The sequence below is a fragment of the Dipodomys merriami genome, unplaced genomic scaffold (genome assembly GCF_024711535.1).
Source record: "Dipodomys merriami isolate MVZ:Mamm:240054 unplaced genomic scaffold, mDipMer1.0.p SCAF_69, whole genome shotgun sequence".
In the NCBI taxonomy this organism is placed as follows: Eukaryota; Metazoa; Chordata; class Mammalia; order Rodentia; family Heteromyidae; genus Dipodomys; species Dipodomys merriami.
Window position 1 is genome coordinate 6563603 of NW_027206279.1, and position 574431 is coordinate 7138033.

At 42.2% G+C, this 574431-nt stretch overlaps 13 protein-coding genes, 2 long non-coding RNA genes, 1 other non-coding gene and 2 pseudogenes across 31 annotated transcripts in view; 10 read left to right on the forward strand and 8 right to left on the reverse strand.

The window, feature by feature from the left end:
- Window positions 1–556: 556 nt before the first annotated feature.
- Catsper2 (cation channel sperm associated 2) lies at window positions 557–18621 on the reverse strand. Of its 2 annotated transcripts, none has more exons than XM_070005973.1 (13): window positions 18412–18621; window positions 16754–16900; window positions 16331–16504; window positions 15660–15728; window positions 13384–13556; window positions 11801–11956; window positions 10763–10887; window positions 8686–8864; window positions 8394–8493; window positions 8081–8131; window positions 5926–6131; window positions 5220–5387; window positions 557–1207 (listed from the first exon to the last, which is right to left on the reverse strand). In XM_070005973.1, the coding sequence occupies exons 2-13, from the start codon at window positions 16896–16898 to the stop codon at window positions 1176–1178; spliced, it is 1578 nt and encodes a 525-aa protein (XP_069862074.1). In that variant the 5' UTR covers window positions 16899–16900; window positions 18412–18621; the 3' UTR covers window positions 557–1175. The 2 variants fall into 2 exon arrangements, with proteins under 2 accessions (XP_069862074.1, XP_069862073.1); XM_070005972.1 differs by having other exon boundaries at window positions 558–1207; window positions 5926–6134.
- Window positions 18622–18798: 177 nt separating this feature from the next.
- On the forward strand, window positions 18799–42348 carry Pdia3 (protein disulfide isomerase family A member 3). Its single transcript, XM_070005974.1, has 13 exons — window positions 18799–19200; window positions 28654–28732; window positions 29110–29227; window positions 32040–32147; window positions 33561–33690; window positions 35642–35758; window positions 36175–36300; window positions 37047–37229; window positions 38323–38431; window positions 39151–39279; window positions 40605–40684; window positions 41643–41700; window positions 41914–42348. Exons 1-13 carry the CDS (start codon window positions 19034–19036, stop codon window positions 42025–42027), a joined length of 1518 nt encoding a protein of 505 aa, XP_069862075.1. The 5' UTR covers window positions 18799–19033; the 3' UTR covers window positions 42028–42348.
- Window positions 42349–43796: 1448 nt separating this feature from the next.
- On the reverse strand, window positions 43797–50033 carry Ell3 (elongation factor for RNA polymerase II 3). Its single transcript, XM_070005975.1, has 12 exons — window positions 50018–50033; window positions 49565–49707; window positions 49275–49310; window positions 48767–48879; window positions 48433–48637; window positions 48263–48342; window positions 48081–48153; window positions 46104–46275; window positions 45982–46024; window positions 45223–45394; window positions 45007–45051; window positions 43797–44715 (listed from the first exon to the last, which is right to left on the reverse strand). The coding sequence occupies exons 2-12, from the start codon at window positions 49694–49696 to the stop codon at window positions 44605–44607; spliced, it is 1182 nt and encodes a 393-aa protein (XP_069862076.1). The 5' UTR covers window positions 49697–49707; window positions 50018–50033; the 3' UTR covers window positions 43797–44604.
- Window positions 50034–60159: 10126 nt separating this feature from the next.
- Window positions 60160–61965, forward strand: Serf2 (small EDRK-rich factor 2). 2 transcript variants are annotated; one of them, XM_070005980.1, is made up of 3 exons: window positions 60160–60260; window positions 60836–60944; window positions 61606–61965. In XM_070005980.1, the coding sequence occupies exons 1-3, from the start codon at window positions 60254–60256 to the stop codon at window positions 61889–61891; spliced, it is 402 nt and encodes a 133-aa protein (XP_069862081.1). In that variant the 5' UTR covers window positions 60160–60253; the 3' UTR covers window positions 61892–61965. The 2 variants fall into 2 exon arrangements, with proteins under 2 accessions (XP_069862081.1, XP_069862080.1); XM_070005979.1 differs by having other exon boundaries at window positions 61629–61965.
- A 140-nt stretch (window positions 61966–62105) lies between these two features.
- Serinc4 (serine incorporator 4) lies at window positions 62106–69620 on the reverse strand. Of its 2 annotated transcripts, none has more exons than XM_070005976.1 (12): window positions 69037–69616; window positions 68050–68217; window positions 67700–67878; window positions 67178–67257; window positions 66324–66417; window positions 64933–65144; window positions 64663–64758; window positions 64450–64576; window positions 64045–64117; window positions 63561–63609; window positions 63271–63424; window positions 62106–63103 (listed from the first exon to the last, which is right to left on the reverse strand). In XM_070005976.1, exons 1-12 carry the CDS (start codon window positions 69136–69138, stop codon window positions 62917–62919), a joined length of 1521 nt encoding a protein of 506 aa, XP_069862077.1. In that variant the 5' UTR covers window positions 69139–69616; the 3' UTR covers window positions 62106–62916. The 2 variants fall into 2 exon arrangements, with proteins under 2 accessions (XP_069862077.1, XP_069862078.1); XM_070005977.1 differs by having other exon boundaries at window positions 63016–63103; window positions 63260–63424; window positions 69037–69620.
- Window positions 69621–69695: 75 nt separating this feature from the next.
- On the forward strand, window positions 69696–70842 carry Hypk (huntingtin interacting protein K). 2 transcript variants are annotated; one of them, XM_070005981.1, is made up of 4 exons: window positions 69696–69893; window positions 70173–70228; window positions 70492–70543; window positions 70683–70842. In XM_070005981.1, the coding sequence occupies exons 1-4, from the start codon at window positions 69732–69734 to the stop codon at window positions 70776–70778; spliced, it is 366 nt and encodes a 121-aa protein (XP_069862082.1). In that variant the 5' UTR covers window positions 69696–69731; the 3' UTR covers window positions 70779–70842. The 2 variants fall into 2 exon arrangements, with proteins under 2 accessions (XP_069862082.1, XP_069862083.1); XM_070005982.1 differs by lacking the exons at window positions 70173–70228; window positions 70683–70842 and having other exon boundaries at window positions 70492–70551.
- Window positions 70843–72848: 2006 nt separating this feature from the next.
- Window positions 72849–82072, reverse strand: Mfap1 (microfibril associated protein 1). Its single transcript, XM_070005983.1, has 9 exons — window positions 81854–82072; window positions 81265–81484; window positions 80033–80162; window positions 78599–78786; window positions 77908–78016; window positions 77648–77808; window positions 75743–75902; window positions 73615–73704; window positions 72849–73528 (listed from the first exon to the last, which is right to left on the reverse strand). The coding sequence occupies exons 1-9, from the start codon at window positions 81930–81932 to the stop codon at window positions 73346–73348; spliced, it is 1320 nt and encodes a 439-aa protein (XP_069862084.1). The 5' UTR covers window positions 81933–82072; the 3' UTR covers window positions 72849–73345.
- Window positions 82073–84238: 2166 nt separating this feature from the next.
- On the forward strand, window positions 84239–111626 carry Wdr76 (WD repeat domain 76). Of its 2 annotated transcripts, XM_070005985.1 has the most exons (14): window positions 84239–84334; window positions 85346–85732; window positions 88329–88421; window positions 90538–90590; window positions 91654–91786; window positions 94657–94755; window positions 94857–94900; window positions 96368–96521; window positions 102054–102212; window positions 105154–105368; window positions 106190–106342; window positions 108390–108443; window positions 108930–109203; window positions 110159–111626. In XM_070005985.1, exons 1-13 carry the CDS (start codon window positions 84278–84280, stop codon window positions 109180–109182), a joined length of 1854 nt encoding a protein of 617 aa, XP_069862086.1. In that variant the 5' UTR covers window positions 84239–84277; the 3' UTR covers window positions 109183–109203; window positions 110159–111626. The 2 variants fall into 2 exon arrangements, with proteins under 2 accessions (XP_069862086.1, XP_069862085.1); XM_070005984.1 differs by lacking the exon at window positions 110159–111626 and having other exon boundaries at window positions 108930–109324.
- Window positions 111627–112835: 1209 nt separating this feature from the next.
- Frmd5 (FERM domain containing 5) lies at window positions 112836–347144 on the reverse strand. Of its 5 annotated transcripts, none has more exons than XM_070005990.1 (15): window positions 346776–347144; window positions 152115–152219; window positions 148106–148148; window positions 147796–147874; window positions 139662–139759; window positions 136803–136926; window positions 133230–133317; window positions 127505–127593; window positions 125071–125134; window positions 124577–124668; window positions 123542–123616; window positions 122929–122997; window positions 122017–122123; window positions 115704–116066; window positions 112836–114835 (listed from the first exon to the last, which is right to left on the reverse strand). In XM_070005990.1, the coding sequence occupies exons 1-15, from the start codon at window positions 346875–346877 to the stop codon at window positions 114771–114773; spliced, it is 1563 nt and encodes a 520-aa protein (XP_069862091.1). In that variant the 5' UTR covers window positions 346878–347144; the 3' UTR covers window positions 112836–114770. The 5 variants fall into 5 exon arrangements, with proteins under 5 accessions (XP_069862091.1, XP_069862088.1, XP_069862087.1 ...); XM_070005987.1 differs by having other exon boundaries at window positions 112836–115543; window positions 115723–116066; window positions 346776–347056; XM_070005986.1 differs by having other exon boundaries at window positions 112836–116066.
- On the reverse strand, window positions 277456–288321 carry LOC138816142 (protein phosphatase inhibitor 2-like; annotated as a pseudogene).
- LOC138816135 (ester hydrolase C11orf54-like) lies at window positions 331413–332400 on the forward strand (annotated as a pseudogene).
- Window positions 346336–348020, forward strand: LOC138816292 (uncharacterized). Its single transcript, XR_011368604.1, has 3 exons — window positions 346336–346478; window positions 347340–347579; window positions 347767–348020. It is a non-coding gene; the product is annotated as an uncharacterized lncRNA (long non-coding RNA).
- Window positions 348021–383556: 35536 nt separating this feature from the next.
- Window positions 383557–383663, forward strand: LOC138816308 (U6 spliceosomal RNA). Its single transcript, XR_011368610.1, has one exon. It is a non-coding gene; the product is annotated as a U6 spliceosomal RNA (small nuclear RNA).
- Window positions 383664–395712: 12049 nt separating this feature from the next.
- Golm2 (golgi membrane protein 2) lies at window positions 395713–439884 on the forward strand. 3 transcript variants are annotated; one of them, XM_070005997.1, is made up of 10 exons: window positions 395713–396194; window positions 405084–405138; window positions 406890–406992; window positions 408143–408233; window positions 410924–411068; window positions 413072–413152; window positions 417508–417606; window positions 422483–422575; window positions 433046–433213; window positions 437813–439884. In XM_070005997.1, the coding sequence occupies exons 1-10, from the start codon at window positions 395868–395870 to the stop codon at window positions 437881–437883; spliced, it is 1233 nt and encodes a 410-aa protein (XP_069862098.1). In that variant the 5' UTR covers window positions 395713–395867; the 3' UTR covers window positions 437884–439884. The 3 variants fall into 3 exon arrangements, with proteins under 3 accessions (XP_069862098.1, XP_069862097.1, XP_069862099.1); XM_070005996.1 differs by having other exon boundaries at window positions 395718–396194; window positions 422399–422575; XM_070005998.1 differs by lacking the exon at window positions 433046–433213 and having other exon boundaries at window positions 395719–396194; window positions 422399–422575.
- Window positions 405333–445500, reverse strand: LOC138816299 (uncharacterized). 2 transcript variants are annotated; one of them, XR_011368605.1, is made up of 5 exons: window positions 445425–445500; window positions 444404–444612; window positions 437811–437916; window positions 434997–435102; window positions 405333–405506 (listed from the first exon to the last, which is right to left on the reverse strand). It is a non-coding gene; the product is annotated as an uncharacterized lncRNA (long non-coding RNA). The 2 variants fall into 2 exon arrangements; XR_011368606.1 differs by having other exon boundaries at window positions 445378–445463.
- A 33-nt stretch (window positions 445501–445533) lies between these two features.
- On the forward strand, window positions 445534–510011 carry Ctdspl2 (CTD small phosphatase like 2). 3 transcript variants are annotated; one of them, XM_070005993.1, is made up of 13 exons: window positions 445534–445620; window positions 458608–458817; window positions 466342–466480; window positions 468941–469090; window positions 471388–471603; window positions 477077–477155; window positions 478437–478548; window positions 481857–481943; window positions 493489–493551; window positions 493655–493734; window positions 497696–497822; window positions 501287–501382; window positions 505209–510011. In XM_070005993.1, the coding sequence occupies exons 2-13, from the start codon at window positions 458632–458634 to the stop codon at window positions 505272–505274; spliced, it is 1401 nt and encodes a 466-aa protein (XP_069862094.1). In that variant the 5' UTR covers window positions 445534–445620; window positions 458608–458631; the 3' UTR covers window positions 505275–510011. The 3 variants fall into 3 exon arrangements, with proteins under 3 accessions (XP_069862094.1, XP_069862096.1, XP_069862095.1); XM_070005995.1 differs by having other exon boundaries at window positions 468944–469090; XM_070005994.1 differs by lacking the exon at window positions 445534–445620 and adding an exon at window positions 445657–445738.
- A 3892-nt stretch (window positions 510012–513903) lies between these two features.
- Window positions 513904–538460, forward strand: Eif3j (eukaryotic translation initiation factor 3 subunit J). Its single transcript, XM_070005999.1, has 8 exons — window positions 513904–514038; window positions 514143–514255; window positions 527686–527740; window positions 528095–528186; window positions 532011–532125; window positions 534962–535123; window positions 537024–537097; window positions 537409–538460. Exons 1-8 carry the CDS (start codon window positions 514002–514004, stop codon window positions 537538–537540), a joined length of 780 nt encoding a protein of 259 aa, XP_069862100.1. The 5' UTR covers window positions 513904–514001; the 3' UTR covers window positions 537541–538460.
- Window positions 538461–539076: 616 nt separating this feature from the next.
- Window positions 539077–574431, reverse strand: part of Spg11 (SPG11 vesicle trafficking associated, spatacsin) — a 59486-nt gene continuing 24131 nt past the window's right edge. For both annotated transcript variants that reach the window (XM_070005991.1, XM_070005992.1), the window contains 25 exons: window positions 574118–574321; window positions 572335–572441; window positions 569898–570043; window positions 568388–568549; window positions 566224–566290; window positions 563523–563688; window positions 561210–561415; window positions 560006–560114; window positions 558733–558892; window positions 557326–557595; window positions 556488–556688; window positions 555128–555235; window positions 554111–554273; window positions 551142–551356; window positions 549373–550120; window positions 546618–546757; window positions 545683–545881; window positions 544775–544912; window positions 543582–543715; window positions 542853–542960; window positions 541542–541710; window positions 541099–541187; window positions 540819–540974; window positions 540394–540545; window positions 539077–539491 (listed from right to left, as the gene is read on the reverse strand). In XM_070005991.1, the coding sequence (XP_069862092.1) occupies window positions 539314–539491; window positions 540394–540545; window positions 540819–540974; window positions 541099–541187; window positions 541542–541710; window positions 542853–542960; window positions 543582–543715; window positions 544775–544912; window positions 545683–545881; window positions 546618–546757; window positions 549373–550120; window positions 551142–551356; window positions 554111–554273; window positions 555128–555235; window positions 556488–556688; window positions 557326–557595; window positions 558733–558892; window positions 560006–560114; window positions 561210–561415; window positions 563523–563688; window positions 566224–566290; window positions 568388–568549; window positions 569898–570043; window positions 572335–572441; window positions 574118–574321 (4495 nt within the window). In that variant the 3' untranslated portion in view covers window positions 539077–539313. The remainder of the gene's footprint in view (window positions 539492–540393; window positions 540546–540818; window positions 540975–541098; window positions 541188–541541; window positions 541711–542852; window positions 542961–543581; window positions 543716–544774; window positions 544913–545682; window positions 545882–546617; window positions 546758–549372; window positions 550121–551141; window positions 551357–554110; window positions 554274–555127; window positions 555236–556487; window positions 556689–557325; window positions 557596–558732; window positions 558893–560005; window positions 560115–561209; window positions 561416–563522; window positions 563689–566223; window positions 566291–568387; window positions 568550–569897; window positions 570044–572334; window positions 572442–574117; window positions 574322–574431) is intronic.

Here is a 574431-nt window from a genome sequence, read left to right on the forward strand (position 1 = left end):
AGAGTGCTCAGCTGGAGCTGAAGAGCTTAGAAAGAGCACCCAGGCCGAGAGTTCAAGCCCCATTAGCGACCCCACCACCACCAAAAAAATGCTGGGCATGGAAGTGGCGCTGTAGCACAAGTGGTAGAGCTCTTGCCTTGAGCTGAAGAGCTGAGGGACAGCGCCCAGGCCCAGAGTTCAAGCCCCACGACCGACCAAAAAAAAAAAAAAAAGAAAAAGAAAAAAAGAAAAGAAAAAAATGCTGGGCACTGGTGGCCCACACTGTAATCCTAGCTACTGTGATCTGAGGATGGCAGTTCAAAGCCTATGAGATTCTTTTTTTTTTTTTTTTTTTGGGTCCGGTCGTGGGGCCTGAACTCTGGGCCTGGGCACTGTCCCTCAGCTCTTCAGCTCAAGGCTAGAGCTCTACCACTTGAGCCACAGCACCACTTCCGGCTTTTTTCTTTTTGCTTACGTGGTGCTGAGGAATCAAACCCAGGGCCTCATGCATGCAAGGCAAGCGCTCTACCACTGAGCCACCTTCCCAGCCCAGCCTATGAGATTCTTATCTCCAATTAACCACCAGAAAACTGGAAGTAGACTGTGGCTCAAAGTGGTAGAACATTAGCATTGAGCAGAAAAGCTCAGAGACAGTACCTAGGCCTTGCAGTCAAGCCCCACAACTAACCAAAAGAAAAAGGGGGGGAGGGCTAAAATTATAAAGTCAAAGTCAGGAACTACAGGTGGAGTGAAAAGACAAGGAAGGGCCTGACTTCTGGCTTCCAGGCGCCATTGGCAACTAAACTAACTTTTTTTTTTTTGGGGGTCCGGTCGTGGGGCCTGAACTCTGGGCCTGGGTGCTGTCCCTCAGCTCTTCAGCTCAAGGCTAGCGCTCTACCACTTGAGCCACAGCGCCACTTCCAGCTTTTTTCTTTTTGCTTATGTGGTGCTGAGGAATCGAACCCAGGGTCTCATGCATGCAAGGCAAGCGCTCTACCACTGAGCCACCTTCCCAGCCCCTGAACTAACTTTGGAGCTGACCTTATACCTTATGGTATCTTCTATGTCTCAGTGATACAGTTAACTTACCAGTAGAATTTGTTAGCATATTTATTAGCCTTTTATGTTGTGAATTCCAACCATCCTTTCATAATCTTATGCTGGGCTCAGAGATGTGGAAGCCATCCATGTATGCTCTACTTGTCTTCAAAGTTCATTAGTGCCTGCACTGTAAAAAAAAAACTGATTGTGAGGCTAAAGAGCGAAGAATATTTGAGACATACGAATGTCTGGTGAAGACTGCTTTTCTGGGTTCAGGTTTCCACACAAATCTTGATTAATCTTTACTCTAAATTAAGCCATGTTCTCTTGGCCACAACTTAATCAAGCGTAAAGAAGCTGCCACAAGCTGGGAAGGTGGCTCAGTGGTAGAGTGCTTGCCTTGCATGCATGAGGCCCTGGGTTCCATTCCTCAGCACCAGATAAGCAGAAAAAGCTGGATGTGGCACTGTGGCTCAAGTGGTAGAGCACTAGCCTTGAGCTGAAGAGCTGAGGGACAGCGCCCAGGGCCCTGAGTTCAGGCGCCAAACTGGCAAAAAAAAAAGAAGCTGCCACATGCTGGTGGCTCATGCCTGGAATCCTAGCTACTCAGCAAACTGAGATCTGAGGATCGTGGTTCAAAGCCAGCCCAGGCAGGAAAGTCTGTAAGACTCTCTTTGTTTTTTTGGCCTGGTCGTGGGGCCTGAACTCTGGGCCTGGGCGCTGTCCCTCAGCTCTTCAGCTCAAGGTTAGCGCTCTACCACTTGAGCCACGGCGTCATTTCTGGCTTTTTTCTTTTTACTTATGTGGTGCTGAGGAATCAAACCCAGGGCCTCATGCATGCAAGGCAAGAGCTCTACCACTGAGCCACCTTCCCAACCCCCTGTGAGACTTTTACCTCCAATAAACCACCAGAAAACCTGAAGTGGAGCTGTGGATCAAGTGGTAGAATACTCACCTTGAGCTGAAGAGCACAGGGGACAGTGCCCAGGCCCAGAAATCAAGCTCCATGACCGACCAAAAAAAAAAAAAAAAAAAAAAAACGGGCTGGGAAGGTGGCTCAGTGGTAGAGCGCTTGCCTTGCATGCATGAGGCCCTGGGTTCGATTCTTCAGCACCACATAAGCAGAAAAAAAAAAGCTGGAAGTGGTGCTATGGCTCAAGTGGTAGGTAGTGTGCTAGCCTTGAGCTGAAGAGCTGAGGGACAGTGTCCAGGCCCAGAGTTCAAGCCCCACGAACGGACCTCCCGCCCTCAAAAAAAAGAAAAAGAAGAAAAGGGAGAGAGGGGGTGAAGGAAATATAATAGAGAGGTGTGACCTTGCTCAAAACATACTGTATGCTGGGTTCCAGTGGCTCACGCCTGTAATCCTAGCTATTCAGGAGACTGAGTTCTGAGGATCACGATTCAAAGCCAGCCCGGGTGGGAAAGTCCATGAGACTCTTTATCTCCAATAAACCACTAGAAAACTGGAAGTAGCACTGTGGCTCAGGTGTTAAGAGTGCTTGCCTTGAGCTGAAGAGCTGAGGGACAGCGCCTGGGCCCACAGTTCAAGACCCACTACCCACAAAAAAAAAAATACTATATGCATAAGTAGAATTTTCACATGAAATCCCCTTTTACCACCAAAGGACCATAAATTGTTTTTAATTTTATTATTAGTTATTACAATTCCATAAGTCAGGTTAAGAATACAGTGCAGGGCTGGGAAAGCGGCTTAGTGACAGAGTGCTTTCCTAGCATGCATGAAGCCCTGGGTTCAATTCCTCAGTATCACATAAGCAGAAAAGGCCAGAAGTGGTGCTGTGGCTTAAGTGGTAGAGTGCTAGCCTTGAGCAAAAGAAGCTCAATGATGGTGCCTAGGCTCTGAGTTCACACCCCAGGCTGGCAAAAAAAAAAAAAAAAAAAAAAGGTTAAAAAGCCGGGCTCAGATGGCTCACATCTATAATTCTAACTACTCAAGAGCTGAGATCTGAGGATTGTGGTTCAAAGCTGGCCTGAGCAGTGGGGCTGTGGCTCAAGTGGTAGAGCACTAGCCTTGAGCAAAAATGAGCTCAAGAAAAGCACATAGGCTGAGTTCAAGCCCCAAGCCCCACAAAAATAAACTAATAAAACATTTAAAAAGCCATGGGCTGGGAAGGTGGCTCAGTGGTAGAGCACTTGCCTTGCATGCTCGAGGCCCTGGGTTCAATTCCTCAGCACCACATAAGCAAAAAGAAAAAAGCCGGAAGTGGTGCTGTGGCTCAAGTGGTAGAGCTCTAGCCTTGAGCTGAAGAGCTGAGGGACAGCACCCAGGCCCAGAGTTCAGGCCCCACGACCGGACCCAAAAAAAAAAAAAAATTAAAAAAAAATAAAATAAAATAAAAAGCCACCTTCAACTTTCTATGGTCTTCAAGCCTGTTCTTTCCAGAAACTAAGCATGATTAATAAAAGCAGGATTTCCTTCAGGCAACATTTTTTAAATTTTATTTTAATTTATTTTTTGTCGGTCATGGGGCTTGAACTCAAGGACTAGGTACTGTCTCTGGGCTCTTCTGCACAAGGCTAGTACTCTACCACTTTGAGCTACAGCTCTACTTCCAGGTTTTCTGGTAGCTAATTGGATATAGGAGTCTTACGGACTTTTCTGCCTCAGCTGGCTTTGTTTGTGTCTTGTTGGTTGTAGGGCTTGAACTCTGGGCCTGGGCACTGTCTCTCAGCTCTTCAGCTCAAGGTGAGCATTCTACTAGTTGAGCCACAGCACCACTTCTGGTTTTCTGGTGGTTAATTGGAGATAAAAGTCTCACATGGACTTTTCTGCCCTGGCTGGCTTTGAACCAAGACCCTCAGATCTCAGCCTTCTGAGTAGCTAGGATTACAGGGGTTAGCCACAAGCACCCAGCTTCAGGCAACATTTTATTTATTTGTTTGTTGGTTGGTTGGTTAGTTGGTTGGTCATGGGGGCTGAGCTCTGGGCCTGGCACTGTCCCTCAGCTCTTCAGCTCAAGGCTAATGTTCTACCACTTGAGCCATAGCGCCTCTTCTGGCCTTTTCCGTTTATGTTGCGATAAGGAACGGAACCTAGAGCTTCACGCATGCTAGGCAAGCACTCTACCGCTAAGTCATATTCCCAGCCCTGAAACACAGCTTTTAAAGAGAAGGAACAAGTATAGTAGGGACTGAGCTGTCCAAATTATCAAGAGCCCACATTATCCTAACTCCCAGCAATTGGAATTGGACACTATCCTCTTGAGAAATAAGCTCTCATCATAGGATTTGGGCGCCCCCTGCTGGACAAACCAAATTTCTGGGTACTTTCAGAGGAAATTGGGACCATTCTCAGAATGTGATACAAAACAGAAATATGCCTTTTGTAGGAGGCTGAATTTTTTTTTTTTTTTTTTTGCCAGTCCTGGAGTTTGAACTCAGGGCCTGGGCTCTGTCCCTGAGTCAATCTGTGCCCAGGGCTAGTGCTCTACCACTTGAGCCACAGCACCACTTCCAGCTTTTTCTGTTTATGTGGTACTGAGGAATTGAACCCAGGGCTTCATGCATACTAGGCAAGCATTCTACCACTAAGCCATATTCCCAGCCCAAAGCTGAATTCTTAAGGTCAAGAATAGTGAACTGGGGGTGGGGAAGTGGGGGATAGGGGAGGGGAAGATGGGAAGGGATGGGAAGGGGAAACAAAGGAGGAGCCAACAATGCTTGATAAGAAATGTAATCATTACCTTGCCCATGTAATTGTAACCCCTCTATATGGTATTTTCACAATAAAAGAAAAAGAAAAAGAAAAAAGAAAAAAAAAGAAAAATTTGAAAGGGACGATTGATTTGAATAGGCTCTACATAAAATAGAATAAAAATTTTAAAAAAATAGTGAACTGATCCAGGTGCTGATAGCTCATGCCTATAATCTTAATCCTAGTCACTCAGGAGGGTGAGATCTGAGGATCAAAATTTGAAGCCAGCCTGGGCAGGAAAGTCCATGAGACTCTTATCTCCAAAAAAACAGAAGTGACGCTGTGGCTCAAAGGGTAGAGTACTACCTACCCTTGAGCAGAAAGAAGTTTCAGGTCAAGGACAGTGGCCAGGCCCTGAGTTCAAGCCCCAGGACCTGCAAAAAAAAAAAAAAAAAAGAATAGCAGACAGTCTTTCCCTCTTCAGTTGTATGTGTTAATCTCATGCATTTAACTTCTGGCCCCCACGACTGTCTGAAATACATACCTGCAAAATCTTGCAACTTCTTGCGCTCCTCTATGTTATACTGAAGCATTTCCAGCAACTCAAAATATCGGAAGAGAGAATCTCTTGGCCAAACAACACGATCATCCTGATCCATATCGATTAGCCCATGCAGATTCTCATGTACAAGAGTCTCCCAGTCCAAGTCATCTGTAGGGAAATAATGCTTCTTATAAGCATATCTAAGCAAGGCACTGATTATTCACATCTGTAATCCTAGCTACTCCACCCCTTTGAGACTCTTATATCTAATTAACTACCAGAAAACCAGAAGTAGAGCTGTGGCTCAAACTTGTAGAGCTCTAGCCTTGAGAAATAGAGCTCAGGGACAGTGCCCAGGCCTTGAGTTCAAGCCCCATGTCCAACAAAAAACAAAACAAAAAATATATCTAGACAGTCTAAAGGTAAGACTCATGTTGTACTTCATGTCATTGGTTGGGTATCAGCCAAGTAAGTGTGAGGCCCTTAGTTCAAATTGGCACCAGAAAGAATGAATGAAGAAGGAAGGAAGGAAGGAAGGAAGGAAGGAAAAAAGGAAGACCAAAAAAGATTTAATGTCTCATATTTTGAATTATATATTTTTTTTCAATATTGTATTTGAACTTGGGGCCTTGTACTAATCAGGCAAGTACTCTACTACCTGAGCTACACAACCAGTCCTAGCTGTTAGACTTAAAAGGGAACAAACCTTTCTTCTCGCCAATACGATCAGCATATTTGGATTTTGAAGAGGGTAGACCGTCGGATTGTGCAGAATGGATAGAAGAGGAAGATGTGTGTACTTTTTCTTTCTGTTTCGTTTTTGATGCAGAGTCTTCAACATCCTCTTCAGCAGGACTGAGTTTAGACTCTTCTGAAGAAGATTCTGATTCATCCTCTGATGTCTTTTGTTGACTACTTTTTTTGCACGGTATAGGAGAAATTTTGGACTAGTGGCTTGGCTTAAGCAAGAATACCTATCTAGCAAGCATGAAGCCCTGAGTTTAAAATGCCTGTTATCAGAAAAATGGCCGAATACTTTATTTCTTTTTCTGCTCTCTTATTCATTGCTAAACATTCAGGGTCTTGACTATCAATTTCACTGAATATCTACACATTTCCTCTAGCTGCTGTAGCAAATTATCATAAATTTGGTGACTTAAAAAAAAGGGGGCTGGCTATACAGTTTAAATGGTAGAACACTTGTCTAGCACATGCAAGGCCCTGGGTTCAGTCCTCAACCTTGAACACAGAACAAAATAAAACAATGTACTCTTTACTCTTTTGGCCAGAAGACAGAAATTAAAATGCTGGTAGGGCTACATTATCTCTAGAGGAGGAGTGGAGAACATCAGGCCCCAAGGCCATATAAAGCATTCAAAATCTTTTGGTACTTAACAGGACAGACATACATGCTTTATTTAGCTATTCATGGGGCTTGAACTCAATGGCTGGGCACTGTTCCTGAGCTTTTGTGCTCAAGGCTAGTGCTCTACCCCTTTGAGCCACAGCTCCATGTCCTACTCTTTGATTGTCAACTGAAGATCAGAGTCTTATAGGTATTCCTACCCAGGCTGGCTTTGAACCTTGATCCTCATATCTCAACCTCCTGAATAGCTATGATTATAGATGTGAGCTGCCCTGGAGTCCAAGCCTGTTTGGCTAATTTTATGTGGCTCCAAAAGATGTCATAAATAACCAAATGGCCCTTGGCAGAAAATAGGTTCCTGACCCCTTCAAGGTTTTAGGATATAAGGTTCCTGGCCTCTTGTATCTTGTAGTAGTGACCAGCATTCTTCAACTCCTTTGGCTTTATGGTTTCATTATTTTAATATCTGCCTCCATCTTTATATCACTAAGCTAGGTGTGTTATCATACTATGTAATCCCTGTACTCAGGAGACTGATGATGAGTTTAAGATCAACTTAGAATAAGTACACAAGGAAGACCATGTCTTGAAAAAAAATAAGCCTGCCTGGTGCCAGTGGCTCATGCCTGTAATCCTAGCTTATACTCAGTAGGCTGAGTTCTGAGGATCAGGTATTGAAGCCAGCCTGGTCAGAAAAGTCAGTAAGACTCTCATCTCTAATAAACTACAAAAAAAACAAAAAACAAATCTGGAAGTGGGTCTGTGACTGAAGTGGTAGACTATTAGCCTTGAGCAAAAGAAGATGCTTAGAAAGTGTGCCCAGACCCTGAGTTCAAGCCCCAGGACTAGCACAAAATAAATAAGTAAATAAAGAAACCTCCTCCTCTCTGCCTGTGTTCTCTCTTCAGTCATAGGACCTTGTTATTATTAAGATTATTGAATTTAGAGCTTCTTTGGATAATCTAGGATGATCTTATCTCAAGATCTTAATGTCTTACAACTGCAGAGACTCTTACTCCAACCTAGTCACATTCGCAGATTTGAAAGTAATGACATGGACATATAATTTTGGGGCCACCACTGAACTGATTACAACAAATAGTCACTGAATTAATAGATTTTCTCTCTCTCTCTCTCCCTACTCTCTTCTCTCTCTCCTTCTCTCTCTCTCTCTCTCTCTCTCTCTCTCTCTCTCTCTCTCTCTCTCTCTCTCTCTCTCTCATCAGTCATGGGGCTTGAACTCTGGGCCTGGGCATTGTCCCTGAGCTCTTCAGCTCAAGGCTAGCACTCTACCACTTGAGCCACACCACCACTTCCAGCTTTTTCTGTTTATGTGATGCTAAAGAATCAAACCTAGGACCTCATGCATGCAAGGTGAGCACTCTATTATTGAGCCACCTTCCCAGCCCAATAGATTCTCTCTTAAAGCCAATCTTCATCTTTAAAGATTTCTGCCTTATCCTCTTTCTATTCCAGTTCATATGTACACTCCTACCTGCCATCCGCTTTGCTTGATCTGTGTGATTTTGAGGGTGTCTTTTGTCTCCTGTTAACAAATAAGAAAACAACTGGAACAAACAAAAGAGTGAACAAAGCTGTACTTAAGCACAAGCACAAAACCCAGAATATTCATATCATCAAGTGAAGAACGAATGGGAGGAATAAACTGAAGTTAATAGGTGAAAAAGGATATAGCCCCCATCGTAGATGGAAAGAAATAAAGTCATAAGGTCAAAGTTTAGAAATGGAGTATTAAAGTCAGAAAGCCCTTGAAAAACAGAGCTAGGTTTAAACACATGGAAGCAGACCTCTGTATAATTTGCCGCTTGAATACGTCAGCTTTATGCTGAACCTCCAGGTGAGTCATCTCCTCATTCAGCTCATTCCTGATATTCTGAAAGTTAGTAACTGCCCAAAAGGGCCATTAAAAGTTGGGAGAGGGTGGTGACCTAGGGAGAAATCCCAACATCTAACATCTATACATCCCAACATCTAAGCCTTCTGTTATCCTGGATTCTTCACCAATAATCCACCAATCCCAGCTGCCCAATAAATTTCCCAGCTATCCCTGATGGCAAGTTGTACCTTCTGTTCTCTTACCCATCATGGCCACTATGATATTTCGAAATATAATGGAGCCAAGCAACAGCCAAAGGATGACATAAATGCTGCTGATGAGACGGCTGGATTCAGGAACCTTCCAGATATCCTGAAGCACTGCGTACCAATGATCCAAGGTGAAGAGAATGAACACTGTCACTAAGGAATTTGGCAGGTCCCTAAAGAAAAAAGCATATAAACAGATGCAGAGATCTAAATGTCTCAGAAAAATGATCAATTCTTATTTTCCAAGCAATTCTTTGTATTTTTTCTGACTTTGGCTTTTTTTTTTTTTTTTAGTGAACCATTCTTAAGTAAAACTAGTTTTTGTTAAGTTTTCCTTTGTCATGAATACCTAGTATTATTTCATTAGTCCTGGGGCATAGTAAGTACTCAGTAAGTATATATATTCACTGATTTTCTTTTTTTTTTGTCGCTTTTGGGGCTTGAACTCTGGTACAGTCACTGAGCTCTTCACCTCAAGGCTAGTGCTCTACCACTTTTGAGCCACAGCACCACTTCCAGTTTTTGAGACTCAGATATAAGTCTCACAGGGACTTTTCTGCCCTGGGCTGGCTTTGAGCTGTGATCCTCAGATCTCAGCCTCCTGAGTAGCTAGAATTACAGGTGTGAGCCACTGGCACCCAGCTGCATTCTCTCCATTATTGTCATACTTTTCTGTGGCAATAACTTTTTTTGTATGGTTAGTTGTAGATAAGAGTCTCATGGAAAGGCTGGAAAGGTGGCTCAGTGGTAGAGCGCTTGCCTTACATGCATGAGGCCCTGGGTTCAATTCATCAGCACCACATAAGCAGAAAAAGTCGGAAGTGGCGCTGTGGCTCTAATGGTAGATCACTAGCCTTGAGCTGAAGAACCCAGGGACAGTGCCCAGGCCCAGAATTCAAACCCTATGACCAACAAAAACAACAACAAAAAAGAAGTAACTGCTGGGGTTACTTCTACATTTGTAATCCTTAGCTACTCAGGAGGCTGAAATACGAGGATCACAATTTGAAGTCAGCATGGGTAGGAGAGTCCATGAGACTCTTATCACCAATTAACCACCAGAAAACCAGAAGTGGTGCTGTGGCTCAAGTGATAGAGTACTTGCCTTGAGCTGAAGAGCTGAGGGACAATGCCTAGACCTAGAGTTCAAGCCCCACAACTACCACCAACAACAACAAAAAAGAAGCAGCAGCAGCTCAGGGGTAGTGCCCAGGCTAACTTCAAGCCTGAGGAATGGCAAAAAAAAAAAAAAAAAAAAAAAAAAAGGAAAGAACTGAGTCATATAAATCAGGGGTTAACTACTAAAGTATACTGTGTTTAAAGATGGTTAATGAAGCCAGGCAACAGTGGCTCACACCTGTAACCCTAGCTACTCAGGAGCTGAGATCTGAGGATTGTGGCTCGAAGCCAGCCCAGGCAGGAAAGTCCATGAAACTCTTATCTCCAATGAACCATCAGAAAACCGGAAGTGGTGCTGTGGCTCAAATGGTAGAGTGCTCTCCTTGAGCTGAAGAGCTCAGGGACATTGCCCCCATGACCAACCAAAAAAAAAAAAAAGTGATCAGAAAAAAAGAACTAGCTGAACTACTCTCAAGATCAGAGCAACACTAATTATTGTTCTTTTCTCCTTCTGTCTCCTTTCTATGTTCTACTTCTATTTCTTTTTTTTGGGGGGGGGTCCGGTTGTGGGGCCTGAACTCTGGGCCTGGGCACTGTCCCTCAGCTCTTCAGCTCAAGGCTAGCGCTCTACCACTTGAGCTACAGCGCCACTTCTGGTTTTCTAGTGGTTTATTGGAGATAAGAGTTTCAGGACTTTCCTGCCAGGGCTGGCTTTGAACCTCGATCCTCAGATCTTAGCCTCCTGAGTAGCTAGGATTACAGGCGTGAGCCACTAGCACCTGGCTGTATTTACTATTTCTATGGCCTGAGAATAATGTTATAAATACCCATTATAAATACCCTTTGGCAGAAGACAGTTCCCCATCCCTACTAGACTATGCTTCTCAGTACAGTGTATACCCGAATTATCCCTTCATCCATGCTTCACCTAGGATTCCCTAGCCGAGCTTACGAGAAGAACATGTTGTACTCCAGGTCCTCACGAGTCGAACGGCTGTACTCTTCGAAGAAATAGACACCAGTCACAGCAAAAATGTAGAAGAAGATGAGCATCAACATCAAGAGGAAGGTCATGCTCTATAGGTCATAACTTCAAGTCAGAGGTGGGCCAGACTAGGCTGATTTCCACCAACAGCCCCGTCAAGCCCATTTGGCTATGTCCCATTACACCCTGATTTCTACTTGGGAGCCTAGTCATTTTTAAAACCACAGAAGTAGCCAGGCACTGGTGCCTCACACCTGTAATTCTAGCTATACAGGAGGCTGAGATCTGAGGAGTGCAATTCAAATCCAGCCAAGGCAGGAAAAGTCCATAAGTTTTTTTTTTTTTTGTCGGCCGTGGGGCTTGAACTCTGGGCCTGGGCGCTGTCCCTCAGCTCTTCAGCTCAAGGCGAGCGCTCTACCACTTGAGCTACAGCACCACTTCCGGTTTTCTGGTGGTTTATTGGAGATCGGAGTCTCACGGTCTCTCCTGCCCGGGCTGGTTTTGAACCGCGATCCTCAGATCTCAGCCTCCTAAGTAGCTAGGATTACAGGCGTGAGCCACCAGCGCCTGGCTTTTAAGTCCATAAGATTTTTATCTCCAATCAGTAACCAGAAAACCACAAGTGGAGCTGTAGCTCAAGTGGTAGAGTGCTAGCCCTGAGCAAAAGAGCTCAGGGATAGCGCCCAGGCCCTGAGTTCAAACCCTATGACATATATATTCATTCTCTCTCTTCTCTCTCTCTCTCTCTCTCTCTCTCTCTCTCTCTCTCTCTCTCTCTCACACACACACACACACACACACACACACACACACACACACACACACACACACACACACACACACACGACAAAAAACACAAAAGTGTTTCCCCAACCCTTCTCATTTAATATTTCACAGTTCTTTTGGCTTTCTATGAACTGGACAAACTAGTTTCATGTTAAATGTTAAAACCCCCACCATACTTATGTACCTTGTCCCCTTGCTTTAATGTAACAGTGAAATCACCTTAAGGGCCCTGACCAGAGCCAAAATAATAACTCGGATTTGACAAAATCGTGAAAAGAGTTTGAGAGATCGCAACACCCGGAAGATCCTCAACAACTGGAGCCACACAGACTGGCCTGAGACCCCCGCCAGCACCACCATTTCAGGAAGCAAGGACTGCAGGGAAACACACAGATTACAAATGTAACTAAGAGCGTCTAGGACCCGTTGCCCCTTCCTTCCATCATTTCCACAGTTCCCGGGACATTATTTTTTGACTATCACTACACCTCAGGATTGTTTTCCAGACAGCCTTTTATATTGAATTAAATTCTGTATTTTCATCATATCTAGCTATAAAGAGGGGGGGGTAAAACTAGTTTTTATCTCACTGAGATGTTGTGGAGTGCAAATTAGACAAGACATGTAAAAGACTTGAGATAGTGCCTGGCACTCAGGAGTGCTAAATTAACTGGTAGATGTTATTGTTACGATTGATGTGGTTAGATTTTTATTTTGCTCTTTTTTTTTTTTTTTTTTTTTTGTCATGGGGCTTGAACTCTGGGCCTAGACACTGTCCCTGAGCTCTTCAGCTCAAGGCAAGAGCTCTACCACTTGAGCCACAGTGCCATTTCCAGTTTCCTGGTGGTTAACTGGAAATAATTTCACAGGCTTTTCTGCCTGGGCTGACTTTTTTTTTTTTTTTTTGCCAGTTGTGGGGCCTGAACTCTGGGCCTTGGCGCTGTCACTCAGCTCTTCGGCTCAAGGTGAGCACTCGAGCCACAGTGCCACTTCCGGCTTTTTCTGCTTATGTGGTGTTGAGGAATCAAACCCATGGCCTCATGCATGCAAGGCAAGCACTTTACCACTGAGCCACCTTTCTTGCCTCCCGGGCTGGCTTTGAACCACAATCCCCTGATCTTAGCCTGAGTAGCTAGGATTACAGGCGTGAGCCACCAGCACCCAGCCTTTTTTTTTTTTTTGCCAGTCCTGGGACCTGAACTCAGGGCCTAGGCACTCTCCCTGAGCTTCTTTTGCTCGAGGTTAGCACTCTGCCACTTGAACCACAGTGCCATTTCCAGCTTTTTCTGTTTATATGGTGTTGAAGAATCAAACCCAGGGCTTCATGCATGCTAGGCAAGCACTGTACCACTAAGCCACATTCCCAGCTTTTTACTTTGCTCTTAACACCAAGTCCTGCAATTACTTCTAGTTGTAGAGGAAAACAAAAACAAAAACAAGTAAGGCTGGGTGCTGGTGGTTCAAACCTGTAATCCTAGCTACACAGGAGGCTGTGATCTGAGGATGGTGGTTTGAAGTCAGCCTGGGCAGTAAAGCTCATGAGGCTCAGACCTCCAATTAACTACTAAAAAAGATGGAAGAAGAGTTGTGGCTAAGTGGTAGAGTGCTAGCTTTGAGCAAAAAAAATTCTCAGGGACAGTGCCAAGGACCTGAGTTCAAGCCCCCAGGACAGGCACACACATAAAATCAAGTAAGGAAATTAGGTAATTTGTTTTGTTTCTTTTTTTGTTGTTATTTTATCTACCTAGGGACAATGCTCGCTCTCCCTCCCCCAACTAATCCTTAAAGGTATCTATCCTTACCAACATGGTAACAAAAAAGTCAAAGACATTCCAGCCATTTTTCCAGAAGAGGGAAAAGCTGGATAGCCATGTAAGAAAGATCTCCAAGATGAAAATAAACAAGATAAACCAAGATGCCACCTCCAAAGTCAGTTTCAATGGCCACAGTTTGATATTTGCAGATTCCAATAATTCTGAGAGAGTAAAGGGGCAAAAAAAATTTAAGAAGTGAGAAGTCAAACGATAGAGAATGATCATTTGTAAACAAATCAGTTATGCCTACAATCTGGCATTTTGTTGGCTAACTGGAGGAGTCTCTAATACTTTTTCCCAGGTTGGCTTCAAACCTTTTTCCTTCAGGTCTCAGCCTTCTAGGATCATAGGTATAGCCACAGATACCCAGTCCCCTAGGGATTCTTGGAGGTGTTCCAAAGGCTTGGGATGTTAAAGATGTTGAATACAGTATAATTTGTTTTTATCTATACGCAATTTGAGTATATTTTCCTCTAAAACACAATCATCTCTTAGCCTTCAAATTCACTATGACTAATATATCAGTTAATGGAGATCAGAAGAGCATATGTACTGAATCACTCTGAACAAGAGAAACTATTCTGTAGATTTTTTTTTTTTTTTTTTGGTTGGTTGTGGGGCTTGAACTCTGGCTCTGGGCATTGTCCTTCAGCTCTTCAGCTAATGCTCTACCACTTGAGCCACAGCACTACTTCCGGTTTTCTGGTGGTTAATTGGAGATAAGTGTCTCACAAACTTTCCTGCCTGGGCTGGCTTTGAACTGTGATCCTAAGATCTCAGCCTCCTGAGTAGCTAGGATTACAGGTGTGAGCCACCGGTGCCCTGCTACTCTATATATTTTTCAGGCAAGTTTTACATTGTTACTATTTTTAGTAATATCTGAGGCTAATTATATACCTCTATACATGATATATATATATATATTTTTTTATATTATCTAACTATCCATCTATCTTTTTTTTGGTGGTATTCAGAGATCTGCACTTGCTAGGCATATGCCCACTTTAGTCATGTCCCAAACTCTCAGTTCTTCTTTCTTTTTCTTTTCTTTCATTTTTCATTTCTTTCGTTCCCTCCTCCCCCCCTCTTTCCTTTGTCAGTTATCGGGCTTGAACTCAGGGACTATGTGCTGTCCCTGAGTTCTTTTGCTCTACCACTTAAGAGCCACAGCTCCACTTCTGGTTTTTGAGTAGTTAACTGGAGATAAGAGTCTCACAGGGCTGGGCGCCGGGTAGCTCACGCCTGTAATCCTAGCTACTCAGGAGGCTGAGATCTGAGGATCATGGTTCAAAGCCAGCTGGGCAGGAAAGTCCTTGAGACTCTCATCTCCAATAAACCACTAGAAAACCGGAAGTGGCGCTGTGGCTCAAGCAGTAGAATGCTCACCTTGAGCTTAAGAGCTGAGGGACAGCGCCCAGGCCCAGAGTTCAAGCCCCATGACTGACCAAAAAAAAAAAAAAAGTCTCACAGAGGCTTTTCTGCCTGGGCTGTTTGAACTGCAATCTTCAGATTTCAGCCTCCTGAGTAGCTAGGATTACAGGTGTGAGCCGGCACCTGGCTCAAACATTTTCTTTATAAACAGTACAAACCACTTGCTAAATGGTGAAAGTAAACATTTGTTCACACACATCTACCACACACATTTTTGTGTATGTGTGGTACTTGGGATCAAATTCAGGACCACTGGCATGATGATCAAACATTTTACAATTGATCCACATAATCAGTCTTCACATATGATTGTTAATATTTTATAACAGTAATTACTAAAATATAATAATATGCTGGTCTAAGATATCTTACTTCAATTTGCTTCTTTATATAACATACAATAGTGACATGAGGGGCTGGGAAGGTGGCTCAGTAGTAGAGCGCTTGCCTTGCATGCATAAGGCCCTGGGTTCGATTCATCAGCACCACATAAGCAGAAAAAGCCGGAAGTGGTGCTGTGGCTCAAGTGGTAACATATTAGCCTTGAGCTGAAGAGCTGAGGGACAGCGCCCAGGCCTTGAGTTCAGGCCCCATGACCAGCAAAAAAAAAAAAAAAAGGTGACATGAATGGGTATGGTGGTTCACACCTGTAATCTCAGTACTCAGGAAGATGAGGCAAATGTTTCTAGATCTTAGCAGGTGTACAAACCTAACTCTAGAGGACTCAATGTAATTATCTCCATTACAATTCAGATATTTCAAAATATAAAATGATCAATTCAGAAGAAAATATCTCCCATTCACTTCCACTTTCTCTCAATGTCAGTTCTTACCTATTTCAATCATCAGTACAATTGTGTTAAAAAAGATAATGAAAATCATGAAATTTGTGAAGAAAGTACCTGGTTGGTTTTTTTCTTAAGGAAACATACACAGTAGGGTTCTTTCTGACTTAGGCAGGTAATATAATAAGGATATAAGCTTTGAGAATTCAAAGGCAAGGCAATATGGGAAGGAGAAAATAGGCAGATGATGAACAATGATGGATAAAAATGACCTAACAAAATAGATTGTCATTTTTTAATTAATTTGTTTTTTGATTATGTGGTACTGAGGAATTGAACCCAAGGCCTCACACATGCTAGGCAAGCACTCTGACACTTAGCCACATTCCCATCCCCCAAAATTGTTTAGAAAGATGAGAAACAGGACAATGAGATGCTGACATTGTTTTGAGAAGTGGGGAAGGAAAGCATCTAGAGTGGTAAAAAGGGCAAAATTGATTGGAATATGTTGTAAATATGTGTGGAAAGGTAACAGTGAAATCCACCCCTGAATAATAAAGCTAATAAAGCTAATATATATGAATGACATTAGGGCTGGGGAATGTAGCTTAGTGGTAGAGTGCTAGCCTTGAGCAACAGAAGCTCAGGGACAGTCCCAGGCCCTGAGTTCAAGCCCTAGGACTGGCCAAAAAAAAAAAAAAAATGACATTAAAGGATACTTTCAAGAATCCATCCAGCCCACAAGGAAAGGGGCGGCCTCTGACCACACCGCACATGAAACCTGGTCAACATTCTCTGGGCATGTGAAATTCGTCCTATACGTCGAGGTTTTATAGAGAAGCGTACAAGCTGGTGTTGATCTCCCAACATAAGTCTCTTTTGACTGGCAGGATCTGTAACAAAACACTGACAGTGTGCTCCAGTGTTCCCAGCTACTTAGTAAGCAGAGATGGGAGGATCACAGTATGAAGCTAGCCTAATTAGCTTTACTCTGATCTGAAAAACAAACTAACAGGAAAAGGATTTGGGAATGGGGGCCCCAAACAGCCACCAAACCACCCCTAAATTTGTTTCTTGACTTCCTATACTTTAGAGGGCCTGGAATCTTAAACTTAAGTGTAATGAACAAACAGGCTGCTGACCAAGTACTTCTCGAAGAGTGTGGCGAGGCACAGCTTGACTCAAGCCTTGCAAATGTTCGATTAGAGAGAAAGTATCGATGAGCCGCGAACGAATGGCATCAGCTCTGGGCAGGGGCATGTGCCCTGTTTGCTGAGAAGTAACCATATCTGGTAGGAAAATAAAAGAATCAAAGGTCATTTCATTCTTAGAATTGCACCAGGAGTAGAGGGCTGTTATTTTTCCCCATCCTCTCTGCCTTTGAGGCCTTAGGAAACCTATACTTAGGGGCTGGGAAGGTGGCTCAGTGGTAGAGCGCTTGCCTTGCATGCCTGAGGTCCTGGGTTCGATTCCTCAGCACCACATAAGCAAAAAGAAAAAAAGCCGGAAGTGGCGCTGTGGCTGAAGAGCTGAGGAACAGTGCCCAGGCCCAGAGTTCAGGCCCCATGACCGGACCCAAAAAAAACCCAAAAAAACAACAACAACAAAAAAAGAAAACCTATACTTAAGGAATGATGAACAGTTGCCAACAAATATTGAAATACCAAGTTTTTCAAAAGAATCTATTGCTCAGCTGACCAAGTGTCCAGACACCTTCCTTCTCCGATGACATTTCTAATTAAAAACCTTTTTTAGCCCAGCATCAGTGGCTCAAGTCTATTATCCTTGCTACTCAGGAGGCTAAGATCTGAGGAGCACAGTTCAAAGCCAGCCTGGGTAGGAAAAATCCAAGAGACTCTAAATTGCAATTAACCAGCAAAAAGTGAAGGTGTGGCTCAAGTGGTAGAGCAACAGCCTTGAAAAGGAGAGCTTAAGGTCCCGAGTACCAACACTCCCCTCAGAATAATAAAAAACTAAAAAAGTGGGGCGTCGGTGGTGGCTCACGCTTGTAATCCTAACTCAGGAGGCTGAGATCTGAGGATCGCAGTTCAAAGCCAGGAAACTCCATGAGTTGTTTTTTTGTTTTTTGTTTTTTGTTTTTTTTTTTTGCCAGCCTTGGGGCTTGGAACTTAGGGGCCTGGGCACTATCCCTGAGCTTCTTTTTGCTTGTGGCTAGCACTGTATCACTTGAGCCACAGTGCCACTTCCAGCTTCTTCTGTTTATGTGGTACTGAGGAATCAAACCCAGGGCTTCATGCCTGCTAAGCAAGCACTCTACCACCAAGCCACATTCCCAGCCACCTGAGACTCTGATCTCCAACAAACCAGAAAACCGGAAGTGATGCTGTGGCTCTATGAGACTCTTATCTCCAACAAACCACTCAGAAAACCGGAAGTGATGCTGTGGCTCAAGTGGTAGAGTGCTCACCTTGCGCTGAAGAGCTGAGGGACAGCGCCTAGGCCCAGAGTTCAGGCCCCCATGACCAACAAAAAAGTTAGGGGCTGGGGGGGGGGGAAGCAGTAGCCAACCTTCAGGAGTCCAGCCCCAACCATTCAACAATAAAAAAATAGGCCCCCATCCTGGTGTGTGTATTATATCCTGGTTATCACATGAGGAAGTCAGGCAGCGAGGTGGACGGTGGCTGGGCATAGGGCGCCTACCACAAAAGAACTGAAAAGGAATCGCACCAAATCCAACAGCTGGGTATTCTGACAGAAGTGCCATCCCAGGTGTGTCCTCCCCGCCCGCCCCCCCACCCCCACCCCGCGCCTCCACTGACATTCCCACTTGGGGCCTCACCTCAGCCCTAGTTCGCCTCCACCCACTCAGCCCTGACTTGACTCCTCTCCGCCTCGGGTTCCGACGCCCCCAGGGCTCGGCTCCCCCCACCAAACAAGACAAGCTCAGAAAGAGAGGGGGACCGCTCCGGGGCTCGCTGCGCCCCCTTTCCAGACGCTCCTCCGGACTCCCCTCAGGGTAACAAGGCCCAGCCCCGCCTCCTCGCCGCAACCCCCCGACCCCGGGGTCTAGCCCAGCGACGCTCCGCGCCGACGCCGTCTAAGCCCCGCCCCGCGCGCTGGACCACTCGGCAGTTACCCACTGGTCCCGCCTCCTGACGTAGTCGCGACGCAGCCAATCAGCGGCTGCCACACTGCGGCCGGAGCCGGGTTTAGGGGGTTGGGACGTCCGGCTGCAGGTCCGCCTGGGCCAGACGCGGGAGCGCGAGGCAGCGAGTTCGTGGTCGTCGGCCCGACCTTCGTCGATCCCTCCTTACCCCCCCCCTCCCTTCGCCGGAGCCTTCGTTTTCATTTCATTTTTTTATTATTTTTATTTCTTTTTCTTCCCCGACCTCCCCTCCCCCGGCCGTTTCCCATCCCCGGTCCCGGTTCTTCCCCCCCCCCCCCCCGGTCGCCTGGCCGCCATGCGCCTCCGTCATCTAGCGCTGTTCTCGGTCGTGGCGCTGCTTCTCGCCGAGGCCCGCCACGCCGCTGCCTCTGACGTGCTGGAACTCACCGACGACAACTTCGAGAGTCGCGTCTCGGACACGGGCTCCGCGGGCCTCATGCTCGTCGAGTTCTTCGCCCCATGGTGAGGTCGCCGCTCCAGGCCTGGGCCCGGGGAGGGAAGAGTCTGCTGGGGTCCCCCGGGCCGGGCGTGCGAACGGTTGGGCCTACGCCGCGCCAGAGCCCTCCACACTATTCCAACGGGTCTGTCCTCCCCACCTCATCCCCCATCCCTGGGGATCCGGAGGTGCGGGGCCGCGGGGGGGGGTGCGCCACCCACTCAGGAAGGGAAACCTCGGGGCTCCTCTCCCACCAGGCCGCATCCTATTCACCAGGCACTTCCTATTTGCTGAGGGTTTCACCATCTCGGCCCCCACCCCACCCCACCCGGCTCCCGGCGATGTATTATCTTACTCAGTTCTTCAGGTGACTCAGTGTACTCGATCCCGGCCTGCTATCCGAAAGCCTTAATAGGAAAGAGAATGTAACCCTCAAGCGTGTGGAGGTCCTGGGAACGCTCAGGGTATTTCCTTTCGTCCTGACTCCCTCCACCACCACCACCACCCCCTTTCACCCCACGCCCCCACTGCCTGTTGGTTTCAAGCCAAGGTCACTCAGCTGCAGAATGGTCATGAGTGCTTTTTCTTGATGCAGGCAATTATTATTATTGTTATTGTCCATGGGTAGTGCCTCATTAAACCTGGAGAGGCCTCTGTCACAAACCAAAACGTTGGGTGCCTTAGAAATCATTCCATCAGGGGGCTGGGAAGGTGGCTCAGTGGTAGAGCGCTTGCCTTGCATGCCTGAGGCCCTGGGTTCGAAAACTCAGCACCACATAGGCAAAAAAGAAAAAAGCCGGAAGTGGTGCTGTGGCTCAAGTGGTAGAGCGCTAGCCTTGAGCTGAAGACCTGAGGGACAGCGCTCAGACCCAGAGTTCAGGCCCCACAACCGGAAACCCCCCCCCCCCCAAAAAAAAGAATCATTCCATCAGAGTCTGCCCTGATTGTCATAGTTCATGAAAATGACCAGAAAATGACTCTTCATTCCCCCACCCCACAAACAAGTAAACAATGTTGAGAGAAATAACTTCACTTTTGAGTATCCTAACCTAACAAAATGTGAGCTCCTTAGAGAGCAGAACTACTTCAGAATAGAAATCTGTTTTCTTTACAAGGCATGACAAATAGGATTTCTGGCCCTGCCAGCCTGAGTGGTTATGATAATGTCCAAACTATTCCTACAGTACACTTAATTATTTTAACACTTGGAATAGGTCAGTAGATCATGATAATTGCAGTACTGAATTTTTTCCTTTCAAGTGTCAGGGCTGGGAAGGTGGCTCAGTGGTAGAGTGCTTGCCTTGCATGCATTAGGCCCTGGGTGTGATTCCTCAGCACCATTTAAGCAGAAAAAGCCGGAAGTGGCACTGTGGTGTGGCTCTAGTGGTAGAGTGCTAGCCGTAAGCTGAAGAGCTGAGGGACAGCCCAGGCTCAGAGTTCAGGCCTCATGACCTACCCCCCCCCCAAAAAAAAAAAAAAAAGTGTCTTTAAGTCTTATTTTTGACTCTGGGCTTCACTCTTCTAGCCCATCTGATTTGTCCAGGGTCATACCCAAAAACTCCTAGGAAGGACTACCTGAATCAGAAGGATATGCAAAAGGCAGCAGGTCAGGTTTTAACAGATTTTGTGTCCTGGCATTGCTGTGGCTAACTGGCAGTATTGGTTACACATTATATAGTCTCCCTACATCTCAGAAACTCATATTCTTGCTTAGAAAGTCTTTCCAGTTACGTAACTATACTGTTACATGAGGGGGAGACAATGACTAGGACTTCTTGGACTAAAAGGGGTCATACAGCAGTTTAAAGAGGAGGGCTGGGAAGGTGGCTCAGTGGTAGAGCACTTGCCTTGCATGGCTGAGGCCCTGGGTTCGATTCCTCAGCACCACATAAGAAAAAAGCCGGAAGTGGCGCTGTGGCTCAAGTGGTAGAGCACTAGCCTTGAGCTGAAGAGCTGAGGGACAGCGCCCAGGCCCAGAATTCAGGCCCCATGACCGGATCAAAAAAAAAGCCAAACGAACAGCACTTTAAAGAGGAATTGCTAGCCTGGTGCTGATGGCTCATGCCTGTAATTGTAGCAAGTCAGGAGGCTGAGACCTGAGGATTGCAGTTCAAAGCCAGCCTGGACACTAAAGTCTGTGAGACTTATCTCCAGTTAGTTACAGAAAAAGCCAGAAGTGGCTCTGTAGCTCAAGTGGTAGAGCTCTAGCCTTGAGCAAAAGGAGTTTAGGGAGAGTATGCAGGGTTGGGAGTTCAAGGCCCAGCACCAGCAAAAAAAAAAAAAAAGGAATTGCTGGAGAAATGTGTTCTGTTAGACTTGGCTTAAAGCAGAATTAGGGTTAAGGATGTGCAAGACCCCGAGTTTAATTCCCAGCACTGGAAGAAGGCAGGGAGAAACAACTAAGGCTTATGTGTGTGTATACCTGTACTTGTCCCTAATACTAGGGCTTGAACTCAGGGTCTGGGCACTGTCCTTACTCCTTTTTGCTCAAGACCGTACTTGTGGATAATTGTAGGTAAGAGTCTCACAGGCTTTCCCACCCAGCTGGCTGCGAACCAGGATCCTCAGATCTCAGTCTCCTGAGTAGCTAGATGACAGGTACTAGCTACCAGCACCTGTCTTAAGGGCATTCTTTTCTACATTTTTTTTTTTTTTTTTTTTGCCCAGACCAGGCTCAAATTTGTGATCCTCAGGCTTGCACCACCAAATCCAGATGGTCTTATCTACTTTAAATTGGCCCCCATGCTGTCCTACATATTCCGTCATGCATTAAACTGTTCCAAGAATTGGGTAGATTTCTGCTGTGGTGTCTCCTTTCTGGTGGTTAGAAGATAAGGCCATCCTCTGTAATTCCAGCAAGAAATATCAGTTTTCAGAATGACCAATCTGAAGTTTAGGAAGTCTCCTGTTGATAAGGTGTTTAATTTCTATACATTGAACTGCTTTTATTAACATGTCAGCTGGGAAATGTTTTTCAACTGCTGTTTTGCACAGATTAGGCATACTATTCTTGTCAGGAACAGTTCAAGAATCTTTAAATTCAAATTGGCTTATTTTGTTCTGTGCACATTCTTTTTCTCTTCTTAAGGTTTTATCCCCCTGTATTTTTATTTATTTATTTATGTATTTATTTATTTTTTGGGTCTTTGGTGCTAATACTTGAACTTGAACTCCAGGCCTCATGCTGCTCTGGCTTTGTGACTCAAAGCTTGTAAGCCATCACTTGAGCCACACCTCCACTTCCTGCTGATTAGTTGGAGGTAAGAGAGTCATGACTTTTCTGCCTGGACTGGTTTCAAACCTGGATCTTTGGATTTGTCTCACTGGTAGCTAGGATTACAGGCATGAGCCACAAGTTCCTAGCTCCTACTTTTAATACATTTAAGATTTCTTTGTAGTGTACTATCTTATGAAGTTAATTATATATTTAGAAAGATAGGATTTTTGTTAATTTCTCTGGGGAATTAAATTTCAAGACTTAAATTTTGGGGGCTAGGAAGGTGGTAGAGTGCTTGCTTTGCATGCATGAGGCTCTGGGTTCAATTCCTCAGCACCATATGAACAGTAAAAGCTGGAAGTGGCACGAAAGACTTAAATTTTTGTGATAACTTCTAGAAGATTTTAAGATTTCATCTCTATAGTACTGGGGATTGAAGCAATGTTGGCCTTAGGCTCTACAGTGAGTCACATTCTCAGCAGTGTGCTGACAGTGTAATAAAATTTGACTTTTCAGGAGGCTGAGATCTGAGGGGTGTGGTTTGAAGCCAGCCTAGAAAGAAAAGACTTTGCTTTTTTCTTTTTGGCCAGTCCTGAGGCTTGAACTATGTATCTAGGCATTGACCCTGAGCTTCTTTTGCTCAAGGCTAGCACTCTACCACTTGACCCATAATACTACTTCTGGCTTTTTCTGTGTTTCTGGTACTGAGGAATCAAACCCGGAGCTTCATGCATGCTAGGCAAACACTCTACCACTAAGCCACATTTCCAGCCTATGTGAGACTTTTTTTTTTGGGGGGGTCCAGTCGTGAGGCCTGAACTCTGGCCTGGGTGCTGTCCCTCAGCTCTTCAGCTCAAGGCTAGCATGCTACTACTTGAGCCATAGCACCACTTCTGGTTTTTTTTTTTCCTGCTTATGTGGTGCTGAGGAATCGAACCCAGGGCCTCATGCATGCAAGGCAAGCGTCTACCACTGAGCCACCTTCCCAGTCCCTATGTGAGACTCATCTCCAGTTAACCAACAGAAAGCCAGATGTGGAGCTGTAGCTCAAGTGGTAGAATGCCGGAGTGAGGGAAAAGTTATATAAATAAGTTATAGCTGGTGCCCGGCTATAAGTAATATTTAATACAGTGTTTCTAAAGGATAGAAAAAGAGTGTGAAGCCAGGATCTGGTTGTCCATACATATAGTATAGTCCTAGCTGCTCAATAGGCTAAGACCCAGATGATTATGTTTCAAAGGCAGGTTGGGCAGAAAAGTCCACAAGACTCATCTCCAGTTAACCAGCAAAATGCCAGGATTGGGGTGTGTGGCTCAAGTGATAAAATGCTAAATGTGAGCAAAAAAGCCTGGTGATAGTGTGAGGCTCTTGACTTCAAGCCCCAGTACACACAAAAAAAAACAACAGGAAAAGAGGAGAAAAAAAAAAGACTAGGGGCTGTGTACTTGTGAGGCTGACTGAAGCAGAAAGGTCACCAAAAAAAGCCAGGCACTGGTGGCACACACCTATAATCCCAACTACTCAGGAGGCTGAGATCTGAGGATCCTGGTTTGAAGTCAGCCTGGGCAGGGAAAGTACGTGAAACTTTTTTTTTCGGTTGGTCATGGGGCTTGAACTCTGGGCCTGGGTGCTGTCCTTCAGCTCAAGGCTAGCACTCTACCACCTGAGCCACAGTGCCACTTCCGACTTTTTCTGCTTATGTGGTGCCCAGGATTCAAACCCAGGGCTTCATGCATGCTAGGCAAGCACTTTACCACTAACCCACATTCCCAACCCATTCCTAAGCTTTTGTGCTCAAGGCTAATGCTCTGCCACTTGAACTACCTTCCATTTTCTAGTGGTTAATTGGAGATAATAGTCTCAAGGACTTTATTGCCTGGGCTGGCTTCAAATCACAATCTTCAGATCTCAGCCTCCTGACTAGGATTACAGGCAAGTAAGCCACCTGTACCTGGCTTGAGTGATTCCATCTTAACACCATGCCTGTAATCCCAGCTTTGTGGAAAATGTTGGTAGGAGGATTAAGGCCAGCCCTAGGCAACTCTATAAGACCCTGTCTGAAAAATAGCCTAAAGCAAAAAGCATCAGCCTACCAAGTGTGAGACCCTGCTTTCAAACCCTAGTACTAACAAGAAAAAAAAGTTTTTGCATAGTATAAAATGAAATATATATATATATATATATGTATTTTTTTTTTTTTTTTGGTCGGTCCTGGGGCTTGAACTCTGGGCCTGGGTGCTGTCCCTCAGCTCTTCAGCTCAAGGTGAGCGCTCTACCACTTGAGCTACAGCGCCACTTTCGGTTTTCTGGTGGTTTATTGGAGATAGGAGTCTCACCGTCTCTCCTGCCCAGGCTGGCTTTGAACCGAGATCCTCAGATCTCAGCCTCCTGAGTAGCTAGGATTACAGTTGTGAGCCATCAGCGCCCGGCTTTCTGGCTTTTTTTGGTGCCAGTCTGGGGCTTGAACTCAGGGCCTAGGTGTTGTTCCTGATCTTTTTCTGCTCAAGGCTAGTGTTGTACCACTTTGAGCCACAGCCTTTTCTGGTGGTTAATTGGAGATAAGAGTCTCATGGACTTTACTGCCTGGGCTGGCTTGGAACCACAATCCTCAGGTCTCAGCCTTGTGAGTAGCTAGGATTACAGGAGTGAGCCACCTGCACCTGGTGGCATCATGAATATTTTTAATGTGCTTATAGAGCTGACAAATTTTATACATAGCCTTAACGGTTACCACAAATTAACAAAGAGCACCCCTGTAATTCTAGTACCTTTGAGGCTGAGGCAGGGACATCATAAGTCAAGGCTTGACATGAGATCCTGTCTAAAGATGGTAAAAATGTCAGCAGAAATCTCTCTTTTGTTTATTCTCATTTCTGCCACACTGGTCCAGTTTTTCATTATCTGCCCATGGTAAATAATCTCCTATGAGGCTTTGTTCTTGCTGCTGCTGCTTTTTCCTTTCCTATAAATTACTGTCTGGTGTAGTCATAATGCACATATGTGTGCATTTATCCCTGAAAACAAAAGCTTTCTTACATCTCTAAAGGCATCTATTAAATATTTTCTATATCCAAAATACCTTACCTTTTTCTTTCTGAACCTGAACCTAATTAAGGGCCCAGTCTAACCTCTCACTGCTATGAAACTCATGCCTATAAGTTTTCAAGAGGACCACAATTGGAGATCTCCTGGCAAAAAAAATTTAGCAAGACCCCATCCCAACAAACAAGCCAGGTGTGGTCACATCTGTAATCCCAGCTAGGTAATTGGGAACATCACAGTATGAGACTAATAAGGTATTGGTGGCTCATGCCTCTATTCCCAGCTAGTCAGGAGGCTGAGATATGAGGATCACAGTTTGAAACCAGCCTGGGCAGAAAAGTCCCCATGTGGCTCAAAGTGGTAGAACACTAGCCTTGAGCAAAAAGAGATCAGAGACAGTGCCCAAGTTCTGCATTCAGGCCCCACAACCGTAAAAACAAAACAAAACCCAGTAGATCTGAAACCTTTTTTGAACCTCTTCCCCATCCATCTTGAATTTCTGTTTTGACATTGGTCCATTATCATTTTCATAAATATATACATGACCCTGCATTGTGTGGTATTAGGCTTTTTTCCCTGCCTGTGTTCCTTTGTCAAACTCTGGTAATTTTTAAATAAGACTCCTGAAGACTAAAGAGCCTATAATAAATCTTACAGGTTTTTTTTGTCAGTCATGGGGCCTGAACTCTGGGCCTGGGCGCTGTCCCTCAGCTCTTTAGCTCAAGGCTAGCACTCTACCACTTGAGCTACAGTGCCACTTCTGTTTTTGTTTGTTTTGTTTTGTTTTGTTTTTTAAATGTGGTGCTGAGGAATTGAACCTAGGGCCTCATGCATGCAAGGCAAGCACTCTACCACTGAGCCACCTTCCAGGCCCTTTTATAGTTCTTGTCTTAAACTATTTCCAAGTTACTAACCATTCATGACTTGATAGGATAAGTTGAGACTACTGACTGTGAAATCTATCAGCTCATATTTCTTCCTTATTTTTCTTCTTCTTTGTCTTTTCTGTTTGTCTGTAGAGAGGTTACAGTACTCCTCAAGCTTCTCAGAGTGATCCCTTTGCGATTCATTGGCTTTTGAAAAGAGGATGTGCAGCTGATGCTAACTGTGCTTTGATAAGAGAATATTTTACACCCCCAGCTGCATGTACAGTGCACCTGTGGGACTGTTTGGACTTTCTGGGTATTGGAGCAGGTGCTTCTGTTGGCCCTCTGGGAATAGTATTCTTGTTTATGTTTTTAATTAGTTCTTTTGGCCAGGTGACTATAAAAATCAGACTTTGATCTTAACTGTATCAACTGTGTTGAACTCAGTTTGGGGGAAAAAAGGCCGTCAGTAAGCTGCTAGAGTACATTTCATTCCACTACTTCCTCAACTAGGACTTCTGCCCATAGATCCATATTGAAAAATTGGAGAAAAAATCACTTGATATTGATATGTTTTTCTTGTTTTTAGCAATCCTGAGGATTAAACTAAGGGCCTTGTACTTGCAAGGCAAAGTCTCTTATTATTTCAGCTACATCTCCATCCCATTGATTGGTTTTAGTTAGGGTCTCACTTTATGCTCAGGCCTGCCTGGACTGTAATCTTTTTTTATTCTGGTAGTGTTGGGAATTCATGTCCTTTCACATGGTAGACAAGCTTTCTACTACCAAGCTACATACTCCCTCAATCAGATAATTCTAGGAACTACTACATTAGGTCTTGATTTTTTTAAGGAAAAATGCATCTTTGGGAAATGTTACCAGAATTACTGATTATTTTTATTTTTTGCCAGTCCTAGGGCTTGAACTCAGGGCCTAGGCACTGGCCCTGAGCTGCTTTTGCTCAAGGCCAGCACTCTGCCACTTGAGCCACAGTGCCACTTTTGGCTTTTTCTGTTTATGTGGTACTGAGAAATCGAACCCAGGGCTTCATGCATGTTAGGCGAGCCCTCTACCACTAAGCCACACTCCCAGCCCTGATATTTTATTCTTCGTTTTAGCCTTACTAATTGTTCAAAAAGACATGAGCCCTTTCCCTCATTAATGTGGAATATACTTTTATGTTCTGAGAGCTCCGGTTTACTTAGCAATAATGATACTGTTTTTTGTTTTTGTTTTGTTGGTTGTGGGGCTTGAACTCTGGGCTTGGGTGCTGTCCCTGCATTCTTCAGCTCAAGGAGAGCACTCTGTCACTTGAGCCATAGCGCCACTTCCAGTTTTCTAGTGGTTTATTGGAGATAAGCGTCTCACAGACTTTCCTGCCTGGGCTGGCTTTGAACTGTGATCCTCGGATCTCAGCGTCTTGATAAGCCAGGATTACAGGCACGAACCACCAGTGCCTGACTATCAATAATGATATTGTTAAAGTTATGTTCTTCCTTTTGGAAGTATAGTCCAATGGAAGTATGACTCAGGTGTAATGCATGCCTACAATCCCAGTTACACAGGAGGCTGAGGCAGTTTCAAGTTTTGCATGTTCAAAGCCAGCCTGGACAACTTCAGTCCTATCTTAAAAATCTAACAGGACTGAGAGATGGGAGATGGGCTTGATGTTGTACACCTGTAAGCCTAACGTTTAAGAGGCTGAGACAGGAGGATTACAAGTTTGAGGCCAGACCTTAGGTCAAAAAAAGGTGGAAAGCCACCCACTGGTGGCTCACACTTGTAATCCTAGCTACTCAGGAGGCTGAGATCTGATGATCATGGTTCAGAGCCAACCCAGGCAGTAAAGTCCAAGGGACTTATCTCCAGTTAACCACTAGACTACCAGAGCGGTGCTGTGGCTCAAAGTGGTAGAGCTCTAGTCTTGAGCAAAAGAGCTCAGGAACAGTGCCCAGACCAGAGTTCAAGCCCCACAACTGATACCTCCCCTGCAAAAAAAAAAAAAGTGGAAACCCAGGCACCAGTGGATCATGCCAGTAACCCTAGCTACTTATCCTAGCTGAGATGTAAGGGTCACAATTCAAAACCAGCCTGGGCAGGAAAGTCCGTAAGACTTATCTCCAGTTAACTACCAAAAAAGCTGGAAGTGGAGCTATGGTTCCTAGTAGTAGAGTACTAGCCTTGAGCAAGAACAGTGCTGAGACCCTTAGTTCAAGCCCTCGGACCAGCACAAACAAAAAGGAGGATGAATGGGGGCATGGAAGATAACTGAATTTGAGACTTTTTTCCTAGAGACAACATTAGCAGATTTGTAGGGTTAGTCAACCTAAGGATTTGGCTTTCTCTTTATATAGGTGTGGACACTGCAAGAGGCTTGCTCCTGAATATGAAGCTGCAGCCACCAGATTAAAAGGAATAGTCCCATTAGCAAAGGTGAGTACAGAGCCACTCAGCCAAAGGATATTAAGTATTCTAAAGAGTAGCTATAAGAGCTCTGTCCCTCAGCTCTTCAGCTGAAGGTTGTACTCTGCTTTTTTTTTTTTTTTTTTTTTTTTTGGTCATGGGGCTTGAACTCTGGGTTTGGGCGTTGTCCTTGTGCTCTTCAGCTCAAGGTAAGCGTTCTACCACTTGAACCACAACGCCACTTCTGGTTTTGTTTTCTGGTGGTTTATTGGAGATAAGAATCTCACAGACTTTCCTACCCGGACTGGCTTTGAACTTTAATTCTGAGGCAGTTATTTGAGGACTATAGAAAAAACTTGCAACAGGGATTTTGATAACAGTAATTTCTATGGGCCTTCAATCTGTAGGTTGACTGCACTGCCAACACGAACACCTGTAATAAGTATGGAGTCAGTGGATATCCAACTTTGAAGATATTCAGAGATGGTGAAGAAGCAGGTGCTTATGACGGGCCTCGGACTGCTGGTAAGGATCCTGGATTATATCCTGCAAACCGAATTTATTTTTTTTCCATTTCCATTTTTTTTTTTTTTTTTGGGTCCGGTTGTGGGGCCTGAACTCTGGGCCTGGGCGCTGTCCCTCAGCTCTTCAGCTCAAGGCTAGCGCTCTACCACTTGAGCCACAGTGCCACTTCTGGCTTTTTGCTTATGCGGTGCTGAGGAATCGAACCCAGGGCCTCATGCATGCAAGGCAAGCACTCTACCACTGGGCCACCTTCCCAGCCCCTCCATTTCCATTTTGATGCAGTTTTACTATTTAGCCTAATCTGGCCTCCAGCTGTCTATGTTGAATTTTGTTGGTGGAGGGTGGCTGGGCAGTACTGGGGTTTGAACTCAGGGCCTTGACCTTGCTAGGTAGATGCTCTACCATTTGAGCCATGTGTCCTAGGCTTTTCTGTTTCTTGTTGTTTAGATAGGGTCTCATGTTATGTCTGGGCTGACCTGGATTGTGATTGTCCTCCTCAAGTAATTAAGTACTTTGTTTTCTTATAGTAGAAACATGAAAATGTGTTTTTCTACATAAAATACTTACAGTGTTTAAAAAAAATTCCTCCTAAGAGGTCAGTTTGGTTGCTAACAAATCTTTATACATGAATAGGTTATGTAAGTAATACAGAAAATACTTTGAAATGGATAGAAGCTTAGGTATTTCTTCATCTCAAGTTTACTGAATACCTTCTATGTGCCAGATACTTGATAATGATAAATCAGGCTGAATGTCAGTAGCTCACATGTGTAATCCTAGGTACTTGGGAGGCTGAGGCCCAAGAATTGAGGTTGGAAGCCAGACTGAGCAAGAAAGTCTGTGAGACGCCAATTAAACACCACAAAAGTGGCTCAAGTATTAAAGTGTCAATCTTTTTTTTTTTTTTTTTTTTTTTTGCCAGCCCTGGGGCTTAAACTCAGGGCCTGAGCATTGTCCTTGAGCTTTCTTTTTTTTTTTTTTTTTTTTTTGGTCTGGTTGTGGGGCCTGAACTCTGGGCCTGGGCGCTGTCCCTCAGCTCTTCAGCTCAAGGCTAGTGCTCTACCACTTGAGCCACAGTGCCACTTCCGGCTTTTTTCTTTTTGCTTATGTGGTGCTGAGGAATCGAACCCAGGGCCTCAGGCATGCAAGGCAAGCGCTCTACCACTGAGCCACCTTCCCAGCCCTCTTTTTTTTTTGATAAGTTTTTTTATTATGAAAATATAGTACATGAGCAAGGTAATGAGTACATTTCTCATCAAGCATTGTTGCCTCTTCCTTTGTTTTCCCCTTACCATCCCTGCCCTCCCATCGCTAAGACTACACCTGCACTCTCCCCCTGAGGAATTGAACCCAGGGCTTCTTGCATGCTAGGCAAGCACTCTACCACTAAGCCACATTCCCAGCCCAAGAACAACATTTTTTTTTCTTTTTTCTTTTTTTTTTTTTTTTGGTCTATCATGCGGCTTGAACTCTGAGCCTAGGTGCTGTCCCTCAGCTCTATGCTAGTCCTATACAACTTGAGCCATAGCATCACTTCTGGTTTTCTAAGTGGTTTATTGGAGATATGAGTCTCACTTTCCTGACTAGGCTGGCTTTGAACTACAATCCTCAGATCTCAGCCTCCTAAGTAGCTAGGATTACAGGCATGAGCTACTGGTGCCCAGCCCCTGAAACTCTATCTCCAATAAGTTACTCAGAAAAAGAAGTGGCACTGTGGCTCAAGTGATAGGATGCCAGCCTTTAGCACCAAAGTTCAGGGACAGTAGCCAGTCCCAGGACTGGAAAAAAGAAAAAAAAAAGGAATGGTGACGATGGCTCGAGTGTAGAAAGAACACTGAAAAGCCTGATCATGAGAATCTAAATTCAGACCTCAGTACATTTTAATTTTTTTAATTTAATTTATTTTTGTGGGTCATGGGGCTCTTCAGCTCTATGCTAGTGCTCTCTACCACTTGAGCCACAGCTTCACTTCTGGTTTTCTGAGTGGTTTATTGGAGATAAGAGTCTCACAGACTTTCCTGCCTAGGCTGGCTTTTGAACTACAATCCTCATATCTCAGCCTCTTGAGTAGCTAGGATTACAGGCGTGAGTCACTGGCGTCCGGCTATATGCTGCTATTTTGAAGACAGAAAAAAAAGAAAATATGTCCTTTTGTGTACATGTGTAAGAAGTTTGGAAAGACAGGGGCTGGGATTGTGGCTTAGTGGTAGAGTGATTGCCTAGCATGCATGAAGCTCTGGCTTGGATTCCTCAGTACCACATAAACAGAAAAGGCCAGAAGTAATGCTGTGGCTCAAATGGTAGAGTGCTAGCGTTGAGCAAAAGAAGTACAGGGCCAGTGCCCAGACCCTGAGTTCAAGCCCCAGGACTAAAAAATGACACCAACAACAAAAGAAGTTTGGAAAGATATTCAAGAAACCAAAATTCCTTCAGGAAGGAAATAAGGGATAAAGATAGGAAGAAATTGTAATTGCATACCCTTGTGTTCTTTGAATTTTGAATCATGTAAATAGTCTTTAGGAATGATAAACTGGCTGAGTGCTGGTGGCTCATATACCTGTAATCCTAGCTACTCAGGAAGTTAAGACTTGAGGATTGAGAGTCAATTCCTGACTAGACAGGAAAGTTCAAGAGACTCTTCTCCAATTAATTACCAGAAAACCAGGAGTGGCACTATGACTCAAAGTGGTAGAGTGCTAGCTTTGAGCAAAAGAGCTCAGTGACAGTGCCCAGGCCCTGAGTTCAAGATTTACAACCAAAAACAACAACAAAAGGAATGATAAATTGTATGCTGTAATTTATATCTTCTAAGATGGAATTGTCAGCCACCTGAAGAAGCAGGCAGGACCAGCGTCAGTTCCTCTCAGGACTGAGGAAGAATTTAAGAAGTTCATCAGTGATAAAGATGCCTCTGTGGTGGGTAAGTAGCAAATATTTAATTTTGCCACAAAGTTACCACTTTGCTTATTTAAAAACAAAACTTCAGCCGGGGAGCTGGTGGCTCATGCTTGTAACCTGGTGGCTCACGCTTGTAATCCTAACTACTCAGGAGGCTGAGATCTGAGGATCATAGTTCAAAGCCAGCCCGGGCAGGAAAGTCCATGAGACTCTTAGCTCCTATAAACCACTAGAAAACCAGAAGTGGCGCTGTGGCTGAAACTGTAGGGCGCTCACCTTGAGCTGAAGAGCTGAGGGACAGCGCCCAAGCCCAGAGTTCAAGCCCCACGACTGACCAAAAAAAAAAAAAAAACAACAAAAAACTTCATGTCTAAGAAACCACAAAGATAAAGCATTAGGAAACCTTGATCTGGTTTAAAAGACAACTGACAGAATTGGGTCAGCATTATTTTCTCAAGAATGGCATTTTGAGTGGGCTATGTTCTTAGAGAAGTAAAAGTTTTAACTTTAAAGGCCTAGAATAGGATGTGTCTGGGGTTCTAGATGTGTACCGTCACACCCTCTTCTACCACTTTTTTTTTTTTTTGTCAGTCTTGGGGCCTGAACTCTGGGCCTGGGCACTGTCCCTCAGCTCTTCAGCTCAAGGCTAGTGCTCTACCACTTGAGCCACAGTGCCACTTCCGGCTTTTTTCTGCTTATGTGGTGCTGAGGAATGGAACCCAGGGCCTCATGCATGCAAGGCAAGCACTCTACCACTGAGCCATCTTTCCAGCCCTTTTGGGTTTTTTTTTTTTTTTTTGGTCTTGGGGATTGAACTCTGGGCTTGGGTGCTGTCCCTGCGCTCTTTTTTTTTGGGGGGGGTCCGGTCATGGGGCCTGAACTCTGGGCTTGGGCGCTGTCCCTCAGCTCTTCAGCTCAAGGCTAGCGCTCTACCACTTGAGCCACAGTGCCATTTCCGGCTTTTTTTGCTTATGTAGTGCTGAGGAATTGAACCCAGGGCCTCAGGCATGCAAGGCAAGCACTCTACCACTGAGCCACCTTCCCAGCCTTTGTCCCTGCACTCTTTAGCTCAAGGTGAGCACTCTACTGCTTGAGCCACAGCGCCACTTCTGGTTTTCTAGTGGTTTATTGGAGATAAAAGTTTCACGGACTTTCCTGCCCTGTTCTGTCCTGGATGGCTTTGAACGGTGAGCCTCAGATTTCAGCCTCCTGAATAGCTAGGATTAGAGGTGTGAGCCACCAGCACCCGGCAAAATGTTTCTTTAGACTGTGGAAAAAGGTGTATTATAAGTATTATAAATTTCCAAAGAAGTTGTAGAAAAGGAAATCCAGTTTTTGTATCTATCACTGCTTACCCATAATATAATGAAAGCTTTGAAAAATGAAAGAAAATCTCAGATCATACTGCTTATTCTTTGTCATTTTTTCTATATAGGTTTTTTCAGTGATTTATTCAGTGAAGCACACTCTGAATTCTTAAAAACAGCCAGCAATTTGAGAGATAACTTCCGGTTTGCACACACCAATATTGAATCTCTGGTGAAGCAGTATGATGATAATGGAGAGTAAGTGCCTCAGTGGAATGCCCGTGTAAAGATCTGCTGCTGTGTGAACTGGCTTTTATGCCTTTTGTTTCCAAAACATACCGAGTTCTGGCTAAGCCTTAAACTGAGTGCTAGAAAGTATTGTTGCCTGTGAAGGTATCAAGTGGAGAGACCGTGTCTAATCAAATCCATGCAAAAATGTAAATGTAGGTGTATTAAAGATAAAAACTAAATTTTAATGTAAAAGAAAAACATACTATTCAAAGGAAGTTTCATAGGGGAAAGAGACTTACAAGTGAGCCTTGTAATGATAATGCATGCCTATAATTCTAGCACTCAGGCTAAAACAGGAAGATTACAAGTTAAGCCTAGCCTAGTGAGACACTATTTTTTTGGGGAGCGGGGTGGATGAGTTTTTATAGAATGCGATCTCGAGAAATGTAAATCACTGTTTTTTCCCCAGTAAGTCTGTCCAGTGAATAGTTCCCTATTGTGTTTGCAGTAAAATTCAGACTTTTTACCTTTGTATAAGATTTTCAAGGGCACGAGATCCTCCAGTATGAGCAAGTTTTGCTTTATGTTATCATATATATGGGCTTTAGTGTAATAAGCTTTCTGTTACTGCTTTTCAAGATTTGGAAAACAAGTTATTTGCTCTTAACTGTGTGTGCATGTCTGCCCAGACCTACGGCTTGAATTTAGGGCCTGCACTCGTCTCTAAGCCTTTTTTTTGGGGGGGGGAGGGGGTCAGTTGTGGGGCTTGAACTCTGGGCCTGGGCACTGTCCTTCAGCTCAAAGCAAGCTCTCTACCACTTACTTGAGTCACTGTGCCACTTCTGATTTTCTGGTGGTTTTTTTTTTTTTTTTTTTTTGGTCGGTCATGGGACTTGAACTCTGGGCCTGGGTGCTGTCCCTCAGCTCTTCAGCTCAAGGCGAGCGCTCTACCACTTGAGCTACAGCGCCACTTCTGGTTTTCTGGTGGTTTATTGGAGATAGGAGTCTCACGGTCTCTCCTGCCCGGGCTGGCTTTGAACCGCGATCTTCAGATCTCAGCCTCCTGAGTAGCTAGGATTACAGGCGTGAGCCACCAGCGCCCGGCTTTTCTGGTGGTTTATTGGAGATAAGACACCCACAGACTTTTTTGCCTGGGCTGGCTTTGAATCTTGATCCTCAGATCTCAGCCTCCTGAGTTGCTAGGATTATAGGCATGAGCCACTGGTACCGGCTTCTCTGAGCTTTTTTTTTTTTTTTTTGGTCCGGTCGTGGGGCCTGAACTCTGGGCCTGGGCGCTGTCCCTCAGCTCTTCAGCTCAAGGCTAGCGCTCTACCACTTGAGCCACAGCACCACTTCCGGCTTTTTTCTTTTTGCTTATGTGGTGCTGAGGAATCGAACCCAGGGCCTCAGGCATGCAAGGCAAGCGCTCTACCACTGAGCCAACTTCCCAGCCCCTTCTCTGAGCTTTTTATACTGAAGGCTGGCACCTTAAAACTTTAGCCACCGCTCCACTTCTGGCTTTTTGGTGATTAATTGGAAATAAAAATTCCCTCGAGTTAACTGCTTGGCTGGCTTTGATCATGGATCCTCAGATCTCAGCTTCTACCTAACTAGGATTATATGCATGAGCCACCAGCACCTAGCACCTGGCTCATGTCCCTGTTTTTGTTTTTTGTTTTGGGTTTGTTTTTGTTTGTTTGTTTGTTTGTTTTTGCAACTCCAGAGGCTTGAACTCAGGGCCTTGGCTCTGTCCCTGAGCTTTTTGCTCAAGGCTAGCACTCTTACCACTTGAGCCACAGTGCCTCTTAGGGCTTTTTCTGTTTATTAGGTACTGAGGACTTGAACCCAGGGTTTCATGCACGCTAGTCAAGTACTCTTACCACCAAGCCACATGCCCAACCATCACTGTTCTAAATGAGAGATAGTAGACAATTAATTTCTTTGTTATCTGTCTAGTGAGACTGTTTTTCTTTTTAAGGGGTATCACCTTATTTCGTCCTTCACATCTTACTAACAAGTTTGAAGATAAAACTGTGGCATATACCGAACAGAAAATGACTAGTGGAAAGATTAAAAAGTTTATCCAGGAAAACATGTGAGTATTCTTTATATTTTGTCTGAGAGTTTTTTGTTTTATATTATTTAGCTCAGTTATTAAGCTGAGCCATGATTTGGCGTAAAGCCTATTGAAAGAATTAAAAATAGCAATTTTTAATATACATTAAACCAATAATTGGTGGGTCCTAGAACTCTTCCATAGTCCTGTAAGATATAGTGCCCTATGAGACCTAAATGTTGAAAGCCTGCTTCTTTTTTTAAATTATATTTTCATTATCTTTTAAGTAGTTATACAAAGGGATTACTGTACTTCATATCAATTTGTGGGTAGAATGCATCTTGATTAATAGGATATTGAAAACTTCTTTCCTCTGTAAGTGCTGTGTTACCTTTTGATCATTGCATTATTTAGCTGTAAATTGCCAAAGTTAATAACGGATTATTTCATTTCAGTTTTGGTATCTGCCCTCACATGACAGAAGATAATAAAGATTTGATACAAGGCAAGGACTTACTAATGGCTTACTATGATGTAGACTATGAAAAGAATGCTAAAGGTTCTAACTACTGGAGAAACAGGTAATTTTTTAACAAATTTACCCAGAAACAGTTCCTTCTCCTTACCTTGTTTCTGCCATGTGTAATGTAAAAGTGATAAGAATGGGGAATATCACTCCAAAAACTGGTGACACTGTGAGACCAAGTACACTATTTCTGGAATTAGAAATTTCTAGTTGGGCATATCTTCCATAAGAGTTCCTTTGTGACACAGTGGCTCCAACTAAAAGAAGCAGATGTGAAATTCAGTTAAAGCATCATGTCCCTTGAACATTGAGATTCCAGTGCATTTTACCCTTATAAATTCTTTTTCCAGTCCAGTTGTTCTACCAGCAGTAGACTTTACAGTTATATAATATGGCAAGATTAGGTGGGAATGAACCATTTCATTAGGTACCAACAATGTGGCAATGAATTTGAGTAAGCTTGTGTATACCATGATCCCATGTCTGTACCAAGGAACATGAGCGCAAACGAAGAGGGCAGCAAGATGTAGGACCTAGTCTAGAGGACTATAGACTTAATTTTTGTGTTCTAGCCATCTGCTTCTTGTTTTTTTTGTGTGTTGCTGTTGTTTGGAGTTTTTTGTTTGTTTTTGCCAGTCCTGGGGCTTGAGCTCAGAGCCTGGGCACTGTCCCTGAGCTGCTTTTGCTCAAGGTTAGCACTCTACCACTTGAACCACAGCACCACTTCTGGCTTTTTCTGTTTTTGTGGTACTAAGGAATGGAACCCAGGGCTTCATTCATTCTATCTCTTGTTGCTCACAGAGTGATGATGGTGGCAAAGAAATTCCTGGATGCCGGCCACAAGCTCAACTTTGCTGTAGCCAGCCGTAAAGCCTTCAGCCATGAACTGTCTGATTTTGGCTTGGAAAGCACTACTGGAGAGATTCCTGTTGTTGCCATCAGAACTGCTAAAGGAGAGAAGTTTGTCATGCAGGAGGAATTCTCGTGAGTTACTATTTAACATGGGTTTAGGTGTTCGCTCTGTGGAAATTATTTAAGATCTTTTACACTAGTGAGAATTTGTAAAGAACATTGGAACCAAAAGGTAGATCTAGTCAGTGCCTGTTTATCTTTTTTTTTCTTCCTTAGTTTGGTTATAAAGTACTTTGAAATGATCATGGCCCGTGATTTCTGCAAACTAACAAAAGGATAGCAGCTTGGAATTCTTATATGATTCTGCTTTATCAGAAAAAGTAGAGAAGATTGGATGGCTTCTTGTTTTCTTTTTTTCTTTTCTTTTTGCTAGTACTGCAGCTTGAACACAAGGCCTGGGCACTGTCCCTGAGCTGCTTTTGCTCAAAGCTACATCACTACCACTTGAGCCATCGCTCTGCTTCTGACTTTTTTGGTAGTTTATTAGAGATGAGAGTTTCACAGACTTTCTTGCTCTGGCTGGCTTGGAACCACAATCCTAAAAGCTCAGGCTCCTGAGTATCTAGGATTACAAGATTATGGGCAGGAGCACCTGACTATGGATGGCCTCTTTAGAGATTGGTATTATTTCAAACCAACCCCTTCCCTTCTCTGCCAAATGTCTTTTCTTCTTGGAAAACCACCCAGGAATTGGGAAAACTGCCTGGGCATTGGGGAAATAATCTCTAAAACAGGAGTAGTGGGGACCATCTGGCCCCATATGAGTCCCCACTCCATCCCCTCCCCCCCTTTTTTTTTTAGCTATTCTTAGGGCTTGAACTCAGGGCCTGGGCACTATTCCTTAGTTTTGTTGTTCAATGCTAGCATTTCACCATGTGAGCCATAGCTCCACTTCCAGCTTTTGGTGGCTAATTGGAGATGAGTCTCACAGAGTTTTCCTGTCAGGAATGGCTTCAAACTTGGATCCTCAAACTTAAACTAGGATTACAGGTACCCAGCTATGAGCCCTTTTGTTTGACTGAGTGCTAATGGCTTAATCCTGTAATCTTACTCAGGAGTCTGAAACTTTGTGGGGTCATGGTTTAAAGCCAGTGCAAGAAGGAATGTAGCAGCTAATCCTTGGTGGTGAACATTCACAAACTTGATTATGTCTTACCAATTGCAGGCGCGATGGCAAGGCTCTTGAGAGATTCCTGCAGGATTACTTTGATGGCAATCTGAAAAGATACCTCAAGTCTGAGCCTATCCCAGAAAGCAATGATGGTCCTGTGAAGGTGCGCAGCTCACATCTTCTCCAAGCCTTTCAGCATTGTTCTTGTTTCTTTTATTCCAAATATTGCTCTAGTAAAGACCTTGTCGGCCATCTTTTTCTTTTTAACCCTCACCTCCCTGGCTTATAAATAAATATTGTCAGCTTTTATAAATGTTTAGTAGAGGCACAAATATTAAAACCCTGATAGGATTTCCTAATGAGACTTACATCTGGGCTAGATTACTCTTTGGGGATAAAGCTAATCATTAATATTGTCACTGAGTACCTGTAATCCTAGCTTACTCAGGAGGCCCAAACCTAAGGATTGGGGTTCAGTGCCTGTCCAAACAGAAAAGTCTGTGTGACTCTTATCTATCTCCAGTTAACCACCAGAAAACTGGAAGTGGGGCTGTGACTTAAGTGGTAGAGGGCTAGCCTTGAGTGAAAAAGCTCAGGGACAGCTGCCAAGCCCCGTGCTCAAACCTAAAGCAAACCAAAAATAAATAAATAAAGGTAATATTGTTTTGAAAATTTAAGGAACAATTAGGTACCTCTTTTATTTTTTGTGGCTTCCTGGACATGATTTGACTGACATGTGTTAATATGAGTCAGTTAGTGGGGAATGGCAACATCTTTAATACAGTCTGTGAGATTTGGGTTTCCATGACTTGCTTTCCATGATAATATATAATATCTTTATCTTTATCTTGCCTTATAATGAGAAGATTTTCTGTTTTCCAGGTAGTGGTAGCAGAGAATTTTGATGAAATAGTAAATAATGACGATAAAGATGTGCTGATTGAATTTTATGCCCCTTGGTGTGGTCACTGTAAGAATCTGGAGCCCAAATATAAAGAACTGGGAGAGAAGGTAAATCAGAACTCTATTTTAAACTTAAAACTTGAGCTGGAACTTTATCTAATTATTTAGCATTTGGCTAATTTGTTGTCCTAGTTTCTAAGTACTACATTTTTTCCCCTTCACTTTCTCTTGACTGCCCCCTAGTGTCTAAAGCCTATGCAGTGCTTCAAATACCCAATTTTCCACTCCTCAGACTAAATTTAGATTATGATTAAAAATGTCTAGGAGCAGCTGGACAATGGTAACTCAGACCTATAATCCTAGCTACTCAGGAAGCTGAGATCTGAGGATTGTGGACAGGAAAGTCTCTTATCTCCAATTAACCACCAGAAAACCAAAAATGGCGCTGTGCCTCATAGTAGTAGAGCACTCCCCCTGAGCTGGAGAGACAGCACCCAAGCCCAGAGTTCAAGCTCCACAACCACCACCAACAACAACAAAAAAGACGGGCAGGGTGGGGGGGCTGGGAAGGTGGCTCAATGGTAGGGTGCTTTCCTTGCATGCATAAAGCCCTGGGTTTGATTCCTTAGCACCACATAAGCAGAAAAGGCCAGAAGTGGTGCTGTGGCTCAAGTGGTAGAGCACTAGCCTTGAGCTAAATAGCTAAGGGACAGTGCTCAGGCTGAGTTCAGGCCCCACGACCAACAAAAAAGAAAGCTGAGATGTGATTGTTGAGGTTCAAAACCAGCCTGAGCAGATGAATCCAACAGACTCTTATCTCCAATTAGCAAGCAAAAAGCTGGAAGTGGAGGTGTGTTTAAAGGGATAGAACACCAGCCATGAACAATGAAAGTTGATTAGCTAGTGCTGGTTGCTCAGGCCTATAATCCTAGCTACTCAGGAGGCTGAGATCTGAGCATCATGGTTTGAAGCCAACCCTGGGCAGGAAAAAGCCAGAAGTGGTGCTGTGGCTCAAGTGTAGAGTGCTAGCTTTGAGCAAAAGAAGCTTAGGCACAGAACCCAGGCCCAGAGTTCAAGTCCCCCAGGACTGGCAAAAAAAAAAACAGCTGATTAAAAGGTTGAGGTCAAGCTGTGTGTGTGTGTGTTTGTGTAGCATTTGAATATTTGAGCATATATATGCTTCTGAATTTGGGTTGTGGCTTTATATGGATCCATGTGTTATTTCGTCTTTGTAATTAATTTCTTACAATGTCTTACCACGACAAACAAATTTGAAGGTGACTATGTATTCCTGATGTGTAAACACTCATTTTTCTTCTATAGGCATAAACTTAGGAGAAGATTTAAATATATTTTAACTACTGAGTTCACTAAATACCTAAGTCACTGAAAGTTTTTCAAAATTTTAAAAGGTCTTATATTTTTATTAACAGCTCAGCAAAGACCCAAATATTGTTATAGCCAAGATGGATGCTACAGCCAATGATGTGCCTTCTCCATATGAAGTCAGAGGGTAAGTAAAATTAAGAAGCATTTGTTTTATTTAAAAATGGAGGTTCATGGGCTGGGATGTAGCTCAGTGGCAAAGCGCTTGCCTAGCAAGTGCAACATCCTGGGTTCGATCCCCAGTACCAAAAAAAAAAAGAAAAGACAAAAAAAATACAGTTTAAAAAAAAATGGAGGTTCATAGCTGGGTGCGGGTGGCTCCTGCCTGTAATCCTTAGCTACTCAGGAGGCTGAGAAAAATGGAGGTTCACTATGTGGCCTGGCTATCCTCAAACTAGTGAAATTAACTTCTTGGCCTCAGCCTCCCAAGTATCTGGAACTACAACTGCATGACATAATGCTTGTAAACAAAGATTGAAATTAGCCAGGCTCAAGCCTGTAATCCTAGCTACTCAGAAGGCTGAGATCTGAGGATTGAGGTTCAAAGCCAACCTGGGCAGAAAAAGTCCAAGAGACTGTTGTTTCAAATTAACCACACAAAAAAAGTCAGAAGTGGAGGTTTGGCTCAAGTGGTAGAGCACTACTAGCCTTGAGCAAAAGAGTTCAGAGATAACACCTAAGTCCTGAGCTTAAGCCCCCAGTATGGGGTTTGGGGTTTATAAGCCACCAAGAAGCCTTTTTTTTTTTTTTTTTTTTTTTTTTTTTGGTCCGGTCGTGGGCCTGAACTCTGGGCCTGGGCGCTGTCCTTCAGCTCAAGGCTAGCGCTCTACCACTTGAGCCACAGTGCCACTTCCGGCTTTTTTCTTTTTGCTTATGTGGTGCTGAGGAACACAGGGCTCATGCATACAAGGCAAGTGCTCTACTACTGAGCTACCTTCCCAGCCCAAGAAGCCATTTTTTTTTTACTCAGTATACTATATCTGGTCAGGAAACCATAAAGAGAATTCCTAAAAAATTACTGGGAAAATATATCTGAGAATTAACTTCTGGAATCAGTACTTAGTAAACAATTTTTCTCTCCCCAGTTTTCCTACCATCTACTTCTCTCCAGCCAACAAGAAGCTAAGTCCAAAGAAATATGAAGTAAGTACATTGTCCTATTTCCTCAAAGTAAACACACAGATAAGCCGACAGACATTTATAGATGGCCTGTTCTTCAATTCATCTGTTTAACTGGAAATTTGTTTCAACTTTTGGGGTATATGTGGTTGTTAAATGTGCTTTTACTGGTTGGGGGGAAAATGTAAAGTTTTTTTTTGAAAAGTTAAAATTTCAGAGTAATCTTTCTGCTTTTAGGGTGGCCGTGAATTAAGTGATTTTATTAGCTATCTACAACGAGAAGCTACAAACCCCCCTATAATTCAAGAAGAAAAACCCAAGAAGAAGAAGAAGGCACAAGAGGATCTCTAAAGAGCAGCCAAACATTACCACTTTGTAAAAGGACTCTTGTACCAGAGACGGGAAAACCATTGGGGAGGACTGGGAACCATAGGGGATTATTGCCTCTCACTGCTGAGGGGACACAGTGGATGTAATCTGAATCCTGTTAAATTTTCTCTAAGCTGTTTCCTAGCTGCACTGTTTATGGAAATACCAGGACCAGTTTATGTTTGTGGTTTGGGGAAAATTATTTGTGTTGGGGAGAATGTTCAGGGGGTGAGTTGGGGGGTTATTTTCTAATTTTTTTTGTACATTTGGAGCAGTGACAATAAATAAGCCCCCTTTAAAGTGTCTTTTTTCCCCCATGGAATGGGAAAATCAGAGGTTCTCTACTTCCCAGTTTTCTAGCCTAGTGGTTAGGGCAGGTGGCAGGTCTTTCCTGTTGGCCTTTTCCTGGCCCAGCGTGTGTCCTGATGATGGCATACTGCTTATCCCTGCTATACAGCTTAGCTTTCTGCATGTTCATACTTCGCAAGGATTGTTCTATGCCCAGAAATGCCCTTGAGTGGGTGTGGCGTTGGGTTGGGGTTTTAAGGAATTGCTGACACTGCTGGGTGCAGCTCTCTCTCCCCCAAAGCCAAGGGTGTGTCACACTCTTTAGCCTCTCCTGTGGAACGGGAAAGGCAGTATTAGCCATAGTTGAGTGAAGGATCTGTTTTGTTCACCAATAAGGATAGAAGTACAGCCAGAGTAATCCCTGTATGTAGCTAAATATAAATAGCATCCAGAGTTTCAGCTCGTGGATAATTCCAGATAAAACCCTAATTTTAGATGATCCTATTAACTTGTAGATTTAGCAAATTAAGCCAGGTGTGAGTGGCTCACACCTCTATAATCCTAGCTATTCAGGAGCCTGAGATTTGAGGATCATGGTTTGAAATGAGCTTGGGCAGAAAGGTCCAAGAGAAGCCGGGTGCTGGTGGCTCACGCCTGTAATCCTAGCTACTCAGGAGGCTGAGATCTGAGGATCGAGGTTCAAAGCCAGCCCCGGCAGGAAAGACCGTGAGACTCCTATCTCCAATAAACCACCAGAAAACCGGAAGTGGCGCTGTAGCTCAAGTGGTAGAGCGCTCGCCTTGAGCTGAAGAGCTGAGGAACAGCGCCCAGGCCCAGAGTTCAAGCCCCATGACCGACAAAAAAAAAGAAAAAAGAAAGGTCCAAGAGACTAATTTCCAGATAACTACCAAAGGGGCTGGGAAGGTGGCTCAGTGGTAGAGCGCTTGCCTTGCATGCCTGAGGCCCTGGGTTCGATTCCTCAGCACCCATAAGCAAAAAGAAAAAAGCCAGAAGTGGCGCTGTGGCTCAAGTGGTAGAGCGCTAGCCTTGAGCTGAAGAGCTGAGGGACAGCACCCAGGCCCAGAGTTCAGGCCCCACAACCAGACCCCCCCCCCAAAAAAAAAAAAAAAAAACTACTAAAAAGCCAGAATGTGACTCAAGTGGTAGAGTGTTAGCCTTCAGTGAAAAAACTAAGGAAGAGCACATAGGCCCTAAACTCCAAACCCAGTACCAGCATACACACACGAAGAGTAAAGCATTTCCTACCATAATCTCCCAATTATCATTTATAAAATGGATTTAGTATAGAGCCTTTTCACAAAATAATCCTTCAGATGGTGCATAGTGTTTTAAAAAGGTAAAATTGCTGAGGCTGGTAGTATAGTTCAATGATAAAGTCCTTGCCTAGCATGTGTGAAACTATGGGTTTAATATCTAGCACCAGAAAACAAAAGTAAAAGTATCTAAATCATAATCTTGGAGATTTTAATTCAAGACAATCTGGCATGAGACAGGAGGATCTAACTTTTAAGCGCTCCCAGGGTTAAGAACCATTGCCTGTACAACTTACGAAAAATAAGTTTTGAGCCAAGCACCAGTGGCTCACACCTGTAATCCTAGCTGCTCAGGAGGTTGAGATCTGAGGATCATAATTCAAAGCCAGTCCAGGCAGGAAGTCAGACTCATCTCCAATAAACCATTCAGAAAACGGGAAGTGGTGCTATGGCTCAAGTGGTAGAGTGCTAGCCTTGAGCTGAAGAGCTGAGGGACAGCACAGGTCAAGAGTTCAAGCCCCACAACAAAAAGAAAAACAAGTTTGTATCAAAACACTTTTAATTTAGTAGCCATGTTTGTAAAAGAATACACTTTCAGTTCCTAGGTCAACCCAAGCTGTTTCCCTTTATAATCTACTCTGGGTTACAAGTTACTTTAGCTCTGTTACCAAAAGTTACCATTATGTTGAAAAGCTGCTTGATGCTAAATTTACTTAGTTTGCTTTGTTTCCTCAAACATACCTTGCCCGGAAATGGTGTCATTTTTCAGGATTTAGAAATGCCCTGGCTGAACTAACCAGGGTCTGCTACTTTCCCTAGTCTCCAGGGCACAGTATTGTGCCCACACCCTAAAAACTAAAAACAGCTTGAAAAATCCAGTTTCAAGGACCTACTGCAGCTCTCTACTTGTCCCCAGTGGACTCAAGGGTTTAGCATAAGAAAGCTGTTTTGTTCACATTCTTGGGTAAAGGGTCTTTGCCTAATCCTTTGGATAGTTTCAGCTGCCCCTTTTCTTTTCTTCAAACTCCAGGATGAGACCTTTAATGTGGGACAATTTCTGATGCAGGTACTCACAACGACGCTTCTCTTCCCTGTAACCTGGGTACCTCTGCAGACACAAAGACCATTCATGTCAAAAAGTAAACTAACCAGGCACCAGTGAGTGGCTCACACTTAACAATCCTAGCTACTGGGAAGGCTGAGACCCAGTTCAACACCAATTCAGGCAGAAAAATTCAAGCACCTTCTCTTACGTTAATAGCTAGTAGAAGAGCAGAGCTGTAGTCATAGCTCAAATGGCAGAGCAACTGCTTAGCAATCACAAGACAGTTCAAATCCCAGTGCCACCACCACCGCCATTCAAAATTTAACAATTCTACATTCCATTATCAGAACTAACCTTTTTGAACTTTTTATATTCCTGGACTATCTTATCTTCCAGCTCCTGAAACAGAAAACTGTAGTTTAACATCGAGAAATGAGGGAGATTAACTTTAGTTCTCAATCTCCCAAATGATACTAATTTTTCTGCCAAAACAGGTTTGCTTGTCACTTTGCTTGGTCATTGGACAAACAGGCTTTTAGGTAGTTAAGAAGGAGGGGGTCCAGTCCTTACCTTGTGTTCTGGAGTTCCTCGCTGAACTCTTTTGATCTCTGCTCCCAGCTCTATGAACCTTTGGCTTGCAGCGCCAACACGGGAATGGAGGATTCGATATTCAGCATAATCTGTCTCAAAGTCCTGCTCATAGGCCTGTTGCTGCTCCGCACTGTTAATGGCCCTGTATTGCCTGCCAGGGGAATTGTCACCTTCAACCTCATTGCCCCCGAAGCCCTCTGCTTCCAGGGAACATACGTGTGTGTGTGTGTCTGTGTGTCTGTGTGTGTCTGTGTCTGTGTCTGTCTGTGTCTGTGTCTGTGTCTGTGTCTGTGTCTGTGTCTGTGTCTGTGTCTGTGTCTGTGTCTGTGTCTGCCGGGTGTGTGTGTCAGTTGTACCTGGATCCGGCTTTTTCTGTGTATGTGGTACTGAGGAATTGAACCCAGGGCTTCATGTATGCTAGGCAAGCACTCTACCACTAAGTCACCTTCCTAGACCTCCAGGGAACTTACATGTATAAAGCTTATTGACATTAGAAATGCAGCCAGTGCCAGTGGCTCACACCTGTAATCCTACTCAGAAGGCTGAGAGCTGAGGATAGTGGTCCAAAGTCAGCTTAGGTAGGAAAGTCCGTGAGACTCCAATAAACCACCAGAAAACTGGAAGTGGCTCTGTGGCTCAAGTGGTACAGCACTTGAGTGGAGTTCAAGCCCCACAGGCCCAGAGTTCAAGCCCCACAACGGACAAAAATAAAAAGAAAGTAGAAATGGAGGAACTCACAGAAGGTAATCTGGTGCTTCTTCAGGGCTTGGGGATTCAGAGTCTAGAAAAGAAGGGAGAAAACACAGGTGATTATAGGTCTCCTTTCCACTGTGGTAATTTTACCCTCCTCATTAACTCACCTGCTCCACCTGAGGGACTGTGTTGCAGCCTAGGATCCATGTCTTCATCTTTATCTTCTTCCTCCCAATCTTCTCCCTCTTCTAAATCCCCTTGTAGGAGACCTGGAGATAGAGGCAGAGCTCTGAGCCTCTTCTCTTCTATTTCTTTGGTGGCTTCAGATGCTGGACGTTTCTGTTGAGGAAAAACAACTGTAGCATAAACAGCAAGCCAGAAGCACTTCCTGTTTTGCCCTTTATCCTCCCCCAATAAAAAACTTGCCATATATAATCAGCTTACGATTTTTAAATTTTAGCTTAAATAAGGTGTTGGATCAAGACTCAATGCATTCATAAACTATTGAATGACAACTTTTTTTTAAATTTTTTTTGGTCTGGTTGTGGGGCCTGAACTCTGGGCCTGGGCGCTGTCCCTCAGCTCTTCAGCTCAAGGCCAGCACTCTACCACTTGAGCCACAGCGCCACTTCTGGCTTTTTTCTTTTTGCTTATGTGGTGCTGAGGAATTGAACCCAGGGCCTCATGCATGCAAGGCAAGCGCTCTACCACTGAGCCACCTTCCCAGCCCTGAATGACAACTTCTTTGTGCAACCACTTGAAGACAAGAAAGCTGGGTGCCAGGGACTCACGCCTGTAATCCTAGCTACTCAGGAGGCTGAGATCTGAGGATCATGGTTCAAAGTCATTTCAGGTGGGAAAATCCATGAGACTTTCATCTCCAATTATCAATCAAAAACCCAGAAATGGAGCTGTGACAGGAGTCAAGTGCTAGCCTTGAGTACAAATGGTAGAGCACTAGCCTTGAGCATTAAAGTTCAGGGACAGTGTTCAAGCCTCAGGACAGAGAAAAAAAAAAAAGTGCCTTTCTGGCACGTGGAGGCCTTGAGTTTCAAACCCTAGTTTAAAAAAATAAACAAGCTGGGGGGCTGGGAAGGTGGCTCAGTGGTAAGAATGCTTGCCTTGCATGCATGAGGCCCTGGGTTCGATTCCTCAGCACCACATAAGCAGAAAAAGCCGGAAGTGGCACTATGTCTCAAGTGCTAACCTTGAGCTGAAGAGCTCAGGGATGGTGCCCAGACCCAGAGTTCAGGCCCCCACGACCGACCAAAAAAAAAAAAAAAAAAAAAGCTGGGTGCCGGTGGCTCATGCCTGTAATCCTAGCTACTCAGGAGGCTGAGATCTGAGGATCGCAGTTCAAAGCCACCCGGGGCAGGAAAGTCTGTGAGACTCCTATCTCCAATTAACCACCAGAAAACTGGAAGTGGCCCTGTGGCTCAAGTGGTAGTGCTCTGGCCTTGAGCTGAAGAGCTGAGTGCAGTGCCCAGGCCCAGAGTTCAAGCCCCAAGACCAAAAAAAAAAAAAAGTCAGAAAAGTCAGAGCCAGTGGCTCACACTTATAATCTTAGCTACTCAGGAGGCAGGGATCTGAGGATTAAAGCTCAAAGTTGGCCTGGGCAGGAAAGTCTAAGAGACTTTTTTTTTTTGGGGGGGGGGGTCCAGTCGTGGGGCCTGAACTCTGGGCCTGGGCACTGTACCTCAGCTCTTCAGCTCAAGGCTAGCGCTGTACCACTTGAGCCACAGCGCCACTTCCAGCTTTTTTCTTTGTGTTTATGTGGTGCTGAGGAATCGAACCCAGGGCCTCATGCATGCAAGGCAAGCGCTCTACCACTGAGCCACCTTCCCAGCCCCCCAAGAGACTCTTTTATCTCCAGTGAACCACCATAAAACCAGATGGGTAGCTGTGACTTAAAGTGGTAGAGTGTTAGCCTTGAACAAAAGAGCTCAGAGACAGTGCTCAGGTCCTGAGTTCAAGCCCCATGACTGATACATCAAAAAGAAAAGTGCAAGTGGTGCTGTGGCTCAAGTGGTAGAGTGCTCACCTTGAGCTGAAGAGCACAGGGACAGCGCCCAAGCCCAGAGTTCAAGCCCCACGACAAAAAAAAAAAAAGTGCTCTTTGAAGAGCCCTTGCCATTGTACCTTACCTTGTCTAGACGTTTCTGGCTGGCGGAAGGTTGTGCCTGATCAAGTTCTCTGTTTGGAGGGTGGGTCTGGTTCCTAGGATATTTAAAGAAGGACCAGGGTAGGACATGAGCCCAGACGTGTTATGGCATTGAAGGGTGGAGATGCGACCAGTCCTTCCCCTAGTCCCACCCTCTCCAAGTACCTCACTTCCCACGGTGTCGTGTGTTCACTAGAGGATCCTGGGAGTGGCTGTTGGGCATTGCTTGTCAATGGGTCTGACACCTGTCAGGGAAAGTGGCGGGAACACGTGGCCCCTCAAACTTCAGACTTTGCCTTACCTTCCCACAAGCTCCCTACAGTTTCTAGCCTCACCTGTCCAACAGCCACCTCTGGCTGTGCCCCGGCATCCCCATCACCTTCAGAATAGTCGGCCCGGTTCTGCCAACTCCCAGGATCCCTCACAACTTCAGTCAGATGTCTGTGAATGGACAATGGGCCTGGTATAGAGTCCATGGCTGCCCAAATGGTGAGACGTTCCCTGAGTGTGCCCAGGCAGTGGAGGCGGTTAGGCCCAGATCTGGAAAGAGCCACAGACACACAGACACAGACACACAAACACACACAAGGGCGGAGGAGAGTTTTTATGAGCACCTCTTCACATTCCCCTTTCCCCAACCCTCTCCTCCTGCAATGTGCTCCCTCTTACCTGCCTAGGCGTTGGCACACCAGGTCCAAGCCACCTCCAGTGCCCTCCTGGCCACACTGGGACACTGTGAAGGAGAAGAGGCAGGACCAGCCAGGACCTGGGATCCTCAGATACTGGGGTGGAAGCAGCAGCGAGTAAACTTCATGAAGCCCACCCCTCCCCCTCCTGCCCATGCCACTGGGGGGGGGGGGAGAGAAAGAGAGAGAGAGAGAGAGAGAGAGAGAGAGAGAGAGAGAGAGAGAGAGGTGCAAGCGGGGATCCCATGGGGCTCGTTAGCGCATCAGGTGCAGTGGGGCCTCAGTTCCCCCAAGAGGCTGAGGGCACGGTCCCCTCCACCGCAGCCTCCTGGGATTACAACTCCAGCAGCCCCCACACATCCCGCTGGGGGGGGCTCAGTTCTCGGAACTTCCTCAGACCGTGACCCCACCCCCCCACTCGCCATCTCAGGCTCGGACCGCGTCCACCTTCCGGGAGCCCGGGCTTGTGCGACTCTCCTCCCCGCACTTACCCCTCGGGGGCCTTGGAAAGCGATCACCGGCCGGACCTGCGGGGAGAGCCCGGCTGAGTGGTGTCCCCCAGCTCGGCTGTCTAAGGGGGGAGGGGGAGGGGAAAGTAGGGGTGCCGAGCTGGGTGCGGGGTGGGGTGTGGGGGGGAAACACCTGCTTCGTGGGCTTCCCTGGCAAGGAATGGGTGGTCCGGAGTCTGCGGGAGCCGCTGTTCTTCCCCAGGTCCCGACGACAGCCGGGGATGGAGGAGAAGAAGGGTCGGGGCTGGGGGTGAGGGGGCTGCGGGACGCACCTGTTGCCGCAGACAGTCTTGCAGCGCCCGCAGCGCCGCGTCGTTGAGCCGGAGCAGTAAGAGGCTGGTCCGTGCCGCAGGGGTGAAGCAGAGCCGGAGTTTCCCACTTAGAGGTTCTTGGGGTCCCTCCATGGCGGCCGGGTCTAGCGCAGAAGCCGAGCGAGGTGGGCTACAGGGGAGGGACTCGGCCGCCACCTTTGCAGTCAGTGCCCGGACTCCGGCGGCACGCCCGGTAGCCCAGGTCGGCCCCGCCCTCCGCCCGGACCACGCCCAGGCCCCGCCCCCAGCCAGGACTCCGCCCCGTCCGCCAGGCCCCGCCCCCTGCCGAGACTCCTCCGGGTCCGCCTCAGTAGGCTCCGCCCCCTCTGGCCTGGCTGCCAGGTGCGTTCCCAGCCAGGTGGGCGGAGCCCCACTCCTCCCGCCCTTGGGGTACGCCGGGACACCGCCGCTCACACCCCTGAACCGCCGGCGCGACTTCTTCACCCAGCGCTCTCCGTTTCCGCAGTCCTCCTGAACTCCAGAATTGCCGTCGGTTAAGTGCGGAGCCTGAGCCTGCCACCCTCCAGAGGGATTCAGCCTGGGAGGCTGAGCCGGGAGAGCGGCCCGGGTGGGTCGGCGGGCTGGGTCCTGTGCGCCTGAGACCGTGAGCCCCCACCCCTTCCCCCTCCCCTCCTCCCTCCTCCCTCCCCCCCCACAACCACCAGACGCGGGGGGCAACCCGGCCACGCCGCGCCTTTGCTTCTGCCACCCGCGTTGCTGCCGCAGATCCGAACCTGGTTTCTGGACAGGCTGTGTCCCGCCCGGCGGGGAGGTCTGGGGGGGGGGGGGAGAGCGACCCCTATCGACGGGCGTGGGGGGTCTAGGGTGTGAGTGGCAGCCAGATGGTTGCTGGGCCCCGAGAGCCTGGCACCTCAGCCCCAGGTATTACCTCCGGGCACAAACAGATGTGAACATGGCCGGAAAAGCAGCTGGCTCACCCAGGGGATGCCGTGAAGGTGCCCAGACATCCCGAAAGCACAGGTGCCTGGAGCAGCGAGACTCCGGGGTTAGTCCCAGGCCAGCCCTTGGGGTCTCCCTATTTTTAATTTTTATTTGTGTGTGTCCCTTCGCTGTTAAACACCCAGACCTGGCACGATGATCTCTCAAGAGAACTTAACGCTCTGCCTCAAGTCAGATTACCCATATACAGTTGTCAAAACTCATTCACTACATGCAAAATGTGTACTGTAGCCAGGCATGGTGGTGTAAGTCTTTAATCCCAGCGCTTGGAAGGCCCATAACAATTATTTCCATTTTCAGTCCAGCCTGGTGAGATCTTATCTTAAAACAATAACAACAAAACAGTGTGTACTTTATGTACAGCATGCCACAGTAAATGAGTTCTCAGGTCATTGCAATAAACTACCAGGCACCACAAAAACATTTACCTGTCCATCAGTTTCCTCTGTTTCTCTGGGGGACAAATTTGCTAAACAGCTGTAGTCATGAGTGAAGCTGGTCTCCCAGACTTCCTTTTCTTCTCAAATGACATCTGTGGCCTTTTATAAGATTGTTCTGCTCATGCCTGTAATCCTAGCTACTCAGGAGGCTGAGATCTGAAGATCAGAGGTTCAAAGCCAACTTAGGCAGGAAAGTCTGTGAGACTCTTTATTTTTTTGGGGGGGGGTCCAGTCATGGGGCCTGAGCGCTGTCCCTCAGCTCTTCAGCTCACAAGGCCAGCGCTCTACCACTTGAGACACAGCACCACTTCCGGCTATTTTCTTTTTGCTTATGTGGTGCTGAGGAATCGAACCCAGGGCCTCATGCATGCAAGGCAAGCACTCTACCACTGAGCCACCTTCCCATCCCATCCGTGAGACTCTTATCTCCAATAAACCACAAGAAAAACCAGAAATGGCACTGTGGCTCAAGGGGTAGAGTGTTATCCTTAAGCTGAAGAGCTGAGGGACAGCACCCAGGCCCAGAGTTGAAGCCCCAAGACTGACAATAAAAATAAAATAATTACCTTGACACTCAAAAGGACAGGCTAGAATGGAGAAAATGTCTGGGGAAGTGGGGGAAGGGGAGAAGGGGGAGAAGGGCATGAACTCCCACTCTTTGATCAGCATGTTCCTGTCCCAAAACTATTCTCATTGTTCTATCCTCATATCTACCTCCTCACCACAAGGATAACTACCAGATCCATCAGAGCATTGCTCTGAGATATTAATCATGAGCCTAAGGAGAAAGACACAGACCCTCTCTGTTGGACAAGCTGTGAGATGTAAGAGCAGGTAGTGGCCATTTCTTACCATGTCAAGGAATGTGAGTGTAAGCCAATGAAGCAAAGAGACAAGGAGGTATTGCTGGGGTCACTGGTTTCTGTTGCTGATATTCAGCCACAGCCTAGCCTATTCACTAGTTTAGTTATATTAATTAGTAAGCCAACAAATTCCTGTTTATTCAAATGGGTCTAAACGGGATGTTTCAGTTACCTGAAACATCCAAGCATCTCACTTGTCTGCTGATCTCCCTCATCCATCTGTTTTGTTGTAATCCATTTACTTTTTTCCAGTCGTGGGTCTTGAACTCAGGGCCTGAGCATTGTCCCTGAGCTCAGAAGAGCTTAAGGCTAGCACTCAATCACTTTGAGCCATAGGGCTTTTCAGGTGGTTAATTAGAGATAAGAGTCTCTGAGACTTCCCTGATCTGGCTGGCTTTGAACCTAGATCCTCAGATTACAGTCTCCTGAGTAGCTAGGATTACAGGAGGGAACCACCCAGTGCCCTGCTGTAATCCATTCTGTTCCTTCCAGAGTGATTTTTGTCAATTTATATCCTGCTGATGTAAGGATGGATTACACTCCCAGGCCTGTCCCTTTGTAGTGTTTTTTTTTCTTGGAAAAATTATTTTTGATACTTCAAAAGGTAATTGTGGGGAAGGGGGGAGGCTGGGAATGTGGCTCAGTGGTAGAGTGCTTGCCTAGCATGCATAAAGCCCTGGGTTCAATTCCTCAGTACTACATAAACAGAAAAGCCAGACGTGGTAGAGTGCTAGCCTTGAGCAAAAAGAAGCTCAGAGACAATGCCCAGGCCCTGAGTTCAAGTCCTAGGAATGGGGAAAAAAAAGTAATTGTGTGAGCGGGCTTAAGTATTAGAGCACCTGCCTGGCAAATGCAAAGCCAATACCCATTTGGGCCTGGTTTGGTGGTGCTCATCTTTAATCCCCAAACTTGGGAGGTTGAGACAGGAAGATTGCAAGGTTGAAGACATTTTGGGCTACATGATAAGTTTTGTGTTGCAAAGCTAGGGGCTGTCTTTAAAAAAGAATAATTATATATATATATATATATATATATATATATATATATATATATATATATATATATGCACTGGGCGCCGGTAGCTCATGCCTGTAATCCTAGCTACTCAAGAGGCTGAGATCTGAGGATCTCAGTTCAAAGCCAGTCCAGGCATGAAAGTCCATGAGACTCTTATCTTCAACAAAACACTCAGAAAAAACAGAAATGGTGCTGTGGCTCAAGTGGTAAAGCGCTAGCCTTGAGCTGAAGAGCTGAGGGACAATGCCCAGGCCCAGAGTTTAAGCCCCATGACTGACAAAAATAAATAAATAAATAAATATATATATATATGGGCCAGGTGCCAGTGGCTCACACCTGTAATACTAGCTACTCAGGAGGCTGAGATCTGAGGATTGCAGTTCAAAGCCAGCCCCGGCAGGAAAGTCCAGGAGACTCTTATGTGGCACTGTGGCTCAAGAGGTGGAGTGTTCCCCTTGAGCTGAAGAACTGAGGGACAGCACTTAGACCCAGAGTTCAAGCCCCAAGACCGACCAAAAAAAAAAAAAAAAAAAACCAGCCTGGGCAGGAAAGTCTGTGAGACTCTTAGCTCCAATAAACCAATAGAAAACTGGAAATGGTGCTGTGGCTCAAGTGGTCGAATGCTCGACTTGAGCTGAAGAGCTGAGGGGCAGCACCCAGTCCCAGAATTCAAGCCCCATGACTAACAACAACAACAATGTGTGTATATATATATATATATATATATTTTTTTTTTTTTTTTTTTTTTTTGGGTCCGGTCGTGGGGCCTGAACTCTGGGCCTGGGTGCTGTCCCTCAGCTCTTCAGCTCAAGGCTAGCACTCTACCACTTGAGCCACAGCGCCACTTCCGGCTTTTTTCTTTTTGCTTATGTGGTGCTGGGGAATTGAACCCAGGGCCTCAGGCATGCAAGGCAAGCGCTCTACCACTGAGCCACCTTCCCAGCCCCTATATATATATTTTTTTTACATGAAAAGATATATTATCTTCACAGAACAGAAATTTACTTCAAAGCACAAGTAAGATCGTCCAATCTTCATTCAAATTATAGTGACATGTGTTTTGATGGATCAGTGCTTCTGCTTTGCACCCTGTGAAATATTTTGAATATCACCCTGGCATAGAATCTGTTTTTGTCCCTGAAGTAAGAATCACAATTTGTGCATATATATATATATATATATTTACAATTATACAGATATTCATACATATGTCTGTATAATTGTATATATACATACAAATATGCTACATGTATGTATATTAAACAGTGACATGGGAAGAATAGAAGAAGGAGAAGGGGAAGGGGAGGGATGAAAGTATGGAAGAGAGCTTTTCTTAGCTTGTTTATTTTTTGTCAGTCATGGGGCCTGAACTCTGGGCCTGGGCACTGTCCCTCAGCTCTTCAGCTCAAGGCTAGTGCTCTACCACTTGAGCCACAGTGCTTTTTTTTTTTTTTTTTTTCTGGCTTTTTCTGCTTATATGGTGCTGAGGAATCGATCCCAAGGCCTCCTGCATACAAGGCAAGTACTCTATCACTGAGCCACCTTCCCAGCCCAAGCTTTTCTTTTCTATATTGCATGGAAATGAGCTGGGCTGTATGTTTTATCATTGTCTGCCTAATCCCTAATATGATAGTTGGTACATACCTAGTGCACAATGAAAATTTGCGGAATGAATCCCCAACGGTGTCTCCTGGAAAAATTAGACTGGAGGTGAGGCTCTCAGGTTGGGTCCTGACAGGAATGAAAATACCTTGGGCACAGTGGGTCTTGTGGGGAGTGTAAAAAAGAAGAGACTGCTTACAGGGTTATTTCACGTACTGAAACTGCTGAAGGTGGTGAGGTGCCGCGGGCCGTGAACTTGTTTCCTCCCCTAACACTATTTTACACATCTGTCTGGCTCACTTCCGCCAGGGGGCTGGTTCTATGGTCTCACTCCATGCAAGGGTACACATGCCACTCCATGCATGGGAACATATGGGTTAGGAAGCCAGACAGCACAAATTGTTTGGTTTTGGGGTTTTGTTTTTTGGGTTTTTTTCCTTTGGCTAGTCCTAGGTCTTGGAACTCTGGGACTGGTCTCTGTCCTTGAGCTTTTTTTTTTTCCCCGTTCAAGGGTATTGCTCTACCACTTGAGCCATGGCACCAGTTCTGGTTTTTCCTGAGTAGTTTATAGGAGATAAAAAGAAAATCTCATGGACTTTCCTGCCTGAGCTGGCTTCGAACCACATCCTCAGATCTCAGTCTCCTGAGTAGCCAGGATTTCAGGTGTGAGCCACTGACACCTGCTTCCAAAATTTTTACTTTTTTGGCAGTTGTGAGGCTTGAACTCTAGGCCTGGGCACTGTCCCTTAGCTCTTCAGCTTAAGGCGAGTGCTCTACCACTTGAGCCACAGCACCACTTCCAGCTTTTTCTGTGTATGTGATACTGAGGAATCAACCTAGGACTTCATGCATGCTAGGCAAACATTCTACCACTAAGCCACATTCCTAGCTCCCCACCTTCCTCCAAATTCTTCTGTGAGTTGTAGTCACACTGTTTCTGGTGGTATCTGTAGGTTTCCCCTTCTAGTCCATTTTCCTCTTCTTAGTTGGGTCCTTCTGCTTTACTTCGTCTCAGTGCCTTGGGCTTCTCACTTCTCATTATCTCTTACTTGACTATCTAACTCTTAATATTATTTATTTTTTATTTTTTTTAGGTCCAGTCATGGGGCCTGAACTCTGGGCCTGGGCACTGTCCCTCAGCTCTTCAGCTCAAGGCTAGTGCTCTACCATTTGAGCCACAGCGCCACTTCCAGCTTTTTTCTTTTTGCTTATGTGGTGCTGAGGAATCAAACCCAGGGCCTCATGCATGCAAGGCAAGTGCTCTAGCACTGTCCCAGCCCCCGTAACTCTTAATTTTATACCGAGTTTATCTTTTTTTTTTGGCAGGGTCTCATTATATAGCCCAGGCCTGGCAGGAACTCCTTGTAGCCCAAGCTAGTCTTTAACCCAAGATCACTGCTTCAGCCTCCCAAGTCCTGTAATTATAAGTATATATTACTATACCCACCAGTATGGAACTTATTTTCATCCAATACAGAAAAATACAAGAATTGCTAATATTCCTCAGGTACTGTGTGATATTTTAATGTATGTATATAGTGTGTATCTTTTTTTTTCCTGTACTGAGATTTGGCCTCAGGGATATCTATATATCTATATTTATACCTATATTCTGGCTTTTTAGTGGTTAGTTGGATATAAGAGTCTCAGAGAATTTTCTGCCCAGGCTAGCCTTAAACTGCAATCCTCATTAGGTTCATAAAATTTAGTAATATATTTCATCTTCATTATATTTTTATATAGTTTCACTTTTGTAGGAAGGTAGAACTGATTTCAAATTTTCTATAAGAATGGAAGTTTCATGTATATCCTTAAGACTGATATAAGCAGGCTGGGAATATGGCTTAGTGGTAGAGTGCTTGCCTGGCATGCATGAAGTCCTGGGTTCAAGTCCTCACTCAGTACCACATAAACAAGAAAAAAAAAGCTGGAAGTGGTGCTGTGGTTCAAGTGGTAGAGTGCTAGCCTTGAGCAAAAAAGCAGCTTAGGGACAGTGCCCAGGACCTGAGTTCAAGCCTCAGAACTGGCAAAAAAAGCTACCCTTAAAAACAGGATAATCCAGACTTGGTTGCCAGTCCTAGAAATCTTAGTGATACTCTATTTCAAAAATAAAATACTTAGCCAGGTGCTGGTGGCTCATGCCTATAATCCTAGCTACTCAGGAGGCTCAGAGATGAAGATCTCAGTTCAAAGCCAGCCTGGGTAGAAAAGTCCTCGACTCTTTTTTTTTTTTTTTTTTTTGTCGGTCGTGGGGCTTGAACTCTGGGCCTGGGTGCTGTCCCTCAGCTCTTCAGCTCAAGGCGAGCGCTCTACCACTTGAGCTACAGCGCCACTTCCGGTTTTCTAGTGGTTTATTGGAGATAGGAGTCTCACGGTCTTTCCTGCCCGGGCTGGCTTTGAACCGCGATTCTCAGATCTCAGCCTCCTGAGTAGCTAGGATTACAGGCGTGAGCCACTGGCGCCCGGCAAGTCCTCGACTCTTATCTCCAATTAACCACCAGAAAACTGGAAGTGGAAATGTGGCTCAAAGTGGTAGAGCACTAGCTTTGAGTAAAAAGAGCTCAGGGACAGCAGCCAAGCCCTGAGTTGAAGTTGCATGACCAACCAAAAAACAAAACAAAATGAAAACAAAAACCAAAAAACCAAACTGGAGCCTGTGTATTGACAGCTTATGCCTATAATCTTAGCTACTCAGCAGGCAGGGACGGAGAGGATCCAGACTGGGAACCAGCTGGGCAGAATACTCCACAAGACTCCATCTCTAAAATAACTGGCAAAAAGTTGGGCTGGAGGCATGGTAGAGTGTCAGTGATCAAGTGTGAGGTCTCGAAATTAAGGCCCTAAAGTCAAGGCACTGGTACTAGCAAAATAAACTAAATATTGGGCTGACTCAGTAGTAAAGTTTCTGCCTGGAAAGCTGAAAGACCTGAGTTCAGATTCCAAACAAAAGCAAAAAGAATCCCCAGTGACTCATTAAAAAAAATCTTGTTTGTTCGTTTGTCTTTGGGAGGGTAGGTGGGGGCACAGAAATGGAGGGACAAAGGGGGAACAAATTTAGCAGTGGTGCATACTAGGCACTATGTTGAGAATGAACTATAAAACTTGTGGGTGGGGATTGGGAGGGAAAAACTGGGAGAGAGGGAAGGAAGGAGTGACATCCAAAAAGAAATGTGCTCTTTACCCAATTTATGTAACTGTAACTCTTTTGCACATCATCTTTATAATAACAATAAAAAACTAAGTAATAAAAAGAATGTATCTGGGGCTGGGAAGGTGGCTCAGTGGTAGAGCACTTGCCTTGCATGCATGAGGCCCTGGGTTCGATTCCTCAGCACCACACAAGCAAAAAGAAAAAAAGCGAGAAATGGTGATGTGGCTCAAGTGGTAGAGCGCTAGCCTTGAGCTGAAGAGCTGAGGGACAGCGCCCAAGCCCAGAGGTCAGGCCCCACGACCAGACCCCCCCCCCAAAAAAAAGAACGTATCTTTAAGAAGAGCTAGTGTCAGAAGTTAATGGTATAAGAGGGCTTAGCTGATGTGTGGTAATCAAGTGGGAAATTCCAAACTTATTTGTTTAAACATTGCATATATTTCATGTGGGTATCAGCTGGCTTAAAATTATGCCACTTTAATTTTTTTCTTTTCCTTTTTGCCAGTCCTGTGGGTTGAACTCAGGGCCTGGGCACTGTCCCTGAGCTTGTTTTGCTTAAGGGTAAGACTCTACCGCTTGAACCACAGCACCACTTCCAGCTTTTTCTGTTTCTTGTGGTGCTGAGGACTCAAACCCAAGGCTTCATGCATGGTATGCAAGCACTCTAACCACTAAGAAACATGCCCTGAAATTATGCCACTTTTCATAAGATGTACAAGAAAAGCCAGGCGCCAGTGGCTCATGCTTGTAATCCTAGCTACTCAGGAGGATGAAATCTGAGGATCACGGTTCAAAGCCAGCCCGGGCAGAAAGTCCGTGAGACTCCTATCTCCAATAAACCACGCAGAAAACCAGAAGTAGTGCTGTGGCTCAAGTGGTAGAGCACCTGCTTTTGAGTTGAAGGGCTGGGGGGAAGTGCCCAGGCCCAGAGTTCAGGCTCCACGACCGACCAAAAAAAAAACAAAACAAAAAAAACAAGAAAGCAAAATTTTAGAAACTGCTGGAGAGAGACACAGAGACAGAAAGACAGAGAGACAGACAGAGATATCCTGATAACAATTCTTAGTAATATTAGGTCAGGAGGATGGTATTGAGGTTTGCTTCCCACCAGCCTCAAGGTGGTTTTGTCTGAGGTCAGGTGGAGATAAGAGCCTCCCAGACTTTCCTCCCGGGGCTACCTTCCAACTTTTGATCTGGAGAGCTTACACCCCCTGGGCTAAGTCTGGTATCTCAGGAGCCCGAAGATAAGTGGAAGTGAGAGTGAGGAAAGTTCTCAGTTAGTTTCGAGTCCTCCGGAACTTTCTCTCACAGACCCGTTAAGACGGGAAACGTGTAGAGGCCTTCAGAAGGCCAATGTCGGTCACTGTCCCCAACGCCACGGGCTGTGCTTTCTTTTTTTTTTTTTTTTTTGTCGGTCGTGGGGCTTGAACTCTGGGCCTGGGCACTGTCCCTCAGCTCTTCAGCTCAAGGAGAGCGCTCTACCACTTGAGCTACAGCGCCACTTCCGGTTTTCTGGTGGTTTATTGGAGATAGGAGTCTCACGGTCTCTCCTGCCCGGGCTGGCTTTGAACCGCGATCCTCAGATCTCAGCCTCCTGAGTAGCTAGGATTACAGGCGTGAGCCACCAGCGCCCAGCTACGGGCTGTGCTTTCTGGAGCCTTCGAGTTCTCTGATCTGCACGTCCAAAGTTCCACGGGGAGGCTGGGCGCTCGGTGCGCAGGCTCTGGGAGTCCGGGGTCCAGTTCCCAGCCCGGGGTGGAGGTTTCTTCCCTTCCTCCCTCCTTTCTTTCGGCCAGTCAGGGCCGGGGCGCCGTCCCCGAGCTGCCTTTGCTCCAGGCTAGGGCTCCACCACGGAGCCACAGCGCCGCTTCCGGCATTTTGGTAGGTAACTGGCGAAGGAGAGCCTCGGGAAACCTCTCCCGCCCGCGGTGGGCTTCGAACCTCCATCCTCAGCGCTCAGCCTCTCAGCGGAGCGCGGATGACAGGCTTGGCGCCGCCGGCGCCCGGCCCGCCGCGGACTTGTGACGTGGCGTTTCCTCGAAGTGCGCCGGGAACGTGCTGGGGGGGGGAATGGGCCGTCCGGGGCAGCACCGCCAACTTCGGTTCCAGAGTTCTGACAACAGAACCGGATGAGCCACCCAGACCCTCCGCCTCACGCCCTCCCCCCCCTCCACGTTCCTTCCGGTGCGTGTGGGTCAGTACCCCAAACTGTCCCGCCGTGAGGTCACTTGGCCCCCCCGCGTCACGTGCTCCGGCCCACGGGAGCGCCACATCGCCAGCCGCACCCCTCCACCCGCCCCCACCCACCGCCGCCCACGTGACCCGGCCTAGTTTTTTTTTTTCATCCTCTCCCCCCCCCACCTCAAGCCCCGCCCAACGCCTCGGCCAGGAAGCCCCGCCCTACGCCTGGCGCTCCGCCCGCGAACCTCCGCCCGGACTCGCGCGTGGACCTGAGCCTCACGTGTTTCGCGTTGTCCAATCGGCGTCGGCGCCCGGGGCGCGAGGGGGCGGGGGAGGAGGGGGGACGACTAGGTTGCGTTGCACGAAAAGGGGCGGGGCCTGCAACGTCGGACAGAGCGAGGGGACGCAACGGAGGCAGGCCGGAGCCGCTGCCGTCGCCATGACCCGTGAGCACAGAGCCCCTTGCCTTTTGCCCTTTTCTTCCCCGTTCGCCCGGAGGACGACTGCCGAGCCGTCGGCTTTGACCTCCCCGGGGGGGGGCTTCCGCAGCGAGGGTTTTCTCGGGGTGCACTCCTTCGCTGCCCGCTCACTGGGAGCCTTGCCCACCCCTACTTCTGGAGACCCCCCCCCTTGTTAGGCGTAGGCCCTCCTCGACCTTCCCGGCCGGCGGGGGTGGGGGTGGGGGTGGAAGCCCGGCACCTCCTACTCCAGAATCCCGCCCAATCCCCCCCATCCACCCCCGGGACTCTTAGGGTCCATGCACCCCGCACCACCTGTCCGTCCCCCCCCACCTCCCCGAAACTTGAAACACGCCTGTCAGGAGCCGCCTGGGTCGGACCGTCCTTCCTCCGCCCCGCAACTTGACCCGCTCCGTGGCCAACCCACCCTCCCCCGAGCTGGGCCGGGATTGCAGCCTTGGAGTTGGGGAGAGGAGGGTCGCCCATGTGTGTGTGTGTATGTGTGTACACAGGGTTCAGGGCGGCCCCGTTGCCTCACTTTTCTTCCAACCTTCTTTTCTTAGGCGGTAACCAGCGTGAGCTCGCCCGCCAGAAGAATATGAAAAAGCAGAGCGACTCGGTTAAGGGAAAGCGCCGAGATGATGGGCTTTCTGCTGCCGCCCGCAAGCAGAGGTAGCCCCAGGGAGGGGAGGGAGAGGGCTGGGATCGGGACTGGATGGGACGGGGCGGGGGGGAGGGGGTGGGGGGGGAAGATCTGGGTTCACCAAAGGTAACGACTACATAGAGAGTTAACTTCAGGGCTCGAATCCGGATTTGTCGTGAGGGGCCGCGACTGCACTGCTTCCTCTAGGGTTTTATTTCCTCCCCGCTCTCCAAAATTGTTAGGTCACAGCCATAACAGGAAGGGACGGGGGCGGGCGGGTCCCCTGTCCTCGCAGTCTGTGTTCTGATTGCCCCTGGGTGTGATCTGAAGGGCACGGGCAGGGAGCTTTGAGGATCTGGTACAGTTGAGGTGGTGACTGCCCTAGTACTTTTGTCCTTCCTTGCTGTTCATTTCTCCTTCCTTCTCCCAACTTTTGTCACTAGTGTTCTTGGGTGTGGTACTCCACGCAGAATAGTGAGCCTTGGGCCTGTATGGCCAGACTTCTGACCAGTTGGGGCAACAGCCTGACGGAGACTGGTTGCCTTTTGAACCTCAGGGCTATTTCTCTTGTTCTCCTAGGGTGGGAATACTGCAGCCATATGCTGAACTATGTCCCATCCACTTCTATCTCATCCTTTGTGCCCTTCGTCCCCTTGCATCTTGTCCCTTTTGCCCTCTGGTACCTCCCAGTGCCCCATCATCTCTACCCCCAGGGACTCGGAGATCATGCAGCAGAAGCAGAAAAAGGCAAACGAGAAGAAGGAGGAACCCAAGTAGCTTTGTGGCTTCGTGTCCAACCCTCTTGCCCTTCGCCTGTGTGCCTGGAGCCAGTCCCACCATGCTCGTGTTTCCTCCTGTAGCGCTCACAGGTCCCAGCACCGATGGCATTCCCTTTGCCCTGAGTCTGCAGCGGGTCCCTTTTGTGCTTCCTTCCCCTCAGGTAGCCTCTCTCCCCCTGGGCCACACTTGGGGGTGAGGGGGTTACTCCTTCCCAGTGTTTTTTATTCCTGTGGGGCATACCCCAAAGTATTAAAAGTAGCTTTGTAATTCCTTGAGCGCCTGGTTTGACTGGGGTTTGGGGGGATGGGGATGGAGAAATGAATGCCCTTTCCCACCAGAAAGGGAGAGCTTTTTAGACTCCTGAGATTATGGGTATATATATATAGACCTAATAAGTGAGACATCACAGAAAGAAGCTTTATTTTACTATGATGGCCAGAAAAGCACTCCAGTTATGTGGTCGAGGAACCCTTGAAGAACCATCGAGACTTATTTTCTGTGATTTTTGTCCCCCACACCAGTCCAGGATGAAGTCGAGGGCCTAAGAGGGAATGCTCCAGGACCTAAGTTGATACCTCTCTTCCTCATTCTTCCTTAGTTTGTTTGTCGGCTTGAAAGTTGGCCAAAAAGTCCTGCTGTTCGCCAACTTCCTGAGGTTAGTTGCTCTCAGTGTTGTTCACATTCTCTTCTGTCATTCCTCATGGAATGAGGGTGGTTTTTGTCTTCCCACTTCCCTTGACCTCAGAGTCAGGACTAAAACCTAGGATAGCCTCTGTGCTCCTTTCTTCCTGTGGCCTGGTTTGTTCTGTGGTTCTGGGCTTCTTACATCCCTGCGCCCAGGGCTGAACTGCTTATTTATTTGCAAAGGCAAAGCCAATCTTGAGTCCTTGTTGGTCTTTCCCCACCCCCACCAGGAGCCAGGAAAGGGCTGGTGCCATAGTGTCTGCTAGGATCAGCAGTGGTTCCTGAGCTGCTGATTTGAGAGTTAGGCTCTTAAACTGGGATGAAGACATAACGGGTAGCTTCATTTAGTCAGATACTGCCTGTAGCATTAACGTGTCTTTGACCACTTTTTCCCATTTAGATGTAGTATTAAGTGTAAGGGGATATAACTTCCCTTTCTGCTCTTGTGGTGCTGTGCTGGGCAGCTCCCTTAAGCCAAGACTAGGGAGCACAATATTAAGGGAACCCAGCTTGTTAAAACCCCTAGACTGGAGGCTTTTACCCACTAATACTGATGCGATGCCTGAAGATAAGAGGGTGCTGAGGATTCTCAGTAGGAGACCAACAGATTGGTGCTAGTAACAACACCAGGTAGAGGAGTACACAGGCCCAGCATGAGACCACCTTCACCCAGAAGGTGGCCCAGCTTCCTTTGGTGAAGGTCTCCAGTTCTGCTCCTTCATAGCTGTGGAACCAAAGACTTGTTAGAGAACATGCAGGATCTTAGCTTTTAGACTATTCTACCTCCCCACAATCATGACCAACCCTTGGTATGATCTTGAATTTTTGATTCCCCACCCCCCCCAAAGCAAGGTTTTTTAGGAGAGTATCTCGGGCCTACCTTTATCCTACCTGAACCAGTTGGTAAGAGTAACCATTACATAGAGTGAAGCAAGGAAAAAGACGAAGTGGAAGGCAGAGTAGCTGTAGGGAAGATGCTGGGCTTGTACGGGAGTTGCCGGAAGGTGGTCTTGGTCAGCTGGCCTAACTGTTCCACCCTTTTGGCCTGCAGAGAGGAAGAGCTATTGGGAAGCAGGGCTGCAGATCTGAAGCCCTGCTTCCCTCTTCCCCCAGCTACTCTCATGTAAGCTCTTAAGGGCTCAGAGTTTTATCAGTTTCTAGGAGGTTCATTTGACACTCACCATTCTTTGGCTCTGCCGATTCTGGGCAACAGAAACAGAGTGAGGGCTTCTGCAAAACAGGGTAGCCTGATTTAGAATGGCTTCAAAAGAATGTGATGTTAATCTAGGAAACTCCCCTTTGAAAAAATTAGTTTGAGCGAAGAAGTGGAGGCATTATCTGGGTTCAAATTCTTGCTCCAGCATATAACTGGCTATGCAAACTTTGGTAAGATGTTTAATCTTTTGTGCCTCAATTTCTCCATTTGTAAAATGGATGGAGCAAATACCACCTACCTCACAGGGTTGTTGTGAGGATTAAATTAAATGAGATTATGTATGTAAAGTATCTAGCACAGTGCCTAGCCCATTGTGGGTATTCAATAAAAGGTAATAGCAGCTAGAATCTGAGCATTCTGGGTATAGAGGTTGGTAGGCTGTGTGTGTGTGTGTGTGTGTGTCTCTGTTGGGGGAAGGGTTTGGGGGATATTAAGCTTTTGCTCCTCACCTGGAACTCGTAGCTGTAAACCTTGATTATCCACAAGGGCCCAAATACCTCAGCCAGGAATGAAGCCTCGTTGCTGGGAAAGAAGAGTTCTCAAGCTGGTCAACTCAGAGAGGTTGAAACCAGCTAATCCATGTAGATAAATTATAGGAGGTACTTTTCACCAAAGATTAAGTCTGTTAATATGAGGCCCTGAAAGCCTAAAATTCCCCCTTCCCCCGTCTTCTCTTAACAGATCATCTGACAAAGTGCTATTCTTAGAAGTTGTCCCTGTTCATGGAGAGATTTTCTCCTAGTCTTGCTGTTATGTTTAAGTAAACCAGGGCCCTAGACATTCTCCTGATTATCTCTCCCTCTCCTGGGGATTCTCCCTCAGCTTACTCCTCTCCCCTTGACATCTTTACTCACCAAGCAAAAAGCACACAAGCATACATGATGGCAGCACTTAACACAGCTACTGAGGTATCTGGTACTTGGGGTTCCATTTTACTCAGACCAGGAAGGCACAGGGTATGATTCTGTCCCTGAAGGATAACTGGAGAGGGAGGAGAGAGAAGAGAAAGGTGTGAGGAACAGAGTAGAATAAGTTTTAGCCCCAGTATTCCAGTTCTTGTCCCTTACCTCTCTCTGGAGGGCGGCTGGACAGTGCAGAGAACGTTAGATACATGATATAGCAGCTGATGATTGAGGCTTGTAGAAGGCTAGAGCGGGGTTGCTCTAGGATGAACAAATATCATTGCTTTAGTTTATAGGGCAGTGGTAATTTTCTCTCCTCCCTCCCTTGAGGGAAGCAGATTGTACCAGACTACTGAGATTGGGAAGGCTAATGAGGTTTGCTGTAATACTAAATGGAGTTTTTGAAATCTGGAACATAATAGGGCGTATACCCACTGAGGCGGATGCAAGGGGTGATGGAGAGGAAGGACAGGAGGCCACAGAAGCAAATGTTGAGACTAAGCAGCATCTTGTTGAGCAGGCAGCCTGTGGGATGTGTGTAGTGGTGAAACAAGAGCATAGTTCCTATGCCTGCCAAGCTGTAGAATCCTGTGGTAGCCAGCAGCACAGCTAGGAACCAGCTGCAGTCTTGGGCTGCACCTGTCTGCCTAAGGAGGAGAAATGGGAGGTGGTTTAGGGTTCCAACTCTTTGTTTTTATCCACTATGAACTGTTCAACTTCTCTCCAGAAAACTGGTGTGATTACTTATCCCACTGTCTCTGAGAATCAAACATAGTTTTGTGGTTTTTTTTGGTGGGTCTTGGGGCTTGACCTAAGTTATGTCCTGGAGCTTTTGTGTAGAAGGCTAATGTTCTACCACTGGAGCCACAGTTCCACTTTTTTTCAGTTGGTCATGGGTGTGAACCCTGGGCCTGGGCGCTGTCTCTCAGCTCTTGAGTTCAAGGCTAGCAATCTACGGCTTGAGCCACAGCGTCACTTTTGGCTTTTTCTGCTTTTGTGGTTCTGAGGAATTGGACCCAGGGCCTCATGCATGCTACCACTCTACCACTCTCATGCACTCTACCACTAAGCCACCTTCCCAGCCCTCACTGCTCCACTTTCAACTGCTAATTAATTGGTGATAAGAAACTCAGACTTTCCTGTTCAGGGTTGGCGTCAAACCTCAATCCTCAGATCACTTAGCCTCCTGAGTAGCCAAGGTTATAGGCGTGAACCTCACATCACCTGTTTTTTGTCGGTCACCACTAACTGAACTCAGGGCTTTATGATCTGCCTTTTTTTTTTTTTTTTGCCATTCCTGGGGCTTGAACCCTGTTAGGGTCTGGGCAGTGTCCCTGAGCTGCTTTGCTCAAGGTTAGCACTCTTATCACTTGAGCCACTGTACCATTTCTAGCTTTTTCTGTTTATGTGGTACTGAGAAATGGAACCCAGGGCTTCATGCATGCTAGGCAAACACTTTACCACTAAACCACATTCCCAGCTTCTGATCTGCTTCTAGCTACTCCTCCAACCTGGCTTTTTCCTATTTACTTTGAGTATGGAGTATTGTGGACCTTGTTGCTGTAAGCCACGACATTCATTCTCAGTCTCTTGAGTAAGATTACTAATGCCTGGCTTTTTTTTTTAAAACAGTACTGAAGATTGAACTAAGGGGTTTCCACTTGAACTATGCCCTGTCCCATTCCTGAGGTTTTTGGCAGTGCTCAGTGAGAGGCCATAGCTCTCACCAGTGACTCACTGTGCTCTTTGCCCAGTCTTCCTGCATCCATTAATATTTGTCAACCTACCTAGGAAGAGCCTTTAAGGTTATAGTATAAGTCCCTTACCAGTTCTTGTTCCAGGAGTGAGCAAAGGCTGTGATAAGCACCAACTGCAGTAGGATGAATGTGAAGCCTCCACAGATGCCAATGTAATGCCAGGCTGCAAAATAGGCAGCAGTGGGAAAAATTACCTGGGCATATCAGTCACTGTGCCTTTTCTCCCCACATTCCCCCCTCTCCCCCCAGCAGTCTTAGGGATTGAACTCAGGGCCTGGGCCTTGTCCTTGAGCTTTTTTGCTCAATGCTGCTGTTCTACCACTTGAGCCACCGCTCCACTTCTGGCTTTCTGGTACTTTATTGTAGATACAAGTCATGTACTCAGGCTTCCAACCATGATCCTGAGATCTCAACTTCCTGAGTAGCTGGAATTACAGCCACAAGCCACTAATACTTGACTCCACATTTTTTCGGTGAAACTGGGATTTGAATTCCTGACACGCTTGCTAGGCAGGTGCCCTAACTGCCAAGGTACACCTCCAGTCCCATTTTTCTGCTGGTGATTTGAGATAGGGTCTTGCTGTAGCCCAGGTTCATTCCTGGGTGCGATCCACCTGTGTTATGCTTTTCAGTAGCTACAATAACAAATGAGAAGGTGTCAAGAATTTTTCTGCCTGGGCTGGCCTTGACCTTTGAATCCAGTTTTCAGTAGCTAGTATGACAGGAGTGAACCACTCAAACCTTGCTCTTTTTTTTTTTTTTTAAAACATAACCCAGGCTGGCCTTGAACTTTAATGATCCTCCTGCCTCAGCCTCCAGGGTATTGAGATTACAAGTATGTGTCACTACACCTGGCTCTCTGCCCAGTATGTTAGAGAGATTTTTAGCCTACTGCTGGTCAGGGTATGTGAGATGGACAGTACCTGGAAAGAGATGCTCATCTGGGATGCAGAAGGCAACAGCACAGAGGCATAACAGCAACAGCAGCTTGAGGAACCAAAAGCTGGTTTGGTAGGGGAGAAGAAAACTAGATTCAGAAGAAAAAGCAAGAGTGAAGAATGCCCATGGGAAAAGGAGGAAAGCAAAACTAGAAGATGAGGGCAAAGAAGAAAATACTGAGTACGGGAAAGGAGCCAGCTCCTAGTGAGAGGGTCTGGGAATATTCATTTCCAAATTAACTCAAAGACACCTGAATAATATCCGAGCAACACTTTACACGTCATGAAAGGTTTGCCTATAATAACACCATTGTTAGCTCCACTTTGTAGACAGAAGCACTTACAAAAGGGTAAGTATCTGGCTCTCAGTAAGTAGAGCGGAAGCAGGGACTTAAACCTGTTTTCTGTCTTTTGACAGTGCAATTACTTCATCCTGGAACTTCCTTTATTCAGTTTGTGTGTACTTTCTTCCTCTGTCTCCTCCCCACCCAAAAAGTACACACAAACCTGTTATGCAGTTGTGCCCTTAGGCTGGCGGGGGAGTGGAGGTGGACCAGCAGGATAGCTTGCACCAGGTGGAAGGTAGCAGTTCCTGCACATACTCGGTACACAGCCCCAGAGCCACTGAGCACTGGACAGTCAGGGTGGCCAAACAGGTGGGCACAGAATGCTGAGGGCATCTGGATCTGGAGGGGGAGGGTGTGTGAGAAATGGCAGGGCAAATCATTACAAATAGGTATTTACTCACTGCTGGGTCCTCCTTGGTCTCCTACCCCAAATCCAAATCTATTGCTGTTTTATTAGTTTTTCTTCTGCCCACTTTGCAGCCAGCCCCCTCCTACTTCATATCTTTATACCTTGCCCCAGACTTTTTCTACCACTGTCCTTGACAGCAGGAGGCAGCAAACTGTTGAGGCCCCCATATGGATGAGGGTGTAGAACAGACGGCTCCAAGTAGACGTGGTGAGAGAGGGCCGCCAAAGGTGGCAGCAGCTGGTACAAGGAGCAGGCCCACAGCAGGACACCTAGGGATACAGCAAATGCTGGATAACAAGCTGGAAAATTTCAGGGCATACATTGACTCGTATGAGGTTAACCCATGAGGCTGAATTCCGGATATTTCCCTTTCTTTTGCTCAGGAATTTCGAGCTATTTGGGGATTGCCTTCCACTGACCACTAGCAGGGCTTTCAATACAAGGACTGAGGGAGGATTGAGCTATAAGGTTGGGAACAAGGAAGAAGTTTACTCATTGCTGAGACAAAAAAGACAAAAGGATGCTGGGTGCTGGTGGCTCACTGCTGTAATCCTAGCTACTCAGGAGGCTGAGATCTGAAGATTGAAGTTTGAAGCCAGCCCAGGCAGGAAAGTCTGAGGTTTTTTTTCCCTCCAGTCCTGGGCTTGAACTCAGGTCCTGGGCACTGTCCCTGAGCTTCTTTTGTTCAAGGTTAGCACCCCTCCACTTGAACCACAGCACTACTCTGGCCTTTTCTGTTTATGTGGTACTGAGGAATTGAACCCAGGGCTTTATGCATGCTAGGCAAGCACTTTACCACTAAGCCACATTCCCAGCCCCAGTGAGACTCTTACCTCCAATAAACTATTAAGAAAAAGCCAGAAGTGGTGCTGTGGCTCTAGTGGTGGAACTCTTGCCTTGAGCAAAAAAAACTGCTCAAGGACAGCTCCCAGGCTGAAATCAGGACTGGCTAAATAAATAAAAGACAAAGGAACAACAGAGAAAAGGCTGCAGATACTGGCTTCTGCAAGTTTTCCTCAGCTTCAGCCATATAGTTCCCAGCTTTTCAGAAAGGAGCTTTTAAGTTTTCTGCCCAAATACCCTCTCACCTGATAGAAGGGTGTTTTCACTATGACATTGCTGACTCCACTGCGCTGCTGTGCCAGGGCCTGTGGGGTGCCATGGTCTGTGACTGCCTTTGCATCCACCATCTTTGTCTCAGGACGAGGCCTAGGTCCACCAGTTGGAATGTACAGGAGAAAGTATCAGCCTCTGACTTCAGCCCATTAGACTGCTTGCTTTGCTGGAGCTGATCTACCTGTCAAGGCACAATGGGGACACCAGGAGATGAGCACACCAGTCACCAGGAAGTGGGAAATGCACACGCCCCAGTGAAGGTGCTTGCTGCTTCCAGGGGGCTGCGAGTGGGCCCAGCCGGGCTCTCTTCCCGAGATTAGGGAGTTTGCAGATCCGGCCTCAGAGATTAACGTTCTTAATTGGTTTAGGATTAGTCCTACATCCTGGTTGGACAGACTTGGGGAGGTGGGTTGTTCCTAGTGTGGAGGAGAGGGAAGGCTGTGCGCTGAGGTGGTCTGGAGTGGTTCAGGTTCGGTCTGGAAGACCGTTCAGGAAACATGAAGAGCCTGAAGGGGCACCAGGTGCACGGCCCTGCGGGTGGAAGCCTGCGGAGCCCGGGCGCGGGGGTGTGGCCCAGCGCTGGCCCCGCCCCCTCAGGGGCGGAAGTTGGTGGTAACCGGAAGTTGTCGCGGGGGGCGGGCTTTTGTGGCGGCGCGGTGCGAGCGGTATGGCGACCGAGGGGGACGTAGAGCTCGAGTTGGAGACCGAGACCAGCGGCCCAGAGCGGCCCCCCGAGAAGCCCCGGAAACATGACAGCGGTGCGGCGGACCTGGAGCGGGTCACCGACTACGCGGAGGAGAAGGAGATCCAGAGCTCCAACCTGGAGACGGTAAGGCGGGCCGGGGGCGTCCGAGCGGGTGTGGGGCGCCGGGCCGCAGCCTGCGGCGGGGTGGGGGGAAGCCCGCGCTCCCCGGCGCGGAGGGCCGCGCTCGCGCCGAGCCCCCCTGCGCGGAGTGCCACGCGGCCCCGCCGCCCGCTGACACGCGCCGTCGTGAGCGCGCGCAGCACCGCTTGTTTGGTTCCTTTGCCTTCCTCCCTCCCCGGCGTCATGCATCGTTGGGAATTGCGGGGAGTGGAGCCCCAGCCACCAGACCCGTCTTTCCCGTAGGCCATGTCCGTCATCGGAGATAGACGGTCCCGGGAGCAGAAAGCCAAACAGGAGCGGTAAGTTTAAAACACTCAGCCAGCCTCGTCAGCCCGAGTCTCCCTCCCTCCCTCCCCAGCAAAAATAGTCACCATTGTTAAGCCATACCATCTGCAATTCTTGTGCCAACTCTAGGCCTTACAGCTTTCTTTGTGGAAGGAAAGCCTGCATTTTTTTTTTTTCCTTCCTTGTATCTTAGTAATGTTTGTCTAGACTTATTTCCAAGGCCAGGTAGGAGTTAATGGTGTAAAGAACAAGGACTAATGCACATAAATATTTTCAGGGAGAAGGAATTGGCAAAGGTCACAATCAAAAAGGAAGATCTGGAGTTGATAGTGAGTAGTTATGTCTAACTAGCATATGGACGGGAGGTTGTTTTGCTTATTTCGGGTTTCTGAACCAAGTGGGGCCAAGATTTGGGTGGCATGTCACGGCTCTGAGGAAACTGAGGTAACATCGATCCTTTTCTTGCAGATGACAGAGATGGAGATCTCTAGAGCAGCAGCAGAGAGGAGCTTGCGGGAACACATGGGCAATGTGGTAGAAGCTCTCATTGCCCTAACCAACTGAGAGGTGTTTTCTTAGACATTTTCTGGATTAACTTATTGCAATAAACTTTTTTTCTTATCTTGGATCAGCTACTTTATATTTCATTGGAGTATAACTGCAGTTTGTGGTCCTCAATAGCCCTTCAGTCAATCTATGTGAAGTAAAGTATTTTATGTTCAGATATAGATGTTCAGTGCCAGGCTAGTATAAGGCATGTCTAGCTTTAGTATGCAATGTACCTTTGGAGTCAGAAGAGTTACTATACCCAGTGGTAGGTGTCGCCAGAAAAGCTTTTGCATTTAACTTTTTGCTTTGAGACTATGTCTTGCTATTTAGCACAAGCTTGTCTCTGAGTGCTGGAATTCCAGATGTGTACCACTTTTTGCTCAGGTCTCCAGGATAGTTTATGAATAGCAGAGACTAGCCTTTTCAGTCTAAAACCTAATGAATTAGAATTTCAGTACTTGAAATGGGAGTAATAGAGTACCTGGCTAGTAAGTGTAAACCTCAGTACATGAAAAAAATTGAACAGATACCTTTATACAAATACTTAAAAAAAGTTTTATGTATTTAAACTGGGAACATGGGTATAATAGTGTATTTTTTAAATTACAAAATTACAACAAATTATAACATGTAAGAACTGATGAGCTGGTGAATGCAAAAGCTTTTGACTAATACCTGCTTGAATGGAATGGACATTCAAATGCTTCACCTAAATAATTTTAAAGCCCTGTTCTTATTTTAAAATTTTGATGCTAATGCCAAGGCTTGAGTTCAGGGTCTTGCTTTCTTGCTTAGCCTTTTTTTTTTTTTTTTTTTTGGGTCCGGTCATGGGGCCTGAACTCTGGGCCTGGGCACTGTCCCTCAGCTCTTCAGCTCAAGGCTAGCACTCTACCACTTGAGCTACAGCGCCACTTCCTGCTTTTTTTTCTTTTTGCTTATGTGGTGCTGAGGAATTGAACCCAGGGCCTTGAGCATGCAAGATGAGTACTCTACCACTGAGCCACCTTCCCAGCCCTTGCTTAGCCTTTTTGCTCAAAGCTGAGACTTTGAGCCATAGCTTCCATTACCTTTTTTTTTTTTTTTAAATTGGTCGCCCGGTTTGAACTCAGGACCTGGGTGCTGTCCCTAAGCTCTTTTGCTCAAGGCTAGTGCTCTACCACTTTGAGCCACAGCACTCTGGTTTTTGATTGGATCACTGGAGATAACCTTATGGGGATTTTTTTACCTGGGCTGGCTTTGAATCGTGATCCTCAGATCTCAGTCTCCTAAGTAGCTAGTGAGCCGCTAGTGCTCAGCATTTTTTTTGTTGGTCATGGGGCTTGAACTCTGGGCCTGAGTGCTGTCCCTCAGCTCTTCAGCTCAAGGCGAGCTCTCTACCACTTGAGCTACAGTGCCACTTCCAGTTTTCTGGTGGTTTATTGGAGATAAAGAGTTTCATGGACTTTCCTGCCCCGGCTGGCTTTGAATCTCCATCTTCAGATATCAACCTCCTGAATAGGATTACAGGCGTGAGCCACCAGCACCTGGCTTCAGCATTGTTTTAAAAAAATGCTGTTCATGGGGCTTGAAGTCCAGACCTGGGTACTGCCCCTGAACTTTATTACTCAAAGCTAGTGCTCTTTTTTTTTTTTTTTTCTTTTTTTTTGTCGGTTGTGGGGCTTGAACTCTGGGCCTGGGCGTTGTCCCTCAGCTCTGCAGCTCAAGGTGAGCGCTCTACCACTTGAGCTACAGCGCCACTTCCGGTTTTCTGGTGGTTTATTGGAGATAGGAGTCTCACGGTCTTTCTTGCCCTGGCTGGCTTTGAACCGTGATCCTCAGATCTCAGCCTCCTGAGTAGCTAGGATTACAGGCGTGAGCCACCAGCGCCCGGCAAAGCTAGTGCTCTTCCACTTGAATCACAGTTCTACCTCTGGCCTTCGTGGTGAAGAGACAAGAGTCTCACAGATTGCTGCCCAGGATGGCTTTGAACCTTGATCCTCAGATCTTAGCCTCAAGTAGCTAGGATTACAGGCATGAATAATCAGTACCTACTTTGCTTTATAGTTAATCCTTGTCAGTTTACACATTTTTCCAGTATGCTAAACATTCCTAGTGTGTGATTCTTTTTATTTGACACACATATACACATCAAATGGACCAAAAAGTATGTTCACTTAGAAAAGGTGACCTACCCAAAAATGCAGAATAGATTTCAATGAGCATAGATTAATAACCACTCCTAACCCTCAGGTAGAAGTAATGCCCTGTCCACTTGCATGCTCACTGACCCAAGTGAAGGTGCTAGAGAAAGAAACTTGAAACAGTCCCAAGTAAATTTGGGAAGTCACACAGAGAAATCTAAGATTTCTCACAAAGTCTTAAGTGGGAAGTCTATAAGCCTATCTGGATAGTACTTTTCTGTGGGTTTCTCAATATGAGTCCAGACCACACAAAACACCTTCAAAGACTGGGCGGCCCAAAAGCACAGTAGGGCAGTTATTCCAGCAGGCTGCATACAAAAACCATATAAATGATGGTAAAAGAAAATCAAGGACCAGATGTTGAGACTTCTTGTGTCCACAGTTGGAAGAAATAGTTGAATCTTAGGTGGTTTTCCGCTTCTTGGCTGATGGTCGCTCAAATACATCTCGTACCCCAGCTGCCTTTTGTTTAAAGAACTTTGTGTTCTGGGCACTCTCTTGACCCCATGCTGAGTCGAAGGAAGTGGTATCTTGATCCACAAGGTGGGTATATTTGGTACGACCAGAACGTCCAAAGTTCTTGACCTGAGGGAAGAATGAATGATGAGTTTTAGCAGCAAATATGCCTCAGCCCTCAATATGTTTTTCTTTGTTAACAAGGGTCCCCTTACCTGCATGACTTTGGGAAGGATAGTTTTGTTGAAGTGATCCTCGAGAGTTGGTGCACTGAAATCTCTCTTGTATACTTCTTCATCCTCATCCTGTAGAAAAGAAACCAGTCTAGTTTTCTCTATTATTTAAATGGAAAATATATTAAAGTACAATGCATAAAGGAAGCAGAGGGTATTGAGCCTTTCTTCAAGACAACTGAACTGACTACTTGAGATGAGATTCATCTTCCTGTTAATAGTTTTTCCTTCTCAAGTATTGATACTTGAAGGATGGCACTCACTGTACCTATTTGCTCATGTGACTTCAATGCTAAAGACCTCTCAAATCTTCAATTCTAAATTTTCTGTTTGTATATGTACCTTGGATATTTTATTGGGACATCTGGAGTAAAAAAAAAATCATTTCTCCAATCTAAATTGGAAGCTTCTGATGGGACTAGCATTCTATCAATGACCCAGACTCAAAATTTCAGTTACTCTGGGTATATTCAGTGAGTTGCCACATCCTATACTTTTTTCTTTTGCTGGTATGGGGGTTTGAACTCAGGTCCTCACATGCACACTTGTCTTGTTAGCTTGGCTGATACTCGAACTTGAGCCCTGCCTACAGCTTTAGTTTATGAAATACTTTTTTTTTTTTCTCCAGTCGTGAGGCTTGAACTCGGGCTGGGCACTGTCCCTCAGCTCTTCAGTTCAAGTCCAGCAGTCTACCATTTGAGCCACAGTGCTACTTCCAGTTTTCTGGTGGTTTATTGGAGATAAGAATCTCACGGACTTTCCTGCCCAGGCTGGCTTTGAACTGTGGATCCTCAGATCTCAGCCTCTTAAGTAGCTAGGATTACAGGTGTGAGCCACCAGTGCCCAGCTACTTACGTAGTTTTGAGAATCTTTTTTTTTTTTGGGTCCAGTTGTGAGGCCTGAACTCCGGGCCTGGGCTCTGTCCCTCAGCTCTTCAGCTCAAGGCTAGCGCTCTACCACTTAAGCCACAGCGCCACTTCCGGCTTCTTATGTGGTGCTGAGGAATTGAACCCAGGGCCTTAGGCATGCAAGGCAAGTGCTCTACCACTGAGCCACCTTCCAAGCCCCAACTTACTTAGTTTTGAGAACTTAATTACTTGGGTATGTAGGTAGATTTCATTTGTATGCCATTATTTCTACAGGCTGAGTAAAATGGAACTATTGCTGCTCCTGACTGCTGCTTCTACAATCCAGTTGCTAATGCTTTTCACTGGATTTATATTCTAAGGCAAAAGCAAATAAAGCTGGGTAGTGATTCAGGCTTGGTATCCTAGCTATTTTGGAGGCTGAGATTGGGAAAACTGGTTAAAGTCTAGTCTAGTTTAGGCAAAAAAGTTCATGAGACTCCATCTCAATTAAAAACTTGGATGGTGTGGTAATATGCATGTCACCCTAGCAGGAAGTATAGATGTCATGGTGCAGGCCAGCCAGACTACCTAAAAAATAAACAGAACAAACAGAGGTAGGGACTTACCTCCAGTGGTAGAGAGCCTTGAGTTCAAACTGTACTGCCCTCAATAATAGCAAAGGGCAAATGGGAAGGCTGACTAAAGGCAAGTGGAAGTAACATTCAATGAGGTTCTTTTCTTTTTTTTTGGTCGGTTGTGGAGCTTGAACTCTTTCTTCAGCTCAAGGCGAGCACTCTCCTGCTCGAGCCACAGCACCACTTCCAGTTTTCCAGTGGTTTATTGGCTATAAAAGTCTCACGGAGAGCCGGGCTGGGAAGGTGGCTCAGTGGTAGAGCGCTTGCCTTGTATGCATGAGGCCCTGGGTTTGATTCCTCAGCACCACATAAGCAAAAAGAAAAAAGCCGGAAGTGGCACTGTGGCTCAAGTGATAGAGCGCTAGCCTTGAGCTGAAGAGCTGAGGGACAGCGCCCAGGCCCAGAGTTCAGGCCCCACGACCAGACACCGCCCCCCCCCCAAAAAAAAAAGTCTCATGGAGTTTCCTGCCTGGGCTGGCTTTGAACCGTGATCCTCAGATCTCAGCCTCCAGAGTAGCTAGGATTACAGGTGTGAGCCACTGGCGCCCTGCTCAATGAGGTTATTTTTATCCAGGGACAAAGAGAATTTAAAAGCTTCCGTGTTTTCCCCACTGGATTTTCACTTACCATGAAGAAGGCACCTCGGTGATAATACTTCTGTAAAAATTTGTATTTGCCTTTAACAGCTTTGTTGGTAATGACTTTGCCATTTGCCCTCAGCTCAGCTCGCCTCTCCTCCTCAGTCAGGTTTCTCATGCGTTCAATTTCTGCTTTCTCCTTTTCAAGTCTGTCCAGAAAGCAAAACTATATATTAGTCTATTTTCAGTTTCAGAAAGGTCAAATTGTCTCAAAACAACATTTCTATTTCCATTCAGTTTACCTTCTTCAATTCGTCTGCCTGTAAGGAATTAAGATCATTTGTTCAATAAACAAAAGCTGAGTTCACCCTCATTATGTTTACTTGATCTGTTACTGAAAACTTAGAAGTTGTTTCTAGCATTTCTGAGGTTCAGAAATATTACTTGATAATACCTGTGTCTTTGTTGCTGCTCCTAGTGGAAACCTACCATACAATCATCATTAATTATAGTGGTTTTTTTAACCTTTTCTTTTGGAAAAAGGGTAATACACCATTTCCCCAAGTATGTATATACACATAATTTTAACGTGAAAGGATTCAAGGGTTCTTGAAAAGATATGAATATCAGAAACTGAGGCTAATCAGGTGCTGGTGTAGCTCATGCCTGTAATCCTAGCTACTCAGGCTAAGATCTGAGGATCAAGCCAACCCGCAAGAAAGTCTGTGAGACTTTTATCTCCAATTAACCTCTAAAAAGCTGGAAGTGGAGCCATGTTTCAAGTGGTAGAGCATTAGCCTTGCACACAAAAGCTCAGGAACAGCACCCAGGCCCTGTGGTCAAGCCCCAGGACTGGCTCTCCCTCCAAAAGTTTTCCTTTATAATCTGAGATGATCAGATTAGTTTTTTTTCTCTAATCCTTTACAGAAATGGATTATTTGGCTCAGAAATGAATTTATTTTTTGGTCAGTTGTAGGGCTTGAACTTGGGGCCTGGGTGTTGTCCCTGAACTCTTTTGCTCAAGGCTAGTGCTCTACCACTTTGAGCCACAGCTATATTTCTAGTTTTCTGGTGGTTAATTGGAGATAAGAATCTCACAGACTTAAAAAAAAAAAAATACTGGTACTTTCCTTTTAAAAAGAAAAAAGCCGGAAGTGGCGCTGTGGCTCAAGTGGTAGAGCACTAGCCTTGAGCTGAAGAGCTGAGGGACAACACCCAGGTCCAGAGTTCAGGCCCCACGACTGGACCCCCCCCAAAAAAAAATTAATTAAAAAAAAAAAAAGAATCTCACAGACTTTCTTGCCAGGGTTGGCTTTGAACTGTGATCCTCAGATCTCAGCCTCTTGAGTAGCTAAAATTATAGGCATGACCCATCAGCACCCAGCTAAGAAATGAACTTTAACATTGTAAATGGAGCATATTACATAAGTGCCAAAAATTCTTTCCCTCACAATATGCATGCTCCTGTTTTTTTCCCAGAGTGTCTATTTCTGTAGCCCATAGAGCATGTGCTGGTTTGTTACTTGCTTTGACCATAAGTATGTGGCAGCTGGAGACTTTGCCAGCTTCTGCATTTGCCCTTTGGGAGGCATTATATAGGGGAGCTCTGGTAAAATCAGAGTAACTGTTCAGATAACCTCTAAAATGAGAGAAATTAAAAGTTGTTTCAGTAACTTGATTCTAGGCTGGGTTGTTAGGCAACAGTGATGACTAGTTAACAGTCATTTTTGTCTACTGGGAAACTAAAAGGAGCATTGGTTGGCACTATCCCAAGAAACACTGACAAAACTGTGTTTCTCTCCCCTAATTTCATCATAACGTTCAGTGAATGGGAATCTCGCTCAGCTGCCAGAACCCTGAGGAACCGAATGGAACTCCTATATTAAACTATGTGCTGGACCTCAAGGCTGCCCTTCTGGAAATCTGTCCATTAGGGACCCATCCTGTTACTCACGCTTCTCGGTCTTCTCGGTCCCTCTTGATTCTTTTGAGTTCTCGAACTTTCCATGCCTCATATTCTTCCTCATCATTTTCATCATCAGTATTGAGAGCATCCAGTGCAGCCAGGGACCGTTTGTTTTCCTCCAGCTCTTTCTTGGTCTCCTCTTCTACAATCTGGGTAAGGAGAATACTTCAATATTAAGACTTCCTTGACAGACAAACCTCATTATATTAATCCTTGCATTGAGTAATCTTCATAACCACTCCTATTACCTTGAGTGTGTATTTGCGTCTCTCCTCAGCCAAGCGCTTAGCTTCCTGCTCCAGCTCTTTCTGTTTTAGTGCTTCGGCCTCACGCTCTTGAACTGTTACTCGGTCCTTCCTGCATCACAGAGGTCTGTTAATTGCCCAAAGCCCATACCATGGAACTCTGTCCCCTTATGCACAGTCCCATCCAAATAAGACAAAACCAAACAGTCTTTGTTTCTATTATTTGCAAACAGTCAAAGCCAAGAATCATCTCAGGTCTTCAGAGAACTAAAATTCCATTCAAATACTGTCTATACATGGAACCTACTGGACTGGTAAGTAGTAGGATTTCAAGGCATTAGTTCTTCAAGCTTAATTTTGTGCTTTTATATATATATCACAGACTGATAGGTAACTCGAAAGATGTGCAAAACAAACTCAGGCTTTCTGCGGAACGTGGGATAGAAAAGATGTGGTTGTCTATTCTGTCCCGTCCCCCATCCCATGTATACTACTTTCAGTTTTCTGTGGCTTGAGACAGGAATCTCCAATAAATTTTTTTTTGCCCAGGCTGGCTTTGAACTGTGATCCTCAAATCTCAGCCTCCTGAGACTCTAGGATTATAGGCATGAGCCACTGATGCCTGACTGAAAAGATGCTTTCAGTGAGGCTAGAAAACTACTGTGCATTCTGATGTGGCTTATGAAGAACTTACTTTCGAATGAAGACTGGCTTAAGGCGAGGCTCCATCTCATCTTCACTGTCTGTATACTCTTCATATTCAGACTCTGATTCTGATTCTTCACCAGAACGTCCTTCATCTTCTACCTCCATGACTTCCATCTCTTCATTTTTTCTTTCCTGTGCTCGCTGACGCATCATGCCACGGCGCCGTTCTATTTCCTATTAAGACATAGATACATCCAGGCTAGTTATTCAAACAGAGTTCTAAGATGGTTTTGTTGTTTTTGGTGCTAGAGATTGAACCCAAAGCCTTGTACATGCTAAACTACAAGCTGGGTTATATAGCTTCAACTCCTAGTAGGGCTTTTTTTTTTCCCTTATAAAGCTCAACAAAAGTCAGGCACTGATGGTTCATACCTGTCATCCCAGCTACTCACAAGGTTGAGATCTGAGGATTGTGGTTCAAATACATACAGCTGGGGCAGAAAAGTCTCTATGAGACTCTTATCTCCAATTAACCACTCCAAAATTGGAAGTGGAACCATGGTTCAAACTGGTAGAGCACTTATCCCTAAGCAAAAGAACTTTTGACCCTGAGGTCGAGCCCACAATGCATAAATAAAAAAAGCTTAGCAAGCTTGGCACTGGTGGCTCATACCTATAATCCTAACTACTCAGGAGGCTGAGATCTGAGGATCATGGTTCGAAGACAGCCAAGGCAAAAAAGTCTGAGGCCTTTATCTCTAGTTAGTAGCAAAAAGCTGGAAGTAGAGCTATGACTCAAGTAGTTCAGCACTTGAGTACAAAAGCTAAGTATAAGTTCAAGTCCCTACGTACCAGTACCAGCACCATTTTTTAAAAAAAGCTCAATGAATTGTGACAATTAGCCAGTGCAATTTAGCACTATTTTATTTTCAGTTTTATTTGTAACATATAGGAATAATAATCTTGTGTCTTAAAAAATTAGGCAGCCTGGGCTGGGAAGGTGGCTCAGTGGTAGAGCGCTTGCCTTGCATGCATGAGGCCCTGGGTTCGACTCCTTAGCACCACATAAGCAAAAAAGAAAAAACTGGAAGTGGTGCTGTGGCTCAAGTGGTAGAGCGCTAGCCTTGAGCTGAAGAGCTGAGGGACAGCGCTCAGGCCCAGAGTTCAGGTCCCACGACCAGACCTCCCCCCCCCAAAAAATAAAAAAATTAGGCAGCCTGGCACCTCTGGCTCATGCCTGTAATCCTAGCTTCTCAGGAAGCTGAGACCTGGTACAAAGCCAGCCCAGGCAGGAAAAGCCTGTGGGACTCTTATCTCTGATAAACCACTCATAAAACTGGAAATGGCACTGTGGCTCAAGTAGTAGAGTGCTCGCCTTGAGCAGAAGAGCTGAGGGACAGCGCCCAGGCCGAGTTCAAGCCCCACGACCAAAAAAAAGTATTTTTTGGTACCTGAGAAAAATTATTTTCCTTTATCCTACCTCATCATCAATTTCTTCTTCCTCTTCTTCACTGCTATCTTCTCTCTCCATCCGCCAAGCATCTCCTTCTACTTCAGAGTCACTTTCTCCTACCACTTCAGGTTCCACTATTTTCCGATGTCTAGCCAATCTGAAACATAGGACCTTCTACTATAACACCAATATCACAGAAATAAAGAATTATCAACCACATTTGTTTAGTTGCAGAGCCCTCTGACATCATTGCTTTCATTAAAACAGAAATACTGAGATGAAATTGAGTTGCAGATGAACAAACTAAGCAAGAATGTCAAGCAAACCGATTTGTTGAATGTTAACTACTTTGTACAACTACTTAAATATAATAAAAATGCAGTCAGTTGCCAGTGGATCACACCTATAATCCTAGTTACTCTAGAGGCTGAGATCTGAGGATCATGGTTCGAAACCTGCCCAGGCAAAGAAGTCTGTGAGACTCTTTACAAGTAACTACCAAAAAGCTGGAAATGTAACTATGGCTGAAGTGGTAGAGGGCTAGCAACACACACACACATACATACGATAATAATGAAAAGAACACACACACACACACACACACAAAATAATGAAAAGAACAAAAAAAGCTGAGTACTGGACACACACACACACACACACACACACACGAGAGGATAATAATAATGAAAAGAACAAAAAAGGCTGAGTACTGGTGGCTCATACCTGTAATCCTAGCTACTCAGAAGGCTGAGATCTGAGGGCTAGGGTTCAAAGCCAGCCTGAGCAGGAAAGCCTGCAAGACTATCTCCAATAAAGTACTAGAAAAGCTGGAAGTGGAGCTATGGCTCAAGTGGTAAGAACACTAACCTTGATTATAAAAGCTCAGGGACAGTGCCCAGGCCCAAAGTTCAAACCCCATGACCAATACACACACAGAAAAAAATGTCAGAGCTGGGCACCAGTGGCTCATACCTGTAATCCTAGCTACTCCAGAGGCATCGAGATCAGCCAGCCTTGGCAAGAAAGTCCCTGAGACTCTTATTTCCAATAAACCACTCAGAAAACCGGAAGTGGTACTTTGGCTCAAGTGGTACAGAGAGCTAGCCTTGAGCTGAAGAGCTGAGGGACAGCATCCAGGCCCAGAGTTCAGCTCCGGTATGGACAGAAAAAAAAAAAGTGTATTTGCACACAGTAGGCACCATCCAGGCATGAGCTGTTATTGAGGGTCACGTCTAGGGAAACAAAACCCTAGTGATTACCTCTCTTCCACATCTTCACTGATGCGGTTTTGTAAGCGCCGCAGACGAGGGTCACTAGATGAGTCCTCCTCCTGTTCCTCGGGCTCTGCTTCTTGTTCTTTGGCTTTCTTAATGAACTGAAATTCTTCGTCCTCCTCATCTGAGGACTCCATAGGGGCATAGTCCGGCCTCTTTCCAGATACATAACGCTTCACCTTCACCTTCTCCATCGAAATCTCACCTGCGTAAGAATGAGAACATGTTCCTGTAACTACCCCCCTACCCACCCACCAGGGACCTTCAACAGGGCATGCAGTACACATTCATTTCCAGAGCATCCACGATGCTAGTCCACGGAATCTGGTGGAGACCCAAGGGAAGAGGGGTTCTTCATTTAGGGGAGGGCAGACAGGATACAGGAACAAGATCAGGAGAGATGTCCCCCCCTCCCCGCCCTCCACGACCCCTAGGCAACGCGACCGGGTACAAATTGTGGGGGGGGGGCGGGGAGAAGGCGTCAGGTGGAAGACATGGGGGCCTGGGGCCGCAGGGCCCGGGCGCCGGCGTGCACGGCCTAGGAAGGCATGGAGATGGGGGGAGAACACCGTACCTTTCTCATTGCGAACCGGGACGGCCCCAGCCGTCGACTGAATAGGTGGCTGCTTCATGAGTGCGCTGGGGACCGACATGTTGGCGGCGGCGGCGGCAGCGGTTCCCCAAACTCTGACTAGTCCCCAAAACAATAAACAAACGGCCACGAACGAGAACAACAGCTTCGCTCGGCGGCGGCGACTCCGATACGGCGGCGCGGCTGACGGAGACTACGTACGCCCAAGCTAGAGAAACCGGAAGTGTGCCAGCCGAGGATTGTGGGATTTCGGAGGACCGCTGAAGCGGCTACAGCTGTTTAGAATGTTCAAGCTGTCCCTAGGGCGTGTGCCCGGGCGGGTCTCACGTTCCAAATCGCGCGAGGTTTGCTGGTCGCTTCGTTCGCCGCTTGATTCGAATGCAAAGGTTCCCTTGTTATCCTTGTTGTGAGGCCGTCAAATCGCGCGAGGTTTGCTGGTCGCTTCGTTCGCCGCTTGATTCGAATGCAAAGGTTCCCTTGTTATCCTTGTTGTGAGGCCGAGAAGAACGGGATAGTGATGAATTCCTCCAAATAGTGGTGCAAAGTGGATGTGAAGGAATAGAGTGAATGCACTGGATGAAAAAGTAGCGGGAATGGAGGCCAGTCTGAAACTTTTCGAGGCCTGGCACAAAGTCCGGACTCGCCAACCTCCCCCCCCCCCCCCCCCCGCAACCCTACCAGGAGCTTTGATTCCTTCTAGTACCTGTGCAGCCGTTCACTCATTCATTCAGTTACTCGGGTTTTGTTTTGTTTTTCCTTTTTTACTTTTGTGGCGATAATGGAGATGAAAACTCAGGACTTTGCGCTTTCTGGTCAGGTACTCTAACCACCTGAGCCAAACCCTAGACCTTAAATGTCTTCCACTTTCTTGGGAACGGCTATTTCTGACTGGAAAAGTTCTCATGTTAATTTTCTAGTTATTTAGACTCTGTATGTACCGTGTTTAGGGTTTTGGAAGAAGTATGAATAGTGTTGAAGTTCTGTGTCCTCAAGAAGCTTAACTTGAGAGGTCTTTAAGAACTTCTAGAATCAGGCCCTACATGGTAGATCTCTTAGAAAATTCCCTTTGTGATTCTATAGAACCATCTCTAAACTTACAGCTGGGTTACATTGAATAAAATTAAATTGGCTGATTGAAAGTCAATACATTTTACTAGCCAGAGGATTTATACCTACTGTGGTGGGGAGAGGAGAGATACTATGAGCATAGTTCTAAAGTTCAATACTAGTATTGGAGTGCAAGACACTACGAAATATTTAGTACTTTTTGAGTCCAAGAGTGGTTTAAATTCTGCGGGTAGCTGGTGTTGGAAGGTGGTGGGAATGTGTTCTTGATGATTAACTCCAAAGTATTTCACCTTGGTTGTAAAATTGGATCCTGGTTGAAAATGAAATCAGCTTGTTTCAGGTGAGCAACAGCGCGGCATCTAGTGAGCAAGGAGGCAGTTTGAGGTGGAAAGGACTTTAAGGGTATTTGTGGATAGGTTTTTTTGTTGTTGTTTTGAGACGAGGTCTTGCTATGTGGTCCAAGCTGGTTTCCGGCTCCTGGGCTGAAGCACCTTCTGCCTCTTGAACAACTGGAATTATACATAGACCTGAATACCATTTGGCTTGGTTTAGGATTTTTTTTTTTTTTTTAAGGTGCTGGTCCCGGGGCTTGAACTCAGGGTGTGGGTGTGTCCCTGAGCTTTTGTGCTCAAGGCTGGCCCTCTACCACTTGAGCTCCACTTCAGGCTCTTTTGGTGCTTAATTGGAGATAAGGGTCTCAAGGCCTACATCCATCTGGCTTCGAATTGCCGTCCTCAGATCTCAGCCTACTGAGTAGCTAGGATTACAGGCGTGAGCCATTGGGGCCCGTTTTTTGTTTTATTATTCTTTATTTATTTCTGCTTATGTGGTGCTGAGGAATGGAACCCAGGGCCTCATGCATGCAAGGCAAGCACTTTACCACCGAGCCACCGGCCCAGAATTTTTTTTTTTTTTAAAAAATCTCAGCATTACCAATATCAAAATCACCTGGTCCTTAGGTAAAACTGTAGATTCAGATCGCAGCACTGCCTTGGATCTCCGGTCCTTCGTCAGCCCGGGGCTACGTAATTAGTCCCACGTTAAGGAAAAATAAAATATGAGTTCTGGGGCTGGGGTCGGCCGCGCCGGGCTCCGCCTCCCTGCCTGGGCCGGCGGCTGCCCGCCCCGTGCCGACCCCGCCCCTCCCCGCCGGCCCCGCCCCTCCCCGCCGGCCCCGCCCCTCCCCGCCGGCCCCGCCCCGCCCCGCCGGCCCCGCCCCGCCCCACCGGCGCCACCCAGTCGCCCCGCCCCTCACGGCCCCGCCCCTCCCGCGCCCGCGCCCGCGCTCCGCACCACGCCTGGCGGGAAAACAGGCGCTTGCCGCGAGACGGCTGCACGATGCCTCGGCCCTGCGCGGAGCTAGAGCCCAAGGCGGCCGCCAAACCCCGGCCCCAGGTAACGGGCGTCCGTCCAGTTAGTTTTCGGGGCCGGGGGTGTGGGGGGGACAGCAGACGGGTTCAGACACACGCTCCCCCGGGCCTCAGCTGAACTCCCAGCTTCGGTTTTCTAAGGAAAAAAAAAAATGAGGCCCTCGGCGCCGAAAAGTAACCCTAGAAATAATGGTAGGATTGGGCCCTCTCCCCCGCGTCTCCTGCGTTTGCTTTTGCAAGGAGTTACTGTGTGTGTGTGTGTGTGTGTGAGTGTGTGTGTGTGAGTGTGAGTGTGAGTGTGTGAGTTCTAGGGCTTGAACTCAGGGCCTGGGCACTGTCTCTGAGCTACTTTTGCTCAAGGTGAGCGCTCTACCACTTGAGCCACAGCACCACTTCTGGCTTTTTCTGTGTTTGTGGTACTGCGGAATCGAACCCAGGGCTTCATGCATGCCAGGCAAGCACTCTACCATTGAGCCACATTCCCAGCCCCTTATTGTCACTTTTAAAACAATTCCAGGGGTGGAAATGTGGCTCAGTGGTAAAGTGCATAAGGCCCTGGGTTCGATTCCAGGGTACCACAGACACAGAAAAACCCGGAAGTGGCGCTGTGTCTCAAGTGGTAGAGCGCTCCCCTTGAGCTGAAGAGCTGAGGGACAGCGCCCAGGCCCAGAGTTCAGGCCCCGGGACCGACAAAACAAAACAAAAACCAAGAAGAAAAAAAAACCAACTCAATTCCAGATGATTATCCAGGATTAGTGGTTCGATCACAGATGCAAGTCATTATCTTCTTGGCAGACTCACCTGGCCCCAGTAGAATCAGTAATAATCAGCTTAATAAGTTGTGTGACAGGATTTTGGAGGGTGTGTTGTGTGGGTGGGGGTGGGGTGGGGAGAGGGGAGAAGTTCCCTCACCGCCTGGGAATTTGAATTGTGTTGTCATTATGCATTAGGAATTAGGTTTGTTTGCCTAGATCTGTGGAGGAAAGCCATTGGACCTGAGGTTCTCATACCGTTTTTTCCTTAATGATCCAAATAGGTGAATGAATCTAAAGAAAATGAGAACGATGATCAGGAATCTGTGAGACCTGTACAAACTACGTTTTTAGGGAAAATAGCTAGGGTTTATCTTACGCCCTTTTCACTCAGTAATTGCGCGTCGGAGCAATTGAAGTGCTCCCTATCTCAATTAGAAGAGAAGTCTACCAATGCAGTGTTGTGTAAGAAGATGAAGTTGAAGAAAACCCCAGAGGTGAAGATGAAGGCCACATCTTCCAAGTCTGAGTCCACCCTGCTAAGATCTTCCTCAAAGGATCACACCACAGGTCACCAGCTAGGGCAGAAGAGCAGTGCAGAAGCCTCAGTTCTCAGTGTTGACATGGAAAGCAGTGATGATGATGATGTCTGTGATGATAATTCAAACCTGGTGAGTTTTATTAGTTTTAATTTTCTTATTTTGAAATTGGGAGTTCTGAACATGAAAGGTCTGGAGTTCAATCAAATTACCATCAAATGTAAACTGCATTGAAATTTTATTTAAATTTTAGCAGATAAATTCCTTGGATTAGTTTTGCTTTTGATGTGTTAAGGAGAGGATCAATTTAAATCCTTACTCTGCTGTTTTTTGTTTGTATTTTGGTGGTTCTGGAGCCCGAACTCAGCCTGTGCACTGTCTCTGAGCTTTTTCACTCAAAGCTAGCACTCTACTATTTTGAGTCACAGTGCCACTTCTATAGTCTGCTTTTTTCCTCAGTTTTTGGCGTTTATTTTGGATTTACTATTATTTTTTGTGTCCTTGTTCAACTTTACATATTTGTTCAAAGTTAACTGAAAGCCATTGGCTTTTTTGACATACAGTATTTGACTCTTGATGTCAGGATAGTAAAACTTGTCAGGTTAGTGAAACCATCTTTGCTCTGATGTGTTGCACAGTATTTCCTGAGTTCAAGGAAGAAGATTAATTATCATGTAGAAAAAGTACAGTAGAAAAACATACTAGTTTTACTTAATGGTTTGGCTTGGTGTAAGGAATTAGATGTTTAATTTTTGGCTTCTACTGCATATTGGAATGTTGTGCTTCCTTCAAAGCGACAACTTTTATGCGGGCCAAGATAAAAATTGTACCATGTGACAAAAAGGTGATGGATCTAGGGGTAAGAAGAAGATGGCAGGGAAAAGGAAGATTTGATAATTGACAGGTTGTTACAAAACAGGAACTTGATTTATGCTTGGTTGCCCCAGAGGTAAGAATCAGGATCTGTGTTGGGGCAGCAAGAGCCAAGTCAAAAAATGTTTATACAGAGCTGGGAACCTCTAAAGTAGGCCTGGCCACCACTTGTTTTTTTTTTTTTTTTGTTCGTCGTGGTGCTTGAACTCAGGCCCTGGGAGATGTCTCTGAGCTTTTCTGCTCAAGGCTAACATTCTACCACTTTGAGCCATAGCTTCAGTTCTGGTTTTCTGGTAGTTAATTGGAGGTAAGGATTTCATGGACTTTTCTGCCCAGGCTGGCTTTGAACTGCAATCCTCAGATCTCAGCCTCCTGAGTAGCTAGGATTACAGGCGTGAGCCACTGGTGCCTAGCTTTTTTGTTTGTTTGTTTTGTGTGTGTGTATAACTGGGGTTTGGACTCCAGGCCTTTTGCTAGGAGGCAAGTGCTCTGCCACCTTAGCCACACCCTTAATCCTTTCTTGCTTTAGTTATTTTCCTGATGGGGTCTTGACTTTTTGCTTGGGGGCAGCCCCAATATGATTCTTTTGTTTACTTTTTTTGGGGGGGGGTTGTCCGTCGTTGGGCCTGAACTCTGGGCCTGGGTGCTGTCCCTCAGCTCTTCAGCTCAAGGCAAGTGCTCTACCACTTCTGGCTTTTTCTGCTTATGTGGTGCTGAGGAATGTGGGCCTCATGCATGTAAGGTAAGCATTCTACCACTGAGCCACCATCCCAGCCCTTGCTTATACTTTTACAAACTAGGATCACAGGGCTTTGGTCACCATACCTAGCTTATTTGTTTAGATACTTTATCACTAATATTTGTGCCCTCACTAGTTTGGAATCTGTGTTCTCCAGAGCGCTGTATTGCTAGTAGCTGGTATTGAGTCATCTCACCTGACCTTTAATTTTTTCTTTTTCTTTTTGCTGGTGGAGCTTGAACTCGGGACCTGAACACTGTCCCTAAGTTTTTCTGCTCAAGGCTAGTGCTCTACTACTTTGAGCCACAGCACTACTTTCTGTTTCCTGGTGGGTATTTGGAAATAGGGTCTCATGGAGTTTTCTGCCAAGGCTGGCTTTGAACTTCCATCCTCAGAGCTCAGCCTCCTGAGTAGCTAGGATTATGGTGAGATCTACCAGGATCTAGCTTTTCTGATTCTTTGTGAACTTTCCTCTACCCTGCCCCTGCAATCTTCTAGAATCTTTTATCTCATTATTTATTTATTGTTGCCAGTGCTGTGGCTCTTGGGAGCTGGCCACCAGTGGCTCATGCTATAATCCTAGCTACTTTGGAGGCTGAGATGTGAGGATCTTGGTTTAAAACCAGCCTGTACAGGATAAGTCCATGAGCCTCTCATCTCAATTAACCACCAGAAAACCAGAAGTGGCACTGTGGCTCAAAGTGGTAGAGTGCTAGCCTTGAGCAAAAAAGTTTAGTGACAATGCCCAGGCCCTGAATTCAAGCCCCAGACTGATTAAAAAAAATAGGGCTGGTAAGGTGGCTCAGTGGTAGACTGCTTCCCTTGCATGCATGAGGTCCTGGGTTCCATTCCTTAGCACCACATAAACAGAAAAAGCTGGAAGTGGTGCTGTGGCTCAAGTGTTAAGAGTACTCGCCTTGAGCTGAAGAGCTGAGGAACAGCGCCCAGGCCCAGAGTTCAGGCCTTATGACTGATAAATAAAATAACAAAAGATAACATGAAATGAATAGTGTGGGTACAGTTTGAAGGAAAGTATGTGCTAAGAGTGAAACACCAGGTTTTGTGAAGTGCTTTGTTATTATGTATAATAACAATCTTTTTGGTGTAATTTCACAGGATGATTTTTCAGGATTGTCACCATATGAGAGGAAGAGATTGAAGAACATATCAGAAAATGCAAACTTTTTTGCTTCTCTACAATTGTCTGAGGTTTGTTGGGAGTTTCCAGTTAAAACCAAGATGCTGTTCCTTTTGCCATTATGTCAGTGGAGTATTTACAGTGCCAGCTTTCATAGTGCCACATGAGGGCTGACAAAATTCAGAGCAAGTTTTAAATAGGGCCCATATATGTCTATTTGAAAACCTTTATGAAAGAAAGTACAGTAACCAAAAGGTTTCTTGTGGAATACAATGAATGTTCAGTTCCATAAGAAATGTTGAGAAGGAATCTGAAGAATCATTCTGATTTTTTTTTTTTTTTTCCTGTGCTGGAGCTCAAACTCAAAACCTTGTATATGCTAGGCAAAGAGCTGTGTACCACAAAGTTATTTCCCCAGATCCCCTGATTCATGTTCTTCTTAACGGAAAGACATCACCATGTTGAGGTTTTTTTTTTTTCTCCCAGTCCTGGGGCTTGAACTCAGGGCTTGAACACCATCCCTGAGCTGCTTTTTGCTCAAGGCTAGCATTCTACCACTTGAGTCACAGCACCACTCATTTTTTTTTCGGGTCGGGTCGTGGGCCTGAACTCTAGGCCTGGGCTCTGTCCCTCACCTCTTCAGCTCAAGGCTAGCACTCTACCACTTGAGCCACAGCGCCACTTCCGGCTTTTTTTTTTTCTGCTTATGTGGTGCTGAGGAATCGAGCCACCTTCCCAGCCCTCTTTTTTTTTTTTTAAATTTAATTTTTTTAGTCACTATTTCTTTGATTTCTGACCTGATATTTTACTATCTCTCTTTGTCTAGTTGTTTTGTTTTTTCCTGTTTTTGTGTAAGTTTTAGTTGCATCATAAAGTTATTTACTTGAGTGGTTTTTGTTTTTGTTTTTTTGTCGGTCGTGGGGCTTGAACTCTGTCTGGGAGCTGTCCCTGCGCTCTTCAGAAGCTCAAGGCCAGCGCTCTACTGCTTGAACCGTAGCACCACTTCCCACTTGTTCTTTTTATATATGTGTTGTTTTTTTTTTTGTTTTTTTTGAGTCCGGTCCTGGGGCCTGAACTCTGGGCCTGGGCGCTGTCCCTCAGCTCTTCAGCTTAAGGCTAGTGCTCTACCACTTGAGCCACAGTGCTTCTTATGGCTTTTTTCTTTTTGCTTATGTGGTGCTGAGGAATCGAACCTAGGGCCTCATGCATGCAAGGCAAGCACTCTACCACTGAGCCACCTTCCCAGCCCTCTATATATGTGCTTAGAGCTATGAAGTTTCCTCTCAACACTGCTTTTGCTGTATTGGAGGTTCTGGTAGGATGTGCTTTCATTTTCACTGGTTTGCAGGAACTTTATTATTTTTCCCTTTATTCTGTGATCCAGTTGTATTTAACAATGTGTTGTTCAGTTTCCAAGCATTTTTGCCATCCCTCTAATAATGTATTTGATTAAATAACTATATTTAATCACATAGGCTCATTAACAACTTGACTCAAAATGCTACTTTTTAGAGAGTTTTATACTTGCCTTCTTTATTAGTGTATTTTATCTCGTGTCTACTACCAGAGACAAATACCCTCTTTTTTTTCCCCCCCCAATCCTGGGTACAAACTCTGGGCTTAGTGGTCCCTGAGCTGTTTTTTGCTCAAGGCTAGTGCTCTACCATTTGAGTCACAGTGCCACTTCCAGCTTTTTCTGTGATTAATTGGAGATAGAGAGTATCACAGACTTTCCTGCCTCAGCTGATTTCAAACTGCAGTCCTCAGATCTCAGCCTCCTGAGTAGCTGTGATTACAAGTATGAGCTACCAGTGCCTGGCCCAGGTGTCCTATCTTAAAGGTTTTTTATTTCCTGAATAGACCTGGGAATAGTAACAGATAATTAATATTTTTAAAAGTTAAAGCTATGGGGCTGGGAAGGTGGCTCAGTGGTAGAGCGCTTGCCTTGCATGCATGAGGCCCTGGGTTCGATTCCTCAGCACCACATAAGCAAAAAGAAAAAAGCCGGAAGTGGCGCTGTGGCTCAAGTGGTAGAGCGCTAGCCTTGAGCTGAAGAGCTGAGGGACAGTGCCCAGGCCCAGAGTTCAGGCCCCATGACTGGACCCCCCCCCCCCCAAAAAAAAAGTTAAAGCTATGAAGTTTTAAGGTAGCATTTTTATGTGTGTGTGTGTTCTGTGTGCTTTTCAGTCAGCTGCAAGGCTTCGTGAAATGATTAAGAGAAAGTCTCCTAAATGCAAGAGGTAAGAGATTGTTTTATATTGACTAGCATGCATGATACTTGACTAGGCTTTTTTTTTTTTTTTTTTTTGTCGGTTGTGGGCTTGAACCCTGGGCCTGGGCGCTGTCCCTCAGTTCTTCAGCTCAAGGCTAGCGCTCTACCACTGGAGCCACAGTGCCACTTCCGGCCTTTTCTGTTTATGTGATGCTGAGGAATTGAATCCAGGGCTTGCATGGGAAGCAAGCACTCTACTGCTTAGCCACCTTCCCAGCCTCCAAAGTTTTATTTTTTATATTTGTTACTGCTAATGGAAAAATGTCTTTATTTCCACTCAACTCTTTTTACTTTTGTCTAGAAATTATTCTTATTTATTTTTTTGTACTGGTCCTGGGGCTTGAATTCAGGGCCTGGGCATTGCCCCTGCGCTTGTTCAAGGCTTTTCCACTTGCTCCTCAGCTCCGCTTCTGGCTTTTTGGTGGTGAGCTGGAGATGAGTCTCATGGACTTTCCTGCCTAGGTTGCCTTCAGAACCAAGATTCTCAGATCTCAGTCTGCTGAGTAGTTAGGATTACAGGCTGAGCCATCTCCCAGGCCTCTATCTACCTTTAACAATCTTTTCTTTGCCCTTGCAATGACTCTGCTCTCTGCACTCAAATGTTCTTTGGTGATTCCTCTCCCTTCCCTTCCCCTCTTCCTTCCTCTCTTCTTTTCCTCTCTTCTCTTCCTCTTTCATGCCTGGCCTGGTTTTGAACTATGATCCTCAGCTCTCAGCCTCCTTAAGAAGCTAGGATTACAGATATGAGCCACTGGCACCCAGCCCATGTTTCATTCTTTATGACTGAATGCAATTCCACTTGATAATATGCCATAATTGGCTTAACATCCCTTACTCTTCATGCTTAACATTTTCATTTAGGGTTTTTCCAGATTTTTTATCAAAATCGATGTGGTCATATATGAACTTCTATGGAATGTTAGATATATCTGTATCACCTCTTTCTAGAAGTATCTCTTAGAAGTTATCACACTAAATATATTTTACTATTCTATGAGTATAGCATGATTTTTTTCCTCTTGTTCCTTTAGGAAAAAACCTAAGAAGAGAGAAGATGAGATTGGATGTAGAAGGTCAATGCGATTGCTAAAAGTAGAACCTTCAGAAATTTCATTTTTACCACCTCCAGTAAAGACAACAGTAGAAGAAGAAGAAGAAGAAGATGTAAGAGGGGCTGGGAATGTGGCTTAGTGGTAGAGTGCTTGCCTAACATGCATGAAACCCTGGGTTTGATTCCCCAGTACCACATGAACTGAAAAAGCCCAGTTGTGCTGTGGTTCAAGTGGTAGAGGACTAATCAAAAAAAAAAAAAAGATGTGAGGGAAAACACAAATGCAATATACTAACAATATTGAAAAGTATTTGAAATGAGACTAAATGTTGTTGTGAGGCTTGAACTCAGGGCCTGGACATTGTCCTTGAGCCTGTTTGTGCTCAAGCCTAGTGCTCTACCACTTGAGCCATGGTACCACTTCCAGTTTTTGAGTAGGTAATTGGAAATAAGAGTCTCATGGGACCCCCCCCCCCCCCCGTCTTCAAACTGTGATCCTCAGATCTCAGCCTCCTAAGTAGCTAGGATTATAAGCATGAGCCACTGGTGCCCAGCTGAGACTAAATGTTCTTATTTCAGTTGTTTTATTTACTTTTTTTTTTTTGGTGGTTTTGGGTTTGAACTCAGAGCCTCACACTTGGTTGGTTATCTTGCTTGGTTGGTGTTCTACCATTTGAATCACACCTCTATCCTTTCTTTTGCTGGTTATTTTGGAAATGCCTAGGCTAGCTTCAAATTGAAGTTCTCTGGATCTTAGCCTTCTAGGATTATAGGCCTGAGCCACTGGCACCTGGCTTTATGTTTTATTAACTTAACATTTGAATGCTGTATGGTTTAGTAGGATTTCAAAGTCATAGAGACAGTCTTGGATTCTGTGTTTCTGTAGGACTTACCTCTTGTGAGGTTTTAGATAAATTAAACTTTCTGAGTTTCAGTTTCCCCATTTAAAAAATAATAATAGTAATAGAATCATTAAGGGGCTGTAGTAAAGATTAAATGAAATAGTTCCTTATGCGATATGTGTTTAGTAAATAATAGATTGTTATCAATAATGTGTCATCAAAGTAGAGTCCTTGGTATAGTTTAATTTTACACTATCGGTGAGTAGGAGACTTCATATTTTCTAAGGTTCTAACTACTTTATTCAGTAGTACTTACTGTATGCATGTGTATATATTTTTGGTTGTTTTGTTTTGTTTTTGGGTCCGAACGTGGGGCCTGAACTCTGGGCCTGGGCACTGTCCCTCTGCTCTTCAGCTCAAGGCTAGCGCTCTACCACTTGAGCCACAGCGCCACTTCCGGCTTTTTTCTTTTTGCTTATGTGGTGCTGAGGAATTGAACCCAGGGCCTCATGCATGCAAGGCAAGTGCTCTACCACTGAGCCACCTTCCCAGCCCCCTATTTTTGGAGACAGTCTCACTATATTGCTCAAACTTGCTTGGAACTAACTTTGCAGCTTAGGCTAGCCTTGAACTCACAGTCTCTTGCTTCTGCTTTTGGAGTGCTGGGAGTATAGGTGTGCACTAACTATGCCTGTTTTTTTTTTTTTTTTTTTTTGGTCATGGGACTTGAACTCAGGGCCTGGGTGCTGCCCCCCGACCCTTTCTGCTTAAGGCTGGCACTCTACCATTTTGAACCACAGCTCTAGTTTTCTGGTAGTTAATCGGAGATGAGTTTTACAGATTTTCTTGCCAAGGCTGGCTTTGAATTAATTACTTCTGACTTTTGTTGGTGTTTAATTGAAGATAAGAGTCTCTCAGACTTTCAGATCTCAGCCTCCTTAGGCCTTGCAAGAGGCCCTGGGTTCGATTCCTCAGCACCACATAAGCAAAAAGAAAAAAGCCGGAAGTGGCGCTGTGGCTCAAGTGGTAGAGCACTAGCCTTGAGCTGAAGAGCTGAGGGACAGTGCCCAGGCCCAGAGTTCAGGCTCCACAACCGGACCCCTGCCCCCCACAAAAAAAAAAAAAAATAGGTAGCTGTCATCAGCCATAGTTTTCCTACTGTGCTACTGAACTTCAGAAATGATTTCTCCATCTCACCTTCTTCTATATACCCTTTTCAGCTCTAGTAACTTACTGGTCTACAAGGCAAAATTGGCCTGGCAGAATGGCTCAAGTGGTAGAACAAGTGTCTTATAAATGTGAGACCCTGAGTCCAAACCTCAGTACTGTAAGAAAAAAGTTAAATTTCTTTTTCTTTCTTTCTTTTTTTTTTTTTTTTTGGTCGTGGGGCTTGAACTCTGGGCCTGGGCGCTGTCCTTCAGCTCTTCAGCTCAAGGCGAGCGCTCTACCACTTGAGCTATAGCGCCATTTCCGGTTTTCTGGTGGTTTATTGGAGATAGGAGTCTCACAGTCTTTCCTGCCCGGGCTGGCTTTGAACCGTGATCCTCAGATCTCAGCCTCCTGAGTAGCTAGGATTACAGGCGTGAGCCACCAGAGCCTGGCTAAAAGTTAAATTTCTTATTTTTGGAGGAAACCCCATATCGTTTGCCATAAGGGCTGACCTAATGCATGTGTTCAACATCAGTGTAGGAGTAAGTGCTCCTCTTTCTTTGCATCTTAACAAGGTCTGCTAATTTTTTTTTTTTTTGGTTGACTTTCATTTATTGAACAATTATTATTTTTTTGTGCTGGTCATGGGGCTTGAAATTGGAGCCTGGGCACGGCCCTAAGCTTTTGTGCTCCAGGCTAGTGCTCTGCCACTTTGAGCCACAGCTCCATTTTTGGCTTTTTGGTAGTTAATTGAAGATAGGAGTCTCATGGACTTTTCCTGCTCAAGCTGCCTTTGAACTGCTGTCCCCACATGTTAACCTCCTGAGTAGCTAGGATTACAGGTGTGGGCCATTGAACAATTATTTCTTAGTACCAACAGTATTCCACCACTGTTGTTAGCATTGAAAGTAAAGTAGTAAAAAACAAATACCTTTACTCACGTGAAGCTTATTTTCTAGGAGACAAACAATAAACTTTATTTTTGATTACAGCCTTTGTTACCTCCTGGACCTTTAGAGATGATTCCTGAAAATGAAGATGATAATGAACTATTTAAAGGATTGCTGCAGACCTGGGCAGAAATGAGCAAGGTATCTCCTTGGGTATGCTTTACTGCTTTTAGAAGCCTCTGTTAAGGAAATTTCCAAATATACTTGTTAACTTACCATTTTGGTGTCTCCCCTTGTTTTAGACATGTAGGAAGAGCTATCAGAAGGGCTTATCTAGCATTAAAAGGTAAGTTAAAACCCCTTGCTTTTATTTTATAGTTTTAGAGACGTTTGAGTTGTAAAAACTACATCCTAAAGTAGAATTTTTGTGTGTGTATGTGCCAGTACTAGGGCGGGAATCCTGGGCTTTTCACTCCTGGCTGGTGCTTGCCACCTGAGTCACTACTCTAGTTTTGGTTATAATAGAAAAATTTGAAAGCGTAATGAAAAACATTATCCTTGATTTTTTTTTTTCTTTTTTTCTTTTTTTTTGCCAGTCCTGGGGCTTGAACTCAGGGCCTGGGTTTTGTCACTGAGCCTCCATGTGCTCAAGGCTAGCAATCTACCACTTGAGCCACAGTGCCACTTCCAGCTTTTTATGTTTATGTGGTACTGAGGAATTGAACCCAGGGCTTCATACATGCTAGGCTGCAAGGCAAGCACTGTACCACTAAGCTACAGTCACAGCCTCATATCCTTAATAGTTCTTTTTGTTGTTGTTGTTGGTTGCGGGGCTTGAACTCTGGGCCTGGGCACTGTTCCTGACCTCTTCAGCTCAAGATGAGCATTCTACCACTTGAACCACAGCACTACTTCCTAGGATACAAGTTTTATAAGGACAGGGATTTGTGGTTTTTTTGGCCAGTACTTGGGTTTAAACTAAGGGCCTCACTCAACTTTGCTTGCTTGTTTGGTGTTCTAACCTTTGAGCCATGCTTTCAGCCTGGCTCTTTGTTGGTTAATTTGTATTTACTTGTTTACTTGCTTATTTTTGTCAGTATTAGACTTGAACTCAGAGGACTAATACTGGCCTTGCTTGCTTGTGCACAGTTGGCATTTTACTATTTGAACCAGGCTTACAGCTCTGCTTTTTTTTTGTTAGTCGTGGGGCTTGAACTATGGGCCTGGGTGCTGTCCCTCAGCTCTTTAGCTCAAGGCAAGCACTCTACCATTTGAGCCATAATGCCACTTCCAGTTTTCTGAGTGGTTTATTGGAGCTAAGAGTCTCATGGACTTTCTTGCCGGGGCTGGCTTTGAACCATGATCCTCAGATCTCAGCCTCCTTAGTAGCTAGTATTACAGGTGTAAGCCACTGGCGCCTGGCAATAGCTTACTCTTTTGCTGGCTAATTGGAGATGGAATTTTTCAGAGTCTTCTGCTCATTCTGGCTTCAAACCACAGTTGTTCAGATCTCAGTTTCCTGAGTAGGTATGGGTCCATGGTGCCTGGCATTTTGCTGATTATTTTGTTTATATTTTTGTCGATTGTGGGGTCTCCTAGTTCAGCTAGTCTCCTAGTTTTTGATATTGCTAAAATGATCAAAGGTATTTTATAATAGAAAACTAGTATATCACTGTGGATTTTGATTTCCTTATCAGGAAGTTGAGTATTTTCCATTCATTTATTAATTATGATTTTTCTTTTTTGAGTTATATTTTACTGATTTTTAACAATTGAGTTGCTTTTTACTTAGATAATTTTAACTTTATTACAGCTACAAAGCCAATTTAAACAGCATGGTCATCAGAGAAGATACAGTTCGTAAACTTGTTGATGGGTCGATATCCTCTGTGGCTATGCACCCATCAGAAACAAGAATTTTAGTAGCAGCTGGGGCCAGAACTGGGCAGATTGGAATTTGGGATTTGGTAAGTTATATTCTGAAGATACTAAAGTTTGCTTGTAAAAAAAAGATTGTAAAAACTTCATAGCCAGGTGCTGGTGGCTCATGTCTGGTTACTCAGGAGGCTGAGATCTGAGGATCACCGTTCAAAGCCTGCGCAGGCAGGAAAATCCATGAGATTCTTATATTCAATTAATGACAGAAAAAGCTGGAATTGGTGCATGGCTCAAGTGGTAGAGTACTTGTCTTGAGCAAAAGGAGCTCAGGGTGCCCAGGCCCTGAGTTCAAGCCCCATGACTGGCAAAAAATCAATAAATAAAAAGTAAAAAAAATAAAGAAATTATAAGCTTTTTCTTTTTCAAAAGCATCAATTATTCATATAAGAGTGTACATTTTAACATGTCTATTCATGGGTACAGTGTACAATGCTTTTTTGTGTGCGTGCTGGTACTGAGGCTGGAACTCAGGACTCCACTTTTTTACTCATGGCTGGCTTTCTACTATTTGAGCTATACCTTCAGTTCTGGCTTTTTGCTGGTTAATTGGAGGTATAAGTGTCTTGGATTTCTCTGCCCAGAGTGGCTTTGAAACCTGATCTTATTTTCTTTGCTAAATGACTCTCAGATCTCAGCCTTCTGAGTAGCTAGGATTATAGGTATGAGCCACTGATCCAAGTTCTCTGTGTGTGTGTGTGTGTATGTATGCGCACGCACGCACGTGTGCATGTGCCAGTGTGCATGTGTGCACACATGCATGTACTGCTGTGTTAGTCTATTGGTCCTGGGGCTTGAACTCAGGGCCTGGGCACTGTCCCTGAACTTTTGTGTTCAAGGCTTAGCATTCTACCACTTGAGCCACAGCCTCATTTCTGCCCTTTTTGGTGCTTAATTGGAGATGAGTCTCACAGACTTTCCTGCCTGGGCTGGTTTTGAACAGCGATCCTCAGGTCTTAGCCCCCTTGGTAGCTAGGATTACAGGTGTGAGCCACCAGTGCCTGGCAGCTACAATGCTTCTTGATCAGTCACCCTGCCCATACTTATCCCTTCTTTTCACCCTTCCCCAAACGAGTCTCATCTAGTTTCATTGTTTCATTTCAAACATGTACATAATTATTATTTATATTTGCCATCTTTCCCCCTCCCACTACTACTTGCACCCCAATCCAGACATATTTCATTTTTTTTTTTTTTTTTTTAATGGAACTTTATTTTTTATTTTTTTTTTGGGTCTGGTCGTGGAGCCTGAACTCTGAGCCTGGGCACTGTCCCTCAGCTCTTCAGCTCAAGGCCAGCGCTCTACCACTTGAGCCACAGCACCACTGCCGGCTTTTTTCTTTTTGCTTATGTGGTGCTGAGGAATAGAACCCAGGGCCTCTGGCATGCAAGGCAAGTACTCTACCACTGAGCCACCTTCCCAGCCCCCATATTTCATTTTTCTAATGTTCCTTTTGTTACACTGCCTGCTGAAGTGATTTTTGCCATGATACCTCATACCTGAGAATGCGTGTGCCCACACACACACACACATATACATAGGATTCAATATGTTTACGTGTTTGTATTTTGGACCCAACAGCCTACATATAAGAAAGAACATTTCTCAGTTCATCTGTTTCCTTGCAAATAACATGGTTTTATTCTTTATAGCTGCATAATATTTCGTGTGAGATATCTATCACCTTGAGCCTTTCATCAGTTGTAGGTATTTTGTAGCTTGGCTATTGTGAATAGTGCTGCAATGAACATGGTTGGGAATAGCCTAGAGACATTTATTTTCAGTGTTGCTTGAAACTTGTAGTTTTGTGCTTTTGGTTTTTGGTGCTAGTCTGGGGCTTGAATGTAGGAGCTGGGTACTGTCCCTGAGCTTTTTGTTTGCTCAACTCTAGTACTCTACCACCTGAACCACAGCTCTGTTTCTGGCTTTTTGGTAGTTAATTGGAGGTAAGAGTTTCATGGATTTTCCTGTCTGGGGTGATTTTGAACCGTGATCCTCAGATCTCAGCCTCCTGAATAGCTAGGGTTACAGGTATGGGCTACCAGCGCTTGTCTGATATTAAAATTTTGAATTCTGGAGGAATTTAAATTTGATTTACAGAGGTTTAACATTTTTATCTAGAATATCATTAGCCATCTGGGCATAAATTAACTACCAGATTTTAAATGTATAAGTGAGAAAGATGACATAAAGTCATTAGTGTTAAAATTCTGTTTAAAATCCGCTGTGCCATGATCTGAATGTTGTATCCTTTTTCAAATTCATAGGATGAATTCCTGAATTCTGAGGAGGTGTGGGGCCTTTTGGAGGTAGTTAGCCCTGAAAGGAGCTCAGGAGAGATGTCCTTCTCCCTTTGCCATGTGAGGGCTCAGATAGAAGGCTAAAAAAAAAAAAAAAAAAAAAAAAAGCTGAAAGTGGAGCAGTGGCTTAAGTATAGAGCACCAGACTTGAGCAAAAAGCTTAGGGATAGCATCCAGACCTTGAGTTTAAGCCCAAGGAGTGCGCGTGCGCGCACACACACACACACTCCTCTCTCTCTCTCTCTCTCTCTCTATATATATATCTATCTCTCTCTCTCTATCTCTCTCTCCTCTCTCTCCCTCTCCCTCTCTCTCCCTCTCCCTCTCTCTCCCTCTCCCTCTCTCCCTCTCCCTCTCTCCCTCTCCCTCTCTCCCTCTCCCTCTCTCCCTCTCTCTCTCTCCCTCCCTCCCTCCCTCCCTCCCTCCCTCCCTCCCTCCCTCCCTCCCTCTCTCCCTCCCTCCCTCTCTCCCTCCCTCTCTCCCTCTCCCTCTCCCTCTCCCTCCCTCTCTCTCCCTCCCTCTCTCCCTCCCTCTCTCTCTCCCTCTCTCTCCCTCTCTCTCCCCCTCTCTCTCCCTCTCCCCCTCTCTCCCTCTCTCCCTCTCTCCCTCTCTCTCTCTCTCTCTCTCTCTCTCTCCCTCTCTCCCTCTCCCTCTCCCTCTCTCTGTCCCTCCCTCCCTCCCTCCCTCCCTCCCTCCCTCCCTCTCTCCCTCTCCCTCTCTCCCTCTCTTCCTCCCTCCCTCCCTCCCTCCCTCCCTCCCTCCCTCTCTCTCTCTCTCTCTCTCTCTCTCTCTCTCTCTCTCTCTCTCTCTCTCTCTCTCTCTCTCCAAAGAGAATAAAAACCAAGATTTACCTGGCCTTTCAACTTACAATTCTAGCTGCTCAGGAGGCTGAGATCTGAGGATCCTAGTTCAAAGCCAGCCTGAGCAGACATCCTCAGGATTTTTTTTTTTTTTTGCCAGTCCTGGGACTTGAACTGAAGGCCTGAGTGCTGTTCCTGAGCTTTTTCACTTGGAGCCACAGCGCCACTTGTGGTTTTCTGGTGGTTTATTGGAGATAAGAGTCTCACCAAAGTTCTTGCCCAGGTTGGCTTTGAACTGCTGTTGCAAACCACTGTGTGCCCCTTAACCTACCACGACCGGGAGCAAGGCAGTAATGGAGACTGGACCCTGGAATTGAGGTTTTGGGTACCAGGGGACCTGTAGCCTTCTGCTAGCTTCAGATCCCAAGGTTCCATTCACCAAGGTTTTATTGGTTTTGTATAGGGAAGCATGTGCAGAAAGTAAGGTCTGAGCATCAACAAGAGACAATATTTTGTATACAAGTGGTAGATGACTTCATCGTAAGAACTAGAGCTAAGCTGCTTACAATTTTCATAAACCTTAGGCTGCTCCTGGGCTCCCACACAGTTTAGGATGCAATTAGCCTACGCCCAGGAGAGAAATCTGAATACTTTTTAAGCCAGACAGATTGACCTTTTCAGGAGACTTTCAGTGTTAGGAGAGTATGTTGGGAGAAGGCCTTCCAAGATCCCATCCTTTTGGGTCTCATAGCTCAGCTTTTCAGGATCTCACAAATAGCAGTCCTTAGCTGCTAGCCTTTTGAGTAGCTAGGATTACAGGTGTGAGCCACTAGCACCTGGCTTTTTTTTTTTTTTTTAAGTTAACTTTAAATAAGGGTGACATTGTCCCCCTAAAATGTACTCATCACCTGACTGAGACAGTAACCTCTCTATACATCACCTTAATAGTAACAATGAAATCAATTTTGAAAAAGTTAGCCTTGAGAATGACAGAAGGGATGATTTTTTTTTTTTTTTTTTGGGTCCGGTCGTGGGGCCTGAACTCTGGGCCTGGGCGCTGTCCCTCAGCTCTTTAGCTCAAGGCTAGCACTCTACCACTTGAGCCACAGCGCCACTTCCGGCTTTTTTCTTTTTGCATATGTGGTGCTGGGGAATTGAACCAGGGCCTTATGCATGCAAGGCAAGCACTCTACCACTGAGCCACAGAAGGGATGATTTTAATGAAGATCCAATTGTACTTAAAAACTAACATGTTTAATGGTGACTTCTTTGTACAGCTACATAAAGATATATATATATATATATATATATATATATATATATATATATATATATATATATATATATATATATATTGGCCAGCCCTGAGGCTTGAACTCAGGGCCTGGGCACTGTCTTTGAGCTTCTTTTTGCTCAAGGCTAACCCTCCACCCCTTGAGCCACAGTTCCACTTCTGGCTTTTTCTGTGTATGTGGTGCTGAGGAATCGAACCCAAGGCTTCATGCATGCTATGCAAGCACTCAGCCACTAAGCCACATTTCCTGCCCTTCATTTTTGCTTTTTGTTTCAAATAAGTATACTGAATATTATGACTATATTCATCCACTATTCTTTTTTTTTTTTTTTTCTGTTGGTCGTGGGTCTTGAACTCTGGGCCTGGCGCTGTCCCTCAGCTCTTCAGCTCAAGGTGAGCCCTCTACCACTTGAGTCACAGCGCCATTTCCAGTTTTCTGGTGGTTAATTGGAGATAAGAGTCTTATAAGTTTTCTTGCCGGGGCTGGCTTTGAACTGCAATCCTCAGATCTCAGCCTCCTGAGTAGCTAGGATTACAGGTATGAGCCACCGGTTCCCGGCAGACTATTCTTTCTTTCTTTCTTTCTTTCTTTATTTTTGGGTCCAGTCGTGGGGCCTGAACTCTGGGCCTGGGTGCTGTCCCTCAGCTCTTCAGCTCAAGGCTAGAGCTCTACCACCTGAGCCACAGCGCCACTTCCGGCTTTTTTCTTTTTGCTTATGTGGTGCTGGGGAATTGAACCCAGGGCCTCAAGCATGCAAGGCAAGCTCTCTACCACTGAGCCACCTTCCCAGCCCCTTCTTTATTATTTTTGTGGACAGGATTTTGCTCTGAAGCCCAGACTGGCCTCAGATCTCTGGACTCACACAGTCTTCCTGCCTTAGCCTCCTCCTGAGCAATTGGAATAGAAGCAGCAATTTTTTTTTTTACTTTTTTTATTATTTGCCAAAAGCTAGATTGATGAAATTAATGTAACTTGGTGTTCTTAGACTGGAAATGAGAAAAATATAATGTAATGTTAGCATAAGCTTCCTTGTTCCGATTGAGAGAGTGGATATAGTTGGAGACTCAGGAAATACAGGATACAATCCAGAGGTGAACAATGTCATAATAACACTAAGTATAATCACTGCTCATTAGTGTTGTCTTTCCCTCCACTGCGACTTTTCCAGACCCAGCGATGTGAAGAAGGTGGGATGTTCCGTTTCTATCCCCACAGTCGGCACGTTAGATGCATGTACTTCTCACCCGCCAATCCAGCCCACATCCTGTCCCTGAGCTATGACGGCACTTTGCGATGTGGGGATTTTTCAAGTGCTGTTTTCGAAGAGGTAAATGTTAATGTATTTGTACACATGCTGATAGGACATGGTATTATTCTGGATTCTCCGAAATCGTATCAGTCAGAGGGAAGTGGTGGAGACTAGGAACCAAGTCCGGGCACACGGTCTATTAGCTGTGTGACCTTGACTAAATTACTCAACCTCTTTGAGCTTCCATTTTCTGAGTTGTTGTATTTGCTTTGCAAGTTGTCATAAGCATTAAATGAATAAGTAGAAATAAAGTTATTTATTTAGACTCTCACTAAGCTTAGGCTAGCTTTGAACTGGTGATCCTCCTGCCCCTACCTCCTGACTAGTTGGGATTACAGGTCAGTGTCATCACACTCAGTGACTCCTGTTTATTTACTTTTGCCAGTCTTGGGGCTTGAACTCAGGGCCTGGGCACTGTCCCTGAGCTTCTTTTGCTCAAGGCTAGCGCTCTACCACTTGAGCATCACTTCTGGCTTTTTCTGTTTATGTGGTACTGAGGAATTGAACTCAGGGCTTCATGCAAGCACTCTTACCACTAAACCACATTCCCAGCCTTTAAAAAAAAAACTATCTATCTTATCTATCTATCGATATACATATATATTTTTTGGTCAGTCATGGGACTTGAACTGTGGGCTTGGGCTGTGTCCCTGCACTCTTCAGCTCAAGGCGAGTGCTCTACCACTTGAGCCACAGAGCCACTTCTGGTTTTCTGGTGGTTAGTTGGAGATGATAGTCTCATGGACTTTTCTGCTGTCGCTGGCTTTGAACTGTGATCCTCAGATCTCAGCCTCCTGAGTAGCTAGGATTACAGGTGTGAGCCACCGGTGTCTGGCTGGGTTGGCTTTAAACTTTAATCCTCTTGAGTAGGTAGGGCTATAGCTGTGAGCCACTGGTGCTCGGCTCAGTCACTCTTGTTATTTATTTTTGCTGAAGGCTTTTTTTTTTTTTTTTTTTTTTTTTTGCCAGACCTAGGGCTTGAACTCAGGGCCTGGGCATTGTCCTTAACCTTTTGCTCAATGCTAACTCTCTACCACTTGAGCCACAACACTTCTTCCTGCTTTTCTGTTTATGTGGTACTCAGGAATTGAACCCAAGATTTCATGTATGCTAGGCAAGCACTCTACCACTGAGCTACTTTCCCAGCCCATTTTTTTTTTGTGCCAGTCCTGGGGCTTGAACTGAAGGTGTGGGTACTGTCTCTGAACTTTTTAAAAGCTCAGGATTAGTGCTCTACTACTTTAAGCCCAGCTCAATTTCTGGCTTTTTGGTAGTTAAAGAGTCTCAGACTTTGCTGTTGGGGCTGGTTTTGAACTGCAAGTCTCAGATCTTAGCCTTTTGTGTAGCTAGGATTACAGGCATGAACCATCCCTGCTCTGCTGAGTTTCTTTTTTTTTTGGGTCCAGTCGTGGGGCCTGAACTCTGGGCCTCGCGCTGTCCCTCAATTCTTCAGCTCAAGGCTAGCGCTCTACCACTTGAGCCACAGCGCCACTTCTGGCTTTTTTTCTTTTTGCTTATGTGGTGCTGAGGAATCGAACCCAGGGCCTCATGCATGCAAGGCAAGCGATCTATCACGGAGCAACCTCTTTCTTTTTTTTTTTTTTTTGGTCAGTCGTGGCGCTTGAACTCTGGGCCTAGGTGCTGTCCCTGCACAATTCACGTCAAGGCGAGTGCTCTACCGCTTGAGCCACAGGGCCACTTGCGGTTTTCTAGTGGTTTATTGGAGATAAGAGTCTTGGACTTTCCTGCCAGGCTGGCTTTCAACCAGGATCCTCAGATTTCAGCCTCCTGAGTAGCTAGGATTGCTAGGATTACAGGCATGAGCCACTGGCCTCCAGCTGCTGAGTCTCTTTATATGTAGTAATCTTAATCTTTGTGAAATTTGGAATGGCTAGATCCTTTATCTCATTGTGAATGGGATTTTTTTTTTTTTTTAAACTCTGAGCTTGGGTGCTGTTCCTGGGCTCTTCAGCTCAAGGCGAAGCTCTACCACTTGAGCCACAGTGCCAAGTCTTTTTTTTTTTTTAAATGTAGCATCTGGTGATTTTTTTTTTTTTAAATTGTAAAGATACTATACAGAGGGTTACAGTTACATGAGTGGGGTAATGAGTACACTTCCTCTTGAACATTGTTACCCCCTCCATTGTTTTCCCCCTACCATCCCCTCCCTCCCTACCTTCCCCGAGGTTCTTTTTTTTTTGATTGTGATTAAGTGATTATATAATTTCCCGAATTTCACAGTATTGTGGAATAATGATGCTTAGTTAAAGTCACAAGTGCATTCTAACTTTCCTGGAGCAAATTGTCTATCACAGTCTATAACATATAACGGTGTTCACATGTTATACACCGTACATGTGATCAGCAGCATGGGGACATTTTAGTAGTGGTTCGACCAGATGAGCAGAAGTTCTTTGTTTCTTAAGTCCTGTTAATTTTGTCGTATCACCTAACATTTTGGATTTAACATCCACTTACCAGGGAGACCATGTACCATTTGTCTCTTTGCTCTTGGCTTACCTCGCTCAACATGATTCCTTCTAGCTCCATCCATTTCCCTGCAAATGCCATTATTTTGTCATTTCTAATGGCTGCATAATATTCCATTGTGTATAGATACCACAATTTTTGGATCCATTCATCTGTGGTGGGGCATCTGGGTTGTTTCCATATCCTAGCTATTGTGAACAGTCACAGCGCCAAGTCTTAACAGACTTTCCTGCCAGGGCTGGCTTTGAACTGTGATCCTCAGATCTCAGCCTCCTGAGTAGCTAGGATTATAGGCATGAGCCACCAGTGCTGGGCATCAATGGCATTTTGTGTGTGTGTGTGTGTGTGTGCGCGCGTGCGCGTGTGCGTGCAACTATGGGTATTTTGTATGTATGTTTGTATTGGGGCTTGAACTTAGGGCCTTGTACTAAAGAGTGTTTTATCAGCTGATTGCTACTTATTTCCTTAGGTGTATAGAAATGAAAGAAGTGGCCTTTCCTCTTTTGACTTCTTGACAGAAGACGCTTCCACTTTATTAGTAGGACACTGGAGTGGACACATATCACTAGTGGATAGACGGACACCTGGAATGTCTGATGAAAAACTTAGTTCTTCCATGGAACAAATAAGAACTGTTCATGTCCACCCAGTGCACCGACAGTATTTCATAACGGCGGGATTGAGGTATATTTTCTTTTTTCTTTCTTTTTTTTTTTTTTTTTGGTCGGTTGTGGGGCTTGAACTCTGGGCTTACGTGCTGTCCCTGCACAATTCAGCTCAAGGCAAGCGCTCTACCGCTTGAGCCACAGTGTCACTTCTGGTTTTCTGGTGGTTTATTGGAGATAAGAGTCTCACAGACTTTCCTGCCTGGGCTGGCTTTGAACCGTGATCCTCAGATCTCAGCCTCTAGAGCAGCTAGGATTACAGGCGTGAGCCACCGGTGCCCGGCTTTGAGGTATATTTTCTTGTGAAAATTTTATGAGTGAGCCTTTGTCATGTCCAAGTTTAGTTTGATTGTTAGGCATTGACAAAGGCCAGACTTCCACAGGCATTCTACCTGTGGAAGTGGTTTCTGTGTGCGCGCATGCATGTGTGCGTGTGCGTACGTGTACCTGGGTGCTATCCCTGAGCTTTTTTTTTTGGTCGGTCGTGGGCCTTGAACACTGGGCCTTAGTGCTGTCGCTCAGCTCTTCAGCTCAAGGCTAGTGCCCTACCACTTGAGCTACAGCGCCACTTCTGGTTTTCTGGTGGTTTATTAGAGATAAGAGTTTCTCCGAGTTTCCTGCCTGGGCTAGCTTTGAACCTCGATCCTCAGATGTCAGCTTCCTGAGTAGCTAGGATTACAGGCATGAGCCACTGGCACCTGGCTTGTTCCTGAACTTTTTGCTTAAGGCTAGTTAGTGCGCTACTATTTTGAGCCATAGTGCTACTTCCGGTTTTCAGGTGGGTAATTGGCAGTGGGAGTGTCCATGGCAATGTAATGATGACTACTCTTCCTGTCGCAGGGACATTCACATTTACGATGCCAGGTGCCTGAATTCCAGGAGACGCCAGCCTTTGTTTGCTTTGACTGGACACACCAAGAGCATCAGTTCTGCCTATTTTTCACCTGTTACGGGTAACAGAGTGGTAACTACAGGTTACGACTGTAAGCTGAGGTAAACTGAAGCAGAAATAAGTTTTTTGTAAGGAATCTGGGTTTAGAGTCTCTGTAGCTACTACGTCATTAAGCCAAAAGTTTTGTTTGTGGTGGTTCCCCTTTTATCACTCATAGTTTCATTCTCTAGCCATATTGGGTTCTACATCTACTGGCTTCTACAGCAGTTTTTGCATTCTGGAGATTTCCTTGATAGGAAAAGGGCTATTGCTGCCTTAGAGACTGAATAGTCAAGTCCAGGAATGTCAGTGAAAATAGACTGTGTGGTGTACTAGCACGGTGAGGCGTGAGGGAAAGTGAAGGTGGTATGGTTTTGTTTTGTTTTTTTTTTTTTTGTCCTGCCACCATAGTGGCTCCAGGACCCCTGTGGGCTGGCCGCTTTGAGTCTCTTCAGCACCAGAAAGGACACTATCAGGTCCTCAAACATCAACTCTCAGAGCACTTGTTCTCAATACATACCTGCACTATTGATGTATTTTTCAGATCACATCCTTTATGTACATCCAGTGTTACCATAAATCCACATCGAGTGTGTGTGTGTGTTGCGCTGTCCCCAAGCTTCTTTTTACTCAAGGCTAGCTAGCACTCTACCACTTGAGCCACACACAGCTCCACTTGTGGCTTTTTTTTTTTTGGTTGGTCATGGGGCTTGAACTCTGGGCCTGGGTGCTGTCCCTGAGCTCTTCTCAAGGCTAGCGCTCTACCACTTGAGCCACAGCATCACTTCTGATTTTCTGGTGGTTAATTGGCAATGAGGGTTTCATGAACTTTCCTGCCTGGGCTGGCTTTGAATCAGGATCCTCAGCTCTCAGCCTCTTGAGTAGCTAGGATTACAGGCATAAGCCACTGGGTGCCTAGTTTACACTTCTGGCTTTTTTGTTGATTAGAGAAGTCTCATGAAGTTCCTGCCTGGGCTGGCTTTGAATCACAGTCTCAGATTTCAGCCTCCTGAGATTATGGGCGTGAGCCGCTGATGCCTGACTATAGATTTTCACTTTAGGATACACATTTTAAGCTATGGGTGGTGGTTCATGCCTGTAATCCCAGTACAGGGGAAGCTGTCAGGCTGTCAAAAGAGGATTATGAGTTCAATGTGAGGCTAACTACAGAACCAAGACTGTCTCAAAAAAAAAAAAAGGTATTTTTAACTTTGGATTTTTTTAAAAATTTTTATTTTTTTGTCAGTCATGGGGCCTGAACCCTGGGCCTGGATGCTGTCCCTCAACCCTTCAGCTCAAGGCGAGCACTCTACCATTTGAGCCACAGCGCCACTTCCTGCATTTTCTGCTTATGTGGTGCTGAGGAATCGAACCCAGGGCCTCATGCATGCAAGGCAAGCACTCTACCATTGAGCTGCCTTTCCAGCCCCTGGAGAAATCATTTTTATTAAACTTTTTTTTTAATTGTGAAAATACTGTACAGAGGGGTTACAATTACATGGGCAAAATAATGAGTACATTTCTTATCAAGCATTGTAGCCTCCTCCTTTGTTTCCCTTTTCCATCCCTTCCCATCCTCCCCCTTCCCCCCACCCAATCATCCCCCCCTTAAATTTTTTTTGATGGTACTGAGGTTTGCACTTTCCCCCAGGCTGAGAAATAGTTTTTAAATAAAATAATGAAAACTAAAGTATAAGAAATTAATTTTATAATTCCTTGTACCTTAGGTTAAATGTGTCAGGTAAGATTAGGATGTGTTGATGCATTTTTTTTTTTGGGTCTGGTCCTGGGGCCTGAACTCTGGGCCTGGGCTCTGTCCCTCAGCTCTTCAGCTCAAGGCTAGCGTTCTACCACTTGAGCCACAGCACCACTTCTGGCTTTTTTCTTTTTTTTGCTTATGTGGTACTGAGGAATCGAACCTAGGGCCTCATGCATGCAAGGCAAGCGCTCTACCACTGAGCCACCTTCCCAGCCCCTGTTGATGCATATTTTAAAATGCCGTTATATTTTCTGCCACGAATCAATGAGTATCTGAAGTACCCTGTTACTTCACACAAATTTCAAAACGAAGACAACCATGTTAGTCTCTTCTTGGTGTTTGTTTTTCAGCGTGTTTGACAGCAGCTGCATCTCCTCCCAGATTCCTCTCCTCACCACCATCAGGTAGGTGTCCACATCCAATGTGGATCCAGGGCTGCTTGGAGCAGTAATGGTGATATTTGGAAGTTGCAGATTCGACATCTGCATGTCAAAGAGATATAATAACCCTGATTTTTGTGTTGCCTTGTGTAACATAAAATAGGACCTATTTTTGCTCCTATCAGGGAGAGCTCTTGCTTCCAGGATCTATGTGTCTATAAAGAGGTTTAATGTCTTGTCGGTGCTTAGCTGTTCTCTGCAGGTGGAAGTTAATTTTAGTTAAGGTTAGTGACTATTCTGACCTGAGGTACTCACGGTGTCTTATTGAAGAAGGGTGTAACTTGCTGTCGTGGCTCTCTGCAGATAGCTTGCTTGCCTTATGCCTGGTTATTCTGGGAGGCGAGGTGTTGCCACCTTTCTATTGTCTTTTTCTTCTATCCAATACTACCTTGAATTATTGAACACTTTGAAAAAACTGGTTTCTTTTTCCTTTATTTTCCTTCTCGCTAGACACAACACCATCACTGGACGATGGCTGACAGGATTCCAAGCCAAGTGGGACCCTAAACAAGAAGACTGTTTCATGGTTGGCAGCATGGCCTATCCACGTCAGGTCAACATCTTCCATGAGACTGGGAAGATGGTGCATTCCTTCCTTGGAGAATGCCTTGCCTCTGTGTGTTCCATCAATGCCATGCACCCTACTCGGTACATTCTGGCTGGAGGTAACTCCAGTGGGAAGTTACATGTGTTTATGGATTAGGAAAACTGCCGAGTTCCTGGGGTAGGTACATCTATTTGCCCACCTTGATCTCTGTCTAGGAAGAATGTAGTGATTCATGTGGCAGTGTGTTTCCTTTGTACTATGTTATATTTAGCAAATATAAAATGGCTTCGTTAAGGACTATGAGCAGAGTATACTTTAGTAACGGAGATAACTTGGAGTTTCTACAGAAAGAGCTAAGAAGCTTTCAGCACTTTTAATTGGGTAGTATGTTGAGAAATTCTAATGTGACAGACTTCAAAAGCTTTGAATAATGACTGTTAGCGACAGTGACAGATTTGTGGTTTATTTTATAGTTCGGAGGGGTCCTGAAAGGTTATTTAACTCAGTGATTTTAGAAGTTAGGCTTTTCTTTGAATTCAAGGCCTGTTGCACCTGTTGGGTAAGGACTACTGAGCTCCATCTCCAGCTCTCAAACTTCGTGCTTCTCGGGTTGTTTCGGTTGAGACAAGCTCTCACGATGTAGCCCCGGCTTTTGGCTCTCAGTCCCGCCTTGCCTGCCTCTGCCTTCTGCTGCTCTCATGTGGGGACAGGTGCTGCTACCTCCTGCTGGAACTTGTGTTTTTAACTGATTCCTTTCCTGCCTCTTAAATATGATACAGAATTCCGACAAGCTTAGTGCACCAGCGGCAGGGCCTGGGGTTCTGTGTGGAGCGTTCCTTTCTTCCCCTACAGGTCGGGTCATGAGATACAGCCAGGGCCTTAAGCCATAGGTACATTTGTGGCCTGATCACAGATTCTCATGTAAGAGCACCCTCAGACCAGTGTTTTCCAGACCAGAGGTGGTAGCTCTCCAAGTGGAGTCGGTTTAATGGTCAGAATTAGTGTTTTAATTTAAAAACAAAACCAGAAAGCACAGTTCCAATCAATACAATTCTGTAACAGTTTCATGTGCACATGTAGGTATGTATTTATGTATTGTGGTGAAAAAAGCATTTTTTTTTTTTTTCATTAGATCTGAAGGCTTCAGCCAGCCCCCTTGAACCCTCTGGACTGTTCCGTCTTTAAACTTACCATAGGGGATCCGGCTACTCATATTTTGGGAATTTGTAAAATACTGTAACTTTTTCATTTTCATCTTTTTTTTTTTTGGTCAGTTGTGGGGCTTGACCTCTGGGCCTGGGCGCTGTCCCTCAGCTCTTCAGCTCAAGGCTAGCGCTCTAACACTTAAGCTGCAGAGCCACTTCTGTTTTTCTGGTGGTTAATTGGAGATAAGAGTCTCACAAACTTTTCTGCCCCGGCTGGCTTTGAACTGTGATCCTCCGATCTCAGCCTCCTGAGTAACTAGGATTACAGGCGTGAACCATCAGTGCCTGGCTTGTTTTCTTCTTTTTGTGCTACAGAGGTTTAAGGTCCCCTAACCCCATCTGGCTTGCCAGCCAGGTGCTCTACCACTTGAGCTTTGCTGCCAGTCCCTTGATATTTTTTTAGTAATGGGTTTTCTTTTCAAAGTGTATCTGTTGCTATTAAATCAGAGTACTAAATCAGACTACCTCTGCTGTATAACACTTACCAACCTTTTGCATCATTCTTATATAGTTTAGCCAGTATGTTTGAATTATAAGGAATATCTTTTTATAATTGCATGTCACAGAAATAAAATGGTTATTTTCCTTGAGCAGTTTTTTTTTCCTTTTTGTCTGTTACCGGGCTTGAACTCGGGGCCTGAGCACTGTCCCTGAGCTTTTTTGCTCAAGGCTAGTGCTCTACCACTTTGAGCCACAGTGCCACTTCCGGTTTTCTGATGCTTATTTGGAGATTAGAGCTTCAATGGACTTTCCTGCCTAGGCTGGCTTCGAACTGAGGTCCTCAGATCTTAGCTTCCTGAGTAGCTAGGAGTACAGGTGTGAGCCACTGGCACCTGGCTTAAGCAGTTTTTTTCTAAAAATACTTTTCTTCTCTGTTGTCTGTTTTGAGGCTTTTAAAAAACTAATTTTAATTTGTGTTTAATAAGGAAATGAGTTTCTTAGGTAATAAATTATGAAATACACATTAATTTATGAAATGGGAAGAAAAGCTAAGAGAAGTTGAAATGTAAAGGAAAGCTTTGGGAGTTGATTGTGTGTGTGTGTGTGTGCACGTGTGCACGCTGGTCCTGGGGCTTGAACTCAAGCCCTGGGGTACTGTCCCTGCACTTTTGCGTTCTGGTATAACATTCTAGCACTTGAGCCACAACTTCCACTTCTGGCTTTTTGGTCATTTATTGGAGATAAGCGTCTCATGGGCTTACCTGGGCTTCAAACCATGATCCTTAAATTTTAGCCTCTTGAGTAGCTAGGATTTCAGGTGTGAACACCTGTGCCTGGCATGGGAATTGTTCTTTTTAAGATGCTGGAAACTACTCTTGATGAAATTAGCACTGCTGCCGAAACTTTGAGTACTTGCACAATCACTGCCTGGCTTCTGTATTAAATATTAGTGAATTCCTGATGTTTCTGACTTGTGTGTTTTCTTTTGCTATTATAGCTTCCCATACTATGCTTTTTATATCCAATTTGACTTGATAGAGTTGTATCTTCTGAAGGCAAAGAAGGAAGGAAGGAGACCTACTTAGGGACTTGTTTCTTGGTGATAAACTTTATACAAATAGTGGTGTAAATCTAGAAAGCACTTAATGGAAAACGGCCTCCTTTAGGACATTCTTTTTTTTTTTTTTTTTTTTTTTTTTTGGGTCCGGTCGTGGAGCCTGAACTCGGCCTGGGCACTGTCCCTCAGCTCTTCATCTCAAGGCTAGCGCTCTACCACTTGAGTCACAGCGCCACTTCCGGCTTTTTTCTTTTTGCTTATGTGGTGCTGAGGAATCGAACCTAGGGCCTCGAGCATGCAAGGCAAGTGCTCTACCACTGAGCCACCTTCCCAGTCCCATCCTTTAGGACATTCTTAAACTGTAATCTGTAGCAAAAGGGACTCCTGGAGACTGGCTTAAGACTGTGTGGCTTCTATAGTTGTGCATTACGACTGCTCCTTCCCTTTGGGATTACCTAAGCTCATAAGCACTGAATAACACTGCAGTTATATTCTTGGAGTTGTCCAGCTTTTTGTTAGGTGACTTGCTAGTTCTCATTGAGGTGGGTAGAGATGAGCAGTAGCTTCTCAGTTTCTAACAGTACGTACTTTGGGGGTAAGGTGATTATAAATGTTTATATAAGCAGAAGTTGCCTTATAGATCCCCACTGTGCACAACTCAGCTGTATAACCCTACCTGATAGCCTTTTATTTAGGCATTCATAATAACTGTTAACTGAAAGTCTGTAGGGTTAAAAAATTAAGCTCACTCTTCCATGGTATTTAAATATTTATTTAAGTTTAAAAATAATCTTCATGGCACCAATGATTTTTATGCTAACTACATACTGCATATGTAGAAAAAAGTACATTGCTTTGAAGGAAAGTGTAACTTAGAGTTTTTGGCACACAAAGGTTAACAACTATATATTTTTAAATGAAACTAAGAAATTCACATTTGCAGGTAGTTTACCATTCACTGCTAAACAATGCAGTCTGTTGTTTTTCAATCAATTATTTCCTCTGCTAGATGCCACTCTGCAAACCATTGCTTTTTCTACAGCAAGATAAAACTAATTTCAAGGAAATGAGAGACAAAGAACACAGAAGAAGAAAGAAACAAACCATTAAAAACAGGAACAATTTAATGATGGGGAGATTAAAAAAAAAAGACTAGTCAACAAAGGAAGTTTGTTATTCCAGCACTATTTGAAAAGCAAATTGATGAAAAATTTTCTATCATATTTTCTGGGATAAGCCCTGGGAAAAAATAGCCTGGAAATTTCTGTCCAGCTGTTGAGGATGGTATGGACTACTGCACTGTTAGAAATCTAGACACGAGTAACACACCAGGCAATGGAAAACGGCCCCTCTCCAGTGTGGATATGCAAGGTCAGAGGTGGGCTATCACTCACTGCATAGAGACACCGTATTCTACAGACTGAGGTAGGAGCACTACACTAGAAGGTAATCTGCTATGTTGCATAAGACAGTAGAAATCCACGTTAACACCAGCCTGTCTCCTGACAGCCTTTCCATCTCTAGTTTACTTTTCCCTTGAGTCTGTGCTAAGTGAAGCCTTTGCTGTGTAGATGACAAGTGGCAGTGGCTAGTTGGTTTGAAGTGATCCCTAATCTCTATTAGGATCGCCCTCGGTTGTCTTGTCACTTGATGAGTACGTGTGTTTTTTAAAATTCTGTCCAAATCGTTGCTGGTATGGGAATGATCAGGTAGGCCCACTTGGAGCTTTAGAATTGCCACAGTTTAGTGTCCTGACACTTCATCTCGCTCACCTTGGTGTCAGACGTCTTAGCTGGTTGGTTGGTTGAGCACCCTGTGTACAAGCAGCCCCAGTGTCTCCACTGGGAAATGGTCCTGGGTCTTTCAAACATGCCGGGAACAGGAACAGAGCAGCGCCTCTTCCTGCTACATATTGGTCAGTTGACTTGTCTAGACCATGGCTGGCTGTTTTTCTGAAGTTCTGATAGAAGACAGCCATGATCTTTCACATGTGTGTCATCTGTGGCGATTTTTGTGCTATGACGACAGAGTTGTACAGTTGTGACCAAGTATGGTCTGCAAAACCAAAACGAGATATGATGATCTGGTACTTCCCAGTAAGAGTTTGCGGGCCTGTGGTCTAGATAAAAAGGGCGTCCTTCAAATTATACAAATCCCTTGTCCCTTTGTCTCCAAACTCTGATTTTTCTGTGACTGTGAGGGGAGATGAAATCTACACTTGACTCAGCCCAGCGTGTGAGCTGTCTAACATCCTAGCATGTCAGTAGCTCGTCTGCTGTCTTGTGGGTCCCAGGAGTATGTCCAGTGAGCATCCTTAAGTTCTCAGGTCCCAGGTGACTTAGAGATCTAGATCTCTCCCTGAGAGGAAACCAGGTCTGCGTGTGATAGGTTTTTAGAGGTGCAGAGCCTGGGTCTAGGGACTACACTCACCCTTGGTGTCACTCTGCAGCTGCAGGACTCCTGCAGCCCAGATGGCAGGTGCTTTGCTACAGCTTCCTTCCTGCTGCAGAGGAGGACCCTGGGGGGCAGCACTCCATAGCTCTGGGTTGGTCTTTGCCATACTCACGATCTTTTGTAGGCCTCTCTTAGCAATCTTACTACATCAGATTTCCTTGTCCCTTCCAAGGCTGTTTGTTTGTGGATCATGGAATTTTCTGGTGTTTTTTCTCAGGATCAGTTTCTGTCTTGCATCTTTTAGTTTATCAAGTTCTATTTTCTTAATCCGTAAAAGTAAAAACAAAATATGAGTAGATAGGAAAATAATATTCTTCTGTTAAAATATAAATCCAAGTAACCTTTCTGGGGGGAGGGAGTATCTACTGTGTACAAAATGAGCACTGCTGTCTGCATCTCATAGGTGCTCAGGTAGTGAGCGTGAAGTCTGGTAACTATACTTTGTCTAACCTTTGTGACTGTATTCTCTCTCTGGCACCACTGAATTCATTTAACACGCTAGGAGCCTGTAAAACTCTTCAGGAAAAAAAAAAATCATAGAAGTCCCAGTTCATTAAACAAAACTCTTGTCTACTGCCTGCTAGGCGCTAGTCTAAGGGGACAGACTTACCCCACCCCTGCTGCTGCTGCTGCTGCGGTAGCGGAGGTCCCTCTGCTCAGATTTGAAAAAACAAAAGGAAAAGAAAATCCAGCTCAGACCATCATAAGCAGCGACTTTCCCTTTAATCATTCTATGTGGACGTTTACTTTCTTAAAGGAGTTCTGTCTGGCAGGAAACCCTAAACAGTCCCCACCGTCCAGACCCCTGGAGTGCCCTGGCTGCGGTGCAAGCCCACTGGCCACCAGCAGCACCCGCAGGAAAGCTGCGGGGCCCATCGGGGCCCAGGGGAAACCGGCTCTCGTCTTCCCCTAGCGTCCCCTCTGCTCGGTGACACTACTGCAATAATCAGTAATAGTAAAATAAACCATTTTTATTTGGATACTTTCAAAATAATACACATCTATGAAAAATCAAAATTCAAAACCCAAAATTATCCTGCAAATCAAAAAGGATGAGATACAGAGTTGCTGAGCCTTCCTTGAAAGAACCTTGGAAGAAAGTGAGTTTTCCCGGTTGGGTTAATGGGGCACAAGCCTATCCTTTTCTTCTTCTGGGAAACAACCCTCCTAGGCTGCAGTGGACTTTTGAGTCATGAGAGAAGGGCTTGGTATATGTGCCGATGGTCCGCGATGGGTCCCATTGCTGGGAATGGTAGCCGGGCTCCCTGGTCCACCTGGCTAGTTATTGGGAGGAGTCATGCCTTCTCAGGTGTCAATGAGCAGGCTCACCACTGAGCGGATTTTGCAGGCAAACCATCGCCTGAGGGGACAAAAGTATTGATAGTGGAATTGTTCAAACTCGGGGGTCTGGCGGATATCGCGGAAAAAGGCAATGTCAAGGTCAGACTCGGTAAGGATGATCAGGAGGAGGAGCAAAACAAAGAGGAGTCCCATGGTCACAAGGAGCAAACGGAGGACACTTAAAACAAACTTATTCACCTGTTCCTCCTCTGGCCCGCCGTGCCCCTGGCACAGGGCCCTTAGCTCTCCTCCAAGGGCCTCCATCTCTGCAGCAGTCGGGGTGCTGGCCTCAGACTCCTTTTCCTCCTCAATGCTGCAGGTGGCCCCGTTGATCTGCCGGGACAGCAGCATCAGCTCCAGGCTGTGCTCGGCCACGGGGGTGGGCAGCATGCTGTCGGCAGGGCTGTAGGCCTCATCCGCAATCACGGCTACTCGCTCGTTGCTGTCTGCCCGGCTGCCTCTCACATGGGGCAGGAAGGTGTCCCCATGGGAAGAGGAACGCACAGGAGTAGAATGGGCGCTGTCGCGGAGGGACTCGAGGCCTAGAAAGGAAATAAAAGGCACCTGGTAGGCATGCTTCGCTGTCCAGCACCACTCACTCTTGTTTGAGTGCCTCTCGGCACAGCCCACCTGACTAGCAGACTCACAGGAAGTTTTTTTTTTGTTGTTGTTGTTTTTTTGGTCAGTTGTGGGGCCTGAACTCTGGGCCTGGGCGCTGTCCCTCAGCTCTTCAGCTCAAGGCTAGCGCTCTACCACTGAGCTGCAGCGCACTTTCGGCTTTTTCTGCTTATGTGGTGCTGAGGAATCGAACCCAGGGCCTCATGAATGCAAGGCAAGCACTCTACCACTGAGCCACCTTCCCAGCCCAGGAAGTCTGTTTTTTACTTATGGTTTTTGCCTTATAGACTGACTGCTTCTCCTGCCTTTCATGTCTAGGTCCTGGATTTTGCCCCAATTTAATTGGAAAGAGGATCTGACTCACAGAGGGTCACTAAAGCCCACCTTCTGAGAGGAACACCCTGAGAGACAGGAATGAGCTGTTTTGCTCAGTTAGACTGCATCAAGTACGGAGTGTTTATAATCGTTGGCACGAGCCTGTCTTCTTGTTGCTGTGGGGCTTGAACTCTGGGCCTGGGTGTTGTCCCTGAGCTCTTCTGCTCAAGGTGAGCGCTCTACCACTTGAGCTAAAGCGCCACTTCTGGTTTTCTGGTGGTTCATTGGAGATAAGAGTCTCACAGACTTTCCTCCCAATCTGGCTTTGAACTGTGAGTCCTGAGTAGCTAGGATGACAGGCGTGAGCGCCCGGCTGAGCCTGTCTTTTGGATATCTGCAGTTGCTGCCTCTTCAACCTCCCAGTTTGACTGTGCTGCACTGTGTAATGGTGGGGTTTTTCTGCTCTCCCCAAATCCTTCCTGATGGAGGAGGGGTGCAGTCTCGCTGGACAGCTTCCTCCAAAAGGATCCTGGTCTAGAGTAGACCAGCAGCTACTCTACCCTTTGTTGTCTTTGTTTGCCAGTCCTGGGGCTTGAACTCTTGGCCTGGACACTGTCCCTAAGCCTCTCTGTGCTCAAGGCTAGTGTTCGCCACTTGAGCCACAGCACCATTTCCGGCTTTTTCTGTGTATGTGGTGCTGAGGAATTGAACCCAGGGCCTCATGCATGCCAGGCAAGCGCTCTACCACTGAGCCACCTTCCCAGCCTGCTTCTGTACCTTTAGACACTTGAAGAGCACAGCAGTCTGAGAAGATACATGGGAAAGTGCAGGAGATTCTCTTACATTTGGTGGAGGGTCTGTTGACCCCTAAAACTACTTGTCTGTCTGGGACATTTCCTCTCAGGGATTGGGTTCTGGCAGGGAAACATAGGAGCTGGGCGTACCTTACCGTAGCTAAACAACTGTCACCCAGCCCAGTCTGTGGGCTGGTTCGCAGTCACGGTGTTCTCAAGGAACAGTTTTGTCAGGTGGAATGCCTGAGTTTTCTGTTTCTGGTCATCTTAGTGGTGCCTGACAGGCTCTCTGGACCTTGATAGCGATAAGAAGAGCCAGGCCCCTTGCTAAAGCTTTTGGGAGACCCTTTTGGTCCGGGACTGCTGCCCAGTCAAGGTCTGCCCTCCCCAGCCCGGGAGGGAGCTGTCGAGCTCAGAACTCGCTAGGAAGCCCAGAGGGGGCGGGGACCTTCTCGGCAACAGCTCTCATCTTGCTTGCCTCCCTTGTGGCTTGGCCTTGCACATCGAGGTAGCTTCACCAGCAACCTGCCAGAGCTCGCCTCAGCACCCGGGGGCACAGGTAAGGATTCTCTAGAGGACCTGGGAATCTGGGCATCAGTGAGGAGAGGCGGTGTGGCCCGCATGTGCTTTCCACCCCCTTACCGGATGCACACTGGTCACAGCACCAGCCTCTGTAGCAGAAGTTCCTCGGGACCTAGCAGTACGTCTTTGTCCTTATGCTAAAACCTCACATTTTTCTATGCTAGCTTACACTTCTTTTTCAGGGTGGGGAGGAGGGTAATCAGGAAAGTACTGGCGTTTGAACTCAGGGTTTCATACTTCCTAGACTAGCTCTCCAGCTGCGCTTTTTGTTCTGATTACTTTTGAGATAGGGTCCCTTTTTGCCTGCACTGGCCTGTGCTCCTCCTGTATCTGGGATGACAGGTATACACCGCCATGCCCAGCTTTTTCTGTTGAGATCTCGAACTTTTTTTTTGCCCAGCCTGACCTGAAACCACAGTCCTGATCTCAGCGTCCCAGCATGGACCAATGTGCGTATCTGTTGAGGTAGGGTCTTTATGAAGTCTTTTGCCCTGGTTGGCTTCAAATTGGTTCTCTTAACTCTGTGTCTCCAGGAGCTAGGATTATAGACATAAGCCACCCCTGGCTTAACCTTTTTCTTTTTTTTTTTCCTCTTCTGGTTCTGGGGCTTGAACTTAGGATCTAGGCACTGGCCCTGGGTTTCTTTTGCTCAAGGCTTGTGCTGTGCCACTTGTGCCACAGCTCTACTTTCAGCTTCTTTGGTGCTTAGTTGGAGATAGTCTAATGGGCTTTTCTGCCTGGACTGGCCTCGAACCACGATCCTCAGATCTCAGCCTCTTGAGTAGCTAGGGTTACAGGTGTGAGCCACCAGCGCCCGGGTTTGGCTTCACTTTTTAAAACACTTTTAACTTGTAACAGTTCTGTTAAATAGGGTGAGAGATTATAGTACTTTCCTGAGACCTTGGAATGTGTGTGGGTCAGTGACCACAAGGCCCTGGTTGTAGCCTCCTCCCGGCTTGCTTCCTGTTCCCTCACAAGGACATCTGACTGCCAGACCTCCCCAGATATGACCAGCTTTCCTGCCTGCGGCCACTTCAGTGCAGAGGTAGCGCGGTCTACAATGGGGTTCTAAGCTGGCTGGGGAAGGGCCGTGCAGACGCTAGGCCAGCCACATCCTAGCCAGTTGTTGTTTTCCAGTAAGAAGGCCTGTCCGTGGATATTAGTCCTCACCGCACATCCTTCTGCATCACGTTAGTCCTGAACAGCTCTCACACTGTGCCCTTTCCTGAAGCTGTTAGTGCGGGGTGGGTCGGGCGGGTGTGTGTCAAGGCTCTGGACTAAGTGGCACAGCAAAACGGGGAGGTCTCTTTTACCTTGGAGGCACTCGGGCTGATGGCCTTGCCCAGAGGTGGCTCCCAGGGGGCTCTCGGGCACGGCCATCAGGACCCTGCCCTGGAGCCGGGACCCCATCCTCAGGATGCGCACGCTCAGGGGCCGCAGGCAGTGGTTAGTCAGCCGGAGCTGCACCGGAACTCTGGTGTGGATCTTGATCAGACTCTTCCCCATGGTGGCCCAGGAGGGCAGACACCAAGTAGGCAGGCAGGGAAGGTATGGAGAGGAAATGGGTGAATAGCCCTGAAGACCAAGGATTGCCTCACTCAAAGCTGAGCAGTGTCTCCTCCCTGGAGGGAGAAGCCAGTGCCCCGAGCCTCACCGCGCAGGCTTTGTTATCAGGGCACGGGACTCAGTCAGAACCGCTTAGAGCCATAAAAAGTAATGCTTCCAGCCTGGACTCTCCCTGAGCTCCATATAAGGGCTGCCTCTCAAGAGGATGAGGGACAGAGTGTCCTGCAGATCTGGGATGTAAGGTCACAAAGACAGGCTCTAGCCAGGTCCCATGTGGCGTGGCTCACAGCGCTAGCTTCAGCTGCCAGAAGGCGGCTCAAGCTGGGAATGGAATGCGCCCTGGCCTCTGCCGGCTGCTCCGCTGCCCCTTGGGACAGATAGGACGCGTCCACCAGCCGCCTCACAGCATCAGGTCTGTCTGTGTGGATCACCTGTTCTTGGCATCCTCTACAGCAGACACGAGAGCCAAACAATTCAGTCTTTGTTTTTAAGGGTCCCTGGGTTTGCGAGGCTTTATTTAAACTGTAATCATGTGGTAGTGTCATTTTTTTTCTCTAGAGAGCAAATAGAGCTCTGGAAAAGTTGGATGGTTTCAACTATTGTCTCATGTAACAGGTGTGTGTCTTTCCACAAGTTTGACACTCCTGCACTGGTAAAACCATCAAACTGCTAAAAGCTTCTACTTTCCACATTCAACAAGAACTTCATGTCCCCGTCTGTCTGTCTGTCCGTCCTCACACTGCTGCCAGGCCAGCTCATGGTCCCCCAGGACGTGCGGAGCGTGGCTCTGGGCCTGGGATGTGGGTATGCAGAACAGCATACTGGGGACTGCCGAGCTGTGATGTACAATTGGGAAACTGAGGCTGGGATCTGGAGGAGGAAGTGCTCTGCTGGAGGAGTCTGTTTTCCTCAGCCCCTCCCTCCCGCCCCCTTCCTGGCATTTTGCCAGGGAAGGTGAAGCGTTGGGAGAAGGGAGCTGCTGCTGCTCTGGGCGAGGACGCTGGAGGAAGAGCCAAACCCAGGCGAGCGGGCAACTGCATCGCTGGTCTTGGAGGAACATGAGAACTCCTCTCCTGGCCTCCAGGCCATGTTGGCTAAATGCTACACGGCAGCTACTTGAGGTGAGTTATAGCCCCACCTAGACAGTCTTTCCTGTTACATCCTACGTCCACGCCAGCTTCCCTAAGGGTAATCTGCTGGCTTCAGCCTCAGGGTACAAGGCAAGAAGGGCCATAAAGAGGGAAGAAGTTAGGGGTCTCCTCAAGAGAGCGGAGATTCACTTCCCTGACCCGTATCCTCCCAGGAAGGGCGCTGCTCGGTACTCCAGCCCAGCGTGCGGGAGGAGAGGACTGCTTACAGCTCAGTGCAGCCTCCGCTGCTCCCCTGACAGCGAGCAGCAGAGGCAGCAGCGTGCCCAGAGAGAGCATGGCAGAGCTCCTTTTCAAACCTCAACTTCCAGGGCGCTCTCGCTGCCTGTGTAGTGAATGCTTTTTCAAGTACTTCAGTAATGAGCCTCCTTGCCACCTGTGAGTAGGCAAGGACGTGCCCCTGATTACACATGAAGTATTGAAGATACCCAAATGATGAAGGTAGTGCTGTAGCAGGTTTGTGGTGATCATCTTAGTCAAGCCTTTAGCAGGGAGTTACATATCCACCGGCTCAGCCGCTACCAGGTGGTTTACTGCCAAGAGCAACTTTTTTTTTGTGGGTCATGGGGCTTGGACGCTGTCCCTCAGCTCTTCAGCTCAAGGCGAGCGCTCTACCACTTGAGCCACAGCGCCACTTCCGGTTATCTAGTGGTTTATTAGAGATAAGAGTCTCAGGGACTTTCCTGCCCGGGCTGGCTTTGAACCCCAATCCTCAGATCTCAGCTTCCTGAGTAGCTAGGATTACAGGTGTGAGCCACCTGCGCCTGGCTTAAGAGCAACTCTTAACAGGACTGACTAGCCAGAGACTAGAGGTGACTAGCCTTAGCTCTTGGGGTGTTTAGCTTAGTGTAAATACACAGATCCTTTCTACCTTTTTAACCCCACCCCCACCCCCCCCCCGCCCGCCCGCCAAGAGATGCAAGAATAGGAGTGTTGGAACATTCTGGACTTGTGATAGTGCTAAGGAATTTTCTTTTTTGGGTCCCGTTGTCGGGCCTGAACTCTGGGCCTGGGCGCTGTCCCTCAGCTCAAGGCGAGCGCTCTACTGCTTGAGCTCCAGCTCCACTTCCTAGTGGTAAGGAATTTTGAGAGCAACAGCACACAGTTTCTCCAACTGGCAGACAGGGTGGAGGCAGCTATAGCTGTCTATGCGCGCCCCCCCCCCCCCTTCATTCAGCCTATGGGTACTGGTCGTATCTACAAAGTGAGTGGAGAAAGCTTCATGGAAAGCCATTTTAGAACTGTGCGGGCCATGGCAGACCCCACATATATGCATCTACCCCCCCCCCCCCAAATCCACCTGCCATCCTGGCTCGCCGTGCACTGGGTGCGCGGCCTTCACCCTACACCCGGCTGGTGTTCTCATCGATCTGGACCTCACATCCCAGAAACAGCTGCTGTCTTGAAAGCGAATCAGCTTCACTTGGTCCCTCAGAGGCGCGCAGGGTCCTCACTCAGCGCAGGCTTACCTTCCATGATGGAGATGTGCACAGCTCTTCTTCGAGTCCTGGGGACACTGCTCAGCCGAGGGCCATGGGTGATAGAGGGGCAGCTCCGGCTGGGAACCATCCCCGCCCTGAGGTTAAAGGAAAGAGAATGTCACTCACTCTGCACCGGCAAAGGCCATAGTGGCTTCGAGAACTGCTTGGCTGTATTAAGTTTAGGTCTAAAAACAGTTCAGTACCTTCTCTACTTCTGGCCCGTGGGTCCCAGTCAGAGACTGCTTCAAACTTCTTTCCCTCATCTTCCCGATCCACCTGACCTTTCCCTGAGGGTGGCACCGGTGTCACGGGTCTTGGGGCAGGAGTGTGGGAGTGAGCAGTGCTCCAGAAAATGTGCTCCAAGACCGACGGGACAGCCTCCTCACCAGGAGTAATGCTCTCTGGGAGAAGCAGAGGATGGCTGATCCTCCCCTCTGAGCCTTTTTAGGTTCTACAATATGGGCTTTTCTGGAGATTTGTGACTTGTGGATATACATGAGACGTGGATCCTTGAATTATTATTTTTTTGTTGATCATGGGGCCTGGGCGCTGTCCCTCAGCTCAAGGCTAGTACTCTACCACTTGAGCTACAGCGCCACTTCCCACTTGAGCTACAGCGCCACTTCCCCTTTAACTATTTTTGACCCAGTGTGGCTCTGAGGCTTTCCCTAAAAGCTCCTGTAATGACTGATTCAAGGATGATGAAGTACTACTGCTGTGTCACACCTTCAGGTCTGTGATCAATACCAAGATGATGGCAGGGCGGAAGAGAATCTTAGGGATGCATACTTGGAAGTGTGCACTCCCTTATTTTCTGTCCTAAGTCCATGTCCCCCATTCCTCCAGCTGACCAGGTTTCTGAGCTGGAAGAGGTTTTGGGGGAAGACCTTGGCAACTTACCTGTGTATCTCTGGTGGCTCCCGTTTGATCTTGGCACTTGACTCCATGACTTCCTTTGCCACTCGGCCACTACAAGTAGCATAAAAAAAAAAAAAAAAAACAAAACCGGAATACAGTGAGACAGCATTCCAACCCTGGGTCCTTCTCCAAGATCTGAGATGGCTTTGGCTGAGTCTAGAAGTGGCCTGTGTGGCTTTCTCAGTGGGAAGGGCTTGCCTGCTGGGGTTGAGTTCTCAAATACCATGCCAGTCTATCTTCGCCCTCTCTGTTTCTGGAGTCCCCGGCATCTTTCTTTCCTATTTAGGGATGGTCCAGCATGTCCCAATAAATTGCCAGAAACAAAAGCAAAACAGGGATTCGAAAAGATCCACTCTTAAGGTCTTGCTGTTGTAAGGAAGAGACATATCTAAAACCCTGCAGACAAAACACCTGTACTAATATATGCTAACTAAAGTGAAGCAACTTGTAGGGAAGGCAAGGCATAGCAAAAGGATTAGAAGACAGGAATTTTCCCAAGATAGCCACCTTCCCCCACCTCTCTCCCTTGAGTGAGTGCGGTCCAGAAAATGATCTGCAAATAGATCCATAATGGCTACTTACTGTCACTATTTACCTGTATCGGAACCGGCTCCCTTTAAAGAATAAATTGCTGCTGGACACTGTGCGGACTTGGCTTGACTTCTCCAGCCTGCAGCAAGGCAAAGTCCAGTGTGACAGATGGCCTCGAACACACGCCAGGGCAGCCCGTGCCCGGCTCTAACTTGCTGCGCTCACAGTTTGGGGAAATAAGTGCCGCCCATCCACTCAGCAGTGTGGCCCCAACCTCAGTCTTATCTAGAAGATTGCGGAGCTGGGACTGTTGGACCTCAGGCATCCCTTCTGCTCTGGGCATTGGATGCTTCGTGTCTGTGGCTTGGTGATGGTGGATGAAGAGGGCCGGGGCTGCCCTTCAGTTCCCCCTCCCCGTTCTCACAATAAAGACTCACAAGTCCCGCAGAGCGTAACTTTGATAAAAATGGCATCATTTTGTTCAATTGTATTTAGCATTGCTTTCAACTGTAGGCAGTGGGGTGGCGACCGTGGGGATTCAGCTGTCCCTGACTTAGCTTAGAGATGGATGCTCAGGCAGCGCTGCCCAGAGCTCTCCCAGCGCCTGCCTCAGCTGCGCACCACATCGAGGAGCCCCTGTGGGCCTGAAACCTTTGCCACGAGCAGGCAGTATCTATGGAGCCTTCCCCCAATCCACAGGCAGCATCCCCTCACTCTCTGGGCGTCCTGCTGGAGCTGTTGTTCTGGCTCTCCAGGTCTTTGGCTCCACAGAGACAGCTTGATTCGAATTGGACACTCACTGGCTTTTTCTGACCCGAGCTTTACCCACAAACAACCAATTACTCTGCCACAAGGGATTGTTTGAGAATATCTCAAGGCAGACCTCTTAGAAACTTAGCAGAATCCCAGTCCCGCACTTTCGTCTCTGCACCAACTGGGGGGCGCAAAGGCCCGGGAAGGGGTCCGGCTTTTACTAGGAAGCCAGCTCAGCTCCACGTCTCTGTTCACAGTCAAGGCTGCCTGCCCACCTGTCTCTGAAAGCAGCCCCGTGGCTTTGCCTCTGACGGGCGGTGCCTATCAACTACCCGTGTCCACTCACTTGTAGAAGGCTTGGTTCTCAATTCCACATTTCCAGAGATGCTTGCAGGCTTCTGGAGTTGGAGCAAAATATGTGAGAATAATTTTCTTCTCCTGCAAGAAATTCCACATGGAATGAGCTCAATGTAGACGGGGAGGCGCAGGGCACCGAGCCCTGAGCTGCCGGCGCTCTGGGTAGCTGGCTAGCGGGAACGGAAGTTCTGAAGGACCCCGGGGGAACAACCCGTTCGGTGTGTTAACCTCCCACCTGGGGGGTTTCTACCCGTCAGTCTCCGCTGGCACAAGAAGAGCCAGGAAAGCCCTTGGTAGGAAGTGGCACTTCCTTCTGGGATTGCCATGTGACAGAAAAGGATGGTGTGTGGACCATCTCTCCTGAAGTCTCAGATGGAAACTGTTCTTTTCACCTAGATCTTTAGCTGTGCATGCAGGGGGCTTTTTAGCTCCAGCCGTAACTGCCTCCCTTAAGCCCTGAAGAGAAGGAAGACAGCAACTCACCTCTTTCTGACTTACATATAAATAAAAGGTCTTCCCTTCAAATTTCAGCTTGGTCACCTCATTCCTAGAAGCACAAAGAGAACCTGCGTCACCTGGCGTGCGGGCCGCTGGCGCACAGCTCAGTCTTGTAGATGCACAGCCCACCCGACTGGAAGGGGCTCCAGGCACAGACACAATTTTTTTTTTAGCCAAAATCAGAAGTGAAACAAGACAGCAGCCTGAGAGAACGGTTGTTGGAAAAGTTCAATCCACAGTTTTCTGGTCAATCACACTATAACGATAGGGTGACAGGAGGATTTCGGGCTCATCAACAGTGGCTGTAAAAGGGAAACGTTTGCATGGAAGTGAGTCTAGGTGGGGCGTCTGGGGGGTCATTTCGGGATTTGGTTCATAACAGGTGCATTATCTGGATGGGATTGTGAAACGTAAGATGCCACAGGTAGCTGATGAGGCCAAAGTTCAAGATAGAGCAAATAATGGAATACAACGCAACCAGGTTCTGAGGGAGCTGAGCCTTTTGGGTGACTGCCACTGGATGGAGAATGCAGTTGAATGCAGACAGATGTCAAACAATCTCAGGGAGGGCGGGGCAACATACCAAAGAGAGAGAACAGATTACATGGAACAGTCATGCAGCGTACTGACCAGGAAAGGGGCTTAGGGGTTATTGTAGAAAAATCCTTGAAGCCACCAGCCCAGTGAATGGCTGCAGTAAAAGAGGCAAACAGGATACCGGGGTACGTCACCCGCGGGACAGACACAGATTAGAAGAAGTGACATGGTTACTGTACATGGCATGGCCTAAGCCTCACCTCCACTTACTGCTCTCAGCCTTGGTTACATTCACACAATGCAAAAGTCCCTGGGCCTTCACTGGACATCCCCAAGAGCCAGAAGACTCACTCTCAGCACCAGTGACTCCACTTCCTGTCTGTGCCCAACATGGCTGCTCTCTGGTGCCCCGAGGCCCTCTCCTCCCCAACTGGAATTCTTTTTTTTCTGCCTGAGCCCCAGGAAGGTCTGGTGACCCAGATCCGCTTCTAAGCTTCGGCCTCCATGTTAATTCTAGGGACAATTCCTCAATCTGATGATGTAGTAGAAAGGGAATAAGAACCGGTACCCAATGTTCTCCAGAACAAAATTCAGGGGGAGAGAATGGAATCATTTGTTCACTGTGGGCCCAGAAAGCATGGCTGGGTCAGGGTGACGGTTCACAATCCGTGACTTCCACCAGCCATCCTGTTCTCTGCCTGTTGGATTCCTTCTGTTTCTGTCCATCAGCCAATCATGAACCTCACACAGCACTCTGAAAATCCGGTGGTGTATGTGTAGACAGGTACAGGTCATTTAGGCTCTCAGAAGCAAGGCAAGAAATGAAACACTTATCTTTGGAAAGTGAGGCTGTGCGTGCTTCTATTACAAAGAAGTCCTAAAGAAGTGTTAGTGTCAGGAACAGCGAGGGGAGCCTGGTGGCTTCTAGGATAATTTAGGGATTGTAAGTGATGGAGGTTTCTAGCTTGTCATGCTTTGTAACCAGGACTTCAGGAGACAACTACTACCCCAGTCAGAATGTGGCCTTCTAAGCCAGATGCTGGAGGCTCACACCTATAATTCTTGCTACTCAGGATGTTGAGCTCTGATTATCATGGTTCAAAGCCAGCCTGGGGAGTAAAGTCTGTGAGACTCTTATCTCCAGTTAACCACTAAAGAACAGGAAGTAGGGGTATGACTCAAGTGGTAGAGTGCTAGCCTTGAGCACAAAAGCTCAAAGACAGCACCCATGCCTTGAATCAAGCCCTATACTGGCACCAGGCAGCAAAAGGGTCTCTGTCCAAATGTCAGTGACCTGGAGTCTGTCCTAGCCATTCAGCAGAATGGACCCCAAATAGAACAAAGTGGGGGCAGGAGAAGAAGCGGTTCAGAGTAGCTGTGGCTAAGGCAGTGGCTGGGTAAAAACACCTGTCTATAGGTAAGAGAGTGAATAGGGGAGGGGAGGGGGTGGGGATGTGACTCCTCCAGGCTGGTGTGGAGACAGCGCCGCCTCTGTCCGGCAGGAGTCATTGTGTGGGATCCCCTCCCTATTGGCAGAGATGTTCCCACACAGCTTCAGGTGGAATCAGAATGGTGGCACACTAAGTTTTCTTAGGAACTTTGCTGCCCTAATACAGTCCTAGACCAGAGAATGCAAGCCAGTCCCCCCCCCCCCCCCCTCCTTTCTGCACCTGGAGAGGCTGTTGGCTTTCAGGGATGCCCCCTTTGGAAGAATAAGGTCTCTAGGACAAGATACTACGCTGGTGGGTTACCATTCTCAGCACAAGGCTTTGGAGAGGGCTTCGAGCCAGAAGTGCCCACCACAGACCAAGGACCTGGGAACCACAGCCCCTCCCCAGTTAGCGATGAGTAAACAGACCGTTTTGGAGATGAAGCCACTCACCACTTGATGAAATGGACCCTCTTGTTCCCTTGGAGAACAACAAACCCAAAAGGAGTGAAGGCTAGAAATGCAGCGTTTCCTGAAACATCCTGAAACAGGAAGATTTCTCATTAGATCACGGGAGAAAGCCAGGGCGGACACTGCTGTTTAACAGGGAATGTGGGGTTACTCCCAGGCACCAGGTAACGGAGGGAAGGGCATTTGGAATCACAACAGTTCTAGTCCAGGCCTTGGTACTCGACAGCTGTGTGTGGACAAGATACTTACTTGGCCCCAGTGCCCTAATCTGTAAACCGTAGATTACAATGACACCAGGTAGAAGGTTGTTACGGGGCTGGGCACGGTGGCTCATGCTTATAATCCCACCTAGTCAGGACACAGATCAGGAGAATCATAGGTGAAAAGCTAGCAAGGCTCCATCTCAAGCAATAAAACCTGGCGTGGCGGTGTGCACTATTGTTCTAGCTGTGGAAGAGGCATAGGTATGAGGATCGGCCAGCTCCTGGCAGAAGCATGAAATACTATTTTGAAAATAACTAAAACAAAAAAGAAAAGGAGGAGGTGTGGCTTGTCCATGAAACTTGAAGGTCCCTAGTTCACCAGTCCTGAGCGGGGGGGAAAAAGGCTTATGAATACGAGAGAATGAGGAAACGTTGTGTATGGCTGGTGGGGTTGAAAACAGTGCAGTCACTGTGGGAAGTCTGGAAGTTCTTCAGATGATAGAATTATTGTACATCCAACAATCCCACTGCAAAGGAATGCAGTTCTCTGAGACAGCTGGAGAACTGGAGAGATGTCTGCCTAGAAACTAGTACGGGAATGTTAGCATTCCTAACAGGCCAGCAGTGGAGCCAGCCCAGTCCACTTCGTAATGGAAAATGGATATCACCTGATCAGTGAACAAAGGAGAGTATGTGATCATGGATTATCATTCAGCAGTCAGAAGGACGTAAGTCCTTGCACGTGGTACCACGTGCTTGAAGCTTCAAGTGAAAGCAGCCAGCTGTGAGATCGCGTCCAAAGATTCCATTTATATGTTAACATCCGGAATCACAGTTCTGGAGACACAGCAGTTCTCAGGCTGGAGGGGAAGGGAAGGGGGACAGTGACTGCTAATGAGTGCGTTTTCTGCTGGAGGGGTGGGAGGAGAGGGGTTCTGGTAATACCCTTTGTAAGTCTATACACACACCAGCAGCCACTGGCCAGCACACGTGCAAGGGCGAATTTTGTGACATCACCTCCTCATGGTCCTAGGACCATCATGAAAAAAGATTTCAAAAACAATTGAAAAACAAAACAGGCTGGCAATATGGCATGTGTGAAGCCCTGGGTTCCGTTCCTCAGTACCACATACACAGAAAAAGCCGGAAGTGGTGCTGTGGCTCAAGTGTGTAGAGCGCTAGCCTTGAGCCAGAGGAGCTCAGGGACAGTGCCCAGGCCCTGAGTTCAAGTCCCAGACCTGGCAACAAAAGAAAAAGAAAAAATAAATTTGCAGGGCTTTGCCACAGCCGGTGAGAGCCGTGAGGGTTCAAGAGACAAGAAGCCAACATCCTACTTGCCTGTGTCCCCCCCCCCCCCCTCCTCCCGTGGGCTCCGGGGCCAGGGTCTTGTTCCAGGCCTCCGTTTGTGATCGCTGTATACGAAGGCTTTCCCCAGCTGCCCTCTTTGGATCCGAGATGGGAGTGGGGCTGACGAGGCGCCGCTGTGAAAGAGCTCCCGTGTTGGTTCTCATTTGCTCTGTGGCCGGCTAGACTTCTTCAGAACTCACTTTCCTCATTTGTGACACGAGGATGACTTATACCTAGGAAAACACTACCCTCTGGCCCACATGCCTTAATGCTCCTACACAGAGATGGACCTGTGTTTGTCACGTGCTCACGGACAGCGCTGTGCCCTGCGCCCGCTCATCCAGCCCAGGCTCCGCCCGGCCAGCACTGCTACCCTGCCCAGAGAAGGGTCTTGGCAAGCAGAGCCCTGAAGCAGGAGCATCTGGCCACCTCTGCTTGGTGCCCGCAGGTTCCCTTCTATTTTAAGAGTGGAGGAATAAGCAGTATAGTTTTATTTTTGTGTTTTAACCCAGATCCTGTCGAAACCAGTTGTCTCCCCGTCCACACGGAGCAGATGTGCACCGGTACACGCGCTACGCCGGCATCGGCACCATCATCATTTTCAGATGGGATGCTGCTGCGCGGCGCGGGCCATTCTCCCCCCTCACCCCCTCTCTCTGCCCCTCTCTTTCTTTCTGCTGGCCCTGGGGCTTGAACTCAGAGCCTAGGCACTGTTCCTGAGCCTCTTTGTGTCCAAGGCTAGCTAGTGTTTTCCCTCTTAAGCCACAGCGCTACTTCTGGCTCTTTCTGAGTAGTTTATTGGAGATAAGAGTCTCATGGACTTTCCTGCCCAGGCTGCCTTTGAACTGTGATCCTCAGATCTCAGCTCCTGAGTAGCTAGGATGACAGGTTGAGCTGCCAGCACCTGGTGCTCAGGCTGTTCTTGAACTTTCAATCCTTCTGCTTCAGCCTCTAAGTAGCTGGGACTACAGGCGTCACCACCATATCCAGCTTTATCTTACAGCTGCTTCTCCTCCCTCCTCCCTCCTCCCTCCTCCCTCCTCCCTCCTCCCTCCTCCCTCCTCCCCCTCCCCCTCCCCCTCCCCCTCCCCCTCCCCCTCCTCCTCCTCCTTCTTCGTGGAGCTCACTCAGGGTCTTATGCAGTTTTGCTCAGCTTTTCTTTTTCTTTTCTTTCTGTTTAGGTACTAGGGATCGAGCCCAGGACGTTGCACGTCTAGGCAAGCACTTTGCCCCGAGCTACATCCCAGCCTTTGCTAGGCTTTTTTGATCATGGCTCATGCTCTACCACTTGAACCGTACCTTTGGTTCCTATATTACATTTTTATAAGATGAATCTAAAAATTACAGGTCTGTGTCATCTGTGTGTCAGAGCTGGCGGTGAGTCATGCTCAGCTCTTAAGTAAATGTCATCGCTACAGAAGGAAGTAACTGAAAAGGGACAGCGCTGAGACCAGATGTCTCGGTATCCGTGCGGGGGGGGGGGGCGTCCACTCCACGGTCCATAACAGGCCAGCTCCCTGCCCCCCCAAGCTACAGGAGACCCGTGCAAGCGTCCAGTCTCAGGGCCATCTTGGACAGAACAAGAGGGCAGCTGCTGAGGGAAGGGAGGTGAAATCAGGGCAGCAGCGGGCCCCGTCCTCCCTACAGAAGCTGCAGCGGAGTAGAGGCCAGGCAGGACAGCCTTGCAGTCTGGAGTTCGGGCATTAGTACCCAGGCATTAGTACTCTGTCAGTGCTTGTGGGAGCGTCTCCTGGTCCTAGGCCCAGACAAGGACTCTGGTGTGCATCGGATAAGCAACAGCTTCTTAATTAGTCCAGAAGAAGAGAGCCTAGCGCAAGCGTTGCTCTGCTCTCATTTAATTATCAGAACGATGCCTCTTGTGTTCTCCCAGGGGCCGCGTGCCCCAGATTCCCCGAGCCCAGTAATCGCCTCTCTGTTAATAGAAATCATCGGTATTTATGACACTGGGTGCGCCAGCTTATTTCCATGCGCCTTGTTGCAGCATTAAGGGGAGTGCTTGGGAGCGCGTCACTAAAGTGACTCCACTTAGGAAGAGTAAAGGCTGCTCTGTGGGCCTGGAAGGGCTGAGGGAACATGCCAGGGCCTGAGCACAGGCTGGCTTTGAACCATGATCCTAAGATCTCGGCCTCCTGAGTAGCTAGGATGACAGGCGTGAGCCATGGGGTGCCTGGCTGAATGAAGATTCTTGCTCTGCCATTCATGCTTTTCTAGAACATCAGCCTTCTTGTCTATAGAACCGGGAAGGCCGGCTGGGCTTCCACAAGAATGAACATGGAAGGGCTCCGTGGGGCCTGCCATGTTCTCTTACTTTCCTTCCTTTCTCCCTCCCCTTCCTCCCATCCCTTCCCTTCTTTTTCCCTTCCAGCGCTTTAGCCTCTCTGTGCCCAACGATGGACAACGTCACCAGCATCAGGGCTGAGGCGGGGCCACCGTCCTGGGACACACGTGGGTCTGGGTGGGTCTGGGCTGCCCGGCCGGCTGGCGGGCACCAGGAGTGGGGAATCCCACCCATCTCCCGTTGAGTTCTGCTGGCCTCGGTGTCGGCCCTGTCCAGGGAGTGCTCCTCTGTGTGGCCTGCAGGGGGCACTGGAGGGACGCAGCACCCTCCACAAGCACAGCTCTCCTCAGGCAGATGTGTCTTTTAAGGTCCTAAAATGACTCCACAGTGATTGAAGTGCTGTGCGCCTAGTCATGGATGAGGACGGTGAGGCTCAGAGGCCTCCGAAGGCCTTGGTAAGTCACAGAGCGGGACAGGAGCCAGATGTGCCCCCCCCCCCACTGTGCTCACTCTTCTGGAGTCCCCTGCTGGACAATACCTGTTATTACAGGGAAATCACTGGAGAATCTGTGCAACTCTAAATACGTCAGTCCTATGGCGCACACAGTGAAGATGTGCTTTCTGACAGTGCCGCCCCGAGAACACGGCTCAGCCGGCCACAGGAAACATGTCTCCAGCCCCTTTTGCATTGCCTTTTTTCAAGGGAGGGGCTGTTTTCTGCCCCGGCTTCCCTTCCCCTCCGTGTGTCCATGGGGGTGGCAGGCCCTCACTACTGCTTCTTCCATATCTGGGATAACAGGCTTATACCACCACACCAGCCACTAGTTGAGATGGGGTCTTGAGGATTTCTTTTGTGATCTACAGATCACAAAAGAATCTGGGATTACAGGCTTGAGCCACCTCACCAGGATGCTTAGTTTTGTTTTTGTTTTTGTCGGTTGTGGGGCCCGAACTCTGGGCCTGGGCGCTGTCCCTAAGATCTTCAGCTCATGGCAAGCGCTCTAACACTTGGGCCACAGCGCCACTTCTGGTTTTCTGGTGGTTTATTGGAGATAAGGGACTTGCCTGCCAGGGCTGGCTTTGAATCTCGATCCTCAGATCTCGGCCTCTTGAGTAGCTAGGATTACAGGTGGGAGCTACCGGCGCCTGGCTTCTTCGTTTTTTATTCTATGTGTTAGGTGCCAAATTGTGTCTCCCACAGTCCCTAAATCCTCATGTCTTAGTCCTAACTCTGAGTACCTTGGAATGTGCCTTATTTGGAGACAGGGTCTTGACAGGTTATACAGTTAAACAGAGGCCCCCTTTTCCAGCATGGCTGCTGCCCTGTGGCGGCCTGGACACCGACGTGAGCAGAGCAGGAGGACACGGGTCAGGCTGCGCCCTCGGCCCTGAGGAACTGCGGGTGAAGCACAGGGCCGCTGTGCTCATCGGAAATGGCAGGCACAGGTGAATTTGCTTTTTTTTGGGGGGGGGTAACAGCTTCCAGGCTGGTTCCCATCTTATCATCACAGATGCAGAACGGAATTACATGTGTCCCCCGTCCCCGGGGCTCTGTGGGGCACCTTGTACCACTGCAGTGACAAACCCACAGGGACCTTCCACACCCCCGCTCTTCTTCCCACTGAGTTACCCATGCTGTGCGGCAGAGCCCCGCGGTTGCCCTTGACTTGGGCTGACTCTGCCTGGACCCTGACATGGCTGTGGGACCACAAAGTCCAGTGGCATCGAGTCTAGTGACTCCAACGGAGACGCTCCCTCTGGCACCGTCACTGGGATGCTCACCGCTGCACACACTGAGGGAGCCGGTGGGCACTGGTGCCCGGTCCCCGGGAGGGCTCCGCCACGGGGCGGGTCTTACCTTACATGGGTGAGGATCCACTCCGTACGTCTCCAGCGTCTGTGCTTTTCTTAAGAAGTTCAGTTCAGATGTTGCTGGTGTTTGGCCACTGAAATGAAGAGAAGGAATGACCTCAGGGCTCTCTGCTCCCACAGTTTCTCTGAGGTAAGCTCTGCATGAACAGGTGTGCAGGGCCAGCCCCAGTAACCATAGCTGCTTGGGAGAGGGTCACAGTGTGAGGCTAGCAGGAACACAATCCACAAGACGGTTTCTCAATGGGAGAATCTAGTTGTGGTTCATCTGTCATCTTGGCTACAACAAGGAGCCTAAAATAGGGAGACATCAGTCCTGGTGGATGCCTGGACAGGAAGTGAGACCATATCCAAAATAATCCGCTGAGTTGGGCACTGGTGGCTCACGCCTATAATCCTAGCTACTCGGGAGGTTGAAATCTGAGGATTGTGGTTTGAAGCCAGCCTGGGCAGGAGAGGCTGTGAGACTCATCTCCAATTAAGCTCTAGAAAACTGGAAGTGGTGCTGTGGCTCAAAGTGGTAGAGTGCTAGCTTTGATCCCAGGGACAGCAGCCAGGCCCCGAGTTCAAGTCACATGACTGACCAAAAAAAAAAAACCAAAACAGCTGGAAAAGAGTTAGACGCATGGCTCAGTGGTAGAGACCCTGCCTAACAAGTACAAGACACTCATTTCAAACTCTAGTACAACACCCCCCCTAAAAAAAAAAAACCAGTATGCTGGGGGCCAGGCATGCTGGTGGCAGCTCCTCCCTGTTAATCCTAGCTACCCACCTACCCACCCTTGCTGCGCAGAGAACAAGAGAACTATGGTTCGAGGCCAGCCTGGAAAAAAATTGCTAAGATTCTATCTGTACCAGTAGCTGAGTACAGTGGTGTGAACCTGTCACCCTCGCTATGTGGAAAGCATAAACGAGAGGCTGGCAGTCTAAGCTAGCTCCAGCAAAACCTGAGACCCTTTTCGGAAAATAACAAAAAAGCAAAAAGGTCTGCGGTTTCCTCGTGCCCCATCTGGGAGGGCTGATCCTACATTCAGGGCCCTCAACACAGGCATCATTTCTTGGGGGATCTCCTGCCTTGCGTTTTGCTTCTGGAAGACTGTGCTTACCACTCTAAACATCTCCTAAGATACTCAGGACGCTCCCTGCACACACAACTCTGAATGAACCATGAAATCCCACAAAGGTCCACGTTTGTTCTGACGTTCACCACAAGGGGTCACTATTTCCATAATGGTGCTGAGGAGAACCTGGAGACCAGCACTAGAGAGGCTGCTCCTGCCCAGGAAGGGAAACACGACTTCCTATAGGCGTCTCCATCTCCCTGGAGGGTCAGAGCCTCTCCTGCTACTCTCCCTAGATAGGGATCCAACACACAAGGGGGTTTTGGTTCTTCTGCATTGGTAAAACCTCTGAGGTTGAAAGGATTCAGAGAAAGGGCCTAATCAGGGAAGAATCTACTTCAAATTTTAGAAACTTTAGAACCCTGGCCAGGCGCTGGTGGCTCACACCTGGAATCCTAGCTACTCAGGAGGCTGAGATCTGAGGATCGAGGTTTCAGAGCCAGCTGGGGCAGTTAAGTGCATGAGACTCTTATCTCCAATAAACCACCAGAAAACTGGAAGTGGTACTGTGGCTCAAGTGGTAGAGCGCTAGCCTTGAGCCAAATAGCTCAGCGACAGTGCCTAGGCCCTGAGTCAAGCCCCAGGACTGGCAAAAAAAAAAACTATATATATATATATATATATATATATATATATATATACACACACATACACACATACATGTATATATGTGTATATACATATATACACAGAGAGCATATAAATATAAATAATTTTTTTTTCAGGGCTTGGGCACTGTCCCTGAGACTTTTTATGCTCAAGGCTAGCACTCTACCACTTGAGCCACAGCACCCCGTCCGGCTTTTTCTGTGTATGTGGTGCTGAGGAATTGAACCTAGGGCCTCATGCATGCTAGGCGAGCACTCTACCACTGAGCCACATTCCCAGCCCCATTTTTTAAAACTTGAAACACTCCACACGTGTGCCTTTTTTCTTCATAGTTTAGGGCTCTACACTTCAGTGTGGCACATGAAAAGAAGCCCAGAAATCTTTCTCTTGCTTATCAAAATCAGCCTTTGAAGAAATCCCTAGTTCATACTGGCGAAAGGCCAAGCTAGTGCTGCTTTATACAATGACACATACTCTGGGCATACTAAGAGATGCTGAGAACTGGGCGCTGGTGGCTCATATCTGCGATCCTAGCTATTCAGGAGGCTGAGATCTGAGGACTGAAGTTCAGAACCAGCCGGGGCAGGAAAATCTGTGAGATTCTTAACTCCAATTAACCACCAGAAAACCGGAAGTAGAGCTGTTGCTCAAAGTGGTAGAGCACTAGTCTTGAGCAAAACAGCTCAGAGACAGTACCCAGGCCCTGAGTTCAAGTCCCATGATTGATTGGAAAAAAAAAGGCTGAGGAAGTGAAGGTCCAGGCTTGAGGCCACTTTTCCGTACCCTGACACAGCCCCCAAACCACAGCACTGTTGGGGTGGCCCCTGCAGCTATGAGCTGGAGATGGTGGTCCCATGAGATACCACCTGTTACTGTCACAGTCAGTTTGTTGTTTTTTGTTTTGGTCCGGTCGTGGGGCCTGAACTCTGGGTCTGGGTGCTGTCCCTCAGCTCTTCAGCTCAAGGCTAGAGCTCTACCACTTGAGCCACAGCACCACTTCTGGCTTTTTCTGCTTATGTGGTGCTGAGGAATCGAACCCAGGGCCTCATGCATGCAAGGCAAGCACTCTACCACTGAGCCACCTTCCCAGCCCTGTCACAGTCAGTTTGGAGGCTAGCCTTTTTGTTTACATCCCCACTCAACCTCTCCTCTCTTCTTCCCTCCTTCCATTTTTTTTGGTGTGTGTGTGCCGTGATCAGAGCAAAGCCCCTCCCCCCCCACATTAAGGAAAAGTGCCCCATCAGTGAATTACTTTTTGCGGGGGGGGGGGGCGGGGGGAATTCGGTGGTGGGGCTTGAACTCTGGGCATAGGTGCTGTTCCTCAGCTCTTCAGCTCAAGGCTAGTGCTCTACCACTTGAACCACAGCGCCACTTCCATTTTTTTTTTTATTGGAGATGAGTCTCATGGGCTTTCCTGCTTGGGTTGGCTTTGAACCTCGATCCTCAAATCTCAGCCTCCTGAGTAGCTAGGATTACAGTTGTGAGCCACCAGTGCCTGGCCGGCTCCTTTTTTTTCTTCTACACTGTGTCTTTGTTCTTCCTTTCCCATTCCTTACTTCATGCTTGTTCTCTGTGCATCTTCATTTATCTAAGTGAAGCAGATGCCTTTCAAAGTCCAGTCCCCCTCATTGTCCCCTCTCTTGCCTTTAAGCCTCAGCCTAAACGACTCTGCTTGGGGGTGGGCTGTCCCTGGACCCCTGGGCCAAGAAGGTGGGGGGGGGGGTGGGGGGTTGGGGAGTGTCACTCTGTGTCAGCAGCGCCCTCTAGAGAGCAGAGGACGCACGCACAGCTAGCTGTGGACACTTCCTGGGCCTGGAGCCAGTATCACACACCTGAGTTCTGTCTTGTGAATCTCAGCGATTTTCTTTTCCAGCTTCTCAGAATGCTTTGGAAAAAACTGGAACTTGGAGCTGTAGCCTTCAGGGTGTTTCCCAGGGTCATAATCTCCAATCTCCGCTTTTCACAGAAAGGCAGGAGAAAACAATTAAGCAAGCAGGTAAATTGTCAGTGGCAAAGCAGCAGGAGAGTAACACAGCGAGCAGCGGCGAAAGCATGCACAAAGCACGTGCCTGAAGACTTAGAAAGAGCACCCGGTCCTGAGCAGGCTCTGCCTGGCCCTGGGGCTGGCCCCTGAGGAGCACTCCAAGGCTTTTGCCTTCTTAGGTGGTGACCTTGGGTTGTCCAAGCAGAGACAGGAGGGCTGACCCTGTATTCGGAGACCACCACAAGTAAATTTGTAATAAAAGAGCAGAAATCTTTCTGTGGCTCTCGGTCCTTCAGCCACATGAGACGCGAGCCTGGCAGCAGTACTGTATGTATGAGCTTGAACAAGAAGACAGAACTTTCTGGGCTTGAACCAGGTCAGACACTGAAATATCCTTTTGAGTATTTCAGCAGGGGCCAAGGCAAGTTGCTGACTGAGCCATGATTCCAATTTAGAGCTCAACCTTCCATCCAAATGAATAGACTAAAAGACCCATAGAGGGCTGATCGTGCCTCAGAGAGGTGTGGAGCCCCGGAAGGCTGACCAGGACCAGAGTGTCTCTGCTCTTGGGAGCGTTAAGTTCTGAGGCTCAATTCTCAATGTCTTACTGGGGTGGGGCTGTGTGTTTCAGTCACGCCCAGAGTTCGTCTCTGATGAGCTCTCAGATCAGTGAGTTCTGGGAAGGCTGCTCCACAGTCTTCACCATGACCAGAAGCCAGGACCCACTCATTTCATCACAATAAAAACACCAAACTGATTAACACCACCACCACCACCACCACCAAACCCACCTTCAAAGGTGGGTTTAACAAGAGACTAAAGGTTTCCCTTAATGTATGGGATGACCTTAAAACTAATGAGTAATTTCTTTTGATTTTATTTAGAAAGCACCAAATGATAAACAGCAATGTTTGGCATTGAATACTTTTTTTGTTTGTTTTGGTGCTAGCCCTGGGGCTTGAACTCAGGGCCTGGGCACCATCCCCTGAGCTTTTTTTGCTCAAGTCTAGCAGTCTGCCACTTGAGCTAGATTTTTGGTGGATAAGTGGAGGTAAGAGTCTCATAGACTTCCCTGCCCAGGCTAGCTTCGAACACCAACCCTCAGATCTTGAGTAGCTAGATTATAGCTACTGATGCCTGGCTCAAATACACACACACACACACACACACACACACACACACACACACACACACACACACACACACACACACACACACACACACACACACACACACACACACACACACACACACACACACACACACACACACACACACACACACACACACACACACACACACACACACACACGTAAAACAAAGGAATAATTCAGTATAATTATCAGGGTAGAACCCAAGGCAAGGGTAGGGTTTAAAATTTGTTTTCTCATTGAAAAGGAATGGAGCATCTGTGGCAAGCTCCTGCTGGACTGCCTATTTTATTGATGGGTTGAAATAGGAGTCTCAGAAATTAAAAGGGCAAGGGGCTGACTTACGTTCTTTAACACAGTTGTGGTATATCTCCCCCCAGCCATCACATTTGGGAGTTCACAGATTTCTCTTTTCTTTTCTTTTTCCTTCCTTCCTTTTTTTTTTTTTTTTTGTCTGTCATGGGGCTTGAACTCTGAGCCTGTGTGCTGTCTCTGAGCTCTTCAGCTCAAGGACAGTGCTCTACCTCTTGAGCCACAGTGCCACTTCTGGTTTTCTGGTGGTTTATTGGAGATAAGGAGATAAGAGTCTCACAAACTTTACCGCCCAGGGTGGCTTTGAATTGTGATCCTCAGATCTCAGCCTCCCAAGTAGCTAAGATTACAGGTGTGAGCCACCAACACCCAGCAAAGTTCACAAATTTTTTCTTTTTTATTGTTGGTCGTGGGGCTTGGACTCTGCGCCGGGCGCTGCCCCTCAGCTCTGTAGCTCAAGGCAAGTGCTCTACCACTTGAGCCACAGCACCACTTCCGGCTTTTTCTGTTTATGTGGTACTGAGGAATCGAACCCAGGGCCTCATGCATGTGAGGCAAGCGCTCTACCACTGAGCCACGTTCTCAACCCCCAAGTTCACCGATTTCTAACCAAGAGTTCTGATGTTTCAATGGAAGCTTTGGAGTTATAGTACTATGATCCCAAATTAATCCAGTGGTATCAACAGTTTCAGGGCTAAGGACCAAGAGAGAAGTCTAGGAAGGGGCACTTGAGTATCAGGATGGTTCATAAGTGTGTATTTCCTGCTTGTTTCTTTTTGGTTCAGTCTGGGTACTGGCTGTGTGGGGTTCAACTCTACTAGCACATTAGAGGATGTGCTTGTTACTTGAAACCACTTTTTAACACTGAGCAGTCTGAGCTGAAAGGTCTTTAAAAATAGTTCCCAGAATTCCAGGATGCTTCACATCTTAGAGATTTGCATGAGAAGACAGGGAGGGAGGTCTGATTACTTTCCAGAATTGCAGAACAGTAGCAGCCAAAAGCCCAGGGCAAATCCTCAAACAGTCAAAAAGACTTACGGGCTGGCAGTAAGAGCTTCTACACAGGTTAGACCTGAGCGTTCTGGGCCTTTGTGGCTCCAACGAATGGCAGTAGAATCCTTGAACTTAGACTTGGCCTCAAGTTAGATACTGTTTAGATCCAAGAGGTAGTCATGTGTGGTAAGTGAAGTAATATAATCAGTACTTAGCACGGAAAGCAAATTTATCCTGTCAAAAGTCATTACCTTGAAGGATATAAGCTGCTAACAAGGCAGCATCAGATGTTTTACAGAGGAGACGGCCATGGTAGAGATCCCTTTTGATCTGTAGGAAGACTAAATACCTGGAGAGAAAACACAGAAGGAACGAGAAAGCATTTCTTTCGTTACTTTAAAGACATAAATATGTAATCAAAACCTATCAAAATTTTTGTCAGGACACTTTTTGCTACATTAAAAAAAAACAATCCTCATACAGTAGAACAAATACATTTTCCATTTCTCTGGAGGCTCTTTCGAGTACTTTGCTCTGAATTGGATTGAGGTTCTATTCAAAACAACCTGTCAGTCTCCCGATGGCTCAACCCAGACCTGGCGCTTCCTGGTGGCGGCAGTGCCCCGTCCCCACTGGGGTTGAGAAAGAGCTGGCACTAGTCAATCCAGGGCACAAAAATAATCCGGTGTCATCACAGACGGGCAAAGTGGGCTTCCCTTCTGCCTTGGGCTCTGAGTGAGCCCAAAGCCTGTGGATTACTGTTAGATGTCAACCAGACCTCAGGGTTGGAGGTGTGGCCCCTGTGCTAGCATGCCAAAGTCCTTAGAGATCAAACCCCAGGGCTGCCCCAAAACAAAAATAGAAGACACTGAGAGTATGTTCATAGATCTTCCGATATTCCTTGTTTTTTTTTTTTTTTTTTTTTTTTTTTTTTGTCGGTTGTGGGGCTTGAACTCTGGGCCTGGGCGCTGTCCTTCAGCTCTTCAGCTCAAGGCGAGCGCTCTACCACTTGAGCTACAATGCCACTTCTGGTTTTCTGGTGGTTTATTGGAGATAGGAGTCTCACGGTCTCTCCTGCCCAGGCTGGCTTTGAACTGCGATCCTCAGATCTCAGCCTCCTGAGTAGCTAGGATTACAGGCGTGAGCCACCAGCGCCCAGCGATATTCCTTGTTTTATAAGAAGAGCTAAACCCTCCCGCTTCAAGTGTGGGCTAGAATCAATGACTTGGTTCTTAACCACAGAACAACACAGACATCACAGTCTCTGGCTTTCTGAGACCAGGTCATAGAATCACCACACCTTCTTCTCTGTTCCCTCTTTTCCTTGGACCACTCACTCGCCCTGTGACAATGCCCAGGCTGCCTTCTAGAAAGGTCCGTGCGGTAAGGAGCAGAGAGAGGCTTTCTGCCAGCAGCCATGTGAGTGCGCCATCTTGGAAGTGAATCTTTCAGCCCCAGTCAAACTCTCAGGGGACTGTGGCTGCAAAGCCAACCTCAGGACCGAGCCAGAATCACCCACTTAAGCTGCCTCTGGGTTTCTGCTCAACACAAACTCTGAGATAATATGTGCTCATTGTTTTCTCAGACAAACGCAGGTAATGATCATATCCCTACGGGAGTAACGGAAACGTAGTACAATTCTACCAGTCTGAACCCGGAGAAATAGGGCCCTCGTTAGAAAATTCGAGTTTTCTGTTGCTTCTGTTTTTAGAATGATGAATGCGATATAGGATTCCATGTCCACCTGACTGGGTAAAAATACCCAAAGAGAAGAGAGGACTGCTGACAGGGCAAGTTCTAGGACAGTAGGGAGGGACACTAGCAGGTGATTCTGAGAGATGGGAGCTGAGATTCTAGACACTACCAGGCCCACCCTCAGCCCCTGTTAATAAGATTGCCAAGGTGACTTGTATGTAGATTAACATTTATGCTGGGGGTGTGGCTAAAGTAGAGGTGCTCTTGTCTAGAAAGCTCAAGGCCCTGAGTTCAAACCCCAATACCAACACACACACACTCATACACGCGCACACACACACACATACATGTATGTATGTGTAAAATTTAAGAAGCACTGTCCTGAACTGTGGCTGGAGCGTCATGACAGAGCGCTTGCATTGCATGGGCAAGGCTCTGGGATCAAGCCACAGCACCAAAGCAAACAACCCTAAGCTCAAACGCACCCCTCGTACGCGCATTAGGATGGATTATCCTCCTCAAGCCAGAGGCAAGGTAAGCATTTCAGTGGGCTTTCACCCTTATTCTTATCCTTCCTTCCACTAAACCCACTCTTCCCCAGTGTTTGCCAAGAAAAGCCAAAGGAAAACAGACTTCCTACAGAGTGAATGATTAAGATGGACCCACCAAAGCCAGCCTGTCTTCACCCTGCTTCCCGTGGTGAGATGCCACACGGTGTGTGGGAGAGCGCCAGCGAGCGAGCGCTTCTCTGCCTTACTGTTCTGACTCCTATTTCCGCTGGCCTTGGCCGGAGGTGGATGCAAACTTTTGGCCCTTACTCCTTACTGCTCACTTCCTGGGCCTGGAGCCGTGCATTCCTCAGCCTATGCTGCTCTGCGTGGCTGCCCAGAATCAAGGGACGGCCATACTAGGCTATGCATTATTTCAAAGCAGAACATGAATCTGGGCAGTGATTCTCAGTGTGGCAGACAGGAGGCCTCCCCCTTCCCCACAGAAGCAGGTCAGAACCTCGTGGTTTGGAAGCGTCCCTCAGGAACCTCTGATGGCCCTCCAGCAGCAGACATACTGCCTCAAATGGCGTTGCCAGGCATCTGTGCATGGGTGCATGCAGCCAGAATGGACATAAGCTGTTCTGGTGATGGGACAATGCAGGAATTCAGGGGCAAGGACACAGAACATTCTTTTTTTTTTTTTTTTGTTAGTCGTGGGGCTTGAACTCTGGGCCTGGGCGCTGTCCCTCAGCTCTTCAGCTCAAGACTAGTGCTCTACCACTTGAGCCACAGCACCACTTCCGGTTTTCTAGTGGTTTATTGGAGGTAAGAGTCTCATGGACTTTCCTTCCCGGGCTGGCTTTGAACCGTAATCCTCAGATCTCAGCCTCCTAAATAGCTAGGATTACAGGCTTAAGCCTTGGGGATCCGGCTCACAGAACATTCTTTAGCCATGCCATGGAACATGGAGGAGAAACAGGAAGGAGCAAGTCCACATCCTAAAGAATCAAAGCAGCCACACAGGACGTGAGAAGTTCAGAGAAGGACCCTCCTACAGCTGCAAGGGAGAGAGCAGTTTGAGATCACCTCACTTTTCTGCCTCAGTGGCTTCCCCCACATTTGTGCTCCCTCCCTCTCTTCTCTCCTCTTTCCTTTCTTCTCTCTCCTCTCCTCTTCTTCCCTCCCCACCTTCCTTTCCTTCCTTCCACCAGTATTGGGGGCTTGGACTCAGGGTCTGGCACTGTTCCTTAGCTCTTTTGCTCAAGGCTGGTGCTCCATCACTTGAGTTGCAGCTCCATTTCCAGCCTTTGAGGGCTTAACTGGGGATGAGAGTCTTGCAGACTTTTCTGCTCCAGCTAGCTTTGAATGGTGATCCTCAGATCTCAGCCTCCTGAACAGCTAGGATTACAGGTGTGAGCCACCGGCGCCATACTTGTGTTCCTCTTAATATTCCCTTAATGAGCCTATGTATCCTGTGCCTAACCCTATCTGTCTGTCTGTGTCTATCTATTTATCTATCTATCTTCCATCTGTGATATATGCTATGTATTCCAGGTACTTCATAGGTGCTGGGAACAGAACAAGTTTTCCAACTCTTCAATTCCACGTGAGGAGAGAGATGACAAATGACAAAAAAAAAAAAAAAAAAAAAGAGCGATAGCTCACAGTTGTAGAGAGCGTGCTGTGTCTCCCCCTCCCCCGTGACACTGAATGCTTCACCAGCATTCATTCCCTCTGCACAGCGGAGGTGACTACCACGTTTGTTCCTGTCTAACAGATGAGTATTTACAGCTACCGTTGCTTGCCCTGTCACATACCTAAAGAACAACCTGGGAATGGCACCCAGGTCTTTCTGATTTCAGGGCCTACTGCCATACTTTCCAGTGAAATGAAAATTGATTGGCACACAGCTTTGCTCATTCATGTACGTATTGTCTATAATGGCTTCCATATTCAGTGATGGAACTGAATAGTAAAGACAGCGACCATATGGTCCCCCCAAACCTAAAATCCTATCTAGTCCTTTGTAGAAGAAAGTTTACCACTCAGTGTTAGCCTAAGCTAGGCCCAAATGAGGTTCACTGACGGATTAAATGACCCAGTGACTCTGCCCATTAATGTGCACATTCATTCAGGGAATCAACTTCATGAGCTCCTGTCGTCTGATCTGCTGCCCCCAGGTATGGGGCTCCACTCACACTCCAGTTTCTTTCTGGCACTTGATCAGCCCATGGAGTTCATTTACATGCAGCCCTTTTGAAAAGCTCAATCTGCTGCCCAATCCCCCATTTTCTCGGGTCTCTAGCCCAGACAAGAAAAATCTATTTATTACTTAAAAAAAAAAAAACGACAAAGGAAATTAATCAGGATTTGGAAACTAAATTTATCCTTTGGGAAGAATCCAAGAGATAAATGGAAGCACTGGTCTACATTCCCTACTTTGTCCTCTTCTCTCTGCTTGGCTTTACAGGAATGGCAGTGAAACTTAGGACCAATATTGCTGGGGAAAAAACACTCAGACAGCTAAATTAGTCTGGCAGCAAGATGGGATTAAAGGGCTCCAAGCCAGGAATGAATGATGGGCGCTGTGTGCGGATGGGGCAGGTACACACTTTCTTAAGATCAGTCGGCATGTAAGTGAGAATGATGGAGCGGATTCTGATGCCTCATAGAATGCCCTAGGGAGCAGAGAGGCACAGAAACTAGAAACTGACCCAGGCACCCTGGGGTTCAACTGCATACCAAGGAAAGAAGCTCAAGAGGAAATTGTCCAAGGTGGTTAGCAGGAATGCACATGGATGGCAGAGGAGCTTGTACACTCGCCAGTGTCCTGGATGTGTGGGGGCCTGGCTGTGGTCCCAATGCTGGGCCGTGTAATCAGTTTGGCAGAGAACATGAACACACGGAGCCTTTGCTCAATGCAAGGTTTCAAGAAGCATTCCTCCTCCCAGTAATTCTAAGAAGTAGGCATTACTATCCCCCATGACGTGTCCAAAGGTCAGAGAGGTTAAATATCTTATGTGCAAGTCCTACAGACAAGTAGTCACATCCATTGGACCCAAGCCCTCAGGTCTACAACTGTTTCTTGGGTAGGAGGGTTGTTATATAACATAGTGACACTTGATTTAGAAAATTGTATTAAGAGTTGCTAAAGGCAAAGATGGCTATTAGAAAGCCCCATGTCTGAGGATGGCTGAGTTCTGTCAGCACCATTGCTGTTCCAACAAGCGGAGAACAATCTGGATGGCTGGTGCTAGGCTTTCAATAAAAACGTAGCTGGGTGTGGAATGTGTGCCCACCGTCACAATTATGCAGGAGGCTAATTATAGAAGGATTGCAGTTCTAGTGCAGCTTGGGCAAAAAAGTTCATGAGATAGCCCTTCCCCTGGCTCCCCAAGAGAAAAAACTAGGCCCCTGGCCAGGTGCCCATCATCCCAGCTATGGTGGGAGTGTAACAAGAGGATCACAATCCTGCCTGGCTGCGCAAAGAAACCCCCAAGAACTTATCTCAAAAATAACCAGAGCACCGAGGGAACAGTAGAACAGCAGAACTCAGCTGTGAAGCCTTGAGTTTAAACCTCAGTGCTAACAACAACAAAGTATTGATTTGGCTCCAACACACGGCCTGGGGCACAGACTTCTGCGTCTGCACTAGCTCTGGCACTTTCAGCAGAGAGGGAGGGGCTCAGAAGGAAGGCAAACACTCTGGAGGATATGGGTGGGGCTAAACATTGGGCTGGAAGCGTGGCTTAGATGGTAGAACGCCAGCCAATGAGTGAAAGCATGCATCAGATAGCAAGTTGAAGTGCCAGTCTCTCTCTTTCATACCCACATTCTCTCTGTCTCTGTCTCTCTGTCTCTCTGTCTCTCTCTGACTCTGTCTCTGTCTGACTCTGTCTCTGTCTCTGTCTCTGTCTCTCTCTCTCTCTCTCTCACACACACATATACACACACACATACATTGCTAAACATAGTGGTTTTGTCTCCATAACTTGTTTGAAACTACAGATTACCTGGTCATATAGGTGAGTTTGGTTTTCCATTTTGAAAGTGCTGACCACCTCTACTTTCATGAAGACGAGCAGAACCTGCAGTCTTATTTTCTTTTTTGTTTTTGGTCAGTTATGGGGCTTGAACTCTGGGCCTGGGCGCTGTCCCTCAGCTCTTTAGCTTAAGCCTAGTGCTCTACCACTTGAGCCACAGCACCACTTCTGGCTTTTTCTGCTTATGTGGTGCTGAGGAATCGAACCCAGGGCCTTGTGCATGCAAGGCAGTCACTGTACCACTGAGCCACCTTCTCAGCCACACAGGCTGGCTTTGAACCACAGTCCTCAGATCTCAGCCTCCTGAGTAGCTAGGATTACAGGCGTGAGCCACTGGTGCCCGGCTCCTGAAGTCTTTATGTCTAAGACAGCATGAGGTTTCATTTCAGCTACTCCAACTCTCCTGAGAGTTTCAGAACGGGTGGGTGCACACTACCTGCCTTGTGCATCTACAGGAAGAGACCTTCCTGGTCCTCATTCTTTTTTGGGTCCGGTCGTGGGGCCTGAACTCTAGGCCTGGGTGCTGTCCCTCAGCTCTATCAGCTCAAGGCTAGCGCTCTACCACTTGAGCCATGGCGCCACTCCCGGCTTTTTTTTTCCTGCTTATATGGTGCTGAGGAATTGAACCCAGGGCCTCATGCATGCAAGGCAAGCGCTCTACCACTGAGCCACCTTCCCAGCCCTCCTGGTCCTCATTCTATCAGTCCCTTCAAGCTGCACTAGGCCCATTTGAAAAGGCTCCTTTCCCTCCCTGTCCTCTTTCCTTGCTTTCTCTGCATGTATTTTTTTTTTTTACCCTCCCTTTCATTTCCTGATTTCCTTTCTGAGAGAACATGCCGCTCTTTTTGCCTTATGTAAAGCCACTGACATGCTCCTCAAAATGCAAGTGAAAACAATTTCATTTCCTTCTCTGCTTCCCTTCCCTTCCCTTCCTCTCTCCTTTCCTTCATTTCTTTGGTCCTTTTCTCTTGCTTTCTTTCCTAAGCAGTTCAGGATCCTGAAGTGGACCTCAAGTCCTTACGGACATGCAGTTATATGACAGCAATGACCTCGTTTCTATCTGCCATTTCCCAGGCTGTAGTGTTAGTGGTATGGTCTCTTCCTCAGCTCTAGGAGTCTCTGGCTTTACCTCTTGATCTATGGCCTACCTGCTACAAGATGACAGCAAAGCTTCCTTATGTCTGGACAAAGGATCCCATTATAGAAAACTTCCAGAGAGAGAGTGAGTGAGAGAGAGAGAGAGAGAGAGAGAGAGAGAGAGAGAGAGAGAGAGAGAGAGAGAGAGAGAGAGAGAGAGAGAGAGAGAGAAAGAGAGAGAGAGAGAGAGAGAGAGAGTGTGTGTGTGTGTGTGTCGCACACATGTGCCAATACTGGGGCTTGAATGCAAGGCCTGGTACTATTCTACCACTTGAGCCATAGCTACACTTTTGGCTCTTTGGTGGTTAGAGATAACAGTCTAAAATGCACTTTTCTTCCAGGGCTGGCTTTGGACTGCGATCCCCAGATCTCAGCCTCAGAGGAGCTAGGATTATAGGCGTGAGCCACCAGTGCCCTGCTGAACTTTGAAATCTTTAAGATGAGACTTAGTGTGATTTTGGTTCAGATATCCAAAGCCCTGGGAGGCTTGAAAGGTCTTATTCACTGTCCCTCCTGCAGGATGGATGTGAGCACAGAAACCCTCATTCTCCAGTGGTGCTGGGTGAGATTGGATGCATACGCACATAGCTGTCTGCCACGCAACATGATCCCTACCATAAAGAATTTATCACAGACCTGATCCAATAACACGTCAGCGTTTATCCACTGGATATAGAATTTACAATGCCTCCATATCACATTTATGATTCTCCCAAGCATATGCATTAGGCCATTGGAGTCTATCTTCAATCCTCAAACTAACCATCAACAAGTCTTCTCCAAAAATGTCCACAGAAGGCACATCACAGGTAGTGGAAAAACGTGTGCCCACCTCCACTGCAGAAAGCACGTGGAAAAGGAATATAGAAGTAGGTTCTATCTGGGAAGAGTTCCTTGCCTAAGAGCCAGGTGTTTCTTAACCAGAGATTCTGAGAGGCCCATGCCCCCCTCCCTAGGCTTTCCCGCAGCCTCGGTGGCTGGTTGGGTGGGGTGGAGGATGGGGGAGTGTTCAGCTTCACCTGGTTATTTCTTCTTTCAGGGCAGCAGGGTCCGCAGGGTAAAATTTCACACGGAAACACATGGTGAACGGAGGCTGAGCTGCATAGAAAAGAGATGTCCATCAGCGTAGACCTTCTCCCAGAAGATGGTCATGCAGAGATACCGCCCCCCGCCCCCCGCCCTCCCCACCTATGCACAGGACTCTGACTGCCCATAGAAAATCCTCACACGGAGAACAGGGGAAAACTACAAAAGCAAGACTTGCGACCTTGGCCAGGCTTCTTCCCACCCTCCCCAGGGCAGAGCTGGAGTGCATTCCTGAATACTCACATCTCAGCTGCTTCACCACAGACTTGGTAAACTCCAACCAATGCTGAAACAGAGAACGCAGGACATGAGAACCCTCCTAATGAGCCCGAGTGTCAAGTCTAACGTGTGTTTACACCACTTAAATCACTCTACAGATTGTAGCCCAGGATAAAAGTGGCCCCAAGTTTGTAAAATATAGGTTTGGAGAGTGGAAGGGTGACAGGATTTTTCGGAAACTAGCTCCCATGGAGCAGCTGTGACGAGGGGAATAGTTCCAGCTTCAGATGCCATTTCTGGGCTTCCCTGGGAATGCTGCCTCCTAAAGCAGGGTGCCAAAGTTCTGAGCCATGTTTCTGGCATGCCAGTAGGTGTGAATGGCTTCACGGAGGTATGTTGGAGACAAAGGCCCACCTGGCTTGAGTAGGGAGATGCTGAGTATGTTTACTAAACTCAAATATATTATACCTGTGTAAAATATATTACGTCTGCCTAACCTGTGGTATGTGTTATCTGCACACACATATAGTATATGTTATATACTATATATGATATATAAATATATAATCTATAGCATATATGTGTGTGTGTATATATATATGTGTGTGTGTGTGTGTGTATACACACACACACACACACACACACACACACACACACAAACATAATTTGGCCAAGGAGTGGGATGGAGGCCCTTGATATCAGAATATTGACAAAAGGAAATCTTGTAAGTGTACAGAGGGCAGAGATGGCATCACCAATCTTTGTGTTAGAAAACACATACTCAGGACTCCTTGGCCTACAAGGATGGCTCAAGTCTTAGTTTCATAAGATTATAAACTTTAACTGGCACAAGAGGAAAGGCACAGTGGTAGAATACTTACCTAGCAGGCAAATCCCAGCACCGTCAAAAGAAAAGATAATTAAGCCAGGTGCTGGTGGCTCACGCCTGTCATCCTAGCTATTCAGGAGGCTGAGATCTGAGGATTGTGGTTCAAAGCCAGCCTGGGCAAGAAAGTCTGTGAGACTCTTGTCTCACAGAAATGGAAATGGTGCTGTGGCTCAAGTGGTAGAGTGCTAGTCTTGAACTGAAGAGCTAGGAGCAGCACCCAGGCCTTGAGTTCAAGCCCAAAGAGTGACAAAAAAATTTAAAAAGATAATTAATCATAACCAATAACCATAACCAATAACAGAATGCTATCCTGTTCCCCTGGGATTTTTTTTTTGGTCAGTTGTGGGGCTTGAACTCTGGGCCTGGGTACTGTCTCTGAGTTCTTCAGCTCAAGGCTAGTACTCTACCACTTGAGCCAAAGTGCCACTTCCTTTTTTCTGGGGGTTAACTGGAGATAAAAGTTTCATGGACTTTGCTGCCCGGTCTGGCTTTGAACTGCAATCCTCAGATCTCAGCCTCCTGAGTAGCTAGGATGATAGGCGTGAACCACCAGTGCCTGGCTTCCCCTGGGATTTTTATAGAAGCAGGGCATGATAGCAATATGGTTTTTTTTTTCATCATACTTATGTTTTTGTTATTCCCCCTGCCCGCTACCCCACCCCAGTACTGGAGTTTGAACTCAGGGCCTGCTTGCTAAACAAATGCTCTACCACTTGAATCATGCTCCCCGTCCTTACATGGTACTTACATTTGGGGCAAGAAAGCAATGAGACCATCCTCTATCTGCTTCTCGAATCATCATGGGAGATTTATTACTTTCCTTATTGATGTCTGTCTGTTGGAATGCTAAGCAAGTACTTTTGCCAATCTGCAGTGAGCTAAAACTCCTATTATTTGGGACTTGATTGCCCGGAAGTAACTCAAAGCCACTAGATGAAGGCTCCAGGAGGACAGGAAACACCTCATTGGTCTGTAGTGTAGGCTTAACATGTTGCTGTCCAATGGACAGAGGGACTTGGGCCCACATTCCCTCTTCCCTGGGCTACTTCCATTTAGTGTGATGCTTTGGCAGCATCTTCCCTGTGGCGGGAAAGCAGCCAAAGACGTGCAGACAGCATCCTGGCCTCCCTGGATTCCCAGCTCTCACCTTCTGGGCCAGGCCGTGGGTCATGCAGCTAATGGACCCACTAAGAGCCAGTTCTTCCGTCAGCTCCACATGGATAATCTGGGCTGACATTCTGCTCTCTTGCTTCCTCTGATCTGAGTTCCCACGGGGCTGGCAACTCATTATAGCCACTCAATGTGGTTAAGAGGTCCTTCTCACATTACATGGCCCACCGCAGCTCTGCTTCGCAGGGAAGCGGAGGCGAGGGATGAAATTGCATAGAAACAACCGGGGTCCCAGGCTGTGCCTGGATGGGCGGAGGAGGCCCGTTTGTTTAAGCACACAGGCATTGGGCAGAGGGAAGGAGAAGGCAGCAGGTGTCAGGAACTCAATAAACAGAACACCTTTAGACATTAGACATAAAGGAAGACAGAAACAGAAAGGCAAGATGGAGGTGCAGTGTCAGTAGAGGGCTGATGGGGCTGAATGACAAGAAGGCCATGGCTGGAGATAAGGCTTTCCTCTGTACTGCAGTGAGCTCAAGGAATGACTGAGGCTGCAGGAGGCTGGGAAGGGGTTGGGAAGGGAGCAAAAAGCACTGCCAGCTTATCAGGGACTTCAGCAGACTCCAGCAGGGAAATGTTCCAGAGCGTCCCAAGAATACCCTACAGTTGCCTTATGGCCCCAGCATCATCAGCAACCTGATAATCTGGCCTTGTGGAGAAGGGATCAGGAGAGGAAAAGGTGATTCCGGGAGCAGGGTTTCTGCCTGTGTTTGGGTCAAAACAGCATAATCTGGAGACTCAGGGGCTGGTGAGAGGGCAGAGGCCCTGGTTCTGAGGATAGTGGGGGATGGGGAGAGGCAACTCCTTAGGGCAGACACAGAACTGAGCAAACAGAGGTGGAGAGTGGACATGAGTGCTGGTTTCACACTACCTTGGAGCTGGTGGGGGGGAGGGAGGGGGGAGAAACGACTTATTTTATACCGTAGGGAAACAGGGGCTCCTTTCCTCCATCTTTACCATGATCCAGTGGGTCTAGAGCAACTCTTGTAATGGGTCCCTTTCCCTCCAACTCTCTCAGGCCTTGGCTCTCCCTGGCCCTCCCTGGGGGTGGGGGAGGCGGGGGGAAGGGCACAGGGACACTGCTTTCACAGCAGACCAGGGAAGACTTTCAGCTCGGGAGCCAAATGGCTCCACCCTGCCTTTGCCACTTACTTGGCTGTTGCAAATTACTCAGCCTGCCTGAGACTTTATCTACTCCTCTGCGGAATGGCCATTACAATTATGGATACTCATCATCAGTTTTAAGCACTACATAAAAAATAACATATGTGAAGCTCTTGGCCTCAACATATATCAGCTGGAAGAGCGTGGCGTGCTCCTCAGAGAAGGACACAGAGCAGACATTGCCAAAGGTTTCTCTCTCCCTGCCTTCCTGTCGCCTTCTCTCCTTCTAGCTCCTTCTCCATTACAAACTTCACAGACGCTGACTCTCCTCAAGTAACTTCTGACTTAACTGGAGAAGAACCAACAGGACTCACTCTGTCCTTTTTAGTTCGAACACCACCATCTCTTGGGAGCTGAAGAGATCTTGGGGTCATCAGCCTCCCTTTTAGAAGTGAGAAAGCTCATACCAAATACCGTCTGTAAACACCAGTCTGCCATTTTCATTTTCTAGTGAGCACCCACAGCAGAGAGGGCACCTGGATTTCTGGTACCGGGAAGGGGAACCCTCTTTGTGGCCTCATATTAAGGTCCAGAACTAAGGGGTGGACCTTTGTAGAGCAAAGGATACAAACCACTGAAGCTCTTCAAGGCACCATTTTGGCATGTGAAATGCCAGGCTTCTCGTGTTTTACAGCTGTCTCTCAGATTGCCTTCTAGGTATAAGACTGTGTATGACTTTAAGTAATGACGGCCAAGTTCAGGGTCTGGCTGGCCCCTGATACCTGACGCTACACTCTATGAGGAACCATTCAAGGCTTCAGGCCCATTGAGGAGCCCTGTGCTCCCCGGGGGCTTTGCATTTTGACTTACCCGCTGCTTATCTGGGTCTACAAAGCGGATTCCAAAATAGTCTTTCTCAAGGAGGTTCAGGTGGTGGCAAAGAAGGTCAAACAGGTACTGGCCCTTGGCATCTCTCTGCAAAGCAAGCAGAAACGAGTGGCGTTCAATGTGACTGTTTCTAATAAGCATTAAATCATTCAAATTTTCTAAGTGTTTCATGTGGATAAGGTAACATAACTGTGCCCACAGCTCTGCACTAGAATTCAGGGGTGTTTAGTACCCAGAAGAAGCCCAGCGCCACCACTACTGTGTGAGCCTTTCCCTGCTCATCGCAGGGATGAGCAGTCAGTATGGGATACACAGATCTCCACCAAGACCAGCAGGCTCTGCCTCTAATGTGTGTCTCGAACCCATCCACTTTTCTTTATCCCTGTGACCAACTCCATAAGTCAAGCTGCCACCAATTTGCAACTGGACCACTGCCAGAGGCTTCTCTAAAGGATTTTTCTGCTTCTACTCCTTTCCTCAGTCATTCCACACTGCCACCGGAGGGACCACAATGCAGACACCATGTCTGTTTTGCTGAGTAAGCAATGCAGGTGCACAGTAAGCTATTATTCAAGTGTATGGAAGAAAACACTATGGACGGTCAGTCGGTCTCTCTTCCACTCTGGTCTCCCTGTGTCCCAGCTCCTTTCCCTTGTGAATCTTTTATGGGATGTCCTGTATACAGGCAATCATAGATGTGTGGATGTGTCCTTTGTTTTTTAGCAGTAGTGGAGGCTGGACTGAATTTCAGTCTTCCTACCTGCCTACACCTTCCACATAGCTGGGGATAAGAGGTATGCATCACCATGCCTGGCTGCTTTTCTTGAGATGGGGTCTTGATTTTTTGTTGTTGTTGTTCACACTGGCCGTGAAGTGCAATCCTCCCAATCTCCATCTGGGATGACAGGCTTGCACCACAACCCCCACCTACATCTCCTCTTTTAAAAATACACTTGTAACATCTTTCTCATTTTTTTTTTTTTGCAGTGCTTTGGGCCTTGCACACAATCTACCCGGGTACACCTCTGGCCCCCATTTATAATACACTTTTTGATTCTTGCAAATCCTTCTATAGCAGTACAGATATGGCTCAGGGGCTGTAACTGCTGTGTATGCCTGTAATGAACCTAAAGTTATTTACTTAGGTCCACATTGCCATAACTGGTTTTCCATCTATTACAAAGACCGTAGTGATCCTGAATTTCACTCTACACTCCAGCTGAACAAAGTCAGTGTCTTCCCTGACTGCTCACGGCTGGTGATGCCCTTGCGGCTGCCCACTTTCCCTTTGAGCGTATCCAATCATTCTTCCATTTCACTCGGGCCGAAGCCTTGCTGTTCTTCAACATGCCAAGGCTTTTTTTATTTGCCTCTCCTGTGACGCTGTGTTCCCTCTGCCTGGGATGCTCTTCCTGTCGTCGCTAATCTCAGCCCTTCTATCCTTAAGTCTTGGCTCAAATGCCTTTGGCAGAAATCCTCCCCTACCATATGGCTCTTCCCTGTAACTTTCCATCGCATCCCTTTTATGTCAGTCAGAAACTTACAACAAGTGTACGTATCTTGTTGACTTATTTGTTAAACAACCTATTGGCTCCTTTTTGAGACTGTTACTGTGGGAGCAGGAGCCTTTCTCTACAATTTAGAGCAGGGCTTGGTACAAGGCAGGTCGGCTCTCAATACTTACTGAATGTCAGGAGGTTTGTTAAGACGAAAACGTTAAGATTCAGGCTCTTTATAACCCATCACTTCTACTTCAGAGCCTGCCTGTGTATCCGGGCTATGCTGGGGGAGGGGAAGGCTTGCAGGAATCTGTGTGCAAAGCATCCATCTCTGGGTCTGTCCCCAGTTGTCTCTATAGCTCAGCCCAGATGACCATCTCTAGGCAGTCCACATCCAACTTCGCACCCTATTTGAGGTTGTCTTACAAGATCTAAAGGTCTCCCTAGTGCCAAGGCCCAAAGCCATGAGTGATCACAGAATGCCCTGACCCTACTATAACAGACCTATTTGTATGATCTCCATGAGAGGTTACACCTCAGCTCTTCTGCTGGCTCCCTCTATTGGATGCAGGATACTAACTCCTTCAGCAAATACCTTAAGAAGCTTATCCTTGCAGAGGCTGAAGGATGAATAGTGGGTAGTGTTACCCAGAAGAGGCAGCGTACCTCCTCCTCCTCCTCTTCCGCTGGCCTCACATTCCCTCTGACAACATACTCCCAAATGCAACAGCCCCATTCAACACGCCTTGGTCTCCCACCAAAGACGAGCTATTCTTTCAGAAGACAGACTAGGCAGGAGTCACACTGGGACTTCTGGGTGATGGATCACACACCAGGTCTTTTGAAGAACTTTCTTGGTAACCATCTTTCTGGGTTGGGCCTGAGGATCACTTTCCTACTCATCCCTCAGAGTGGGAGGAGAGCCGAATCTCATATTTCTGTTTCTCTGGGGGTATAGGAAGTATATTCAACTCTTTTTCACATAGCATGTCCTAAACTATTATCTTTCTTAGGGTAACTGGAATGGAATAGCACGAAACAGTTGCATATTGTGCTGAATTTTTTCTTTACAAGTTTTATTTGCACCAAGCTGGTTACTGCATTGTGATCAAGCGAGTCTGAATTTTAATGTCTGAAGAAACTCTCTTCCAAACACTCAGAAATCATATTAGCAGGAGCCTGGGGTAGAGACAGCCACAGGGAAAACATGCTTCTGTTATAGAAACCGTGAGGACATTTTTTTTTTTTTTTTGGTGGGTTGTGGGGCTTGAACTCTGGGCCTGGGCGCTGTCCCTCATCTCTTCAGCTCAAGGCGAACGCTCTACCAACTTGAGCCACAGCGCCACTTCTGGCTTTTTCTGCAAGGCAGGCACTCTACCACTGAGCCACCTTCCCAGCCCTTTTAATATTTTTTTTACTGAATGACTTTCTTTTGTTTATGTGGTACTGAGGAATTGAACCCAAGGCCTTATGCATACGAGGCAAGCACTCTACCACAAAGCCACAATACCAGTCCCCGCAAGGACTTCTAATAAGAACCTGGTCTTCCATTAAAAATAAAACACCACCACAAAAGGCTCATGGGTTGTACTTGCAAGGCTCTTAGCTGTTAAGAATCTTAAATTCAAAGCTGGGCGCCGATGGCTCATGCCTATAATCCTAGCTACTCAGGAGGTTGAGATCTGAGGATCGCGGTTCAAAGGCAGCCTGGGCAGGAAAGTCCATGAGACTCTTTATCTCCAATAAACCACTAGAAAACCAGAAGTGGTGCTGTGGCCCAAGTGGCAGAGTGCTCACCTTGAGCTGAAGAGCTGAGGGACAGTGCCCAGGCTCAGAGTTCAAGCCCCATAACTCCCCCCACCCCCTCCCCCCCACCCCCGCCAAAAAAGAAAGGAAGAGAGAAAAAAAATCTTAAATTCAGTAGATCAAACATCACGATTCTCCCATTTCCCAGGGAGAAGGCATGGCTCTTCTCTTGTAGGAGACAGGAAACAGGCCCGTAGCCTGTTCTACATCCTCAGCATCTGGTGAGATGCTCCGTGCTCCCCACCGTGGAGTCAAAGTTCCCTCCCATACCTGGCTCTGTACTAAGAGATTCACATAAAGCTGCAACTTCCTTTGCTGCATCTCTTCAGATAGGGTGAAGTTGAGGGGAACGGAGAGATGCTTTCTGGCAGAATTCTGTGAATTTTAAATCCTAGCAGAAGTACAAAGGCAGGATCAACCCAGAATACTTTGGAGGTAACTTTCAGAGGTTGCCATATGCTCCTCTTTTGCCAGAGTGGAGGTGCAGGATTTTAGGATTTTCTGTAAGTTCCATGGCCTGGTGAGTTCTTTGCACATCTCCTGTTTTTAGGCTGCTCTCTGCCTGGCCTCGTGGCCCTGGTCTGCTGTCTCTATCTTCCCCGCCTCTGCCTGCGGTTTCTCTGGCACCGTGGCTGTTCCCGTGATGTGTGCTGAATGCCGTAGTATTGATTATCCTGGGGAAATAGGCCTTTTGCTGACAGGTGATTACAAAGTCAGAGCTCCAAGCCTGAGCACGTTTATCTTCAGGACAAGTGATCTGAGTAAAGCACTGAAAGCCTTCCCTTCAACTAAGTGTCAGAGTTTATTCTCTTCCCTAAGACATTATCGGGACAAAGGAACTTACGAAGCTCTCATTTATAAATAACTTTATATTTTATGAACTACAGTAGTAACTACACAGGTTTTTGAAAATAACAGTGCATGGAAGGAAAACCCATTTATTCTCTCTAGATGGTGCCCAGAATGATTGATGAACCACTCAGACTCATTTTGCAATCTAGGCTGAGGAGAATTCCTGTTCTTGTTCCTCCCTGTCTGATACGATTCCCTTAAGTTGTGTGTGTGTGTGTGTGTGTGTGTGTGTGTGTGTGTGTGTGTGTGTGTGTGTGTGTGTGTGTGTGTGTGTGTGTGTTTGCACGTGTGCACCTGTCCTGAGGCTTGAACTCAGGGCTTACATGCTGTCCCTGAGCTTTCGTGCTCAAGGATAGCACTCTACCACTTGAGCCACAGCTCTTCTGGTCTTTTTTGGTGGTTAATTTAAAAGTTGTTTCTTTTCTATTATTATTATTACATAGTTGTAAAAAGAGATTACAATTCAATAAGTCAGGTTATGAGTACAATGTTCCTCAATGTCATGCCTTTCTTCATTCTTTCCCATTTTCCCCATACCCACAAGTTTGTTTTTTTTTTTTTCCTCAGTCATGGGGCTTGAACTCTGGGCCTGGGAGCTGTCTCTCAGCTCTTCAGCTCAAGGCAAACACTCTACTACTTGAGCCACAGTGCCACTTCTGGTTTTCTGGTGGTTAATTGGAGAAGAGTCTCACAGACCTTCTTGCTTGGGCTGACTCTGAAGCATGATTCTCAGAGCTCAGCCTCTTAGGTAGCTAGGATTACAGGTATGAGTCACTAGTGCCCAGCCTCTCAAGTTTTATTTTTATGATTTTTAAAAATATTAGCACACATTATAGTCTTACAAAATGATTTTCATTGTGGTATTTCAATTCATACAATGTATTTTACTAAACTCACTCCCCCTCTATTGCTCTCCCTTTTTCCTCTCCCCTGGTCTTAAAACAATTTCAACAGGTTTCATTTTTTTTATTTTCACACACGTACATAGGTATTGAGTTCATGTTCACTGTCCTCTGTCCTGCTGATATCTATACTCCTCTTCCCAAAAGTTCTCGGTCTCTGTGTTTGTCTCTCTCTCCATCTGGGTGGTACTGGGGATTGAACTCAGGGCCTTGCACTTAGTAAGCTGGCACCTTACTATTACACCACTCCCTCAGCCCAGTTTTGTCTCTTATAGCGAAAGGACTGAGGCAGGAGGCAGCAAGTAGCAAGCAAAGCTTGGGCCAGTGACCTAAGCCATTCAAGGGTAATTGCCTTTTCTGCTTCGTCATGCTACCCTTGGGCAGGAGAGCAGCTTTATTTTACTTGTTAGGTTTTACCCTGTTCAGTCCTACCACCTGGGCCCTAGTGCAGACTAGGCAAGGCTTCAAGTGATATCCATCCTGGTCTTAAAGAAGGCAGAGGGAGGAAGAAGAGACTACAGAAAGTGGGCTTCTGAGCCTCCACAATACAAGAGAAAGCCGCACCAATGCTAGGAGCCTGGAGGAGAGGTAAGAACTGAGCAAGCGGCCCTCAGAGGCCAGGCAGGGAAGGGACGGACACAGGTGATGGGGGGTAGGGGGGGGTGGGGGGGACAGTTCTCAGCCTCCATTCCAGTTTAAGTTTATATTTAAATCCTTGAAGACCATAACACTTCCCTACTTTCCTGACAGTGTCTTCTCTGGATACACTGTGCTGGTATTGGCCGGGTTCAGGAGCAGATGCTGTGTGAACGCTTTTTAATGTCAGAGGAGTCAGACATATGAACTCATCTTCCCAGGGCCATGGCACAAGTGAGCTGTGCAGAAAAGTGTGAATCAATTACTGAGGTGCGGCTTCCTGCTACTGTGGCTCCCTTGCACCCAGCCCAGCTTTCTGAGCCTGAGGTGGCGGTGGAACGCTAATAGCAGGGCCCCAGTTTCACCAACCTTAGCCCCTTCAACCCTAAAGTACATTTTTCTTTGAAGGGAGGAACCTAGAAGGGCTGAGGCTGCAGCGTGTTCGTGTGTGTGTGTGTGTGTGTGTGTGTGTGTGTGGCTTTGTGTGTGTGGCTTTGTGTGTGTGTGGCTTTGTGTGTGTGTGGCTTTGTGTGTGTGTGGCTTTGTGTGTGTGTGGCTTTGTGTGTGGCTTTGTGTAGCAGCCTGTCCCACATGCAGCAGGCCACAGCTCAGCCCTGCCCAGGTGTGTCCTCCTCTGTATCCCCCTCAGAATTCAGCAGCCAGCATGAGAAGGATGAGGCGCAAGGAGGCACTTGGGTGCCAGTAGTGCCAGGAGGCTGCCATTGGTGCCACAGGAGTGATCCAGCCCAGCGTTCAGAGGGAAGAGAGGATCTAAGCCCCTTAGCCATGGGCATCATGAGCCATGTGGATGGACACCTGTAGGCTGGGCTGTTGGGTGTGGTGCTGTGGGAGCCCTATTGGAAATCCTCACTCAGGTCAGAGAACTGGCTTGTATTACCACCACACAGGTACCGGGCTCGTCTTGAAGTATCCTCCTATTCTGCAAGGGAATGACCACCATTTTGAAAATTTACCCCAAGTGGCTCTTGAAGCACAGAACTACATCTTTATCTTCTCCTTATCCCAAGGCCATTTCTCTACAACTACTATCAGAAGAAGAGTAGAAAATGCCAAATATAGGGCTGGGAAGGTGGCTCAGTGGTAGAGCGCTTGCCTTGCATGCATGAGGCCCTGGGTTTGATTCCTCAGCACCACATAAGCAAAAAAGAAAAAAGCCAGAAGTGGTGCTGTGGCTCAAGTGGTAGAGCACTAGCCTTGAGCTGAAGAGCTGAGGGACAGCGCCCAGGCCCAGAGTTCAGACCCCATGACTGGACAAAGAAAAAAAAAAAGAAAATGCCAAATATATACCATTAACCCAAACCTCTTCAGACACCTGGCAGGTGCTAGCTCACATCCCAGAATTTCTTTCTTTCTTTGAACTCTCAATCCTTCTGCCTCAGCCTCTTCAATTCTTGGAGATTTTAGGAGTGTGCCACCATGCCTGGCTTCACAGAGACACGAGCAAAGTTTCTACATCCTGTTCCTGACTTGCTCTTTGGGAAGAAGTTGAATGAGATAGAAGGTAAGACATGACACAATTCCAAGACACTATACTATTTTTTTTTTTTTTGTCAGTCATGGGGTTTGAACTCTGGGCCTAAGTGCTGTCCCTCAGTTCTCTCAGTTCTTCAGCTCAAGGCTAACACTCTACCACTTGGGCCACAGCACCACTTCCAGTTTTCTGGTGGTTTTATTGGTGATAAGAGTTTCATGGCCTTTCCTGCCCGGGCTGGCTTTGAACCGCGATCCTCAGATTTCAGCCTCCTGAATAGCGAGGATTACAGGCGTGAGCCACCTGCACCTGGCCTGACACTATACCTTTTTAAAGCCGTGGCTTTGATTTAGAGTAGCAAGAAAAAAAAAAGCATTTTGCAAAAGGTACTCAATAAATGAACTCAGAGCCTCACTTCCCTTAGAAATCACAACAGAGCGTGTCTGGAGTGAAAACTGCTAGATCTGTCTGTAACATCACATTCTCTGGCATCCTCAGGTAACTGCACAAGGAGATGTCAGCAGGTATGAGAAAAAAGGATGGCTAAGTGGAGCCCTTAGCTCTCTAATTAGGGTCCCAAGTTCCTCAGAACACACTCCATCACACAGCTGCTGGCATCCTATCCTGTGACTAGATGGCTTATTCTCACTGCTCCAGAGGATGGCCAGGATCTTTCACGGAAGTCCTCTGTCATAGCAGACAGAACTCAGAAGAAGGGCTCCAGGGCCTGACTTGGTCTGCGGTGCCTCCCTTCCCAGCACTTGGTGGAAACAACCTCACTGTGCTATCAATACTGAGACCCAGGGGTAACGTAAGATCTCTGGTGCCAGGAACTGAACAGATGGGTGAAGAGACGCTTCACTGTACAAATGCTGAGATGCCGGAAAGGACCAGAACAGTTCCATATCTACCAACAGTGGCTGTCCCAGTGGAGGAGAGAAGGGGATGGGTGGCGGAAGGCCACGGAGCTAGCTCACTCAAAAAGTACTTTCCTAAACAAACAGCAAATTTAAGACTCTGCAATGATCAGAACTAGTGGGCCTGCCTCAGAATCACCCGGAAGGCCTGTGAAGGCAAACTGCTGGGCCCACTCTAGAGTTTGGGTCTGAACCTGGGTGGGGCCCAAAAATGTGCGCTTCTAACAAGCCCTCAGGTGAGGCTGCAATTGCTGGTCTGGGGCAGGCCAACCCTTCTCCTGATCCCAAAAAGTGGATATGTGAACTCTACCGCATCCAGCTCTGTCATCACAATTCTTGATTTCATTCATCTTGCAGGTTTTCAGTACCAGAAGTGCCAATTTCAGAGCACAAGGCTTGTAGGTTAAAACCTATGTAGATGCTACTCCTTCCTGCCAGGTATTCAAATTCTGCCTTTTATGACAGCAGGCAGCTGACCAGTTCTGGCTAGAAGGTTCAAATCCCCAATTACTGTCTTCTTTTAATGGCTAACTCCTTCAAAACTCAATGAACTTTCGCAGCGAACCAGTTCATCAGAAAGAAATCCTGCAGTTAGATCAAACCGAACTCTGAAGAAGGGCTCCCTCCTCATCTCTGTTCTGCTGTGAGTAGCAGGGAGTCTATTCTAGAACATTTCCTCTCTTGGCCTCTAGACTCTCTTGTCTAGGAGGTAAAGCTGGGAATGGGCCCAGCTCTCTGCCGGCTGCTGCCTCCAGCCTAAATCAGGCTCCAGAGGCTTCTTAATCACACCATGGTCTTGGTTTTATGACCAGCCTGTTTCCTGCCTTTTTCCTTGGAGAGGATCCAGCTTCCCCTCTATGGAAGGCTAGGTCAGGTACAAGGTACATGCATGGGGCATATGGGTCTGTGCCAGGGAGGCAGGCCTTCCATATTCAACATTGGCAGGGAGCCTGGGACTGGAGGGAAGTGACATACGGGAAGGTGGTATCTAGAGCAAGTCAATCTCCCTCCCTGTGCCTTGATATCACACTCCTACACAATCTACTGTCCTCTTATACGCTCCAAATCTCTGATTCCATACCTACTTACCACAGTAATCATATCCCAGGTCCATTTTCTTTTTTAAATTAAATTAAATTAAATTTCGGTCAGTCGTGGGGCTTGAACTCTGGGCCTGGGCGCTGTACCTCAGCTCTTCAGCTCAAGGCTAGCACTCTACCACTTGAGCCACAGAGCCACTTCCAGCTTTTTATTGGTTTATTGGAGACAAGAGTCTCACGGACTTTCTTGCCCAGGCTGGCTTTGAACTGTGATCCTCAGATCTCAGCCTCTTGATAAGCTAGAATTACAGGCATGAGCCACCAGTGCCGGCTACCAGGTCCATTTCTAACCAAGGATTTTATTTTATTGTTTTTGTCAGTCCTGGAGCTTGAACTCTGGGCCTGGGCACCGTCCCTGAGCTTCTTTTGCTCAGGCACTCTACCACTTGAGCCACAGCACCACGACTGACTTTTTCTGTGTATTTGGTACTGAGGAATGGAGCCCACCGCTTCACGCACGCAAGGCAAGCACTCTACCACTAAGCCACATCCCCAGCCCAAACCAAGGATTTTAACAAAGGGATTTTTAGAGTAATTAGGTACTTTTAGCAAGGTAGATAGTTAAGGACATTTATTGCTAGTTTAATTAACAGAAAGAGAAAAATAAACCAACCAACCAACCTTAGGGCCATTGCTCAAAGTAAATGGAAAGAGTAACTAAATGGAATGCATTCAATTCTAGAAAGTGCCTCCAGCAGGTCTGAGACAGTGAGCAGCATTATGTGAAGCTATTACCCTGCAATGAATGAGTCTGGTGACTTGACTTTACACTGTGATAGAAAAATCCTATTACACCATCCGGTAGAGGCCCTCAGCCACACGTTGTGAGGATCACTGCAGAAACTTCTAAGGAGATCTTTTTTTTTTTTTTTTTTGTCAGTCGTGGGGCTTGAACTCTGGGCCTGGGTGTTGTCCCTCAGCTCTTCAGCTCAAGGCGAGCGCTCTACCACTTGAGCTACAGCGCCACTTCTTCTAAGGAGATCTTGAAGCTACTGACACTCTCTGTCCTCACTCCTCCACCAGGCCACTACTTCCTAGAGTAACCCACTTGGCAGTGGGGTCTCTGAACTTACATGAGAGGGAGTCAGGGGTGAAACTCTGGCTGGGCTTAGATGAAAGAACAGTTCTATTTGTGTGTTCTTCCCTCCCACCCTATTCCCAAAACTGGGCCTTGAACTCCGGGCCTGAGCCACAGTACCACTTTCGGCTTTTTTTTTTCTTCCTGTGATTAACTGGAGAAATGAATCTTACGGATTTTCCTGCCTGGGCTGGCTTCAAACTGCAATCCTCAAATCTCAGCCTCCTGAGTAGTTAGGATTACAGGTGTGAGCCACCGGTGCCCAGCTTTGTGTGTTCTCATATAAAAGATTGGAGATTCTTTGCTTGTCCAGATGTGGTAGACAGGGACTGCTGGAGTTGGGAAAGGCCTGATCAAGTACCTCTTCCTACTTTGAACCTGGCACTACCCCAGACTTAACTAGAGGTAGACCACTGAACCTGGGCTGAGGCAAAAGCTGAGTGGACTTTGAGATGGGAGCTCTAAATATGTTAATCTCCCGGATGTGGTATTCCAGCGGTTGAGTATGACAGGTATCTTCTGGTCTATGATCCTCACATGCACTGGGGGGAGTGGGGGTGACATTGGGTGGACTCTGGCTCTGCATAGTGATGGAGAGAGAGAGAACTGAGAAGCCAGACCTCTGGAAATGCAATGGTTTCTCTGCAGTATTTGGGTAATGGCAAAGAGGCCGGAGCCTGGACCAACAAGGGCTAGCAGACCACTGACTCATCCATGTCATCTCTGCCATGTGCAGCAAGGTTACAAATACTGGCACCCAGGCTCCACTGAGGCACAGCGCTGGATGGAGTCACCGTTGGTAAAGTCTCCCATATCTGCTGCCAATTGAGACTGTGGGTTTTTTTGTTGTTGTTGTTGGTCATGGGGTTTGAACTCTGGGTCTGGGCGCTGTCCCTCAGCTCTTCAGCTCAAGGCGAGCGCTCTACCACTTCAGCCACAGCACCACTTCCAGTTTTCTGAGTGGTTTATTGAGATAAAAGTCTCCTGGGATTTCCTGACTGGGCTGGCTTTGAACCATGATCCTCAGATCTCAGCCTCCTGAGTAGCTAGGATAACAGGTGTGAGCCAACAGCACCTGGCAAGTGTGGTGTTATTTAAAGGCCATAAAATGCTGAGAACCAGTGGGAAAATGACTCAGCCACAGCTACTCAAGGCCTCCCTTGCACATGGAACTACCTGACTGACCTCAAGGTTACGGAGGTCAGAGGTTTAGCAACACCTGAAAATTCACTGGGAAAACTTATCTCCTGTGGAATCTCATAGCACTCACTGTCTGGACCACACAATTGTCCTACTGTTGAACCTCTTGGGTTCATGTCCTCTTCCCATCAAGAGACATGTGGTGTGGTATCCAATGTATGCCGTTCATTGCTCACAGCCCAGTGAGTGCTCATGTTCCTGCTCCTCAGGAAATATTTGGTGATTAATAACTAGATTAATAGAACGAGGCTAATTGACAATATCAAATCTTACCCGGTCAGCAACTTCCTTCAACTCCTGTTCCCCAGTGAGATCAGTGTAGGAAAGAATGGAAAAGGTCCAAGCTGGGGTAAGGCTGTTGGAGATGGTGTTCAAATTAGTCTAACTTAACCCTAGAAACTAATTTCAGAGCTTGTCCTGTGGGTCTAATTTTTGTCTCATCTGCTGAATCGAACTCCATAGGCTGTACTTGGGAGCCAAGAGGAAGAGGTTGAGGGAAACAGCCTAAATTGCAGGGAGTTCCCAAAAAGCTGCCTGCAATGCAGCCAGCCCAGCTCCAAACTAACTGCGTACACCAGCAACATGCAGTCCCTCTGCTTCTAGGAAGGCCTCTATCTGGACCCTTGCCATTGGGAAGGAATTAAAGTTCAATACTGGAAAAGACTAATAATTGTTATTCGCTTAATTATGTTGATGTAAACCTTACAGCCAAGTTCTTTTTAGGAAGTGAGCACTGAAACAATACTTTTGTGTTCCTGGACTCATGAGGAATAAGGTTTAGGAGGTTTTTAAACTTCTGGAAATAGTGAAATACTTGTCTCTGGCCAACTTCTGCCAAGTTTCTAGGAATTTTCCTTTCTCCTTCTTCCCATTCCTCCTGGCTTTCTTGCCACCCTGCTTCTTTCCTTTGCTTGCTAGCTTTGCCTTTCTTTCTAAATATATCCTTCACAAACCTGGTGAGGTGCACTGGATTTTTGGGTTTTAGCACCTCAGCTCAATGGGTAAGTAATGGCAACACAGGATTGGATGTCTGCACTGTTATTTGTTACAGGTTGGTTCCTTTGGACTAGACTCTGGGATAGAATTTAGCATGCAAGATGTTTACTAAGAAGTGTTCTTGGGATCAATATCCATGGGAGGGAGAGGAAGAGTTTGAGCTGCCATGTAGGCCCTCTGGCCCATCAATGAAGTAGCTGAGCCACAGGGACAACCAGAGCTGAACTGGCTCTTCAGAGTTGTATGCGTGAAACCAACGTAGCTAGGCTTTGTGCGCACTTGCCTTGAGCAGGCACTGAATATAAATAACCACTAACAGCACTCCCAAGAGGGGGCAGGAGGAGAGAATGTGGATGAAATGTCAGAGTCCAACACATCACTCTTTTTCTTTTTCTTTCTTTTTTTGGTTGGTCGTGGGGCTTGAACTCTGGGCCTGGGCGCTGTCCCTCAGCTCTTCAGCTCAAGGTGAGTGCTCTACCAATTGAGGCACAGCACCACTTCTAGTTTTCTGGTAGTTAATTGAAGATAAGAGCCTAGGCTGTCTTTGAACTGTGATCCTCAGATCTCAACCTCCTGAGTAGCTAGGATTACAGGTGCGAGCTACTGGTGCCCGGCTCAACAAGTCACTCTTTACAGACGTACCAAATCATAACCATTCACTAAGATCCAACCGTGTGTAAAGCACTGTTCAAACAAGTTTGTTAGTGCTAATGATTTCATTAGCCCTGTTTTATAAAGAGAAAACGTAGGCTTAATGAGGTTAAGATGCTTAAGACCACACAACTAGGATGTAGGACTCAAAATCAGGCCCACTTTGCTGCAAAGCACACATTCTTGGGAACTGATTGATATACATCTATCCATAAATTCCCCATACAGCCCTGCAGAAGTAGTCCACAGCCTCATCTTTCAGGCAATTTTGGGTTGGCTTTATAATCCTCTGACTACCTTTCTAAGAGTATAACTATGCAAATATAGACAGCCTACTGCTTGCATTTTTTTTTTTTTTTGGTCGTGGGCCCTGAACTCTGTCCCTGGGCTCTGTCCCTTAGCTCTTCAGCTCAAGGCTAGCACTCTACCACTTGAGACACAGCAGCGCCACTTCTGGCTTTTTTTCTGCTTATGTGGTACTGAGGAATCGAACCCAGGCCTCATGCATGCAAGGCAAGCACTGTACCACTAAGCCAACTTCCCAACTCCTGCTTGCATTCTTTTCTGAACACATTGCATCCCTTATCCCTGGGCACAGCTGGCCTGCTTCAGTTGGAAAAACACTCCCGTTGGAAATAGGACAGGTACTGGGCTTCTCCATGGGGAAGCACCAAGGGGAAAATCTTTACAATCTAATAGGAAATGAGTAATTTAGTCAAGAATATTTGAAGATTATAAAGTAAGAAAGGAGCCAGAATTAGGTATCAGCTGGCAACCAGTCTCAACTCTGGCAGGCTGGTGAGTTTGACATGACAGGTTAAGACAAGGCTGTATGTGCCCTTTTTGTCTCCCTAGAGACTACTGAATTGCGCTCTTCTTTCACACATTTTCAATCTTCCTAATCTTCAATATGACCTTTAGGAGGTCATCAGCTCAAGGCAGGAAAAACTTTGGTTCTAGCCAAAAGACATGTCAGTGGCAAGTTTCTTTGTGGGGATCTCCTCTTCCCCCTAAGTCGAGTCTCTCAAATGCTGTTCTCTGGGGTACCCTTTTTAATTTGTCAAAGATACTTAGAAAGGCAAGTAGTCAATAGGATAGGTTCTGGAGCTGCTTCAAGACATCACCTATTACTTAGCTCCAGCCTTTCTTCTCAGGGAGACTGTAGAAAGGAGAGTGACAGAAGAGTCCCTTAGTTTTTCTTGAACTTCATTTTGGGGCGGAGGGGAGAAACTTTCAAGTTACAAGGGGAATCCTTCCAGCCAAAATGCAGGTGGGCATGAGAGTATAGTGGGAGTGAGACAACCACAAAGACATCACAGAAGTGTTTTAAAACTCAGTCTTACGGGATGTCCAGAAGCCTACTGGCGTCGAAGTAGACGGGTAGCAGGAGGAACAGAGTATGAAGAGCAGGGGAACTTCAACTAACAGCCCAAGTACAAGGAGGTCTGTTGTAGATGAACATGGAGAGGTAGGCAAGGGTCAGATGGGGAAACAACAAGAAGACTATGGGGACTTTAGTCTGCAGATGATAATGAGACATGGAGAGATTCTAGGTAGTAAAGACACCAGTATAGATCTCCTCTTGGTGGAGTACCTTGGCAGATAGTAAGAGCAGAAGCTGGGAGAGAGCTGAGAAAATCCCTGCAACACCTGGACTGCCAGGTGAGCCATAGGGAAAAAGATAATGGCAATGAGGATGGAAAGAGTTAGGTGGTGGAATAAGTACTTACTCGACCAACTGAAGAGTTGAAGGAGAATTAGGAATAGAAGAATTAGAGGACAATTGCCACAATTTTAGTTCAGCAAGGATGCTGGTACAATAGCTTGAAAAGCTATCTTTAAATTGAACATTATCACGATGATTGTGTGGATGGCCCATTAATTCTTTTAAGGCTCTGACTACTGAATTAATTAAGGAAATAATTACGATTTCTTAGATCATTCATTACACGGATTTATTTTTAGAGCACACTGTTTTGGCAAATCCTATCTTAAAAAAATTGGTTTGCTAGGATACATTTCCTTCTCGCAGGTACCAATATTGAAGTCAAGTAATGCAGCAGAGAAATCATGTTTGTGTAAACAGAGACTTGTGCATTTCTATAGACCAAGTTTTAGATGTTCTCCTCTGAACCTCTGCACCATCACTTCTCAAAGTGTTGTAAATTATCTACTAAATGGTCACGGAGGTTAGAGTGTTAGAACAGGGATCTGGCCTTATGCCTGGCATATGTGCAATACTCCAAACAGTGGGTATTCATGAAATAAAGTGACTGAATAAAAGCTGTCAAAGTAATTTTTTTGTCAGCCACAGGGCTTGAACTCTGGGCCTCGGCACTGTCCCTGAGCTCTTCAGCTCAGGGCTAGCGCTCTACCCGTTGAGCCACAGCGCCACTTCCAGTTTTCTTGTGGTTAATTGGAGATAAGAGTCTCATGGACTTTCCTGTCCAGGCTGGCTTTGAACCATGATCCTTAGATCTCAGCCTCTTGAGTAGTTAGGATTATAGGTATGAGCCACTGGTACCCGGCTTAAATTATTATCTTATAAAGATAATTGTAAGTGCCCTTCTCTCAGGATGGCCAGCAGAACTGAGACTAATTCTGCACAGAAAAGGAAGGAGATGTTCCTACTGACTCAGCCAAGTCTCAGCAGTATTTTCAGTTTTGTATGTCAGTAGGTACCTCAGGGAGTCATTGGCAGACATAAAATACAATTCCTTACGGACAGCAGGACCTTTGGAGGCACTTTCTCACCACTAAGAACGTTAGTAAAGCAGTATATTGTATCTGGGTGCTGATGGCTCATGCCACCAGTGAGCTGAGGATAACAGGTTAAAAGCCAGCCTGGGTAGGCAAGTCTGTGGAGACTCTCATCTCCAATTAGCCACCAGAAAACCAGAAGTGGAGCTGTGGCTCAAAGTGGTAGAGCACTGGCCTTGAGCAAAATAGCCCAGGGACAGCACCCAGGCCCCATAACTACCACCACCACCACCACCAACAAAAGAAAAATATGAAGAGGCTGTGCAGAGTAGTGCACATCTGTATTGTTAGCACTTGGGAGGCCAAGACAGATCAAGGCCACACTGGGCTACAAAATGAGGCAGAAAACAATACAGAAAAAAAGAAATAGTATGTTTCTCTTATTTATTATCAAATAAGCCATGACAACTGGAGACTGTTTTCACTTTTTAAAAAAAAGATTTTTTTGTACTGGTGCTAGGGTGTGAATGCAGATCTTAGGTACTGAGCTGTTTTGCTCAAGACTAGTGTTCTACCACTTGAGCAGTGGTTAGTTGAAGAGTCTCAAAAACTTTCCTGCCCAGACTGGCTTTGAACTGTGATACTCAAATCTCAGCCTCTGGAGTAGCTATGATGACAGGTGTGGGCCACCCGCACCTGAACTCCTTTCACATTTAAGTTGGATTCCAAAAGATTTGTTTGCAGTTCCTTTAACTAAGAGAAACTGTCAGGAAAGGTCAAGCTTGCAAGGTTTAGGGGTGGAGGGAAATGGAGGAAGCTGTTTCATCTTTGGTTATTTTGCATTGTATTAAATAGTTTAATTTCTGCTCTGCCACTTGGAGATGTGTTCATACGCTTTTCATAAATTATGGCTGCTAGGAATTCACAATATAAGGATGTGTGAAGATCAAGAATGTGGAATTTCAACTAAGATTTGAAATGATACCCTTCAACAGAAACCTAGTACAGGACTGCTGTTGAGATATGGACATTTCCAACTACAGCAACAGCTGAAACTCAGTATGAGTTTCAATAATTTGCTTTTTGGAGTTTCTGGAACTTTGGGCTATCTAAATTTAGGTTTGCTTAATGGAATGGCTTTGCTTTCAAAAAGTATTTTGTTGAGGGCTTTATAATCAATCCTCCTCTCCCCCCAAAATGCATGTAACTTTACTCATTTGGAAAAGTTGGAGGGAGGAAGTAATGGGCAAAGAACCAGGATTTTTTTTTGGTCAGTTGTGGGGCTTGAACTCAGGGCCTGGGCCCTATCCTGGAGCCTCTTTGTACTCAAGGCTAACACTCTACCACTTGAGCTAGAGCTCCACTTCTGGTTTTTGAGTGATTAATTAGCAATCAGAGCCTCAGAGGCTCACACCTGTAATCCTAGCTACTCAGAAGGCTGAGATCTGAGAAATGAGGTTCAAAGCTAGCTTGGTCAGAAAAATCTCCCTGAGACTCTTATCTCCAATCACTCAAAAACCAGAAATGGCACTGTGGCTCAAGTGGTAGAGCGCTAGCCTTAAGCACAAAGAGAACTCAGGCCTGAGTTCAAGCTCCACAGGCTGACCCCCGCCAAAAATGACTTTTCTGCCTGGGGTGGCTTCAAGCCGCAATCCTCAGATATCAGCCTCCCCAGTAGCTAGGATTACATGTGTCACTGGCGCCTGGCTAAGAACCAGGATTTCTTCCTGAGGTCTTAACTTTAAGTGTTTACAACAAAATGAAATACTGGCTGCTTTCAATGACAACCTATATAAAAGACAAAATATAAATGAGTCATGAATAATAAAGTATTAATAATAATACTGTGTGTATAGCAGTACTGGGGGTACTCAGAGCCTTGTACTTACTAGGCAAGTGCTCTTTTCCACTTGTGCCATACCTTCAGCCCTTTGTGCTCTGGTTATATTTCAGATAGGACCTCACTCTTTGCTTGGGCTGGCCTGAACAGAATCTTCTTATTTATACTTCCTGTGTTGCTAGGATGACACTGGTGAAGATGGAGTCTCCCTAACTTTTTGCCTGGGCTGGCCTCGAACGTTAGTCCTCTGGATCTCCAACTTCTAGAGTAGCGAGAATTATAGAAGTGAGCCACTGTGTCTAGCTCCAAGAGTTCCTTTAATGTTAAGGATTAAGAACAGTCAGAACTTGAAGAATACAACAAGTTCACAATACAATTAATCCAGTTCATTACTGAATGGATTAGTATCCTCGAAAATTCCTGTCTACTCACAACCTTAGAATATAGCCTTATTTAGAAAGGACATCTTTGCAGAATGTCTTTAGTTAAGGCTATACTGGTTTAGGGTGGGCCATGAAGACAGGCAGAGAGTGTGATAATGTAGTTATAAGCTAAGGAAATCCAGTGACCACCAGAAGCTAGGGAGAGACAAGGAAGGCTTCTTGCCTCTCGTCTGTCTGTCTTTCCAGTGTTGTGCTCCTCTGGTTTCGTCTTCCCATTTCGAAACTGCCACTCTTTATTTTAATTAAATACAGCTTCTTGACATTTCCCAGTCAATTTCTCTATTTTCTCACCTCTGTTCCTTTGGTCATGTTGTTCTCTCTACCTTCAGTATTCTCTTCTGTCTCTGCTTGTGAAAATTCTCACCAGCCTTCAACACTCTGATGAAATGGTACTGATTCTACTGAACAGCCATTTCTGACCACAATAATTTATGCATATATATCTGTTATTTTGTCCCTTGCAATATGTTTTTGATACTCTGTTACTACTTGAACTCCTTAAGGAGAAGGACTATCTTATTTATTTAGCAGTCCCCAAGTCTACCTGTAGACAGAGACAGAGATCCTTTCCGCATTGAACGTGACCTCAGCAGAGCCTTGGTATTGGCAAGTTATGTAGTTCTAAGGAGACCAGGTGAAGAAAAACTGCACATGCTCGGGATGCTTAGACTTCAGTGCTGTACTGTGGATACCTAATTCATTTAACCACCCAACTTTTACTAAGACCTGCCACTTTTCAACAAACCTAAATCTTAACACTTTATCCCTTAAATCAGGCACACTAACTTTTATCTTGTTTTCTGGATACCAGCAACTTTTTTTTTTAATTTAATTTTATTTTATTTGAGAACATACTGTACAGAGGGGTTACAATTACATGGGCAGGATAATGCATACATTTCTTACCAAGCATTGCATCCTCCTCCTTTGTTTACCCTTCACCTCCCTTCCCAGCCTCCCCCCTCCCCCCCCCAGCAACTTTTGAGGAGGCAGATTTTCACAAAATTAAGGGCAGGTAAACACTCAGCGGATCACACAATGATTTCAACACAATGGATGACAATGCGACTGTGAGCTCCTCCAGATCAACTGAGCTGAGCAATGAATATACAGTGTAAATCATTTTTGTGCCGGGGCTTGGGCAAAACGGCGTGCAATAAGGTGGGCTCACACTTTGTCTGGGTTAGCCTCCCAGTGATATTTAAATTCCTCAGCACACAGCTTACACCAAGAAGCCATTCAATCTGAAATGCCACGGTCAAAGATGGGAGCTCTTGGTTGGCAAATAAGAAAGTACCAAGTACTTCTGGAAATAGGTTGTTTTCTTCTCCAAACTAAGTATTTCATATACCAAGAATTAATTTTTAGCATTTTCTTTTTTTCTGGGGGGGGGTCCGGTTGTGGGGCCTGAACTCTGGACCTGGGCGCTGTCCCTCAGCTCTTCAGCTCAAGGCTAGCGCTCTACCACTTGAGCCACAGCACCACTTCTGGCTTTTTTCTTTTTGCTTATGTGGTGCTGAGGAATCGAACCCAGGGCCTCATGCATGCAAGGCAAGGGCTCTACCACTGAGCCACCTTCCCAGCCCCAATTTTTAACATGTTCATAGTGAGATGCTATCTTGAAAAAATAATAAGCATTATTCACAAGTATTTTTTTATTATTATTTTTCAGAGTTTCTCTGGGAGTCTGACTTCAGTGTATACACAGTTAGAAGGGTCAGAAAGGGCTGGGAATGTGGCCTAGTGGTAGAGCGCTTGCCTAGCATGCATGAGGCCCTGGGTTTTATTCCTTAGTACCACATAAGCAGAAAAAGCTGGAAGTGGTGCTGTGGCTCAAGTGGTAGAGCACTAGCCTTGAGCAAAAGCAGTTCAGGGACAGTGCCCAGGCCCTGAATTCAAGTCCCAGGACAGGCAAAAATAATAAAAGAAGGGTCAGACAGGGTCAGACAGAGATTGGGGTAGAATTTTTGCACAGAACTGAGGTCCCTGATCCCTCAGGATTTTCCCCCAGTGTGATTTTCTTTCCTCCTCACATTCCAGATACTGAGGTTGTCTCCACCTTTGGTCCCTGTGTGCTTGACAGAACGCCTGGCTTTCTGAGATTTATGTGCTCACCTACTGCCATCCCTTTTTTCCTAGAGTAGTCCCGGCTTCTCTGTCTCTGTGCTGTTAGGCGGCTGCTTTTTCTATTTACTCGGTGTTTCCCATTATCTGTGGGAGAGTTGGTTCAATAGGAAGTACTTGGTCATGACAGGAAGGAGAAACTGCCTTCTCTAAAAATTGATGTAATTTTGAAAACAAAATTGTTTTCCCGAATACAGAGAACAAGAAAGAGTATTAAACAAAGAGCCAACGTTCTATCAGTTGTAAACAGAAGGACCCGATTTAAATTACTGCTCAGAAAGTCTCAATTTAGTTTAGTTTGTTTTCAAATGTACCATTACTTTTGCCCATTACATGAGAACATCGGGCGCTGGGTGCCTGGCCCTCTTTGCGCTTGCCATACTCCCCACACACAGAGAGGACACTGGTACAGGAAACAAGCACGAAGCATCACAGATGCATAGAGGATGGGAACTCCCAAGAGGCCAAAGTGTAGTGGAATCTCTACGATTTCTTAGGGACACAGACAAGGGGCACATTCCAGGATAGGAAGCAAAACTCCCCCAGATCTAGGGATGGAAAGGGATCTCTGACTTTATCTTGTTTGTTTTGGCCACATTTGGTTTTTTTTTTTTTTTGGTCAGTGGTGGGGCCTGAACTCAGGGACTGGGAACTATCCCTCAGCTCTTCAGCTCAAGGCTAGTGCTCTACCACTTGAGCCACAGCACCACTTCCAGTTTTTTCTGCTTATGGGGTGCTGAGGAATCAAACGCAGGGCCTCATGCATGCAAGGCAAGCGCTCTACCACTGAGCCACCTTCCCAGCCCCCCACATTTGGTTTTGAAATCAGGGCTTGCATATTTGTTTTTGCTTATTTTTCAGAGAGGGTTTTATACTTTTGCCCAGCATTAGCCTTGAACCACAATCTTTCTACCTCTGTCTCTCATGTAGCTGGGGATTACGGGGTGAACCGCTATCCCTGGTTTGCTTGTTGTGATGGGGTCTTGCTAACTTTTTGCCTGGGTTGACCTTGAACTGTGATCTTCCTAACCTCTACCTCCGAAGTAGCTGGGGTTCTATGCGTGATCCTGCCTGCACATTTCATTCTTTTCTATTCCCCTTTCCCCCTACAAAGCAGTCTCACACATTCCAAAATCATTTTTAAAGACAGACACAGTCTGAATGATGCTAGTTTATTTACTAAATTTAATTAAAGAAGATACTTTGGAAGTCCACTAGGTAAGTTCAGTCTTTATAACACTGGGTAACACATCTTCAAATAGTAAACTACATCTCTCAGTTTACCCATAAGCTAAAAATGTATAAGCTTTTGAATTCCTGAACAGCTTGTCAATTTGGAGTCAACCAGTCAAAAAGGAAAAGAGACCTTTGTAGACATGACTGCTTTTCAAGTTATCACTTCAATAGAAATTAATGAGTACTGATACTTAGGTAACTTCTGTTTCATTTTATGACAGCCATTAAGATCTAAATTTCTCTGCATAAATGTTTTAAATGGCTCACTTTAAGCCAGAATTAGGGAGGATCAGCTGCTGGGTGTTAACCTTGGATTTGAGAAAATGTGTGAAGAATATCAGCCAGGAAACACGTACTTTCGGTAGATTACAAAAAGCTATGCATGGCCACAAAAATTTCCATTTAAAGTGTGTTTCAAACTCCATATATTCAAAAGCTACCAACTCAATTTCATGCTGGTAACTTTAAGTTAGGCAAAAATCGACAGTTAAATCTGTCTTCCTATATGGTTTAGGTTGTTTTCGAAAAGAGCAATTTACAAAAGAGAATCCATTGAGAAGAAATATATATATTTTGTTGGTTGTGGGGCCTGAACTCTGGGTCTGGGCACTGTCCCTCAGCTCTTCAGCTCAAAGCTAGGACTCTACCACTTGAGCCACAGCACCACTTCCAGCTTTCTCTGCTTATGTGGAGCTGAGGAATGGAACCCAGGGCTTCATGCATGCAAGGCAAGCGCTCTACCACTGAGCCACCTTCCCAGCCCTGACGTTTGATTTGTAAGTGATGGTTTTTTTGGAGGCTATCAGGAGTGAGGAAACCCAAGGAAGAGAAGGAATAAGGGAAAGAAGAAGAAAGAGGCAGGGAAAGAATGATGTTCAGCACAGACAAAGGAGGAGGAGGAGAGACACCATTCAGGGAGGGCACAGTTGCCCAGCTGCACGTTAGGTCAGATGTACATGGAGTTCTGGGAAAGCTTCAATTTTCATAAATTCAATTTTGTTTATTACAGAGGCAGAGACAGCTGAGACACATGAAAATGAACAGATAACTCAAGTCCTAATTCATTTTAAACTCCTCTAGTACTTAAAAAATTCCACCCTAGATGTTAGTACAGCTCATAAATGGCTCTGCTGACAATTTTCAAGTAGCTATCCTCAGACTTAACTCTCCGGCAGGTGAGATGGGGTGGGAGGGGACATGTAAGCAAATGGTGGAGTGATAACCATGTGTTCCACATGGCATTAAGCATGATACATGGATTCTTATCTACCATTTGTTTGTCTTATTGTAGGTTATGGGGTTTGAACTCAGGACCTAGGCACTGTCCCTGCTTTTTTTCACTCAAGGCTGGCACTCTACCACTTTGAGCCTCAGAGCCACTTCTAGTTTTCTGGTGGTGAACTGGAGATCAGAGTCTCATGGACTTTCCTGCCTAGGCTGGCTTTGAACCACAATCTCAGCCTCCTGAGTAGCTAGGATTCTAGACCCGAGCCGCTGGCACCCAGCTTACCATCTATTTGTTTTTGGTTTTCTTCAAAAAGCCTGTATTTTAATCACTCCCAAAGTCCAACCCAGGAAGCATAAAGAATGGAAGTCAAGTCCTCTGAAAAAGTTGAGGTCAGGTTATGTAGCCAGCAGTGAGCCATCATGGAAGGAGGCTGCTATCTGGCAGGTAAGTGTGGGGACCAACAGGACAGGGAAGGGCAAAGGTGGCAGCTGTCCTGGGACTATTTATTTAGTCAGTCTGTCGTGGGGCTTGAACTCTGGACCTGGGCACTGTCCCTGAGCTCTTCAGCTCAAGGCTAGCACTCTACCACTTGAGCCACAGTGCCACTTCCAGTTTTCTGGTGGTTAATTGGAGATAAGAGTCTCATGGACTTTCCTTCCCAGGCTGGCTTTGTATTACGATCCTCAGATCTCAGCCTCCTGAGTAGCGAGGATTACTGGTGTGAGCCACCAGTGCCCAGCTTGGCCATTTATTTTTTATTTCTTATTTTTTGGGTCCGGTTGTGGGGCCTGAACTCTGGGCTTGGGCGCTGTCCCTCAGCTCTTCAGCTCAAGGCTAGCGCTCTACCACTTGAGCCACAGTGCCACTTCCGGCTTTTTTCTTTTTGCTTATGTGGTGCTGAGGAATTGAACCCAGGGCCTCAGGCATGCAAGGCAAGCGCTCTACCACTGAGCCATCTTCCCAGCCCCTTGGCTATTTATTTTTGAGACAAGGTTTTGCTCTGTAGTCCACAATAGCCTTGAATTTGTGATCCTCCTGTCTTTCCCTCCCCAAGCACTGTGATTATAGATATATGGTCCCACACTTGACTTGGTACCTGCACTTGTTGGTCAAGAGCTCTACTACTGAGCTCGGCACCCCCAACTCTTCTGCTTTAGTTTACTTTTTTCAAGAAGGTCTCTTTTTTACTTGAGCCAGCTTCAGACCATAATCCTCCTACCTTTACCTCCTGTTATGACTGGGATTATAGGCATGCATCACCATGGGTAGGATATATTCTTTAACTGTCATAACAATCATCAAGGGCACTTAAGAGATAGGAAAACCAAACCATGGAGAAAATAGGTGACTTTCTCAGTAAGTAACTGAGCTAGGAATTGAACTCAAATAGTTTCACTATAGAACTTGAATATATAACTATTGTGCCATAAGGCATTTTACAAAATAATCGAGCTGACAGGATAAAGGGGGTTGGGAGGCAATGCAGCTGCCTGGGAGAATGTTAGGACACAGCAAAAGTAGCCCCGAGTCCCAGCCTATGCCAATGTCTGTCACTCACTATTATTTCAAAGTCATGGGGGGGGTGTGGGGAGGGAATAAACCTACCTGAAGCCATCCTGTCTTCTAAATTCAAATATGAATAAGTTAAAGAATTAGAAATCTGTTTGGAGTTCTGACATATTCACTCTATTATATTAAAATCTCTACTAAATGTCAAATATCCCTTTGAGGGGAACGTTGCAGTAATTTGGTGGTTGAATCATGTAGCAATTATGAGCCTAACTTCTAAAACTCTTTCCGTATAGAGGGTGTAGTTTTCTTTTTTTTTTTTTCCTAGTATGTATAAGTACCTACACATGCAAATACTCTTCCTATAGATAAGGTATTGTTTTTCAGGCTCTATTCATATGTACCCAGTTCTAAGAATTCTCAGAAAAGGACAGGCCTGTACTATCTCCTAATAACAGCTCTCAGAGCCAAAGTCCTCACCCAGCGCTCACATGTGACCCACTTAAAAGATTCAAATTCTATGATGGGCCCTGGTGGGCTGCGAATGACATGACATGAAAATAACCAAAATGTTCAACATCAGCCACCTCAGACTCTTTTTCTATTTGTCATCTGGACACATCCATTAGGTTCATTCAGATTACAGTTTTGTGAAGCAAAATCTAGAATCTGGGGAACTTTTCAGGAGACACTTCTGCTCTTTCACAGCACATGGGGCCCAAAGCAGCAGCAAGTAGCATGTGGGACTCCCCTAGCCTGTAGGCCAATCTTGGAGGGAAAGAAGTCAGTAAGACTCACAGATGGGCCCTGCAGGCTCCCAAGCTCACCACTTGGTGGCTGGTGTGGCTGCCTTGGAGACTCCGTGCTGGGCTCTCTGCCATGCCCAGCTGTGCCTCCAACTTCCTCACTCCCACATCCATGAGAGCCTGCCCCACAACATGAAACCTCTCCTAAATTGGTGTTCAGGCCCTCCTAACTTTCCACCTGTGATATAATGATCCAGGAACATGTTCTGTTTCCTACTAGACTGTAAACCACCCTTAAGGGAGGACACATACCCAATTCTCCTTTCTGGAACTCACAGACCCTGACCTGGTAGCTGCTTAAAAAAGACTGGCTTAAGACAAATGGTTCTGCAATCCAGAGTCTCTAAAGTCCTATGGGCTGCAGCCCTGGACAGACACCATCTGCATCTTGGAATGTTCAACACTAGAGTTGTCGGATCATTCTGCACAGGCTGATGGTGTTTCGTGTTAAGTCTGCTTTGTGTACTCATCACTGTCCCTAAGGTGGAGTGGTCTGATTAGGCAATGACTGTTTAAACACACATTAATCATGCATTAGGAGTCCTAAACACTCAGGAAACTACCTCGGACACAAGGCATCCATTACAGATAGAAGTGATCGCTCACGTCTTGCTGTGTACATATTTGGAGAGTAAGTATACTTCAGGGAGCTCTGCTTACTTGAAAAAGGAACAAGGATGAGAGGGGGAAAGAGGGCCTTTGCATGCTTCACAGAACTCTGGCATAGGAGGAACACTGGACAGGCAGCCAGGAGCTTTGGTCAGTGTGACTGATAAGCTGCTCAACACAGGCATACCTCAGTTTCTCTAGCTGCTTCTTCCTTTCTTCTTGGTATGCAAGGATGCCAGGGGGGAGGGTTGTCCTATGCTATATGACATCTGGTCAACATTGCTCAGGGGTCTCAGCTTTCCCAAGGCTCTGGCAGCCTCTGGAGAAATCATTCAGGACTATAGTCTAGACTGCTTAGAGAGGTGAAGGGATCAAAGAGGCTCATGTGCCTCTGTCAATTTTAAATTTAAAAAGTTAAATCCACTGCAATTCTCCTCAACATACAGGGGAGCAGACCTAAGTCCGAGGAGGCGACTGGCTTCATCGAAGAACCACACGTGCACCAAAAAGACTGCACAGGTTTCAACAACACTAGTGTGAAAGTGGATGTGCACACACATACGTGTTATTCCTTAGGAGCTGCATCAGCTGGGCTTCTCTGGACCTCCGTTTCACCTGGCCTCCTACATGACAGATGCTCCTAGGAGACAAGTCCTAGGTGAGTGCAGCTGGGGACCTGGCATCCGGAGATGATGAAGGACACAGCCGGGCCTGTTTACCAGTGACAACAACCTCCAGATTCTCAGATGGTTTGCTGCAGCTGCTTTGCTCAGTGGCTCCAAGAGCCAGATAGAGAAGCTTGATGCTTCCCCCACCATTATTTTGGCATAATACCTTGGCTTTTACCTGTCCATGGTGAGTCATATGACTTTCAAAGTGACCATGACTTTCAAAGCAGGGGATAGAGTCTTCAATATCATATTCTTCACACCAATAGAGGCTGACTAGCAAGGCATGATGCCAGATAGCATTCATATAGGGCAATGTAAAGACCTTCTGAGGAAAACATTTTTAAAACATGTAGCATTAAGACAACATGTAGTCAGGCACTGGTGGCTCACGCCTGTAATCCTAGCTACTCAGGAGGCTGAGAGCTGAGGATTGTGGTTCAAAGTCAGTCCAGGCAGGGAAATTTGTGAGATTCTTATCTTCAATTAGCCACCAGAAAACCAGAAGTAGTGCTCTGGCTCAAAGTGGTAAAAAGCTAACCTTGAGCAGAAGAGCTCAGGGACAGCGCTAAGGCCCTGAGTTCAAGTCCCACAACTGACCAAAAATAAAAAAAAGAAAGACAACATGTACAAGAATGTACCAGAAAACAAAACTAGAAAGACAGAGGAGAGTATGATAATACTGGTATAGTAAGGTGCCTAATCCTTGAAAACTATTTTATAAATAAAACAGCTGATGGTGATCTTAAACTACCAATGTCAAACAGTTTGTGTTCTGGATAATTAAAGAATAGACAACTGAATCCTCCACACACCTGCTGAGACATGGCGTATGAAGGCACACCTTCATCAGTGAGGTAGGCCAGCATATGAGATGCTTGTGTACCTTACACCTCTGATACTAGGTGTCTGTATCCCTAAACAACTTAGGACAGCTCCCAGCCATTGAGGTGAGTGGTACTCAGTAGAGCTTAAGGGAAAACTCCCATGCCATCAACCAAAACAGCCTGGACATGCCTACTGCCTCTTCAAAAACAAAGGTGCAACAGCCCATGGGCAATGTTTGCTCTTGTCAGCCTCTGCGGAAGACTTTGTGTGAATGGAAGTCCACGGGGCACATGCTTGCAGGATCCAGCCTGCATGTATGTCTGAATGTTTCAGAGTTGTCATATGGTCAAACTACCACAGAGTGTCCCACCTATGCCGGCCAAGTGGCTCTCCCAGGGAAGGGAAAAATCAAACAACAATCTGCTCAGCACAGTGAGAACTTCCTCAGCAGGTAGGAAAATCTGGAGCTGCCCTAAACTGACTTTATATCATGCCCCATGTAAGTGCTGCACTACACACACACACACACACACACACACACACACACACACACACACACACACACACACACACACACACACACACACACACACACACACACACACACACACACACACACACACACACACACACACACACACACACACACACACACACACACACGGCATCAGGAAGCCATCCCAACACTAGCATTTATGCTCAGACCAGCATTCTATTATACGGATTATAGTCAACTGGAATAAAATGAATATTCTCTCCCACAACTCAATTGCTCCTTATACAGTTTTAATGAGATTCCGCCCAGTGTCACAGCAGTACTTATGTAATTACTCTATATAACTCTGCCAGCAAGGAGGGAATGAAATCTCCTTATCAGGGTATTGCAAACCAATAACACCTTGGCAGCCCTGCTGCATTCTGGGTAGCCTGGGAGCGGGCCATCATGCAGAGGGTATGCTTTGGTGATGGAGGCTTCAGCAGTACAGATTCACTCCAGGGATACACACTGAACTTTCTTGGGATTTCTCAGGAGAATGTTACATGAAGAGACAGGGCCCTGCAGCTTGTGAGCTGGGTCCTCTTCGGCTAGGATGGCCAAAGGGACATTGTGTGGCTGGTACACAGTCATGTGATCAGCCTCCCTGTAGTCTGAGCCACGGGCTGCTGAAAGCAGCTTGCCTGGAACCCTGGGACAATTCATCCAGGGAGAGAGGGAGGCCAAATAGAGTTTGGTTCCAGGAGGAGAACTGTAAGTCAGCAGAAAGCAGAAGAAAGAAAAATAGCACCGTTAAGAGGTGAACCGTGGCTTAGAGATGTTAACTCACTGAGGAAGATGCCTCTGCTGTCCTGCTAGGGGACCAATTCCACTGGGGCTTTGTTCTGCAGTTGTGTAAGAATGAGGGTCTTTGCTGAGGAAAAGAAGCCCATAGCTGTCCTTGGGGCTCTGAAGTCCAAGATGGCAGCCTGGGGACTTCCTTTGCCAGGCCTGTCCATGGAATGATACTTGTCAAGGTTGATTGAGTGTGGAGGAGAGGGCAGGGCTGCACATCACAGAGTTCCTGCTGGCAGCTTTCTGGGCATCTGTCTGGTTTGGTTCAGGTATGGTAAAGTCAGGCTCTCCTGGATCTGGATGTTCTCTCCCCCCCCCCCACCCCCTTCTCTCTCTCTCATATGTGCTCCACTCCTTCCCCTTTCTATTTTTTCCACCATAGACTTAGCAGCATGAACTTCTCTCCAGAAGCTGACAAGATGCCAACCTCATGCTCTTGGACTTTAGCACCATGTGCTACAATAAACTCTTGTTTCTTTATATGTGCTCTGGCATTCCGTCACAGCAACTCAAGCATAGGCTAACCCCTTGGTGGGAGCAGTGGTCAGGGGGAAGGGCAGAATTTAGGAACAGGTTCAGTCTCACTCCACAACTGCAAGACCAACAATGAGAAAAAGGCATGGTCAGACAGCAACAGGAAAACACAGGTGGGGAATTCCTACCCATGCGTTACTCATGTACTGATAACATATAGTACTGTTTGCAATGGCCAACTTCCACAGCTCACATTGTACTGTATGCCTTGCAGAACCTTCTTTGCCCTTCACTGCACCTGCCCCTCTTGTACATTCTCCCTCCACCCCCCCAAAAAAACCCTCACACCTTAGCTATCATTTGCACTACTTGGGTAAATAGAATATTTAGCAGGTTTCCACATTGTACCTTTTATTTGTTAGTTCCATGGCTGGTATTATTTGCACTTAGGGTGTGTTGTCTGCAAGAGTCTAGAAAGAGCCACACTTGGCACATTTCAGCCCTTCAAGGGGGTATTCCCAGCTTTTATGTGGTTTTACAGTTTCAGATGCAAAACTCACAGAGCCCAGTTAGGGTAGGTACGTACTCTTCCTATTTTAGAAACAAAAGAAAAAGAACTCACAGATGTCAAATGACACAGTTGAAATTGGTGCCTGGGTTTCCTGACACGCGCCTAGGGATTCATTCCATGCAAAAGGTCTACGCTACCTGGGCTGCAGGATCCCAGAGGATCATGGGGCATGGTGTGAGTTGGAAATACTGCTGCTCAGCTGAGCTTTCACAGTCGATATCAGGATTCAACAAAATGTCATCAAGGGAAATGGTTAGTCAGGTGGAGCCCTTCTCTTCTTTTTGTGCTGTCATGCTGTCATGGGGGCTGGCTACAGATGGACACAGACTGTGATCCAGGGCACACGATTGGGCCAGACGCCTCTGCCTGAACACTTAGTCCCCAGAGACAGGCCTACTAAAGGACCGAGGCCCAATGCAGATGGCAAGTCCCTCATTGTCCTTATCATCCCTATTCCCAGCCCACTGAGGTACCATGAGACAGTGACTCAAAAGTGATATTTACAGACCCCCTTCCCCCCAAAAAACTGTTCAGTTCCCTTTGTGTGCTCCCCTGCTTCTAACATAGGGGCTGAGGGAGAGGGCCCAGTGAGTTTGGGGGCAAAGTTAGATGAGCAATGTCAAAGAGGAGGCATAAGAATGACTCAGCGGAGGTAGATGAGGTTGCTCTTTACTTTCCCCAACACCACTCCAAAACGTGTAGGTGATAATGCGTCGGGGAAGGGGTTGACTCATCCAGCCTTGCCAACTTAGAACAACTACTATGACATTTTGCTTAGCATTTCTGTAGCAACTCTTTCTATGCAGCTTGGCACTTGCCCCATCTGCCTTCTCTTGACTTGGAGAAATAGCCTTGGCTAGTGGTGTGTATGTGTGTGTGTGTGTATACGCGTGAGTAGTGTGTGTGTGTGCACGCATGAGTAGTGTGTGTGTACGTGTGAGTAGTGTGTGTCCTGAAATAGCCTTGTCTAGTGGTGTGTGTGTGTGTGTGTGTGTATACGCGAGAGTAGTGTGTGTGTCCTGAAATAGCCTTGTCTAGTGGTGTGTGTGTGTGTATACGCGTGAGTAGTGTGTGTGTGTGTGTGCATGAGTAAGCAGTGTGTGTGTCCTGAAATAGCCTTGTCTAGTGGTGAGTGTGTGTACGCGTGAGTAGTGTGTGTGTGTCCTGAAATAGCCTTGTCTAGTGGTGTGTGTGTGTGTGTGTGTGTGTGTGTGTGTGTGTGTGTGTGTGTGTGTGTGTGTGTGTGTGTGTGTGTGTGTGTGTGTGTGTGTGTGTGTGTGTGTGTGTGTGTGTGTGTGTGTGTGTGTGTGTGTGTGTGTGTGTGTATCTTGAGGTGAAACAGATCTTTTCTCAGAACTTTCCTAGATTTGGTTCATTCCTTCTTTCATTGTTCCTTCCTCCTGTTTTCTTTTTTTGCTTTTTGGTAGTATTCTGGTTGAACTCAGAGCCTTGATCTTACTAGGTAGTTAGTCTACCATTATAGTCCTTCCCCCAGCCTTTTTTTTTCTCTCCCTCCCTCCCTCCCTTCCTTCCTTCCTTCTTCCCTCCCTCCCTCCCTTTCCCCCTCCCCCTTCTTCCCTCCCTCCCCCCTCTCTCTTTCCTTCTTTCTCTCTCTTTCTTTCTTTGTTTCTTCCAGTCCTGGGGCTTGAACTCAGGGCCTGGGCACTGTCTGTGAGCTTCTTTTTGCTCAAGGCTAGTACTTTACTACTTCAGCTACAGCACCACTTCTGGCTTTTTCTGTTTTTATAGTACTGAGGAATGGAACCCAGGGCTTCATGCATGCTAGACAAGCACTGTACCACTAAGCCACATTCCCAGCCCCTCTTTTTTTTTTTTTTTTTTTGAGTTAGGGTCTCACACTGTTGCCCAGGCTGGTCTACTTTTCTGATTCTTACAGCCAGTTAATATTTCTTTCCTTTGAATGCTCAAAGTGTTCATCTCTAAACTCATATCTTTTCTTTAAAAAAACAGATATTTGTGCACCTGACTCATTCTCTCACAGCCTTTTAGCATATGATCTTTAGGGGAAAGGCCTGTGTTCCATGAATCCTTTGCCCTGGCAATGCTGTAATGTCCTGGCTGTAATGAGTATCCTATAAATGCTGCTTAAACAGATGTGGTATTTTCCTCTTGTTTTCATCACTAGGCCTTTTGTAGGCCTCTCTGGTATTCTCCCAGGCAGTCTCAATCACATCTTGATGGAGAGAGAAAAATTTCATTTCTCCAGGGTGTGATGTAAGAAAAGGTAGACTGGCTGGGCGGTCAGGTTGCTAAAGTTTTGCCTTATTCTAAAACTCTGTAATACTAAAATGTTAACTAAACTTGGAAGGAGAATAATATTGAATTAATCAAGAAACTAAAAGGCAGTTGGAAATATTGTAGTGTAAGGGAAAATGCCAAATATTCAGAGGAAGCTTTCTGGGGATGGATGTAATTTAAGATGCTCTATGAATAATGGGAAGGGCATTTGCTAGATTAAACAGCACATGTATTAGGCTTAGGATCAATGGACTAGATTGTTGATTAAATCTGACAGGGAGAATATAGTAAGGGTGTGACAGAGTGTGAAGCAAGTGATATCCTGGAGAGATCTTGAGCTCAGAGACTATGTAGGTGGATGTTAATGTACAAATTTTGGAGTAAAATTTGTAAGAACTCTTGGCTGCCATACCACTAGCTGTGTGACATTAGTTGCCTGAACTCCCTAAGTTTCAATTTCATTATGTGTATCATGGAGAACCATACATATCTTCATATGAGTAGCAATGAGGTAGATGATTACTTAGTACAGCACCCAGCTCTCTTCTTTTAATGAGTATTTATTGAACCTCTCAATGTATTAGATAATAAACTAATTTTAATATTAAGTAAGTAATAAGAAAATGGAGGGGCTGGGAAGGTGGCTCAGTGGTAGAGCACTTGCCTTGCAAGCCTGAGGCCCTGGGTTCCATTCTTCAGCACCAGATAAACAAAAAGAAAAAAGCTGGAAGTGGCGCTGTGGCTCAAGAGGTAGAGCGCTAGCCTTCAGCTGAAGATCTGAGGGACAGCACCCAGGCCCAGAGTTCAGGGCCCACGACCAGACCAAAAAAAAAAAAAAAAAAAGAAAATGGAAGCTAGAATAATTATTATTATCAAAGGAATAATGCCTTTAATTCTTATTACCCCGCCCCCCTCCCCCATTGCAAATCAGATCCCCTTTGGTTCTGGACTTTAGAAGAAGAAACAGCATTTTACTAAGTATGCAACTCCATTTATTTGCCTTCAGTGTATTTTGCTAAACCAAAACTAAAAAATAAATAAATTGTTCTCAACTTTAAGTGCACTAAAAATGCAAATTAAAGAACTATAATTTTCTCAGGTCTTAACTCTTAATATTGTCTTTTTTTTTTTTGGTGCACAGAGGTGCCATCAAAATGCCAAACAGATTCCTTCCTACCCTTAGAAAGTGATGTTCCCACATGGTACCCAAAAAGACATCTTGAAAGAGACACGGTTACTTGTCCCCTCTCCAGGGATCATCTTCTCCCATGGATGTAAAACCGGCTTTGGCAGCTGTTCAGTATCATTAGACCAAGGGCAAGTCAACTGCTCTCTCAGGCTTAAAATAAAGTCATCAACTCAAAAAATACTCATCACTTGACCAGGAGAAGAAAGCCAATGGAGACCAATAATCTTGAGAAATTTCTTGTTATTCCTGTGAGATTTCTATAATGAATACCAGAAAGCCTGATTGTATTTATGATATTATGGAAAAATTTCTGAAAGCCATCTGTTTTGTGCAAAAGTTCATTTGTATTTGTGTGTGTGTGATTAAAACATCAATCGTGTTTCTTTTTGTTAATAATACAACTTCTTAATATATTTCATGAGTAGTCAATCTCTGGGGACAATGTATTATCCTGCAATAAAGGAATACCTATTCTTTTGTGTGTTAGATGTTTTCTAGTAGGTTGTCTTTACTTTGATTATAATAAACAATAAACTTTCCTAAAGGTATAGTCTCTGGTGAGCCAAGAGAACCAAAGTGTGGTCAGAACCTCAGATGGTACTAAGGATTGATCCATTCGGGGTTTTCGGGTATTAGAGGGAAGGTGTCCACTAGCCAATGCATGCAAACAAGGGCTGTTTAGAAAGTCACTCACTACTGAGCTCATCAAGCCCTGGATGAGATGGGCTGACTCATACACTCTGACTAATTCCAGTCTGATTTCATCACACTTAGAGTGGATCCACTTCCAAGCTAATACTTGCCTTTTTCTAATCCTGTTTATTTTTAATTGACACAATAATCACTAGGCCAGATAAGGTATTATCTGCCACAAATTTATAAACCTTTACAAAGGAAATTTCTCTGGGGAAATTACTTCACATGTCAAGCAACTCAAGGGACTTAAATTTTGGAATTTATGTTTCTATTTTTAATGTTTCAATCCAGACATTCCCTCCCCACCTTAAGTCCTTTCAAGTATTGAAACTACGAAGTCAATTCTCATACAAACAGCTCGTGCGAAATCAGAATTTTCCTTTGCATTTATTCCTTTAAATTCAGCTATTTTATAAGATGTAAAAAAATTTAATTAAAATGTAGAATGCAAGTTGACATTTTTTTGCTCCAAAGTTTTCAATGGCTTAGTTACTTAGAAACATCTGATTGGAGAAATCTCAAAAAACAAAAATCTCAACCACAACAAAAAACTAGTCAGTCTACAACCCCAGTCCTGGGTCATATAATAATTAAGACATCCTAAAAATGGCATTGCCCATGTTAGTGTTCCTCAGCCTTCACTCCACAACACACCAGGGCATCACACAACAGGATTTGTAAATCACTTTTTGTGTTTAAGATTCTACAGTGAGCTTTCTCCAACTTGAATTCTGGGGCCTGGGCACTGTCACTCAGCTCTTAGCTCAAGGTTAGCACTCTACCACATGAGCCACAGTGCCACTTCTGGTTTTCTGGTGATTAACTAGAGAAAAGAGTCTCATGGACTTTCCTGCCTGGGCTGGCTTTGAACCGTGATCCTCAGATCTCAGCCTCCTTAGTAGCTAGGATTATAGGCATGAGCTACGGGCGCTTAGCCAGAATTTTTTGATGGCAGTAAATATTCTCCCATCTCCCCCATCATCTCCTTAAAACCCTTACTCACGTTCTGTAATTTGCAAAGTGAAAATTCCTCAAAAAAAAAAAAAAAAAAAAAGAAAAAAAGCTTAGTAATCTTACAATTATTCTTCCCCCCTCCATCCCTACCCCACCAACCTGGGGCTTGAACTCAGGGCTTAGGTGCTATCCTAGGAATTCTTTTTGCTCAAGGCTAGCACATTACCATTTGAGCCACAATGCCACTTCTGGATTTTTCTGATTAGTTTATTGGAATTAAGCGTCTCATGAGGGCTGGGAATGTGGCTAAGTGGTAGAGTGCTTGCCTAGCATGCATGAAGCCCTGGGTTTGATTCCTCTGTACCACATACACATAAAAATCCAGATGTGGCACTGTGGCTCAAGTGGCAGAGTGCTAGCCTTGAGCAAAAGCAGCTGAGGGACAGTGTCCAGGCCCTGAGTTCAAGCCCCAGGACTGGCAACCAAAAAAAAGTCTCATGGACTTACCTGCCTAGGCAGGCTTTGAACTCTTAAGTAGCCTCTTAAGTAGTTAGGATTATAGGCATGAGTCACTGGCGCTGGGCTATAACTAACAATTATTTTTAACTATTTCTACACATGTGAGACCTGAATGAGAATGAGGTCCTATGTTATCTATTAAAATATCTATGGTAGCCGGGCGCTGGTGGCTCACACCTGTAATCCTAGCTACTCAGGAGGCTGAGATCTGAGGATCGCGGTTCAAAGCCAGCCCGGGCAAGAAAGACCATGAGACTCCTATCTCCAATAAACCACCAGAAAACCGGAAGTGGCGCTGTAGCTCAAGTGGTAGAGCGCTCGCCTTGAGCTGAAGAGCTGAGGGACAGCGCCCAGGCCCAGAGTTCAAGCCCCACGACCGACAAAAAAAAAAAAAAAAAAATCTATGGTAATTTATGGTGAGGTGGCCCAAGCACATCAGGCATGTCTGAATACAGTTTCTCCTCTACAGATCCTTGATTCTCGCCACTGCCTTGTGGAAGGCAGTCATTCATGTTGCTTACTTGGTTTTTCTCTCACCGTTTTAAAGTCAGCCCCAAACTGAAGAAACACCCGGTGATGTGCAGCGAAAGCATTAGCACTTTGATTCTGAATGTTATGCTCTTGACAGACAGCCTTTTAAAGTAGTCTCTTGTCAGCTAGGTTTGCAGTTCAATTAGTGCACAGGACATGCTTAGCATGCACAGGCCCTGGGTTCAATTCTCAGCAGAACAACCAACCATAAAAATAACTTTTGTTGGTTACTGATACAATACTAGTCTGCTTTGATTTCTCATGGCTTTTCTTGGACTCTCTTGTGCTAGCAAATGAGTCAGCACACCGTTGCCTAGACTTATCTTTCCCTGCCAAACAGTGACAATAAGTACGTGTTTATCTTTTTTTTTAGGGGGGGTGGTCCGGTCGTGGGTCCTGAAACTCTGGGCCTGGGCGCTGTCCCTCAGCTCTTCAGCTCAAGGCTAGCGCTCTACCACTTGAGCCACAGCGCCACTTCCGGCTTATTTTTCTTTTTGCTTATGTGGTGCTGAGGAATCGAACCCAGGGCCTCACGCATGCAAGGCAAGCGCTCTACCACTGAGCCACGTTCCCAGCCCTGTGTTTATCTCTTTTATCTCATTGTCAGATAACTCCATGATCTATGTAGCATGGTTTTTGCCTGTTTTATAGATGAAGAAACTGAGGTTTAAAAACTTCAGGTTTAGGTCACCTACTAAGAAATCACTTGTGATTACTTCCAGAGTATACCTAAGAGAATTTTAATTTTGTCATTCAAGTTTCCCTTGGTCCCATTAATGACACAAGGGGTATATTTCCCTTTTTCTTTGTTTTGAACTTTTCATTAGCATTTTTTTTTTTTTTTTTTTTGTCAGTTGTAGGGCTTGAACACTGGGCCTGGGCGCTGTTCCTCAGCTCTTCAGCTCAAGGCAAGCACGCTACCACTTGAGCCACAGCGCCACTTCCTGTTTTCTGGTGGTTAATTGGAGACAAGAGTCTCACGGACTTTGCTGCCCGGGCTGGCTTTGAATTACGATCCTCAGATCTCAGCCTCCTGAGTAGCTGAGATTACAGGCATGAACCACTGGCGCCTAGCCATTAGTGTATATTAATTGTACAAATGGTCCCCTTTTGTGAAGTAAAATAACGCAGCACTAAAAATCATGTTGAAGGGTGACTCACTAAGGCACACACTAGGACCCAGACTCTCAGAAAAACTGCTCCTTTGGCTGGGTCATGACTAGGAAGGGGTGTGAAGGTGCTGGATACTGGGGCAGGGATCTGTTGCTACCTTTGAGCACTAGGAATTAGCAGAGCATGGATGAACCTAAGTTTAGTGGAAATAGAAAAGAATCCAGGAAGGGACGAAACAACAACAACAACAGAAAAGCAGAAAGGAGAGAAGCACTGAGGCCAAGGCTTTTGTCTAAGGAGGGTGTGGCGCTGTCTGTCCCATGCTAAGGTTCTAGTACCAGGGCTGCAGCTCCCCTTCTTTCCTGTATGGTGATCTCTGGCACTGTCATTACTGGATGACAGACTCTATAGAAGTAGTACATTCTAGAATTCAACCCCATACCTCTGCTGTCATTTCAACTCACACCTGGCACAGCAGCAACACTATCAAAGTTCCATGATAGGAAAATAAAACAAGAATCTTCCCTGCCTCGAAGGGAAGCCAGGCTCAACCCTGCCCTGCCCCCTGCCCGCCACAATGCCAACAACCTCTAGTGAGGAATTATGTAAGCAGTCTCTCTCCTTGAGCCTCTGAGCACACTGCCTCAATTCTTCTAAACACAGCCATCTGTTAACTCGGCATCACAACATTTCTTTGATGAGTCACAATTAATGACAAGTACAATGTGAGTACTGCCAGGGTGGTAAATTTAACACTACTCAAATATTCATCACGGACTAAATAAAGAGCCTTTTAGCTTTCAAAAATGAAGTATTTTAAGGTTGAAGAAAAACAGCTTGGTTTTAAAAATAAACCAAATACAGTCCGGATCGTTCCAAAGAAATCCAGTGGAACTGAGGTAGTGTTAGTAAAGCTGACACGACGCGCCCGGAAACAATCACAATTGATGTTAATAGTAGGTATAGATGACTGCAAACGTGTCAAGGAACACCAGGAGATGAGACATGAGCTCTGCCTCCTGCTGGAACATCCACTACTTTGCATCTTCCGAACAGTTTACAACCACAGTTGCTCCCTGACCTGGTATCTGATACCCAGTAATTTAGAGTGTGCATACATCTTTTTGGATTCCGAGACTTTACTGTGTTGAGATTCCTGGCATCTCTGTGATTATTTTTTTTTCCCCTGGACCTTCTTGCAGATACATTGAGATAATTTAGTCAATATTCCTTTTCCCTTTTAAAGGGACTAGTTGGCTAGGCCTATTGATTGCAATGTATGTCTAAAGGACCAAGTTATCTGCATTCATAGTCCTCAGGAACATGGTTTTTAAGTTAAAAAAAAAAACACATAAAACCAAGATCATGGGCTGGGTGTGGTGGTCACACCTTTAATCTCAGTTAGCCAGGAGATGAAGATGGGGAGGATTATGGCTCAAAACTCTGTAAGACTGCCCTATCTCAATTACTTTTTAAAAAAGCTAGTTGCAGTGATACACACTTGCCATCCCAGCTATCTGGGAAATGTAAATATGAGGATCATGGTCTAGGCCAGCCCAGGCATAGTATCAGACACTAGTAAAGAAATAACTGAAACCTGGCTCCAGTGGTTCACGCCTATAATCGTAGCTACTCAGGATCTGAGGATTGCAGTTCAAAGCCAGCCCAGGCATAAAAGTCTGTGAGACTCTTAGCTTCAATTAACTACCAGAAAATTAGAAGTGGTACTGTGGCTCAAAGAAGTAGAGAGAGCTAGCTTGAGCAAAAGAGCTCAGGGGCAGTACCCAGCCCCAAGTTCAAGCCCCACAACTAACAACAACAATAACTACAACCCAAAGCTAAAAAAGAGGCAGGGTTCAAGTGGTTAGAGCACTTGCTTATTGAGTATAGGTCTTGAGTACCACCCTTCCCCTCCCCAAAGCAAAACTAAGCAAAATAAAACTATGGCCTTATGTTAGCACACTATCAGCCATTTCAGTTTTTTCAGCCATTTTAGTTATTTTCAGGTAGGGTCTCAAGATTTTTTGCTTATTTTTCCCCAAACTAGCCTGAATCACAAGCTTTCTACTTATACCTCATCTATAGCTGGGATTATAAGTGCATTACTACCTTGACTGGCTTGTTTCTTGAGATGAGAGACTTTCTAACTTTTTGCCTGGCTGACCTCAAATGGTGATTCTCTTGATCACCCAGGTCCAAATATGAGAAGCAATCTTGTATCATTTGTGGCCTACTTACCCCCCATTACTTGAAGTCCCCCCTCAAATCATGATTCTTTTAGGTTTAAGGCCCAACATGATGTTCTTAACAATTCAAAATCAGTTCTATTCCTTAAAAATGAGATTTTCCCATTTTTAACTTTAATTAAAAAACTGAAGAAGATGTATTCTACCCTGGAGAGCACTCCTTTTCTTACCAAGATATGAGAAAGTCGCAAGCAAAATGACTGACCTCTTTTTTCAAAGAAGAATTTTCTGGGATTTTTTTTTTTCAAGTGAGCTCTGGCAAATAAAAAATGAAATATATTTCTTTATTTCTTTTGTTCTCCTGACTCCTGCTCTGTGTGTTTTTTTTTTTCCCAAGCTAGAAGGTTGATAGTCCATAAGGAGCTTGTAGCTTGCTGAAAGGTGATTTTAATAGAATGTCTTCTATGTGCCTTGCTCTACTGTGTATGAATGTGTGTGGAATACACAGCTCAATATTAGTGTCTCATCTAAAGGAAACTATTTTTTCTCATGCTCAGGAGATAGATTGTGTTTAGCAAGCTTTTCCTTCATGGAAAAAGGACATTTTTTGTTAAGAACACTGTTGTTCTACAATCATTTATTCTTATTGAGTAGGAGGGGAAAAAAATCTAGAATTTTAGAGCTAATAGTGGAAAGACCCTGAAAAATCTTTTCACCAAAATCTTACAAATGGTCTTTTTGCTGTGAACTTGCATCTACTTCACAAATCATTTTGTTTCATAGCAGGAGACAGGACTGTGTAATGAAGATGGACAGGATCTAGAGGCCTTGATACATATTTGGAAGAAAGGATATAGCATGATCCCTAAGAGATGTTGATTGCCTTGGTTCTTTAATCATTGTGTATTTTATAGCCATGGCTATTCATTTGTTCATTTGATCACTTACTCAATAAATATTTACTCAACATCTATTCTGTGTGTGGTTCTGAGGATTCCATATGCAGACAGATGTGGTACCCCCCCCAAGAGTGGAATTTCTCCATGTAAGTGTCACCATCTTGTATGTGTGTGCATGCATGCGTGTGTGTGTGTGTGTGTGTGTGTGTGTGTGTGTGTGTGTGTGTGTTGGTACTGGGACTTAAACAGGGTCATACATGATTGCTCTGCTTATTTTCCCTTAAAGCTGGTGTTCTACCACTTGAGCCATACCCCCATTTCCAGATTATTTTTGCTGATTAATTGCTGATGAGCCTAGCAGGTTCTTTGCCCAGGCTGTTTTTCAAACCATAATCCTTAGATCTCAGGTCTGAGCCATGGGCGCAGAGTCTATAAATATCACAATCTTTTTGTTCCTGAAAATGATCACATATACTCAAACACACTGAAAAGTTGGGGGGAAGGGGTAATGGGAGAAAAACGAAGGAATGGGTAACAACGTTCGACAGGAAATGTACTCATTACCTTACTTATGCAACTTTAACCCCTCTGAATAGCGCCTTTACAACAACAATAACAACAACAACAAACGCTGAAAAGTCTTAAAAAGGACTCATTTCAAACCTCTTAGCCAACTAACAATGAAGCCACAGGAGTGTATGTTGCCTATAACCCAAACTCATAAGAATTCTCAGATAGAATCTAGGCTATTGGACTTTTATTAGTTAACTAAATAGTCCCTTGAGTAAGAAGAGATGAATATCAACCCCCTGTTCTAAGAATTTGGGCAGGTAACATTTATAATAATTACAAACATACTTTTTTTTGAGATGGAATCTATATCGTCTAAGGCTGATTTCAAACTCAGTCTCAAGTAATCCTCCTGTCGCTGCTCCTCAGTTGCTAGAACTACAGGCAAGTGCCACACCAAACCTGGCTATAAATATGCTTTTGTTGGAGCTACCTAATTTTATTTCTTCTGCTTTTAATAGGGGCATCTTCTTCCTTGGCCTGAGTATCAATATCAAGTCTGCCAAATGGCTTTAAGTCTTGCCATTTTTTTTCCAGTCCATATCTCAAAGATGTTTTTTTTTCCCCATGGAGACTGTAGGAACTTTGTGCAAATGAACTGACAGTGTCTTAGCAACTGAAGCATGTCCATTAACTGTTGAGATGCCTGGTCCACACACAGGAATGGGGTTACAACAGATTGTTGCTATGCTGAGAGTCCCAGAATATCCTGGCTGAGGCACAAACCGCTCCTGATGCACTAAGAATAGCAAAAGGAAGGAAGAGGAAGGGGTGAGTTGGAGTCTGTGCATAATCTTCTACAGGTACTAGATCATGAAGTGACTGATAAAATAGATTCAAACTAAAACTAGAGCCAGAGAGAGATGTCTTTTAAGATGAATCTATTCCCAGAAACATCAGAAGACTCAGGTTGCTGGCTTGGCAACTGCTTGGAGGTGTGATGACATATTCTTGCTATGCATTGTGCTTCAGCTCCATGTCTTTGAAACGTTCCTCTCCCAGCATGCCCTGGGTGCAGAAACAGCTCAGGAGTTGAAGCTCCAGACCAGATGTTTGTTTGTCATGTAGCTTCTCCTGCATCCGCAGGAGTGGTATCTAGGGTAACTCGCTTTTCTGGGATGGAACATTTTGCCCATCATTTCCGAGGCTCATTTCCAGGAGCCTTTCTTCAGTAAATGAGGTGCTTTTTTTCCCCTAAAAAGAATTTGATTGCACTCAGTTTGTTGAGGTGGCATATTATAGTAGTGTGATAAGTGAAAAACAAAAGGAGCGAATTCTACTGGTGAGTGAGCTGATCATAGGATGGAGGATGAAATACAGGCCCTTTACAATTCCAATTTCTTTGTGTTATAGAACACTGCTGCACTTCAGCTACTAATCTAGACATACCAGGGATGACATATACACAGGGGTAACTTGTTAACTCAGCAAATTTGGTTCATGTGAAATTAAAAAAGAACTTTTTTTTTTTTTTTTTTGTGCCAGTCCTGAGGCTTGAACTCAGGGCTTGGGCACTGTTCCTGAGCTGCTTTTGCTCAAGGATAGCACTCTACTACTTGAGCTATAGCGCCACTTCTGGCCTTTTCTGTTTATGTGGTACTGAGGAATCAAACCCAGGGCTTCATGCATGTTAGTCAAGCACTCTACCACTAAACCACATTCCCAGCCCCAAAGAGAACATTTCTGTGATACATGTAGGGATATAACATGAGATGAAATTGTAAAAATGTGCATATTTCAAGGTGAAAAAAGACACTTAAAGTATTTCTTGGGCTAGGTGTAGTGGCTCATGCCTGTAATCCAAGCTATTCAGGAGGCAGAGATAAGGAGACCACCCAGGGAAAAAGTTTGCAAGACCTCCCATCTTAACCAACAAAATCTGGCATGGTGGTAAGCAGCTACTGTCTCTGTTATTTGGAAATGTAAAATAGGAGGATCATGTTCCAGGCCAGCCCAGGTGAAAAGTGAAACCCTATCTGAAAAACAGTAAAAGCAAAAAAAAATCCAAAGGGGTAGAGGTGTGGTTCAAGTGGTAGAACACCTGCCTAGAAAGCTCCAGGCCTTGAGTTCAAACCTAAGTTCTGCCAAGAAAATGCTTTCTGTTTATAAAAAGCAATACATAAAAATTACCCATAATGCCCTCTATCACAAGTCTGGAATAATATTACATGGATAGCTCCATATCTTGCTTTTTAAAATCTCATGTATATTTTCAGTGGAAAACACTTAATGGTATTGCCATTAAGTGCACCTCACCAAACTTGGGAGACCACCAGCCATCTCTGCCTCTCATCTATTCCCTCCCATCACACAACAACATGAGGTCACAGAGCTGGACAGGTCTTCAAATGCATCAGCACCATGAAAAGTGTATAGAAATGGTTCTCCTTCGGGTTAAATGAAATCTGTCTCTTTTTTGTGTGCTTTGATTAAATGTAGCTATCACCATACACTGATGGAAGCAGGAAGAGTTGTGAATGAGCTGTGGATTTCAAACCCACAACTTTGAAATCTTTCTATATCTATGAGACTGGGACACCTTTGGGTAAATCTTAAGAGTTACCTCTTATCTGGGTAGCCAATGTCACAGCACTGGCTGTTTTTCAACCCTAACTGATCCTGTGGCCAGATGGCCTGGAATAGTGAGTATGCTTCTATATGATTGTCCATCAGGTACATGATACTATCCTTTCCCATGTTTTTCAAGACTTCCATTCCCTGGACTCAACACCTAATTCTTCTAAGTGGATCTTCTCATGACTTATTTCCAGAGTTAATCTCTTGTTTCTGAAATCACACTAAGCACAATACTCCAAATACATTGCAGAGCTTTGTAATCTCGGAAAGCTATAAAATTTTGACCTAAATTCTGTTTCCCTAATACAACTTAAACTTGTATGCTTTTGGTTTCTATCTTAAACCCAACTTCTCAAAATTTTACTTGCATGATTTAGTTCTGCTGGAACTAAGTGCAGGACTTACTAGGCCTGATAAACATCTTTTTGTTAGTTCCAGTCCATTGTTTCAGCATGTTAAGATGCTGTTCAAACTTACAAAATTATTTGTTTGGGGGGGAAAGGGAGTTGAGGGATCATTACCAGAGCTAAGCCAAGGAAAGATCACAGCAATGGTTTTTGGCTTGGAACTAGGCTCTTCACCATGGTAGAGAATCATTAGTTGACTTAAGAATCTGACTTACAGTGATTCTAACAATTTTGAAGGATATTGCTTCAAAGATCAATGCAGTCCTGAGGGGAGATCTATGTCCTGACCTTACTTTGTTCAGTTGTTCTTTAATTCAGCCAACTACAAAAGAAAGCACACTGATCTCAAAGTGGTCTGTGAACAGGAACCTTAATTCCCAGGTACTGAGTCATTTTTGGATAATTTTTTTTGGGGGGGTCCGTCGTGGGGCTTGAACTCTGGGCTTGTTCCTCTGAACTCTTGAACTCTGAGCTGTTCCTCAGCTCTTCAGTTCAAGGCAAGTGCTCTACCACTTGAGCCATAGCACCACTTCTGGTTTTCTGGTGGTTTATTGGAGATAAAAAGTCTCATGGACTTGCCTGCCCAGGCTAGCTTTGAACCCCGATCCTCATAGCTCAGCCTCCTGAGTAGCTAGGATTATAGGTGTGAGCCACTGGTGCCGGGCTTACCTTATTTTTTGATTTAGTGTTTTTCTTTCTGTGTGCTAACCACCAAATCTATTGGTTTGGTTTTCATTCATGTATCAGACATGTAGGCATTTATACATCAGATTTTGCTCATGTTACCCAAGTGTACTACTACCAGTGAGCTGTACTCTCCTCCCAATCCCATCCCCCCCTCCCTTTCTTTTTTTGGGGTCCAGTCGTGGGGCCTGAACTCTGGGCCTGGGCGCTGTCCCTCAGCTCTTCAGCTCAAGGCTAGCGCTCTACCACTTGAGCCACAGCACCACTTCTGGCTTTTTTCTTTTTGCTTATGTGGTGCTGAGGAATCGAACCCAGGGCCTCAGGCATGCAAGTGCTCTGCCATTGAGCCACCTTCCCAGCCCCCCTTTTTGTTTTTGAAACAGGGTCTCAATACATAGTTAGTTCAGGCTGGCCTTGAACTTATAATTCTTCCTATGACTCCCAAATCCTGAAATTACAGAGATGTGTAATGTGACTCATCACATATCCCTTGTTATTCAAAATATTAATTTCATTTTGAATTTCTATATGTTAACAATCCAAGAGGTTCTGTTGTAATAATTCTACCAGCTATTTCTTTTGAGTCTGCCATGTGTTCTTCATTCTAGGCACCAGTAAGAAAGCTAAGCAAGACAGGCACTTTAAATGAGATGATGTGGAGCAATAGGTGCTAATTGGTGGCATGCTAACAGAGCACATGAGAGTCTCCAAGTTACAATGGAAAGAAAAGAAAGAAAGCTTTCCCATTAGAATTGAAATTGAATGAAGTCCCTATAAAGGTGGGTGTGACTTGAGCAAATGAAAAGGATCATGGGAACATTTCACAAGGAGAATGCTATGAATTATGGGGGTTGGGGGGAGGATCACAGCAATCTTAGACTGCCAACTTCTTTCAGAATTTCTTGTGGCATCTCATCCAGTTGTCCAGAAATCATACAGTGTAAATCACACTTAACTCTATACCTCTACTCTTCCTAAACAAGTTTTTGTTTTTGTTTTCCTGGTCCTGGGGCTTAAACTCAGAGCCTGGGCAGTCCCTGATCTTTTGTGCTCAAGGTTAATTCTCTACCACTTAAGCAACAGCTCTATTTCTGGCTTTTGTGGTTAGTGGAGACAAGAGACTCATGGACTTTACTGACCTGGCTAACTTTGAACCATGATCCTCAGATGTCAGCCTCCTCTGCTAGGATTGCAGGTATGAGCCATTGTGCCTGGCTCCCAGACAGGGTTTTCTTTTTTCTTTTTCTAAAGTAAAGGCCAACTGCTTATTTTTTCTTAGAATGGACCAGTTTCTGTCTCTATCTTTTACCTTTTCTTCCTCTCTTTGAGAAAGCATTGTGGCTTCTATAAACTTTTCTGGGGCAGGACCACACTACCTTGATAGTCCTGGTCCCTGATACTATCCTTGGTATGCAGTAAATAGTGAACAAATATTTCAAATATTGAAGATTCTTCATAAATTCTAATATGCATGAAGAGTAGACAGGAAGACACAACCTGATCCATGGAGCTCTGATTTAGAAATCACAGTCTACATCGTAGCAAAAGAAATCAGAAGCTTAGTTTTTAAATCAAAAATCAATTGATACTTTTTTTTTCCTCTGAGGATTTCCTGTATCAGGCTCCTTTTTATTGCTGGGGGGTTCACAGAACCGTTACCAAGGCTCTGGGTGTTCTGATAACTATCCCCAGGAGTTGTTGAGCAATTTGTCCAGGTGCCTGCTGGCTCGAAGGAGGAACCCCAGGCTACCCAAGCTCAGTCAGTGATGTGGAATTGACTCTGTCTCCTAATGTGCTCAGCTGGAAGAGAATCGCAGAACGTCCAGAGCAGGGAACCGTGAAAAATGAGAGCAGACTCAATGAGCAGAGAGAGAGACCAGGCTTTGCCCTAGGGACACTGACAAGGGAGGTGACCTCGTGCTTTGCTCTCAAATCAGAGTTCTCAAAATTCAAATAAGCTAGAACATGTCAGGGAACACCAGGAACATCAGAACTTCATACTGGCAGAAAAGCAGGGAAGGACAAAATTAACAAGGAACAAAAAGATGGAAAGAGGTCTTTGCTTCAACGTTTTAATGGCCCTTTCAGAACTGAATAGACAAACCCCAAACCCGAAACATGCTACCAACGAAATCAAACAGAGCAGATGAAGACGAGAAGGCCAAGGATCACACCCAACAGAGACAATGTTGGCAAATAACATGCAAGGCCTGTATGAAAACAATCCAGTGGTGAGGATGCCTGAAGGAAACATCTCAAAGATGCCAGGTCTCTCTTGTGGTCAGGAAACCACATAAAAACCACAGGATACTACTTCATGTACAAGTGATCAGCAAATATTAAAAACTTCAACAATTATTTTTAAAAAAAACACCCCCCAAAATGTTGCTGACCTAAAGAAGATCTGACAAATGGGTGTATATGAGTTTCATGACAAAAAAAAAGTTCAGTTGTCAATCTGAGTCAAATTGATTTATAGATTCAATGCAATCCCAATTAACATATCAATATTTTTTGGGGGGGCAGGGGTAGAAGCTTAATAAATTGATTTCAAAATTCACAAGCCAATATAAAGAATCTAGTGGAGATAGAATAGCTTTGTAAAAGTAGGACTAATATCTATTTTCAATAGTTATTGTAAAGCAGCAGCAACCTAGAAAGTGTGATATTGATACAAAGAGATCAGAATAAGAAATCTAAAAATAGAGCCATACACATTCATTTTCAACCAAGGTGAAAAGGCAGTTCAATGGGTCAAAGGAAAGCCTTTTAAACTCACGGGACTGGAACAATAGGAAATCTGTGGGCAAAGCAGGAAAAGAAAGGACTCAAATCCATATGTAGTTCCACAAAAACATTATCTCAAGATAGATAATCGGCCAAAATGTATAACATGAAACTATGAAAATCTAGAAGAAAACTAAACAAATACTTCTTAAATATAACATCAAAACACAGTCTTTACAGAACAAAAAAGCAAATAATAAGGGCTGGGGATGTAGCTCAGTGGTACAGCTTGCTAGCTTGTGTGAGGAGGCTCTGTGGTCCCTTTTCTAGAAGAAAAAGAAATCTATTCATAAAATAAAGTGATATATTTAACTTCATTGGAATTTAAATCTCTAAAGACATTAACAAGAGAACCATAAGACAAGTCAGAATATGAAAAAATCTCTGAAAAGTGTCTATGTGCTGGAGGAATTTGCATCTAGACTGAAAGATCTCAAAATTCTATAATAGTATTTTTTTTTTTTTTTGGTTGGTCATGGGCTTGAATTCTGGGCCTGGGCACTGTCCCTGAGCTCAACTCAAGGCTAGTGCTCTACTATTTGAGCCACAGCATCACTTCCAATTTTCTAGTGGTTTATTAGAGGTAAGAGCCACCAGTGTCTTGGCTAATAGTACTTTTTTTTTTTTTTTTTTAAAGAGGCTAACAAGCCAGTGTCGGTGGCTCACGCCTGTAATACTAGCTACTTAGGAGGCTGATCATAGTTCAAAGCCAGCTAGGGCAGGAAAGTTCCTGAGACTCTTATCTCTGATAAACCACCAGAAAACTGGAAGTGGCACTGTGGCTCAAGTGGTAGAGTACTAGCCTTTAGCTGAAGAGATCAGGGACAGCGCGCCCAGGCCCAGAGTTCAAGACCCACTACCGACAAAAAAAAAAAAAAAAAAAAAAAGAGGCTAATAAGAAACCACTACAAATGTAAATGAGGACATCTATCAGAATGTTTGAGATTAAAGACTGACCACACCAAGTGCTAGCAAAACTGGACACCAGAACTCTCATATATTGCTGGAAAGAATGGTAAAGTCAGAATAATGGGAAGAAAAGGTTTATGGCTGAGTTGGGTCACATGGATGTGCTTCCAGAGCAAGTCGGCAAAGTCTTATTTCATAACTTCAAGGGGTTTACCTTATAATGATTAATCTATAAATTTGGTTTTCATACATTTCTATATGTTTTCATTAATAGTAATTTCAAGAGAAGCTTTTAAAAACTGTGCCAGAACTCTGGATTTTAAATGAAACATGAATTTTAATAACAAAAAGTTCTTCAGTCCACAGATGGATGACTTTTGCGTGTTAAATTTGCTTCCAAGAAGATGGAACTCTATGGACAAAATGGTATCCCCTTTCAAATCAACATTCAATAAGCCTGTGCTCTTTGAAGAGAACACATTTTGTTTCTGATAGTGTAAAACCCACTTCTACAAAGACTTTGATTTGTTTCCTATGACATGTTGTCCAGCTCCTATGCTCCCCAGATGCAGAGACATTCCATGAGTAGAAGCAAAATTTTAAAAAGTGTTAACTCAGCTTCCCAGAGTTTAAAAAGTGGCTATCTCTGAAATTAAAGATAATTCTCTTTCCATAAGTCAGGTGACAGTTTTATCCAAAGGAAACTGAGAAATATTACCACTATTACTAGTTCAAAAGAAGCACAGATAGTGATAGTGAATGACTTCCTTCTCCCTAACTCAAAAGTCCATGGATAGAGACTCTCTAACTTATTTTTATGTGTTTTCTATTCGTTAAGCATTTCCAGTCAGGGTCTGGTGGCTCACACCTGGAATCTTTGTTGCTCTAGAGGAAACCAGGAGGATCATAGTTCCAGGACAGACCAGGCAAGAAGTTCAGAGACTTCATCTCAACTAATGTAAAGCTGGGTGTGGTGGCATGAGTTTGTCATCCCAACAACAGTGAGAAGATTAAACAGGAGGATTGCTGTCCAGGTGGTCTGGACAGAAAACAAGATCGTTTCTTAAAAATTAACCCGTGTAAAATGGCTCAAGTGGTAGAGCACCTGCCTAACAAGTGCACAGCCCTGAGAGTTTAAATCCCAATACTGTCCCTCTCCCCAGAACAGAATTTCCAAAGTGATTCCAACTCAACTATTACCCATTATTCTTTCTTTTTTTCTTTTCTTTTCTTTCTTTCTTTCTTTTTCTTTTCTTTCTTTTTTTTGCTGGTAATAGGGCTTGAACTCTGGGCCTGGGTGCTATCCCTCAGCTCTTCAGCTCAAGGTTAGCACTCTACCACTTGAGCCACAGCACCACTTCTGGCTTTTTCTGTTTATGTGGTGCTGAGGCAATGAACCCAGGGCCTCATGCATGCAAGGCAAGCACTCTACCACTGAGCCACCTTCCCAGCACCCCAATATTCTTTAGTAGCTAAAACCTGGGAAGTGTCCTAGAATAGCCAAATAGTGAGAAAAGGTAGAATGTTTCTTATTTAAGAACAGTTCTTTTAAAAAGGCAGGAAAAATAAAAAAAGAAATCTGTCAATGTTGTGAAAAATCAAGATTTCAAGAACAAAACCATCCACTAGTTGGAGAACAAGTAACTAAGGGTGAGAGAACCAGACAGCACAGATTATGGTTGCCTTCCACATCCACTGCACTGCTCAGAATCACAGATGTTCCATTTGAATTCCTTCTAGTTGCCACGTTGAAATTCTAGCCTATAAATTTAACTGGTTATGAGGATAATTTCCCAAGATGCTTGTTTACTCTTTTAATGTATCATGTTGCTTTTAATAAGGTTCATGGCCCTACAAAGTATGCTTCCCAAAGAAGAAAAAAAATCAAAGCTGATTCACTACACTTAAAACACTTAAGTGCTTCTCTAAGTCAATAGAATCTGCCTTTTTGCTCAAGTATATAAACAGAACCTCAACTACTTCAGCTCTTGGAATAGAAGACTTTCCCTTCCCCTCTTGCAGAAGTCCTTCAGAAAATGGGGCATGCTGGGTGGTGTGAGAGATAATAGCACTGTTATTAGGAAACAAATGTGCCATCTTTATGAAGTGTTAGCAGATAGGAAGATAACTTAGTATTACTAATACAACACGTCTTTAAGCATCTCCCTAAAATCTTGTCTGCTATCATTTAAGACATATGGACCTTAAGTGGCTTTTTTTTAACCACTAGGTTGTTTTGTTTGTTGTTTTTGTGTTTTGCCAATCCTAGAGCTTGAACTCAGGGCCTGAGTACTTTCCCTGAGCCTCTCTATGCTCAAGGCTAGCCCTGCACCACTTGAGCCACAGCACCACTTCCAGTTTTTTCTGTTTGGGTGGTACTGAGGAATTGAACCCAGGGCTTCATGCACGCAAGGCAAGCACTCTACCACTAAGCCACCTTCCCAACCCTTACCACTAGTTTTCATGAGAACTTGGTTCCTGGCCCCACTTCCAATATTCTTTGACTGCGTTGTCCCATCTTTTTACTCTGATACCCCTCAGTCTCTTGTATTCCTTACTTCATGGATGAAACTGTGTAATCAACACAACCATAAACATGGAAACCATACATCAGAAATCAGTCCTGTTAGTCTTAAAACTAGTCCCACTTGGAAGCAGAATGGAAAAACGAAAATATGTGTTACCTTAATGGTAGCCAAGGTTTCAGTACTCTGAGGCTGGTGCTCATCTTGGTCAGAGAGTGACCGCTGTTCCTTTTTACATATTCATTCTATACTAGATGTAAGTGGTAATTCTTTAGTCATTCAAAAATACTTACTGAACTTATCCTGTGAGGCACTGTACTGTGACATCAGTACAGAGACATCATCTCAGCTTCTTTTGTGTTTAGAATAATAATTGGTGAATATATATGAACTCAAGTTTACATAAGCATTATACGGGAAAATGAAGGGACTCTTGGGGAGAGTTTCTGAAAGAAATTTGACCAAGTAAGGGGCTAGAGAAGGTTTCTGCTAATCTGAGGGAAGCACAAGAGATACTGAAGAGACAAGGGAACAGAGAAACACAGTGAAGAGTCCTCCAGTCACAAAGAACAGTTTTCCAAGCTCTTGAATTGGAGAAGAATGAGGCATATTCAAGGATCTGGAGGAAGACAATAGTGTGTCCAGGTTAAGTAAGATGAAGGGACATGGGGATTGAGATATGGATCAGATGCTGCAGAGCCTTTAACATACATTAACAATGGAGCCTTTCCTGTATTCTCCCCAACAGATTTGTGAAAGTTTCAAAAATAGTTTGCTACCACAAAGGCCTTTCTGAATAATTTTTCTATTCCCAGCCTAGAGCCCAGGTCGAATTCTTAAGAGTTCTCGTAAGAGACCTTAAGAGCTTTCTTAAGAGAACTTGCTAATAACTTGAATCAAGTAAAAGAATGAGGTGGGGAGAGTGTGTTAGTCACTGTAATAAATGCCTGAGACAATCAGTATAAAGGGAAAAGATGTTTATTTTTGCTCACAGCGGTGGAGGTTGCAGTCCATGATCAGTTGGCCCTTTGTTTTTGAGCCTATAGTGAGGCAGCATATAATGGTGGAAGCACATGGTACAGCCATAAGGTACCCTGGGTAGGTATGCTCCAATGACATAACCCTCCTACTTAGGCCCACCTCTTCAAGGTTCTACCACCTCCTACTAGTGCCACTCTGGACTACAGGTCTTTAAGAAATGGGGATTTAAGCTCCAACACATGGAGGGCATATAAGATCTAAATTACAGCCACTTTAATAGCTTCAGAACATCAGCCTGTGGTAATGACTAAGCTGGTGTAATCAGAATAAATCAGAGATCAAAACATACACTAGAGACATGGAGATAACACTGCAGGACCAATTCTTCCCGGAACCAAGCAATGGTGGAAAAAATAACACTCAGGGATTGGGTGTGCTTTGAGAAGATTACCCATCATTTCTGCAAGTTAGGAAAAGGCAAAAACAATTCAAATAGAGAAATAATTACTGGTAAGGCACACTGAAAGGTCTCAAATCTGCGATTTGCATATTCAATCAGTCTAAAAGCCCTAACACTTGCACTAAATGCCCCTGTAAAGGATGAACTAGATAATAGGGAATGGCTTTCTTAATTTTTTTTTTTTTTTTTTTTTTGGGTCCAGTCATGGGGCCTGAACTCTGGGCCTGGGCACTGTCCCTCAGCTCTTCAGCTCAAGGCTAGTGCTCTACCACTTGAGCCACAGTGCCACTTCCGGCTTTTTTCTTTTTTTTGGCTTATGTGGTACTGAGGAATCAAACCCAGGGCCTCAGGCATGCAAGACAAGCGCTCTACCACTGAGCCACCTTCCCAGCCCTATCCTAATATTCTTTTCGTAAGACTTCTTTCTTCTTTTACGTCTTGAACACTGTAGTGTATTTTGAAGCTCCTTTCAGACTGCTCTATCATCTGTACACTCTAGGTTGTTCTTTCAATGATTCCTCACCCTGTGAGCTATTCAGTGGAAGTTTCTGTGAGACTTTTAGCTATGTCTGGCTTTTTCTGTTTATGTGGTACTGAGGAATTGAACCCAGGGCTTCATGCATGTTAGGTGAGTACTCTACCACTAAGCCACATTTCCAGCCCTCTCTTCTGTGAGACTTTTCCCAATTAAAAAGTTAACAAAATGGTGTGGTTGAAAAGAGATGCGTGCGTGTGCGTGTGCGTGTGTGTATGTTTATTGTCAGCCCTTGGACCAGTATTTACATTGATTGTCTTGGGTAAGGACTTCTCAGTTTTACAAGACATGTATCCCTGGGCTCCTATGCCAGTTGTGGTCAGGCAGGGACTCTGATTAGAGATTTAAGGATGACCCTCATTTTCAATCCTCACCATAGGCTGTCCAATTCTGTCTCATATTTTCCTGGACAGTGAGAAGACCTTTATAGACAAGGAGCTCAAGTTATCACTAAGCCATTCAGAGGGAGCTACTGGTCTCAGCTTCAGCCACCAAGGATCTGCTGCAATCCCTACCTCCTTTACAGTAGAAAAGTATTGGTCTGGTTTCCCCAGCTCGAAAAGTGCATTCTCATCTTCCCCGAAAGCCTGTCAAGCCAGCAAAATATATAGCTGCCAGATCACAAGGATTAGCCATTTCATCAAAAAGTCTGAAAATATTTTATGTATGATACGATGCAGTTAAAAGCTTCTTGGCCTGGGAGTCAGGAAACCTGAGTTTTAGTCTAAGTCAAGCCCTAACCTAGCTTTGTTGACTTACTTTGGGTCTTAATGAGGAAAGCTAAATTTTTGGAATGGAAACAAAAGGTCTCTTTCAGCTCTCCAATGCCTTGATTCTATAAAATACTTTTCCCTCCTTCCTTGTGGTCCCAGGGAATCAAACCTAGAACCTTGCCCATGACAGGCAAGCAACTACCATGGAGCTATATTTGCAGTACCCCCTCAACGTTTTTTTTTTTTTTTTGAGACAATGTGTGGAGCTCAGCCTGGCCTTGAACTCAAGATCCTCTGCCTTGGTCTTAAGTCTCCCAAGTGCTAGGATTTCAGACGCATGTCACCATACCTGGCTGAAATACTATCTTCCATTTGGGGCCAGGGGCAGGAGCTGCACGTGCTGGAGAGAAGGTAAGGACAATCTAAAGAAGTTCCTTAATCCCAGCTCCCCTGGTGGATATAGCTCTTCAGTCTTTTAAAACCACTAACAGATGCATTATTAGCATTTCAAACGCTGCATTTTGCCTAAGACAGGTGAGCTCAGGGAGATTAGGAAGTAGCAAAATTCTGTTTTGTTGTTTTTCAAGCCAGGCCCAGTATGAAAACATTAACTGTACATCCTAGTCAACACTGCCCATTCATTTTTCATGAGCCCACACAAGGTATCAAAGGGATGTCCTCAGTGCTTCTCTGGGAATCACAGGCAGACTCATTTTACTCTGTCAGCAAACCTGAAGGCCAGAGTCTGGTTTGTGTGGAAATATGAAAAGCTTTACAGGATAGTATATCCCTCCTCCTCTCCTTGCTCTTCTCCCAGGCTATGAGTAGAGTCACACAAACAGACTTTTAAGCACAAAAACAAACAGCAGCTTGGGCACCAGTGGGTAGATGCTGAGCAAGCAGAGGGTAAGCACTGGAGCAGAACTGTGTGGAGGTTCTAAGAGCTGCTGCAGCAGAGTCAAAGTCCCTCCTGCCTCAAAACTCCTTGCCACATCGGTTTTCCCTTTCAATACAGAGGACCTCTCCTCAGAAATTATTCCACAGATATTCTTAGAGCTAGAAGGAAAGTTACTATAGAGAGCTTGCAGAAGATGGTGGTCAGTGATTCTGGTAATGTTCTAACATGGTAGAAATTAGGTAGAAAAGAGTATAAGATGTGGTTTAGAAACATGCATTCTTAAGTCCTCTCCATGCCTGAAGGTTTGAGGTCCTGGGCAAGTCATCTGGCATATCTGGGCCTTATTTTACTTATTTGCAAAATGAGCATGTTTGGCAAAAGATCTAGAATGTATTAGTATCTACTAATCTATAAATAAAAGAGTACTAAGAACTAGGAAGTCCAGCATGGTGGCATACACTCATGATGTCGCTATTTGGAAGGCAGAAACAGAAGGATCATGAGTTTAAGGCCAGCCCAGGTAAAGTTAGCCGGACATTCTCTCAAAAATGAATATACAAGCCAGGCACCAGTGGCTCACACCTGTAATCCTAGCTACTCAGGAGGCTGAGATCTGAGGATCACAGTTCAAAGCCAGCTCGGACAGGAAAATCTGTGAGACTCTTATCTCCAATAAACTTCTAGAAAACCAGAAGTGGCACTGTGGCTCAAGTGGCAGAGTGCTCACCTTGAGCTGAAGAGCACAGGGACAGTGCCCAGGCCCAGAGTTCAAGCCCCCTGACTGACAAAAAAAAAAAAAAAAAAAAAAAAAAAAGAAAGAAAGAAAGAAAGAAAGAAAAAGAAAAAAAAAAGGAATATACAAATATACACAAAAAAGACTTGGGTGTGTCTCAAGTGATAGAGCGCTCACCTTGTATACACAAGGTTCAATCCCCAGTAATGAACTAGAAGAAAAATGGCTGTAGAGCAAACCTAGCTATACTAGACGGCGTGTTCAAATCTATCTATCTATCTATCTATCTATCTATCTATCTATCTATCTATCTATCTATCTATCTATCTATCTATCTAGATTTGGATGCTTCACCCCAGGATCCTGATAGAATGTGGGAAATTGGAAGGTTTCTCAGAAGATCCTGATGATTAAGCAGAAGTGAGAGCCATTGACCTTAGGCTAGCACAACTGGCTGGACACATGAACAAAAGAAGGACGAGCTGGCTGTGCAGATAGTTCTGTGGGGATAGTTAATATGCACAAGAATGAGTAGAAAAATGCCTGCTTAATTTGCAAATGATAATCAACTAGGGAGGAGAAACTTCAAAGCACCTCAGGATACAAAGAAATAAAACTGCAATTTTCCGTATTTATGTTTTCAAGTAGCGTTCTGATATTAGCTTTGCTATACATTTTCCCCATTCCTCTATACATTTATAATCAACAGGAATACAGACTTAAGTGTTTGACACACTGATATACTCTATTGTTGACACTGATTATGAAGATTACATATAGAATCCCAGCTTAACTAGTCATTTTTATAGTTTCACCGCAGAGCAAAGCAAAAACTACTCATATTCAGGAGACATAAGAAAAATTTTTTATTATGCAAAGTAATTGTTAGCTATTTCTACTGCTCTGGGTCCATGTGAGACTTTATAACTGAAGACAGACATGAAGAACTTGAAGATGATGATGGTTAAAATAACCTGGTCAAAGGCTGGAGGCATGGCTTAAGGTGGTAGAGTATCTGCCTAACAATCACAAGGCCCTGAGTTCAAACCCCAGTTCTGCAACAACAGCAACAAAAACCTGGCCATACCAAAAAAAAAAAAAAAAAAAAAAGCTTAAAGAATCAGGTATTTTAGTCACTGAAAAAAATGGTTAAAGCTGGTTATCAGTGGCTCATGTCTGTAATACTAACTACTCAAGAGGCTGAGATTTGAAGATTGCAACTTAGGCAGGAAAGTCTGTGAGATTGTTATCTCCAATTAGGTACCAAAAAATCCAAAGTGGACCTGTGGCTCAAATGGTAGAACAAAAAAGTTCAGGGACAGCACCCAGTTCACACCAGCACATACCCCTTCCCCCACTAAAATGATGGATAAAAAAAAAAGTTGAAATGGTAATTTACACATAACTGATCTTCAAGGATTCACATGAAGAATGCTAAGGTGTCATTATACATCTTTACTAAAGACTGAACAGATTAAAAAAAAACGAATTCTAACTGTAACTCAAGAGATCAGGATCAGTTTAAGAGTGGACTTAGGTGAAAGAGGAATCATATGCTAGAGAAAGTTTCAAAGAGACTTGCATAATTTTCATTTTGGAAGCCCAACTTTAGGTATTGAAAATGAGCAAGTGAAGATAAACTATATGACCAGTCAAGATCCCTGCCATAGTTCAGAGGCTAAAAAACTATTGTAGAGCTTTATCTCACCTTAAGCTGCCAATTACCTTCAAGCACTGTACTTAAATGGTTCTTTGCTTTATACATCGAGCTCCATTTCTCCAGATCCTCTTCAGTTTAGGGGTATTAGATTGTGAGTGAGACTCTAATGAGAAAACAAGGCTGCAGAACAATCCTGTCCTCAATGAGGCTTTGGTGGGGACTGTGGGGGCTTTGATGTATATAGTCACACAGCTTCAGTACATCTGCACAAATGAGTGATCGGGACAGGGTGGTAATGGTGGTGGTGGTGCTGCTGCTGCTGTTGCATTCTGTGCACTCACACCAGCACTGCTCCTGAGCACCCACGTGGGTTAGAAATATGGATAATCATGATTTAAAAAAACACATTGCCAAGCCGGGCATATAAAACCTCTCAGAGCTGGGCATCAGGGATTCATGCCTATTACCCTAGCTACTCAGGAGGCTGAGATCTGAGGATTGCAGTTTGAAGCCAGCCTGGGCAGAAAAGTCCCTGTGAGACTCATATCTCTGATAAACTACTCAGAAGAGCTGGAAGTGGCACTGTGGCTGAAGTAGTAGAGAGCTTTGAGCATAAAGAAGCCTAGGGACAGGACTCAGGCCTGGAGTTCAAGCCCCAGGACAGGGAAACAAAAACAAAAACCCTTTCAGAAAAAGGAATTTAACAGGGAGGACAAATGTAGACCTTTGGAAATTCTTTCCAGTACTGCTAATTCTTTTTTTTTTTTTTTGGGTCTAGTCGTGGGGCCTGAACTCTGGGCTTGGGCGCTGTCCCTGCGCTCTTCAGCTCAAGGGAAGAGCTCTACTGCTTGAGCCACAGTGCCACTTCTGTTTTTCTGGTGGTTTATTGGAGATAAGAGTCTCACGGACTTTCCTGATGGGGCTGGCTTTGAACTGTGATCATCAGATCTCAGCCTCCTGAGTAGCTAGGACTTCAGGCGTGAGCCACCCGGTGCCCGGCTTAAATTTTTTTAAACTAGGATAAAAAAAATGTTTTCAGAGACCAGAAAGCTTTTGTAGGATAGACTTGCCCTTTTGTTTTGTTTTCGTGCCAAGGTGCTGTCCCTGACTTTTGCTCAAGGCCAGCACTGTACTACTTTGAGCTACAGCTCAACTTCTGTTTCTTTGAGTGGTTAATTGGAGATAAGAGTCTCCCGGGGACTTTTCTGCCTGGGCTGGCTTTGAGCCATTATCAGTAGATCTCAGCCTCCTGAGTAGCTAGGATTACAGGTAAGAGCCACCAGCTTTGAATTTTACTATGTTGGTTAATAACACTGTCTTTGTTAATGACAATGTTCTATCTCTGTACTCTCTAATATGAAAACTATTCAGCATCTGGGGCTCACTTGAGGCAAATGTAACATAACAGAATGATTAGTCTCATTTAATTTTAATTTAATTTAAATACCTGCATATGGCTATTGGCTAGTAGACAGTACAGATCTAGAACCAAGGTTTCCAAACAAAGTTCTATATTGGAATCACAATGTCCATCAAGCACACTGGCCTGTATCTTTTTTTCTTATAATCCTCCCCTCTCCCTAACTACACCCCCTTTTTTTTTTGCTTTTGCTGTTCCTAGGGCTTGAACTTAGGGCTTGGGACAGTGTCTCGTGTGTGTGTGTGTGTGTGTGTGTGTGTGTGTGTGTGTGTGTGTGTGTGTGTGTGTGTGTGTGTGTGTGTGTGTGTGTGTGTGTGTGTGTGTGTGTGTGTGTGTGTGTGCGCGCGCGCGCGCGCGCGCGCGCGTGCGCATGTTCAAGGGTAGCATCTCACTACTTCTGTCACAGCTCCACTTCCAGCTTTTTGGTGGTTAACTAGAACTAAGATTCTCACAGAATTTCCTGTCTGAGCTGGCTTCAAACCTTGATCTTTAGATCTCAGCCTACTAAATAGCCAAGATGACAAGTATAAGCCAGATACCAGTGCCCTGCTTTATGGTGCCCTTTTATGGCTTTGGTATCAGTTACTGATGGCAGCTTTGTAAAATAAACTTGGCAGTACTTTCTCTTCTTCGACTTTTATTTGTGTATGTGTGATATTGTGTATTGAACTGAGGGCCTCACTTTGCTAGGCAGGTAAACCACTACTTGAACCATGGCTCCAGTCCCTTTTTGCTGTTTTGTCAGTCATGGGGCTTGAACTCAGGACCTGGCCTCTGTTCTGCTCAAGGCTAGCATTCTACTACTTTGAGCCACAGCACCACTTCTGGTTTTCTGGTGGTTAAGTGGAGATAAGAATCGCATGGGCTTTTCTGCCTGGGCTGGCTCTGAACTGAGATCCTCAGCTCTCAGCCTCCTGAGTAGCAAGGATTATAGGCATGAGTCACTGGTTCCTGGCTCTGGTTATTTTGGAGGTAGGGTTGATTGCTTTGTGCCCAAGTTGCCTTAGGCTGCCAGTCCTTCCCTGGGGATGTCAAGTGCACATCACTGCACTCAGTCAGCCTATCAGAGATTGTGGGCAAATTATCTTGTATGGCCCAGGGGTGGGCTTGCTGCTGAAGTAGCTGGGCAGGCTAGCTTAGTCCCCATGTGAACAGGTTGGCAGGCTCTGTATCTACAGGGAGTAGCCTGAAGTACACATGTACAAAGGTCAACCTAGTATTGGGGTGGGCCTTGAGCCAAGGTCTACAGAGGACAACCAGGTACTTGGATGGGCTTGGAGTTCCCCAGGTGAATTTTTCTTTTTTTAAAAAAAAACTATGTATCAAAGTATTGAGAGGTTTTGTTTTATTGTATGGGTGGTGTACAGAGGGGTATATAAGTAAGGTAAAGAATACGTTTCTTTTTGAACAGTGTTACCCCCTAGGTATGCTACTCAAAGTGCTCCACATGTTGAAAACTCAGAATCTTAGACTCTATTCTGAACCTAATGAAATCAGAACTCATGTTTTAACAAGATCCCCAGATGATTTATTTACACGTTAAAGTTTGTTCTTGAACAGTACCAACTTTGGCTACACATTAGCAACATGTGGAAACCTTTAAAAAAGTTATAGGAACCAGTATTACTGTAAAACTTCCCAAAGATTGTAGTATGTGGCCAATGTAAAAGCACTGAACTAGAATGCAGATGCAAAAACAATAACTGTCCAAGTATATTCTGGGCATGAGAAATACAAGGAAAAAGAGGAAAGTTGAATTGTAACTTTCAAAGTGACACAGGGGACAGACTTTACCAGAGGACTGCTCTTGATGCCTGAGGGAAAATGGCCTTATGATGATGATATGAGACATCATACGGGGCAGTTAATTCTCCCATTTTACCTAATTCTCTCAGTTTTACCTGATACTCAGCCTGTTATGCTTTACATTATCTTTACCCTCATTTCCTAGACCCAACCTTCCTTTTTAAAATTTTTTATTTTCTTGTAAAGATGCTATACAGTTACATCAGTAAGGCAATAAGTACATTTCTTGTCGGGCATAGTTACCCCTTCTTTTGTTTTTCTACTATCCCTTCTCTTCCCTACCTCCACCAACCTTCCTTTTTTGTCCTGTTCTTTGGCCACCTTCTCCCCAAGCCATAGGCAGAGATTCTACCCTTGACTCCTCAAGAAAACATATTCCGGATCTAGATCAAGCTGGAAAGAAATTCCCTAGTCAAGTGGCAAATGTTATGTCCCTATCAATACATTCTTTGTGGTTCATCACATACCCTCCAGGGAGCCTGCTGGCAGTAACCTAGGAAGCCAGAATTGTTCATAGAACCCAGTCTTTTTTCCACACAGGAAACTGTCTCCTTGCCTGCTGTCCCATTTCCCTTGAGCTTTCTTGCTGTAGTTTTGCTGCCAAAGTGAGTGACTTTTTTCCTTGGGCTTGATTTTGATTGTTAAGTCTTTACACTGTTAAAGTCTAATAGTGACAGTATCCTTCCCATAATCTAGAAGATATTTATCAATAATGACAAGAATACAGCTGGCTAGCAGTGGCTCACACCTGTAATCCAATAATATATTTTCTGCTGGTGGGTCACACCTGTAATCCTGTATTTTGGAGTATGATGGATATTCTCTGCAGGATGAGATCTAGAGGATCCAGGGTTGAAGCCAGCCCAGGCAGAAAAGTCCACGAGACTCCAACTCCAAAACAATCATCAAAAAGTCATGCTAGACGCATGGCTCAAGTGGTAGAACCCAGCCAAGCAAGTAAGCTGAGTGAGGATGAGACCCTGAATTCAAGCCCTATTACAGACAAAAACCACAACAAAGCAAAAAAGTAACAAAACAATAACAACAAACTCCAATTACAACAAGAAAGCATTCCCCTTATTTAGGGAAAAATCAGAATGATTATACATAGCCCATAAACAGATTCAGTTGTTCCCAAATAACTGCAACAATACCATCACCATAACCAACAATGTAACAGTATGTTCCTTAAGGCTTATAGTAACATTGAGACTGGCCATTTACCTCCTATCTTCTATTTTTCTTCTCTTTTGTAAAAGGTATTTCCTATATGACTTTGTTGGATGGTATAATTTGTAAAGATACATTTCTTCACCAGGCTCTGGTGGCTCACTTGAACCATAGCTGGCACCATTCCGGTTTTCTGGTGGTTTATTGGAGATTAGAGTTTCATAGATTTTCTTGCCCGGGCTGGCTTTGAACCACCATCCTCAAGTAGCTAGGATTATAGGTGTGAGCCACCAGCATCTGGCTTTATTCTGCTTTCTTGAATGACAACTGGGTGTGCTGGGGTATACTGGTAATCACAGCAGTTGGGAGGCTGAGGCAGGAGGATTGGGATACAAAGTGAGACCTTGTCCGAGTTCTCTTGTCAAGATTAAATGAGATGATGGATATATGAATATTTACAAATTGGGAAGTGTTCTGCAAGACATGGTTCTATCAGTTGGAGGGAGAAAGATGTTTTCTTGGGAGATGAGTAAAGAAGTAACTTCCAAGATATCATGAAGGGATCACAAGAAGGCAGAGGGGATCCTCTGTGTAGGTGAATAACAGCAAATCTCTCTACAGGTGAGCATGTGTGTGGTTCTAGTTTTTTGTTACAGGTAAGAGCCAATCCTCCAACAATGCTCTTTGACATTATTTTCAAGCAAGCAGACTGACGGTAGGCAGCATTCCCTGGGAAAGGGGGTCAGACAATCTGTCATAACTGTTAGGCTGAAGCGTACTCACATTTACAAGTGCCAGCACCCAAGCCTCATCCCCATTCCCACCAGCAGACAGTACAGAGTGAGCGCTACATGGAAAAAAAAAATACACCAAGGGATGTTCTTTTCCATCTAATAATGGCTGCCCAGAGGCTTCTCTGGCAGCCCAGCTGCTTTCTCCAAGGAAGCTGATGAGATAAACTTGTGATCCCAGGGCTGCTTCCGCATTGGGAGGTTTGGGCTGTGATATGAATAGAAAACTTTGCATTCCAAGGTTCTGCCCTGCTGGGAGAAAAGACCATTCCCCCACAGCTGCTACCGGCCACGCAAGATGACTTCACTTTCTAGAACACAATGTCAGTGTACGGCCCACTGGCAAACAGGCAGCAAACTTCTGGAAAAAGAAAATAGGCTGAAGTCATCAAATGCTGGAGGAAGGAAACAAATAGATGATAATTCCATTCCTCAGCTGGTAGTGATAGTCCTTTGTTTCTCACCATTTGCTTTTAAGTAAACCCCAAATCCTTCATCCCAGTTTCTTTTATTTTTCCTTGGTGGAGTGGGAGCCAGTGGCCCATGCCTGTAATCCTAGCTACTTGAGAGGCTGAAATTGGGAGGAACATGATTCCAGGCCATCTGGAGGGGGAGTGGGGGGAATGTTTGCAAGACCTCATCTCAAACCATTCCTGAGCATAGTGGAACATGCCTGTCATCCCAAACTATATGGCTGAGATTGGGAAGATCATGGTTGCAGGCCAGCCCAGACAGAAAAGTCTGCAAGACTCCATTTCCATAGAGGGAAGCTGCAAGTGTAAGTGCATGCTTGTGACCCCAGCAACTACAGGATCTTGGAAGCAGGCAGATGACAGCTCAGATGCATGCCTGGGTAGGAAGCAAGATCCTATCCTGAAAATAACCAGTGAAAAACAGAACTGGACGGACTATCAAGGACTAAGCAGGGTTAACAAGGATTGTTAAAACAGGATGAATAGAGCTGAAGTAGTTCTTGGAGATGAGGAGGGGCAGGGAGATGGATAGAAGGATAGATGGAATGAAGTTGCTTGGTGTATATGTTAAACATGTAGAAATGTCATCATGAACCCGCTCTGCTCCTTGTACAGGTAATGAATGCTAAAAACCAAACAAACGAAAACAGGACTGAGAGGCGATGCTCACTAGAAGTGCCAGCCTAGCAAGTCCAAGTGCAAGAGCCTGAGTTCACATTGCAGGAAAGCCAAAAAGATGTTTGAGGAATTGGGGACACAGCAGTGCTGGAGACTAAACCCAGGGCCTTGTGCATGCTGATAATGCTGTACCATTGAGCTACACTCCAGGTCTGTTTTTATTTGTTTATTTACTTATTTACTTAGTTAACATAGGGGCTAGAATTCAAGGTCTCCTACTTACTCAGCTTTCTTGCTCATGGCTGCAGACTAGGTTTTTTGTTTTTGTTGGGGGGGGGGGGTTGGAGCTGGTACTAGGGCTTGAACTCAGGGCCTGAGCTTTTTTGCTCAAGACTAGGACTCTATACTTGAGCCACAGCCCCACTTCTGGCTCTTTGGTCTCATGAACCTTCCTGCTAGGGCTGGTTTCAAACTGTGATCCTCAGATCTCAGCCTCCTGAGTAGCTAGGATTATAGGCATGAGCCACAACATCCAACTCCAGTCTGACCTAATTAAAGATGGAATCTCTTGAACCTCACTGCCCTGGATGGCTTTTAACCATGCTGCTGCAGGTCTCAGCTTCCTGAGTAGCTAGGAGGGATTACAGAAATGAGCTACTGACTGGCTTCTGTTTTTTTATTTTGTTTTGTTTTGTTGCCAGTCCTGGGGCTTGAAGTCAGGGCCTGGGTACTGTCCCTGAACTTCTTTTGCTCAAGGCTAGCACTCTGCCACAGCACCGCTTCCAGCTTTTTCTATTTTTGTGGTACTGAGGAATCAAACCCAGGGCTTCATGCATGCTAAGCAAGCACTCCACTACTAAGCTACATTCCCAGTCCCCCTGGACTCTGTTTTTAATTTTTGTGATAGTGTGAGGGTTAGGTATCTTATTTAGAGTTAATATACATACTTGACAAACATGCCTGATTTTAGTACACTATTTTTAAACTTTCAAGATTTCAGGATGCTCATCAAAATGACGATTATCATTCTAGCATGCTTTTCATTTTCCTGGTATCTGCAAGGCCAAATGTGTGTGTGTGTGTGAGAGAGAGACAGAGAGAGAGAGAGGAGGAAAGGGAGAGGGGAGAGAGAGATATATATAAAAATAAGAGAATAATAAGGAATTAATGAAGGAATGACTAATGTGCTGTCTCCACTCATGCTAGTTCTTCTTTATCTAGCTTTCTAAAAGATTGGGTCACAGTGGCAAATGTGATAAATAATGATTCATTTGAGGAATAAGAATTTCTCAATGTAGTTATCCTACTTGGGTACAGTAACCTTTAGAAAAGGTAGAGAATAAATCTTAAAGATAGGAAAGATATCTAGCTTTCTGTAAATTTTTAAAAATCTGCCTTCATATGTGCATGCATGCAGACTCAGCTTCTCGAGATGCTGAGATGGGAGGGTCACTTGAGTTTAGGACTTAAGAGACTAGCCTGGGCAACATAGCCATATTCCAGGGGGAAAAAAAAGCCCAGGTTCTCAAGTGGTTGAGTACCTGGTGAAAAGCCTTGAATTCATACCCCAGTACTGCAAAAAGCAAAGAGTTACCTTTCTGGAGTTCCCCCCCCCCTCCCCTGTAGACTTGGAGGCTTTTATGTATTTCTGTGTAGTAGTAGGAGGGTCCCAGATGACAGGCTCCTAAGAGTTTGCTCTAGGTCTAGGTTTAGGAGAAAAGCTAGCATTGCCTGTAGATTCTCTTCTCAGTTGTCCAATTAAATTCACCATGGTAGGAAAAGAAACAAATTCAAATGAGAAGCCTGGATAGGAGTAAACATTGTAGATTTACACTGCATCTTTCTGGAAGTAAAGTATTATTACACAGAGCACTGAAGTTTCTCTTCCCTAGCCGTATACCCCAAACCTCAAAGGGATTTTGAAACTTTTATCATCATGTTGGCTGTAAAGAATCATTTCTATTTTTAAGGGAACTATCTACTAAGAACCATCAGGCTATGGTTGAGGACTGATTCCATCTCTGAAATTGGCTGCATCTGCTCAATGGAGAGAACATTCTGCCATGGATGGCTTGGCTATAAATTACCAGAAACTCTCAAGAGGGCAGCAAGTTGCCTTCTGTCCCCACTCAATGTAAGACTCAGGTCAGCACAGAATACAGTGAGTTGCCCAGAAACAGCGACCATGCTGATGATGAACATCAGTTTCTAAATCAGACACAAGCACTCATATTCCTGACAAAACCTGAGGCACAGAAATAAGCAGAGGAAGTCAAACAAACACGAATACAAAGGGAAATCTTTCATCTACCTGTTACGCTGGACAAAAGAGTATTTGAGTGTAAGGTAATATATCTAAGAATAACACAACTGAATAATACTTCAGTGGGTACCTGCAATTAGGTTAAGACAGAGTGCTGGGCACTGTGAGAGGACAAAGAAGGTAAGGGGCTGTGGTCTTTAGCATGAGAGATAAAACATGGATATAATTACTGTAGTACAGGTGAAAAGGGATGTACAGATACATGTGTGTTTAGAAGAGATGGAACATTTGGCTAATGGCAGTGAGGTCTATTGATTTTATGGAAAAAAAGGAAAAAAGGTTGGGGGTTGCATGGCTAGCATAAGAACCTTCTTTTCCCTTTTTCTTTTCTTGTTCCCTTTTCTTTCTTTCCTTTCTTTTTTTCTTTCTTTTTTTTGCTGGTCATGGGGCTTGCACTCAGAGCCTGGGTGCGATTCCTGAGCTCTTTTTGCTCAAGGCTATAGCACTCTACACAGACACTTTTGAGCCACAGCACCACTTATGGTTCTCTGGTGGTTAACTGGAGATAAGAGTCTCAGTCTCACTGACTTTTCTGCCTGGGCTGAACCATGATCCTTAGATCTCAGCCTCCTGACTAGTTAGGATTACAGGCATGAACCACCAGCATCTGGCCTTTTCCCTTTTCTTTTTTCGTCCTTCATCTTTCCTTCTTAATGTTTCACAGCCTAAAAATTCAGAGAACTGAAGATAAGAACTGTTCTCTAGAGAGATTAATCAAGTAGCTAAAAAAAAAAAAAAGTGGCAATGTGAATCAAGAGACAAAGCCAACAGATATTTGGGACATAAGTCAACAAGTCCAGGCAATGACTGACTGTTCTGGGCATTAGCAAGAATGATGGGTCAAAGGTTACCAGGAGAATGCTGATGTCATTGAGGGACAGGGCTCCCAGGAGAGAAATAAGGGAAGGTTTGGCAGAACCTATGATGTGTAGTCTGAACACAATGACAAGACAGTGAGCGTACTTGACAGGCAGCTGGAAATGTGGGACGGAAGCCCAGGGGAGAGAAGTCTAGATTGTCAAAGTTATTGATGTAAGAGAAGTCTGCATACAAATGAGCGTGGAGATCAGGAAAAAGGATGAGATCACCAAGGGAGAGAGTAAAGATAGAGGAGGACCAAGGGCAGAACCCCAGGGAATGCTTACATTTAGGACAAAAAAAAAAAAAAAAAAAAAGCACCAGGCTAAAACATCTAAGAAGGGTAGTCAGACCAATAATCTGAAAAAAAATATCATCAGACATATCTGAAACAAAGAATGAGGCGTAAGAAGGAGGGGGTCAGTGAAAAAGTGCTACACAGAGATAAAAAAGAGCAGGACCTTAGGAAATGCCAGATAGACCTTGGGGAGCAGGTTCACTAGAACTCTCTTGATGGGAGAAGGCTGTAGCACAAGAGGGAACATATGGGCTTTTCAAGTCATATTTGTGGGCTCTATCTCTCTTCAATATGGGCCTCTTATTTTTCCTTCCTGAACTTACTTTTACTGCTTTGTGCAAGTTTGTAAAGACTTCATTTTAAGGACTCAATAGACAGTGATGAATACTGATGTACACAATGTGGAAGTTTCCCTAAATAAAAAACCATTAAAAAAACAACACAGTAACAACAACAACAACAACAAAAACAAAAAACAAAAAACAACTCCAGGATCCTAAAATGGTTATTGCTTATCCAGCCTTTGCTTCCCAGGTAAAGATAGACTGACCCAAGTGCAGTATAGCTTATTTTCATGGGCTGTGAAGTTACACAGATTTTAAGCCTTTGAATAAAACAGAGTTTCATGGGGAGCTGGAACCAATCAACAATGTATATGTGCAGCAGAGATGAACTATCCTTCCAAAGTCTTGCTTGGCATTGCAGACTGTAAGCCTTCCTAAATGCTCTGCACATAGCTTCATTCTTTTGACACTTAGGCTTTGTGAAACTACATACTCTAATTACATTCAGTGAGAAAGCTTCTTAGAACTCGTGTCTTTAGCCATTTCAAATCTGTAGCTGAATATGGCATTAAATGATAAGGTTTCCCTTCCAAATTAAACAGGAGTAACCATTCTATTCACAGATGAGAGTAAAACGTTTTGATATGCTTCTTTCAAAACAGGCCACCAATTTCCCAAACATCTGCAATGAACAGATATGAAATTGAGAAATGTTGGGGAATGGATTACAGGATATACCTTACTAATGTTATTTGCTGATCTCAATTAAAAGAATATACACTTGCAGGGGATATAGGTATAATCCAGGTTTGGCATAGTAATCATTTGAGTTTATCTAAAACAATGTTGGTTATTATATTCCTTAAAAGTTCATTGTCATAATAAAAAGCACAAATGAAGCTGGACACTATAAGCCTGTAATCCTAGTTACTCAAAATTGAGATCAGGAGGATCCTAGCTCAAGGCCAGCCCAGGCAGAATATACTATATTCTATATACTATACTCCATCTCCAAAATAATGAGCAAAAAAGCCAACCTGGAGGCATGGTTCAAGTGGCAGAATGTTAACCTAGCAAACATGAGTCTTTGAGTTCAAACTCTGGTACCATCAAGAAAAAAAATGGATATTTTTAGATGAACATTTTTCAGTTTGCTTGTCCAATTTTTAAACTTTTATTTTCAAATACCGGAAAGCATGAATGTCATTAAAGGGGCTGGAGATGTAGCTCAGTGGTAAAATACTTGCCTAGAATGTGATAAGTCCTAGATTTGACCACCAGTCCAGGAAACCAAAATTAAAAACAAGAATGTCATTCTTATCAATACCCAAGATGGGAACAAGACATAGTACCAGAATTCACCAGTAATGTAGGTATTTGGAAATTCTTGAGCGCTTATTCATAGGTTTCTGAGGTCCAGGCACGTACTTAATCCATGGTGGTGATTTGTATCCACAGTGCCTAGAGTACAAGAATACCTTGTACATGGTGTTCTTTAAGACTCTGCCGAACAAGTGATCCAATGAATCAACACATAAATGAAGTACTGGTCTATGTTGTTCTGAAGGTAAGTTGTAAAAACTAACTACCATATATAAAAATGTTTTGTTCTGATTTTGGACAATCTTTTGGGTTCTAGCAAACAATCCCTCTTAGAGTTTGTCCTCTTGTTAACTTTGGGGGCTGAAAGGAAATCGCTCCCATTTTTCAGCCATGAGAGAAATCTCAAAGTACCATCTATCCTTGACACACTTTTAGTTTCACTGGGGGGAGGCCTCATAGGGAAAGTCAGAGTGGGTGATAGGGAAGGGGATGAGAAGGATGGCGTGATGCAAGGGATGAGGGACACTTTCAACAGAGACCATCATTAAGGTTGCACCAGCCAATAAAATGCTTGTCAACTACAGGTTATGGCTTGATAGACCCAAGGTTGAGGACAGAGACTGGAGTGGGAAGGGGTACAGGAAGGAGCTATTATAGAGGAAAAAAGCAAGGCCAACACTGCAGAAAGGAGTCTCCCCAGGTGAGCTTATCTAAGCCTGGCATTCACCCAATGGTAAAGCCCAACAGTGGAACTCAAGATTCCTCCAGCCAGACTTTGTGAGTTTAAGGCCAGTTCCTGACATCTTAGTTACCTGATGTCAGACTAAAGACTTCACCTCTCGGATTCTCAGTCAAATAGGGATAATAAGGATATCTACTTTGAAGGATGTCAGCAAGATTAAACATGTGAACACTGTCAGGGATATGTAAGTTGCTGACTCTAGACAATGCACGTTGTGATTAAAATCATGTTTAACCTTGAAAACTCTAGGCTTTGCCTAAGGACTAAGGAGCAAGAGGAAAAGATGATGGGATTGTCTCTTAAATATCAGTATAAACACAGTCCTATCTTCAATCATGCTGAGAAACACTGCTTTCACCTCAAAAGGACAGGAAGAAAAATTACGCCTAATGTTTGTGACAAACCACCACGGAAGAGTAGAAAAATTTCAAATGGTACAGGCAAGTCTTATTGAAAATAGTTGAAAAACACATTTTCTTCTGATGATAAGGAAGAATATAAAACGATCCATCTTTTGTAACAGCACTACGGTAAGAAAAACTATTCAAAATGGGTTCCATTAAAGAGCACATCTCATTTCACTAAGTGAAATAAGGTCATCCTTTTTAATTTCAGAAATGTCTTTGCCAAGACAAATGATAAATGTCATTTGCACTCTTGGTGCATAAATTGCAATAATTTTTTTAGACATACACTTCAGGGTTGAACTGCCAAGTCTACATGCTTCTTTTCATGGTTTGCCAGCCCAGAAAGCAACTAGAAGGAAATGTCTATGAAATGAGCAAGGTCTGAGCACTTTGGGGACAGTTTGCCCAGGATTCAAGGATCAGAGAAGCTGTCATTTCCTCCTTTGCAGCAGGATTATTCTTTTAGGTAAATGAAAGGTTGATTTATACGAGCACTCTTATTATCTTGCTGAAGCCCACAGTAAGCTTGAGAATGCAATCAATACTAAAATCTAGGGAGTGATGTGCTGGTCCTTGTTTACAAAATCTCATAGAGAAGACTCACATCTTGGTTTCCACCAGTCTACAGGACCTAAAGAAGCATTGTTTTCCTATGCTTCAAAACAAACAGCTTTTCAGCTATGCTAATGAGCCTCCTGGTTTTCTCATTCTCTACCGAACAATCTAATTAAACACAACATCTGCAAACCCAGAGAGGTGACAATGGATCAGACTGGATTAGAATATGGAAAACCCACTGGAAATACCAGAATGTTTAGGCTATTAAGAACCAAGCAATCTACCAGAAAAAATTTTTATACTACTGAAGTGTTTTCCAAGGGACCATTATAGTCCTTATAATATGGTTTATATTTTTATATACATGCCAACAATGTGTTTCTTCACTATGCCCTGAAACAGGCCATAAACACAAGACAAGATATTGTAGGAACTGCACAGCTTTCTAGTATGAAGATTATATAAACCAGTTAACAAGAGATGATAATAAAAATGCCTTTTGTACTTCTTAGAACAAATTTTTGAGAACAAATGAGTTCATGTTCCACCAATATTGTGCCAACTCTTATGGTTTACCAGATCTTATTTTTAAAAATATTGTAATTATCATGACCATTATTATTTTTAATAAACAGAATGTGTTGTTCAGGCTACTCCCAGATTCCTTGCTCAAACAATCTTCCTGCTTCACACTCCTGAGTAGAAGAAGTTAATGGGCATGCCACCCTATCCAGCATCAGATTCTATTTTTCATTACCTTGATTACATTGGTCAGTTTACTTAGCATGGTAATTTATGTTAATTGGTATGGTTCTTTTGAACCAGCCTGGGCCTGGGTGCTCTCTCCAAGCTCTTCAGCTCAAGGCAAGAGCTCTACTACTTGAGCCACAGCACCACTTCTGGTTTTCTGGTGGTTAGTTGGAGATAAAGAGTCTCATGAACCTTTCTGCCTGGGCTGGCTTTGAACCGTGATCCTCAAGATCTCAGCCTCCTGAGTAGCTAGGATTACAGGCATGAGCCACCAGCACCCAGCACCTTCTTACGTTAAGATGGAGTCTTGTGAATGTTGTCCCTCTCAGCTCCTGAGTAGATGAGATGACAGGCATGAACCACTATGCCCTCCTATTGAGAAGGGATCTCGTGGCCATTTTTTGCCCAGGCTGGTCTCTAGACATAATCTTCCTGATCTCAGTCTCCTCATTATCTAGGATTACAGGCCTGAGCCTGATCTTAACACTAGTACACTCATGAATCAATTGTACATGTTCTGTGCTGATTTGAGGGCACAAAGTCCTAGGGAAGTTAAGCATAACTTGAAATTCTGCTGTAGTTTACACACAAACCCCACTGTCCAGGAAAAACCAAGTGTTTATCCATTTTTTGTGTGTAAATGAAGAATAGGAAAGTGGAACTCTATACATCTATATTAGCATTTAAATCAATATTTTGTCTGAAAGCGTGTTAGGCAGCAGGATTATTTATTTAAGTTCATGTTTCCTACTTGAAATACTTGTTCAAAGTGCAGGCTGGCATCAAAGTATTTAATAGGGCTTAGATCAAGGGATTTGACTTTGTGCCTGACGAAAATAAATTTTAAAAGGCACTTTGATAAAAGTTAATATAAATGGGATATGTAAATATAGAAGACCATTTTTTGTCTCAAAGGAATGGTTATGCAGTAAATATGAATCTATTCCATATCTCAGTGGGATTTAGGTATTAAAGGGAGGGAAGTAACTCCTTTCATAAAGCATGGAGCTTCTTGTAATGTCTGATAAGAGTGATGAAGAACAATTTGTTAAATTAGGGCATGTTTACAATTAACTTGCAGCCAGGAATTCCGATAGGAAAAAAAAATACATTTTAGGACATAGCATTGAAAATGTCCTATTATGAGGTTTTCAAACTGTTTGCATGCTTAACACAAGTCCACATAATTTTATCCACCCATGTGGCTTGGCGGTTCAACCTCTATGAACTCTAGTTTGAGGCAAAGATTGAGATCCATTGAGACTGGGTGGAAGGAGGAAGCTCAGGCTTCCGTGGGCCCAATTCTTTCCTTTTCCATTCTTCTATCCCACATCGTGACACAGAAGCTGTTGTTTTTCAAGTTAGCACTGTTCCTTGACTTCCACATTTGACTCGGTATACTTCCAAGGAAGTAGTTTTTGACCTATTAAGGTTAACAATTGATGTTAACACATTTGTATATATTTGTAATGCATCTCATGCTGTCATTTCCCCCCTATCAGGCTGTATTTTACCCAATTTTGTAAGTTCCTATAGTCAATATTCTTTTGTTTATTTTTGAACGGGGGAAGACTCAGTATATAGCATAAGCTGGCCTAGAACTCACAATCCTCCTGCTTCAGCCTCCACACTGCTGGTGGCATGTATCACCATTCCTCACCAGAACTAATATTCTGAGTTATATGGCTAGAATACAAATTCGCTGCTGGTGATATAATCTCATACAAGATGCCTGGGAGAAAGAAATCTCCAGTATTCTAAATGCATCTAAATGGTGGCTCACGCTTGTAATCCTAGCTATTCAGGAGGCTGAGATCTGAGGATTGCAGTTCAAAGCCAGCCCAGGCAGGAAAGTCTGTGAGACTCGAATCTCCAATTATTCACCAGAAAATCAAGTGGCAGTGTGGCTCAAGTGGTAAAACACTAGCCTTGAGCTGAAGAGTTGAGGGACAGCGTCCAGGCCCAGAGTTCAAGACCCAAGACTGCCAAAAAAAAAAAAAATCAGAAAGACTAGTCATCTTAAGAACATCTTAAGAACAGAACCCTTGACACAGTAAAATACTAAGCACTTAATAACTTAATACTCTATTTTTTTGTTGTTCTCTAAATGTTTTGCATAAGTTATCATGTAACTCATAGGAGGAAATATTTGCAAATCATAAAGTATTAATCAAAGATATCAATCTTCCAAATATACAAAGAGGATCTATAATTTAAAAACATCAACAAAAAACTATTTTTTGAAACAAGCAAAGGAACAGATATTTCTACAAAGAAGCTTGACAAATGACCAGTAAAGGACATGAAAAGATAATTGATTTCAACTAATCATTTGATAAACTAAAATCAAGCCACAAAGAGGTTTTTCATACCAAACAGAAAACAACAAAGGTTGGGAAGGATGTGGAGAAATTCAAACTCACATAGTTGGTGACATGTAAAATGGAGCAGATTCTATAGAAAACAGTATGATACTTACAAAAATTAAGCATAGAACTACCTTATCAACCAGCATTTCCACCGCTACATATACATATACCCAAACAGCTATTTGTGCACCAAGGTTAAGCATAGACAATAGCTGGAAACAAGCCAAAGTCCATTGATGGATGAAAGGACAAATCTAATGTAATAAATACATACAATGCAGTATCATTCAGCTTTGAAAAGGAAGGGAATTCTGATACATGCTATGAGACAGATGAACCATGAAAATATTATGCCAGACATTAAAGAATATTGAATGATTCCATTTATATGTGATAACTAAATTAGTAAATTTCATAGATACAGAAACTAGAATGCTAGTTATCAGGGACTTTGGGAAATGGTTCATAGGGAGTTACTATTTAATGGAGTTTTGGGATAATAAAAATGTTCTGGAGACTCACAAGAATGTGAATGTTCTCAATGCCAATAAACTATGCATTTACAGATGGTTAAAGTGATGCTCTTTACATTATATATACTTTAGTACAGCTATAAGAGGAGATGGGTAATAATGAATATCCTGTTTGCTGTACATACATATGTATGTATATATGCATATATATATATATATATATATTTATGTATTATGTTGGTTCGTTGTGGGGCTTTTATTCAGGGCCTGGGCACTGTCCCTGAACTTCTCTACTCAAGGCTAGTGCTCTATCATTTGAGCACAGCTCTACTTCTGTTTTTTTCTGGTGGTTATTTGGAGATAAGAGTCTCAGGGACTTTCTTGCCTAGTCTTTGAACTGCTATCCTTAGTTCACAGTCTCCTTAGTAGCTAGGATTACAGGCATGAGCCACCAGCGCATGGCTGCATGATTTTTTTTTAATCAAAAAGATCACACTATTAAATCTAACAACCATATTTCATGAATCAGGACAGAGCTTACTACTTGTTTTCTACTGAAGTAGGAGGAGGAGATTTTTGTTCAGGATCTCAAGTGAAATGGAAGAGCTTGCCCCTGACTCTAGGTCATCTGGTTTGTTCAGCACTGTTTCCACAGCAGCATTTCGTTTTCTGTATAGGCCAGGAACAATCAGATTAGTGTTACATGTTCTGAGTCTAGAATGGCTGCAAGTGGATCAGAAAAATGATCCTAGAGGTTAAGTTTCATGAAGATGGTGAATTTGGGAAGAAGGGGTGAGTCAAATTCTGGAGAGAAGAAATGTGGGGGAGGGGAGTCAGAGGAGGCCAGTCCAGAAGCTAATCTGTTACATCTGTAGCTATTTAGGAATGGGGACATAAAAGCCCCCATCTTTTGGTATCACCAATTATGTCTAGTTCTGCATTGAGATTAGGATCAGAGAAATGTTCCTTCAAAGCATAGTTATCACCTAGACAACAGATATTCAAGGACAGCCTCACCTCCCATAAATTTCTCTAGGTCCATCAGCACCTCCAATTTGCAGGTAATCATAGGTGGTAATCAAGTGAAGTGGTAACACAACCTGACAAAAATCCTAAGCTGTGATGTTGAGAAAACATTTACACTGAGGAAATAATATGTGCAAAGGTTCAGGGGCAAGAAAACCAAGGATTGAGAGCCGAGGGGATAGGAAAGTCATGCAGACAGGAGACAGCTCCGCCACAACAGGGGCTGGCAATGGGGGCTACGCCTGAGCACGTGGAGCTTTGTGACATGGAGCTATCTCTTCTGAGAAAGGGGGTGGTATAGCGTAAAATCTTTCCACTTCTTTAGTTTCCAAAAATAAGCTCTTCCCTCAATTTTTTAAGAGTGAACCGGTGGGGATGGGGGAGGGGGCAGGTAAAAGCACTTGCATAACAAGCATTTGGTCCCAAATTCAATCCTCAGTACTGCATTTGAGTGAATTTTCAAGTGACTTTTAAAGTAAGTTGGACTTTGTTTATTGTCCCCATACAGCTCTACCTATCCAAACCCACCAACATTTTAACAGTGATTATGAGGAGAATTTGGAAGTAGGAGAGTCTTTAGGAATATAAATTTGTAGTTTTTGAATTTCACTTTTTACTAATACTAACATGGATTTTTGCCCCCCAAGGGGAAAGGAGAGGGAAAGAAAATGACAGAGGAAGTAACTTAGATCAAGATGCATTGTATACATGAAAATCCCATGTACCTAACTGATGCCAAAAAATAATGGATCCTTTTGAGAACCCAAGGAATTAAATGATTCTAAGTTACAGAGCATTATTGCTTTTAAATCACAAAGGTAATACAACACTTATCTGGATTTCTAAGAATCTCATTTTCCCAGCTTTGTAAAGTTGTTGGGGATAGGAGAAGATATACGTGTTTATGTACTTGCCAATAAGAAAGTGCTGAGTACACTGGGACTACATTTATGACTGTGCACATAAATGTTTTAATTCAAAAACATTTGTTAGCTGGGTATGGTGTGCACATGCCTGTAATCCAGTATTAGGGATGCGGAGGAAAGAAGACTGCAAGTTGGAGGCCAGCCTGAGCTACATAGTAAGACGAGGTCTCAAAGACACAATTTAAGTATTACCATAGACAAGAGCATGTTTGGAATCTAGGTTTTCTTTGTTTCATCTTTTGTTTTACATTGTTAAATATTTCCATCATGGAGAAAAGTACAGAAAATAAATAACAGATGTCTGGCAGAACATTTGTCTTCGTTCCGTAGGATCTTCAACTATATGAAAATCCCAGTTTATTTACCCTCCTCCTAATACTGGCACTGGGCAGGCCTCCTGGGAGAATTTCTCTAAGATATATACCAAGAAATGGAATTGCTGGGTCTCAGAGTATGACAAGCTTCTCATCATCAGGTACTCTCCAGAGTGGTACTCTTCTCTTCTGTACCTGGTGCTGCAGGAGCACTGCCAAGACTCAAATGCATTTGAGTCTTGTCATCACCATGGGCATAAAGTGGTTTCTCATCATTTTAACTTATATTTTCCTCGTTGCTAAAGAAGTTCCCATCTCACATGTGTTCACCTATTACACTCTATTGTTTGTTACATTTCCTGTTTGTTCATGGTTTTTCTTACTCTTTAAATTGGGGAATCATTTTTAATTACTGATTGATGGGAGTTTGGGGGTTGTAGTGCTGGAGCTTATCTTCAGGGTTTTATGCTTGCTCAGCTTTCTTACTCATGGTGGTGGGCACTCTACCACTTGAACCACACCTCAAGTCTGGCTTTGTACTGGTAAACTAGAGATGGAGTCTCTTTTCTTTTTTTTGCTTATGTGGTGCTGGGGAATCAAACCCAGGGCCTCATGCATGCAAGGTTAAGTGCTCTACCACTGAGCCACCTTCCCAGCCCCTGAGATGGAGTCTCTTGAAGAATCGATTAGCTGATTTTACTACCAACAAAATGGTGCTATCAAAAAGGAACAAATGCTGGAGACATTGAAAAGATAGGACACATATCAAATATACATTTCTATAGCCATTACAGAGTACAGTATGATAGAGATGCCTCAAAAAAAAAACTAAAATTAACTCTACCATATGATCCAGCTATTTCACATTTGGGTTTATATCAAAAGGAAATGAAATCATATTAAAGAGATACCCATATACTTTCTTAGAATTCACAATAGTCAAGATATGGAATTATCAAAGAACACATGAACAGATGAATGGATAAAGAAAATGTAGTAATAGAGACACTCACACTAAGACTTAGCAGTCAGAAGAATAAATTCCTGTCATTTGTAAGAAGATGGATAGAATTGGAAGACATTATGATAATCGAAACAAATCATACACAAGGGTTGAAGGCATAGCTCAAATGTGCTTGCTAGTAAACATCAGGCCCGAGTTTAACTCCCAGTATTACACACACACACACACACACACACACACACACACACACACACACACACACACACACACACACACACACACACACACACACACACACACACACACACACACACACACAGTGACTAGAAGAAACTAGACACATAGACAAATACTGTCAGTTCTCACTTTTGAGGGTATAAAAGTTGAGCTCAAAGAAGAAGTAGGCAGAAATACAGCTTGTCTAGCATTCACTAGGCCCTGGGGTTGATTCCCAGTGAAGAAAGAAGAAGGAAAAGGAGAGGAGGAGGAAAAGGAGAGGAGGAAGAAGAGGAGGAGGAGGAGGAGGGGAGGAGGAGGAGGAGGAGGAGGAGGAGGAGGAGGGGGAGGGGGAGGAGGAGGAGGAGGAGGAGGAGGAGGAGGAAAAAGTAGAATCATGAATACTAGACTAGGGAGGAGAGGGAATAGAAGGAGGAGGTTGGATGATGGGTGCATTGTATAGTTAGATACTAGTGTTCAGTAGCACAATAGTATAACTATGGTTTACAACAGCCTATTATGTATTTTATGAAGAACTAGAAGAGTTTGAAGGCTCCAAACACAAGGAAGTAATAAGATGCAAATGCTAATTATCCTGATTTGATAATTACACATCGTATATATGCACCAAATTATCATTCTGTACTACATAAACATGTACAATTATTATGTCAATTAAAAAGAAAAAAATAGCCTGGTGCTGGTGGCTCATTCCCGTAATCCTAGCTACTCAGGAGGCTGAGATCTGAGGACTGCGGTTTGAAGCCAGCCTGATCAGGAAAGTCCATGAGACTTTTATCTCCAATTAACTACTCAGAAAAATCCAGAAGTTGTGCTGTGCCTCAAGTGGTAAAGTGCTAGCATTGAGCACAAAGAGACTCAAAGACAGGTCCCACATCCTGAGTTCAAGCCTTAGAATTGGTGGGGGGAAAAAAAGAAAGAAAAAGAAAGAAGAATGGAAGGAAGAAAGGAGAAAAAAAGAAAATTAGCCACATGTAGTAGCTCATTCCTATAATCCTAACTACTCAGGAGGCAGAGAAGAAGAGGATCACAGGTTGAGGTTAGCCTAGGCAAAAAGTTTGTTGAACCCCATCTCAACCAATAAAAGCTGGGTGTGGTAGTGTGGTGGTATGTGCCTGTCATCCTAGTTATACAGGAAGCATAAACAAAAAATCATGTTGTACCCTTGAGCAGGAATTAAGACCCATGTCAAAAATAGCCAGGAAAAAAAAAGGCTGTAAGCGTGGCTGATGGAGTAGAGGTGGTACAGCCCCAGTACTGCCGAAAAGGAAGAGAGACAAAGTAAAAGTTAAAAAATTACAACATACACACAAATTAAACAGAAGTATGCATGCACTGTTCAAAATGTTCTATGCACTAAAAGATAACTCACAAGTGATCTAAGTTTAAGCATGCTTTGGCATGCAATCAGGTATAAAAGGAGCAGCAGAAGACCCTCTCCGAGTTAGGGAAGTGGGGGATGCGGCACGTGACTGATATAAAGAGGGCAAATGGATGTAGAAGCCCAGTGAGAGGATGGGGAAGGGGCTTGCTCCTCAATGGTAGCAGGCATGACAAGTGCTCACCTTACTGTCTTTTGGGAAATCAGAAAGTTTTGACGTTCTCTGTAAATAGTATCAATTTAGAAATCTGACCCAGAAAAGGATCACCTTTTCTCATTGGCTTTGCTTATATGATCCCTGGCAATCCTCTTCCTTCTCCCTTCTCCTCCTCTTTCCCTCTCTTTTCCCTCTCCTATTTCTCTCCTCTCTCACCACCACCACCTTTACCACCTCCACCTCCACCTCCACCACCACCACCACCACCTCCACCACCTCCTCCTCCTCCTCCTCCTCCTCCACTTCCTCCTCCTCCTCTTCCTCCTCCTCCTCTTCCTCCTCCTCCTCCTCCTCCTCTCTCTCCCTTCCCTTTCCCCTTCCCCTTTCCCTTCTCCTTCTTCTTCTGTCATGGGCCTTGAACTCTGGGTCTGGGCGCTGTCCCTCAGCTCTTCAGCTCAAGGCTAACACTCTACCACTTGAGCCACAGCACCACTTCTGGCTTTTTCTGCTTATGTGGTGCTGAGGAATCGAACCCAGGACCACATGCACACGAGGCAAGCACTCTACCACTGGGCCACCTTCCCAGCCCCTCACCTCCTTTCTTCTTAAAACATTTTCTTTCCTTAAAACATAATTCATTCAGCTTTGTACTCATATACTGTTTTGTAGAATGGGAACTTCTTTGTATAACTACTTAAAGATAATAATAAAAAACATATTTTTAAAAAAATAATTCATTCAGAATGTTTTGTCTTAAACAAAAAAAAATGTTGCAGTCATTTTCCACTGTCACACATATAACTTAAAATCGTATTTGACTACTAGAATGTGCCAGGCTATATTACTGAAATTCTTACGTTCTACCTAGTTTTTCTTCTTTTTATATTTATAGCACAGGATCAGTTACTTTGAAAATGATTAGGGCTTACTTTATTTCCCCCTTTTAAATAGTACTAGAGGTTGAATTCAGGGCCTCCAGTATGCTGTCACCTGAGCCTTTGCTTTGGTTATTTTTTCAAATAGAATCTCACATTAATGGACCTGGACCATGATCCTCTTATTTATTCTTCCTGTATACTTGGGATGACAGGGGCACAACCTATGACAACACCTATACACTTGTTATTGGGCCCAGCTGCAAACCTTATCATAACAAAGTATCATAAGTTTTTTTTCCCCCTTCTTTTCTTAGCAAATCCCATGTTTGACTATGGTGAAATGCTTTCTCTCAAACAGAAAATGATGGGCAGTTCCATACACAATGCCAGAAATGAACCTTGATTAACTGGAAAATTCCAACCACTCAAATCCATGAACACATAAGCATTTCAAAAGGGAGAAAAAGGCTGCTATATTTTTATCATGATGATTACTGTGTGCACAGATGTAGCCGAAGTGATCACTGGGGGACCAACAGTTCTTTCCTTGTTGTCTACGGGTTCTTTTGTTTGCCTCTGGTATAAGTAAACAAACAGAAGGTGTATTCACCACTAAATAACTTCCCAAGCTTGCAAACTCTTAAAACACAAAGGAATTAAAAAATAGCAAGAAGCATAATTCACATTTGTTGCAATCTGAGCTAAATAATTTTGAATCCATTCAAGAACAGGAGAGGATTCCATGGTTAGCCACAACCCTGAGTCTACTACTCCTACCATTGATCGTGGCATTTCTCTTTTGTATCTGTACCAGAACTAAAAACCTCAAAAGGATACTTCCTATTCTCCAATAGCCACTTTTAAATTTTGCCCTAGACGCAGAACATATACCATCATTTATTCATACAATGATCAATTCTTTTGCAGTAAAAATCAAAACACATGCACGCACATGCAAGCACATACACACATACACACACACACACACACACACACACACACACACACACACACTCTCACGAAATCACCAAACACTTGAGTTTAAGATATTTTCCATGTGCATTCCTCTTGTTATGTAAAAGGCAATATAGTGAAAATAGCTAAAATGCTTTATTCTTTGGCCTTTCTGAATGTGCAAACTATTTGGCCCAAGGCATCTATATGCTGGGGGAGATACTACAGAAGGAGTGCAAAAAAGAGGGAGGAAGTAGCATTTGGTTTTTGACGTAGAATGTATTATGAGGTATATTAGCTTTGTTGAGATAACAAATAACCTTAAATCTCAGTGGTCAATAACAACAAAATTTTATTTCTGACGGGTGCCGAGGACTCACGCCTGTAATCCTAGCTACTCAGGAGGCTGAGATCTGAGGATCACAGTTCAAAGCCAGCCCAGGCAAGAAAGTCCATGAGACTCTTATCTCCAATTAACCACTAGAAAACCAGAAGTGGAGCTGTGGCTCAAGTGGTAGAGTACTCGTCTTGAGCTGAAGAGCTGACGGACAGCACCCAAGCCCAGAGTTCAAGCCCCACGACCGAAAGAAAAAAAAAATCATTATTTCTTCCAGCACCGTTTGGCAGGTAGGCTACTGTTTCACAGGTCTTCTCATTCTGGGGCTCTGCTGAAAAAGTAGGCCTTATTTTGGCCATAGCATTTTCACATCAGAAGAAACAGAGAAGGAACAGCTGGTGTAAGTCTATGATGACTCTAGAAACTTTCCAAGACAATGGCCTATACTGAATCTGTTCGTTTTAATCTATACTGTCATTGATCAAATAAAGTCACACACCTAAGCCCCAATCATATTGGGACAAGGATGTGTCCTCCTCTCGTAGGAAATTTTGCAGCCCCATGGCAATGAAACACAGCTAACGAGATTATCTATGATGTCCCAGAAGATAGTTTGTAAGCTAAACTGTTATCTTAACAGAGGATTTCCTGAAATCCTTTATTCTCCTCATTTGCTATATCAATCAATAAGCATATACAAAAAGGAGTAAAGATTCCATCCAAATGATGATAGCTCAATTCTGAGGGCTATGAGAGGAACAAAATGTAATGAGGAGAAGTCCTGTCCTTCTGTACTCTGGGAGGAGATGTAAGTGCAACTGAGCAGCCCTGACTTTCTCATCCTGGGGAGACAATGTGTGTTAAGGCTGAATGCCTGCTCTCTCTTCGTGTCTGGCACTCTCCAGAAGACCAATGCTCTGGGGGGCTCTATCACAACAAGTGATGAGTCGGTGTTGTAGCATGACTGGGTGCAGAAGAGTCAGATTTCTGAACTCCCACAGGCCTGCGAAGACATGGCACTGAGCGATCACAAGTAGGTGAATTGGATAGTAGATGTAGTGAAGACTCAGGAGTATGAAATCTCCAGTAGCCAATGGTAACCCTGGTCCACGAGGGAGCAAGCATCAGAGTTACAGACTGTGACCATAAATACTAGGATTCAAGTGCATGAGAGATATGCCCCCGCCAAGTCAGGACACACCAAAGCCCATCATTTGTGTGATACTCCTAACCCCTACCCCTAGAGCCAATGAGACTTACTGGACCAATTACAACATTCAACCAGCTTAGATAATCTTTCTCTCCTGCTGATCAGGAGGCAGGAAGTCAGGAAAAAGGGCCAGTAAGATGCTGACAAAATCCAGGAGCTACATTTTCTTTGAGGAAAGCTCAAACAAATAGAAATTTCACGGAACTACCCACTTTGCAGCACTAACAGTGCCTGATTTAAGTAGGTATCCAATTAATATTCACTGAATGAAGGAATGGATGAGAGGCCACAGTGGCAGGAAATTGATCCACTGGCAAATCTATCATAGAAGTACCAGGCAGACTGAATTAAGAAGACAACAGTAGCTTCATCTTTGGCAACCACCCAACACAAGTCCCACTCCACTTCTAAATCAAGCCTGTATGCTTCATGAAATAGCTCCGATCGCTGTATTTACTTAAATTTGCTTCCCTGATTCAAAAGTCCTTTAGATAACCTTGCTGCAGCCTTTTGCCTCGGGAAGAAAACATGAATAGCTGTTCAGTATTTCAACCCTGCAGTCGCAATAGGGAAGCAAACCAAATAGATGACATCTGAACCAATAAACTAGCTATGGGGTTTTAGTGGCAACTTGATCTTAAACCCACCCCAGGAGAACATGTGTTCATGCTATTGAATCTGTAAGCATCATAGGGCCAGAAAATAAATAGAATACCACAGGGAACAGGACAGAAAAACTATGATAAGGTGTGGGCTAGGGTGTATGGCTCAGTGGTAGAATGCCTGCCCAGCATGTGCAAAGTCTTGGGTTTGATTCCCGGGTCATGAACTAAAATAAAATGCAAGGTTACACAGGATTGAGGTGGAGATATAGGTCAACTAACACTGCTTCTCACTATCCTGATATAGTACCAGGATCACCCATTCTATTTTAAAATAGAGCAGACCATGAAGATTCTGATTCATTAGATCTGAGGACAGCCCTTGAACAATACCTTTTTTTTTTTTGGTAGGTCGTGGAACTTGAACTCTGGGCCTGGGCAGCTCTTCAGCTCAAGGCTAGCGCTCTACCACTTGAGCCACAGCACCACTTCCAGTTTTCTTGTAGTTTATTGGTGATAAGAGTCTCATGGACTTTCCTGCTGGGGCTGGCTTTCAACTGCAATCCTCAGATCTCAGTCTCCTGAGTAGCTAGGATTACAAGTATGAGCCACAAGTGCCTGGATAATAATACTAATTTTGAAAATATCCACAAGTGATGCTATCATAAAGCCAGAGTATTCTGCAAGGGAGAACACCTTCACAAAGTCAGTAAACTCTGAATGAACCAGTGAATGAGAAGGCTCCTCAGGATTATAGATTCTTATCTTTAGGAGCATGGACCACGGTTTATTCTTTTCTATACTGTAGCTTCCAAAGTTTCTTATGATGAATAGATAAGAGAATGAACAAATCACAAATTCTCTGACTTTTAGGTTTATGATCCAAAGAGACCTAGACATGGGAGACAGATAAATAAAAGCACTGTTTGTTTTAAATCTGTACTTTCTTAATAGACTTACGGGTGTAATTTTAGACAGTGTAGATGAGAATGAACATGAAGTTCACTCTTTTTTTTTTTGGGGGGGGGTCCGGTCGTGGGGCCTGAACTCTGGGCCTGGGCGCTGTCCCTCAGCTCTTCAGCTCAAGGCTAGCGCTCTACCACTTGAGCCACAGCGCCACTTCTGGCTTTTTTTCTTTTTGCTTATGTGGTGCTGGGGAATCAAACCCAGGGCCTCATGCATGCAAGGCAAGTGCTGTACCACTGAGCCACTTTCCTAGCCCCAAGATCACTCTTATAAAGTCAGTTATATGATTTTTCTTAATTGAATAAAATTAATTTTTGTGGAAATGGAGCCATGGAGTGGGGAAGGTCAAGGCAATTAGCACTATAACAAGATTCATATAATAAAATCCCATATTCATAGTGTATGAGGATGAAGGCCACTCAATTTACAAATATTGACCTCACCTGTGTTATTTCTGACTTGAGTCAGGGAGCAGGTTGAGGTATAGGGTCTTATGTGCTAAGCACATGCTCTATCACTGAACTATACTCTCAACCATTGTTTATTTTTATATTTACTTTTTTGAGACAGGGTTTCACTATGTACCCAAGGCTGATCTTGACCTTGAGATCTTCCTACCTATACCTCCTGAATTCTGCAATTACAGGCATGAACTGCCATGCTTATTTATTTTTGAGCAGGGTTGTACAGCAGAACTGAATGTTTGTTTTTTTGTTCAGTTCTGCTGTACAACCAAACAATAACAACAACAAAAAACTAGTGTTGCTGGTTGCTGTGTCCCATCTCTTAAATCCTAGCTATTTAGAAGGTAGAAATCAGGAGGATTGTGGTTCAAAGCTAAACTAGGCAAAAGGTTAGCAGGCCCTTGTGTCTGTATCAGTAAGCTGACCATGTGGCACATGCCTGTCCCAAGTGTGCAGGAGGCCACAGGAAGGACAACTGTGGTGCAGACTGGCTGCAGACGAAAATATGAAACCTTATCTAAAAAACAGCTAAAGATGCCAAGGCTGGGGTTGTGGCTCAAGTGTGGAGTACAAGTGTAAGGCTCTGAGTTCAAACGAACATTCCTGATGAGCTTTACAATATTTTTTCAGCCCTTCTTTATGGGAACACAGAATGTGTTAATGACTCCAAAGTCCTGGATGAATGAGACAAATTGGCTCAATGAAAATTTCTACCTTTCTGTGTTATTCTCAAGCTTTGTAGAAACACAGCTAAAACTGGGGTGAGTCGGTGGGGGTGGGGGGAAGAAAGCATTTACCACTTTCTGAGTCTTCCTAGTGAAATGCTTTAAGCATAGACAACTCTCTGTCAGAGAAGCCCAGTGATATTATGGGAACCAGTCAGGAGGAGGTGGTTGGGGAGAAGGAAAAGGGAATGTCTGACTCTATGGAGAATCCAGAGGAAACTGCAGTTCATACTGATACTTGAAGGGATACTTAGAAGGGAGGCATAGAATGAAGTGCTGGATAAGAGACATTGAACAAAAGAATGCAATATCTGAGACAGGCGGAGTAGAGAATAATGGCCTGGAACTAAAAAAGAGGGAGGAGAAATCTATTCTCTATTTAAACAGGAAGAGGTCACTAACACAAGTTTTCCTAATGAGACTAGGGTAATAAATGGAGGAGAAGCCCTGAAGCAATGTTTCAGGAGGGCGCTTAGGGGGAGTCTCCTAATCAGAAGCTCAACAACCCTAGCCAAGAGTGCTTGGGAGACTCCAGTCCGCTTGGATAGATGAGTGCTAACACTTAACCACCTGCTTAGGCTGACAAAAGCAATTGTACCAAGTCACGTAAATGAATGTTACTTTGAAATTCTTGAAAAGGGCAAGAACACAATGTTCCTGTGTCCTCTTCCACAGGAAAAGAACCTGGGATATTACGGTGATTCCATCATTTCTCTATGAAACTACAGCAATGGAATTAATAAGGCTACTGAGACAAAATACCATAAATGGAGTGGCTTATAAACAATTGGAAATTTATTTCTTATAGTTCTAGAGGCTGGCAAGTGCAGAGATCAAGATGCCAGGAGGTTCAGGGTCAGTGAGGACCCTCTGTCTAGTTCACAAATGACTCCTTCTTGTGTATCCTCACAGAGGAAGAGAGAACACTGGTCTCCTGTGTCTCTGTCATTAATGCCACCAAGTCTGGTAGTTCTACCCTTAAGGTTTAATTACTTCCCAAAGGCTCCCATCTCTTAATGCCATCTCATAGAGGATTAGGTCTCAAAATAACAACATTTAGAGGCACAAGACAATGTTGATATTCTTTTGTCCTGTGTTACATGCTCCAATAATCAATGACTATTTCCATTTCCCCATCATCTCTAGCTACCTGTTACAAAGACATCAGAGAAATCAAGGACTGGACTTTTTTTTTTTTCCTTTCAATTCCAACTAGACAACTCTCAGATATTACTTAACAGCTCTCTTTTTTTTTTTAATTTTTTTATTGTAAAGATACTATACAGAGGGTTACAGTTACATGAGTGAGGTAATGAGTACACTTCCTCTTGAACATTGTTACCCCCTCCATTTAACAGCTCTCTTAAAAGACATTTCAAGTAGGCTAGAAGAACATTAAACAAAATTTTAAGCCAGACATGGTAGCACATACCTCTAATCCTGGTATTTAGGAGGCCAAAGCAAGGGGATTTTGAGTTCAAGGGTAGCCTGGGCTACCTTTGGGAGATAGTATCTCCAAAAAATTCTCATGGCTGGAAAGGTGGCTCAGTGGTAGAATGCTTGCCTTGCATGCATGAGGCCCTGGGTTCGATTCCTCAGCACCACATAAGCAGAAAAAGCCAGAAGTGGTGCTGTGGCTCGAGTGGTAGAGCGCTAGCCTTGAGCTTGAAGAATTGAGGGACAGTGCCTAGGCCCAGAATTCAGACCCCACAACCACCACCACCACCAACAAAAAAGTCTCTTTTAAGAAGAAACTCAATAAATACCATACACCACAGATTTTATGCAAAGTCCCCCTTGGTTGGTATGGTATGAGGTTTAATATTTTCATGTATTATAATTTTCACTGTGTATGGTCAGTTGAGACTTCTACTTATCCCATTATTTACATTTCCTTTGTAAGAGTTTTCCTTGGAGACCTACACCAGTAAACAATGGGAAAGAGAAAAGACAGGGGAAATTACAGACTTTATAAGTCAATCTTTTGAGTTCAGATTCTCTGGCTCTGACACTAACTAGATGACTTTGAACAAGATATTTGAACTCTTGAAGCCCAGTTCCTTCTATAATATGGATGAAAAGAGTTTCTCCCTGAAGATAAATGAAACATGATCATTTATGTTTGGAACCTTGCACAGCATCCGATTATCTAAGTGTTCAGCAAACAGTGATTAAGATTCATTTTTTTACCTATTTGACTGGAGTACATATACATTTTCCCCTGAGGCATTAATGTAGGAAAAACACATCAGACCACAGACATGCCTATCTAATGTCAGCCAGAAAGATTCCAGGAGTTTGCCTGGTCATATGGTTTAGTCAGACTAGAGCTGGCATTGTTGCATGTGTTTCTTTGACATAAAAAACATCTCACCATTGATCATCAAAAGTCAATAGAAAAGATATGCTCTCTAGGCAGGTGTCTAATTGCATCTTGTCTGCCTGAAAGTCCAGTGATATAATTTGCCATAATAGATTCTTAAAAGGTCTCTGGCCACATAGCGATGACTACTATTCACTCAACTGTTTCCAAAAGGTAATTCTTTTTTTTCCCCGAAGTTTTCTAGTTAGAATTACTGACTAACTAACATGAGTTGCTATCAAAACCAAGTAACACCTTTGTCATTTTTCCCTGAAGGCCCTGTTGACCTATACCCGGGTTCTTAGACTTCTAATGACTGGGAAACTGAGTTACATTCCTCTTCATGGACACCCGGGGTAGTGCTTCAAGTTATGTTGTTACCTGTTATGTTACTTGTTTCTGTATCAGTTATTTTTACACTAAGGGATTAGAGAGTAGAAGCAATGCTTCTGTCATAATTATGTAGGATTAATAAATTTGCCCATCTATCTTAAGAATATATTTCCTTTATATACTGTTTAAAGCAAGGAGTGTAGGTACTGCCTAGTTGCTGGCCCCAACCTCTATTGAATCCCAGACACATTGACTAATTTCAGATTCAGCTTTCTCCAGGCTTTGGGACAGTCTGAAACTTAGCTGCAGAGGGCAGAAAGGGGATTGAAGAAGCCCTAGTCAAACACAGATGAGTTCTATATCAGGCTAGGTCTAGCTCTAATTGAACAACCGAGTACTTATCATTAGGAATCTTTTCCCTCTTCCTGGAGTTAGAGAACTGTCTCTCCATGTTCCTCTTGTATATAAATTCCATTCATTCAGTCACCCCAGTCCCTGAAAGCTGACTCTGCTGAAACACTGAAAGATACTTGCTCCCAGAGTATCTGTGCCCACTGACCTAGTCACTAATTTTTGCTAGAATCCTGCTCTTGTCCATGTCTGTATTTGCTGAAGACCTTGTCCTACATCTACAACTGCCAGTGTAGCTCATACAGCAGGTTCCAGGCTTCTGTCCAAGCCCCAAAGAGACTGCAACCAGGCTGTCAAAATTGGCTCTTTGAGGGCTGGCTAAGTTACAAGATGTGGAACCCATCACTAGAAGATACTTTGGAATTTCTGCTGTAGACAAAAGGTTCTTAAGTGACCCTTACAGCATTTATAATCACCAAAGGTTAAATTGAATCAGACTTGGAACAAATGGCATATACCATTTAGGCCTGGTCTGAGATCATTTTGGAACACTTATACATCTGGGCATGTTCCTACGGGGAACATGTTACTTATACATCTGGGCATGGTCCTATGTGCTACTCCAATGATGTAAAAAAGCAGCTCCTTGAGACTGTGTGTATGCCTGACTGGCTGTGAGTCAAGAACACAGTAGACTGGCTGACTGCTACTTTGGCATTTACAAGAATGTCTTTTGCCAAATTTTTCTGACATTTGTTTAAAGCATCAAAATGTGTTTTTCATCCCCAAGAATATTTGATTTTCTTCCCCAAAAATGTCTGCTGATTATGATATACCTAATAGTGCTACTAAGGTTACTAAAGCAGTAGCAACATTTGTAGATACTTTTGTATTCATCAGTAAGGTATACTTGTCGATTCTTTTTTTTGGCAGTTGTGGGGCTTGAATTCAGGGCCTGGGCGCTGTTCCTCAGCTCTTTAGCTCAAAGCAAGCACCACAGCACCACTTCTGGTTTTCTGGTGATTTATTGGAGAGAATAGTCTCATGGACTTGTCCTGCCCAGCACGGCTTTGAACTGTGATCCTCAGATCTCAGCCTCTTGAGTAGCTAGTGCCCAGCACTTGTCTTGTTTTATAGGTCGGTACCTATTATTTTCTATTCAAACTTCCAATGGAACATTATTGAGTTTTTATTTATTTAAATCTGTAATGTCCAGTTGGTCATGGTGGTTAAGGTAAAAGGCCTGAGTTCAAAGCTAGCCTAGGCAATATAGCAAGACCCTGCCTCAAAAATAACAAAACCTATGCCTTATATTTTCTATTTGTGTATACTAAACATGATCAGCTCTGCGATATTCTGAGGTATCTAAAGAAGGTGATGTCAGCCAAGTACTCCTTATTCATCAGCTGAGATATTTTTATTTCATCGTAAAGCCAACTAAATAGAACGACTCAAAAATGTCATACATGTGTATCTGACAGATCTCCCCTATAGCAAACCCTCTGCAAAGGCATCGCTCGGATGAACTAAGTGAGAAATTGATGCTGACCTAAGAGAAGCCTCTGGCCAGAGAAACTGCGTCATATGTCACAAAAATTAAAGGAACAACTCCTAATGCAACATTGCCTAGAACATGCAGTCAGAGAGCACTTGTCAACAGAATTAGAGCACCACCAGAAATACTTCCTCCAAACGCTGTGGTTTATTTCAACATCACAACCCCATGTGAGGGAGAGGAAGAGGGGTCATTTCTATTGGCCAATTCCTCCCAAGTTTATAACACCTAGCTAATTATGACTATTTGTTAGCAGGCAGTGATGTGGAAGGAGGAAGAACAAAATGGAGACAGGAATGGCCAGAAGGGCATTCAGACTACTAGGAAAAGCCAGAAGGAAAAGAGGAGAAATATGGTATTTATCACATGCTTTCTTTTATATGTGAATATGTTCCTGTTATATTGTGAATAGGAAAAGAGATGGCTGTTTTCCTATGAAAAACGTAAGGACAAAGCACTATATCGCTAAGGGGGAAAAATAATTGTTCCTTGGGCTCAAGATCAGTGCTTGAATAAGGTCTGATGCTATTTGTCACTCCAACTCTGGGTTCAAGAGTTATTCTAGTTCTTCTTACATGGGAAAGCTGTCTCTTCACTGCTACCATCACTTAGAGCCCTGAAATGTCATATTACACTAGAGTTTTGCAGTTATCTTCCTGGTTGTTATATTATTGTTGTTGTTGTTGTCATTTTGTTGACCATGGGGTTTGAACTGGCCTGGGTGCTGTCCCTGAGCGCTCTTTGCTCAAAGCTATTGCTATGCCACTTTGAGCCACAGCTCCACTTCTGTTTTCTGGTGGTTAACTGGAGGTAAAGAGTCTCACGGACTTTCCTGACCGGGCTGGCTTTGAACTGTGACCCTCAGATCTCAGCCTCCTGAGTACGGAGGCTTTCAGGCATGAGCCCCCAGTGCCTGGCCTGGCTTAGTAACACTTGGTCCAGTAGACACAATTAATAAGTCCTTTCTCTAGTAGTCCGCAAAGAAAAATATATTGGCATCTTTAATTTAAGGCCTCAATAGAGAACAACTAGGATAAAAGTCATAAGAAAATAGAAAAAGAGAAAGTAATAAGTAGCTATATATGCTAACACATCACATTATAAATAGAAGTAGACACACCATACATTGTACAGTAAATAAATTTGAAGTCAAATAATAGTAAGTACATTAATGAGCTTTATTGCTACAATGACATCTCCACATAGTACATTTTTTCATCTATGTTTTTAAGGTTAATTCAACATCTAATTACCAAAGCCAATAAAGGGAAACAGAAAAGTAAAGTGGTCCACAGACAAAAATAATGGCTCAAGAGGCTAATCTGAATTTAAGTTTCCAATTTCCCTTCATAGCAGTATCTTTCTGGTGTGTATGCTAGCTTGCTTTGACATAATTCTGTTGGCTCTCTAACTGAAATACAACACTGTTGTAATTATTTTTCCAATAATAGCAACAGTCCCCACTGTTTTTAAAGTAGTTCCTAATCTTTTTAAAATTTTAGTGTTTGCAAATTCTTGGCAACAACACAACACATAAATTGTTATACCTTTGGAAGCTGAACTAAAGTTCATCAAGTCAATTTTCCTAAGTTCCAAAATACCAAGAAGTACAGCATCCATACCACCTCAGAAAAGATCATAACTTTTCCTCAGTGGTAGCAGCTGAACTTCCTGTTGTTGTTGTTGTTTTGGTTGTCATAGCCTGAACTCGGCCTGAGCCCTGTCCCTCAGCTCTTCAACTCAAGGCTAGCACTCTATCGCATGAGCCACAGCACCACTCTCAGCTTTTTCTGCTTATGTGGCGATGAAGAATCGAACCCAGGACCTCATGCATGCAAGGCAAGCATTCTACCTCTGAGCCACCTTCCCAGCCCCTGAAACAATTCTTAAAAGACAATTGTTCATATTTTCCTATAGAAGTCTAGCATGTCTGTACCATTTTTTTTTTTTTTTGCTGTGTGGACATTCTCCTAGAAAAGAATCCGTCAGACAATGAAAACACTGCTTAAACTTCCTAATTAATGACTAGAAAGTTTCAGCATCACACCATGTGCGCAAAATGAGTAATTGCTAAAGCAGATATGGATCATCTTCAACCTGATTTTTCCTTTAAGTTAATGTCTATGTTAGCCAGCTTTTTCATTACTGTAACCAATACCTGAGGTAATCAAATAATAAGGAAACTTATTTTGGCTCACTGTTCCAGAGGTCCTAGCACATGACTTATTGGCCCTGTTGCTTTTGTGCCCGCTGTACATCATGGTGGGAGAACATGGGGCAACACAATTGGTCATCTCATGGCCAAATTGTGAAAGAGAGAGGGAGAGACCAGGGTCCCACAGTCTCCTTCAAGGGCATGCTGCCAGAGACCTGAAAACCTCTCACCAGGATTTAAGTTTCCATATTACCTTGTCCCGATATTGACAAGCTAAGGATCATACATTTAATCCATGGGCCTCTATTGCCATTTCAAACTCAAACTATAATGACCCTAGGCACATGGGGAATCTTAAATGTTATGTCTTAGTTGGGTGCAATTTTCCCTGCCAAAAAGATCAAAATGTTTCATCATTAAGACTCTGTGTTTCTTAAGCATAGAGCTTCGAAGAAATAAAAGTGGGGAAAAAATCATCCTGAAATAATAGCAGAAAGTACACTGTAGGCTTTCATCACTTCCATTTCAAATCCAAATTTTAAGGAAAAGAAATTGGGGGCATCCAAATAACAAATCCCTTTCAAGTCCCAGAATTTAAAGATTACTGAATAATGAAAATTATGTAATGCCTTGGACACAAGATGCTTCTGAATTCCCACATCATTATCATTAAGGGACACCAGCTGTGAGCCTGAAGAATCCTGGGTCCTTTACAAAATCAAGATGTAGCCATGATGTCGCTGCCTGTATACATGTGCACAGCCTGGCCCTAGTGAGCATCCCTGTGACAATGTGGTTACTAAAGATGGTGGCATCCTGGCAAACATTCTGGAATCAGGCTGTGGAGACTCTAGTCTTAGTTCAGCCACCTATGTAATGTGTGATTTGGAGCAAACCACTCAACTCTCTATTATTCCTTTGAAACATCTCACAATATTACCCGCAACCAATATTAAGGATCATCATTATTTGTATTATTGAACAATTACAGTAGCTGAGTCCTGTTAAACCTAGCATCTACAAATGACATATGTATACATGTACATGCATGTGTCTGTATGTATATCTCCATTTGCCCAATTTCAAAACTTACAATTTAGAATTCAATTCAAATAGTCCCAAATAAAAGATAATATAATGCAGGGCTTGACATTCCTACTAAGAATTAAAAATTAATTAGTTACCTAAGTCAATCATCTGAAATAATAGCTGAAAGTCAAGACACCTGACTCAGGTTAATACATTTTTCTTATTTGAAACCAATAAAGTTCATGATGCTTTGCAAATGGAGCTGTGAATACAATCTAGTACACAGGTTGACTTAAATTACTTTTAATGAAAGATTCAGGATCAGGATTATCCTTAAGTATACAAGGCTTTTGATTTTCCTGACCTGTCGTCAGGAAAAGAGCAGCTTAAAAAGCCAGCTGAGAGACCACTGCTGCCTATCAGGAAGCTTCCAATAGGATGTAAGCTATAAACAGAGCCACATTTTGTGGGAAATATTTTTAAACTTTAAAGGTCAACTTCTGTGCAGTACTTCATAATTTACAAAGTTCCTGCAGCTCACTACTTTCTTTCTGCACAACTGGGAAGCGAACAGGGCACCCTTCACAATAATTCCAGGGCCTGTGCTCAGCAGAGGTGATTCTGTTTGTCAGAAAAGGTGACTTTACATCATTTCACTCAACCAGTTGCACTTTAAAAAAAAAAAACCAAACTCTTAGCCTTTTGAGACCCAAAAATAAATCAGCTCCTCACTGCTTAGTTTTCAAAAGCAAAACAGACATCCAGAAAAACGAGATTTTTAACTGTGGATGTTCATATTTACTATATAAAGCTGCAGCATAAATTACCTCCTCTGCTTCCACTTCCATGCTTACCCATGTTTTCTGTCTCATCTTTCCTGGACTTTCCTCCAAGGATGTGGGTACTTAGGTTCTTGTTTTTAATTCAAATCAAATCAACTTAGAAAACCCTTAACTCGATTCAAGAAATAAGTTCAAGAAGTATCTATAAATCTAAAACCCCTGGCCAGTTTCTACAGATGGGTAACCTGCTAATATTTGCCTTCAGGGAGTTATACTCTGCTTTAAATAGCTATAATGCAAGACAGAACAATATAGGCCACGCCAAACTGTAAGGGCCACATTAAAGGTATGGGATGGAATTAGGATTCGAAGATTGGAGAGTGCCCTCTGGTGGAAGGGGGAGGAGATGATGGGCAGATTTCCCATAAGAACTAAGTCTTCAACTCTTTAGCTTGGGAGAAGGCATTCTAGCACACTACTGGGGAAAGGGGAAGGGAGACAGTGAGGGTTTAAGAGAAGACCTTTCTTGATCTCAAAGTGGAAAGAATACATTATAAAGGGATTTGAATGCCCCACTACACTCCTAAAGATAACTATATTAAATGAATCATTTCAAATTTTAGGGCATACCTTTTCAACTTTGTAAGAGATATAAATAGGAGAATCCCTTGGGGGGGGAGGGGGGAGGCTGGGAAGGGATGTGAAGGGTAAACAAAGGAGGAGGCTGCAATGCTTGGTAAGAAATGTATGCTTTTTGGGGGGACAATAGAGGGAAATCATTACAAGAAGATATACATTTCTTTCTTCTCTTTTCTTTTTCTTCTTTTTTCTTTTTGTTGGTCATGGGTCTTGAACTCAGGCCTGGGCACTGTCCCTGAGCTTTTTTTCTCAAGGCTAGCACTCTACCACTTTGAGCTTAAACACCACTTCTCGTTTTCTGGTAGTTAATCAGAGATAACAGTTTCATGGACTTTGCTGGCTGGGCTGGCTTTGAATCTTGATCCTCAGATCTCAGCCTCCTGAGTGGTTAGGATTACAGGTGTGAACCACCAGCACCAGCAGAGACACATATTTCTTTTAAAATATTTTAAATATAGAAGGGAAATCTTTGATTTCACTAATAATCAAAATATGAATGCAAATTAACAGGTTACCAAAAACCTCTGAGAGACCAATTTTGGTGTAGCAAGCTGATGAAGAACAGAACAGGAACATTCTATACTTTGGGACAACTTCATGTTGAACATTCTGGCAAATGTGCAAAAGCTTAAGCACTAATAACCTTGACAGTCATTCTATTACTGCCATTTATTGTAAAATAATAGTAAAAATATAGCAAAATATATTAGTACAAATTTTACTGCAAAATAATTCATAATAAAAATATTTCTTTTTTATATACAGACCCACAAGGAAGGATTTTGTTAAGCAACTGTGGTATGTCCACAAAAGAATGCAATAAAATTAATTTAAAAAGGAACAGAGTCTACTACATCTAATATCATTCAACTGATTTTCATTAAGCAGTTACTATGTGCTGGCAATATTTGTAGTAATACTTGCCATATTTAATGAGTATATGGTACCACATTTTTTTTATTGTGAAAATACTGTACAGAGGGGTTACAATTACATGGGCAAGATAATGAGTACATTTCTTATCAAGCATTGTAACCTCCTCCTTTGTTTCCCCTTCCCATCCCTTCCCATCCGCCCCCGCCCCCCTCCCCCGTGCCACATTTTATATTGAGTGGTATAAACACCATTCAGAAATTATCTAATTAAATCTTTGCCATATTCTTTTTTTGGGGGGGTCCGGTCATGGGGTCCGAACTCTGGGCCTGGGCGCTGTCCCTCAGCTCATCAGCTCAAGGTTAAGGTTCTACCACTTGAGCCACAGCACCACTTCCGGCTTTTTTCTTTTTGCTTATGTGGTGCTGAGGAATCAAACCCAGGACCTCAGGCATGCAAGGCAAGCGCTCTACCACTGAGCCACCTTCCCAGCCCCATCTTTGCCGTATTCTTATGAGGCTGGGTATTCTGGTTATCCTCAGTCTTAAATTACAATAGAGGAAGTAGTTACACTGACTCAAAGCTTGTACCTTTGACCATTTTGGGGGGGCGGGGGCGGCAGTCTTGGGGCTTGAACTCAGGGCCTGGGCACTGTCCCTGAGCTTCTTTTGCTCAAGGCTAGTGCTTTACCACTTGAGCCACAGCACCACTTCTGGCTTTTTCTGTGTATGTGGTACTGAGGAATCAAACCCAAGGCTTCATGCATGCTAGGCAAACACCCTACCACTAAGCCACATTCCCAGTCCCACTTTGACCACTCTTAGGATCAGTAAGAGATACCACATTTCCTTTAAACTAGTTTCCTAGAACCAAGTTTTCCAATAACCACTATCATATCCAGGAGTCTCATGGGGGGGGGGGGACAGCAAATAGTTTTGGAATTACTCTGTACAAAAAAAAAAAACACAACAAAAATCCACATTTCACATTTGTATGTGTGTGTGCATGCACATGTGTGCACACACATGTACTGAGATTTCACTTCAGGTCCTCATGCTCTCACTCAACTTTTATCTGTCAAGGTTAGCATTCTATCACCTGAACCACACCTTCAGTTCCAGCTTTTTGCTGGTTAATTGGAGATAAGAGTCCCATGGACTTTTCTGTCAGGACTGGCATTGAACCTTAACTCTCAGACTTCACCTTCCTGAGTAGCTAAGTGTCAGCCAGTAATATTATGCTCATTATTTTATCTAATCTATTCAATTAATCTTATTCTAAGCAGTCCCTGAGCTTTTTTGGTCAGTGGGGGGCTTGAACCAGATAGGCCTGGGTGCTTCCCTCAGCTCTCCAGCTCAAGGCAAGTGCTCTACCACTTGAGCCACACCGTCACTTCCGATTTTCTGATGGTTAATTGGAAGAGTCTCACGGACTTTCCTGCCCAGATCCTCAGATCTCAGCCTCCTGAGTAGCTAGGATTATAGGCATGAGCCACAAAAGTCCAGCTTCCTTGAGCTTCTTTTGCTCAAGGCTAGTGTTCTACCACTTGAACTATAGCTCCACTTGCAGCTTTTTAGGTAGTTCATTGGAGGTAAGTGTTTCATGGACTTTCCTACCTGGGCTGGCTTTGAACCAGGATCCTTAGTTCTCAGCCTCCTGAGCATCTAGGATTACAGGTATGAGCTAACACTCAGCCTAATAATTTTTTAATTTTACTTTTAGATTAATAAATATTAATTGTACATAATGATGGAGTTGGGTGTGATATTTCGAGACATGTATACAGTATCCAGGGTAATTAATGTTTCCCTGACCTTGTCATTTATTTGGAGCCTTTCAGCTTTTTTCTTCTAGATCTCCATAAAGTTATGATAGGTCATCTTGAACAATAGGCATCTCTACATTCTACGAAACACTAAAATGTATTACTTTAACCTTGATTTTGTTAATTTTTATCAAACCCCCTTTTATCAATCCATTCCTCTACCCTGGCCAGTTTCTAGGAATGACTATTCTATCTTCATATTTTATTTTGCCTCCACATAGGAGAGAATACACAATTTCTGTCTTTCTGTTTTTGTGTTATTCCACTTAGCATAATGTCTTCCAGGCTTGTTATTTTTAAAAATAGGGCCTCACATTTATGTCCAGCTGGCCTGGACTACAATCCTATTTATACTGTCCATATAGCACAGATAACAGGCATGTGCCACAACTAACAGTTCTTTACTTATTGATATGGGGCTCGTAAACTTTTGCCCTCTCTGGCCTTGAACCCAGCTATCTTTCTACCTTCTAACCAAAGTGATTCCACTGAATCTAGACTTTTTTTTTTTTTAAAGTGATATTCACTGATAAAATCTGAGCAGCTTTCCTTTAAATAGATAAGGGAGAAATGTTAAGTAACTAACTTACATCACAACAGTTCCTTTCAAAACTGCCTATTATTGGACATGGAAAAAATAGGCACAAAATTCTTATCATTTAAAATTCCATTACAAAACAATTATTCAACATCTGCTAGCAAAAGCAACTGTGTTGCACTTCTTGAAGGTCATGAAAATAAGAAGGACATAGCTAAAAAGCTCTGATGGTTTATTCTCCTTAATAAAAGATCCTAAAGATTTATTTTTATGGCTTGCATGATATTGATATATATGTATATGTATATGTATATCAATCACACTGGAATAGAGACCTTAGAAATAAACCCTCATATTTATGGTCATTCTTCAATAATGGTGCAGGGCCATTTAATGGGTAAAGAACAATCATATCAACAATAATGTCACAATATCTGTCTGAAAAATGATGGCCACAAACTTTTATATATTATTTTTTAAATGATGTAAAAATATGATTAAAGACCTACACATAGGAGGTAAGAAGAAAACACGGAGAACTAAAAGCATAAGATTCAGTTGAGTGGTGGTAGTTCACATCTATAATTCTAGCCACCTGAGATCTGACGATTCTAGTTCGAAGCCAGTCCAGGCAGACAAATCTGAGAGTTTGATCTCCAATCCCTGATATCACTGCACATATGATTCAAGTGCACTCTTTGAATGTATGAAAATGTCATTATGAAACTCATTGGAAATAGGTTCTACCTTTACTTTGAGGAAATTCCTTGTGTGTATGGATGTGTATGAAAGTTCACATTTCTTTCTCTGTTCAAAAGTTGGTAAGAGAGGTTCAACTGTCTAGATCTGGAGCTCAAGAGAAGAGATGTGACTAAGAGACAAGACATTTTAGGAGTTTTTGACACCCAAAAGTATTATTTTACATCACTTCCTGGGATAATGATCATTTGTCTCATTTGCTGGAATAGATTACAAGCTCCTATAAAATAACAGATATTTTTTTTTACTTGCTACTGTGCTGTATTAGCACAGCACCTGGGTGGGGTTGGGGGTGGGGGAAGGGGACTGAATCTGACCCTGGACAGAGAACCTTCATGTCTTTCTCCATCTGTTCTACCTAGATCTGAATTTTACAGGTTCTTTTTCAGTCCTAGCTAGTAATTTTGGCTCATCTACTAATGCAAAGTCAGAGGTTTGCTGCTGGACCACTCTGAGCTAGAGGAACATCATATTTCAGTATCCATTTTACTACATAAACATCATCCAATAAACAGTGTGAGGCAGAACTTTCTCTTCCCTCGCTCTCTCTCTCCCCCTCTCCCTTTCTCCCTCTCTACCTGTCTCTCTCCCTCTCTGTCTCTCTCCCTTGCTGTCTGTCTGTCTCTCTGTCTGTCTCTCTCTTTCCCCTTTTTTCATTCAGTTCCAGATTTGTCTTATACACCTATGCCCCCGAGGAATCTTGGCACAGAGTTTCACAGCCCAAAAATAAGGCACGAGGTCAAGCCGTACTCTCTCATCAGGGAGGATATTCTCTTTTTTCCTTTTGGGAGCACTTCAACTAACCCTGTTTTACTTTGGCTGCTTTGCCTCATTTCTAAAATATTTCATTATACTCCATAGACCTTCCCTTGATGCCCTAGTTAATTAAGTTTACATAATTTCCTACTGATTAGTTTTGAACAGCTTGCTCTGGATTTTCTCTCCTTTAATTTTCAGTTTTTTCTGACTGCTTAAAAATCCTCAACTATGAACTTGAGAAAGTCTATGTTGCTCCTACAATGTTCACTGTTGTACACACCAAAAAGCAGGTAAATACTGCGGTACTTGAAGTAATCTGGGATCATCTATTCCAGGAAACAGAGACTGTTAGGTGGAATTAAGCAAAAAGCCAATAATAATGAACATCAAGACAAGTCCTAAGCAAAAATGAACTACCATCCATTCCTTTACTTATAATACAGTTCATACTGACTGAGATCGTGTGCAATTCTTTCTCTAGCCTTAGGAATTTTTACTAAGAGTTATTTATTTTACAAAGATTATTACAAAGAGTTAACATGCATTTTAAAAATTATTGTTCATTATATTAATAAACTGCCTTGTGAAATGACAATTCCATTATATAATGAAAGATAATAAATTTTAAAATAACCCCCCCCAATATTGTTTAAGCTAATTTATATCCCCCCACAAATAAAACTCTGAACTGACATTTTCTCTGAATTTTGAGCTCATAACTTACAAGGCAATTTAGAAATCCATTAATTCTGGCCATCTTTGTGGCTGATATGAATTGCCACACAACCAATGAAAGCTTCTAATAATGGAAATAGTGAAAATTAACAGGTCAGCTGTGCCACAGTCTGGCCCATCTGCTACACAGAGACAGCCTCTGAGGACAATGAGGGAAGAAAGGGAGCTCAAAATATCAACACCAATCTCCCTCCTAAGGCCTTTTATGAGCCAAGAAATGCAATAGACTTTAAAATTATTCTCAAACCTGACTTTCAAATGAATTCTTAAATTTTCTTGGCATTTTAGAAATACAAGTATTTATTTTAAAAAATAGCCTTTTTTTTTTTTTTTTTTTTTGGTGCCAGTCTTGGGGTTTGAATTCAGGGCCTGGGCACTATCCCTGAGCTGTTGCTGCTACTGCTGCTGCTGCTGCTTTTTTTTGTCAGTCATGGGGCTTGACCTCTGGGCCTGGGTGCTGTCCCTGAACTCTTCAGCTCAACAAGAGAGCTCTACCCCTTGAGCCTCAGCACCACTTCCAGTTTTCTGGTAGTTAACTGCAGATAAAGAGATAAAGAGTCTCACTTTCCTGCCCGGGCTGGCTTTGAACCGTGATCCTCAGATCTCAGCCTCCTGAGTAGCTAGGATTACAGGGGTGAGCCACCAGCACCCTGCTCCCTGAGCTTCTTTTGCTCAAGGTAAGTGCTTTGCCACTTGAGTCACACTTCCACTTCAGATATTTTTTTTCAGTAGTTTATTGAGATAAGAACTCGTGGCTGGCTTCAAACTGTGATCCTCAGATCTCAGCCTCCTGAGTAGCTAGGATGACAGGCATGAGCTACTAATGCCCAGTAAAAACAAAAACAAAAGACTATTCAAAATTGCACCACGTCTTTTTCCCCCTTGTTTATGTGTAATGGTCAATCTTGATCATCAGCTTGACCAGACTGAGAAATGTTTAGATTAGTAAGGAACATTCCTGGTTGTGTCTGTGAAGGCATTTCCAAAGAGAATTAACTAGAGGGGAAGACTCACTTTGAATATAGAGGTTTAGAGGGAATATGAGGAAGGAAAGAAGAAAGCTCAGTAGGGCAGGTATTCTTTATCTCTGCTTCCTGGCTACCAAGGTGTAAGCTGCTGCTGTCCCCTAAATTCTCCACACAAGATGGACTGGAGCCTCTGAGAGCATGAGCCAAAATAAACCTTTCTTCCCTTAGTTGTTTTCCTCAGGCACTTGCTCATAGCAACACAAAGTCTAACACATCGGGTTAACACTATGAAACAAAGGAAAACCCACTTCCTCCAGAAGCTCACATCAGCACAGACAGACAGAGGGAAAAAAAAGTTCAAGATAGCAGCAAATTTCCTTCAAATTCTCTCCACTAATGAAGAATAATCTGCAGGGCTGGGAAGGTGGCTCAGTGGTAGAGTGCTTGCCTCGCATGCATGAGGCCCTGGGTTCGATTCCTCAGCACCACATAAGCAGAAAAAGTCGGACATGGTGCTGTGGCTCAAGTGGTAGACTGCTAGCCTTGAGCTGAAGAGCTGAGGGACAGCGCCCAGGCCCAGAGTTCAGCCCCCACAACTGACAAAAAAAAAAAAAAAAAAAAAAAGAATAAGTCTGCAATGCTTAAACCAAACCAATACAATTTTTTCTTAGTAGCACTGGACTTTGAACCCAGAACCTCATGTTTTCTAGATGTCTTGTGTCTGCCATTTGAAATCTCATTCCATTGTTCTTTTGTTTCTGTGGAAGACTACCTCATTTCACATACCAAGAGATGCCATGAGAGAGGTTGCTTTTAAAAGAACTTTTAAATCAATTTCCACATATAATACAGAGGGTGTTTTTTTTTAACCCAGACATACATAATCACTTCCCAAAAGCATAGTTGAAGGTCATATTATGCAGTGATGAGATGTCAAGCAAAGGAACACATACATTTCAATTTACAAGCTCACAAATAAGTGTCTGTACTTAGAGGGAAAAATTCATAGGCTTGGGAATGAAAGATAAGATATAGAACACCAGCTAATTGGCTAATTCACAAGGATAGCTTCTCCTTGGAACAAGCATAATTCCCATTATGATAAGCACTTTGCAGGTGTTCTGAAGGAAGGAGAGATAAAGTTTGGCAATTAAGTTAGTGCTTTCCCCAGTGAATTCTGGCTCCAACAATGGTGCCAAAGGAGTGTGATGCAATTATGAAACTAAATTTCACAGGATTTTGTAGCTGAAGATATTCTGTAAATGCCTCATTGCAAATGCTCATAATTCATGATGGGCTTCACAGACTCTGATTGATTGTATGCTTTAAATGATGGCATAAAATACTCCTCTTTCACCTTTGGGCCTTGTTGAGCACATATAAATACCACAAGATATGTCATGTGATAACAAAACAGTGAAAACCTAACTGGAAATATACAAAGTCTCTTTAGAATGCACTGGAAAAGAGTAAGATGCACAATCTTATGGCAAAGAGTAGAGGAAAAATCCAGATGGTTCTATCACACCAAATGTATCCACTTTAAACAAAAATATTTCACCAACTCCTCTTAAAATATTTAAAACAGGGGCTAAAGGTGTAGCTTGGGGGTTGCCTAGCATGCACAAAGTCCTAGGTTCAATTTCCAGCAAAACACACACACACACACACACACACACACACACACACACACACACACACACACACACACACACACACACACACACACACACACACACACACACACACACACACACATCAAAACAGTGATCAAGAGGAGATTTTCTTTTTTCATGGCAGTCTTGCACACTTACTAATCACTGTGATTATTTTAAATCTGTATGCTTAAATCTGGACTACAGAAATGCTGCCCATCTACATTATATCCCACCTGACCACTTTGGTGGTGCATCTCAGGCTCCTAAATGGCTGGAAGGCTTCTAGCTAAGCTTCAGCTGTCTTCCCACTGTGTTTACTTCATTGTTGTAGAATGTTTTACTGTTTGACTTTTACTTCTATTCATGTGAAAAGTGTTGAATTCTTCGCCATTTAATATGTTTGTTATTGTGTAATAAACATTCAAGACACTGGGATAAGGGCAAAGCCAGAGTAAAACCAGGCCAAACTATGAAACAAATAGAACATTCACAATGATAAAGGTAAAGAAAGAACAACAACATAAAGACATTGAGCATAAATTTAAAAATCCCTGGTTCCTTTAAATTAATTTTTAAAAAATCCCTGGTTCCTTTAGTCCAATATCATCCCTCTGACAGTAGCTCCACAATCAGTCATCTTGTTGCTGTTTAGTTACTATTATTGATAGCTTTACGAACTCCTAAGGCCATCCACTTCATTTTCAGTGGAAGCTAACTGAAATTTCCTGATATGAATTCAGATATAAACGTATCTCTTATCAGTCTCTTTGCAATTTCCCTTTTCTTTCCTCTGGGACAACATAGAACCAACCTAGACCTTTCCCACCTGCTCCAAAACAGATCTTCTAATACTGGATGAAGCTATCACACTTGTAAGTTTTGCGCTTTTCCAGGTTAACTATCCTTTTATCCCCTTTTCAGTGAATTGTAATGGCATGTGTTGTTTCTCAAACTTGTGTTAAAAAAAGAACTACAGCCAGGTGCCAGTAGCTCATGCCTGTAATCCTAGCTACTCGTGAGGCTGAGATCTGAGGATCACGGTTCAAAGCCAGCCTGGGCAGGAAAGTACATAAGACTCATCTCCAATAAACCACCAGAAAACCAGAAGTGGCGCTGTGGCTCAAGTGGTAGAGCGCTCACCTTGAGCTGAAGAGATCAGGGACAGTGCCCAGGCACAGAGTTCAAGCTTCACGACTGATTTAAAAACAACAACAACAACAACAACAAACTATAGACATGTAAGACATTTTAACTGTAATGTCACTAGTGAAAAGCTGACAACTCTAAGAATACTTCCTGAGTTATAAAACTTGGAGGCCATCATTCCCATCAGAGAAGATTTATAATCCTGCAAAAATGATGACTACCATCCACAAATTTGAGAAACAACATGTATAAACCACATCCAGGCATTGGCATATGAAGACGTGATTTGAACACTAAGGGAAATAGTTTCCCCTGGAAATCTAATATGAGCACCAGGAAATGTTCCCATATGCAGCAGCTTCACTTGGTAGTTGGCATTGATATATATTTTTATTTAACATCTTCAACAATCATTTTGTGGTAAAATTTAAGAGGTGAGAAAGTATTCCAAATAGACATTGTGGTTTAGAGAATATTCATTAAACAGATTCACTAAACAGAATATTCACTAAACAGATATTATATAAATGATGATTTTCCAGAGCAAAGTAATAAAAATATGAATTAAACTTTCTTCTAGCCATAGAGGAGGCTCCTATGAGAGACAAAGGGAAAAGAAAAGAGACAAGAAACAGTCAAGAGATAAGACAAGAGATATAAAAAGATTTTATTTCTGGCAACAAGGTGAACCAGATAACTTGAAAAGCCTCACTCAACACAACTAAAATAAACTGCAGAATAAAATATGGCAAACATTCATTGAAACATATAGTTAAGAGTATGCAAGAACATAAAGAAGCTACTCAAGCCAGAGTGAAAAAAAAGTAAAACAGAAGATTAGGCACGTGACCAGAAAAATACAGCAATCCTGTAGGTGGTGGGGGTGTAGATACCGATCTTTAACCAGGGGTCTCACAAGCTAGTGGAAGCCAAAGAAAGAGGTATAAAAATGCAGCTAAGGAATTTGGCCCAGAAAGGTATATAGCACAGTCGAAAATAGGGAGGCAGCATGGTCAAATTTGCATTTTAGAAAAATTATTCTGGCAAAGTATGGTTAATGGATTTGAGGTAACAAAACATAAGGAAGTCAACAAGCTAGATGACTTTAAATAATAGCTAACAGGGCTGAGGATGTAACTCACTGGTACAGCACAGGCTGTGTATGAGCCAAGTCCTGGGCTCACTTCTCAGCATTAAAAAAAAATTAAATTCATTTTGAGCCTTACTGAGCTAACATAAAGCTAAAAATTTTACATGTGTTATCTTGCATTATTGTTACAGAGAGACCCCATGCCGTGATTTTATCAGTAATGAAACTGAGATTTGAGCTCAGTGTCATCTGGTTGTTTAAGATATAATATGAAGCTGATGGTTTCTATAGAAGTTGAGGAAAGAGATCATATTGAGCAGATACTTAGAAGGCTGAACGGACAGTTAGGCATGGCAAAAAAGTCAGCTGCTTAATTAGAACACAAGGAATAGTGTTTGAATGTGTTATACAATATCTATGACATTATAAATGTGATATTGGCATTTCCTCAATAAGCTAAATGTAGACTTAACATGTATGTGACACTACTATTCCACTCCTAGGAATAAACTCAGAAGTAAAAACAGGTGTTCAAACAAATACGAGTATATGAATGTTCACAGCTGCTCTATGAACAACATCCAAAATGTGGAAACAATACAAATTTCCATCAAGAAATGAATGGCTAAACAAAACGTGGTTCATTTTTACAATGGAATATTATCCAGTTATAGAAAGAACATTCTATGGATGAACCTTGAAAACATTATACAAAGTGAAAGATGCTATGCTTCAAAGGCCATATATTGTATGACTTCATGAAAATCCAAACAGGCAAATCTACAGATATAGAAGGCAGATTAATGGTTGTCAGGGGCTGCAGATAGGAGAAAATTAGGAGTGATTGCTTAGTTGGTTTCCTTTTGGAGTGAAAAAGAAATGCTCTGGAACTATACAGTGGGGTGCTATACAAGACTATGAATGTACTCGTTTCACTGAATTGTCTACTTTAAAATGATTACACTGGCCAATTTTATTATGTGTTTTTCTTTTTCTTTTCTTTTCTTTCTTTTTTTCTTTTTTTTTTTTTTTTTTTTTGCCAGTCCTGGGGATTTAACTCAGGGCCTGGGTGCTGGCCCTGAGCCTCTTTGTGCTCAAGGCTAGTGCTCTACCCTTTGAGCCACAGCACCACTTCCAGCTTTTTGAGTAGTTTATTGGAGACAAGAGTCTTACAGGCTTTCTTACCCAGGCTGGCTTCAAACTGTGACCCTCAGATCTCAGGTTCCTGAGTAGCTAGGATTATAAGTGTAAGCCACTGGCACCCAGTGTGTTCTATGTGTTTTATCATAAAAATTTAAAAGTGAGATCTTATTGATAGAACATCTCCATAAGATAGGCAAAGAGAAGGTCTGATAAGACTCACACTATTATCTCAGTCCTATGATTAAAAAGCAATAATTAGGACAGCACCTAGTGTCTTGTTCCTGTGATCATGAATACTTGGGAGGTGGAAATATGAAGATTGCAGTTAGAGGTCCACAGGACAAAAGTACCAGACTCCATGTGAAAGACAATCTAAAACAATAAAGGTGTGAGCATGACTCAGGTGATAAGGGACTTGCCTAACTAGCACTGAGGTTAAAAGCTCATTTCCCAATACCACCTTAACAAGGAAATAATTATATTCTTTATGAATTGTTAGTATAATGGAAGGGGCATTAGCTTTAGTAAACCATTTTGTTGTTCACTATGAAGATCATTTGTGGCCTGGATAATACAAGATGACGACTGGAAAATGAGAGCCAGTCTCTTCCTTTACAGGTTAAAAAAAAAAAAGTTAACAAAGTAGAACTCAAAAAACCTAACAATAATTTTCTTACTGGTGCCAGTATGAGGGCTTGCACTTGGGGCTTTGGCACTGCCCCTTAGCCTTCTCACTCAAGGCTGGGGCTCTACCATTTGAGCTATACCTCCATTTCCATCTGGTTTTTTTTGGGGAGGGTGTGTTTTGGGGTGAACTGGATATAAGAGACTCATGGACCTTTCTGTTCTGGCTGGCTTCAAATTAAAATTGTGAAATATTAGCCTCCTGAGTAGCTAGGATTACAAGAATGAGCCACTGGTGCCCAGCTCATAAAAATGGAAATTTCAGAGAAATGCGGTTAACATATGCTTTGAGTTTAGAGGGGAAAGTCATCACTGCAGACTCCTCTGAAATACACAGAACAACTGCACTGGGTCATCACGTAATGTTTCAAGTGTGGCTTGGTGGAGACAATGAACTTCTGGCTCTCAATCTTTACTACATGCTTGTGTAAGTTACCTTTCAGCGTCTGAAAAGTGGGACTAGAACCCACTCAAAATCTATGGTAAGAATTGGTTAATGTACATTCACCTGTGCCTGGTGATACATACTTTGGAATCCTAATCCTGAGGCAGGAAGATCACAAGTGTAAGGCTAGCCTCGCCTGGTCTACAAAACAAGATCTCTGTATCAGTGAATGAATGAAAATATTTAAAGTACTTGGAACATAGAATAAGCTCAATAAATACAAGCTATCATCATTATCATCATCCCGGGTATTGAAGAATTAATTATATGTAGGAATAAATGAGTGCTTTGGGCCAGACATTTTCAAACTCTTTTGGGTGTGCACATAAAATTAAAATCGAAAGCCCAATAGATGAGATCCTTGGACTTCTCTAGTATTCATTCAAGGAGTTTTTCAGTATTCAGTATTTGTGGAACAGCTATTATATGCTAGTTTTTATGTTAGGCTAGGGGTTTGGAGAGAATTCTATTCTCCAAGAAAACACTCTAGTTAATGAGATAGGCTAAGATTTTAATACATTTCTTGAGATATAATTTACATACTAAACAATTTATCTACTTAACATATACAAGTAGAGCATGCCTAGTACTAAAAGTGTTTCAGATTTTGGAGTTTTTCAGATTTTGGAATATTTACATAGTCTAACTGTATCAGTATAGTCTAACTGATAGAGAATCTGAAATGTTTCAAAACCTGAAATTATTTAAAGCATTTGTCAACCCTTAAGGAGTTTCTAATTTGAGGTTTGGGATTTTCAGATTAGGCGTGATAAGCATGTACAACTCAATGGTTCTAACTGTACCCACAGTTATTCAACCAGCATCATAATCAATTTGAGAATATTTTTATCACCCCCAAAAGGGGATGATATAGAAGTCACTCCCTGCTTTCCCTTTTTCTCCCCAACAGCACTAAGCAATCAGTTCATAGTTTTATTTTCTTTCCCTGTAGTTTTATTGACTAAGGGAATTTCATAAAAATTAAATCATAAACAAGTAACAAGAATCTAACAACTTTAAAGCTACTGCAGGATAGTTATAATATTCTTCCATTTAAGTTTTTTTTTTTTTGGCTCAATAGCTGTACCTCAAAGAAATGATACTCTGATTCTCCATTAAATTTTGCTTCCTCTTGTAGCCTTCTGAGTGACCCAAGTGCTCCCTCTTCAGCCTTTTTCTTCTTTCTCCCCACCCCCAAAACTGTATGTCCAGAGCGGTGAAATCAGCACCAGAGGCCATCATTTCCTTCCATACATTATACCAGGCACCATGACTAAAGTACTTTACATGCAAGATATCCTTGCTATTATTTTTTAAATTATGAAAAGATAAACAGATTTTGTCAGGATAACTAGCTTTCCTGAAGTTATACCAGAAATCTCAGTAAGTCCTAGGCTATTAAATGTTTCTCTCTCTCTCTCCCCTCTCTCTCTCCCCTCTCTCTCTCTCCCTCCCTCTCTCTCCCTCCCTCTCTCTCCCTCCCTCTCTCTCCCTCCCTCTCTCTCCCTCCCTCTCTCTCCCTCCCTCTCCCTCCCTCCCTCTCTCTCCCTCCCTCTCCCTCCCTCCCTCTCCCTCCCTCCCTCTCCCTCCCTCCCTCTCCCTCCCTCCCTCTCCCTCCCTCCCTCTCCCTCCCTCCCTCTCCCTCCCTCTCCCTCCCTCCCTCTCCCTCCCTCTCCCTCCCTCTCCCTCCCTCTCCCTCCCTCTCCCTACCTCTCCCTCTCCCTCTCCCTCCCTCTCCCTCCCTCTCCCTCCCTCTCCCTCTCCCTCTCCCTCTCTCTCCCTCTCTCTCCCTCTCCCTCCCTCTCCCTCCCTCTCCCTCTCCCTCTCCCTCTCCCTCTCCCTCTCCCTCTCCCTCTCCCTCTCTCTCCCTCTCTCTCCCTCTCTCTCCCTCTCTCTCCCTCTCTCTCCCTCTCTCTCCCTCTCTCTCCCTCTCTCTCCCTCTCTCTCCCTCTCCCTCTCCCTCTCCCTCTCCCTCTCCCTCCCTCCCTCCCTCTCCCTCTCCCTCTCCCTCTCCCTCTCCCTCTCCCTCTCTCTCTCTCTCTCTCTCTCTCTCTCTCTCTCTCTCTGCTTTGTTTTATTATTAGTCCTGCACAAAGAGGCTGAGTATCTGAGGATCACTGTTCAAAGCCAGCTGGGGTAGGAAAGTCCATGAGATTCTTGTCTCCAATTTACCATCAGAAAACTGCAAGTGGCACTGTGGCTCAAAGTAAGTACTAGTTTTGAGCAAAAAAGCTCTCAGACAGCTCTCAGGCCCTGAGTTCAAGCCCCATGACCACCCCCCACCCACCCACACTAAATTAGTCCTGCATTTTATAGATTCCCATTAAAAATCTCAGGTAGTTCTCAAGAAAAAAAAGCTGACTACTAATAACCGATAACTGGGTCTGTAGATCTAACCACATATCTCACATCAGGTTAACCTCCATTCTCTTATCCCATAGCCTTATTAAGTACAACACTTTACGACCTAAGGATGCTTTTACCTGGTTTTCTATGCATGTGTTCAAAGGAAAAAGAAGACTGAAGAAGCCGTCTGTAAAGCAATTACCATGGTTATCCATATAGTAGTGCATGCAACCAGGTAACTTAAAACATTAGAAGTACATATTATAAAGCTGTAGAGCTGGGCACTTGTGGCTCATGCCTGTAATCCTAGCTACTCAGGAGACTGAGATCTGAGAATCATGGTTCAAAGCCAGCCTGGGCACTGTGGCTCAAGCAGTAGAGCACTCACCTTGAGCTGAAGAGCACAGGGATAGCACCCAAGCCCAGAGTTCAAGCCCCACGACCAACCAAAAAAAATTAAAATAAAATAAAAAATTAAGCTGTAGAAATGAGAAGTGGCTGATTAGGCTCAAAGGCTTAATAATAGTTTTGTCTTTCAGCCCTACTTACCTTTGTTTTAAAGAGCACAGCAAAGACCTCCCACATACCGCTTTTCAGCAGTGTATACTACCTCTTCCACCCCTCCATTCCTCAATTCACTTTAAATATGTGATTTATGGAACCCCTAGACCAGTTTCCATTTTAAACTCAGCTACTCTGGAGTTGAAGCCAGAGGAAGACTATGGCAATACCAAGAATCTGAAAATGTGTGGTATAGATGTTAGCTACACCAGGGTACAATTGTTGATTCTATTCTACAAGACAAAAATCAACTTACTTATTCTTTGGATCCTCAGAGTGCTCATCTGTAAACTTATTATCAATAGAAATGCCTGGTGAGTAGCGTTCTTTTTAGATGCTCCATATGGGTTACCAATTTAATTATATATATGATAGCCAGATTTTGTATTTTGACTTGTAACTACATTTCAGTGTTACAACTGTATCCTGGTTGTCAACTTGACCAAATGAAGAAGTGCCTAGGAAATTAGTAAACCACACACCTTTTGGTGTGTCTGTTAAGGTATTTCCAGAGATAATTAGATCATAAGGGCTCGGACCTAATGAATGATTTATTGATGGATCCAAATCTATATAGGTTAATGGGAAATTATGGAACTGTTGAAGGTGGGGGCCTGTTTGAAGAAATGTCAATCACTAAGGTTTATGTCTTTGGGAACTCCATCTTGCCCTGGCTCCTTTCTGTTATAGTTTCATTCTGCTTCCTGTCCACCATGATGTACGCAGCTCCCACTGAACCTTCCCTGCCATGATGAATTGAACCCTGAGACACCATGAGCTATAATAGATCTTTCCTCCTCTCAAGTTATGTATCTCAGGTATTTAGTGACAGTGGTGAGAAAAGTAACCAATATAAGCATATTCAATATTTTAGCTACAACAGCCAGCTCAAGGCACTGCTGCAATTTTCTCTGAATTCCCAAAGAGATAAATAACTGCAACTTTCTTCAGAATATATACATGTTTAATTATTGTATTTACTTCCTTGATTTAAAAATGTGCTTTTTGGAATACACAATATAATAATAATAATAATAATAATAATAATAATAATAATAATAATAATAATAATAGATGAGTGTCTGTTCCAGGTCTAATTTCATGAGGAGTTATAGGAAATACTTTGAATCTTTCTGGATTTGGTGTCTTTCAGATACTTTGTGGTTTGTGGTGCATTTTGAGTATTGATGACTATTAGGATCATATCAATATTTTAGTCGTTTCTCCCACATTAACGTTTTTGTTCCGTCATTCTCTTTCAGTTTCTACTTAGGCTTTTATATCTAGCCTGGGAATAGACAAATTGGCTTTATTGGCTTTAGTGTCTTCTGTTGTTTTTTCCTTATTTTGATACCAAAACGTTTGTAACAAACTTCCCTGACAATTTCAGGTGGTCCTGTCTTGCATCCTCTCCTCTGCTAGACTCTCAGCTGTTTAATGCCCAGTTCACACAGTTCTCTCTGCAGAGGTTGTCTTTTTCATAGCAATTCACTTAAGTTCATTCCATTTCTGAGCAAGTCTATTATTGTCAGTTTTCTCATTCTGTGGCACATGTACATTTGCATCCAGTACTTCCTTTGTTTGAAAAGCATGACTATTTGCTTGTTCAGCACATCTGGCTGGAGCCATTTACAAGTTTTCCTTAAGGTCTATAATTGATTTCATATATTCTGATGTAAACTCTTGTCTCTTTTTCTATCACTTCATAATCTAGGGAAAAAAATCTTCCTTTGGTGACTCATCAGGTTTTTCAGCACATAAGAGTAAATATTCCAGAAAGGAGGTATGACGTTTCTTAATAAATTTTGTTCCTGTAGCTACTTCCTGTTTTGTTGCAGCTGTTCTTGACAGATTTGAATTTCTGTTTCCCAAATGCTTATCTTTGTTGGTGCCTTTACCATCTTCCCCTTTTAAGTTATATTCCAATTTTGACAATTTTTCTCATTTGGAGCAAAATTTATTTTTGTCATGAATATTTGGTGCCTGTGGATGATGTTTGAGGCAATCATTAAGTATGTCCTTAGAATCTACATGTTCACCTGGGCATATCTTCCGTTCATTCAAAGTGACTACCAAAGCTTGAGGACTGGTGTGAGGCATTGGGCCTTCACCCTCACTACATCCAACTTTGGGAATTACTTGGGGGTATTCGCCTCGGAGATGATAATAAGGAAAATTTGGCACTGAGATTGGTCCTCTGCCACTTAAATGCCTCTCAATTAGCCCTGGTAAAACCTATTATTGTGACAGAACTATTAAGTGGCTTAGCCTCTTTGGTCATCAGATTACCTCTGACAGCCAAAAATCCAGTGGCTGGGTTCTCTGCTCTTAGGGAACTTGTGATATATCCACTGAGGGCATATGAAGCTTAACATTTTGGGATGAATTGCTCCTGGCACCTAGAAGTCCAGTGAGTTGACCTGCTACCTTTGGCAGAATTAAGAGTTTAAGTTGTGATTTTGGTGCTTGAGGTGTTCTTGTTTTGTGTCTTTTGATATTGGATTAGTTCCCACAGCCTGGATTTCAACAGTTGTGGCCTCAACCAACTGGGGGCTCTCAATTTCTTGCATGCTCTTGCTGAGCAAGGTGGCCTTGCACTGTCTTCTTTCTTTGGCTGTAGAATAATAATTAGCTTTGAATTTAGCACAGTTGTCCATGAATGGGCAGCTCCTTACTTTAGGCCCCTTGTTGGTGTTTGAGGTGGCCTGGCTCAGTTTAGCATCCTCTTGCTGTCCACTTACCCCTGGTGGCAGGAGGTTCAGCAACTTTTCTGGGTTTCAAGTTGGATCGCAGAGTCTTGATGTCCTCTGCTTTTTTGGGTCTCAAGGCAGATCAGAGCCTTGGTGACTTCTGCTTTGTTGGGGGTGGGCAACTTAGTGACCTTTGCTTTTGGGGGGCTCAAGTTGAATGGCACATTCTTGGTGACATTTGAGGACTCATTGCCCTTACATGGTTTAATCTCTTTGGCTGCTGAACATTCATCAAGGGCCCTGTCTTCAACTAATGGGGTGCTGGAGGTGTGTTGCACACTCTTGGTACTTGAGGCAGCCCAGTGTAATTTCTCTTCTTCAATAGCAGACGGCTCTGGCAGACAACTGGGGGATTAAACTAAAGCTGAGAGCACAGGGGTGTGGCCACCTCTTTGGGGGCTCTTAGTAACATGCCATTCTAATTGAATGAGGTGGTTCTGTAGGGTTTAACCTCTGTTGCCACTTTAGATTTGGCAGCCTTGAGTACAGTAGGTTGGCCCTGTAGGATTTCGAGTTGTAAGTTGATTAATAATGCCGTTGTAGGTCACTGAGGTAGCTCTGCCCATGTATCCCTACTTCAAGGCAGATAGATCATCCCAGTGGGTTTCGAGGACTCTATCTTTGACTATTTGAGGGCATTCAGTGGATAATTGTTGCTATGAGTTGTCAAGGAGGGTCTGAAACTGATGACTTCTAGGGCGTGGGTATAGTAACTGTACAGAAGAGGATAGCTAAGGCTGGCAGAAGGGTCTAGATAAACTGGAAGGTGGGATGTTGTTGGGCAGTTGGAGGCTGCAGACTTTGGAAGTCTTGTCATCAATTCCACTTCCATCCTCCAAAATGCTTCAGGTCCTAGCCTCGATCAGTTAAAGTTTTCTTCTGCACCCTCAGTGCAAGGTACAGCTGAGCACCCTGGACTAAAAAGAATGAGGCATATGAAGAGCTGTAGAGGAGACTGCAGGGCAAGCACATAGCTTTTCCAGGAAGAGTTGCCAAAGAAATACTTCTTGTGTTCTTACCATGTTCCAAGTTCTGGAATTTGACAAAGTTCCTACTTTCTTCAAGTTTGTCTCCCTTTTAGTGAGGGAGATAAAACTGCTTCCTTGTCTCCAAGATGACTTTTAATTTTAACTTGTCAGGTAATCCAAAAAGAGTGTCCAGATATACAATTAAGAGAAGTAACTGACATGAGTAGGTCCTCATGAAGTTCCTCTACCTGCTCTTCACCACATGGGCATTTTTTGGGGGGGAGTTTCAGTCGTGGGGCCTGAACTCGGCCTGGGCGCTATCCCTCAGCTCTTCAGCTCTAGGCTAGTGCTCTACCACTTGAGCCACAGTGCCACTTCCGGCTTTTTTTCTTTTTGCTTATGTGGTGCTGAGGAATCGAACCCAGGGCCTCATGCATGCAAGCACTCTTCCACTGAGCCACCTTCCCAGCCTGACGTGGGCATTTTTATCCCTGATGATCTGCAGAAGATAAGAGATTTGCTGGAACATATGCAGAAAACACTCCTCAAATTAAATAGGCACACAGGACTTGGACATGAGTTCAGTGATGCTGGGCATGGTCAGCATTCCCAGCCGGCTGCACCCCTATCCAAGTTCTTGTTACTATCATTCACTGATTCCATCTTTTTGGCTCAGATGTCATAGCCAAAGCAAGGAAGGACAGTGTGATGGTGTCAGACTGCAGAACTCAACTGAAGAGAGGGACCAGACACACTTTCTCCTGAAGTTGGGGATGGTGGTGGGGTGGCAGCAGCACCGAATACAGCCTGCACTTGGTCCAATTGCAATTTCTGCAGCTCCTACTTTGGAATCATTCAGAGGTGCTCATGAGGACAAGCAAGTTCTTCTGGGGTTGTCCTTCAGAGTGTTCAGCCCAAGGGATGCATCACAAGGCTCTGGATCAATCCAAGATATAGATTATTCTATCTTTCTATCACAGCACCTGGGATTTCAGTTTTAGGAATGTCTAAGATTCTGTAAAAAGCACTTGAAGCCACTTTTCCAGCTCATTCTTATTCTAGATGCTACAAGTCTCCAATTAAAGTGTCAGCATGCATATTCTCCAACATCTTCATGGGAATCCTTCCATAATTATTTCTAGCTAGAAGTTTCCTGGCATTCTCTGCGGTAGCCACATTGCTCTAAGTTCCATCCTGTCTGTGCTATGTCTTATTTTCTTATTTTTGTGCCAGTACTAGGGCTTGAACTCAGGGCTTACTCACTGTCCATCAGCTTTTTTGCTCAAGGCTGTTGCTCTACCACTAGAGCCACAGCTCTACTTCTAGCATTTTGCCAGAAAACTGGTGATAAGAGTGTCACAGACTTTCCTGCCTGAGCTGGCTTCAAACCACAATCCCCAGATCTCAGCCTCCTAAGTAGCTAGGATTACAGGAATGAGCCACTGGCACCCAGCTAAAAAATGCTATATTTTAATTCTTCTACCTCCTTTGCTTTGAATTTTTCAAAGCTCTCTGACATTCATGACTACTGAATTATTTTCATTGCTAAAAGCTAAGAAATACACAGTCTGAGAAAATTGCAATTTGAGACTACCTTACACAACCAGCTTAGGGACCTTGTACAAAGAGCACTGTAACTATGGAAACACTTAGCAATAGAGTTACAACGTAAATCAAAGAACCTGTTCTATTATTCAAGTACCAGGCATTCCAGATCAATTTATAGCAATGTATGCTATTAATAATTATCTTCTATTTAATTTGTCAAACATGATTTTCTCTCTCAATGAGATATTTAGGAAATCCTTAACTATTTTGTTCTCAGGACAAGAAAATGATAAATTAAGTTTACCTACATAATACAGTGTACCTGGCTGGTGCTCTTAAATTCTTTTAATACTTTCATGAAATAAATACATGTAATCAGGCTTATTGGCACTTGGCATATGTTCATAATATTTACTTCATATATACTTCATGTATCTAGATATATACATAAATGTGTGCATGTAAATATACATGTGTCTACATATTTATGGTTGTTTATTCAAGCATGATTATCCATGCTTTAAGGTTAGAAAATATAAATAACTTGTACATCTTCTTTTCAACAGGGTCTAACAAAGTATCTATGATGTTACTCCTTGTGAAATCTTTTCTGACAAATCTGGCCAGACACTGTGGTAAACTAGAAATTCAGGGACCGGGGGGAAGGTAAGACACACATGATTTTTACCTTACTCATCTCTTTCATCAGGCCAAGTTCATCTGACAAATCTCAAATGTACTGACAAATAGTTCTATGAAAAATTATTAAGTAGTACATTGAAATGCACTCTTTAAAAAGCATCAGTAAAATTATTGCATCTATTACCATGACCCAGTGATTCACTGAGCATGGCTCACTAGACCTCGAGGGAGCTAGCTACCACTCCACACCCAACAAAATAAATATAGTCTACCAGCAGATTGGGTAATTTTTTCCAGATTATCCAAGGATAAGACTCACCAGGAGTACTTGTAAATATACAGATTCCCAGGAGCCCACCTCAGACGTACTGAGTCAGGATCTCTAAGATATAGACCTAGGATTATACGAGAACTAAACAAGGATTGTTTCTATTTATTGACTTTGGGAATGACCCTGAGTTTCATATCTAAAAGGGAGTTCCTGTCAGCTGATGATGGATAAGACTTTCATTCACTGTACCTCTTTTCTCCCTGATTTGCATTTTGTCACTTTCATTCAATTTTCTAGCTATCTTCAAATGTACTTACCACAGCAAAACTCTAGGCTTTTCTGGCATTCAGAAACCATACTCCCTCCTAGAACAGCCAAGAAGAAACCTAATAACAAAGGAACTGCCTGACCTCTCTCAGTCCCTTGCCTTAGTCTCTCCATTACTGACTGATATTGGCTGGCCTTGATGGTCCACCTCAATCTGAAACAGACTTCCAGGAAGACTGATCTACACATGATCTAGAAGCATGAGACTACATTATGTCCACCATTTCAAATCAGGGAGATTTGAAAGGTCTGCCAATGCAGACCTTTTTATTTATTTATTTATTTATTTATTTATTTTGTTGGTCGTGGGGCTTGAACTCTGGGCCTGGGCGCTGTCCCTCAGCTCTTCAGCTCAAGGCTATGCAGACCTTTTTACTGTTTAAACATTTTAAAATAATCCATTTGATAGTCTAAAGTTAATTCCTCAGAATGTCCCAGAGGAAAAACAGATCTAGTCATATGGACTGTTGAAATAAAAAAAATTGCAGAAAAGAACTGCAAGAGGGCAATCTGTGCCAGTCCATTTTATAAGCCATAAATGAATTCTTAAGGTCAATATGTGGATGGACTCTAAGATGTACTGCAGTTGTCACACAGGTCTGCTACTCCCAGGGAAACATCAGAAGCAAGCAAAGAGGCATGAGGAGGGAGGGCTGATGGTGAGTGACTCTTGTCATAGCTCATGCTGATGGTGTTCTAGACAACAAAGTGTGGCGCTTACTTTGGAAAATACACAAAGCATGACATTGATGCAACAGATGAAAGCACAGAGTAGATGTCAAGAAGGTATTAATAGATTTACTGATAACAGTTAATCAGATGATGTAATGATGGAAATTCTACTGCTATTATCTGAGTTTATGGGATGTGCAGGACCCGTGTGTTTCTCTTGACAAATAAATGCTAGTGAGAGAGTAAAAAGTCCAGTGACACCACTTTGTTTTCTGAAATAAACACATACTACCAATGGTTAAACTACTACTAGACTTAATGAGTGGGAAGAGAATAAACCTGAAGAGAGAAAAGAACGGATGCCCTCGCCTAGTAGGGATTGCGATCTTAGGAATAAAAATGCCGTTGGTTGGGCTGGGAAGGTGGCTCAGTAGTAGAGCGCTTTCCTTGCATGTATGAGGTCCTGGGTTCGATTCCTCAGCACCACATAAGCAGAAAAAGCTGCAAGTGGCACTGTGGCTCAAGTGGTAGCACTAGCCTTGAGCTGAAGAGCTGAGGGACAGCACCCAGGCCCAGAGTTCAGGCCCTGTGACCAACAACAACAACAAAAAAAAGCCTTTGGTAAGACTTTACTTTTCCTCTATGACTGTGCTTTTGAAAGACTTTGGGCAAGCAGTCTAAGCCAGAAGATTTACTGGTACAGACTTGAACAGCACTAGAATGACAGTTATGAAAGTGTCCAAGTCAGGTAGACAAAACAAGAAACATCCATCAGCTTGACACTTGTACTAACCTTGGAAGAAGTAAAAGGTGCTACCAAAACAGATTATAGGGAGAAAAGAATGCAGCCCAGAGGGAGGCTGTGACTTCAGCACTGTAGAGTGAGATAATACTCAATGATGTGTGTACATACAAAGATCCACAGCAGAATTATCTATTTATGGCCTAGAGAGACTGGTAACTTGTCTGATGTGTGCAAACACCTTCTGTGGGCAGAGGGACTGCTGCTGTGTGCCCAGATGGGAATACGGACAAATTATGTTTACCCAACTTCAAATCAACAATGCCAAAATATTCCTCCCAAACAAATGATTTCACTTGTCCCTGTTTTCCTCCAACTCTAGTCTAACAAACTGTTTGGTACAAGTATTTGACTTTTCAAAAATTTGTATGCAATCATAGCAAATGTTAAGTGAGTCTTTCTGTAGCTCCAGAAGCTCCAGAAAGGCTTTTGAATGACATGTGTACTGCATGCTAATGTAAAATGTCATCTTAAGAGTCCAGGAGAAAGGACCTCAGCAGCAGAGACATGGCCTGACACTGTACTATGCGTAGCCAGGAAAGAAATGCCATAATCCCAAAAGTTCAGTCACACATTTTCTCTCCCTCCCTCCCTCCCTCGTTCCCTCCTTCTCTCTCTCTCTCTCTCTCTCTCTCTCTCTCTCTCTCTCTCTCTCTCTCTCTCTCTCTCTCTCTCTCTCTCTCTCTCTCTCTCTCTCTCTCTCTCTCTCTCTCTCTCTCTCCCTCCCTCCCTCACTCTCTCTCTCTCTCTCTCTCTCTCTCTCTCTCTCTCTCTCTCTCTCTCTCTCTCTCTCACACACACACACTCACACATACACATACACACACAACCTGAGCTTCAATGCTACAACAGCTATAACACTTGTAGTCACTTGATTCTTCACTGAAAAGAAAGCATAGTCTATACACAACGGGGAAAAGCAATTAAGAAGTAGTTTCAACCAAAACCTTGGATCTCCCTCTCCACCCACAGAATTAGACAACTAGGAACCTTCACCACTAATGTGCAGTTTCCTTATCAATAGTTGTTTTGATACTCTGGCACCTCCTAAAGAGACCCTGTCACATCTGTGACTCAAAGGAGACTTTGCATGTCATTGTCTGCATTCATTTATCCAATTCCTTTAAATATCATGTATTAAAACAATTAGATACATCACGAGGTGGGGTGGGATGTGCCTATAATCCCAACTACTCCAGAGGTTGAGTAAGGCAGAAAGATTGCTTAAACCCAGGAGTTTGAGACCAGTCTGGGCAATATAGCAAGATCCTATAGAAGAGGAATGAGGAGGAAGAAAAGGAGAAGGCGATATGCCTTAGGTATAATTAGACGAAGTCACCTTTTCTCAAGTCAACCATTTTCTACTTACAATAAAGATGCTTGTTTTTCAAATGAAGAGCAGTTCACTCCTCTTCATCTCTTAGAAACTTATCAGGAAAGTAGTTAAATATTCCAAATATGACATTGTCCTTCAGGCTTCTGAGATTAAGTACAGCACCATCAGAAACTTGGTATTGGGTGTTCTGTGGTTTCTTCATGGAAGCCAGTCACCCCCATACATCAATACCTCCCTCGTATCAATATGTTGTTTCTAGTAACTTCTGGTAAGTTTGCAGCAATTTTAATGCTCAAACTAGTTTGAGAGGGCAGGGAAGGTAGCTTGGTGGTACAGAACTTGATTAGTACAAGCAAGACTCTGAGTTGAGTCCTAGCATGGGATGCAGGGGAAGGCTGGGAAATTAATGTGTTCACAACCAGTAAAATGCATAGCCATAACTCCCTATGCTGGGGTTACTCAAATTTTAACGTGCATATAAATCACCTTAGGTCTCATTAAAATACAGATACTGGAGATTATGAAATCCTAACAAGTTCCCAGGTGAGGCTGATGTTGCTGATCCACCGACCCTACTTCCAGTAAGTAGCAAGGTCACTTACCATTATCTCTCTGGGGAAGTACAAAGTAATCATCGTCATACAAAAATTCCCATCATATAATCACAAAAGACAGATAGTCTTAAAAGAAAACATACAAAAATATGGAGAATATATGCATTTTTTCTCTCCCGTAGAAATGTGAAAAAAATGTAATTTGGAGACTCTTGGTCTCAATTTTGACTGACATCATCATCCTCAAAACTGGTTTGTCATCCTGAATCCCTCAAGAGGGATGGAGATGGTTTGTTACCAAGACTCATCAGTATCCAAGATACAAAAGCATCATCTTTCATTGTCTACTTGTAAGGACCATAGACAGGCCAGTTCCAGAGTGGTTTAGGCTTGCTAAGGAGGTAGTAGGTGGTCCTAAGAATATATTAAAAATGCATCTAAACAAACCTGAGTTCTCAAGAGTTTCATGACCTCTAAAAAGATAATCTTGTCAGAGTTTAACCAAACTTTTTTTCTTTTTGGTTGTGGGCTTGAACTCTGGGCTTGGGCGCTGTCCTTCAGCCTGGGCACCATCTCTAAGCTGGTTTTTGCTCAAGGCTGGTGCTCTACCACTTGAGCCACAGCGCCGGTTTCCTAGTAGTTTATTGGAGATAAGAGTCTCACAGACTTTCCTGCTCAGGCTGGCTTTGAACCGCAATCCTCAGATCTTAGCCCCCTGAGAAGCTAGATTACAGGCGTGAGCCACCAGCATCCAGCTCCAAACTATTCTTTTTTTTGGGGGGGGGGTGGGGGGTCCAGTCATGGGGCCTGAACTCTGGGCCTGGCACTGTCCCTCAGCTCTTCAGCTAAAGGCTAGCGCTCTACCACTTGAGCCACAGCACCACTTCCGGCTTTTTTCTTTTTGCTTATGTGGTGCTGAGGAATCGAACCCAGGGCCTCAGGCATGCAAGGCAAGCACTCTACCACTGAGCCACCTTCCCAGCCCAAATATTCTTATTAAGCAATTTAAACTTGGTCTGGCCACAGAAGGAATCCAACAGGAGAGCATATTCAATGTAGTTCATGTTAAAAGGTGGCACACAAAAGGGCAAAGTTTCAACTATACCAATAGAGCTGAAATCTAGTCATCGTGTGACTCTCCTCAGTCACAGTTTGCATCCCAAACACCCACAATATCACCTAGCAGCAAAGGGGATCCACAGAATTTTATATAATTAAGAGCATATCAAACCAGCCAGGTGTCGATGGCTCAAACCTGTAATCCTAGCTATCCAGGAGGCTGAGATATGAGGATTGAGGTTTGAGGCCAGCCTAGGCAGGAAAGTCCATGAGACTCTTATCTTCAAAAAATCAAAGCTGGAAGTGAAGCTTTGGCTCAAGTGGTAGAACACTAGCCATGAGCAAAAACCAGCTTAGAGACAGTGCCCAGGCTCTGAGTTCAAGCCCTAGGACTGGCATACATACAAAAAAAGTATATTAAACCATTTACAACTGTACTAGGTCACCAAGAAGCACAAACTATTAATATATATACTTCCTTCTAGAACAACAATTTTTAAAAACACAATAAAACAAGCTTTTGACAAATTGTTCCTCTGAACTAAAAAACACTTCTACATTACTCATCTTAGTGACATCACACTGGACACAATCTTCCCCTCTTTTGTGGGGTATTGGGAAATGATCCCAGGACCTTGCTCATGCTAAAGAATATTGTTCTACCCCACAAGCCATACCCTCAGTCTTCCAGGCTCTCTTATAACAATGGAAGCAACAATAATCAATGAGACATGGTGAGAGAATGTGGCATCTCAGCTCCTAAGGCACCTGTGAACCACTGACAGCTTGACTTCTAAACACAGGATTGTTTTCCTCCTCCTGAAGAATTTGTTATATAGAATGAATCCTGGTTTTAGCCGGGCACTGGTGGCTCACGCCTGTAATCCTAGCTACTCAGGAGGCTGAGATCTGAGGATCACGGTTCAAAGCCAGCCCGGGCAGGAAAGACTGTGAGACTCCTATCTCCAATAAACCATCAGAAAACTGGAAGTGGCGCTGTAGCTCAAGTGGTAGAGCACTCGCCTTGAGCTGAAGAGCTGAGGGATAGCACCCAGGCCCAGAGTTCAAGCCCCACGACCGACAAATAAATAAATAAATAAATAAATAAATAAAATAAGAACGAATCCTGGTTTTCTGGGTTGTTTTCACTCTTTAGACTACAGAGCCTAGGGAAGAGCAATAGCTCCTGCAGCTAGAAATGAGTTAGTCCTTCCAACCTTGCAGTGCCAAGCTGGAGAGGCCAGCTCTGTGGCCAGGCAGCTCATCAGAGGATTCTGAGGCGCTTCTCATGAAAAGGGAGCACAAAGCAGTCTGAGGACAGAAGGCGGTGGCTGCACTCAAACTCAAGTAAAAGTATTAGATGATATGTGCTTTTCCCCAAGTGTAGAAACAATGGAGTATCTTAGACAATGTAAAACGCCACCAATACTATAACCCCATTAACTAACCTACTTAGTATGCATTTCTTGTTGCTAATTCCTTTGAGTGCCTCTGGATTCTCACTTCCTGTGAAGGTGGAAATAGACTGATAGTGAGAAATGGTACGCCAGCTTCTTCTCCACACTATAAAGAATGAAAATAAACGTATTTATGCCCAGCGTGTGGCTAAACAAACATAAAGAGAGGGAGGAGTACTGTTGTTATTTCAGAAATAGATGCATTCTAGGTCTTGGGGCATCTAAATTATATTTTGCAAATTACTATTAGTAATTTGTTCCCTAGGGAATACTGCCTGTAATAAAAAGGAAAGGTAATCATAGCATCCAAGAATGGGCCAGAACCGAATGCATCAGAGTGTTTTTTCGTTTGGTTTGGTTTTAAATGCAGATCTTGAGCCTACCTCAAGAGAAATTTGAAAGGGGTCCAGAAATTCTATTTTAAACCCTCAGTGAGTTTTTGTTGTTTAAACAACAAAATCCAAAAAAACAAAACTTCACTGCTGACTTGTTGAAAGCCTCATGATTGTTCTTTGACTTTTTTTTTTTTGCTGGTCCTGGGTCTGAACTCAGGACCTGGATACTGTCTCTGAGCTTCTCTGTGCTTAAGGATAGTGCTCTACCACTTGAGACACAACACCACTTCCAGATTTTTTCTGAGTAGTTTATTGCAGATAAGAGTCTCACAGACTTTCCTGCCAGAACTGGCTTTGAACCATGATCCTCAGATCTCAGCATCCTGAATAACTAGGATTACAGGCATGAGCCACCAGTGCCTGGCTCATAATTGATTTTTATGGCAACTATCACATCATACTCAAAAGCAGGAGTGGTCTACTTGGCAGCACTATCCATTCTTTCCAGGTTTATCTTCAACCTCTTGGGAACATCTACCTTCTTGGATCAGATGGCCTAAACTCAAACAAGATGGAGCTGGTCATGAACCTTGAGAGAATATTCCAGTTAAAAGAATGAGAATATGTAGTACATTGCAAAAAAACGAAGATGGACCAGTTGAAAGGTAAGAAGCTTGCACACTGCACTATGAAAAAGTATAGTCAAATCCAGTGAGATCTAAGAGTTCAAGTCAAAGGACAAGAGTGTTCTGTAAAGGAACACAGGGCCTCCTGCTTTCTAGGATCTACCATTTGAGCCACAGTGAAGCCCAGACTACAAGTTTGTCATGAAAGGAGGTCGTCAATATTTAAGAATGTATTTCTGGTCATTAAAATAAAAGAAATAAGAAAGAAGTTGAAACAAGGAATAGAGGGGGAAAGGAAAAGAGAAAATTGGCCCAATTTGCAATTATAGTGTTTGGGGGTTCCTGAAAAAAGGCTTCTATCTGCACACATACAGCCTTCCATTCTGCCCTGCCCAATAAAAAAGAATTCAAAAGGTTTCCCAGTCCACAGACTATCCACCCCATGAGCCAAATGGATGGTGGGAGTTGGCATTTACTATCTCCACTGGGGAGCACTTAAGAAGCAACAGGACTAAGAACCTAGCTGTGCTCTCAGCTGTCCACTGTGCATCTCTGAGCGAACAAATCAGAAAAACTCAGCTGCAACTTAGGCTTTGAGGAATGGAGACATAACCAGAATGAAGAAAGAAATGGATAAAAGGCAGAGACATCTGTAGAACAAAAATGCCTTCCCTATACTTGTAGGCTAGAGTACCAGGAGAGGGGAAAAAATGAATTCCAACAGTCAAGGTTGGAAGCTTTCTCTTTGTTGTCCAGAAAAAGAAAACCATAGCTAACACAAGCAGTCACACATGGTCAAGCAAGAAGAGTAACTTCTTTGTGCCTCATACATTGCAAGCATTGTCATCAGGCCAGCTGCCCTATATAATAACAACCTTGGATATTGAGCCAGAGAGGGTGTCCACCTGACTTGTGAGCAATTATAGGGCTGGTCTCCAAGACCTTGAGGTCACTATAGAAGGAACTCAGCCAGAGTCCAAAATTTGTTCAGGAAGGGAGAAACAGTAATTCACCATCAATGAAATGAGATACAGGGATTTTTAATTTGGGGGGGGGGGAATCATTCTATTCAGATTATGAAGTAGTTTTATGGAATATCTTTTCTTGTTATTAATTTTATATCTCCTGGCCCAGTACAAACCTACTTATGGAAACAACCTCACTACAGGAGACAAAGTCCTGTGAGTATCAACCCATTGAAACCGACATGGGCTTCTATCTATGTATGAAGTAGATTACTATTCAGGGGGTGCTGGAATTTATGCAACCAACACCCTCCTTACTCTTAACTAGGATTCTATCACAGAAGGAGAATTTCTATATGGGGGGGGAGGGAAATAGCAGGAAGAAAATATTGTCCATTAAGTCCCATGGGATGGGAGCTACTCATGTGTTCATGTCATCCTTATTTTACAGATGAAGACATGGAGGTGCTAGCATCTTGTCTGCATGTCAGTGTCACTTATAAAGTCATGTACAAGGTCCCTGGGACCCAAAGCATCAGGGAGCCAGGCATTAGGAGTCTTGAATCCCGGAAAGGCTGACACTGAGGATATTGGTGATTCAATCAAGGCTTTCACACTTAGGAACGGACAGGTCAAACTTTCATTCCAAATCCTATGCTTTTTAAAATTTAACACCTATTAGTTGTACAAAGGATATCCATTATGATATTTTGATATATTTATACTACGCCTCCTGGTCAAATTCATCCCTTTTATCCCTTTCCTCTCCTTCCCCCATGGAATACGTTTGATTAGATATACTGTGCAATGCACACTTTGGCCTTCTACCTCCCTGCACATCATTGACACATTTTCAAACATATCAATTTCCAAGTTGTTATAAGTTGGGATGTAAATCAAATAGTTCTATTTATATAACTCACATGCCATATGTATGATTCATCCATTTATATGTATATATGTGTATATACATATATACTATGTATACATATATACATACGTGAGTATATATGTGTGTGTTATATAACTTTTGCCACAATTTTAGAACATTTTCAAATCATCTGCAAAAGAAATCTCCTTATTCCTCAGCATTCATTCCCCATCTCCAAAGTCTCCCCCTAGCTCTAGACAACCAACCAACTTATTTTGCCTTCATGAGTTTGCCTATAAATGGAATCATACAATACATAATCTTGTGTGACTGGTTTATTAAACATGTTTTCAAGCCCACCCATGTTGGAACATCTATATATTTTTTGTTTTTGTTTTTTTTTTTATTGTGAAAGTACCATTCAGAGGAGTTACAATTACATGGGCAAGATAATGAGTACATTTCTTACCAAGCACTGTTGCCTCCTCCTTTGTTTCCCCTTCCCATCCCTTCCCATCTCCTCTCCCCTCTCTCCTCCCCCCTCAAAGTTGTAAAGTTCGTTTGTACATCTCATTGTTGCAATGGGTCCACCTGTATCCCTATTTAAATGATTTGTTTTTTCCCTTCCCCTCCACAAATTATACCAACATCAAATACAGTGAAAGCAGGGGTTATACCGTGGGGGAGGGACACACAAAGCAACAAAGAAATCATCTTATAAATAGGAACATCTATATTTTTATTGCTAGGTAATATCTGACTTTATAAGTATTTTGTATCATTCATTTCTAATTAGAATGAATAAATTGATGCTTATTTGTATCTGGTCCCCTTTTGGGCTATTATGAATAATGTTGCTCAGTCCTTTTTTCCCCCCTAGTCCTGAACTCAGGGCCTGGATTGAGCTTCTTTGCTTAAGGCTAACACTTTACCACTTGAACCACAGCACCACTTCTGCTTCTTGGTAGTTAACTGAAGTGATGAGTCCTTAGACTCAGTCTCTTGAGTAGCTAGGATTATAGGCATGAGCCACCAGTGCCTGGCAATTCTGACAGATCTTTTAAAATCAGTATCATATACAGGAGTAAAATAGGACTATCAAATTATTCCAAAACATCTGGTGCTTCTTTTTTTGTGGTAGAGAGATTTGATGACTCTTTATTGCTTTTGGGGGGTGTAGGGCAGGTCCACTTTCTCTTCATCACTATAGGCTTCTGGCTGCTCAGGAGGACACTAGCTCTGCAGATGGCAGCCACACGCAGATCAGGATGGTACTTGTTCTTGCAGATCATGTGCCTGCTATCAGCTGCTGAGGGTGGCTCATGCGTTCTTGTTGAGGGTGATCCGCACGTAAGATGCAGTTGGCTTCTGCTGACCAGCTCCCTGTTTCACGACCACCACAACCCTTTGCCTTGGGCGATGGGCTCCACTTCCACAGTCTTGACAGCAGATCAGCCCCTTGTACTGGAAGGAATTGCAGGCCTTCAGGTTATTGGTCTTGGTGCTGTAAGTCTGCTTGTTCCTCTTGATGAGGAACTGCAGGATTTCCTCATGACCATCCGTGGCAGATGCAAGGACATGTCTGTAGCTCCTTGCAACACGGCAGCCGGAGACAGGAAGAGCCAAAATTTCTCATAAGCAAATGTGTTCATTGCAACAAACTATCAGATATGAATGGCTCCCCCAAAATATGGAGGTATGCTAACAAGATATTTTGTCATTTATTAGTGAGCTGAGGATTGAAAGAGTTAGGACTCATGTTTCCACTACTTATTGCTATTCTTCCTTTCCCAATCCTACTGCTTTTAGCTCTATCAGTACAAAATTTCAGTTTAACCTTTAAAAAAAAGTATAGAATTACTTTTTATGCTCATTTGCTTTAACAAGAAAACCCACTCAGTGGTAGAGTGTTTGCCTTGCATACACGAGGCCCTGAGTTCGATTCCTCAGCACCACATAAGCAAAAAGAAAAAAGCCAGAAGTGGCGCTGTCGCTCAAGTGGTAAAGCGCTAGCCTTGAGCTGAAGAGCTGAGGGGCAGTGCCCAGGCCCAGGGTTCAGGCCCCAGAACTGGACCCCCCCCCAAAAAAAAGAAAACCCAGCATTATTATTATCCCTTAGAACTAAATGGATGGAGAATATTTATTACACAATTCCTTCTACTAAACTTGTTTTAAAACTATAGTTACATTGTTTCATACAAAAATACAGCTAAATATTTTTGTAAGAGGAGACAGACTTACAAAAATCAATCAAGAGCAACACAAAACTATGCTAAAGAGTTTATTCTTCCATCTATTATTTTTTTCAAAGTATCATAGAGCCTACCAGGAGTATAAGAGGAACTAAGGTCTGTAATCATACATTTAAAGTCACATAACCATGATTCAGCATGCTGTCAACACAAAGCAGGGAATATTATAAGGTCAGTGGTAGAAAAATAGACAAAGTCAAGTCACAATCTAGAAATGAGGTTATTTTGTACATATTTGCTGTTGAATCTTTGCATTTCTTCATATAGCCAGGGCAAGGGCTTCGACTTAATCTACAGAGGTGTCTCATAACCTGCATTTGAAATTCTCAAATCAACAGAAGTCTATTAAGAGCTCATTTGCTCATTGTCCACCAAGAAATGTTACTCCAAGCGCTTTACTGTTAGAATAAAAGTCAGCAATTTTTAAAATTATCTATCTACAAAAGCCCTTTATGCACTTTATCATTGGATTTTATAACCATGCAATTTTACTTTTGGTCAGTTGTAGGGCTTAAACTCAGGACCTGGGCACTGTCCCTGAGATTTTGTGCCCAAAGCTAGTGCTCTATCACTTTGACCACAACTCCACTTCTGGTTTTCTGGTACTTAATTCAAGATAAACATATCACAGACTTTCTTGCCCAGGCTGGGGTCAAACTGCAATCCTCAGATCTCAGTCTCCTGAGTAGTTAAGATTACATGTGTGAGCCACCAGTGCCCAGTAGTCATGTGACGTTTTTCAAAAGAAAAACCATAGCTTCATTCAGATACAACTCACAACTGAAATTTTGCCACTCCAAAAGGCACAATTCCATATTTATTAGCCCATGATCAGAGCTAGTTGTCGGAGCTTTCAGAAGTTTGGCTACCTTTTCACTCCTCTTTTCCCTTCCTTTTGTACTGAGAGATACCCTAGTGTGCGGGTACTGACTTATTTAAAAGTATTTCAAGAAGTATTGATTTCTGGAATAAGGCTGTTTAGACTTGAAAAACATTTCAGCTTACCCTCCTTGAGGTTCTTCATAGGTAAAATGTACATGTTTGCAAAGTTTTGATACACATAAAATGTTTATAATTTCTCTGACATTCAATAATCAGTGTTTTAAAATGCACTTTGTTATTATAAATAAGGTGATAATTAGTGTTTTGTTTTTTTTTTGGTCGGTCGTGGGCTTGAACTCTGGGCCTGGGCGCTGTCCCTCAGCTCTTCAGCTCAAGGCGAGCGCTCTACCACTTGAGCTACAGCGCCACTTCCGGTTTTCTGGTGGTTTATTGGAGATAGGAGTCTCACGGTCTTTCCTGTAAGGGCTGGCTTTGAACCGCGATCCTCAGATCTCAGCCTTCTGAGTAGCTAGGATTACAGGCGTGAGCTACCAGCGCCCGGCGATAATTAGTGTTTTTAATAAACTAAATTCTTCATATGTAGGAAGAAGTGATAATAAAGTGTATGTGCTATCTTCTGCGCTTTTGGTTCAGCTTGCTTGCTCAGGTGGTGCTCTACCACTTGAGCTATGCATGCCTGTAGCTCAGCTTTTGGAGATAAGAATCTCATGGACTTTTCTGCCCAGGTTGGATCTTGATGGATCTCAGCCTCTTGAGTAGCTAGGATTTCAGGAGTAAGCCACTGGGGTTCAGCTGTACTATCCTTTTACTTGATCTTTTACATGTGAAATATATCATTTTGACAATTAGATCTCATCAAATGCTTCCCCCCCATTCCCTTATGTGTTCATTTTCATACACACATTCACACCCCTCTCTCCTTTGGAACTCTATTCTCTCTGGTATTGTAGTCACCAGCTGTAAAATGCTGCTGAAATATGTGATGGGGTGGGGGGAAGCGACAGCTCTGATGAGGCTGCATGATTTGAATTCAACTGATAAATTTTTCAATGTCCTATTAGATTATAAAAAATGTTAATGAGATTTTAAAAATAGGAATGCTGAAGTTATTTTTATGTGCTGAAAATACATTTAAAATTAATGGGCTTAAAATATGCTGCCTGAAGGCCAAGACTGGAAAGTAATATGGATTGGGGTATTGTGGTAGGAGAGTAGAATTATGGGTGATTTACACTATTTATTTTTTTCAATTTTATCTTTATAAAATGTTTTACTGTTATTATAAAGGTGATATATAGAGAGGTTACAATTATTTAAGTCAGATAAAGAATACTTTGTTGTTGTTATTGTTGGTCATGGGTCTTGAACTCTGGGCCTGGGCCCTGTCCCTCAGCTCTTCAGCTCAAGGTGAGTGCTCTATCACTTGAGCCACAGTGTCACTTCCAGTTTTCTGATGGTTAATTGGAGATAAGAATCTTACAGACTTTTGTACCTGAGCTGGCTTTGAACAGTGATCCTCAGATCTCAGTCTCCTGAGTTGCTAAAATTAAAGGTGTGAGCCACCAGCCCACCAGCAACTGGCTAAGAGTACATTTCTTTTCTTTCTTTCCTTTCTTTTTCTTTCTTTCTTTCTTTTTTTTTTTTTAGGTGTGGGGCTTGAACTCTGGGTCTGGGTGCTGTCCCTCAGCTTTTCAGCTCAAGGCTAATGCTCTACAACTGGAACCACAGTGCCACTTCTGGCTTTTTTCTGTTTATGTGGTGCTGAGGAATCAAACCCAGGGCCTCATGCATGTGAGGCAAGCACTCTACCACTGAGCCACCTTCCCAGCCCCAAAGAATACAATTTTTGGGTGGGGTGGGGGAGCTTGAACTCTGTGCCTGGGTGCTGTCCCTCAGCTCTTCAGCTCAAGGCAAGCACTCTACCACTTGAGCCACAGCTCCACTTTAAGAGTACAGTTCTTATTGGACAATGTCACTCCTTCTCTCTCTTTCTCCCAGTTTTCCCCTCCCATCCCTACCCACAAGTTACACAGTTCATTTTTAACACCATTTCAGATGATAAAACTATTACTCTGGCTGGGCTCTGGTGGCTCATGCCTGTAATCCTACTTTGGAGACTGAGATCTGAGGATCATGGTTCAAAGCAAGCCCGGGCAGGAAAGTCCGTGAGACTCTTATCTCCAATAAACCACTAGAAAACTGGAAGTGGCGCTGTGGCTCAAGTGGTAGAGCGCTCACCTTGAGCTGAAGAGCACAGGGACAGCGCCCAGGCCCAGAGTTCAAGCCCCACAACCAACAACAACAACAAAAACTATTACTCTGATTTTGTTTTACCATCCTTTCTACAGAACACCTCTTCTTTTCTGAGATAGTCCATTCCCTTGCTTCAGCATTTTTTTTTATTGCTATACATATTTCCCCTGGAATTCTCTAATCCCTTTAATGAAGCCATGCTCTAGCACTTTCTGGCTATATGCTATTCCTCAGATTACTGAACCTCTCTCAATAGCAGTTTTCTTTATGTCCAAGGTGAAGAGATTAAGTATGAGAAATTAAATGAGAAAATTTATCTTTGAAAAGTGTTTGGCTATTAATATCCATTATCATCATTAACAGCTGGTTAAATATTACATTTATAGCCCTCTGCATAAAGACTCAGGTATTACTTTCATAGCCAACATCTATGATGTTACTTCTAAAGAGAACCAAATTCAACTTACAAATCACTTCTACTTTTCACTGGGTAGTCTTGGCTCGTGCCTGTCATCCTAGATCTGAGGATTGTGGTTCTGACTCAGACTGGGTAGGAAAGTTTGTGAGACTCTTACCTCCAATAAACTATTCAAATAGTGGGGTGCTGTGGCTCAAGTGGTACAGCACTAGCTTTGGCAAAAAAAGCTAAGGGACAGTGCCCGAGCCCTGAGTTCAAGCCCATGACTGTGCATGCAAAACTGTACGTACACACACACACACACACACACACACACACACACACACACACACACACACACACACACACACACACACACACACACACACACACACACACACACACACACACACACACACACACACACACACACACACACACACACACACACACACCTTTTCCAAGAATATAACCAGCTGCAATTACAAGGTCCACCTATACAAAAAATATTGATTTATATTTTAACTCTCTTGTATACATATAAATGCAGAACACATATAGGAGTGTGTGTATGTTTCTGTGTACATGAGCCTGATTACTGGTGACTGCCCCTGTACATCTGGACTTCCATCTGCAACAAGGACAATGCCAGGCATAATGCTTAGCTCATTTTTTCTTGGACAGACTCCATTACTCACTCACATATTTCACTGACTCGAAAAGAACCAAAGCAAATAAATCTGATGGTTTTGGTAATTAAAAAAAACTTCCTGCCAGTATACATTTTCAACACTTGCCAAAAATGCTGCAGAGTGATAAAATGCTTCTACAAAGGCTTAATCAATTTATTTTCTCTTGATCTCCAGGTTTCATCCTGTCTATAAACACAGTCCCTAGGAATATCTGGTACAGCTGTTAGCAGTATCATCGGGATGCTGACAGAATGTGCATCCTTTTATATAAGGACTTCATAAAAGAATAATTTCTTGACCAAAAGTTATAAAGAATGTATACCATCCATTGGAGACTTCTTACATATGAAGATATGTGAACACATGTAAAAAGCAAAAATGCACATGATAGCATTTGCGGAATCATCTGGATATTATGTCCCTTTAAATAATTTTTATAGCTGGGTGCCAGTGGCTCACACCTCGCGACTCAGGAAGCTGAGATCTGAGGATCACAGTTCAAAGTCAACTCAGGCAGGAAACTACATGAGACTTATCTCCAATTAATCACCAGAAAACTGGCAGTGGCACTGTTGTTCAAAGTGGTAGAGCACTAGCCTTAAGCAAAAGAGCTCAGGGATATAGCCCAGCCCTGAGTTCAAGCCCCACAACCCACCAAAAAAAAATAATGGTAATTTCTATGTGGAAAATTTCTATAGGTTAGAGGACAGTCTCTTTTTTTTTTTTTTAAATCAAAGAAAGGCCTGGCCTCAAACTGCAAATAAAAATATTTGAAGCCGGGCACCAGTGGCTCATGCCTGTAATCCTAGCTACTCAGGAAGCCAAGATCTGAGGATTGTGTTCAAAGCTATCCCAGGCAGGAAAGTTCATGAGACTCTTTATCTCCAATTAACCCCCAGAAAACTGGAAGTGGTGCTGTGGCTCAAATGGTAGTGTGCTCACCGGGAGCTGAAGAGCTCAGGGACAGTGCCCAGGCCTAGAATTCAAGCCCTACGACCAATCCCTTCCCCCCCCCCTCCTGCCCCCGCAAAAAAAAAATTTGGTAAGCCAGGTAATCCTAGCTACTCAGAATGCTTAGAAGAAGTAGGGCAATAAGCACCTTATTTCTAGTCTCTACAAAAGACATGGATACTATTTGGGAGTTTTTGGTATTAAGAGGGTCTGAACTCAAAGTCTTATGTTTGGTAGGCAGGTGTTCTACCACTTGAGTTGTGGTCTCAGCCCTACCAGCTAATATTCTAAAACTCAACAAGAGAAAACCAATATACCAGAAAAATGGTTTGTTGAATGTCTCTCTTTTTATACAATAATGTCAGGAGTTTCCAAAGATCTACGTATACTTTAGTTTTCTATTTCAAAATTGTGCTGTAATGTGTAAGCGCATAGGAATAGATATCCTTGATGCAAAATCTTCATGCAATCTCTTCATGCAAAAATATCCCTGTTATTTATATTTAGAAATAATTTTATGGAAAAGCTAGGCATAGTAACTTACCATCTGAAATCTAAGCTGAGACCAGAAGGGTTGCAGTTCAATACCAACCTGAGCAAAAAGTGCACAAGACTGTACATTCCAAACTATAAAAAGCTCAGGGCTGACATGTACTTGTCACTCCTACCACAGTGGAGGACTGTGGTCCAATTCTACCTCAACAAAAAGTGGTATACTATCTTAAAATTAATCAAAATAAAAAAGGCCAGAGATGTAATTCAAGTGGTTGAACAGCTGGTTATAAGAAGTCCTTTTATTAAGCATTTTGTTCACTGATTAAAATTCTTCAGTCTTCATTTAGAAAAATCCTAAGAACATATTTAATAAGAAGGGAATCCCCTTACTCTCACTAATTTTACTCATTAGTGAATGTCTTTGTATTTACCTGATGACAAGAAGGCCTTACTACCCAATTTGGTGAGAAATCTTCAAATTTTGCCCCTCTTCCCACAGCTGCCCCAGACAGAAGCAGAGTATTAATTTGTAGATTATTCCTTCACGAACAGGCTACAACTACATCCTGTTACAGACAAACCTCTGGAAAGGTTCTGTACCACTAACACCTAATTAGGTGACCCTGTTTTCCCAGCAGAGCAAAAAAGAACCTTCAGAGAGAACCATCTGTACTTTAGGGTGAAGCTGCCTTCTAGTTTCTGACCAGTCAGAACACCCTTCTGCTTCTACCTCTTTCCTGGACTCCAAGCTACTACTTACCTTGAAAACATGAACTTTTAAATTCAGAAATCTACTTAATTCCCAAGCTCATTGCTTACTAGATTTCAAACTTGACCAAGTCTCTTACACACCCTATTTGCTTTTAAAATAAAATTATTTTTTAAAGATGAGGCTCATAATATCCTCTCAGATGACTGATAAAGAACTGAATGTGATTCAATAGCATGTTATCTATGATCTTTCAGGAATATTCTATGTTTCCTGAGCATTTATGTTTGTCCTTAATGGTTTCCTCCAAACCATAACCCAAGGATATCAGTGATTTATTGTATATAGCATATAGAAAATATCTTTAAAGTCTGTTTATATAATGGATTATTTTGGTACTAACAAAAAAATTAAGATAAAAATATTGACAGCCAGATGCTGGTGGCTCATGCCTGTAATCCTAGCTACTCAGGAGTCTGAGATCTGAAGATCACGGTTCAAAGCCAGCCTAGACAGGAAAGTCCCTGAGACTCTTATCTCCAATTAACCACCAGAAAAACCAGAAGTGGCCGAAGTGGCTCAAGTGGTAGAGTGCTTTTCTTGAGCTGAAGAGCTCAGGGACAGTACCCAGGCCCAGAGTTCAAGCCCCATGACAGACCAAAAAAAAAAAAAAAGACCAGAAATATAACCATCATTAAACCAAGATACACAGGAACCAAGTATAGTACTTCATTTCAGGAAAACCAAATAATTCTTACTACAATATAACAAAGGACAGTCATAGTATATATTATTACATTACCCTAAAGTAGGGACTGACACTGATTAAGATGCATTATATACATAAATTGACATGTTGAGTTGAAACCCCTCTGTACAACTATTTAAAGAAAAATTAGTTTTAAAAAATATGTTCAGGTTTAATTCTGCCTGTGCACTTATAAACAATCGTATTACTGATTACATGCAATTCTCTCATCATACAGAAAAAGACTCAGTTGTTTCCTAAGGTCTTAAGTCAAATGCACTAATAATAGCAATTTAATTATCAAGTTGTAAATCAGAGGTGTAGAAATCGAGCAGCTAAACTACTTCCTGCCTATAGTCCTGCTGCTGTTCTCTCTTCTCCATGTAGGACTAGTAGGCATTGATTGCCAAAATGAGAATGAGGTTATATTACAACAAATAACACAATATGTGGGAAATATAATGTGAGACAATGTTTGCTATATTGAAAATAATCCTCACAATTCTTATGTGTATATATATAGAAAGTAGTAGGGAAAAAAGCGACATTAAGTGAGGTATATAAAGCGAATAAAGATATAACTGTAATTATGTAAACAAATAAACTGATCAGGGCTGGGTGGAATAACTCACACCTGTAATCCTAACTGCTCAGTAGGCAAAGATCATGAAGATGGTGATTGGAGGCCAATCTGGGCAAAAAGCCATCAATAAGCCAGATGTGGAGGTATATACTAGTGATCTCAACTACATGGAAGCATAGATAAGAGTATGGAGGCCTAGTACCCTTGCCTGAAAACTAAAGCAATTAGGGGTGTGGCTCAAGTGGTAGAGCATATATCAATCAGGTACAAGGATTAGAATTCAAATTCCAGTTCAGTCAAGTGAGAAAATTTTCTATTCCTTCCTTATAAATACAAACAACAGGAATTTTAAAGCTCAAAGGCTAGAAAATGCAACAAGTCTTTAAAAGAATTTTCTTATCACACAGTAATTGTATGAAAGGGGTTATACTATGACATTACTATGCATGTATACAATGTATTCCATCATCTATACCCTATTTACTCTCTCCTATCCCATTCCTCACTTCCCAGAACCATTTCATGTTTCATACACAAAAATGAACTATTTTGAACTTATTCATCATTTACCCTCCTCATTAGCCTTCCTGCCTCCTGTTGGTACCACCCTGTTAACAGAGCCTGTCCCACTTTCCTGTCATTCATTTTTTTCCTTCCCTTTTTTTAGTGTGTATTAGTTATAACAAGAAGCCCCACCATGGTATTTCAGATGTGCATATATTATACCTTGCTAACAACAACTTTCTCTACTGCTTTCTCACTCTGTCCCCCTACCTCCCTACCAAGCAACAGCTTTGAGACTCCTTCTACTGACTGCAACAGCAACCTAATTAACTTAATTAATGTCTTACTTAGACCAAGTTGAAGATAAGTGTTAAAATACCTATCCATCTGACCATTCATCCTCCTGTATATCCCATTGTTCCAACTAGCTTTTGATTTTTAAAATAATCTAACAAAAAAAAATCCAATGAGCTTTTCTAGAGGTACCACATCTAGAAATGATGGAAAATAGTTAGTTCTGTCCCCACTGTTTAACTTTTAAAACATAAAAGCCTACATAATATACAAATTTACCAGTGTTCTTACAAAAATAAAGCGGTTTTGGATTAATGACATTACACTGAATTTCTGGGTGAATTATGAGGCATTCGGTACCTACGCATTAATCAGGCATTTTGAGTCTAAGTAGTCTCTAAGGTTACCATTTAATTCTTGGCAATATATAAGTGGTGTGCATTTTGGTACTGTGGAGAACAAAAAGCAGTGGGTTATAGTGACAGGGTTTGCATTTCATAAACAACTGCAACGTTGAACAGATTTCTTCTAAGAACTTTGTGATTTGTTTCACCCTTGGCCCCTTACCGCCGATCCTTGATCAGAGTCTTCAACATTCATGCTTGCTCCACCTTCAGTCTCTGAATTTTCTCCATCTTCCTCATCTTGTAGTTCTTTTGAAAGTAACTGCTGAGCTAATTTAATATTCAGTCCTTCACTGTAGTGAAGCTTCCTTTTGATTTCAAATGGTCACTTTTCTTCCCCCTCTTCGGGTGAGAGGTCAGTATCCTCCCCCGCACTGGTTTCTTGTTCTCCAACTAGATACCTTGGCCGTGAGCCTTCAGCAGCAAATTGTCAGGAGTAACGGCTTGGATGGCATCTAATTCCCTGTGTGCATCTTCGTCATCCCCCATCATGTTGCGGATAAGGAGTGCAGGGCCCATCTACCTTCATTAGGCCATAGTTTCTGCCTGCTGGGTGATGATGCATGGCCAGGATGCTCATTTCATCCCACCACTGGGATTTTTTACTCAGCTCCTCTTGGACCATCCGGCAGGGCTCTTGGGCTGAGGTCATCACCAAGGAAGTGGAAGAGGTCTTGTTCTTCAAGATTCCCTTGATGGGCCGCTAGAGGCTGCCATTGTGGGGATGGCCATGGGCTGTTGGCCCAGATTCCTGGCAGAGACCTGCAGGCAGCCACTGAGGGCTGGGACAGGGAGAGGGGAGGCGCAAAAGCAGACACACCTATGCACCAGTTGTCATAGAAACCACAGAAGTGTCACTGTCACGACCCAAGGACCACCAACCCATGCTGCCCAGAAGAAGGCCAGCCTGGTACCTGCATGATGCTGAAATAAAGATGAAGGATGCGCTGATAGAAGATGAAAGAGGGAGGGTTACAAAGAACTTGGCGGCACTTAGTGTCAGAGGAAATGAATTCCAATGCTGCAGACTGGATAATTTTGGAGAGACAGACGTGTTGCATTCTAAGCCTAGCATAATAGCTCAGTCCTCATTGAGGTACAGTGGCATCTTCCAAACTAGTAAGTCATCTTTGGATTACTAATTAGATCAGGAAAAGTAAAAAATAATAAAATAAAATAAAAATAAAGCTTAAGTGGATATGTTTCCCCCACACACAGAGTGGCACAGTGAGACCCCTGTGAATGGGCAGCCAGCATTTCTCTTAACTTTTCCATGAACTCTTCTTTCAGTACTCGCTATCTTTATTGCAAAGATACTTTTCTTATCTGTCAAGATCTACATCCCACCTCCAAATTATAATGTCAGTGTGGGAAAACATTTATAGAGTTGAGAAATCATAGAATTACATATTTGTGTTTCAAAAAGAAGGGAAAATGATAATTACAGAACTTTATTTCCCTAAACAATTTGTGCTAATTTAAAGTGATTATGATTATAAAGACCTGATAGTGTTAAGGATCCATAAGGAAACAATAAAGAGACAGGCTCAGAAGACCATAGGGAATGAGTTAAATTGTGGTGAACCACCAGCTAACAATGGCAGCCTCTATCTAGCTCAGATAATTTATTGTCATAGAGCAATGTGGACCCAACTTTGTTAAATCATCTGATTTTTCAAGAGAAGCTGCAAATCAGGACCTCTTTGTACAATAGCTTGACATTTAAGTCTTGGCAATTAAATTCAATTTTTAAAAACACATAGTGAGCTCATATTATAAGGACTAAATAAAAATAGGCGTGTAGGCTGAATTTGGCCTGGAGTCCACCAGCTTGATGTCTGTTTTGCAATTCTGAAATGTGCTTACCATGATACAAAACACAAAATATTGAATTTTAAGTCAAATTATAAACAAATGTAATATATTCCTCTCATACACAGAAATATATCAAAACTACCCACATGTGCTACATTTAATATAAACAAGTAATACACTTTGCTATCCATATCAACTCTCATCACAAACAGTAGTCATTTGTGCCACTCAGGTATCCATTTCACATTTCATGGTATCCTCTTAAACGTGGGATTGACTTGCAAAATCAACTTATCTTTCACTGGGGATGTTTGCCTCCTAGTAAAGTATAAATAATGTGCATATCTTTAATAACATTTTGAGCCAATCAAACATAGAAGAATGACAGTATGTAGAAATAGATACATGTAAAATAATAAAAGCTGTGAGTGGATTGAGATGAGAAACTTTATGTGCCTATCTAAACCCTTTCCATCCCAAATCCAATTAAATTAAATAATGTATTAAAAATATATTCAAATTTTCAGTGAGAGAAAGATCACAAATTTTGAGGATTTCTCAAAGGAAAAGAGAGCAAGAAAAATCAGACGAGGGGAATCCTGAACTCTTAAACACTTGCAAGAAAAAATTGTAAAGGTAGGTGTAGGGTTATTTTATTTTGAGACAGGGCCTATGTAACCAGACTGGCCCCAAATTCATGATCCTCTTGCTTCAGCTTTCTGGATTTGGAATTACAGGTGTGTAGCACCATACCCAAGTTAACAGTTTTCACTGAGCTCCAAGTGTAGTTAAGTAAGGGACAGATCGGGGTTCTAAGGCAATCATCAGGATGAAAAAGTACACCCAATAAACAAAGACAGACTCTTCCTTTCTCTAGATTATACTAATAAGTATCTGACTGGACAGAACAGATAATGTGGCACTGGGGTCCAAGTTAGTGCTTGTTGGGAGTAGGCCCTGCTCCATCAAGCTTATTTGATTTCTGGCCTTTCTCATATGACAGTGAGTCACATGACACTGTGATAACCAGAAGTGGCGGGATAAAGATGAAAAGAAAGGAGAAAAGGAAGGATGTTCCTTTCTTTAACAAAAATTAGCAAGAGCCTGCACCATGACTACAGGGCCATAACAGCCAGAGGATGGGCACTTAAAAAAACAAAAAATGTCCTAATAGCCCAGATGTCCTACAATAGATGAGTGGATTAAAAGATTAAATGTGGCATAGACAGATATTCTCTGAGAGAAGTCAAGGGTGAGGTTCCTTTTAAGTTTCTTCTGGATGCTGGAGTGTGCTTCTCTGTTTGCAACTCTGTCAACATGGTCTACCAGAACCTTACCACTCATGAAAGCTAGAGACTTAAGGGAACCAGTATACATGGGAATAAATATGAAGTATAACAGGAAGAGTGTGGTAGTGTATACCTGTAATCCTTACACTTAGGAGCTTGAGTCGAAAGAATTACAAATCATGAAGACATCTTTTTGGCCAGGGAAGGACTGGGTGGGGGGACACAATGACTATCTCAGGAGGAAAACAGTATAATCAGAGATTCTATCCAGTGTGAACTACTTCCTTCATCCAAGGTACTTATGACCCAAATTAAAAGTAGTTGCTAAATTTAATACTAATAAATCTTACCTTTTTTTCTCAAATACACACATAGCTTTTAAAGGTTTACTTTGGGAAATTAGAGGAATTTTTTTAAATTGTCAGTTCATTGTGGATTCAAATTTGTCCTCTTCCTCTTTTTTTGTTGTGACACTGTCTTCAGAGGAAAAACATCTAAGAGATTAGTGAAGCTTACTAGGGGTGGTAGTCGAGGAGGATTCATACATTCCAATAACTGCACTTCAGATTTAGACTGTGAAGAAACTAAGGAAGTAATTATGAAAAACTTCTGCACATCTTAAACCACCCCAGGTAACTCCGCATAAGTAGCAAGGTCTATCCTGAGCCAAGTTTCAGAGCAGACCAAGTTAATTTATAGAGATTATAAAGATTTTCTCTTGTAGGTATGTATGCATTGTACAAAGTCAAGGCTTTCCATAAAGGAATGTCAATCCTTACTAGTAAATGAAACAGTATTTTAAGGTAAATCTAAAATCTAAAACATGTTCACAGTCTCCTCCTCTGCTATGCTACAAGGCCAACTTTAGTTAATACTACACATTTCATCACAGTTTCCTCATGTATCATTTTTAAAAATCTGCAATATTTTGAGTTTAAATTCAGTCACTTTCTGCATTCTACTACACATTAACTTTTCTAACTTTGCCATGAATGTATCTTTTATTCATTTCCTTCCTTACCTTTCCATGCTACTGAATATTCTTACTTCTATTCATCAGAGAGCATTTACTTCTCTCATTTAAATTCCAATTCTGGCTCCAGTCTCAAGCAAGAAATCGTCATACACTAACTACATATACTTACAAACTCAGATTCAACCAGTTCTCCCAATGAGATTCACAAGGTATCAACAGAGCTTTGTACAGAGTCTGCCCTGTACAAGTATTTTTTTTTAATTATGGCCTTTGATTTATTAGATAATGGTACTTTTCCTCCAGAATGGCTCACCAAGATCCAAGATAACTAAATAGTACTCTTTTTCCTAGTTGATAACAAGGAATAATTACATTGTATCAAGGAGATCAAAATTCCTCATGAAATCAGTCACTATGTTAAAAACAGAAGGCCACTGACTTCAAGATTTAGGCAAACCTGCAATCCCAGCAGTCAGGAAGCGGAGGCAGGAACATGTTGAGTTCAAGGCCAAACTGGATTACATTGTAAAACCCTATCTCAAAAAATAAAAACAAAGCAAAAACTAAGAAGGAATACTACATTACCACGTACTATCACCATCTGGATTTAAGCCACTTTTAATCTGTCTTTTTTTGTAAACAGTTAAAAAAATTCAGATTTCTGGGGCTGGGAAGGTGGCTCAGTGGTGGAGTGCTTGCCTTACATGCATGAGGCCCTGGGTTCGATTCCTCAGCACCACATAAGCAGAAAAAGCCGGAAGTGGGGCTGACGCTCAAGTGGTAGAGTGCTAGCCTTCAGCTGAAGAGCTGAGGGACAGCACCCAGGCCCAGCTTTCAGGCCCCACGACCGACCCCCTCCCCCTCAAAAAAATTCAGATTTCTCTCAAGCTAAAATTTGATTTGGGACAATCTGCTATCAAAATTCCCCAAGCTGAAAGTTTCTCTTTTTTTGTTCTTGTTGTTTGTTTGTTTTTGGAATGTGATATCCCCAAGACTAGTAACATTTTAAACTTTCATTTTTACTTTTCATGAATAAAGTTCAGCTTCTTTCAGAACAGCAGATTTTCACAACGGATAAAAGAAGATAGTTTATATATTAGCATTGGTGCCATCTCCTGGGAAGGACTTGGGAACAAGAGCATATGACAAAAATAAAACATAACAGAAAGATGGGTGCCAGTGGCTTATACCTGTAATCCTAGCTACTAAGGAGGCTGAGATCTGAGTACTGTGTTTCTAAGTCAGCCTCAGCAGGAAAGTCCATGAGACTTATCTCCAATTAAGCACCCAAAAAACTGGAAGTGGAGTTGTTGCTCAGAAAGCTCAAGGACACTGCCCAGGCCCTGAATTCAAGCCCCTGAACTGGCACATGCACATGCACATGCACATGCACACGCACGCACGCACGCGCGCGCACGCGCACACACACACACACACACACACATGCACAAACAAACCCACCTAGATTGTACTCTGTTTCATATTGTGATAAATATATTTTTTAAAGGGCTAGGAGTATAGATCAGTGATAGAGCACATACATAGAATTTATAAGGGCCTGGGTTCAATTCCCAGTGCCAATAAGTAGAATAGGTCACGGTTTGAAGACCAAAGTGCCTCATCCAGTCCTGGATTTTGTTAGAATGTAAAGTTCCATGAGCACAAGAATGTTTACTGATACTTTTCACTACTATATCCAGCATTTCAAAAAGTACCTACCAACACACTAAGCAGTAAAAAAATGAATAAGTGAGCTTCTGAGAAGAAAAGAGAGTATATTTCAAGGGAAAAGAATGTGTGAAGGCTTAATTGCAACAGATAGGATGTCTCAGAGGTATGCAGATAGTTCAACATGGTGAATACCAGGACAGAGTTGTGTGCAGGTATAGAGGGACATTCATAAAGGGACCTACAAACCATCATTAAGTGGTTTAAGTTGTATTATGACAATAATGGAATCCTCCAAAGGATTCCAACAATGGTATGAACACACTGAGTTTTAGTAAGATCTCTGTGAAATCACCGTGTCAAAAGAATAGGAAAGGACTGTCTAGAGACAGAGAGATTAGAACAATAGACACTATAGTTCAGACAAAAATAAAAAATAAAAAAATAAAATAAAATAAAAATAAAAAGCTTAAATTAAGAAAAAAAACTATTTCATTGTTGTCTGTGGGTCTGACATTCTACCACAGAAGGAACAGGAAATAGATCTGACATGACCAACTTTTCAGAGAACTTCTCATTACTACCCTGTAGTACCTCATGCTCTCACATGTAATATCAAGCTAGAAGTTAAGATGATTTGTTCCAGTTTCTAAGTGCTAAGATTCCTTTGGTTTTTAAACTGTTTTACCTCAGGCCCTTGGAACTGATGATAAGTTTCAGCTATAACTTCTAAGTTCATAAATTTCATAGACATTAGAAAGGAGGACAGTCTGATGAATACTACTTTAGAACTGATGTTCAGGTGAAATCAGTGCTTTTCTTCTAAAGAAAAAAAAGTGGAAAATGAAGATGATAAAAAAAAAATAACACAGGGATGGTAAGGGGAAACAAAGGAGGAGGCAACAATGCTTGATAGGAAATGTACTCATTATCTTGCCCATGTAATTGTAACTCCTCTGTACAGTATTTTCACAATAAAAAATCCTTTAAAAATTACACTTTCACATCAATCTTAAAAATTCTACCATCATTTATGATCTGTTTGGGCATTCTTTTCTCTGACCATGATTACTGAATAACTACCACCAATCTTGTCATGGTCATTCTCCTGCCCTGTAGATGAGAATTTGCTCTGCTCTATCAGTGACTTCAGGGAAGCCCAAGACATCTCTGCCTTTCTTGAGTATATCTAAAAGCAATAAAAACAACTTATATATGTAATCTCATCACTAAGTTCCATAAGTTACCATTCACTTGGAAAAATTCCACAAAACTGTAATCAGATGTTATCAAAAATAATAATCAAAATCAGATGAACTAATTCAATTATTTTTTTTCTGGACAAAAGTATCCTAAGTAAGTTGGGCTGGGAATGTGGCTTAGTGATAGAGTGCTTGCCTAGCATGCATGAAGCCCTGGGTTTGATTCCTCAGTACCACATAAATAGAAAAAGCCAGAAGTGGCATTGTGGATCTCAAGTGGTAGAGTGCTAGCCTTAAGCAAAAGAAGCTCAGGGACAATGCCCAGGCCCTGAGTTCAGGTCCCATGACCGGCCAAAAAAAAGAAAAAAAAGTATCCTAAGTACACCAAAGTCTTATTAAAAGTTCACCTCTCTGAACCTTCTTTCTGAGATTTTCTCTAATATATGTTATAGCATCAAAATGACACATCTAGCTTTTTGAGTTTGAAAAGAAATGGTGGAGGAAATTCAAGAAATATAGTTACACTGACAACTTTGAAATATGGACTGAAACTCTACAGTGGTAGAATGATAGCCTTGAGCAAAAAAGCTCAGGGATAGTGCCCAGGCCCCGAGTTCAGCCCCATGACCGAAGGGGAAAAAAGAACTAAAAAGCCCCTTACATAGCATATCAGAAAGTCAACTTGAGTAATTTCATTGGATCTTAGGGTGCACCTTCAGGAGTAGAGCATATATTTAGCAAAAACAATGCCCGGGGTTGAATCCCCAGCATTTCTCCATGTAAAAAGAGGAAGAAGGAAAAATAAATAAACAGGCTCCATCTGTTAAAAAGACATATTCCTCTGAAGTCAAAACCCACCTTTCATATACTTAGTAATCATTTTATAAACCTGAAGCCTCACAATTTGGATTTATTGTAAGTCAGATCTTACAAGTATCAGATGCATTGTCCCCCAAAAATGTAATAAGCAAAGGAATCCTTGATAGAATCCCTGGAGCTATGGAACTATAGCAACAACCTTGTTCTCTTTCTGAAGAATACACTGAGGAGCGACAGAAATTCCTCGACTATGTCTTTACCCTGTCATCCATACCTCAAAGGCACTTTTTAATTTAAAATAAACACGAAGTGAAAGTAATCCATGGAGATTCCCTGAAGTCCCCAGGTAATATAACTCAGTTTCTACTGCAATATCCCACTAACTCCAAGCAGGGAAAGACAGCTTAAAGTCATTTCTGAGAGCATTGAGATACTGTAGAAGAAACTTGAAGCTCCTAACAATAATCCATGAATGTAGAACTACCTAGAGCCCAGAAAAGAGCCTTTTCCCGTCCAATTTTCACAGCCATTGTGCTTTATTTAGCATAAAAATTGTTCTAGACCCTCTAACTTGAAGTGTTCTAGGTTAATTACTAGGATCTTTCTTAGAACTGATTTCTAGCAAAGAACAAACACACTAACAGCTGTAATGCAAGCTACTCAACTATTAAATCAGAAGTATCACAGATTGAGGCCAGCTTGGACAAATAGTATAAAGAGACTGAGGGGAAAAAAATTAAATCCTCCCCAAATCAAAATTTAATATATCTGATCCCTAAACAAAAAGAGATCTCTAAATAAGCCAAAATGGACAGTGAAGGAATTAACTTAAGTATTTAAACTTTAAATGGATGTGTCCAAAAGACAGAAGAAAAAAAATCACATAGACAAAGATGGGAAAATATTTATACAGAGTAGAAGGTGAAGGCCAAAAATGAGCAAATGAGGTATGCTGTTTGGTAATTTTTACAACTTACAAGACATGAATGATACTAGAAACTTGAAACATTTCCAGTTTCCTTCTTTTTTCCAATTTTCCTTTTTCTTCCCTTTCTCCTTTTACTTCTTCCTTCTTTCCCTTCCTTCTCCTCCTTCTCCATGTAAATACTGGGGCTTGAACTGCTTTTGCTCTTGCTTGACTACTCTATCACCGGAACCACACTTCCACTTCTGGCTTTTTGCAGGTTAATTGGAGATAAGAGTCTCACAGATTGTTCTGATTTGAACCACAATCCTCTTATCTTAGCTTTCTGAGTGGCTAAGATCACAGGCAGGAGCCTGTGATAAGACCAATTCTTATTCTTATGGATAATTTATTTTTCAGCTGTAATATATAGACACATTTCTACTGCCTGTTTTAGATTTTACCGTAAGAATTTTTCTGTTATGACCCTGGCATGATTTGTTAAAGTAACTTCAAATAAAAGGAACAATGAACTAAGTTTGTAGATGAAGGATTCATTCTACTTATTTTCCTGAACAATACTCAAATATTACAGGTTAAGCTTTGAGTGGCAACAAGTCACGCCAGGAAAATTGTGAAATAGGATGTTTCCTATCAGATACAAATAACATTTTAATAGAACAGAATGTTGGAGTCTCAAAACCCTTTCACAAAGATGGCTAGAGTGAATATTTATTTTTGCTGTATAAATTCTAGAGAAGATCTTTACTTTTTAGGCATATATAACTAGCAAGCTGGCTATGATCAAACATAAAAGAAGAAAAAGAGCAAGAGTAAGATTTATTATAGCTAGTTGATACTTCCTACTTTTGATCATATTAATTCATCATAGTCTTCAAAGAGAACAACCTTTATTACCTTGCAGTGGGATAAAAATGTGTTATGTCTTCTACATTTCCTTAGGCCAATCACTTTGCACTAGAATCTTAAATACAGTCTTATTTCTCCTTCCAGTTTAACAAATGTTGTTATATTTCAGCTTTATAATGTTATAGTTCAGGTGACTATGCAAATCAATGGCAGTTTTACATGTCAAGGACAGAAAATAAATTGAAAAACAATGTAAGGGACAGAGAATTCTGGGTAAGATGGCTGCACAGGTTCAGATAATATACCACTCACATGGACCACACCACTCACACAACACTGGTAGATAAAGAAATAGGAAGTAGAAGTTAAAAGGTGGATAACAGGAGGACTTGCAGGTATAAGAAGTATTTAGTATTCGAAGCAGAGTGAGATTTAACGTTTAGTGCTAACACTTAGCTGCTAGCAATGTAACTGGAAGAGCTAGAAGAGCAGGTTTTATGCTAGATCTCAAGGAGACCTCTCAGAGTCTACACAGGGCTGGCGGGCTAAGGTAACTGTCACCGCTGCCATTCTCAGAAAGCTTGGGAAGCAGGACACTTCAGTGTGCCACAGTCCAGGAATTAGGCAGCCACCACTGAGAATGCTGGCTCTTAAGAACACATGACCTTAGTTTCCGTTAAGAGATCAGGAAGTTGCTGCCAGAAGTGTTGGCTCTGGACAACGTAATCCAGGGATGCAACTTGGGGGCCAGACACAGCTGAAAACCTCACCCTTGGAAGCTGTACCAGCAAAATGGCTGCTGTGTATCCTACCATCTTTTCCACCAACTCAGTTCTCAATTCAGGTCTCATAGGAGTAAAGCATTGAGGGTCATTTTTACTTTCCAGTCCAAATAGCATAAGAAAGCATACAGAAAGGAAGTTGAAACAGATGCTCAGCCCATCTTCCATATATGTTGTAACCATCTCCAAGAAAAATGGTAATATATTAGATGAACTCTATAATAATATTTTACTTTAAAAAGTTATAAGGAGGGGCTGGGAAGGTGGCTCAGTGGTAGAGTAGCTTGCCTTGCATGCATGAGGCCCTGGGTTCGATTCCCCAGCACCACATAAGCAAAAAGAAAAAAGCCGGAAGTGGTGCTGTGGCTCAAGTGGTAGAGCACTAGCCTTGAGCTGAAGAGCTGAGGGACAGTGCCCAGGCCCAGAGTTCAAGCCCCACGACCGGACCCAAAAAAAAAAAAAAAAAGTTATAAGGACTATAGAAGATCACAACAGAAACAGAAAGCAATTAGTGAAGCCTAATGTTCTTTGTGTCTGAGGAAGCAAGCAAAGGGGGCAGGAGTTCAGTTTCTGTAGTTTGATGAGAATTAAAAATATCTCACTTGCCAGGCATGATGGCATATGTCGGTTATCCCAGCACTGGCAGAGGCGTGTGAATTGTGAGTTTGAGGCCAGCTGGGGCTATAATGCAAAAAAAAGTATTTCACTTAAGGCAGAGACCTGAGGCCTGAGTTCAAATCTATGCCAAATCAGCGTCTCAACTTGGTACCAGCAACCTGTCCCCCAAGAAAGACTGCTATCCTGTGTTTAGAAGCCTTGAAACCTGGCATTGACTTGACTTCCTTATGGAGGACAGTCTTGTCAGGCATCCAGAAAAGGGAATTTCCATCACTTTTGAAGAAGTACTCTGGCAAGTAGTTTTTGTCAGCTATATAGATTTTTCCAAAAATTCTTCAGCTGCTTTCATTTTCACATTATGTAAAAAGGACCAGCCTTTTCTTTCAACATCACAAACAAAATTTTTGCTGTAGCTGTGATCCTTCACAGTGCTGAGAAGAATATGCTTTCAGTGTTTGGTTTTCCATGTAGATCCTGAGAAATTTCACCTTATCTGATAGAGGCTCTTCTTGAACTTTCGCAGTCTCTGCCTTCAATGAAGTAAATCCTTTGACAACTTCTAGCACTTTACTCTTGTTCCTCAAGATCATGGCTCTGGTAGAATGGGACATGCCTGACCAGTGAGCAATAACTACCTGATTTTCTACTGTCCTATACGGTTTTTAATTTCCTTTCCAGGTCAGTCACTCACATGGCCTCTAACTGGGTAACATTAGCAATGGATTTTGTACATGTAGATGCCATAATGAACTAAACAACATCAAATTAAATCAAGCACAAAACAGAATGATGCAATCAAGATATACTGCAAACATGGATGTATGCGGCTCCTGACAGGGTAGCATGCTGTTTCACAGAAAACTCCTTTGTAAGTAAGAGGAGTACACTCTGAAATAGTGATAGGAAGTATGCCAGAGTAGAAACATAAGCCTGTAACAGTCATGTATTATCATTATCTAACATTATGTACTGTACCAGAATTGCACGTGCCATACTTTTATATAACTAGCAGCACAGTATTGCCACAAACCTGAGAAATGGGTTGGCACTACAACTTTATGACAGCTACCACAATGTTACTAGGTAATAGGAATTTTCCAGCTCCATTCCAGTCTTATGAAATTGTGACTGTGGTCCAGCACTGCCAAAATGTTAATACATGGCACAACTCTATCATGTTTATGAACGTGTATATGTGTGTGGATGTATAGATATGTAGACAGGTATAAAACCCTTTAATAATATGTATTGGTTTTAAGCCCACTTTTACTATATATTAGTTCCCAGAAGTAGTATCAACTATACCAATCGTATCCTACATGCATATTATGAATAAAAAATGAAGAACATAAATGGTCAAGAACATTTTTAATAAAATGATAAAATAATGGTATGGCCTAGCACAGGAATACACAGATCAGTGGATGAGAATAGAGAACTCAGAGACAATTAAGTATATATTCAGAAATTTTATATTGGACAACCACATTACAAAGTGAGGGAAGAAACAGATGACTCAATGAAATGGCTGGGATAATTAACTCTGCACAAAGCAGAATTAATTAAAAATAAAATAAAATAGAATCAATGGAAGGAAAAAAATGCTATGTGTGAAAAGAAAAGCTGTAGAACTTTTCAAAAGAATTGTAACAATGTAATTCCTTTCACTTTCTTTCTTGATACAATTTCTAGACTATCAGCAATCCTACTTGTTCTTCTTAAGAGCACTGTGTACTGAGAACTGAATTCTCCTTGTAATTTGCAAGCTGCAGGGGAGAGTAGGAGCCTCACTCTCCAATTCCTCTTAGACTTGTGGTAACAGACTACCCGAGATCATATGAGCTTTATTTGCTTACTACAGAACAGGACCGATGAACATTGGACTTGCTGTAAAAGAGTTCAGTCATTTGCATCCCTGCTACAACACTTAAAATTCTCACATTCTCAGCTTTGTGCAAAGGTTTGTTTTCTTTTGGTCTTCTCCATGTGCAGAGTCTCACGCTTAAATCTCCTTTTGCCATCATTAAGTTGGGCCTACTGTCCTTGTCTGTAGTGACCTTTCCATTATCTCCCTACATCATCAAATGTACTCATTACCCTTCTTTATTATGTCCTTCACAAAATCAATACACATGCCCTCCACAGAAGATTTAACCTGAAGAATTTATTTTTCTTTTTTAAATGTTGATTTTTTTTTTTAAAGCCAGGCATTGGTGTCTTACACTTGTAATCCTAGTTACTTGGGAAGCTGAGCTTGGAAGGGTTATAGTTCAACACCAGCTCAGGCAAAAAAGGTCTTGAGATAGCTTCTCAGCAAATAGCTGGATATGGCGGGACTCACCTATCATCCTAACTACATGGGAGGCTGAGAGCAGGAGGACTGCAGCTCTGGGAAGAAAAGTCAGTAAGACTCCTTTGCTCAGCATAGTGGCATGTCCCTGTTGCTCTACTGCAGCTGGAAGTGAAAATTGGGAAGATTAGGGTTCAAGCACTCCCAGGCAGAAAGACCTTATCAAAGGTAACTAGTACAATAAAAAGAGCAAGAGATATAACTCAGCAGAAGGTACCTGACTAGCAAGCCCAAGGCCTATAATTCAAACTCTAGTAACACATCACACACTTGATCAAAGAGCTCCAAACAACGAACAAAACCTAATGGCAAAACAGGAAGTTTCTTCCATTGATACAGTAATACCAGCCCATTTAATTGTTTTAGCAATTAGTCCATACTTTTCCATCTGGTCTTCTATGAAATATGATCAGACTGGTAAGTTTTGGTTTACTTTTGCTTAGTGAGCCACCGATGCCTGGCTTGAGGAAACATTTTGAAAGGTAGATAAATATATAAAGATAAATGAGTTCATAAAACTTACTTTGATGTTATATAAGAAAAAGTTACTGGGAATATAACTGGCCAAATTCTGTACTTCTTCATATGTCTTCATAAAGAGAGATAAATAATATTTTCAAATCTAGGTGAGATTCTAGGTGAGATTCTAAAACTCAGCTCTCAAAATAATGTGGGACACCCTGCCTGACCATAAAGGATATTCCATACATAGTACACCCCAAACACAGAAATTATTCTGCTACCCTGGCACAGCCAGCTTGAACTTCTTCCTCATCTGAAGTTCTTGTTGATTTTACACCAGAGTACCAATGAGAGCTACTTCTGATATTCTCAATATCCCACAAACAGTAATTGTTCACTCAGGGACTAAGAAATCAGCTATCTATAAAGATACTATGTAACACAGTTGTGGACATACAGCCAAAACATTTTTTTGCTGACCACAAAGAATCAGAAGACAGAATACATATTTTGCTACTTAAAGCACCTTTTCATGGGCTCCATTAAAAAGTAAGATATATTGCCGGGCACCAGTGGCTCATGCCTGTAATCCTAGCTATTCAGGAGGCTGAGATCTGAGGATTAAGGTTCAAAGCCAGCCTGGGCAGGAAAGTCCATGAGACTCTTATCTCCAATAAAACCACCAGAAAACCAGAAGTGGCACTGTGGCTTAAGTGGTAGAGCACTAGCCTTGAGCTGAAGAGCTGAGGGACAGCACCCAGGCCTAGAGTTCAAGCTCCATGACAAAAAAAAAAAAAAAAAAGTAAGATTTTATAATGATTTAACTGTAAAAGCCAATTATGGAGACAAACCTTACCAATGCTAGTCAAGTGCTCTACCACTGAGCTACATCCCCAACTCAAACACTTCTGACTATTGAGAAATAGGAATATGGACCACAAAAGTTAAAGCCTGTAGCCAGTGATGATACAAGACTATAAAAGTCCTCAGTCTTTCAGTTTCTAAGACAATAAACATACGGTAATTTTGAAATTTTTGCATTTGTTCTTCTGGGCTACTTCTCTTCCACAAGGAGTGAAGATAATTATACACATTATAAAGACTATTTACTGCCATTGTCTAAGAATGAAAAGTAGAATCTGAAGTTGAAGAGTAATCTAGAAGCCACTAATACAAACATCCCAACTTTATTGACACAGGTCCAAAGAGTTCAGGAGCCCAAAATCTTATGACCAGTGGCAAAGCTAGAGCTAGAACCTAGGTTCTAAATCCCCAGTATCACAAATATTAATTCCTGCTCATTAAGGTCTCTCTCCCAACTGAGAATCATTATTTTTTCATTCTCTTTTAGACTCACTGCCATTATCAGACACTGCCTGACATTTTATAAAGCCTATGACTCTAGAAGATTTAGGTCAGAGGATTTTGGAATAGTTAGATTCTTTAGGTCCCTCTATGACTCTGCTGCTCATACATGAGCAGCAGAGAGCTCCCAGTGTAAAGCACAGAGTCAAAATTTAAATTAAAAAAAAAGAGAGAAAGAAAGAAAAGAAAGAAAAGAAAAAAAGAAAGAAAGAAAGAACTGTTGATGATTTTCACACTTCATTATCAAGGCTTCCCTCCCCATTCCCCACCTGCCACATAGCTTTTGATTAAAAACCAAGAGCTTTGTAAGGTAAGGATATTAACTGCATAGATATTTTGACAAATAATGTCTCCACTGAAGTTTAAAAACCCTCTGGGGGGAGGGAGCTGGGGGGAGGGAAAGTTGAAGAAAAATGAGGGAGGAGGCAACAATGTTTGACAAGAAATGTACTTATAACCAACGAATGTCACTGTACCCCCTCTGTATAACACCTTGACAATAACATTTGTTTTAAAAAACATCTGGGAGAGGAAAAAAACTTCTAAATAAGGCCTGCTCAGTCTATGCCAACCTGTGACTGTTGCCTGACTTTCTCTTATTCACTAACAGCTCAGCACTGACGGTGGGCTGGGCCAAGGACACAGGAGAGAGAAAAACTCCCACAGTGAATTACTGGGCAGAAGAAAGTCTGTGCCCAAGGAGTCTCTTATCACTCCATGTGATGTAAGGCTATAGCCTATAGTATACCTCCTGTGTCCACAGGAGGACCCTGGATTACAACTCTGCAGAACATCCTGAGCTAAAAACCCCATGTTTAGAGTGCTCTGTCCACTTCAAATACATCTTATTAGAAACACAGATATTTGAACACTTGAGTAACTATTAAGTACATCACTGTGATAATTAAGACTTCCCATTCATGTTTCTCCAAACAAAACACCTTCTAGAAGAAATCCACAGAAAATCCAAACTGTCTATCCTGTGTGAAGACTGAAGAAGTGTGTGTTTATTCTCTGTTCCAAGCTGAAAGGAAAGCTAGTTCTTGGTACAGTGTTGGAGTGCAGGTAAGGCAGGACAGGAAAGAGTCTTGGTTGAAATCTGGCCTGAGACCACTACCACAGGGTTATTATTAATCTTGTCCTGGTAATATGTTCTAGAGACAGAAAACACTTCTTTCTTTTCAGTTTACCAAGCTTTAAAGTAAAAATTTCTGGAATAGAATCTCAAAGGTCCTATATCAACAGCCTATTTCTCAGTCTTTGCTTTTCACCACTAATCCTGCCTGACACACCTACCTATAAAGTCACTGTCCTGAGATTCTACTATTCCAGGCCATTGGGAACTTTGGTAGTGAGCAAAGCAGTATAGAACTGAATACACCAGATACTCATTTTAGACCAAAACTGGAATGGGAAATCAACACATTATGACACTATCAACTTAATGTGCTCATTAACAGTTAACTCTGAAAAATACAGATGTCTCTCAAAATCAGGATTTCAAGGAAAATCTGTTTCAATGAAAAGCAAGTTTGGTACAGAAGTATAACACTAAGAAACTCAACCATGGAGATTGCTTCTCAGAGGCTAGAGTGTGTTCGCGTAACACTCCACAGTTGCAATTCTGATTGCACACCAGCAGTCCACTTATATTTAATAACCAGCAAGGACTTAGGGTACCAAGGATAATTCTGCCAACCTGAGTGAGAAAGTTCAAAATTTAAAACATGTAATTTAGTGAGCAAATTTGGCCACTGATAGTAATTGGATCCTTGTCTTTCATTTTAATCATCTTTATTAGAAGAAACATACCATCCTAGAGTTTTCCATATGGAAATCACAACTTAAAACTGAATGTTCTATTACTATGCAGATATTAATGTATTGCAGCTTTGCCTGGTGAGAATGGAACTGAACTTTCAATGTAAGTTGAAAGCATTCTGTCTTTCATATGATTTAGAAAACAGGTGTTAAGAATAGCTCAGGTTCTGAGAAGATGGCAGAATAAGAAGTACTAGGAAATCTGTCTCCTTACCTAAATAACAACTATACTGGCAAAAACTGTCTCCTGAAACTATTTTGGAATTCTGTAGTCTCTTGAAGGTTTGCAACTTCCAGGAGAAGGTTGAGATGGTAAAGCATGAATAATTTTAATTGATTTCCTCTCCAATCATAATAGCAGCTTCTCATCCTTCCCTGCCAGCCTCCCAGATAGGCGGTTGAGCACCTGCTGCTGGAGCAGCTTGAGCAGTTTTCAGGAGCTATGTGGACAAAGGGATCTATTCCTCCATATATTGGGGATCTGTGGTCTGATCCATGACTGATGCTTCTGATGACAGAGGTGCAAATAGAGAAAGGCAGCCTCTATTGTTATTCTCTCCCTTCCCCACAATCCCAAGCCTCTCCTCTTCCAATTGAGTTGATCATCATCAAGAGACTTAAACTAGACATTAAAGATAACACACCATTGAAGAGCAACTGCTCAAAAAGGACAAATCAGAAAGTAACCACAAATGCCAAAGGAAAGGTGTAGGGCTAAAAAAGACCTGAGAAGACAGAACATAACGACCAAAGCTGATTCTGGGCACTGCAACAGCCTCCCATTATTAAAACAAAAATAGTAACAAATGAATAGCAAACCCTGGGGAGGAGAGAAATTTTTATTTAAGAGTCCCTACAATATTATATTCAAAAGTCTAGGTTTCAACAGAAAATGTATATACAAAGAAACAGGAAATTAAAGCACAATTCAAAGGGGAAAAAATCAACAGGAAAAAGATCTGATGAAACACCTATGAGGCAAAGACTTTAAAACAACTCTTGTTTTCTAAATGACCTGAGATAATCTTTGAAAAATAATTATTAGTATAAAAGCTAATATTATTGTAACTTTGGTTTGCAACCCCACATTTTATTTGGTATATAATTTGAGACTAGTGAATTTAAAAAACTTAGTTTATGTTTTAGGGAACAATGTAAAAGAATGTAATTTTGTGATGTTGAAAACTAGAAAAGATGGGACAGAGCTAGGAACAGATTTTTGTATCTTACTCCTGTTAAACTGGTATAATTTCAAATTAGAATGTTATAACTTCCAGGCATTAGATATAATACCTAAGATAACCACAAAGAAAACACCTATAGAATATACTCAAAAGAAAGGGAGAAAGGAATTCAAACAAGTCACCACCAAAAACCAACTAAATACAAAAGAATGCCAAAAAAAAAAAGGCCAAAAAACTCTAAGTCAAATAGAATGTAAATAGCAAACTGATAACAATACTTCCTTATTGATAATTCTTTTTCATATAAATTCTCCAGAAAATAGAGTAATACTAGTTTTGATTTCAAAAGAAAGCTCAAGGAGGGCTGAAAATGTGGCTTAGTGGTAAAGTGCTTGCCCAGAAGTATGAAGCCCTGGGTTCAATTCCTCAGTACCACATACACAGAAAAAGCTGGAAATGGTGTTGTGGCTCAAGTAGTAGAGTACTAGCCATGAGCAAAAGAAGATCGTGAGTTCAAGACCCAGGACTGGCAAAAAAAAAAAAAAAAAGATTAAACAGAATAGATAACACAAATGATCCAACTCTATAAGAGATCCCTTTCAATCCAAAGACACCAATAGGTAGAAAGTCAAGAGATGGGACTAAAGGTGTGGCCCAAGTGGTAGAGTACTTGCCTAGCACATGTAAGGACCCGAGGTCAGTCTCTATCACCACACACAAAAAAATTTTTAATAAAAAGATACAGTCTTGCTCCCGCCTATAGTCCTAGCTACTCCAGAAGCTAGGACTGGAGAATCACAGTTCAAAGTCAGCATGGGATAAGCAAAGTCACAAAACGCAAATCTCCCATTAACTACCAAAAAAGCTGGAAATGGAGCTGTGGCTGAAGTGGTAGAGTACTAGCATTGAGCAAAGGAGCTCAGGGACAGTGCCCACACTGTAAATTCAACCCCAGTACCAACAAACAAACAAAAAAAGATACAATCTCTAAAAGAGACAGAGGCATTTATTTGATTTTAAGTAGATTATTTATTTATTTATTTATCTATTTAAAGTTCCACCAAGTGCTGGTGACTCAGGCCTGTAACCCTAGCTACTCAAGAGGCTGAGGTCTTAGAATCGTGGTTCAAAGCCAGCCTTGGATGGAAGTGAGACTTTCATCTCTAATCAACCACCAGAAAAGCAGAATTGGTGCTGTGGCTCAATGTGGTAGAGCATTAGTCTTGAGCAAATTAAGCTCAGGAATAGAACCCTAAGTTCAAGACCCATGACTGGTTTAAAAAAAAAAGTTCCAACAAACAAAAAAGGACATTATGTATTTTGCATGTTTCAATCCAGCAAGAAGATGTAATGTTTATAATTAACATTACAAATATTTATACTGTTAATAGACCATCAAGACAGATGAAATAAAAATATAATATAACCTTACTACCAAAATTAAACAGACACTACCCCCCAAAAATTTACTAAATGGCAGAACAATACCACTATGATGCCAACATTCTAAACAAAATACTAGTAAACCAAAGTTAAAAGCATAATGAAAGGATTATATGCCAATATTATATGAAATTTTTCTTTGCATTGTAAGATGATTCAAGATATGAAAAATCAATTTAATGTGCTTTACTAGAATAAAGGGAAAGAACACAGTCATCAGAATTGATGCAGAAACATTGATAAAAATCAATACTCATGATAAAGACACTCAAAAAAGTAGTAACAGAAAGAAATGACTTCGACATAATAAAAAACCCCACATAGAAAACAGTCATACTCATTGATGAAAAACTGAAAATCTTCCCTCTACAATCAGAAAGTTATGGATAACCACTTTCACAATTTCTGTCCAACATAGAATAGGAAGTTCTCACCAGACACTGGTGGCTCACGCCTGTAATCCTAGCTACTCAAGGAGCTGAGATCTGAGGATCGTGGTTCAAAGCCAGCCTGGGCAGGAAAGTATGGGAGACTCTTATCTCCAATAAATCACCAGAAAACCAGAAGTGACGCTGTGGCTCAAGTGGTAGAGCGCTAGCCTTGAGCTGAAGAGCTGAGGGACAGGGGATAGCACCCAGGCCCAGAGTTCAAGTCCCACGACCCTCCCCCCCAAAAAAGGAAGTTCTCAAAAAAGTGGACATAAAAAACAAAGGAGGAGGCTAGAATGCTTGATAAGAAATGTACTCATTATCTTGCCCATGTAATTGTAACCCCTCTGTACAGTATTTTCACAATAAAAAAAAGTAGACATAAAAAGAAAAGCTTCCCAAACTGGAAAGGAAGAAGCAAAATCTTATCTGTTCACAGATCATATGATCTATGGAAAAATCTCAGATTATACACATACACCTACAAACACTGTTAGAATAAATAAATCTAGCCAAGTAACAGGAAATAAAGTCAATATTCAAAATCAACTGGATTTCTATGTAATAACAAATAACAATCTGTGAAGGAAATTACAAAACCAATTCCAATGTAAAAGATTAGGAATTAAGTTAACCCAAGAAGTTAAAACAACTTGTACAATTAAAACTACAATACTGTGCTGGAAGAAATTAGAAGACATAAAAAAATGGAAGTACCTATTAAAATGTCAATAGTATCCAAAGTGATCTACAGATTCAATGTAATCCCTATCAAAAACACAATGACATTTTTTTTGAAGAAACAAACACTCAACCTGAAACTCTAATGAAATCTCAAGACATTCTCTATAACAGCAATCTTGAGCAAGAAGAACCAAGGTAAAAAAATTCAGTTGCTCCTATAAAAACTTACTACAAGCTACTATAATCAAACAGGTTATAGAAAAAGTGGAATATCAAACTGGCATGGCAAACTGGCCCAAATACAGTTATACAGACCAGCAGAACAAAACAAAGACTCTAGAAATAAACCCTCAGTTTTTAAATGTACTTTGTTATTTCTTTTTTCTTTCATATCCCCCCCTTTAGTTTATCCCATTGTCACCATATTATATATATATATATATATCCATACATACACACATGTATGTGTGTATATATGTACATGTACATATATAACACAGATATATATACATATATACAGATGTATATATACACACACGTGTGTATATATGTTTATCTGATTTAGGGAAGGGAAGGAGAATAACAAAATAGTGAGACAAAGGACAAAGGGTGAACCAATGCAACAGCGATGCTCACAACACACTATGTTGGAAATGAACTTTACAACTTGAGGGACAGAAGTCGGGGATGCGGGAAGTGGGAGAAAAATGAGGGAAGGGGTAACAATATTCAACAAGAAATATACTCATTATCTTACTTATGTAACTGTAACCCTTCTGTATATCACCTTTATAATAAAATTAAATTAAAAAAAAGAAACCCTCAGCTATACATGGCCAAATGACTTTCAACAAGGATATCAAGACCAGTCTATGGGAAAGAAAAGTCTACTGAACATATGGTGCTAGAAAAACTTCACACACACACACACACACACACACACACACACACACACACACACACACACACACACACACACACACACACACACACACACACACACACACACACACACACACACACACACACACACACACACACACACACACACACACACACACACACACACACACACACACACACACACAATTTGTATGAGGGCTGGAATCCGGGCCACTGCAGATATGTTTAATTCTTAACTTTCTGAATTAAACCTCCTTTCTTCTTCATCTGCCCCAGTGCTCAGCTCCTTTAAAGCACAGTTCATGGCAACAAAACAAAACCAAAAAAACCCCACTTATTTACAGAACCAAAGAAGCTGTATTTCATATTTTTTTTCTCCACTGCCAAACATTCAAGACTATCAATCAGGGGAGCCAGGCGCCAGTGGCTCACATCTGTAACCTAGCTACTCAGGAGGCTGATATGTCAGGATAGAGGTTTGAAGCTAGCCTGGGTAGAAAAATCTATGAGACTCTTATCTCCAATTAACCAGCAAAAAGTCAGACATGGGTGCTGTGGCTCAAGTAGTAGGATGCTAGCCTTGAGGGGGAAAAGCTAAGCAAGAGATTGAGGCCCTGAGTTTAAGCCCCAATACTGTATGTGCGCTCTCTCTCTCTGTCTCTGTCTCTCACACACACACACATGCACACATGCACACACACATACACACACAGAATAATCAATCAGCATCAGTACAGGAATATAGGAGATAAGATTGTCTCAATGAGTTGGTATCGCAGTAGGAGTTGGGCCTTCAACATTACTCCTTTTTAAATAGCTACAGGTTATATGGAGGACTTAATAGCTGTCTAAATTATTAGCATTGCTGTAGAACCCTGCTGGCAATAGTCATCATGCTTTCTTGAAAGGCATTTTCCTCTGAAAATTTTAGACAGATAAATCAACAAAATTATATGTGCATTGTTCAGAAAATGTAGAATGTCTTTAAATTAAATGCTTTTGATAAGAACAAATGCTGAACAAACCAGGCGCCAGTGGCTCACGCCTGTAATCCTAACTACTCAGGAGGCTGAGATCTGAGGATTGCGGTTCAAAGCCAGCCCTGGCAGGAAAGACCGTGAGACTCTTACCTCCAATAAACCACTCAGAAAACCGTCAGTGGTACTGTGGCTCAAGTGGTAGAGTGCTAGTCTTGAGCTGAAGAGCTGAGGGACAGCACCCAGGCTTAGAGTTCAAGCTCCATGACAGACAAAAAAAAAAATGTTGAACAATTTTCTATTGAGTTACTGCTTACTCTTTAAGTGACATATTTTGAGGAACAAAATGATATTTGGTTACATTGATGCAGTATGGGCCCTATTTATTGGATGAGCCAAGCTAAAAATCTTAGAGGTAGGTTTTTTAAATGAGAACTTTATTGAAATATAATTCACAGAAGATACAAGTCATTGGTTTAAAGTAAATAGTAAATAGTAAGTCGGGTGCCAGTGGCTCATGTCTGTATTCCCAGCTAGTCAGGAGAGGCTGAGATCTGAGGATCATGGTTTGAAGCCAGCCCAGGCAGGAAAGTCCATGAGACTCTTATCTCCAATTAATCACAGAAAAAAAATCTGGAAGTGGTACCATGGGTCAAGTAGTAGAGCACTGGCCTTGAGCAAAAGGAGCTCATAGACAGCCCAGGTCCAGAGTTCAAGCCCCAGGACTAACAATAAATAAATAAATAGTAGTTGAACAGCCAATTAATAATACAATCACTTTTACAACCTGAATTTCATCATTTGAAAAGAAACCTTGTACTCATTAGTAGTCATTCCCCACTTCCTTCCAAAGAAGTATTTTAAAAGGGCAGATTGAGGTGAATGAGAATGAATATGGTCCAAGTAGTTTGTAAGTATGAAAATAGAACAATGAAATATATTGAAACTGTTTTAAGAATGGAGGAGGAGAAAAGGGAAGAGATAGAAGGAATGAGATTGATTGGGATACAATGTATAAATGTGCGGAATATCACAATGACACTCTCCTCCCCCCCCCCCCCAGAAAAATCCCTAAGGTATGCTAATAAAAAATAACCTACATTTTACAAGTCATTATGCCAAAAAACTAACTTTACAACTTTGGCGGGGGGGGGGGGGGGCCGCCAAGGAGATGGGAAGGGGAAACAAAGGAGGAGGCAACAATGCTTGATAAGAAATGTACTCATTACTTTGCCCGTGTAATACCTCTATACGGTATTTTCACAATTAAAAAAAATAAAAATAACTATAAATAAAAAATAAAATAACATTTAAGCCAGGGCTGGGAAGGTGGCTCAGTGATAGAGTGCTTGCCTTGCATACATGAGGCCCTGAGTTTAATTCCTCAGCACCACATAAGCAGAAAAAGCCAGAAGTGGCATTGTGGCTCAAGTGGTAGAGGCTTAGCCTTGAGCTAAGAGACAGTGCTCAAACCTCCATGACTAACCAAACAAAAGGAAGTTGATGCTAAAAGTATAAGAGAATATCCATTTAAACACACACACACACACAAACAACATTTAAGCCAGTTGCCAATGGCTCATGCCTGTAATCCTAGCTACTCAGGAGGCTGAGATCTGAGGATCACGTTTCTTCCCAGCCTGGGAAGAAAACTCACCATGAGACACTTATCTCCAATTAACCACTCCAAAACCAGAAGTGGCGCTGTGACTCAAGTATTAGAGCACTAGCCTTGAGCACAAGGAGGCTCAAGGGCAGTGCCCAGGTCCTGAGTTCAAACCCTACAACTGGCAACAACAACAACAACAAAAAACCTTTAAGCCAGGCAATGGTGGCTCATGCCTGCAATCGTAACTACTCAGGAAGCTAAAAATCAAAGCTAGCCTGAACACTGGGACTCTTATCTCCAATTAAACACCAAGAAGACAGAAGTAAAGCTGTGACTCAAAGTGGTAGAGTGCAAGCTTTGAGCACAAAAGCTCAGGGACAGCACCCAGGCCCTGAGTTCAAGCCCCAGAATAGGCAAAAAAAGAAAGAAAGAGAAAGAAAGAAAGAAAGAAAGAAAGAAAGAAAGAAAGAAAGAAAGAAAGAAAGAAAGTAAGAAAGAAAGAAAGAAAAAAGGAAGGAAGGAAGGAAGAAAGAAAGAAAGGAAGGAAGGAAGGAAGAAAGAAAGAAGACATTTGAACAATTCTAAATAACTACAGTGACTTAAAGGTTCTAAGTAAATCACACTGAAACAGAAATTTCTAAGTGTGAAGTATGAAAAGTAAGTCATTTATATCATAAATTATAAATCCAAAATACCACCAGCTCCACAATATGCAAATGTACAATCTAATTTTTGCTTAAAATATTCTCAGCTCTTTTCTTCATTAGCCCCCAAATAGGAAAGAAAATGAAAGCATACAATTTCAAGATGTTGAATTCAGAAGTTCAGAATGGGGGGGGGGGGGGGAGAGAGAGAAACAAAATCCTGGATTCAATCAGATAAGTATGACTCATGTGTCAGTTGCAAATTTCTAGTTTCCAACCTTTGAGAAAAGAAACCTCAAGGACCCTTCAAATTATGTTCAAGTCATATGCCTGATTAGACAACTGAATTGCTTTCCTGGACTACATTTTCCCCTCCATTCAGACCTCTTCTCTTGCTGCCACAAATATGCTTGCTCAGTGTAAATGAAGTAATGAAGGGTGACCTTTCCAGCGGAGCAGCTGGCTGAACTGGATTTTAAGTAGTATGCTTAGGATTTTATTTCCCTTGATTTAGGCAGAAGGAAGTTAATACATAAAAGCTCATGAATTACAGGTCCACATACCTACTGGCCTCTGGGCGGCCCTTTTGACAAATTCAGCATCTCATCCCAGGATGAGAATAACCATCGAGGCCACATTGGACAACTACTGGGAAATGTTAGAGGCTCTAAAACAGACTTTGTGGCAGCTTGTCTTTTAGAGAATTGTTCCCTTTTATTTTCCTGTTTGAAGGAAAGAGAGGGAGGGGAGAAAGGAAAGAGGTCAGGAGGAGAAAGAAATGACTGTGCCTAGTTCCTTGACTCATTCCAGTGACTTCACTGATGGATTGTCCACTAGCAAGAAAATAATAAGACTTCCATTTCCTTCTGTTTTTGTACCTCATAACCTGACAAGTAAAGCAGTCTTGGAAACTGGCCATTCTGGATATTTAAACCGCATATTCTTTCAGCCATTTCATAAAATTTTTATTCTCCCTAATCCTCTGACTCGACCTATCACTCACTAAAATTATAAACACAGGGGATTATGTGCAAATTACACACCCAAAGCAGCCTGTAAAAACAAATTTCCATGAATATCTAATGGAAGAAGGAAAGAGCCTACATTTATGGAATTTCTTCAGACCTGCCTGTTTTTCATTCTATGCCAGCATGTGAGCAAGTGCTAATTTGCATAGCTGATAGGAAGCTGAGGTCAACAGCAGGCTTGGAGCTAGAAGCTAAGGATGAAGAGATAAAAGATGCAGTCCGATTCTTCATTCACTAACCTCAAAGTCCAAAGGAACAGAAGGCCACAGAAACCTCTAATCAAGATATTTTGGAAAAGCTGATCTGCGACTATACCTGAGTAGCATGAGGGAATAAAAACAACAACAAAATAAAAATCAAACCTGACACCTACCTGGTCTGAAAAGATTAGGAAAAGGAAACGCTTCCAGAATAGGTGGCTTTAAACCAAGTCTGAAGAGAGCTTTAGGAAAAACAAGAGTGAAGCGATAAGACATTCCATTCAGAGGAAGCGGCATGTCAGACCTCAATGTTCTATTTGGAATGATGAAAGTGTTCTGGAAGCAGTGGTAATAGTTATACAACACTGTGATGTTACTGAATTGTACACTTAAAAGGGTAAGCTTGGTGTTACACATATCTTAACACATGTGCTCAGATTGTCTGGGAGAGCAAGGCAGTCATATTAGGTTATCTGTGGGGATGACTGAGTGGAAGGAGAAAAGACTGAGATGCATCAGGGCTAGATGACAAAAGTTTTGTATTCTGTGCGAAGGGAGTATGGATGGTGCAGAAATGACTAGTAGAGTATTATTACAGACTAGAAATGAAGGTGTGAACTCTGAGTGGCACTGGAGGGGGGGAAAGGGATGAATGAATAAACTGGATGCAGACTTTCCATCAAAGACCTGATGTTCTCATCATAGCTTTCAGTGAGACTCAAGGGAAGCAGCATCTATCAACAAGAGTAACAGCATCTATCAACAAGGGTGAGCCAAACACAGCTGATGGGTTCTGGTGACCACTGGTGGGTAAGTTTACAGTCTGTAAGAGTCTGAAAGGTTGGGGGATGGGGACCTGAGAGAGTACATACATAATTATCACTGGGAGAATGTAAATAGGATCTGTTTTATTCTTCCAGGCTACTAAAGCCAACAGCTTACCAGTTAATACAACATGTTGGCAAAAGGGAAACCATGTTATTCATACTGTTTGCAGACTGCTCTTTTACACTTAACAGTATGGTGAACATCTTCTATGTCATAATATTCTTCTAGAACTTCAGATTTAAAGCTCAAAAGTATCTGACTTTTTTCAACCAATCACTGATTGTTGGACAATTGGCTTTAGCTTTTAAAGCTATTTTTAAACATCAAGCCCATCATCACCAAGTGACACATCTTTATGGCGACATTTAGAGACAACTAAGTAGTTCATTTGAAGATTCCCTGTCATAAAACACACTCTGTATTTTTTTTTAATGACATGTGTATGCTATGTGACCAGTTAAAAGAATTACAGCAACTTCCTGGCCCCAATTTTATAAGAAGAAAATAAATTACTCACTTGTTTGGAATATATTAATTTTATCAAGCTAAGCATACCACACAACAATGATGGAAGAGGCAGGCAATTCGCTAAATGGTACTCCGATGGCATAAAAGATTAAGTGCATGTCGTGTAAGTGAGCAGCCATGTGCTCTCTATCAGCAAGATCAAGTATACTGTTTTATATCCCATGGCTGCTTACTGGCCTCTCCTTGTGTCAACAATAAATATAGCCAAAAGGAATCTCTACCTATGTTCATGCTATTCCTTCTACCCACAATGCTCCTCGGCGACCCCAATTTCTGTGTCCAGTCAAGCTCCTTCTCATCATTCAGGAAAATGAAAAGTTCAGTTTTACTTATTAAAAAGACCTCTTCCCCACCACAATTATCCTGGGCCAATTATCCAGCCTCTTTCTCTTCTCTCCCCTCTCTTTTTTTCCCATTCCTCCCCATCCCACATTCCACTCCATCCCTTCCTTTTCCCTTCCCACTCCTTTCCTCCTTTCCTCCCTCCTTCCCTCTCTCCCTCTCCCTCTCCTTTCTCTCTCTCTCTCTCTCTCTCTCTCTCTCTCTCTCTCTCTCTCTCTCTCTCTCTCTCTCTCTCTCTCACACACACACACACACACACACACACACACAATTTTAAACTTGATATTCACAAGCCTCTCAGATAAGAACCTTGTGGCTGGGAATGTGGCTTAGTGGTAGAGTGCTTGCCTAACATGCATGAAGCCCGGGGTTCAATTCTTCAGTACCACATAAACAGAAAAGGTGGGAAGTGGCACTGTGGCCTCAAGTGGTAGAGTGCTAGCTTTGAGCAAAGGAAGCACAGAGACAGTGCCCAGGCCCTGAGTTCAAGCCCCAAGACTGGCAAAAAAAAAAAAAAAGAACCTTCTCTTTTGCTTTAATACCCTTCCTTACTCTTAAGGCCTGGAGGTTGAAATGATTGCTACAAAGGAACATTGTGGTTCAGAGTGCTACCAAGTTTCATCTACCTATCAATACTCCTCACTATTTTCTAATGAGCCAAATGAGCAGCATATATAACGATGAAGGTTATGTACAGCTTTCTAATTAAAATACACAATAATCTGACACATATTCAATGTGTAACCCTCAATGTGATGCCTAATAATTAAATAACCAATTTGTTTTTATTTATTTATTTATTTATTGTCGGTCGTGGGGCTTGAACTCTGGGCCTGGGAGTTGTCCCTCAGCTCTTCAGCTCAAGGCGAGCGCTCTACCACTTGAGCTACAGCACCACTTCCGGTTTTCTGGTGGTTTATTGGAGATAGGAGTCTCACGGTCTCTCCTGCCCGGGCTGGCTTTGAACAGCGATCCTCAGATCTCAGCCTCCTGAGTAGCTAGGATTACAGGCGTGAGCCACCAGCGCCCGGCCAAATAACCAATTTGTATATATTACAATCAATGGTATGGCATATGGTTACCAACTTCCTCCATCAGAGATGGGACCCAGCTCATCTACCTCTGTCTGCGCCTGCTAAAAGTTCTAAAACAGCCCTTTACTCCACCATACCTTCCCTTCCTTCCACAAACTCTTCACTGAAATTATTTTCATAGGAAATGGGGTTCAGCTGAGAGACCTTTTTTCTCTACTTTTGTACTGAACTGTCTGTCACGTTTAAGAGCCTTATGTTCTGCCATTCCTTCCCCCAGATTTTTAGGTGGTGACACTTCCTTAAAGGATTATATGAAACCTAGACTTCCCTCCTTCCCATCCCTCTCCAAATGCCTACAAAAGCAAAAAATAAAAATTAAAAATTAAAACTTAACCCAACAGGTTGAGAACTAGGAAAGACAAAATAATTCATTGAAGTTAACAAACCTCCTCCTCTTGCTACCAAAAAAAGTAAATGAACGAAGCAGTATGGTAATTCTGATGATACAAACAAGCTAACACCGAATCATATGAAGGGAAGAGTTTTCAGGGAAAGTGAAGGAGAAGAGTAAAGGCAGACATGCCTGTGAGTTGTGGAACTGCTGATGGGTTAGAAAGAAAGCTGGCTACAAAACAGAGATCTCACAGAAGGGAAGCAAACTGGGCAATGCCCAAAGCCCAACTTCAATTTTCTACCTGGAGACATCCAAGCAGCTCACTTTCCTTCCCTCCCTCTGAAAGCCACACAGCAGCAGCTGTGTGAAGAGATCATCTAAACTCCTGTTGGTCTCAACTGTTGCGTGCTGATTTACTTCTCAAAGATACCTTGAATCATAATGCACATTTATTACCCTAAAAAACAGGGAAAACAGGCTGGAAGCATGGCTTAAGTTGTAGTGCCCTTACTGGCAAGCACAGGGTGCCAATTTCAAGCCTCAATATTACCAAAAAATAAATTAAATGGGAATTATACTACATGCTTATAGACAGAGAGAAGCAGACAAGTGTACAAGAACATACTAACATTTCTTGACTAGTCCAGGAGATGCACTTAAAATTACAGCCTGAAGTTCTTTTCTCTACATGGTGATAAAGGTATTTCAGATTAATATTAAATGCTGGAACAGCCACACACCAGTGTTTTCCATCTGTAATCCTAGCTACTCAGAAGGCTGAGATCTGAGGATTGCAGTTTGAAGCTAGCCTGGGCAGAAAAGTCCTCATGAGACTCATCTCCAATTAACCACTCTAAAACCAGGAGTGGAGCTGTGATTCAAAGTGATACAGTGCTAGCCTTGAGAAAAAGAGCTCAAGAGACAGTGCCTAGGCCCTGAGTTCAAGTCCCATAATCACCATCAACAACAAAAAAGCTGGAACACAAATGGTCACAGTAGAATTAAAATGATACCAATGTCCGCCAAGATATGAGTGGATTAAAAAAATGTGAGCTGGGTGCCGGTGCCTGTAATCCTAGCTACTCAGGAGGCTGAGATCTGAGGATCGAGGTTCAAAGCCAGCCTGGGCAAGAAAGTCTGCAAGACTCTTATCTCCAATTAACCACCAGAAAACTGGAAGTGTCACGTCACTGTGGCTCAAGTGGTAGCGTGCTAGCCTTGAGCTGAAGAACTAGGGACAGTGCCCAGGCCCAGAGTTTTCAAGCCCCATGACCAACAAAAACAAAAAAAAAATGTGGTATATCCATACAATAGAATATCACTTGGCAATAAAAAGAAATTGACTCAGGAGGCTGAGGCAGGAAGATCACTATTTCCAAGCCAAAACAAACCCCTATACAGAGATTGTCTCCAAAATAAATTGATTAAATTGGAAGGGAGCATAGGAATGGGAATGCAGTTAATGTCACAATTATTCAATTAAAATTGTTAAATACTAAAGTTACCAAATTTTACTGCATTAATAAAGAACTGCTGATACATGTTACAACATGAGTGAACTTTTTGAAAGTACTAAGTTCAAAGCCAGAACAAAAAGAACAAATTCTATGATTCTACTTATATGAAATGTTCTAATTCATACAAAGAGATTAGTGATTGCTAGGAGCTAGAAGAAGAAGAAAATAGGAGTCACTGCTAATTGGGTTAGACTTTTTTTTTTTTTTTTTTTTTTTTTTTTGCCAGTTCTGGGGCTTGAACTCAAGGCCTGGACACTGTCCCTGAGCTTCTTTTGCTCAAGGCTAGCATTCTACCACTTGAGCCACAGTGCCACGTCTGGCTTTTTCTGTGTATGTGGTGCTGAGGAATCAAACCCAGGGCTTTAATGCATGCTAGGCAAGCACTCTACCACTGAGTCACATTCCCAGCCTGATTGTTTTTGGTTTTTTGTGTTTTTTTTGAGGTTGGGAAAATATTTTTAAACTGGAGTGGTAATAGCTGAATAACTCTGAATGTCCCCAAAGCCAATGAACTATACATTTTATTTCCTTTTTCTTCTTAGCACTTGTAAGTGTTGACTTAAGGAACTCATACCAACACAGCTTACTTGTCCAGCTGGCACTCTACCACTTGAGCCATACCTCTAGCCTGGCATTTTGCTGGGTAACTGGAGAGGGAATCTCTTGGAGTTTTCTTCCTGGGCTGGCTTTGAACTGTAATCTTCCAGATATTAGAGCCTTCTAAAATAGCTAAGATTAAATGTATGAGCCACCAACGCCTGGCTCCTTTATTTATTTGCCTTTATAGTTATGTTACTCATCTAACACTCAAGTTCTCTCTGCTAGCTTTCTTTCATCATCTTTTGCCAATTTTGGATTTCTGTGATTTCCTCTAAACCATGTTTTTTTCCCTGCCTCAGGCTAAAAAATGTATTCTTTTCTTTGTCTTATGACTTGTATGTCCCTCTCCAACTCCCCATATTTAAAGCTTCTACTATATCTTGACTCTCTTAGGACTTTAGGAAAGGTTTAAACATGCTCATGGCACTTCTTGAAGATGGTCAATGGGCTAGTATAGTAGCCTGTCACACTTCAAGAGCAGGAACAAGATGTGTCTGCCAGTATCCCACGACTACTGTCTGGCACAGAATGGTTAGGCACTTAAGAAGTACTTTTTGAATGATTGAATTAATAATGATGCACTTCTTTTAGCCTTACTGATTCATTATTTCATTTCTTTTGATCACTTTATATCAAATTACTCTACCACTCATATCAATTTGATAACGGCTCTAGAGCTCAATTAATTGTTCATCATTTCCATAAGATTATCAACAGCTGAGCTGCTGAGAATCTGGCTTCAGTACATATAGATATTCCACCATTTGATACATTGGTAACTAAACCTATATGAAGAGAAAATGCCCAAATATTCATTCTTCATGAGCTGTGAAAGAAAAGAAAGTGATCAACCAGTAATAACTTCTGTAGGGTCTCAAGCCAGGGTAAGAAACCACTCGCTATCTGCCTCCCTCCCTTTTCTCTGCTGTGTGAAGATTTTTAACGAGGCTTTTTCTCTCACTCTCACTGCCAGTGAAGATGCACTGCTGATTACAGCCCTGAGTGTAGCCTAGACAAGTGCCTCCACTTCATTCTACATGAGCCAGATTAAATGTTGGTAGACATCATCATCTGTCCTTAACCCCACCTTTTCTGTCTCTGCCTTTCTTTTGGCAAGATGGTGTCCTTCAAACCTAAGCTCCATTTCAGGTTGCTTCTCAAAAGCCCTCCCACCCCCCACCCCAATTAGTCCTTGGGAGCAAAATAAATGGAAGAGACAGATTATCAAGAAGCTTCCTTACATTCTGTTCCCACTAGAACTTTCCAGATCTGTCTACACACACACACACACACACACACACACACACACACACACACACACACACACACACAACAATAAATGGAAGAGACAGATTATCAAGAGGCTTCCTTACATTCTGTTCCCACTAGAACTTTCCAGATCTGTACACACACACACACACACACACACACACACACACACACACAGAAGCAAGCCTTATTTTAATGTTTTTAAATCCCTTCTGAACATCTAAGAATAATTATGCTCTAGATTTTATATTTATTCCATCTGTCCTGGCTTTTTCACCACCAATTCCCTCCCAGGTGCAAAGGTCAATGCACTGGGTCTCTCTTCTGCCAGGATAATATAATTAAGTAAGCACTATTGCACCCTAACACTTACCCGCAGCTACAGGCCTCCTCCACTTCCTATGCTGCCTTTCTCCCTGTTGTTCTCTTTGAATGCTGCTCCTCCTCCTTGCTCTCTACTTCACACAGTGAAATTTTGGTCTCTCTTGTGCTCGCAAGCAAGCACTGGCCACGGAGAATTCACATGAAAGACGCATATGCTCTAGATGAGCCACCTGCAATTTTATTCTGTAGAAGCTGGTAAATATAAAATTTCTGCACTTAATAAAACACTTGCTTCTGGCTTTTGTACTGCACTGGATTTGCTCTCTTCACCTCCCCCCCCCCCCCCATGGCTTCGGCTTCTTCAAAGACTTTGATCACCTTCTGTCCTCACCTTGCACGTAACCCTTCAGGGCAGGATATGCTCTCTGCCATCTATCAGGAAAATATAAAATGGCCCTCTAGATTCCTCCAAAACTCCTATAAGGTTTCCTTTAACCAAATAATTCTTTTGGAATTGGAATCCCCAAAACAGTCTGAGAATAAAAGTTTTGTGTGTGCGCGTGTCTGTCTGTCTGCCTACTATCTGTGTCTGTCTCTTGGAGACAATAAGATCACCAGGTAGAAAAAAAAAGGCAAGTGGAGAAAAGTAAAATTCCTTAAAAAAAAAAAAAAAAAAGAGTTGAAAGAAGAGAAAGGGCTAGGTGTGCACACCTGTAATATTAGTTACTTGGAAGGCAGAGGTGGGGAGAACCATAGTTTAAGGCCACTCCAGGCAAAAAAGTTAGCAAGACCTCATCTCAATCAATAACTATGTATGGTGGTATATGCATGTGATCCCACCTACACAGGAGACTATTATAAGCATGAAGATTACAGTCTGAAGTCTGTCCTAGACTAAAATTAGAACCCCTATCCAAAAAATATCTAACGTAGTAAGAGTTGGGGTGGGGCATGGCTCAACTAGAAGAATGCCTGTCTCACAAGCTTGAGACCTGGAGTTCAAATCCTAATACTGTCAAAATCTATCCCCCAGAAATGGATGGAACTAGAACAAATCATGTTGAGCGAGATAAGCCAAGATCAGAGAGACAAATGGCACATGGTCTCCCTGATACACAGATGTTAAATTCAAAATGCAAGGAGATATGACAAAGTAAACAGGCCTCAAGAAACAAAGGACCGGGCTGGGAAGGTGGCTCAGTGGTAGAGTGCTTGCCTTGCATGCATGAGGCCCTGGGTTCGATTCCTTAGCATCACATAAGCAGAAAAAGCTGGAAGTGGTGCTGTGGCTCAAGTGGTAGAGCGCTCGCCTTGAGCTGAAGAGCTGAGGGACAGTGCCCAGGCCCAGAGTTCAGGCCCCACGACCGACAAAAAAAAAAAAAAGAAAGAAAAAGAAACAAAGGACCTCTTCTTAATTTGTCATATCATTTTTAGATGACTCCATGTTCTTGACCTCACTTATGGTATATATATGTACATCTGAGGGAAGCTAGGAGGAAGGTACAGAATCAGAGGGAAACAGGTGGAAAAAATACAACAGAGGGGCCCATCAGCTGCACTGGACACTGATGAAAGGGAACTAAGCAACTCAAGGGCAGCGATGGGAGGGAGGGAATGAGAGAGAAAGCAGGAATAGCTGACACTAAGCAAAAGGAAAGAAATGTACATATCACCCAATTTGGAAAAAATAGCTGTAGTGGCAAGTTTGGAGAGTCCATAAGCTTTATAGACCATGATAATGACAATGCTCCTCATGAAGGTTAAAATGTGTTTGTGACTTGAACTAAGTATCACTACCCTATAATACTGTGAAATTTGTGAGATTTATGTAATCACTTAATCTCAATAAAGAAAGAAAAAAATCTATCCCCCAGGAAAAGGAGAGAAAAGGATCTCAGAAAGCTGCACAGTGAGCACATCTCTTCCCAAGGGGAGCACAAGGTCATCCCAGAATGCAGGTTTAGAGTCCACAGAGGTCTTCTTAACAGCATGTTTCTGGGGATCCTTCATTCACCACCACTCATCAGGATGTGCATGCTTCCACATGACAGTAACAAATGCAAATGTAGTGGCTATTTATACATAATTTCTGAGAATCTCAAACTCACTGAATATAATTTTTTAAATATGGTAGCAATAGCTATTTCCATATTTAGATATAGTACCACCAAAATTCTTTCTCATGTTAAAAAAAATGCTGTCATTATGACAACATTCAGGTACAGAAAATTACGGTCAATGTAATGTTTTTTAAACATTCAGGGATAGAACATATTATTCAGCCTTTGTGTATTGCTTTCAGGAATATATGGTGTGTCTTCTTTTTTTTGTTGTTGCTGTTGTTTTAGGGTTTTTGTTGTTGTTGTTATTGTTGCTGTGTGTTAGGGATTGAACCCAGGGCCTTTTGCATGCTAGACAAGCAGTCTATAACGAAATACATTCTAGCCCTTTTTTGGTTTTTTGGTTGTTTTTTTTTTTTTTAAGTTACTTTGAGACCAGGTCTTTCTAAGTTCCAGATTGGCCTCAAACCTTCTGCCTTTCCTTCCAAGTAGCTGAGATTATAGGTGTATGTCACCATGCTGGACCCTTCTGGTTTTTATTTATTTTTTATTTTCTGCTGGTCCTGGGGCTCAAACTCAGGGTCTGGGCTCTATCCCAAGGCCTCTGTGCTCAAGGCTAGTGCTCTACCACGAGCCACAGTGCCCCACCACTTGAGCCACAGTGCCCCTTCTGGCTTTTTCTGCTTATGTGGTACTCAGGAATTGAACCTAGGGCTTCATGCATGCTAGGCAAGCATTCTACCACTAAGCCAAATCCCCAGCTCTGTGTATTACTTTTTTTTTTTAATATTATTTTATTTTATTTGAGAACATACTGTACAGAGGGGCTACAATTACATGGGCAGGATAATGCATACATTTCTTACCAAGCATTGCAGCCTCCTCCTTTGTTTACCCTTCACCTCCCTTCCCAGCCTCCCCCCTCCCCCCACCCAATTATACCCCCCTCCCCCCCCCCCACACCGACATTGTAAAGCTGGTTTTGACATGACATTTTGTACTTCTCAACTATAGACTTCTCTCTGGCTACTTTTTCTTCTTTCTTCAACAAACTGGATGCTCATTTCAAATAATTTATGTTCTCAGGTACCTGTTTTTCAAGAAATGCAAACTTTCTTGAGAGAGAGAGAGAGAGAGAGAGAGAGAGAGAGGAGCGTGTGTGTGTGCGCGCGCGCGTGCGTGCGTGCGTGCGTGCGTGTGTGTGTGTGTGTGTGTGTGTGTGTGTGTGTGTGTGTGTGTGTGTGTCACGGGGCTTGAACTCTGGGCCTGGGCGCTGTCCTGATCTCTTCAGGTCAAGGCTAGTACTCTACCACTTGAGCCACTTCTGGTTTTCTAGTTGTTTAATGGAGATAAGAGTCTCATGGCATTTCCTACCCAGGCTGGCTTTGAACTGTGATCCTCAGATCTCAGCCTCCTGAGTAGCTAGGATTACAGGTGTGCAACAGGAGTGCCCGGCTTCCCTAAGACTTTTTCTACTGTGTAGAGTTGTGACTCCTACCTGTACTTATGATTACTCTTCTAAGCCCCCAGAGCATCCCCAGGCCTCTTGCAGACAAGTCAATGAGTTTATGATAACCTTGCTAGGCACTTTTCTTTTTGACTCTCAATAGTTGTTCATTTACATTATAATTTACGTGGTACAGGGTGATATTCTGATGTATATATTCTTTACACAATGACCCAATCAGGGCAACTGGCAGGTTCATCACCTTAAACATTTAGCATTTCTTTGTGGTGAGAACATTCAGTATTTCATATAATGTATGCATTCCACAAATGAAACTTGTTTTCTCTGCTCTTCCAAAAGCATCTGATAACATGAAAACTCTAAGGTAAGAATCTCAGACTTTCAGCTCTCAGCCTCCTGAGTAGCTAGGGTTACAGGGATGAGCCACTTTCCATGTATGCATGGAAAGCATACATTTATAAGTCAAGGTATTATTTCCCCCTAGAAATGAGTGATTGAAGTTATACATCAAATTTTGAATTCCAGTAAGTAAAAATCCCAACAAGCACAGACACCCCATCCTTGGCTTTGTTGTCCCTCCCCTCCATAAGGACAAGAAACCTTGATACTAGAATCATTATTGGAGAGAGAACTCCTTACCTGAATGTATGTGGCTTTTAACAGCATTGATCATGGTTTATCTGTGTGTGTGTGTGTGTGTGTGTGTGTGTGTGTGTGTGCGCGCGCGCGTGTGTGTGTACACATGTGCGCACAGGCCAGTACTGCAACTTGAACTCCTACCCTCACGCTCTCACTTTTTTTTTCCTTTAACTTTTTGCTTGTTAGCAAATGGAGATACATCTCTCAGATTTGTCTGCCAGGCTGGCTTCAAACTTCGATCCTCTGACCTCAGCCTCCTAAGTATCTTATATAATAGGTGTGATGGGGCTGTGAAGGTGGCTCAGTGGTAGAGTGCATGCATGAGGCCCTGGGCTCGATTCCTCAGCACCACATAAGCAGAAAAAGCCAGAAGTGGCACTATGGCTCAAGTGGTAGAGCGCTAGCCTTGAGCTGAAGAGCTGAGGGACAGTGCCCAGGCCCAGAATTCAGGCCCCAAGACTGACAAATAAATAAATAAATAAATGAATAAAGAAATAAATAGGTATGAGCCACTGGTGACAAACTATATCATTTTATTTAACTATGTAGAGTCTGTTTTCCAAAATAAAAAGTGCAAGCCAGGGGCCAGTGGCTTGTGCCTGTAATCCTAGCTGGGGTTAGGAAGCTGAGATCCTGAGATCTCAGCTCAAAGCTAGTTCAGACAGAAAAATCTAGATTGGCTCAAAGTAGTAAAGCGCTAGCTTTAAATGAAAAACCTTAGGGGCAATGCCCAGGCTCTGAGTTCAAGATCCACAACTGACAAAACACACACACACACACACACACACACACACACACACACACACACACACAAAGACATAAACCAAGAATAACTCTAAATAAATTACCAGTACATCATTAAAAAAAAAAGTCCCTAACTTCAAAAAATGAGACAGACTGTAATTATTTTTTACGATGTTGTGCCAAATGATGAAGGCAGATTAAAAGAAAAACAATTAAGGGCTAGGATGTAGTTCAGTGACAAAGTGCTTGCCCAGCAAGTGCAACGTCCTGAGTTTGATCCCCAAAAAAAATAATACAGTTAAAAAAAATACAGTTAAAAAAATAAACAAGTCTCCAAAGAATGAAACAATATGCTAGGTATGATTTTTCTCATAAAATACTCATTCATTTTAGTACACCTTAAAAAATAAAACTTTTTTTTACATTAACTTAAATAAAAGGAAGCTAACGAGACAGCAGCCACTCAAAGTGACTTTGAAAACCTTAGTTCCCAATTTTCCTTAACTTAACCAGGAGAAGGAAATAATTCTACCTGTGACAACCTTATCAGTTGCAGGGATCAGAAAATGGAGCTGCTCCTCTTTCACCAATAGAGGAGAGAGCGGCTTCCAGAGTCTACAGTTACCAGGGATTCCCAGAGCTTCAACTCCATCTAAGACACAAGAGTCAGATCAACAAATGCAATCTCTTCTTGTCAGTACTAGTGGAGTTGAAACATATGACCTGGCCATTGGACCCACAAAGTGTGTTGTGATAAGGTGTCGTGAACTCTATTACACACCAACAAATAGATTTGGCCAAGGCAAAGTATATTAGGTTTCAAACATGTCTGAAGGAGCCAGAAAGGCCAGAGAGGAGGCAGTAGTAAAACCTAGCAACCACAAAAAAGAGAAATCTGATGCCAAGGAAGGAAACTTACACACCACTTATAGGTTTAATACCCAAGGCAGGCTTGTTAAAAGGCTAAATGTCTACACAAAACAAAATACAACTCATCTTTTCCAGAGGGAGAAACTAATATAGATGCCTCTTCTTTTGGATGGAAATAAGAATGGGTCATTTATTAAGGACAAAGCAAAGTTTTCTCAAATAACTACTGATATGAGACAGAAGCCAAAAGAATACAGTCAAATACGAAGACGGAAAATCTATTTAAACACACACACACACACACACACACACACACACATACACACTCAGATGTTGGGCATGGTAGCTCATGCCAGTAATCCTACCTACTTAGAAGGCTGAGATCAGGAGGATCAAATTTTGAGGCCATCCTGGGCAAAATGTGTTTGGGAGATCCCTGTCTTAACTAAAAAAGCAGGGGGCAGTTAATGGTCCAGGCCACTCCAGGCCAAACATAAGGCCCTATCTGAAAAAAAGCTAAAGCAAAAAGGGTTGAAAGTGTGAAAGTGTGGCGTGCCTAGCAAGCACAAGGCATTGAGTTCAAACCCCAGTACTGGAAAGAAAATCAAAACTGGGGAGGGAAGGGATAGTTACTCATGTAACTATAACTATACAGTACCTTTACAATAAAAGAAAAGAAAGCGAAAATCAAAATTGTTACAATTCCAAAGTTTTTGTTGTTGTTGTTGTTGTTGTTGTTGATCATGGAGCCTGAACTCTGGGCCTGGGCTCTGTCCCTCAGCTCTTCAGCTCAAGGCTAGTGCTTTACTACTTGAGCCAAGCACCACTTCTGGCTTTTTCTGCTTATGTGGTGTTGAGGAATCGAACCCAGGGCCTCATGCATACAAGGCAAGCACTCTACCACTGAGCCACTTTCCCAGCTTTTAAAGATTTTTATTAAGAATAAAATTATAGGCCAAACACAATGGCTCAAGATTGTAATCTAAGCTATGCAGGAGGTGGAGATCAGGAGGACTATGGTTCAAGGCCAGTTCAGGTAAAAAGTTAGCAAAATCTCATCTCCACCAATAAACCAGGTATAGTAGCATCTCAGCTAGGTAGGAGTAGATGTGTAGGGACAGGTCTGAAGATAGTTCAGAGCAAAAATGCAAGGTCCTATCTGAAAAATAACAAAACAAACAAAAAAAACCTGCAAGTGTGGCACAAAGTGGTAGATCACCTATGGTTAGAAAGTGCAAGGCCCTGAATTCAAACCCTAATACCATCAGCACACACACATACCCAAAAGGAATAAGACTGTAAAACTATAGCTCAACAATGCATTGGCAAAATGTTTTCATAGATATTTTCTTTTTTTTTTTCCTGTCTTATTTTCTTATAACTCTGGGAAGCAGACATCATCTCTTTCAGCTATTTGGAAAACATACACCAAAAAGAAGTTGACAAAGTGACTCATTCAAGGCCAAATAGGTACCACAAAGCAAAGCCAAGACCTGACTGCAAGTTTTCTCAGTACAAGTATAATGTTCCTTTCGTGGGACCATTATTAAATGGTATTCGAAGACAATTCTGATCCATCTAGCCACATTGTACTTACTCATCAATCCCAAAATTGTTGACACAGAACTGCTTTCACACTCTGGAAATTTTTAAGAGAAATCTCAATAAAGGAAGACTTTCAGAACTGAAGCTTGTTTATAGAAAACAAAAACAAAAATGTAACCATTCTAATTGCATCTCATGATTTTTTCAATTTTTTTTATTTTTATTTTTTGCCCGTCCTGGACTTGAACTCAGGGTCTGGGCACTGTCCCTGAGCTTCTTTTGCTCAAGGCTCTAGCACTTTATCACTTGAGCCACAATGCCACTTCTGGCTTTTTCTCTTTATGTGGTATTGAGGAATCGAGCCCAGGGCTTCATGCATGCTAGGCAAGCACTCTACCACTAAGCCACATTCCCAGCTCTAATGAATTCAATTTTATCCTTTTCACATTGATGAGCTTATGTGACTGTTTGTCAAAACTGATAACAAAACATAATGTCTGCTTCCCCATGACAAATCCCTGCTTGTTCCCTCACCTTCTTCCATAATGTGTTGTCATTTATAATCTCTGACGGTTGAACTACATTTCCTACCTGACATAGAAACCAGGCACAAGAGTTTAGAAGGCTCTGAACTAGAAACTGGTTTTCTAAAGAAAAGATAATCCTAACTCTCACTTCTATGAGCTAGCCCATGGAAAATTTCTCATTATTGAAGACTTATTTTTAAATAAGTTTAAAATGGGTTAAAAAAAAAAAAACTTTCAACCAGTAGACTTTTCATCCTACTTCTCCCTTAATCTAACAACAGTAGAATTGGAAACTTGTTACTGTTGATTAAAGGGTACTGAATATATGAGCCGAGTCTATTGCAGATGAAATATAGGCTGCTAGGTAAGGCAATTTACTTCTCCACATCTCCATCTCTCTTTCTCTTGTGTGATGCTCTAGGGATCAAAGCCAGGGCCTCGCACATGCCAGGCAAGCACCCTCACACTGAGCCATATCCTTATCCTCTAAAATCATATGAAAATGCAACAGACCAAGAAAATAGCTAAAATAATCTTGAAAAAGGTCCAAGTTGATAGACTCATACTTTCTGATTTCAAAACTTCTTGTAAAGCTAAATTAACTAAAAACTATTACTACAATAAGGGTAGATAGATAGATCAATGGGACAAAATTAAGAGTCCACAAATAAAACCTATACATGTATGATCAATAATCTTCAACAAAATGCATCAACACAATTCAACAGGGGAAAGAATCACTTTGTTAGCTAATAATGCCAGATGACTGAATATCTATATGTTCAAGTATAGCTTTGGACCAGTATTTCGCACATAAAAATTGACTAAAAGTGAATCATACACCTTAATGCAAGATTTAATACTCTAAAACTCTTAGAAAAAAAGTACATGTATAAATCTTGGCATGGAATTAGACAAGGATTTCTTAGCTATGACACCAAAAGCAAAAGCAATTTAAAAAAAAAAAAAAGACTAAGAGCCAGGCACAATGTTGCACACCTGACATCACAGCACTCAGGAAGTTGAAGCAAGAAGATCAGAAGGGGGTAACAATGCTCAATAGAAAATGTACTTATTAAAAAAAAAAAAGAAAATGTACTTATTGCTTTACTCATGTAACTATAACCCCTCTGTACAGTACCTTTACAATAAAAAAATTAAAATTAAAGAAAGAAGATCAGGAGTTCAGGATCAACCCAGGCTACACTGCCAGATTCCATCTCAATAATAATGATAGTAATAATAATAGTAATAGTAATAATATCAACAATAATAAAACAGGTTGACTAATAAGCTTAAATTCAACAAAATTAAATAAAACTTTTTTCAAGTGAAAGGTTGTTGGGATAGGGTCTCACTATTTTGCCAGGCTGGCTTGAAATCACAATCCTCCGGTCTAAACTTCTCTAGTGCTGGGACGACAAATGTATGCTATTACATCCAGCAAATGAAACCTGTTTTGCTTCAAAAAGATAAAATTAAGAAAATAAAAAAGTAATCTGGAGAAAATATATTCACTTCTCTTTCTGATAAATGTATTATATCTAGAATATATAAAGAACTCTTACAACTCAATTAAAGGACAAATAATCCAATACTGGGGCTTGAACTCAGGGACTGAGTGCTGTCCCTGAGCTTTTGTGATCAAGGTTAGCTCTCTACCACTTGAGTCACAGCTCCATTTCTTGCTTTTAGGTGTTTAAAGAGTCACATGGACTTTTGCGGCTAGGGTGGCTTTGAACCACCATCCTCAGATCTCAGCCTCCCAAACAGCTAGGATTATATGTGTGAGCCGCCAATGCCTAGCTGGGCAAAAGGTTTTTTTTTGTTTTTGTTTTTGTTTTTGGGGTCCAGTTGTGGGGCCTGAACTCTGGGCCTGGGCACTGTCCCTCAGCTCTTCAGCTCAAGGCTAGCGCTCTACCACTTGAGCCACAGCGCCACTTCCGGCTTTTTTTCTTTTTGCTTATATGGTGCTGAGGAATCGAACCCAGGGCCTCAGGCTTGCAAGGCAAGCACTCTACCACTGAGCCACCTTCCCAGCCCCTGGGCAAAAGGTTTTAATAGACATATCTCCTCAAAATTTTAGAAGAATGCCTAATAAGTACATGAAAAGAAGCTGAATATCTTCAGTCAAGCCTCAAGGAGAGCCCAATACCAGTGCCTCAGGACTGTAATCCTAAGCTACTCAGAAGGTCCAGATCTGAGGATCATGCTTTGAAGTCAGACCTGACAGAAAAGTCCCCAGGAGACTTTAATCTCCAATTAACCATTCAAAAACCAGAAGTGGAGCTGTGGCTCAAAATGGTAGAGCACTAGCTTCGAGCAAAAGAGCTCAGGTACAGCACCACAGGCTCTAAACTCAAGTCCCACAACCACCAAAAACAAAAACCCACCATGAGATACTCCATCACACATTGGAATGGCTCCAATCAAAAAGACAACAGTGAGGACTGCTCTTTATGCAGGTGCTGTGAAAAACTGACAGTTCCTCAAAACATAAAACACAAGCAAAAAGCCGGGCACTGGTGGCTCACGCCTGTAATCCTAGCTACTCAGGAGGCTGAGATCTGAGGATCGAGGTTCAAAGCCAGCCAGGGCAGGAGAGACCAAGAGACTCCTATCTCCAATAAACCACCAGAAAACCGGAAGTGGCGCTGTAGCTCAAGTGGTAGAGCACTCCCCTTGAGCTGAAGAGCTGAGGGACAGTGCCCAAGCCCAGAGTTCAAGCCCCACGACTGACAAAATAAAAAATAAAAAACACAAGCAAAGCATTGTGGTATATGCCTGTAATTCCAACAACTCAAGAAACTGAGGCAGGAAGATGACAAGTTTGAGGCTGGCCTGAGCTACATAGCAATATTCTGTCTCCACTCTTAGCAATGTAGCCCAAGGAAAATAAAAACATTTCCACAGCTGGGCACTGGTTCATGACTGTAATTCCTAGCTACTCAAGACGCTAAGATCTGAGGATCACAGTTCAAACCCAGCCCCACCAGGAAAGTCTGTGAGACTCTATTTCCAATTAACCACCAGAAAACCGGAAGTGGTGCTATGGCTCAAAGTGATAGAGTGCTAGCTAGCTTTGAGCAAAAGAGCTCATGGACAGCATCCAGGTCCTGAGTCCAAGCCTCACAACTGACAAAAACAAAAAACTTCCACACAAAAACTTCATAACTTCATAACGGTTATGCACTATTATCTATAACAGTACATTAAGGGAGCCATAACCTGCCCACACAGAGGGACAGGAACATGTAGGCAGCAGAACGTTGGTATGGTTTGGGGTCTGCAGGCCTCCTCACCCAATGCAGTAAGGCTCACACAACAGTGGCTATTCTTGTTCATAGCACTGTAAACTCTTGTGATAACTAGCCAACACGAGCTCCAGCTGTGCAACCTACCACCTAAAGAAGAAGGGGAAAATGGCTTGTAATGAGTTTTCTTTTCATGTATCAAGTCTGGAGGAACTTGCTGGAGTTTTGCAGAAAGAACTTTGCTCATGTTTAAGGTCTCTGTAGTTGACTGTCCTGATTTGATTAAAGAACCATTTACCCTTCCCATAAATGGTGTATGATCTGAATAAGATCGCAAAAGAAATCAAGCTGCCAAAAGCTTTTATTCTTGGAGCAGGGGCCAGGCCCATTCCAAACTCCTGGGTTCAATTCTGAGTTTATGCCAGTTATACAAACAGAAAGTGAACACAATCCTCCTGTGAAAGGAAGTTACATTGAGCAGATTAACTTTGTAGATGGAGGGTGCCTACTAGAGAAATACAGTCAGAAATATCATGATTTTCGGTGGGGCTGGGGAGGATGGGAAGGGATGGGAAGGGGAAACAAAGGAGGAGGCTACAATACTTGATAAGAAATGTACTCATTATCTTGCCCATGTAATTGTAACCCCTCTGTACAGTATTTTCACAATAAAAAAATCATGATTTTCGATGTGTATTACTGGTTAATCTTTTTGCCAGTGAGGGCCAATCTGTCAAGGTCATTGAAATAAAAGCCAAAAAAAGAACTGGACAACTTAACTTTGTGGCTTGTATGAGACAGGCTCTGGAACACCATTACGAAAACAAACCCATAGGGATGAGAGGCACTTTTCCTAGTTCAGAAGGGAATACATTATGCCTGCAGAATTTTTCTCCTGCCCACTGAACTCTGATGAACAGGTGAATGGCTTCATTTTTATGCGATGAAGGCTCCTCTGGTTTGTCTTCTAGTTTTGTCCCCAGAGACCCAGGGTTTGATTTGTAACTGGAACACACTCATTTTCATTAGTCATCATGGAGAAGGTGGACTTTACCATTATGACACTATGCCAGACGCTGTTGGTTATTTCCCACCTGCCCAGTTTCTCTACTAAATTGATATATCAAAAGAGTCCCATTCATTTGGTAGAGATTAAATCAGCTGATGCTGATTCATCAGCTTGTTAATTGATAGCAATATAAAATCCAGTAGAAGTTTTCTTTCTGCTAGAATCCTGTTTTAATAGTATTTGAAATAGTATTTGAAAGGAAGAGGTATGTTGACATAGGTCACAGACTATGGTCTGTCTCAAAAAGTTTATTAGGAACAAAGATATGTAATTGAGGCTTATTTTTATGTACTCATTTTATTGAATCAACATCATTTTTTTAATCTTCAATATCAGCAAAGTCTAGTTTTCGTTTATATCTCAACTATGAACATGAACAGGAATCATGGTAAATGGAATCATATACTCATTAATGATAATTATTCCTACTATCTAATAGAAACATGTCTGAGTAACATTTGAAATTTCAAACTAGTCTGACAACTAATAAGCAGATTATTTTAAAGTTTTAGGGGAAAAAAATCAATGTTTATGATATTGATTCTTGTTCAATCTTTGTATTAAATTTTAAAAATCCACTCTAGAAATCTGACTATAGGGCTGGGAAGGTGGCTTAGTGGTAGAGTGCTTGCCTTGCATACATGAGGCCCTGGGTTCAATTCCTCAGCACCAAATAAATAGAAAAAGCCAGAAGTAGTGGGGCTGGGAAGGTAGCTCAGTGGTAGAGTGCTTGCCTTGCATGCATGAGGCCCTGGGTTCGATTTCTCAGCACCACATAAGCAAAAAGAAAAAAGCCGGAAGTGGTGCTGTGGCTCAAATGGTAGAGCGCTAGCCTTGAACTGAAGAGCTAAGGGACAGTGCCCAGGCCCAGAGTTCAGGCCCCACGACCGGACCCAAAAAAAAAAAAAAAAAAAAGAAAAAGCCAGAAGTAGTGCTGTGGCTTAAGTGGTAGAGCACTAGCCTTGAGCTGAAGAGCTGAGGGACAGTGCCCAGGCCCAGAGTTCAAGCCCCATGACTGACCAAAATAAAAAAACAAAACAAAACAGACTATAGTTTTTTTCATGGAACAAAGTGGGCAGTGGGGAGGCTGTCACTCTCTTCAGGAAGTTATACCATACTCAAAATTTGCCTTTCAAAAATATTAGCAACAGTTGGTTAATCATGATTCTAGCCTTACTGTGACTGTCAGTCAGAAGCAGTTTGTACCTCATTGGGTATTTGCAAGAAGGTAACAATACTTTTGCTCACACATGTGTACAATCAGCATATGTGAAGCCCCTCGGCAGCTCCTTAGATACTAATTCAACAGTCTAGTGAGAAGCAGACATGTGAATATACCTCAAGGTCCCCCTAGGCTCTTCCCAGCAACACTGGGAGGGATTGCCCTAGAATAAGGGCGGCTGAGGGCCTAATAATCCATGCTGTGAGAGAATAAGCATTGGATGACAAGAAGAAACTGCTAGAAAAGCAGCCACAGAAAGATCATGGAAGCTCTTCTATGCTGTGCTAAATGGCTGCAGTGATCCAGTATGTGATAGAAAAGCCAGGAAGGGCTTTAAAAAGAGAAAACGATCAGAGTCAAAGATGGGAATGGGACCACTACTCTGTAAGAAAGGAAAGTTTAGACCACTTAGATCACACATCTAGCCAACACAAATGGGAAGCCAAGGAGTGCAATGTATTCAGTGCTAAATATTTACTGTCTGGTCCAACAGAAGGTCCCTACTCAGCTTTAGGGCACTCTGGCAGAGACTTGTAGGGTATTTACCATAATCCATTGACTGTTGAATATGTCAAATATCATGCACCAAAGGAGTCTAAGCCCAGAAGGTTCCTTTAGGTCATCAGACCTCTACCATGGTACACAACTGTGACAACAAAACATAGATCTCCTATATTCTTTCATCATCCTCAACCTGCTTCTTCAAATTCTCCATCCAGATTCGCACCAGGGATTTCTGCTTAAGTCTGGTCATGCTCCATCATGAGTTTTTCTGGGTTTGATCCTTTGTGCTTCCCTGTTTAGACAATTAATCTAATTCTTCCTCCAGTTTCACTAACTTCAGGTGACCATGGGCAGTGCTCTGACAATATCAAGTACCAGACCTAAACATGCACTAGACATACAGTCTTATTGGAGATACAAGACATTAAGAAATGATTGTCAAAAAAATCAACCTCCTTAGCCATAAAAGAAATGAATGCAAATCAAAACAACACTGAGATACCACCTCACCCCAATTAGAAATGGCTATAATCAAGAACTCTAATAACAACAGATGCTGGAGGGGATGTGGACAGAAGGAAACCCTACTGCATTGTTGGTGGGAGTGTAAACTTGTTCAACCACTTTGGAAAGTAGTTATGGAGGTTCCTCAAAAGACTCCACATAGAGCTCCCCTATGACCCAGCAATCCCACTTTTGGGCATTTACCTGAATGATCACAAACAAGACCATACTAAAGCTACCAGCACAACTATGTTTATTGCAGCATTATTTACCATAGCTAAGATATGGAACCAACCCAGATGCCCCTCAGTAGATGAATGGATCAAGAAAATGTGATATATATACACAATGGAATTCTATGCCTACATAAGAAAGAATAACATTGCCCCATTTGTTAGGAAATGGAAAGACTTGAAAAAAATTATATTAAGTAAGCCAGGCCCAAAGAAACATAGGTCCCATGGTTTCCCTCATTTGCAATAACTAGTATATGTCTGAGACAAGCAGAAATGGTCAGATAAGTTGATGTTAGGTGAAATGAACCCCAAGATAAGGACTCAAATGGTTTTTCTTTCTTGCTACTGTTTCTAACATATTTATAAGATGATTTCTTTGTTGCTTTGTATGTCCCTCCCCCATGGTATAACCCCTGTTTTCATTGTATTTGATGTTGGTATAATTTGTGGAGGGTAAGGGAAAAAACAAATTGTTTAAATAGGGATACAGGTGGACCCGTTGCAACAATGAGATGTACAAGAGGTTATGTCGAAAAACGAACTTTACAACTTTGTCGGGGGTGGGAGGGGCAGGGCTGGGAAGGGGAAACAAAGGAGGAGGCAACAATGCTTGATAAGAAATGCATTCATGGGGCTGGGAAGGTGGCTCAGTGGTAGAGCGCTTGCCTTGCATGCATGAGGCCCTGGGTTTGATTCCTCAGCTACCACATAAGCAAAAAGAAAAAAGCCGGAAGTGGCGCTGTGGCTCAGGTGGTAGAGCGCTAGCCTTGAGCTGAAGAGCTGAGGGACAGCGCCCAGGCCCAGAGTTCAGGCCCACTACCGGATCCAAAAAAAAAAAAAAGAAATGCATTCATTACCTTGCTCATGTAATTGTAACCCCTCTATATGGTATTTTCACAATAAAAAAACGTATTAATAATTTAAAAAAGAAATAATTGTCAAAAAAAGAAAAGTTAATCAAAAACACTAAACTTAATACCCAATCCAGCGAAAAACTTTTCAGGATTCTTTAGGTTGGAGCCCCCACTTGTCACTTTATACAAGACAGACTTCCATTTGCTTGCCTTTTTTTTTTTTGGTCCAAGACTGAGACTTAAACTCAGTACTGACATTTTCACTCATTGGCCAAATGAACCACACCTCCAACTCCCAGTTTTCCCTTTATATTGTCTCATGTACAACTAACTAAAATATGACACTCTTTATGCTGAATAAGGAACTTGAAGGGTATGTACCAAACTAACCCTTAGTGGGAATTTACCTAACATTGTGATACTATTGGGGTTTTTTGGTCCTGGGGCTTGAACTCAGGGCCTGGGCTTTGTCCCTGAGCTGCTCTGTACTAAAGGCCAGTGATCTACCAGTTGAGTCACAGTGCCACTTCTGGCTTTTTCTGTCTATGTGGTACTGAGGAATTGAACCCAGTGCTTCATGCACGCATGCTTCAAGCACTCTACCACTAACCCACATTCCCAACCCCAATAATATTGTTTTTCAATACCTCCCACCAACAACAGAAGGATGGATAACCACTACACAAAGCAAAGGTTTATCTAAGTGGCTAGATGTGTATGGTAGGAGGAATGAGGGTGTGAAGGAGCCAGTGCTTAACATGAGGAAATGAAGAGGAAGTTTTTCTACTTCTTGTGTTATTTTCTTTCAACCAGAGAACAAAGGTATCATATGTGAGACACATTATTAGTAAAAATAGTTGATACTTTGATGACATACCAAAAGACCTAATTTACATATTATTACATTTGTCCTTAAAAATTATTAAGCTGTCTAGTATACCAATATTAAAAACACAGAATAAGTAATATCTTCTTCACCATAAAATTATTAGAAAACAGTTTTTAGATGGGTTTTCTGTGGTATGATTATTCATTTAAATAAACATCTCTAAATTACCCAAGATGTATTCAAAAGTAAGCGAAGACAGTGTTAATTTTTTAAATCAATTATTTACTTATATAATTTAACACTGTAATATTTCAGTATTTTTGTCCTACAACTATACCAAGCAAATTCCTATGCACTTTAAAAAATACAAAAACAAAAACCTATTTCACATGTCCTAGAATCTGAAGCGGAGTGTAATTTGAAGTTACATTCTAGTATTAGGACTTTTATCAGATTTTTCTCTCTCAACAGCCACATTTCTTTGATGGAGTAATTTCTGAGAAGCCTCCCCAAAAAGCTGATAGGATGTGGTACCGCACACTACAGGCATCTCGGCTAGTCTATAGAGTTTTTCCCATCACAACTCCAATTCCTTAACTTTGGAGCTCTAGATTTTTCTAGAAGCAAAAAACTGAATGACAGAAGGCTTGACAGATGCTTTCTCAAGCCTAAATTACACAAGGCCCATAAGTGAACTGATTGATTCTGCTATCTTGTTTCTAACCAATGTTCTGATCTGTTTGGCTCACATCTAAACAAGAAAAGAAAAAAAAATAGTGGATCCTGCCAAGAGCATTTTAAATCCTCCTGGAATCCTGATGCTAACTCTTCCATTTAGGTATCCTCAAAATTAGGCTAGACTAAAGACCCTTGAGTTAAATCAGGGTGTAGAAGAAAAAAAACACTCGTCTAGAGGTAAAGGATAAAGGATAATTTGCTTGGCTGTGGAATACCAGGCTATGAGAGTTCCTTGGCTCATTCCTACTATAAGTTCAATAAAAGTAGCCAGACGTGTGAGTGTACCCTGGGGCAGGCTGTTTTGATGTACCACTATTTTATTTTTCAAGTCTTAGGCTCCCATAATACCACTTCACATCAAGTCCCCATTAATCTCAACAAAGGAGTGTTCCTATTGTCAGTTGTGCCCTATTCATCAGTCTAAAGACTATCCCTTCTTTTTCTCCTTTTCCAGAGCAAAATAACCTATTAGCATTGGCATTCTGCCGAACACTGATTGCCCAAATGCCGAACACTGCTTTCTTGGAGGTTCCCATCCCCAAAGCTCTTGCCTGGCATTGTGTTGGTTGCTGAAAGTGCACCCTGTGTCAGGCTGGGAACTCTGGAGCTGGCAATCAAGAGTTCACTGAGAATCCAAGGATAGACTTCTCAGTCCTCTAGAGAAACAGTCTTTTTGGTAGATACTTAGGTTTAGGGACAGAGGTGCTGAAATTAGCCTTTTGGGGCTTCATGGGTTACATTTTGGGTTGGTTGTTTTTTTCCTAGAGATGATATACAGAAGGGTTACAGTTACATAAGCCAGGTATTAAGTACATTTTTTCCCCCTCATTTTCTCCCAGCTTTTTCCCTCCTGTTTCCTCTCTCCTCAACTTGTATAGTTCACTTCCAATATAGTGTCCAGTGAATATCACTGCTGAATAGTTCACCCTTTTTTCCCACCATCACACTTAACTCTTTGTGCACAACTGGGATTTCACTTCACCCACCTAAGGATTTTCAAAGAGCAGCTAAAAGTTGTTTGGAATTTGATAATCCTCTCTTTTTTGTTATCTTGTTAAACTAATGCTAAAGAGAGGAGGTCTGTTGTAAATAAAATTCATAGGTAGTTGTTGCAGCCACAGAATTAAGACTGAAATCGGAATCCACTTTTTGTTAAACGATTCCATTATTTTGTGAAAACTGTTAATTTGTGCTATACAGTTTTAGAATTAGACTTAATTTACCACCAGCTTTATGTGTGTATTTTTAGTTTGGGCTGACTGCTCTTAGCATGTCAAGTATGATTGAAATTCTGCTGACAGTAATTCTCTCTCAACAAGTACATTTCTGTTGTTTGATTCAACTTATACTAGAGCAAGTCAGATGTTCTAAAGAAAAAAACTAAGGAAGGATTTTCAGCTTTTCTACCTAGAAAGTAAGTCTGCTGTTAACTTAGCCTGAAAAGTCCTACACTCATCTCCACATCCCATTTTCTATTTTGGGCAGTTTTTCATAAACTCTCCTTTCATATCTCTGTATTCCACTGAGAAATATTTATTAATTTAGAACCTCTCCCTCTCTCAGGATTCTCTCCAACGTGTACACTGCCACCACACCAACACCATGGTCATTGTAATTTCCTACTTAAGTATTTGCAAATTAGTTTGTCACAAAGACATTTTCTTTTCCCCTTTTCAAATGCTTTATGTTGTGCAAGAAAAAAAAACCCTGAAAAATACATGAATACACAATAGCCAGCCTTAGCTCATGGGGAGACCCAAAAATCCCTGTTAAATATAACAGCATTAAATTATTATAATGACTCATTGTAGAATCTTTAGGCTCCTGCTCACTTCAAGATAGGTACGCACACCTGCAATTAACCAAGCTTTTCCTTGCAAGGATACAGAATCAGTTAACACCATTCAAGAAATAAATCAAAAGTGAGAAATGTGATATTTATTATTTATTTTTCCTTCTCCATTTATAAGCCAGCTATATGTCTCTGTTACCAGGTAAGTGATTCTCTAACCTCAGCAAGCACAAGACCCACTTGTAAAGTTTGGGCTGAACTCCAAGTAGCCGCCAGCTGAACAAGCAGGTTAAGCAAGCTTGAGGCCGGGAGCTCAAACCCCAATACTTGGGGGTCCGGAGACGGATGGACTCCATCTCTAGTTTCTGATTCACTAGGTCTGGGGTAGAGCTAAGAATGAACATTTCTAATAAATATTCAGATGATACTGGTGCTGTGATCCCAGGGACATTTTGAAAACCACTGTTTTAACTCCTTATCTTCCATTCTTTTGATTGTGTTTACAATATCTATGGAAGGAAAAGAACCCTTGGGTTGTGACACAGGAGAATGCCTTGAATGATGCAGAAGAATGGCCAGATTTGTTCCTGACCTTGAATGGTTTCTTTTGGTGGACCATGCCTTTCCAAGGTTTTGAAATGATCCTTAATACTCAGGATGAGTGTTGGAGCATTTCTGGAGTGGTCCTAAATACCAACCAGTAGATTAGGTCATGATCATGCAAGGAGTCAGAAGTAGAGGAGGGGGGATGAAGCTATAATCATTGTCAAAGGGGTGTTTTCTGTAGACAAGTGAATGGAGCTATTGTACACAAACTCAGTAGTTGCCAAGCATGTGGCCTAATTATATTGCCTGTATGAGCATGGCACGGAAGGATCTCTTTAGAGAACTTGATTTGCACAAGTTTGTGTTTAGTCTGATGGCAGCAAGAAAAAGCCTGGAGAACTTGAGCCTGAATCTTAGGAACTTGTACATCAAAGGAACGACGTTCACATTTGTTGAACAAATCTAGTTTTTCCAAATCTAGACTATAATTCATGAAAGTGGGGAGAGATCCTAGGGATAAAACATCATCCACAGAAATAAGCAACTGCAACAGGTGGTCTATCTTAGTCAAAATATTGATGTCAATAATTAGGATCACATGGTGACTTTAGGAGGCAAGTAGTCCATGATTTAAGTCTAGAGCTTAGTATCTCTGAAAAAGCAAAGTATGGAGTAGGTAACTTCGATTCTTTGCCCTCTCCGGTCTATCTTTGACACTCCCTATATGTAAAATGTTTGTAAAAAGTTTAGAGTTGTGGGGCTGGGAAGGTGGCTCAGTGGTAGAGTGCTTGCCTTGCATGCATGAGGCCCTGGGTTCGATTCCTCAGCACCACATAAGCAGAAAAAGCCAGAAGTGGCGCTGTGGCTCAAGTGGTAGAGCGCTAGCCTTGAGCTGAAGAGCTGAGGGACAGCACCCAGGCCTAGAGTTCAGGCCCCATGATTGGCAAAAAAAAAAAAAAAAAAAGTTTAGAGTTGTATTAGTTGCCAGAGTCTATTGTCTAAAAGGAATGGAAGACTTGCTTTAATGTTAAGAATGGACACATGACCACATATTTTGCTCTCTTAGGTCACCACCGTTCCTCTTCCACATGAAGATGAAGATGGTTTTGTGTTCTTCAAATTTCCCCGTGATATAAGAAAATGATTCAGGTGGTCTGATCTGAACCCCAAGGGTCAAAGCTAGAAAATATAAGGGACAGTAACTATTACCTGACCTCCAGAGGTACAATGCCATCTTGTCCTGAACACCACATAGGTAAGAAAAAGAAGCTGGGATAGCGCAGCAGATCCTCTGTGATAGTCACATTAGTTGATCAAGGACTTACAAGGCACACATGGGGGAAGAGTGACCCATTGGCAGCTGCTCCTTGAAATAGAGTCTGCAGATCAGATGGCATGTTACAGATGAGGATGTCAAAGACAAATTCAGCTTGAAATAGACATAACAAGAACTAGTTATATTTCAGCTCGGTTGCCAGTACTTCCTGTTGCTGTTGCACTAAGAGGTTAGAAAATGAGGTTGTGAGGAGGTCTCCGTCCTATTTTATGTGGTACTAACTTAGAGGAAAGGAGTGAAGGCAGGTTTCTGTGGCTATTGTGATCCCTACATTCAAAACCCTAATTCTGGCAGACCTCTGAAGCTCCATGAAGCACTGCTCTGTACACCTGCAGAAATGGAGGAAAAACTTGAAAGTTTTGAAATCCTTAGAGACAAACCAAAAAGTCATAAGCACTTAATGGGTGTGGGTGGATATCAATCAATTCAACAAACGATAATTGCAGACCTCGAAGGCTCTAGAAATACCATACAGAATTTACATACCTGTGCTTCTCACTAAGAAGAGGGATTATAGAGCAAAATGGCTTGGAATTGGATAGGTTGAAATTACATAGTTAAATTGTTGTTGGAAAATGTTTATTGGTTTCAGATATAATAAATTTTAAAGGGTTAACTTGAATACAGCAATTGTGCAGCACCAACAAACTAGAACAGATACTTATTGAAGAAATATAACTATGTAAGGCCTTAAACTAGCTGTTGTAGTTCTTAGGATTTGTGATTTATAGCTTTTTTCTCCTTTATGAATTGTACGGTAAAATCTACCACAGAAATAAAATATTTTGATTATTCTAAGAATTTTAATGTAGTAATGATTATATTAATGGTAAATCTCTTCTAAAATGATTGCCTTGCTTCTGATTTTTCCACTATCCATTTCATACCTATATATAAACTACTACAAATGTGAAACAAAAATGTCTCTTTTAAAGGCCTGATATTAATGATAGCACAACTATGATAAATGAGTCTCTAAGCAATGTAACAGAGAATTCAAAATCCAATGCTCTTTTATTATATGGTATGTTGAAGTGCCTCATCTAGCATATTCATTCCAAACATTTAATAGAATGCAAATTCATACAAATAACCCTGAGTAAATTATGCTGTGGTGAATGCTTCTAAATCTCTCTCAGATGCTACTAAAACTTCTTTACACAAGAAAAAGAATGAAGCCCAACTGTGTATTCAGAATGTAACTTCAGTACTCAGGGGTATATTTTCATTTGTTTTATAAAATATTTAATACAGAAACTAAGGAACGATACAAGTGCTTTTAGGATTCTAGAAGGTTAGTTTTGAAGCTTAGTTTCAAGAGTTAGAGTCTAACTGACTTGCTACTGTAACAGAGGTCCTGAGATAGCATGTTTCCTGTTAAAATTTTTTAATCAATATTCATGAAAATACAACAGCTTTGTGTTTTTCTCTATGAATAAAATTATCCTAATTTTCTAACAACATCACTTTTGCATTAATAAAACAAAGGATTTCACTTACCAGATATGAAGCAGAAATTCTTAGAAGAAGCAAATTGTAGCCCAGGAATGTCTCTTCCCTTCCCCAAGCAAAAGACTTGGCAGGATAGAAGGGAGGTAAATCTTAAAGAAAAGTTTTAGTAAGGAGGCCAGGTATATCAGCCTGGAATTTTACAATCTCATTGAGATGAATCAGAAATCACTTGAAGGAGACTTAGGGCTTAAACTGATTTAGTTTTCTTAGAAAAGAGTAGAACATTCCCCGATTCTATTTTTTACTTGAACAGAATAAGCCACAATGTAAAAATGTATTAGTCTGTTTAAATATTGCTTAGTATTTATATTTCCAAATCATTTTCTTTTTGCTATGAAATAATCATTAGCATTTCCATTCTATAGATGAAGAAAGGTAGAAAGAGAGAGAGATATGAGGTAACTTGGGAGCCAGAATGGAGAGAAGAAACAAAAACAAGATTAAGAGACAAAAGGACCATGGTTTAAATATAATTAGACCACTTACTAACAGGAGGCAAGGTACTTCAACCTCCTCAACCTGTCTTTCCATCTGTAAGATAGAAATAATACTACCTACTTGACAAATGAGTCGCATAAGGCATATGCAAAATACCTACCAGAAAGCCTAGTATAAAATTAGTCATTCAACACAGGGCTCTCCCAACCAACCCGCAAGCTCATTTTCTTTACCTGGCACAATGCAAATATAGTCAATCTATAATGCTATTGTGAAGGAAATGAGATGGCAATGCCTATACCGTTTTTGGGCCAGCTCAGGGCCCAGTTCATTTGTCCTGTCCCACCCTTACCCTAAGTGGTGGTGCCACAGTAAAATCTAAATATTGGTTCCATTACAGAACCACCTTGGCACAAACATTCCATTTATGGCAAGTAACTTAAAAATTTGTCTAACCTAAATGTTAATCAGTTACTTTAATATATCCCCAGTAAAATCAAATTCATTTCTAGGGAAATCTTATCTTTCAGTTATTATGAAAAAGCAATTATTATTTTTACTTGAAAATATGTATTCATTAAACAAATTACTACTAGAACTTCTGCAATACATATTCTTAATAATGAATAAACTATTTTACCTGAAAGACAGAAGATAATGTATTCCTTCGGATCTACATGCCTAGTATACATGCCTAAGCCTTTAAATGACCCTATTTAGTTTGGCTTCAAAGATATTAGATAGATTTTTAATTTTTCCCATTTTCCCTAAATAAAACAACATTGTAAGGGTAGTAAACACAGTAAATAATATAAATATGCATAGATAAAGCAGATGAGTGAAAAATATGGATCAGATCTGCATTTATGAAGCAATGACCTTCAAAACTGGCAGGGAGCTGGTAACAATGTTCTTTACAAGGAAGCAATTACAGTATAGACCTTCTAACATATATTTTCATTTTTCCTGGTCTACAAATACATTTACATACCAGAAGGAATAAAAGAATGATGTGGTAACTGTGGCAACCTTCTTTGAGAAGATGTATGGTTTTTTGATTACCTTAATAATCACATTCTAAATGCCACATCAGTATAACTGCTGCAGAAGGCTAGACCAATACCTTGACAGAACTGCCTACAATGAAATTTACCCAATGTGACTATCATGACTCCCACCCAATGATACTTTTCTAATCCTGTAAAATCCTAACTGAGCTCAATTATCTCAAAAGTCATAATGATCTTTTAAAATAGCTTATCTAAACATAAATATGACATACAACACTTGAAGGAAAGAGTTCAAATTATGGAAAAATTAAAAATATATGGTACTGTAATCCTTAAAACGTAGAAATACTGCTAATCAGAAACTCACCATCCTATCCATTCGAATTTAAAAGATGCTGTACCCAGGGTTTGACAAATAAGCATGTGTGCACATGCACACTGCTGAAATGTGCAGGAGGAAGAGTTAGAAAGAAAAGCTCAATCTTTCAATGTTCAAAACACCTATACATGAAAAATATTCATTTCATGTAAGCTATTGTCTTTTTTTTAAACCTTTCCCCACATGGATAAAGGCAATTCAAATAGTGGAGTCAAAGAATGACGCTACATACACTTTAGAATTCCTGTGGTTTTTAGATTCCCAAGAAACAATGCACAATCACTAATACATCTAGACCATGGACACTTACTATAGGGTAGCTATATTTACACCATGCTTATTTTTTAGAAAGTTAAATTACAACAATACAAAAGAAGAGCATCAATAAAACAAACACAATCACAATAGGATAGGCAAACACAAACCCAATACAATCCTGCTTAGCTTAAAAACATCTTTTCTCAATGATAAAATAAAAAATTACAACACCTATCAACCAACCAACCTCATAAGTTCCACTAACTGGGAAAAATAACCATTTTCCTTATTGTAATGCCTTAAAGCTACAGAATTATCAATCATTTCTCATGGAGTGGTGATGTATTTTCATTTGTACTCTGTACCCTGGCAAAAGTTAATGACCTGCTTCAGAAATTTTATTTCACCATACAGCACAAAAATATTCTTAAGACTCATGAAGTCTGAATCTCACAATGCCCTTGATAGGCCATTGTGTAAATGCTTTAGATTTCAAAAGAAGGTTATAGGCTTTTAAAGCTCTTGACAATGTACTCAAATAGCAAAGATGTCAACTTCTTTTTTCCCCTCCTCCAAGAAAAGAAAAAAGAAAGAAAACCTGTGCATAGTATAAAGATACAATAGAAACAAAAAGTAACATGCCACTTATTCAGCAAAGGAATAATACATGACATCTATCATATTCAAGTACAAAAAATCTTCTCATTTGATGGCTAGTATCTTTATGAGTGTATTTGAATGGCTTTATGAAGATATTTCTTTCTTTCTTTTTTACCTTCATGGATATTGGCTGCAGCCAGCACTAAGACCCCACAGCTGGATTTTTTTGGGGGGGTGGGGGGAGTGGGGAAGGGAATGGAGAGAGAAGTAGTAGGTTGAAGTGAACACAAAGTCTGCAAAGAACAGCTGCTGCTCCTCTTACACTACCCAGCGTCTTTCTCATACATCACTATTTTATGCTATTGAGCACTGTCAGCAAAATAAAAAATAATAATAATAAATTAATTGGGTGGGGGAGCTCCCTGAGGAAGGACCTAGGTGGGCAGTTTTTTAATCTGTCACATCTGAACTGAGAAGCCTCCTCTGGTTGCATGTAGCAAAGGCAAAGGGATCAGGTGAGACCCTCCAACTCAAATTTGCTTCTCCACAAAGAGCAGTTTCTGACGGCGAGCGGAGCGGATGAACTGAACACGGGGGCGTTGTCAATCTTTTTCAACCTCTGACTTTATAAAGGGGGGGGAGAGGTGGGAAAGAATGGGGAGAAAATGGGGGGGACGAGAGAGAAGGAAAGAGGGAGGGAGGGAGAGGGAGAGAGAAGCAGAGAGAGAGAGAGAGAGAGAGAGAAGGCTGTGCCTGCATTCCTGGGAGAGACTACTACTCCTGACGCGCCACAGAGCAGTAGTGAAGGAACACGGGCAAGAGGATTGCAAAAACAAATAGCCTTTAAAAAAAAAAAAAAAAAAAACCACCAGCTTCGGCAAGAACAGAGACGCAGCAGCGTTCTCATCTTCTTAGCGTGTTCGTTTGCTTTTTCAAGTCACCCTTTTCTTTCTGGCCACTGCCAATCCCCCCGAATCGCTGGAACTTGTTGCTAAATGTTTACCTCACGCCCTCTTTTCCTCTCTCCCCCAAGGCCAGAAATGGCCAGATTTGGGGATCCAAAAGCGGGAGGGTTGGGGGGCGGGGAGAGAAGTATCTCAATCTGTACAGCCCTGAGGTCTGGGCTCCCTTCGATAGGCCACTCCGCATGGGCTGCGCGTTCCCTTCCACCTTCTGAAAGCTCTGACTCACAAACGCTAGGGGAGAAATTATGACATAAACCTTTATCCTTCCAAGCAGACTGATCAGACGCGCCGGCCAGTCGGCCTTACCCAGCCGGAGAGCCGAAGCCTGCGGCTCCCCCGCCACCACCACCACCCCACCCCGCGCCCCCTCGACGGGGCGGCCAGGAGAGGAGCCCTTCCCCTCACACCCCCCGGCCCGCCTCCCTCCGGACGCCCGCGGAAGGTGCTCGGTTCCCCCACACACACACACATACACACCGGGGAGGAGTTGGGGGTCCGGGACGCCGGGGCTCGCCGGGTGGCGATGCGCGCGGTCCCCGGGCCCCTGGGGCAGAGGCTCGGGCGTCCTGCTCCCGGGGGCGATCCGCCTCAGCCAGGGGCGGACAAAGCGCGGCGCGGGGGCTGAGGCGACCCCCGGGCGGCGGAAGCCGGCCAACTTGGCCGACTTGAGGGGGGGGCCGGGACTGAGGGGGGAGAGGGGGTCCCGCCGGCGGGCGGAGTGGCGCGGCGCGGCGCTGACCTGGATGGTGCAGGTGTACTCGCTGTCGTCCAGCAGCCGCACGGTGCAGCTGTACTCGCGCTCCAGGCTCCTGCTGCTGCCGCTCATCAACCTGCTCAGCATCTTCCCGCCCGCTCGCCCGTTCCCCGGGAGCGACGCGGCGGCGCTGCGGACGGTGGACCGCGAGCCCCTCAGCCCGGCAGCTCCGCGCCGGCCCCGGGCACCTGCACCATCACCCTGACTGGGTCGCCGCCGCTGCCTCCCGCTGGCCCTGCTCCTCCTTCTTCACCTCCTCCTCCTCCTCCTTCTCCACAGCCGCCGCCACCGCCTCCCCCCCACCCCCCTGCTGCCCCGAGCAAACGCCGGGCTCTCTTCCCCGGTGCCCCACTGCCCGTGTCTAGCTCGTGGGGGCGGGGCCTCAGCTAGAAGAGGCCAATGGGAGTCAGCGCGGCGGAACTGAGTGGCAGATCGGGTAGCCAATCGAGATAGGGAGCTGGGGTGATGAGCGGGTGGGAGAAGCAATCACTGCGGAACAATCGTACCTAGCCTAAGCCCAACCAACCCTCTGGCGTCCCAAACCCTCAGCTTCTCGGTTGTTCCCGGTGGTTCCTATGGATGCGGATTGCCTTCCCCCGGGCCAGGTGTGGACACTCGACTGGATGGAGGTCTGGTGCCTGAAATACTATCGTGCTCTGCCACAGCAACCAAGTCGCGAACCCAGCAACGCCGTTGTTCCCGCCTTATTGGGAGCCAGGGCGAGAAGGCGGCACCTGCCCAACACCGGCACCTCGTGCTCCAGACCTGGGGTCGGCCCCCACCTGTGCTGTACGTACCCCAAGTCGGCCCGGGGGGGCCTCTGTGCCCCGCCCCCTTATTTAAATGAGAAACAGCTGCTTTGCAGGAGCTATTAAGTAAAATCTGCTGGGACCAACCAGGTCCGTAAGTAAACGAGTTTAACCCCTAGTAAAAAAAAAAACCTGCTCTAATACCCTATGCCTCCTTTTATTTTCAGAAGACAAAAGGAATCAGAGGCTGAGGTGTGCTCCCCCCTCCCATCCCCGCTGGTGAGGAACACCGGAAGTCATCGATTCTTTCCCTGCACCTTTACAACTAGAATTATTACATCTTCAGAACACATCACAAAGGGGGAAAAAATTGATTGCTTCCCTTCCTTTGTGCCTCCCCCCCATTCTTCAGACTCTGAGTTCTTTGTCAAAATATCACTGTGCTTCCTGAAAAATGTTAATGAAAGGAAATGATATTAAATTATCGTGTTATTGGGGTGTAACTCTGTGGTAGAACACTGGACTAGCATGGGCAGGGTTCTTCTGGGTTTTACTCTAAAGCAAAAACAAAACAAAAAAAAAACCCACAACTGAAAACATTAATTCGGTAAAATATATTTATTCAAACTAATAAAATAGGCACAATTTCCTATTTTGTTTAAACTCTTTTTCTAAGGACAAAACATATCCATATTAGAAGACTTACATTAGCTAGAAAAAAAAAATCTGGCTTCTCCACCTCCTGCACTATACTGGTGGTCTCACCTTTTCCCACTCCTGGCTGGCTCTCTACTGCTTGAGCCGCACTCCCTTGGATACAGTCTCTTGGACATTTCTGTTCAGCTGACTTCCAATCATGATTCTCAGAGCTTAGCCTCCTGATTAGCTAAGATTATAGGCACTGGTGTCCACTCTGTCTTCTTTTGTTTTGTTTTTCAGGTGCTTAGCGCGAAACCCAGGGCTTTGCACATGATAGGCAAGTGTTCATTGGTAGCTCTACCTCTGAGCAATAATGTCTACACTTTTTTAAGGCAGGATCTCCTTATATATCCTAGGTCAGCTGGCCTCAAACTCTAATCCTCCTGCCTCGGCCTCCTAGGACTCTTTAGGTAGGCTTCTGACCTTTAAAAAGTATGCTGCTTCACTAGTGTGTTTAGATTCCAATATGGCCCGCTCCACCTACCCCTGGAAGACTTCTTTTTCCCTCTCTCCAGTTATCACCTTAGTAACCTGGATCATTGTTCTTATGTTTGCATCCTCCCTTGAGGTATTTCAGCACAACCCTGGAAGAGTCATGAGATTAAAAAAGTCAGGTGTTCCAAGCACACAAGCAGATATGAGCTCCAATCTATAGCCCTAGGAAGTAGCTGTAATATATAGGTAATCTAAAAGTGTCTTACTGAAGTAAACAAAATTAATATTCTACAGGAACTCTACCCCAAGGGAAGACCTGTGAAGAAACTAGGAAAATTAGAAAAGTCTTGGAGACAAGTAAAATCATTAATAGGCCATAGTGATCTTCTATACTATTCAGCTATGTATGTAAATGTGAAAAAATAATGCAATATATTAAACAGGGAGAACTTTTTTTTGGGGGGGGGTTCCGGTCGTGGGACCTAAACTCTGGGCCTGGGCACTGTCCCTCACCTCTTCAGCTCAAGGCTAGCACTCTACCACTTGAGCCATAGCGCCACTTCCGGCTTTTTTCTTTTTGCTTATGTGGTGCTGAGGAATTGAACCCAGAGCCTCATGCATGCAAGGCAAGCACTCTACCACTGAGCCACCTTCCCAGCCCCAGGGAGAACTTTTGTAAAAGGCAAAGGTTGGTATTTACTGTAAAATGTGCAAGAGGAAGAAAATGATGTCCAAGAAGTTATAGGAAGCCCATTAACGACAAGGTAGGAGAGTGTTTATAACAAGTTATGCAAGTAAGCACCTGTTAGAATAAAATTGCAAAGCACCTTAAATCCAGAAAAGTTCTAAGGAACTGAATTCAGTCTTTAAAGTATGATCATTGACGCAATGAGCAGGGATAAGATGGCTGCTATTCCAGTGTGTTAAGTAGCATTACTGTTCAGTCTGGGAAATTGTGTCTGTTTCAAAGCTCACTTCATTGAAAAGCTAGTTAGATATTCAACCATGTTTGTACATAACATCCAGCTGCAAACCTTCCCTTCTGATATAGAACATTTTGTGAAGAAAACAGGATGGAAAAAAATAAATGCAAGAATAAGGCTCAATATGCAGAAATCTAAGAGGAACTAGCAAATTAAATAGAAGAGGACTTTCCCTTTTTTTTTTTTTCTCAAGTCTATTGAACAAGTAGTCCAGGATGAGAAGGATCTGTTCAATAAAAGGTGCTTGTGTCTTTGATAACCAGAGCTATCACAGCTTTCATTTGCCTTTGAGTATAAAGGAGGCTATATTTAGAATACAACAGCTAATTACAATGGCTCTGAACCCCCATCCTCTATATTGTTCGGGTGACAGCATCTTCTCTATTGTAAAGGAATCCTTAGAGGAGGTACTGTCTCCATATATGCCTGTAATATCTGAACTCTGACCTCTGTGCTCTTTCTCCTCCTCTCTTCTTTCCCTCTCCTCTCCCTCTCTCCCTCCTCTCTATCTCTCTCTCCCTCTCCTCCCATGCAACCTTCACCAATACATGAGGTTTTAGTAAGGAGTATTATAATCCCTTCACCAAACATCACAAATATAGATCCTTCCCATTATAGTTAAGACCAGACTCTAATTTGTGGGGCTAGGGATGTAGCTCAATGGAAAGAGCTTATCTGGCATTCATAAGGTCCTGGGTTCAATTTCCAGCAAACACTCAAAAAAGCTATAACTTCTAACAATCTCAAAGTCTCCATTTCTGCCCTAGGTACTGTCTCTTCTGAAGGTGATTGACTATGGCAATAACTTTTAGAGGAAACCCTACCCTCCATGTGTCAGTGTGACACTGACCTCTCTGATCCAATAAGACCATGACATTTTCTAATGTCAGCACTTTTTTTTTTTTTAACAAAGATTGAGTTATTATACTAGGAAGAGCCTCTCAAAGCCAGTTCAGTCTTATTGCATAATTATTTCTTCAGTAAGCATTAAAGGCATTTCTGTCTCTGCTTTCTTAGATTTTTTAGATCTCAGCTTCTGTTCTCAGAGCAGGGGCTCAAACGAGGACATCCACATCCCTACAGAGACAACATATTGACATATACATGCTCTAAATCTACAGAGAGGAAAAATACATGTTCTTCGCTTCTGAATCAGTGTCTACAGAAGCAGGGCTTCTGCTCCACAGTGATTTGCCCATCCAAGTAAGAATTGTTCTCAATCTTGAAGCATCTACATTCAGGATAATGACCAGTTTATATTTTCTAAGACATGTACTTGTTTTAATAGTAGTAGACAATTCATATAGTTTTCCCAGAATATTTCCCCCTTTTATCAAGACACCTACAGTTTGAAAGACCGCTTTTCTACCTTGTCTCAATTGCAAGTACCTTTGATGGGTAACAGGTGGTATACATTGGCTGGGAAGAGATGGACTGAGGATCACACAGAATCTCCACCGGATTTTCAGGTTTTAGTTTTTTTTTTTTTTTCAACAGAAGAAATAGACAGACAGACAGGCAGACAGATAGAAGATATAAACATGCATTTTTTGTGTATGTGTGTGCTGGTCTGGGGCTTGAACTCAGGGCCTGGACACTGTTCTTGAGCTTTTTTGCTCAAGGCTAGTGCTCTATCACTTAGCCATAATTCTACTTCTGGCTTTTTGGTAGTTAACTGGAGATAAGTCTCATGGACTTTCCTGCCTAGGCTGGCTTCAAACAGTGATCCTCAGATCTCAGCCTCCTGAATAGCTAGAATTACAGGTATGAGTTACTGGTGCCCAGCTGTGCTTTTGTTTTTGTTTTGTTTTTAAATCCCAAACTACACTTACTGAGCATTTAAGCTCAGGTACTGTGACATGTTCTAGAGTACATAAAGCAGAGCCCAAATATGAGAAAAAGGAAATATATGAATCAAGAAGCTCATAAGTCTTGGTGAGAATGTTAGTTACAAGTCCAAAGAGCTATGATATAGTTTTAGCTGACTTCCCACGAATATACAATTAATCTGAAAAACATGGAATGTGCTTGAGATGCAAAACAAATGCTACAATTATTTAAGCTTGGGAGTGGCAGGGAAGCAATGAAAAAAAGATATTTGAGCTGGACCCTGAGGAATGAAGAGTTTTGATGGATGAAGAAAGCAAGAGAAGAGAGATGAAGGAGGAAGAGTGATATTTCTTTGTCCACTTGTTTAGAATGATGATCTCATTATGTTGCCTAGGCTGACTTCAAACTCCTGAACTCAACAGCCAAGGTGGGCAACACCAGCCATGGCAAAAGTGATGTTTTAGTCACTCAGCTAAGCTCAATTAAATTGCAAGGTGTGTAGTTGTTCATCAAACACAGTTAAAATTGAAGAGAAAAGAAGAATAAACATTCCACGGTGCACATACTAATTATTCCGTAATGTCTGCAAAATTAAGTTGAAAGTTTCTCTGGACATTTTTCAATTAATTAACATTAAACATCATTATTATATCTCATTATTTTAACATTTCCATTTTAGAAATGAGAGGGCAATCACTAATGCCAGAAATTGTGTTGAATATTTTACACATATTATCACAATGTTGTGGTAAGGTGGTGCTGCTATTGTCATCTCTTCCCATTTTTTTGTAGCATCAGGGCCTCATCTGTGCTAGGGAAGAGCTCCATTACTAAGCTGCTCCCCCAGAAAAACTAAGGACAAAAAAAAAAAAAACAGGAAAAAGAAAATTTCAGAAAAGCAAAATGTGGGGCTGAGGGTATATCTCTATGGTATAGCCTTTACCTGCTCTGTGCAGGGACCTGGGCTGGATCCCCGGTATCACAAGAAAAGCAATTGAGCCAGGTGCCGGTGGCTCACGCCTGTCATCCTAGCTACTCAGTAGGCTGAGATTTGATCAGAGTTCAAAGCCAGCCCAGGCAGGAAAGCCCGTGAGACTCTTATCTCCAATAAACCACTAGAAAACTGGACGTGGCGCTGTGGCTCAAGTGATTGAGCACTCACCTTGAACTGAAGAGGGCAGGGGCAGCGCCCAGGCCCAGAGTTCAAGCCCCACAACTGACAAAAAAAAGAAGAAAAAAGCAATTGACTAGTAACTACCCTAATAGAAACAAAGTGGCAGAAGTGAAAAACAAAAATGGATAAAAGTGGACAATACAAGGCAACAAGTTATCAAAAACATAATTGAAGAAAAGGTCTCATAATGAAAGATATGAATTTCCAAATTCAGAAAGCCTGTCAAGTGTCCAGTACAATAGACAAATAAATCCACACCATGATTCCCCAGTGTAAAATTTCAGAACAATGAGAATAGAAAGGAAACTTTTTTTCCAGGAAGGAAAACGTTACAAAGCAGTGTTAAAATGACATTGTATTTAACAATACCAGAATCTAGAAGCTGGTAGAGCATCTTGTACAGTCTCTAAGGAAAACGATTTCCCATCCAGAATGCTATGCCAAAATACGCTGCAACTGAGTAAAATTTTTTTTAATTTGTTTTTGGGAGGCAGGTACAAGGATTTGATAGCAGGGGCTAGTGAGATGGATGCTGTACTACTAAGCTACATATTGAGCCCAAAAGAGTATCGTGTGTGTGTGTGTGTGTGTGTGTGTGTGTGTGTGTGTATATACATCTATATTTTTTTTCTAAACTCCAAAAGGTTTACAAGGGAATTACAATTTGAAAAGTCCCTCTAAGTGTCCAGTGTTTATTTTGCTGGTCCTAGGGCTTGAACTCGGGGCCCAGATACTGTCCCTGAGCTTTTTTTTTTGTTCTCTACCAGTTGAGCCACAGCTCTATTTCTGGCTTTTTTGGCGATTAATTGGAGATGCTAGTCACACAGACTTTCCTACCTGGGTTGTCTTTGAACCACTATCTTCAGATCTCAACCTCCTGAGTATCTAGGATTATAGGTATGAGCCACTAGTGCCTGGCCTTGTCTAGTGCTTCTTGATCGGAGGCATTCTTCCATAATTCTCCCCTAGCTCAAAGTATATTTTTAGACATATAAGATTTCAGCAAATAGCCGGGCGCTGGTGGCTCACGCCTGTAATCCTAGCTACTCAGGAGGCTGAGATCTGAGGATCTCGGTTCAAAGCCAGCCCGGGCAGGAGAGACCGTGAGACTCCTATCTCCAATAAACCACCCAAAAACCGGAAGTGGCGCTGTAGCTCAAGTGGTAGAGCGCTCGCCTTGAGCTGAAGAGCTGAGGGACAGCACCCAGGCCCAGAGTTCAAGCCCCACAGCCGACCAAAAAAAAAAAAAAAAAGATTTCAGCAAATTTAATTCTTTGGTATCCTTCCTTAGAAAGCTATTGATAAATAAGCTCTGCCATAAAATGCCAAAGCAAAGCAAAAACAACAACAACAACAAAATCAACTCACTGATCCTTTCTATTTGGACTTGAATTTACTTCCTATCCCATTAAAAACCTTAGCCATTGATTTGCTTGGAACAATGGAATGAAAATGGAGATGGTGGGTGTGTTCTTTGCTTAATCAAAAGACTAATGTGGTCCAGAAGAAGCTGGCTCCTGTGCCCTGGGAAGAAGCCAATATGAAGCTGAGCAGCAGCCAACCCACAGAAGATGTCTAATGAAAGTGAGAAATAAATATTTTTCATTGTAAGCCATTGATATTTTGGAGTCATTGCTAAAATAAGAAGTATCAAAAGATGACTAATACATATAAGATTCTAGAAATGGAATCTAACACAGAATGAAGTATAAATCCTCAGAACAAGGAAGCTTGATTCCAGAATGATAGCTAGGGAGCCAAGTATAGAGAGAAACCAAGATCAGAATGGAGAAAATTAGGTGGCTGGCAAGTGTTCCCAAGAAAATGAAATTGATTGTGAATGTATGGGGGAGATTTGGCTATGAGTTAGTGATAACCATAGTAAAACTAAGTGAAAAATAAAAGCAAACTTGTATCAATTTCAGGAAAAAAGGTTGTACAAGGAAAGAAAAGTAATCATGGTACATAAGCATTTACATAGTGATAATAATACATCTATCAATGATTTAGTCAACATAATCTAACAATATTAGAATGAATTTAAAAAGTGTACATTTGTGATTGAAGCAAGCTGAATATTGGAGTAGTTGAAAGAAATAAGTGTATTTTTTCATAGATGAAACCTCCTTTTCTAAAAATCAAGAAGGTCCTGTGGAAATATATTTATTATGTAGAGATACTGAAAAACAGCTAAAATACCTGAAGGTTATGGCAGGGGCACAGATCAAAGAAGGAGAATTGGGACCTAGATTATTAATTAATTAATTAATTTTTAAATACCCAGGCCTTGAGAACTACAGACATATGTCACTTAATGATGAGGATAGTTTCTAGGAAATGTGACTTTTGCCATTGTGTACAAATCTTGATAATAGGACCTACTCTATACCTAGACTAAATGTTTCTATTACCTATAGCTCCTGGCTACAAATCTATGTAGCATATTAGTGTACAGAATATTGTGGTCAGTTGTAACAAAATGGCAAGTATTCATGTAGCTAAAGTAATCATGCATCATACCTAAAAATATAAAAGTTCTGATAAGAATAAAAGAGAAAAAAAAGGCATATTGTATACAGTATTTACCACAATTAGAGAAGCCTGAAGGACTGGAAGTTGTTATGGGTGTGTTAGTGAGTGAATACTGAGTGATTGTGAAGGCCCAGGACATTACTGTACCTTTTAATTTCTTTTCTTTTATTTATTTATTTTTGGTCGGTCATGGGGCCTGAACTCGGCCTGGGCACTGTCCCTCAGCTCTTCAGCTCAAGGCAAGCACTCTACCACGTGAGCCACAGCGCCACTTCCAGCTTTTTCTATGTGGTGCTGAGGAATGGAACCCAGGGCCTCATGCATGCGAGGCAAGCACTCTACCACTGAGCCACCTTCCCAGCCCCACCTTTTGATTTCTTATAATATTTACCTTAAAATAGAAGCACATGTCTGGCTTGATGGTACATATCTATAATCCTGGCTACTCAGAGAGGTAGAAGTAGGATATCAGCCCAAGGCTGTCCTGAGCAAAAGCATATAAGCCCTTACCAGAAAAGAACAAACTAAAAACAGAAGTGAGGGTTTGGTAGATCCTGAATTCAATTCTCAGTACCACAAAAAAGCTGCAGAAAAAGAAACATGACATTTGGCAAGGCATGGTGGTAAGTGGCTTTAGCTACTTGGGAAGTTGAAAGAGAAAGATATCTTGAGTTTAAGAGGTCAATGACAGCCAAGGAAACAAAGTAAAAATTAGCTCTATAAATTTTTTTAAAACTTGCTAGATATTCTTATTCTGTAAGCTTTTTATCTTTTTTTTTTTGTAAAAATGTTGTTGAAAGCTAAAATGCAAACCTAGACATTAGCCTAAGCCTTCAGAGTCAGGAACATCAATATCTTGTCTTACTTCCATGTCTTGTTCCACTGGAAGGTCTTCAAGGACAACAAGGTGCTAGAAGCCATCTCCCATAATAACCTTGCGTTCTGGAATCCTCTGATGGACCTGTCTGAGGCTATTTTAGTTAACTCTTTGTTGCAAGTAGGAGTACACTCTAAAATAATAAAGTAATGTGTAACCCAGTAACAGCTCTTTGTATTATCATTATCAAGCATTACATGCCTAATTGTATGGTTAGACAGTACTTTTATACAATTGGAAGCATACGTTGGTTTATACCAGCATTACAACTAACCTGTGAGTAATGTCTTGTGCCATACCAGTTAATGATATTGTTAGGCACTAGAGATTTGACTGCTCTATTTCTAATTTCATTGTTTGGCAGTTCTTGGGTTTAAATTTAATACCTTGTGCTTTCTAGGCAGGTTCTACACCACTTAAGCCACACCTCCAGCCTTTTTTGCTCCGGTTTTCTGTGTGTGTGTGTGTGTGTGTGTGTGTGTGTGTGTGTGTGTGTGTGTATGTGTGTGTGTGTGTGTGTGTGTGTGTGAGAGAGAGAGAGAGAGAGAGAGAGAGAGAGAGAGAGAGAGAGAGAGAGAGAGAGAGAGAGAGAGAGAGCATGCGGGGGCTTGAATTCAAGGCTGGGTGCTGTCCCTGAGCTTCTTTTGCTCAAGGCTAGCACTCTACCACTTGAACCACACTCCACATCTAGATTCTTTGGTAATTTAGTGGCAAGAAGAGTCTCATTGACTTTCCTGCCTGGGCTAGCTTCAAACAGTGATCCTCAGATCCCAGTGTCCTGAGTAGCTAGGATTGCAGGCCTGAGAAAGTGGCACCCAGCACTCCAGTTTTTTGTTTGTTTTTTTTTTTTGGGGGGGGTCCGGTCATGGGGCCTGAACTCTGGGCTTGGGCGCTGTCTCTCAGCTCTTCAGCTCAAGGCTAGCGCTCTACCACTTGAGCCACAGCGCCACTTCCGGCTTTTTTTCTTTTTGCTTATGTGGTGCTGAGGAATCAAACCCAGGGCCTCAGGCATGCAATGCAAGCGCTCTACCACTGAGCCACCTTCCCAGCCCTCCAGTTATTTTTCAGATTGGGTTTTCACACTTTTTGCTTGGAGCTGGCCAAGGACTTTGATCCTCCTACCTATACCTCCCATGTAGCTAGGATTACAAATGTGCATTGCATATCATCTTATTCTCTGATATAGGATCTTGTTAACTTTTATTTTTTTCCTCAGTGATCCTAAACCATGATCCTCCTATTTATGGCTTCAGAAGAGCTGGGATTACAAGCTACCATGCTCAGCTTCTATTATAATCTTATGAGACTTTAACACATACATCCAGTCCATCTGAAACTTTATTATATCAAATTTATATTATGACTGTACTTGATATATAAATATGTTCACATTTTAACTTTGATATAAAAAACATTCAATGATTGCCTAGCATGCATAAAGTCCTGGGTTCAACATCTAGTATAGCTAGCTAGATAGAGTGCTGGTAGGTTATGCCTGCAACCCTAGATACTCAGGAATCTGAGACCTGAGGATCATGGTTTGTAGCCAACTTAGACAGGAAAATCCATAAGACTCTTATTTCTGATTAACTGCCAAAAAGCAGGAAGTAGAGCTGTTGTTCAAGAGGTAGAGCATTAGCTTTCAGCAAAAAAGCTCAGAGACAATATCCAGGCACCTAGTTCAAGCCCCAGGACTGTTCTGCATGCTTATTTGCAAATAGATAACAATCGTCTTTGTCATATAGCTACTATGAGAATGAGCTTCGCACTTGTGCAGAACACCACATCAGGAAAGTTTTAGCTAATATTAATTTTGTCTCATAATCTTTGTGGATTAGTGGATTTTTTTAAGCAGTCAGTAGAAAGGAAGATCTAAAACAAAAATCTGAGAAGAGCTACAAACTAGAGAACCAGTGTCTTTTTTTTTTTTTTTAAGTGCAGGGCCTTGGGCCAGTGCTTTACCATTTAGTTCCATCCTCAGCGACAATTTCTGAAGAATAACTGTGCATTGCAGTTGTTTTCAGCAGTCATAATTAGCAAGCCAATTACTTTGGAGCTACAGCTGTTTCTTGTCTTTCTTTGTCTCCTCTGTGTCCTCCCAAGATCTTTTTCTTCTACAACTGGTATAACTCTGAATCCAAACAGCATATTTCTCAATCGTCATTTGATTTTTTTTTCAAGTTAAAATTCTGTTTCATGTTAAACAAGCCAAGTTCCTCCTGGAACTTATTTGATTGATTGGTTGGTTTGATTTATTGGTTTGTTTGTTTGGGCAGTATTAGAGTTTGACCTTAAGGTCTTATACATACTTCCGGTCCAGCTTTTGTACTAGGTTTTTGTTGTTGTTGTTGTTGTTTTTTGAGATAAGATCTTGCTTCCTAGCATGGCTCTGGACTTTGGTCCTCCTATTTTGTGCTTCTCACCATAGCTAAGAATGACAGCTTTTTCCATTAAGATGAAATAGTCTCGTGGATTTTTTTGCCTAGGCTGGCTTGGAACATTGTTGTCTACATCTCAGCTTCGTATGTAGCTAGGATGATTGGCATGGATCATTGGTGTCCAACTAGAAGCCAGGTTTTAAAGTTGAGGGGAAGAAGACAATTATTACATTTAGAACCTATTGCCAGGAGTTCTGTAAAGAATGTAGTTCATTTTCTTTCTGTCGCTCAGAGTTATTTAGTCGGCATTGACATGACACATTGACAGACCATCGTCTGTTCATTGACAGAATGTCCAGATGCTCAGGGGTGCTTCCTCTACTTCTGAAATTTTAAGACAAAACCATAAGAACTATTTCCCTCACTAGTGGATATTCTACTATTCTTTTCTATTTTCCCCCTCAGACTTATCTTTGACCAACCCAACTCTAAGAACATCCTAAGCATTTTTTGTTGTTGTTGTTCAGTACTGGGGACTCAACTCAGGGCTTCATACTTACTAGACCAGTGCTCTACCACTTTAACCATGATCCCAGCCTGAGCAATGATTTCTTCACTACTGCTTTGATTCAGTTCTCATGCTGGAAGAGATCAGAATTCTGAGAATCAGCCCCTATGCTTGTATCTGAGTTCCTTTCTTCTTCCCTTCATTGAGTCCCTTGTTTTGATCATTGTGAAATCACATCCCTCTGAAAAGGAGCACAATGTATTCTGTCCTTTCTGTTCTTTCTTTCCTTTCTTTCTTCCTTCCTTTCTTCCTTCCTCCCTCCCTTCCTCTCTTTCCTTTATTCCTTTCTTTCTTTCTTTTTTTGGGGGGGGGGTCCAGTCGTGGGGCCTGAACTCTGGGTCTGGGCGCTGTCCCTCAGCTCTTCAGCCCAAGGCTAGCGCTCTACCACTTAAGCCACAGTGCCACTTCCAGCTTTTTTCTTTTTGTTTTATGTGGTGCTGAGGAATCGAACCCAGGGCCTCAGGCATGCAAGGCAAGCGCTCTACCACTGAGCCACCTTCCCAGCCCCCTTTCTTTCTTTCTTTCTTTTTCTTTCTTTCTTTCTTTCTTTCTTTCTTTCTTTCTTTCTTTCTTTCTTTCTTTCTTTCTTTCTTCCTTCCTTCCTTCCTTCCTCCCTCCTTCCCTTCCTCCCTCCCTCCCCTCCACCCTTCCTTCCTTCCTTCCTTCCCCTCAAAGTTTACATACTACTACTTGAGTCATACCTCTACTTCTGTCTTTTTGCCAAGACTGGCTTCAAACCATAATCCTCAGATCTCAGCCTCCTAAGTATCCAGGATTACAGGTTTGAGTCAACAGCACCCAGTTCAATATGGTCTTACTAGTCCCTAGTCTTGATGCTGCTCTCTGCAAATAGTCCTTGTCCTAGATTACCTAAACTTGTGCTATGCACCTTTAAAAATTCTAACTTTGACTTAGGTCTTCTACTTGTCAGCAGTTTCCTCAGGCTATTCTCCTTTTCCTCTCCTGATGTAAACCAGTAAAGCTGGACTTCCTCCTTGGACCTGCTGCTGGGTTTCATGTTGTACCTACCCATCTGGACCTAATGTACCATGTCTACCTAATCAGGACATGCTGGCCTTGACCTAAGATAACACAGTCATTCCACCAATCTACTAGGCAGAATGTAATCCTTATAAAGGAGCAGAACATCTGAACTTTGAGATCAAGGTTGCTGCCATTATACCCATGTACCCACAGAGCACATATACATACCACACCTTTCCTCAAGCAAACTGCTCTGTGCCTTCTACTTTTGAGTCACAGGCTGAATAAGAAATAATGTTATGCTTATGCAACACTTAGCTTTGTTGGCTGAAACTTCAAGAAAATACAGGATTTTATATTTTTATCCAATGGAGTAGTACTGTTTGTATCCCACCTCACAAAGGAGCAAATTAAAGCACAGAGTGTTTGAATAATTTACCAAAGGTCACCTGCTACAACTGGTCCTTGACAGGTGTGGTGGCTCTGGCCTATAATCCCAACAGGAGGATTGTGAGTATGAGGCTCAAAAGAACCCATCTCAAAATGAAAACAAAACAAACACAAAACTAGGCCAGAGCCTTAAACCTAACTAAGCCAACCTATAGGAATACTATGTGATGTTGCTTCTGTCTTTCATTCCTTCTTTAAACTGGATTGTCCAGTTTGTTAAAATGAAGCCCAAGCCAGGTGCTGGAGGCTCACATGAGCCTCTCATGAGGCTGAGATCTGAATATCAAGGTTTGAAACTGGCCCATATGGAAACTAAAAAGTAGGAAAAAAGATGGAAACTAAAAGTAGGAAGCATCAGCACCAGCCTCAGTTGAAAAAGCTAAAGGACAGCAAGTGCCCAGGCCCCTAAATTCAAGCCCTAGGACTGATATTAAATAAATAAAGTCCAAGTATTCTCAGTGAATCAAGAAATCCATAGTGCATTTGTCTGTGTCTTCATAATACATTTGATCATGTAAACAGGGAAACAGTAAAGTCCAGTAAAGCCTGTTTTGTATTTATTAAACAATAATATAGAATTCTGATGAAAAAAATCACTGATTCAGACTTGAAGGATTTTGTTGCTGATGTTCAGAAACTGGTCCAGCTGTTCCTTCAGCTGCCTGATAATTCGAGAGGAACAAAATCAGTCCTGGAAAGGACAATGCATTTCCTTTTGTTTTCATAAGGCACCTATATTTAATTACAATGCAAAAGCAAACCAGGGCTGTAGTGAGCAGATTTGCATAATTGGTGTCAAGGGTGTAAAGCAGAAGCACAGGGGGCTAAAATTGATGGTTCTGATAGAGCTGATTATTCTCTCCATCCTAGAATCTTTTCAAGTCCTTTTATAATGGGTCATTAAACTGCTGTGCATATGTCTGAAGTCTACACATATTAATAGGATTTAGTTAGGATAAAGATAAAAAAAATTCAACCGTAAGTTATGTTTGGATTTGTGGGTTTTTCTTTTGTTGTTGTTTTTGTTTAGACCATGTATGGTAAAACATGTGAGCGTGGCTGCAAAGATTTCATGCTGTTCAGCATTTCTTTCTCACAAAGCCTGCTGCATCTGTTGTATTAAACAGCCAGTTCATCTACAAGAAGGCTAATGTAGACGATTCAAACAAAATTTTCAGAAGCCAGACACCTGCAGTACATGTGGGCTAGTCTTTCATAAATTTTAGCCTTTCTTTGTGAAGAAGAACACTGTCTTGATGAGGGATAATTGTTCACAAGGAAGAGAATCCCACTTAAACCAGCTTAAGCACAAGGGAATAATGCTTATTGGAAAGTTACAGGTATCTTGAGAAACCAAAGCTGGTAGGACAGCCAGGTTTCACAAGGCACTTGACATGAGCTCCATGAGATCTTCTCTGATTTTTTTTTTTTTTAAGATTGACTCTTAGCTTCAGCATCCCTTTGGAAGAAAATGGAAGTCATGTCTCAGCTCTTCACACTCAATGGCTCAGGTGCCTAACACTCATGAGCCAAGGACTCTGCATCCCAATTCCAAATTCCCTGGAGCCACAATGTAATTAGCTTAGGTCAGATGTCTACCTCTTATCCAATCAGCTGTGGGCTAAGAGAGCATCATCATAAAGACATTGTATTGCTTTCCCACTTCAGCAAGTAGAGTGTGTGGGCAATCTGAAAAGGATTCACTGCACATTGTTGTTGAAATTATGATGACAATGCATGTTGATTTGTTTAATTGAGCCATTCCACATTGTATACATATTCCAAATAGTATGTTGTATATAATAAATGTAAATCATTTCTATTCACCAATTAAATTTATTATTTTTGGGGGGGGGGTTCCGGTCATGGGGCCTGAACTTTGGGCCTGGGCGCTGTCCCTCAGCTCTTCAGCTCAAGGCTAGCGCTCTACCACTTGAGCCACAGTGCCACTTCCGGTTTTTTTCTTTTTGCTTATGTAGTGCTGAGGAATCGAACGCAGGGCCTCATGCATGCAAGGCAAGCGCTCTACCACTGAGCCACCTTCCCAGCCCCACCAATTAAATTTTTAAAAATAAATTACAGATGATGACCTACAGGTGAGTTCACAATGAAGCCTTCTGGCTCCATATTTGTCTTTTACTATATCTCAAATCCTCTCTTGTCTCTAATAACATTAAATACTTTGTAAAGATTTTGTGTGTGGGGGGGGGACCTGGGTGCCCCAGTGGCTCACTACTGTAATCCTAGCTACTCAAGAGGCTGAGATCTGAGGATAACGGTTCAAACCAACTTGGGCAGGAAATCTGTGGTTTATCTCCAATAAACCACCAGAAAATCAGAAGTGGCACTGTGGCTCAAGTGGTAGAGCACTAGCCTTGAGCTGAAGAGCTGAGGGACAGCGCCCAGGCCTAGAGTTCAAGCCCCACAACGGACAAAAAATAAAGCCAGAAACAAAGCTGTGGTTCAAGCAGTAAAACACTAGCCTGGAGCAAAAGCTCAGGGACAATGCCCAGACTCTGAGTTCAAGCCCCAGTAAGGGTACAGGAAAGGAAAAAAAAACGTTCTGTATCTGCCAAAATCATCAAGGTGTTGAATAGTTAGTTGCAAACATTTGCCAACTTATACAACTGACATTGACTCTCTTTTCATAGAGGATTTCCTAGAAATTTTTCTTTTCGTTGCTTCAAAGAATTTCAGAGAATGATAAAAAAAAAAATAATAATATCTCTACTCTTGACCTCAGGCTAGATATTCAGTAGCCAAGAATATCAGGAAAGCAAATCTACACTCTATTATTATTTTTTGGCAATACTGCCATGTGAGCTATGACTCCAGCCCTACTTTTTGCTGCTATTTGAGATCTACTTTTGTCAAACTGAGATCCTCCAGATCTCCCGAGTAGCCAGGAATACAAATGTGAGTTTCAGGCTATATCTTTTTTGGGTCCGGTTGTGGGGCCTGAACTCTGGGCATAGGCACTGTCCCTCAGCTTTTCAGCTCAAGGCTACCACTCTACCACTTGAGCCACAGCGCCACTTCCGGCTTTTTTTTTTCTTTTTGCTTATGTGGTGCTGGGGAATCGAACCCAGGGCCTCATGCCTGCAAGGCAAGCGCTCTACCACTGAGCCACCTTCCCAGCCCTCAGGCTATATCTTTTAGTTATAATCTCCAAATAAATGAGACCAAATGTAAATACCATTTTACTGTGAAGATGGATAAAAGGACAACTCAAAGTGGTACCCTGGTTAATTAATACATTTAGTTTGGCTTACTGGATGAAAATAGTGACTTCATTAAAATACAGTCATTTTGTTGCCCATTTTGAGTGACATTTCAGGAAAGAATAAGTAGAGATTCATCTAATGACCAACGCCATAATAATTCTTTTTTTTTTTTTTTTTTGTCAGTTATGGGGCTTGAACTCTGGGCCTGGGCGCTGTCCCTGCGCTCTTCAGCTCAAGGCGAATGCACTACCACTTGACCCACAGCACCACTTCTGGTTTTCTGGTGGTTTATTGGAGATAAGAGTTTGATGGACTTTCCTGCCCGGGCTGGCTTTGAACGTGATCCTCAGATCTCAGCCTCCTCAGTAGCTAGGATTGCAGGCGTGAGCCACCGGCGCCCAGCAGCCATAATGATTCTATGTCATTGTAATGTAGCCCAAGTCAAGTCCTCTTTTCATGATCAGAAGAAAATGCCTTTTTAATGGTGCTTAATTTTTAGTTTAAACTTTAACTTTTATATCTTTAATAATGTCCCTCTGGTATCTAGAGTTTCTGCAGATACAGAAGATAAGAGTTCCTGTTGAATAGCTTTTTAAACATTCAATAAGAACTTAAAATCTTAGGAGCTGAACATAGAGATTATTTCCAAATTATACAGAAAATGCTGACTAAGGTCCTCAGCCAGGAATAATCATAGCTTTTATTTATTTATTTTCTTCCTTCTGTTTTTCCCAATGAGTCATAAAAGACCCTCTGAAATAAAATAGTATATCAGGAAATGGGTGCAATAAAATGCAGAAAATGATTATTGCTATCTCTTCATTTTTATTTTGTTTTTGAATTGTATACATTAGTAATATAAGACGATTTCATAGCCATGCACCAGTGGCTCATGACTGTAATACTAACTACTCAGGAGGCTGAGATCAGAAAATCATAGTTTGAAGCCAGTGTAGGCAGGAAAGTCATGAGACTCTTATCTTCAATTCATTACCAAAATGCCAGAAGTGGGGTGACACTTGGATTATTAAGTGGACTCTTTTAATTATATTAACGTACACCAAGTTTTCATCATTGGCTTTTGAGCAATTTTTTTTTTTCCTGAGGCTTATACTCTGGACATGGGTGCTGTCCCTGAGCTCTTTTTGCTCAAGGCTAATACTCTAACACTTGAGCCACAGTGGCACTTCTGACTTTTTCTGTGATTTAATTGGAGATAAGAGACTCACAGGCTTTCCTGCCCAGACTGGCTTTAAACCGTGATCAGCCTCCTGAGTAGCTAGGATTATAGGCATGAGCCACTGGCACCTGGTTTGACCAATTTTTTTTATTTCCAGTGAGGTTTGAGTATACTCCTTGACTACATAAGAAATCCTGCAGAAAACTATTTCAGATTCAAATGCAGAAAGTGCAAGTCAATATCCTGTTTTATTTTCTTACTACCAGGATGGTATGAGACTTCTTTTTATTATTATTATTTTTTTTATTTATTTATTGTGAAAATACTGAACAGAGGGGTTACTATTACATGGGCAAGATAATGAGTACATTTCTTATCAAGCATTGTAGCCTCCTCCTTTGTTTCCCCTTCCCATCCCTTCCCATCCTTGCCCACCCTGGTGTGAGACTTCTAAACTTGGGCTAGGCATGTTGGTACAAACCTATAGTCCAAGCTAGTACTTGAGAGGTAAGGATAGGGATATAGAGGTTCAAGGCCACCCTAGCAGAAGCACAAAGCATTTTCTAAAAAATATATAATAAAGTAAGCCAGGTGCCAGTGGCTCATGCCTATAATCCTAGCTATTCAGGAGGCTGAGATCTGAGGATTTCGGTTCAGAACCAGCCGGGGCAGCAAAGTCTGTGAGATTCTTATCTCCAATTAACCACCAAAAACCCGGAAAGTGGCTCTGTGGATCAAGTGGTAGAGCGCTAGCCTTGAGCTGAAGAGCTCAGGGACGGCACCCAGGCCGAGAGTTCAAGCCCCATGACTGACCAAAAAACAAGCATATATATGTAGATGTATGTAGATATATACACACACATATATATGCACATATATGTATGTATGTACATATATGTAGATATAAAATAAAACAAAGGCAAATAGGCAGATGCCCAATGGCTCAAGTCTGTAATCTCAGTTACTTGAAAGATATAGAGGATCATGGTGAAAGATAGCCCAGGCAAAAAAAAAAGATCATAAGACCATTTTAACCAATGATGGGCACATTCTTGTCATGCCAAGCTACTCAGGAAGTACAATGGTTGAGTGTAGTAGCACATGCCTGTTATGACAGCAATTTACTGTATAGGCCAGCCATGGCATAAAGCAAGACCCTCTTCTAATAAACCCGCAAAGGGGCTTGTGGAGTGGCCCAAGTGGTAAGGTACTTCCTTAGCAAGTACAAAGCCCTGAGTTCAAACCTGATCATTGCAAGAGAGGGAAACAAAACAAAACTCCTAAGCCTTGCAATTTCCCATTACAAACTGATGACTGGACATATTGCAGTGTCTAACCTGGAATAAAGTTTGGATATAGTGTGCCAAAAGAAACATAACTTTAGCTGGGCCTGGGTGGCTCACGCCTGTAATCTTAGCTACTCAGGAGGCTGAGATCTGAAGATTGCAGTTCAAAGCCAGCCCAGGCAGGAAAGTCCTGAGACTCTTATCTCCAATAAACCTCTGGAAAACCGGAAGTGGCGCTGTGGCTCAAGTGGCAGAGCGCTCGCCTTGAGCTGAAGAGCTGAGGGACAGTGCCCAAGCCCAGAGTTCAAGTTCCGCGACTGACAAAAAAGAAAAAAAGAAAGAAATGTAACTTTGAATTGGCATCAGACATATCATTTAAAATACTCAAAGGACACTGAAAGAACTAAGTAAGGCTTTGGAGGAAATAAGAATAGAATGATTTAACCATATTTTAGCTTAAATTGACATGACTCAAATTGGCCTTTCCTGCATATTGCAATTAGGCACAGAGAGTCCTATTGGTTACGAAAAGCTTTAACAACAAAGATGGTCTAATAGCTTGGAAAATTTAGAAAGGTTCTTTTGGGGTGGAAGCTGGATTAACAGTCTTGTGTTCTGTGTTCAGTTTTGAGGAATGAATCATTTATTCCAAAGGGCCCTTCACAGTAGGTCCCATCTCAATGGGCCCATGGTTACTAGAAGTTTGTCTTGAAAATTTTATAATGTGTTTCCCACATTCTCTGTGTAGTTGTTTTTGTTCAGTCATGGGGCCTGAATTCTGGGCCTGGGTGCAGCCCCTCAGCTCTTCAGCTCAAGGCTAGAGCTCTACCACTTGAGCCACAGCACCACTTCCCGGTTTTTCTGTTTATGTGGTACTAAAGAATCGAACCCAGAGCCGGGCGCTGGTGGCTCACGCCTGTAATCCTAGCTACTCAGGAGGCTGAGATCTGAGGATCTCGGTTCAAAGCCAGCCCGGGCAGGAGAGACCGTGAGACTCCTATCTCCAATAAATCACCAGAAAACCGGAAGTGGCGCTGTAGCTCAAGTGGTAGACCGCTCGCCTTGATCTGAAGAGCTGAGGGACAGCGCCCAGGCCCAGAGTTCAAGCCCCACGACCAACAAAAAAAAAAAAAAAAAAAAAAAAAGAATCGAACCCAGGGCCTCATGCATGCAAGGCAAGCACTCTACCACTGAGCCACCTTCCCAGCCCTCTCTTTGTGTAGTTTTGCCTGGGTTCACCTTGAGAAGAAAGCTTCACTTAATAACTGATACTCCCAAAATCCTTTGTTATCACAGCACATTGCTCGCTCCTCCCCTATCTCTGCTGCAACAATTACAAGACTGTTTTCAATTGAAAAGGGCTTTTCTCCCCCCACATGATTTTATCATTTACTACTTCCTTCAGTTGTGTCCCCTTCTTGGTCATGAAAAAAATCTATTCTTCAATTTCACACAGCAGGATTATTGTATTGAGAACCTAATGTAATAAGGTCACCAAAACTTCCAAATCTGGAAGCCCTACAGGATATTCCTCTTTGTTGTTGTTGTTGATCATGGGGTTGAACTCTGGGCCCAGGTGCTGTCCTTGAGCTCTTTAACTCAAGGCTAGTGCTCTATCACAGTCTTTCCTACCTGGGGTTGGCCTTTGAAATGTGATCCTCAGATCTTAGCCTCCTGAGTTTACAGGTATGGACCACTGATGCCTGGCTCCAACAAGTTTTGTTTTTTTTTTTTTTGGAAAGGGCACTATTACAATATCCAGCTATATCCTTTGAGGATATAGCTATGTAGTAGGGAACATACTAAAATTTTACAGGTTCAATCCCTAGTGTTGCAAAAGAATAAAAATTAAAATCCAGGCCTTTTTCTAGTAGCTCCTGAGTGCGTTGACTGGGTCTGGTTTATTGAGAAGGGAAGTTTCTGTGTAATAGAAATGAATACACTCCACAATTTGGGATCTTGGCTCTATTAGTATCTCTATGGAGATAGGAAAATCGATAGTTTTCAAGCTTACTACCCTGGGTGCTTCCTTTGGTTTTTCTCAACTCTGACCTGTTTCCCAAGGTTTCTCTACACAGTCACAGCCCTAATCTGGTGCTGTTCTTCCCCCCACTCCCCCTCATAAATTAGAAATCTGTCTTTGACCTTGCTTTTTAGTACCAGGGACCAATCGTGTCACTATGCTGATAACTTGCATCTACAGAGCCTGCCTGAACAATCAGGAAAAAGTCACTGGCTTTAAGGAAAGAGTTTTGAAAAGTGAGCAATACTGCCGCCTTGTGGAAGACTATAGATGCTTCATGGCAGAAATGTCTAAGGGAAAAAAAAATTGAAAAATTTAAAAGGGGGCTTCCAAATTGCAAGAGTCAGAGATTTCTTGTCACCTTGTACCTTTGTGAATTGTTTGAATTTTTCATTGTTTGAATTGTCAGTCACAGGTGAATCTTACTTTAAAATAAGTTTAGACCACTAGTAAACAGAATGTCAAAAAGTCAATATGCACACTTAGGATATTTAAAATATCCTATTGCTCAAGTTACTTAATGTTATATTGACTCTATAAATAGCTGTATAATTTTAATCATTTAAATTTGTTTACTTGTTAGGAAAATGTGGGATCTGGTGACATTTAAATTGTCATTATTGCTCTATTATCTATTAAATTTTCCCCAACCTTCTCTACCAGATACAGTAATTCCTGTATAATTGATATAACAGAAAAATGGAAGACTTAGTAATGAAAGTTAAAACAAGACAGGAGTAATAATCCCAAAGTTCTCAAATACAGCTGCATACTACAATTTAGTTGGGAAGCCTAAGAAATCCATCTCCTGGATCTGGCTCCAGACTAGTTATATTAAAATATTGGAGACAGGTCCTGGTATCTTTGTTTATCTTTCCCCTCTAGTACCAGGTTTTGAGCTCAAGGATTCTAGCTTACTCACTCAGCTGGCACACTACTATTTGAGCCAAGCCCAGGCTGACTTGGAAATGCAAGTCTCCTGACCTCAGCCTCCTAAGAGTGTAAGATTACTGGTGGGAGACACAGGCACCAGAAGGCAAAATAGGCATCTTTCAAAAACTTCTCAGAGGCAAGTACCAATGGCTTATATCTGTATCCTAGCTAATTAGGAGGCTGAGATCTGGAGAATTATCCTTTGACTCCAGCCAGGGCAGAAAAGTTTACTAGACCCTATCTCCAAAAAATAACCAGCAAAAAGCAAATTTGGAAGAATTTTATTTTCATTTCTCTTTGATATGTAAAAGGAAAGAGTCTATCTCCTAGCTGTTCTAAACAATTATACCTCAGATATGGCTACTGTTCTAAGAAATCTGCTCTTTTCTTTGTCTTAATATGGATTTTTTTTTTTTTGTTCCGGTCGTGGGGCCTGAACTCTGGGCCTGGACGCTGTCCCTCAGCTCTTCAGCTCAAGGCTAGCACTCTACCATTTGAGCCACAGCGCCTCTTCCGGTTTTTTTCTTTTTTGCTTATGTGGTGCTGAGGAATCGAACCCAGGGCCTCATGCATCCAAGGCAAGCTCTCTACCACTGAGCCACCTTCCCAGCCCTAGATTTTTTTTTGTAGTGCTTGTCAAGAAGGTGCTCTACCATATGAGCCACACTCCAGATACTTTGTCTTCAAAATATCTTAAATATTATTTTCTAATATATTACAGTTATGCTCACTTTGAAGTGAAAACATGACAAAGAAGAAAGTGGCCTGTTTTCTCTTTTAATTATGTTTATACATACTCACACTTTCCTTTTTGAGGGCTAATTTGACAGTTCATAAAACTACTAACATGAAAAATAACCTGACACAAGATTACCAAATGTGACACCCAGACTGTTTTTCTAACCTCAAAATATTTGAAGGATAAGCTATTGTCTTTTATGTGGTGTCTAAGGGAGAGAGTTTTACTTGCATACTCTGAAGTATTAGCAACCAAAACTGGAGTCGGCTAATGAGAAAGAATGAGCTTCGCTTCTGGAAGCTCAAAAGAATGTCATTTCCACCAATATTTAACAAGTGACCTTTACAGGGAAGCATCCTATAAATACAGGCTAGCAGTACTTTCAGTCACACAGATTTCTTATGAATATAAAATCTTTGGGGGACTGCCAGGGAATACATAGTTTGCTCTAGACTAAACAAGACCTTGATTCACAGAGGAGAGGAGATCACCTGAAGAATGCCTGAGCTGGGCACCAGTGGCTCACACCTGTAATCCTAGCTACACAGGAGGCTGAGATCTGAGGATCAAGGTTCAAAGCCCAACTGGGTAGGGAAATCCATGAGACTCTTTAAAAAAATTTTATTGTAAAAAATATTGTACAGAGTGGTTATAGTTACATGAGTAAGGTTAAAAAGTACATTTCCTGTCGAACATTGTTACCTCCTCCTTTGTTTTTCTCCTACCATCCCTTCCTTCCCCACCTCCTCAACCCCTCCTTTTCCCCCTCCCAAGTTGTAAAGTTCATTTTTAACATAGTGTCTTGTACATCGCATTGTTACAATGGGTCAACCTATATTCTTATTTCAGCATTTTATTTCCTTTCCCCTTCCTAAATTAGAAAAATGTATATTCAAGATTCAGGACACTGGAATCAAATACAGTGAAAACAGGGGTTATACCATGGTAGGGAGAACATACAAAAGAAACAAAAAAATCACATAGTACATTATATATATGTTAAAAACAATAGCAAGAAAGAAAAAACAGTTGTGTCCCTATCTTGGGGTTCATTTCACTTAACATCATCTTATATGGTCATATGTACAGAGCTTTTGACCTTTTCTGCTTACTCCTAGACTTATACTAGTTATTGCAAATAAGGGAAACCATGGGACCTATGTTTCTTTGGGCCTGGCTTACGTCACTTAATACAATTTTTCCAAGTCTTTTCATTTCCTAACAAATGGGGCGATGTCATTCTTTCTGATAGAGGCATAAAATTCCATTGTATATCATGAGACCCTTATCTCCAATAAACCACCAGAAAACCGGAAATGGCACTGTGGGTCAAATGGTAGAGCACTTGCCTTGAGCTAAAGAGTTCAGGGACAGATCCAGAGTTCAAGTCCCACGACAAAATAAATAAATAAATAAATAAACCTGAGTGTTTGCAAAAATTTCTTGATGACTGATACACATAATGAGTCAGTGAACTTACTTCAGTTCAAGGATTATATAGAGGTATTAATGATACCTGAAACAATCACATATATTCAACTTTGTATGGGCTGCAACGATCTCAGCATCTAAGACATCATTGTCTCAAGCCATAACATAAGCCCCAGTAAAGTCTCTCCTTTAACAGTAAGTCAAATGATGGCAATGCATTAGTGGACAAGCCCACCCTGAGATCTTGTGCTCTGCTTCAGAAGGAACATGTTTCTTCCACTCAATCTAGTCCTTCCTTACATATTGTTGCAAGTTGTAGCTTATTATCAGATACTGCTACAAATGGGGCATTTCATGTCTTGGAGATTTTCCTTGGTTATCTATTTTCTTCAAGGTTCTGTTCAAATACTATCTATTTTCTTTGTGTGTGTGCCAATCCTGGGGCTTGAACTCAGGGCCTGGGTGCTATATCTAACCTTTTAACTCAAGGCTAGCACTCTACTACTTAAGCCACAGTTCCAGTTGTGGCTTTTTTTTTTTTTTTTTTTTTTTTTTTTGGTGGTTACTTGGATATAGAAGTCTCAGGAAATTCCCTTCCCAGGCTGGATTTGAATGGGGAGCCTCCAATTTGAGGCCTCCGAGTAATTAGGATTACAGGTGTGAACCACTAGTGCCTGACAACCATCTCTCTCTTTTTTTTTTTTTTTGTCAGTCATGGGGCTTGAACTCTGGGCCTGGGCGCTGTCCCTCAGCTCTTCAGCTCAAGGTGAGCACTCTACCACTTGAGCTACAGTGCCACTTCCGGTTTTCTAGTGGTTTATTGGAGATAAGAGTCTCATGGTCTTTCCTGCCCGGGCTGGCTTTGAACTGCGATCCTCAGATCTCAACCCTCTGAGTAGCTAGGATTACAGGTGTGAGCCACCGGTGCCCAGCTTAACCATCTCCTTTTTGAGGCCTTCTCTGACCATAGGTTGAGTGGCAGGCTTTCTACTGTGTCCCCACATAACTCCATTCCCACCCAATCATGGCACCTGCTGCACTCTCCTGATGGTTGGCCATTCTGTTCTCACATAAACCAGACACTCTCATGGGTCTTCTGTTGCTGGCAACTGATGTCACACAACACAGTGCCTGCCTGAGATTAGGCACTAGAACACGTTCAATGAATAGAGGACTAAATAAAGGAGTGTCTACATAAAGGCACCAAGGAGTACTTGATTTTTCCACTCATTCCATTTGTCACTTTGTACTTTTTTTTTTTTGGTTGTTTGTGGGGCCTGGGTGCTGTCCCTCAGCTCTTTTGCTCAAGGCTAGCACTCTTCCTTTATTGTTATTTTTTGTTGGTTGTAGGGCTTGAACTCAGGGCTTGGGCATTGTCTCTGAGTCTTTCTGCTCAAGGCTACTGCTCTACCGTTTTGAGCCACATTGCCATTAATTTGTCACCCAGGAAAGACAAACTCAGTGCTGCGCTCCCAGTAGCACCTGATGGTAAAGTAGCAAATCACACCAAGTTTCTCACCAAAGCAGTGGGGTACGTGTAAGAACGTCATCTCTTGTAGCAGGATCTCAGGTTTTCTCAGGAGCTGGTCTGCTCAGTCTGTGTATATTCTGTAGGGAAAACTGATTTGTGAACTTCTTTATCCTGTGGAATATCAGTATATCCCCTATAAATGGCTTCTCAACCCTGATGCTCTTCCTTGGGAGAGTATATGTATTTGCATGCAGAAACTTTATTCAAATATAATTACAAAACTTCCTGTTAGCCAGGCTTCTTTCCCAAATGAACCCAACTCATCAGAATCTGATTAATCAAAGGTATAGTGCCTATTTAGTGGAAGTTTTTTTTACAAAGGGCAGAGGAACTGAGAATCACGATGTGCAAATGGTTTGGATAGCTTGTTTTTATTTAATATTTATTTATCTATTTGTGTGCAGGTAGTGGGGCTTGAACTCAGAGCCTGGGCACTGTCTCATATAGCTTTTTCATTCAAGGATAGTATGCTACCATTTCAGACTCAACTCCATTTCTGGATTTTTTTTGGTGATTATTTGAACATATGAGACTCATAACCTTTCCTACCTAGGCTAGCTTTGAGTCTCAAACCTCAGATCTCAGCTTCTTGAGTAGCATTAACCACTGGTGCCTGATGATCTTCTCTAATTCATATGAGATGAAGTAAAAAAAACTTGTTTTCCTGGTGTCTATCCCTAAATATTGAGCATCCAAATATATATGTCCATTTACAAACCTAGTGAGAAGCACACAAAGTTGCAATGTCTATGTATATCTGATCATTGAAATTACTTATCAAAATGAACTCCAGGAAATGGAAATGAGGTTTTGTTTTTGTTTCTTTTTTTTGTCTTGTTTGTTTGCTTATCTGTCTTTGGGAGGGTAAAGGAGGGCACAGAAATGGAGGGACAAAGAGTGAACAAATGTAGCAATGGTACTCCCTAGTCACTATGTTGGAAATGGACTAGATAAATGGGTGCTGATGGTTCATGCAGGCAATCCTAGATACTCAGGAGGCTGAGATCTGAGGATTGTGGTTCAAAGCCACCTGGTCAGGAAAGTCTGTAAGAATGTTATCTTCAATTAACCACCAGAAAACTATAAATGGATCTGTGGCTCAAAGTGGTAGAACATTTGCCTTAAGTGAAAAACCTCAGAGTTAGCACTTAGGCCCTGAGTTCAAGCCTAACCAAAAAAAAAAAAAAAAAAAAAAAAAAAGAACAAAAGGAAGAAAGGAAGATAAAGAAAATCAACTATACAACTTGAGGATGGGGATGGGAGAGAATAACTGGAAGAGAATGAGGGAAGGGGTAAAATTCTTCAAAAAGAAATGTGCTTTTTATCTGACTCATGTAACCATAATCCTTCTGTACATCACCTTTATAATAACAAAAAAAATTAAATCACCTGCCTTTAATACCACTACAAGACTGCATGGGAGGAGGAAAGAGGGACAAGTGCAAGTGTGAGAATAGAATCAGAAGCTGCAGAAAAAGTTTTAATTACCATCAATGTATTAGCCCTAATTTTGAGTGTAAGCTATACAAATTTTTCATAATAAGTTACTGGTAGTGGCCAGGTACTTGTTGCTCACACCTGTAATCCTAACTACTCAGGAGGCTGAGATCTGAGGATCGAGGTTCAAAGCCAGCCCATGCAGGAAAGTCCATGGGACTCTTACCTCCAAATAACCACCAGGAAACTGGAAATGGAGATGTGGCTCAAAGTGGTATAGTGCTAGCCTTGAGAAAAAAAAAAAAGCCCATGACCAACAGAATAAATATTGGTAGTTTAGATTGACAAGCCACAGAAATGAACAAGTGTGCCCCTAATACATAATTTTTTAATACCTTGTCTTACAATGTAGCTCAGGATGGACTTGAGCTCATGATCTTTCTGCTTCTGACCCCTGAGTACTGATTATAGGTGTGCACTACCAGTTAATGAATATTTTATAAGATTTTAAAAAATATATATGGTATGTGATGCTTAATTCAGGTTAAGAATATGCATCTCCTCAGATATGTCATTTGTGTGTGTGTGTGTGTGTGTGTGTGTGTGTGTGTGTGTGTGTGTGTGCAAGTACTAGGGCTTAAACTCACAGCCTTGCACTCTTGCTCAACTTTTTTACTCATGGCTGGTAATCTACCACTTGAGCTACACCTCTAGTTCTGGTTTCTTGCTAGTTAACTAGAGGTAAGATCTCTAATTTGTCTGTTCAGGCTGGGTTCAAGCTGCAATCCTCAGATCTAGGCCTCCTGAATAGCCACTAGATCCTAGCTCATTTAGGTGCTCTCTCTCTCTCTCTCTCTCTCTCTCTCTCTCTCTCTCTCTCTCTCTCTCTCTCTCTCTCTCTCTCCCTTGCCTTTTTTTGTGACAATCCTGGGACTAGAACTTAGTGCTTGGACACTGTCACTGAGCCTCTTTTGCTCAAGGCTAGCATTCTACCACTTGAGCCACAGAGCCACTTTTATCTTTTTCTGAGTAGTTTATTGGAGATAAGAATCTCATGGATGGGCTGGGAAGGTGGCTCAGTGGTAGAGCGCTTGCCTTGCATGCTCGAGGCCCTGGGTTCGATTCCTCAGCACCACATAAGCAAAAAGAAAAAAGCCGGAAGTGGCGCTGTGGCTCATAGTGGTAGAGCGCTAGCCTTGAGCTGAAGAGCTGAGGGACAGCGCCCAGGCCCAGAGTTCAGGCCCCACGACCGGACCCAAAAAAAAAAAAAAAAAAAAAAAGAATCTCATGGACTTGCACTGAGTGTCAGTGGCTCACACCTCTAATACTAGCTACTAATGAGGCTAAGATCTGAGAATCATGGTTCAAAGCCAGCCCCGGCAGGAGAGACTGTGAGACTCTATCTCCAATAAACCACCAGAAACCAGAAGTGGTGCTGTGGCTCAAGTGGTAGAGTGATTGCCTTGAGCTGAAGAGCTGAGGGACAGCGCCCAGGCCCAGAGTTCAAGCCCCACGACCGACAAAATAAATAAATAAATAAATAAAAGTAAAAAAGAATCTCATGGACTTTCCTGACGAGGGTTGGTTTCAAAACACAATCCTCAGGTGTCAACATCCTGAGTAGCTAGGATTACTCATCCTGAGTGAGTTATTGACACCGGCTCACTTATCATCTCTTGATGGTACAAACATTCAAATCCTTTGTGGCATGTACAAGTATACTACTGTTACCTGTAGTCACATCACAGTGCAATTACACACCAGAACTTCCTTCTATCTACCCACTACTTAGTCCTCTTGATTAACCTTTCTCCATCCTTTCATCCCCTCTTGCTCTCCCTAACCTCTGGTAACCACCATTCCACTATCACCTTCTAGAAGATCAAGTTTTTTAGATTCCACACACAAATGAGAGCAGGTGGTATTTGTCTTTCTGTGCCTGATTTATTTCACTTAGTGCTCTCTAGTTCCAGCCACTTAGTTCTTTCCATTTCTTGACTATTATGAGCAGTACTGCAATAAACATGGGAGTACAGATATCTCTTTGGTAGAATTACTACATTTCTTTGGAGATAAACTCATAGTGAAATTGCCTGATCATATGGTAGTTTTATTTTTACTTAATATTTTTTAATTTTAATTTTTTTTTTGGGGTCCGGTCGTGAAGCCTGAACTCTGGGCCTGGGCGCTGTCCCTCAGCTCTTCAGCTCAAGGCTGGCACTCTACCACTTGAGCCACAGCGCCACTTCTGGCTTTTTTCTTTTTGCTTATGTGGTACAGAGGAATCGAACCCAGGGCCTCATGCATGCAAGGCAAGAGCTCTACCACTGAGCCACCTTCCCAGCCCCCAAATTTAAAATTTTTTATTTTTGTCACTGTTAGGCATTGAACCCAGGGCATTACACATAGTAGACAAGTCCTCTACTACTACCCCAAACCTGTTTTCAGGTGTCTGAGGAACCTCCAAACTGTGTTCCATAATGGCTATACTAACTTACATTCCTAGCAACAACATGCCAGTATTCACTTGTTAATTATTATCAAGTACTTCTTATCAAATACTTGTTGTTTTTGTCTGTGATAATAGCCATTCTTTATCCTTGGAAAGGGATTGATGATATAAGAAGTTAGATTTCTTGGGGCTGGGAAGGTGGCTCAGTGGTAGAGCGCTTGCCTTGCATGCATGAGGCCCTGGGTTTGATTCCTCAGCACCACATAAGCAAAAAAGAAAAAAGCTGGAAGTGACGCTGTGGCTCAAGTGGTAGAGCGCTAGCCTTGAGCTGAAGAGCTGAGGGACAGCGCCCAGGCCCAGAGTTCAGGCCCCATGACTGGACCCAAAAAAAAAAAACAACAACAACAACCCCTCTCCCCCCCAAAAGAAGTTAAATTTCTTTTATGCTAATTAACACATTGACTTTCTTTTGTATTTTTTGTACCATAAAACACATTTTGGGTCTTCATGGCCATTCTCTGTTCATCAAGAACTTGACTGAGTTAAATGCTAAAGTTTGAGGTATACAGTGAGACAGTGAACAAAAAGTTATTTTAAGAAAAGGAATAAAACTCTTGGTGCTTGGTGGCTCACACCTATAATCTAGCTACTCAGGAGGCTGAGATCTGAGGATTGCAGTTCAAAGCCAGCATGGGCAGGAAAGTCCATTGAGACTCTGATCTTCAATTAAAAAACAAAAAGCTGTAAGTGGAGGTTAAGCTCAAGTAGAACCTTATATTTGCTCAGGGATGGCACCCAGGCCCTGATTTCAAGCATAGTCTCACACACACACACACACACACACACACACACACACACACACACACACACACACACACACACACACACACACACACACACACACACACACACACACACACACACACACACACACACACACACACACACACACACACACACACACACACACACACACACACGAAAACAAACCGCTCCTTTGTTACCTTAGTTTTCAGTTCACTTTGTCATTTCCTGCTTCCCTCATATATTTTTCTGCAACATTGTATGTTTTAATTTGAATGTTTAATTTACATTCCACCTAAGAAAATGATTCTAAAACTTTTGCCTTCTTTAGTCCCTGAGTTTTCATTCTCCTCAAAGGCAAGTATAAGGTACCAAATCTCTTACTTCATGTGTGTAGTTGAAGCATGTATTTTCCCTCTGTATGAATAATGCATCCATCTCACTGAATGAACAAGCTGTATGACTCCTCTGAGCAAATGAACAATTACAGATTGAGTTGTCACCACATGATAGTTTAGGGTAGATTAGAAAAATATATTGCGTGGCTATGGAGGGAGAAAAATACGGTCCTGTCATAATTTTATTTTACTAAAGACAAAGCTTTCATTCTTTGCCAGAAAGATAGAGTGGTCATGTTTATTACCAATATAATCTGTGGGCTTTTTGGATGAATAGAATTACAGAAATGAGATTGCATCTGGGTAAATACATTAATCTGGTTTCAGGCTCTGTGTTTTCGGCTAGAGCAATTTAAAAATGCTCACTGTTCTTCCTTGACTTGGACTCTCTGTATAATCACAAAAACATTTTCTTAACAATCATTATCAAACAAATGGCCAAGACACAGTGAGAGCTCTTGTGCTAGGATGCAGGGATGCCTTTATTCTGGTGATATACAGCTTTATCACAAACAAGATCTGTGTGTGTGTGTGTGTGTGTGTGTGTGTGTGTGTGTGTGTGTGTGTGTGTGTGTGTGTGTGTGTGTGTGTGTGTGTGTGTGTGTGTGTGTGTGTGTGTGTGTGTGTGTGTGTGTGTGTGTGTGTGTGTGTCCTGGGTCTTGAACTCAGTGCCTGGGCCCTGTCTCTGAGCCTTTGTGCTCAAGACCAGTACTCTACCACTTGAGCCCCAGCTCTTCTTCTGGCTTTTTGGTGGTTAATTGAAGATAAGAGTCTTACAGACTTGCTAGCCCAGCCTGTTCAAAGAGCAATTCTTAGATCTCAATCTCCTGGGTGGTTAGGAGAGCCACCAGTGATGGGCAAACAAGATCTTTTTTCATCAGATGACAACTCATCTAATCTTTATGGCTTCAGAAGGTAAATATTATTACTACTTTTATCACTTTCAGATGATTAAACTGAAATTTAGAGAGGTTAGTAACGTGCCCAAGACCATATAAAATAAAATAAAAAAGATGGACTGGGAATGTGGCTAAGTGGTAGAGTGCTTGTCTAGCATGCATAAAGCCCTGGGTTCCATTTCTCAGTATCACATACACAGAAAAAGCCAGAAGTGGTACTGTGGCTCAGGTGCTAGCCTTGAGCAAAAGAAGCTCAGGGACAGTGCCCAGGCCCTGAGTTCAAGCCCCAGGACTGGCAAAACAAAAACCAAAAACTAAAAACTCCCCCAAACCAACAACAAAACCATACACTCAGGTGGCTCACACCTATAATCCTAGCTACTCAGGAGGCTGAGATTTGAGGATCATAGTTCAAAACCAGCCTGGGCCCAAAAGTCTCGGTCGTGGGACTTGAACTCTGAGCTTGGGTGCTGTCCCTCAGCTCTTCAGCTCAAGGCAAGCGCTCTACCACTTGAGCTACAGCGCCACTTCCGGTTTTCTGCTGGTTTTATTGGAGATAGGAGTCTCACAGTCTCTCCTGCCCGGGCTGGCTTTGAACCGCGATCCTCAGATCTCAGCCTCCTGAGTAGCTAGGATTATAGGCGTGAGCCACCAGCGCCTGGCTATAAAATTCTTATATCCACTTAACCATCAAAAAACCAGAAGTGGAGCTGTGGCTCAAAGTGGTAAAGTGCTAGCCTTGAGCAAAAGAAGCTCAGGGATGGGCTGGGAAGGTAGCTCAGTGGTAGAGTGATTACCTTGGCATGCATGAGGCCTGGGTTCAGTTCCTCAGCACCACATAAGCAGAAAAAGCTGGATGTGGCGCTGTGGCTCAAGTGGTAGAGCGCTAGCCTTGAGCTGAAGAGCTGAGGGACAGCGCCCAGGCCCAGAGTTCAGGTCCATGACTGACAAAAAAAAAAAAAAAAAAGCAGCTCAGGGACAGTGACCAGGCCCTGAGTTCAAGTCCAGGACTGGCAAAAAGAAAAGAAAAGAGTAAAAGGAAAGGAACAAGAAAACAATGCCCATCTACCTGGGTCTCTTCCTCCTTTCTTTGGTATATCTGTCACGTTTGACCTTTCAGTGTAATTTGGAACACTCCCACTGTTTGTACCATAAGGAAAGTTAATATGTCAACTAAGGAAGAAACTAATATGCACTTAACTAGCAGCCTCCTAGATGAGGTTGATGTCATATAAAAATTAAATGCAGCCAGGCGCCTGGTAGCTTATGCCTGTAATCCTAGCTACTCAGGAGGCTGAGATCTGAGGGTTGTGGTTCAAAGCTGGCCCAGGCAGGAAGGTCTGTGAGACTCTTATCTCCAATAAACCACTCAGAAAACCAGAAGTGACTCAGTGGCTCAAGTGCCTTGAGCTGAAGAACTGAGTGACAGTGCCCAGGCCCAGAGTTCAAGACCCACAACTGACAAAAAAATTAATTAAATAAAATTAAATGCAGCATCTGAGAAATAAAGAAGTGCTGAAAAAAAAGGAAAGAAGGAAAAGATAAAGAAGGGAGGGAAAGAGGAAGAGAAGAAAGGAGAAAAGGGAGAGTTTGAGAGGGAGAGGAGAGGGAAGGAAGAAAAGAGTGAAGGCATGTCTAAAGGATTCAGAGGCCAGAGGCTAGTCTGAAAGAGTTCCCAATTGGGGAAGTGAAAATAATTTCATCCACAAAATGTGTAAGGATGGTATTATATTAAAACCAAGAAATATAATACTCAAGTTTCCACATTAATATTAACCAAATATTTTATTAGGAATTCCAATTAATAATGTAGAAAAACTGGAAGGAAACAATTACTATTTGAATATCACATTAATAACTAATACAGTCAAAAAGAATCAAATGTTAAAATCAGTGGGTGTAATGAAATCCAAATAAAGTATAGAATCAACAGTAATATAGCAATGTTGATTCAGTAGTTCTGAAAATTTTACATTTATGATATTAATAACAAGGGGAAATGAGTGAGAAAATATGAGGATCCAATGAATTGCCTATTATGCACCATTCTGTAAATCTACAACTATTTTAATACCAGGTGGTGGTGGCTCACACCTGTAACCTTAGCTACTCAGGAGGCTGAGATCTGAGGATCGAGGTTCAAGGCCAGCCCAAGCAGGAAAGGCCATGACACTCTTATCTCCAATTAGTCAACAGTAAAAGCCAGTAGTGGTGCTGAGGCTCAAGTGGTAGAGTGCTAGCCTTAAGCAAAAGGAGTTCAGGGACAGTGCCCAGACACAGAGTTCAAAGCTCATGACTGGCAAATCAAAACAAAAAACAACTATTCTAAAATTAAAAGTTTATTTAAAAAAACTAGTTGGTGGAAGTTTAAGATGAAATAGGTTGTGTGTAGTTCAGTGGTAGAGCACTTCTACATAACATATCTGTATATATATATATATATATATATATATATATATGTTATTCTAAAAATTAGTTAAAACATCAAAGTTGTATGTAAATGTTACAAATGTTAAGGGTTTTTTTGCTTTCTATGGATGAACTGTACTTTTTGGAAAGCTCTAGTAGGTTTTAATATTCTAGGTGTAATGACTTAACAAAAATGGTCCATAGGTATAAAATTGTCACTTTACAAAGATGAATACCACTAGGACACAAATTCTTTGAGAGCAGATTCCATATCTTCAATGCATAGCACACAAGTACTTAACAAATACCTGCTGAATTGAACTCTGCTATGTGGATATCTATTATATATATATATATATATATATATATATATATATATATATATATATAGACAAACATATACATATATGTGTGCATTTACAGCAGGAGCAAAAGATTGCAATAATAAGGACATACATGGTCCTAAAAATTGAAGATCTAAATATAGGAATGAAACATCTCATGAATTAAATGAGCATGTGGTATAAGCTCTTCAATCTTTTCCTTTCTCACAAGCTTTCAGGCCATTTGACAGGGCCTATTTGTCTTTACCACCTGAGGACAGGATTGCAGTGACAGCGGTGACTGACAGACCATTCACTTTTCTCTTGGGAGGCACCTTCTACAAAGTGTTCAACCAGACTGCCTCACGTATCCATAAAAGAGCATTTCTATGGTGGCTTGTGAGAGCTGACAGCAGTTATGGAGTCACCAAAAAGGAAACTGATGTGGCAAGAAATAGCAGACTGCCTTTTTGCACTCCCACTTGGTCTCCAACCCAGCACAAAAAAAGGGAATAGGGACATAAATGAATACCAGAGAGAACATTTTCCCCAAATTTGCGAAGTGATGGACAGAAAAGTACAAATGGGAGATGAATCAGAGCTTTTTTTTAATCCTTTCTTTTTCTGTATCCTTTATGTGTGTATCTGAGTGAGTGTGTGTGTGTGTGTGTAGCAAAGAGAGAAAGAGATGCAGAGGGAAAGGCTAGAATCCATTGCTGAGTATAAGAGGCCATCTGTAGTCAGCTATACCAGACACTTAAGAGGTGTAGACAGAATTGGAGACAAAATTGCTTGCTTGCCAATTTTTCTAAATAAATATGTTCACAGATTTCATAGCATTAATGAGCTGCAAAATAACTGTATATTGAAGCTGGATTAAGCTGTCTATACTAAGTTTGAAGATACTTTATGTGAATATTATACAATATAAACTAGAGAGGTCAACTTTTCAAAGATGATTAAATAAGAAGCCAGTTAACATGAAAAGAGGAGGAACACATGGTTTGGATGTCAGATGTTAGATTCATGGCTAACTTATTATGAATTCATAGTTTACAGGTGTAGATAAACACACAACAGTGGTGGGGATTGAAACCAATTCTCATACTTCCCAGCATAAATGCGGTGGATCTCTCTCTCTCTCTCTCTCTCTCTCTCTCTCTCTCTCTCTCTCTCTCTCTCTGTCTCTCTCTCTCTCTCTCTCTCTCTCTCTCTCTCTCTGTCTCTCTCTCTCTCTGTCTCTCTCTCTCTCCCTCCCTCTCTCTCTGTGATTACTGGGGCTTGAACTCAGGGCCTGGGGGCTGTTGCTTAGCTTTTTTGCTCAATGTTGTCATCCTACCACTTAAGCCACTCCTGGCTTTTTGATTGTTAATTGAAGATAGGACTCATGGGCTTTCCTGCCCCAGCTGTCTTTGAACTATATATACTTTGAAAAATTTAAAATATATATCCTTGGGCTGGGAAGGTGGTTCAGTGGTAGAGGGCTTGCCTTGCATGCATGAGGCCGTGGGTTCGATTCTTCAGCACCACATAAGCAGGAAAAAAAAGCCAGAAGTGGTGGTGTGGCTCAAATGGTAGAGTGCTCACCTTGAGCTGAAGAGCTGAGGGACAGTGCCCAGGCCCAGAGTTCAATCCCCACAACCGGACCCCCCAAAAAATAATATAATATATATATAAGTTCTTGGTGTTGGAGGTGTGGCTCAGTTTGTATAGTGCCAGAAAATGAGCAAAATGTTAGGTACTGAGTTCAAATCCTAGTCTTGCACCAACAACAACAAAAAGAAAAAATATATGTTCCTAGTCAGATGTGGTGGTAAGAAGGCTGAGGAAGGAGAATTCAAGTTTGAAGCCACTCTGCAGTATAGGACAAGACCTTGTCTCAATTTCCACATTTAAATATCACATTCACACACACACACACACATACACACACACTATATATATATATATATATATATGTATATATATATATGTATATATATATATACACACACACACACACACATATATATATACATTAGCTATAAAAATAATAATGGTGTTCGCTTCGGCAGCACATATACTAACATTGGAACGATACAGAGAAGATTAGCATGGCCCCTGAGCAAGGATGACACGCAAATTCATGAAGCGTTCCATATATAAAAAATTAAAAATAAAATAAAAATAATAATGCAATTTTATAAGAAAATTTTATTTTATTCTTTTTGAGATTGAACCTCAGACTTTGTACATGTTGGGCAAGTTCTCTACCAACTGAATTATCTCCAGCACAGGAAAAAAAAATTAAATTGGTGGGAAGGTGTGAACAAATGTCTAAAAGCTTAAGCTGGGCACCAGTGGATCATGACTATAGCCTAGCTAGTAGGAGGCTGAGATCTGAGGATCAATGTTCAAAGCCAACCTGAGCAGGAAAGTCCATGAGACTTTTATCTCTAATTAACCACCCAAAAAGCTGGAAGTGGAGCTATGGCTCAAGTGGTAGAATGTTAGCCTAAGGAAAAAAGTTTAGGGAGAGTGCCCAGGCCCTGAATTCAAGCCTCAGGACTGACACAGAAAAAGTTTGTTTGTTTGTTTAAAGGATTATCTCAATGGGAAGAAGGCCTCATTCTTGCAATAGCATATTTATTTTTCTTCAATAATTTCACCAACAGATATGCTTTTGTTGGCCTACAATAAGATATAGTTGATCAAAATGGACAAAAACATGCCTGCACCCTTCTCGGGCAGGTCTCCATCAGCAGAGAAGTGGCACTACAACCTGTTTTTCTTGCAGAATATCATGTCCTTTCAGGATGCTATTGCCTGTAAAGTTCTAAGTCAACATGTTCTCATAGAAACTTAGCGTCTGAAAGTCAGTTCTAGGAGAAAAAGTGAAAGTGCCACTTGACACATTCGTTCTAAATGTTATGTAGAAATAGAGTAACAAATATAGCCATGACTCTATTGAAGAAATCCTGGAAGGCAGGACCTGTACCTCCTACATACAGACATAGTAAAGGGGCATAGGAATGAAGATAGCATCATGGTGGCATTAGGCTAGAGGAGGTGGAACAGTGAGTTCATACATTGATCAACTTTCTATCCTTAAGCAAAATAGCATTGTCAAATAGTGAAGAAAGAACAAATGGCATTAGGCTATGTTAACAAGGATCTTGGGGAAAGTCTTGTGGATCTAACTCACACTATATACATAAAGGAAGTCCAAAGGCCAAGTGGCTCACACCTATAACCAGCTACTCAGGAGGCTAAGTTCTGAGGATCTTGCTTGGAAGCCAGGCAGGAGAGCTCTTGAGACTATTATCTCCAATAAGATACTAGGAAAAAATCATAATAAGTGCTGTAGCTTAAGTGGTAGAGTGCTAGCCCTGAGCAAAATAAAGCTCATTCACAGTGTCCAGGCCCTGAGTTTGCTCCAGGACTGGTATCAAAAAAAGCTGTTATTTTTTGTTTTGTTTTTGAAAGAGCACACTGTATTATCAGTGTGTATTATCAGGCAAGTTACAAAAAGGAGAAGAAATTTATAATGTGTATATTATGTAAGTGAGAAAGAGAAAGAGTCTGTATTCAGAATATATGAAGAAATACTAGAAATAAATAAAATTAAGATGCACAACCTAATTGAAAAGCAAAAGAAAACTTAAATAGGCATATTGCAAATAACTAATATATATGTAAATACTGCCCAACCTCATTAGTAATTAGGAAGAAGTAAATCAAAACCACACACACTCGTGCACACACACCCATACACACAACCTCTATTCCAATTGTGGTTTTAATTTGAATCTTTCTGATTATTAATGAGATTGGGCAATTTTTACATATTTATTGGTTATTTGTGGAAGTCTGCCTTAGCAATACAATGACCTCAGTTCAACCCCTACATCCCCCAGATTTCTTCAACAAAGTATTACAAGGTAGAATTCAGTGAGCATACAGACAGGTAGATTTTTCTATCTGCACTAGTTAGGTCCCTATAAAATACCACATTGCCTAAAATTTGTATTTAAAAGTGATATGTTTAGGAATAGAAAAATAGAAGCTTAATAGAGAAAAATGGTAAAGTTATTTTTCTTCAATAATTTCAACAATAAAGAATTTATTACTGTGGCCTAAATGGAACAAGTTTGATAGATTAATAAAAAATGGGCAAAAATAAGTTTAAGCATGCATCTCATGGCCTTTAACTTTTCAAAAATTCAATTTAACTTTAAAAATTAACATTGACTCTAGTGATATGAAATTCAGCAGTTCTAGGGCTGGGAAATTGGCTCAGTGGTAGAGTGCTTGCCTCGCATGCATGAGGCCTTGGGTTTGACTCCTCAGTACCACATAAGCAGAAAAAAGCCAGAGTGGCATTGTGGCTCAAGTGGTAGGGTGCTAGCTTTGAGTTGAAGAGCTGAAGGACAGCGCCCAGGCCCAGAGTTCAGCCCCCCACAACCGACAAAAAAAAAAAAGAAAGAAATTCAGCAGTTCTAATGATATTGCCTGTCTTCTTCTTGGCAGAACTGGAAATTGAACTCATAATCTCATGCTTGCTAAGCAAGCACTCTACCACTTGAGTCGCTCAATCAAGCCTAATAATGGATGTCCTTGGGGTTTTTTTGATCGGTAGTGGGGTTGAACTCTGGGCCTGGGCGCTGACCCCGAGTTCTTCAGTTGAAGTCAAGTGCTCTAACCACTTGAGCCACAGCACCACTTTCGATTTTCTGGTGGTTTACTGGAGATAAGATACTTAGGGATTTTCCTGCTCAGGCTGGTTTTAAACCTTGATCCTCAGATCTCAGCCTCTTGAGTAGCTAGGATAACAGGTTGAGCCACCAGTGCCCAGCTGGATTTCTTTTTAAAGAAATTATGATCCTAGATTTTTGCAGAAGTCATGGTGTTTATTTTTCTAGCTCAGCACAATGTTGTCATTAAAACAGTACTCCTTACACATACTATTATCACTTTTATTATCCATTTTAGTGTAGATATCACACAGAAGTGAAATAAAGTGAAAAATGAGTTCCAATCCACTTTTTAAAAGCAAAAGGTTTTGGGGCTGGGAAGGTGGCTCAGTGGTAGAGTGCTTGCCTTGCATGCATGAGGCCCTGGGTTCAGTTCCTCAACACCACATAAGCAGAAAAAGCCGGAAGTGGCGCTGTGGCTCAAGTGGTAGAGCGCTAGCCTTAAGCTGAAGAGTTGAGAGGTACAGAATTCAGGCCCACAACTGACCAAAAAAAAAAAAAAAGCAAAAGGTTTTTACCTTCCTTTGTGTTTTCCAAGGCAATTTTCAATTTTTGTTTCCTTATCTGATTTCTTTTTGGATCTGAGCATTTATTATCCTCTCTTTGCTACTTTCCTTTCTTGATGTATAGCCCAGGGTGGCTTTAAACCTTCATCCTCCTATCTCAGCCTTCCATTTGCCACATGACTGGCTTTTCACTACTTTTATAAACATTAAAAACCATGGAGCCAGGCGCCAGTGGCTCATGCCTGTAATCCTAGCTATTCGGGAGGCTGAGATCTGAGGATCGAGGTTCAAAGCCAGCCCAGGCACGAAAGTCTGAGAGACTCTTATATAAACCACTAGAAAATAGGAAGTGACGCTGTGGCTCAAGTGGTAGAGTGCCCACCTTGAGCTCAAGAGTGCAGAAACAGAGCCCAAGCCCAGAGTTCAAGCCCCACAACTGACAAAACAAAAACCAAAACCCATGGAAAAATTTCAATTTTTAGGGGAAACAGAAGAAGTTCATATTTTTAGGTTTTTCTTATGTGGTTAAAAATCAAGGATGAACTAATTATCACCAGTGGGAAATAAATCTTTATCAAATGTAACATTTGCCAGTCACAATGCTAAATGATGTTAAGACCAACAGGATAAGGCCCTTGACTTTAGGGCTGTTAGTCTATAAAAAGGTGAACAATATATAAATGATAGCTACAAGTAAAACAATAAAATATCATGGCTGGAGACATGGCTCAGTGGTGAAGCACTAGCCAGCCTAGCAAGTGTGAGACTGAGTTCAAAACCCAGTACTTCCAAAAAAAAAAACCCCATACATATGTATAGTATTAGACATGCAAATTAGTAGTAAAGTCACAAAGATGACTTTTGAGAAGAGCCAATCAAATAGGTCTTAAAGGACTAGAGAATGAAAGAGAGAGAGAAACTGTGTACCAAGTTGTATAGGCATGAAATGGCCTAGTGATCTAGTCACATATTATTTGATAATAGTGGCTTGGCTATGGCAATTAATAGCATTAAAAAATACAAACAATTTTAATAATCATAGTATTGCCCAAATGCCGAAAGATATGGTCTTTTGCAGTTTCTAGTGTCTGTTCAGCTTTGGGACACAAAACAAAAAATCCAAATGCAGCACCTGAACAGGAGCCATGAAATGGGCTCAATCCATCATCCTGTTTCCTTGATACTGCACTGCTGAAAATAACACAAATGGCAGATTTAGTGAAAAAACGGTGTTGTTGAAAGAATAGCTTTTAGCTTCTACTTAAAGCCCAGACAATGGATCAATGAGGGTCTGCTTAAAAAGCCCTGTATAACTAGCTTTGCTCTGAGCTGTGGCTTCCTCCTGAAAGTAGGTGCAGGAGGATTTATTGTGCTATCTTAGCATCTGCTGCAGGTATGCTACTGGGAATGAGGAAACAAAGTAAATGTGGCTTAGAAAAATTGCAGGATTATCATCTGAAGCTGGTCTCACATAAAGCCCTACTGCATCAAATGGGGTCGTATTTAATTGGGTCACTTCAAAGCATCGTCTAACAGAGAAAGCCACCATGAGAAGATTTGATGAACTGCAGTGCAGAGAACAAAAAAAAAAAAAAAAAAAAAAAAAAAAAAAAAAAATAGGGCAGAAACCTTGGGTTTTCTGCCAAGTCCAGAAAAAATACATTGCAGCAGACTGTGCAGAAGCATGACTGTCTTTTCATTGGTTGCCAAAAATCTAAGTCTGTTTTTTTTTTAATTGCAGAAGAAATAGAAGCAAAATGTTAAGAAAAAGAACCATTAGGTTTTGAAGAGATAGATGAGAGGTGGTGACTAATCAGTCAAAAATATTTATTGAATCCTTACTAATGCTATGATACTTATGCTACCTGCAAAGAGAGAAAAGGAACAGGGAAAAGGAAAGGACAAAATTGGTGCTTTCGGGAGTTGACAGCTAAATGGAGAGAGAAGGCATGCCAATGTGAGAATTGAGAGTAACAATCCAAGGCAGTACTATATTCTGTGATCATTTTGGCAATGATCAGACTTTGTAGACAATAAATGCAGCTCTCAGATGAACAAGGTAGAAATTGAGCTATGACTAGGAAGAAGGAAGACTTTCTCTGAGAACAAGGATTTATCCTGGTTCTTGGAGAAAGCTTGAGAATTTTCCTTTCCATTTTTATTAGCATAAATTAATTGTACAGAGTGGTTTCATGGTGCCATTTCCATATATGCACATAATACAGTTTGATCAAATTCACTCTCTATTTCTCTCTCTCTTTCTATCTCTCTGTCTCTGTCAGTCTTGGGGATTGAATTTGGGGCCTGGGCTGTCCCTGAGCTCTTTTGCTCAAAGTTAGTGCTCTACCACTTTGCACCACAACTCCACTTCCGGTTTTTGAGTGGTTAACTGGAGATAAGAGGCTCATGGACACTTTTGGCCCTGGCTGGCTTTGAACCATGATCCTCAGATCTCAGCCTCCTGAGTAGCTAGGATTACAGGTGTGAGACACCGGTGCCCAGCTATTTTTCTTTCTTTTCTTTTTTTTTTTTGGGTCCGGTCGTGGGGCCTGAACTCTGGGCCTGGGCATTGTCCCTCAGCTCTTCAGTTCAAGGCTAGCCCTCTACCACTTGAGCCACAGCACCACTTCTGGCTTTTTTTTTTTTTTTTTTTTTTTTTTGCTTATGTGGTGCTGGGGAATCGAACCCAGGGCCTCATGCATGCAAGGCAAGCACTCTACCACTGAGCCACCTTCCCAGCCCCCTATTTTTCTTTCTTAAGACTCCTCATTCCTTCCACTTTTAAAGTTTGTAGTAGGTTTTGTTATGGTATTTTCACAGACACACACACGCACACACACACACACACACACCACATAGATCATATTCACCCTCCTATCACTCTCTCCACTTGATCCCTTTTCCAAAAATCCCCTTTAACAATTATGTCTTATTATTATTATTATTTCTGGATTTCACATGTGAGAAAAAAAATTTGATGTTTGTCAGAAATTCTGGATTCTGGCCCTTTCTGCTTACCTTTCACTGATAGAATACAATGATATTGAGCAAGTCACTTTATTTCTCCAGATTTTCATCTTTGTTTATGGACATTTTAGACTAAGGAATCTCTAAATTCCCTTGCTATCCTCAAAGCCCATAATTCAATGATATAAGAATCAAATAAGTAAAATAGCTAATAGTGTATTTTAAAAAATGCCTCGAGGCAGTTACTATTCAGTGATAAAGTGCTTGCCTAGCACGTGCAAAGCACTGGATTTGCTCCCCAGGACCCACATGCACCAACATTCATAAAAATCAGATAAATCCAAAGACCCTAGAAAAAGAGTACAGTTCTCAGAAACAGGGGAGAGGGAGTCAAAACAAAGACAGTCTATATCATGCTTTCTTTTTTTTTTTTTTTGGTCCGGTCATGGGGCCTGAACTCTGGGCTTGGGCGCTGTTCCTCAGCTCTTCAGCTCAAGGCTAGCGCTCTACCACTTGAGCCACAGTGCCACTTCCGGCTTTTTTCTTTTTGCTTATGTGGTGCTGAGGAATCGACCCAGGGCCTCATGTATGCAAGGCAAGCGCTCTACCACTGAGCCACCTTCCCAGCCCCTACAACATGCTTTCTAGTAATGTGGTCCTGCAGAAAAATTTCTATGAAAAGTCTACTAAGAGGCAGACGTGTTAACAGAAAAACACACTGCGATGATAGGCAGGTTTGCTGCCTCATGCCTTTAATCCCAGCCAACTGAGAAGCATGGGAACAAGATGACAGACAGAGATGGGGCCATGTATGGTGGTGAATGTGTAATTCTAACACTTAGGAGGCTGAGGCAGGAGGAGCAAGAGTTTGAGGATAGCATGGGCTATATAGTGAGACCCTGTCCCAACCTCCCTCCTGCCAATTTTTTGTTTTCCATGTGGTCCTAAAGAAGCTCAAGTGGCTGGATGCCAGTGGCTCATGCTTGTAATCTTAGCTACTCAGGAGGCTGAGATCTAAGGATCGCGGTTCAAAGCCAGCCTGGGCAGGAAAGTCTGAGAAACTCTCTAATAAACCACTCAGAAAACCAAAGTGGCACTGTGGCTCAAGTGGTAGAGTGCTTGCCTTGAGCTGAAGAGCTGAGGGACAGTGCCAAGACTGAGTTCAAGCCCCATAACCGGAAAAAAAAAAAAAAGCTTAATTGGTAGCATACCTGCCTACCAAGTATGAGGTTTAGAGTTCAAACACCAATAACTATAACAATAATGATGACAATAATATGATCTTACAGGCCAGAGATTACCAATACTTTCTTTACTTTTTTCTTTCCTTTTCTCCTCCCCCCCCAATTAATAACAACTTCACCAGAAACCCTCCAGAAAGGACTGTAGGTAATGATGAACTAAACTACTAAACTATACCTATGATTTAGTCATTATGCTTACTTCCCTCTGCTCCTAGTTTTTTTTTTTGTCTATTTATACTTATAGCTCATGTCTGTACCTTAAAGATGACTGAAGATGTATTAAAGTGCTGTCTTGTGATGGCATACCCAGGCCGTGTAATAAATCTCCTTTCTCTGTCCTTCATCATGTCTCTTTATTCAGTGTAAATAACTGAGTGCCTATACCTAAGAAGTCCTGGAATTTGGACGTGAGGCCTAAAAACTCCAGTTTCAAAAATTATACAAATATTCAGAATCTAGTAATTATATCTTTAGTTATCTCAAATTCTGGGCCTGAGGGCTGGCCCTGAGCTCTTCAGCTCAAGGCTTGTGCTCTACCACTTGAGCCACAGCACCATTTCTGGTTTTCTGGGTGGATTATTAGAGATAAGAATCTTACAGACTTTCCTGCCTGGGCTGGCTTTGAACCACGATCCTCAAATCTCAGCCTCTTAAGTAGCTAGGATTACAGGCATGAGCCATCAGTGCCTGGCTACAAGGAGATTTTTATAGATATTAAATTTCCAGTATAAAGAGTGAACATTCATGGGCTTCCATCACATGGAAAACCACTGCTCAGGTAACAGCAGCAATAATAGGCACATTATTGTATACCTGCCAAGGGCCTGTTCTAAGCATTATACATATATAGGTGATGGTCTCCTAACCCTTTATTTTGAAACAAGTTTTCAAAAAGATATATCAACTGTCTTTATAAGACTATATTCCTTTGCATCTGTGACTAACTTCAGGACAGTGAGAAGTGAGTGGAAATTTCCTTAAAAGTTGGGTGGGTGGGGAGGGATGATCTTTCTCTTCCTGCTTCTTGGACCAAGAATGCCACCGTTAGAGAAGGGAATAAGGGCTACACTGTAGGGATACTAGACAGTGAACTAGAGGAAGTCATGATGATCTCCAATCCTGATGACCTGCTTCTGGATTTATTTACACTTATGGGAGGGATTGAACCCAGGGCACTTTACCATTGAGCTATGTCCCCATCCTTGCTTCTAGATTTCTTTTGGGTAAGAGAAAATAAGAGGGTTGGGAATGTGGCTTAGTGGTAGAGTGCTTGACTAACATGCACGAAGCCATGGATTTGATTCCTCAATACCACCATCTGGAAGTGGTGCTGTGGTAGAATGCTATCGTTGAGTAAAAGCAGTGCAGGAACAATGCCCAGGCCCTGAGTTCAAGCCCCAGGACTTGTAAAAAGAGAGTGAGAGAGAGACAAAGATTCTATTCTTTAAGTTGCTTTTTTTTTTTTTTCCTTGTTAGATGGCACCACCAAACATAACCTTAAAGTGCCATTTTGTGGATGAGAAAACTAGGGTACTAGGGTAACTTGTTTGATGTTACAAAATTAGTAAGAGGCAGAGATAACTTTTAGTTCACATTGTCTTACTCTATACGCTTAATACTCTTACAGTATATTGCTCCTTGCTATAAAATTGTAGGAAATGGGTATAATACAGGAAAATAATTTAACAAATTGCACTATAAACCAGTGCTGGACATGAGTAGCCTCATAAGGTAGCCTTCTTTAGCAGAGGTAATGCTGAAGGTGACTGATTATTGTGAGTTGTCTGTTGGAAGCTCTCAGCAACTAGAAGAGATTTATTCCTGAAGGGGAACTAGATCTTCCAGGCACATCATAGTATCTACTATCTATGCATATTACACCTTTTTCCTGTTGCTTTGTGTGTGTATGTGTGTGTGTGTGTGTGAACTACTATTTAATCTCATTGATTTTTTTTTTTTAATCGGTTGTAGGGCTTGAACTCTGGGCCTGGCTGCTGTCCTTGTGCTCTTCAGCTCAAGGCTAGCGCTCTACCACTTGAGCCACAGTGCCACTTCCGGTTTTCTAGTGGTTTATTGGAGAAAAGAGTCTCACAGACTTTCCTGCCCGGGCTGGCTTTGAACCACGATCTTCAGATCTCAGCCTCCTAAGTAGCTAGAATTACAGGTATGAGCCACTGAAGCCCGGCTCATTATTTTTAAAATCCCACAATCCAGGTAAGTTATCTGATTGGAGATAGTACACAGCATAGGTACCCTTTTCTCCTTGTTAGTCAATACTAGTTGGGTTGGGCTGATTCTTTCCTCATGATCGTTCTGGGGTTATGAGTGAAAGACCACTCAGTAGAAAACCAGGGAGTGTCATCATATGTCAAGGGTCAACATGGTAGATCACTGTTGATATTAACTTCCATTTCCTAGCTTTAAAAAATGGACTTTTACCTTAATTCATTTAATACATACTCTTATAACTACCCATAGAAAAGCATTTATCCACTGTCTTGGTGATTTCTGGATTAGACTCATAAGTAGATTGATGAGATAACCATCAAAAGAGAAAAAAAGGGGAAAGAGCATTGGCTTTCAAACTGCAGCTATAGCATTGTAACTTTAGCCAAGTTACTTACATGTGTTTCATACATTATAGTTTTGGATATGCCAGAATCCCATATAAAAAAGAAAACAGGGGCTGGGAAGGTGGCTCAGTGGTAGAGCGCTTGCCTTGCATGCCTAAGGCCCTGGGTTCGATTCCTCAGCACCACATAAGCAAAAAGAAAAAAGCGGGAAGTGATGCTGTGGCTCAAGTGGTAGAGCGCTAGCCTTGAGCTGAAAGAGCTGAGGGACAGTGCCCAGGCCCAGAGTTCAGGACCCATGACCGGACCCCCCAAAAAAAAAACACACCAAAAAGAAACCAGACCCCCCCCCAAAAAAGAAAATATTTTTGGAAAGAGTAATCCTTTAAACTGTACCACCCAGCAGGATAATTTCTTTAGCTGGTTGAGCAATGTAAGCTAACATGAGTAGAAGAAAAGAGAAGTGAAAAGGATAATTATTCCTAATTTTGGCCTTGCTTCCTTTTGCTAAGGTTTTCTCAATATCTATGAGTGGAGGAAATTTCTTACAACTTAAGAAGCCAGAACAAAAACTCAATTTTTGTTCGTTTTAAAACAAGATTTCAGCTGGGCGCTGGTGGCTAATGTCTGTAATCCTAGCTACTCAGGAGGCTGAGATCTGAGGATCGCAGTTCAAAGCCAGCCCTGGCACGAAAATATGTGAGACTCTGATCTCCAATTAACCACCAGAAAACCAGAAGTGGCACTGTGGTTCAAGTGGTAGAGTGCTAGCCTTGAGCTGAAGAGCTCAGGGACAGTGCCCAGAGTTCAAGCCCCATGACCAACCAAAAAACAAACAAAAACAAAAACAACCCAGGATTCCTGTATGAAACCAAAACCAGTCTTAAACTCTCAGTTTTCCTGACTTAGCTTCTCAAGTCCTGGGATTACAGGTGTGCACAACCACACCTGGCTAAGAGCTCAAATTTGATGTCAACTAAACATGAAAATTTAGTTTTACTTGCTTTTCTGAATAAGTATCTATGGGGGAAAAATATTCCCTCTTTGAAGATGTGATAATTCTTCCAATTTTTTAAGACAAGTAGTGTTTTTTTTCTTTTAAAAGGGTAAGAACCATTGCTTGAAGTTCACATCCATAAAACCTTGTTGAGAGCATGAACCTATCGGGGCAAAAACCACTTGCAAGAGAGCTATTATTTCCAACTCAGAATACGTTCGCTGCCATTAAGGGTGCATTAGTTAACCACCATTCATTCACTGGGGGGGCTGCTTCTGGACTATTTGAAAGTCTAGTTGGGCCCCAAACAGCAGCGTGGTTTTTTTTTGGGGGGGGGAGAAGGGGAAATGGCGCTTTCTGAAATTCATTCTGCAAGTCTTTGGGTGCAGGAAAGCAGTCACTTTGGAAACCAGGCTGGCACCACCTTTCAAGCCCACAAGCTGAGTATCTCCTGTTCTCCCCCCGCCCTCCCCCTGTCGTGATGTCCGGGGCATCGCTATGTTGTGGTATTGGGCTGTTATCGTTGCTTTCTTCCCATCTCCTTAGCACAGACGAGAACATCTAAGGAAGCTTCCCAGTCACTCCTTCCTGGCTGCCCTTCACCTGCTTTCCCTCCTAAGGGTGGGTGGTCGCCCCTAGCAATCCTCAAAGACAACAACAACAACACAAACCTTGAGAGGCCCGGCCTAAGACAGGAACACTCTATAGAGAGTATGGAGCAAAGGAACCCAATAGGTAATTGCAAGGAGGGACCGTCACCCAGGTGTGACCACCATCACCCACGCCGCGCTAAGAGATAAACCTCGCGAGATAACACTGCCAAGGGGGACGAGAGGAAGCCCCAGGGTCTCGCGAGAAGAGGGGGGGGCTGTCGGAGGAAACGGACGGACGAATGGCCCCCTAGGCGACCCTAGCTTGGTGGGCGGGGCCAGACAAAACCCGCCCCCTTCCGGCTCCTTTCCCCGCCCCCCCAACCCTGAGGTGTTGGGCCGGAGGGGGCGGGCGCGGCGGGTGGATTTCTCTCTCCTTCCCTTTCTCACTCTCTTCCTCTCTCTTTCTCTCTGCTTTTCTCGGTTTCCCTCGGCGGGTGGCGAGGGTCTGGTGGAAGAGCCTCCGGGACGCACTTGGGCCGGATTTGAGGGGGGGGGTGGGGGGGCGGGGAGGGACCTGCGGCTTGCGGCCCCGCCCCCATCTCCTGCTCGGCCTGGCGAGCGGCTAAGCCCGCCTCCCGCTCCGGCCGGCCTGGGGGCCGCGTCCCCGGGGCACTCTCGTCAGTCTAGGCCTGAGCTTCTGCTTGCCGGTTGTCGGCGGGCGGCCGAGGTACCCCCCTCCATGGTGGGTTTCGGGGCCAACCGGCGGGCTGGCCGCCTGCCCTCCTTCGTGCTGGTGGTGTTGCTGGTGGTGGTGGTCGTCCTCGCCTTTAACTACTGGAGCATCTCCTCACGCCACGTCCTGCTTCAGGAGGAGGTGGCCGAGCTGCAAGGCCAGGTCCAGCGCACCGAGGTGGCCCGCGGGCGTCTGGAGAAGCGCAATTCGGACCTCCTGCTCTTGGTGGACACGCATAAGAAGCAGATCGACCAGAAGGACGCCGACTACGGTCGTCTCAGTAGCCAGCTGCAGGCCAGGGAGGGCCTGGGGAAGAGATGCGAGGATGACAAGGTAAGGCCAAGCCCGTTTCCCTGCACCCCCCTAGTTGGTTTTGTGTTTGTTGTTTTGTTTTGTTTCACCTCGGGGGGGGGGTGGATGTTAGCCTAAGCAGTGAAAGTCCGAGCCTCTCCAGGATCGCAGCCTTGGTTGTCGCCCATTTAAAACCCCCTAACAAATCGCAGTGTCTGTCAAAATTTTCTGGTTTATCCGTGTACCACCGTTATCTCTGTCTAGTCTCTTGCTGGGGACTGGTTGTTAAGTTCTGGTTTTCAGGAGTGGCCTATGTGTGCATGCCGCCTTTTCTTCTCAGCTCAGCTGCTGAGCTGGCAGTGGTAATCATTTTGGCCTATGTGGCTGCAGATCTGGAGAGTGCGAGGTTTCATGTGGCTATTGAGGTGTCATCATTATTCTGTGCATACTGAGCAGTATGTATTTAAAAAGTGAGGTCTCTTCTAACTCCTTTTGGTGGTCAACATATTTTTGAAGCAGTTATCACTTCTTAAATTTTTTATAGGTCGATAAGCATCAGGTATTATTGCCTTTTTGGGTGTGTATGATCAGTGTTATATGGAACCGGCATAGATATATAAGTCACACTTGTGATTTGGACATAGTTAATCCCTCATTCTCTGCAGAATTTGAATTGTTAATGAAATTAGCCCAAATGGTGGAATCTAAAAATAAGTTCTGAAGAACAGAATCTTATATCTGTGTTCTCATCATTTCAGAAAGAAAATAAAATGAAATTGTGTATATTTGAATAGCTGATAGGTTTGGTGTTATATGTAGGTAGAAATTACAAAGTTCTAAATTTAAGAAGTTTAAAACTGAATAGTGATCATACCTGCTATTAAACAAGTATTTGTGCTCACCATTGTGTGGTTAGTTATGGTCTTAGTTTGTGACTTGACGCAACTTCTGGTATAGCAAGAGTTGTGAAAATGTTGGGGTGAGATAATAGATGCCTTCCTTTTTGAGCTCATTAGTAATCTTTGCTTTTGTGTGTGTGTAAGTTCCTATTATAATTCTAAGTTTTTTACCTCCCATTTCAAAATCACTTATAGTAAATCATTATGAATTAAAATCTCCATGAGATTTCTCCAACTTGCTGATTGTTCTCATCCTATACGCTGCTTTGTATTTTATGAAGATTGGGGGTCTTAGGTAAGTGCTTCCTTATAGCTGTCCTTATCATTTCAGAGAGGGCAAGGGATCAGCAAACTATACTACATACAGAACTCTGAAGACACAACTCTGAAGATAGTAGGCAAATATCATGAAAATTTGGAGTATTAAGGACTTCAGGTTGTGCACAGTGATTCATGCCTATAATATCAGCATTTGGGAAGCCAAGACTCATTGACTTCTGGGCTACAAAGTGAGACCCTGTCTCAAAAACAAAATCAAATTAGATCTTCAGACTTACAATGGTTAAACATCACTATAACATTCTTCTCAGTAATCTCAAAGATAAATCCTTTCTACTACATACTCTAGAATTCATTTCTTTTTTTTCTCATTAAAAATTTTATTACTATTATAAAGGTGACATACAGAAAGGTTATGTTTACATATATCTGGTAAAGAGTACATTTCTAGAATCCATTTCTTCTATCCATTGTACTATTATTACCAATCTTTTTCAGTAGGTTTTCACGTTTCATTGGTTGCTTCCTCCCCTCCCCCTCTCAGCCTGAGTGTTGGGATATTAGGCATGTACCACCATTTCTTTTCTTTTTTTTTTTCCTTTAAAAATTTTTTTATTGTAAAGATACTGTACAGAGGGGTTACAGTTACATGAGTAAGGTAATGAATATATTTTCTATCAAGCATTGTTACCCCTCCTTTGTTTTTCCCCTATTATCTCTTCCCTCCCCCCCCCCAGCACCTCCCCCTCCCCCGAAGTTGTAAAGTTCATTTTTTAACATAGTGTCCTGTACATCTCATTGTTACAATGGGTCAACCTGTACCCTTGTTAAACCACCATTTTTTACTATGTTTACCTTACAACAAATTTTCAACAAAATTTTAACTTAAGGAACTTTCTTTTTTGGTCAGTTATGGAGCTTGAACTCAGAGTCTGGATGCTGTCCCTGAACTTTGTGCTCAAGGCTAGTGCTCTACCACTTTGAGCCAGAGCTCCACTTCCCTTTTCCCGGTGGGTAATTGGAGATAAGAGTCTCAAGGTCTTTCCTGCTCAGGGTGGCTTTGAATCACAATCCTCAGATCTCAGCTTCCTGAGAAGGTAGGATTAATGTGTGAGCAGCCAGTGTGCAGCACAAATTTTAAGTTCTGTGAAGAAGGCTTATCCTTTAAATTTAGTGGGTTTCTGTTAGCAATTAGTGTTAATATGTCATAACTGATTCATGCATCACCCCATTTCTCAAATTATTTGGAAATATTAATCCCTGGTATATGTGAATGTTAACTTTGGAAATAGGCCTATTTAGATTTAATCAAGTTGCTTTGAAGTCCATGCCTAGTCTACTATGACTGGTGTCCTTGTAAGAAGAGTAAACAGAATTAAACTGGAGATATGGCTTAAGTGGTGAAGTGCCATCCATGAGCAAAAAAGCCAAGCAAAAGGTGGAGGCCCTAAGTTCAAGTCCCAGTACTATCCCCCCCCCCCAAAAAAAACCTTTTTGATTTGTTGTTTGATAATTTGTCTTCTATAATATTACTATACTGTATAACAATATAGTTTAGTGGAAAGAACAAGGTCTTTTTGAGTCAAACAAACCTGGGTTTACAATTTTGCTTCTTTTTTTCTTTTAACCTATTCAATCTGTTTCTTCACTCAAAATAAAGAATATTGATGAAATAAAATATGTAAATAACAATCTGCTACAAACCTTGACATAGGCCTAGGCTGGGAAGGTGGCTTAATTGTAGAGTGCTTGCCTGCATGCATGAGGCCCTGGGTTTGATTCCTCAGCACCACATAAGCAGAAAAAGCAAAGCTGGAAGTGGCGCTGTGGCTCAAGTGGTAGGGCGCTCGCTTTGAGCTGAAGAGCTGAGGGACAGTGCCCAGGCCCAGAGTTCAAGCCCCATGACCGACAAAAACAAAAAACCTTGACATTTACTAATATCCCTTTCTTTGGTTCATTGATATATTCTTGACAAAGTTTGGGCTTGTATTATTCTCCTAAAATGTATTAATTCTGCTGAAGAAATACATATTGAGTACCTGTTGAACTATGTATTAAAATGGTCTTAAAAACGTCCCTACTAAGCCGGGCGCTGGTGGCTCACGCCTGTAATCCTAGCTACTCAGGAGGCTGAGATCTGAGGATCACGGTTCAAAGCCAGCCCGGGCAGGAAAGACCGTGAACTCCTATCTCCAATAAACCACCAGAAAACTGGAAGTGGCGCTGTAGCTCAAGTGGTAGAGCGCTCGCCTTGAGCTGAAGAGCTGAGGGACAGCGCTCAGGCCCAGAGTTCAAGCCCCACAACCGACAAAAACAAAACAAAACAAAAAAAAAAAAAAACGTCCCTACTATTCATTTATCTTCTTTTCTTTTCTTTTTTTTTTTTTTTTTTTTTTTTTGGGTCCAGTCATGGGGCCTGAACTCTGGGCCTGGGCGCTGTCCCTCAGCTCTTCAGCTCAAGGCTAGCACTCTACCATTTGAGCCATAGCGCCACTTCGGGCTTTTTTCTTTTTGCTTATGTGATGCTGAGGAATTGAACCCAGGGCCTCTGGCATGCAAGGCATGCGCTCTACCACTGAGCCAACTTCCCAGCCCCTATCTTCTTTTCTTGTTTACATTTTTCTCTTTTATTTCCATGATAAGAAACTGAAGGATCTCAAGAGGTTCCATAGAAATCATAAAACAAGATGCTTCTTGAAAAATTATGGCTAGTTGTAGAGAAGGGAGATAAAACAAGTATTCATTTACATAGATTATGCTATAACCAATAATTGCTTTGGATACTTAAGGAGTGTGTTTTCTGTGTGCACTTCTTTTTATTTGTCTAAATGTTTCAGCTTGACTTTTTTTGGTGAATTCTCATTGATCTTAGCTCTGGATTGTAATCTCAACAAACAATGATTATGTCTATCTGATGTGCAGCTTATTATCTAATAAATGCTATTTTATGATAATAGAAAAATGATGGCTAGGGTTTGGTTATTTACAGAAGTTCCTTTCCACACTGTAGAGAGAAACTTTTTCCTAAAAAAAAAAAAAAATATTTGATAAGAATAAAAAGATAAACTGGCCGGGCACTGGTGGCTCACTCCTTTAATCCTAGCTACTCAGGAGGCTGAAATCTGAGGATTATGGTTACAAGCCAGCCTGGGCAGGAAAACCCATCTGACTCCTATCTCCAATAAACTTCTAAGAAGAGGCTGGAAGTGGCGCTGTGGCCCAAGTAGAGAGAACTAGCCTTGAGCAGAAGAAGCTCAGTGACAGTGCCCAGGCCCTGAGTTTAAGCCCCAGGACCAGTAAAAAGAGAGAGAGAGAGAGAGGGAGGAAGAGAGGGAGGAAGAGAGAGAGAGAGACAGAGAGAGAGAGAGAGAGAGAGAGAGAGAGAGAGAGAGAGAGAGAGAGAGATTCCTAATGCCTAAGTGAGAATATCCAACATGCCAATCATCAGGGAAATGAATATTAAAAACACAGCTAGAGCACAAGTTGACAGATAAGTAAACGTTATAAAGCCTCTCTAACCTGAGTGTGGAAGAAGACACTGACCAAGCCAGAATGTGGGACAGAATCAGGTTAGAGAGGTTGCAAGCAGTGTCAGCTGAAGGAAACCCACAATTCCATTGATATAAACACACAGGAATTCCCAGTGGTACTCACAGGAGGAGATGGGGTCGGTGCAGTGAGCATGTGTAGTGTCTTCAAAGTGAACACACTGCATGCCCACATGCAGAAGGTTGGGGAGATAGTGCATTCATGAGGCAGAAAGTACCCAGCATGAGGATTCACTGGTGTCTGATAAGGCTGTCTTTTTTTTTTTGCCAGTCGTGGGGTCTGAACTCTGGGCCTGGGAGCTGTCCCTCAGCTCTTCAGCCTAAGGCTAGTGGTCTACCACTTGAGCCATAGAGCCACTTCTGGTTTTCTTGTGGTTTATTGGAGATAAGAGTCTCACGGACTTCTGGTTTTCTGGTGGTTTATTGGAGATAAGAGTCTCATGGACTTTTCTGCCTGGCCTGGCTTTGAACCGCGATCCTCAGATCTCAGCCTCCTGAGTAGCTAGGATTACAGGCATGAGCTACTGATGCCTGGCTTAAGGCTATCTGTTTTACAGGATCTTCAGGATGCTGCAAGACATAAGAACCCCCCTGCCCGTGCCCCCCGCCCCGCAAGAAAACCAAAAAACAAAACTAGAGATTTAGAAACATCCTATGCCTGATGGGTTCTTTTTTTTTTTTTTTTTGGGTCCGGTCGTGGGGCCTGAACTCTGGGCCTGGGCGCTGTCCCTCAGCTCTTCAGCTCAAGGCTAGCGCTCTACCACTTGAGTCACAGGGCCACTTCTGGCTTTTTTCTTTTTGCTTATGTGGTGCTGAGGAATCGAACCCAGGGCCTCATGCATGCAAGGCAAGCACTCTACCACTGAGCCACCTTCCCAGCCCCCTGATTGGTTCTTATTTGCAGTTCCACCTCCATCTTGGTACTCAGATGTCATGGCAAAGACCAAGGTCTGTGAAGTCAGAATTGGCAGTGTCTAGCGAGAAGTCTGGGGTATAAGGGCTCTGAGGCCAGAGATTGAGTCTGGGGCATCCTGCATGCCCTCATGCACTGCATCCAGGCTTTTACTAAGCCTGACTAAGGCTAGAAAAGGGATCTACTGCTGGGGAAGGTACCCACAATAGAGAAAAGTGGCAGAAACCTGGGGACCTAGGATCATGGACTCTACCCAGATAGGGACAGGGACAGAGTCACAGGCTTTGAGGCAGATGGGCGCAGTGTGGGTTCCCCAGGTAATTGTTGTAGTTGTTGCTGGAGATGCTGATTTATCCCAACCAGATCTAAAGCTAAAGCTTTAGCCTTTCAGCCAAGGCCACTCCAGTCCTGTTAGTGGGGTACTTAGTCATCTCATATTGTTTCCTCAGTTGACACAGCTGCTCCCCTCTATAAAGTGTATGTTCTGCTGATGCCCTTAGAGTAGTGGAGGAACTAGGGGTACTGTGGGAGCCTGGGATACTTGGCAGTCCAGTCTGTTCTTAAGTGTCAGGAAGCAATTCTTACAGCATACCATGTGATATCTGACTTCTGAAGTAATAGGAAATACCTTCTAAACTATGATTACATGAGCAAGAATAACTTCTGTTTATTCTTTTTTTAAATTTTTTAAAATTATATGGGTATTCTTTTCTAAGTAGTTGTACAAAAGAGTCGGGTTATGAGTACAATGCGTTTCAATCAGTCACCCTTTCCATTGTTCTCCCATTTTCTCCATCCTATCCCTACCTTCATGTTACATAGTTCTGTTTTTATATAGTGTCCATGCAATATAATGACTTGGTTTATCCTTCCTCCCTCTGTTTGTGTGCGTCCCCATTGCTTCCCCCAACATGTTTCAGCTTCCTGGCATTTGTTTTGTTAGACAATATGTTAGGAGCAACTATTGTTTATAATTTTTGGATAAGAGTTAAGATTTTACTATTTTATTTGTTTTCCTCAAAAGAATTTCCTTGGGTATGTAACTTTTTTTCCATTCAGTACAAGGTGGAGGGGGATGAAGATATGACATGAGGGAGATCTTTCTGATGATAGAGTAGTTGTGTGTCTTGATTGCAATTGTGGTTACAGAAATGTTCATAAATGATAAACTACTAGCGTAGCACAGAAATATACATACACATTTTATCAGTATTGTTACATAAGATGTGCCCACTGGCAGTATTGTGTGTGAAGGTACATATAGCATAGGTCTATATGCTATCTTTGCACAGATAATCTATAACTATTTCAAAACTCAAAGGTTTAAAGAAATGTTCTTTAGGAAATGAATTGTATTTATCATTTGCCACTGTGTCTGATTAGTATGAATCTGAATGTGTCTTAGTGTGAGGTAGGCAGTCTATTCATAGTATTTTAGTTACATTTTACAACTATATGAAGCTTGTATAAAGCAAGAATCAGGTTTGTGTATAAAAATCTCAAAATATCCAAGGCCTGATTTTAATTTGTAATTGAATGGTGAGGTTTTTTGTTTGTTTGTTTTTGTTTTCTGTTGGTCATGGGGCTGGGCACTGTCTCTAAGCTCTTTTGCTAAGGCTAGCACTCTACTGCTTCAGCCACAGTGCCATTTTGGGTTTTCTGGTGGTTAATTGGAGATAATAGTCTTGTGGGGACTTTTCTGCCCAGACTGGCTTTGAACTGAGATCCTCAGATCTCAGCTTCCTGAGTAGCTTGGACTGTGCCTGGCTGAATGGTGAATTTCAATTCCAGGCTTGCTTTTTTTTGGTGGGTTGTGGAGCTTGAACTCTGGGCCTGGGTGCTGTCCCTGTGCTCTTCAGCTCAAGGCAAGCACTCCACCGCTTGAGCCACAGCGCCACTTCCGGTTTGTTAGTGGTTTATAGGAGATAGGAGTCTCACGGTCTTTCCTGCCCAGGCTGGCTTTGAACTTCAATCCTCAGATCTCAGCCTCCTGAATAGGATGACAGGCGTGAGCCACCAGTGCCTGGCCAGGCTTGCTTTTTTAGTCTTGTTTTGGTACTTTTTTTTTTCTTCTGGTGCTGGGGCTTGAACCCAGGGCCTTGGCACTGCCCCTGAGCATTTGTGCTTAAGTCTAATGCTTTACCACTTCAGCCACAGGTCCACTTCTGTTTTTTTGGTACTTAATTGGAGATTAGAGTTTCACAGACTTTCCTGCCTACACTGGCTTTTGAACCAACAATCCACAGATCCTCCTGAGTAGCAAGGATTACAGGTGTGAGCCACCAGCATCCAGCTTTTGGTATGCTTTTACGTTTTTATTGACTCCTAAAGGATAGTGACCATGATCCTGAGTTCTGGATATGATACTGCACACAGAGGTGGCAATTTGATAAACATTGATTACTGTTGATTTGTCTTTAGTTATTTCAAATAATTCATTGCTGAATATAGAGTTAATGAGTGATCTTTCTGATAAGATGTTCAATTCAAACTTAAGAATATTTGGAAGTTGACTCACTATATACCATGTACAAGGAGTATTCTCATGCAAATTTAAAATAAGCACTAATAAATCAACAATTCTTTTTTTAAAATTTGGAGGGGTCAGGTGATGGGGGCTCATGCCTAAAATTCTAGCTACTTAGGAGTCAAAGCTGGTTTGGGCAGGAAAGTCCATGAGACTCTTATCTCTAATTAACCACTAGGCTCAAAGTGGCCAGCCTTGAGCAAAAGAGCTCAGAGATGGTGCCCAGGCCCCAAGTTCAAGCCCATGACTGACAAAAATAATGTTGGGAGCGTATAGAGATTTTTTTCATTTATGATCAAGCTCAAAGTGAGTATGAACAAAATATTTATAGAACTTTCTCTATAAACTATATTCTTTTTTTTTTTTTTTTTTTTTTTTTTTTTTTTTTGTCGGTCGTGGGGCTTGAACTCTGGGCCTGGGCGCTGTCCCTCAGCTCTTCAGCTCAAGGCGAGCGCTCTACCACTTGAGCTACAGCGCCACTTCCGGTTTTCTGGTGGTTTATTGGAGATAGGAGTCTCACGGCCTCTTCTGCCCGGGCTGGCTTTGAACCACGATCCTCAGATCTCAGCCTCCTGAGTAGCTAGGATTACAGGCGTGAGCCACCAGCGCCCGGCTTATAAACTATATTCTTATATATATATGTATATTTTTTTATTGTGAAAATACCGTACAGAGGGGTTACAATTACATGGCAAGATAATGAGTACATTTCTTATCAAACATTGTAAACTGTATTCTTTAGTAAAATGAAAACTTCTTTTTCAGCTTAAACTACAGAACAACATATCTTATCAGATGGCAGACATTCATCATTTAAAGGGTAAGAAATTTACCTATAGAGTAAAGGTAGAGGCTACTGCATGTATATAACCTTCAAGAACTAAGGAATGATAAGATGGCTGAATGACATACAGTTGTCATAGCAAAGCTCCTCTGGCAGTTTATCCAGATTTGTCTTAAGACGTAATATTTATTAATACATAATAAATGTAACTTTAAATTTGAGGTCTGTATCTTTAATTTTGTTCATGGAGAATATTCTTGCAATTAAATGTTCTTAAGGAATCTTCAACGAACATTGAACTGTAGCTTCTGAGGTTATCACATTTTTAGAAAAATCACAAAAGAGTCCTTCTGTATAGAGTCTGTTCAAATAATCCACTCAGGTTTAAGGATACTGTGGATACTCTAGGGACAGAAAGAAACATGGAAGCTAGGCAAATATATCATAAATAAATGTAACATACTAGATTTTAAGATACATAAATACAAATGAAGCATTGGGAGGTAACTAAAGCTTTTATAGAAAAAAAGGAAAGCACGCCATCCTGTGGCCTTTTGGAGTTTCCTCCTTGAGGAACTCTCCTCTCTCACACCCTTTGCATAAACAGAACTGGTTATTTTTGAAACCTTTCCTGTGAGCTGGTGTCTCACACCTGTAATCCTAGCTACACAGGATACCTGAGGATCACAATTTGAAGCCAGCAAACAAATCCATGAGACTCTTATTTCCATTTAGCCAGAAAAAAGCTGGAAGTAGAGGTGTGGCTCAAGTGGTAAAGCACTATCCTTGAATGAAGATGCTAAGCAAGAGTGTTAGGCCCTGAATTCAAGCCTACTACCTGCACCAAAACAAAACGAAACTAACAGAAAAGTGTAAAGGAGTGACACGTGCCTGTAAGCCCAGCTCTCTAGAGGCTGAGACAAGAATTTTGACTTTGAGGCCAGGCTGGGCTAAAGATAACAGCAACAACAAAAGACACCCTGCATTCTGTACTCATAATGAATTTATTTTAGAAGTTTAATATTGGGCTGGGAAGGTGGCTCAGTGGTAGAATGCTTGCCTAGCATGCATGAAGCCCTGGGTTCAATTCCTCAGCACCACATAAACAGAAAAAGCTAGAAGTGGCACTGTGGCTCAAGTAGTAGAGTGCTAGCCTTGAGCTGAAGAGCTGAAGGACAGCACCCAGGCCTAGAGTTCGAATCCCCCTACCCCTCAAAAAAGTTTAATTTTTTTTTTTTTTTTTTTGGGTCCGGTCATGGGGCCTGAACTCTGGGCCTGGGCGCTACCCCTCAGCTCTTCAGCTCAAGGCTAGCGCTCTACCACTTGAGCCACAGCGCCACTTCCGGCTTTTTTTCTTTTTGCTTATGTGGTGCTGGGGAATCGAACCCAGGGCCTCATGCATGCAAGGCAAGCACTCTACCACTAAGCCACCTTCGCAGCCCCAAAAGTTTAATATTTTCTACTTCTATAAAATAGATTTAGAGAGAGAAAGAGGGAGAAGTGTGTGCTTTTTTTTTGGACTGCTTAATGTTTACCTACATATTATAAAAAGACGTGCAATTTAAAAAGTATTTTAGGTTGATATAAAACAATTGAGGTTATATTGTTTTATAGTAAGTCTTATTGGCCATGGGTGGGTTGTAAAAAATAATTAAATGTGTTATTAATGATGTAATTTAACTCCCTAAGGGCATGTATAAAGAAATTGAGAAGTGTGTAATTAAAAGAACAGCCATAGGTTCCCAATAGTAAACTTGATGCCTTTTGCTTCTTACCTGTGTGGACAGAGCAACTTGCTGAGCTGCGGCAGGAGTTTCTTCGACAAGAAGACCAGCTTCAGGACTACAGGAAGAACAATACTTACCTTGTAAAGAGGCTAGAATATGAAAGGTAAGGTGTTCCATCTAACTAAGATTTGTGAATCTAAAATAAAAAGATCCAGCTTTTAGGTTAACTCGCTTCTTCCTGTCTGGCTTCTATTTTTCTCTTCTTCTTTTCTTAGATCTTATAAATTCATATTATTTTGTCATCAGTGGCTCTTGTGAATATTTATACGTTAACCGTACAAGGCATACAAGGCATGCTAAGTTTGTGTTGTTAGAGTCATCATGAAACAAACATCTTCCAGGTTTTTAGTCTTACCAAATTAGATATGACAAAGATTGACAGGAGATTCTGTGATTCTGTGTGAGGGGCCTGCAGTAGGTAAAGTGAGCCCTGGGGGGGTCCTCAGTTCACTGAGGCCCTGCGAGTACTGGCTGCCTCGGCTCTGCCCTTGAGCCTCCCCGCTTTACTTGCCCACTCAGGGAAGATGTTGAGAGCATCTTGGGAATTTTTCTAAAACTTGAAAACCTTTCTAAAATATAACTTTCTAAAAATTTAAAAAATTTTAAATTTATATCCAGTTTTGGAAAAAAGGCATCTTTTAAATTTTTACACCAAACATTAGAAAGATTTGCCATGTTCTAAAACAGTTTATACTTTTGGGAGTCATTGCCAAAGGTTATTGGTATGCACTTATATTTGTGTATATTATCCTAACTGTATTCACTACTTTGTTGTATACCTACATTTTAACATATATAATATTCCAGCATATTAATATATTAATGTTTGCTTTGTCTCTACCAGTTCCATAATTAGAATTAGATCACTGTAGTTTATCTTTCCTCACTACTAAGGCTATCACAGCTTTAAAATTTTTTATGCAAAAAGAGATTTCCTATCTTATTTTGCTAGCGTATATTCTCAAATATAGACTTTCTGAGAAGGAATATTTTACCAGTTTGCTTGCTTTTCTCTTATAGACACAATTTATAAAGTAATAGAGTAAGAATCATTTTTGTCTTTCCAATTTCTACTTTATGCCTTCCCCCCCCCATTAAAGGTTGAAATATTTAAAAGTTTTAGCTAAATTATCTGGCTTTTATCATTTCTGCCACTGTCCTCTGAGTGTTTTAATATTTTCAATGCAAGTGTAGACAGCATTGAGAAGTCACTCCAGCATAATATAATCTAAAAGAATGACTATATAACTTAGTTTTCAGTGTGGACAGCAGATCAAGGAATTAAGAGCACAGCATGAAGAAAATATAAAAAAATTAGCCGACCAATTTTTGCAGGAACAGAAGGTAAACTTTAAAAATATACTTAAGCTGGGAAGGGATATTGGGGGACACTTAAATGGGGATGCAGGCTGACCCATTGTGATGATGAGATGTATGGGACACCATGTTGAAAACGAGCTCTACAATGTGGGGGGGGGGAGGGGAGTTGGGGAAGTGGGGAGGGAAATGATGGTGGGGGAAAACAAAAGAGGTTAACAGTGCTCACTACAAAATGTACTCATTACCCTACTCATATAACTGTAACCCCTCTGTACAACATTTTTATAATAAATATATAAAAAATACTCAAGCTGAAATAGGTTTTTGTTATCATGTAATTTAGAAATTTAAGTTGTATGTTTGTTATAAAGATTTTTTTCTTTTTTTTTGTGTCAGTTGTGGGTCTTGAACTCTGGGCCTGGGCGCTGTCCCGCAGCTCTTCAGCTCAAGGCTAGTGCTGTACCACTTGAGCCACAGTACCACTTCTGATTTTCTGAGTGGTTTATTGGAGATAAGAGTCTCATGGACTTTTCCTGCTTGGGCTGGCTTTGAACCATGATTCTCATATCTCAGCCTTCTGAGTAGCTAGGATTATAGGCATGAGCCACCAGTGCCCAGCCATAAAGAATTATTTTAAAAAATTTTCAAATTTTGATTTTGTTGCTGGTACTGGGGCTTGAATTTAGGGCCTTGGTGCTGTCCCTGAGCTTTTTTGCTCAAGGCAAGTACTCTTATAACTTGAGCCATAGTTCCATTTCCTGCTTTTTTAGTGCTTAATTGGAGATAAGAGTCTCTTGGACTTTCCCCGCACGGCTGGATTTGAACAACATTCTTCAAATCTCAGCTTCCTGAGTAGCTAGAGTTACATGCATGAGCTTTCAGCACCTGGCTTTCCCTGGATTTTTTGCTCAAGGCTAGTGCTCTGCTACTTGAGCCATACTTACTCTCTGGTTAATGAAGATCTCAGACAGTTCTATCTGGGCTGGTATCGAACCAACCTCCACAGATCTTAGCCTCCTAAATATCTAGGATTATAGATGAGAGCCCCGGGCACCCTGCTTATTTCATGTAGATTTTTATTATTACTTTTATAGCATTACTAATAATTACATTGCATAATGCTTTAGCATATACAAAGCATTTATTTATGCATGAAGTCTCTAGAGGAGCCTACATGTATGGCATCCAAAACATGTTTCCATCATTCTCTTATCTTTCTAAATTTCCTTGTGAAGCAACTAGTAAATAGTCCACCAATACAATTGATTTGGGCCTAAGCATGTACCAAAGACTTACAGTAATTTTTCTTTTTTTTGGGGAGGGGGGAATCCGATTGTGGGGCCTGAACTCTGGGCCTGGGCACTGTCCCTCGGCTCTTTCAGCTCAAGGCTAGCGCTCTACCACTTGAACCACAGCGCCACTTCCGGCTCTTTTTTTTTTTTTGCTTATGGGTGCTGAGGAATCAAACCCAGGGCCTCAAGCATGCAAGGCAAGCGCTGTACCACTGAGCCACCTTCCCAGCCCACTAACAGTAATTTCTTTTTCTTTTTTTTTTTTTTTGTCGGTTGTGGGGCTTGAACTCTGGGCCTGGGCGCTGTCCCTCAGCTCTTCAGCTCAAGGCAAGTGCTCTACCACTTGAGCTACAGCGCCACTTCCGGTTTTCTGGTGGTTTTTATTGGAGATAGGAGTCTCACGGTCTCTCCTGCCTGGGCTGGCTTTGAACCGCGATCCTCAGATCTCAGCCTCCTGAGTAGCTAGGATTACAGGCGTGAGCCACCAGCGCCCGGCCACTTACAGTAATTTCTAAGAAGACATTGTAGTCAGGAACAGGTTGTAGGGAGCATTGACTTGGATGTTTTCCTGCTTTTATTGCTATGCTTGGATGGCCAGTACTCTAGGGAAGGAGTTTGTATGTTTTTTGCACTTGTTGCCTTCTTGTGGACAAGCCTGAAAGTAGCCATCTGTCACACTTGAAAAGCCACCCATGTGCCAGTCTCTTCCTGTTCTGCCATCCTGATTTATGCTAGTGTATGTCTACAGAGAATCACTCTTCCCATAAGACCCAGGACAGTGTGTGTAACCATAACAACCCACACTGTTCAGCAGGCTAAATCTTCCAGAATCACCTCCTTAATGTGCCAAAGATGTCCTTCTGCTTAACATTTTAGGCATTTATCATAATTAGAGACTTTTAAAAGTTTAGTTCCTTTATTTAGTATCAGCTATTAAAACTGAAAAGAAAGGGGTTGGAGGTGTGGCTCAGTTGGTAGAGCACTAACCAATGAGTAAGCATCAGTAACAGAGTTAAAATCCTCATCTTGGACCTAAAAAAACCCAACCACCAAAAATTGAACAGAAAATAATAGTATGTCCCATATCTCTTTAAGAGTTCAAAATTTGGAAGGCAGGGAAGGTGGCTCAGTGGTAGAGTGCTTGTCTTACGTTCATGAGGCCCTGGGTTTGGTTCCTCAGCACCACATAAGTAGAAAAAGCCAGAGTGGTGCTGTGGCTCAAGTGGTATAGCGCTAGCTTTGAGATGAAGAACTGAGCAACAGTGCCCAGGCCCAGAGTTCAGGCCTTACAACCAAAAAAATAAAGTTCAAAATTTGGACCCATGTTAGAAGTTTAATTGTTTTGGAACATTAATAACTGTATCAATGTTTAAAATTTTTGAACTGAAAATATTTACTGTTAACAACTCTTTTATCTAACAGCAAGAGGCCCAAAAAGTTCAAGCAAATGATGGAAAAGATTTGGATATAAATGATCATGTCGTACCTAACAATATTCCAAAAGAAGTTGAGAATGCTGCAGATAAGAATGAAGAACCCTCAAGCAATCATATTCCACATGGCAAAGGTATTATTACTGTTACTATTTTGCTTCATGTTAATAGGATATTGACCTCTCCCCCCTTTCATTGTACTAGTACTAGGATTTGAACTCAAAGCTTCAAGTGAGTGCTACCTGCTCACTGTTTTGCTCAGCTGGCACTCTACCACTTCAGCCATACCTGGCATTTTGCTGGTTAATTTGACATCAAGTCTTGCAGACTTTTCTTCTTGGGCTGGTTTTGAACCATGATATTCCAGGTTTCAGCTTCCTGATTAGCTAGGATTACTTCCACTGGTACCCAACATCCCCTTCTTTTTTGTCAATTCTTGGGTGCTAGGGAACCCAAGGCTTTGTACATGCACATGCACGGCAAGTTACTCTACTACTGATCCACATCACCAGCCCTTTCATTTTTCATTTTCATTTTCATTGTTCATTTTGAAGTGAGCATTTTCAATCATAAAGATAATTAGTTGATGTGGAAATTAGTTGATGTGGTAAAGCATAACACATACCATATGATCTCAGTTTCCTAAAATGGATCAGTCTCTGTACATGCAGGATCTAGGACATGCTCAACTTATGTGTGAGCATGATTTTGTTCTTTGCTTGTGTGTTTGTTCCTGTAATGTATAAAACTTAAAAAAAAAAGTTATAAGTCTGAAAAATAAGAAAAGAAAAAGAAGTAAGAAAACAAAAAGAAGAAAAGGAAGGAAGGAAAGAAGGAAGGAAGGCAGAAGGCAGGCAAAGAAAAAATTAATTGATTTGTTTAAAATTTGGATCCTTTGGGGCTGGGAAGGTGGCTTAGTGGTAGAGTGCTTGCCTTGCATGCATGAGGCCCTGGGTTTGATTCCTCAGCACCACATAAACAGAAAAAGCTGGAAGTGGCGCAGTGGCTCAAGTGGTAGAGAGCTAGCCTTGAGCTGAAGAGCTCAGGGACAGCCCGTAGGCCCAGAGTTCAGGCCCCAAGACCGACAAAAAAAAAATAAAAATAAAAATTCGATCTTTGGCAGAAAAGAAAAAACTAAGTTATTTCTTAGTTATAGTTATATTTACAACAAGATGTAAAATTTTTTTTTAATTTTGAAAATACTGTACAGAGGGGTTACAATTACGTGGGCAAGATAATGAGTACATTTCTTATCAAGCATTGTAGCTTCCTCCTTTGTTTACCCTTCCCATCCTTTCCCATTCTCTCCCCACCCCCTCAAGATGTAAAAATTTTTAGTCTAGATAATGTATTACTCTAGAAACTGATTAACTTTCATTCAACAACTTTCATTTTTTTTGTCTGTCATGGGGCTTGAACTCTGGGCTTGGGCATTATCCCTGCGTTCTTCAGCTCAAAGTGAGCACTCTACCGCTTGAGCTATAGCACCACTTCTGGTTTTCTAGTGGTTTATTGGAGATAAGAGTCTCATGGAGGGGCTGGGAAGGTGGCTCAGTGGTAGAGCGTTTGCCTTGCATGCATGAGGCCCTGGGTTCGATTCCTCAGCACCACATAAGCAAAAAGAATAAAGCCGGAAGTGGCGCTGTGGCTCAAGTGGTAGAGCGCTAACCTTGAGCTAAAGAGCTGAGGGACAGTGCCCAGGCCCAGAGTTCAGGCCCCACAATCAGATTCCCCCCCCCCCCCAAAAAAAAAAAGTCTCATGGATTTTCAAAGCCCGGGCTGGCTTTGAACCGTTATCCTCAGATCTTGGGCTGGCTTTGAACCGTGATCCTCAGATCTTAGACTCCTGAGTAGCTAGGATTATAGATGTGAACCACTGCAGCTTAAATTCAAGGCCTAGGTGTTCCTACTTAGTTATTTCCTTTAAGGCAGTGTTCTGCCACTTGAGCCAAAGCTTTCATTCTGACTTTTTGCTAGTTAAGTGGAGATAAAAAGTCTCACAGACTTTTCTGCTTGGGGTGGCGTCAAACCATGATTTTCAGCCTCCTGAGTAGTTTAGGATTACAGGCATGCCTGGTTCATTTTCAGTTTCTGTAAGAATAATGTACAGAATTACATCTTTTTGTTACTTGAGCAGAACAAATCAAACGAATTGGTGATGCAGGGATGCCTGGAATAGAAGAGAATGATGTAGCAAAAGTCGATGAACCGCCTGCTGGTAAGTAAAAGTTATTAGAGAATTTAACTGCAGTGATTATTTTTCATGTGGCACCATTTTCTCTTGTTCTGTTTTTTCTTTTTCCTCCTTTTAAAAAATTTGAACTAGGGCCTATTTACCCATTGGTCACCTTGACTTTGCTGCGTAGGCCAGGCTTGAACTTGATATCCTTCTCCCCAAGCTTTCCATGTTCTACCATCCCCTGGTCCATTATTTTTTTGGGTAAAATGTAAAAAGCCACAGATACCTGGATGATTGAAATTCCTCATTAGTTACTCACTAATTGGATTTTTTTTTCATACCTACCATTCTAAAATTGTGCTGTTGGTGTGCTTTAATGTGGCATAGTTATTTCGTATGGGAGTTATTTAAGTTTTAAGACTTGGCTTGTCTGTAGTGAATTGCCCCACACTTTGAACAGTTTTTTCAGTTTTCTTTTACAGTCAATTTTATTCCATTATATCTTTCTTCATTAATGTGTTGGATTTTCTTTTTTCTTTTTGTCAGTCATGGGGCTTAAACTCTGGGCCTGGGCGTTGTCCCTCAGCTCTTCAGCTCAACTTAAATGCTCTACCACTTGAGCCACAGCACCACTTCCAGTTTTCTGGTGGTTTATTAGAGATAAGAATTTCACAGATTTTCTTGCCCAGGCTGGCTTCGGACCATGATCCTCAGATCTCAGCCTCCTGAGTAGCTAGGATTACAGGCGTGAGCCACTGGCACCCAGCCAATGTGTTGGATTCTTATTCATGTTACTTAAAGTCATAGTTTCACTTGATATTATCCTAGTCCCATTCATTTCTTTTGTGTCTTTTTTTTTTTTGCGGGGGGGGGGCGTGGTGGTGAGGGTGAGGTCATATCTATGTTTCTTAGCTGCTATAGATAACTTTCCCAGCCAACTTTATCATGATAAAAAAAAAATCAGAACTAGCAGCATGTTTTTGCCTCTTGGTTGTTTTTATTCCTTCTTGGTTAAAAGAGTTGCCATGTGATTATAGCTAAGTGGATATGTCTGAAATTGGTGTCTAAAATTTAGATATGAAGTATTAGTCATTTTATTTGTATAGTTTGGTTATCTTCTCCAATTCTCTCATGTCTATATTCTTGTGGGATTTTAAGATATTCTTTCTAGACCATGGTACCAGCATTACTTATGATCTTGTCAGAGATGCAGATTAGGCCCTATCTGAGACCAAATGAATTGGAGATGAATGAGAACTGGAGCCCAATAAGCTGTGGGTTTTGTTTTTGTTTTGTGAAAAGGTCTTGCTATTTAGATATTTATCATTATGAACTAAAACATTTTAACTAAAACTTCCCTTGGTGTTAGTGACATAAAACTTCTTGTTTATTGGCAACTTGATTGCCTTCTGTGCAATGTCAGTAAGCCTTTTTTGTCACTTTTTTCAGTTAGGTTATATTTTTTAATGTGTTTTTTTTTTCTTTTGTTGGTCATGGGGCTTGAACTCAGGGCTTGAGCATTGTCTCTGAGCTTTTTGCTCAAGGCTAGCATTCTACCACTTTGAGCCATGTCTCACTTCTGGTTTTCTGGGGGTTAATTGGAGATAAGAAGATAAGAGTCTCATGGACTTCCCTGCCTAGGCTGGCTTTGAAACCATGACCCTCAGACTTCCTGAGTAGCTATGATTATAGGTGTGAGCCACCACTACCTGGTGAAAATCTTAATTCATCCTTGGAAACTCTTCTAGTTTTATGGTTTAATGAGTCTCATATTAAAAATTGCCTTTAAGGATAAGTGTTGTGTGGCTTATAACCATAATCCATATTACTTGAGAAGTTGAGATTGGGAGGGTTGAAATTTGAGGCTAGCCTATACACAAAGTTGAGCAACATCCCATCTCATCTAATAGCTTGGCATTGTGGTATGTGTCTTATCATCTCAGCTACATAAAAGCATAAATAGGAGGGTCACAGTCCACCAGAACCTATTAAATAACTGAACCTGGGTACAAGTTGCTCACACCTGTAATCCTAGCTACTCAGGATGCTCAGATCAAAGGATTGGGGTTCAAACCCAGCCCTGGCAAGAAAGTCTGTGAGAGTCTTATCTCCAGTTTGAACACCAAACAACCAGAAGTGGTGCTGTGGTAAAGTGCTAGACTTTACCACAGTGAAAAAGCTCAGGGACAGCACCCAGGCCCTGAGTTTGAAGTCCTAGAACTGTAAAACAAAACATAACAAAAAAAAAACTAAAGCAGAAAGAGATAGGAGACTGAAGAGTTCCTACCTTCTAAGTGCAAAGCCCCAAGTTCAACCTCCATTACCAGCATATGCGTACACCCACACACAGATTTGCCCCTAATGATTTACTTTGAGGAAAACCATTAAAGGATATGTTAGTCATCTTTCTATTACTACAGCAAAACACTTTAGGTAATTTTTATAACGAGAAAAGACTTATTTTGACTCAGAGTTTGAGAGTTCCAGTCCATAGCCAGGTTTACTTTGTTTTTCCAGCAGGGTGCCAAGCTTTATTTTAGGCTGGCCTTTGTTAGAAGTTCTACCCTGGTCTCCTGAGTAGCTGGGATTACTGTTCCTTCTACCATGCCTGGCTTGTTTTTGAGATGTCTTGTTAACCTTTACCCAGACTGACTTTGAACTGAGATCCTCCTATCCCTGCTTATGTGGTTTTCTTTAATATTTTGTCTTTCAGTTTGTTAATGTCTGTAAGCACTGTTTGCAATGTTTATTTGGTTGTTAAGGCCTATCAGTGTATTGCTTCAACATACTCAGTTCTGGGATTTTCAGTTGGTTCTGTTTTAGTTTCCATTTCTTCATTAGATGTTCCTGCCTTTTCCTTTAAATCCTTGAAAACATGCACACACATACCACACTTGTGCACGCATATACACACACACCACACCAGGTCTTTTTGTTCTTTAGTTTTTTTGGCAATACTAGAATATTGAACTCAGGTCTTTGTGCTTGTGAGGCAGGTATTTTAGAGCCATATTTTCAATTTTGCACTGATTATTTTTTAAAATAGGGTCTTGAATTATGCCTAGCCTGGTGTGAGCTGTGATCCCTGTACTTGTGCTTCTCCATGTTGCTGGGGACAAGAGACATGTACCACTGTGTCCAGCCATAGTATTTCCCCTGTAGCTGGGTTATAGTTATGAGTCCTGTTTCCAGTCAATGGCTGAGATGGAGTCTCACATTTTTTCTTCTTTTAATATTGCTGGTCTCAAAACAGTGATCTCTGTAGGTATGATTTCAGTCTTGAGCCACTGTGCCTGGCTCAGCATCAGTTGTTTATAAACCCTTGCCTAGTAATATGGGTTTCCCTAGAATCCATTTTTTCCTGATATGGATCATATTTCTTGCTTCTTTGTAGGCCATTCAGTTTTGCATGTTATATGAATTGATATACTTAGAAGTTTGGGGGTTTTTGGGGGGAGGGGTGTCTTACTGAATTTTGTTCTGGCAAACATTTAAACTATCATGATACTATTATATCAACTTTATATGTACATATATGTTGTATATATGCATATATATCACAATATATCATACTATTATATCACAAAAATTTACCTCCCCCCTTTTTTTTTTTTAGCAGCACTAGTAATTGAATTTAGGGCCTTGAAGTTGCTTGAGCAAGTATTGTATCACTGGAGCCATGCCCCTGTCCTTTTTACTTTTTTTTCTTTTTCAGATAGTTTCATATTTTTGCCTAGGGTGTCCTTAGACAGGATTCTTTTACCGCCTGAGTAACTAGATTACAGAAATGTGTCACCATGCCAAGCCTATATCATACTATCTATATGAAAGGTTTTACTGTTGAAAATCACTGTGGAAGGGACTCATTTATTCATTTATAAGGTCTTCATTGAGTTCCTGCTACCTGCCAGGCACTGTTCTAGTTGTTGAGTGTACATAGTCAACAAGATAGAGTTTATAGTCATAGAGTTTATATTCTGGCCAGATTTATTTATTACTAAAATCTATATGCTACAGTGCACCAATTAGCAGTTATAAGTGAGTACTTCTAATCTGAGGTACTCAGGAAGCTGAGATCTAAGGATTGTGGTTTGAAGTCAGTCTGGACAGAAAAGTTCTTACCTCAGTTAACCAGCTATAGAAATGGAGATGTGGCTCAAGTGTAGACCACCAGCCAGTGTGAGAAATCCTGAATTGAAGCCCCAGTAGCAACACACACACACACACACACACACACACACACAGAGTAATTATTAGTTTATATACCAACTGTAAGGATTCTAAAATTAGAACAAGTATCAGAGAATTAGTATATTATAAAAAGATTTATGATATTTGGGTTTTAGAAATTGTATTATCAATGGGAATAATGCAGATATATCTTCTTCTTATAGCTTTAAAGAAGCCCCCTGTTTTAGTTTCTCCACATGGAAGCCACCAAGCAATCTCTCAGCTTCCAACTGGACAACCTCTTTCCCCAAATATGGCTCCAGGTATGAAGTCTTATTCTTAGCATTCCATTTGTAAGCCAAGTTATTGCTTATGTATTCTTTTTTTTTTTTTTTTTTTTTTTAGTCGGTCGTGGGGCCTGAACTCTGGGCCTGGGCGCTGTCCCTCAGCTCTTCAGCTCAAGGCTAATGCTCTACCACTTGAGTGTCAGCCCCACTTCCGGCTTTTTCTGCTTATGTGGTGCTGAGGAATTGAACCCAGGGCCTCATGCATGCAAGTCAAGCACTCTACCACTGAGCTACCTTCCCAGCCCCTGTATTCTTATGTAGGGAATAAAACATGTCATTTAGTAGCATAGTGAATTAGCATCCATTCTTCAAATTAATATTGTATTTGTTTAAGTGACTGATAAAAGCCAGGAAAAAATTATTATCTAAAATTGCACTCTTGGGCTGGGGATGTGGCTTTAGTGGTAGAATGCTTGCCTAGCATGAATGAAGCCCTGGGTTTGATTCCTTAGAAACACATAAACAGAAAAAGCCAGAAGTGGATCGAGTAATAGAGTGCTAGCCTTGAGCAACAGAAGTTCAGGGACCATGCCCAGGCCCTGAGTGCAAGCCCCAGAACTGGCCAAAAAAAAAAAAAAAAGAAATTGCAAGCTGGAGCCAAGTACACCTATAAGCCTAGCTGCCTAAGCTGAAGTTTAAAGATTGCAGTTCAAAGCTAGCCCAGGCAGGAAAGTCCAGGATACTTTTACCTCTAATTAACCACCAGAAAACTGGAAGTGGAGTTGTGGCTGAAAAGCTAGGGTGCTAATCTTCATCAAAAAGCTCAGGGACAGTGCCCAAGCCCTGAGTTCAAGCCCCATAACTGACAAAAATAAAGTAAAATAAAATTGTACTGTGAGCAGTGTTAGAGGCATCAAAATATTCCAATGTTCAAATTATACTACAAAGTAAACAAAAACGTAACTAAAACAGCAAGGCTACTTGGTACAGGCAAGTTAAATATTGGAATAGACAGAAATAAACACACAAACACATCTGTAGTCATCTCAGTTTTGGCAAAGAGGCCAAAATCATACATTGGAGAAAAGACAGCCTCTTCAACAAACAGTGTCAGAAAAACTAGATATATACATGTAAAGACTGAAACTAGCCTTCTGCCTCACCCTATATAAAAACAGGTCAAAATGGATCAAAGATATATATAAAAGACTTGAAATTTTGAAAGTACTACAGGAAAACACAGGGAAAACAATTAATATAAGCACAGGCAACAACTTTCTGAATAGAATTCCAGTTGTCCAGGAAAAAATTGAAGAATGGGATTGTATGAACTTATAAAGTATCTGAACATCAAAGACAACAATTAGAATTAGAAGAGAATGCATGGAGGAGGAGAAGAAAAGGAGGAAGAGGAGGAAAAAGAAGAAGGGAACTATTTTGGTGGGAGAACATATCGGGAAAGGGAAGGGGAAGGAGGAGAGTATGATAGAATTTGAGTATGATTGAAGTACACCCACATATACACACACCCATACACTTGGGAAAATAGCATAATACTGATTAAAAGTTGGAAAGGCAGAAAGAGGGCTAAGAAAATGTAACAAGTAGTGAATTTTATCAAAACACTACATACATGTATGGAAATATCACAATGAACCCCTTTGTACAATTAATTTATACTAATGTTTTTTTAAATCTGCCCTTTGTTTAGTGGTATTAGCCTTTTCTTTGTAGTACAAGAAGTATTTATTTTACTATCTACAACTATATTGCCTACAGGCATATGATATTTAACAAAGGAGCTAAAGACATACAGTGGAAGAAGTATTTATTTTACTATCTACAACTATATTGCCTACAGGCATATGATATTTGACAAAGGAGCTGAAGACATACAGTGGAAAACTGTATAGCCTCTTCAACAATTGGTGTTGGGAAAACTGGGTAGCCATATGCAGAGAATTAAAAAGTAAACGCCTGCTTGTCACCAATGCACTAATATCAAATCAAAGTGGATCAAAACCTCAACATCATACCCCAAATTCTGAAACTACTGCCAGAGAGAGCAGGAGAAGCTTTAGAACTTACAGGTAGAAGCAGGAACTTCTTGAATAGAGTCCCAGGGGCATAACAGATAGGAGAAAGACTGGACAAGTGGCACTACATTAAAATAAAAAGTCTTGCACAGCTCAGGACGTAGTTACTAAAACTAGAAAGACAGCCAACCAATTGGGAAAACAATCTTTTCCAGCAATACATCAGACAAAGGCATAATATCCAATATATACAGGAGCTCAAGAAATTAACTTTATACCAATTTACTAAATGGGAGCTAAGAAGACATTTCTCAGAAGAAGAGGTAAGAATGGCAAAGAAACACATGAGGAAATGCTCATCATCCCTGGCCATAAAAGAAATGCAAATCAAAACAACTCAGATTCCATTTCACCCCAGTTAGTTTGACCAACATTTTGAATTTGAACAACAATAAATGCTGGCAGGGATATGGGGAAAAAGGAATCCTACTGCACTGCTGGTAGGAATGTACTCTAGTATAGCCACTTTGGAAAGCAGTCTGGCGGTTCCTCAAAAAACTAAGTGTAGACCTTCCCTATGACCCAGCCATACCACTCCTAGGCATCTACTCTGATCATCATGAACCAGGCTATGATAAGGACACCTGCTTATCCATGTTTATTGCCTCACTATTCACAATAGCAAAGATAAAGAAACAACCCAGATGCCCCACAATAGATGACTGAATCAAAAAAATGTAGTACCTGTATACAATGGAATTTTATGCAGCCATTAGAAAGAATAATATGTCATTTGCAAGAAAATTAATGGAACTAGAACAAATCATGTTAAGTGAACCAAGATCAGAGAGACAAATGGTGCATATTCTCTTTGATATGTGCAAGTTAGATCTAAAATGCACTGGGATGTGACAAATTACACAGGATTCTAGATATTCACATACAGTGAGACCAAAAGAAGATAGTCTTAGGAGAGAATCACAAAGGTGAAATGCCTAAGTGCCTCTTCATATTTATATAAAATAATATACACACTGAAATGAACTCCAAAGATAGGGAAGTAAAAGACTTTACAATGTTTTTCTGATGATTCTGTATTCTTTACTTTATGTACAGTATGTTCACGTGCATATCTGGGGGGAGGGGGGAAGAAGGGCAAAGAATCTGAGGAAAAAGTATGAAAAAGTGCAGCAGTGGAGTGTACTGGACATTGATGAAAATGAACTGTACAACTCCTGGGAGGAGAGGGGAGAGAAGGAATGGGTGAGAATGAGGGAACAGATGACACTGTGTGGAAGGAAATGTACTCATTACCTAACAGATGTAAATGTAACCGCTATGTATATCACCTCTGTAATGACAATATTCTAACAAATTCTCAACAACAAACAACAACAAAAACTATTGCCTTAGCCGAGTGCCAGTGGTGTATGCCTGTAATCCTGGCTCCTCAGAAGGCTGAAATCTGAGGATTGCAATTCAGAGCCAGCTTGGGCAGTAAAGCTTCTGAGACAATCTCCAATTAGCCAACAGAAAACCAAAAGTGGTGCTGAGACTCAAAGTGGTAGAGTGCTAAACTTGAGCACAAGAGCTCAGGTATAGTGCTCAGGCCCAGACTACCACCAACACCAACAAAAAAACCCCCAAACAACTATATTGCCTTTCATCTCTGCTAGGCTGTATAGATTTACCTTTTTCAAAGTGTGTTCACAGGTATATTACAGAAGCCTTACCATGTATTAAACAATCACTCTGCACTTATGAGCATGTTTGCTTTGTATTGAACACCTATTTGACTTTACACAATTGTTCCAAAATAGGAGTTGGTATGATTTAAATAAGCTGATATAGGGAGATGATGAAAAGGAAAGCTGTAGAACTTAGTAGCATAGAGGTTTCTAATTCCAAGATTAATAGGAATAAAGATCGTGGGCTGGGTGTATGGCTCAGTTGTAGAGTGCCTTCCTAGTTTGTGTGGCTCAGGGTTTGATTCCTAGCACCAGAAAAAAACCCAAACAAACAAACAAAAAAAACCTTTAAAAGATTTAAATAAAGACTTTGATGAGGAAAAGGGGTGGAGGAGTTTGGGAAAAAAAGGTTCTATCACAGAGATACTGTTAAGAAAGAATCAAACATTTGCTGGGCGCTGATGGCTCATGCCTATAATCCTAGCTACTCAGGAGGCTGAGATCTGAAGATCCAGGCTCAGCCCGGGAAGGAAAGTCCATGAGACTCTTATCTCCAATAAACCACTCACAAAAATGGAAGTGGCTCTGTGGCTCAAGTGGTAGAGTGCTAGCTTTGAGCTGAAGAGGTGAGGGACAGCACCCAGGCCCAGAGTTCAAGCCCCACAACTGACAAAAAGAAAAAAAAGGAAGACAGTTGTGAATTACTGAATGCATAGATGAAAAAGTAGATGTTAAAAATTTCAAAAGACTGGGTTTTAGAAATGTCTTACAACACAGTTGTATGGAGTTTGGAGGGAGGGAAAGAAAACAGGTATCATTGAAGTGATCTTTGCATTTCTGTTGTGCATCTGTTTGGTGGATAGATAAAAGTCAGTAATGAAGATACTCACCTGGCAATGATGAATAAGCTCCCTATGGCTTAAGCCACCTTGCTATAAGATTTGATAAAAGAAATTGGAGTAAAGCATTAAAAAGAAAAATTACATGACTACCCAATCCCAGACAACAGTATTTCTTATTCTTAGTTTTTCTAAAGCAGTTTTTGTGAAGCCTGTTTCTTCTATACAGGAATTTGACTTCTAATTTGATATTCTTTTGCCATAGATTCACATGTAAACCACAATGGAAACCCTGGTACTTCAAAACAGAGCCCTTCCAATTCCAATCCTCTTCAACGTTTACTTCCAGGCTCAAACATGGAGAGTGGACCCAGAATTCAACCAGATGTACTAAAGCAGGCAACTAAGGGCAGAGTCAGTGATTTCCACAAACTGAAGCAAAGTAAGAATCAGTTGATGAATATCAAGCTAAACATATTAAATGTTAGTTTACAAGGCCGAAGTAAACACTCAAACTTGTAACACTCTAATGACTGTGTAATGAAGTTATATGCATGGAAAGAGAAAGTACTGTGTTAAAATTGAGAAGAAAAACGTGTTTTAAATAGAAACATTTTTAAAGAAAATTGTAAAAATCTTATCTTCCCCAGTGTTAATAAATTTGAGGTGAGTTGATATTTTAAAAATGCATTTAGTTCTTATGAACTTAAAACTTCCTTGGAGAAATGAGAAAATATATAGTATGTTAGGCCAATGAATGAAAACTTTGATTCAAAGGGAATGAAAAATGGGGAATTTCTCTAGAGGAAGCACACACAGGAGAAGACAGCCACCTGTGAGGCAGGTGCTGTTTCCTTCCAGTTATAGTTGCTTGTTTAAGTTGTAAAGAAAGAAGCAGAATGATTAAACAGATTGGTACTGTGTTATTTCAGAGCTATTGACCTTGATAAATAGACAATTCCTGTTTATCTTCATTAGCTCTTTAGTTGGTAGAGTCTCAGAAAGTCTAAGAGAAATTCCATTAATAGAATTTGGGTCAGGAGCCAGGTGCCGGTGGCTCATACTTGTAATCCTAGCTACTTAGGATGCTGAGATCTGAGGATTGTGATTCAAAGCCAGTCCAGGCAGGAAAGTCTTATCTCCACTAAATTACTCAGAAAAAGCTGGAAGTTGTGCTGTGGCTCAAGTGGTAGAATGCTAACCTTGAGCCAGAGGAGCTCAGGAACAGCTCCCAGGGCTAGAGTTCAAGCCCCAGGACTGGTTTAAAAAAAGAGAGAATTTGGGTCAGGAGAATATCTCTTAGGTTACCTCCCATAAACTGCTTTGCTTTTCTTCTTTGCATGGCTTCACCCAACCTCCAAACAGATTAGTTTGTCTCTGGTTTTTATGATGACTTCTGTGTACAAATAACTTGTACAAAGGTTGCTTATAGGTTGAGAACTGGACAGAGTTAGTATCTGAATCTATTCAAGATATTTTGAACAGTTATTCACATTTCTACAGTTATGTGAATATACAATAGTTTAGATATGTGTACTAATTCTCCTTCCTTGATATTTTAAAGGATATTTGTGTATCTATCAAAATATTATATGAAAAAGTTTTATTTGCAATATGTATTATTATTATTTTATATGCAAAATGTACTATTTTAAATGTAGTAAAAATTATTTATTGTGGTACTGGGGTTTGAACTCAGGACTTCACACTTAGCTAAGCAGGTGTTGTATTACTTAAGTCAGCCCTTTTTGCATTGGTTATTTTTTTTTTAAATTTTATGTACAGAGGGGTTACAGTTACATAAGTAAGGTAGTGATTACATTTCTGGTCTAACTTGTTACCCCTTCTATCACTTTTCTCCCTCTTTCCCTCCCCCCTAAGTCCCCCTGCATTCATTATTTTTGAGATAAGGTCTTGCTTTCTGTCTGAACCAACACAGACCAAGACTTTCCTATTTGTACTTCTAGGATGATAGGCAAGTGCCACTGTTCCCACCCACTGGTTATTGTGGAGACTTGTGAACTTTTGTCCAGCTGGCCTCAAATCTCAGTCTTATAGATCTTTGCCTCCCAATTAGCTTAGGGTTACCTTAGCTGGCTGTACAACTTATTTTTAAAAGAGCCATTGAGTTTTAAACTCTTACTTCAAATTACTTTCCATGTAGCATTAATGAATATAAAGAATTGAAATCAATGCATGTATTATTTCTTAATTTGCATTAATTGACACTATTTCTTAGATATCTTTTGTTTTGAGATAGTCTCATTATCTAACCCCAGCTGAATTTGAATTCACAATCTTGAGTGCTAAGGCATATGTCACCATATCTGGCTGTCTTTCATAGTTTTTTACTTAAGAGTTAATATGCTTGTCATTTACTCTCACTCACACACACACACCATTGTTCTTAAGCAATTTTTCACTTAGTTGTAACTCTCTTGATGAGTATTCAGATTGATTCTGCTACTTGCACCTGCCAACTAGCTGGGATTGCAGGCACATAAAGTATGTAAATGCTAATCTCTTAAGATTAATTTCTTGCCTTTCCTGATCTGAGGCTTCATATTTTATCACAGAATATTTCCAAATACAATCATTTTCATTGTGGATGTGCAGTTCACTGAAGTTACATTTCAATACCATTCCAGGTCTTCACAATGTGTTCTAGCATCTTCACTATTTAGTTGCTGGATATTCTTATCACCACAAAGAAAACCCTGTACCCATTAAATAGTCACTCCCTGTTCTCTCCTACCCACAGCCCCTGGCAACCACTAAACCTTTCTACCTCAGTGGGTTCACCTATTCTATTTCCTATAAATGGAATCATAAAGTATTTGGCCTTTAGTGTCTGGCTTCTTACTATAATGGTTTTCAAGCCCAGCTATGATATAGCATACGTTAATACTTTATCCATTTTATGGTTGGATAATATGCAAACGTGTGGAAATATTTTGCTTATTCATTTAACTGTTGATAGACACTTAGATTTTTCTGTGTTTTGGCTATTATGATAGTGCTGCTATGAATATTCATTAACAAGTTTTCCCTCTACACCTGTTTTCAGTTCTTTTTGGTATGTACCTAGAGGTGGAATTGCTGAGTCATATGCTAATTCTATGTTTAGCCTTTTGAGGCACTGCCAAACTCTTCCACAACAGCTGCACCATTTTACATTCCTACCAGCAATGTAAGAGTTCGTACTTCTCCACATCCTTGCCAACACTTTTCTCACCTTCCTTCCTTCTCCTTCCCTTCTGTTGCCATTTTAGTGGATGTGAAGTGCATCTCACTGTGTTTTTGTGCAGTGCTTGGGATCAAACCAAGGTCCTGTTCATCCTAGGATTATTTTCTGGATGATTTTTATTTACATTTCACTAATGACTAATGATATGCAGCACCTGTTTTGGCCATTTGTCCATTCAAGCCCTTGACCCACTAAAAAAATTTACTTGCTTGGTTTTGTTTTTTGAGTTACAAAAGTTCTTTGGATATTTTTGATAGCAGACCCTCAAAATGCCGTGTGTGTGTGGGTGTGTGTGGGTGTGGGTGTGTGTGTGGGTGTGTGCGGTGTGTGTGTGGGTGTGTGTGCACGCACGCACGCCAGTACTAGTAGGGCTTGAACTCAGCTTTTTTTGCTCCAGGCTGACCCTCTGCCACTTGAACCATACCTCCATTTTCAGCTTTTGGCTGGTTAATTGGAGATAAAGAGTCTTATGGACTTTTCTACCCTGGCTTTGACACAGTCCTTAGATCTCAGCTTCCTGATTAGCTAGAATTACAAGCCTGAGCCACTGGCACTTAGCTAAATTGTTTAAACTGAAAATATATTAGGTGATCTGGAGTATAAGAATGTAGTATACCTTGTATAGGAATAAGGAAAGAAGGTAGGTGAAAAATCACTTCATACATGCTATATGTACTTGTAGAAGTCTTGGCTACTTTGGCTCAGAAAAGGAATTTAAATGTGGAATACCCTTCCTAATTAGTTTTTGAAACTCAATACTGCTCAAAGACTTTCCATAGCTAGTGGGTATGGTGCTTCTTATGTTCTCATGTTTAAATAGTTGGAATGAAGCTGTCTTGTTGCTCATAGACTAAGTCATTTTTTAGCTAGCTACCAGAATGAGTTGGATATGCATATGTATAATTTTTATTTTTATTTTTTGGTTGTGGGGCTTGAAGTCAGGGCCTGGGCACTATCCTTGAGCTCTTTTGCTCAAGGTTAGTACTCTACTGCTTTGAACCACAGCTCCAATTCCAGTTTTGAGTGGTTCATTGGAGATGAGTCTCATAGGGACTTTCTACCTGGGCTGGTTTCCAGCTCTGATCCTTAGATCTCAGCCTTCTAAGTATCTAGGATTACAGGTATGAGCCACCAGCACCTGGCACACAAATATAATTGAATTTACATGACATAAGGAAATATGGGGATCCAAACCAAAAGATAGTTACTGTTATCATTCTTCTGGCTGGGCATAGCTTTTATGTGGTTACTGAAGAACAGAACTAACCATGGTTTAAAAAAAAAAAAGGTGAAATGTTTTTGAGGTGAAGTTTGTATATTGGATTCCTGTCCAAATACAATACATTTAGCTTCAGTGCTCACATTTTGGGCAAAGACCTTTTTATACCCATTGCCATTATTCCTCCACCAAGAAGATGAGAATCCTAGCCAATCTAGACCACTGTAGTCACAAATTCCCTCTTCTTATACTAGTCTAACAGTTTAGAAAACTGATAAGGTAAAAAATTTTGGTTCCCCATGAAATTGTAACCCCTCTGTACAGTATTGGTTCATCCAGTCTCCATTTAGTAGGCTGCAGTGTAAAACTGGAATATGATAGAGCTCTTAGCTGCCTGTTATGAATCAGTTGTCTCTGACTTGGGAAGGGAAGAAAGGCAGAAGCAAGGACAGCACTTGGCCAACTTGTTTTCATCAGTTACTTTCAAGTTGTTTTCAAACAGCTCTTAAGTTTTTTTTTCTCTCAAGCCGTTTGTCATAGCTCGTTGCATTTTGAATTTAACATCCACATATCAGGAGACCATGTGCCATATGTCTTAACAAGAATTTTTAAAGTTCTTAATGTGGGTACCTTTTTCCCCCTTTATTTGAAGGGAGGCTGAAAATGAGGCCCTTCCTTCTTCTCTCCCTCCCTCCCTCCCTCCTTCCTTCCTTTCCTTCTTTCCTTCCTTCTTGGGAGTTGAGGTATTGAGTATTAAACTCAAGGTTTCCTTTTGCTTTTAATTTTTCTCTTACTTTTGCCTATGCTGACTTAGACTTCAATCCTCTTACGTTCACTTCCCGAGTGGTTGGGCTACAGGCATGTAATACCAGCCTTGGCTATAATTTAGCTGTTTCTTCTACATTAATAATCTAACTCCTACTTGCTTGAATAGACTTTGCAAATGCTGCAAATATAAGGCAGATTAGTTTCCTTTCTCAGTGAGAGGAAGAGAAATTGTAACTTGCTTATTGCCTCCTACATAAAGTTCAAACTCACTTTATTGAAGGAAGATTAATTGTAGCAATAGTCTCCAGGTTCTGATACCGCTTCCTAGGTCACTGTGATGAAGCACATTTATTTTAACTGTGTATCTGTCTCCCCTATTATTAGGCTAGTTATTGGTGATCGACATGGTAACTTTATTTTCTCTTACAGTGCCCCACATAGTACCTATCACATACATCAATGAATCTTGTTTAATGGATAGATTGAAGATCATTGTTGATACTTTAATATACTCTACTGATTTAAATAATGTTCTTGTTAATGGAATATTAGAGGGTCTTTTAAAGTCATCAACCTTACAAGTCTTCCCCAATTATCCTTAATTTCCTTGTCCAAATTTCTTCTTCCTACTTTCTTTAATTCTTCTTCCTACTTTTTTTAATTATTTATTTTGCTGGTTGTGGGGCCAACTCTGGGCCTGGGCGCTGTCCCTCAGCTCTTCAGCTCAAGATTAGTGCTTTGTCACTTGAGCCACAACCCCACTTCTGGCTTTTTCTTCTTATGTGGTGCTGAGGAATTGAACCCAGGGCCTCATGCACTCAAGGCAAGCACTCTACCACTGAGCCACCTCCCCAACCCTCTAATACTCTTTGTTTTTACTGATTTGAATGCTTCTTTTCTTCTTAGTCTAATATATGTGCCTCTAGAGGAACCCAGGATCACACTAAGCACACACTGCCATTGAGCTACACTCAGCCCATATTTGTCAATGGTTTGAAACCTTCTCTTCTTACTCTTAGTTTACATTGATGTATTTCTCAGGAACCATATAATTTAGGTATCACATTGATAAGTATAATGCATTTTTACCTAAAATGTCAAACTTAACTATGTAAAATATGAAGCTTATTGTATATCCCCAACTAATGGGCAACTTTGTCTAGGTTTTCTTCTCTTATACTCTATGAGAATGTTGGAAACTCAATTTTGGTGTTAGGTCTTTTTCCAAACATGATTTTTGTGTGTGTGTGCTGGTACTGGGACATGGGCCCTGGGTGCTGTCCCTGAGTTATTTTGCTCAAGGCTAGCAGTCTTGCCATTTGAGCCACAGTTCCATTTCTGGAATTTTGTGGTTAATTGGGGATAAGAATCTCATGGACTTCTCCTGCCTGGGCTGGCTTTGAACTATTATCTGTTGATGTCATCCTCCTGAGTAGCCTCAGTTACAGGCATGAGCCACTGGCACCCTGCATCACAGCTCACTATTAAAAAGGGGAAGTTGTGTGGCCATTTATTCATGATTTTTAAAATTATCTGTTACCTTAATTATAGTATTAAAATTTTATGACTGAGTTCAAGCTAGTTAGATGAGTCAAGGCGTTAAAAAAAAAACAGCAATACAAGCTTAAATTGCCCTGTTGGAATATTATAGGTACAGAAAGGCCATTTCTATAATTAATTTTCCTTGCCTAACAAGATTAGTAATTTGTCTATATTTTGCAGTAATTTTCTTAGGCTTTTTTTCCTTTTCTGTATTTCATAATTCTTGATTATAAAAAAAGAAAGTGCAGAATTTTATTGGAGGAAATATAGAACACTTTGAAAAGCTCACTGGTACCTAACATATATGTGTTTGTTTAAAACAGCAGTTTTTCACTGCATACAGATTAAGATTAACTATACCAGCTGTTTTGTTTTTAAGTAAACATTCATATTGAGAAAAAGACAATGGGGATGTCTTTAAATCTTTTTCCTACTTACATTGAGCACCATTTATTTTTTATCGTTAGGAAGAGGTATTTTTAAATTATTTTTTCTATGTTCCAGTACTGGGACATGAACTCAGGGCCTCATACTCTCGCTTAGATTTTTTTCTTAAGGCTGGCGCTCTACCACTTGAGCTACTTTTCACTTGAGCTGCTTCTGCCTGCTCTGGCTTTGAATTTTGGACTTTGGAGTAGCTAGGATTACAGACAGAAGCCACTGGTACTTAGCTAGAAAAAGACAATATTAAAAAGCCACCAAAATGGTTGTTTTATATTGTTATTATTCAATTTGTTTTTCTAACAAATAGTCTGTGCCTTTTTTTCTTTCTATTATCATTTTTCCTTTTTTACTCATGTATTTTTTGACATTGCCTAAAGTCAAACTCAGGACCTCTCACTTGCTAGGCAAGCACTCTGCTACTGTGTTTTTTCCCCTGTTCTACCATTTGAACCATGCCCCAAGCCCTTTTGTTTTTATTTTGTTTTTGAGACAGGGTCTCAAAGTTAACTTTGCCTGGACTTACTTAAACTCTGAATCCTCTTGCTTCTGTCTGTTGAGTAGCTGGGATTATAGATATGTGCCACCATGTCTGGATTTATTTGATGAACTTTCCCATTTACTTACTGTATGTTCCTCAATTTTATTTTAAAATTTTGTGTGCGTGCGTGCGTGCGTGTGTGTATCTCCTTTCTGGCTTTGGTAGATAATTGGAAGTAATAGTCTCATGGACTTTCCTGCCTGGCTGACTTTGCACATTGCTCAATCCTCAGATCTCAGCCTCCTTAGTTGCAAGGATTAAAGGCATCTAGCTAAAATATTATTCTCTCTTTTTTTTGGGGGGGGGGGGGTCCGGTCGTGGGGCCTGAACTCTGGGCTGGGCGCTGTCCCTCAGCTTTTCAGCTCAAGGCTAGCGCTCTACCACTTGAGCCATAGCACCACTTCCGGCTTTTTTTTCTGCTTATGTGGTGCTGAGGAATCGAACCCAGGGCCTCATGCATGCAAGGCAAGTGCTCTACCACTGAGCCACCTTCTCAGCCCCAATATTGTTCTCTTTATTGACCTCAATTACTTTGGTTTCATGGTTTCTTTAGAAGCCTATAAATATTTGTTATTTAACTATCCTACTGTTTAACACTTTAACCAGCAATTAAAAATGTATTGCCTTTATGATGTGGCAACCCATCCGTAGAAGTAGCTAATACTCCATAATTCTTACGATTTGTACTTTCTTTCCAAGCAAAGACAGTTTTTTTTTTTTTTTTTTTTTTGGTAGTACTGGGGATTGAACTCAGGGTCTTTACCTTGCTAGGCAAGCAGTCTCTGAAGCCACCCTTTTTGCTTTAGCTTTTTTTTTTTTGTCGGTCGTGGGGCTTGAACTCTGGGCCTGGGCGCTGTCCCTCAGCTCTTCAGCTCAAGGCGAGCGCTCTACCACTTGAGCTACAGCGCCACTTCCGGTTTTCTGGTGGTTTATTGGAGATAGGAGTCTCACGGTCTCTCCTGCCCGGGCTGGCTTTGAACCGCGATCCTCAGATCTCAGCCTCCTGAGTAGCTAGGATTACAGGCGTGAGCCACCAGCGCCCCGCTGCTTTAGCTTTTTTTGACAGGGTTATACTCTTACCTAGGTTGGCCTTGAATGGCCATACTCCCAAGTAGCTGGAATTATAGACATTACCACCATGCCAGGCTCCAGAAAATTGTTAATGTCTTAAGTCTGAAATTCCTACATGTTGATTTAATTCATGTTTTACAAATTAACACATTAACTGTCATGCTAGATAATGCTAAATTTAATGCCCGGCTAGAGTTTTTTTTTTTTGGGTCCGGTCATGGGGCCTGAACTCTGGGCCTGGGCACTGTCGGCTTTTTTCTTTTTGCTTATGTGGTGCTGAGGAATTGAACCCAGGGCCTCAGGCATGCAAGGCAAGCGCTCTACCACTGAGCCAACTTCCCAGCCCCTGGCTAGAGTTTTTAACCTATGTTTTAAGTTAGGTCTTAGTATACCTGTCTTGTCTTTTTTTTTTTTTTTTCTGTTGGTCAGGAAGCTTTAACTCAGGGCTTGGGTGCTGTTTCTGACCTTTTTCACTCAGGAGTGCTAGGCTTAAGCCATAGTGGCACTTCCATCATTTTTATTTTTAATGTCTAATTGAATAGGTTTCTATTATAGTAACTATTATGTTTTTTTTCTTCAATCTGTAATTGTTAGGAATGTGTACAGCATAATGATCTCTGGTAGGTGAACTTCCTTAAGTTTCCACTGACTTTTCTTTTTTTAATTTGATAATGAAAATGGAAAGCAAGAAACCAGAAATAATTGGGATTTTCTTTCAAAGCTCTAGTCTGGTTCTTGCTCTCTCTTCTGTGTCTTTTTGGAATTCATGTTACTGGGAATTATTAAAGGAATATGAGCCTCAGCTCTGATAGTTTGTATTAGTGTACAAAAGAATTTAGTCTGCACTCATTTGTTTTAAAGATTTCAGTATTATTCATGGGAAATAGTAGTTGATAAAGCAACAGATGATTACGAACTTCAAATATGTGTTATCTCCAGGATTTAAATAATTCATTCTACTGAAGTGTTTGTCCAATAGAGAAATTGTGGGTCATTAGAAAAACAATCCTGAGCTGGGTGCAGTTGGCTCATACCCATAATCCTAGCTACTTAGTAGGCTGAGATGTGAAGATCACAGTTCTTAGCCAGCTCAGGCAGGAAACTGTGAGACTCTTAGCTCCAATAAACCACTCTGAGAACTGGAAGTGGTGCTGTGGCTCAAGTGGTAGAGCACTGGCCTTGAGCTGAAGAGCTAAGGGATAGTGCTCTGGCCCAGAGTTCAAGCCCCACAACTGACCTCCCCTCCCAAAAAAAAATAGCCAGCCCAGGCAAGAAAGTCTCTTGAGACTCTTATCTCCAATAAACAACTCAGAAAAAGCTGGAAGTGGTTCTGTGGCACCAAATGGTAGAGTACTAGCCTTGAGCACAAAGAGGCTCAGGGACAAGTCTAGGCCCTTAGTTCAAGCCCCAGGACCAATAGAAAAGAAAACAATCCTAAAAGTAGTACCTTTAAAAAAAATTTTTTTTTTTATTAAGAAAACACTGAAATCATAAGGTGGAGGATCAAATGGCTATAGTCTTGTCTCAGCACTTGGGAGGCAAGGCAGTTCATGAATTCAAGACTAGTATGGGCAAGTTCCAGGCTAGCTTGTCTCAATAATTAAAAAAGACAAAAAGCATTCAAATCTTAAGTAACAAGTATTAAACACAAAAGACAATTTTTTAAAATTTTTGTCAGTCCTGAGGCTTAAACTCTGGGCCTGAGCACTATCCCTCAGCTCTTCAGCTCAAGGCCAGCACTCTACTACTTAAGCCACAGTGGCATTTCCGGTTTTCTGGTGGTTAATTGGAGATAAGAGTTTCATGGACTTTCCTGCCTGGGCTGGCTTTGAACCACAATCCTTAGATCTCAGCCTCCTGAGTAGCTGGGATTACAGGTGTGAGCTCAAAAGACAAATTCTTGAGTGAGGTCTTCACTCTTAATTATGCTTGTCTAGTATAACCTTTATGAAATGTATCCTTTTTTTATAACTAGTACCCTGCAAATTTCCAGGTTTCACTGTCTGCTTTCTCATCTGTCTTCAGAATAGGGCCATTCTTTTCTTCCCTTTACTCTTGAATTAATCCTCTACCTACTTCACAGGCCGATTCTTTGATGAGAATGAGTCCCCTGTTGATCCGCAGCATGGCTCTAAACTGGCGGATTATAATGGGGATGATGGTAACGTAGGTGAGTATGAGGCAGACAAGCAGGCTGAGCTGGCTTACAATGAGGAAGAAGATGGTGATGGTGGAGAGGAAGACGTCCAAGGTGAGCGTGGGCCTGGCATCCATGCTGTGACCGAGAAACCCACCTCTCAGTTGTTTGGTTGAATTTGTATAGAACTTTGGCCTTATTAGCATAAACCTTAATACTAATTCAAAAAGGTTCTGTGCAGTTTTTAGTTTTATTATGAAAACTTTTACAACATGTATCAGTTTTGCTTTTTTAAATTTTAGATTATATGTTCTCAATGTAGTTAAAATTTGAAACTCAGACTCTTCAGAAGCATTAGAATTCAATGCTTCCCCCCTCTCCCCGTTTTTTTTTTGGGGGGGTCTGAGCTTGGGCGCTGTCCCTCAGCTCTTTAGCTCAAGGTGAGTGCTTTACCACTGGAGCCACAATGCCACTTCCAGTTTTTTGAATGGTTTATTGGACTTTCCTGTCCTGGCTGACTTTATACTACGATCCTCAGATCTCAGCCTCCTGAATATCTAGCCACTGGCACCTGCCCCCGCAATTATTTTTTATTTCTAGTTTCTTATCTGAAAACATTCTATTATTCTAAGTACAAGTATTGCCCTGCTGGCTTTTTGCTATAAGAAAAGCTATAAATGAATTGACCTCAATACTGAAGGTGAAATTATTCATTCACTGATACAGAATAGAAAGGCCATTCTACTTTTGAAGTTTTTCTGCTAGTCTTAAAATTTACATTTAATAATTTTTGAAAATTTATCTTTTTATAATTAATGCACAGATTCAACATATTTTTGTTTTAACTATTATTTCTGAGCTTTTAAATTACTGAAAGTTGAGTATCTGCATGCAGTCCCACCTGTGCATGCATGTCAGAGTATATTGCTTTATGACAAGCTTTTAGGCTTGTTCTTTGCCTGCTTATATTTGTATTGGTGGAGTTTTAAGATTTTCTATAAAAGTTGATTATGATTTTTTATATTTTATATTTATATTTTTTTATATTATAGGGCATAAAAGTTTTTTACTGTAACCTGTTTTGGTTTTCTCCTCAGCTTTTTTTGAAGTTATAATAATTAACCATTCATTTAGGTTCATGACAAGAATTGTTAAAAATTAAGATGGAAATATAATTCTCCTTCAATACTATATATAGTTAGTACAAAAAGAAAAACCAGAACTCTTAACATCCACCTAGATATTGTTTTGATAGTACATCCTAGATTTGGGGGAGGCATAGTTGTTAGACATAGAAGAGAAATTAATTAAGTACTAAGAGTTATATAGAGAAGTACTAGTGAGAATTTCTTCCCAGCACTTTTAGGTTACATCTCATAAATTTGACTCACATTTTCTGTAATTTCATCCTTTTTCACATATTTACCCTTTATCCCCATTGCTTTTGTGATTTGCTTGGAATATATTTATCTGCAATTACATATAACACTTTAAGGCATTTTCATGATTGCATATCATATCAATTAGCTCATAAGCTCATGGAGGGCAGGGATTTTCGTTTTTTGCCTTTTCTTTTGTTTGTATCCCTTTCTGCCTCCATACCCATCCTTCTACAGTACTTGGCACTTAGGGACCTCAGTCAATGTTATTAACTGATGACTTTATGCTTTTATTCTTGCAACTGTGAATAGTAGGATAATAACAAGTCTTTTAATTTCTTGTCATAAGCTTTGCTTGATTTGTACTTACAATGGTCTGCAATTTTTCTTAAAGGCTTCACTAGTTCATTGGACAGTTTTGAGGGGTTTATTACAACAGCTAATTGTTCGTTATATTTTTTGGCTGTGTTTAAGTTAGTTTAAAAATTTTGAGTTTAATAGTTTTGTGTTTTACTCACAGTAGGTAAATTATTTTTAATGCCTTCTCATTCTCCTGTTCCCTTCTTCCTTCCCTCTTGCATTTCTCTTTGCCATCAGAAATGTCTTCATGATTCCCTTTATTTTCTAAAAAATATAAAACACTTACATGAAGCGTGTGCGTGTGTGTATGTGTGGGGGGGGTTGTTACAACTCCATTCTGGGGTTTATTAGACAATAGTAAGAAGAGGGTAGGATTGTTACAAGACTCTCCACGGAGAACAGAACGATGCAAGAACATGATGCTATAGCAAATAGAGATAATTTTGTTAAAGAGACTAAAGAGAGATATAAAGTAATTTTAGACATGTTTTGAGGTATTAACTCCAAAAGTAGAGGGGGCGGTATTACGGTATTATGTAGTTCTCTATGTTACCAACAAGTTAGATTCCAAATGTTTATTACTAAATCAGAAGTTGTAGAGTTTGAAAGCATTTTTTCATTGTTCAAATGTAGATCTAATTACTGGGTTCCCAATGCAATTTGCTCTTGTAGCCAAATAGCCATAAAATACAATGAAGAAACCATGGGGCTAGAGTCAAGAGACAGGCTGTAAATTACTTTTCAAGTTGCTTAAATCCTGTGGACTGCAGTTTCTTCATCTGTATGTGACAGTATTAAGCTCTTAGTGACCATTCTGTTTTAAAATTCTGTGCTTTCCTTTACAGTGGAATCACTAATTAACATAAGTGTTATGGAAAATATATTTCAGATTTCAGGATTCCTAGAACATATCTATTCCCCAGCCTAGGGAAGAAAATAGAAAATTTACTGCCACCATTGAAATTTTGTAAACAAAGATAGAAACAATTGAAGCACAGACAAATGCCTAATGATCCATACCTAATTTCAGCATTCTCACCCATCCCTCTCAACCTAACACCTCCCCTCAATTTTCCTAGTTTCTTAGGATATGCATAAGATACATATTTTTTGAATCATAGAGAGATAAAGGGGTTAAGTCTTATTAAGGTACATTATATGCGTCTATGGGCATGTCAAAATGAAATCCTGTGGTATAATTAATTGATGATGGTATATATAATTCCCTGGTATAACTAATTACTTGGTATGTTACATGTTAATCTTTTGCATATTATAACAGATTTGAGGTTATCATATATTTACCTAGCAGATTATACTATTAAGGAAGTGTGTTTGGTTTTAAGAATATGGTACAAATTGTTTGTTTCTAATTCTAAATGTAGGTTTAACAGGAAAGTTCTTAAAAGGATAAAAGAAAGTGGTTTGGCACTTTTGAGAGAACAAATTTTTCAAGTCAAAAACTTACTGTAAACCAGCCTGGCACAGGTGGGATGTGCCTTTAATCAATCCAATCTATTCAGGAGGCTGAGATCTGAGGAGATCATAATTCAAAGCCAGTCTGGCAAGAAAGTCTGTGAGATTCTTACCTCCAATTAACTATCAAAAAGGTGGAAGTGGAGCTGTGGCTCAGGTTAGAGTTCTAGCCTTGAACACAAAATCTCAGGGACAGTGCCCAGACTCAGAATTCAAACCTCAAGACCAGCACCAAAATAAAAAAAACCAACCATTCAACCAACCAACCAATCTACTAAACCTGAAATAAGAATGTCATAAAAAGCCGGGCGCCGGTGGCTCACGCCTGTAATCCTAGCTACCCAGGAGGCTGAGATCTGAGGATCGCGGTTCAAAGCCAGCCCGGGCAGGAGAGACCGTGAGACTCCTATCGCCAATAAACCACCAGAAAACCGGAAGTGGCGCTGTAGCTCAAGTGGTAGAGCGCTCACCTTGAGCTGAAGAGCTGAGGGACAGCGCCCAGGTCCAGAGTTCAAGCCCCATGACCGACAAAAAAAAAAAAAAAAAAAAATGTCATAAAAATGCAGGTGCTCCATAGCTGACCTCTGAGACTCTGATTAGAATTTTTTTCATTTTTATTTTAATGTAGCTTTAAGACTCTCCTGTATTTCAAAACCTACAGTTTGCAGCCAAAATTGGAAAAGGATTGCCATTGGCAGATAAAGTGACAAACTCTATCACTAGCAAAATCAAACTCCAGAGCAATTTTTGGAGTCATTTAATTCAGCTACTCAAAAAGAGCTTTGAGGAGCTTATTGTATAGTAACATTATGTGATTAAAGTTTTTGTTTTTGTTTTTGTTTTTTTTGGTAAAGTTAGCATTACTTCGGTTAGAAAATTAAAGTCAAGCTATTTTCAAGGAAGCAAAGGAATAGGGGATACTTTTATTTTCCTTTCTAAATTTTTACATTAAAAGTGTGGATTACCTTAAGAATTAACTTTTTTTAATTTTAATTTTTATTTTTTGTGAACATACTGTACAGAGGGATTACAATTACATGGGCAAGGTAATGAGTACATTTCTTATCAAGCATTGCAGCCTCCTCCTTTGTTTACCCTTCACATCCTTTCCCAGCGTCCCCCCAAGAATTAACTTTTAAGACATGAAAAATATATGCAAATTGTTCTACCAAAGCATTAGTTCAATGAACTAATGTTCATCTATACAGAAATAACAGGATTGACTCAATGCTGTATATTCCTAATGCTAGCTATGTTTATTGTAACTCTGCATTTGTCCGTCTATCAGTTACCAAAAGATTTCTTAAAATAAGTTAATTCTTCAAAAGTTAGACTTTTCATTATTAAAGGCAAGCAACTAAAAATTAAGGGCAAATGTTTATAATTGGTGAGAAATAACAAGAGAAAATTAAAGGCTGAAAAACTGAGACATTGTTAAATTGGATTTCTGCAGTGATTTTAAAACATTATTCTTGATACACAGTTGTTTTACTTACAGATGATGAAGAACGAGAGCTTCAAATGGATCCTGCAGACTACGGGAAGCAGCGTTTCAATGATGTCCTTTAAGTCCCACAGGGAAATGTCACAAAACCTAAAGTGCTGTAAAATTGAATCATTTCTACTTTGTCATTTTTGACTTTCATTGTAAAGATCAGTTGTATCAGTTGTAAAGATACATTGAAATAGATTTAAGGAAAAACTTTAATGAAGGAATGTACTCATGTACATATGTGAACTTTTTCATATTGTATTATTAAAGCAGAGACTTTTTTGGTTATGACACAGTTGAGCCAAAAATAGTTAATCTTTGCATTTAAAGCAAACTAATGTATATTTCACACTTTATGGAGCCTAATTTTTCCACAGTAGACAAGCAGGAGAAAACGTTTGTACAGGTTATAGTTTGCACATAGCATAACCAGAATGAAAAGAGTTATTCAGCTGAATAAATTTTATATACTAATATATTCCTGTTAGCCCAACAGGTGTTCTATGTACCCCTCATGTAATGCTCTTTAAGGAATTATGGCAAATTACATGAGGGGAAACTGGATGCTAGCCTGGGCAATGTGTACAGTGTCACTTCCCTGCTTTTATTTTACATGGGTGCTGATGTGTTTTGGCAGATTAACTTTCAGCTGAAGCCTGCTGAAAGTTGAGATAACCTTCAAAGAAATAACAGTATTTATGTTATTTCTTAGTTCTTGAAATTGTGGAGTGCATGATTGACAGTATATTTTCAATTTTTAATTTTCAAGTACTGTTAACTATAGTCAGCACTGGCTAAAATTTTTACTTTCAGAGTTCAAGGTGGTGAGGATAATCATCATTTAAATGTCACATCTTGAAAGGGGCTACATCTACCTTGAAATAAATCTTCAATCAGTATTTCAAAGCTTTTTCTGACAGCTTTAGTGATCTTATTTGACTGGACTTTTTCAGAGTTACTAAATAAGGACTTTTAACAGGTTTTTATTAATGCACAGATAAATAGAAGTGCAGTGAGGTCTACAGGTGTTTTATTAAAGTAGCTTAAAAGTTTGTAATAAAATGAATCTTTATAATTACTTAATATTAGTTAAGAACCCATTGACCTCATATTTTCCAGACTTATAAAATTATTTTCAGTGCATTTTGTCTCTTTTGATCAGTAGCATGTGTAGACTAGCTAATCCTTGATTTCTAGGATTTAAAGGACTTATAAATTTTATCTCACTCCCTGAAAACAAAAGCTTTTGATTATGAGGGGGAAACTTAAGGTTGTTAACCCTATTTTTTATAAGGGCTAAACCACTGGGGCCCAAGATTCTCAACATTGAACAATAAATAAGCAGATAAATCAGAAACATTTCCCCACACACTAAGATTCCAGTCAAAATTCAAATTTGCAGAAGTAAAGAAATCCTTCACACTTGAAGAGGTATTCAAAAGATTTAAGGTTTCAGTTTAAAATTCCTTAATCATCAGGAAATGATTTGGTAATTTAATGAAATTGCTTTTTTCTATATCAAAGCAAATGATTCATACTTTTGTTATCACTAAGATCAGTCCTACAATGAAGTACTGTGATGATTCACAGAACTTTTAAGATGCAGTTAAAGGAAAGTGATACAGGTCCTCTGGGCATTGGCATGGGGAGATAAATCTAAAAATACTCTTAGTAATACTTACTTCATAGATAATATTGTGAAGTTTTTAAAATGAAAACCATGAAATTATCTGCCTTAGTTCCTTTGACATAAAAGGCCATTTGGTTGTATGGTAGCTATTACTTACACAGCAAAAATTTTCTTCAATTAGCAGCCTAGACATTTTATAAACAAATCTTGGACCAATCAATAACCTTTCTGACTGTATTAACATTGTAGTGTTATGTGAGTCTCCTAGAATTCTGACATTCTGCAAGTCTCTATTAGACATGCTGTTTTTTATAATGTTTTACTTCTGCCTTAAGGTTTAGTTTTTTTTTTTAATGTATTTTGCCCTGAATTAAGTGTTAATTTGATGGGAACTCTGCTTTTAAAATCATCACTTACTGGGTTCTAATAAATTAAAAATTAAACTTGTTTCACTGTTTCATTGGTTCAGATATATACATAGTTACAGATCTGATGTAAACAGTAACTTCTTTTCTGTGCTGGGCTGGTGCTTGAACCCCCCAGCTTGGACACGCCCCTAGCATTCGACCAGTTGAGACACAGCTCCATTTTCAGCTTTTCTGGTAGTTAACTAGAAATAAAAGTCTTACAGATTTTCCTGCCATGGCTGGTTTCAAACTGCAATCTTTAGGTCTCAGCCTCCTGAGTAGCAAAGGAATACAGGTATGAGCCTCTGGTGCCCCACAATAGTAACATTTAAACACTAAGATTTTAAACAAATTTAACATCCATTTTTAGTTAGGCTAAGCTAAAAAAGCAGATTTTATTTATTTATTTTTTGGTCTTGGGGGGCTTGAACTCTGGGCCTGGGCACTGTCCCTCAGCTCTTCAGCACAAGGTAAATGCTCTACCACTTGAGCCACAGCGCCACTTCCAGCTTTCTAGTAGTTTATTGGAGATAAGAGAGTCTCATGGACTTTCCTGCCCGGGCTGGCTTTGAACCATGATCCTCAGATCCCAGCCTCCTGAGTAGCTAGGATTACAGGCTTGAGCCATGGTGGCTGGCTAAAAGCAGAAATTTTATACTAGGCTGTTTACTATAGGGCTCAAATATTCAACAAATATTGAATGTCTTTTGTGTGCTTGGCATTGTTCTTAGTAGTAAGGTAAGTGGATAAGATAGTCATGATCTGATCCTAGCTACTCAGAAGGCTGAGATCTGAGGATCATAATTTGAAGCCTTCTTGGGCAGTTAAGTCTGTAAGACTCATCTCCAATAAACTCCCCCCCCAAACAACAACAACAACAAAACAAAAAACAAGCCAGAATTACAACCATGGCTCAAGTGATAGAGTGCTAGCCTTGAACCAGAAGAGCTTAGGAACAGTGCCCTGAGTTTAAAGCCCCAGGACTGGCAAAAAGGCAAAATCTAGTCTGGAACTTACATTCAAGTAGAGATAGACTAATAACACTCAAAGGAAACATAGTTTTAAAAGGGGATAAAGACTGATTAAAAATAATGTTTTCATGTTGACCAGATACCAAAGAATCAAGTTTTTCATTCAAGGTATATATTACAGTTCACCTATGGTGAAATGAAAGTGAAGAAAGAGGTAGAAAGGGGGCCAGGCAGGGAGAAAATTTGGTTAATTGCTACTGACCCAAAAAGTGAAAGTGTAGAATATAAAACATACATATAAGATTGATTTTAGGGGTAATGTGATTATGACTTCTAAATAATTTCTAAAATATGTCACTTCATTTAAAAAAGGTTTTGTGTCTTTTTTTATGTAACAAAATTTGCTAGATCATGATATTTATCAGTCATGGGGCTTGAACTCTGGGTCTGGGTGCTATTCTCGGCTACTGCTCTACCACTTCCAGCCACAGCACCACTTCCCATTTTCTGATGGTTAATTAGAAATAAGAGTCTCACAGACTTCCTGCACAGACTGGCTTCAAACCATGATCCTCAGATCTCAGCCTCCTGTGTAGTTAGGATTATAGGTGTATGCCACCAGTGCTCAGCTAACCTCTTCCTTCCTTCCTTCCTTCCTTCCCTTCCCTTCCCTTTCTTCCTTTTTTCTTTTTCTCAACAAAAAAGCCAATCATAGTTGTAATCCAAGCATTCAGAAGGCTGAAACAAGAGTTCAAGGCTATCTTAGGCATATGAATACATATCTCAAGAAACAATAGGCAAGGTACAAGTGGCTTATGCCTAGCTTCTCAGGCAACCTGAGGGTAGAGGTTCATAGCCATCTAGGGCAGAGAAGTCAGGCAGAATCTTCCTGCAGTTAACCAACAAAGCAAGCTGGGTTGGAGAATGCCAGCCATGAGTGAAAAAGCTGAGTAAGAGATAGAGACCCTTGTACAAAAAAAAAAAAAAAATCCCTTACAAAAACAAAACTTTCAAGGAAGACCGTCACTTACTGTAATGGCTTAACTTATCAGGGGGTCTGTGGCTCCAATGAGATGTGGTATAGTGTAAATTAATTGTACAAAGAGTTCACTATGATATCATATACTTCATTTATATTTGCTGCTCCTGTTACTCATTTTTTCTTTTGTTCAGTCGTGGGGCTTGAACTCAGGCCTAGGCATTATCGCCGAGCTCTTTTGCTCAAAGCTAGCACTCTACGACTTTGAGCCATAGCCCCACTTCCAGTTTTCTGGAAGTTAATTGGAGATAAGAGTCTCAGGGACTTTACTGCCTGGGCTGGCTTTGAACTGCCATCCTCAGATCTCAGCTTCTTCAGTAGCTAGGATAATCAGCATGAGCCACCAGTGCCTGGTCTGTTATTAACCTCCTTCCTCTGCTTACCTCCTATGTATTTTAAATTATCTCTGTTACTTACAATACTTGTTGCACTATAAATGATAGTTTATTGTTCAGAGAATAATAACAAAAAGCCTGTACATGTTCATTACAGACAGAAACTTAGTTGAATCTATTGGATGTGGACCATGTGGATATGGAGGGCCAGCTGGGCTGGACAGGGGTATGAGAAAGAAAAATTGCATTTGTTAAGATGCAGAACACTGAGGAACAGGTTTGAAAGAAAATTGAGTTCAGTTTTTTGTTTTTTTTTTTTCCTTGGGTCTGGTTGTGGGGCCTGAACTCTGGGCCTGGGCACTGTCCTCAGCTCTTCAGCTCAAGGCTAGCGCTCTACCACTTGAACCACAGCACCACTTCCGGCTTTTTTCTTTTTGCTTATGTGGTGCTGAGGAATCGAACCCAGGGCCTCAGGCATGCAAGGCAAGCGCTCTACCACTGAGCCACCTTCCCAGCCCTTGAGTTCAGTTTTAACAATGTAGAATTTCGATGGGCATTGTCATCAGATAATTACAGGAGCAAATGACAGTTCTAATTCTTGAATATGTAGTAGAAGCATTATTGCTGTAGTGAATTGCAGAAAGAACATACACTGGGGCTGGGAAGGTGGCTCAAGTGGTAGAGTGCTTGCCTTGAGCTGAAGAGCTGAGGGACAGCGCCCAGGCCCAGAGTTCAAGCCCCATGACCGGACCCCCCCCAAAAAAAAAAAAAAGAACATACACTGCATACAACAGAGAAAAAAAGTTAAATTATGTATTGCAAAGTACCTATATCTTCTATTTCAAGTGAAAAATAAGATTCCATATACATGTTGAGTATCTCTTATGAACTATTTGGGGCTAAAAGTGGTTTGGAATTCAGATAGGGGGAAATTTGGCATATATGTGTATATTTTGGTATATAATATATATAAAATAATATATATATATATAAATATATAAATAGAGAGGTAGAGGGACCTTGTAGGTGGAACCCAAGTTTAAATATATAAAAATCATGTATGTTACACCTTATAGATAACCTGAAGGTAACTTAATATTTTTTAGTATTTCCTTCTCTTTCTGTTTTTTAGAAAGGAGAGCCTGGTTCTGAACTCTGTCCTCTGTCTCCCAAGTAGCTGGTATTAAGTGTGTGCCACTGTGCCCCATTAATACTTCCTGTATTAAAATTTGACAGTCTAAATCTTTGACAGTGTTATTACTGAAGTTTATTGACATTAACAACTGCCACTTCAGGAGAAAGGGACACACCTTGTTACTCTTTCATAAATACATTTGAACTTAAAAATACTTTGTTACTAAATAGGGAAAATATAACTAAAATAAAAAACAAATAACAGTCTTACTCTGAGAAAATGGTCTTAGGATATTAAGTAAACTGCAAAAGCATTTGGGCTTACTAAACTTAACTCACAGTGATACACCCCCTGAGGTGGTGGTGAATAGAATGAGGGTATAATCAACTGTTTCTTAGTTTCTTCTATGGTAATGCCTTTTAAGCATAATTTTTTATAATTTCATTGTCTTCAACTGAAAGGATGGGAGAGAATTAACAACTATCTGAAATATCTGCGTTGTTGGGAATACAAAGTTCATATGGAAGTTGTTTTAACTAGGTGCTGGTGGCCCATGCCCATAATCCTAGCTGAGATCTGAGGATCCCGGGCAGACATTCTCCAGAAGTGGAGATATGACTCACACAAGTGGTAGTGCCCAACCAGGACTAGAAGAAAGTAAAGTGTGCTGAAGTAAAACTTTAACCTAAGTACAGTGTAAATGCTTGAAATAACTAATAAGAATTTTTTTCATAAACATTCCTAGGTTTTCTTACATTTTAAAGTAACTTTAGGGCAAGATGCTAGTGACTCAGGCCTGTAATCTTAGCTAGTCCAGAGATTGGGAATATCATAGTCGGATTGGGGAGCTAAGAAGGCTGTCAAGATCCAATTTCAACCCAGGATGGGCAAGGTGGCCAGTCCTTGTCACCAGCCTCTAGAGGACCAGTAGTCTGCACTTGCTTTTTCTTTTTCTTTTTTTTTTGTATTGTGGTTACCTGGTATATATATATTTTCAACGCACACTTCATGATTGAATAATGAGAATGGCCTGTAATTTTAGTCCAGAGGTAACTGTCTCCTAATCACTAACAGACTGACATTTCAGAGGCCTGGACGCTCCCGATTGATATGTTGTTTCATTCCGTGGGCGCTGACCGTCCTTCGACCCAGGCTTTGTAGTGAGAAGCCTAATTGTCTCAAAGATCCGAGTTCTCCGCCAGAAGAACCACCGCCGCCGCCGCCACCACCACGCGTGGAATAGAATCGAAGCCACCAGAGCAGCTGCTCTGGTCATCTAGGTGAGGAAGCTGGAGAGAGAACATTCTGGGGTCACCCCCAGCCTCCCAGGAAAGGATCGAGATCCGCCCCCTTTCCCTCCCCCCCTACCCCCATCTTCTCGGGGCCTCCGAGAGCATTCAACACAAGCTATACCTCCTCCAGCGCGCCAAACCGTTAGCCCCGCCCCGTCCGGCTCGGCCCCGCCCACCGATCGCGCCCAGTTACTAAAACCTAGCCGCCAGGCTGCGCGACGCGCTAAGCCCCGCCCCCAGAGCCGAGGGCGCGCTCCTCAAGCTCCGCCCCCCCGCGCCGATAGCGCGCGTCATCAAGGCCCGCCCCTCCTTCCTCCCCCCCCCACCCCCTTCCTAGCTCGGCCTCCAGCGGTTCCGTTAGCAGCGGGAGGAAAAACCGTCCTTCACGTCTCCGCCTCTCCATTCCTAACGCTCTACTCCCTACTCCCCCTGCGACCACTCTACGGCCGCCTACGGAGGCCCCTGAAGTACAAACATCCCCCAGGCCCTCGCGTGCCCCGATCGTTTTTGTCATTTCTTTCTTCGTCCGGTCCTGAGACCCGATCTTTTTTTTTTTTCTGAGCCAGTGATTAGAACCCGCGAGCTTTCTTTTTTTTTTTTTTTTCTGGCGTCCGGTACTTCAACCCCTTCACGGAAGTCAAAGTTGTTTTTCCTTTCCTCCTTCCCCGCCTCTCCCCCCTGCACTCCCCCTCACAGCTTCCCCCCCCCCCACCTCCCCCCCGGTCGTCCCCGCGGTGGCCGCCCGCATTCCTTCCCTCCCACCTCGCGGAATTGTGGCGGGAGGAGGGGGGGGCGGAGGAGGAAGTCACCGCGCCTGCGCGGAGAGGCCGCTTTCCATCCGGGTCCCTGTCCGTGCGGTGCAGCAGGTCGGTAGGCGGGAAATGGCGACTGGCTGAAGGAGCTGGTTCTGTTGCTGCTGCGGGCTAAAGCGGGAAAGACACCACACGTTGCGCAGTCGGGACTATCGCCGGAACCCGAAGACGCTTCTCTGTCGTCACAGTGAAGGTAATCCCCTTTATCCAGACGTCGCCGCGGCTCCCTGCCTCAGTCCTCCTCTTCCAGGGCCGTCTGTCGGGATCTCCTCCCCTTCTCTGCCCGGTCCTCCAGCGCTCCCGGCGCGGTGGTAGGCATGCACTGTTGGCGCCTTGTCTGTCCGCTGTGTGGAGCCGCTCTGGCCCGGACTTTCCCCTGGGAGCGGAAAGAGCGCTCACTTCCCGCCAGCTTCAGCTCTCGGGCTGAGGCCTGTGTGTTGTGATTTCTGGGGTTAGATTTCACTTTGCTACCCACCCCCACCCCGATCTCACGTTCCTGCTCTCCAGCCCCCCCCCCCCGTGGGTCCCCCTTGGGTGATGAAGTTAAAAAGATGGTCTTTTCTAACCTGAGCTCACCTGATTCTCTCCCCGCTTCCCCCCCCCCCCCCCAACCCCGGTATCTCTTTCTAAGTAGGGTGCTTTTAGGGGGGCGTTGCTCATACCTCAGTAATGGTTAATAGCTTTCGAGAAGCCGGAAACTGAGGTTTTACTCACTTCTGTTTGTTTTCTTTACGGTGAAAAAGGTTGGGTTGACATTGCCACCTTTTCAGATCACGAGTGGGTAGTAAAGAACAAGCTCATGGGGGAGGCCTCTGGGTTCCTTAGTGGTCACTGAAGGGTGAATCTTACATATAGTTTTATATTCCTTGCTTTCTTGGCCTGTATGAGTGTTTGCTTTTGCGTTCTTGGCCAGAATTCTGTGGCTAATAATTGCATAAGTAAATCGTGTTTATTTACTTCTCACCCTAGTGGTAGCTGGATGTGTGAGTGATGTTAAGCACTTTTAAGAGTATCTCAGGGAAGCCTGTAGAGAGATACAGCTCTTAAACTATCCTAAGATCTTGAAATGAAATGTACTCAGTAGATGTTCCTCCAAGGCAGGGATTTGTCTTTGGAATGCTAGTAAGGCAGTACCAAGATTACTGCTCTATGTGAGTATACAAATTAGTGACTTGAAATAATAGATTTATCTGCATAATTTTCAGATTGTAGATTGCTTCATATTCTGACTCACTATTCTTTGCTATGTTTTACATTTTCGTTTGCGGTTCAGTAGTTATCCTTTAAAAAGGAGAGGGTAAATGGCAAATTAAAGCTAGTCTTACTTATCTTTTGTTTTTTTAATATAAGGAGCCTCTTTGTTTTTCGGAATTTGTTCTTTTTGATCATGTAGGATTTGGATCTTTATAGTCCCCTCAGTAGTCAAGATTAAAAATTGGTTATTTTATGTATCAGTTGATATTTATTGTAATGCAAGCTTTCAGCTCCATAGGTCCAGTTGAAAGAATGTCCATATTGTTAGCAAGATAAAGAGCGTCACTACTGTTAAGCAACAATATTAGAATTAAGTTTTAGTAATAAGCAGGAACACAAACATCATTATAGTCTTCATTTGGTAGGCTTTGCTCAAGGTCATAAAGAAAGTCAAGGCAAAATGTAGCTCTTATGAGAGGCAGTCATTTATTTATATGGATTTTTTGTTTTGTTTTCTGCTACTATGTTTCTAATTCAGGTCTTAACAGTTGCCATTCCAGATAGTGCTCTACCAGTTGAGCCATGCCTCAAGTTTGGCTTTTTGTTGGTTGTTTGGAGTCTTGTAGATTTCTGTATCCTGGTGGCTTCAAACTGCAATTCTCCATATCTCAGCCTTTGAACAGTTACAGCCATAAGCCACTGCTGTCCACCCTGTGAAGTAGGTAGGATTAAGTTGAACTTTTTTTTTAGAACCAATTAAATATGGGATGGGCGTGGAGATGAAGTCACGTTGGATACTTGTTGAGCCAATTTGTAAGACTGGGCCAAATATATGACTTAAAGAGATCTAAAATAAGTTATTGGGCCAGGTGCTCATGCCTGTAATCCTACCTACTCAGGAGAGTGAGATTTGAGGATTGTGGTTCGTAGTTCGAAGCCAGCCCAGGAAGGAAAGTCTGTGAGGCTCTTATCTCCAATTAACTACCAGAAAACCAGAAGTGGAGCTATGGCTTAAAGTGTTAGAGCACTAGCCTTGAGCAAAAAGAGCACAGGGACAGCATCCTGGTCTTGAGTTCAAGACCTATGACTGACAAAAAAAGTTATGGGTCAATTCTGCCTGTATTTTGATGATGTTTTGGGGAAACTTGATAAAATTTGGGTTACTGATAGCTGAGTGAGCATTGTAGACTACGTCTTTAGAATTCTCCCAAATTCAGTACATCTAGTTTTAATCTTTTCACTATAGATTGAAAGGTTATAAAAACTGTCAAGTGGTGGGATCTTTAGCATTGAATTTATAGCTATATAGAAATAATAGGACTACATAGGAATACCAAGTAGGATGGAAATTATTTTATTTTATTTTTTATATTTGTCAGTTGTGGGGCCTGAACTCTGGGCCTGGGCACTATCCCTGAGCTCTTCAGCTCAAGACAAGTGCTTTACCACTTGAGCCATAGCTCCATTTCAGCTTTTTCTACTTATGTGATGCTGAGGAATCAAACCTAGGGCCTCATACATGCAAGGCAAACACTCTACCACTCAGCCACCTTCCCAGTCCCAGATGGGTATTTTTTCTACATTGTATGTAGAATATCTTGGAAATTTCATTTGTGCTAATAGTAATGTTACACTTTCCTTTTTTTGGGGAGGGGGGGCTGGTCCTGGGACTTAAACTCAGGGCCTGGGCATTGTCCCTGAGCCTCTTTGTGCTCAAGGCTAGTGCTTTACCACTTGAGCCACAGTGCCACTTCTGGCTTTTTCTGTATATGTGGTACTGAGGAATCGAATGCAGGGCTTCATGCGTGCTAGGCAAGCACTCTACCACTAAGTCACATTCCCAGCCCATCCCCTGTTAAGATTTGGAGAAGTTTTATCTTTTCCAAATTAATTTAGTTGATTTTGGTCAAGTGGCATCTTTATAAGATTGGTGTACAACAAAACCCACTTAATTCTGATTTAAGAAACTTGGGCCTATTCAAAAGGATGTACTAGTCTCTAAACCTCTAATTGTAGAATTGTTGAATGAGTAAATGGTATTGCTATTGTAGTCATAGGAAATTATGCTTTAGATTTATGAATTAAAAAATCAACCTGAGCCAGGAGTTGGTGGCTCATGCCTGTAATCCTATTCAAAAGGATGTACTAGTCTCTAAACCTCTAATTGTAGAATTGTTGAATGAGTAAATGGTATTGCTATTGTAGTCATAGGAAATTATGCTTTAGATTTGTGAATTAAAAAATCAACTGAGCCAGGAGTTGGTGGCTCATGCCTGTAATCCTAGCTACTCAGGAGGCAGAGATCTCAGGATTGTAGTTCAAAGTCAGCTTGGGCAGGAAATTCCTTGAGACTTTTTCTCCAGTTAAGTACCAAAAAAGCTGGAAGTGGAGCTGTGGCTCAAGTGGTAGAGTGCTAGCCTTGAACAAAAAAGCTGAAGGACAGCATCCAGGCATTGAGTTCAAACACCCCTTCCCCTAACCACCCCCACCCCCCTCCAAGAGGAAACTGAATTTCTAGATTTGGGAAAGAAAAAAAAAACCACACAACTAATTTTATTTCTAATTTATCAAATTGTTATAAAGCATAAAATGGAAAAGAAACTTGAAGTTAAATATCAAATATCCTGATGGAACTTCATATTGGGTGCACCCTGATATACTTTTTTTGAGGGTTTAAAAAGTTACCTAACCATTTTAAACTAGATTGGCTAAAAGGAGTCATTTGTGTTATTTTGAGGATAAGGATGTCTATCGGTCTGTAAGTCTATAAATAAGACAGGTTGGCCGGGCGCCGGTGGCTCACGCCTATAATCCTAGCTACTCAGGAGGCTGAGATCTGAGGATTGCAGTTCAAAGCCAGCCCGGGCAGGAGAGACCATGAGACTCCTATCTCCAATAAACCACTAGAAAACTGGAAGTGGTGCTGTAGCTCAAGTGGTAGAGCGCTCGCCTTGAGCTGAAGAGCTGAGGGACAAGCGCCCAGGCCAAAAGTTCAAGCCCCACAACTGCCAAAAAAAAAAAAAAAAAAAGACAGGCTTTTGCTCTGTAGTCAAGGCTGTCCTTGAACTTCCTGACCTTGTGCCTTAGCTTTCCAAGTGCTGGTCTTAAAAGAGTACACCATTACACCTGGATCCAGTATGAGAATATTTTAACAGATGTGAAACATGTTAAAACCATACCATTGCAGCTTTAGTTTGCGTTTACTTGGCATATGCCCTAAGGCATGTATAAACCATACATAAATTTGCTAGTGGTGCATGAGTACATTAATTTTTAATATAAACTGTATTAAATTGTAATTGAACCTATATTACTGGTGAAAGTAACCTTTAGGCAGTAATTTAGAAGTATATTTAGATGGGCACTGGTGGCTCCTGCTAATCAGGAGGCTCCTGCTAATAAGGAGGCTGAGATTTGAGGATCATGGTTCAAAACTAGCTTGTGCAGGAAAATTCAGGAAACTTCATCTACAGTTAAGCAGCAAAAAGCTGGAAGTGGAGCTGTGGCTTAAGTGGTAGAGCTTAGCCTTAATCAACTGATAAAGCTTGAGGAGAGTACACAGGCCCTGAGTTTAGGCCCCAGGACTGACACACCACAACCCCCAAATCTAGCCTCCTGAGTAGCTAGGATTACAGTTTCTAGCCGTTTAATTTTTTATATAGATAGCTATGGGTGTCTATATAATTTATATTGTCTTTTAAGTTTTGATTTGTCATTTTGTAACAGTTTTATTTTCCTATCAATGTATGATGTAGCAGTAGGCTGCTACTTCCTTCATTCAGCAAACATAGGTGAGGCAGGGGGCACATTAGTAATTAATAATTAATCTTTCATGCTGGGTCCCAGTAACTCATACTAACTCATTCCTAGCTGCTCAGGAGGCTGACATCTGAGGATTATGGTATGAAGCCAACCGGGGCAGGCAAATCAAGAGACTCTTCAATTAATCAGCAAAAAGACAAGTGGAGATGTGGCTCAAGTGGTAGGTGCTAGCTGTGAGCAGAAAAAGGTGAATGAGAGCAGGAAGCCCTAAGTTGAAATCAGTACAAGTTGAGGGGGTGGGGGTGGAGAATACTTTATATGCAGTGTACTATTTTCTCTTCCTGTTGTTTAGGTAGAAATTAGTGAACTCCAGACCTTAGTGGCAGATTATCAACAGAGTTGATGCTTGTATCATTGTAATATTTATTAACACAAGATAATTTGCCACCATAATTGTCTGCCTCAAAGACTGCGTGGTATCAGGAATTTTCTGGAGAGAAAGGAAAAAAAACTTTTTTTTTTTTTTTTTTTTTTTTTTTTTGTCGGTCGTGGGGCTTGAACTCTGGGCCTGGACGCTGTCCCTCAGCTCTTTAGCTCAAGGCGAGCGCTCTACCACTTGAGCTACAGCGCCACTTCCGGTTTTCTGGTGGTTTATTGGAGATAGGAGTCTCACAGTCTCTCCTGCCCGGGCTGGCTTTGAACCGCGATCCTCAGATCTCAGCCTCCTGAGTAGCTAGGATTACAGGCGTGAGCCACCGGCGCCCGGCTGGAAAAAAAACTTTTTGATGCCAGCCCCGGGGCCTGCACTCTGCCCTGACTCTCTATCTCCAATGAATCAGCAAAATGTTGAACTGGAGGTATGGCTCAAATGATAGAGTATCTTAGCTGTGAGAAAGCCAAGTGAAAGCTGGAGGCCCTGAGTTCAAGCCCTGAAATTGGCACCAGAAAAAAAACCCACATTGGAAAAACAGTATTTATACCTGGAAAAACAGTATTTATTTTTAAATTTAATTTAATTTTATTTGTGAACCTACTGTACAGAGGGGTTACAATTACATGGGCAGGATAATGCATACATTTCTTACCAAGCATTGCAGCCTCCTCCTTTGGTTTACCCTTCACATCCCTTCCCAGCCTCCCCCCTCCACCCAATCCTAGTGTGTCCTCGTCTCCCCCCCCCCCACGTTGTAAAGCTCGGAAAAACAGTATTTATACCTGGAAAATTGTGTTCTTGGATTCTTGTCAGGGTTTAAGTCAATCTAATTAGGAGTGTATCCATTGGCCTCAAGTTTTCCCTTGTTACTTTGTGGTTAGGCTAGGAATTGGAATGTGGGAAGGTATTTCCCAGTTTTTGTATTTTCCTGTGTACCTATGCCTTAGTGGGGGATTTCAATGAGTTCCTGACCTCTTTGAAGTGTGAGTTGATTCTTGCTAGCAGGGTCCTCTTGGTCTAATCCGATCTTGGCTAGGCCATGGCTTCAGGGTGGGGCACTCTCAGTGTTCTTTCCCTTGCAGGGAGAGATTTTGTTCAGGAAGAGGAGTTGCAACCCTAGATAGATGGTGGAGAAAGAATAGGGTTACCTTTTCTTCTTCCTTAAGCACTGTGTTTCCTCAAAGCTGTGTATGATTTGTGGGCAGTGATTCTGTTTTTTATATTTTTTTAAAATAGTGATAATACTGAAGAAACGTAGGGCTTTTTGCCTGGTAGGCAAACGTTGTCAGTGAACTATACCCTCATATCTTCTTATTTTTTGTTTTGAGACAGGATCTCACTGAGTTGCCTAGGTCAGCCTCAGATTTGCCTCCGCACCCAGAGCAGTTGTGATTACAAACATGAGCCATGACTCTGACTACCTCTCCAGTTTTTGTCATCTCTTCTGAATTTTTTTTCCAATCCCACTTATCCTTTCATTCTATTTTCTATTGTGAAATGTTAAGAAAAAATTTAAGTTGTGGATTTTTTTTAGCCAGAATTAACGAGGTGAAATATATTTTGTAATTTGTGTACCTCACAACTTACCACTTGTCTCCTTTTTCTAAAGAAAAAAATATTAAAAATATGATGTAGGGGGCTGGGAAGGTGGCTCAGTGGTAGAGTGCTTGCCTTGCATGCATGAGGCCCTGGGCTCGATTCCTCATCACCACATAAGCAGAAAAAGCCAGAAGTGGAGCTGTAGCTCAAGTGATAGAGCACTATCCTTGAGCTTGAATTGCTGAGGGACAATGCCTAGACCCAGAGTTCAGGTCCCACAACAGACCCCCCCCCAAAAAAAAAAAAGTAGAAAGGCAGATTTTACACAGTCCTTTTTTGCATTTTGGCAATTTTCTGTTATCATTATATCCTACCCTTTCTTTGTTCACAGTAGTTTATTTAAAAAATAGTCACAATAAGCCAGGCACCAGTAGTTCAAGCCCTTAATCCTAGCTACTGGGAGGCTGTGATCTGAGAATCACAACCAAAAAGAGAATCTAGCTGTGAATCAAGTGGCAGAACACTAGCATTAAGCAAAAAAAAAAAAAAAAGCTCAGCCAGCAGCCAAGTGCTGAATTTAAGCTCCAGGACCTAGACGTGCATGCGTGTGGATGTGTATGTGCACACACACACACACACACACACACGTGCACACACACAGACACAGGAACATACATACACAGTAACGATAATAACAGAAGATACTTTTTGTTTTGTTTTTGTTTTTTGTTTTGTTTTTGTTTATGTTCTGGTACTCTGGCATGAACTCTCGGCCTAGGTACTGTCCCTGATCTCTTTTGCTCAAGGCTAGCATTTTACCACTTGAGCCATAGCTCTACTCCAGCATTTTGTGGTTTAATTGGAGTTAAGATTCTCAGACTCTTTCTGCCCTGGCTGGCTTCAAACCTAGATCCTGACCTAGTATTACAGGTATGGTGTCTGGTTGATACTTTGTTTTATTATTGCTATTTTCACTTTCACTGTATCAGAAAGCTTTGCTTACATTCCTATTCATCCCATCAATTTCAGTTTTCACATGTGTACATTGAATACTCTGGATTGCATTCACCCACCCTTGCTCTCATTCATCTCCCCCTCCTCACATTTTTAACAAATGTTCCGGCTTTATAGTATTCGTATTTATTTTGTTAAAACTAAGTTGTTTAAAGGAGTTACACCATTAGAATATACTATAGTGTGTTTCTGTATATATTCATATGGCTGTATATGTTTTCAGATGTTTATAATTTATATCTAGCTTTCACATATTAGAGAAAACGTGCTTTTTGTCTCTCTGAGCCTGATTTATTTCATTTAACATACTTTTTCCAACTCTATTTTCCTACAAATGACATTCTTTCTGATGGATGAGTAAAATTTTATTTTGTGTCATATATATCATTTTCCTTGATCCATTCGTCCACTGTAGGGCATGTGGGCTGTCTATAACTTGGCAATGGTGAACAGTGTGACAGTGAACATGAGTGTTAAAAGTCATAGGTAGTTCACTTATTTTTTTGAGGAATCTTCCCTGTCTTCCATAGTGGTTGCACTAGTTTAGATCCCTACCAACAACATAATAGGATTTCTTTTGACTTATATCCCCACCTGCATTTATTGTTCAGTGTTTCATGATGGTCATTCTTATTGAAGAGAGATAGAATCTCAATGTTGTTGGTGTGTGTGTGTGTGTGAGCCCACGCGCATGGTGTCAGTCCTGGGCCTTTTGCTCAAGAGTAGTCCTCTACCACAGCTTTACTTCTGGCGCTTTTTTTTTTTTGTAGTTTAGTGGAGATAAGAGTCTCACAGACTTTCCTTCCCAGGCTGGCTTTGAACTCAATCCTCAGATTTTAGCCTCCTGAGTAGCTAGGATTATAGGCCTAAGCTACTGGCACCCAGCTTCTCGGTGTTGTTTTGACCTGCATTTCCTTTATGACCAGAGATGTCGAGCTTTTCTTCGTTTGTTCATTGGCTATTTTTACTTCTGAGAAGTCTCTCTTTAGTTCTTTGGCCCATTTATTAATTGGTTTAGTTTTTGAGCTCTTGAGTTTAGTTCTTGAGCTTTATATTTGGCCTTTGTCATGTGTTACAGCTGGCAAAGAGCATCTATACTTTTTGATTGGCCCTGGATCATGATCTTCCCATATTGGTGGGACAAACACAGGTATGTGCCACTAGGCCTGAGTGGTTTTTTTTTTTGTTTTTTTTTATTGAGCTTCTAACAATGATCTTTCCAACTCCACCTTCCTCAAATCTTCAAAGCTGGGATTACAGGTGTACACTATCACATCTAATTGGAATTTTCTTCCTTTTGCTCAAGGGCAATGCTTTACCTTGAGCCACCGCTCTACTTGTTTTTTTTTTTTTTTTTAATAATAAGAATTTCCCAGACTTTCCTGTCTGGGCTGGCTTTGACCAGCGATTCTCAGATCTTAGCCTCTGAAGTAGGTAGGATTACAGGCGTGAGCCACTGGTACACAGCCTATGTCTTTTGAAGTCCCTGTGCATCCTTTGTTTCCATTCTGGCAGCAGGTGACCAATCAATATTTTAATTTTGTTTTTTTTTCTCTCTGGTAGTACTATGGTTTGAAATCAGGGCCTCACACTTCCTAATGATGTCCACTCTACCACTTCAGTCATACTCCCAGCCCAGTATTTTATTTTAAGTTTTAATGGGTTGAACCCCTAAGACTGGACTATTTTACATGTCTTCAGTCATTTTCTTTAGTCTTTTAATACCTACTTTATATCTATGTGTTATTTTATAAGTTTTTTGATTTCCATTAATTATCTCCATATATTTGCTAAATAGGAATTTTCCTTTTCTAGGGAGTTCTACACTGAAGAAAAAGAAAAAAAAATTTTTTTTTGGTCGGTCTTGGGGTCTGAACTCTGGGCCTGGGCCCTGTCCCTCAGCTCTTCAGCTGAAGGCTAGCGCTCTACCACTTGAGCCACAGCCCCCTCCTGGCCTTTTCTGCTTATGTGGTGCTGAAGAATCGAACCCAGGGCTTCATGCATGCAAGGCAAGCACTCTACCACTGAGCCACCTTCACAGCCCCCAAAAAAGAAATTTTAAGTAAAAAATTTCCTCTATAAATAGTAAATAATAGATGCCTTGCTTGATAAATCCCTTTTAATTCTAGAAAAAAAATCAAATTTTAAAAAGGCAGATAAAAACTCCCTAGTTAAGGAAAAAAAAGTTATTTAGAAAATGGAGACTTATCTGGTAATTCTTTCAAATTTGGCAGGATCTTGGTCCATACCAGTTTCTAAAACATAAATAATCTAGGCGAGTATTTGATAAACAGCAGAAATTTATTTCTTGGATTCTGTGTGCTAGGAATTCTTAAGACCAAGGTGCAAGCAAATTTAGTAGCTAATATGTAACCCTGGGTCTGATACATGCCTTTACCTTCCTCTTTTATTTTTTTATTTTTTATTTTTTTGTCGATCGTGGGGCTTGAACTCTGGGCCTGGGCGCTGTCCCTCAGCTCTTCAGCTCAAGGCGAGTGCTCTACCACTTGAGCTACAGCCCACTTCTGGTTTTCTGGTGGTTTATTGGAGATAGGAGTCTCACAGTCTCTCCTGCCTGGGCTGGCTTTGAACTGGGATCCTCAGATCTCAGCCTCCTGATTAGCTAGGATTACAGGCGTGAGCCACCAGCGCCCGGCTACCTTCCTCTTTTATAATGGCACTAATCCAATTCATGATGACAAAGCAATGATCTAATTGCCTCACAAAGGCCATTATCATATAGAGATTATATTTTAGCATAGGATTTAGGGGAGACCAAACATTCTGTTAAAGGGAAGTTATTGTAGGGCTTGAATTCAGGGCCTGGGCACTGCCACTGAGATCTTTTGCTCAAGGCTAGCACTCTACCACTTCGAGCCTCAGCACCGCTTCTGGTTTTCTGGTGGTTTATTGGAGATGGGTCTCATAGACTTTTCTGCCTGGGCCAGCTTTGAACTGTGATTCTCAGATCTCAGGCTCTTGAGGAGGTAGGATTATATGAGTGAACCATCAGTGCCCAGCTGTAATTTCTGTTATTTAAAAAAAAATTTTTTTCCTGTGACTGTTAAAACTAGTAAAACCATACCATCTGAGACTTACCAGTGAAGATTCTAATATTTGCTAGGAATTTTATACATTTAGGAGTTTTAAGGGGCTTAGAGACTTTTTTATGTAATTGACCACTATTGTAAACAACTTCATATCTTCTTAAGATATTAAGGTAAATGTGGAAGACTGTTTCCAGAATCCCTCCACAGGTATCAAAATCCATAAACATTTGAATCTACTATATAAAATAGTGTCACATTATCTTTAACCTGCAGATTCTTTAAATCATCTTTAGATTACTTGCTATGTAAGTAGTTATACATTTGGGGTATAATGGCAATAATGAAAAGGTTGAACATGTCAAGTACCCATATCAAATAGATAACTAAAATGTAGTTCAAATAGCCTTGGTGATTTCTTTTTGATATGACTCTAGCCTTTTTTGGTGGTGGTCTTTCTTGATTTTTGTGGTGCTGAGAACTGAACCTAGGTCCTTATGTGTGCTATCCATGTATTATGCACATTTTCTTCCACTGAGCCTCATCTCTAGTCCCAGAATCCAGTTTTGCTTGCTTTGTTTTCTTTTTTTCTTTTCAGTACTGGTGCTGAACTTCAATCTGCTAGGCAAACTCTCTGCCACTTGAGCCACACTGCCAGTCCTCTGTTTTAGTTTTTCTTTTTCTTTTTTTTTTTTTAATGGAGTCTTATGTTTTTTCTAGGACTGGCTGTCATAGCCTTCAAGTAGCTGGAATTATAGCACTTGCCACCTTGCTCAGTTTATTGTTTATTTGTTGAGATATACAGTCTGGATAACTTTTTGCCTGGGCTGGCCTTGCACCATGATTCAACTCAGGTAATTGTGATTGTGGATGTGAGCCACCATGCCTAGCTCTTGAGTCCAGTGTTGGTTTTTGTTTTTTTTTTCTTTTCTTTTTTTACCTGTCCTAGGACTTGAACTCAGGGCCTGGGTGCTATCCCTGAGATTCTTTTTTTTTTTTTTTTTTAATTTTTTTTTGTCGGTAGTGGGGCTTGAACTCTGGGTTTGTGCACTGTCCCTGCCACTTGAGCCACAGTACCCACTTACGGTTTTCTATTGGTTTATTGGAGATAAAAGTCACGGACTTTCCTCCCAAGGCTGGCTTTGAACCTCGATCCTCAGATCTCAGCCTCCTGAACAGCTAGGATTACAGGCGTGAGCCACTGGCACCCAGCTCCTGAGATTCTTTCACTCAAGGTTGTCACTCTTACTACCTAAGCCACAGCACCACTTCTGGCTTTTACTGAGTATTGAAGAGTCTTATGGACTTTCCTGCCTGGGCAGGCTTCAAACTGAGATCCTCAGATCTCATTCCTGAGTAGCACAGGATTATAGGCGTGAGCCACCAGTGCCTGGCTGAATTCAGTTTTTAAAGAATCATTGTGGCTGGGAGCCGGTGGCTCATGCCTGTAATCCTAGCTACTCAGAAGGCTGAGATCTGAGGATTGAGGTTCAAAGCCAGTCCAGGCAGGAAAAGCCGTGAAACTCATCTCCAATAAACCACCAGAAATTGGGAAGTGGCGCTGTGGCTCAAGTGGCAGAGCACTTGCCTTGAGCTGAAGAGCTGAGGGACAGTGCCTAGGTCCCAGAGTTCAAGTCCCATGACCAAAAAAAAAAGGATCATTATGTATGGTAATATTGGAATATCTCAAAATAAATGAGTCACTTTTTCTTGTACTTACATGATTGTTATTAGACTTAAATTTTTGGAATTATTCACTAAATCATATTTTTCACTACTGCTTTGTAAGGTCAGAAAGTCAACCATTCCCTACTTTGCTGTTTTCTCAGTGCTTACCTAGATTTGTGCCTCAAATGTAGTTAAATATTTGTAGAATAAATGAATGATTAAACAAATGATAATTTTGGAGTGGGTCAACATCTTAGTGTTGTAAAAAAAAACAGGCACTCCTTGGTATAACTCTCAATTGTAGGATGTAGTATTTCAGAGGTTATTGGAAAGGCTACTTGGGATAATGAGTGTAAAATACAGAGCATAGTGCCTTTCATTTAAAATGTTTATTTCAATCTCCTTAGAGGCCTGAGGTTTTTTTAATTTTAACTAACCAAGTTTTTTTTTTTATCATATAAGCTGATCATATTTGGGAACACTAGGTTGGATTTTAATAGCCTTTGCTATTTTTCTATTATAGTTTTACATGTGGCACCCATAAAAGATGAGGCTGAGAACGCGGAAGACTTCTCAGCAATCAAATCAAATTCAAACACAGCGCACTGCCAGAGCAAAAAGGAAATACTCAGAGGTTGATGATAGCCTGCCTTCAGGAGGAGAAAAACCATCAAAGAATGAAACCGGCTTACTGTCTTCAATTAAAAAGTTCATCAAAGGAAGCACACCCAAGGTAAAGGTTTTATCTCATGCTTACATTAAAAATGTGTTATCTGTAAGCATGAGTAGATAAGAAATTGATATTAGAGTCCATTTTAATGGGATGTCTACATTTTGGTGTTATTTTCCTTTTAAGCTTATGTGCTAAATAGTTCATGAAATTCAAGATGAACATTCCACTAAACAAATTTACTTATCCTTTGTTTTTTTCCGCATAGAATTATGGAAAGGAAAATAAAATGTTCCTTATTTTACTTGAGTTATTTCTAGTTCTTTTATTTCAAGGGAAATTTTTCTTGTTAAATGTTACATACCATCTGATTAGGAAGCTGATTTTTATTTTATTTTATTTTATTTTTGTGCCAGTACTAGAGTTTGAACTTAGACCTTAGTACTGTCCCTTAACATTTTCTCCAACACTAGCATTCTACCCACTAGAGCCAGAGCTCCACTTCTGGCTTCTGGCTGATTCATTGGAGATAATCTTATGGATTCTTGCCTGGTCTGCTTCAAACTGCAGTCCTCAGATCTCAGCCTCCTGAGCAGCTAGAACTACAGACATGAACCACTAGTATATGGCTATAATGTTTCTTTTATCTACCTGAATGCTAACATTGTATAATGAAAATGTATTGAAGCATATGAATTGTATGAAATGAACACTGACCAAGTTATATGCTCCAGATTCGTATGGTGGACTAACTTGACTGGCTTAAGTGTCATTTACTCCCAAGGAATGTAGTCAGTAATAAATACAAGTGCTTTATTCCAGAATTAATTTCAGATTTGATGGTACAACTAGGTTGAAAAGCAGTGTCAGAAATTTTAATGCACTTTATAAATTCAGAGTGTTACTCATCATGAGATTTTATGAGAGAGAGCAAAATAAAACACTATTTTGTCTTATAGTGTAGCTTTTGTTGTAATAAAATTATAACAAAGCTTGAGTGGGTTTGATGGTTCATGCCTGTAATTGTTGCTACTTAGGAGGGTAGAGATTAGGAGGATCAGTGTTCAGGCCAGCCTACCAAAATGTTTGCAGGATCCTCATCTCAACTAGTAAAAAGATGGGAATGATGGCATATACCTGTCATCATAGCTGTTTAGGGTAATGATCATGAATAGAAAGACAATTGTTCCTATAGGAAATGATCCACAGTAACCTGGGCAATATAGAGAGAACCTATCCCAGAAAATAACTAAAGTAAAGCAAAAGGGCTGAGTGTGTTGCTCAAGTGGTAGAACATCTTCCTAGCAAGCCTGACTCCCTGGGTTTGAATCTAGTGCTGCCAAAAAAAATTTTAAGCAAAGTATGAAAAATAACATCCATTGATCAAGATTTAGAAGTAATCTGTGTTTGTATAGGATTTTGTTTGTTTGTTTTTGTGCTGGTCCTTGGGCTTGAATTCAGTGCCTGGACTTTTTTACTTAAAGCTAGCACTTTACCACTTGAACCACAGCTCCAAATCCAGTGTTTTTGGTGGATAATTGAAGATAAGAGTTTCACAGACTCTCCTGCCTAGGCTAGCTTTGGACTGAGATCTTCAAATCTCAGCCTCTTAAGTAGCTGGGATTACAGGTATGAGCTACCTGATCTTGGCTTGTTCATTTATTTTTGTTTCTTCTTTCTAATAATAATTTTAACCTTTTTTTTCAGTATTAGGTTTTGTACTCAGGACCTACAGCTTGCTACTAATATTGTAATTGTTAATTTTAATTTTTAAATTATGACAGTACAAGTATTCTAGTTTATTACATAATATAAAACAAATTTCTTCTGGAAACATGAATTCCTGGCTCTTTAAATTCCCAGTGGGTTGTTATCACTCTCTCTTGATGGGATACTTACTATTTATTAGTTCATTCCTTCAACAACTGAAATAAATTGTTACAGAGTGCTTCCTATCTACACTTACTTTCTAATTGCTTTGGGTTTTGTTTTGTTTTGTTTTGTGGTCTTTTTACCTTTTTTTTTTCTTTTTTTCCAGAATGAGGACTGAACTCAGGGCTTTGCACTTGCTATGCAAGTGTTCTTCCATAGAGCTAAATCCCCAACTTCCACTCTTTACTTTCTCATCAATTCTTTTTTTTTTCTTTTTTAATTCTTTCACTTGAAAACAGCTACTGTGTTCCCTTTCATGTACAAGTGCAGTCTCTTAATCGTTATCTAGGCTAAATATTTCTGGTTTTTGTTATATGACACTTTATGCTATAGATCACTCTGGTGATCACTGTCATGATCTTCTATTTATAAAGATAATAGCCAAAAATGAAGATAATTTTGTCTTGTGTCATATGACAGGTGTTCATATTTATTCCTTTGACCTAGCCTTTCTTCTATTGTGGTATTATATTCTGTTGTACTTAAAAACAAATCTTGCCAATCATTTTAATCTCTATTCTTTTATTTATTTTTAATTTTTTTTAATTTTTTATTTTTTTGGGTCCGGTCGTGGGGCCTGAACTCTGGGCCTGGGTGCTGTCCCTCAGCTCTTCAGCTCAAGGCTAGCGCTCTACCACTTGAGCTACAGCACCACTTCCGGCTTTCTGGTGGTTTATTGGAGATAGAGTTTCATGGACTTTCCTGCCCAAGCTGGCTTTGAACTGCAATCCTCAGATTTCAGCTTTCTGAGTAGCTAGGATTACAGGCGTAAGCCACTGACACCTGGCTCCTATTTTTATATTTTATAGAAGAGAGGAAAAGTGAAATTAGGTAATACACAGTCAATAATAATAGTAATAAATGTAATAATAAATAACTTGCCCAGGATAATAATGATAAAAAAAGAACAGTACAATAATTGCTAGCAGTTACTATGTATCAACCACTGTTCTTAGTGTTTTAAGTGTATTACTTAAGCCTCACAAATGAGGTATATGTACTGTCATCTGTATTATAATACCTATGAGGAAACTAAGGCACATGGTGCTTAATAACTCTTTCAGGGTTACTTAGTTTTAAAGCTAGTTAAGTGTCAACACTGGAAACTACCACCATTTAGTCTGGTTCAGAGACTACACTCTTTTTTTGGGGGTGAGGGAGTTTGGTTGTGGGGCCTGAACTCTGGGCCTGGGCTCTGTCCCTCAGCTCTTCAGCTCAAGGCTAGTGCTCTACCACTTGAGCCACAGCGCCACTTCCGGCTTTTTTCTTTTTGCTTATATGGTGCTGAGGAATTGAACCCAGGGCCTCATGCATGCAAGGCAAGCGCACTACCACTGAGCTACCTTCCCAGCCCCAGAGACTACACTCTTATGCATTGTATATAACTGCATTTCTAGCAGGGACAGTTATTTACTGTCATAAAGTAATTAGATACTGTATAGCAGTACATACAGTATTCCAGTCTCTAGTATGCACATTATTTTTGATAAAAGTAAATAAGAATCATATCTTATGCTGCCCACTTTTTCATTTGCTCATTATGTATTATCAGCTCAAAGCTCATTGCTTTTGTTATTTTACAGAAAGTTTTCTCATAGTATTCTGTACATATATCATTATTGTCTTTATGTTTTTTGTTTTTATTTTTTCATTTTTGATAGTGTTGGGGCTCAAATCCAGGGCTTTACACTCTTACCATTGAGCCACATCTCTAGTTGTGAGACAGAGTCTCACTGTGTAGCTCAGACTCCTGCCTCAATCTCCCAAGTGTTGGGTTGTAGGTTCCTAATTACCTTGCCTGGCTCTTCTGCTTGAATGATGAACTTATTTCCACAAGTATCCTTTTTAAGTCCAGATTAGACAACTCCCAGTGCTGTTACTTTGGAATCTTTCATACCTTATCTTTTTCTTTTGGATTTTCGTAACTGTTTGAGTAGAATTGAAATATTTAGGCAAAATTTCTTGCTTTCTCTTGCTTGAGTATTGGTCCTTTCTTAGGCATTTGGCATTGCTTTCTGACTATCTCATGAGGTTTTCTTTTAGAAACTTGCTTACCTGCCTTATTTGTATATCTGTACTATTTTTATTCTTATTTCACTGTTAAGATTTCTAGTAGTGTTCTTGCTACTTTACTTTTTTAATATTGCCTGTGAATTTCTATCTATAATCCTAATTTTGCCATAAAATAGCCATTGTGACCTGGCACTGGTGGCTCACACATGTAGTCCTGCTATTCAGGAGGCTGAGATCGGAGGATCTCGGTTCAAAGCCAGCCTCTTTATCTCCAGTTAACCACCAGAAAGCCAGAAGTGATGCTGTGGCTCAAAGTGGTAGAGACTAGCCTTGAGCACAAAAAGAGTTCAGGGACTATGTTTAAACCTTGAGTCCAAGCCCTATGACCACCCTCACTAGCCTCAAAAAATAGCCAGTGTATGTGTATCATTATCTGTTTTAGCCTAAGAAACAGAGGTATTCTACAGGCTAGAAATCCCAGAAGAAGGTGTTATAGTATTTGATTTGTTCTGAGGGCTCTTGACTTGCTACCCTCTTGGAGGTAGGAGTCTCATAGACTTTCCTGCCTGGGCTTTCTTTGAATCATGGTCTCAGCTCTCAGCCTTCTGAGCAGCAAGGATTACAGGCTTGAGCCATTGGTGCCTGGCAGTTTTTATCTTTTGAGATGTTTTGGCCTCTCTTCCTCCCTTTCACTCTCCTCCATCATTGTCTTCCTCCTCCTCTTCTTTCCTGTCCTTTTCCTACTTGCTCTTCTTCCTCTTTCCTCTTTTTCTTCATTTTCTTCCAGTTCACTTATCTTTCTCCTTTAAAAAAAATTTTTTTTAACCAAATCTCACTATGTGGACTTGGCTGTCTTTGAACTCTTGATTCTCCTGCCTTAGCCTTGAGAGTTCTTGGATTATAGTCATGATCTTCCATGCCTAACTTATTATTTTTTTTGGATCTGGTTGTGGGGCCTGAACTCTGTGCCTGGGCACTGTCCCTCAGCTCTTCAGCTCAAGGCGAGTGCTCTACCACTTGAGCCACAGCACCACTTCCGGCTTTTTTCATTTTGCATATGTGGTGCTGAGGAATCAAACCCAGGGCCTCATGGATTGCAAGGCAAGCGCTCTACCACTGAGCCACCTTCCCAGCCCACTTATTTTTAATTTTTAAATGATAACCTCTAATATGAGCCAGAGAGCTACCTAGGTTTATAGGTTTGCTTTTCCTATTGTGCCCAACTTGACAGTAGCCTTTAGGGATTGGGATTCCCACTTCTCAAGTGAGGTAAACCCTTTGTTTCTTCTTGATAGTTTCTAGTACCTTTATTTTGTATTGTTGGAGACAGCTTTTAAGTTTTTTGTGTTTTTTTTTTGGGGGGGGGTCCAGTCATGGGGCCTGAACTCTGGGCCTGGGTGCTGTCCCTCAGCTCTTCAGCTCAAGGCTAGTGCTCTACCACTTGAGCCACAGCGCCACTTCAGGCTTTTTGTTGTTGTTGTTGCTTATGTGGTGCTGAGGAATCATATGCAAGGCAAGCGCTCTACCACTGAGCCACCTTCCCAGCCCCAGCTTTGAAGTTTTTAAAGTTGTCTGGGATATCCAAGTTATCTTGGAGGTCATGTTTGCATTAGTGCGATGGTTACTGAGTTGCAGGAGCATTGAATAGTCTCCCTCAACATGTCCTTCATAGGTTTTGCTGGGCCTATTTTTTTCATAAGCATTGCTATTTTAGGGTTTTCAGAATACAGGAGTTTTAGAAATAATAAGTAATTTTGTTACAGCTATTTGTGGTATAGCAGCCATACTAATAACCTTCTTTTTTTTTTTTTTTTTTTTTTTTGTCGGTCGTGGGGCTTGAACTCTGGGCCTGGGTGCTGTCCTTCAGCTCTTCAGCTCAAGGCGAACGCTCTACCACTTGAGCTACAGCGCCACTTCCGGTTTTCTGGTGGTTTATTGGAGATAGGAGTCTCACGGTCTCTCCTGCCCGGGCTGGCTTTGAACCGCGATCCTCAGATCTCAGCCTCCTGATTAGCTAGGATTACAGGCGTGAGCCACCAGCGCCCGGCTCACTAATAACCTTCTTCAAGGGGGAGGCTGTGCTTAGTATACTGAACGGCTTATTTACTTATTTTTTCAGAGCCTAGGCAAAGCTCAAGTGGTAGAGTACTAGCCTTGAGCAAAAAAGAAGCTCAGGGACAGCGCCCAGGCCCTGTGTTCACAAGCCCCAGGACTGGCAAAAAACAAACAAACAAAAATCTAATAATAGTCAACTTTAAAAAAATATATTCTAGCTAATATTATTAGTTATTCAAAGCAAAAAGAGGAAAAATTACTCCTGTTGAATAAGAATGTTGATATGTATAAATTAAATACACAGATTTGGATATGTAATTCTTATTAAATGATTTAAGTAGTCTTATTAAGTCAACAAGTAATTCATTGTAGGACAAATATTACAGTAATAGAAAAAATGACTCATGCAATGGATGGAGTCTTTTACAATAAGAAAAATAGTTGTATTAGTGGAGAAAAACAAGCTAAAGCTTGGAAGTTTGTTGTTTTAGTCAATCATATTGCAAGACTAGTATAAACGGATCATATGGACTGATCCAAATAAGGCAGCAAACAGAGATCTTTATTAAGAGGTGGACTCTTTGGTATTAATTTGGGGATCTAAATAATTGAAACTGGCAGTAGGGTGTGGCAGTGGCAGACCTTATATTTTGATAATATGTAAATGCCAACTCATCCAGTAGGGCTTCCTCTTTACTCTGGGTTCTCAAGGAAGAAATAGTCTCTGTTCTTTAGAACAGTTCTATTAGGGAGAAATGTCCAAAAAATGAGAGTACATTATCCAATTCAGTATTTTAGTAGTATGGAAAATTTAGGAAGAAAGAGTCTGAATTGTGGGGATGCTGTAATTATATTTTTGTGCAGTAACTACATCAATACTTGTAAAGAGTACTTAAACACTTTTCTGTTTTTTAAACTACTCTGATATTAATACATTTTGATTTTCTATATTATAAAAACCAGAGAAAAGTATATTTAAAATGTATTTAGATAAAAAGTATATTAAAAATGTATTTTACCACTTAAGAAATGTAATTTGGCCAGGCACTGGTGGCTCATACCTGTAGTCCTATCTACTCAGGAGGCTGAGATCTGAGGATCGCAGTTCAAAACCAGCCTAGGCAGAAAGTCCCTGTGAGACTCTTATCTCCAATTAACTGCTCAAACACTGGAAGTTGGGGCTGGGAAGGTGGCTCAGTGGTAGAGTGCTTGCTGTGCATGGGACCCTGGATTCCATTCCTCAGCATCACATAAGCAGAAAAGGCTGGATGTGGCCCTGTGGCTCAAGTGGTAGAGCACTAGCCTTGAGCTGAAGAGCTGAAGGACAGTGCCCAGCCCCGGAGTTCAGGCACCACAACCAGCAAAAAAAAACCAAAAACAACTGGAAGTGGCACTGTGACTCAAGTGATAGAGTGCTAGCCTTGAGCACAAAGAGGCTTAGGGATAGCACCCAGGAATTGAATTCAAGCCCTACAACCAGCAAAAAAGAAAAGAGAAAGAAAGAAAGAAAGGAAAGAAAGAAAAAGAAATGTAATTTGTATGTCAGAATGATTGTACTCAGTGCATGTTTTTTCATTATATTTTAAGGAAGAAAGAGAAAACCCTTCGAAACGGAGTAGAATTGAACGTGATATAGATAACAATTTGATCACATCAACACCAAGAGCAGGAGAAAAGCCTAATAAACAGTTATCTCGAGTAAGACGGAAAAGTCAAGTAAATGGAGGTTTGTTCATATTTAGATATTGTGTTTTTTAAGTATAAGCAGAGATTTCTCACCACTCAGGTTACAGAAAAAAAAAGCCAAAAATTTTACTTTGAGCACCTTTTACTTCCTTTTGTAATGTATGTTGTGTTAATAACAAAAAGCAAAATAAAAATTAGTCTTCTTTTTTAAAAAGTGTACTTTGCTGGGTGCTGGTGGCTCATGCTTATAATCAATCTTAGCTACTTAGGAGGCTAAAACCTGGAGGATTGTGTTTTGAAACAAGTATGGGCAGAAAAGAATGAGCTTCTTATTTCCAAATAACCAGCAAAATACTTGGACTAGAGTTGTGGTTCACATGGTATAGCTGTGAGCAAGCAAGCCAGCCAACAGCTTGAGGCCCTGAGTTAAGCCTTGGCACCAGCACCAAAAGAAATTTTTTTAATGTATTCAAATAAAGACTTACAAACAAGACTTACATGTTTCATTATAAAAGTGTGTATAGATTGAGGCTTAAGGTATATGTCAGTGGTTGAGCCCTTACCTAGCCATTTGTAAGCTCTGGGTTGCACATTGTATTATGATTTCCATCATCAAAAGTAGAATTGATGCTAGAGACTGGTGGCTCATGCCTGTAATCCTAGCTACTCAGGAGGCAGAGATCTGAGGATCACAGTCCAAAGCCAGCCTGGGCAGGAAAGTCTGTGAGACTCTTATCTCCAACAAACTACTCAGAAAAGGCTGGAAGTGGCATTGTAGCTCAGGTGGTTAAGCACTAGCCTTGAACAAAAAAAGTTCAGGGGGATCAAGCCCCAGGATTGGCACAAAAAAGAAAGAATTGGTATGGAGCAACATTTTATCTCTTAATAGGCTCATTTCCTAAAGCAGCAGTAATTGTGCCAACTTAATTGAAATGTGTACAAAAGTTTATTTCTGGGTCATGTTATTTTAGGTCAGTAGTTCTTAAGTACAAGTGATATGTTCCCACTGGTTAGTAGTTTATGTCTAGATCTCTTTAGTTGTCACAACCTGTGGAGAGGTTGGAATAAATATCAAGCCAAGAATGTGACAGGGATGCTACTAAGCATCCTACAGTGAGCAACATAGAACAACTCCTCACAGCTAAGAATTACCAGGCATAAATGCCACTAGTACTAGATGTTGATAAATCCTGTCAGTAATTTATTGTTTAGCTGTAAATCTCCTCAAAGTCAAAATGGAAGGGAAAAACATTAAAGACAAGCAGACAAAGCTTTAAAGAACAAAACTTTTAGAGAACATGGAGTTCTTTTTTAATCAAAGGTCTCTAAACACAACAGTAATAACTTCTTCCTTAGCTCCCCAGTGCAGTATGATGTTATCTAAAGTGACTAGTGTCTAGAAAAAGGAACAGAAAAGAGAGAAATAAGCATTTTAAGAAATGTGGTAAAAGTAAAAGTTGTTGAGGATCAAAAGGAAGTTAAAAACAATGTTTGACTTTATATTTCCAAAATATTTATGATTTTTTTTTCTATTTAAAAAACAACTTGTTGGGGGCTGGGAAGGTGGCTCAGTGGTAGAGCACTTGCCTTGCATGCATGAGGCCCTGGGTTCGATTCCTCAGCACCACATAAGCAGAAGAAAAAAGCCGGAAGTGGTGCTGTGGCTCAAGTGATAGAGTGCTAGCCTTGAGCTGAAGAGCTGAGGGACAGCAGCCAGGCCCAGAGTTCAGGTCCCATGACCGGACCCAAAAAAAAACAAAAACAAAAACTTGCTATTCTTTGTAACACACTGAAATAGGGCAATACCTGTGAACAATTTTTTTTTATTGTTTGGGGTGGTGCTTGGAATAGAGCTCATTACCTTGTATATACTGAGTTTGTACATATTACGTGTACCTTGTTGTACATAATAAGCTTGTCCTGGGCTGTACCACTAGCCCTGAAATGTTACCTTTGTTTTTTGGTGGAGTTGTGGATCTAACCTTGGGATTTGTATGTGCTTAGCAAGTGCTGTACCATTAAGGTAGTATTCAGCCCATCTAAGTAAATGTTGACATGACTGTGTACAGTTTTCTGCTTCATAGTAGAATTTACTGCCTTTATTTCACTTAGCTGTAATTTATTAGTGATAGGTATGTGGGAAGATTTTTGAAGTAGGCAGCTTCGAGAAATGTGAACAAAACCCAATATTTGTGGTCTTGGTAATTTCTTTCTTTCCTTACAAAGAATTATCTTCATATTGTGTTGTATCATGTTGATCTGAAGTTTCTGTCTATATAATTCTAGATTTAAAATTTACTTTGAAAATCTCAGTAAATATTAGCATGTGTAAAGCATAAGATCCCCAAATTTATAAGTGACTTACCTCAGAATTTTTTAGTAAACATTCTTGAATATTAGCATTAGTCTGCTTAATGAAGTAAGTTGTTTTTAAATTAGCTATAGCTTATATCTGAAAGTCATTGTTTTCAAGATAATGACTTTTTCTTTTGTTTCTTAGAAGCTGGTAGTTATGAAATGACAAATCAACATGTAAAACAAAATGGGAAATTGGAAGATAATCCTTCCTCTGGAAGTCCTCCAAGGACTACATTGTTGGGGACCATATTTTCTCCTGTCTTCAACTTTTTTTCACCAGCAAATAAAAATGGTAAGTGTATAAATCTTTTTTATATAGTAAGTAGCAGCAGCCATAATTAGCGATTTAAAAAAATATATCCTTTATATGTTACTGGTGTATTTCATCTACTTCTTGTATTTATTTACAACCTTAATAAAATATGTAGTTCATTGAAAGTACTTTTTTAATAACTAAAATATTTTAAGTTATGTTTAATCCTGTTATTGTGAACTCAGCTTCCATTTTCTGAAAACTAATTGATAGACTTTGGCCTAGAGGGACCTTTTTAGTGTGTTGGGATGAAACATTTTGAATATTATGGGTCATTAAAATGGAATTCATTGAAAATCTTTGATTCAAGCCATGTGACTTTTTTTTTTTTTTTTTTTTTTTTTTGGGTCCATTCGTGGGGCCTGAACTCTGGGCCTGGGCGCTGTCCCTCAGCTCTTCAGATCAAGGCTAGCGCTCTACCACTTGAGCCACAGCGCCACTTCCGGCTTTTTTCTTTTTGCTTATGTGGTGCTGAGGAATTGAACTCAGGGCCTCAGGCATGCAAGGCAAGCGCTCTACCACTGAGCCACCTTCCCAGCCCAGCCATATGACTTTTTTTTCCCTTGTACTTAAACTTGTACTTAAACTTGGGGCCTCATGCTCTTGATTGGCTTACTAGTATATGCGTGGCACTCAGCACTTGAGCCAAGCATCCTACCTAGCTTTTTTCTGGATTATTAGAGAAAGAATCTCTTGAACTTTTCTGCCTCGGCTGGATTTAATGGCTTCAAATCTCAATCCTCTAATCTTAACCTCCTGAGTAGCTAGGATTTATAGATATGAGGCACAGACACCAGCTCCATATGATGATTATAGCAGTTGTTGGTTTTTTGCTTTTTTTTTTTTAACATTTGGTTATTTTTTTCCTCCAAAGGGATTTTTTTTCTTCTTTTTTTGTTGGTTGTGGGGCTTGAACTCTGGGGTTGGGTGCTGTCCCTCAGCTCTTCAGCTCAAGGCAAGTGCTCTATGGCGTGAGCCACAGCACCACTTAAGCTTTTCTGGTGGTTAATTGGAGAGTTTCATGGCTTTTCCTGCCTGAGGTGGCTTTGAACTGGGATCCTCAGATCTCAGCCTCCTGAGTAGCTAGGATTACAGGCGTGAGCCACTGGCACCTGGCTTCCAAAGGGATTTTTGATACAGAAAAGTAATTAATTCAACTTAGAGTTAGATTATAAAAAAAACTATCCTGCTAGGCACCAGTGGCTCGTACCTGTAATCCTAGCTACTCAGGAAGCAAAGATCTGAGGATTGCTGTTTGAAGTCAGCCTGCGTAGGGAAATCCATGAGACTCTTATGTATAGTTAAGCAGCAAAAAGCAAGAAGTGGAACTGTGGCTCATGTAGTAGCCTGAGATCCTGCTGTTTATGCCTCCCATTTAGCTGGGATGACAGGCACATGCCACTGTGCCCAGAAGGTCAGCTTTCTATTTGGGCTGGCCTAGAACTGATCTTTTTTTTTTTTTTTTTTTTTTTTTAATCTCTACCTCTTGAGTAGCCAGGATGATAGGTGTGAACAACTTGTACTTGCTTCTGTGTCTTCTAATAAAAAGGGAATACTTAGTTTATTCTTAGATAACTACTTCTGCTTGAAAATTTACATTTTCCACATTGCCTAGAATGCTTAGTGTTTGGATTGGGAGAATCACAAGCTGAGGATAATGAACATATATAAATGCCTATTATATAATGTTTACTAGTAATTGATATTTGGTTTATGACTAGAAGTTCTGAATTGCTGTTATTTGACTACAAGCCAGGCACAGTGGCTCACACCTGTAATTCTATTTATTAGGGAAGCAGAGATCTAGAGGCTTATGCTTCAAGGCCAGCCCAGAAAAGAAGTTAGTGATACTCATCTCAGCCAATGGGTGACTGTGGATGGTCAACCCAGCTTATGTGGGAAGAGTAAATAGGAAGATTGTGGTCTAGGGCAGTCCAAACATAAACATTAGGCTCTATTCAATAACTAAAAATTAAAATTTAGGCATGGCTCAAGGGTGCTTAGTATGTAAGAGGCCCTGAGTTCAACTTATACAACCAAAAGTAAATAGATATACTGCATAAATTAATTCTAAACAGTCAAAAGCTTAAGGAAAAACTTATAAATACTTCTATAATAGTTTTTATTACTCATTGAAATGCCTAAAAAAAAACCTCACTAAACAGTTGAATTCTCAGCTTTGCTCTTATGAATTATTAGTCTAGTAAATAAGTTTTACAGTGATGATTGCCTCTAGTTTTTCTAAATGACTGATAATATACTGAATTTGATTTCAGGAACATCAGGATCAGATTCCCCAGGGCAAGCTGTGGAAGCTGAAGAGATAGTAAAACAACTTGACATGGAACAAGTGGATGAGATCACTACCAGTACTACTACATCAACTAATGGAACAGCTTACTCAAATCAGGCAGTTCAAGTGAGGCCATCAATGAATAATGGTTTAGAAGAAGCAGATGAAACAGTTAACCGTGATATCCCACCCCTTACAGGTGAAGAAAATTTCTGTTTTTAATACATCTTTGTGAACATTTATAAAAATACAGGATTTTTTCTCTCTTAAAAGGGCAGATTAAATGCAAAATTATTTCTTCTTTGAGGTTAAGAAAAATTAAAATTGGAAATAGAACTTTATCCCAAAGCCAATATGTACACTAGTCTTAGACTTTTATATCTGAGCTTTCTATCTAGATACAGGCATCTCGTAACTTTAGACTTATTTCATACATACATGCCTAGTGCCTAAAGGACTTCTGTACTAGATTACCCTGTTACCTTAGTTATGCAGCCTAACTCTGGAATGTTACAAAGACCTGGTGTAATTGTTTATTCCCAAGTCAGTTGCCATTGAAATACAGAAAAAAAATGAAAACAAGAATATATTACCTTTGAGAACTGTGGTGGAAATTCATAAGAGATGTAGCATGAAACTTTAAACTATTTTAATTTTAATTTTTTATTGTTTTATAAAGGTGATGTTCAGAGGTGTTAGTTACGTAAGTCAGGTGAAGAGTACATTTCTTTTTGGACACCTGTTCACCCAGCTTTTCTCTCCTATTCCCACCCACCGGTTGTATGAACTATTCTTAAACATGAAATAAAACTAAGAGGAAGCTGAGTGCCGGTGGCTCACGCTGAAATCCTAGCTACTCAGGAGGCTGAGATCTGAGGATGGCGGTTCAAAGCCAGCCTGGGCAGGAAAGTCCATGAGACTCTTATCTCCAATAAACCACTAGAAAACCAGAAGTGGTGCTGTGGCTCAAGTGGTAGCGCTCTCACCTTGAGCTGAAGAGCTGAGGGACAGCACCCAAGCCCAGAGTTCAAGCCCCATGACCAACCAAAAAAACAACAACAACAACAAAAAAAACTAAGAGGAAGTAGAGCTGTGGCTCAAAGTGGTAGAGTGCTAATTTTGATCTCAGAGGCTCAGGAGCAGTGCCCAGGCCAAGTTCAAGCTCCATGACCAACCAAAAAAACAACAACAAATCTGAGGATAGCTATCTGGTACAGACCTAGGGGTCAAACTTACTATCTGATTCTTGCTTTTGCTCATTGGCTGTTACTCTTACTACCTGAACCACACCTCTAACTGCAGATATTTTATCTTAATTTGTTTTCTATTTCTGTTATGTCAGGTGTTTGAGAGACCCAGAAAATTTGTATTGATTAAATGTGCTTTAATGTAAAGAAGTAGACTACTTCTTTTGACTATAATGGAGAAACTTTGAAAACAACACTGAAACAAAACATTTAAAAGAAACAATTAAGAAACTTGTATAGTACAGGTCATTAATAACAATGTAAAGAGAAAAGCAGCAGCATACTGGGAATCCATATATTTTAAATTTAATAAAAGATACCTATCTATAATGTTATGCTTCATATTCACTAATACTTGTGAACATTTATTTTTTATTTTTTGTTGGTCGTGGGACTTGAACTCTGGGCTTGGGCGCTGTCTCTGCGCTCTTCAGCTCAAGGCGAGCGATCTACTGCTTGAGCTACAGCACCACTTACGGTTTTCTTGTGGTTTATTGGAGATAAGAGTCTCATGGACTTTCCTGCCTGGGCTGGCTTTGAACTGTGACCCTCAGATCTCAGCCTCCTGAGTGGCTAGTATTTTAGGTGTGAGCCACTGCGCCCAGCTTGAACATTTATATTTTGTGATGGCAACTGTTGATAAAGATGAATAAGATATGCTCCTTGATTCTGAAGAGTTCATGATCTAGATAAAATATCAAGTATAGGAAAACCTTAAATATGATAGTGCTATTACAGATACATTATAAAAATTACTTTATAACAGTTTATTCTGTAAAGCAGTTACTTTAATATAGTTACTCTGGGATGATATGAGAAGATAGAATAGAGATAAGACTGACTTTAAAAGATAGAAATGACCAGAATACTACTTTTTTTAAACTCTGAGGAGCCATAGATAATAAGAAGATAGAAAGCTTAACTGTCCTATTTCTTTGGCCTTCTGACGTTGGACAACTTATTTATGCTCTTGAGAAGTTTGAAACAGATTTTTTAGCCTTAAAATGGTAACAAGCTTGGCCCAGTGGAGCATGCTTGAGACTGAGGATCACTAGCTCAGGCAACACAGCAGACCCCATTTCACAAATCAGTAGCTTAGTTGGGCATTGATGGCTCACCCTTGTAATCCTACCTATTCAAGAGGCTGAGACCTGGAGGATCACCATTTGAAGCCTAGACAGAAAAGTCTTATCTCCAGTTAACCAGCCAAGTGATGATCTGAGGCAAGACTCAGGTGATACAACACCAGCCCTTATTCAGCCAGCTGAATAAGAGCTTGAGATCCTGAGTTCAAGCCTCTATACTGCCGTAAAAATGAATTAAATGAGACAAAAATAATAAACAGCTCAGAATAAATAAATAGCTGGGCTTGGTGGCATACATGTTATCTCAGCACTCAGGGAGACCAGGGGTATTGAAAGTTCTAAGCCAGCCTGAGCTACAGTGAGACAAGGCAATAATAATGCAGGGTTTTGAGTGGTAAGTATGTGAAACATGAAAAATACTTGGTATCTAGGGGCTCAGCAAATATCCTGTCTCTGAGATTAATAGGAATTTGAAACAGTAAGCTGGTTGAAAGATTTATGTTCCATCATCTTTCACTGATTATATATCTAAATTGTCACAGATGAAGTAAACAATTCTGTTTTACATCTGATGTCATTCATTGGATATAAATACCATGATGTTTTTATGCACTGTAGTGAGTTTGTCATCACCATAATGACTTTGTTCACCAACATTACATTTCTGTAGGACCACAGCAACTTTTTTTCTTTTTTGGTTGGTCGTGGTGCCTGAACTTTGGGCACCACTTCCGGCTTTTTCTGCTTATGTGGTGCTGAGGAATTGAACCCAGGGCCTCATGCATGCAAAGCCAGCATTCTACCACTGGTCCACCTTCCCAGCCCTCCTTCAATTTTTTTATAGTAATTTTTCTTTGAAAGTTTTCAACATTAGAATTCAGGTGTGGCTCAAGTGGTAGAGTGCCAGCCATGAGCAAAATAAGCCAAGCAAAAAGGTTAAGCCCCAGTACTCATGCGCACACAAAAAAACATTCTCAGCATAATATCTCTAATGTTTTATCAAACAACACAATCTTATCTCAAACAGAATGAACTATGTGGCATAGGAAATAGAATTGCTTCTTGACTTTTTAAGTTGCTGTATGATAGAAGGAAAATAAGTTCTAAGACTGATTTATATATATAGCAGCCTTTTTAAGATTTGAGATTTCTAGAAAAGCATAAATACAGTTTTTAAAACTTTGAGTTCATGGACTTCTTTTTTAAAAAAAACCTATAATACATAAAATCATAAAAATTATACATATTCCTGTACTTGGAAGGCTGATGAGGCATGGAGATTGGGAGTTGCTGGCCAGCTTGAAATATATAGTATGATTTTTGTCTCAGAAACAGCAAGGTATGGTATTTTACTCTTCAGGAGGTTGAGACCAGCATAGTCTACAGGTTGTGTTTGTATATAGTCTTAAGTTACATAAGAAGACCCCCTCTCATATACATATTAATGAGGTATGCCATGTAATGTTTCAATACATGTGTACATTGTTTAATTCTTACTTCAGGTTAAAGTTTTTTTTTTTTTAATCTTTCCAACTATCATTTTTTTGTGTGTGTGTATCAGTTGAACTCAGGGCCTGGGTCCTGTCCCTGAGCTCTCTTGCTCAAGGCTAGCACTCCACCACTTTTAAGCCACAGATCTACTTCTTGTTTTCTGATGGTTTATTGGAGATAAGTGTGTCACAGACTTTCCTGCCCAGCCTGGCTTTGAATCACAGTCCTCAGATCTCAGTCACCTGAGTAGCTAGGATTACAGATGTGAACCAACAGTACAGCTCAAGTGTCATTTCTTAATGAAATATTCAGAATCCTTTCCTCTAACTTTTTGAAAAGTATAGTATGTATTGTTATTGGTAAGCACCCTGCTGAGCAATAGCACACCAAAATTTAGTACCTATTGATCAACCCCCTCCCTTAGCTTCTAGAAACCATTCTACCCTCAATTTCTATGAGATTAACTTTTTTAGATGCCATGCAAGTGGGATGATAAAGTTGTTTTTCTGTGCCTGACTTCTTTTACTTAACATAATGATCTTCAATATAATGATCTTCGTCTAGTTCCATTCCTGTTGTTACAAACGAACTTCTTAAACAGTATCACAGGGGCTTGGAAGGTGGCTCAGTGGTAGAGTGCTTGAGACTCTGGGTTTGATTCCTCAGCACCATATAAACAGAAAAAGCCGGAAGTAGTGCTGTAGCTCAAGTGGTAGAGCTTAGCCTTGAGCTGAAGAGATCAGGGACAGTACCCAGGCCCAGAGTTCAAGACCTAGGACCGAAAAAACAAAACAGTATCACAGATCTCAACACTTAATACTGTATCTCTTGTCATCAGTATGCCTTTTATTGACTGCTTAAGTAACTACTTTGTAATGTTATTACTGTTACCAGAGCAACATGAAATTTTATGGTTATCAAATATACTCAGTTTGAAGTTGAATTTTGCAGATTTGAGAGGTAGCTCAGTAGGAAGAGTGCCTATCTGGCAATCTTGAGTCCCTGGGTGTAATCACAGTACTAACAAAACAACAACAAACCACAGAAACTTAATTTTATTCAGTTTTATCCCCTCTCCTCCAACATCATCATCATTGTTGTTGTTGTTGTTATTGTCAGTTATGGGGCTTGAACTCTGGGCCTGGGCGCTGTCCCTCAGCTCTTAAGCTCAAGGCTAGCGCTCTACCTCTTGTGCCATAGCGCCACTTCCAGTTTTCTGGTGGTTTGACTAGAGTTAAGGGATTCAAAGACTGTCCTGCCCAGGCTGGCTTTGAACTGCAGTCCTCAGAACTCAGCCTCCTGAGTAGCTAGGATTACAGGTAAGAGCTACCAGCACCTGGCCCCAACATTATTTTCTAAACACAAGTTGATAGGGAGAGATTAACTTAGTTGATAGGGATCTTAATTCTACTAACCGTGTTGTAGCTTGCCAGTTTGTCTTTTTTTTTGGGGGGGGGGGTCCGGTCATGGGGCCTGAACTCTGGGCCTGGGTGCTGTCCTTCAGCTCTTCAGCTCAAGGCTAGCGCTCTACCACTTGAGCCACAGCGCCACTTCCGGCTTTTTTCTTTTTGCTTATGTGGTGCTGAGGAATCGAACCCAGGGCCTCATGCATGCAAGGCAAGCGCTCTACCACTGAGCCACCTTCCCAGCCCTTGCCAGTTTGTCTTTGATAGTAAATTTTTACAGTTAAAGCTATATGTTACTAAATTGGCTTTTGAAAACTTTCTGAATTAGTTGCATCTTTAAGCTAAAATACACAGGGTCTTGGGAAAGGTTTTGCATAGAAGCAATAAAAATGAATAATTCAGTGAATAAAAAGTAACATTTTCTTTTTCACTTCATTTAATAGCACCAGTTACTCCAGAGAGTGGTTATTCATCAGCCCATGCAGAGGCCACATATGAAGAAGACTGGGAAGTATTTGACCCGTGAGTTGATTTTCTGTTTTGTTTTGTTTCTTTTTTCATTGAAAGATTTATTTCATGGCATGGACATAGAACCAGCCAGTCATCAGTTCATTTTCAGCCTTCTTTCAAATATAGACAGTGTTAGGTATAAATAGATGAAATTCATCTTTCCTTAATAATTTTTCAACGGTCCAAAAAAGATGTGCATTGAATTTTGATCCTCCCCAGCACCTCCAAACCTCTTCCTCCTCTCCCCTTCTGGGGTTAACAGGATACAGATAGGGTGCCTCCCACATTGCTGGGCAGTGAGCTGCAGTTCCCAGTCAACCATGTGATCATAAGGGTAAACAACTAGTACTCTGCACTGTCTAATTTATTCCCTAGTTATTCTTTCTAAGTGTTGATGTTGGCAGATTAGATCTATTAAATGCATTTTCATTTACCTTGATGGGTTTGTCACAAGTAAAAGAGGAAAATCTCTTAGGACGAATCTCTGACCTTGAGGGGTGAATGCTTTTAATACTGAGTTACGGAGATACTCAGGTGTATATTTTCACTTCTGTTTTATAAGCTTTCTTTGCTGGGTTAAATGTACTTTACTTAATTAACAATTTTTTTTTATCTTGATTTCATGTACTGTGTTTAGAGATAAAATACTCAGTCACTTAGGAATAGTATTTTTTTTTTGTCCCCCATGGGGAAAATTGTCTCTATTGTGGTTTATAAAGTTTGTGAATTCTCTTTGAGCTTTCACAATACAGTTATTTCTTCCACATCAGGTGATATGTGCATTTCTTTCCTTTTGCTAGTGTCAGCTGTTCTCTTTCCCTCTCATCCCTCCCTCCCATTGCTTTCATTGAGTTGCGTAGTTCATTTTGATCAATATCCAATGCAGCTGATGGGTTCCGCTGTTGTTCCCCTCTTTCTGTGCGCTCCTCCTAGTTTCCCTCTGATGTGCACATATATACCATATATGTGGTCAGCAGCATGAGGTCATTTAGTAATGATACGACCAGATGAGTGGAGGTCCTTTGTTTCTTGAGTCTTGTTTACTTTGTTGTATCAGGGAGACCGTGTGCTGTTTGTCTCTGTTCTTGGCTTACCTCACTCAACATGATTTTTTTCTAGTTCTATCCATTTCCCTGCAGATGCCTCCTTTCTAATGGCTGCATAATATTCCATTGTATATAGGTACCATAGTGGGGCTAATTAACAATTTTTTTTAATGGGCTGAATTTAGTAATATGTTTGAGTTTAACAAAAGGAGATACGTTGAAATTTTCTTAAAATTTCACTTAACAGGTATTATTTCATCAAACACGTTCCACCACTGACAGAAGAACAACTCAACAGGAAACCTGCTCTTCCATTGAAAACAAGAAGCACACCAGAATTCTCCCTAGTTTTAGACTTGGTAAGCATATTACCTTCAGAGCCAGAGAGAAAAAAGAAGTTAAATTGTTTTTTTAACAGTCTAAAATGCCTAAAAGAAAGCAAATGATGAGTAGCCATCACACTATAATATGCTCTCTGAGTATTCTGAAATGTTTCTTTTTTTGGGGGGGGTCCGGTTGTGGGGCCTCAACTCTGGGCCTGGGCGCTGTCCCTCAGCTCTTCAGCTCAAGGCTATCGCTCTACCACTTGAGCCACAGCGCCACTTCTGGCTTTTTTTTTTTTTTTTGCTTATGTGGTGCTAAGGAATCGAGCCCAGGGCCTCATGCATCGCAAGGCGAGCACTCTACCACTGAGCCACCTTCCCAGCCCTGAAATGTTTTTATAGTCTTAAGCTAGGATCCCTAGTTTGATTGGATTTTGCCTTCTAAGAATTAGATTTAAAGGAGTTTTCCTCTCTATATTCTTACCATTTTTTTGGTAGTACTGGGGATTGTAATTAGGGCCTTATGCTTTTTAGGTAGGCACTCTGCCACTTGAGCCACATCAAAACCCTTCTTTGCTTTCTTTTGTTTGTTTGCTTCTTTTCTTTTTTTGGGGGGCCGCACACTTGCTAGGCAGGCACTCTCACTTAAGCCATGCCTCCAACTCTGCTTTAGTTATTTTTCAGATAGTGTCATGCTTGTTTGGGCTAGTCTTGGACTGTGATCTTCCTACCTGTGCCTACCATGTAGCTAGGCTTTCAGGCATGTGCCACGGTACCCATTCTTCCCTATATTCTTGAGACTGCTGTGATTGTTATGATGATAAAGATCAAATTTAGGGCCTTGTACTAAATTCCAGTGCTTGCCTAGCAAGTTGAGCTATATTTCCAGCTTACGTTATTTTATTTCCTTCCCAAGAATCTCTAATTTAATTTGAATCATTCCTAAATTTTAGATTTTTTTTTTTTATTAATAGAGTCAAAAACAAAGTTTCTTTCTTTCTTTTTTTTTCCGGTTGTGGGGCTTGAACTCTTGGCTTGGGCACTGTCCTTGCGCTCTTCAGCTCAAGGCAAGCACTCTACCACTTGAGCCACAGTGCCACTTCGGGTTTTCTAGTGTTTATTGTAGATAAGAGTCTCACAGACTTGCCTGCCCCGGCTGGCTTTGAACTGCAGATCTCAGCCTCCTGAGTAGCTAGGATTACAGGCGTGAGCCACTGGCGCCTACAGCAAAGTTTCTTATCACTATTAAAGTCTTTCAATATGCTCTCTTGATACGATTTTAAGAGTCTAACATACATGTCATTGTCCATAGCTGTTTTCTAAGCTTCTGGAGAAGCTGAGGTAGGAGGATAGCTTGAGTCCAGGAGTTCAAGGCCAGCCTGGACAATAAGCAAGGCCCTTGCATGAAAAAATTTCTATATTTCATTATGAAATTTATATTCCCTTGAGTCACAGGAGAGCTTTGAAAACTCAATGTCTCAAATCTTTTGCTATCCACATTTATCATCTACTTATAATTTCATATTAGCAAAAACGATGTCTATTGTCCTATATTTAAAGATGTAATTTCTCAGAAAATTTATCTTAAGGAAAAAGTCTTCTTGTTTCACTTGTTTGTTTTAGGTTTGAACTCTGTGCCTTGTGCTTACTAGTCATCTACTCTACCACTCAAAGCTGTCAGTCCTTTTTTTTTTTTTTTTTTTTTTTCGAGACTGGGATTCAAATTCTTGTTTTTGTTTTTCTCGGTCATGGGGCTTGAACTCTGGGCCTGGGCGCTGTCCCTGCGCTCTTCAGCTCAAGGCGAGCACTCTTCTGCTTGAGCCACAGCACCACTTTGGGTTTTCTAGTAGTTTATTGAAGATAAGAGTCTCAAGGACTTTCCTGCCTAGGCTGGCTTTGAACTTTGATCCTCAGATCTCAGCCTCCTGAGTAGCTAGGATTACAGGCATGAGCCACAAGCGCCTGGCGGGGTTTCAAATTCTTGATATGCTTTTATTGTACTACCTGAGCCATGTCTCCAATCCCTCTTTTTTTAGGGGGAGATTTCATTATTTCTTCTTATAGGACTCATACTTTTCCCCCTGGGCCAGACTGGACTACAATTCTACTAATGACTGGTATAGCTCAAACAAAATGTTAGCCCCCATCCAGTAAGCAGGGTGTGGTAGACCCTATCTATCATCCAGCTTAGGAAAGAAGCATAAACTGTAGGATTGTGAACCAGGCCAGTCTGGGCAAAATGCAAGACACTATTTGAAAAACCAGTAGAAGAAAAAGGGTGTAGGGCCAGTCTCAACTGGTAGAGTTGAGCACACTCACTTAAACCATGCCTTCAAGCCCTAACTTGCAAAAGCACAAGGTCCTGATTTCAGTCCCCAGTACTGCTCGCCTACCCCTAAAAGGGATTATTTAAAAGAGAAAGAAATTTCAGAACTGATGATTAATTTAGATTTGATATGTAAGTAGAAGATAAAATGAAAGTGATTTTTGTTCCCATTTTGGTATTAGGAGTTGAAGTGGTCATGATATTAACTTGTGACCAAATTATTTTGAGTCTAATGTGAAGAGAAGTAATTTTATGGAAATAGGTAAAAATAAGCTGAAGAAGAAGTAGAAGAATTAGGTATGATTCAGTTCTAGGAAAGAATTGAAATGTGTAGTCTGGTATGCCACTAACAGAAAATAAAGCCAGGCATGGTGGTGCATGACTGTTATCACAGCACTTGGGAAGTTGAGGTAACAGTATTACAAGTGTATGGCCAGTCTGAGCTACCGCAAAAAGGAAGAGAGGGAGGAAGGGGAAATATTATGCATGTGGTTTGGGCAGCTGCAAAACTAAGAGCAGTGGTTCTCAATCTGGAGTCTGTATCAGAACAATAGGTTAGTAAAGATTGCTGAACTGCAACCCTTACTGAGTGACTCATTCAAATTGTAGCTAGAGAATTTTATTTGCATTTCCAAATACTTCCCAGATAATTCTGGTGATGTTTTTTGGTTTAGGAACTATACTTGAGAATCATTGACTTCAGAAAATCCTATCCTAAATTGCTATGCCACATATAGCATTTTAAAATTCTATGTAAGAATGAGTACGTTTTAAAATTAATGTTTTTGGTGATCATGACCACTTAAAATTATGATTTCAAGTGTTTGTATGTTTGTAATCCCAGCATTTGAAAGGTAAAGGCAGGATTGTGAGTTGGAGGCTGCTTGGGGCCACATAGCAAGGCCATTTCTTAAAGACACCCTCTCCTCTCCCCAAAAAATATGTATGGGTTTCTGTGTAAACAAGAGACTTGAAGTTTAACTTAATGTCTTGATTTAATTTTTTTTATTTTTTTAAGGATGAAACACTAGTGCACTGTAGTCTAAATGAGCTAGAAGATGCAGCACTTACCTTTCCAGTCCTTTTCCAAGATGTTATTTATCAGGTAATTAAATTTTTAAAAATTTGATATTTGGCCTATTAGTCATTGAACACATTGGTGTTCAGTGTGTTTTTCTGTAGACTTTCTAATGGATTTCACCAGTATTTTAATAGTCTGTAACACAAAGTAGTATTGTGCTAGTTAGTTACATAAAAGAACATTCATTTATTACCAAAACCCCCCTGATTTTTTTACCTAGTGATATCAGCTACTTTCATAATCTTTGCCAGCAGGTGGAGGCAGAAGCACTGACATAGATCCCCCAAGAGGAACTTGCCAAGTTAACATCTGGTGTTTTTTTCATAAAGCCAATTCATTTAAAAAACAAACAAACTCATTCCTTGTTGGTCACTTTTATTTCCTATAGGAGTTATCTGTAAAGTTAGTTTGTTGGACATACTTAATGTTAACCACAGAAATTCCAGACACTCTTCTAATTATTGCTTTATGTGAAAAAATTGGGTATAAACATTCTCATATATGGTGGTGAACAGTGATAGTGCAAAATGGTAAAAGACTCAAGATTTCATTGTGGATTGTGTTGGCCATACCTCTTTATGTTTAAGAGCTTATCATCAGAGTGACTTGTTAAATATATGTTTTGAAAACTTCATAGTGCCTTTTTGTGTTGGCAGTTTTTGTATTAGTATTGCCAGTTGCTGGAAAATTAGGCAAGAGTCTAAAAGTTTGTTGTTAGTCAAGAGGGAGCCATCCTGGGCATTAATACATTAATAAAGAACGCTACAGAGCATTGATCATGTGAATAATGAAAAGTTCCTTGATTGTTTATCTGATCTTGATAGGCAGTTATCTGATCTTGACCGGCAGTTAGTGGTTTTAGTTTTCTTAGCAGATTTTAGTTGCTTTCTCATGGAATCATAAGATTTTAGAGATAAACAGAAGTTTGTTCTTCAGGGCTACTTTATTAAATAGCTCATACAGTAAACAAATCAGGAAGATTTACGTTAGCAGTATTTGTCAGTTCTAATTTAATCTAGATAGATTTTTAAGTACCTGAACTCTACCTTCATCTGTTTTATTTAGTAAACTTGATTTTAGTCCTGATATATAAGCAGGTGATGATTATATTTTTCTGTTCCTTTTTAACTCGTTAGTTAACTGCTGTAAGGCAAATGGTGTATTTTCAGCCAAACAGGTTGCTCTTGTTTAGTGCATTTCAAGGACAGGAGTCTACTGGAAATTGAATTTTATAGCAAAATAATGCTTCTCTTTTTAGTTCAGTAACTTGGTTGTTTTGTTGCTTTTTTTTTTTTTTTTAAATTAGGCTTTTTGGGGAGGTTGCATTTGAAAATAGTGGCTTTTAGTTCTTTGAATTTGGAAAGGAAAGATATTTGAAAAATATAGGTAAATAATGATTTTGACATTACTTCTTAGGTTTCCAGTTCAGGATATTTCTTACAGATGACTTTTGGGTTGTTCATGTAATTTTAGCAGAGAATTAGGGAAATTGGAATGTAGATTTGGTTTTTTTCTTTCAGTATAACCATAAATAGAACTTTTTTCGTATTCCTTCCACCATTTCTGCCTTTAATTCTCTTCTTTTTAAAAGTTCTTTCATGTGGATCTGATAGTTGTCTTTTGAAAAAAGGCTTGTATCAGTACATATGATATTACTTAACAGTTATGTATGTACTGCATCTATTTTTGTGGAATTCTAGGAACTCTTTTTCCTTGTGAATTTTTGAGGTATACTTTCTTAATCTGAAAAATAAGTGATCTAGCCACAACAGCAGTGAGCAGGAAGTTTGACTATTAGAAGATACAGAGATGGTTGCATTTTAATATTATGACTTATTTACTACATCAAGTACAGACTTAGTTCACCTTTACTAAATTTTTGAGGTTGTCCATGGTTAATATTGGGTACATTCCCTTGGATTTCTAGTTTTGGCATAGTCATTCTACTTTTTAAAAATGAAGAACTCTTTGGGTTAGGGTTTCCCCAGTTTTTTCAGACCAGCAAGCTCCCTTTAAACAGGGAATGATGTCTTTTAAACTTTCAGTGGTGTTGTCTCCATCTGCTGGCAAAGAAGAAAATATACACAAGGGTCTGAGATGATCTAAGAGATTTTGGAGAAACCACATTATTAGGTAAGATGTAACTTACATATTTAACCACTGTACTATAATGTGGCCCACTTAAAGGTAGAAACTTGTAAGCTACTGTATATACTCTTATTAAAATACTTTTTTGATATGAAATTTACATGACACAGCTATGACATTTATTTGTATATACAATGTCATTTCCATAGCATCCCCCCCCACTGTTAAGATAGCATCAACTTCTTTATCTGACTCTCAAGATCAGATGAAGTGTCCTCTTATGACTTAATTTCACTTTTGTTTTGTTTTATTCAAAACAATTTAAGGTATTACATTTATCTTAACAGTTGTATGTATCAAGAGTTTATAAACTTTCTACAAAAAGCTGTAAATATTTTTAAGGATTTTTTTTATTGTTTCAGTTTGGTTTTTGTGGTAGTGGAATTTTGAACTCAGGAACTCACAGGTGCTAAGCAGGCATTTTACCACTTAAACCACACCCCAGCTCAGTATTTTAGACTTTATATTTCTATTGTAGCTATTTCTTTCTGCCATTGCAACATGAAAGTAGCTATAAATGAAAAAGTATTGTATCTTGCTTAAACTTTACTTACAAAAGAAGTGGTAGGCTGTATTTGATCAACAGATTACAGTTTACTACATGTGATCTGATCATTATAAGAGTATATACTGTAAATTTGCATATTCAAATTATAAATGCAAGCAAATAATCAAATGTTAAATTCTTTGTACATGTTGAAAATTTAAATTAGATTAACAGTTTTCTTGTGGGCTTTCTTAGCTTTTTTCAGATTAAAGCTTGAGGAAAGTTTTGAGGTAGTCACTACTCACATTTAATGATTATCTGACTTCATGATATATATTCTTTTGGACTGATTAGTAGGAATAAGCTTGATTAATTCAAGTCTTAAAATTTTCAAGCAGGGAGATTGAGACTGAAGTTACTATGTACTTAAATTCTATATCTTAGAGGATAAAAAACAATCCTTTTCAAATTAAAAGTTGATGTATGTTAGTACTAACAATATAGAGATTATAGAGCATAAGACCAAGATTATAGTTTGTGTATATTGAGAAAAAGTCACTCAAAAGGAGAACTGGTTCTTTGGTAGGGAGGATATGGCATTCACAAAGGCAAAAAAGTATACTGTCTTTTGTTTGAATAGGTGTATCTTTTTTAACTGGCATTTTTTTTCCTGAAAATTACTTTATAATGAGTTATTAGGAAAGCATTTATTCATAAAACTGTACAAATATATTTGATAGAAAAAACAAGTGCATGATCATTTCCAATGCACGTGTTTAATCTTTATATATTGAGTTTATATTGACACATTGTCAGGAAATCCATCTCGTGGTGTTACTCAGTTAAGAGGTCTCCACTGTATTTAGTTTCTGTTCCTGCAGATCCACCAATTCAAGACTCTAGGTCATCTCACTCCCTCTTCCATCCAGAAGATGACTTCTATCCACAAGCAGGACTGAATCAAAAGACATTTTTCAATTAGCTCTTGAGCTGAAACACTTCCTCAATGACCTTCCTCTGTCTCCATCAAGAACTGGAGCTCAGTTTTTTGAAGATGTAATAGAGCTACTCAGCCCAAATGTGGCTGGTTGAAGACAAAAAGAAGAAACCTCATATGTTTCACCACAGTGCAACCAAACGTAACTGTGTTGTCCAACTCCTCATTCTGTAAAGTATGGCAGGGGCATCTGATTTTTGACTCTGTTCACCAATAAGACTAGCCAGTCAGTGGCTTTCTGAAGATCAGTAAAATCAACAAACTTTGGGTCAGCTGTCCAGAAATCAGATTGTGGTAAGCACTCAAGGAGAGATAGGATCCTGTAGGGAGCTACTTGTAAAAGATGCTTTGTTTTATTGGTAGAGTTAGCTTTTGTGGGAAAGGTTGGGGGGAAGAGGTGGGTAAAGAACTCTGTTAGCAAAGCTGAGCCTTTTCCTATTATTATAGTTTGTTTTCTTAGGAATCTTATAGCTTAGGATAAATTTCATACTACAGAATAATAGAATTACAGAGTCTATCACTTCTCTACAACTTTTTTTTCCTAGAAAAATTAAAGAAAAAAGAAATTAAATGAAGAATTTTGTAGTATATACTTAATAGTAACCTAGAAGCATTTTGTTGTTGAGTTTCTTACCTTGAGCCACACCCTAGTCTGGTTGTGCATTTATTTCATAATGCATAATTTTTGTTGTATAAAGGGTCATAGACCCTTTGTACTGATGATATTTTTAACAGGTAGAGAACAGTATTTTGATGCAAGTAAATATTAAAAGTAGTAGTTTAGAATAATTAAAAATGTTTCCCATAGTATAGTTAATTAGCAATACTTTTTCATACTAATTATGGTCAATTTTTAGGTTAAAAATAAAAATGGAACTTACATCTTTCTACTTCTCAAAAATAAGAAAATATATTTCATAAAGAATTTTTTGTCTTAAATTTTTTTCTTTGAAAGTTAGAACAGTTCCTTAAATATTCAACACCAGGTTGTGGTAGAGCACACCTATAATTCTAATACAGATTAAGGCCAACCTATCTCATAAACTCTGTTTTTTTCTTTTCTTTTTCCTCTTACTGGGGTTTGAACTGAGACTTGAGCTAGTCAGGAGCTCTATGACTTGAGCACTATCCCCAGTCTGAAAGTTCTTGTTTAACACCTGAAAATGTTTTATAAATTTAAAAGATATAACAGTTGATTACAAAGTATATTAAATTAGAGGCTTTATTACTCTTGCTTACTTAAAAGTGATCTTCATCATTTATTTATCTATTTATTTTTTAATGGTGGGCTTCACTAGATCATTCAGGCTGACCTCAAACTTGTAATCACACCTGTAATTACAAATGTGTGCCACTATGTGTGATTTTAAAGGCGATATTTTTGTTTTATTACAATGACCACATTTTTCTTCTAAAATAAACTTAATATAAATATATCAGAAGTTTTATATATGTATTTACGTGTACATATAAATCCAATAGTCAATTTTTACTTGAACATTATCCTTCATTGATAACTTTTAATATATTATCTATTTGAACACATTAAGCTTTACTTATTCCACTTGAACTTTAGGAAAATCCCTTTCCAAACTGATTTCTACTCAGTAAAAGTAAGGTGTATTTTTGGTATATTTTTCTTGGTTATTTTAGTATTTCCCTATTCATCCCCAGTATTCACCTACGAATACTACCCCATCCCCAGCATCCATCTATCTCTTATTAGAACTTTATGAAGCAAAAGATAACTAAAATAACTCGATAGATTATGAAGCTGAGGTTTCTACAGGACCTACCTGAGCAACCTGCTTTCCTTGGAGAAAGTTTGGATTTGTTTTTACATTCTGCTATTGATAGCTAAGAAAATGTTAGCAAAGTCAAATGGGTAAACCGTCTCCTAACATTTGGCATTTATTTTTACAAGTATGGGTCGTAACCAGAAGGAAGGCTTTTCTTGTTGTTGGATTGGGGTTGCTCAATTGTATCTCATAGAATTATACTCAATCTAGTTAGCTTATAACTGACCAGTAGTGAGGTGGTTACTAATAACAGTTAATAGCTCTTGGCATGTTAAATGTGCTGGGAACTTTTCCAGATGCTTTACATGTACTAATGAATTCAATCCCCAAAATTAGACTATGAGATATAAGTATTGTAATATCCATTTTACAGATAAAGAAAGTAAGGTGTACAGAAAAGTAGGCAAAGCCACAGAATCAACTGTGTATCTACTCAATTGTAAATTTCATTCTTCAAAATACTAGTATTACTAGTTTTCTTTTTTCTTCTCTTTTGAGACAAGGTCTTGCTATATAGCTCAGGCTAGCCTCAAACTCTGGATCCTCCTCTTCCACTTCCCAAGTGCCAGGACTACAGGGATACACCAGCCACCTTAGCAGATGGCATACTGTTGAATGGTTGAGATTTATGGAATTTATCCTTTTTCTTTCTCTTTTCTTTTTGTTATTGAGATTAAACCCAGGACCCAGTGCATGCTAAACACTCACTGTACCCCTGAGGTGTATGAGCACTATAAATTTACATTTTTTATTTTTAATTTTATTGTCAAGCTGGTATACACAGAGGTGTTACAGTATATACTAAGGTAATGAGTACATTTTGTGTTGCACATTGTTACCCGCTCCCTCTGAGTTTACATTTTTACAACCTGTTTCTAGCAGGGTGCCAGTTACTCATGCCTGTAATCTTAGCTACTCAGGAAGCTTAGATCTGAGGATCATGGTTTGAAGCTAGCCTGGGCAGAAAAGTCCATGAGACTTTTCCAATTAACCACTGGAAAACTGGAAGTGGCACTGTGGCTCAAAGTGGTACAGCACTAGCCTTGAGCAAAAAAGCTCAGGGACAGTGCCCAGGCCCTGAGTTCAAGCCCCATACTCAACAAAAAAATATATCTATATAAAATAAAACCTGTTACTATGATGTAGCAATAAGCTCAAAAGATACTGTGAAAAGAATATCAAAGATGTTTTTTCATGTTACAGTCATACTGCCTGGTCTTAAAAAATCATGCATGTTTTGTTCTTTAATTATTCTGTTATGACAGCAGATTAAGATTTGATAAAATCAGTAAATTTCGTAAAATCACTTAGGTGAATTTGGCCCAAGAGAAGTAGGTTTTTTCTGTTTTGTTTCTTAATGGTACAGAGGTTTGAACTCAAGGCCTTGAGCTTATTGGGCTGGTGCTCTTCCATTTGAGCCATACTACCATCCCTAATTTTTTCTGGGTATGGAGCTTAGGAGACTTTTCTGCTTAGACGGGCTTCAAACTGTGATCTGCCAGGGATTACAGGCATGAGCCCTTGAAGGTTTTTAACTTTACTACACAATATTTATAATCAGTTTTTAAGTGGATTTCTATTTTGATGGCTGATTTTATTAAATCTAATTATTAACCACTAATGGTGTTTTAGCACTATCTATAAACAGGAAATTATTGTTACCATGTATTCATATCAAGCAGTGTTATTGTATTGTTAATAATAATATTCTTGGGGCTGGGAAGGTGGCTCAGTGGTAGAGTGCTTGCCTTGCATGCCTGAGGCCCTGGGTTCGATTCCTCAGCACCACATAAGCAAAAAGAAAAAAGCCGGAAGTGGTGCTGTGGCTCAAGTGGTAGAGTGCTAGCCTTGAGCTGAAAAGCTGAGGGACAGCACCCAGGCCCAGAGTTCAGGTCCCACAACTAGACCCCCCCCCCAAAAAAAAATAATAATATTATTTTTATTGTATGTTTCACTGCTTTTTTGTATAAAATTTGAATTTTAGTAAAATCAGCCCAGAACAGATTAGCTTCCTTATCACTATTTGTAGATACTATTCTTTTTTTTTTTTTTTTTTTTTTTTAAATGCTAGTACTGGGGCTTGAACCCAGGCCTGGGCACTGTCTCTGAGCTTTTTGCTCAAGGTTATTGCTCTGTTACTTGAGCCTCACAGCTCCACTTGTGACAGTTTTTATGGTTAATTGGAGATAAGAGTCTCACAAGACTTTCCTGTCTGGACTGGCTTGGTACTGTGATCCTCAGCCTCCTGAATAGGATTACAGGTGTGAGCCATCAGCCCCCAACTCTTAACATTTTATTATAAAACTTTGACATAGGGCTGGGGTAGAATACTGAGTGCCCTGAGTTCAATTCCTAGTACTAAAAAAAAAAAAAGTATCATAATGTAAGTATTAAATCTCTACTCTTCAGGTAATAGTGAATGTTAAATTTGTATATAGTAATTATTATAGCATTATAGGCATTATAAGCTTCTGATATATCTTTGAGCAAAGATTTAAACTATTTGATAATGGGAAAATGATGATTGGATAATTACTGTAGTTATGGAAAAACATGTATGCTGGACTAAAATGAATATGTTAATCTTTGGAAGACTATATATAGTTATCAATTTGAAGGATGGACAGTGGTTTAAACACATAATCCTAGCTACCTGGGAGGTGGAGATTAGGGGATTATAGTTTGTGTCCTGTCCCCTCTTCTCCCCACCCCAAAATAAAAAGTTTAAAAGACTCTATCTCAACTGCCCTGTGGTACACACCTGTCATCTGAGTTATTGGGGAAGCACAAGTGGAGAATTGTACTCCAGATAGGTGAGCATGGCCATAAAGTTAAGGTCTTAGCTTGGAAATAACACAAAAAGGACTGGTAGAGGGCCTCAAGTAGTGGTAAAGCGCATGTTTACCAAGTGCAAAGCTCTGATATCAAACTGAGTATCCTCTTACCCCTTCCACCCCCCCCCAATTTTTTTTTTTATTTTAAATTTTGAAGGATGGTTGTTAGAAAATGGGATTGTAGGTGGCACAGAAAGAAATCTTTGTATGAAAGTACAGTTAGGACCTAGAAGGAAAACATAGTTTAACAGATTTTGATGTATTTAGAGGCATATATGTGTGTATGTGTTATCTGTTCCCTAACGCAAAATGTAATGTTAGTCTCAAAATTAAACTCTATTATACATATATTTATTCATTTTTTCCTAAAGGAGAATACAAGAGAATAATACATCTTGACTAACATTTTCTGCCTATTATTGCCTTTTATATATCTAAGTGACTTAGACATTCCTGGGCTTATTTCTGTTTGTGAGATTTTTCTCTTTAGAGCACAGGCAGAACTACATGCAGCCCTACCTAAGACCTGATGGACTGTTACTTCGTATCTTTCTGTATTTTTTTCCCATTATCCACCCTAATACCTTGTATTTCTTACTCCTTCTGAAACATCAGTTAAAAGGTGAATCTGTTCTGATAATAGAAACGTTTACAACCAATAGTCTTTCTGTTCTCTTGGTGAGGAAACAATCTAACAATATATCCCTCCATCTTTATTGCCACCATGAATCCTCAGTAAACAAATGCATTTTGAAAGCAATGTTAAATTATATGATGTGTGTTAATATGTAAATATCGAGGAAGGGAGTTAGAACACATAGTGAAGTTACACTTTTGAACTAATCTGGAAGCCATTGAAAAAGTAACATTTCTTTTTCTTCCTTCTTTTTTAAGTCTTCCCCTTAACTCCTTTGCTTTGGTGTAAGGACTCCACTTCAGTCAGACCATCATGCATGATAGACAGACTTTATACCACAAAGCTATACTCCCAGCCTGTAAATGTCACTTTGGAACAAGTGTTCTACTTAGAGTATGTTGTATAGTAGAAGTATGTTGTGAACACAGGAAACAAATCCCTGCTTATCTGTTTGCTATATAGAACAGAGATAATAAAAATAAGGGAAATATTTTTGCAAAAATGAAATTGTTTTGTTTTATCATAAAACTATTTTGAAAAGACCCAGAGTTTATAGGAATGATTTTCCCACTAAAGTGTACTGTATTAAAATCTGCTTGGTTTCCCAAACAAAAAAATGCTCCTGGGTTTTCAATCAAGGTTTCAAACTATACCAAACAATTTAAGATAAAATGTTAAAATGAATTACTGAATTACACGAACAAGAATAACTGAATTTTTTATGCATCATCCTAGATGATTATAGTTGGATATGGAGGATTTGGTTGTTTGCTAACAGTAGCAATATGTGGCTTGTTTGGTTTTGTTTTGTTTTTGATTGGTCAAAGAATTCAAATATGCTTGACTAGTTGAATTATAAATAAGTAATCTAAACTTAGAGATGGGGGAAGGATGATATTATTTATGTGATAACAATCATTCAAAAATAGCCTTTCAAAAGTGGTCAGTTATGAAAATTCAATAGTTGTACTTATGTACCATGTAACCTTGATTCTGTTTTTGTCCTATATTGCCCAACCGTGGGTAGTTCTAATTTACTTAATATCTTTAGGTGCCTCCTCTATATTTGACATTGTTTCATGGGTTTGGGGCTTTGTAGATTATAAAGTTTGGCAAAATACCATCCTTTGTATACTTTTTCTGTTTTTCCATAAATTCTCTGGAACTAGGATTTTTGTCTTGGAGACATTTTGTGTTGATGCTAGAATTAAACTCCACTAAGGCTGAATTTGATTTTATAGCCTCCACAGGCTTCTGTTTTTCTGGATCTGGCTTAAGATATATGTTAATTTGAATTTAGAGTGATCTTTGAGTACCATATAAAATTTGTCATTTTAGAAAATTTTGTTAGGAATACAATTTAGAGAAGTTAAAATGTGTTGTAAATAGTTTTAGTATTGTTCATGGCTTATTTCTGTGCTTTGTGAATATTACAAGGACAACAGTAAATTTTAGGCAAGAAGCTAAACATAGAAATAAGAAAATAAGCCAGTCACCAGTGGCTCACACCTGTAATCCTAGCTATTCAGAAGGCTGAGATCTGAGGATTGTGGTTTGAGACCAGTACTAGGAAACTTTTATCTCCACTTAACCACAAAAAAGTCAGAAGTGGAGCTGTGGCTCAAGTGGTAGAGCACTAGCCTTGAGCACAAAAAAAGATCAGGGACAGTGCCCAGGCCTAGAATTCAAGCCCCTGAACCGGCAAAATAAAATAAAGTATACAAGGCAACACCTTAGGGGGAATATTTTCCTAATATAGTTGGTTTTGAAAACTGAGTTCGTTTTAGACTCTTAAGTAATATTAAATTAGTTATTAAATCTGAATCATTAAATATAGAAGAGTTTGATATTAAAAAATTGCAGTTATATTTAAACCCACCAATCCAGATATCTCCCTCTTGAAAATTGTTTACCTTAATAGAAATACGAAATATAAAACAAAGGTATTTTTAGCAGGTGCTTGAGAAGAAATTATGAAGAATTAATGAGGAAGGTCATTGAGACAGGTCAGATTAGAGATGGACACATTGCTTGCCTAATTGGATGGATGCTACTGGCTGGAAGATGGAGCTGATTGGTGGATCAAAATCTCAGAGGGAGACCTTCAATGTTTAGTTTAAATGTTTATTAAAATTCCATTCCAATGAAGTACTATTATATTGTATGCATTTATTTACTTATTAAGAATGAAATGATCAGCCAGATGCCAATAGCTCATGCCTATAACTAATCCTGTAGCTAATCCTATAGCTAATCCTCAGGATGCTGAGATCTGAGGATTACAGTTCAAAGCCAGCCCGGGCAGCAAAGTCCATGAGGCTCTTAACTCCAATTAATCACTAGAGAGCCAGAACTGAAGCTGTGGCTCAAGTGGAGGAGCACTAGCCCTGAGCACAGAAAGCTCAGGGACAGTGATCAAGCCCTGAGTTCAAGCTCCAGTACTAGCACACATACACACACGCACACACACCACAAAATGATCACTAGTTATGATTATCACATTAAAAATCATGTGAAATAATATTGGAATGACACTTAGAAAATATTTGTTACTTTAAAATAATGAACTTTTAAATTATAAATGCCCAAAGTTAGAGTGTAACACATCTTAAAAAGTAGTTTCTATTTTATGTTTATTTCCTGAAAACTATCTTTATATTTCTTCAGGTTTATGTGAGATTAAGACCATTCTTCAGGGAATTCCTGGAACGAATGTCTCAGATGTATGAGGTAAGTGTGCTTAAACTCATTATATATGTATTTATATTTTGTTCAATGTAGTGCCCATATTTAGATCATGTATAATGATTACTTCTTTTCCCTGAATTTGTAGATCATTCTTTTTACTGCTTCTAAGAAGGTGTATGCAGACAAGTTACTGAACATACTAGACCCTAAAAAGCAACTGGTCAGGTAAATTTAATTAAGAAATAGTGGAAATGTCTGTCACACTGATCTATGAAATTCTTCTGATTCTATTTAATATTAATGGCCATCTTCAGTTGGCTGTTATAATAGAAATTTACTGTGTTGAATGGTAAAAGTTAGTGAATAATGAATTTTAAAGCCCCAAAAACTCTTTAAAAAGAGTTCCTAATTATAAAACTGCCAGACAGACGTTCTTTAAACACAAAGATGAAATGTATTTATTCACTGTGACATCTATATCCTCATTTCTTTTGGGATTGGGGGGAGAGAGGGTGGTGTAGTTTTTTTTTTTTTTTTTTTTTTACTGTGTGCATGTTTTACCTTCTTATATCTGTGAAATGATGCATGTTATATACTACCTTTTTAATGGCATAAATTAGAGTTAATTTTAATAGGATCAAATTATATTTTTGCTTTTTCTGAGAGTAAACTCATCTTCTAGCGAAAGAAAATGGTATACAACTCTATTTAGAAATTATATTGATTTATGGAAGTGGTGCTGTGGCTCAAGCGGTAGAGCTCTTGCTGAAGAGCTGAGGGATAGTGCCCAAGCCCAGAGTTCAAGCCCCACAACCGACAACAACAACAACAAAAATTATATTGATTTAGTTAATCAGCTTATCTGAACTCATTTCCTTGTATGTGCCCTGAATTATAACAGATGCAGTGTATTCCTGGTTAGATAGGATTACTTTGGGTGATTTTAAAACATTTGGAAACTTATGTCCATTATTTCTTCCATCTGAGGTGAGACTTAAGTTGAGGCTCCAGCAGTCTTGCTTCATTTTCCAAGATGTAGGAGTTAGTCTTTTCCTTTTGGCCAAGAACAGAGAGAGATGATGACAAAAGGCTCATTGAAGGTTTCATGGCTGGCTATTAATTTTCATGTATTCTCTCTCTCATGTTAACTTAGTAAAACTTATTTTTCTTAGTAAACTTCTTTTTCTGCTGTTAATAATTCCTTTGTTCTTGAATGGTTGCAACTACATTGAAATGTTTTTCCTGATGAAAATATATTGCAAGTTATGCTTATTTCAACCTAATTTTTACTAACAGAATATATATATATATTATTTTGCTTTAATAATTTTATTCATTCTGAAGATTTTTCTTTAGCACCTCCAATATTCCAGGGAAGTGGTGAGCAGTCTAAGCCCTTCCCTCTTGAAGCTTTCATTTTATTGAGAAATAAATCATAGTTATACTATTATATTATGTTGTAAATTATCCTTTTTTAAATCTAGATTTATAAGATCTAAACATTTGGTAGATTAAGATGGTTTTAAACTTGAAACAAGAAAAGGTTTTTGAATATATTTGAGTTGTATGTTAGTTTTAAAGTAGACTAAGATATTCCAAAAATCTCTGAAACTGATGTTTAAATGCAGATTTTCTATGTGTTGTTAGATGAGTGGCACAAGTAATTTTTTTCCTTTAAAGTAATAGTGCATGCTGTTAATGCTCAGATTCCTAAGCATTGTCAGATTCCGGTTTTTCTTCTGTCTTGGTGAACTTTGCCACTGTTGGCAAGGAGGAGGAGGCATTTGCATTCTATTCTTGCCTCCCCAGTTACCTCAGATCTAAATGTTTATATAAATATCTGTCATTTTTAACCCTTCCAAAGGCAGATGATCATTTGACTAATGAAACATTTCTTACAAGTAAGGGGAAAATTTTTGTCACTACTTTATCTGTAAAATCCTTCCTCTTTGCCATCACCATTTTGTGTGTGTGTGTGTGTGTACATATGCGCACTCACATGTGTCACTTGCACACTCCTGCCTGGAGCTTGAATTCAGGACTTGGTTACTGTCCCTGAGCTTTTGTGTTCAAGGCTAGCACTGTACCACTTGAGCCACAGCTCTCTTTCCAGATTTTTAGTGGTTAATTGGAAATAACAGTCTTGAAGGCTTTCCTGCCTAGGCTGGCATCAAACGTGATTCTCACATCTCAGCCTTTTGAGTATCTAGGAGTATAGGCATGAGCCACCAGCACCCAATTTGTACAAGTACTTTTGCGTTTGCTTATGTTATTTAAAAATTTTTTAGGGTTTTTTGATCTGTAACAGAATTTTGGGGTAGAAAATACTTTTTTAATGGAGGGACAAAGGGTAAACAAATGCAAGAGTGGTAATCAACTAGACATTGATGGGAAGGAAAAACTGGGAAATAGCAAGAGAAGGAGTGACACTGTCCAAAAAGAACTGTACTCTTTACCGATTTATGCAGCTGTTGGAATCACCTCTGTATATCACCTTTATAATAACAATTAGAAAATAAAAGTTAAAATAAAAAAAGAAGAAACTACTTCCTAAAATTGCATAATTAAAAATGTAGAAATGAGGACTGAAGGCATGGCTCAAGTGGTAAGAGTACCTGTTGAGGGCAAGCACAGTGAGTTTTAAGGCCCTGAATTCAAACTCTAGTACTTCCAAAACAAAACTCACAACACAAAAGACTGTTTCCTAGGTGCTAATGGCTCACACCTATAATCCTAGCTACTCAGGAGGCTGAGATCTAGAGGTGCATAGTTCAAAGCCAGCCAAGGCAGAAAAGCCCTTGAGACTTCAGTTTCCATTTAACCAGTAAAAAGCCACACTGGAGGTATGCCTCAAGTGGCTGAAAGCCAGCTTTGAGTAAGATGGAGACCCTGAGTTGAAGTCCTGGTACCAGCAAAAACATAAATAAAAATAAGCACCATCAGCCACAACATATATGAGTAGTCTGTAGTTCCTGGAAAACTCTCTAGTGGAATTAAAAGACAAGAAAGAAAAACTACCAGGCTGGGAAGATGGCTCAGTGGTAGAGCACTTGCCTTGCATGCATGAGGCCCTGGGTTCGATTCCTCAGCACCCACATAAGCAAAAAGAAAAAAAAAGCTGGAAGTGGCGCTGTGGCTCAAGTGGTAGAGCGCTAGCCTTGAGCTGAAGAGCTGAGGAACAGCGCCCAGGCCCAGAGTTCAGGCCCCACGACTGGACCCAAAAAAAGACAAAAAAACAAAAACTACCAATTGACTAATATACGGAATGTAGTATTTCAAGGTGAAAAAACAGTATATTTGAGTCAACTTTTCGTAATAGGGACTAGTATTTTGAGTATATATGGAGGTTCTATAATTATTATAGTATGTCTTATGAAAATTTTTAATAGCTTTTAAAATTATACTTTTTATTTAGCATCTAAAATTGGTGAAGTATCAGTTTATGTTTATAGTACCTAAGTCTGAATTTGCCATTCCCTCCAGTCAGATTTTTTTTTTAAATGATCATACACATACACTAAATTAAAAGAAAACAACTGTTTAGGAAAAGTTGATATGATGGAAAGTTTGGCCCCAGAAGCACCTCTTCGCAAAAACTGAAAGGAAAACTAAACTAAAAACAAACAACTAAATGCCAATACAAAAACATTCCTTCTCATATTTTTTATTCTGGCGTGTACAGGGATAGGGAGGCTGTGTGGTCTACTGGTTAGAGCAAAGGACTGGGAGCCAGGAGGATCCTGGGTTCCAATGCGGGGCTAACCACTGACTTACTGTGTGACCTTGGGCAAGTCACTTGTGCGTCAGTCAACCATCTGGAAAATTGGTTAAAAAGCAGGACCTCGCTGACAACCAGATGCTGCATCTGAGCTGAGCTTTCCTGGGTAAATAAATTACAAAAACACTTCAGAATTTTTGACCCCCTTTATAATTTAATATGACATGTTAGGATAAAGCAAAGTTCTTTAAGGCATGGCAATGTTTGGTTGTACAGTTTCAGTTTGCTAAGAATTTATATAGTAAAGCTATAGTCCAAAGTTTATGTCCAGTATTTGTATTTTTTAAATTTCCTTTGTGAGAAAAAATAATGACTTAACCTACATAACCTGTGGAATGTATATGTTTGAGTATATGTAGTATGGAGGTCTTCTGTTTTGTTTAATTTATTTTTATTTTTTATGTTTAGGCATCGGCTTTTCCGTGAACATTGTGTTTGTGTACAAGGAAACTATATAAAGGACTTAAATATCCTTGGAAGGGATCTTTCAAAAACAATAATAATTGACAACTCACCGCAAGCCTTTGCATATCAGGTAGGAAAAGGACTGTTAAACTGGAAAAAATATAATGATGACATTTTGCTAAAAAGAATATGATAGGAGATAATAGAATTTTTCCTGATGGCATTTCCAACATAAATGGAGAAAATCTGAAATGAAAACTCTTTAGTAGTAAATCAAAATGAAAAAGAGCTGTAGGAATACATCATTTAATAGCAGTCTTATTAGTTATTAAATCAGTAGTTATCAACATGTTTGAGAATTATAATTGGCCTATGCATATTCTCATCTGCTTGATTCTGAAATAGTTTTTAGACTATTTTGTCAAAACATTTGTACCTTTTGTTAATATTTCTTTGACTTGTAACTAAAGCTAAAGATGTTTTCTTTACAAAATATAGTGTCTGTATTATAACTATGTCCTTGGGGTATCATTTGTGAAATTTGTTTCATAGTCAGTGTAAAATAGGAATTGGGGTGTAGGCCTTGTAGCTTCTGTTTCAAAAAAGAAAAAGTTGTTGGGCACCAGGGGCTCACATCTGTAATGCTATTCAGAGACTAGGATCTCATGATTGTGGTCTAAAGCCAGTCTGGGTAGACAGATCTGAAAGACTCATTTACAATTAACCAGCAACTACCCACAAATGGAAGTGTGTCTCAAGTGGTATACTACCAGCCTTCAGCAAAAAAATAATAAGCCAGAGCATGAGGCCCTGAGTTCAAGTACCAGTACCAGCACCAAAAAAAGGAGGATGGGGAGGTTTGCCTGGTGGTATATGCCTTCAATCTAGCATTTGGGAGGATGAGACAAGAGGATCATGAGTTTTGAGGCCAGCCTCAACTTCATAGTGATATCTTCTCTCTAAAAATAAGTGGAGACAGGGAAAAAGCTATGTAGTATTGAAAGGTGTTCACTTTAGGTTTTGGATAATGTTGATTTTTTTTTTTTTTTTTTTTTTTTTTTTTTTTTTTTTTTTTTTTGGTCGGCCGTGGGGCTTGAACTCTGGGCCTGGAGCTCTTCAGCTCAAGGCGAGCGCTCTACCACTTGAGCTACAGCGCCACTTCCGGTTTTCTGGTGGTTTTTATTGGAGATAGGAGTCTCATGGTCTCTTCTGCCCAGGCTGGCTTTGAACCGCGATCCTCAGATCTCAGCCTCCTGAGTAGCTAGGATTACAGGCGTGAGCCACTAGCGCCCGGCAATGTTGATTTTTTTATTTTTTATTTTTGGGTCTGGTCGTGGGGCCTGAACTCTGGGCCTGGGCACTGTCACATCTCAGCTCTTCAGCTCAAGGCTAGCGCTCTACCACTTGAGCCACAGTGCCACTTCCGGCTTTTTGCTTTTTGCTTATGTGGTGCTGAGGAATTGAACCCAGGGCCTCATGCATGCAAGGCAAGCGCTCTACCATTGAGCCACCTTCCCAACTCCGGTAATGTTGATTTTTGAGTGCAAGATTTTACCACTGTACTATATGCCCAGCTGTAAGTGCCTACTTTTGGTTTTTTGCATTTGAAATGTTTTTTAACAATTTGACTCAAGCTTAGTTGCATATGTCCTTTGATTGCTTAATCCTAGGAGTTTTAAGAATAGCCTTTATTGCCGGCACTGGTGGCTCACGCCTGTAATCAAACCTAGCTACTCAAGAGGCTGAAATCTGAAGATCACGGTTCAAAGCCAGCCCGGGCAGGAAAGTCTGTGAAACTCTTATCTCCAATAAGCCACCAGAAAACTGGAAGTGGCACTGTAGCTCAAGTGGTAGAGCACTAGCCTTGAGCTGAAGAGCTGAGGGACAGCGCCCAGGCCCAGAGTTCAAGCCCCACAACTGACCCCCCCCCCAAAAAAAAATAGCCTTTATTTACATAGTGAGACATCTCAATAAAAATCCCAAATCAAAACCAGAGAATTTCAACTTGACTTATAAATATCATTTCAAATACAACATTGAAGCCAGACAGGGCAGTAAAGTCCATGAGATTCTTATCACCAATTAATCATTGAAAAGCTGGAAGTGTGACTCAAGTGGTAGAGCATTAATCTTGAGTAAAAACAAGCTCAGTGGCGGTACCCAGGCCCAGAGTTCAAGCCCCAGGACAAACACACACATACACATACACACACTCCGACAGAATGAGAGTGAACAGCTGGGTGCTGGTGGCTCATGCCTATAATCCTAGCTACTCAGTAGGCTGAAATCTGAGGATCGAGGTTCAAAGCCAGCTCAGGCAAGGAAGTACATGAAACTCTTGTCTCTAATAAACCACCAGAAAACCAGAAGTGGCGCTGTGGCTCAAGTGGTAGAGCGCTAGCCTTGAACTGAAGAGCTGAGGGACAGTGCTCAGGCCTAGAGTTCAAAGGTTCCCTCTCCCCCCCCCCCAAAAAAAAAAAGTGAACAGTGCAGGCAAAGGGAGAGTGAAGGAGAACAAATAGGGTCAAAATAGTTTATATATGTTGGGGCACAATAGAATAAGGAGGCTTGTTAAAACTGGTCTGGAACAGGGAAGGGGAGGGAAAAGGAGAGGAGTCACTGATTAAGGTATACATAAATTGGCGTATTAAAAGGAAAACTTGAGTAAGTAATCTTAAAAAGCAAAAATCAAATAGAACAATAAATAGGATGTGATAGTTGTATAAAAATGCATATGCTGGGCTGGGAAGGTGGCTCAGTGGTAGAGTGCTTGCCTTGCATGCATGAGGCCCTGGGTTCAATTCCTCAGCACCACATAAGCAAAAAGAACAAAGCCGGAAGTGGTGCTGTAGCTCAAGTGATAGAGCACTAGCCTTGAGCTGAAGAGCTAAGGGACAGCGCCCAGGCCCAGAGTTCAGGCCTCATGACCGGACCCTCCCCCCCCCCCCCAAAAATGCATATGCTGCCGGGCGCCGGTGGCTCATGCCTGTAATCCTAGTTACTCTGGAGGCTGAGATCTGAGGATCCAGGTTCAAAGCCAACCCAGGCAGGAAAGACTGTGAGACTCCTGTCTCCAATAAACCACTAAAAAACTGGAAGTGGTGCTGTAGCTCAAGTGGTAGAGCGTTCGCCTTGAGCTGAAGAGCTGAGGGACAGCGCCCAGGCCCAGAGTTCAAGCCCCATGACCAAAAACAAACAAACAAAAAAATGTGTATGTTTTCTGTTAGTATTCTTTGTTTATACTGGCAATATGCACTCCAGTGCATAGCACTGTAACATAGTAGCTATTTTTTGAATGAATAAAGGAAGCTTTTAAAGTTATGTTAATTGCCCTTGCAAAACTTGTTTTAATAGAACTTTCTTATTTAGCTTAGTATGCACTGAGAAAAATGAAACTGAAAAATCAGACTTCAATCTATACCTATACCACCTCTTGTCTCTTGTAATACTGTTCACCAAAGAAAATTCTGGTGGTATTCCTTTTCAAAGGAACTTTTAGATTACTGTTTAGTTAAGTATGTTTATTTTTAAAATTTTTTTCCAAAGTAGCAAAATACAAGTAAAAAGAATTTAATCATCTATTTATTATTTTAGCTTTCTAATGGAATCCCTATAGAAAGCTGGTTTATGGATAAAAATGACAATGAACTCCTAAAATTGATTCCATTTCTGGAGAAGCTTGTAGAACTGGTAAGTGTGTCTTCCAATCCTTCCATTGTGATTTTGTTTGCTCAGATATATCCAATAGGAAGTAATGCTGTGGCTCAAGTGCCAGCCTAGAGTAAGAAGGCAAAGGGACTGTGCCCAAGTCCTGAGTTTAAGCCCCACTACTAATTCACACAAAAAAGTAACAATAATTATTCATTAAAAGTAATATTGAGAGGCTAGGAATGTGGCTTAGTGGTAGAGTGATTACCTAGAATGCATGAGGCCCTGAGTTTGATTCCTCCCTACCACATAAAAACTAAATAAAAATTTTTAAAAATTGAAAAAAATTAAATAATATTGAGTAAATATCCATTTTATACTTTTGTTGTTGTTGGTGGTGGTTGTGGCTTGAACTCAGGGCCTGGACATTGTCCCTGAGCCTCTTTGTACTCAAAGAGTACAAAGCCATTTGAGCTATAACACCACTTCTGATTTTTGAGTGGTTAATTGGCGATCAGTGTCTCACAAGGACTTTTCTGCCCAGGCTGGCTTTGAACCACAATCATCAGGTCTCACGCTCCTGAATACTTAGGTTCATAGGCATGAGCCATCAGCACCCAGCTATACTGAATAAAAAGTTAATTGTGAGCTAACTGTGACACAACATCTGTAATCTCAGTACTCAGGAGGCTGAATCAGGAATGAGTTCCACCTGTTGGACCACGTAGTGAAGATGTCTCAAAAAAAAGTTAACTGGTGGGAGATATTGAGGCAAAGGTTGAAAAGAATTATATGTTTTCTTTCTGTAATAGTTCATATAAATATTGGGGCAAAGGTTGAAAAGAATTGTGGGTTTTTTTTCTGTACTATAACGTAATACAGACGTGCAGTTGAAATCAAACAGGCTCATTCCCAAGTGAGGAACAGTGGCACAATACATTTAATACTAGCTACTTAGAAAGTAGAGGCAAAGGAATCGTGAGTTTGAGTTCAGCCTGGACATTCTATCAGAAATCAAGGAAGATGCTGGTGGCTCACCTGTTATTCTAGCTATTTGAGGCCAGCCTGAGCAGAAATGTTTATGAGATACCTTTTTAACCAATAGCTGGACATGATGACGCCCAATCTATATCATCCCAAGCTATGTGGAAAGCTGAGACCAGGCAATTGTAATTGTAGGCCAGCCCAGACAGCAATAAGACTGAGAGCAGCTAGTGCAGTGGCATATGCCTGTAGTCCTAGCATGATGGGAAGCCTGAAGAAGACAATTGCAACTCAGATAGGCAGTGAAAAGCAGGGCTGGATGCATGGTCAGTAGTAGAGCACAAGGCTAATAAGTGCGAGAACCTGAATTTAAACTCGAGTACATTCAAAACAAAACAAAAGGGCTGAGAATATAGCTCCAGTAGTTTCTGGGTTTAATCCCAAGAATTGAGGGGAGAGGGTCCTGTATTACATTTGCACGCTTGAGAGCTAAAGGGTCTGATTGGCTGTTTTAGAGTCTTTATAATAAAACATACAGAAAACAGAAGTATGAAGAGTTCTCTTTTGGGGACCTCGATGGCAATATAAGAATGAGGTTGGCCTTGGTCTCTAGTTCCAAAATCTAGAGATTTTGTCAACCCTATGGCTCAGGGTTAGCCTTAGGGAGCCAAAAACATGATTAGCAGCCTCTCAGATGTTCTCAAGAGATGGAGGCAGTGGACAGCGTGGCAAATGCAGAAGAGACTCCTGAAAAGTGAGCTAATGACTTGGGAGTCACTGGATACACAAATATTGGCAGATCCCAGAGTAGTGATTTGGGAACAGGTTTTAAATAGCATCATGACCTGTAACTGCTAGGGTTCTGTTGTAAGATGTATGAATGAATGGGAGGTCAGCATGGGGGGCAGGGGCAAAGAAAGAGCCCCCCCATCTCCAGATGATAGTTGGTATTTAGAGAAATGAATCAGTGGCTAGTGATTTGGACCAAAAGACTACGGAAAGATCTTTAATGTAAGCAAAGGAAGAAGTGATTGATAAGTAAAATAAATAGGCCAGTAGCATTAGGGAAGAGTAAAGTTTTGAACAGGGCTTCTCTTCCACATGCAGTGGCAGAGAACTGCTAGGTTGGAGGCAGGGATGTTCAAAGGCCACCCTGGGAAAGGAATGGGGCTCAGAATGAAGTGGGATCTCACCAGGGTTCCCATGGTCTCTTAGGTGCATTTAAAAGTTACTTTAAGCCACTTTAAGCCAGGTGCTGGTGGCTCATGCCTGTAATCCTAACTACTCATGAGGCTGAGATCTGAGGATTGAGGTTCAAAGCTAGCCCAGGAAGGAAAGTCCATTAGACTCTTACCTCCAATTAACTACCAGAAAACCAGAAGTGTCGCTGTGGCTCAAGTGGTAGGGTGCTCGCCTTGAGCTGAAGAGCTCAGCGCCCAGGTGCAGAGTTCAAGCCCCATGGCTGACCAAAAAAAAAAAAAAGTTACTTTAGCCAGGCATTGGTGGCATGCTCTTGTCATTCTAGTTACACAGGAGACTAAGATCTGAGGATCATAGTTCAAAGCCAGCGTAGTCTGTAATTCTTTATCAAGTCTTTATCTCCAGTTAATCACCAGTAAACAGAAGTGGTACTGTGGTTCGTAGTGGTAGAGCACTAGCCTTGAGCAAAAGAGCTCAGGGACAACACCCAGGCCCTGATTTCAAACTCCATTACCTACCAAAAACCCCCACTATTTTAAGGGCTTGGAGGCATGGCTCATGTGGTAGAGCACCAGCCAGTGAGAAAAACACATCAGATAACTGAGTTCAGGTTTCCATCTTGTACAGAAATAAAAAGTTAGTTTAAGCCAGGCACCAGTGGCTCAGGTCTGGGATCCGGCTGAGATCTGAGGATCATAGTTTGAAGCCAGCCCAAGCAGGAAAGTCTGTGAGACTCTTATCTCCAGTTAACCACCTAAAAACTAAAGTGGAGCTGTGGCTCAAAGTGGTAGAGTGGTAGCTTTGAGCAAAATAGCTCCGGGAGATCGCCTAGGGCCTGAGTTCAAGCCCTCCTCAGGGACAGCAGCCAGACCCTGAGTTCAAAACCCAGGACTAGCATCAGAAAATGAGTACTTTAAAATTATAACATATTAATAGTATGCCTGCCTGTATTTCACATTTAAATTCTTATGCCTCACTATTTCAGAGAGCTTTCTCTTACAAGTCACTGAGTTGTTTTGCTTTCATAATTTATATCTAAAATTAATGTTTGTCACTGAAACTTTATTCTAAGAATATTTTCTTCTCAAATTTTAAGACAAATATAAAAAGTAGAATATAGTAGATTTAACCCTTTTATCTATCTGTTGATTTTTAACTTTAATGGTTGTAATGAATTGAAACTTCAATTAAATTCAATGAAAACGTTTTAATTTAAATTGAATTCCAAGTTAACTGTGTCTGTGTTATATCTCTATATAGTCATCTCTTGATATCCCTTTGGGATTGGTTACCAGATCTCCTGAATAAAATCATGTTTAAGCCCATTATATAATGAATAGTAGTGTTTGTGTGGATCCTATGCATATCTTACCAAACGCTTTTAAATCATCTCTAAATTACCATAGTGGTAATGTAAATACTCTCTAAATAGACTATTTGCCAGTGAATCATCTGGGAAACAAGTCTGTACATATATTACTATTACATTTCCTCTAAAGCCAACAGTGGTTGAATGTACAAATGCAAAACTGTGGATATTAGAAGGCTAACTGTATTTGGCAAGCACAGTAATACAAGTCATAAAGCAAGATTAAGGTATATTTTTTCTAAAAAGAAAGGTTTATAATGTTACAGGGATAATATTTTTAAATTGTCTTTTTAAATATTTGTCTTTTTTCCACAGAATGAAGATGTCCGGCCTCACATCAGAGACAGATTTCGCTTGCATGATTTGCTGCCCCCAGATTAAATACAAAGACTTGTCAAATCACTGAAGGGGGAAAGAATGCAGGACCCTTTTGGACTAAGACAAAAACATTGCCATTACTGTTGAAATTTTGCATTTTTGTACCCCGTCTTGCTTTTCTTATCTTTGGTGCCCAATAATAATCAAGGGTTACAGAAAGAGACTTTATCTATCTCAGATTGAATACATACAGTAGGTAGGCTAAAACAGAAGAGTCTTTAGAACTAGTGCAACTCCAGTGAAATTTTTTTATGTACAGGACATCTGCAGTTTATAAAGAATTCTGTTTCTGCCACCAGCAGTTTGACCTGTAGTTCCACAGGATTTTATGATAATAACAGAGATGAAAATGGACTTTTATTTTCTCTCTGTTTGGTGCTCTAAGTGGGTTTGTAGCCACTTTTCTGTTACTTTACGATTCTCATTTCAACAGGAATGGCCAGTAAAAGTTGTTTTATTTTTCCTGTTAAGGTTTATAACCTTTTTACATTTTTGACCTGTAGTAAATTAGAATTTCATTATGCATTCCTTTTAGTTGAGGCGCTTCATAGTTTTCTGGAAATAGTCAGTTTTTAGTTTTTTTATTATACATTTGAATGGCCGTTTTCCTGCTTTGTCTGCCTGCATATTGTATATTTGTTTAAAAATATTCTCTACTTTTAGTCCATGTAAGTTTCATTTAGAAAGATATGCATTTATATTTTGTTTCTGTAATATTCTACTGTAGGTGAAATCTTTTCAAAAATCAAGAGACTGGGTAGATAAGAAAATATGAATGACAAATATTCAAAAGTTTAAACCATTGTGATGGCATGTATTCCCAAATGATAATATCTTGCAATGGCACACAGATTTAATGGATAAAGGTATACCTCAGACCTCACTGTGCTCACCAATCTTTGAGGAGAAGGAGTTCGGTCACCTGTTGGGCTTGATTTAGTTACTGCTGCCTTTGGTTTTCTCTAGGAATGGAAGTATTCAGCACAGTGGCTCAGTATTTTTAGTTACTTTGCATGGGCTGGTAGTACCTCTGTTATGCTCTTGGTTACAATCAATTTAAAATGCTGTGTAACAGTCTTGGTACCTCACAGTAGCTATGCATAGTCTTGTGGCACAGTACACTCCCAAGCCACCAATGCTCTCATAGTGGTTTTCTATGTTATATGAAAATAGTCTTCAAGCCTTGGTTCTCTAATGCAGCTACCACAAGAGGTTGATATTTTTATAGTGGCGTGTAATCTCCTTTTCAGGGGGCTTTTTATGGAAGGTAGAATTTGTAAAAGTTAGTATGCTTTGCCTCTCAACTGCATTAACATGCCACAGGCTCAGACTGTTTTTGTGTAAAGGATGTCAAAGAACGGCACTTTTTCTAAAGAGAAGTTTGATATTTTGTATGCTTGTTAAGAAAGTACAGTATTGGAAATTAAAGGTGGACAACTGATAATTGAGGAGTATGTCAGTTAATTTTTTATGTATATTACCTGTTTACTTGTACAACTTATTGTACAAATTACATGCAGCTTCATTTTCAAATGAATCCTTAAAATAAGGAAATCTTTTTAGGAAAACATTTAATTTTTGTATTTTTGATTTTAAAGGCATGAGTTATGTCAAGTTTTCAGTGTATTAATGAAGATTTTAACTTTTCATCAGGTTGAGTGTTTTCTTACTATATTATCTGTTGTATATGTAGTTAGCATATTGTGTCACTGAACTGTTTAAAAATCTAGCATGTAGAGCAAGCCTGTTTTGTGGAAAATCCTTATTCACTTAAAAAATAATCATGGCAGATTTTCTGCAAAAAAAAAGCAAAAGCATTGCAATTCAGAATACTGATTTTTTTTTTTTATTTAAAGAAAGGTATTTTGCTTGCAGGAAAAATACTACAGATTCATTTTAATGAGAATCTTTGAAATGTATTTATCTTTAGGGCATCTGGGCATCTTTATGCTGTTTGTCTTATTGTCTTTCTTGAAATAAAATGTACATATGTTACCTTTACATATGCGCTTGCTCAAAATTGTGAACCTAGTTACATTTCCCCCATCCCTCCTATTTTATGCTCAAATGGCAAACCCCAAAACCTATATAATATCTGAATTTTCAGAACACTTCAAAATTGCTGAAAGTTTTCTGATGAAGTGAATACTCAAAGGGTCTTCCCATAACTTAAAGGAAAATGTGCCCGTGGGCACTTTAATAATGAAAAGCAACTTTTAATCATCTTTTATTAGTGGTAAAGTTGTTTTCTATCCTATAGTAGAAAACTTCCCTTAAGTCAATTGATAAAATCAAATATAACCAGCTTCTATAAAAAAAATAAGGGAAATTTTATGTAGCCTAAGATGATTTCTTGAGACCAAATTAATATTTTTTTCTATTACTTTATTCAGGTAAAGTTGTTGAAACAAAAATTTAGCCAGCTTCCTTCCACCTTAATGTTTTATCTTCCCATCGTACCTTTTTGATAGATACTGAACACTTCCATTTAGTTTATTTGTTGGAGGTGTTTGTGTCTTTTGAATGAGATGTGCCCAGCCCATCAGCTCCCGCAGGAAACATGACTGTAATAATAGTGCAGGATTGATGGATTCTTGAGGTGACCCAGGAAGTGACCTGTGTACACATTACAGCTCTAAAGTATCTATTAAAATCGTGCTATTCCCAGTAACAATATCTGACTTTCAAGACATTCTTTTAAATATTTGTATCATGGTTACAGTGGATATTTTCATTGGTTGTGTTTTTAATTCCATGTAATATATGTAGCCCTAATCAGATTTATCACTGCATTTCTCTTTGGGTCCTAAAAAGAGGACTGATGACAATTCATAACCATAAATTGTTTTATATTAGCTAGTATGTATATTTATTTATCCAATGGCTTTATCTGTTTCCCAAAATTGGTTTGGGATTTGTTGAAAGCATTGTGTAACTTCTATAAATGGCTATTTTCTTGTAATTGTCAGTGAAATGGATGTGTACATTTTCTTAAAAAAAATATTTCTCTGGGGTAGTTTTGTTCATTTGTTTTTCTTAGGGTTAACATAAGAGTGGCGCTTTTTTTTTTTTTACATTATCATTTGCCAGTGACTTTTTCAGCTAGATTTAACTTTCATTCAACTTTCTAAAGACATTTGTTTCCCATTGTTTTATTGTCAACTTGCCTAACAGAGACTTCATCTCACCAATGAAGAAAACATTTCATTATTCCTACAGATCTTTCCAGCGAGCACAGAATTCTTCATAAGGACCTGATCACTTCCACATCTGTGTCAGTCACATAAAATCTGAAATGTAAAGGACAATGAAGCCTTCATTTACTTGTACTAATATGGTGTTATATACTACATCATTAGATAGTTAAGGTTTTCTGACCTGACTTCTCTTTGTCTTCCTAGGTATTTATTTTTTACCTCTTTTAATCTGTATGTCTAAATTAACTTAGTTTATAGTTACCCACCGAATAACTATGCCAAGCAACTAGGAAAGAATATTTATTTTATTTCCCCTTATAGGGGAAGAGTGGACTGGGAACAAAAATGTATGGGCCAAAAGGCCTTAGGTTGTCATTCACTTTCTTATTCCTCTCATGAGCTATAAATGAGTATAGTATTTTTTCAGTGCTGATGTATTTGATTATGTCCTTAGTTTTCATGTCTTCCCTGAGTTGAAAGCCTGCTAGGAGTTTGTATAAAATACATTTAAAATTTTCAGAATAAGAACCAAACCTCAGTACTTATATTTAAATGCTACTTAAATTATTATTGGAATCCAAGTCTCACTAACCTAGGATACATTTTTATAAAATGTTTCTCTGTATCTTGAAATTATTTGCTCCAGAGGTAAGAGTTCTGGGGGTAGATAGAACATATTTCAAGATCTTTTTAAAAAGGGGTTAAGAGAGCAACAAGTTTATACTAGCTTATGGTTTTGATACTAGCATTTTAAGATACATCAGTGGTTCTCAAACCTGACTGTTCACTAGGATTACTCAGCAGCTTTTAGAATACAGATTCCCAAAGCCTACCCTGGAAAAACTATCTGTTGTGTCTAGATTGGGCCTGAGAGTTCTGTATTTTTTAAAGCTCTCCTGGGTAATTCTGATGGACAAGTTTGGGAAATCCCTGTTTTAAATAATGTGACAGTGGTTTGAGAGTAGGTAACAAAATAAAGGTTTACCAGACATCTCTGTGGTAGAGTTTTTCTTCTTCTTCTTCTTCTTCTTCTTCTTTTTTTTTTTAAACTGGGACCAGATTTCACTTATTCAAGATACATGGAGGAATAAAAAAGATCGAGGCTACTGCTCATTATTTTTGTCTTTCGTATGTTTAATAGTTTGCATTTCTAGGACTTGGAATAGTTGATCATACACACAGCTGAAGGACATGTCCCTGAATGAGACCATTATATATATTAACAAATATTTCACTATTTTTTTATTTTATAAATCTTTGTAGAAATAAGCAATGAGAAGCTGCTTTCATCTTTTGAAATGGAATTTTTCAAGGCAGTGTCCTTTCAGCATTAAGGTAGGGGGGAATTAATATTCTCCCCACCTATTTCCACGTGAATCAATATAAAGTCATAAACATTTAAAATCTCAATTTAATTCCTACTTATTTACTATGCAGTATAGCCGTGAACAAGTATGTAGATTTAGTTTTCTCATCTTCAAATGCCCTGATCACCCTACCTCACAGGGTTGTTGTGGGGATAAATAAAACTTTTATGGAAGTACTTTTCTTCGATGATGATTTTTCAGCCATTAGAAGCAATGTAATTTCTAACAATTCATGTACAGTTTTTTCCACCTTGCCTTTTTATAGTAATCTTCAGGACAAACCTATATATAGCCTCTCTCTATATATATATAAAAGCTATATACAGATGAAAAAAACAGATCCTCAGGAAACTGGCTTTAGAGAGGGCTATGGCCTGAAGCCAAGTTTTAGGTCTTTCTGATTTTGAGAAACCTGAATTATGACATGCTATATCCTCATCTTAGCACTTTTGTATGATCGTGGCTTTGCATGCATACAAAACTTTTTCAAGCTTGTAAGTCAAACTGAACAATAAGATGTTTTCAAAGATAAGGAAGATAAATGGTTACTTGAAAGTACCACTTTTAAATTAAAAGTAAACTAGCTTCTAAGTGTACTGGTGGCCCTAAGGTAGAAGACTTAAGGGGTATCTAACTAGCTTCTACCAAAGCATTTCCAATGATAGGTGGGAAGCTACAGTCATGTTACAGCCTAGGCTTGGGTATAAATGTTGGTACTATTCTAATAAAAAATGAGAAGGTAGTCAAGACCCAAGACTGTTCAAATGGCCAACATTTGAGATCAGTGACCATAAACTTAATGATTACCAGGGGTAACTGATTTATATTCTATGTAGGGGCTGGTCCAAATTGCATGTGTTTTATACATAGGATCTGGAGCTTTCTTAAAAATAATAGTCCATGTAGGTAGTGAGGGGGTCCTGAAGCTAAAGTTTCAATAATCTACGTCTAACCTGTAAATCAGCTGTGGTAAATCCGCAGACGGCTTTAGGAGGCCCACCTATTTTTGTATACTATGCCAGTTTGCAAAACAATGAGGAAAGTTTAGTGAGCAGTCCCACATACATTTCCATTTACCTGTCCAGGTCAACAAAATGTGACCATTTAAATGATTATATATAGACACTGAATTGGGGGTAGGGGAGATATGGTGTTACTATGCAGCCCAGACTGGTCTCAAACTTAAATCTTCCTGTCTCAGCGTCCTGAGTGCTGGGATTACAGCGGTGTGTCACTGCACTTGGCTTGGTTCATAATATGTGTATTCCTTTTGGAAGTACTGGAGTTGGAACTTGAGGCCTTGTGACCCCAAACTCCTTTTGCTTTAGTTACTCTTCAGATAGGGTTTCACTTTTTTTTTTTCCCGCCGAGGCCTACCTTAAACCGCAATCATCCTACTTATTACTCCCACTTAGCTGGGATTGCAGATGTGTACCACTTTTTGCCTTGTCTGACCTCATACTGTGATTTTCCTCATTTTTCTAGTAGCTGGCCGTCACAGATATAAAGCCAGCCCAGGCAGCCTGCTGCACGCTATATAGTGAATGGATTGAGGCCGAGAAAGTAGGAGAAGGTAGATTCACTGGGTGGCTAAAAAGCAGTATAGAGATTTTTTTTTTTTGTCTTGTCGGTTATGGAGCTTGAACTCTGGGCCTAGGCACTGTCCCTGAGCTCTTCAGTTCAAGGCTAGTGCTCTACCACTTGAGCCAGAGCACCACTTCCGGTTTTCTGGTGTTTAGTTGGAAGAATCTCAGGACATTCCTGCCTGGGCTGGCTTTGAACCTTGGTCCTCAGATCTCAGTCTCCTGAGTAGACAGGATTACAGGTATGAGCCACCGGTGTCTGGCAAGAGAAATCTTGAGTAGGGTAGTAACAAGAGACATGGAGATAAATGGCTCCAAGGAGAAAACTGGGTACATCCTCAGAACTTGATAATGGGGGCCAGGAGCATTAGAAATTCAAAGATAATGCTCAGGGTTTCTACTTAAGCAACTACTAGATGTGTGTTGCCACCACTTAATCCCCCAAAGTATCATGTTTTCCTTCTTTTATAGTCTGTTGGTCACTGTTAGGTTTCTCCAGAGAACCAGATCAATAGAGGATGTATTTATAGATTTAAGGAATTGGCTTAGTTTGTAAGTGCTGGGCAAGCAGACTGAAGATTTGATGCTGTGGTCTGGAGGCAGAATTCCCATTCTGAGGATCTTCATTTGGACACAGTGGATGGATCTGCAGACATTATGGAAGGTAATCTGCTTTTACTAACTAGATTTACGTGTTAATCACATGTAACACATTTACAGTAACTAAAACTGGGCAACATTGGTGTCTGGGCCTATTCAAGTTAACCATTATAGTCACTAAGAAGATTGACCTTTACTTCTGAGATTGGTTCCTTCCTCTCCATTAACATTGCCTTACTATAGGCTCGCATTCTCCTTCATTCAGGCTAGAGGTCTATCTCAGTGGTAGATATGTGGCTCTGGATTTTATACTCAGTACAGCAAATCACGAAATATTTGTGTATGCAGGCACTACACCAAATGTTGGGTGATACCATTGTGAATATGATAAACTTTCCTCCGGGTCTTACGTTCCTGCCTTCTCTCTCGCCTATTTTCAACCCTCCTTTATAAATGGTTGCCTTATAAATAGATCACTGTTTCTTACTTTTAACTGGGCTGTAGAATAACTCTAGGAAGGCCATCTTTATAGAACGTTTATTCGTAGCTTTCTAAAAGTATGCAAGGAACGTGGCCCAGTTTGCACTAGAAAGAACAAGAGTGGCCAGTCGCTATTTAACTTGGACGTTGTGCCAAGTACAAGTATATACAACTCGTCAGACCCTGCAGAGGAGCCCAGCGGCTCAAGGGGCCAAGAGCTGAGCTCTTCTTCCGCACTTTTAGGATCAGTTTACCTGTTGGCTCAGTGTTTCTCGGATTGCTCTCTCCAGGCCAGGGGTCACCGCCTTCTTTCTACCGGAAACACCCTGGAGCACATTTCCCCCACGGTCTCTCCAACTCCAGTCTCACCTGCAAACCTCGGCTGCCGTTAAAGTATCTTTTTTACATTTCACCTCATAATGCTGCTTTTTGTTGCAGTCATCGCACTGTCCAAATTTGTTTACAAGGCGTCTCTCTCCGCGGTGCTTGGCCGAGGATAAGGTTTGAGTCTGTTTATGCCGAGCGCAGACGGAGGAGTCCCTGTGAGGCCGAAGAATCGATGCGCGGGCGTCGCGGGGCTCTGGGGACCGGAGAAGCCCGGAGGACGCCGGCGGCCTTCCATCTCCCCGCCGCTGACTCGACGCCCGTCCGCCCCGCTCTGGCTCCCCGCACCGGGCCGCAGGAACGCCGCCCTCGGTCCGCTCCGCTCGCTCCCCGCCGGCTCCCAGGGAAGTGGGGTGCCTCTGGGGGCCGGGGAGGCCTGGCCACCGTTCCGATCGCTGAGTGGTGAGAACAGAGGACCCGCATCCCGGCGGTGGCTCGGGGCTCCGGGGACCGGAGGGAGGGTGCGGGCAAGCGGCCGAGCGCGGTGGCGAGGACGCGCGAAAGCCTCGCGCCCGGCGGAGGACCTCCCGATAACTTCCCCACTTACTTGGCCCACCGGCGGCCCGGGCTGGGCTGACAGTCTCCCGGTCTCCGGCGAGCCGCGGGAACCGCCCCCAGTCCCCGCCCCCAACCCCTGCCGGCCTCAGTCCCCGCCCCTTCCCCCCCCGCCGGCCTCAGTCCCCGCCCCTTCCCCCCGCCGGCCTCAGTCCCCGCCCCCTAGCCCCACCCCCTGCCAGCCTTAGTCCCCGCCCCTTCCCCCACCGACCTCAGTCCCCACCCCTTCCCCGTCCCGGCCTCAGCCCCCACCCCTTTCCTCCACACACACACACACACCCCCCCCCGCTGACCTCAGTCCCCGCCCCTTCCTCCCGCCGACCTCAGTCCCCGCCCCTTTCCCCCCCCACCGCCGGCCTCAGTCCCCGCCCCTTCCCCGCCGCGTGCAACGCCGGCGCCGCCCCGAGGGGAGGGGGTGTGGTCCGGGCTTGGGCGCTAAGTCAGCCACGGTCCCAGCGTGCCCCGCGCGGGCCAACGAGAGCCAGCCGGGTGACTCACCTCCGCCGCGCCAACTCTTCGCGGCGCTCGCGCTCCCTCATACACACGCTCGCCACCCGGCTCGAGATGGCGGCGGCAGCGGCGGGGGACTCGGACTCTTGGGGTGAGCAGAAAGTTCCGGGGACGGAGACAGGTTCCCTCCCCCACACACACACCCTCGGGCGGGACCGGCAAACAGGCACTAACGCGGCTGGCTCTCTCCCGTAGACGCGGACACGTTCTCGGTGGAAGACGCGGTGCGGAAGGTGGGGGGCGGCGGCAGCGGCGGCCCGGCCGGCGGGGACCGCTGGGAAGGCGAGGACGAGGACGAGGACGTCAAGGTAGGAGCGGGCCCGAGACCCACCGGCGGCGCGGGCGCGGCCGGGCGGAGTTGCGGGGCGGGCGGTGGGAGGACCACTCCGGGGCCCAGGGGCGCCGCCCGGGCCTGCTGCGGGCCGTGGAGCTCCCGCGCGAGCCTCGGGACCCGCCGTGCCCTCCTCCCCTCCGCCCGCCGGCCATGTGCCGGGGCCGGGCAGCGCCGCCCCGCTGCTGCCGCGCGGAGGGCGGTGGCGGCCTGGACCTCTCCCTTTCCCCCTTCGCTGGCCCTGGTTGGGAGAGTCGGCTCCCAGGGCCCCGATCCCACCCGCCAACTGGCGCCGGGAGGTGACAGCAGCCCCGGGAGGCCGCGGCCCACGTGCGGCGTCGCAGGCCGGAGCCTCGGGTCGGAGTGAGACTTGGCCGACGTGGAAGTTGAACCTGGTGGTGGTTGATCTCCCATATGGAAAGTCTGGAAAGCCGCTCAGGTCTACTCCCCAGGTTCAGTCATTTAACTGATGAGCCCGAAAGCCTGTTTGGTGGAGTGTGTGCCAGGGATTAGATAAGGGAAGTCACCTTGGTTTTTTCATCCCAGCCTTTTCTGTACAAGCTGAATAGAACTGTAGAGTAAAATAACTTTTAGCCCTCCCTTCCCCCACCCTGTGGTAAAAAGGGTGAACTGAGACCGAGATAAATCAGCAGTTACCTTGGCCGAAAGCTGGGTTGGTCTGCACAGCACTCTGAAAAATGGAGTGTCCGTTTTTCATTGATACGTGAACGAGGCCTATGCAAATACTGAAGGTTTAATACTTGAAGCCGGCCAGGGGCTAGTGTTTTATTTTTCTGATCGATGCCTTGTAATTCTGTATTATATTCAGCTTTATCGTTTGTTTTTGACAACTTCACAGACGATTTACTGTGATCACATTCTGGTTGTTTTTTTTTGTTTTTTTTTTTTTAACATAGCTAAAAGTATCAAGTCCAGAATCTGAAGATGAGCATTAAAAAGTTTTTGAAACCATGATAGGTAACATTTTGTATGAATTGGAAATGCTTTTTTTTTTCTTTTCTTGGTTTTGGTGAATCTAGTGAGTGTATTACCCTCATAGCTTCATATTCTTTATAAACTGAGTATCCTGTAAATCCTTCTGTCTGGATTAAATGAACTGTTTGGTTTTCCTTTTTTGCTAACTGTTGAGGTAAATGTCCAGTTTGTCAGACAGCTTGAATTTCAGGAACAATGTGATCTTTGCACACATTGAAGTTACTAAATGGGAGTACTATTGCTGACTGGGGGATATTTAGATGCTTTGTTTACATGCTGCATAGACATGGCAGTAGATTGTGTTGCCAGCCTCGTTACAACGTTACCACATTGTAACAGATTTCCAAGGTTTGGGTTAGATTTGAATTTTCACTTTTTCTAATGTGGAAGTGGTCGTCTCATAAAAATTGGGAATAGGTTAAATATAGAGATGATTAGAGAGTTTAGGAGAAAAGTCTCAAAGTTAAGTTTGAGAGGAGTCAATTGTGATCACATGGAATGAATTTTGGAGCTGTCAGACTATAAAGAACATCTTGTTTAATCTTCCTTTGCATACATTTTAATGTAGTTATTTCTTTTGCATAAAGTTTCAAATTGATCTTAGAAATTGAAGTCTTAATTGGTTCCTTTTGTGTTGAAATACTAGCTTTATTTACATTGATTCCTACAATGTGGTGTGCAGTGAGTGTTAGAGTCAAACTTTAGTTTATAAGGTTGCCTTGATATTTTCTAGATTTGTGGTCAATAAGCAAGTTATACTTTCCCAATCTGTAAGTCTCATTTTAGGACCCACATCAGAGGGTGGTTTGCATTTTAAATGCTTTGCCAAGCATAAGCTGGGCTAGCTAGCCAGCACTTGGTGGTCAGTAAATGCTAATTCTTTTGTCACTTCATGTTGTGCTTTGGCTAATTGAGAATATGTTTAGGCTGTTAGGATACTAGTATCTGGGACTACTTTGCACTACAATTTATATATATATATTTTTTTGGTTGGTTGTAGGGCTTGAACTCAGGGCCTAGGCGTTGTCCCTGAGTTCTTTTGCCTGAGGCTAGTGCCCTACCACTTTTTTTTTTTTTTTTTTTTTTTGGGTCCGGTTGTGGGGCCTGGGTGCTATCCCTCAGCTCTTCAGCTCAAGGCTAGCACTCTCCTGCTTGAGCCACAGCGCCACTTCCAGCTTTTTTCTTTTTGCTTATGTGGTGCTGAGGAATCAAACCCAGGGCCTCAGGCATGCAAGGCAAGCACTCTACCACTAAGCCACCTTCCCAGCCCTGCTCTACCACTTTGATCCACCACATCACTTCATGTTTTTTGGTAATTAATTGGAGATAAGAGTGCCCGTTGCACTGCAATTTCAGGTCTCAGTCTTCTAAGTAGCTAGGATTACAGGTGTGAGCCACCAGTTCCTGGCCAGTTTATAATTTCTTTTCTCTCTCTCTCTCTTTTTTTTTTTTTTGGCCAGTCCTGGGTCTTCAACTCAGGTCCTGAGTACTATCCCTGAACTTCTTTTGCTCAAGGCCAGTGCCACTTCGGGCTTTTTCTGTTTATGTGGTACTGAGGAATCCAACCCAAGGCTTCATGCATGGTAGGCAAGCATTCTACCAGTAAGCCACATTCCCAGCCCCAGCTTATAATTTTTGACGCCAAAAATTAAGCACTTTATATATTGTCTTTTTACTCTGAGGTTATTGCTTTGAGTGGAAGACCATGGTTATCAAGAAAAATTTTGCTTTTTTACTAGTCTAGAATTAAATTTGTTCTCTTAGTAGTTATATCACAAAATTTCTAAATTCTAATGTTTTAGCACTTAATCTGTTTGTGGGAGGATATATGCAGGAACTTGTTTTGATGAGGTCTAGTTATAAGGAATAATTGTAGTCCCTAAACAGTTCACTATGTGATTTTTTTTTTTTTTTGGTCGGTCATGGGGCCTGAACTCTGGGCCTGGGCACTGTCCCTCAGTTCTTCAGCTGAAGGCTAGTACCACTTCCAGCTTTTTTCTGCTTATGTGGTTCTGAGGAATTGAACCCAGGGCCTCATGCATGCAAGGCAAGCACTCTACCACTGAGCCACCTTCCCAGCCCCACTATGTAAATTTTTATTTAAAAAAAAGTCTTTAAAAGCAAAGTCTGTAGATGAATGTAAGTTATTTATCTCAACCTTGTAATGCTTAACCTTCTCACGTGTTAGTTTAATATCTTTTGTAATATCTGGAGAAATGAAAAAACTCTGGAGTGTTTGTTACAAATCTGCTCTAATAGTTTTGCAGACATTGAATAGACAGTAGACTTAGTATTTTACAGTCTCTTTCTCTGTGTTCCTCCCCCTACCCCACAAGTTTTTGTACTGGGCTTGAACTCGGGGCCTAGGCCCTGTCCCTTAGTTTTTCCTACTCAAGGCTGGCACTTACCACCACTTGAGTCACAGCTCCACTTCTGGCTTTTTGGTGGTTAATTGGAGATAAGAGCCATGGTTTTTCTGCTCAAGTTGGCTACAAACCTCCATCCTCAGATCTTAGATTCCTGATGAGTGAGGATTACAGGGGTGAGGCACCAGCACATGTCAGTACCTTGCTTTCTGTAAACTTTTTAAATAATCATCTGAGCTGGAGGCGGTAGCTCACATCTGTAATTCTAGCTACTTCAGGAGGCTGGGATCTGAGGATCATCATTTGAAGCCACCCAGGGTAGGAATGTCTGTGAAACATATTTCCAATTAACCACCAAAAAAAACCCTAGTTGAGCTATGGCTTAAGTGATAAAGTGCTAACCTTGAACAAAAAAGCTCAGGGACAGCACCTAGGTCCTGAGTACAAACCCCAAGGCTCCTTCATCCACCACCTCTCCCCAAAAAGCCATCTGGGACAGTGGCAGAAATGAACTTAGGTGAAGTTGGAAAGCTTTTCATCATAGTGAAAGGGCTGTCTATACTTTTTCCAGTTAAAAACCCTGGCTTTATTTTTACTTTTTGTACTACTCAGTGTACAGTCAGTGGGAGGGATTATTCACTTGGTGAGTATGAGTGGACTCTGTCCTTGTTACAGAGTGATATGTAGGATGTGTTGATTGAGCAGACAGTAAGTTCGTAGTGGAAGAAGAGACAACTCTTAGTGTTTTACTGGAACAGATTAGAAATAGTTTATTCAAAGGGTATATAGACTATCCATACAGTAGAGGAAACTTCCTATGCTTAACCTTTTCACCCATTTGCTTCCTAAGTGCATTACAATTTCTTTAAATGAGATCCAAAGATAGGTGCTGGTGGCTCATGTCTGTAATCCCAGCTACTCAGGAGGCTGAGATCTGAGGGTTGCAGTTTAAAGCCAGCACCAGCAGGAAAGTCTATCTGTGAGAGTCTGATTTCCATCTAACAACTGAAAAAACCAGCTGGAAGTGGAGCTATGGTTCAAGTGGTAGAGAGCAAAAATAGCTCAAGGAAAAGTGCCCAGGCCCTGAGTTTATGATTCTAGGACCTGTGTGCATGCATGCACTCAGAACAGGTTTATTTCTCTTATCATCCCTATTTTCTTCCAATCCCATTATTTTGAAGAAAAACCTAGTCATATAATTGCAATAATTAGCAATTTTTATAAATAGTGTGTTTATTATTTAAATTTTTTGACCCTTCTGAGTAGCTAGGATTACAGGCATAAGACACCAGTACCTGTCTGTACTTTCTTTATGTGTGTGTGCTGATAGTGTGACTTGATCTCACAGCCTGAGTGCTGTCCTTTAGCTTTTTCACTCAAGGTGGGTGCTTTGTCTCTTGAGCCATACATAGCTTTTTGGTGGTCATTGGAGATAGCAGTATCACAGACTTTCCTATTCTGAATGATCTTGAACCTCAGTTCTCAGATCTCAGCCTTCTGATGACAGCACTATGGCCTTAGCTTTGGCTGTCTGAACACCTGTGTGGCATCACCAGCAGACATACTTTTGCTTTGTAGGTAATGCTGCTTACACTAATGATCAATGTCCAATTAAAAAGTCTTAAGAGTCTATATTACTTAAAAAATTTTTTTTTGTAGTTCTGGGAGATAAACAACTAGTCAGGCACTACCACTGAGCTACCTCCCCAGTCTTTGTATTGAAGAGTATTTCCCTTTTGTATTTGTCCAGTCACAATAAATGACTTATTTAGTGTTCATTGTCTTGGTCTTGGTATTGCTTAGCCAAGAATTTAAAGTAGAATTAACTGACAACTACTCCTAATATGAGACAGTTGGCATTGTAATATGGAACACAAGTTCTGAGCCAGACATAATTGAATTAAGTAGAATATACTAAGGCAAGACCTTGGCTTGAGAGATCAGCACAGTTCTGGTATAATAGTAGATTGTTGGGACTTTTTTTTTTTTTTTTTTTTGCTGGTCATGGGGCTTGAACTCAGGGTCTGGGCATTTTCTCTGAGCTTTTTTGCTCTAGGTTATAGGTCTACCACTTGAGCTATACCTCCCCTTCAGCTTTTTTGGTGCTTACTTGGAGATAAGAATCTCACAGACTTTCCTGTAGTCCTGGCTGGCTCTGAACCACAGTCTTCAGATCTCAGCTTCCTGAGGAGCTAAATTTACAGGCATGCCAGGAGTGCCCAACATATTTGGATTTCTTTTTAAATTTTTTCATGGGAGGGCTGGGAAGGTGGCTCAGTGGTAGAGCACTTGCCTTGCATGCTCAAGGCCCTGGGTTCGATTCCTCAGCACCACATAAGAAAAAAGAAAAAAGCTGGAAGTGGCGCTGTGGCTCAAGTGGTAGAGCGCTAGCCTTGAGCTGAAGAGCTGAGGGACAGTGCCCAGGCCCAGAGTTCAGGCCCCACGACCGGACCCAAAAAAAAAAAATTTTTTTTTTCATGGGAAATTTTTCTAGCCTTGCCAGAATCTCATTTCAGAATTCTGGGGCCACTCAGAGCAGAACCTGCACAGCTTGTGAAACACCAAGAAGAAAACTTACCCAGTTAGAGACTATGCTGTATCTGAATCAAGTTATTTAGAGAAAAAGAGGGAAGGAATATGCATGTGTTAGTTCCTCGGCTATTACTGTGGGACAGGACAACTTACTATTCTTCTGAAGCTACTTCTGTTTGAGAATCTATAAATATATCTTGCTTAACTTGGAAAACATTTTCAACCCTAAATGTGTTCTCTCATTGCATGTGACATTTTGTGGTTCTGTATCATAAAATGACAGAACCAGTCAACTGCTAGCTGCATTGTTAGATACTAAAAGAAACTAGCAGTTTAAAATTTTCTGTTTTGTTTTTAATAGTCATGTAAAATTGGGAAGCAGGTTGTAGTTTGCTTGATTCTTTGGGATGCTAGGTAGAATGCTAGCTATCAAACCCAGGCAAGCACTCTGCCAACTGAGCTCTATCGCCAGCCTGGTTGTTTTGTTTTGTTTTGTTTGTGGTGCTGCTACTGGTCCTTGAAATGGGCACTGTCCCTCAGCTTTTCTTCTGTTAAAGGCTGGTGCTCTACCACTTGAGCCACTGTCCTTTTGATGGCTAATTGGAGATCACAGATTTCCCCTGCCTGGGCTGGCTTTGAACCACACTCCTCAGATCTCAGCCTCCTGAGTAAGATTACAGACATGAGTCACCAGCACCTTCTAGGAAGTGGGTTTTAAATTTGAAAAGCAACCATCTCTTTCAGAGAAATGGTTCAAATGATAGTGGATATGTATATGTATTGGCAAGATAAGTAGTTTATAAACTACTTTTTTGCTAAGGAAGCTAACCATTTTAGGAGAACAGCCAGCATGACTATTTTATAGATAAATTGGATATCAGAGTTGGAAAGTCTATTGGGTTCCAAAAATAAGAGGGACTTTTAATTGCATAACAGTATGTAGTATCTTGAACCACATAACCATTTAGGGCTCTTTTGAAGTGAGTTACAGACTTCCTATTTTCAGTGCGAATTTTGGGTCTTTCTTTAGGAAATCTTTTTGCATATTATCTGAAACTTTGCCAGCATTTACAAAGTCCTCATGTTTACCAGAAAACTTGGATAGGTTTTTCAGAAGTGTTGTGGCAAGCATTCTATCCTATATTTGCTTTTCCAACACCCACTGATTTCATAACTAAAGAAACAAAATATTTAGGATCCTAAGGAAAGCTAACTATCTTTCTGTGGTTACAGCTATTTGTTTGCAGGTGTGGCTATTTCTTTTTGCTGTTTACCTTATCTGGGGACTGGGTGTTAGCTTGGTAGTAACTTCAGGGCCTACAGTTTAGGTGAGGGTATAAGACAAATAAAGTTCACCTTTCATGGGCCCTTTATGAACTGAAGAACAAATGTCATAACTTCTAGGTGGCAGGAACTATTTTGCTACTAGAATTCATTTTGGAATAGACTGGAGCGTTTCTAGGTAGCTTCATATTCTACATTGAGAGTTGTGCAAGGTTCGTGTTTTGTTGGGAGACACTAGGGACAGTGGTAGAGATGGGATAGATGTTGTTGTGATAGGAGGTGCTGCAGGCGCAGTGACAGGAGTGAGCAGGCTGATGTTCTCCTGCGAAAGAGAACGAAGGAATGCCCACACCCAGCAGGACTGCGCCAATACTGGTTTCTCCGCATTGAAGGTATTTCAGTTTCTCTACTTTTGCCCTTAAAGGCTTCTAAACCAATTTCTTTAGACTTGTGGAAAATCAGCGAGGAAGATTGATTGGAATAGGTGGTAAACACCCCAACCTCACATAGAACAAATGTGAGTTAATTAAAAAAAAAAAATCACTATAGGCAGTTGGAAGGTTTTGTTTTGTTTTGTTTTGTTTTTTGCTGGCTATGGGGCCTGAAGTCTGGGCCTGGGCGCTGTCCCTCAGCTCTTCAGCTCAAGGCAAGTGCTCTAATGCTTGAGCCACAGCGCCACTTCCAGCTTTTTCTGCTTATGTGGTGCTAAGGAATCAAACCCAGGGCCTCATGCATGCAAGGCAAGCGCTCTACCACTGAGTCCAGTTTGAAGGGTTTTTGTTGTTGTTGTTTTTGTTGTTGGTGGTGATAGTCATGGGCTTGAATTCAGGGCCTGGGCATGATCCCTGAGCTTTATGCGCTCTACACTTTGAGCCACTGCACCACTTCTGGTTTTCTTTTCTTTTCTTTTTTATTTTAAATTTTTATTGTAAAGGTGCTGTACAGAGGGGTTACAGTTACATGAGTAAAGCAATGAGCACATTCCTTCTTGAGCATTGTTATCCCTTCCCTTGTTCTTCTCCCACTATCCTTTGCCTCCCTCGCCCCCCCCACCTCGAAGTTGTAAAATTCATTTCCAATGTACTGTCTTGTAAGTATCATTGCAATGGATCATCCTGTGTCCTTGTTTCAGTGTTTTGTTATTCCCCTCCCCAGATTAGACAAATCACTTCCAGTTTTTTAATGGTTAATTGGAGACCAGAGTCTCAAGGACTTTCCTGCCCCAGCTGGCTTTGAACCGTGATTCTCAGATCTCATCCTCCCTAGTTACTAGGATTACAGGTGTGAGCCACCAGTTCCAGTTAAGGTTTTTGTTTTGTTTTGTTTTGGTGCTAGTTCTGGGGCTTAAATTCAGGGCCTGGACCTTGTTAACCTGAGCTGTTTATTCATGGCTAGTGCTCTACTACTTGAGCCACAGCTCCACTTCCAGATTTTTGGTAGTTAATTGGAGATGAAGCCCAGGCTGGCTTCAAAGTGGGATCCTCAGATCTCAGCCTCCTGAGTAGCTAGAATTATAGATGTGAGCCACTGGTGCCTGGCTACAATCTGAGTTCTGAAGATGGATAGTTAATACTTGTTACATATTGTAGCTTTTTTGTGTGTTCTGGTACTGGCGCTTGAACTCAGGGCCTGGGCACTGTCCCTGAGCTTTTGCTCAAACCTAATGCTCTACCATAGCCATGGACTTTCCTGCCCTGGCTGGCTTCAAATCATCATCCTTAGATCTCAGCCTCCTGAGTAGCTGAGGTTACAGCTTGAGCCACCAGTGCCCAGCCATATGATTCCCTATAATACCAGTGAGCTCATTCCAAAAGTAATTGGAAGAATGGATTTTGATGTGGAAGAACTTAGTTCCCAAGTAGTTACAGTTCAGGACCCAGAGAAGAAATGATACTGAAGACAATGGCTTTGTCTGGGCTTCAGTTTCCTTATCTGTAAAACAGGGATGATGCCACCTTCCTTTGAAGACTGTTGTGAGGATTAACCATGTTACTCCATATAAAGTTCTTTGCATAATGCTGGGTGCAAAGTGAGCATCTCATTAAGTGCTGTCATTGTCACCATTGTTAGACGTTGTAAATATGTGTTCCCTATAAAGTGAGCACAGGGTCCTCTGAAGCACTTCTTAAAGCAGCTGACCAAACCCAGTCTTCTCTGTTTTCTACCACTAACAGTAGATTTGCCTCTTGCTTAACTTTTATTTTTAGCTCTTTGCTTCCTTTTATTTATTTTTTTTTAATTGTTTTTTATTTTATTTGAGAACATACTGTACAGGGGGGCTACAATTACATGGGCAGGATAATGCATACATTTCTTACCAAGCATTGCAGCCTCCTCCTTTGTTTACCCTTCACTTCCCTTCCCCGCCTCCCCCCTCCCCCCACTTTGCTTCCTTTTATACTGTGGTGTTTTGATATAAATACTTAGAAGGCAAGTCATCTAGGTAACATAAACATTTGATCCCTAATTTCAGACTCTAGTGTTAGTTATCCAAATAATGACTGATGGGTTTGTTTTCAACAAAACAACCATGAGCTGGGAGCTGGTGGCTCACACCTGTAATCCTAGCTACTCTGGAGGCTGAGATCTGAGGATAGGGGTTCAAAGCCATCCTAGGCAGGAAAGTCTGAAACTCTTTTTTGTTGTTGTTGTTGGTGGTGGTGGTGGTGGTCATGGGCCTGAACTCTGGGCCTGGGCGCTGTCCCTCAGCTCTTCAGCTGAAGGCTAGCGCTCTACCACTTGAGCCTCAACCCCACTTCTGGCTTTTTCTGCTTATGTGGTGCTGAGGAATGGAACCCAGGGCCTCATGCATGCAAGGCAACTACTTTACCACTGACCCTTCCCAACCCCTGTGAGACTCTTATCTCCAATAAACTACCAGAAAACCGAAAGTGGTTCGTTCTGTGGTTCAAAGTGGTAGAGCCCTAGCCTTGAGCAAAGGAGCTCGGGGAAAGTGTCCAGGCCATGAGTTAAAGCCCCATGACTGACAAAACTGGACCATAAGCCAGGTGCCAGTTGCTCACACTTGTAGACCTTGCTTCTCAGAAAGCTGAGATCTGAGGATTACAGTTTGAAGCTGGTCCAAGCATGAAAGTCTATGAGACTTTTTGTTGTTGTTGTTGGCCGTGGGGCTTGAACTCTGGGCTTGGACGCTGTCCCTCAGCTCTTCAGCTCAGGGTGAGCGCTCTGCCACTTGAGCTACAGCACCACTTGCAGTTTTCTGGTGCTTTATTGGAGATAAGAGTTTCATGGACTTTCCTGCTCGGGCTGGCTTTGAACCGCAATCCTCAGATCTCAGCCTCCCGGGTAGCTAGGATTACAGGCGTGAGCCACCAGCGCCTGGCTCTATGAGACTCTTAACCCCAATTAACCACCAAAAGGTTAGAAGTGGAGTTGTGGTAGAACACCATCCTTAAGCAGAAAAGATAAGGGACAGAGACCAGGCCACGTTCAAGGCCCAATATTGACAAAAATAAATACTGAATCTTGGCTTAAATTGCCAAGGTGATTATATAATGTTCTTCCTACTCTACTTCTGCAGCCCCTATAGCAGCCTTAGAAAGGATGGTGGATATTTAATTCTTTTTGGACTTAGAAGCAGGGTTAGTTCATTTATATGCCTAGACTGATTTAGATTTTTGATCTGTCTTGCAATTAAACCAGAAGCGTGTGTCATAGATGGGCACATTGGTCAGAACTTGCCTTTCAGCCTTTGCCTTTTCTAGTCCCGTCAGGGCCTCCTGTATGGCTGCTACCATCCTCCAGCCCATCTCTACGCCGTGTGTATGGTGTATGGTGTGCCTGGTGTTTGCTGAGACGGTGCTCAAAGTCTGATTCAAACGCAAGGCTGTCTCTCTGTCCACATTAAGCTGAAATCTTCTAAAGTCTATGGAGCCCTTAGAAAATTCAGTCTAGCAGCTGACTTATATTTAGCTCAGTGATATGAGTTAGGCATAGAAAAGACTACAGATCTACCTCCAAGTAATTACCCAAACTAGAGAGAAAGACAGAAAGGCAGATGGGCTAGGGATCTAAGTGGAATAGTAATGAAACTCTGTGTATTCTTTTTTGGTGTAAGATTTTCCAAGTGGCCCAAATCCAAAGGCAGTGAAAGGAAATGGCGGATCAGTTTTACAGCATGGTATGGTAGATAGGACTTCACAGGGTAATGCTAGAGACGTTAAGAAGGGGGCAGGGTAAGGATGCAGGTTGAATATGCCTCTCCAAGATGTTTGGGGCCAGCAGTGTTTCAATTTTCAGATTTTGGGATGTTTGCAAATACATTGAGATTTTTGGAGGTGAAAATTACTTATGTTTTATATATATATGCCTTATACATATAACCTGAAGGTAATTTTATACAAGATTTTTTAAATATGTTTTTTATTGTGAAAATAGTGTACAGAGGGGTTACAGTTACATGAGCAAGGTAATGAGTACATTTCTTATCAAGCATGGTTGCCCCCTCCTGAGTTTTTCCCCTACCATCCCTGCCCTCCCGTCTCCACAGATACTCTCCCCCGCCCCTTCAAGATTTTTAATGCATCTGTGTTTTGTCTATGATCCATTGATGAGTCAGGTGTGAAGCTTTGTGTTGTAGCATGTTAGTAACCAAAATTTTCTGAATTTTATGGCATTGCCGACTTCAAATTTTTTATATTAAAGATGTACTTGCATATATTTTAAATATATTTTTACACTTTCTCAATTATTATTTTTTTATGTATGTGCCAGTCCTGGGGCTTGGGCACTGTCTCTGAGCTTTTTTCTCAAAGCTAGTGCTCTAGAACTTGAGTCATAGCTCTACTTTTGACCTTTTTTGTGGTTAACTGGAGATTTAAAAGTCTCATGGACTTCCCTGCTTAGCCTGGCTTCAAATCACAATCCTCAGATCTCAGCCTCCTGCTAGGATTACAGGCATGAGCCACTGGCACCTGGTTTATTTTTAGTTAAGTAGTTGTACAAGTTTCAATTCCAGAAGTCAAGTAATGAGTACAATGCATCTTAGTCATGTCACGCCTTCTGCCATTCTCCCCCTTGTCTTCCCATCCCCATCCTCAGGTTACACAGCTCAGTTTTTACATAGTGTAAATTGAAGTAATGTTTATATTTGTTCACCTTTCTTCCATACTTGGTGTTCCTCCTCTCCGTCCTCCTCTTGATGTCCTCGTCGTAACGTTATTCAGCTTCCTAAATTTTTGTTGTTCAAAGGAGTTACACTAAGTATCCTGTCAATTTATGTGTATGCATATAATCCTGTATATGTTACTATACATGTTTATATGTTAGGTCTTACTTTCACATAAGAGAAAATATGCACCATTTGTCTCTGAGCATGACTTCATTCGCCATATTTTTCTAAACCTATCCATTTTCCTGAAAATGGCATATTCTGATAGAGTAGTAAAACACACACGCACGCACACACACACACTTTCTTGACCCACTCACCTGTTGTAGGGCATCTGGGCTGTTGCTATGTCCTATTTATCCTGAACGGTTCAGAAATGAAAATGGATACGCAAAGGTCTTTACTGTATCTTGATTTGTGATATTCTGGGTAGATGTCCAAGAGTGGTATTACTGGATCATAGGGAAGTTCTATGTTTTGTTTTGTTTTGTTTTTGAGGAACCTCCACATCATCTTCCTGAGTTCCCCACCAACCATATAATAGTGTTCCTTTTTATTCACACACCCCTCCAGTGTTGGTTGTTGTACTGTTGATGTTGGCCATTCTTAATTGGGGTGAGATGGAATCTAGTGTTGTTTTTGATTTGCATTTCCTTTTTGTTCAAAAAAAAAACCTAAAAACCTTGATTATCAATAAGTCAATTCCAATGTAAATGATAAATTGTTTTAGTGAGGTGGCAAGACACAGAATTAGCACACAAAAACCAGTAGCTTTAATGTACAAAAATAAGGAATATAGTAGAAAATACCCTGCTTACAAAAACTATTTAGGAAATGTGTAATACAACCTCAAAAGGTAAGGTTCCCTCACACTACTGAAAGATGTAAAAGTAAATGAAAAATGGACAGATGAGTAAAGAGGGCTATAAATAAATCAGTTCAACATTATAAATATATCCGTTCATCCTACATTAATGTGTTGTTTAATGTAGTGCCCACAATGTCGATAAGCTTGTTTCTGTGGAATTAGACAAATTGATATATAAAGATCACATAGAAGATCAAACTTATAAGAATTACTGAGGTCTTTTTCTTTAGGATAACTGGGATGATGATGATGAAGAAAAAAAAGAAGAGGCAGAAGTAAAACCAGGTGAGTCACTGTTGCTCCTACATTTGGTTTGATATCTTGGTGTAGGTACTTGGTCCTTAACACAATGCTCACAAAATTTTAAATGTTAGTTTTCTGAAATTAAGCAACCTTCCATTCCCTCCGAATTCTCTTTTTCTGTCCTCAAAATATAATTAGATTATATGTGGTGGAGAAATATCAAAGGAGATGTTTAAATTTTTAAGAGTCAAATTAGAGAGGACAAAGAAGAGCCTTGGAATTTTGCTCTTCTTATTTTTCAAGCTATCACTGTATGTGTCTAAAAGTCAGGAACAGTTTGGTCTCTTCAGTTGTCCATTAACTGGATTTACTTTATGAATAAAACATTTCTTTCAGAAATAAAAATTTCAGAAAAGAAAAAAATAGCGGAGAAAATAAAAGAAAAAGAACGACAACAGAAGAAAAGGCAAGAAGAAATTAAAAAGAGAGTAAGTTCTGTTCTTCTTTAAAGTGTATGCAGAATTCTTACATCAGTGGGTACAGGTCTAAGAGCATAGAGACTATATAAATGGATAGCACAAGATAGGTGAACACCAAATAGGCCGTTTTTTTGTACTTTTGCAAAGAAAGTACCCAGAAGGGTTTTTTTAAATTTTTAATATTATTTTATTCATTAGAATGCCTTTTAAGGTTTTCTCTCATTTTTTGGCCAGTACCAGGTTTGACTTCAGGGACTGAAGCTTACTTGGCTGGCTTGCTTGGCTGGCACTCTACCACTTGAGTCACGTCTCTATTTGCTGGTTAATTGGAAATGGAGTCTTTTAGACTTTCCTGCTCAGGCTGGCTTTGAACCACAATATCAGCTCCATCTCCTGAGTGGCTAAGCCTTTTAAGTTTTGACAAACAGGAGCATTCATGGTTGCACAGTGACCACAGTAAAAAAATTTTCTTTTTTTAGCAATACTGGAACTTGAACTAGTTGGTCTTGTGCTTGTGCTTGTAGGTGCTCTAATTAAACATGAGTCACACCCTGGTTTTTATTTTTTCATTTGTTGAAGAGACCAGAGTACTTGCCTTTTGTACAGCTTCTACCTTCTGAATGCTTCCTTGTAAATTGCAGTCTCCTCCATCTTGCCAGCTAATTATCAAGCTTTTATTAGATTCAGGTTAGACATTTCAAATTGGGATGCTGAGTGCTTCAAGGGAGTGGGGAGAATGATGGAAGGGAATACTATAAAAAGGAGAAAAGTTCACCTATGAAGTTAATAGGGTGTGCTTCATATTGTATCACATCAAGATTTAATGTCTAACAATTAAAAACTAAAAATAAGTATTACTAATATTAACTAATAACTAAAATTGATGACTGGATTAAAGTGGTGACAGCCTGATTCCTTGGTTATACCACTATTTTTATCTTCTTACAAGAAATTGTTTTACATCATTTCTTTCCCTTGTGTGTCTGAATGTGTGTGTCAGTATCAGGGCTTGAACTCAGGGCAGAGCGCTCATTCTTTGGTTTACTTGCTTTCAGCTACTGTTTTGCCACTTGAGCCATATTTGCAGTCCAGCTTTTTTTATGGTAAATTGGAGATCTTTTGAACTTTTCTCCTTTTGCTAGTTTTGAACCAAAATCCTCAGATCATAGCCCCTTAACTTGCTAGGGTTACAGGTACAAGCCACTCAGTTTTTTTAATGCAGTTGATGATCAACTTCTAATTATACCTATGACTTTATGGTGAACATTTCTGACTTAACATGTTGTAAAGTGTGTTTTACAGTTTTGGGGGTTTTGGTGCCAGTACTGGGGTTTCAACTCAGGACTTGGGCTTTGTCCCTTAACTTTTTCACCCAATTCTGGCACTCTGCCATTTGAGCCACAGCTACACTTTTGGCTTTCTACTGGTTAGTTGGAGATAAGGGTCTCACCAACTTTTCTGGCTTTTTGAATTGTAATTAATCCCCAGATCTCAGCCTCCTGAGTAAGCTAGATTTACAGACATCCAATTCATGCCCATCTGTTCCACAGGATTCCATTCATCTTGGAAAGCTTATTTCTGGTTTAGTATATACTAGTCCAAGTCTCATGGGTTTTCCTAACCTGGCTTTGAACTGCAGTCCTTAGATCTCAGCCTATGATTGCAGACATAAGCCACCAGTGCCAGGGCCCACTATGTAGTCAATGCTTTGTGGTTTATTGTTATAAGGAATTTATATTTAAGAGACTGAATCTAGCTGCTATGGTTATTCATTAGTATTAAGGTAGCTTGCCTCATGAAAGCACGTGTATGTATGTGAGTGTAATCACTAATTCATATCAACATTTTCTTATACTGAAAATCCTTGTTTTTAATGTTTGCTTTTTTTCTAAAATACTAGTGTTACTACTAACAGTATAAAATGTCTCAGCATATTTAGAATTTCTTTGCAGTTCTTTTGGAGTTAGAATGTAATCAACTTAAAAAAAAAAAAAAAAAAGAATAAGCTAGGCGCCGGTGGCTCACTCCTGTAATCCTAGCTACTCAGGAAGCTGAGATCTGAGGATCGCAGTTTAAAGCCAGCCCGGGCAGGAAAGTTCATGAGACTCTTATCTCCAATAAATGGCTAGAAAACCGGAAGTGGTGCTGTGGCTCAAGTGGTAGAGTGCTTGCCTTAAGCTGAAGAGCACAAAGACGGCGCCCAAGCCCAGAGTACAAGCCCCACGACCGACAAAAAAAAAAAGAATATGTTCCACTGTATTGAGTTCTAGGTTCTGATATCATTTGAATATTTTCCCTATTTCCTTTTTGTCTACCTTGTTTCAGTTTGAGGGTTTTTGGTATTTAATATATTTTTGAATATATGTTCAGAAATCTACACTACACAGAAATGCTATCCTCAGAAAAGTCTCAGATTGGTGCAAGTAGATCTTAAATGTTCTAACCCTACAAAATTAAGTATCTGAAGTGACAGCTATTCCATGGTTCAATCATTTCACAATATATATGCAAGATAGAATTCCTGTTCTCCCCCTCCAATTTAAAACATTTTAGCTACTTAATAATTTGTCTAAGCTTACCATCTGAGGATCAAGGTTTGATGCCTTGATACATTCAATTAACCAGAAAAGGCCAGAAGAGGACATGGCTCAGATGGTACAGCAGTAGCCCTAAATTCAAGCCCTGGTACTGGCATAAAGAAATAATAATTTGTTAGCTGAGCACTGGTGGCTCACACCTGAATCCTAGCTACTCTTATTTCTAACTACCAAAAAAGCCAGAAGTTGAGCCAGTGGCTCAAGTAGTAGAGCACTAGCCTTGAGGGAGGAAAAAAGTCTCAGGCCCTCAACCCTCACAGCTGGTACCACATCGTAATAATTTGTCTAAAAATACCCTTTTACTATCAGAATAAATAATAGAATTGTAACTGAAGTCTAAGGAATTATACTGACTAAATCTCTTTGGGCCATTGAGGTTAGAATCACATTGTTGTGTTACATTTTTATGTTAGTCTCTTAATATGAAGAAATCTTAATTGGAGTGTACTGAATTAATAATATGCCTGGCACTGAGGTTAGTTTTGATGCAGAAAATATGTAATGATGTTCAATCTACTAAGACAGTCAAATAGTTTTTTTCTTTCTAAAAAGTGCTTTTGAGGGGCTGGGAGGTGGCTCAGTGGTAGTGTTTGCCTTCCATGCACGAGGCCCTGGGTTCAATTCCTCAGCACCACATAAGCAGAAAAAGCTGGAAGTAGCACTGTGGCTTAAGTGGTAGAGCTCTAGTCTTGAGCTAAGGAGCTGAGGGACAGCGCCCAGGCCCAGAGTTCAGATCCCAGGACTGATTTCCCCCTCCCCCCGCCCAAAAAAAAAGTGTTTTTGAGCTTTTTTAACCTGTCGTAATGATCTTTCCCATTTCCTCTCCATGAGAAATGAAACGTGATCTACTTCAGAAGCAGATTTCAAAATGAAAATCTTAACTGCACAGGGGAAAATAAGTATAAAGAGCACAGGTTCCTTTCACCTTTTTCCTCAGTAAATATGAGGATTTTTCCTTGCTGTAAATAATACCATGTATTAATACAAAGTTACAGCATATAGAAAAGACATTTAACTGCTGTCCTTTCAAAGGAATGAGATTTGGAAAGAAGTGAAAACAACTTTTCTTACTATTGTTATATCCTGTCACGTTTGTTATGATAGTATTTACATTATTTAGTGGATCTGCCATTAACTCGTGGTTATTAGGCATTTAGGATGTAATTAAATTTATTTGAAAGTATAAATAATATTTCAGTGGATATCTTTGTGAAATTTTCTGTTCTTTCATCTTAGTTAGAAGAACCTGAAGAACCTAAAGTGCTAACACCAGAAGAACAATTAGCAGATAAACTGCGGCTAAAGAAACTACAGGAAGAGTCAGACCTTGAACTAGCAAAAGAAACATTTGGTAAGTTGGGGGGGTGGGGGGGTTGCAGGACAATACTTGTTAGTTGTGAACATTGAGAAAACATGTCAGACAGGCACTGGTGGCTCACGCCTGTAATCCTAGCTAGTCAGGAAGCTGAGATCTGAGGTTTGTGGTACAAAGCCAGCCCGGCAAGAAAGTCTAGGAGACCTCCAGTTAACCACCTGAAAGCCTGAAGTGGTGGAGGCTGCTGCTTACATGGAGCGCGCTAGTCTTGAGCAGCAAAGCTCAGGGACAGTGCCCAGACCCTGAGTTCAAGCCCCACAACTGACTGACAAAACATGTCTTAAAGGAAGTGTACTGCCTAATTTTGATATTAATCTGTGTGTATTTGAGTAGATGTATGTATTCAGGTTTATGACTCATTGTTTGGAGCATCAAAGGACTCAAGTTATTGTACTTGCTGGGTGTGGTGTTACACACCTATAATTCCAGCACTTGAGTGGCTAGGTAGGAAGATCTCCAGGTCAAAGCCAGAGAGATCCTGTTTCTCAAAAAAAAAAGAATAAAGTCATTAGTCCTAATGAAGTATATTGTTACGTAGAGTACATTTATGAGCTGGATGAAATTAAGGATTTGGCTTTGTGATTTAAATACTGAGATGACTGGGAGGCTGTAAGTCCCCATATGCAGACCATGTTCGACCAAGCTTGGTCATCTTCTGCATTCTGGTTTCTTTTCTTTCTTTGATCCTTCTTGGCCTTTACCATTTCTGTCTGCCATGTCTGCAGTTGTAGTTAGTGGACAAGAGAAAAACTTTCAGGACCCTAAAAATACGTTCAGAATGTTGTAGGAAAGTTACTTGAGGGCTGGGAAGGTGGCTCAGTGGTAGAGCGCTTGCCTTGCATGCATGAGGCCCTGGGTTTGATTCCTGAGCACCACATTAAAAAAAAAAGGGAAAAAAAAGTAACTTGACACAGAGGATAGAGCCTGTATTCATTTAAACAAGCTTCTTAACAGGTGTTGCGTGCTTTTCAGAGGAGGTCATGTTGAAACAACTCTGAAATTGAAATCTGTAACCAAGAACCCTCTAGTTGTTGTGGTCCCTTCCATTTTACATCAGAAGACTATAGGAATTGTTCCCTTTCCTTAGGGAAGTGTTACCCTATCTGGCTGCTGATGCTCCTGTGTGTTTGAAAGGTCCTAAGAGTACTCACCTAATTAGAGGCACATGGCCACGATGCTGTGCTTTTATGGATGTTAAAGCTTCCCATGTAGTTATTAAAGGGGCAGGTTTATTCCATATTCACAGTCTAGCATGGGACACCAGTTAAGACTAAAAAGTAAGCCAGCTGGCAGTGGCTCAAGCCTGTAACCCTAGCTACTCAGGAAGCTGAGATCTGAGGATCATGGTTCAAAGCCAGCCCAGGCAGTAAAGGCTATGAGACTCTCAAAAGAATCACAAAACACCAGAAATGGAGTTGTGGCTTAGGTGGTAGAACCCTAACCTTGAGTGATAAAGGGTCAGTACCCAGGCCTTGAATTCAAGCCCTAGTAGTACTGCCCAAAAATAAGATTAAGAAGTAAAAAAAAAAAAAACAAAAAAAACACAGCTGGGTGCCAGTGGTTCACCCCTGTAATCCTAGCTACTAAGGAGGCCAAGATCTAAAGATCATGGTTCAAAGCCAGCCGTGGCAGGAAAGTGCATGAGACTGTTATCTCCAGTAAACCAGTAGAAAACTGGAAGTGGCTCTGTGGCTCAAGTAGTAGAGCGCTAGCCTTAAGCTGAAGAGCTGAGGGATAGCGCCCAGGCCCAGAGTTCAAGCCCCATGGGGAGGGTGGAGGGAGGGAATAGGACAGAACACATGACAACAATAGGCATTCATACAAGTCATTATTTGGCTAATAAGATTTTATTATTGTCTTTCATATCAAATACTGCATCTTTGGTATGATAAGCTTTTAATATTGAAAGGAATATAGAAAGAAGCATACTTGTCTTTTAGTCTAGAATTCCCTTACATCTCAAGTTATTGGGTAGCTAATAACTTGTTAGCAGGTTATTTTACCTTACTCTGGGGCTATTTTTAGGCAAATCCTTTAAGCACTTTCTTTTTGTTCCATGGAGTTCCTTTGGCAGCTGGTGAGTTCTATGTATCCTTTCATAATAGATTTTTAACTGAATAAAACAAAACTCAAAAGGGTGAGCAAATGCAACAATGGTAATTACTGGACAGTATGTTGAAAATGAACGATACAACTTGTGGATAGGGATGGGCGAGAAAAACTGGGAACAAGGGGAGGGGTGACATTGTACTCTGACTAATGTAACTTCAACCCCTGTATACATCACCCCTGTATACATCACCTTTATCATAACTAAAAAAACTGAAAAACACCAAACTCAGGATTTTATTTACAAAGGTACTAAAACTGAAACAACACTGAATTGTGTGCTTTAGTTTGTGGTGGTGAGATTGAACCTGAGGCCTCCTACATGCTGGTCAAGTCAGTCCTCTATCACTGAGCTACAGAGAGCGCGCTATTGTGCTTAACAGAATGCCGTCAAGTGGCTGAAGTAATGACTGGACAATATTTCAATATAATGTCTCAACTATAATGTGACATGGTGTGACATGACAGTAGTATCTGATCTCTATTGGTAAGTCAGATTTGTGCCTGTAGTAAAAATTGAAGATGTAATATTTTTTCTTACTCAAAGTTACAGGCCCCCTTATGAATTACGTCCCTGGACTTCAGTGAGCCTAGGTTAAAAATAGAGTTGTCTGAAGAGTGGGACAGTGGGGTAATTGGTTTTAGGTTTTGTTTTTTTTAATTTTAACTTACTAATATTTTTGGTACTTCTTCTGCCCTCCAGGTGTTAATAATACAGTTTGTGGAATAGATGCTATGAACCCATCTTCAAGAGATGATTTCACAGAATTTGGGAAGTTACTAAAAGATAAAATTACACAGTATGAAAAGTCATTATATTATGCCAGTTTTTTGGAAGCCTTAGTTCGAGATGTGTGTATTTCGTGTAAGTAATTGTCTCTAGCCCCTGTGGGTAGCTTCAAGTATGGGCAAAGATGGAGGGGTTGTGATGTTAGTAATACACACCTGGGATTTGATTTTTTTAGTAGCTACTCTTAGGAATGTTCTTGTATGTATAGTATGTTGGGACAGACTGCCTTAAAAAAAAGTTGTGGGAAGCTGGGCGCCGGTGGCTCACGCCTGTCATCCTAGCTTCTCAGGAGGCTGAGATCTGAGGATCGCGGTTCAAAACCAGCCCAGGCATGAAAGTCCATGAGACTCTTATCTCCAGTAAACCACTAGAAAACCGGAAGTGGTGCTGTGGCTCAAGAGGTAGAGCACTTACCTTGAGCTGAAGAGCGCAGGGATAATGCCCAAGCCCAGAGTTCAAGCCCCATAACCGACCAAAAAAAAAAAAAGTTGTGGGATTGTGACCACACCAGTTCATTTTATCCAGTTGTCTCTTGAAATGGGCTACAAAGTGGTATCTTTTAGGAGAATGATCTTGGACTTTGTAGGATTTTAGAGATGAGAGATGAGAAAGCCTAAGACAAGGTACTTGACAGAGCTCACATTCATTCTCGGGGACTGTGGCTGTGGCGCCACACCTTGTGGAGTCATACTTTCAGGGCAGGATAGATGGGAGTGACAGCATGGGTGGTGTAGCACTAATGTGGAAAGAACTAGTTTGCTAGTGTTTGGAGACGTTTTCAAGGAGTACTACACAGTAAATTGTAAATTGAGTTTTGAGAAATGATCACTATACTGGGGGTTCTAAATTTGGTCTGTGATTATATATTCCCAGAAAGGCTGTATTTTATCCTTTTCTATATGGGCTATTTTTCCTGTTTTGGGAGATGTGAGCGCTCTACCACTTTGAGCCACAGCACCACTTCCGGTTTTCTGGCAGTTAATTGGAGATAAGAGGCTCAGGGACTTTTTTGCTAGGGGGGCTTTTTTTTTTTTTTTTTTGTCGGTCGTGGGGCTTGAACTCTGGGCCTGGGCGCTGTCCCTCAGCTCTTCAGCTCAAGGCGAGCGCTCTACCACTTGAGCTACAGCGCCACTTCCAGTTTTCTGGTGGTTTATTGGAGATAGGAGTCTCACGGTCTCTCCTGCCCGGGCTGGCTTTGAACCGCGATCCTCAGATCTCAGCCTCCTGAGTAGCTAGGATTACAGGCGTGAGCCACCAGCGCCCAGCTTGCTAGGGGGACTTTTTAAGACACAGGTTCTCTTTGTTTCAGCTGTGATTGGTCATTTATAATTTTTTTTTGGCTGTGGGGTCTGAACTCTGGGCCTAGGTGCTGTCCCTCAGCTCTTCAGCTCAAGGCTAGCACTCTACTACTTGAGCCACAGCACCACTTCCAGTTTTTTCTGCTTATGTGGTGCTGAGGAATCGAACCCAGGGCCTCTTGCATGCAAGACAAGCACTCTACCACTGAGCCACCTTCCCAGCCCTCATCATTATAAATTTTGGTTGCTGAGTTTACAAGTTTAAGTAGTTTTTTTTTTTTTTTTAATTTTTTTTTTTTTGTCGGTCATGGGGCCTGAACTCTGGGCCTGAGCACTGTCCCTCAGCTCTTCAGCTTAAGGCTAGTGCCCTACCACTTGAGCCAAAGCACCACTTCCAGCTTTTTCTGCTTATGTGGTGCTGAGGAATCAAACCCAGGGCCTCATGCATGCAAGGCAAGCACTCTACCACTGAGCCACCTTCCCAGCCCCTAAGTAGTTTTGATCTAAAAGCCTAACCTTAGGCTAAATGGTTTTAACATCTTACATTTATAAAAGGAGAAATAAGATGGTAAAGTTACTTAGGTTTCTCATTTGTAGTCGCAGGTGTCTATTTTGCTTTTTTTTCAAAATACTTCCAAATTGAAGGTTAGTGATATACTCACTCCTCCCTTTTTCAGTGGAAATTGATGACTTGAAAAAGATTACCAATTCATTGACTGTGCTTTGCAGTGAAAAACAGAAGCAAGAAAAGGTAAGAGCAAGCTATACAGGGAAACGCTTATCACATTACAGTGGGGTTGTGAGCAACTTATTCTCAATAGATGAAACTTAAGTGGGGTTCATGAATGCTTTAAAGCTGGGATAGAAGGGGATGCTATAATGCCTACTGTCAATCATTGTGTTTATGGACATCCTGTGTGTTTCTCCTTTGAGTTAATAGGAATTCTTTAAAAGACTTGTTTTCTGGGACCAGAGGCTTTGGTGTCTTTGTGAGGGCTGCTATACCAGATAAAATGCCCATGGCAGATAAGGTTTCATGAATTAACTCTGTTTCATCTTTAGCAAAGCAAAGCCAAAAAGAAGAAGAAAGGCGTGGTTCCTGGAGGGGGATTAAAGGCCACCATGAAAGACGATCTGGCAGATTATGGTGGTTATGATGGAGGATATGTACAAGACTATGAAGACTTCATGTGACAGTTTCTCTCTCCTAGTGTCTTCTTTCTGTTGCCCACAATCCCTTCAACATGTAGCACAACTTCTTTTCCTTTCAGTTCTGCCAAATGCTACAATCAGAAGTGCAGTATCTTTTGTGCTGGTTATTTAACCCCTTGACACTTAGGTGCTAATGTGCAAATGAGGGAACTTGGATCTTGCTGCCAAGGGGTTAAAATTGGGAACTTAAGTTGCTACTAAATCATAGTCTAAAAACAAAACAAACCTAATAATGTTGTCATTGTTGCTGTCTAATCCCATAGCAGCAGTCACTAAATTGGAAACAAAGGTTGCAACGTGACAAAAAATTGTGTAGTATTTACCAGCACGGTTCAGTAATACAGCCTTAACCATACCTCCTTGAACTACTTCATACTTGTCAAGAAAAGCAGTTTGCAGCCAGGGCATGTGGTGTGCACCTAGTATTAAAATTGCTTTGTCTAAGAATTGAGCGTGAGGATATTAAGTACATTGTGAAGAAAACTTATCTCAGAGTGAAGATACTGCGGCTGAAAAGTACTGGTTTGATACTTAAAATTTCAATGACCAAAACCACCTCTGAAGCTGAAGAAGGTAAACCTCTCCATTATCACAGGACAAGTTACGGAATTTCAGTGTACAGACTGTCTAAGTTTTTATTTATCAGACTTTCTACTGAGGGAGGGAAACTACCTGTTTTTATTTGCTTGATTCAAGTGTCTGAGAAACAAATCTCTTGTCTCCTAGGCTGCAATGAAATAACTTTTAACAGGGTTTTGGCATTTCCTTTTCTTTATAAAACATGCTCAGCAAGCTGCATCAGTTAACTACAGTTTGGTAAATTGTTATGTTAACAATTATGACATCTGCAATGTTTTATAAAGCAACTAATTTAATAAAATCACTATTGTGAGGACTTAAAATTTCGTGTTACCTCCCAAGAAATATTTGAAAGTACAGAACACAGTCTCTCTAGGGACTAGAGCGCCCTGTGTTCTTACTAAAACTTAATCACTGTTGATGTAGTTACAGCTTTAAGACTGATTGGCCAGGCCTTTGGTAGTATCACTATAGAGCAACAAAGGTGAGCTGCCTTCCTCTTATTTATTTGCAGAATCATTTTATTCTCTTTAGATAGACACTAAGGCTTAGTTAAGAACATACTATAGAGTAATGGAGCCTACAACTCAGGTTACTGCTATAAGCATATAAATTGAGTGATTATTTTCTAAGTCATCTAACCAACTTTGTGTGGTCTTCTTTGTCCCTTCCAAACAACCAGAACAAAAAATGTTTAATTTTTCTCCCATAGGAAATAGAAACCTCAAAGCTCTGTAGACTACTAAGTGGAAAACAGGACCACACAGCAATAATTACGTAAATACTGTTTAAAGGCAGACAAGAGCTAAGATTTTCATGGCAGTAATAATGACATACACTGAACTTTAAAGCCTATTTTAATAGAAAGAGCTAACAAATGAACATGTATCACCTATTCCTTAACTGTGTAAATAATTAAATTTCTTTGAAACTGGAATCTGCAGGCACAGGCTTTTTTAATCATTACATCTTGAATAAGAGGAAGATTTTGATCTTTATACCAATATACATATATGAAGTTACATAAGTCAATGAATAGTCACTTCACGTAGGTAATGAAGTTCCTGCCACCCACAAAGGACTGATCTGGCTGTCAGTTCAGATTAAAAGTTACTCTGATCTTGGAGGACATCTGTTGGGAGTTCACTCAGTACAGGAAACTACCACCTTTGGAATCTAACCTGCAAGCATATCCTTTAGACAGCAACCTGTTTGAGGGTCCTTCAGAAGCCCATTCACAATATCAAGGAATTTATGTTCGTATGCCAATGTGTAGTACAGGTAGATATCTTCACAATATGAGAGCAACTTCTTCAGGTTTTCTGTGGCCATGTCAGTAGGCTGATGTTTATATCTAGACAAAGGAATAGAAGAGAAGGTGGTGTTAAGACACTTTTATCTTAAGTAAGGACTATTAGCTCAGTACCACTATCTGTACAGGAAAGGATATTGTAGACTGGGAAGTTCCTCATACAAGTATCCCTATACTTGTATGTGATAAATTGTTTCATTAAATGGAAGTGCCAGTGCTTACTTTAATTACAATAAAGTTAGTATACCAAAAGGCCCATCTGGGTTAGGGTTGCCATTTTGACACTCATGCTTATAAAGGCATCATAAGCAAACTTCTCATTCATCTGTTGCAGAAATCTAAGTATCATTTTCTTGTAGTTTTGTTGTTTAGAGGGGGATCTGAATTCAGAACCTCTACCACTTAAGCCACACTACCACTACCAGCCTTTTTTTTGCTTTAGTTTTTCAAATAATGTCTTTTGCCTGAGGCCAGCCTTGGACTGTGATCTTATCAACTTACAAACCTTATTGGAGCTAGAGTTACATGAGCAAGATGTGGGCTCACTGACAATCCTTTGGATTATAGGCATGCGCCACTACACCCAGGTTTGCTTTTTGCTGCTTTAGTTTTGTGTGTGGTGGTTTTTTTTTAAAAAAATGATGCTTTTGCTGTGTAGCCCAGGCTGGCCTCAACAGTCTTCTGGAGATTGACATCGCTGCCATTCTAAGCAGAAAGGCAACTGAAGGTATGAGGTATGTGGTGTACCTAGCCATAAATTACTTATTTCTGACCTAACTTCAAAGCCGAGGCAAGAAAACCTACATAGTTGACCCTTATTTCCCCAACAGATGGTATTTGCTGTCGTGCCCAGACTCTCTTTCAAGCTCCTGTGACCTCAAGCAGTGTTTCTTGCCACAGCCTCCTGCCACAATGTCTGGTTTATGGTCAACTCTTATACTTACTTTTTGGAAATCTCTTCAAATATACTAGGTCTTAATGACTTTTGCTGCTTAAATTCCTCCAAATAATTGAAGTCGCCTTTAAGAATCACTTGTTGGTGTAGAATTTCAGCCCAGTCAGGAACGAAGTCATAGGCCTCAGCCACTATAGATGCCTTAAAAGGGAGAGACGTGAATCCATGGGATAGAAAATAGAAGGCTCAATCTTTCTCACATGGATTAATCAAAGGCAGTATTATTAGTCCCACTAACCCAACTGTGTAACAGCGAAAGGGCCGATTCCTTGTATCCCCCTTCAATAAAGGACAAGGACAAGCAGTCTCTGGACAGCCTTGAAGCTTAGTGCCATCCTGGGTGTGCCAGTATGAATGTTGGGCTAATGAAGAAGGATGTGGCAATGCAGGGCTGGCTATGGTTTCCTAGGATACCTGGTAGAACCGAGGTAGGGCCATGATACAGTCCATCAGCTTCTGGTGGCTCAAGTTGATGATCATTGTGTTCTGGCCAGTGTTCAGAAAGTGAATCTGTAGTGTTAGCAACTTGGTGAGCCGATGACAGTGCAGGGCCTGTCGCACACAGGAGTCCTGGAGGAGCAGAGTGGAGGGAGAAAAAGGTTTGGGCTGTATTCACTCTGCCCTTGTGTGGCCCGTGTCGCCTTCCCTCTTCACTTGCAAGAGCCCAAGACCAGTCTGGAATAACTGCACTTGCCTTGGCGTAGCTCTCTGCTGCATCCAGCATCAGAGTCAGGGCCTTCAGCAGCAGTTGCTTCAGCTGGGGTGTGTCCTGGAGGCTGTCCTCTGCAGGGAGAATGAAGGACATTTGTCACTCACCAAGTCAGCTGACCCACCCAGGAACAGCTAATGGTAGGCTAAAAAGAAAACCCCAGCTGTGTTCCGGGGGAGGCAGGTATGCCCCACGCTCAGATAAAGCTTTCACTACATTAGGGGGTAGGATTCAGAGCCTCTAGTTCATTTCTCTGAAATTACAAAGGTTACTTAACATGACACTGGAATGCCACAGGTACTAAGATGCCACTGAATGACAAAACACCCAGCAGAGCCTCTCAGGACCAAACTCATGGGCTGTTGCCTTAGTCCTAAGGGCCTTGTGTGGCCAGCAGTATGGTGCTGGAAGTGCTGCTGTGACCTTACCCCAGGGCTGCGACTCAATCAATTTCAGTTGGATGCGAGCAGCTGCCTCATGGTTCTCCCCTATCTCTCGGCACATACTAAAGCACAGTGCAATCATATTGTGTTTCTCACTGTCCCCAGGGTGGCAGCGTTTGATGTAGTCCAGCAGAGCTGTCTTCAGGGTGCCATTCTGCCCAGGGGGGAAAAAAAGTACCAAAATCTCACCAAGAGACTGCAAGGAAGGACTGGCCAAATCCCTTGGTTTGAAAGTTCCTTGAAAGTATTCCAAGAAAAGATGATCAAAAATAAAAGTTTATGCTGTGTGAATCAATCCTTTCAGAAGGGAGAGAAGCCTTAAAGATACACATACACACATCCAACAATTCTTTTCTAAGACTTTATCCTAAAGAAGCAGAGAAGAGTGCTAATGTGAATGTGACAAAGATATTTAGAATTAGGAACAATCCAGATTTCAAATAAGGGCTAGGAGTATCTTATAGCCATTAAAACAGATGAAAAGGACTATGTTTAAGGAATAGTCATGGTCCACTTACTAATAATATAGACAATTTCATATTTTCACAGCATGATATACATTTTGTTAAAGCATAAATATATATACACGTTTTTGGGTACATGTACAAAGAAAGGGCCTTTACCATATTTTTAGCAGTGGCTATCTCTAGATGGTGGGTAATACTGAGGACCTTCTGTATTGTTTTCAAAGTGTCTTGTCAAATATGCATTACTTTTGTAATAAAAAAGTTATTAAATATTTAAATCAAAAAACTGCCTCAAAAGCAATTTAAGAAACCCTCTAGAAGGACCTGTGTCTGTTTGCTTCTGTCAGTGGGACTGGTCTATCCTTAAACTGGCCCAACGTTAAAGAGATGCTTTTTTACTCTGTCGCCTAATCTTGATTGGCTGGGCCCCTGTTCCTGGAAGCCAAAAATCCACTCTGGTTTTTAACTCTTCAGAGTGAAACGAACAGAGGCAGCAGAAATGAGCTGCATGACTGGAAACAACGTAGGCTCCAGATAAGGTGAAGTCAGGAGGCCAGGTCAATATAAATGGCTCCTTGACTCCTAGTGACATAGTTTTCCACATCAGAGCTGACCATTCACGTTCACCGTTTGCCCCTGCTAGACATGTTAAACTAGTAAGGCAGGGGAGAGAAGCTGAGGCCAAACGATATCATTAACTTATTTGTGTATGTCCCAGGAAGGTCCCCGAATCCCTCCCTAAAGAAGCTATGGTTCACTCTGAGCTTCTTCCTAAGAAGTTAAAACTCTTGAATGTCACCCTGTCTGGCAGTCATTTCTTCATGCCTACCGGATCCAGCTTCTTCCTCATCAGCACTTCGAAGTAGTGCTTTCTATACAGCAAATCAAATATGTATGTCATCTCATTGTATCGTCCAATGCCAGTGAGGAGACGCACCTGTGGAGAGGCCACTTGCATCAGAATCATTGAGTTCACCAGGCCAGAACATTGCCCCCATCCATCTGGCTGCTTTCAGATGCTAAGCTCCGTCTAGGGTATCTTGCTCCATCGAATGGGCAAGCTGCTATGTATGCCTCGCTGACTCCCATGCAACAAGGGAGCTTCTGTGCAGGATTTGGAAACGCTAGTCTGGAATGCCACTGGCTGGCTCCCTTCTCTACGTGACACTTATGTGCCTTCTGGGCAGCTCTTCCTCTTCACTCTTCCTTTCAGTGGGCTACAGGTTTGCTCACTTTGCCAGGTCAGAATTTAGGGAGGCAAACAGGGCTTGAGTAGGAAATTCACAGATCAGAGGATGACCTAAATTATTGTTCTGGGAGAAGTGTAGCTGTCTTGGCCTCTGGAAGAGCAAAACTCCTTGCAGGAGAGGATGGCAGCCCTGGAACATGGCAGACTTCCTATTCCGTTGGAGTAATACCCAATTCTGACGGAAATCAACCTGAGGAGAGGACTGGGCTGCCCACCAACTGTTCAGAGAGGCAGAACTCCCTGAGCCAGCTCCCAGCTTCTCACAAAAGCTGCCTTGGAATGGAGGGAGAAGCTAAGAGGGTTACTCACCACCAGTCCATACTCCTCATTGGGGGCCAAGTGGTTATCTGTGAGCATCCGGGCAGCTTGCAGGACTCTAATGATGCCCTCCATGTGGCAAGTCAGCGTGAAGCAGTGATGGGCCAGGATCAGGAGCTCTGTGGCTGGGCAGGTAGGACACTGGTAAGATGGGGTTATAACTGCTGGCCACCAGTGTTGACCCTGAAGAGCACTTAGTCCTGAGGGCCTTATCAACATGTTTACAACCGGAAAAAAATGGAGACAAATCTGAAATAATCACAACAACCAGGCACCGCTGGCTCACCTGTAATCCTAGCTACTCAGGAGGCTGAGATCTAGATCATAGTTCAGAGGCAGGCCAGGAGATTTTTATCTCCAATTAATGACCAGAAAACCACAAGTGGAGTTGTGGCTCCAAGTGATGAGAGCTTTATAGAAGTTCAGGGACATGTGCTATGTGAATGAATATGTATTACACACAGGTAGTGGGGCCAGAACCCCGTGCCTCTGCATGTGTGGGAAGCACGCTTGCCACCAAGGTGTACCTCTGTCCCATATAATGCCTGTTTAGACAACAATAAAACACCCGTGATCACCCTAGTCATGCAGAGAAAGAAACCATACCACGGAGTTTCTGAAGTCTTTAGAAAAGTTTTCAGGGACTGCCTTAAAATACCACCACCACCACTCAATTTTTTGTCTCCATTTTGTAGCATGGGGGGATGAATCCAGGGCCATGGACATGTTAGACAAGTTTTTTGAAATCCCAAGTACTGGGATTTCAAGCTGTTAACACCATGCACTGCTCAGCTATAAATTGATCCTCCTCCAAACTTGTTTTCTCCCTTCTAAAATGGGGACACTATGGGCTGGGAAGGTGGCTCAGTGGTAGAGTACTTGCCTTGCATGCATGAGGCCCTGGGTTCAATTCCTCAGCACCACATAAACAAAAAGGAAAAAGCTGGAAGTGGCACTGTGGCTCAAGTAGTAGAGTACTAGCCTTGAGCTGAAGAGCTGAGGGACAGTGCCCAGGCCCAGAGTTCAAGCCCCACACCCGGACCCAAAAAAAATTAAAAAATGGGAACACTAGAGTACTTTTCACTGGAGCATGAGCTGTCCAGATCAGGAAAAAAGACAAATCTGGCCCCAATCTTGTGAACTTTTTAGGCCCAAAACATGTAAAGAGAAGACTAAAGACTTACTGCAAGACAGTTCCCCCTGGGGAACACAGGAAATCTTATCCAACAACTTCATGCCTACCAACGTGCGGTCTTGACACAGAGCCGTCAGCTGCAGAAAGGTCTGGCTTTCTTCTGCTGGGTTGAACATTTGTTTATGTCCTGCACAGAATGATGAGAAAGGCACCAGGGAAGTAATCTCACAGTTCCCTCTAGAACTCTCCCAGTTGAGTTCAAAAACCCTGCCTAGCCCAGCACTGATGGTTCATGCCTATAATCCTAGCCCTTCAGGAAGCTATGAGCTGAGATCACACTTTGAAGCCACCCAGGACAGGAAAGGCCAGGAGACTTTGCTCCAAATAATCAGAAAATCAGAGGCTCAAAGTGGTGGAGTACTAGCCATGTGTGAAAAAAGCTCAGGGACAATGCCCAGACCCTGAGTTCAAGCTATTGTTGGGGTGGTTTAGTGTAGGGAACCAGGGTAAACGCCATTACAAGATGGCGCCCACTCCCTTGCAGCTTTGTGGTAACCACTCCCTTTCAGTTTTGTTTTGGCTTGAGCTCTTGGTTAGCTCCCCCCCACCCCCTTCCTCAAGGCTTTACCACTTGAACTACAGCTCTACTTTCAGCTTTTGCTAGACTTTCTGCCCAGGCTGGCTCCAAACCTCCGATCTCAGCTTCCTGAATAGATAGGGTTACAGGCGTGAGCCACCAGCACCCAGTCAACTTTTGGGAATTTGCTTAGAGAGGCAAAACTAAGCATTATTATGAAACAGTTAAAAGCAATAAAATTAGTGCAATGTGTCCTTTTAGAATGTAATCAGGAATCTTGCAAAGATAACATGCAAGCTACATATGAGCTTAACCAAACTTAATTCTGGGAACCTCAAAATAACAAGTGGGAGGTTGAGGAAATCTGGAAGGCAAGATACCTGTGCCCTCTGATGGGGCCAGCAGCTCCCATGTCACCTCTTCAGCCACAATTTCAGCTACAGTTTCTGGCTGAAGGCCCTGGGTGCTAATGAAGGCATGGGCTCGTCTGCACCTGTCCGGCTTCTGAGAGGCCAAGATTGCCCGAAGAGTGGTCTTGCCATCTTGGGCAGCTACATCTGCATAGGAACAGTCCAACTCCTGAGAGGAAGGTAAAGGCCACAGTTACTTTTAGAAGCCAGGTAAAAGTAAAGGCTCATTCTCAAGTTGATATGGATAGGCACCATTGTTTTCTGAGCTTAAAGATCCCACACTCTGAGTAAGAAACTTAGAAGTGAATGGAAAGCACTACTATCATTTTGGCCAAAGCTAGATCTAAGCAGAAGAAAAGTATGTCATCAAAGCATCAGGTGACCACCTCTTGTAGAACACTGACCATTTTTCAAACATTAGGAAAGTTGAGAAAGTAAGATAAAGCAGCAAAACCCTCAATTTCCAAAAAAAAAAAAATCAGTCTTCTAAGGAAAAAGATTGTAACACTTGGCTTTGATTCAAGTTCTTCCATCCTATCTACTCATTTTCTCCCTCAATCAGTAGAGAGCTATGGACAGTTCCTACTCAAGCAACACTTGTGATCTAGCTGGAACAGTTCCAGTCGTCATACATGAAGAGTGAGAAACCCATGGAAGTGGACGTGTCTTGCCCTAGCTTTTTCTAGGATGAGCTTCAGGGGATACTCCTCTGGCCTCACACTGGGCCTGGTGTCCTCCAGTCTTCCCAAAACATGGACTGCAGGGGCAAGCATCTCACAAGAGTATAAGGCCATGATTACTAGCTGAAGGGCTGTCATAGCAGTGTCCAAAGTTTACCTCCAAATAACTGCTGCCCTCTCAGTGGGATTTCTGTCGGGTTGGCACCCATCTGCCATGCCACATACCTTAGCAAGTTCGTATAGACAGAGGACCTTCCGGCAGTAGTTCTTTCCATTGAGACATGTGCTGGTCAGAGTCTCCAGATTTGTCACCGCCTCGTCACTGCGGGATACCATCACAAATGGCTGGCTATCCAGGCTGGAAGCTGGAAGCAAGCACAAGTCAGGTCTCAAGGCAGTGCGGTAGGATGGTAAGATCAGGCTCACAGATCCCGGGGCTCTTTTGTATCTGCTTGCAGCAGCCTGCACTCTTCAATCTGGGACCACTTCGGACAGGGCATCCCTCTTTTTTTTTTGGTACCAGTCCTGGGGCTTGAAGTCAGGGCTAGCGTACTGTCCCTCAGCCTTTTTGCTCAAGACGGAGGATACTCTACCACCAGCTTTTTAGTGGTTAATTGGAGATGAGTATCACGGATTTTCCTGCCTAAACTGGCTTCAAACCATGATCCTCATATCTCAGCATTCCAAGGTTTACAGGTCTGCCATTAGAGCCTGGGCAGATTTCTTACTTTACATACTTACGTATTGTTCTTGTTGTACTAAGCATATTAAACTTCTGCATTTAATACCTGAATACAAATAAAAATATATTTTGAAAACAATGCAACTCAGATCACGTTGTTGCTATTCAGCATTCATGGTAGGATCCATCTAGCTAAAATGCAATAGACGGGCTGCTTCTGTCTCCCACTGAACTCAAGAAAACCTAATACTGCATGCAGTGGCTGCATGTGATGGCTGGAATTAGTCCCCAGTCTGGTAACCCCTAGCCTGAATACAGTGCTGCCTCACAGCCACAGTTGAGCACTGCAGTGAAAGGAGGGGGCAGTGGACGTGGGCAAAGGAAACAATCAGGAGCTGCTAAGAATCTGTTGTAGAACGAAAATGAAAGGGGAAGAGGTCAGTGAAATGGAAGAGAGGGTAACACATCATCCAGTCTGAGGAGAAAAAAAAAAAAGATTGAAAGAAAACATGTGCAAAGCAAGCTCTGAGAAATAATGAAAAGTCCTAAAGTTGTAATATCAAAATTGCAGAAGGGAAGAAAGGCTATGGAGTTTAAACAGATGCTTCAGCTTGGCATGTTGGGTGCACCAAGCCTACAGTCTCACCACTTTGGAGGCTGAGGCAGGAAGATTGCAGCTTGGGCTACACAGCAAGAACCTATTTTTTAAAAATTGATTTTCAAAACTCTATGGCTAAAGAGCTGGAGGAATGGCTCACCAGTGAAACTTGCCTAGCAAGCATGCAGCTTTGAGTTCAAACCCTCATACTGCAAAAAAGACGGGGGTGGGGTGGGAAGGGACGCCCAGTGAACTCCAAATAAACTCAGTGAAAACAACCAAAGAAATATGTAGTAATGTATAAGTAACAATAACTCAAATAACCAAGGATTTGTGGGATTTTTTTTTTTTTTTTGGTCAGTCGTGGGGCTTGAACTCTGGGCCTGGGTGCTGTCCATCAGATTTTCACCTCAAGGCAAGCACTCTACCTCTTGAGCCACTTCCGGTTTTCTGGTGATTAATTTAAGAATCTCATGGACTTTACTGCCCGGGCTGGCTTTGAACCATGATCCTCATATCTCAGCCTCCTGAGTAGCTAGGATTACAGGTGTGAGCCACTAGCGCCCAGCTTGTGGGATTTTTTTGTATGCGATACAATGGAAGCCAAAAGAAAGTAATACATTTCTAAGTGCTTCAGTTTTTTTTCCTATACCCAGCAAAAACACTCTTCATAAGTGAAAGTGTAATAGACACTCGAGTAAAGGAAAAACTGGGAGAAAAAAAATGAAAAATGAAACTAAACAAAATGACCAAAAATCTAAGAATCTGTTGCTATTAAGTGGTTTTAAAAGAATGTCTAAAGAAGATCCTCAGAAAGAAACCTGGGACATAAGGAATAGAGAGGAGGAAAGTTTTGTATAATAGATTTTGTATCTCTTGAGTTTGTAAAAAACATATTTCAGTTAAAATCCAACATTTTAGCACTATTTGATGGGATTTTCAAAGTATAAGGCATTACAGGAATAACAGGAAAGAGATCTATTTTGGTAGTAAGAGTGACATATTCAAGTTGAAAGCAGGTAGCTCACGCCTGTAATCCTAGCTACTCAGGAAGCAGTCAGGGCACAAAAGTCCATGAGACTCTTATCTCCAATAAATTACTCAGAAAAACAGAAGTAGTGCTGTGACTCAAGTGGTGGAGCACTAGCCTTGAGCACAGAGAAGCTCAGCAACAGTGCACAGGCCCAGGCAAAGAAAGAAGAAAACACACACACACATACACACATTTGTTTTTTAGCCAGGCGCTGGTGGCTCACCCCTATAATCCGAGCTACTCAGGAGGCTGAGATCTGAGGATTGCGGTTCAAAGCCAGCCTGGGCAAGAAAATCCGTGAGACTCTTATCTCCGATACACTACTCAGAAAAAGCTGAAAGTGGACACTGTGACTCAAAGTGGTAGAGCACTAGCTTTGAGCAAAAAGCAGCTCAGGGACAGCACTAAGGCCCTGAGGTCAAGCCTCAGGACTGGCAAAAAAAAGAAAAAGAAATATATTTGTATGGAATAAATATCAGTGGACCAGTTACAAGTAAGGTAACTGATACTGTATTTTTTAGGTCTAATTGTATAGCTAATTATGTGAGTTATGGATTACCTAGAAAAAGCTGTTTCCCCCTTAACTTAGTATAACTATTAAGCCCTTCTCTTGAAGAAATGGTCAACAGTAGCATCTGGCAGCCAGGCCAGTGTGATCTTCACTTACTGCTGTGGGCTTTCCTTAGAGGAATGCCCAGGTCCTCCTGTTCCTCAGGCAGCCTGGCACTCTGCAGCAGAGTGCGGATCTCTGGGTGCAGGTCATCCATACTGGCATCCCCTGAGGCCAGAGCTCTGCAGTGCAACACCAACGCCACATCTCGGCTATAGAAATGAAAATACCGGCATACTCGGCTGGCTTCATGAATACAGCCATCATCCAGTAGGCGCCCAATCAAAAAGTTCAGTGACTCCTGCTCTTTCCAGTCTAGTCTATTTTCACATGTCTCTTTGGAAGGAAGGCCATTAAGCTCTAGGTATTTTGACGTGTTCAAAGCAGCCAACTTGGAGAAGGAAAACTCACTGGCTAAGCTGCCAAAAGAAAGTTCACCGCTTGTTGAGATCTGTCGAGAAAACCTAGGCTCTGTTCCCTCTGGATTCCGTCTCAGGGTGTGCTGTGTGATACGGCAGATCCAGATCTGCTGCTCCAGCTCCTCCAGCTGCTCCAATGGCACTGGCTCCTCCTGGGCAAGCCAGTGCCCTGCCAGGGTGAGCAGCAAGTGGCGCTCCGCAGTGCTGCCTGGTCCAGCTTGATGCTCACAGGCCACGAGGGCCTGCGTGGAGAAGAAGGAAGAGGCTGCTTTGTTTGAAATGGAATTCTTCTTAAAATTCTCATGGCATTTTTTCCAGAAGTCAATTCTTGTTTGTTTCAAGGGCCACTGTGCAATGTGTTTTAGGGTCTGCATTTCCTTTATTGTCTGAAATTTAACAAAGCAAATTTTAGGCTTTCCTAGATACCTATCATACAGGTTAATGCTCTGTATACTTACACATACAGAGTTAAAAAACAAGTCAAAGCCAGGCGCGGGTGGCTCACGCCTGTAATCCTAGCTACTCAGGAGGCTGAGATCTGAGGATCGCGGTTCAAAGCCAGCCTGGGCAGGAAAGACCGTGAGACTCTTATCTCCAATAAACTGCTAGAAAACCGGAAGTGGTGCTGTGGCTCAAGCGGTAGAGTGCTTGCCTTGAGCTGAAGAGCGCAAGGACAGCGCCCAAGCCCAGAGTTCAAGCCCCACGACTGAAAAAACAAACAAACAAACAAAAAGTCAAATCAAGAGACCATGATTCTTGGCCACACATGAATTGAAGAGCAATTCTCAACTTACATAACTGAATGAGGTCAAAAGGGAATCCACCCTGTTTATATTTAATTTGGATTTAAAGGAAAATAATTGAAGGCATCTAAGCACATTTAAAGCACAGTGTTCAATAACAGACATCTTAGCTCATCCATTTCTGAAAGCAATGTATGTGTCAAAGTTAAAAGGCTTCATTTCCTATAAATTGTACCTCATTTGCTTCTCTGTACGTATAGACCAGAGGCTATAATCCTAGCTACTTGGACATCTAAAAGCAAAAGGATCATAGTTTGTGGTGAGCCTAGGATTTCACAAGACCCCTTCTGAAGCCATAGTTGGACACACTGGGGCACACCTGTTGATCCAAGCGAAGTGCAAGGCTAAGATTGGGAAGATCACAGTACCAGAGGCCAAGCTGAGCAGAAAAAACTGTACGGTTATGATACCTGCAAAAAGCCTAAAAAGCAAGCAGCTCATGGCTCAGATGCATGCCTAGGCAGAAAGGAAACCTTATCCCAAATTAACCAGTGAAAAACGGGGCCAACGGTATGGCTCAGTGGTATCATGCTAGCCTATCAAGTTCCAAACCCTAACACTGCCAACAAAATAAAAACTACCCAGTATAAAGGAATAATGATACCTCTTCAATAACCAAGCTGTCCACAGGCAACTCCGCTAATTTGGCTACTCTTCTGGCCAAAGCAAACTGCCCATCCATCTGCAGTCTTTCCAAAATGGATTTACATTCATGCTGGAAATTCTCAATGCTGTAGTTGGTAATAATTACGTGATTAATAGCTATGGATGTACCCTTCAAAATTTGGCTAAGGACACACAGCTTCTTCACATCTGGACCTGTGCCAAAGAAAAGATACAAATCATCAAATCCTGCTGTTATTTTGAGAACAACAAAGTATTAGGGGGGAAAAGTATGTTTACATATCAGTGTGAGTAAAGAAAAACAAAAACTTTTCAGTTTATGGGCTGAGAAGGTGGCTCAGTGGTAGAGCGCTTGCCTTGCATGCTTCAGGCCCTGGGTTCGATTCCTCAGCACCACATAAGCAAAAAGAAAAAAGCCGGAAGTAGCCCTGTGGCTCAAGTGGTAGAGCGCTAGCCTTGAGCTGAAGAGCTGAGGGACAGTTCCCAGGCCTAGAGTTCAGGCCTACGACCGGACCCCCCCGCCCCCCCCCCCAAAAAAAATTCAGTTTAGTTGGCAGAAGCCATAGGTCATTCTTTTTTTTTTTTTTTTTGGGGGGGGGTCCGGTCATGGGGCCTGAACTCTGGGCCTGGGCGCTGTCCCTCAGCTCTTCAGCTCAAGGCTAGCACTCTACCACTTGAGCCACAGTGCCACTTCTGGCTTTTTTCTTTTTGCTTCTGTGGTGCTAAGGAATCCAACCCAGGGCCTCAGGCATGCAAGGCAAGCGCTCTACCACTGAGCCACCTTCCCAGCCCAATAGGTCATTCTTCATATACCAAAGATGCCAAAAAATAGCCATGCGAAGTCCTTAGTAGTAAAAGTCTCTTGACCCTGCCTACCCTATTTAACCTACACATATGATGGTGGCCTTTAATAGCAATATACAGTAAGCTTGAGAAGCTTTTAGCCATTCACTCATTAGTCATATCCTTCTCTAATTTTTGCTCTTACCTTGATCAGATTTGTGTGGTTAGATCAAATTTGTGTAGTCCTTGTGGATCAAGACACAAAATATGTGTTTGATAACTCAAACTGTACTGGCCACTCTCACAGGTTTGCACATGGCTCTGCGGTCAGAGCAGAGCATTATTTGCTCCTTCCGGCTGTCTAACATAAGGAGACCCAGCAGAGCTCTTCCTGATGTCTCTGAACATTACTTCTGGTAATACAGAAATTCTCAACTGGGCCAACTACAGGGTGGGGGGTGGGGGGGCTTTGGTGCGATGATCATGAGTTCAAGACCAGTACAAGTCAAGTTACAAAGACCCTATTCACAAACAAAAACAAAAGGGCTGGAGTCATAGAAACACTTGGCCTAACACGTGGTGGAGTATTTCTCCAACTTATTTGGGGTTCTGGGTTCAATCTCCAGTAAGAGGGAGAAAAAAGAATTCTAGCTAGGCACTGGTAGTTCAGACCTGTCATCTTAGCTACTCAGGAGGCTGAGCTCTGAGAATGCAGTTCAAAGTTAGCTGGGGCAGAAAGTCCATGAGATTCTCTAACCACCAAAAAGTTGGAAGTGGAGCTGTGGCTCAAGTGGTAGAGCACTAGCTTTGGGCAAAAAGCTCAGGGCCAGTACACATGCCCCAAGTTCAAGCTTCAGTACCAGTGTGCACGTGCGCGCGTGCAAGGGTGCACACACACCACACACACACACACACACACACACACACACACACACACACACACACACACACACACACACAAAGTTCTCATCTGGGCATGGCGGCACAGACCTATAATCACAGCACTTGGGAAGCTAAAGAAAACAATCACAAGTTTGAGGTTAGTAGTGACTTTTTTGGCCAGCATGGGCTATAAAGTGAGTTCCAAAGAAAAAAGTAATTTATATAAATAAAAGTAGTATAGTAATGGCTAACAATGTAGTTAAACCTTATATAAGTCTTATAAATGTTACATTTTAGAAACATACTTTCTCCTGTCTCCAGACCCACAGCCTAAATTGGCATTGAGCCCAGCATTTGTGTTTGGTGCAAATCTAAGCCATCCAACTCAACATCTGTTAAGTTAAAAAATAACAATATCCCAGCCTTGAACATTTAACAATCTAGAATAGAGGGATATTACCTGTCAACAAAAACTTGAAACTATCAAATAAGTAGATAAGAGTAAGGCAATATTGGCTTGATGTAGTCATCCACAAGCTTAGACACTGCCAGGAATCTGGTAGACTGAAGGAATCTGAGAAAAGTATGTGCAGTTTGTCTGAAATAACCAAAATGAACTGTGCAGTCCTCAAACATTGTGACCCTGAGCAGTGATGACATGTTAAGGTTACTTCTGAGAGAGAGTGACAGTGACATGGTAATTATAGTGGCTTGTCAGGGGGAAATGTGGCTGTATGACACGGCTTAGAACAAGCTGGGTTGTGTTATTCATGGGGGGTGCCATGGTGCTGTGTTTTGAATGTGTGTTATTTGCTGCTTTTTCTTGGTGTTTGCTAGCTATTCTACAGTATGAGTCATGCCTCTTTGTTTTGGTTATTTTATGATAGGGTCTCCATTTTTGCCAGGGCTAGTCTAGACCACATTCCTATTTATGCTTCCTGCCAAAGCTGGGATGACAGGTGCGTGCCACTGTACCCAGATATATATTGGTTGAAATGGAATCTTGTGAACTTTTTGCTCAGGTGAGCCTTGATCCCGTAATCCTCCAAACCTCAGCCTCCCAAACAGCTAAGATAACATGTGTGAGCCACTGCATCTGGCTGTAAGGTATTGAATATATTTTACCCAAATTTGAAGTTACAAATATTCATGCTGGACTGTCAATATAACGTAACCTATCTTACGCATTTTAATATACTGACTGCCCTGCTAAAATATTTTTAAGCTTAAGGAAGCTAACTTCTTAACAGCAACTTGAGGATAAAGGTTGTTTTACTGTCTTACCATCACTGAAGAGATGCTCTGTTCCAACATACAGCTGTAAAAGCTTTCCCAGCTCATATTGCGTCTGGCACTGCTGTGGCATAAGCTTTAATAGGAAACACATCTGATCCTTCAGCCATGTGACAGGAATGACAGGGAGGATGCTGGCAGTTGCTGTATCAAGCTTGGAAAACAACAGAGGCTTAGGGAGAGTGCTTCATAGGAACAAACAATCAAAACGTCCAAATTTGGGAAGAAGAAAGGCAAGATGTCCTGAGAAATGATCTCCTGTTCCTGAACAGAACCTGGGAAAGGGCTCAGGGTAGCGTCACACTTTCTGTGCTTCACAAAGCCCAGCTACAGTCAAATAACTGATTCAGCATTTTCAAGTATATGTTTTAAAGTCTCCGTTTAATGTAAAAGACCAATGTGGCAGACAGCAAAAGCAGACTCTCCCCCTGATGATCGATGTGAGAGCAGAGAATGTGCATGTGCCCTTGTCTTGTTTTTCACAGAGCACTTTTGGGATCTAAAAGGCAAAAATGCCAAAAACCCCAAGCAGGACAAAGATGCATCTTCTTTCCTACCTTAAAACTTCATTTTTCTTAAGGTTGATAAGCTCAGCATGATAAATAGGCCTGAGGAAAGTAGCTCAAAGTTAAAGACTAAAACTGACCCATTGTTTTTTCAACTTGCGGCCTTGGGATAACTATATAAGCACTCTACCACTTGAGCCACTCTTTCTGTCACTTGGGCAGAGACTAAAGCAGTACTGAACATGCTTAACAACACTGTTGGAACTGTCCCGTGTGTCTCCTCTTCTGCTGTCCACAGCAAAGACAATGGTATCTGATCAATGAATTTTTTCCTACTGTACTTGGCTCCAACAAAGTCTCTGTTCCTGAAAATGGATGACTTCTGTCCTTGCTTCTCCAGCTCAGGAATGGCTTAAGTGAATATGAACATAACCACTAGCCCCCTGCTTGCTCAAGACAGCCATACAGTCCATTTCAGATAAATAAGAACACTCCAACTTACAGTTTCAAGACTCTTCTGGAACTCCAGGAGTTTAGTTTGGGCATCCTTGTAATTCTTGAAGAACATACACAGTTCATACATCTCTAGCATCAGTAGTAATGGGGAATCCTTTGAGGAACAGTTTAAAATTAGAAAATTTTGAAGTTGGTATTTTCTCAAATGAAAAATGCCAAATGGGAGCACATTAAACGTTGTTAATAGCTTTTTAGAAGAATTAAGTTATACATATTAAGAAATGAAAGAAAGTTGCTTCTGGAAAGAAAAAAAAAAAAACCAGTATTCAAGCCAGGGACAGGTTCCCACAAATCCATTTCTTCTATTCTATGATGGACTGCATTGGCAGGATACACACCCACTAGGTGGGAGCGTGTGTCTAACAAACACTCCTGGAGAATGGGCTCCAGCAACACATCCCCCTACGGTTGCAGCAACCCACCCGTTCTATGGCATTCAGTGGGCGCTGCTGGGACAAAGTGGAAATTAAATGAGTTAAAAATTGTGAATTAAAAAGTATGAATCTGAACTATAAGTACACCACTTAGTAAAATCCTTTGCGGACTAGAGTGACCATCAGTTTATTAGTCTGTTAGAGGAAGTAACAGCACTTTGTAAAAGCCTCACATAGTTCTGTACAGCACTGTTATGAGAATTAACGAAAATAATCTATAGGAAGCACATCATTAAATGGGCAGTAGGGCTGGGGCTACAGCTGACTGGTAAACAATAAGGCCCTGGGCTTGGTACCCAGCATAGCAAAATAAATACATAAAATCAACAAATAAATGGTGGTTCTATCACCATTATCATCTGTTGGCTTAAAAAATTCAGGTATAGGGGCTGGGAAGGTGGCTTAGTGGTAGAGTGCTTGCCTTGCATGCTTGAGGCCCTGGATTCAATTCCTTAGCACTACATAAGCAGAAAAAGCCGAAGTAGAGCTGTGGCTCAAGTGGTAGAGAGCTAACCTTGAGCTGAAGAGCTGAGGGACAGCACCCAGGCCCAGAGTTCAGGCCCCACAACCGACAAAAAAAATAATATTCCAGATACAGTGAAGCACCATTGGCTCATGCTTGTAATTCTGGCTTTTCATGAGACTGAGACCTAAGAATGTGGTTCGAAGCCAGTCCAGGCAGGAAAGTCTGTGGGATTCTTACCTCCAATTAAACACCAGAGAGGGACAGGGGGAAGCATGAAGTGGAACTGTGGCTTAAAGTGTAGAGCTCTTGCTTTGAGCACAAAAGCTCAGGGACAGCTCCCAAGCTTTGAGTTCAAGCCTCAAGACTGGCACCAGTTTAAAAAAAAAAAATTCAAGTAGGAGAATAAGAAAAAGCCAACAAGGGCTGCAGTATTAAACACTGACTACCTTAAGGAAAAGCTGGAAACCTCGGATGAGAGTTCTGCTCTTCTGCCTTGACAATAATGTTCTCCAGACAATGGCAAGGTCCTCAAGGTCCCACGTGTGGGTCTCCACTGAGCCGTGAATGTGTCCCATTGCTAGGGTTGCAACACTGTTCTCCACAGAAGTAATGATCCAGACACAGAGACAAGAAACAGTGCTGGCATCCTGTCATTGACAAGAAATTTCCAAAATAAAATAACTTCCTAACAAATGCTATAGATGACTATTTTTTGTTGTTGTTGTTGGCCATGGGGCCTGAACTCTGGGCCTGGGCGCTGTCCCTCAGCTCTTCAGCTGTAGACTAGCGCTCTACCACTTGAGCCTCAGCCCCACTTCTGGCTTTTTCTGCTTATGTGGTGTTGAGGAATCGAACCCAGGGCCTCATGAATGCAAGGCAAGCACTCTACCGCTGAGCCATCTTCCCAGTCTATTTCTTCTTTAAAAAAAGTCATCTCACTTAGTTAAAATGGCTTAAAAAGCTTCTAAATTGATAAGACCAAGGACCTTTTAGTAAGACTGCCCTCCACCGTCTGCTGATTGAGGGGATATGACGAATGCTCTCTTTCCTGTTAAAGGTGCTAAAGGAGCAGGAGCCACAGTACTGACTATCTGAGCTTAATGAACACAAGGCACAAAGAAGTGCCCTAAATGGCTCAAAACCCAGGCTGCAGACACAAAGCTTCCATGCCTTGGAGATGTGCACTGTGTTGTCACCACCACCTGCTTCTGGCTGCTTCATGGTCCCTAACTGCTGTTTCTGGGGCTCTCTGGCTCCTTAATTCATGCTCTTCCTGACTCTCACCTGGAGACATGAGGCCAGAACACTGAGGATAGGCGCCTGCTGTTTCACGGCCTCAGCCAGGAGCCAGTGCCAGGAGTCTGGTGCCTCTGAGCACCGGAGAAGAATTGCAAAGAAATCAGTTGTCTCTTCTTTGTTCGTCTGCAGTTCCTCGAGGGGCTTGTAGGCTTGACTGCTGTCCACTCTACAGTTGGACACAAATGGCAACTTCTCAAAAGCCAGCCGTAAGTGGTCTTGAGGGACAGGGCTGAAGTACTGAAGAAGCGCTTTCACCTGGAATGCATGTTACATCATTAAAACAGCCAACTTTCCATTTCAGCTAAACGATGTTATTGAAAATCAGAGAATTATTCTTTCTTACTCAAAAGTACAGTCAGTGGTGACCACATAATTTTACAAAATGATCTGTTGCTTTAAAAAAAAAAAAAAAAGGCTCTATGTAGCCTAGGCTGACTGTAGTCAAATTTGCAATCCTCCCACCTCTGCTTCTTGAATGCTTGGATTATAGACATGAGCTACCATACTAGATTGTTCCTTTTATTTTGGTGTGCTGATCCTGGGGCTTGAACTCAGTACTTGGGTGCTATCTCTAAGCTTTTCTGCTCAAGGTTAGCATTCTACTACATAACAGCAACACTTCCAGCTTTTTGGTGGTTAATTAAAGATACAAGTATCCCAGGCTTTTCTGCCTGGCTGACTGAACCGCAAACCTCTTTATCTCAGCCTCCCAAGTAGCTAAGATTGCAGGCATGAGCCACCAGTGCCTGGCTGTTTACTCCTTTTTAATGCATATATGCTACTACTGATTCCAAAACTCAGGGCCTCTCTCACTCAGTACCATGGCTGGTATTCTACTCCACTAGCCTTGCCTCCAGTTCACTTTTTGTTAGTTAAGTAGAAATAAAAAGTTTCTTGGATTTGTCTGGCCAAGGCCAGCTCCAAACTTAGATTCTCCAATCTCAATTTCCTAAGTAGTTAGTATTACATAGTATTACATGCGTGAGCCAGCTTGTTTGTTTCTTTTAAGTAAATGTGCACATTCGGTCTGAAGCCACAGAAACTCAGAGCCTGGTGTTACCACCACAACTCAATAAGCATCTGGGCTGGAAGTTGGCTAAGTGGTAGATCATTTGCTTCACATGCATGAGGCCCTAAGTTTGATTCCTCAGCACCACATAAGCAGACAAAAGCCAGAACTGACAATGTGGCTCAAGTTGTAAGGTGCTAGCCTTGAGCTGAAGAGCTGAGGGACAGCGCCCAGTCCAAGTTCAGCCCCAACAAACAAAAAATAAAAAAAATAAAGCATCAAATCAAACAAGAGGTGGTGTCTACATGTCTACATAACAGAACAGTATTTTCTGAGAAGTATTCCAACTTCCTCTTGAGTAGTTGCAAACAATAATACTTTACCTCTTCCTGGTGGTAGTTATGTTGTTGGCTATAAACAATGAACTGCAGCCAATCATTTGCTTTGGCACATTCTCTAAGGTAAGACGTGCTCAATTTCATATTGTGGAGCCTGCAGAACTGTACCACTAGTGCCCACTGGTTGCTAGACTCACTGGATAATCTACAATTAGAATTAAGGATAGGGAGATAGAGATAAAGATCTTATTAAAATATGGCTCTAGCTTAAAACTAGAAAATTAGCAAATATTAGTCACAATGTATTCTCTAAGAGCCTTTCAACCAGGAGCTGGATGGGGCAAGGGTGTATGTTTTCAGCAGTACTTAGTATGTGTAATTCAATCCCCAGTGCCACAAAAACTTGTGGTGTTGGTCCTGGGGCTTGAACTCAGGGCCTGGGCCCTGTCCCTACGCTTTTCTGCTCAAAGGTAAAACCACTTTGAGCCACAGCTCCACTTCTAATTTTTTTTTGTTTTTTTTTTATTGTTACTTGATTAGATTTTCACAGAGTTTTCTGTCCAGGCTGGCTATAAACCACAATCTTCAGATCTCAGCCTGAGTAGCTAGAATTATAGGCCACTAGCACCTGACTCACAATTAAAAAAAAATTAAAAAGCCTTTTAACAAATACCAAATATTTATTAGGCTATTTTTTTTGTGGGGGAGGGGGGGAGAAACTCTTGCTTTTAGAGCAGAATAGCCTTCTTAGCTCACTGGCACAGTTTGCATACTCTAATCATCAAACAAGTACATATTCTAGCTATGTTTCCTCCTTAGGAGAACTGAAAAAAAAAATAGTCAACTTCCGTGAAGCTTCATTTGATTCTATGACTCACTTTATAAAGTGCCTGCCTGCCCTGGCAGATACCTAGGCCTCCTCCTAGGAGGACACATGTTCTGCTACAGTGACAGGACTGTGTTCCTAGGAGCAGAGCAGATAGAAAAGAAGGCATGATGTTCTGTAGACAGGTATTATCAGCTATAAGACATTACTTAAAATCAAATTTTCTGAGGGCCATTCTATATTTTCTGCAACATGTAACACTTGAAATACTTCTATGACCTGCAGAATTGGTAGAGGTGGCAAATTTCTTGACTGTCTCTAAACAAAGAATCACTACTGGCAAGATGCAACGAAATATCATTCTCTGTTTCTTTAGTGTGTGCTGAATAATAGATGAGTAATCACACCTATAGGGATCTTGGTAAAAACTACCAGAAGTATTATCAGGAAGACTAGGCAATCAGGAAGATGTTTGGGACTGCACTCACGAACCTCTTTATTTCCTGCTGCTGAATACTGTTCCAAGTACCTTCTTCTAAGAGAACAAGAAGTTCTTCTGTGGTTGCCTTTTCACCATCTGCCAGTTTAGATAATTTTTCAGCTTTAAGAAACACAAACAACAAAACCATGAGTGGGGCACAGTGGTACAAGCATATAGTCTGGGTTACTCAGGAAGCTCATCGTCAGTCATCTGAGCCTAGACACTGAAGGCCAGTCTAAGCAACATAGTAAGATCCAATTAAAAACAAAAAAAAAAGAAAGCTGGGCACCGGTGGCTCACGCCCATAATCCTAGCTACTCAGGAGACTGAGAACAGGATCGTGATTCAAGCCAATAGAGGCGAGAAAGTCCGTAAGACTTTTTTTTTTTTTTTTTTTTGCTGGTCATGGGGCTTGAATGCTAGGCCTGGGCGCTGTCCCTTAGCTCTTCAGCTCAAGGCTAGCGCTCTACCACTTGAGCCACAGCCCCACTTCCAGCCTTTTTTCCTGCTTTTGTGGTGCTACGGAATCAAACCCAGGGCCTCATGCATGCAAGGCAAGCACTCTACCACTGAGCCACCTTCCCAGCCCCTCCATAAGACTCTTATCTCTAGCATTTCTGGTGAGAAAACCAGAAGTGGAGCTGTAAAGCCTTGAGCAAAATAGTTCAGGGACAGCACCCAAGCCTGAGTTTAAGTCCCACAACTGACCAGGAAAAAAAAAATTATATGTGTGTATATGCATACACACACAGTGTATATGCAGTCAAGAGAAAACAGAATATGGAAAACTGGAAAGTGTGGCTCAGGCCATTTAAATGTAAAGTACCCAAGAAAGTACCAAAAAGAACAAATATATACGCTGTGAGAAAAGGAAGAAACAGGGCTGGGAAGGTGGCTCAGTGGTAGAGTGCTTGCCTTGCATGCATGAAGCCCTGGGTTCAAGTCCTCAGCACCACATAAGCAAAAAAAGCCAGAAGTGGTGCTGTGGCTCAAGTGGTAGAGCGCTAGCCTTGAGCTGAAGAGCTGAGGGACAGCGCCCAGGCCCAGAGGTCAGGCCCCATGACTGGCAAATAAAAAAAAAAAAAAAAAAGAAAAAGAAAAGGAAGAAACAGGAAAATAACTTTCCCCCCAATGACTCATAGTTCAGTGGGATCTTCACATCTGTTGCCCTTTTCCAAATTTTAAAGCAAGCTGTATAAAAAGAAGGCGCCATACCTAGAGACTCTATGGTAACAGTGTACTGAGCCGCTCCGTTTCTACACCTGTAGCCCACAATTACATTTGCCACTTTCATGTCAACTCTGAGCTTGAGGCTGTCAAGACCAAGCAATTCTAAGAAACAAATGCAGGCAGCTCCGACTGCAGGTATGTAGAAGGAGGACAGCCCTAGCGTATAGACTTCCTTGCCTACTTGCTGGGTCCTGAAAAAGAAATTAAAATCCTATCAGCAGACTAAAACTTATTCTCACCAAGGAAAGGAAATGACATCAATGATACACAGAGAACTAGATGTGTGTTTTCATTCCCTCCCCCTTCTTTCTCATACATAGGCATTTGGGTTCCAGGTAGCTGCCTACATTCCCGTAGGACTGTCTTCTCCTAATGACCTATTCATAAGTCCAAAGTATTCCTTCTTCCAGTTTCACCCAGAAAACATGGAAGAGAATTTCAGAAACACTGCCACTATGAAAATCATCAACACAAGCTAAGGAGAAATTTAAGAACATTTAAAGTGTGATTATTTTAAAGCACATCTTAACTAAAATGTACATCGTAAGCATAGAGGATATTTCCTAAAAGATTCCCAAGATTTTGTCAACCATGTTTGCTCTGCAGAATAGGTAAATTAGAGACTACTACCTTCCCATTTACCTTTCAAGTCATTTGACTGTTTTGCCATAAAATGCATTACTTCACTACAAAACAGGCCAAAAAAAAAGTACAGTAAGTCTATACTTACACATCAAATAGTATTTGATTCTTATGAAATACTTCTCCAAACCCTGTTCTTTAAAAAAAATGAATTATAACTAGGAGCCAGTTACTCACACCTGTCATCCTAGCTACTCAGCAGGCTGAGGTCTAAGGATCTGAGCAGACAAATCCTTGAGATTCTCAACTCCACTAAAAAGCCCAAAGTGGAGGTATGGCTCATGTATAGCACCAGCTTTGAATGAAAAAGCCAAGCCAAGTGCTCCAGACCATGAATTCAAGGTTTAGTATTAGCACACACAAAAAAGTCAAATTAGCTAGGCACCAGTGGCTCACACTTATAATTCTAGCTACTACTGAAGATCACAGTTCAAAGCCAGCCAGGGCAGGAAAGTTTGTGAGGCTCTTATCTCCAATTAACCACCAGAAAACTGGAAGTGAAAACTATGCCTTAAGTAGTAGAGTGTTAGCCTTGAGCAAAAGAGCTCAGGAACAATGCCCAGGCCCTGAGATCAAGCCCCACAAAAACAAAACAGAAAAAATTAAATATGTAAGTAAGTAAAAGATCCTAATTGCAAAGTTTATGTCCTATTACAACCAGCTGTACTCAGCCAGATATGCCCTTTTTCTCCCACTTTTTGGGGTATGTGCCAGTATTAGGGCTTGAAGTAGGGGCCTTAGCATATTTCTCAAGGTTAATGCTCTACATTTGAGCCACGGCTCTGCTTATGACTTTTTTGGTGGTTAATTGGATATAAGAATCTCATTGAAGGGGCTGGGAAGGTGGCTCAGTGGCAGAGCGCTCGCCTTGCATGCTTGAGGCCCTGGGTTCGATTCCTCAGCACCACATAAGCAGAAAAAAAAAAGCCGGAAGTGGCGCTGTGGCTCAAGTGGTAGAGTGCTAGCCTTGAGCTCAAGAGCTGAGGGACAGTACCCAGGCCCAGAGTTCAGGCCCCAAGACCGGACCCAAAAAAAAACCCAAAAAACAAAGAATCTCATTGAAGCTGGGCGCTGGTGGCTCACACCTGTAATCCTAGCTACTCAGGAGGCTGAGATCTTAGGATCACGGTTCAAAGTCAGCCCGGGCAGGAAAGTCCATGAAACTCTTATCTCCAATAAACCACCAGAAAACCAGAAGTGGCACTGTGGCTCAAGTGGTAGAGCACTAGCCTTGAGCTGAAGAGTTGAGGGACAGCCCTCAGGTCCAGAGTTCAAGCCCCATGAGTGACAAAAAAAACCAACAAAAACTCATGGACTTTCCTGCCCTGGCCAGCTTTGAGTTTCGAGTTGCAAACATGAGTCACCAGTGCCCCGCCAGATATACTTCTTTACAGAATATAATTAAGTCAGGCACCAGTGGCTCATGCCTGTCATCCTAGCTACTCTAGATCTAGAAGATTACATCTGAAGCCAGCTTCGGCAGGAAAATCTACCAACCCCATTTCCAAAAGAACCAGCAAAGAACTGGGCTGGAGATGTAGTTCAAGTGATAAGCTCCAGCTAAGCAAGCCAAGTGGGAAAGAGCCTTGAGTTCAAATCTCAGTACCAACAAAAATAAAAAAAGAAGAGAGTACAATTACATTTTCAAATACTTACAGCTGTTTGGGAGCCTTGCTCTTAATTAATTCCTGGACCAGAAAAGTACCAAAGGCAAATGATGGGCGTCCATGATATAAATAATAAGTAAAATTTAGACGTTCCATTATAGCGTATTTATTCACCAGCTCAGGACTAGAGAAATGTGGGAGATGACTCAGCGTATCTGTTGGAGAGAATGAAACATGGACCAGATGTGCTCAAGGTAGATTATGTGGTAAAAGGAAACTGGTTGCTGCAATCATTTTACACCACTATCACACTTGTATCACAACAAACCAGTCAAAACACAGTAGCTTTATTTTAGTTCAGTGTACAGACTTAGTCCTCATTTTTATGGGTAATCCCCATTAAAATGAAGGGGCTCTGAAGTTGCATCTCCCCCATTAAACCTACTTGTAATTCTATCTGCTTTTGTTTTATTTTTCCCAGATTCTCTTAGGATCCACAATTAGCTCAGCAGAGCTCTGTCCCGTCCTTTTTAGACTTTTGCTCCTCATAAGTAAAATAGCACTGAGCAAGATCACTGAACCTTCAAGGCTGATATGCTGCATGATTTTTTGTCATGGCATCTTCCTCCTACCACAGTTGTGGTTTGGTCGAGGTCTGTTCCACTGCCGGTGGAGCTGGGTTAATGACTACGGCAGGTGTGCAAGGATTTCTGGACTTCCTAGATGAAGTGTCACATCTGTTTCAGGCGCCAATGAGGAGAATCCTCAGTCTCTGAAACATCCCTAAACCCACACAACAGCACTTAAAGAGAAGAAAGAGAACATGCCTTCTTCACCTTTCTGTTCTCATGTACCGTGCAAAGCACTCAAGATGCCAGCTAGGTGATAGGGTTGAAGCCATGATGACAGGGGATTCTGTCCTATATTTGATAAACGATTTACCTTCATAATGGCAAGAACCCTTTAGTTACAAAATCTTAGTTACCAAGTCTCTGCTAATTGCACATACATCAGAACATCCATTTTCATAATACACTAAGAGCTACATTTGGTCAGTAATTGACAAATGTTTATTACACTAAGCTCTGGGAACAAGATAAATTCAATACCTCGAAATGTGAACTTCTAACGAGGCACCAGTGGCTCATGCCTATAATCCCAGCTACTCAGGAGGCTGAGATCTGAGGATTACGGTTCAAAGCTAGCCTGGGCAAGAAAGTCGGTGAGACTGTTATCTCCAATTAACCACCACAAAACTGGAAGTGGAGCTGTGGCTCAAGTGGTAGAGCACTCACCTTAAGCTCAAGTGCTCAGGGATAGTGCCCAGGCCCAGAGTTCAAGCCCCAAGACCAACAAAAAAAAAAAAAAATTTTTTTTTTTTTTACCTTCTAAGACAGATACATTAAAAAATTCATTTTTAGGGCTGGGAAGGTGGCTCAGTGGTAGAGTGCTTGCCTTGCACGCGTGAGGCCCTGGGTTCGATTCCGCAGCATCACAAAAGCAGAAAAAGCCAGAAGTGGTACTGTGACTCAAGTGGTAGAATGCTCGCCTTGAGCTGAAGAGCTGAGGGACAGTACCCAGGCCCAGAGTTCAAGCCCACGACCAACAAAAAAACAAATCATTTTTAAAAAGATGGCATGGGAGCCAGGCACCGGTGGCTCATGCCCATAATCCTAGCTACTCAGGAGGCTGAGATCTGAGGATCATGGTTCAAAGCCAGCCCAGGCAAGAAAGTCTGTGGGACTCTTATCTCCAGTTATCCACCAGAAAACCAGAAGTGGTGCTGTGGCTCAAATGGTAGAGGGCTAACCTTGAGCTGAAGAGTTGAGGGACAGCACCCAGGCCCAGGGTTCAAACCCCACGACCGACAAAAAAAAAAAAAAAAAAAAAAGATGGCATGGCACAAGCCCATAAACCCAGCATGAAGCAGAAGCAGGAGAACACAAATTCAAGGCCAGACTGTCAATAATAAAAAATTAGATAGCTCAATGGTAGAGTGTTTGTTACACACTACACACACACACACACACACACACACACGCATCTGCTTGTGCACAAATACACACAGAAGTAATTTGATTTTAGGTATGTCAATATACTTGAAATACACTTGCATATAGAGTATGACATATTTTTACTTCTACGTACAAATTACTAGTCAAATAGAGCAATATAGATAATAGCATCACAGGCAACATGTCAAAGGCTAAGCCTGAATGCAAAGCTAGAAGAAAAACAAATAGCTGAGTTCAAGAATGACACAACACTCAAAATTCCTATAGTATATAGAGAGAAATGTGTGGGGCAGCTGGTACTCATTTCATGAAAGCTTTACAAATGCCTTATTTCATTTCACTCTCTCAGTAACATGTACCATGAGCACTGTGCTATTAATCTTATTCAGAGAAGTGACAAAAGGTTAAATTTCTTGCCCAAGGCCATAAAGGTATTATTTAGCAGAGCAAGAGTTTAATGTCAATACTAATAGTAGTAACCTTTATGATACTATACTGCAAAGAAAGGGATTTTTTTTGGAAAGCTATAATATAAACAAGTACATATATTTCCCAGCAAGTTTAGCACTAGTAACCTAATATACTGACTTTGAATTCACAATACATTTTTCAATTAGTATCCCGTGTTTCCCACTGAAATGTGCTTTTCTTTTAAAAATAGAAGCACATTTGTTAGTATCTACCTTCCACACTACTAAAATGCTTCTAAAGTAAGAAGTTCTCATAATAACTTACCTCCTATGGCTAGTGTGTTGGCAGACTGCCAGCCAAACAACCTGCCAGGATCAAATGGCGATAAGGACTAAAAATGAGAAAAAGTCAGAGTTAAAGGTCACTCATTCAAAAATAAATGACATAAAAGGCGATGTGTTTTCCCTTCTTGAACAAAATGTAAAAAACTTATTGCAGCTAGGCGTCAGTGGCTCACACCTATAATCCTAGCTACTCAGGAGGCTGAGATCTGAGGACTGAGGTTCAAAGCCAGTCTGGGTAGGAAAGTGTGAGACTCTTATCTCCAATAAACCACTCAGAAAACTGGAAATGGTACTGTAGTTCAAATGGTAGAGTGCTAGCCTTGAGCAAAAGCTCAGGGACAGTGCTCAGGCCCTGAGTTCAAGCTCCAGGACTGGCAAAAAAATAAAAATGTGTAAGTCTCTAGGTTTGATCATTAAATTTTTTTTTGGTCATGGGGACTGAACTTGGACCCTGAGCTCTTTTGCTCAAGGCTAGTCCTCTACCACTCTAATCTCCAATTGACACTCCAATTAACTGCCAAGAGTCTCTTAGACTTTCCTATCCCAGCTGGTTTTGAACTGGAATTCATAGATCTCAGACTCCTGAATAGCTAGGATTTCAGGTGTGAGCCACCAGCACCTAGCACTCTATAATTTTAATTTTTGGCCAATCCTGGGGCTTGAACTCAGGACCAGGACACTGTCCCCAAGCTTCTTTTGCTCAAGGCTAGCACTCTACCACTTGAGCCACAGCACCACTCAGCCTTTTCTGTTTATGTGGTACTGGTGAATCGAACCCAGGACTTCATACATGCTAGGCAAGCACTCTACCACTGAGTCACCTACCCAGCCCTCTAAATATTTTTGTTGTTCTTGTATGGGCTTGAACTCTGGGCCTGGGTGCTGTCCTTGAGCTCTTCATATCAAGGCGAGAGCTCTACCACTTGAGCACAGCACCACTTCCAGTTTTCTGTTGGTTAATTGGAGGTAAGAGTCTCACGGATTTTCCTGCCCAGACTGGCTTTGCACTTCAATCTTTAGATCTCAGTCTCCTAAGTAGCTAGGATTACAGGCATGAGCCACTGGCATCCATTTTTTTTTAAAAAACATCTATCACTATATAGTAAACCTACTTTAGAACCAGGAGCCAATAGCTCATGCCTGTATTCCTTAACTACTTAGGAAGCGGAAATCTAAGGATCACATTTTGAAACCAGGTCAGGCCGCAAAGTTTGTGAGACTCAACTTCAATCATCCATTGAAAAGCCCTAAGTGGAACTATGGCTTAAGTGGTAGAGCACTGGCTTTGAGCAAAAAAATGTAGGACCAGTGCTCAGGCCCTGAGTTTTTAAGCACAAGTATGTGAACAAAACAAAACAAAAAAAGATTTTGTACCTTTATAGAATTATAGAGCATATAAGAATGAGTATGTCAGAGGAGAAAATGGAAATACCTTTGAACTGAGAAATGAGCAAAAGAAGGTGTTCTTTTTTTTTTTTTTTTTTTTGGGTCCGGTCGTGGGGCCTGAACTCTGGGCCTGGGTGCTGTCCCTCAGCTCTTCAGCTCAAGGCTAGCACTCTACTACTTGAGCCACAGCGCCACTTCCGGCTTTTTTCTTTTTGCTTATGTGGTGCTGAGGAATCGAACCCAGGGCCTCAGGCATGCAAGGCAAGCACTCTACCACTGAGCCACCTTCCCAGCCCCAAGAAGGTGTTCTTGACTGAAATCTCTAAGCAGGCTTTTAGGAATCTCTTTAAAATACAAGCAGAGTTATAGGTTGTGTGCTATATCATACCTACATTCTACTTTACCATGTGTAAATCATGCTGTATGCTAAATGTCCACCATTTAAAAGATGCATATGAAAAGAAAACTGGCTTTCTTTTTTTTTTTTTTTTTTTTTTTTTTTTGTCGGTCGTGGGGCTTGAACTCTGGGCCTGAGCGCTGTCCCTCAGCTCTTCAGCTCAAGGCGAGCGCTCTACCACTTGAGCTACAGCGCCACTTCCGGTTTTCTGGTGGTTTATTGGAGATAGGAGTCTCACGGTCTCTCCTGCCCGGGCTGGCTTTGAACCGCGATCCTCAGATCTCAGCCTCCTGAGTAGCTAGGATTACAGGCGTGAGCCACCAGCGCCCGGCTAAGAAAACTGGCTTTCTAAACAAAGTACCTGAATGAGGTGGTAGAGTGTAATATCAGGTGGCAGAACAGTAGGAGAAGTGCACTGTGGGAAGAGAGCAGTTTTGAGCTTTGGGTAAGGAGTTAAGGCCATCTTCAGTAGCTGGGGATCCACTTTCTTTGAAGAGATCTCATTTTCTTCACTCTGAACAACCTATTAAAAAAGAGATCAGACATAATGTTTAGATAGTAAATATTTTTAAGGATTTACAGACTATTTACCAACACAGATGATTCCTACTAGAGTAACATTGGTAAAAATAGTACCAGGTTAATAGTTCAAAAGCAAACTAGCTGTGTGACTTTGGACTAGATATTTATATATCAAGCCTGTTTCCATTTGAACAAAATTAGGAAGATGAGAGAGATAATCCATTGCTTTCAAACTATATGCTTTTGAAAAAAAGACTGTTACTATAACGCTTAAAATATTCAAATATTAAACATCAAGTATTTTAAAATATTTAAAAACTACTAGATGATTCCTATATCCTTCCTTCTCAGCTGATATAATTTTGAGTCTTAATTTCTGATGGGTGAGCAAAAGCAGAATCTAAAATAGATTATGTTAACACTAGCTTGGCAACATGAAACTTTTGAAGATTAGATGAATGATACCCTCAAATTTCCTCCAACACAGGGCTGGGAAGGTGGCTCAGTGGTAGAGTGCTTGCCTTGAATGCATGAGGCCCTTGGTTTGATTCCTCAGCTGGTGCTGAAAAAGCTGGAAGTGGCGCTGTGGCTCAAGTGGTAGAGCCCTAGCCTTGAGCTGAAGAGCTAAGAGACAGTGCCCAGGCCCAGAGTTCAGACGGCATGACCAACAAAAACAAAAAATTTCTTCTCACCAAGCACACGTCAAAAAGCAAAAAGGAGCACTTTTCAGTAAGGCCCTCTAAAGAATTTATATGGGTAGCTAGAGCTTATGCTTTAATTTTTTTACCTCTTTAAAACAGGAAAACAACAGAATAACTCATCAGCCACAATAAATCTAAAATATACTTATTCCTAGAGGCAATCAGACCCTGACTCATTCTACCCTGTAGACAAACTGGAGCTCCAAAAACGTTAATAGGGAAAAAGAATCTCTATAATGCACTAGCTCCCTTTCAATTTAGGATGTAAAAATAATTTTTTTTTTTTTTGGGTCCGGTCATGGGGCCTGAACTCTGGGCCTGGGCGCTGTCCCTCAGCTCTTCAGCTCAAGGCTAGCACTCTAACCACTTGAGCCACAGCGCCACTCCCGGCTTTTTTCTGTTTGCTTATGTGGTGCTGAGGAATCGAACCCAGGGCTTCAGGCATGCAAGGCAAGCACTCTACCACTGAGCCACCTTCCCAGCCCCTAGGATGTAAAAATTGTTAATGCTCATTTTATGTTCTTCAACCTAATAAAATACTTCAGTGATTATATTTTAGCATCAAGTGAGAGCTACACAATCCAGATATTTCTGCTGAACCTAAAATCAGTTCTATTTCGCCATAATACATAAAAGTGCTATCCATACCTGGCTGACCCCCCCAGGAGCATACATTGTAGTAGCAAGGGCCAGGAGGGTATGCCCTTCCAGTAGCATACTGCTTACACTGGCCTGATTGGTGGGAATCAAAATCTGAGCATTTGCAAGGCTAGCCTGGAAGATCAGTTTGGGATCTGGAAAATAAAAGGGTAATTTTTTTGTCTCCTTAAAAGGGATAAATACTAAATTAAAGGGTACATTGTTCTAAGAAAGGAAAATAACTTTGTAAGTTTAAAAGCAATAGAAATATATCACGAAGGAAAGGATGATTTGTATTTAAAAAAAAAAGATTTCAGGCAAAGAAAACAGAAAGGTAACACTCAGTAGGGTGATATCTGAGGATCCTGCTTCAAAGCCAGCTCGAGCAGGAAAGTGTATGAGACTCTTATTTCCAATTAACTACCAAAAAGCCATGAGTGGTGCTGTGGCTCAAAGTGGTAGAGCACTAGCCTTGAATAACAAAAAATCAAGGACAGCACCCAAGCTCTTAACCCAAGCCCCAGGACTGGCACAAAAAAAATAAAAAATACAGAGTAATGCAAAACTGGTTAGGCACCAGTGGCTCACTCCTGTAATCCTAGCTACTTAGGAGGCTGAGATCTGAGGATTGCAGTTCAGAGCAAGCCTAGGCAGAAAAGTTCTTGAGACTTCTCTCCAATTAACTGCCAGAAAACCAGAAGAGCTCAGGGACAGCCCCCAGGCCCAGAGTTCAAGCCCCAAGACCAAAAAACAAAACAAAAAAAAATATATTGGTCAGAACTCCAGTGGCACAATCGGTTAGTGCATAGTACTTAAAAGAAAAAGCCTGGCATGGGTGGCTCACACCTGTAATCCTAGCTACTCAGGATTTGAACCCAGCTCAGGCAGGAAAGTCTGAGAAACTCCTGTCTCTACTAGACTACTCAGAAAAATCTAGGAAGTAGCACTGTGGCTCAAGTGGTAGAGCATTAACCCTGAGCATAATAAGGCTCAGGACAGCAAGTGCCCAGGCCCTGAATTCAAATCCAGGACCAGCAAAAAATATATACAAAAATTATAACAAATGACAATCTCAGGAAGTAATGATCTTAACAAGGAGTTTATACAAACCAATGCCAAAAATACTAACAGCCAAATAGATTCAATAACCAATTTCAAGGAAGGAAATAATGCAAAATGCCTAACTCATCAAAAGAGTTCACTAGCAATGAAAAAACTTCAAACAGATGCCATGAATCAGTTATCAAATCAGCAGTAATTTTTTTTTTTTTTGTCGGTCGTGGGGCTTGAACTCTGGGCTTGGGCGCTATCACTGAGCTCTTCAGCTCAAGGCGAACGCTCTACTGCTTGAGCCACAGCGCACCACTTTCGGCTTTCAAGTGGTTTATTGGAGATAAGAGTCTCACAGACTTTTCTGCCATGGCTGGCTTTGAACGGTGATCCTCAGATCTCAGCCTCCTGATAAGCTAGGATTACAGGCATGAGCCACCTCAGATCTCAGCCTCCTGAGTAGCTAGGATTACAGGCGTGAGCCACCAGTGCCTGGCATCAGCAGTAATTTTTAACACTAGCTAAGTTCTTAAGTTAACAGATATTTTCTGTCTGATTGTAACCAGACCAAGGATCTCAGAAGCTACCTTAGAGGACACAGCAATCCTATGTATTTTTTTTCATTCCATCTGGAACTCCTTAACAAAGGATTCAGGGGGTATATGCTTAGCAAATGAGAGGCCCTCCATCCTCATACTGCAAAATAAACCAATAAAAACAATAAAAGTTTCCTAATAGCCAGGCACTGTTGGCTCACACCTATAATTTGAGCTATTCAGAAGGCTGAGATCTGAGGATCACAGTTCAAAGCCAATTAACCACCAGAAAACCAGAAGTGGAGCTAAGGCTCAAAGTGGTAGACCAGGGCTGGGAAGGTGGCTCAGTGGTAGAGCGCTTGTCTTGCATGCATGAGGCCCTGGGTTCAATTCCTCAGCACCACATAAGCAGAAAAAAAAAAAAGCTGGAAGTGGCACTGGGGCTCAAGTGGTAGAGCACTAGCCTTGAGCTCAAGAGCTGAGGGACAGTGCCCAGGCCCAGAGTTCAGGCCCCACGACCAGACCAAAAAAAAAACAAACAAAGTGGTAGACCACTAGCCTTCTGAAAAAGAGCTCAGGCTCTGAGTTCAAGCCCCACAACCAAAAAAAAAAAAGATTCCTAAGAAGATATGTGGTAAGATAGGCTGTGGTAGGAAAAGGGAACATAATTCATAAGCTCTCAGCCCCAAATCTTGCTTTTTTTGATGGCAAGAAGTTAATATTTTTTGATCTGTTTCATAAGTGTGAGCCTGGATTGCTGTCAGATATATGACTATAATCAAATGATTTAAAGAGTCCACAGTTACATTCAATAAACCCATTACCTAAAAAGAAGGTTTTTGACTACAATATATTCATACCTGTTAAATTACTGGAAACCTGTCGACACTGGACTAAAAATTCAAACCAAGGGTGAGCTTCATGTAATTCTTTCTTTTCCAAACAGGGACAATTTTCAGGACTAAGTCTGTATTTAAAAAAAAAAAAAAAAAAAGCAAAGCAAAAGCAAATAATACTTCTTTGGTAACATACTTGATATGACAGACAGAATTGTTTGCATTAAAAAAAGAATCTTGACATTCAGGAGGATGATACAGGAGAATCATGAGCTACATAGTAAGAACCACTCTCAAAAAACAAAAAGAAAAAGAAAAAGTCTTGGTATTACAAAATAAATTTAACACAAAATATTCCCATTTTTTGTATTTTATTTTACATTTTCTTTATGATCTGAAAGAGAACGTTTTTAGAGATTTTAAAGAATGTGTTTAATACCATGATGAAATTTTACCAACTCTAAGAAAGTTAACAGATACCTTAAACTTTAAGATACTATATATACGGGGCTGGGAATGTGGCTCAGTGGTAGTGCTTGCCTTGCATGCATGAGGCCCTGGGCTCGATTCCTCAGCACCACATAGCAGAAAAAGCCAGAAGTGGCACTGTAGCACAAGTGGTAGAGTAGCTAACCTTGAGCTATAGAGCTCAGGGACAGTGCCCAGGCCCAGAGTTCAGGTGTGTGCACGTGCATGTGCGTGCGCGCACACACACACACACGATACTATATATATGAACATATTGAAATAAAAAGATACTATTTATTTGAGGGGCTTTTACAATAAAAACTTTTTAGCATTTTCAACCTTAAGTTTTCAAAAACCTTTACAGAATTACAGCGAGACTAAAACTAGGCACTTAAGGCTCAGAATCAGTCCTTTGAAAATAAAGATTTAAAATTTTCCTGTTGCCACAGTAGCTTTGGAGAAAACAATTCCATGTCTGGGCTGGGAAGGTGGCTCAGTGGTAGAGTGCTCGGCTTGCATGCATGAGGCCCTGGGTTCGATTCCTCAGCACCACATAAGCAGAAAAACCTGGAAGTGGCGCTGTGGATCTAGTGGTAGAGTGCTAGCTAGCCTTAAGCTGAAGAGCTGAGGAAAAATGCCCAGGCCCAGAGTTCCAGCCCTATGACTGACAAAAACAAAACAGAACAATTCCGCGTCTAAGAAAGACTCAATGATAAGGACCAGAAATCTATTGTTTGAATTGCTAGTCTTTCCTACATAAAACCTTTTTCAAAAAGTGTTCTCTCCACGTACTAGTGATTCACGCCTGTAATACTAGCTACTCTAGCTACTCGGGAGGTCAAGATCTGAGGATAGAAGTTTGAAGTCAGCCCAAACAGACAAGTCTCCTCAGCACCACATAAGCAAAAAGAAAAAAGCCGGAAGTGCCGCTGTGGCTCAAGTGGTAGAGCGCTAGCCTTGAGCTGAAGAGCTGAGGGACAGCGCCCAGGCCCAGAGTTCAGGCCCCACGACCGGACCCAAAAAAAAAAAAAAAAAAGTTAAAAGGATGCTTCAGAATTAGTATCAACAAAAATCTCATATGCATTTAGTTTAACATGGTACTGAACTGTAAGTACCCAGTATTGAGTTGAGAGAAAATACTTGAAAAGATCATGGGGCTGGAGGTGTGGCTCAAGTGGTAAAGGGCCATCTGAGCAAACGCAAGACTGTGAGAGTTCAGTTCCTAGTACCGACAAGTAAGTAGCCCCAAAAGATCAGTATTCCTCATGTGAATGCTTAATATTTTCATAAAACTCAAAAGAAATATGCAAAGTGTGAACAGTCAGCTTTCAGAACTCACTTGTAATAGTCAAGATAGACATAAAGAAGATGCTGCAGACTATGCTCCAAACAGTAGCGAATGAAGTGAGAATGGAAATCCCAACCTTCTTTGGACTGGTAGTTTTGAACGGGGAGTGAATCTTGTATTACACCCCCAATACGGCTTAGTCTTAGGAGGAAGAGTTCAAAATCTTCTAGTTCAGATGGAAGAAAAATCCCATTCCTGTGAGGCAAGTTAAAGTAGAACAAGTCAGAAAGTTGACAGGCTCAGAAGAGACCAAAGGGTGTCCGTTATTTAAAAACTATTTACAAATTAAGGCTGCCATTTTTAAC

What these genes read in the sequence shown, in the direction of transcription:
- Catsper2 (XM_070005972.1), bottom strand. Translation starts at nt 16,898, where the DNA reads ATGGTTACTTCTCAGCAAACAGGGCACATGCCCCTGCCCAGAGCTGAT. An exon ending in ACTTTTTTGTTACCATGTTG is followed by an intron (nt 11,957 to 13,383) that starts GTAAGGATAGAT and finishes GTTTCCCTGCAG; the next exon opens with TCCTTGCTTCCTGAAATGGT. An exon ending in GAGTACAACATGTTCTTCTC is followed by an intron (nt 8,865 to 10,762) that starts GTAAGCTCGGCT and finishes TTTTTTCTTTAG; the next exon opens with GGACCTGCCAAATTCCTTAG.
- Pdia3 (XM_070005974.1), top strand. Translation starts at nt 19,034, where the DNA reads ATGCGCCTCCGTCATCTAGCGCTGTTCTCGGTCGTGGCGCTGCTTCTC. An exon ending in TCTAACTACTGGAGAAACAG is followed by an intron (nt 36,301 to 37,046) that starts GTAATTTTTTAA and finishes TGTTGCTCACAG; the next exon opens with AGTGATGATGGTGGCAAAGA. An exon ending in TAAGTCCAAAGAAATATGAA is followed by an intron (nt 41,701 to 41,913) that starts GTAAGTACATTG and finishes TTCTGCTTTTAG; the next exon opens with GGTGGCCGTGAATTAAGTGA.
- Ell3 (XM_070005975.1), bottom strand. Translation starts at nt 49,696, where the DNA reads ATGGAGGGACCCCAAGAACCTCTAAGTGGGAAACTCCGGCTCTGCTTC. An exon ending in CTTTCCAAGGCCCCCGAGGG is followed by an intron (nt 48,880 to 49,274) that starts GTAAGTGCGGGG and finishes CTTCCACCCCAG; the next exon opens with TATCTGAGGATCCCAGGTCC. An exon ending in CAGTCCCTCAGGTGGAGCAG is followed by an intron (nt 46,025 to 46,103) that starts GTGAGTTAATGA and finishes CTTCTTTTCTAG; the next exon opens with ACTCTGAATCCCCAAGCCCT.
- Serf2 (XM_070005980.1), top strand. An exon ending in GCTGCCGCCCGCAAGCAGAG is followed by an intron (nt 60,945 to 61,605) that starts GTAGCCCCAGGG and finishes GGTACCTCCCAG; the next exon opens with TGCCCCATCATCTCTACCCC.
- Serinc4 (XM_070005976.1), bottom strand. Translation starts at nt 69,138, where the DNA reads ATGGTGGATGCAAAGGCAGTCACAGACCATGGCACCCCACAGGCCCTG. An exon ending in AGGGCACAACTGCATAACAG is followed by an intron (nt 67,258 to 67,699) that starts GTTTGTGTGTAC and finishes CTACCAAACCAG; the next exon opens with CTTTTGGTTCCTCAAGCTGC. An exon ending in CACCCCTTGCATCCGCCTCA is followed by an intron (nt 64,759 to 64,932) that starts GTGGGTATACGC and finishes TGTTCATCCTAG; the next exon opens with AGCAACCCCGCTCTAGCCTT.
- Hypk (XM_070005981.1), top strand. Translation starts at nt 69,732, where the DNA reads ATGGCGACCGAGGGGGACGTAGAGCTCGAGTTGGAGACCGAGACCAGC. An exon ending in AGAGCTCCAACCTGGAGACG is followed by an intron (nt 69,894 to 70,172) that starts GTAAGGCGGGCC and finishes TCTTTCCCGTAG; the next exon opens with GCCATGTCCGTCATCGGAGA. An exon ending in CAGAAAGCCAAACAGGAGCG is followed by an intron (nt 70,229 to 70,491) that starts GTAAGTTTAAAA and finishes AAATATTTTCAG; the next exon opens with GGAGAAGGAATTGGCAAAGG.
- Mfap1 (XM_070005983.1), bottom strand. Translation starts at nt 81,932, where the DNA reads ATGTCGGTCCCCAGCGCACTCATGAAGCAGCCACCTATTCAGTCGACG. An exon ending in CCCGGTTCGCAATGAGAAAG is followed by an intron (nt 81,485 to 81,853) that starts GTACGGTGTTCT and finishes ATTCTTACGCAG; the next exon opens with GTGAGATTTCGATGGAGAAG. An exon ending in AAGCCAGTCTTCATTCGAAA is followed by an intron (nt 78,017 to 78,598) that starts GTAAGTTCTTCA and finishes TCTGTGATGCAG; the next exon opens with GAAGGACCGAGTAACAGTTC.
- Wdr76 (XM_070005985.1), top strand. Translation starts at nt 84,278, where the DNA reads ATGCCTCGGCCCTGCGCGGAGCTAGAGCCCAAGGCGGCCGCCAAACCC. An exon ending in AGATTGGAATTTGGGATTTG is followed by an intron (nt 96,522 to 102,053) that starts GTAAGTTATATT and finishes CGACTTTTCCAG; the next exon opens with ACCCAGCGATGTGAAGAAGG. An exon ending in CCTCTCCTCACCACCATCAG is followed by an intron (nt 108,444 to 108,929) that starts GTAGGTGTCCAC and finishes CCTTCTCGCTAG; the next exon opens with ACACAACACCATCACTGGAC.
- Frmd5 (XM_070005986.1), bottom strand. Translation starts at nt 346,877, where the DNA reads ATGCTGAGCAGGTTGATGAGCGGCAGCAGCAGGAGCCTGGAGCGCGAG. An exon ending in ATTCACAAGACAGAACTCAG is followed by an intron (nt 133,318 to 136,802) that starts GTGTGTGATACT and finishes TCTTCATTTCAG; the next exon opens with TGGCCAAACACCAGCAACAT. An exon ending in GGGAGCCGGTTCCGATACAG is followed by an intron (nt 122,998 to 123,541) that starts GTAAATAGTGAC and finishes TGCTACTTGTAG; the next exon opens with TGGCCGAGTGGCAAAGGAAG.
- Golm2 (XM_070005996.1), top strand. Translation starts at nt 395,868, where the DNA reads ATGGTGGGTTTCGGGGCCAACCGGCGGGCTGGCCGCCTGCCCTCCTTC. An exon ending in TCATATTCCACATGGCAAAG is followed by an intron (nt 411,069 to 413,071) that starts GTATTATTACTG and finishes TTACTTGAGCAG; the next exon opens with AACAAATCAAACGAATTGGT. An exon ending in TTCCCCAAATATGGCTCCAG is followed by an intron (nt 417,607 to 422,398) that starts GTATGAAGTCTT and finishes CTTTTGCCATAG; the next exon opens with ATTCACATGTAAACCACAAT.
- Ctdspl2 (XM_070005993.1), top strand. Translation starts at nt 458,632, where the DNA reads ATGAGGCTGAGAACGCGGAAGACTTCTCAGCAATCAAATCAAATTCAA. An exon ending in TCAAAGGAAGCACACCCAAG is followed by an intron (nt 458,818 to 466,341) that starts GTAAAGGTTTTA and finishes TTATATTTTAAG; the next exon opens with GAAGAAAGAGAAAACCCTTC. An exon ending in TTCACCAGCAAATAAAAATG is followed by an intron (nt 469,091 to 471,387) that starts GTAAGTGTATAA and finishes ATTTGATTTCAG; the next exon opens with GAACATCAGGATCAGATTCC.
- Eif3j (XM_070005999.1), top strand. Translation starts at nt 514,002, where the DNA reads ATGGCGGCGGCAGCGGCGGGGGACTCGGACTCTTGGG. An exon ending in GGGGGACTCGGACTCTTGGG is followed by an intron (nt 514,039 to 514,142) that starts GTGAGCAGAAAG and finishes TCTCTCCCGTAG; the next exon opens with ACGCGGACACGTTCTCGGTG. An exon ending in TCGAGATGTGTGTATTTCGT is followed by an intron (nt 535,124 to 537,023) that starts GTAAGTAATTGT and finishes TCCCTTTTTCAG; the next exon opens with TGGAAATTGATGACTTGAAA.